The 576,716-nt window shown below is 40.4% G+C and overlaps 4 protein-coding genes and 3 long non-coding RNA genes across 23 annotated transcripts in view; 3 read left to right on the forward strand and 4 right to left on the reverse strand.

Annotated features, from left to right (window-relative positions):
• The first annotated feature begins 854 nt into the window (after positions 1–854).
• VGLL4 (vestigial like family member 4) lies at positions 855–183,160 on the forward strand. Of its 8 annotated transcripts, none has more exons than XM_072598473.1 (6): positions 855–872; positions 23,343–23,419; positions 135,214–135,403; positions 174,834–175,050; positions 178,959–179,082; positions 180,181–183,160. In XM_072598473.1, the coding sequence occupies exons 2-6, from the start codon at positions 23,356–23,358 to the stop codon at positions 180,450–180,452; spliced, it is 867 nt and encodes a 288-aa protein (XP_072454574.1). In that variant the 5' UTR covers positions 855–872; positions 23,343–23,355; the 3' UTR covers positions 180,453–183,160. The 8 variants fall into 8 exon arrangements, with proteins under 8 accessions (XP_072454574.1, XP_072454573.1, XP_072454575.1 ...); XM_072598472.1 differs by lacking the exon at positions 855–872 and adding an exon at positions 1,412–1,795; XM_072598474.1 differs by lacking the exon at positions 855–872 and adding an exon at positions 9,385–10,288.
• On the reverse strand, positions 112,087–112,857 carry LOC140497475 (uncharacterized). The gene is made up of 2 exons (XR_011964698.1): positions 112,780–112,857; positions 112,087–112,392 (listed from the first exon to the last, which is right to left on the reverse strand). It is a non-coding gene; the product is annotated as an uncharacterized lncRNA (long non-coding RNA).
• Positions 183,161–186,192: 3,032 nt separating the features above from the next.
• On the reverse strand, positions 186,193–428,390 carry ATG7 (autophagy related 7). 5 transcript variants are annotated; one of them, XR_011964695.1, is made up of 20 exons: positions 428,304–428,390; positions 415,476–415,668; positions 414,884–414,938; positions 412,193–412,310; positions 410,695–410,772; positions 402,763–402,879; positions 400,968–401,117; positions 390,510–390,598; positions 388,898–389,019; positions 382,933–383,023; positions 382,669–382,813; positions 380,642–380,800; positions 378,859–379,053; positions 374,394–374,594; positions 373,448–373,563; positions 370,749–370,824; positions 355,200–355,280; positions 321,087–321,209; positions 287,462–294,473; positions 186,193–187,786 (listed from the first exon to the last, which is right to left on the reverse strand). XR_011964695.1 is itself a non-coding variant. In XM_072598468.1 (19 exons), exons 2-19 carry the CDS (start codon positions 415,651–415,653, stop codon positions 187,754–187,756), a joined length of 2,127 nt encoding a protein of 708 aa, XP_072454569.1. In that variant the 5' UTR covers positions 415,654–415,668; positions 428,304–428,390; the 3' UTR covers positions 186,193–187,753. The 5 variants fall into 5 exon arrangements, 2 of the variants coding, with proteins under 2 accessions (XP_072454569.1, XP_072454570.1); XR_011964696.1 differs by lacking the exon at positions 428,304–428,390 and adding an exon at positions 427,814–427,993; XR_011964697.1 differs by lacking the exon at positions 355,200–355,280.
• LOC140497476 (uncharacterized) lies at positions 247,166–248,520 on the forward strand. Its single transcript, XR_011964699.1, has 2 exons — positions 247,166–247,308; positions 247,395–248,520. It is a non-coding gene; the product is annotated as an uncharacterized lncRNA (long non-coding RNA).
• Positions 428,391–463,488: 35,098 nt separating the features above from the next.
• LOC140497477 (uncharacterized) lies at positions 463,489–478,710 on the reverse strand. Of its 2 annotated transcripts, XM_072598480.1 has the most exons (5): positions 478,557–478,710; positions 473,796–473,922; positions 473,018–473,113; positions 469,144–469,250; positions 463,489–468,764 (listed from the first exon to the last, which is right to left on the reverse strand). In XM_072598480.1, the coding sequence occupies exons 1-5, from the start codon at positions 478,584–478,586 to the stop codon at positions 466,641–466,643; spliced, it is 2,484 nt and encodes an 827-aa protein (XP_072454581.1). In that variant the 5' UTR covers positions 478,587–478,710; the 3' UTR covers positions 463,489–466,640. The 2 variants fall into 2 exon arrangements, with proteins under 2 accessions (XP_072454581.1, XP_072454580.1); XM_072598479.1 differs by lacking the exon at positions 478,557–478,710 and having other exon boundaries at positions 473,796–476,055.
• Positions 478,711–482,947: 4,237 nt separating this feature from the next.
• Positions 482,948–565,505, forward strand: LOC140497479 (uncharacterized). 3 transcript variants are annotated; one of them, XR_011964703.1, is made up of 4 exons: positions 482,948–483,186; positions 543,512–559,223; positions 560,087–560,230; positions 560,905–565,505. It is a non-coding gene; the product is annotated as an uncharacterized lncRNA (long non-coding RNA). The 3 variants fall into 3 exon arrangements; XR_011964702.1 differs by lacking the exon at positions 560,905–565,505 and having other exon boundaries at positions 543,512–547,605; positions 558,785–559,223; positions 560,087–560,305; XR_011964701.1 differs by lacking the exon at positions 560,905–565,505 and having other exon boundaries at positions 560,087–560,305.
• The window catches only part of HRH1 (histamine receptor H1), a 122,935-nt gene continuing 36,487 nt past the window's right edge, over positions 490,269–576,716 (reverse strand). For 2 of the 3 annotated variants that reach the window (XM_072598481.1, XM_072598482.1), the window contains exon 3: positions 490,269–494,552. In XM_072598481.1, the coding sequence (XP_072454582.1) occupies positions 493,020–494,513 (1,494 nt within the window). In that variant the 5' untranslated portion in view covers positions 494,514–494,552 and the 3' untranslated portion in view covers positions 490,269–493,019. The other variant, XR_011964700.1, reaches the window with a different exon arrangement.

The raw sequence follows: 576,716 nt of genomic DNA on the forward strand, positions 1-576,716 counted from the left end.
CTATCTCTGATACTAGCGTTTCCTCTGCCTCATTCACTCTTCTGTTAAGCCTTTAGAGCTACGTCTGTTCCTAGTTGCTGGGGTCTAATAATGGAAAAGCGAGTGACATAGGCATTAAGAGACAACGGGAAGTACGATCTCTGAATATTTTGTACAGTTAATGGCTGCTTACCTTGTAAAATGTCTTCTTAATTGTGGGGAGGAGAGGAGGGTGGGGAAAGGGAATGGGGGAGGGCAGAGTGGCTGTATAGAGTAAGCCAAATGCTTTGCAAACTCACCATCCCCAAGTGCTAGGGAGAATGACAGGAAAAAAACCTTTTTCATCTCCTGAATGTTCTCGGTTCTAATAATAAGAACAAACTGACTCTAATGAGAAGTGTTTCATTACACTTTTTCGGAATCCCCAGCCCCTAGCCCTGGCACTCTTCAGAGAAGACAGGGCTGTAGACTCCACAAGTTTGCCAAACCCAGCCAGCATTTGGGAGGGCTGCTCCAGGCGGGAATCGTCCCGCCCTCTCTTCCACACTGTTTTGATTTACCCTGACTTCCTCCTCGAGGCAAGGGAGGGAGGGAAAGGGAGTGACTTATTTGTAGGAGTATGTGTGTATAGTAGTGGTAGCTGTAAAATACTGTAATGGGAGGAGGCGAAGCTCCGTGAATACTCGAACTGGTCCTAATCGGTGTGGCACGGAAGTAGGCACGCATCAGTGCCAGCGTGAGCCTCGTGTGTGCAGGGTTCAGAAAGTGTACTTAAACGCTCGTTAGAAAAGTGTCTTTCAGAGTTCTTGGGCAAGTAGTTTGCACGTCATGAAGACTGTGGGGTAGCGAGATAAGGTCGTATGTTTACGTGCAACCTGGGAGCCAAGGCACAGGTATATATGCCCGGCAAGTGTGAACACAGCGTAAGTGCAGGCAGCAAGCGTGGGAATGACCGGTTGCTTAGGGTAGGCAGGCGGGCACTGGGTTTTGGTCAGGCTCTGTAGACAGGCCGGATCTCCACCTCAAAGGTCCTTGCGAGGCTACGCGTTCATTCCGAACTGTACGCGAGCACAGCGTTGGGATCTGCTTGCCCATTCGGAAGGGGGTAGGGCTGGGCCAACACGCATGTACGTCTGCATGCATGCATGTAGGCATGTAGAATGTGCTCTCTGGTTACGTGTGTACCTTGTGTGTCTGTGCGTACGCGCGCACCACGGAGGGTTTTGGGGGGGCAGGTGTCACGCTGAGTGCGCGCGTGGCGGAGGGGGAAGGGGGTGCGTGAACACCCAGTGTGGACGGGCTCTGGGGCTGGGGAGGAGGCCCCGCCCCCGTACCTGCCGGCCCCGCCCTCGGTCCTGGCCCGGCTCTCCGCTAGCGCCGGGACTCGCTCCTCCAGGTCTCGGTGCCCACCTGCTCTGCAGCAGCGGCCGGCTGGGACGGGACGGGACGGGAGCGGGGCGGGGCGGGGCCCAGGGCAGGCGGCAGCAGCTCCTCATTCCTGGGATTCCTGGCGCTCCTGCTCCCGCTCCGGCTCCGGCTCGGGCCGCTCGGTCCTCCCCCTATCCCGCCCCCGTCTGTGGGTCCGGCTCTGCCCGCCGGCCGCTCGCGCCTGCCGGCTCCGCAGCCCGAGGAGCTCAGGCGGGTGGCACCCTCGGCCCCTGACCCCCTCGAGGGGAGGTGGGGGGGAGGGGGAAGGAGAAGGAAGGGAGCGCCCTGCAGACCCCACCCCCAGCACCACGCCCCCACGAAAGCCACACCTCCCACTAGCGGCCGGGCAGGGGCCGGAGGTGGCGGCGGGGGAGCCGCGCACGGGCTGGTGAGTGAGAGAGAGAGAGAGAGGGAGAGGGAAATTGTGTGTGTGTCTGTGTGTGTGTGTGTGTATATATGTGTGTGTGTGTGTGTGGGACAGAGGACAGGAGGGCAGCTGGGGGGGCACTCACGTGCGGTCGCGGGGTGTGGGGACCGGCCTGGGGGCTCTGCCCGCCTAGGGTCCCGCCGCTGTCCAGGCTTTAAGGGTCTCACCCGACTGGAGCGTTCCTTGCTGAGGAGGTCTCTCTTCTGAAGGGAACCGAGGTTCCCTCCTCTGAGGGGACGCAGCCGGAGGGGCTTTCTTACCAGGGGACGGGGGAACCTGGGGATCCCTCCTGTAGTGGAGGGACGCAGTAAGGGGAGTCCTGATCTTGGAGGAGGAGGAGACGGGGGATCCCTCTTCCGAGGGGGTGGGGAGAGTTAGAAGGGTCTCTCTGAAGAGGCGAGGGGAGCCAGGGAGTCTTTCCTGTGAGGACAGTAAGAGGATCGATTGTTTTCAGTGGGGAGGGGAATCCAGGGGAGCCCCTTCTCATATATGGCTCCCCCCTCGCCTCAGGGAAGGGTGTCCCTGGGGGGAGCGTCGAAGGGAGTTCCTTCTCTAAGGGGCGGGGAGTGGGAATAGCATCGGAGGGAGTTCCTTCTCCAATGTGGGACGGGGAGCGCCTTAGGGTGTCCTTTCTTTGAAGTTTGATGAAGGACTAAGAGGGACTTCCTTGGAAAAGGGAGAACTGATGGGATCTTTTTGATGCAGTGAATGAAGACTGAAGGAATCCTTTTTGGAAAGGGAGGAGGGGGGAAAATAAGTAAAGGGGGGAAAGGGAAGGAGCTGAAGGAACCAGCTGAGCTGGTCCCATTTCTGAATATAAGAATCCGAGGTTTTCTAATTTTGAAGAGAACGGGGTTGAGGGGAAGTATGCGGAGGAGGGCCGTAAGGGGGTTTCTGCTCTCTTGGAGGCAAGCAGAATGGGAGGTTGTGACTCCAGTTATGAGGTGGCTGTGGAAAGAGGTTGCTGGAAGCCTGAGATGCAGGTCAGCCTATACTGGGTTGGAGGGAAATGAATGAGATTTCAGTTGATGGTAGGCAACAGGGACTCTTCCATTCATCTGTCCTTCCAGCACCTGAGGAAAAACAAAAACAAAAAGCATCCCCACCACTATCACCAGGCTGCCCCCATTTCTTTCAAAAGTTATTTTCCTTTCCTAAGATTTACTGAGCTATAATACTTAGCTATTTTTGTTGTTGCTGTAATGATGATGACAGGTCTTGCTAAGGTTGCTCAATATCCTTTAGGTGGATTACTTACCGACAGACATTTAAAATTTCCTTTAAATTGGTATGACTTTTAAAGAATCTGTTTTGCTTTCATCATTGGTGCTATATATGTTTTCTTCACTGCTTAATAAAAACCAGCAGCCTGGTGGCTTTTTTTAGTTTATTTCAGCAGCTAGTCACCCATTTCTTAGGAATGATCTCCTGCTTTACAGTATTTTATCTTTCACTTGGAAACCCTGCTATCCTGTGATATAAAATAAACGTCCAGATGTGTTTCTCCTAAGCATTCTAAGACATTCAACATCAATGCTAACTTTCTTCACAGGATTCAAAGTTCAGTTATGCATACTGGACCAAACTTGAACTCTGTCCTGAAATAGAGACAAGACAAAGCATCTGTATACTTGGGCAATGCTCCCTGCAGAGTTAATGAAGAGTGTATGCATTCTTATGAGCTCTTTCTTATTAGGACTGGCTAGGAAACAACTCTCTCATTATGAGTTAGGCTGCCCAATTTGTGGATTAAGTGGGAAAATTTTAATTACTTCTGGACTGAAATGCAAACTAGTTTTAATGCTGACCCAAACAAAATACAGGAAGATAAATTTGCTATAAAAACAATCACAGGATACATTCAAAATAGAACTCTAAATGGTTCAGTGGCAAGAGTATTGGTTTATTAGATGGGAGAACTGAATTTAACTCGCTGACCTAGAACTCAGTTTTCTCCTTTGTAAATTTAGCATCACAATACCCATCCTAATTTTAAGGAAGAAATAAACTTTCCCAAAAAGCATAAAATACAAGAGTAATGCAAATTATTGTGATTTTTATTTTAAACCATTTGGAATTGATGTGAAAATAATAACGTTCAGTAACTGTATTTTAAACTATATAGTTGCAAAATTGGATCATCACTATTTTTGCTAGTACTTTTACAGAAACCATATGTTTTATCCAATGTGTACCACAACAAAAATCTCTAAGTGGTATGTCCTGTTCCTTCTTTTATATGCACAATTGAAAGTTGACAGTAATTTAATGAGAGTTGGATGCTTATTTGGGGTGTGAGAAGGGAAGAGACCTTACCGTTTAATACATTTTAGGTAATTTCTTACAAATATGCTTATGACCAAACTAAAGTTTTCATACTCTATTTTTTGATATATTTGTTATATAAAGTAAACATCCAAATATGTTTTCCCTACATTTTGAAGACATCCATCATCATTGCTAACTTTCTGTAAAGAACCAAGAGGAATTTCATTCTTTATAGTATTAACATCAGATAGACATAGATATATGTGTAGAAATAGGTATACATGTATATCTATATATATGTATATGTGGATATATGTGTGGATAGAGATATGTGTATATTTAGTTATAGATATGTGTATAAATGTATATGTGGACATGTGTATAGATAGGTATAGCTATATGTGTGTATCTTTATAAATGTATATGTGAATGTAAGCATAGGTAGATGGATGGATACATCTGTTGTAGTAATTGTTGAAAAGGCATCCAGCTGTGGCTTGGACATTGAATTATCAAATTATTTAAGTTGCTTTTTGTTCCAACTTTTAGTGCTATTTGAAATACAATAGTCACAAAAAATATACAGGAAGCTGTGAATTCTTAGGAGAAAAAAACTCAAGTAAATGGGAAAACCTTGGTATAGGAATTTATGTGGTAATAATTCTTAGGCACTATGGTGACTGAGAGTTATGGTCTGTTTAATGCCTAATATCATCTGTATTATATATGGGAGAAAACCAATGAAAGGGAAAGGTTTCAACTATATGATATCTCCTACTGTATATTTAGTAATAGTTAGGAAAAGATAATTTCTTGCATGAGAAATAGCCAAATTAAAGGGAGTTCACTTACGGTTCTTTTGGCAAGACCCATGGTTAATTAAACCCATATATGAGTTTAAAATAGGGCATAGGGGGATAATGCTTGTACAGCCTTTTAAGGTAAGACATCATTAAGGAAATTAGAAATCTGGAATGCTGTATTTTAACTATATGTTACAGCAAGGTGGGAAAGAGGAAGGAGAGTATGTATGGAGGCCCTTAAAATGAAAGGGAGATTTCATGCTTTGGGCTGGAGGTAAATAGCAAGCTGTTTTACAGTGGATTAGAAACGCTGCAGGATGGATTTCATGTGTCTCCTGGTTCAAGCCTGATAACCCAATATTCATTAGTGCTAATCATGGTGCTTTTCAACAGTACTGTATGTTTTAAGTTAAAATACTCTCCATTTACTCCTGAATCAGTTAAAAGAAAAAAGAATTATCTTTCTTAGACCTATGCATTCCCTTTACTACCATAGATCCAGTGTGAGGGAATGAATGAATGAATGAATGAATGAATGAATGAATGAATGAATGAAAAAGCATTTATTAAGGTCTTACTATGTCCAAAGTACTGTGCTAAGTAAGCACTTGGATTGCAGATAGAAACCCAAGTCAGTCATTGTTCTCAAGAAGCTCACATTCTGACAGAGACCACACATGGGAGGTTTGTGTTGCAAGTCTAAAAGGAGCAGCCCCATTGGACCTGGTTGGTGGAGGGAGTTCTGAGTATGATGGAAGAGGCCAGGATCTGCAGCCTCATCTTCCTTTTGCTAGATAGTACCTGTGTGAGCTCCTACAGCTTCCATTTCCTCATCTGTAAAAATAAGGGAGCTGAATGGCATAACTTCTAAGGTCCTTTCCAACTCCTAAATCCTTTGATCCTATGATGAGTGGGTTGCCTACCAACAAAGTAATGTATGTTCTCAATTCTTGTCTTTTTTAATCTTTGAGGTTGGTGAATCTCTTCTTTTCAACTTGAATAGAATTGAATAGATAGAACAGTCTGTTTTTTCCAGAGTGAGAAGCTCATAAGCAACCAAATAACCAAAAACAAATGAAATGCCCTTATAAATTAATGCTTAAGAATGCAGAACTTGGAGCCCAAAGATCGGGGTTAAAAACCCATCTAAAGTACTAGCTGTGAGATAACAAGCAGGTTGTTTAACCTCTGGGCCTTAGTTTTATACATTGGAGGAGTGGGCACAGTCATATTTTTACAGTTTACCTAGGGGTAGGTAATGAATCAATGAAATTTTGTAAACTTTAAACTATCATAGAAGTATTAGCTGCTATTGTTGTTTTTACTTGTGAGTTTCCTTTTACTTTGTAACCCACATAGTGAAGAAGTAATTCAAGGAACCTGAGATCTAGGAAGTAAAGAGAGACCACAAAAGAGTTAATGAAGGGAGGGCTTATCTGCTGTGGAGATGAAGGAGAAGATTCTAGCATCTAGGTCTGAGAAGGTAGTGCATTAATGCTCTACTCAGGGGCTCCTTTGAATCTGGGTTTGATTCTTTTAAAACTGGCCTTGCTGTATTCTTCTCTGTCTTCTCTATCTGGTGAAGAATTAAACAACCCTTTCTAGAACCTACTACCCAAGACAGCACTTTGGTACACAAGACTTGGATAGAAAACTGTGTCTGGGTTGCCACCCAACTTAATAAACTTCAGTGGTTCCTTACTGTCTTTGGGATACAGTGGAAATTCCTCTATTCGTCTTTAAAGCCCTTCACAACCTGGATCCAGACTCTCTTTCTAGCCTCTTTTGTTGTTTAGTCATTTCAGGCGTATCCAACTCTTAATGACCCCCCTTGGGGTTTTCTTGGCAGAGATATTGGAGTGGTTGTCATTTCCTTCTCCAGATGAGGAGACTGAGGCAACCAGGGTTAAGTGACTTACCCAGGGTTACCTAGTCAGGAGGTATCTGAGGCCAGAGTTGAACTCAGGAAGATGAGTCTTCCTGACTCAGCTCTGGTACTCTATCCATTGTGTCACCTAACTTCCCTAAGGCATTATATAAATGTTAGCTCTTGTTAGTATCATCATCATTTATTAATAATATGTCTATTCCATGTATATAATATTAAAATATTCATCTATATAATGTTAATTATATAATAAAGTATATCATGTTTATTGTATATTATATGTTTTGTTCGGTCCTTTTTCAGTTGTGTCTGACTCATCATGACCCCATTTAGAGGTTTTCTTGGCCAAGATACTAGGGTGGTTTGCCGTTTCCTTCTCCAGCTCATTTTACAGATGAGGAAACTGAGGCAAACAACGTTAAGTGAATTTGTCCAGGGTCACATAGCTAGTAAGTATCTGAAGTTTGAACTCAGGAAGATGAGTCTTCCTGATTCTAGACCTAGCACCCTAGTTGCCTCGTAGGCATATGTGCATATACATATGTGTAACATGTAGATCATGTAATTTGTTACATTATAGTATGTGATATAATATTCCTGTCATATAACACATGTATTACACATACACATATGTATATGAATGTGACTATACACATGTCTATATATATATACTTATATAGAATACATATATACAAGTATGTTGTATCCTCAAATAGAACCTAAGTTCCTTGAAAGCAGGAAATGTTTCATTTTTTTGGCATTTTTATTCCTAGCACTTAGTGCAGGGCTTGGTACTTAGCAGTTGCTTAAAAAATGCTTTCTGACAAACTGATTGATTGATTAATGGGAGGATAATTTTTGGCCAGAAATAAGGAGACCTGAACTAATTTAGGGCATCCTAGCTTGGGAGTCTGTGATATTTGCAAGGCCAAGCCTATAGCGACTGGTTATTACTTTCCAAGTAAACAAAGTCAAGTGTAAGTCATCTCATCATTTCTCTGATGGCATGGTCTTCTTCAAGGAAGGATGAACGCACCATGCTTGTAAATTCTAGTAACTGTTACCAAGGTAAAATGGTGACCTAACTTCCTCTTAGACTTTCCATGTGCATGGCTAAAGAGGAAAGACTGAGGGCATATAATACAGCCAGGAATGATTTAGAAAAATAAAATAAAACTTTTTTTTGGTCAAGGTGGGGTGGGGAGAGAAGGGATTGGGGGCTAGACCTGTGATTTCATTAGTCTGGGGTGATTCTCAGTATGGAAGCTGCTTTCATTGATTCAGACTGGCAACTGGTCTGTAACTTAGAGCTTGAGAGAGTTGCCTGGGGGTACAAACAGGTTAAGCAGCATGCCCAGGATCACACAAGTTTATTAGTAGGTGTCAGAGGCAGGATGTGAATCCAGGTTATCCTGTTTGAAAGGCCTACCCTCAGTCCATCAATAATCAACAAGCATTTATTAAGCACCAACTATATGCTGTACACTGTTGAAGTTCCTGAGGATGCAAAGGCAAAAAAAAAAAAAAAGAAATTGTTCCTGTCTTTAAGGACTTTACATTCTATGTATAAGTATATATGCAAATGTGTATGTATGTATGTCTGTGTGTATATGTGTGTATGTACATGTATATGCACACATACATATACACATAACAGAATAAATATAAAATCAATACACGTTTCTTACAAGCACCAGGGGGAAAGATGATAGTTTTGGGGGAGAAAAGTGGGAGAAAAGTGTCCAAGTGGTGCTTGGGTTGAGTCTTGAAGAGGCATTCTAGGAAGTAGAGATAAAAAGGGGGTGCATTCCAGGCATGGGAGACATCTACCATGTCTTGCTGCCTCTCAAAAAGCATTGAAAATAGCAAAAAATATTGATTAATATAGAATTTCTTCACTGGCATCTTAGTAAAGTGACTCTACCACCCTTGATGATGAAAACAGTTTATAAAAAACTTCACAGATCTTTTACATCTTTTTTCTGTTTGTCCTTCCATTTTTTTCCTTAAATGTCTTTGGGATAACTTTATCTAGCTGTATTTCTCTAGATTGGTTTTTATTCTTTATTGCTTCATGACAAGACGTTGTTCATAATCTTCCATCAGCCTTCATAAAATTAAAAAATGCTGGCTTAAGGACTATTTTACTGACTGCTGTTTCTAAACCATGCTGCCTGTATTCTGGCAAGCCCCCTTAACTCCTTCATGACCATCTTTCCTAAATCCCGGACCACTCTAGTTTCTCATAGGTAAGCCTTTGCCTCATTTTGCCCAGAATCACATAATTTCCTGGCTACCATTTCCAAACCATGTCTCCTGCAAACTGTCTCTTCTCATTGCTCACTTTCCAGATTTCCTTTGGGTTTTGTCTTTCTCCACTGGAAAGTAAGTTCCTTAAGAACAAAGACTTTCTTTGTTTCTTTGTTTCCATCATTCTTTCTTTCTTTTTTCCTTTCTTTCATGAGCCCTAACCCTTAGCACAGTGCCTGACATCTAGTAGTTAATAAATGTTTTAGCTCTTCATCTCTTACTCAAACACCAACATCATTCAGGATTCCTTGAAAGATATAACAACATATACAAACTTTTTTAGTGACTCTCTGATCATAAACATCAGTTGAGGCATAGAACATGTAAACATTCATTCACAAAAGTTGTTTGCCATTGAGATAGAGAAGATCTAGCCAGGAGTCTAAGTGGAAAAAAAATTCTTTATGAATGGTGAAGTTCTCTCCAGATGTTCTTCTTCCTGATTACAATATGCAATCACATCAAGCCTGAGAATATTTCAGTGTCTCCTGGGAGAGACCTGTAAGAGATATGGTCTGAGAACCCACAAAGAGTGGAACTACTGGATGAAGAATGTCTTTTACTAGGATTATGACATGAAATTCTATGGACAAATCATGGACCTTGTTCATTGGTATGTATGTATATCTTGGGTCAGACAGTACATATAGACCACAGACTGGACCAAGAACATAATGGGAGGGGAAGGGTAGACCGGATTGCCTTCGGGAAAATGAAAAACTCCTTTTGCCAGAAACAATGGCCCACCTTTTTAATGCCACTGTTTTTGCTGTGTTCTGAGACAGAGCACATAATAGTCTCAAAAGAATTGAAAATGAATATCACACAGAGGACACTAGAAAGGCTTATGGTGGATGTCAGCAGGCTGCAACATGTAACCAACGAAGACTTTCCAGAAGGAGCTAGAGGAAAGATGGCATAAAGTAAATGTATGATTGAACTAAACAAAGATGGACTGGCCACATGTTGAGCATAAGTAGGAATCTCAAGGGCTTGAATGATATCCTTAAGCTATCAGGAGAAAAAAAAAAGACTTCCAGCATATTAAGTGGAACCCAATATAATGAGCTGATTGAAGACCTAAGCAAGCATTCCACAGGATGGACAGCCATGGAGGCATTGTAATCTTTACCGTGAGAGGGAACATCCAGATGGATGAGGTCACAGATGCATTTGATTATTGGGGTATAGACAACATTATATATGATTTAAATTAAGGTTTAAAGAAATATGAGTACCTGTGTACAAGTTAAGTACATTACTCAGAAAATTCTGTTATTAATCACAATATAAACCTTGGTTTTCTTTACCAGAGATAAATAGAAAACAATGCTCATTCTCTAAAACTTTAGTTAGTCAGAAACCTTGGAAGATTGTGTTCAGCTTTGACTCAGACCAGCTTCTAGGCTATAACTTTGGTCATTTAAAAAAGATCCTTGTTTCTTCCTTTGCCAGGTTTAATTTCACTAATAGCTTTAAGTGTCTTAGAGAGCTGACTTGCCCTTCACCAATTATTCCCTCGCATCCACCCCCACCCCTTACCCTCAAAGTGTGGTAAGAGTTCTTTGCTTTTAAGAAGGGAAAAAATACTGGTTTTTTTCCCATTTTTTTCAGAAGGCAATGGGATCTTACTTGGGATCATGAACACTGGAATGGAGATCTAAGAATTGAGTTCTAGTCTTGTTTCTTTCGCTTACTTGCTCTATAACCTGAAAAAAGTGATTATTTTCCATGTCTGATTTTTTGTCTTCTGTAAAACGGGAATATTAATACTTGCCCTACCTACCTATTCAAAACTTTGTTGTGAAGATCAAACATAAAATACAGAGTGGCAACATCATTTCCTTGCTTGGGAGTTAGGAGAACTCAGTTCTAGCTTTGCTGCTAAGAAGTTGTCTTAGCGTTGGACAAGTTACTTAATCTTTCTAGGTCTCAGTTTCCTTTTCTATAAAATGAGGGGATTGAACTCAATCATCTCTTTTAGTCTAGGCTTAAAATTCTTTGATTTGATGACAATAGATGTGGAAGTCTTAAAAATAGAAAGTGTCATAAATGCATTTTTGTCATCCTTCAAGTTTGGTTTTTGGTCTATGTTTCTTTAGATAAACCACTTAACTGCTGTATTTCCTCATCTGTAAAATGGGGATGATCATATTTGCTATACCTACCTGAGAATAATTGGATGAGGTTATTTACACGAAAACTTTGAAAAGGCAAGGTGATATTAAAATGAGATGACATTTGGAAGTACTTTGAAATCTCATAGTACACTCTATAGAAGTGTAAGGTGGTAGCTTTATTAGCAGAAGGAACAGCAAGGGAGAAAGTGTATTGTTAACAGTTATAGGTTTCATGGGAGATATTAGGGGACAAGTAGAGACCACTTAGGAACAAATGCAGCTAGAAGGAGATGAAAGTAGGGCTGGAAGTATTGATGGAGACCAGGTTTTTCTATTTCCTTTTTAACATTAGTTTTAATTAATAAATGAACGAAAACATTTGTTCTTACATCCTTCCTCCCAGTTGGAAAAGAGAAAACAAATCTTTGTAACAAAAAGTCAAGCAAAACATAATCCCATGTTGGGAATATGCACAGATGTGTGTCTCATTCTGTATCTTGAATCCTTCACCTCTCTGTTGGGAGGTGGGTTGCATCGTTCATCACCTGGAATCAAGGTTAATCATTGCACTGATCAGAGTGAAGTCTCTCCAAGTTGTTTTTTCTTTACACTGTGGCTATTGTGAGATAAGTTGTTCTGACCCTGTTCACTTGTCTCTGTATCAGTTCCTACAAAGCTTCCCAAGTTTCTCCCAACTCATCCCTTTCCTTCATTTCTTATGGTGCAATAGTTTTCTATAACATCTGTGTACTAGGATTTGTTTGGCCATTCCCCAGTTAATGCTCATTCCTTAGTTTCCAGTTCTTTGCTGCCACCATAAAAATAGCTGCTACAAATATTTCTGTACATACAGGTTCTTTTCCTCTTCCTTGGATCTCTTTGGTGTATAAACCTAGTAGTGGTATTGCTGAATCAAAGTGACTTTTGGAGGATAGTTATTTGCTTTCTTAAATAGCTGGACAAGGCTCCACCAATAGTGCATTAATGTACCTCTTTCCCTGCAGCTCCATGAACATTAGCCATTTTCCGTTTTTGTCACCTTTGCTAATCTGATGGATGTGAAATGGAACCTCAGAGTTACTTTAATTTGCATTCCTCTAATTATTAGTGATTTGGAGCTTTTTTGCATATGGCTATTGAATTTCTTCCTCTGAAAAGTGCCTATTCATGTCCTTTGATGATTTATTAATTAGGGAATGACTTTTATTCTTATAAAGGAAATGAGTTCTTTATATATCTTGGAAATTAGACCTTTATGAGAGAAATTTGCTGCAAAGATGTTACCCAGTTACCTGCTTCCCTTCTAATTTTAGCTGCTTTAGTTTTGTTTATATGTTTCATTTTTATCTAATCAAAATTGTCCATTTTATCTTCTGAATTCTCTCTATCCCATCCCCTATTTGGTCATGAACTCTTCCCCAATCCATAGATCTAAAAGAAAATATCTTCCTTGTTCATATGTGTGTATATATGTATATACACGTGTATATACATACATAATATATACGCACACATATATAGATACATTTTAAAAATATCTAGTTCATGTATCTATTTGGAGCTTATCTTATTACAGGGTGCAAGGTGCTTATCTAAATCTAGTTTACGCTTGACTGTTTTCCAGTTTTTCAAGGACTTTGTCAAACTGAGGACTCTCCCAGTAACTGGAACCTTTGGGTTTATTATAAACTAGGCTAAGTTCATTTGCTTCTGTGTGCTGTGTATCTGATCTGTTTTTACTGCTGATGGAGACTAGTTCTACATTTAGCTACCGAATCAGATGATTACTTGAATAATCTCGATATTTCTGCAATCTTTACGATGGAAACAGATTCAATCACAAGGCAATCCACCCTCATTTTTAAGCTCCTCAAGATCAGAGATTGTACCTTTTTTTCAACAACCCAACAGATTTTTTTCTATTAGAATCACAGTTTTGTGAGGGAAGGAACTCTATCTTATCTTGACTTTGCATCTCTCCCAGCACATATTCTTTGCACTGTAGGTATGTATGTTGAATTGAGTATTATTGAACTTCTTTGTATGAGTCAATGTTTGCACTATACCCTAGGTGAGTTATATCAGCACTCAGCTATTTTTATTAGTGATAATGTGGCTAATGTGACAGAACGAAAATGACTTATGGTGAGTTGATATCCAAGATAAATGGAAAGATAATAAGACAGCCCCTAGTTGCCCTTGATGAGCTCATCACCGGGATCACAACATTGAAAGAACTGATAGATGTGATTAGTGAACACCCGTCAGCTATCTTGGCTAAATTAAGCTCTCATGGGATAGCTGCTGTAGGCCTGGAAAAAAAGTGTTCCCATTTAAAAAAAGAAGAGAGTAGAGTTTGCAAACTATAAACTAATGAAAATGACTTCCAATATTAACAAAGTCACAGTACATATTGTTAAAGGGATAATTAGTGAACATCTCTAAAAGGAAGTGGTGATCACAAAAGTAGCACAATGTCATCATGAACAGGTCATGTCAGGCTAACCTGATTTCTGTCTTTGGCAGGATTATTTGCTAGCTAAAGCACTGTAAGCAAAGCTTAACAAAAAAAGTTATCAAAGGCTTTCATGATTTCTGCGTAGACAAGATAGCTCAATGGATAGACTTAGAATTGACTGAATAGCTAGTCTCAAAAAATTAGTAGTCATTAAAGGTTCAGTGTCTATTTGGAATGAAGCCTTTAGTGGAGCATCCCCTGGGTCTGTCCCTGGCTTCATCCTGTCTAATAATTTTGTAAATGATTTATTTAGCATGCTTATCAGATTTGCAGATTATAAAAAGCCAGGAGCAGTAGCTAACACTCCGATGACAATGTCTAGTCTCAACAAGTTAGGATGTGAGGCTGACGCTAATAAAATGAATATTAATAAGGAGAATGTAAAATCTTAATCTGGGGTTCAAATGAAAGATGATAGAGATGTTGCTAGATATCAGTTTGTCTGAAAAAGATCATTTAGCAGTGTGTTATGGCAGCCAAAAAAGTAATGTGATTTTAAGATCTTTTAAGAGAGATTTAGTGTTTAGCATAAATAAAATAATAACTGTGTCTCTGCCCTGGCCAGAAACACATCTGAGATACTCTGTTAAGTGCTGGACTTCACATTTTGGGAAGCTCATTGACAGGCAGAAGAGGGTCCAGAAGATGACCAGAATGGAGAAGAGATTGGAGATCAAACCAAAAGAGGATCAGTTGAAGTTTTAACCTGGAGAAAATAAGACTAGGGTCATATGAAAGATATGTCCAAGTCTTTGAAGGATTGTTATATGGTTCTGCTTAGTTCTAGAAGTCGTAACTAGGAGTGGAGAGATTTAGGCTAGATATAAGAGAAATCTTCTTAATTCAATTCATTTTCATGCATTTAGCACGTGCATATTGTATGCAAGTGCATATTGTATGCTGTATTAAGGGTTAGAAACTATCCCTGCCCTCAAGCAGATTAATTATATTAGAGAAGACACAAACATGTAAATAAATAAAAAGTATATAACAGAACTAACCCAAAATGGAATATGCTGATTCATAGGATCATAGATCCGAAGATGGAAGGGACCTCTGTGGCCATGAAGTCAGACCTCCTGCCCCCATTTTACAGATGATGAAACTGAGGCCCAGGGAGGTTAAAGGACTTGCCCAGACTCACACATGTAAATATCAAAAGCAGAAGGTGACTTTTCTGTCATTAGGACAATTTAGGCAAAAGACTGAATGGCCTCTTGTTGGGTGTTTGGTAAAGGAGATTCTTGGATAGATACAAATTATGCTTGGAAGCCTCTGAAATGCTTTCTGATTCTAAGGTTTTATTATTATGGGTATTGTAAGTACAGAAAAATCAGGTTCCTTCTCTGGCCATCCCAACCTCTATATTAGAAAGCACACAAGATAAATAGGATGTAATCCCTGCCCTCAGGAACTTTATATTTGAATAGGTAGGATGAGGCAGAACCAAAAATCACTGTAGCACAAGGCAGAATTTGGTATTTCATAAGAAGAAAAGTACAACAAAATACCCTGAGTATTTGGTGGAGACAGAGATCATTTCCAGGTGGAGATAGGACAGTCATCAGAAAAGGGCTTATGAAGGGGGTGGCATTAGAAATGAGCCATCAGCGATGGGGAGGATTTTGACAGTCAGAGATGTGGGACTGTGTTCCAGATAAAGAGAATAATGAGAGTGAAGGAAGGTACAAAGGCAGTAAACATAAGGGGATGGAGAGATGTAAGGTAGGTTGTCAGAATTTAGAGTATGTTCAAGAGAGAAATGGGAGATGAAGAAATTCAAGTCAAGTCAATAAATGTTTGAAATGCTGACTCTGTATAAAGCACTTACAGCATCCTTCCTTGTCTTATGAAATTTACATTCTCTTTGGAAGCAGGAAGGTGGGGCTGAAGCCAGATGGTCTCCTCCTCTCTTGAACATAGTGACTTCAGTCAATAAGTCAGAGAATAAACATTTATTAAGCATGTACTCTGTGTTAGGCACGGTGTGTGCTGGGGATTCAAAGAAAGATATTTTGGACTACTTTGCACTTGTAAAATTGTCACCTGAATTATAGTTGCATATATGCATGCCTCAGTTGATCATTCATATTTCTGTATTCCTCAGCACCTACTGTGATATCTTATAGATAGTTGTCATTGGATAAGAGTTTGTTGTGATCCTTATAATATATCCTAGAAATTCTGTTGTCAGTCCATAGAATAGATCAAAAAAGGGACTAGTCTCTTTTTTTGTACACAGTGAACAAAAATAATAATTTACATTTGTATACCTCACAATACCCCTGTGAGGAAAGTAGAACAAATAGAACAAGCTAGTATTTATATAGGGCTCTAAATGCACAAAGCACTTTGCAAATATCTCATCTGATTTTCAAAATAACTCTGAGAGGTGAGTCCTATTATTATTCCCATTTTAGAGATGAGAAAACAGAGGGCAGACAAAAGTCAAGTGACTTGGTAAGAGCCATATGGCTAGTAACTGTCTTAGGTAGAATTCTAACTCAGAGATTCCCAATCCAAGTCTCATGCTCCATTAATTCTTGGAAATGGAATCAGATGGTAATAGACTTGCTCATGGTCACGTGACTAATGTCAATGTTGGGATTCCAATCCAAATCTTTTGATTTCAAGGCCAGAGCTTTTTTTTTTTTTTTTACTATACCATATTGTCTCTTAAAACCTTTAGAAGTGAATTCCCCCCCCCCCAAATTGATGCCTCCACCCCTAAAAATTTGTTTTTCTTGTCTTACATCGCTCACAGATTATTCAGTACTCTAATGCTAGCTTTCTGATATGAGCGCATTGTTGGTTTCAAAGAAGCATGTGTGATAAGTGAGTCCATTGTCACTGATGGGATTGTAGATTTAGAGTTGGAAAGAATCTGAGACCATGAAAACCATCCTTCTCATTTTACAGGTGAGGAAACTGAGAAACTGTACCGTTAAGTGACTTGCCTAGGTTCATACAGCTAGTAAGTGTGTGAGGTGGGAATTGAATCTAGGTCTTCCTGAATCCCAGTGCAGTGTCCTATCCATATTATTTTTAGAATTCTGGTAAAGAAATTACAGAAAAAAGCAATAAAATCATGGTTAAGAGTAACTGACATTCTCTTTAGATTGCTTTATCATAATTTTCTTTGTGGTTCTGATGTTAGTGTATACATGCAGAATGACAGATTTAGAGGCAGTGATCTCTTAGATCTCTTCTAGCCTTTAAAGACAACTCTATGACTCTGTACTTCTTTTAAAGTAGTAGAATTCTATATTTGATGTTCTGGTTTACTTGAGTTATGGTATTAAAGAATGATATAAAATGCAATGTTGAGTAGGCTTCATTTTATTCCTCTCACTGTCCTCTTTATCTGCTCAGTTCTGTTGTCCGTAGCTGATGCTTAGGTCTCAATCTAGCTCTTCATCCTTGGATTACTACAGCTACTTTCCAGTTTGGTCTCACCTTATACCTGAATTACTGCAAAATCCTCCCAGTTGATCCCGTTCCAGTCTTTCCCTTCTCCAGCCTACTTTATGTACTGCCAGAATATTGATATATCTAATATAACACTTCAAGTATGTCATTCCCTGCTCAAGAAATATTGTAATAGTACCTGTTGGATAGTCTGCCTGTTTCCAGTCTCTCCCCACTCCAATCCATTTTTCATTCAACCACTGAAATGGTTTTCCTAAAATGTAGGTCTGATATGTCACCCCACCAACTGAAAAACCCCAGGGGCTCTTCATTGTTCTGTTTGGCATTCAAAGTCCTTCATAGCCTTTCTCCCTCTAACCTTTCCGGTATTCTTATACCTTACTCCTTACTATATACTCTTCAATCCAGTGGCACTGGCCTCCTGGCTGTTCCACAACCAAGACACTTTATATCTCAGCATCAGACATTTTCTCTAGCTGTCCCCCATGTCTGGAATGCTCTCCCTCCTCTGCTTTTCCTGCTGACCTCCCTAACCTCTCTTACAATCCCTACTTTTACTGGAAGTCATCCCCTATCCTTCTTAATTCCTCTACCTTCCCTCAGTTAACCACTTTCTATTTATCCTGTATATAGCTACTTTGTTTATATTAGATTGCATGTTCTCCCTCCCTTTAGATTGTAAACTCTTGTTGAGGGTAGGGAATATCTTTTGCTTCCTTTTGTATTCCCAGTGCTTAACACAGTGCCTAGCACTTAGTAGGTGCTTTATAACTGTTTATGATTGATTGATATAGTAGCTCTCCATTTCATAGAATCAGAACTCGAAGGGACCTTGGAGTTCTTTACTCTCATTGTCATCTTTTTGGTTTACTAGTACAGTATGTCTAGAATCTGGTCCTAACCAATCTATCCCAACTTCAGCTGCTGCAATTTCCCAATAATGATACACTGCCCCAGACAGGTTAATCTTCTTAGCCAGTGTCACATAGCTAGTAATTGTCTGAGACCAGATTTGAACTCAGGATGATGAGTCTTCTTTTCTCCAGACCCAGCACTCTATCTTCTGTGCCACCTAGCTGCTGTCTTCTTAATTTACTAGGAAAATAAAATCTAAGGAACTTTTGATGGCAATGTTATAGAGTCTTTATGTGTTCATAAGAGTTTCTCTTCCTGGTATTCTCTATTTAAAAAAATTCAAATAGTTTGCATTGAGGAATGTTGTTTTAATTAGGAATGGGTATGGTGAAAGAATTTAGCAAAGAAAGTATTCTATCACAAAATTAAATGCTAGACCTGTGCCAGATTCCTGAGAAGTCTTAGACTAAGAGACCTACAATGGATCCAGCCCTTAGCATAGTACCTGGCACAGAGTAGGCACTTAATAAATGCTAGTTAACTGATTGGTGTGTTTTTTGCAAAGACTAACTTCTCTGTCAATATCCTCGAACAGGTACAGTTAGAGAATTGTTTTTCCTTCTTGTTAAACAATTGTGATTTTTTTACTTGGATTAAAGGATCTCAATGGGTTACTTGGTTCATGAAAGTGAAAGGGGACAGTTGAGAAAGGGTTCTCTTTATATTTTTTTTTCCTTAGGTGATAGTGTTTTGGGGTGTGTGTGATTATATGGAAATGGTTTGTTTTAAGAAAACATAGTTTTACAAACAAACAAAAATATCTATCCACTTATCTATCCATCTATCCATCCATCCCTTTCTGCCAAAGATCTTTCCTGTTCCTCCACCTCTCTACCTCTTCCACCAACTAGTTTTTTGAGTCTTCCCTTCTATGGTTACTTTTCATCCAAGTTGGATGCATCCCTATTTATTAAAATTAGATTGTGACCTCCTAGAGATCCAGGGCTGTTTTTGCTTTCTTTGAATCTTCAGTGCTTAGTATAGGACTTGGCACATAGTAGGCATTTAATAAATGCTATTTGAATTTATATGTGTATGTGTATACAAACATACATATATCATGTTATCAATTATGCCACAAAAAGTATACTTCACTTTATAAAAGGAGTTGCTATATGCTACTTTAAAATTATAAGTTATCCTATTAAACTTAAATTGTGATGTAATGAATACACAAATGTTTATGAAAACATCCACCTTGTAAATTAATATACACCTGCCCCATAATCACACTGAGTACTTTTCTACCATGCATGTTATCATCCTCATCTCTCAACTAAGGCTGGAGAACCAAATACTTATTGAGTGGGGGATGTTGGTCAAGTCATTTAACCCCTCATAGCCTTATCTGTAACATGATAGGGATGAACTAGACTGCATCTGATATCCCTTTCAGTTTTACTTATTTGAAGTTGTAAAGTCAACTCTATTTCTGGCGATTATGGGAAATTCTTTTTTGAAACTCTGCGACTTCTGACACTATTAACCATGCTTTCCTCCTGGATAGATCTTCTCTCTGACTTCCATGATAATACCATTTTTTGGGGGTGGCCTCAAGATAAGGAAAAGTTTTCTAACAATTCATGTTTTCCATAAGAGGAGCAGGCTGCCTTGTGAGGGGGATTTATCTCATCAGAGGTCTTAAACGAAATTGGGTGCTATTTGGTGAGTATTAGACTAAATGCCTTTTGAGGTTCTATCTAACTCAGATCCTGTGATTCAATAAATATTAAGGCATTAATGCGTGTAAGTCACTGGGAGTACAAAGAAAGAAGAAATAATCCCTTTTCTCAAAGAATTTATATTCCATTGAGATGAATGAAATGACTTTTAAAAAATGTTTATTTCTTATTATGAATTTAACCATCAATAAACACAAACATTTCAACATTAAAAAGAATGAACACATACATATACATGGACCCATGAACTTCTATTATGTACATTTTGTTTTTTAAGTTCATATTAAATTTAATAAGATGGTAAGAAAATTGCCCCATGTGTGTTCCATTCTGAACTTTTTCATTCTGTGTATTTTTAAGAGTCTTGTTAGGGATGTTTGTTTCTTTTTTTTTCCTATTTCATCTTTATGATGCATTCACATTCTCCAATAGAAGCCCCCTTCACCTTATAACAAATTGTTGCTCAGTCATGCAAATTATTGTTCAGTCATGTCCAACTCTTTGTGAGCCCATGGATTATAACATGCCATATTATTCTATCCTCCACTATCTCTCAAAGTCTGTCCATGTTCGTGTTCATTGATTCCATGACACTATCTATCCATCTCATCCTCTGCCATCCCCTTTTCCTTTTGCTTTCACTCTTTCCCAACATCAGGGTCTTTTCCAATGAGTCCAGTATTCTCATTATGTGACTGAAGTATTTACTCTTCAGTATTTGACCTTCCAGTGAATAGCCTGCATTATTTTAAGTATTGACTGATTTGATCTCTTTGCTGTCCAAGAGACAATTGGGATGTAAACTGATCTTTTCCAATTCAGTGGCCACTGTTGTGTTTTCCAAATTTGCTTGAGGACAGCATTGTTATAGCTTATAACAAAGAAACAGTCAAACAAAATTAATTATCCCGTTGGCTATGCATGAAAGTATATATCTCATTCTGTACCTCTACTCCATCATGTGCCTGACAAGCAGTGGAAGGCCAACTTCATCATTAGTTTTCTCAAGTCACATTGGTCACTAAATTGATCAGCCCTGAAGACTTTCACAGTGGTTTTCCTTTAAGTTATTGAGGTCATCATGTAAATTGTCCTCCAAGGTCTGTTTATCGTATTCAGCATCAGTTCATACAGTTTCACTAAATCTGTGGTATTTGTTTTTTCTTATGGTACAAAAATATTCCATTACATTTATATGCCAAAATTTGTTTATTTCCCAATCCATGGTTAATCACTTTATTTCCTGTTCTTGCTATTACTATAACTTTTTTTATAGCAATAAAGAACTGGAAAAAGAGGAGATATTTATTAATTGGGGAATAGGCAAATAAGTTGAGTTACGTGCCTATAATGGAATATTACTGTGATGTGAGAAATAATGAATGTGATGAATACTGAGAAGCACTCTAAGACTTAGAAGCTGATAAAGTGATTTAAACAGAATGAGGGAAATGGTATAAAAATGGAAATGGAAAAAAATGGAAAATGGAAATGGAAAAAACCCCCAGAAAACCTAATAAAAATGGACTGCTGTGCACAATCAAGCCTGACTCCAAAGAAAAGATAAGGGCTTGGGTCTCCCTTGCAGATCTGGCAACAGGGGCTGTAGGTGTGGAAAGCTACATAGAGTGATGGTCTTGGTTGATGTGTTGGTCAGTTTTGAACCAACTCAGCTGTTAAGCTGTTATTTATAAACGATGTCTGTCTGGGAGGGGGAAGTAGAGCATGATGGCAAATGGAGGTGCTGTAAAAACAAAAGGTATTCATGAATTGTTTTAGTGTTCAGTATGTTTATACATCCCTATCTCTTTAATCTCTTTGCCACCTATGCCTAGAGTTAGTATTTCTGCTCAAAGACTGTATAGAGTAGTGACTTTGGTGGGGCATACTTCCAAAATGTTAAAATTACATTTTCATTAGGTGAGTTTTTTTCTTGTTGGGTCAAAATGCTTAGTTATATTGACCTTTTTTCTTTTTTAAAAAAAAATAGACTGATAATGGAACATTCATTTTCCCTTTTCTCTCAGAATCCTTTATAAGCCAAGTCAGTAAGCATTTATTAAATGTTTACTATGTGGTGTAGGCATTGTGCTAAGAGCAAGGGATACAGAAAAGGTCCAAACAGTCCCTTTTCTTAAGGAGCTCACATTCTAATGAGGGAGACAATGTGTTAACAACTACGTACAAACAAGACATGTGACAGGATAAATTAGAAATGATCAAAAGAGGCAAGGCACTAGAACTAAAGCGGATTGGAAAAGACTTTCTGCAGGAAGTAGCATTTCAGCTGAGATTTGAAGGAAACCATGAAGCTGAAAGGAGGTAGGAATTCAGGTGAAATGTGGAATCAAGAGAGGAGATTTCTTGTTGGAGGAACAACAAAGAAGCCAGCCATCACTGAATCATAAAAATAAATGGAGGGGAGTAAAGTATAAGAAGATTGACAAGCTTTAAAAGCCAAACAGAACACTTTATATTTTATTCTGAAGATAGTAGGAATTCACTGGCGTTCATTAAATTGGATGAGATGATATAGTTTTAGGAAGATCACTTTGACAGCTAGGTGGAGGAGGAATTAGAATGGGGAGAGATGAGGCAGGAAGGCAAAGTAGCAGGCTATTGAAATAGACCAGGTGAGAGGTGATAAGGGTCTGGACCAGGGTGGTGGGAGTGTCAGAGGAGAGAAGGTATATTGGAAAGATGCTGCAGGGGTAGACCTGGCAACAGATTGGATATGGAAGGAGAGAAGGCTTGTGAGCCTGGGTGGCTAGAAGGATGTTGGTGCCCTCAGTAGTAATTGGGAAATTCAGAAGAGGACAGGGGTTGGGGGAGGAGATAATGAGTTCAGTTTTGGATATGTTGAATTTAAAACACCTGTAGGACATCCAGTTTGAGATGCCCAGTAGGCAGTTGGAGAGGCAAGAATGGAGGTGAGGAGAGAAGTTAGTCCTGGATAAATAGATATGAGAATAATTGTAATAGAGACAATGGAGTTGCTGAAATAGCATAGAAGAAGAGAGAGGGTCCAGGACACAGCCTTGGCAGATACTCATGCTCAGAAGGTGTCACCTGGATGAAGATCCAAGAAAGGGGACTGAGAAATGATGGTCTGAAAGGGAGGAGGAAAATCAAGAGACATCAGGGTCACAAAAACTGGAGAGAAGAGAGAGAGTAGCAAGTAGAGGGTGATGGACAGTGTCAAATGCTGCAGGGAGGTCCAGGAGGAGGAGGACTGAGAAAAGGTCTCTTTCAATTCAACCAACATTTATGACTTGCATTAAAATGTCTTCTGAAGCCTTGCGATGATGGAAAGATGGCCGTGCCTTCTCTTAGGTTATGCCCGCAGAGGATGAGCTGCAGCGATCTGTGCCAACCCAGGAAGGCTTTATATACAGTCTTTATTGATGCATGTGGTGGATAGAGGTCTGGACTTGGAAGTCAGGGAGATCTGGGTTCAAAACCTGCCTCTGACACTCTCTAGCTGTGTTACCCTGGGCAAGTCACTTAATCTCCATCTTAGTTCCCACATCTCTCCATGGGGCTTACACTCTAAATCTTGATGGTTTTTCTTTCAGGCTCCAACCAGGAATGGAGACCCCACTGGATGTTTTGTCAAGAGCGGCTTCCCTAGTTCATGCTGATGATGAAAAGCGTAAGTCTACAATTTTTTTCAAGTACTTTTGCAATGTACCTTCCTGCAATCCCCAGCGCATAGTAGTCAGTATTTGTTTTTGATTGATTGATTTTTTTCTTGTGTCTCAGGATATTTGTATGCACTTAATTTTGGGGTGTATTTCTTAGGGCTCAGCATCTTATTTTCTCTGACAATCCAGTCATCTATGATCTAATCAGTTTAGCATTCCCTCCAACAACGCAGATCAAAATCTATCCATATTTTCCCATCTTGGACAATTTTTGCTCACGTCCTTCAAAAATTTGCCACAAGTCATCCACCTTATATGCAAAGAGCCTTCTTTGTACTCCTTCCATGTTGCCTCACCCCAGTGGAGTCCATGGGCTGCTGACCTTTGATCTTGTGGCATGATTGACTAATACTGTTTTTTTCCCAGAAAAATATATATTTTTCTGATGATAACCTCTAGACCACTTCCCCAGTATTTGTAACATGTTGCAGCCAACTCACATCCACTAAGCACTTCTCCATTTCCCTTCACTTCTTTGGTGGTTATAGTATTTCATACAACATGACTGGGAGAATACTGGTGTTAAAAAGGTAGGTCTTTGTGTCATAAAGAAACGTGGCATCATGTCAAGCACTGGCTAATGTTCCAGGGCAGTCCATCCCCATGTCCACTTGCTGTCTGATACTCAGTCAAACTCATTATCCCTTTGCATTGTCTGTCCTAGATACAGGTACTAATGGATGAGCTCTCGGAGGCTATCAATCCATCTGTGTGCTGAGACTGGACAATAGAAATTCTTTATCCACTTGATCCTTCCTGTATGTATAGTCAATCTCTCACATCAAAAAGCATTTATTAAGTACTCTTATATGCCAAGAGCAGGGGATACAAAGAAAGGTAAAAATAGTCCTGGCTCTCAAGCAACTCACAATCTGAGTACAGAACATGCAAATAACGTTGTACAAACAAGACATATGATAGAATAAATTGGAGATAATTAACAGAGAAGAAGGCACTAGAATTAAGGGGATTTGGAAAGGGCCTCCTGCAGAAAGTGGAATTTTAGCTGAGACTTAAAGGAAGTCATGAGATAGAATGAAGGAGAGCATTCTAAGCATGAGGGGCAGCCGGTGAAAATGTTGAGTCATCTTTTCCCTGCCTCAATTAATACTAATTCTCAAAGGGGAGTCTTGCAAAATTATCTTTGTGGTTATATATTTTGAGGTATCTTGTATGATTTTGCGTCTATCCCTCAATACCTTCAAAACTTTATCACCTCTGGCACGAATCTTTCCTAATTGTACTTGGTGTTATAATGCAATGGCTTTCCCATCTTTGTTTACTTCAGTGCAGTTTCTGTTTCATCTGGCAATGACTTTGGAGCTGTGATGTTAGAGCTCAGATATGGTAATTCCACTATTTTTGGTGATGAAAAGAATGTGTAATAAAAATCTTCACATGTCTTTCTCATTTTTCATTTATTTGTGGTCCTTGGAGTTTTATTCTTATATGTTCTTAGGGTGCCTTCCCTTGGTTGGAAGATTTCCCCCTCTACTTCTCTCTGTTTTATGAGACAATACTGTTCACAATCCACCATTCTCCTCTGTAAGATTTTATGAATAAATTTATATTCTAAACCAGTGTCTCCCTTGACTACCATTTCTGTCCGCTTGCTAAGGAGTTCTAGTACTTGCTAGGTGAGGTGATTTTCTAGTATCTTTTGGTATCCCTTTCATGGCTGTTGTTTTATGCAGCTTAAATTTTTATAGGAAATTGTTGTGACAATCAATATTCTTTCTTCCATCTATTTCCCATTTTTCAGGATCAGTAATTAATTTTAAACAAGATAGGTTACAGTTTTAATTGTAGGCCACACCTTTTTTCATTTTTATTCTTCTGGGTTTATCTTACGTTTTACATTCTTTTTCAGAACATAGTCTGACTGTACAGAGAGCTGATTCATGAATGATTCCCCTAAGTGTAATGGTTTATTTCCTGTGTATTAATACATGATTAATTAATTTTTTTTGTGAGTTGTGTTATTTGGTGCATGTTATATTCATTGGCTCAATTCTTTTCTCAAGAACCCATTCTTGATTGATTGACACAAGACTGGTATGAAATTTATAAACCCTTGACCTCTTTCATTCCTTACTCCTGAACCATATTATTTCACCCTTCTCCCTATAATACCCTCCTTTGCAATGAAGTCACTGAGTACCAAAGTATATGTTGACAATTTGGAGGGTCCTATCAAGTTGTTGGTCAAATTTCTCTGCCTATTCATCTTCTGCAACAAACATTAGTACATATAGACTTTTGTGATTTTTTTTTTTTGCAAATACTTATCATGAGTACTGCAATTTAAAATGACCAGCTGTGCAATGGAATGATGTTTTTTATGCCCCTGGATATATGATAAAATCCATCTCCACAAACTCACTTCCAAGGAATTCTAAGTGGGAAGCAAGGTGTTATCTCCTATCTCTACTTACATCCCTATGCTTTGAAATCTTCAAGCATTATATAATTGGTTGAGAGCAAGGAGAAGGCAAAAGGGAGGGTAGTGAGAAAATCTGACTCATCCTAAGGCTGACTTTGGGTTTGCTCTCATAGAGATAGCAGCCTGCTTTTTCAGGTCTTGGCTGGGCTCAGAAACTCTCCCCTGCACAGGTGGTCATGAGTTCATTGCTAAGAACAAAGATACCAAAGTTTGTTTGTGGTGTGCATTTCTGATTTGACTCTTGATACACCTGAGTCAACCTCTAGGTCCTAAAGTGTAGGTACAGGGAACAGATTAATACTCGCTGAGGGCTTATTGATTAGTCCTTCATATTAGGTATACTGCGTCTATGAAATTGACCAGGAAGCAATTGCCCAGAACTGGAATAAGCCCTAACTGCAACAAGAAAGAAGAAATGTAAGATGATAGATCAAGGGGGTGGTAAGGTGAAGGGAATCATTTGTTTGTTTGAAGAGTGGGGGAGACCTGAAACTTCTCGTAGGCAGGGAGGGATCCAATAAATAGAAAAATAAAATATGAGAGAGACAGGGAAGAGGAGAGAAAAGAAAAAAGAAAAGGAGAGGAGGGGAGGAAAAGAAATAGGGAAAGGCAGAGAGAGGGGGAGAGGAAGGAGAGAACAGAGAGGGGAGAGAAGGGAGGAGGGAAGAAAGAGAGGCTTAATGGGGCAATTTCTCAAAGGAGTTGGTTGAGGAGGAAATGTGATCAGAGGCACAAAGAAGAGGGTTGATCTTGGCAAGGAAATTTACCTTTTCCTCAGAGACTGGGGCAAAGAAATAAAAGACAGGTGAAAATATAAAGAGGTTTGAGGAGTGAAATAGGGAAGATGAGGAAACATACTGCTTCACTTCAGTTTTCTCAGTTAAGCAGAAGGAAGCGGGTGGAGTGGGGGGATGGCATGTAGGGCTGAGAGAGAGGGTTTTTAGAGCAGGCACTGTGGGAAGTGTGGCAGTCAATCAGGGTGTCATTGTACTGCAGGTGAGATTCAATGACATGAATCTGAAATAGACTCAAAAGACTGAGTTGTATGACATCCTCCTGGAGTATTCACCAGCATGGGAATGGTCATGTGGAATGTAGATGGGAGAAGTGAGCCAGCTTTAAGGAGTGGCCCTTGTGCATGTAGTCAGACAATGAACCAAGGGATTCAAGGGTGAGGATGTATTGAATTAATCAACTATTAGGTCATGATTGTGAGTAAAAGAAAGTGAGTCCAGAGTAGGGTTGATGGAACTAGGAAAAGAATGAGGAATGAAAGAATAGGATGGGAGGGAAGAATGAAGAGAGGGGGAGGAGGAGGGAGAAGAAGGGAGGTAAGAAAGAGGTGGGGCAGAAAAAGTAGGGAGAGAGAAATAAAGAAGATTGTGAAGGAAATTTCAAAGTTGATTATGAGATCAAAGATAATGATGACCATTGTGGGTAGCTTAGGTAGGTGAATGAAGATGTCAGTCTCAGGCTATTGATGAACAGTGAGGCTAGGAAGTCCAAGGGTACAACAGCATGTACATCGAAGGCTTCAAGTGTGAGGGTGGGAGTTGTGTAGAGCACACCTATAAGCTACTTTGTTGTTCAGTCATTTCAGTCATGTCCACTTTTTTGTGACCCCATTTGGGGTTTTCTTGTCAAAGATCCTGGAGTGTTTGCCATTTCCTTCTCCAGCTCATTTTACAGATGAGAAAACTGAGGCAAACAAGGTAAATTGACATGTCCAGGGCCACACAGCTAGTAAGTGTCTGAGGTCAGATTTGAACTTAGATCTTTCTGAATACAGGGGTGGTACTCTATCCACTGTGCCACCTAGCTGCCAGAGAGAGAGAGAGAGAGAGAGAGAGAGAGAGAGAGAGAGAGAGAGATGTCAGTGGATTAATGCGAAAAATAAAAGATCTAGACTATGAAATTGATGTACACTGATGGAGAAGAAATTGCAAAAGGATGATGGTAGAGGGAGGATGTAGAATTAGCACTGGGGAATAAGGTTTATGCCTATTCCTCACCCTGGAAAAATATTTTGGGATAGAGTAATCTTCATTGAAGAAGTTAGCCGGGAATGAGGTGTCTACTAGAGACAGCTGGGTTTCTGTGAGTGCAAGATGAGAAAAATGTAAGAGAACTAGGTTGAAGGGGCATTTGTCTGTGGAATTCCAGTTCAGAGGGCATAATGAAAGTGGTAGGTAGAGGGGAATGAGGAAGAGGGTGAGTAATGATAACATAGAAAAGCACTTTTCATCGTGGTAGGTGACAGAACCAAAGAAGTCTTTGCCTTAGACTGCTACCATGATGGGGAGGCACTGGTTTTTCCCCATCGCTACTTTCCTTTTTGTCCTCTGCTAACCCATGCTGCCCTGTGAGCCTTCTTTTTTAGCATCTTATCACAGTGGCACTCCTCTGTCTTTCAGCTTGTCTCTCCCCTCCACCCCAACCCATACACCAAAGCCCTGAAGGTTTAAAGTCCATATTGTTTAAGAAAAAATTATGCTCCTCCTAGCATGACTGCAGCCAAGGTCAGATTATCCTTGGTATTGCCCTCTCCTTCCCCCAACACACACACACACACACACACACACACACACACACACACACACACACACACTCTGAATTTGCCCCAGGCACAATAATTTCTATCTATAGTTCTTATAGATATTGATTCAGAAGCACAGGGATCCAATAGTCTGGGGCCTAGGACAGGAGAAGTACCAGTAAACTGGGACACTAGAGTGGGGAGTTGGTGTGGGAAAGGAACATCGGCTTCAGAAGTGTGTTCTCTCCAAACATCAGAGAGCTACGATGGGAGCTTGGATGGGTGTTTGGATTGGACTGCTCCCCATCTATCAATTCCTTCCTTCTTCCTGCGGACCAGTAAGTAAACAAAAAGTAAAAGACAAGCTCAACTTCCCCCTCTGTATCCTGGGTACAGATGACAGGTAAATGATCTGTCTTACCTCTGCCAGGAATTTCTTCTGATTTCCACTGGAGAATTGCTATTCTACATACTGCAAAGAGAGGACTGTAATCTTTCCTTTTCCTCTAAAAGCCCACATTGTGATAAGCAGGTAGGGATGCTGGGATGAAGATGTAAGGTCAGAGCAATCATAACACAGTCTTCACCAGAGTAATCTTCATTTGGTTCCATTGCTGCTTCTCTTGGTTTAGAAATAGGTCTGGCACCACTCTGCCATAACTATGCCATTATTTTGGCTTATTTGATTCATTTCCCTAAGTTAGACCCACATCAAGAGAAGGAGCAAAGAGGTGAAGAATTCTGCAAAGATGGAAACATTTTCATTGACATAATGATTATTAATGTTAAGACACCTTGGGAAATCTTTTCTTTGGAACCATGTACACCACCCTACACTTCCCAGAGCCCAAGGACTGCATGGTATTTCCTACTACCTAAAATCATGAGTATGTTAAAAATCATACTCTTCATATACTTTGACCTTAATATTAATTGTGTCTTTAGGTAGATTCCTGAGAGCCATACAACTTAGATCAGCATCTCCTTTCTTTGATTCATTCTAGCTTATATTTAAAAAAGAAATTGTCCTAACTTGAGTTGACTAAAGGTTATCACTCTCCTTGATCCTTTTTTCCTCTTAAAGTATTATTTGTTTATCCAGAAGCATGATTGAGTGGGTAGAGGAGTCCTGGAGTCTAAAAGACATCCAGGTCCTGTCTGTGACCCACATCCTAACTGTGTGACCATGTGCAAATCATTTAATTGCCTTCATGTTGCCCTCAGACAATTGTACAGAGGTAGAGTCTTGACTATAACTCAAAGAGAAAGGGGCACTCTTATTACATAATTTGGGAAAGTAAACTAGAACATTTTTCTGGTCTATAATTGGAGGGTGGGCAGACCCCATGCTAATCTATAGCTATGGAGGGAATTTCCAAACTAGAAGTTCCTCACATCAGTGAAACCAGAGGTCTGCCCACTCTGTATCTCAAATATATCTGTGATATTGCCAATTTGGGAATTATCTCCAACAATACAGATTGCAACTCATTCAGGCCTGCCCATCCTCATGAGAGTTCAACACTCAGAGGGGCCAGCCAACATGCTGGAGATTTTCCTCACTTTCTCCCCACATTGGGAGGGTACCAGTGGAGGACTCTGGCCATCCACCTGCTTTCTTGGACTCTTCACCATGTAACCAGCCCATTTTCTCTTCCAGTCATACAGTTTCTTAATGAAATCCTTTGCTTCTGCTCTTTGGAGTTTCCAAAGACCTCCATGTCATGCAAATATACTTTACATCCCTGCCCTTCCCCTCCTCCCACATTAAAATGTGAGATTCTTGAGGTAGAGGTTGTATCCTTTTTGACTCTGGGTATGTCAGTACCTAACACAGTACATGACACATAGTCGGCATCCAGTGCTTTGGAGTCAGTTTTATTCACTGGGAGTTTATTGTTCCTTGCTGAATCCAGATCACTTTTTTTGGGAGGGGGGAAGAAAATATTCCTATGTGTGTGAGTGTGAGGGTTCTATATAGTCTACAAGTCTTTATTCTTTCCCATTTTTTTCTCCTGAACCATACTTTCCCATATATTTCCCCCATTCTTATCTTTCCCCATCTTTCCTTTGAAGTCACTGAGTAGCAGAGTACATGTTGTTCTGAAGGGCTCTATTCAATTCAATTCAGTAAACATTTATTAAGTGCCTACTGTGTGCCAAAGAGACAAAAAACAGTCCCTGCTCTCAAGGAGGTTACAGTCTAACAGGGGAGACAACATGCATACAGATTTATACAGAGCAAGCTTTCTACAGGCTAAAAGGAAACAGAGGGAGGGCACTGGAATTAAGAGGGGTTGGGGAAGGCTTCCTGTAGGAAGTGGGATTTTAGTTAGCATTTAAAAAGACCAGGGACGTCAGAAGTTGGAGTGGAGGAGGGAGAGCCTTCTAGGCATGGGAGTCAGCTAGAGAGAGTGCCCAGAGCCAAGAGATGGAGTTTCTTGTTTGTGGAACAGGCTGAAGGCCAGTGTCACTGGATCAAAAAGTATGTGTTGGGGAGTAAGGAATGAGAAGACTGGAAATGTAGAAGGCAGCTAAATTACAAAGGGCTTTAAATGCCAAACAGAGCATGTTGTATTTGTTCATAGAGGCAAAAGGAGGCCACTGGAGTTTATTGAGTAGGGAGGGGGATATGATTGGACCTGCATTTGAGGAAAAATCCAGAGGAGCTGATGAGATCATCAAGTAAAGTAGTAGAGAGGGAGAAGAGAAGAGGACCCAGGACAGAATCCTGAGTAATGTTTAGAGCTTTGAGATATGACACAACTTGCCCACGTTCAAACAACCCTCAGCTGTCAAAGTGGGAGCACTTTATTCACCACACCATTATCATCACCATTCCATTGTATGGGGAATGATTTAGTCACAGGGCAGCACTGGAAACTAATGAAAAAGAACATTCAGATTGGCCTTCATACATTACTGGTGTTTGAGTTTGAGGAAGCTATTTTATTTGTTGTTGTTTTCTCAGTGATACAGTCACTGGGAAATCCCTGGCTTTTCTCACTATTTTCTTCTTCTGAGTCATCACTGATTAGGCTCGGTCATAGTACATTTTGAAAATTGTTTTTCTCTCCACTGAAGTCTGGATACATCTAATATTTTCAATATTTATGCTTTCTTAGTGACTTTATGAAATTACCTCCCCTAATTCTAACCCTAACCCATTTCGAAGATTATTTCCAGTTTATTCTGTATATATCCAGTTTGTACATAATTATTTGCATACTGACACCCCCAAAAGACTGAGTTCCTTGAGCAGGGATTTTTTTTTTGCCTTTCTTTGTATCCCCAGTGCTCAAGAACACTGCCTAAAGAGCTACAGGTGCTTAATAAATGCTTATTGCCTTAACTTGTTCTTTGGTTAAATTAGATTCTGGGCACTTTGTTCTTGAACCTTCTGGGTACAGCCAGAGCTGGTTAGCCAAGGGGGTTGGCCTTCTTACTTAAAGGTAAAATAAATTCTTTTAAGGAACAATGTTTTTTAGAATATTTGTGCAGAGGGGGCTACTCTGTTTTATATGATCTGCGCATAAAATATGATCAAGAATAGAAAAGTCATATTTGGGGTAATGTATCTAAACTTAAGTTTAGGTAGTTTTGAGCCCACAATTTCTATAAATGTTGCTATGGCCTATATGGACTAATTCCTTTGGGAGAAAGATTTTTATGAGGCAAGATAGCAAAAGTGACATTGGCCTTAAAGTCAGAGGATCTGGGCCAAGTCCAATCCCCCTTCCCTGTTATATCTCTTCAAATCATGTAACCTCTCTGGGCTTCTGTTTCCTCACCTGTAAAATGGGTATAACAATGTAGCAGTCCACTCCACAAGGTTGTTGTATAGAAAGTGTTGCCAGCCCTTCTGTAAATGTGAGCTGTTACGTCGTCTTGGCTCATTAAATAGGGTTGCGCTTCCCTGCTAACGGCCAGTGTAGGAATCCTTCCACAAAGAACATTTCTGGGGGATATCACCGGAGCATCGCAAATGTTGTTACACGTTTTTGTTTGTTTTCTTTTAAGTCATGCAGATGACATCATGGGGCTTACCTCTTGTTTTTCCAGGTTGGCCTTGAAGACATTTGAGTTCTGATTCTGGCTGCACCTAAGTAAATAAAGTCGAAGCTTGCGGTCATGTGTTTGGGCCGGGCCTGTTTGATGTGCTTTTTACAAGTACTTCCCTCTAATTAGAGCAGACGAGATGCTGACACCCCCGCCTTAGCTGTCCCTCCCCTTTTCTGCTCCTTCCCTTTCTCACTTCGCATCCTCTTTCCTGCCTCCTGCACTCCCCCATCTCACGTACACCCCTCTTCCTGGAATCCTATTTTCTTGGCGAAATATTAGGGAGAGAGAGAGAGGGAGAGAGAGAAGAGTGTGTGTGTGTGTGTGTGTGTGTGTGTGTGTGTGTGTGTACACCCACGCACGGGACAACGGCCGGACGGATGGATCCCTGCTCTTGTGACTTGCTTTGATCTTGAGAGTTCACAAGCCCCGGGTCAGAGGGCTGCAGTTTTTAGGGAGGAGAGCTAAATAGGTCTGACTACGGAAAACTGGCTATTTTCAGTGGGCACTGACTAAAAACGCAGGCATGGAATAGGACTGGACTGCTGCCGCGGGAGGAGCCATTGTTTGCTCATGATCAATGCGCCAAGTCCTCGATTACTTGAAAGAAAACAATATAATGATGTCCTTAGTGTCGGATCACCTCGTCCATGCGCGCGATCCCAGTGGTTGCCCTTGGTGAAGGGAAAGGCTGCCTGAAAGTCTTTGCGGCAGCTGTTGGCAGTGCTGGATGTGGGCTCGATAAACTAGAGGGAGCATTTCCTCAGTAAAGGCTGTGATGTTCTAAGGGCTGCTTCAGAGGTGGTCCTCTGAGCAGATTCAGTCAAAGGGCCGCCCTCGAGGATCAAAGGGCCACCTGTGGCCTCGAGGCCTCCCCAGCCCTGGAGTCTTACAGCTCATTAGGGCCATTGGGCAAAAGATATGCATAAAGATGTTTGCCTTTGAATTCTTTTATGTTATTTTAACTCCCCTAATAGAATGCCTAAGTTTTCATTTGTAGTTTGCCTCGAGAGTCGAGAGACCAGCCTGGGAGGTGGGGGTGGGGAGGAATGGGGAGAGCACTAGCTTAGTGCCCCTTTCCTGAAGAATGCTTTAGAATCTTCGAACTTCTCCTTGTACCCAGCAGGTGCTAAATTGGGTTTTAAAAACACAATTCTCAGTGCTCCACATGTATGTAAGTGTGAACAGAATTTGCAAGTTTATATTTTGATACTTGAAGTGCTTGGGATTTCTCCTGGCAGGAATATTCTGCTCACTGAGAGAAATCTATGTTAGCAGAAGTTCTGGGTTTCTTTCGTTAATGTGGCAAAGTTAATAATAATCATTCATCACCGTCTGGCCACCAGACTGGGCTCAGCTAGTCCTTAGGTAACAGACATGAAGTCCATTGCCAGAGCGCTCTTGAGAATTTTCCAGTTTGGCAAGCCCTTGACAGAGTTTGTAGTCCATTAGTGTTCAGTTTGGGGACCCAGAATGTCCTCCTTGTCACAATAAGGGGACACCAGAGTAGGACTTAAAGTATTCTTTGCTCTCATAGAGCATTATGTCAACAGAAATTTGTAAGGAGCATCTAACCACCGGGCTTTCCACGAGCAGGCACCCAATAAAAATTTGTGGGATGAGTTGACAGTAGTTGTACGTTAGTAGAAGATGTAAGTGCAAATGCTGATTCTGTTACCGATTAAAGCAAGTCACTTTCCTTCTCGATTTCCTCATCTGTAAAACCATAGGGTGAGGTTAAATAATCAGTGGGCACATTTTTTTCTTTGAAATTTTGTGTATGAATGAATATTAGTGGTATTTTATAAAATAAGCATTGTTTCAAAACAGTCTATATTATTTATTTGGTTTCATACTGACTTTGGCTCATTGAATTTTCATGTGGCTTAGTTATGAATACTAGTATCTCCATGGAATGAATTTGTTTCATTATTTTACTAACCTTTATTGAATCAGAGGTGTGTGTGTGTGTGTGTGTGTGTGTGTGTGTGCAATATGGTTGAAAACAAATGAAGTTAAATGAAATGAACTGTCTTCAACATTAGTTATCCTGCGTGCTATTTTGTATTTGTGAATAACCTTGCCTCTTTTCTTTTTGCTTTAATCTTTGGAATATTGTAAAAATAATTCATCACTAAATATGAAAGTGGTATTTAAAATTTTCCTCAGAATAACCTTTGATGATTGAAGGAACCAACATCTTTTGTTATTGTATGTCTTTATGGAAAGCTTGATTAAAATCTTGACTGTAGTAAAATCTTTTTTCTAGCATGATAGAAGAATGAAGCATATTTGGTGGAATAGGTGGCAAAGGGAAATAGGCTCCATTAACCAAGAGTCCAGATGGTTTCCTTCTTAGTCTTGCTCTAGCTATTCTCCTGAAGACCTATAAGGAAATTAAGGAGCAGTGATTTACATACATGAATCCCCCCATAGAACTGAATCTAGCTAGTTCTCCTACTCCCACCCCTGCCCCAGCTCTCAAGATCTGTGCAAGTCGCCTTTAACGTTTTCGTCAGTGCACATGACTTGGTTGGTCATTTTTAGTGGGAGCTATCACAGATGCTAGTTCATAGAAATGTTACTACTGGGAAAGTTATATTATGCAACTTTCTTTTAACCACCGAATGTCTCTTCTAATGGGAATAGAGGGAAAAGAGACTTCTCTTCTGCAGTTGTTAACAATAATTATATTCAGGACTACTAGATGGTGAAGTGTTTGAGGCACTAGCCTGGAGTTAGGAAGATCTGAGTTCAAATTTGGCCTCAGGCAATTACTAGCTGTGTGACCCTGGGAAGTCACTTCATCCTATTTGCCTCAGTTTTCTCATCTGTAAAAACGAACTGGAGAAGGAAATGGCAAATCACTCCAGTACTTTTGCCAAGAAAACCCCAAATGAGGTTACAAAGAATTGGACATGACTAAAAAATAATGAACAACCACTGTGTTCTACATTTACATGTAGACTTGTATGTATCCTTAGCACCCAGCTCATGTTTATGTTCACAAGTTGGGCCCCAGAAGTCACTGCTGCTCTCAGGTTTTAGGGTACCTTGTGTAGATCTATACTTCTAGAAATATACAAACAAATCCTGCCCTCCTCCCCCAAATTGGGATCACAAGGTCTGGCAGAAATTTTAAAATTATTTTAACACCTTGTTACCAACTTAAAACTTCATTATTAATGGTTAGCCAGTAGACACAATTAGCTCTCATCAAAGGTATTTACTGTGATGGTATGGGCAAAAAAAAGTAACTACAAAATCTTCTTTCCCAGTCTCCCTTCCTGCTTTCTCTCTCTCTCTCTCTCTCTCTCTCTCTCTCTCTCTCTCTCTCTCTCTCTCTCTCTCTGTCCCCTCCTTCCTTCTCTCTTTTTCTCCTTTCCCTCCCCCCCTTTTGCTCTCCTCTTTTTATCCCTCACTCTCTCCTTCCCTCTATGCCTCTCTCTCCTCATCCCTTCCCTCCCTTTCTTTCCTCCCACTTTTTCTCCTGCTTCCTTCCCTCTCTTTATCTCACTGCTTCTCCCTCCCAGTGAGGTTACTCCCTTTAATTCTCTCAAAGAAAGATTTACATTTCATAAAGGGATCACAAGGTCTGGCAGAAATTTAGCACCTTGTTCCCAACTTACAACCTCCATGACTACATCAACAGAGTTGGGGATGGGGAATAAATCACCCCTCCCCCAAAATATGTTTTACTAAAAAACTGGACTTGTGTTTCATCTTTGCAGAGAGTTCCCCAGAAGGAAGTAATAAAGCTTCCTCTACCAGGGCAGACCAGCATCTTTTCTGCAACTTATAGTTTTAGAGTTGTCTGGGAAACCAAAAGATTAAATGATTTATCCAGGGTTCCACAGACAGTATGCGTCAGAGTTGGGACTTGAACCCAGGTCGTCCAGACTCAGAGTTTAGTTTTTGTTCTACTTTTCCATGTTTTGTGTTTATCCATATAAATATGCACACATACACAATGCCTAATATAGTATGTATGTATACATACACACATAATACATACATACATGTGAAGCAGTACACTAGGAAATGTTTAACAACCAGCTCTGTGGGAAAATGTGTGCACACAACACAATTATAAGCCAATAATCTGCATTATTAATGTTGTCTTCATCACTTTCTTAAGTCTAGACTATCAACAAAACAATAATAAGTCAATCCCTGATTTGTACTGTTTGTCAATTTAGGAGGCATAAACATTCATGATGAAAATTTAACAATCAGAGCAGGTTCAGATGGTTCCTGTTCACCCCTGCTTCTATGTACAATTGCTGAAGGGAGGGGAAATAGTTTCCAAAAGAAGTACACTGTAATGTCCATCATAGCCGGGAAAATAGTTTCTCCCAGAAAACTGAGCATCAGTTGGCACATAGTATGACTGTACTTTAGAGCCTTTCAAAACTTCCTAACAGCAGTGAAAGAGGTAGAAATAGTGGTTATTCCTAAAGTTATTTGCTGATGTTGTAAAAAAAAAATTCTCTCTATATTACCTTCACTGGTGTCCAATTACAAAAAAATCTAATATTTTACTTTATAAGTATATGGGGCAGTGAAATGAAGCCTGCTCAGCAATTCTGTTTTATGGTCATAATTGTTGTTCAGTCACTCTTTATGACTACATTTGGGGTTTTCTTTGGCAAAGATACTGGTGTGGTTTGCCATTTCCTTCTCTAGCTCATTGTACAGATGAAGACACTGAAGCAAACATGGTTAAGTGACTTGCTCAGAGTCTCATAACTACTGTCTGAGATTGGATTTGAACTCAGGAAGATGAGTCTTCCTGACTCCAGGCCCAGCATTCCATTCACTGCATCACTTAGCTGCCCCTGTTATTAGTTAATTAGGTTTAATTTATCAGTGAAAGCATCCACGATGTTGGGCTAATCAAAATTTCTGAGGACATTTAATAATAATTGCTGATAATTTATATAGCAGATAGTGATATTGCAAAGTTCTTTTTGTTGTCATTGCTGCTGCATGTAATCTCCTTTGATTCTTGTAACCACCCTTTGCAAGTTAGGTAATGTAAGTATTATCATGCTCATTCATTTTACTAATGAGGAAACCGAGGCTCACCTATGTTAAGTGCTTTGCCCATAGTCATACCATCAGTGTTCAAAAAAATAGAGCATTCGAATGCAGTGTAGCTGATTTCAAGTTCAGAACTCCATCTCTCCACTGTCGTCGTGAATATAAATAATAGGAAGAGACTTTCTCTGTCCTAGAGCACCGGGCATCATTGAAAATGTTTCAGCTTTTAAACAAAGATTTGTAAACTCTGAATGACCTCATGAAAACATTCTCCAAATCTCAAATAGTAAGAGAAGTGCAAATTAAAACAAATCTGAAGTTCCATAAATACTTGTTGAAGTATGGATATCTTTTTTTGTTTGTTTCACTCTCTGCAAATTGAAGAAGATTAAACAAAAAATGGGGAGAGTCTTTGTTGGAGAGGGTAAAGGAAGACAGGCACCTTGGTGCAGTCTGTGAAGCTCTGAAGTGGTCCAACTATTTTCTTTTCCAACTTGGAATTAGTTAAGGAGAGTGATGAAATTTTCTAGACACCTAGACCCAGTATTCTTATAACTGGGCGTATATTCCAAAGATGTCAGAGTCAGAAAGAAAGGTCCAATGTATGCCAACATTTTCACAGCATACTCTTTGTGGTAGCAAAGAGCTCAGAACAAAATCAGCATACATTCGTTGAAAAATGGCTGAAATAGCTGCAATGACCTGAAATGGCCAAGAGAATTTAGGGAAAAGTAGGAAGATTTGTATGAACTGATACAGAGTGAAATGAGAAGAATCAGTACAACCACATCCATAATGACTGCAATGACAATGAAAAGGTCTGCCGGTTAGTCAGCTAGTAAGCATTTATAATGAACTTACTGCGTGTCAGACACTCTCCTAAGGGCTGGGAATAAGAAAGAGAGGTAAAAACAACCCCTACCCTAAAGGAGGTCACATTCTCACTGAGCAGACAATATGTAAATAACGAAGAATAAAGAATAGATGGAAGATAGAAGGAAATCCCAGAGGGAAAGCATAGGGAGGAAGGAGACCAAGCAAAGGTGGGGTTTGAGATGAGTCTGGAAGGAAGGAGGGGATTTGAGGAGGTAGAGGTGAGGAGGGAGAGCATTCCAGGCAGGGAGTACAGCCAATGCAAAGTCAAGGAGTCAGGAGCTAAGAGAGAATTTCATATTTGATCCTGGAGGTCATAGGGAGCCACTAGAGTTTATTGAGAAAGGAGATGACATGATCCTACCTGAACTTTAGGACAATTACTTTGGCACCTAACGGGAGAATGGATTAGAGCAGGGAAAGACTTGAGGAAGAGAGCCCAATTAGAAGGTGATGCAGTAATCCTAGTGAGGGGCAATGAGATCCTGAGCTAGGATGGTGGCTGTATGACTAGAGAAAAGGGGATTTTATATGAGAGGGAAGAGTTAGTTGAATGATATGGTCACAAATCATACTGCAGAGTGAGGAGAAAGTTGAAGCAGCTAGTGTAGATGACCTTCTCAGAGTTTAGCTATGTATGACAGGAAAGCTATAGGAAGCTAGCTAACAGGGTTGGCCAAATCAAATGATTTTTTTTCTTTAAATAATGAGTTAGACATGGCAGCAAAGAAGGAAGCAGCAGATTGGGAGAGAAAGTTGGACTTAGGACCTTTGATCCTATGATTTGGGGTATTGAGTAAAGCATAAAATAAGTAGTGTTTGCAAAAGCAGATAGTCATGGAGAATGAATGCCATCTGTACAGTCTGAATAGAAGAGGGGGACCCTCTTCTCAAAGAAATGTCAAAAAAAAAGTGTTGCAAGGGAAAAGAAAACAGCATTTGAGCAACTTTGCAGTATTTACTGGTGTTATATTGGGGTAGAAAGCAGTTGCTTTCAATAGAGCTATCTGAGTATATTAGTCATAGTGTGCTCTAATCCCGTGCTATTATTTAAACTTGTAAGGGATGTTGTGATGATTGAAAAATATATTTTGTCTGGGCATAGTAACCCAAGCCTGTGGGGAAAGCTGAGGCTGGTGAATTGCTTGAGCTCTAAGTTCTGAGATGTAGTGAGGCTAAAACTATTCTACAGTCCATGCTAAGTCTGACTCCAACATGGTATTGGAAAAAATAGATCTTGCTGATCACTATTGGACCATGAATGACTATGGTACATCCAGCCTGGGAGGGATAGGGAGACCCAGACTCAAGAAAAAGGAAATTCCCAGAATGCTATAGGTTGAAGATACATGCAGACATAAATCAGGAACTGGAAGAGACCTTGGAAGCTCTTCTAGTTCAACCCCCTCATTTTATAGATGAGGTAACTGAGGCCTAGAGAGGTGATATGATTTGTCCAAGGTCACACATTTAAGTGATAGAAGCAGGATTCAAACTCAGATCCTTTGATTTCATAATCAATGCCCTTCCACTGCACCATGGAACCCTCCAATCTTTCCATGGTAGAAAATACTGAGCAGGTTTGTCTGGGAGGTGGAGGAATTGAAAATTATACTTAATAGAAAAGTAGCAGTATCCATTTCCTAATTTCATTCACTAAGGGCAACTGGCATCCTCCTTTGCCATTCATTTTTGGTTGAAAAAAATATTCAGAGTGTTCAAAATGTCTGTTGATTGCTAGCTAACAGGTGAGGCGACTCAAAATTAAATAAGCTCTGAGGTTCCTAGATCAAATCTTTTGGTGGGAGCAAAGTGAGCACTGAAGAGTTTTAGTTCTTGATAAACCTTAAAGATAGATTCTGGGTCCATGTGAGTCCAGAGCTTTGATGGTATCACTGAGTGTTAGAGTAATTCTACTGTATGACAAGTGATGAAGACCATGCAGTCAAAAAAAAAACCTTGACACTGAAAGGAGAGCGAGATAGAACATTATAGTTTGAGGGAACAAACCAGGTCCACAGAGGGGATAACTGGCTTCTTATTCTTTACAATACTAAAGACTCAGGCATATTTTAAGGTAGCTTGGAAGGAATAGTAAAGAGGAATGCAGAGATATAGGAGATAATTCAATGTTAAATGGATGTTACCAAGGATAAGGAAAAACTGAGGAGAGGGAAGTAAAGAATGTTAAAAAAGGCTTAGTTAGCATAGTACTTTTTTCTCAAATAACTCAGAATGTTTCACAACATATTTATATTTTACTCATGATGGGCAGTTAACTGAGTTGGCCGGAAGGATATACTCCCAAGGGAAATGATTGTGTAATTTAGACCAACCAAAAAGGAAATTAACCATTCTGTAAAGGGAATGGAAAGGATACTCTAAGAGGTCATTTCCATATCAATGATTTGTTCTTTGATTTATCAAATAATAGCTTTACATAATGGCTTATTCTACATGTATTTTAAAATGTTTAGTCTGGACACTTACTTTGAATTAAGTCTTTCTTTCTGTGATTGGGAAGACAAAGGCACTCTTTAGCTGTTTAGTCAGTGGGATGATGAATTTAAATGTACACCTTTCTTTAAGTATCACTTTAATATTATGAAGTTACAATGTTATAGGACCTATTGCTCTCTGTATTGTGGAATTTATTAGTTTGAACTTGTGCATGTTCCCTAAAGTACTAAAAAGTTCTATCCTGATTAAAGCTGTTAGTAAATGAAAGCTGTTCCCTTTAAAAACCTTTGTTTTAGTGAGCAATCTTTTTTCTATCCCTTCCAAGTCCTATCACTTTTCCCATTGAAAAGAAAGAGAAAATAAGAAAGTCCTTGTAACAAATAGCATAGTCAAGATAAACAAATTCCTGTATGTCCATGTCCAAAAATATATCATCTTCCATGCCCCAACGTGTATCAGCCCCCTGTTAGGAGGTGGGTAGCAAGCGTCATCATTGGTCTTTGGTGTCATGGTTGGTTATTTGGTTGATTTTGTGATGTATCTTTCAAAGCTGTTTGACTTTACGATGTTGTTGTTAATGAATAAATTGTTCTACTAGTTCCATTCACTTCACACACATCTTCCAGGTTTCCCTGAAACTGTTCCTTTCATCACTTTCCATATGCTGTTTGCCCGTTCCCCCCAAAGTTATTTAATTTTGTATTTATATAACACATAATATGTAATATAGGTACCACTCCTATGTAAGCATATGGCTTGGTTAATGTTTGATGTAAGCTGCAATATAAAACTGTTTAAAATGTAAGCCCTTGTTCAGCTACATTAATAGGTCTTCCTGGGACTTAGTTTTAGTAAACTAAACTGTTGAAGAGGTTAGGCATTTTTGTTTTGTGGTTGTTTAGGGTGACATTGAATATTGAAAATTACTACAGTTTTCAGACTGAAGTTGTTAAGACAAACTACCGAGAATCCTAGCGTTCTGGGAGGACAAACCAAGACTTTGTGGAAATTGGGATCAGACTCTGGCTGTTCTAGCTAGACGGATGATTTTGTAGAATCTTCATTTTTCTATCTGTCACAACAACTGTTCTTAATTTGTGTTATGGACAGATATATGAAGCAGGCCTTTTATGTCTTCAGATTATTAATAAAAAATGTTGATCAGGACAGGGTTGAGATCAGAGCGCCCTAGTGCATGCTGTGAAATATCTCTCTAGGTTGCTATCAATAATCAGAAATATCTGGGTTCGGTTGTTCAGTTTGCTAAGCTTGTGTCTAGAGATGAAGGTGGGAATCATTCCCAAGAGGTGATCGTTACAGCCCTGAGAATGGTTCAGCAGCCTGAGGGAGAGTGTGCGTCTACAAGAATCTTTGAATTGATGTATTTTTGTTCAGGAATTAAATTACTGTTTAGAAATTGTCTAATGAAATCTGTATAAATATTCTAGATCAATGGTCCTTAGGATCCGTGAACTTGGAATTTAAAAAAGAAATTGACCACAGTATTTCAATATCATTAGTTTCCTTTGTCTTTATGTATGCTATTTTGTGTATTTTAAAAATTTATTCAGAGAAGGGGTCGATAGGCTTCATCAGACTGCTGCCAAAGGGGTTCATGATACAAAAAAGGTTTAAGAATCCCTGTGTATCCAAAGGATTGTAAAGTGCTGAATAAGAACTAATTAAACTGAACACATTCTCATTCCCTTTAATAAGCAATCTAAATTAGATGGAAAATTTTGATTGGGGGTTGCAGTTTTTTAAATATGTAGAGCACAGGAGGGCTGTTTTAAAGCACTGTGGATTGCCTTTGTTGATTAGTGGTGTAATTATTTCATTCCTTAGTTTATGCCTCTTTGGTCTTTGGGTGAAAAGTGGTCTATTTCTAATAAAGTTATGATTAAGGGGAAAAATCTTCTTGATAAATGCAAAGCAGGCCCAATAGCCCTAGCTGGGTAATAGCTAGCAGGGAAATTCATAGAACTGGTTTGTTTTGTGTAGCCAATGTGAGAAATTAAGTGATAGATAAATGTTAAGCCAACTGAAGTTGTGACTATGTCATATTTTAAAGGGGAAACCTGGGTATGTGAAAATATTTATTCACATAACAAATAAAATACTAACGATCACTTTACCCAAAGATGGTATGCTGAGAGTATGACAGTGTAAAATGTAGAGTTCTTTGTAATACCAAGTTGAAACACATTAGTGGTATTGGTACCCAATCACTTAATCGCACTTTTAGGAGGCATTTCTAAAGTAGTTCTATAATAACTGGGTTGATGCTAGGAGAGCACGGACCAGTAGAACATGGATTCTGGGCACTATATTATAAGCCTGAGGCATTGCCTTCCCTGGAATGGACCTGTTCTATGCTCTAGGGAACCTTTTCCCCTGGATTGTGGGTTTAGACCATTGTGGACCTCAGATATCCAATGTGAAGCCACCATAGGTATACGGCTAGCTTTTAAGATTATGATTTGTTAGTAATTTTGAGCTCTTATAGAATCCATTCTCCTGTGTTTTAAGGTATAACACTAGTTTTTTTGAGATCAAAAGTCAGAATAAACCCCACCTTTTTTTTTCAATGAAATATGTCTTAAGGGGAAAGTATATATTTATGAGAGTCAAAGATACAGAAGAATTAATCTAAATGATTAAAATCCAAGAAAATGCACATTTTATTTTGCTCCCAAATTATCGAGTCCGTCTTCAGGCTAATTATATCAAGAATCTCTGACTTCCTAAATTGTCTGTAACTCAGAAGATGAGTCTTCAGACTTGTATGAGGCTCTGATAAGAAAAGTAACTTGCCTGTGGTTATAGGGCTAGTGTCACAAGTGGTGTTTGAACCTGAATGTTCCTGCCTCCAGTATCACTCTGCACATAAGCACACAGCCTGGCCATTCTACTAGACTCTGCGTTTATGCCTAGATGACATTACCATCTAGTATGATGTAACTTATCTGAAGTATTTGTTACTAACCAAGTCATGGTTTCCTGTGATGAAGGAGCCTGCAAACAATTAGGTTTTTCTCTTGTCCTAGAATAAGTCAAATATTATCCATACTATATCTTTATATTTTTGTTTTATACAAATTTATGATAAAGGTTCTTGGAAGGATTTAAGACCAGAGAAATGTGGGGTTTGCTTTCTGTTTATCATGGGTGCTCTGTAAATTCTCCGTGGTTTGTGTTCAAGTGTTTCCTTGTGGATATAGTTTATATGTACTTGGGAAGTTGCTTTCTTAATTTTAATAAATAAATTCTTTCTCTTCTTAAATGCTGTTTTTAAAACTCGATGAGAAATAGAAGAAAGATCCATTCTCAGGAGAGTATTGCTTATAATTCATGTCATATCTTTATTGACTAGGAAGACTTAGAAGACATGAATTCTCAAATACTACCTGAGGTGACATTCAGCGTTCAGTTCCATGGAAGTTCGTTACCACCTCCAATTCATGGTTCCTAGAAGTTCATAGTACCTACAGAAGTAATCATTACTTTTCCCCCCTTGATTATGAAGTCTTCTCCTATATCTGATTTCTATAGGAATTCCTCTAATTCAAGGAATATCTTTATATTCCAATGATTCTCTCCCCCTACACTTTTTTTGTATTAGCATTTGTATTTAAAATTTTAAGTTCTACATTCTATCCCTCTCTTGCTCCCTTTCCCCTTCCCTGAGAAGGTAAGCAATCAGATATAGGTTATACATGTGCAATCACATTAAACATTTCCATATTAATCATTTTGTACAAGACTTGAATAAAAGAAAAAAATGAAAGAAAGTAAAAAATAGCATGCTTCAGTCTGTATTCCATCAATCCCAGTTCTTTCTCTGGAGATGGATAGTAGGCTTTTTCATTAGTCCTTTGGGATTGTCTTGGATCACTGTATTGCTGAGAACAGTTAAGTCATTCACAGTTCTTCAAATAATATCCCTAGGGTTTTGAATTTGTGCAGAATATTGTTATCTTGCTGAAATATCTGAAGACACTTTTAACTTAATTTATGAGTGGATGAGTCAGTGGCTTTTGGGTAAGCAGAAGAAGTTTCCCTGGAACCCATTGAATATGATATATCATAAATTGTCAGCCACAGCCAGCTCACCACCTTTGTTCCTGACATGCTGGGCTTTGTTTAAAACTGAGAAGGGAATAGAAGTACAGTCATTAAGAAATTTGTAGTGTTAGGTTTTTATTGATGAATGAGTAATAACACTTGGTAGAATAAGCTTTAAAATTTATTATAAACTTGATCAACATAAAACAACCAAATCAGTATATAAAATACAGAATAAGATCTGACACAAGCCATAGTGTTTGAAAGAGTAGAAAGGAACAAGTTAGCAGATGACAAGCATGAAATGGGCTTGCTCAGCGTTTTTCACCAAGTCTACCTGAACTGTATTATAGAGCTTGTGTAATTCTAGAGGATGGGGTCCAACCTGACCTTAGTCACAAAAAATGCAGACATTTTGATTGAATTAAACAATGAAAAGTAACCCGATATGAATTGGCTCTTAATCAGTTTTAAGGGATTATTGGTATTTTGAGTCATTGGCTAAAAGCACATGACTCCATGAAGGAAATGTCTTGTAACTGGTTGAAGATCAATCTTGAACTACATAAAAACAACATAGTCAGTGAAGTTCAGAGGCTTGCAAACATAGGAACTAAGGATTCCAGGTCCCTGAGAAAGAATGTGGGTCCTTGTGAACCGCAGATCCAAGGGTGTCAGTCAGTTTGCCAACTCCACCAGGTATTTAGTTCCAGTTCTATCTTTTGTTTTTATTTCCCTTCCTTGTGTAGTTGGTAGTTATCCTTCCTCCTCTTGGACTTACCCTAATTCTTCATTTGTACATCTCTTAGGCACTTAACACATCCTATTTTCTGTTATGTTATATGCAAGTATCTATATGTTAGAGGGAGGGTAGCTTAGTGGATAAAAAACTGGACTTAGAACCAAGAGACCTAGGTCCAGGGACCAGCTCTAACACCCCCTAGCATCGTGATCACAGTCAAGTCACTCTCTCATAGCCTCAGTTTTCTCATTCCTAAAATAGAGTTAGAACTTTCATGAAGTTCTTTTAGGATTGTTTTCGGGATAGTGCTTTGCAAACCTTAAAATATTATGTAAATTCGAATTACTAGTAGCCTACAGGCTTATTGAAGGCAGAGGTTATACAGTCTTTATTTTAAAAATAAGTTTTTTTCATGTTTTCTGTTTCTTTAATCATCTTAATTATCTCCCATATCCTTTCCCTCTCCCTCTCTCTGGGAGCTGTCTCATATAATAAACAGTACTTTTAAAAGAGGATTAAAAAATTCACATAACTGATCCATTCGTTGAAAAAAGTCAGAAAACACTGGAGTAATTACATAGATATTACTCATAAATAATTTTACATTTCTAAAATTTTATTTTTTAAAAATATACTTTGAAGTATACATGGGATCTAGGCACAACAACTCTGCTAGTAGTTGTATCATTTATAGACTCAGTTTCCCCAAATGCCTGTCCTACCTATTTCACAGGGCTAATGAGCAAATCAATGGACATGCTACCAATATGGTTGTTTAACTGTTCTAGGAAGCCAGCAGCATGAATAATACAGGGTGTCCCAAAGGTCTTAGTGTAATTTTAAAGCTTTAATAGCTTAAGGTTAAACCATTAGACTGCACCAAGACTTTTGGGATAACTTGTATATACAACAGGTTAATGAGTAGCCTTATAGCCCTGATGTGATAACTGTCTTTGAAGACAAGATGTTTGTAAGGTATTGTGACATTCAAAATAATCTATGAACAAAATACACATAGGATCATAGATTTAGGTCTAGAAGGGACCTTAGAAATGATTTAGTCCAACACCCTCATGTAAAGATGAGAAAACTGAGGAAGGTGAGCTCATCAAGGGCATACAGAGTAACGAAAGCTAGGACCTCTGTGCCTCCAAATCCAATGTTCTTTTCTCCAGATGACACTCATTCTGGATCACCTGCCAGGGATTTAAAAGCCTGCTCATAGTGGTCTCACTTTGGGAGAAGTGAACCAGGGACAAGTGATACAAGATGCAGGATCGTGCCTGTCACCTTTGGAAGTCAGTTGTAATATTATGTCTAATGTTCAATTCATCACAACAAGCATTTATTAAATACTCACTGTGAGCAAAGCACTGGGAATAAAAATACAGGAAGGAAAAAAGTTTACTCCCCCGAAGAAGAATTTACATTCTACTTGGGAGACAGAAAATGTACACATAGAAGGCCAGACAGTAGAATTTAGAGTAAAAAAGCTGAAACAAGGCAGGAGGGGTGTGTGTGAGGGGGAAGGCAGGATTCCAGGGGGAAAGCCTCAAAGAGGAAGGGATCCAGAGAACCTGCCCACAGAAGACACCACCTCACACAAACCTGGAAGCGACTTAGAGGTTCCAAGAAGGAAGTTAGGAGGAAGCCTTCGAGGCATGAGGCTATTTGTTGCAATGGTGTGCAGGAGATGAAATTCCAAGCGCAGAGAATTGCTAGCCAGCCAGTCTGAGTGGCAAGCAGAGTGGATGGAAGGGAGAGAACTAGGAAATAGGTCAAAAGACCAACCGTGGAGCTCTCTGTCATAGCTGCTGCACAAGCTCTCTGTCATAGCTCCCGCACAAGCTCTCTTTGAGTGTCCATGGACCTCTTCACCAAAATGGAAAATGATTCCAGGTTTGGAGACTAGAAGCCCCAGGGTTCAATTGGAGGGTATACTTCCAAATAGATTTTTATAAAATGAAATTTTGGAAATGGGGAATTGTATACAAATTATATATGTGTGTGTGTGTGTGTGTGTTATGTAGGTATATATGTGTGTATGTATACATATACATAATATTGTAGTATTTGTTCTTAAATTAGATAATTACTATTTGAGGGCAGATCCCTATTCGTCCAGATACACCAGCAGATGTTTATACTGGCAAGATATAAGGTTTTAGGGCAAGGGTGTGGACCCATATGCATGATATGTGATTTTCAGTTTGATTTTATCAGCACTCTATCTGTTTGCAGATACAGCATAGAGACTAATTTCTTTCCACTGCCTGGTCAGGCTATGCAATTCAAAACAACCTTTGAAGATGTATAAATAAAGAATATTTTTAAAAGCTATAGGTGATCTATAACTGAATTTACAATTCAATTGATGACTTTGTTTCACAGACCAAATGACTATCAGAGCAACTCTGCTAATATCTGAAAACTTAATGAGCTCTCTTTACTGTATTTCTACTCTAAATTTTTTTTTTGTTTATAATAATAACCATCAACCATAGTAACATAATAACTATCAAAAAAACAAATCATTAAATAAGCAAGCAAAATAATGAATAAAAATCTTGCATAGAGCTCTTCATACTTAATATGGTAAATGAATAACAAGAAAAGAAGATTCTTTTGTTCTGTGTCCTTTTCAGAACTGTCAAACTCCCTCCCTCCCTTGTTCCTCTTTCCTTCCTTCTTTCCCTTTGCCTTTCCTTTCCTCCTTTCTTTCCTTCCTCCCTCCCTTCCACTCTTCCACCAATGGGTTTACTGTTCTGTTTCTCACTGATTTTGCTGCCTATCCTCTAGTAAATAAAGGTCTTTTCATATTTCCATGTATGCTTCAGAGTGGTTGCTTTATGGCGCCATAATGTTTAACTGCATATTTTGTGGGATCATAGCTGTGATTTCAGTGGTGTAAGGAGCTCCAGTGAGAAAACTCCTTGACTTGCATTTGATATAATCTTAGAGAGTTTGCAGGGACATCAGAGAGACTGATGACTTGCTGAGTCACTCAGCCAGTCTGTATAATCTAGAAATGGAACTTGAACCTATGTGATTAATAGACATTAATATAATACAGTTTATTCACCATACTACAATCCTCTGTTAATATAATATCTAACACACCGTTCTTTATTTAGCCATTCTCCAAATGTTGGATGTATAGATTGTTTCCAATTTTTTTTTTTTTTGCTGTTAAAAAATAGAGCTGTTATGGGTAGTTTTGTACAAATAATTTTTCTTTGCAGTATGATTTTGATTTTGAAATAAAGGTTTTACATTAGAAGTGCTAGATTGAAAGGTATGATCAGTTTTATGATTTTCCAAAATGCTATACTCGTCTACAATCTTGCCAATAGAATGCCTGTTTCTCCACAGCCCAGCTGACATTGGATTTTATCTTTTCTCCCTTGTTCTAGTATGCTTAATAAAGTTTTCTTGCTTTGGATTTCTCTGCTTGCTAGGGAATTTGAACATATTTTCATGGCATTATTAACAGATTCTATTTCCTCTTTGGCAAAGTGTCTGTTCATCCCCTTTGACCATTTCTCCATCTGGAAGTGTGCATTATTAGTTTTCTATATATGCATCAATTTTGGGTGTTAGAACTTTTATCACTATCTCTATTGCAAATATTTCCCCCAATGTGTTTGTTTCCCTTAATTTTATAGATACTGTTTTGGTTTTTCATCTTTGTGTAACAACTCAACTGCTGGCTTAGGAGGAGTGGAGCAAGGTTGGAGATGTATAACCTACTAAAGGGACTCTCTTAGACACCAGATTCAGCCTTAGGGGAGTCTGGCCTCTAAAGAGATGGTCAAACTCTGTTTTGTCATCTCTGGCTCTTTATGTACAGATCCTAGAACTTTGCAGGGGGACCCCACTTAAAGAGAGCTTAGGTTTGGCCCTTTTTTAGGGTCACTCTAAAACAAAATACAGTTATGTAGTGCTCTATGTAGGACTAGTATAAGGCAGCTATTTATTTTCTCCACTACAAAATAAATGTTTAAAACATAAAAGACTCAGAAGCATGCACTGACCAAGATTTAAAAAAACAGTATAGGGTAACCTCTTACTCCTGTTTTATTCTCCCTGTAGGTGAGACTATTGAATAGGTGTTTTACCTTCAAAACAGCTCTGCCTTTTCCAAGCACCTTCAAGGTCCATGTCTTTTAAAAGGCAATCTGGGGCATGGTTCTGGGGTGTAAGTACAAACAGAATTCCTCGTTCCAGTCAACTCCAAGTAAAGACCCCAGGAACTCTTACACTCCTGAGGTAACCAGTCCTGAAGGGGTCCGTCTCTCAGGAGTACAGTTTTGGTCATCTCTGCTCAGAGAAAGAACCACAAACAGGAGAGGCAGCCAGGACCTGAAATCTGGGCTTTGGCTCACTGCCATGGGTAAAGAGGAGAGGTCCAAGAGAGGTCCTCCACAGAATCTCCACTTGTCAGAGGGGAGGAGAGTGAGCATCAGAAGGTAGAGTCACTCCTGTTAAAGTCTCCTGGATGAGTCTCTTCCAGGTTCAGTGATCAATTCTCTTTTATGTGCCCTCCCCATCACAAAGGCTAAGGGATAGTGGTGTTTCGAAATTTTTCTGCACTGAGCCCATGTATCTCCAGAGGTGTCCAGAGGAGCTCCGATCAATTTAACAGAATGGCTCCTGGTACATTTGTATAATTAGATCCATCAATTTTTTTGTGTCCAATAATGTCTTCTGTTTGTTTAAATCATAAAACGTTTCCTCTCTCCATAACTGAGACAAATAGTCTTTTTCTTTTTAATGGATAGATACTCAGGAGAGCACCACATTGCCCACCACCACTATCTTGTTTCTCTCTAATGTAAATTCCTCCCATCCCCAGTTCTCTCCCCTTCACCTCAATGCAGCTGGGAGTGGTTATGCAGGCTGCCCAGGGCTCCTTTCAAAACCACTTGAGGCAGGAAGGGGGAGGGAGGGCTGGCGTAACACTCAGGGAAAGAACTACTCCTAGTCTTCACACCAAAGGATTGGATTATGTACTTTTTAGGTCCCTTCCAGTCCTAACAATCTATGGCTCTGTAAGTCTAGGTGGTGTTAGATAAATTTGTGTTCTTTTAATCAACTGGTCCTCCTGGACACTGCTGTGAAGATGCAGCATCTAGATGATGCTACCAGTCATGGAATGAGTGTGTAATTAGCCTGCAGAAGCAGCTTTCCGGGTGGGACACTGGGACATGTTGTAACTTGGTATTGAAGCTTGCCTCTGTTCTGGAAAATGATTTGGGAGTTGAGGAGAATTCCACTTGGTAACATGTGGTTACTGAAGAGGCAGATGTTCTTGGCATCTTCAAGTTAGAATGGAGTGGCTTTTAAAAAGAAAAAAAACCCCAGAATTTCTATTTTCCCAGCAGAAAAGCAGCATACAATAGTAAGATGAAGATTTTCCTGTCCAGGCATTTATATTAAGAATTGAATGAATGCCTGGAGTTTCAAGTTACTTGGGTATGAAAAGGTGACAAGTCTATGCAATCTAATACTTTGTACCTGTTCTTAGAGGAAACCTTTCACTGGTAAACTTCCCCCTCTCCCTGAGAAGATGCCTTATGTGCTAAGGTCCTTGAAAGGATGACTATATCAAACGGGGACACTTGCTTTTTGTGTATCAAGGACTCCTCTGGTGACCTAATAGACTCTCTCAGAATAATGTCTTAGTGTCTACATTCAGATTGGAAGGAAATGCTAAATGTCAGTTAAAGGTCAGTGAAAATAAAGATACAATTTTTTCCCCTAAGTTCATAGATCCTATGAAATCTATCCATTGACCCCTTGGGAGTCCAAAGACCCAATGTTAAGAATCAAATCCTTTAGCTAAAATATCTTCGAACTTTCAGAAAAGTGAAAGGCTTATAGGTTTCCTAATTCCATCTTTTTTCTTTCTTGATAATGTCTCAGAATTTGAGAGTTAGAATGGACCTTGGAGATCTAATACTACAGATCAGCAAACTAAGGCCAAGGTCACATAAAAAGTCAGGTTCAAAACCCACCACCACTATGCTTCATGACATTCTTCTGCAGGTCACCTGGAATGTTTGGAAGACAGTGGCTTAACAGATTTGCCTCTATCAGAGTCAGAGTGGATGATAGTGGATAGAGCTTTGAGCCTGGGGTCAGGAAGACAAGTCTAAATCTGACCTCAGATACTTAGTACTTATGTGATCCTGAGCAAGTCACTTGGCCTCAGTTTCCTCATCTGTGAAATGGGGATGATGATAATAATAGCATTTTCTTCCCAGGATTGTTTTGAGAAACAAATGAGATAATATTTGTAAAGTGCTTAGCACAGTTCTTGGTACATAGTGGCTTCATAAATGTTTCTTGGTTCTGAATCTTACTGTCTTTCCTTCCCCCTGTTTCTTATATTATAAGGCAATAGAAAGAAACATTAGCTTTGTAAAATGTCAGGGTGTAACCCTTATTTTACAGATGAGGAAACTGAGTCCCTGAGAAGTTGTAGCTTGTTTAAATCAATATTCTTGTGGCTTAATTTCTTCTTTAGACAGGAGAACTGGGAATTGAGGCCAGCTTTCTGGTTCATTCTGCAGTATTTTTTCTGTTACACCACCCTCCCCCTGTGGCTGCAAACAAGCTTTAGGATTCAGCAATTGGGAGGCGTGGTGTGGGAATTCAGAAGTGAAGATCTGACCTTAGGGTGTAGTTAACCAGAAAGTAATGCCTGGAATGATTGCATTGAAAGTTTTTGCCAGAATTCTAGGCAAATACCATCGTCTCATGAAAAATGTGAGGCATTCTAAAAATCCATTTTTAAAGAGAACTAGCCTGTGATGCTGGTCTCTAATACAGTTTCTGGTTTCCATGGAATTTTACTGGTTGAGGTTAGAAATGTGTATTTTATAGAGGTTTTGATTGCAGAAGGAGACCTTGTAGTTTATTACTGGTTTAAGCAATCCCTGAACCCTGGTGAAGCATTATTTTTTTTCTCTTTTTCTCTCTAAGTCATACCCAATAGATTAATAATTGAGAGGGGCTGCGTGTGTGTGTCTGTGTGTACGCACTGTCCAACATGTGACTATGACATGAGCAACACATTCAGTAGTAAAAATGTGACATTTTTTATATATACATGTTGGAGAAAGGCCAAAATTACTGCATGAAATTTCAATGAAGCAACTGCAGAAAAACCTCCTTTGGTGTCTCTGAAGTCGGTCTCAGTTTTTGGGAGACAATTGGAGATCTTTTAAAATCACAGAACTGAAAGGGATTGTAGAACATTTAGTCCAGCGTCTGCATTTTTCTATGAGAAGTCCACTTCAGAAAGGTTGCCAAAGGTCACATAGCTAGAATGACAGGAAGGGAACTCATATCTAGCTTGTCTGCTTCAGAATAGGGGGTTTTCCCACTACAAATATCTTGTTCCTTTTTTTTCAATTACATGTAAAAATTTTTACATTCATTTTTTAAAAAAATTAAGTTTCAAATGTTCTCCCTTCCTCTCCTCCTCCATTATAGAGAAGTCAGGCAATTTAATATAGGTAATACATGTGCGGTGAGGCAAAACATATTTCCATATTAGTCATTTTATGAAAGAAAACACAAACCAAAAAGAAAAACCACAAGAAAAATAAAGTAAAAAAAAAAAAGAATGCTTTGATCTGTATTCAGACTCCATCAATTCTTTCTCTGGAGGTGGATAGCATTTTTCATCATGATTCCTTTGGAATTTTCTTGGGTCTTTGTATTGCGGAGAATAGCCAAGTCATTCATAGTTGAAAATCATTTGCTGTTATTGTGTACAATGTTCTCTTGGTTCTGCTTATTTCACTTTGTATCAGTTCATGTAAGTCTTTCCCGGTTTTTTGGAGAGCATCTTGCTCATCATTTCTTATAGCGCAATAGTATTCCATGACAATCATATATACCACAACAACCATTCCCTCGTTGATGGGCATCCCCCCAATTTCAAATTCTTTTATATTGTTTCTTTTAAAGAACATCAGACATGCCCTTCAGAAGAACTCAAAAGTGCCATTATACATTCTCACAAACTTTGTAACAAAGGATATGTAGTGTGTATACATGTAATATATGTGTACATTACATATTGCATATATAATACATACCCATATTATACATATATTGCAAAATCTCATTAAGATTACAGTTTCTTTTCCTTAAATGAGGACCATCCCAGATAATTCTGAACATAGGGTTACCTAATGATGATGGTGATGGTTTATTTAATGCATTAAGATTTGCTAAGTGTTTCACACATTATCTTATTTGATCCTAACAACTACCTTGTGGGGTCAGTTATCTCCATTTTACAGATAAAGAAACTGAGATTGAGAGACAGTAAGTGACTTGTCCAGGAACATATAGCTAGCTAATGTTTGAGGCAAAATTCAAATTCAGGTCTTCCTGACTCCACATCTGGCACACTATTTGCCATATCCGTCTAATAGCATTTTACACTGTCAACCAAGTACATTATTAGTAACTTTTTATATTATAAATTATTACCTATCATTGCTAATATACTAGATATGAAATAATTTAATATTCATATTTGGTATATTAGTTATAATAGACAATAATTTCCCCAAGGTTTCAGTCGAATGTTGTCTTCCTTAGGTCCATTAATTCTGGAGACAATAATGGTTCTACTTGTCCCTCTTCACTGATTTGGCAATGTTTGCCATCGGACAGTTAGTCTCTATTTTCTTCTATGGCTTGACCATAGAGTTGTAAATTAGGGTGTGACTTAGAGTTTACAGCATTCAATGAAAAGCTCTCCAACATTCACAGCAAGCAGGCAGCATTTGTTTGAAGATGTCCAGTAATGGAGAACTGCTAACCTCCAAAGGTTCCATTCCATTTGTGGATAGTTCTGATTATTTAGACACTTTTTTCATTCTGAGCTGAAATCTGCCTCTATGTAACTTCCAGCCCCTGGTTCTAATTCTGCCCTCTGGGGCTAAGCAAAAGATGTCTAATCTCTTTTCATCGAACAATTTATCAGATATCTGACTTCCCAAGTCTTCATTCTTCTAGGCTAAAGCAGTCTTCCTAAGGCTTGGTTTGGAAACTCTTAGCTGCCTGGTTATCCTCCTCTAGGCATGCTACAGATTGTGAATGTCCTTCCCAAAGTTTGGAATGAAATATTCCAGACATAATCTGATTAACCAACAGGTGTTGATTAAGCACCCACTACTATGTGCTGCGTCCTGTGCTAAGCTCTGGGACAGTATAGGATGGAATTATCGCTTCTCTTGTTTTAGATACACTATTTCTATTAATGCATACTACACATGCAGTTGTTTTGTTTTGTTTTGTTTTTTTGCATTGACTCACTGGCCTTTCAGGATACCAGAAACCCTAGTTCTTTTTCACGTAAACAACTTTCTAGCAATAAGACCCTAGAGTTGTAGATCTAGAGCTAGGTGACCCCCGGAGACCAGCTAGTCTGACTCCTTCATTTTATCTTCTACTTATGAACGACTTTACTTTTTACCTCTGTTCAGTTTCCTCTTATTGATTTGTTCCAGCCTCTTGAGATGTACTTTGATCCAAAGTTATCACCCAGTGTATTAACTGTCCTACCAAGAAATAAAGCTCTGGATCCTTCACAGCTTTAGCAAACATTACTTCATCTAATTCCACAACAGTCTCCTTAGATAACTTTGCCTTTTTTTTTTCTTCAATGAAATAACTTTCTATTGCATTATCAGATTTGTTCTTAAGAACCTCCTGTCCAACACTCCTTTTGGATCTCAAGCCATGCACTTTTCTTTTTTCAAATTGTTAATTTATTTTTCATTTAGCAAGCCTCTATTTTCTCTCCCTCATATCCAGTTTTTTAAAAAAAGAACGAAAAACAAAATCCTTGTAACAAATATGTATAGTCAAGTAAAATGAATTCCCACATTGGTCATGTTTTAAAAGGTGTATTTCATATGCTTTCTTAGAGGCTGACATACAAGTCACATTATTCCAGGTGATGACCCCCTGTCTTAGTTTAATAAATTCATAATGCTTACATGGCACTTTAAGGTTTGCAGATTGCTTTATGGGTATTATCTCATCTGTTCCTTGCAACAACCCTGGGAAGTAGGTGCAATCATTATTCCCTGTAGGGGACTGTAGCAAAAAGAGGCTAAATGATTTCTCCAGGGTCAGATAGCTAACAAGTATCTGAGGCAGAATTCAAATTCAGGTCTTCCTCACTCCAAGACAATCAATCAACAAATAAGTGCCAGGCAGGGCAACTAGGTAGTGTAGAGCGTATAGAACACTGGGGCCTGGAGTCAGGAAGACTCATCTTCCTGATTTCAAATCTGGTCACAGATACTTCCTAGCTGTGTGATCCTGAGCAAGTCCCTTAACCCTGTTTGCCTCAGTTTCCTCATCTGTAAAATGAGTTGAAGGAAATGGCAAAATTACTCCAGTATCTTTGTCAAGAAAACTCCCAATGGGGTCACAAAGAGTCAAACCTTGCTGAAAACCACTAATGTGCCAGGCACGGGGGTACAGAAAAAAAAACAGAACACGGTCTCTGCTCTCTTTAAATTTTCATTATTGTGATTAGTTGTACTGGCACTATTATTAATAATAATGGATGGATTTTCATCTCCTTTGTTGGGAATGATCACCATTATCAATGAAATTCCATTTTCTTCAAGCTGTTATGCAAAAGTTGATTATGAATTGTGAGAATTTGTTTTTTCTTTTTCTTAAATAATCGGCTTTAACTTGACTGTGCACTTTGACTTGGTTATGATATTCCCCTTTCAAGTCTATTATTTGTGTGCTGGGGTGGGGCAGCAGGTTGGAGGTTGGGAGTGAGGAGATTTGTTCTTTTTCCGTCCTAAACTGCTCTTCTTGCTGCAAAGCAGATTTAGAATTCATCTAACTTTAAGCTGAGTTTGAGAAAAATAAAAATTGCACTAGCATTCTTGTGTAAAGTCATCCAGTTGATTGCCTGGGGATTTAAAATATCTCCAGGTTAGAAGTACTGTCCTTAACAGGTTAAACAGGTTTGTCCTGAAAGGCAGCAGGGAGCCAAGTTTTCTTTTCTTTTTAATTAACAGGCTGCATTAAGATAATGATGTTGAAATGGTTGTAACCATTTCCGTAAGTTTTTTTTTTCCTGTGTTTAAATAGTCTCATGATTTTTAGAGTCCCAGGATCCAGTGCATAGAGTGATCAAGCATTAGAAATGTGTAAGAGGCCTTAGTGGACATTCAATCCAGGTTCTTTTTACAGGTGAGGAACTGAAGTTTGTGAGATGATCCATTTCTTTACCTGTTACTTGAAATAGTGAGATTACAAATTAATGTACATAATGAGAGTCCCCAAATTAGTGTGTTTGGAGAACAGCTTATATGTAGTCCTTGCTTATTTTACTTTTAGTGTGACAATTTTTTGTTTTATTTTGTTTTTAGCAATATTTTACTTCAAATGATTGGGGTGATCTTCCAGCCCCCTTTATGTGACTGAAGACTGTTGAACCCTTTAATTCAACAAATTGGATCTTGATCAGTTATAAAACTCCTCTCTGTACTTCTGAGGAAGCTGAGCAGCCCATTCTAGAAACTCCACCTTTCTTGAGGAAGAGTTCCATAGCAGGAGGGTGACTAACTTCCTGGCATGTAAACGTCTACCTGTTGGGTGGGGCTGCTTTAAATGTTACTAGGCCAGCTTGGGGGAAGGGAGAGGAAATGGGAACAGTATAGGAGCTTAGAATGCCAAATGGGGAAATTAGCCCTTATGTACAACATACTTAGTGATTCCCTCTGCCCTAGGTTCCCTTTCAGAAGGAAATTTTAGGACATTTATACATTGAAAACATTACAACTTACCAGATTTCTTTTTGGTTAATTATATGATGATAAATAATTTAGAAATATATCTAAAATATATAATATGTAACTATAAAAGTATACTGAAAGCCATAATTATAAATATCAAAATATCCAATAATATATAAATAATAAAACATATCCATCAAATTATTTAATACAAATACCTAATAATGCATAAATAATACATTTAACAAAGCATATAACATAATGAATTTACACATATCTAATAATGTATAAATAAAAATATACTTAACTTAATAAAATATAAATGTGTTACTATAAACATAAATTATAAAATATACCAAATAAATTATAGAATAAAATACATTAAATAAAATCTGTAATAATATAGTAGTACAATAGTACAGCTGTTTAGGAACGTAGACAATATATTTAATAATATGTAAATAAAACATCGTTGATAAAGTATAGAATATAACAAATATATAATTACATATAAATAATAAAATATATTTAGCAGAGTATATAATAATAGGGCTGCTAAGTGACTCAGCGGATAGCGTGCCAAGGCTGGAGGCAGGAAAACTCCTCTTTCTGAGTTCAAATCCAGCCTCAGACACTCAATAGCTGTGTGACTCTGGGCAAGGCACTTAACTCTCTTTGCCTCAGTTTTCTCATCTGTAAAATGAGCTGGAGAAGGGGATGACAAACCACTCTAGTGTCTTTGCCAAGAAAACCCCAGATGGGGGCATGAAGAGTCAGACATGACTGAAAGAACTAAACAACAACAAATATGATAAAAATATACAAATATTTAGCATTGTAGAAATAGAATACATTTAATAAATTCTATACTAATAAGTGTATAATGTAAATAGTAGAAATATTCAATAAAAGTACATAGTGGCATATGACGAATAAAAAATAATATGTAGTCATGAGATCATAGATCTGGAAATGATAAGAGATTTGGAGGTCTCCTCAGGTGATGGCTCTGAGTACTTCAGGGATGCATGGCATCTGTAATCTGACGTCGGAATATTGTCTCCTTGACACAGAGTGGGATACTCCAGTAATAGGGCAATTGGCCTTTGAGAGTTGGGGTATCCATTGGCCAACGATCAAAACATGATGATGAGTCTCTTTGGTCTTAGCAGGCCTGCTCCTCAGACAATGAGCCACTGTACATGTTGGCCCAGACTCAAAGCCTTTCCAGCTTGGTGAGGCTTGTCGGTGCTTGTGCTTTGCCAAGAGAGCATTTGAGAACTCAGGGTAACTATGGGTAATATTTAAAAATCTCCCAGAGAGCAAGTCTGTTTTGACTCCAGGCAAGAAATTCCCCTACAGCCTCTTTCCTTGTTCCCCAGCTGATTGATATTTTCCTCATGTGGATTTTCTTTTCCACGCCTGCATGCATGGGCAGAAAGTTGCCTCTGATTGTGTGTGTGTGTGTGTGTGTGTGTGTGCACGTGCACGTGTACCTGCACACACATAGGAGCATATTTGCCCTCTCCATTCTGCCTAGCCTCCCATCCAGCTGGCTTTGCCTACTCCATGTTCTCACCCTACAGGTTGCTGGCTGACATCACTGGATAAAGTGGCTTTGGAAGCCTAGCAGGTGTAGGGAGGCTTGTTGAGATTTGAAGTCGATATTCAGTGTGCAGTTTTTAGAGTGAGGGAAAGCATTCCAGTTCCACCGTTTGGCAAACAATGTGGGCTGAGGCTTTATCTCTTGAGTTAATCAAAAAAGGCTTTGGAAGAACACAGTAGCTGCCACCAATAGCCTTTGTCCTGAAGCCAGAGAGAAAGGGGAAAGGTGGGAAATAAAGTGTTCCCTGGTTTGCTGGTAAAGGGAGACATTTCCAATAATCCAACCAACTTTTATTAAGTGATTGTTATGTAAAATATTGTGCTAGGGCTGAGAATACAAGGGCAAAATGGAGAGATGCCATTGTATAGTAGAAAGAATCAGAGAATTTGAGTTCAGATCCTGCCTCTTTTCCTTATTACCTGAGTGACCTTGGTTAAGCAAATATTTTAACTTTTCTGAACCGGGTAATCATATCTGCAAGACAAGGGAGTTGGGCTAGGTGATCTCTAAGGTTCCTTCCAAATCTAAATCTGTGACCTTATGATCAAGTCCCTCTGCCCCCCTAAACCCCTAAACTTTCCTTCCTTATGGAGTTTATTGACAGGACCAACCACATAAAATAATAAACAAACAAATGAATAAATCAATAAATGAATAAACAAGGAAGATTTTTTTTTGAGAAGAGAGATCCCTTAAAATTAGAGGGATCAAAAAAGCATTCCAAGAAGTGTTTTGTTAGTTGAGCCCTGAAGAAAGCTGTGAATTCTTAAAAGGGAGTGTTACCTGTATCTTTGTAAAGGTGATATGCCAAGTTAGTTAACAACAAATAATTTAGTTTGGTTGGCGTGTAGAGTGAGGGAGGAATAATGTAAAATAAGTCAGGAAATGCATCTGGAATTAGATTGGGCAGACCTTAACCTTTGTAACCCAATTTATTTTATTTTGTGCATTTTAATACCTAATTTTGAGAAGAGGTCCATGGGTTTCCTCAGATGGTCAAAGGAATCCAGGACACAAAACAGGTAAGAACCCCTGATTTAGAAGAGGGGGTCTTCTGAATTGCCTAGTCCAACCCCCTGTTTTTTAGATGAGTTCCTAAGTGATTTATGCAAAGTCATGCACAGTGAGAAGTGAGTGACAGCCAGAATCTGAACCTAGGTCTTCTGATTCCAAATTCAGCACTGTCTTCTGAGGGAAGCACTTCTAGTAAAATACTTCTAAATAGTAATATTGTTTTTGGACGTGATGCTTGAAGGAAAAGAAAGAAAAAGGAAAAACTGTCCACTGATACCTGGTTTTAAGTGAATCAGCTGCCAACTTTTATTTACTTATACACTTACTAGAAGGCAACCCTGGCATAGTAGGATCAGATTCTGCCTATGAGAGGTATTGGCTCTGTGACTTTGGGCAATTTCTTCACCTCAGTACCCCAAGTAATTCTCTAAGATTATTTCATTACAGATGCTCATCTGCACTGGTAGAAGGCATTTCTTTACTGGAAATTCTTTTTACCAATACAATCATCAAAACAAACATACTATCCTTTGTTCAAGTTCCAAGAACACTTATTGGCCATCTAGTATTTTGGGAACCTACATGAAGGATGCAGAAAGAGACAAGTGCATAGAATTTACACTTGTAACAAAGAACATATAAATTAATCCTGACTGATCTTCCTGTCTCCAGCCTCCCCTTATCACCAGTAGATCCTATATATTTTGGTCAGATGAACCTGCCTAAAATACCCTCTTCTCTTTCATCATATTATTCTCATGTTGAGTGTTAGAACTTTTTGCTTCTCCTTTTCCAGAAAATTCATGATTTTTGTGGCAGGACACAGAGCTACTTAGTTTTGGGCTTGAAAACTCTTAGATAATAAAATGGTACTAAGTATAAGTCATAGCAAGCATCATAAGAACAAACTCTCATTGAAGTGTTCTGAGACAGTAGTGGTGTTGGAAAAGTAAAGGCCTTCATTTCATGTTGTTAATATAGTCCAAGAAAGCAGATAATGAGGAAGACACAGGGCAGTGAACCTGTCTTTAATGGTAAACCAAGACAGAGATTATTGTTCCCTTAGGTTCAATAAATAGGCACTTAATTAGAGAGTATATTTGAAACATAGGTAATATAGTGGTTGGTGTAGGTTTTAGTAAGTTTCAGTGAATGAGTGAAAATGACAAAGAATTATTTTACATTCTACTTATGATTTTCTGGGATGGGTCCAATAAAAAGCAGTAAGTTTCAGTCTTTTTTCTTGGCTTTTCCCTTTGCCCACCCACTTATTTCTTAGTTACCTAGAAGTCAGAAACCAGAGGCAAAGTCTTCTCTCTGCTGGGAGACCCTGTAGCACATGTAAAACTCATATTGGCTTATTACAATTTGATTGACACTCTACTTATGACTGTGGGGTCTGCAGATAGATAAATGTATCTTCAATGGTGCATTACATTCTAGATCAAAACTACATGGAAACACTGCTAATGTCACTTTTTTGTTGTTGTTGGGGAAAATACAAACAGATATTTAAAGCAGGAGATTAGAATTAAAGAAAATATTTTCCATAGAAAACTCGAGCTTTTCTTAACAATTAATTTAGGTGCTACAGCTTTTCTCCAAGTAAGTAGCAGGAAGGGTTGGGTGTACAAATCATCCTGACTAAAGTTGAGAATCTATGTTAGTTGATCATGGAGGTTATTGACTTTGACTTTTTAATGTGGGTTTTTAAAAATTTTTTTAAATCTTATTTTTTGGTACCTTGTTTTTTTGTCACTTTCATTTCCAAATATATCCTTCCTCTTCCCCTATCCAGTGAACCATCCCTTCGAATACAGATTTTCTTTTCATTAATTTTACTTTATTTTCAATTCTAGATTTTCTTTCCTCTCCCTCTTTCCTCTAACACAGATTTTAAAGAAAAAGAGGGTGTGTGTGGGGGAAACAGTTCAGCAAAACCAACCAAAAGATTTCCTCTATTGAATAGTATATGCAGTATTCCTTACCCATTGTCCTCTCCCCCTGCAAAGGAGAAAGAGGAGAATTTTGTCATATTTCCTTAAGGACTGCACACACAGTTTTCAGTTTCCTTTTTGTAGTTCTTTTTTGTTTGTTTTTGTTCTTTCCATCAGCATTGTGCATCTTGTTTTTCTTGTTCTTACTTGACTTTGCAATATTTCATGTGTCATCCTTTGCTTCTCTGAATTCTTCATATTTATCATTTCTTACAGCATTGTCATATTCAGTCACATTTTTGCATAGAACTCATTTAGCCATTCCCCAGTTGATGGGCTCCTGCTTCATTTCCAGTTCTTAGCTACAACAAAAATCGCTGCTATGGATGTTTTTTATAGGCTGGAACCTTGCCTGGGGCACCATCATCTTCCCATCCCCCTAGGCTAGTGACCTAAGTGTCTTCCTTAGCTCCTCCCTCTCCAATCTGTTGTCAAGTCCTGTTGATTTTATTTTTGTGGCATCTGTCCTATACCCTTCCCTCGTCTGGCACTGCTACTAACCTGGTGCAGGCTCTCACCCCTTCATGCCTAGATTATTGCAAAAGCTTGGAATAGACCAGCAAGGTTTCCCTGCCTCAAGTCTCTCCCTGTTTCAGTGTATTTTCCACTCAGCTCTCTCAGAATCTTCCTAAGGTTCAGATCTGATCATATCAATCCCTTTTTAAGTTAACTTCGTGGCTCCCCATTACCCCCAGATTAAAATAGAAAATCCTTGATTTGGTATTCAAAGCCTTTTCCAACCTGCTTCCTTCTTCTGTGTTCTCTGAGATCCAGTGATGCTGCTTCCTCCGTGGTCCTCAAACACAACTGTTCTCCATGGCTGGAATCCTCTTCCTCCTCGCTTCCACTTCCTGACTTCTTTCAAGTCCCAGTGAAAATGCCTTCTGCAAGAATCTTTCCCAATTGCCCTCAATTCTAGAGCCTTCCCTCTGTTGATTATCTCCAGTTTATCCTGTCTGTAGCTTGTTTGTACATGGTTGTTTTCTTAGTGCCTCCCTCATTAGACAGTGAACCCCTTTGGGGTAGGGACTGTCTTATGCCCTTTTTTGTATCTGTGTTGCTTAACAGTGCCTGGTGTATAGTGGGAACCTAATAAATACTTATTGATGGATTGTTTGATTTCTTTTCATTTTGACCTTTCTGAAAACAGGCAATTCAAGGTTTAAAAATGATTCTTAATAGTTTATAGTGAAAAAAGAGAGTGAATCCAAACCATCCTTGAATAGGAAAGCACTCTACCAAACCCTGGTAGTCCAAAAGTCCACTTTCAGACCACCAGTGGATTGGGAACCCACCATTTCCTGAGGCATCCCATTTGACTGGTAGTTCCAGTTGTGGGGAAGTTTTTCTTGTACTGAACTCTACCTCATTGTAACTTCTACTCATTGTTTTAGTTCTGGTCTGTGGGGCCAAACAGACTAAGTGAGGTCTTTTTCTATGTCTTTTTCTACTTTAGCCCTTTCTGTCCTTGAAGACAGTCTTCTCTTCTCCAACTGAAGCATCCTCGTTTCTTTAGTCATCCCTTATATAATCTCCAATTCTCTCACCATCTTAGTTTCCTTCCCTTGATGGCACTCTAGGCTAATTGATGCCTTTCCTAAACTGTGGCTTCTCAAACTGAAAACAGAATTCCAGCTATGACCTGATCAGGGCGGAATACTACGGGACCATAGCACCCCTCATCCTGAATGCTACACTATTGACAATAGCCCAGGGTGACTTTGGGGGCGTCTAAGTGACATTGTAGATAGAGCACTGCGTTTGGAATCAGAAGGTTCATCTTCCTGAGTTCAAATCCAGCCTCAGACACTTACTTGCTCTAGGCAAGTCACTTAACCCTGTTTGCCTCAGTCTCTTATCTGTAAAAGGAGCTGGAGAAGGAAATGACAAACCACTCCAGTGTCTTTGCCAAGAAAAACCCAAATGGAGTCACAAAGAGTCAGACATGAAACAACTGAACACCAACAACAAAGAGGGACTTTAGTGGGGTTTTTGTCCATTGGGTTTCTATATTCTTCTTTGTAGTCCACTTAACCCCCAAATCTTTTTCATGTCTTTTATCCTGACTTAGGCAGTTGATTTTTTTATCCAAATGTAGGACTTTGTATTTATTAACATTAAATTTCATTTCACTGTATTTGACCTATTGCTCTTTCAAGCCTGCTAAGGTCTTTTGGGTTCCTCTCTCTGATATCCAACATCCCAGCTCTGTGATATCTGCATATTTGATAAGGTGACCATCAATTTCTCCATCCAAAGTGTTATCAGACATAGGGTTGAACCTCACATAGGGAACCTTACTAGGGGCTCCGTTTAAGTTGACATAAATTCAGTCATAGCTTCTCTTGGGTGTAGTCCTTCAGCAAATACTCAGTTCACCTAACTATTCTGTTATCTCACCGACTATGTAGCTGGACTGCATTGTCTTCTAATACCTTTTGTTCCCTTTAATTGGATCTGTACTTTCCTTGGTTTAGAGAAAACTAAAGGAAAAGAAGAAAGGGAAAAGACAGCCCTGCAAGAAAAATGTCAGTGGCTTAACAGGTTCTGATTATCTTTAGATTTTGATTCGGTTTGCTTTGTTTTGTTTTAACTGAACCTGCGACTTCATAGATATAAAGGAATGCCTCTACTAGTGCAGATCAGCATGTGTTAAGTTCTATTGATAGCTTTTGTTTTTATAATAACTATTTTTCTCACTATATTTTTCCTCCCAATCCTACCCAGAGAACCATGTCTTCTAATAGTTTGAAGAGATTATGTATTATATATGTACATACACATATGTATATATAGACACTATACACATATACATATATGTGTATACATGTGCATATATATACCTGTATATACATACATGTATACATATCTACATACAGAAAGAGAGAGAAAGAATGAGGATGATCTTTAACGTTCAGGTTACATCTTTGATTGTGGGATCCGGTATAGGAAGTTGGTCTTAACCTAATTCCTACCACACTGCTTTCCAGTTTTCATAGCAGTTTTTTATCATATAGGGATTTATTTTAGAGGCAATTTATATTTTCAGATTTAGCAAAGACTTGTTTACTATGTTCAGTTGTTTCTGAATCTTTTTTCGCTAATCTGTTCCATTGACTCCTTTTTATTTTTTAACCAATAACAAATGGTTTTGATGATTGCTGATTTATAATATTACATATACTTTATAAGTTATGTATTCCTATATGCTTTGTATATACAGTCGATCATTATTTGTAGACTCTTCATTTGTGAATTTACTTACTGGCTAAGATTTACTTTTAATCCCTAAATCAATACTCACAATACTTTCTCAGTCATTTGTGGATATGCAAAGAGAGGCATAAAATTTGAGTAAGCAGATGCAGACACTCCCAGCAGAGGCTGAACAAGGAAGGAGATGCTCTGCCATCTTGTTTCGGCTCACACACTGCCAATGAGTGTATTCTTTTTGAGTTCTGATGCACCAAATAGTGCATTTTGCTACTTTTTTTTGTTGGTTTCACTGTTTAAAATGGTCCCCAAGCATAGTGCCAAAGTTATGTCTAGTGTTTGTAACCATGGGAAAGCTCTGATTGCCTTAAGGAGAAAATATGATAAGCTTCATTCAGGCTTTAGTTATAGTGCTGTTGGCTGTGAGTTCAATATTAGAGAATCAACAATATGGTACATCCAGAAAAAGGAAGAGAAAATTCAAGGATCTGAATGTGAGGCTACTTTCAAAAAGTGCTAAAGTAAATGTGAGTCAGATAGGTGGTGCAGTGAATAGAAGACAGGCTCTGGAATCAGGAGGTCCTGAGTTCAAATCTGGCCTCAGAAATTTGACGTTTACTAGATGTGACCTTAGGCAAGTCACCTAACCCTGATTACCTCACCTGTCCCCTTCAAAAAATAAATAAATAAATACAGTAAATGTTTGTGACCAGAGACTCTCAGAAACCTAATTCTATATTTGCCCTAGGAGCAATGGTTCATTATTTGCTAACCTCTAGTGATGAGATTGAACTGTACTATATATACTATGGTATATACTTGATGATATAATTTATACACATATATGGAGCAGCTAGGTGGTGTAGTGGATAGAGTGATGACAGACCTGGAGTCAGGAAGACTCATCTTCCTGGGTTCAAATCTGGCCTCAGATACTTCCTAGCTGTGTGATCCTGGGCAAGTCACTTCACCCTGTTTGCCTCAGTTTCCTCATTTGTAAAAGGAGCTGGGGAAGGAAATAGTAAACCACTCTAGTATCTTTACCAAGAAAACCCCAAATGGGTTTTATGAATAGCCATGCACAACTGAAACGACTGAACAACAAACTTTGTAATACTTGTAATTAGTATGGAAGTCCTGTTCTCCCTTCATTCCTACTTTTTTCCCCCAAAATTTTCCTTGGTATTTTAGATCTATTATTCCTCAAATGAATTTTCTTATTATTTCATAAAGTATAATTTTGTATCCTACACATTTACTGAAGTTTTTAATGGTCCCGTTGTTTCTTTGCTGATTTCCTTGGGTTTTCTAAATAAATTATCATATCTTTTGTAAAGAAGAATATTTTTATCTCCTCTTTACCTATCTTCATGCCTTTCATTTCTTTCTCTTGTCTTGTGATTTCTAGTGTTTCTCAATCTTTGACAAATGCTAGTGAGGATCCTCATTTTTATTTTTGTACTTACTGGGAAATGATTTGCAATTTGCTGTTTTAAGGAGTTACCTGGAACACTGAGAGGTTTCTTCTCTATCTTATTAACACATAAATAGTGTAAGTAACCTGAACCATATCTCAGTGTCACTAAACCAGTGGTATTTCTTAGCTTAGCTTTATTTTTGAAAACTGCAAAAACCTTGCATCTGCCATTTAACTCCTACAGGTACTTTGTGCCATATACATTTTTTACCACTGCCAAAAAGAAATGGTTTTCGAGTGCCTGTTATGAATAAGGCAGGAGAGAAACATATCCAAGTGGAAATTTACTTTGCTTCTCTGTCCAGTTAAATTCAGTGGAAGGATCTAGGCAAGGGAGTGGTATTGATGCCAGTGGCAAAACATTTTTCAGTTCCCCAAACGAATCAATCCTGATTTATGGCTTTGACCCTCTTCTTCCCTGTTACTGCTACACACCCACTACCAAAACAAAAATCATTTCACGGCAACAGTGTCAAGAATTGACTTTTTCTCTTTGTTCATCTTTCATCTGATATAATTTCCAGTTCTAGTTTTTGAGTCTTTTTCCACTCTGAATTCTCTTGTTTGGCAGAGAGTGTTTTGGATGCAAATTTTATCTATAATTAACCATTGCACAAAGAGCAATATGAATAATATGAATAATAATGATAGGTAGTAACTGACATTTATATGGCATTTTGTGATTTACAAAAAAAGTACGCAGAACTTAGAAATTAAACTCTTCTCATTATACTCATCGCAGAAGTGAGAATTGTTCTCAATATGCGTGTATATCAAAGAAATGTCCCAGTTGCTATACTTGCACTCACTTTTTGTAAGAACTGGTTTTGGTTTTTGGAAGCTAGAGAATGAGTGTAGATCAAAGCATGTATCCCCTCTCCCCCGTCTGCTCTCTGTCATCTCTGTGCCCCTCATTCCTCCTAAAACTGTTCTTTGCTTTTAGCACAAACCCCAGTATTCTGTTCCTTTCCAACTCCAGTATCTCTACCCTGGCCCCACTTTGCTTCCTTCACAATCTTAGCCCTGTCTAGTTAATCCCTGTTCTTTCCACTTGAATCCTTTGTCTTCCAGGCCTTTCTCCACTTATGCCTGGCTCAACCTCACTCTTGGGTTTCCCACCATCTTTCCTTCCCTCTAATACAATGGAGCCACTCAACCATGGCAATTGAGTCCATTACAAATTGGTGTTATCTAATCTTGACTGGATCTCTCCCCACTGTATACCAGTCCTTCTACTCTTCTCTAATTGACTTTTTTTTTTTTTATCACATTCCCTTCAGTAGCTGTTGTAAACTATTTCTCTTTTGGATAGAGAGGACTGGGAGTCAGGAAGACTCATCTTCCTAAGTTCAAATCTGGCCTCAGATACTTCCTAGCTGTGTGGCCCTGGGCAGATCACTTCACCTTGTTTGCTTCAGTTTCTTCATCTGTAAAATGAGCTGGAAAAGGAAATGGCGAACCACTCCAGTATCTCCATCAAGAAAACCCCAAATGGGGTCATGAAGAGTCTGACACATACTTCTTGTTCTCTGCTCTATCTCAGTAGGACCTTGCCTTCTACTTTACCAAAAAAGTAGAGATTATGTTGCATTTTCTCTTCTCCCATATCCCATGCCTCAATATCATCTCTCATTTTCACCTCTTTTGCTCCAGTCATTCTCAAAGAAGTGGTACTTTTTCTTGTTAAGAACAGTCTTTCCCTCTGTACCCTTGATCCCATCTCCTCTCCTCTCTTCTCCTTGTGTGCCACCTCCTAAAGGAAACAGTTCCTGATCCTCTCGTTACGCATGCTCTTTCCTTCTCAAATCATCAGTTATACTCCTCTGTTGTTTGTGTCAGTAGCATGTAAGCTTCTTGGGGACAGCGACTGTTTTCTGTTTTGTTTTTATGTCCAGCACATGGTACGTTATCCAAATTAGATCCATGTTGACTAGTGCTTGTTGGCTTCGAATGAATTTGACTTCCCCAACTAAATTGAAATTTTTTGAAGGTAGAAACTCTGGTTTAGCATTTCTATTCTCCATGTCTCACAATAGTTCACTAATTGTTGGTTATTTAACCCTAAATGAGTCAATGTTATAGGTATATGTATCTGAGAGCAGACTTCAATTTGGAGTTAACAGTTTATTATATTATTTATTATACGTAGTCCTAATCTCCTAACTGGAGAACACATTTTCTTCCATTTCAAAATGAAATTCAAGAGCCATGAGAATTCTGTTGACTAGCACTTGAACAATTACTAGGCAGTGAGTGACTCAAACCTTTACTCCTACGAGCAGATGGTTTCTTATATAAGTCTTTCTAAACATCAGCCCTTCATTCCCTCAAATGGAAGTGTTCTCTGACAACAAAGATTGCAGTCTATCCAAGCTTGCCCATCTTGTTCATGTTGGACAAACCAACATGCCTAGCCCCTACTTCTAATAAAGGAAGAGACAGGAAATATCCTTTTTTGATGAATGTTATCTGTATTTCTCTCAATGTAGTAGAAACAAAGCTGAAATGAATGCCCTGTTTGAAGGGGTCAGTGTCTTTTAGCTCCTTAAAAACAGATTTTTCTGTTTTAGAACCACAAAAAAGTAGTGTCATTTTCAGTGTTCTTACACACACCCAAATCTTTGAGGCTATTTTTTAAACTGATGACATTAAAAATTGGGAAAACCCCATTTGTGATGGAGATTTGCTGAGACCTGCAAGGTAAGCACTCAGTGAAATTTCACAGTCTGTATGGATTGTATATATGCTATAAACATCATAGTATATTTTAAGAAATTTTCTGGATACAGATGATTCAGAAGTTCAGTGAAAGGATTGAAAAACTTCAACATTTTATGTTGTAAAGTGCTGAGAGATTAAATTTCACTTTCTACTACTCTTACTAGTCCACCCTATAGTTATGAAGCCTTTTTAAGGTTTGCAAAGTGCTTTGCAAATATTATTCTGTTTTTTATCTGCACAACAACCTTTAGAGGTAGGTATTATTATTGTCACCATTTTACAGATGAGGAAACTGAGGCAAGCAAAAGTTAAGTGACCTGTCCAGGGTCACATGGCTAATGTCTGAGACCAGATTTGAACATGTTTTCCTACCTCCAGGTCTAGTGCTTCAAGCACTGGCCCACCTTGCTGCCTCTATTTTATTTCTTTTTATAGCAGAATCACAAAAACCAAGACTTTATTTAGAATATCATGACCAACAAAAGAAATATTAGAATGACTTGAGTAATGTAAATGAAGGAAGCAGAGCTCTGAGTAATTAAAATGGCTAATCTTGATTCCAGGGAATAGCTAATGTCAGTAGAAAGGTGGGAGGCTGTGTGTGCCAAATGTTATACGTACTAACAGACATGGTAACCTGTATCGTTTGACTTTCCTTTATTTCAGAGAAAAGCTAAATGCTGTGTGGATGGGGAAATTTACCTGCAAATGACTGCAACATTTTACAAAAGGAATCCAAAGTAATTTTAAAATTAAATTAAAATTTTAAAAAGAGAATTGAAAACTAAAGGCAGATTATGCTGAGATTAACTCTTTGTTTCCTGCTAAAATCATTTAATTGGCACATATACTTGATGTGTCTGCATGAAGGAAAATCTGAAACTCAGTTTTTCTTTTATTAAACAAATGAAATGATCCAGGAGAATAGGAGGAAAGTTGTCGGAAAGAGAATGTTTGCTTCTTCTTTGTGGCTTTCCGATTTTATTAAAATTGACAGCTGCTTCTTCTGTGACTCATAGCAGTAAAACAAAACCACTGCCCAGCTTTGTGGTCAAGATGATTGGGTTTTGGGCTCTGCCTGATCAAACCAGAGGAAGAAGGCTTTTCTCCATTTTCCATACAAGTCTAGCAAAAGAGGTCAAGATGAACCACCTCTGGTCGTTCCATCAGAAGCCAGAAAGGTTTTTCCATGCACATTTCAGGAGCAGCTGTGACTTGAAAACAGCCCTCAATAAGATGTCATTTGTCTTGCTTGGGAAGCTCTATGCCATTGAGTATGCAGGCACAATGTCATATTCGCTTATAATTTATGCTCTCCCCTCTACCTCCCCCCTCAAAGCTATTGTCCTATGAGAATGGAGTAGAGGGCTAGGCAGGGAGAGGGAGGAGGAATTATTTAACAGGACAGCAGTGAACACTGGCCGTCCTTACTGCAGCTGGAGCCTAATTTTCTGTTTGGCAGGCTACAAGGCTATTAGCACAGCCATGGGCATTGGCTGTCTCCTGACTGATCAGAGTTTCAAAGGGGAGTGATAGCCATTTAAATGTAATAGGATTATTCTTGGAATTGCTATACATAAAGCATCTGGACTCTTTAACCCTCTAGTAACTACCACAGGCATTTTAGACATTATTTTTATTCCTGTGGTAAAGAGAAATGTCAGATTTCTTCTGGTTAGGAGTCAATAAGTCAAGAGACATGTATTTAGTATCTATTTTGTGTCAGGTACTCTACTAAATGCTGAGGATATAAAGTGGAAATCAGACACAGAATGGAAGGGCATTCTGGGATTTGTAGTTTAGTGGGACAAACCTTCCCAGGTAGCTAAGCAGTACAGTCAGTGCTGGACTTACCTGGAAGATAAAGAAGAAATGAACTCAAATATGGTCTCAGATACTGGCTGTGTGACCCTGAGTAGGTCACTTAATTTTAGCATGCCTCAATTTTCTCATCAATAATTTGGGAATATTTAATATTCCCAATATTTAGTTTTCCCTACTGCTTTTGAGGATTGTTTTGAGGATAAAATGAGATAATATTTGTAAAGCACTTTCCAAACTCTAATGTACTATATAAATGTTATTATTATTATTATTGTTAGTGAGAAACAGTAGACTAATTTGACTAAACTGTAGAGTGTATGAACACAAGTTGGAGCTGGGTCTGGCTTTAATGTCAGGCAGAGGAGATTTTAGTTTATTCTAAAGGTAAAGGGTGCCACTGGAGTTTAAGCAAGAGAGTAATATTGGCAGCTCCATGGAGGATGGAGAGGGGGGAGAGGCCTGAGACAGAGAGACCAATTAGGAGGCTATTCCAAGAATAGTCAAGAAGTGATGAAAGCTTGAATTAGAGTTGGCTGTGTGAGTAGAGAGATGGGGATACATGCAAGAGATGTAGAGATAGAAATGGTACGACTTGGCCACTAATGTGGAGTAAGAGTAAGGAGTCAGGGACAACTTTGAGATTGTGAATATTTGTAAATGGGATGATGGTGGTATCCTCAGTAGAAATAAGAAGTTCAGAAGAGGGGGTGAGTTTTGGGGAAAAGATCTTTATAACTTAAATAAAGATAATGAGTTCTGATTTTGACCATGTTGAATTTGAACTTTCTGGATTTCACATCTGAAATGCTGTTGTCATTGTTGAGTTTTTCAGTCATGTCCAACTCTTCGTGACCCCATGGACCATTGCATACCAGGCTCTTCTGTCTTCCACTATCTTCCGAAGACTGTCCAAGCTCATATTCCTTGCTTCCATGACACTGTCCATGTCATCTTCTGCTGCTTCCTTTTCCTTATGCTTTCCATCTTTTGCAGCATCAGGATCTTTTCCAATGAGTCCTGTCTTCTCATTATGTGATCAAAATATTTAAGCTTCCACTTCAGTATATGACCTTCCAGTGAATAGTCTGGATTAATTTCTTTAAGTATTGACTGATTTGATGTCCTTGTTGTCTAAGCTTTCCTAATAGTTCAGTTCTCACAGCCATATGTTGCTATTGGAAAGACCATGATTCAGGGGGGATTTGAAATGACTAATATTCAATTATATTGTTTTCCAGTATTCCAAGAACTATTTGTCAAATTGTGAGTCCTTACTCTAGTAGTTTGTGTCCTTGAGTTTATTGAATACTTAAGCTACTATGTTCAGTTGCTTCTGTATCTTGTGCACAATCTGTTCTAATGGTCAATTTTTCTATATTTTAACCAGTACCAAAATGTTTTGATGATTGATGCTTTGCAGTATAGTTTAAGATCCTCAAAGTTTCCACATTTTTTTCATTATTTTCTTGGAGATCTTTGACCAAATGAATTTTCTTGTGTTTTTCTAGTTATAGAAAGTAATCCTTGGGTAGTTTGATGGTTAGAGCACTGAATCTGTAAATTAACTTAGCTAATATTATCATTTGCCAGTAGCATAGCCCAACCATGAATAATTCCTCTCTAATTATTTGTCTTATTTATGTCTGTAGAGTGTGATATAATTGCCATGTGCCTTGGTAAATGAACTCCCAGATGTTCTATATACTCTTTAATAATTTTGAATGGAATTTATTTTTCTATCCCTTTCTAATGGATTTTTTGATAGTGTTCAAAGAAGCTGATAATTTTTGTGCATTTATTTTTATCCTGATATCTTGCTGAAGTTGTTAATTATTTCTGTTAGTTTTTGTTGAATCACTAGGGTTTTCTAAATAAACTATCGTATCATTTGCAAAAAAAAAAAAAAAACCACAATAATTTTGTTTCTTCTTCCCTTTAGTTTAATCCTTAGTTTCCTTTTCTTTCCTTCAGTCTCAGTATCATATTGCTATGCCAAGTATTTCTAGTAATAGAGTGGTAGTGCTTTATAACCTTGCTTTACTCCTGTTCTAACTGGAAAGGCTGCTAGTATTTCTCCATGTTGTTGTTGCTGTTTAGTTGTTTTCAGTCATGTCTAACTCTATGACTTCTTTTTTAGAAGGTTTTCTTGGCAAAGATACTGGAGTAGTTTACCATTTCCTTCTAAAGGTCATTTTACAGATGAGGAAACTGAGGCAAACCTGTCTTAAGTGATTTGCCTAAGATCATACAGTCATTCAATATCTGAGGCTGGACTTGAACTCAGGAAGATGAGTTTTCCTGACTTCAGGCCTGGCACTCTATCCACTGTGCCACTTAGCTGCCTCTGTTATTCTCTGTTATACTTGATGATTGATCTTGGTTTTGGATTGATACTGTTTCTCTACTTTCTATTGCTTTTGATGTAAAAGGGTACTATAATTTCTCAAAAGTTTTTTAAAAGCATTTATTGATAGAATCATGTTATTGTTTTTTATCATTAATATGATCTATTATATTTAGAATTTTTCTAATGAACCAACCCTGTGTTCCTGATATAAAACCAAACCAATCATAGTGTATAATCTTTTAAAGTATTTTGCTATAATCTCTTTGCTAATATTTTATTCATTCACTATTACACATTAAAAGTAAAAAAAAGGATATATAGATCCCTGTTTCCTCTTATAATAGTGCTGAAAACAGATTCTCCTTTCTTAGGAAGAAAAGGAAATTTTAACCATGATACTTAGTATTATCATTAACATACCTTAAAGAAACTCAGCTGAGACTCAAGAAAAGAATTGATTGTCTTTTAAAAGGGAAACATCCCGCCTTTCTAAAAAAGTCAATCCTTCAGTTGAAGATGATTTGATGGTTCTGGGGAGTGGGGTTAATCAGTTGTTGGCAGTAGGTTTTTTCCATGCCTTTGTTTTTGTTCAATCATTTTAGTCATGGCCGATTCTTCGTGATCTCAGTTGAGATTTTCATGACAGAGACAATGGAGTGGTTTGCCATTTCCTTCTCAGCTCATTTTTTGATGAGGAAACTGAGGCAAACAGGGTTAAGTGACTTGCCCAGTGTCACACAGCTGGGAAGTATCTGAGGCTGGATTTGAACTCAGGAAGATGAGACTTCCTGACTCCAGGAGTATTAGCACTTTATCCAGTGCTCCATCTACCTGCCCCTTGCCTTATCTATATAGTAAGGAAATGCTGTCATGTACCCCAAATATCAGTAGTCTACTCATTTTTAAGAAGCAGAAATAACAATGTTAATTATAAGAGCAAAAGGGATAGGGTTATCTTCCTTGTTTGCTATTCTTCCTTTATCCTACTGTCTGCATCCCTCTGGGGCTGACGATTCTCTCTGTTTCAAAGGGGACTCAGCCCTATGCCCTCAGGCAAGATGCCTGTCTCTAGTGCTTCTTGACTTCAAGGTTGTGGTCCCACAAAGGTAAGCCTTTAGAGTAGGAGTGTGCAGACATGAGAACCTTTTATGCATTTGTTCCACTCATGTTTTCATGTCTGATCATGCTTAGAGCTCACAGATGAAGTGACAGAAAAACAGTAGTGTTTGGGGCAATAAAAAAGAATAGAGCCCAGAAGTAGACTGGGGGAACCTGAGGAGACATCTCAGGATTTTTGGCTCTACTTGGACGACTACTGAATCACACAACTTTGTATTCTCAAAATAGCAACAGGCTTTTAGGTTATAATGACACCACAGCTGGACATGACCTTCACTGCATAACAGACAAAGTCAGTATAAGAAAGTAGAACTGAGCTGTGGAATGAATCACGTGAACCTCCTGGCTCCTGATTGACTCAATCTAATACCCCCTTTTAAAGTCCTTCAGGTGCATGGTTCAGTCCCTCACATCTTAATATGATCAATCTGAATTTGGCACAACCCCATGCCTTTTGCTGCTGGGGTTACCATCAAAAGGCCAGTGAACTGAACCCTGCCATAGGGAGGACTCCAGGTCGAGAACTAGCAGGTATTTTCTCTCTTCTCCCAAGGGGATTGCCTGACTCTAGCTTCTTTTTGTGTATTTCCTTTGTTGTTATTCTATTTCATTTGGCTAGCTCTCTTATTGTGGTTGCAAAAGTTTTAGAGGGAGCTGGACATGCTTGGAATCTTTACCAGAAGTCCCCATGTGACTGTGTGTTATTACTATCTCTAGACAAACATCCATCAGTTTCAAGTGAGGGGAATTTAGCAAATTTTTCTCTAGAAAAATTATCCCTTGTGAGTTTTAAGAATGAATAATTCCCTTATCTATTTCCAAATGACCAATATTCATTGACAAAAAATCTTTAAAACTGAGTCTGTGTTGGAGGAAAACCTGCAATGCTAATCTTTCCCTCTCCCCATCCCTCCATAGACTTTTAAGAGCAGCAGCAGCAGGACAGGTTCCCTCAACTTTCTAGAATGATTTAAGCTCCCTACATGGAGGTGCCTTATTATCTCCTCTAATTACTAATAAATAAATTCTTTTGGTACAGAAGATTTTTAATGCCCTCTATTTGCCAAGGAGTAATTGCCCCTTTATCTTTAGACAGCTTAAGAAAAAAGCAATATAAGACTTGAAGAAATCCATTACTGTCCAGATTCACTGTAGTAAACCTTCATTTAGTGTCCACTCTACAAAACTACATGTGCCTAGGCTCTTAGAGGGGTAAGACACAATCCCTGCCTGCAGCGAGTTTACTACAGTTTAAATAAGGGGAAAAAGTGAACACATAAATAAATACAACACAAAATAGATCATTATATAGATTGTGTTTATAAGATGCAAGCCAAGGATTTTGAGAGGTCATAAGAGAAGGATCATTTCTGACTTACAGAGCAGGGAATTTTACAAGGAGAGATAACAGAGCTATAAGGGACTTTAGAGATTACCTAATTCAACCCCTCATTTGTAGATGAGGAAACAGAGTCCTTGAGAAGCTAGATGAAGTATCTAAAGTGACATTTGAGCCAGGACTTACACAGTACATGGGATTTCAGCTGCCTGAAATGTGAGAATAGGGTGGGGTCCTGTGGACTAACATGAACAATCTCCTGAAAATCACAAAGTACGCCATTCAGAAAATCAGGTGTACCTTTCTTTCTTCCACAAGAAGCTTTTCCTGATTTGCCTTAATGCTAGTGCTTTCCCTCAAAGATCAGCCCCAATTTATCCCATCTGTATCTTGTTAATACATGCTTGTTTATGTGTTATCTTCCCCATTAGACTGTGAGCTCTTTAGAGCAGGGACTTTCTTTTCCTTTCTTTTAATCCATCCCAAGTACTAAATGCAGTTCCTGGCACTTAATGTTTGTTGATCATAGGATTTAGACCTGACATACTACTTAAAGATGGTCAGTTCCGAGTCCCTCACCTCTGTAAATGAAAAATCTAAGACTTGTCTGAGGTCACATAGTAAGGGTGACAGTGTTTGAATTTAAGTGTTTTGACTAAAGAACTCATCCCTCAATGGTGTGAAGAAAGACAAAGAGATTTTTGATCAGGCAATATAAGGAAGATGAAAACATAGCAACTTTTGTATGTGTGGTAGCAAATAACTGGAAAGAAAGTGGGTTCCCATTGATTGGAGATTGGTTTGAGAAATTCTGGCATATGAATGAAATGGAATATTATTGCATAGTGTGAACACATGCAGGGAGTTCAGAGAAGCATAGGATTCAGGAAGGGCTTCTTCAAAAGCCAAACAGTCTTTTCTGTTGGATCCTGGAAGTCATAGGGAGTCACTGGACTTGGCTAAATAGAGGAGCAATGTGGTTGGACCATCAGCTTGGGAAGATTCCTTGGATAGCATACTGGAGGATGAACTACAGAGGATAGAAACATAAAGCAGGGAGACCAATCCCAAGTAAACCATTGTAATAGTCCAGGCATTGAGTGCCTGTGCCATGGTGGTGACAGCATGATGTAAGAGAGGAACATATACGAGAGATGTTTGGAATACAAAGTGGACAAGACTTGGCAGCTGACTGGATATTGGAAAGGGTGGTAGGTAAGTGAGAGAGGGACCCTCAGCAATAATAGGGAAATTAGGAAGGGGGAGGGATTCGAAGGAAAGTTAATGAGTTCAGTTTTGGACATGTTGCATTTAAGATGTGTACAAGGCATCCAGTTTGTTCGATTGTCTGATTTGACTGCCTTATTACTCCAGTAAACAGTTAAAGATGTAAGACTGAACAAAAAGTCAGGAGAGAGATTGGGCTGGATAAATAGATCTGAGAATCAATTGATCATAGGGATGCCTTCTACATGTGTCGATAAAGCCTAATTCAGTCACTTCCTCCATAAACCCTTTCTTCATCTCTCCAGTTGGAGGATGATTTTCTCCGATTCCATTGCCCAAGAACCAATCTGAGCTTTGGGATGTAGGTGACTTGCACTAGGGCTACTTCTGACAGAGGTGAGATGATTTTTTTAATGGCACATGGGCAGACATGGGGAAGCTGCCCAACTCAATTTTACTTTTACTTTTAGAACCTGAGCACAAAAAGCTAATGGGGAGGGGGGGATTGCATCTCATGGGGGTGTCTCCATTTGGGTTCATAAGTTCACAGACTACTTCAAGGTCAATTGAATAGATAGAAAGTTCACTTTGTGAACCGAGAGTCAGAAATTTGTCCACGCTCACTTTGGAAATCCAGCACTCTTCAGCTTCTCTCCTCCCATGATAAACTGTTGTGGATGCTCTTGCTCTAATTTTTTTATTAGTAATCTTTTTCTATAAATACTTTGATATAAAAAATCAATTAAAAAAAGAAAATCAGGTTCATCATCATGTGGAAAGAAGATTGTGAGGCAGATTTCTCTGGACTGTGCAAGTTTGAAGAAACCTCTAGGGGGTGCTGTTGTACTGAAAGTTTAAGACTTGTATGGAAGGTGGAAATAGTTCAAAGGAAAAATATTTATTTGGATTTTTAATATAATTAATATATTAAATCGTAGATCATCTGACACAGAATGCCATTTAATAGCTACTAAAAATATATTACTTTACAAGCATTAAGCTTTCATTCATAATAAAGCTTGAGAGATCCTGTTTAATGGGGTTTTATATATGTATTATATATTTATAATTTTTATATGTACCATTTGCAGCTAACATTAGTTCATCCTAAGTTATTTTAAATGGATGAGATGCCCATGATCGGTAGAGGAGAAGATCTATGATGCAGGGGATAATATACTTTGCTATTCTAATATTTTATATGACCCTTCTTCCATAATTCCTGATAGGAGGATCCAGCCAATGTCCTGAAGACTTCCTTTACCTCTTTTAATGTCCCATGGTTTAAGGACTTTCCATCTATTTATCTTTTGTTCTCACACCTCCCTTTAAAAATCTCCTATTTCCCAGATAAATCATCTGTGCCATCTTTTACAGAGGTCAATGTTGATCACATGCCCTGATCAGGCTTTGCAGATCTTTTTGATTCTGCAGATTGTGGTTTCCTATAATCTGTAGTCAGGTAGTATTATTGTTAGAATATTGATGAATTTTTTGTTTCAGGGAACAGATTGGGATCTTTGAAATTGCCATATATTTTCCTAGAGATAATAATAATAATAATTAGAATTTATTTAGCTTTTAAAGTTTGCAGATGATGTCATGAATGCCATTGTCTTCTCTCACAACAGTCCTGAGAGGCGAGTCCTGTTATTGTCTCCATTTTATACGTGAGGAAACAGACAGAGAGGTTAAGTGACTTGCCCAGGGTTATATGGCAAGTAAATTTCTGAGGCCAATTTGGAATCAGGTGTTCCTGACTCCACTAGGTCTACAACTCTGTTTATTAGACCATCTAGCTTCTAACCAATGGGGAAGTCCCCCAGATAACTTGCATTAGTGACAGACACTTCTAGTGATATCAGTATTTCAAGCCCTGGAATACTAGAGAGCCTCCTAAAAAAGCTTTTGACTACACAATCTGCACAGAAAAAATGAAGAAGAGATAAAAGACCTATTGTCCAGACTAGGACCTGCTGTGTTTGGATGGACAGCTCATCATTGGTCTATTAGTACATATGTCTTAGACAGACACTGCAGATGGCTGGTGGATCTGGGCCCAGCAATGAATGGAAGGAAGAGCCAGCTGAAGTGATTTTGGGGATCATTCCTAACAGTAGTATGAGACTAGTCACTGCTTACCTTTAAATTTACCACATCTTTTAAAAGTGACTTGTTTGTATAGAAAGGGTTATTTCCTTCCCATCTTAAATAAATATATTTTTCAGATTCTCATTTTATCCCTCAAATGTGAACGTTTTTTGAAAAAACTCAGTATCCCAGACTATATCCATTCCTTAAATCAGTGCTTCAAGGACAGATTTAAATGTGATTCTCATTTCTCCTGTCTTTTTATCCTACCATCAAGCAATAGATATTATTCTGCTTCTAAACAAATGATAATCTTTTTAGCTGAGAAATATGTAACTATATACATATGAAGGAGTGGATTTTGTAGGTGCTTCTAAATGACATTTATATTTCCAATTTGTACTCATCTGGTGAGTGATGAGTCAATTTAGAGAACAAATTTATGAAGCAAAACATATTTGCTTTCCCTTTGAGAAATGTGTCTGTGAATTGTTCTTGACTCATGTTGAGACAATTCTTTGAAAAATTTATGTTAAAGAAAAAAAAATCTTACTAGTATGCCTAAAAGCTTGTTTTTTAGCTTGCTAAAGAGCAGAGAGCTTTTGAATCAAAGGAGAAACTGAGCCCATGGCCTCTTAGGGTTTTGTTTCCCTCCCTAACTCTTTGAAGCAGCAGTTACCTTTAATATTGAGAATTTTCCTTTCTCCAGAAGCATGTGACTATGTCTCATTACATTTTTTTTAGCTTACCGAAGTTACATTTTTAAAAACAAATTCCATGCAAAGAATGATGTTCAGAAACTGATAATATGTAGCTATACAAACTTTGAGGAAGGTAGAAACTGGTAGTTAGAAAATTTTAATTAGTGATTCCTCTTCTCTGTGAGGTGAGAACCAGTAATAATCCACAAATATTTATTAACCAATGGCAGTGGGTAAGGGTGCTGAGGCTTGGAGTCAGGAAGACCTGAGTTTAAATTCTGCTTCAGATGCTTACTAACTGTATGATCCTTAACCTCTCTCAGTTTTAATTTCCTCATCTGTAAAATGGGGGGAAATAACTAGTGCCTATTTCACTGGGTTGTGGAGATCAAATGAGATCATGTATTACAGAGCTGTATAAATGCTAGATTAATCTTGAGCCACTTCCATGCATGTAGTGCTAACAATCATAAGAAAAAGTATGACAGCTTTTTTCCTCAAAAAACTTACATTGTAACTGAGGCGTTAAGAACACACCATATGAAACTATCAGTGAATAGTTTGTGTGATTATTGAAGTGCTAAATAATTATGCTAGATTCTAATCCTTGTAGAAGTTTATAATAATAATTATAAGAATAAGTAATTGTTGTACTAATAATAATGACAACTAACACTTATAGAGTGGTTTGAAGTTTACAAAGTGCTTTACCTTTATCATCTCATTTGTGCTTTCAAATAGGTCTGTGAGATAGCCGCTATTATTAACCCCATTTTGCAGATGAGAACAGGCTGAGTAAGATTAACTGACTTGCACTGGCTTATACAGCTAGTAAGTGTCAGAAGGAAGTTTTGAACTCAGGTCTTTCTGACTCCAAGTTCATGATTATTGCGACTATACAGAAGTCAGGATCGGCTTTGCTCTTCCTCCTTCACCTGGTTCTTCAAAACAAATGAGCAGAGTTTGGATATATAAAGAGAAGGAAAACAAAGCTTTCAGACCCGAGCAACAGTCTTGGAGTGTGTGTGTGTGTGTGTGTGTGTGTGTGTGTGTGTGTGTGTGTGTGTGTGTGTGTGTGTGTGTGTGTGTGATGACCTTGCTAGAACAGTTTGTTGGGCAAAGAAGGATGCTGGCCAGTGGACTCTGATTAGAAATGAATGCTCAGTTTGGGGAGCAGTGGAAAGAGTAATGATTCAGTGTTATTTCCCTTAAGAGGAGAAAATTGATCATTAGGGACCTAAATAATCTTTCTTTGGGGGAGGGGGAGGCCATCAGGATTAAGTGACTTGTCCAGGGTCACACAGCTAGTAAAGGGACCTAAGTAATCTTAAATCTCACCTCTCTCTAAGTGGTCAATAAAAGAGATTGGCTGTTTAAATATTTTAATTTAGAGAGTTCATAAGTCTTGAGAGCTGGAAGAAACTTTAGAGACCATCTAGTCCAATCCCTTTTGAGGAAACTGAGTCACTACCACCTGCTTCAGGTCAAATTACTTGCCTCGGGTCACACAAGATGTGAATTAGGTCTAGAAAGCTAGGTCCCTAGATCCAGATCTGGTGTTTTCCCCCCACTCTTTCCGTACTTCTGTGACTGTGTGATTTCCTCTGTGTGGTCATGCCTGCCTTCCTCTGGTACCCAGCAAAGTCTAGCCACATTCTTGTTAATGTCTTATTATTAAATATTCTTAAATCCACTTCCTTTACAATATTCTGTGTTTTCTCTCCACCAAAACTAGAATCCAGGTATTTCTTTCAAGTAACAGTGATGCTGCTTCTTCTGTCAATTGTTCTGTGTTATATAAGGTCAGTTAGTTAGCAAGTATTTATGATGAACTTAATATGTTTCAGACACTGTTTTAAGTGCCAGGAATATAAATTCAAGCAAAAAGAAAGGTAGTTCCCGCCCTCCAGGAGTTTATACTCTAATGGATAAAGACTGTTTGTCAAAGGATGAGGTGCATAAAGGTAACCTGGCCAGGGGTGTGGCTGAGAAGAAAATATGGCCACCTGGATACTCAGTCAAATGGAGGGCTTTGGGGGGAGCTACCCAACCAAAGACAGAGGCCCAAAAGGCCCAAAGTGCTGAATGGTGGAGGGCATGCTAGTTAAATGCTCAAAAATAGTTTCAGAGTTTTCTGGGCTGGTATTTGTTTGCTGTTCATAAGGATTTTTGACACCTAGAGAAGTTAAAATCTTTATTTTCATCATTCAGAAGTGCTGTTCAAGTTTTAGCCCTTGCAAAAGCCTGGGTAAATATTTTTTAAAATAGCATTTAATAAACTTATTACAGATATCCTTTTCATAATGAGATCAGTCAGAGACTTTTGTCTGTTACAGAATTGATAAACTAGGAAACAAAGTCAATATATTTGATCTTAGCAAAGTGGAAAAAGTCCTGGATTTGGTGTGCTAAGACCTAGATTCAGATCTCAGCTTTTCCTCCATCTGGATGGAAGTCACTTATTCTCTATGGCTCTCAACTGCCTCACATAAAAAGTGATAATGGAACTAAATGATATGCAAGGTCCTTTTTAGCTCTAAGGTTAGGGGAAACCCTGCATCAACTCTCCTTTTCCAACAGCATGTGCTCACATTGTATCTCTTTGTCATATTTTGGTCATTCCTGCAGTATTTCAAACTTTTAAAATATTATATCTGTTATGGTCATCTGTGATCAATGATCTTTAATATTACTATTGTAAATTGTTTTCGGGTGCCCCAAATTACACCCATACAAGGTGGTGAACTTAGTTAATAAATGCGTGCCTTGACTGCTCCAGTGACCCGCCATTGTCCTTCTCTCTCCCTTTTCTCAGGCCTCCCTATTCCCTGAGACACACCAATGTTGAAAACTGTTATATAAACTTAGTTGATAAAGCAGTGGCATGGTTTGAGAGGATTGACTCCAATTCTGAAAGAAGTTTTATTTTATTAAATTTCCACTTGCAGAATTTTAAATTTCTGTCACTTTCCCTCTCCTGCTACTGCTGCTGCTTCTTCCTTCTCCTAATTCTACTAACTAGCATTTGTATACTTACTATTTTCCCGCCTCTTGGTCAGAGGGTTTTCTAATATTATCTCATTTGATCCTTACAACAGACCTGGGAAGTAGGTACTACTGTTATCCCATTTTATAGATGAGGCAGGGTTTACATAGCTAGTGAGTGTCTGAAGCAGAATTTGAACTCAGTTCTTTCTGACTCCAACCCCAGAGCTTTATCGACTGTGTTACCTGTCTCTAACTAGGTTTCGTTTTATAACAACCAATGCTATTTCTAATGGTTATTCAAATGAGACTTCAACAAAGGAAAATCACATATAATTTTGAGGGATGTATTGTGTCAATAGCATACTTATTTCATTCAGCCTGGAGTTTTAGGGTGTAAGGGTGTGTAGATCTTTGGTTTTGGTAGTATTGGGTACCCTGAAAAGCAATTGCAGTTGAGTCATAGAGATTTAGCAGGAATACAAAGAGGTAAGTGACCTGTCCAGGGTCACACAGTCAGTATGTGTCAGAGGCAGAAATTTGACCCAGGACTTTTTGACATTCAGGCTAGCTCTCTGAGGTGCTGAGATACCTGTATTTCAACATAGAAGAAGAATCTTAAATTGAGCTACTTTACATATATTTTAAAAACTATCAAAATGTTTCCAACATTTATTATTTTCTGAGTATTCATCCTTTGTTGCCGAAGAAGACCATGCCATCAGAGAAATAATGACATGACTTGCACTTGACTTTGTTTTGAGGGAGGGAGGGCTGTGCAGGTCACCAGCCTCACTTCTCCTCCAGAGCCATCTGAATCCAGTGACCAGATATTCATCAGGATGACTGGAGATGACCCAGGATGAGGCAATTGGGGTTAAGGGACTTGCCCAAGGTCACACAGCTAGTGAGTGTCAAGTGTCTGAGGTGAGATTTGAACTCAGGTCCTCCTGACTCCTGCACTGGTGCTCTATCCACTGCACTACCTGGTCATTATTGGTCAATATGTACAACATGTTGCTTCTATATTATTTGTAAATATATACAGGAGAGAGGCAGCTTAGCGTATTAGATGGAAGGCTGACTTGAAATTCGGAAGACCTGGGTTTCATTCCCCTTTCTTGTGCTCACCAGCTGGCTAACCCCTGGGCCAGAACATCTCTGTGCTTCAGGCATTTCCCTAGAACCAATCCACCAGGATTTAGACTATCTTCATCCTCAGTCTCAGAGGAAGGAACCCCTTAAACCAATGAAATCGCTGATCCTTCCTGTATTCCAAAATTACTCTGTGTACATATAGTCTACAGTATATAACAAGTGGCTTCTTAGCATCTACAGTTAAACACAGACGTGTGTGAAGCATCCCGTATGTGCAATGCATCGTATCTGGTGCCAACATTAGGAATAGAGATCTGTTACGGGTCTGACTCAAGTTGTTTACGGTCTCATGGGGAAAGACATGCACCGAGTAACTGATACAAGGGAGACTGACTTAAGCACGAAGCAGAGACACAAGCCAAATATTATGAGAGATCAGTTGTCAAGTTGGGCTTGCGGGGTTTGTTTTGTTTTTTGGAGGGGAGGGGCAGTGCTTTACAGAAGAGATAGCACCTCTAGTGGGCCTGGAAGACAGCAACAGATAAGAGATGAAAGTGAGGAAGAATCCCTTCCAGGCATGGGAGGATGACATAGAATAGAAAGGGTAAGTGGAGAATTTAACTCCAAAATATTCAGAGATGCAGGACTTAAATGTAAGGATTCGATTTTGCTCATAGCTCCTTAAAATTCAAAGAAACTGGAGCCTGAGCTCCCAGCTGTCTCAGGAAGGGACAACCTAATGAAATGCTACTGACCCAGAATTCAATTCAAGTTACAAAATGCAGGATTCCTAATCCAAGGACATGAGGTTCATGTCCCAGCATGACATTGACTGTCTGCATGACCTTGGGCAAGTCTGTGATCCTGAGTTTTCTCATTTATAAGTTGAGGAACTTGGTTACATTATGGGTGGCTTTCAGCTCTGTCTTTAATCAATTGAATTGAACTGAACCTAGAATACAAAGCTGGAAGGCGGGTCAGCATTTGAAGTAACGGAAGGATGAAAGAAGAAAAATAATTTTTGACCTTCCTGTGACTTAAAACAGAGTTTTCATTAATAAACCACAAATTTAAAAAATTAAATCCCGAATGGTCTGTAATATTATAGCAGAAAGAGGAGGTGATTAGAAGTTAGGAGATATAGGTTCTAGTAATTAGTAAGAGTACTAGTCATTGGTATTAGTGCTACTATTAGTAGTAATTAGTAGTTCTACTAACTGACCTTATGCTCTTGGACAAGTTAGTCCTTCTACCTCTCTCTGTCAATTTCATTATCTGTAAAATTGATTAGGTGTTCAACCTTCCTTATATGGTAGTTTTTAGGACCCAGCAAGTTAACAGATGAGAAAACATTCAGCAAATACCTATGTGTGTATGTGTGTGTGTGTGTGTTTGTATGTATATATGCCTATCTGTCACTCACTGTTTAGACCATTCTTTAGGTCTGCCTTATAATCTGAGCATTAAGCAAGTCAATAAGTACAGCAGATTCAAAGAAAGCTTTTCACTGAAACATTCCAACCTTCCCTACTAGAGAAGGAAGGGATTTCTAGCTCCAGAATATCAGATCCTCCCCAACAAAGACAAAGAAAAACAACTAACTTGATTTAAGAATAATAATATCTATATAGTTGTAGATATAGGTTATTACAAATGCCCTTCTGCAGTTTTAAGTGATTGAAGGCTAAAAAAAATTACACTGGGACTTTTGGGATATCCTGATTGTTCGTATTGTAGAAAGGTTATAATGCCAGATGGAAATTATAAGCTGAGAAAGAGTATATAGCAAGTTTAAGTTCAGGAAAACTGAACTTTTAGAATGTTTTTTGGAGCTGATGAATTGAAGTCAAAGTCTTTCCAAAAGTTAAATCCTTCTGTTAGCTTGCACGATGGATTTAGTATTTTTTTTTAACTTTCTACTTAGCCCTTGGTGGGGAAAAAGTCCTTTTTGTTTGTTTTCCCCTCTCAAAATTGTGCAGTGGCAGAACTGCCTCCTATCAAGAGAGCCTCTGACATGGCTTCTTCTCTAAATGCTCTCCTCCTCCTCCTCCTCTCCCTGCTGCTGATTTTGCTTCCTCCCTCCTCCTCCTCCTGCTGCCTCCTCCCTCCTTCTGCCGCCTCCTCCTTCCCTTCCTCCTTCTCCTCTTTCTTTCAAACACTCAATACATTTAGAGCCTGATCTTGTGCAGAAAATATCCCTGACATTTGAAGAGCTCCAGGGATTCAGTGAGCATGCTCAGTCCTTCCCTCCTGCTAGAAAGAGGAAGCTAGTTTACATACGAGTCATACCAAGCATAGCCAGCATGTCAGTGCAGTTAACTTGCAGCTGGGCTGTGAGGAAAACTAGCGTGTCTTTGTCCTAGGAAATGTGCCTCGTTTTGTGGCCTTTTTTATTGCTTTTTTTTTTAATTTTAAGAACGATTGGTAAAGACTTCTGAAACTGCGTTTTCATTCTAAGTCAAGGTTAACGACGCACATACAGCTTCCGAACCAGCCCTTGAAGGGTTTAGTGTGTGTATGTGCGCGCTTTGAGCTTTCTTTTTGTGTGCGTGCTTTTTTCTTTTCTTTTTTTTAAACTTTTACATACTTAATTTTGATAGTTTGAGGCTGGGCCTCTCGCTTTTTCTCTTTTCTTTTTTTGTGAAGTTAATAAAAAGAGCCAGGCGCTCCCAAGCAATAATTGATTTTTTTTTTTTTTGAATCCTCTTTACCGTTTTGGGGCAGAAGCAAACAAGCTGGTTTTCTCTGCTAAGCCCAATAAATGCTATTTATGAAGATGGACCTGTTGAATTACCAGTACTTGGACAAGATGAACAATATCGGCATTCTGTGCTACGAAGGTAGATACCTCCTGCTCCTCCGCCAAACTGATCTACTCCGTGTGTGTGTGTGTGTGTGTGTGTGTGTGTGTGTGTGTGTGTGTCTGCCTGCCTGTCTGTCTGTCTGTCTGCCTGTCTGCCAGCCTGCCTGGGGGAGGCCCCTCCCTCTGATTAGTGTTCTAACAACATTGCCTTGGAAGTTGCTGTCTGTACTTCTGGCGGGTCGGTCTCCTCTTCGGGCTTTCAAGGGTCCATTTATTCTTTCTGAGGCAACAAAGTTGCCTTTGGTGTTCGGCATCCTTGAAGAGGGAACTTGATGGAAATACTCTCTGGGAGTTTTGCTGGGCGCCTGCTCCAAGCGGACTCTGATTGATATGTGTTCCTATCGGTGTATTTCGCTATCTCAGTAATACGTGTGTATGTACACACACTCGAGATCTGTTGGGGGTGGGTGGGTGGGGAGATCACTTGGTTTGGTTGTCATTATTATCACTTATTCTTGTGAACAGAGAAATCTTAGTATCCAAGTACAAGTCCAACTGGGAGAGCATTTTATATCTTGGTATATGACAGGGCGCTTGCATTTGTTCTCCATAGCATACAGTATTTTTAGGCCTTCCAGAACTCAGGGATTGTGTAAAAAAAATCTGCCTGTATTTGAGAACAAAAAGTTACAGTGTGTTTTTGTTTTAACGGGGTGATAGAACAAAAACCATAAAGAATTTTGCCATTCATTTTGGAGGACTGGTTCTGCACCCATGTTAGATAGTACAGACTGGCCCTTTGTTTGATTTCTCATTTCCTGTACAGCTCTGAGAGGATTCTGACATTGAAGGATGTTTCTCCTCCCTTCCCCACTCCCCCACATTCTGGTCTCTTGTGGAAATAATTACACACAACACTCCAGAAAAAAATAAGTTCGAAAATTTAAAAGATTTTTAGGGGGGAAAAAACTAACCAAAAAATCTAACCCAGTCATTTTTCAATGTCTAGCACTTTTAAAATTGCTTCTGGTTGTAGTAAAAGGGAAACTCTATTTCTTTAATTGGCATTATCTACGTGCAATTTGAACAAGGGGTAATGGCCTGACTTGGAGTGCCTAGGAAGGCACCACTGAGGGAATTTGGCTTGGCAGTAGGAGTGTTTTTGTTGTAACCACGTACAAATAGTGCAGCTTCAAGAAGAGCATTTTCCATGTTCTTTTAGAAATTAAAGTTAGCATTTCTTTTGGACAAGAAAGACATGGGGGTTGGGATGAGGAGGAGACTGTAATCCACTGGAGGATTCGATGAATTCAAATCACATGCTGGGAATATTCCTAAGGAAAAGGCTCTGTGCCTAAAACCAATCACAAACCTGACCCCCCTCCCTTGAAAACATAAACACAAAATGCTTGCTCAAGTTGGTTGTTTTTCTTTGTCCTTGTGGGGGAGGATCCGGCATTTTGGAGCTAGAAATCCCCTCTTTCCCTACTTACTGTAGGTTGGAGTGTTTCAGTGAAAAGCTTTCTTTGAATCTGCTGCACAAAGTATTGACTTGCCTTTTAAGTGCTCAGATTACAGGGCAGACCTAAGTAAGCAGTAAGTGATCCAGCTTGTTTCCTTGGTATCTGAATACACTATAGTTTGTGTTTGAAACTTTCTCCCCCTTCACTAGATGGTGAACACAAACCTTTGTTTCACATTTCCCTGCCCCTGTTGGGTGATCATCCTCTGATAAGGAGTAAATAAAGTATTTTTTTTAAAGTACAACATAGCTGTCAAGCTTTTAGAGGAGTCCAAACCTTGTTAGGAAAGCTGATATCAAATTAATATTTTATGTCTGCAGCTGGAAGTGATGAGGTCAAGCTGATGGAGGGCCTCGTTCTCGACTTGGTTGTTTCAGTATTTGTGTAGGAATGAGAAGTCCTAGCTATAGTTTTCTACTGTGGCCTCTGTTACTTAGAAGAGACTCTGATTTTGAAAGTAAAACAGATGTATGGGAAACAGGAGATAATAGGCCATATAGTCTGTTTAGTTTAAACATCTGTTACTATTTTCCTTATTATGAACGTTAACATTATTTAACACCAAAATAAACACACAGGAAATGAAGAAAAACAAAGCAAAATGTGAGTGGTGTTTATAGTGAGCTGTTTATGTCCTGGTGGTTTATTCAGTATAAACAGTGCTCACAGCTGCACCGAACCCCGAAGGGTGATTTTGGGAGATAGGCACAGACCTTCCATGCCAGACCTTGCGATTTCTTCAAGGGTACCTGGCTTGATCAGTGAAGACACTCCTTGCACAGAAGCAGGTCAAGACTCCTCTACATCTCAGTAAATTGTCTTTGTAGAATACTCCTAATTAACTGATGACAAGCCCTCTGGTGATGAGCCTTCCCAAACTGAGGGAGGCTGATCTGGGCCTGTCAGGGAAAGTCCTTCTTGATAGGTTAGGACCTGCCCAGAGCTTCGGCTCTGCCTCCATTGCCTTTGAGAACATTGGGTCAGCTCCAGGTGCCCTTAGAGTGCTCAGGGTCACTGCCAGGTTGTACATGTTAAGTAGATCCTTTGGGCCTTGTGGTGATGAGGTTCTATTGAGGAGGATACTTGAGCTCACCTACCTAGTTCAGAGACTGTGACCTGTAGCTGCAGGGCCCTGTCTTGGCTTTCTTCGGTACTGTTGTTTCCTATAGCAGAAGAGCTTCCTGGGTGTTATTTGATCTCACCTATTATTGGAGACCACTTCCATGCCTCTTCTTAAATAGGAATATGTAACACTTGACAGTGGAAATCAGAGGATATAAAAAAAGTTAAGGTGTTCTTGATAAGTTATTTTCATTGACGCATTCTGGGTAAATTCTACTCTGTTTATTCTGGGCACAAATGAAAAGGAACTACATTTTTTATCCAGGAGAATTGAGGGTGTCTGGCTACCCTCATCATTCCTCAAGCTTTCTCCATTCCTTCTTTTTAGCTCTAGAACTATTAGGTCTAGTTAGTTAGTTCTTTGTTCTTTCCTTAGTGAAGATCTTTCTGAAATTCAGTCCAGCCAGAAGCTTTCTTTGAGTTGTGTGGAGAATAGCACTCCTCTCTAAATGATACTGAACCTTGCCTTCCTCAGTGCCTTTCCTTCAGAAAAATGGAAAAGAGAATAAGAAAACTACCCATAGTGTGTGATTTTTTTTTTGGAGGGGTGAGGGTTAGGTGAAAGAGGAGAGGCAGCTGAGGGAAGGACTCAAACGGGAGGGAGTTATATCCATGGTAATGTCTAGGAACTGAACTTTCTCATTAGCAGAGTAATTAATTAAACCTGTACATTTATTTTAAACCTAAGGATTTTTTTTTTTAGTAAAAAATTCCCAACAAAATCCAGCAGTTAGTCTTGTAATAAAAGGATAAACAGAAACATAGTTTAGCAACTATGTGCCTTTCCATATAGAGAGGTTATTAGGAAAGCAGTGTTGGGAAATACAAGGAGAAGTAGCCTCAGAAGAACTGAATTTTGGTCCTGCTCGCCACTGTGACATTGAATGTCTTAACTTCCCTGTGCCTCAGTTTCTAAACCTGTGAAAAAGGAATACCAGTGCTTGTACTAATTACATGTCACAGGGTCACTGTGAAAGCACCTTTAAATCATGGAAGCCACTCATTTCTTTTTAATTTTCAATGGGCCCGGTGATTTTATGTGGGCAGGTTGCTCCAGGTAAGTAACTTCTTCTGATGCAGTTGGCCACCTTCTCCATTCTAGGTTCTAGAGTTTCCTGAGGGCACAGAGAGATTCAGGGACTTGTCCCACTCACTCCAGCAGCCTCTCAGTGCCTGAGGTGGACTTGAACTCAGGTCATCTCTAGCCACTATCCCATATTGCTTCTCATTCTCATCATTATTATTGTCTTCCTTAAATAATAATAATGATACTATAATAACTAGCATTTATAGAGTATCTGAAGGTTTGCAAAATGCTTTATAAACATTATCTCATTTTATCTTTATTTTATCTTAATTTTATTATATTATCTTTATTTTACAACAATATTGATTGTGCGACCCTGGGAAAATCACTGAATCTCTCAGGGCTCTAGGCAGGGTATCAGACTCAGATAGAAATGAGGGCTATTAAACCATCCGTGAGAACCCTGGCTGGATATTGACTTAGAAAACCACATGTTAATGTCACCCATGTTTTATTGTATTTTTATTCATTTCGTTAAATATTTTCTTACTGCATTTGGCACTCTGGAGTTTATGGGGCCAATGTCTGACACCTCTGCTCTAGACCACTCCTCTCTAAGTCTGGGAGTAGCAGAGAAGGTGCTAACTGGCTCTCCTACAGTGAGTTTCCTTCCCTGGGAATTCCCTATGTCACTGAAGTCATGTGCCTCAGCCTTCTCTCTCCCTTTGTCCTTTAAAGAAAAGAACAAGTCTTACCTCCAGGAATCTTTATGTATTTTTTCACTCATTGCTTTCAACAAATTAATCAGTAATTATTAAGCATCTGTCACATATGTACAAGGCACAGAGCTAGGTGCAGGGGATCCCAAGACACAAACAATATCCCCGGTGCTCATGGAGATTATGTACTTGTGTACGTATGGGGGAGAATACCAAGCCAGATTGGTTTTAGGAAGCAAAGGCAGCAGCACTAACAGCTTGGAATTGCTTCATGGGGGCTGGGAGGGGGGATAGAATGAGGATGAAGATACAGCAGGCCTGGCAAAGAGCTGGGTTGGACACCCAGAGGTTTGGCATGCCCACGTATCCCAGCCATAGCACACATTTGGACCCTTGATCATGTAGGGATGTGCTCTGGTTTCTTGCTTTTCACGTTTCATATAGTCTCACCTCTTAGAGGAGAAGTTCCTTGAATGAAGAGACTGAAAACACTTGTATATCCTTTCTGGATCTAGTCAGACTTGATTGTCTGTTGTGTCAGCTTCGCCCTCCCCCATCCAAATTATGGATATCTAAAGTAGAGCAGTCTGTTCTCCAAGAACCGTGGATGTTAAACCAGTCATAGGTTAATTCCTTAGGTCATCCTCCTCAGAGCAAGCTTTTCTACCTGCTTGAGCCAATGGGTTTCTTTTTCTGCTTTCGTAATTGTGAAGTGAAGGCATTAAGGAGATGATGTTAGATCATATTTGTAAATAAATCACTTTGCAGACCTTTAAGTGCTATGTAAACGATGCTGTCACCATCATCATCATCGTTAGTGGAGGCATCTCTGATCACTGTTATTTCTCATGCCAGGTAGTCCCCCAATAAGGGTTAATCCATCCACTTACTCCAAGATGGCTGCCACTTCTGTTTATATAACTTATTGGTTCTAGCAGATCAGTAACATGGTACAGGGGAGAGATCTGGAGACACAGGACCTGGTTTAAATGCTGTCTCTGCTACTCTTACTATCTGTATAACCTTGGGCAAGTCAGGGTCACAGTCTTCTCTGTACAATTGAGGCTTTGGGACCGCAGGCATTCCTTGTATAGTTGAAGAAACATCAATTCTGGAGTCAGAGGGACCTGTGTTCGAATCTCACCTCAGACACTACCTGTGTGATTCTGAGTAAGTCATATACTTAGCTTCTCTGGATTTCAATTTTCCTCATCTGTATAGTGAGGGGGTTAGTCTAGAGGAGGGGTTCTTAACCTGGGGTATATGAACTTCACTTTTAAAAATATTTTTTCCAATTGCATTTCAGTGTAACTGATTATTAATAATCCTGTGTGCTTTACTTTATACATTTAAAAGCAGTGTTCTGAGAAAGGGGTCCATAGGCTTCTTCAGACTGCCAAAGGGCCCACCCCATCTGTCTGTCTGTCTCTCCTTCCTTCCTTCCTTCCTTCCTTCCTTCCTTCCTTCCTTCCTTCCTTCCTTCCTTCCTTCCTTCCTCTATCTCTTCTCTGTTCTGTCTCTGTCTCTCTCAATCCCCCAGTCCTGGATGATATCGGAGGTCCCTTCCAGCTGTAGAGAGCTCAGTCAATGAAACCCTCTAAGGGAACCTCCCCTCCCAGCTCTAACTGAATGGGGAGCCTTTGAAATGCCTTTATATTTGGATGGTGCTTTAAACCGCCCTTAGTGCTGTCTTCATTGTGTGCTTGGAGTCATCTGTGCATTGCTTGGTGGAAAATTCCCCTCTCCTTGAACGATGTGATTTATGCTACAAAAATATAGCACATTTTCTAGTATTCTTAAACACTGAAAAGAGTGTTAAGCTCTGGTTTGAGAACAGAAGAGAATGAGGAACCAAAGTCTCCTGGCTGTCTGCGTTGGCAGTTGCTGACTTGAGATCTCCATATTGGAGTTTTTTACCCGAGTTTCGTTGAATGCATTTGGGTGGGTGGGTGGGGGGCAGTTTGGAACAGCTCCCTGTGTCATGGAGTCTCTTTTTCATTGTTCTTTCTCTAATTAGCTCAGCAGTCAGGAAGCTGAGGGGAGCTTTGGGCCCGCTTGAGGTGAAAAGGCCTTGCAGCAGAACTAGGCTGGACCCAGGTCCCCCCAGTGCTGCCGATCAAATGACAAGAGCTTGATGTGGGGGGCGTGGGGCAGGAGGAGGGGGTGTCTTCTGAGGTAGAACATCTGTAACTATTTTACTCTGGAAACTAATTTTACTTTAACTTCACCGGAGGGTGAATGAGGTCACTGGGAGGGGTTTGGGTTTCTAAAACATGCCCAGGTGAGCCAGGAGTGCTGATACCTCCAACAGGAAGACCAGCCAGTTGGGGTTTCTACTCATTACAGTTTGGGAAAGCTAAAGTTTAGGTTACCCTTACGCTGGCCTTCATCTCTCCCCCCCCCCCTTCCCAATTTAGACCCTTTCCTATCCTTTCCTCCCCACCCTGTGTCCCCAGATAATTTTCCTTGGCTGTTTATCTCTTGGAGTGTACAGATGGCTCTGTTTGGGAAGGCAGATTTGTCTTCCTTCCTCCCTCCCTCCCTCGTACCACCCCCCCACCCCCACCCCTGCCCCCATCTCTTATTGTTTAGACGTGTGTTGTAGCTGTGTTCCTAGGCCTTTGGATTTGTTGCAGCGAGAGATCGAAAAGAAATGTTGAAAGATACAAAGAAATCCCCACCAGTCTGTGAGGAGGCGGCTCAGCCTCCTTAAAACTTTATCATGTGGCTGTTGTAGAAAACTGGGTTTTGTTAGGATGAAAATTAGATACAGATTTATCGTGTGTGTATGTGTGTGTGTGCGTGTGTGTGTAAACAGTTCCTCTGAGAGAGAATGGGTAATATTGTGTATAGATATAGGCACACAGAAATAGAGTGGGGCACTGCTGATGTCATTTAGTTGTAATTATGTATTAGACATTTAGTACTTCATAACTTTATTATTTAGCCTGTAGTATCAGCCTTGTCTGGCATTGGAGGCTTTAGGACCATTTTTTTTTTTAAAAGAGAGATCATGTATCCATTCCAAAAAAATTCAGTGGAAGCTTAATATTAAATGCAGAGCCTGAAAGCAATTTTACAAACTCCGTTTGCTCACTTCTTTCCCCCTACAAATTATGTGTTGGGTTGAGTTCTGAAGAATGATTTCCATCAGTTTGCCTCCATCCTGCATTGGAACATCAGTTTCTACTCAACTCAGTAGGCTGTTTTAATTTTAGCGTATTGTGTCTACATTATATTTTTACCCTTCACAATGAGCCAATTTCTGGTAGTTGAAAGAGTGTTTATTTACTCAAATAAAATATAACTTATCTTCTTAAGGTCCTCTCTAGTTTGCTGCTATTTATACGATCTTTCAGTAGGCTTACATTTCACTCTGTTGTTTGCAAAGAAGTTAAGTAAACACAGCTCACTGAAATAGTTATAGTAAATGATTAGAGGAAACTCCATAATGTCCTTCCACATTCAATTCCCAGGAATTTTCAGGAAGAAAGAGGACCAGGGACTATCAAGAGAATGTCTTTGCTCAATACAAAACCAGTAAAAGTCACTTGGATCCCACCACATCTCTTGGAGTTTCTTCTGTTTTTCCTTTACCAGCATTTCCATGGTTTACTCCGTAGAAGCCAATAATGGTGCTCTGACATGCACGTCTACCTTTCTTTCCTCCCTCACCACCCTCCACTCCACGTTTAGTGGGAAGAAAATATGTTACATAAATAAAAACACAGTATTGGAAAGGACAAAGTAGAGAATCGTTTTGGAGATTCGTCACTTAATTAGTGTCTGTAAGCAGCAAGTTTAGTTCTGCGTTAATAAGCAATTTGCTTAAAGGCAGCAACTGTTACTAACAAGTCAACTTTGTGGCTGTGCCAGGTTTCTTTGGATTTAAATCCAGGGGACTTTCTGGATACATAGAAAAAGCTTAAACTGCTCCAGTGTTTAAACAATACACTACATTGTATAGAGGACTGTTCAAAAGCGACAAAGACCTCCAACCACAGAGCTCGTTGTGTACACTCTGAAATTATGAATGAAAACGAATCATCCATATGTATTGGTTTTGATTTTTATTTTGTATCTGTTTTGCATGAAAATAGTTGCCTCTTAATTCTTTCTAGACACTAATGCAGATGGAGCCCTATGATTTGATTCTGGCAGAGTCAGTTCCAAATTTTAATATGCTTGTTGCATATGTGCTCTGCCAAGCAATTTAGCAAAGTTGTTTACACTACCCATAAGCCAGCAGGACAGATCCTATAATTCTTGACTGATAATAGTAGAGGGAGTGATGAGTGCAAATCTCTGGAGTTTTTTTTTCCCTTTAAAGTAAACAAAATTCTAATTATAAGGTAACGCTGTTAAAGAGACATACATTTGATTTGAAATATTATTTTAAAACCAGACACTTCCCTTCCCACTTCTGTATTGAGAATACTTGTCTCTACATGTGTTTTTCAGATGGGCAACTGACAAAGTATTGCCTGACCCTACAGAGAATTATTATTTTCTTTTTCTGCTGGAAATCTTTGCTCTGTTTGGCAGTGCTTGAAATAACTGACCAGGAGAACCCTCACTATAAAAATGTTTCCTTGGAGTATTCTGGACTGCTTTTAAAAGCCCCAGGTCCTGGGGAAGAACTTAGTGGAGGGTAAGAAAATTAAGCAAATAGTATAGAATCAATCCTTGAGCTAGAACAAGTATTATCGGCGGCTTGTTTCGGGCTGAACCTAGCTTTAGGGTTAAAGTTCTCTGCCCCTATTGTAGCCAGTTAAGAAAGAGAGGCTGGTCTGGGGAGCCATAGAGAAGAAAATAGAAAGTTAGGAGGAGCCTGAGAAGAGAGGAAAAGAAAGGCACTAGCATGGGGAAAGGAAAGAAAGAACTGGGCCAGGGAATTAAGGGAAAATAGAGTCTAGGATCAATGTCAGTGGGAAACCAATTTTGTCCTGTTACGGTACCATCCCTTGAACCATGAGCAATAGAGTAAGGTGTCTGTGGTTATTCCTAACTGTTGAGAGTCTGATATGTTCCCTGGGAAAGTTTAAGGCAATCCTTTCTGCCCCAGGAAGAAGCTGGTCTGGTTTAATTTTCAAGCTTTAATTTTTTTTCCTTAAACAAAGTAAATCTCATGGATTTGTGAAGGTTTCCCATGGTTTTTTTTTTTTTAAATAACTTGTTAATTTTTAGAAATTTCCTTTGAAACTTTAGAGGGATCAGTCATTTTACTAGTATTTTGATATAAAAAAACCCTTTTGATTGCCTTCTTTTTTATTTCCAGATTTCTGGAACAACATCTGAGAGATTCATTGGGAACAAGCATTTTATTGCATTGTTTTAAAATCTTAAAAAAAAATCATAGGTAGTTCTTCTGGTCTGTGGGTTTTGATTTCTTCATGTGTAAAGTGAGGAAGGTGAAGACGTACACGGGCTTTGAGGTCCCTTCCAGCTCTCAGTCTATACCACTCTGATGCCACTAGATGTAAATGTATGGTTGCGTTTGTTTTGGTCTGGACTTGTGATTTCACCTGTGTAGATCTCCTTGTGTGTCATATCATACAGATACAGATCTGCAAGTCTGTGGTCACCTCCTGGGGTCTCACCCAAAAGGAATAGGAGAGAGCAAAGAATAGTGGAAAGACTTCTTCAGGAGTAAGTGGGGCAATGGGAAGCTGCCCTTGACATGCCTGCAGAGGTTTGGCTGCAAATGCCCTAGCTCCAGGCTCGTTGGATACAAAACTCAGAAGACTTGTGTTCATTCCCTAACTTGGATGATCATTAGCTGTTTGCCCTTGGGCACATAACTAGACCCTTCTGGAATTCTGGGGGTTTTTTCCTTTGTAAAATTTGAAGGTTAGACTAGATGAGCTTCGAGGTCCATTCTACGTCAGCATTTCTGGGCTCCATGATTCCCTGACTGGTGGTTCATAATCAGAATACTGTTAGACTGAATATGAGAGAAGGCTACATGATATGAAGCCTGACAGCCAGGGTTCATCACCTCATTCTTGCGTTAAGAGGGTGCTTGTGCATCTTCATTTTTCTTTTTGAGTAATTGTTATAGATTAGGGATTGTTTTTGTTTACGAAATGTCAGGAAGGCATGACTCCTTCTAAAATGTAGAAAAGACATTAGATTCCTAGAAGTTTAAAGGAGAAGCCAGCATATAGGTGCTTCCCCCAAAGTATAATTTCCAGGAAATAGTAGTTTACTATTATGAATGTTTTTGATGGTCATTTATCTGCAGTGGGATGTTAGTGGAAGCATTTTAACACAGTGCCTTGAACATGGTTGATATTCAGTAGACATTTATTGGATGATGGAAGGTAAACATAGGTCATAGGGTCAGAGATTTTAAAATTGGATGGCACCTTACAAATGAGTTTGGCCAACCCCCTCCTTTTATAAAAGGAAAACTGGGGAAACTGAGCCTGGGGAAGACCAGGAGTCACCCAGGAACCCAGAGGCAAAGAGCTTTCCATTTTACCAGGAAAGCTCTTTGGTTCATTTGGAGCTGTTCAGATGATGCTTAAGACATATTTAATCAGTGTAAGGATCCAAACAGGTGAAGAGGAGTGAAATAATGAGTCATTATTGGATTAATTTGCTAGATACAGATGGCCCACCTTGTTTCATCAGGGCTTCCAAAATTAGTGGAAGGGAAAGAGCTCTGGATTTCTGATTGGAGGGCCTCCAAACTCTGTTTGTACATCTTACCTGTGTGATCTTGGCTAAGTCTCTTCCCTTCTCTTCATCTCTAAAGTCAGAGATTTGGACTAAAGTATCGGTATCGAACTCAGGTAGAAATAAATACCATTACATCATAGGTAAGCCTCCCTGCAGGCCTCGTATTGGCTTAGAAAAATGCATATTAACGTTATCTATTTTTATTTATTTTGTGAAATATTTCCCAATTACATCTTAGTCTGGCTTGGGCACACCCAGGAGTATTGCTGGCTGTGTTTGACCCCTCTGGGCCAGATGATCTCAGTAGCAAAGACCACATCTCTTTTATGTCCCCTCAGGTACCTAGTATAATCCTGGGCACGTAATTGTAGGCTTAATTTAGTTCCTCCCAGCTCTAAATCCTCTGATCTTTGGTAAGAATTGGGGAGGCCTGAATCACTCAGCCTTAACTTTACTTAGATAAGGTCAGTGGTAGACAGTCATCTTTTAGGTTTATAGTCAGAAAAACCCTTTCCATTCACTTGGTGTCAGCATCATATGTGAAGATGTGAAGATGAGCCCAATCGTAATTTTCCATCGAGTTAAATCAATAGCCATATACCCGGTCTTAGGTTGTGTTCTTGGCAGGGTGTGAAAGAAGAGATGGTCTTGGCTCCAGGGGAGGCTAAATGTATGTAAATGAAACAAATAGGGAATGAGCTCTCTTTCTGCCTCTTTATCCTCACTAGTATGCTAAAAAAAAACCCAAAAACCTTCTCTTTTAAAAATTATCTTATTTGCATTGATGCCTTTTGTTCTGTCTCATTGATAATCATTGCTAACATTTATTATTTATTTATATTTATCAACATTTATATATTACGGTTTCTAAAACCCTGTATATGTGTTATCTTTTTTGACGCTCACAGCAAACCTGTGGTGTAGGGTGCTATTATCCCTGTTTTAGAGATCAGGAAACTGAGGCTAAGGGAGTTAAGTGCCTTGACCAGGCTCACACAACCAGTAAGTCTCTGAAGTGACTTTGAATTTGAAGTGAATTTGAGTCTTCTGGACTACACATCTAGTGCTCTGTGCAACACAGTCACCCATATTTGTTTCTAGATATACTTCTCTTCCTTTCCCTATCCTATGAGCCATCTCTTATAACAAAAATTTAAAAATAGGAAACAGAAAGGCAGTTAAGCAAAATATAACCAATAAATCACCTGTTTCCGACAGTATGTGTACCATTTCACCCCCATATCTCCTTCCTTCCCCCATCTCTCCTTTCTGGGGCCAAGCTTGGTTCATTATGCAGTGTTCTCTTTAATTTTCTAAAATAGTCTTCCTGAATCACAGGTCTGAGTGTCATTCCCCTGCCCAAAACCCTTCATTGGATCACCATTGTCTGGTGGCTAAGATAATACTCTCTAACCTGGCATGTAAGACCCCACACAATCTGGTTCCCACCAAGTTTCCCATATGTATTACACACACACTTTCCATATTTTATATTCCAACAAAACCAGACTCCTAGCTACTTCCACATTCCATACCCCATCTCTCATCTCTGTGCCTTCGGCAAGTTACTACCCTTAGGGCTGAAGTAGCCTTTTTTTATGTCCCCCCATCTCCAAAGAATCCTTATCTTCTTTGAAGACTTATTAGCAGGTGCTATTTCTTCCTCTGCTTCTCCTGATGTCCCTACCCAACCTCCCAACTGTCAGTGCCCTCCTCTCAAGTTATCTTGTATGTATTTATCTGCATTCATGTTGTATTACCCTAGCCTGGCAGAATTCTTTAAGGTTCCTTGGGGTCAGGGGCTATTGGCCACATGTCTGTGTGTTTAAGTGTGTGTATCCCAAGTGCCTCACATTTAATAAATGTTTGTTGAATTTAATTGACTAAAAGGTTATGATTTTCTAATCAGATTAGTGTCTAGGCATGGAAAATAGTGAAAAGCTTGCAGAGCCCTTCACTACTGCCTTGGACCCCTCCATGTTGGTCGCAAGATCATAGATCTAGAGTTAGGAGGGATCTCAGAAGCTATTAGTCCAAACTGTCCATTTTATAAATTACAAAACTGATGCCTAGAAGGCCTAAGTGCTTTGCTCAAGGTTACACAGATAGTGAGCCTCACATGTGGGATTTGACAGACTGCGGAGCTGGTGCTATTTCTACTGTGTCACCATGCTGGTGGAGGGAAGGCTTTCCAGTGGTCCAGATTTCAACCCACTTACATATCTTTTTATTCTGTGAACTTGCCTGTGCCTTTCAAGAATTTTCTACAAGGCATCTACCCCAAATTCCGGGGCCTTCCTCTCCATCTCTTGAAGTCACATGGCAAGCAGTGAGTCCCGTAGGATGCTCATTGGATGTCCTTTGCTCTTATTACGTCACCTGCCCACCATCTTTTTCTAGCATTCATCTCCCTGAGGACATTCTCCGACTGCTTTTCCATCATTGCTGGTGTGTTGCAGGTTACTCAAGCCTACCACGTTCCTCACCACTGCCCTTTGCTTGCTTGACTTGAAGATGATGGGACTCTGACTTGAAGCCATGCCATATGGTACCACTGGTGATACCCATGCTGATGTTAAAAAGGAATAAAGAAATATATAAACTTTTATTTCAAGGAGAAGCCTGGGATGATTAAAAGTGCTAGACAATTTCTTAAAGGCAATCCAGCATTGTCTCCTGTCCGGTTCTGAATGTAACGTCCGTCTGTAGTGTCTGTTCATAAGAACTCAGCTGGCCAAGCAGTTGTATGGGTCTCTGTCTAAACACTCTTTATCCACTTGGTTTTTCTGTGTGTATAGGTAGCCTGAATGCTTGAGTTCTTAGGGATCTCATTTGAGAGGCTCTGCAGTGCTCCAAGGCTGATGTAATCAACACATGCCTTACAGACATGAACATCTGGAGCAGCTTACCATCTATAGGAAGTCACTCTTCCATTTGGTCCTTGTTCCAAACAACCTTTGTGGTCTCAAGTGACAGAACCAGGAGAATTTGGGTAGTGTACAGGGAAGTTGATTTAAATTCCATGTAAAGAAAAACTTTCCAACAACGAGAGCCTTCCTGATGTGGAGTGGGCTCCTTGAAGAAGGTAAAGGATTCCCCATCTCTGGAGGATGTCAGGTTAAGTCTTCATGATTACTTGAGTTGGAGGGGAGGTTTGCATAAGACTAGATACATAGCCAGGTGCCTGCTACAACTGAGATACTGGGGTTCAGTCATTCTCAGCTTATGATTATACTCTCTAAATCAGGGCTTCTGAACCTTTTTGGGTCATGATCCCCTTGGGCGGCTTGTAGACCCCTTTTCAGTCGTGTTTTTAAATGCATAAAAATACATATTATTGCAAAGGAAACCAATTATATTGAGATACATTTATTAAAATATTTTAAAAGAACAAGACAAGTTCAAGGATACCAGGTTAAAAATTAAGAACCTGTGCTCTACCTGTTCGTAACATCCCTTTGTTCTTCAGCATTCCTGTAGCGCTTCCCTGTTTCTAGGACCTATTTGTTACAGCCTTGGATTGCTAGTTCCCTTTTCCTGTGTATAAAGCTGTGACTACACAGAAATGTGATGAATTTTTTTAACAAAGTAGCAGAACTTACACATTCAAATGACTTCATTCCTTTCAAAGTATAGGCAATAGCCTCATCCTACAATTCTAGGAAGATGCGAAGTTAGGTGAAACACTATTATCGGAAAACAATTCTACATGAACAGTATTATAAATGGGTGATTGGCTAAATTAAATTAAACAAATATGTAATTGTTAATTATATACAAGCTACTGTGCTATGCAATGACAATACACCCTCCCCCCCCAAAATAAGGCAGTCCCTGCCTTCATGGATCTTACAGCCTGTAGGGGTACAGGTGGATTCTAGAACTAGATATATACACAAACATACATATGTACTTATATATACATACATATATATTCTTAAGTTATCTACGAGAGCTGTCTCTCTGTCTCTGTCTTTCTCTCTTCTAGGTAGTACAGTGGATAGAGTGCTAGCTCTGGAGTTAGGAGCCCCTGAGTTCAAATCCAGCTTCAAGACACTAGCTGTAGGATTCTGGGCAATTCATTTAATCCTGTTTGTCTCAGTTTTCTCATCTGTAAAGTGATCTGGAGGAGAAAATGGCAAACTCCAGTATCTTTGCTAAAAAAACCCCAAATGGGGGGTCAACTATGACTAATCAACTAAACATATACATATGTGTACACACACACACACACACACACACACACACACACACACACACAAGCATTAATGACTAAACATAGGAAGGGACCCAGAAAAGCTTCATGGAGGATGAGGCATTTGAACTGAGTCTTAAGGAAGCAAGGGATTCTGAGAGGGAGGGATGAGAATGGTGCATGGGGACAGCCCAGGTTGCAGAGGCAGAGACAAGGCAGATTAAGGTATATCAAATTCAGGGAATTGTGAATAGGCAAGCCTGGCTGAGGCATTAAAAGTGTGAAGAGGAGTGATATGAAGTGTTTGGAAAGGTAAGTAGGAGCCACATGCAAGGCTTTCAGTGCAAGGCTGAGGAGATTGTATTTAATGCTAGGCAGCTGTGAGCCATCGAAGGTTTTTGAGCAGGTAAGTGACATAGGAAGACCTGTATTTTAGGGATATTAATTTTGAATATCCAATGACACTACAGCAATATTTTGTGACTTTACAGTGGGGTTTGGCTCTGAACTCAAGTCGGTAAGGACAACTTTATGTGAATTATTGCCTGTAGTTGCCTTGGAAGATTGTGTACTTTGGTTCTCTACTATTGTTATTGCCTCTGGGGCACTCCTTTTTGAATTGCCTTCAGAGTGTTTGCCCTTGGAGGACAGATTTAATTTTTGCAACCTAAAAAAAGTCATTAGGACTCAAGTTTTGTAAACAAGGTAGCTTGAGAAATTTTGTTTGTAGTTACAAAAAAGGAAGAGGAAAATGTGTGATTACATAATAATAGTTTTTTAAAATTAAAATTGAGCTTGAAGATATTTTCAAAAGAGGCAACCCAAAAATGTTTTTAGCAATGGCAGACTCATTTAGAGTAAATGGCTAGCTTTCAAAGATGACGGATGCAAAGAGGACTGTACTTAATTGCATATGTAAATTCTCTTATGTATTTTTCTTTGTTGCTTTGTATATTCTTTGTATATGTCCTATCTCCCCAAAGTAGTTTCAGCAGATTTCCTTTTCCTGTCTTTCACTCACTGCCTGAGCAACTGCACTACTTAATTATCTCTCTCTTTTACCTAGAGAGGGTTCCTAACCTGGGGCCCATGGAGTCCATGAAGAGATTTCAGGGGGTCCATGAACTTGGATGGGAAAAAAATACATTATTAATTTCATTAACTTTTAACAGATATTTAGCATTTCCTTCAATAATGGATGTCAGTAACAAAACATAGGGGATCCATAAACTTCACTAGACTGGCAAAAAGGGGCTGTCCTACAGAAAAGACCACAAATCCATAGTCTAAAGTCATAGTTGAATTCATTTTAATGTAAATATGTACCAAGTGACTTCATTTTATATCATCTAGGATTTTGCATATAGGCACACAATAAACACAAGTTGATTGATTCCCTGCGTGGTCTCCATTTGGAAACATTCAGACCTAATTTCAGGATGCTGAATTATCTTGTGCTCTGCATAGGGCACCATTTCCTCTGCCCCGCCTTTACAGTATTCAGCTTGGCTCACACGTTTGGGAGCTGTTTCATTTACTTGGTATGCTCTGGCAATATCTGTACTGCTACTTCTTCTCTTTTGTATGAGTGAGTGTCCTTCACTTTCTATCAAAGACGCTAGAATCGGTCTGTCTTTTAATCATTAATCAACAAGCAGTTGTTAAGCTCCTACTGTGCCCTGGAGTAAGAATAAGAGGCATTGTGGTACAGTGGTTAGAGTAGGCTTTAAAGCCAGGAGGACGTGGGTTTAAGTGATGGGTTCACTTACCCCTCAGTGTTCTAGGCAACTCTCTAAGAGACCCATCATTCTATTCAGTGTCACCTAGTTTCCTCTTAGAATATAAGCTCTTTGAAGGCAAGAACTGTATTTCTTTTTGCTTATATTTGTGTTTCCAGAGCTTAGCACAATGCCTGGTATATAACTTAGTAAATACTTTATCTCTCTAGTAGGAGGTATCTGTGCCAATGAAATCACAAGCCTGGTCTGTATCTCCATCCTTTTTCCTAAGTACCAGGCATCCTGCTCAGCCCCCAGGATGCTTTAACAGCTTCAAAAATATTAAGACTATAAACTTACAAAAATACCATTTGAGAGGTTAATTACTTAAATTTATTTTTGCACTTATTTTAGCTTTCGCATAGTAAATATTTCATTTTAATGGAATTTTCTGGATGACCCTTCTTCAGACCGGTGAATTAGTAGAAAAAGTCCTCTTGCAGTGACTATGGTCACCGGATTGAGTTGTTTCATGTGGGGTTACATCAAAACTGTCATGTATACATCAAAACCTCATTCTTCGTATCATCTTAAGTTTGGGATTACAAATGCAGTCTATTCAGTCACCAAGCGATAGCAGATGAAAGTTTCAAACACTGACCAGAGTGCCATATAGCACAGGATGGTCATTACATTGAATTTTAATTTTTAAAATGTGAATATTTTAAAATGTAAGTAACTTCCAAATGTTGGTTTTATAGCATTTTTACTTTATATACTTGTAGCATTTATACTTCTGAAGTTATTAAAACTTAAAACTGCACTAAGACTTTTGGGACACCCTGTATAAAGAAATAATGGGATGCCATGATCTCAGAAGAGTGAAAATTACAAAAACCTCAAACAAGCAATGGAAAGACACCATATAGTAAATATAAGTAGACAGTAAGATGTGACTGACATTGGCTGAAGCGATGGAAAAGGCATCGTAGAAGATATAGATGACCAAGAAATGGGGTGGATGAATAATGTATTGAGAATGAGAGGCAACAAGACAGAGATTTTAAGAGAACAGGAGAGACCTACTGTGTGTTGGTTAGATCCTTTAGGAAAGGCTTATGGAAAGTTATGGATAAGAAGCCTGCAGTATGAGAAGATGCAGATGAGTTGTAACCTATACTGGAACTGAGAATATATTAGAGCATCTCTCACTTTATGAAAGAACCTTTCCCCCCCCAATTCAATGGCCATTGAAAAAATTTGTGCAAAATGAGTCCATTGTAAAAATGAGACCTACAGTAACATAGAATAAAATGCTCCATTAGAACGAGTTGAAAGTTTTGGATAAGGAAGAGTTTAAATGGATCATGGCCAAATGGGTAGCATGCTATGCTTTAAGCCAGGATGTAACCCGAGGCTCCCAATCTCAGATCTGGACTCCCAGAAACCAGCTGGGTTCGATCTCTGTGTTCTCTCAAGAAAAACACAGCCACAGCTTAACTCCCACCCAGCCCTGGGAACATCTGATCTTTGGCTGCTGACTCTCTAAGGACCTTGGTCCCCACTCCCTGCTCATCCCTCACACTGTCTGACTTACAAAATATTTGAGCAAAGAACAGGTTTATTAACAGGAATAAAAAGAAAAGAAAATAGAAGCAGCTCTCTCTCCCCTTTTGTTCTCCCACAGAGCTGGCCCGGGCCAAGGTTTCAGAACTGTTGCTCCTTCCTTCCTTCTGTCTAAAGTTCTGCCCTTTCATGGGCCTCAGGGAGGGGCCATGGCTCACTCCCCGCCTCCTCTATTTGGAGCCTTCTCACATTCCGCCCACTGTTGCTGACATGTTTTAGCTCTTTTTCTGTTCTGGGTCCCTATGTAGTCTCTCTCACCATTATAGTTGCTGTCTCTGTCTGATTGTCACTATGTCACTTGTTCAAACAAGATGGAATTGGATGATATCTTTGTCCAAAGAGAAGGCTCTACTTGAACCTTGGAAACCCCAGTAGCCAAGTGTATGTTGCCTCCAGTTCTACTTCAGGCTACACCTGGAAGAGGAAGCTCATGCTCTGTCAGTAATTCTTTTCCTTTCTCTAGCTTCCAGTCTACCGAGATTACATACAATTTCATGCTTCAAGTAGTGGCTCTTAGTACTTCATTAATTTGGGGATCCTCCTTCTTACAACCCCCCCTGACCTTTTTAGTTTCCAGAATTTCTTTCCCTCTCCTTTTTGCCCAGACATAAGTAACATCATCTAGTTGTTTGACTCTGGGTGTCACCTAGCCTATCCCTGCCTCGGTTTCCACATGTGTAAAATAGGGGTATTGTGAAGATCAAATGAGATAACATTTGTAAAGCTTTTTTAAACTTAAAGTGCTATATAAATGCTAGCTGATATTATAACAAATATGTATAGCCAAGCAAAACAAATTCTCTCAGTTGCTATATACAAAGACATACGTCTTCTTTTACACCCTAAATTCATCACCTCCCTGTAATGAATGGATAGCAGGTTTCCTTCTTGGACCTCCTCTGGAATCCTGAATTACCTTGGTCAAGGTTCTTACGGGTTTCCAAAGTTGTCTTCTCAGTGTTGTCACTGTTGTATAAATTGTTTCCCTGGTTCTCCTCATTTCACTTTTTATCAGTAATCAAAATCTCCAAATTGTTCATTTTCATATCAGTGTTATCACATCACTTTGTCTTTCTGGTTCTGCTCACTTCACTCTGCACCAATTCATATAATTCTTTGAGATCACTTTTTACAGCACAGTAGGTATTCCATGACATTCATATCCCTCAACTTATTCAACCTTTTCTCAATTGTTCAGTATCCCCTCAGTTTCCAGTTTTTTGCCACCACAAAAGAGCAGATATATATATGCACACGCATATATGTATGCACATACATGTACATCTGCATATACACACATGCACATGTATACAGTTATCCTTTCCACACTGCAGTTTCAATACATCATTGGCTGGCATAAGAAATTAAATGGGAATTTTTGGGGAGTTTTGCAGAAGCTGTAGACAACACTTGAAGGCAAACAGACGACGCAGAAAAAGTTTAGAAACTCAGAAATGCATAAAATATATGTACGGTATTGCATAATATCAACACATTTTACCTTTTAATGCTACAAGCATTCAGAGTTCTCTGGTACGAAGGGAGGGCCAAAAATGTTTACTCAGATTTTCCGGATTGCAGGGGTGCTGCCCGCTAACCCCTGTGATGTGGAAGGGACAACTGCATTTAACTAAAAGCCCTTTTCTGCTTTCTTTGATCTCTTTTGGGTACAGACCTAGTAGAAGTATAACTGTTGATGTTGTTAAGAATTGATTTGTAATATGCTTCACCAGGTGAAGCTACTGTGCATTTTTGCCTAAATTTTACTTAAATTCAAAGCTTTGAATTCTGTAAAAAAAGAAAATTACCTACCAATTTTCTTAGCAAAATGTTCTGAAATCATCACTGATGTTTACCTGTTCTTTCTTTGTACTTACATGAAACTTTTCTGCTACTTTTCTCAGAGTAGGTGTTTCATTGTTACTGAACTGAATTTCTTGTTTTAAGAGAAGTGGGAAGCTCTTGGTTCACCACTGTGAGGCTCAGAGCAGAGCTCAGTCAACACTGATTCCATTTGAGAAGGGGTTGTTCCTGAATTTCTTATTTAATAAATTAACCTCTTATTATATTGGGTCCTTATGTATTTTTGAGAAAAGGTACAGTTCCTGCCCGTGTGTGTGTGTGTGTGTGTGTGTGTGTGTGTGTGTGTGTTTTCTTACCTATTACTGCCCTAAGCTACTCTGTTTTTGTCTTACTTGTTTTGCAAATATTGTGGTTAATCCTTCTGTCCAGCCCAAGTTCAGTTGGCATATTTTTGGGTCCTAAAACTTTCCCCCTGTTTCTACTGCTTGAAGTTTACTACTTATCACCCCATGGGTAACCATGGCTTGATTACTCTTCTGGATGTCTGATTGGTCTAGGACTCAATGAGACTCTTATGAATTTTATAGGACACCTCCTAGCCCCATGCTGGCCCTGTCTCACTTACTGGTAATTAAAAAAAAAAAATTCAGTTGTCAAGCATTTATTTTTTCTCTCCCCCTTCTCCTCTCCTGCCCCCATTATAAAAGAAAAGAAAAGAAAAGAAAAACAGTTTGCTAACCACTAGAAGTGGATAGATTTTTGCTATACTCTCACGGCAGTCAGGCAGATCACTGTGCTGGATAACTTGCCCCATTTTTCCAAATTTGAAATTGGAAGAGGAAAAACATGTCATCTCCCTTGCTGGCAGCCTCCCAGAAAAAGGTGATAGCCAACAATTTATAATGCCATGGTAATGGAGAGGCGTATTTTTAGTACCTGTCAGACACAAGTTCTGTCAGATGGCTCATCTTCAAGGCAGACACTGAAACTTGTTCCACAAACCTGACATCGAGCCACAGATGCAGTTTAACCCATACTGGCTTGTAAGCCCTGTGCTGGACAAGGGGGCATGGTTTTTAATAATGTATTTTTATTCTGTGACATTTGATGAAAGTAAGACTGCCAAATGCAGACAACCAAGTTTACTAGGCCTGCTAGAACTATTTAGGAAGAAGATGGAATGTCATGTATGAATGCTCAGGCTTCAACAATGATAGCTGTTTTTGCTGAGTCTTTTGTAATGCACTCTGACAAAGAGCCAAATTCAAAATCCCATTTAGGACACAGCAAAGTGGAGTACTACTTACTCTTGAACTTTTGTAGAGGGCGTCCTTTATGGATTCCCATGTTTGAACAGTCTACTTCTTCGATCTGGTGTATAACTATTCATAGAATGAAAGGGGGTTGGTTTCTAATGCTGTCTCTTGGTGAAGAGCTTGGAGTTTTCTTTCTCTTTTGACATCTGGTATGTGGAGATGCAGTTTAACCCCCACCCTCCGTTGGCCTGCCTCGGCATCTCAGAAAGCTATCACAGTCTCTCTGTGGTTGACTTAAATTAAATCACATGAAGCCAGCTGGGAGAATGCTGACATACACATTTTTCCTGCTGAGCATGTTGAAACCGGTGGCTGCAGTTTAAGGGTGAACTTTTCTTTGCATCCCTTTCTAGAGCCAGCAGGATGAGGGCTCTGGAAGAGCTGCAGAAACATGAGCTGATGTGATTAACAAAAGAGGAATATACTTTTAAAAATTACAATTTTAAAAAATCTTTTGGAATTCCCCATGAATGAAAAGATCTGTAATGTTTTGTTATTATTTTAAAATATGACTATAGGATTGTAGATTTCAACCTGGAAGGGATTCTGGTCCAGCTCCTTTCATTTTACAGATGAGGAAACTAAGCCCCCAAAAATTTATGACTTGCTTAAGGTCATGCGATATTAAGTGGCAGAGATGGAATTTGAACCTAAATCCTGTGACTCCAAATCTGTAGATCTTTCCACTGTACCATACTGCTTTTCATTGAATACATGTGTCATACATGTGTCATATATAAAAGTGGATTTATGCCAAAAGAAAAAACTTTTGGTAACCAGTTTGATTATCTACTCTTTATCTATCTTTATCGTTTGGGGCTGCTAGCCCCAGAGCAAGAATTTTAGATGAACCTTCTACATAGGACAATGAAGGCTGAGACTTTACCCACTTAAAAATATGGTGAAATCCCAAGTTATTAATTTAGTTTGCCTTTCTGTGTTTGAGGTAAACAGCACTTGAGGTAATGAAAAGGACAATAACACCTCATAATTTTATTTCTGTAATATCTTCTGAAGAGTCCATTGGTCCACTTGGACCAATTGAGGTAATAAACCTGTTCTGAGATGGGAAAACCAAGGCTGAGTTAAGTGACACTGAGTCAGTGACACAGCCAGGGCTAGAAACTGGAACTTCTCATTCCCTTATCCATCAGGTATCTTGGTTTTCATTATGATAGTAGCACTTACTACATTCTCTTTTAATTGCTTATCTAAATGTATTCATGCTCCATGAAGCCACCGTAGTCATGTTTCTACAGCTTGGGTGTGATCATGTCACTCACTAGCTCAATAATCTCCAGTGTCTCCCTGTTGCCCCTAGAGTCAAATGCAAAACCTTCTAGGTGACATTCAGAGCCCTTTCTAACCTGGCTCCAACCCAACTTTTCATGAGTAATTATTACACAGACCACTTCCTTCTTCACTTTTCTTCTCTCCTCCCCTTCCTCCTTCTTCTTCCATAGCTTACTAGCTCCCATCTCTGCCTTTACACAAACTTTCCCCCAACTCCTGGAAGTCTCTTCTGCCTCAGTCTCCACTTCTTGGAATCTCTAGCTGTGTTCAAAGCCTAGTTCAAGTGCTTCCTCCTCCATGAGGCCTTCCTGAATCTTGTTCCACCCTCACTCCTGCAGCTGTTAGAGTCTCCCTACATTGAAATCATTGCTTTTACTTTGGAAAGACTGGTCTAGACTTTTATGTGTATGTGCCCCTTCATCTGATGTAAGCTCCTTGAGAGCATTTGCCTTTGTATTCTCAGGGCTACCAAGATTCCTGGCCCCTTGGAGGTGCTTGACATAGGCTTGGTTTTTTTGACTGATGGCTATTAATTATGAGATCTCATTTTTAATAACAATAATAAAAAATTGTGGCTATAACTGACAGATAGTGCCCATTGACTACTGAAATTAAACTAAGGGCCAGGCCAGATGTTTCCTCACCTCTGCTTCTAACAGAATCCCCTTGGAGCATTTAAAATGTGACACAGATTTTATGTGTAGATAAATATAGATATAGAGAGGGATATAGATATATAAATATATGAAGACATATATATATATATATATACATAATAAACAACTCTTTAGGAAATCATCTATGTGAAGTTTATAGATTTTCAAAAACTAAGCAGACCAAATTTTTGTTATTTTACCTGCCTTAACTTCATTTGGAAATATAACTCCTGACCTCCTCTACTTACTAGACTCTATTTCTTGTCTCCTGAAAGGTTAGAGCAGGAATCCAAACCCACACACAGCCTCCTTGGTGCTGCTCATAGACAGCCGCTTCACACACACACACACACACACACACACACTCATCTAATGCAGTTTTGTTCGACTAAGTGTGTAATTGGATTAACAGGTCTTTGTGAGGAGAAACAAAGATTGAGATTGTGGTAATACAAATAGATTCGTGATATAAACTTAAACAGGCAATTTGAGTTTGAACCATTGGTCTGGAACCCAATGAATTCACAACAGTCTCCTAACTGATCAAGTAGATCTCTCAAAGAGGCCACTTGAATCCATGTGGGCTCACAGTGAAGCCAGGATTTGGATAATGTGTGATGAGGTGATGTCATTCTCTCCATCTGGATACTTCTCATGTGTGCTTTCAGCTAACCCCAAAGCAAGAATTTTAGATGAACCATCTACATAGGACAAAAAAGGCTGAGACTTTACCCACTTAAAAATATGCTGAAATTAAGTTTGCTTTTCTCTGTCTGACCAGAACTGTGTTGGGCCAGGAGAGGGCATGAGCATGTTGGGGAAGTAAATCGAATTAAAAACAGAAGCTTTTTCAGGCTGCAGTAGCCATTCAACAGAGTGAACTTCCTCAATTACATTAGCCCAACACCTGCTGTCTTCCATTTGAAAGACCATGTGCCATTCACACACTGTGGAACCGCAAACTGCCGTCTCTAGAAAGCATGTTCGGAGGAAGCTCTGGTGTCTAAAAGGTGAACTGTTGAGGAGTAGCCTGGAGGATAGGGAGCGATGTACATACCAGCAGTTAGAAGCCACTGACCTATTTTAATTTGCTAGAAGTTAATAGAGCCTAATAGAGCCCAAATTAAAACATTTCAGTTTTGCTTTCTTTCCTCATTAGTCTAATTTCCACTGACCTTGTGTCAGAGCCGAACCGATTTGGGATCATTCTAGCATAGAAGCAGTTTAATCTGTCAGCATGTTTTTCAGGGAGATAGCCCCGCCAGAGCTCCTGTAGCTTTGGCCCTCGAGCATGTCTCAAGTAGTACCATGGCGCTGTACTTTTGTGTTTTGTAAAACCACTCAAACAAGGCTTTCAAAAGACTCCATGCATTTCCACGTAGGCACAATTTTTTTTCCCCTTCTGGGACTTTAGGACATTGGTCTTGCAGAGTGAAATTACTTAGTATTTAAAAGTTTGGTTTCCCTGATTATATAACAGGAGATGGCACTGGCCTTGTTACAGAGTCCTGGCTTAGCAAGAGAGGAGGAGGTACATGAATGATGGCTGTTTTTTAGTCTGCCAGGCAATCTTTCCTTCAGTTGCTACTGCAAGCATTTGGATCCGATTTTGTGGAGCAAAGTCCTTTAGATGAGGCGGACAGTGGAATGATAGATACCTGTAAAGAAACACATGCAAAGTGTACTTTAGTTTAGAATAGTCTTTATGAATGGTACTTGGCTTATCAATTTTATTGTTTAGAAGATTCTTTCCTAACAAAAGTAAGTTATTTTATAGAGCATTATCATCTAATAACTTGTTTTTATGCCCATTTCAGTACCTTTAAGCTAGAGATCTGGAACCTTTTTTATTTCCTGGACCCCTTTGGCAGTTTGAAGCCTATACCATCCTTTTCTGAGTCATGTTTTTAAATGCATAAAGTAAAATCCATAGAACTACAAAGGGAGCCGGTTATATTGAAATAGTTATCGATTGCTAAAGGACACAATCCTACCCCCTCCCCCAGATTAAGAACTCTTATTTTAGGTAGACATAAAAAACCCACACAATCCATTGAAATCAGAGACATATCCTGAATCCAGATGATCTGAGCTCTTTCATGAACTCTGGGCAAGTCTTTGATACACCAGGATAAGACCTTTAAATGTGTGTGTGCGTCACTGGTGGTGCAGGGTGGAGTCAGGAAATATATTGTACTCCATTTCCTCTAGAGGATGCCAGATGACCCTTTCTACTCCACCCCTATTACCTCAACTGGTCACCTGGAACTTTCAGGATCTTCCTCCCAGGACTCGAAAGGGTTTCCATTGGGAAAGAAGTCATCCTAGGTTTCTTCCAACCTTGCAAGGCAATAGATAATAAAGTAAAAGCGTAGTAACTAATCATAAATATTGTCAATTTTCCTTCTCCTACTAAACTGAAATTTAGGGTTAGGACATATTTATATAAACCCAAGCTGGATGAGAGAGCTGCTTCTTTTAGATATGTTCCTAATCTCACAATGTGTCAACATTCCCCTTTGATGGTCAGTCTGGTGAAGCCCGTGAACTCCTTCTCAGAACTGTATTTATAAATAATTGAAAGATGTGCTAAATTTCATTTAGAAGGGAGTGAAAATGGAAACTAATTAAGTTCCAAGTTCATAGACCTCCAAAAATCTGCCCACAGATCCCATATAAAGAATCCCTGGTTTAAAATATAACTGTGCTCTAGGAAATGTTTCAAAGCAACTCCCTTCTTATGTGTCTAGACCTGAAGGTTTGTTAACAATCTGCTAATTAGACTTCAGTTTGAAAAGTATAGCCCATTTGTACTTTACTCAGAATGTTCCTGTTGGACCTCCCTCATCCTCCAAACTCCTCAATGCCTCCCCAACCAAAAAAGCTACTGAATTTTCTATTTATCATTTTCCCATTAAATGCCATGGCATGAAGGTATATTGAACATAAGCGTAACTGTCTCTGGGGGTCCAATCTGTTATGTTACAGTCAAAGCTTCTATCTTGAAATTCTTTCCTATTGTAACCTTACCCTTGCACAGATTTGCCTTTGAAGTGGGAGAGGAGCCTTTCATCTTTGATCATTTTCACTTAATGACAGATTGCCCTTTGATCAGCTCAGTTTTCTTCTTTCTTTTGTTTCACAATAAATCACTTACCTTGGTGGTAGAGAAAAGACCTGAAGTAGGTCCAGAAAGGGTCCCAATTTTGAAGAGCGCAATGGTTATTTAACCTCTATAGCTTAAGCAAATACACCCAAGCAAAAATTAGCTCTTCCTGGCCTTGCTTAAACCTGAACACTGTGTAATGTAAATGTCACCAGCTGCACCTCTCTCCCTACCCCCAAAAGTGCAACCAACCAAAGGCAGCTCCCCAGGAATGTTTTAAGTTGTTCTTGTAGCTTTGGGAATAACTATGAAAGTTCCCATCCATATCAAATCTGTTGATGCAGGTGTTTTGAGTTTTGGAAACACAATAAACTTTGAATTGTAATTGGATATTTATTTTCAGATTACATTTTATGACTTCTTGGTTTATTATTTAACAGTCATTTGCTATCTGAATATGAAACAAACGTCTTCCCTAAGTCATCTCCTTGACTGGAAATCTAATGTTTTAAGCATGGCGTAGTAAAAGGAACAGTAAAGAATGGGAGTCCAATGGAGACTTTGGTTCAAACTCAGTCCAATAACTTCTTGAGGTTCAGTGCTTGGGACACAGTAGGCATTTAATAAATGCTGTTGACTGAATGACTGAGCCTCACCTGAAAAATGAGGGGTTTAAACTAAATGTTCTCTAAGGTCTGAGTGATTGAATGAATAAAAAAAAAAAATCTCATATGAAGCACTGACTAGGGCCAAGCACTGTGCTAGAGCTGAGGATGCAGATAGAAAATTGGTCACATTCCCTGGACTCAGCCCTAACCCTAAGCCTCCAATTCTATCATATAGAGTGGACTGGCCATATGGAAAGACCAGCTGGTCTTTGGGGTGAAGTGACTAGGCAGATGCTACTGCATCTTCTATAGTGTCATTTCTTTGATTTAACTACTTTGGTTTCTGGAGTTCAGCCATTTGATGGTCCTAAGAACTTTGGTCATGAGAATTTCTTTTCCAAGTCTTCAGCAGGTATGGCTCCTAGACAGGGATAGGAAGATGGCATTCAACATCCGCAGGGGCCATGGCCTAGTTTCTTCCCCACAAAGGTAGCTCCCTTGGGCGACCCAGTGGGAGTTAGGCTGGAAGCAGGACAGGTGTTAGAGGATGAGTTCTTGGGCCCAGCTCCTGGGTTGCCTCAATGGGGGTCTAAGAGGAGGTGATGGTCAAAAAGTGGTATGGTCTACCTGCCACATGCTAATTTCTGTCTTTTCCTCAGTGCATATTTCTGCCTCTTCAGACTAGTAAATGGATAGAAATTAGTTGGCTGTTGGTGGTAAGGATGGCAAGGCCATCAGAGTTGATAAATATTGAAAATTTGGGAGGAATGATTGTGAAATGAACCTTTAAGAACAACTTGGAGATTCATTCCCTTATTTGCAAGTACTGTTAATCAGTAGTTGTCATTTATAGATTCATAAGGCTCTTTGGGTCTTAATTACTACTAATTCTGAATTACATATTTATCATTTCCTGAATTAGAGGATTTAGAATGGGAAGGGACATTAGAGATTATCTAGTCAATACCCCTTTTCTAGCACCAGGAAAAGTGGGCTACTAAGAGTGGGGCAGTGATTTGCCTAAGGTTACTCAGATAGTAGAGTTGGAATTCTAACCCAAGTCTTTGAATTTCATGTACCAAACATTCTTTGGGGCTCCAACCCATCATTATTTTCCTTACTCAAGCAATGAAATTCATTTTAATATTAGCCTATGCACAATAATAATTAGGCAACAAAGATCGTATAAAAAGGCACTGCTGGTCAAAATGGAATTTTCAACTATGTGCCCAGTAATATTTTATGTGGCAACTAGGTTGTGCAGTAGATAGATTACTAGGCCTGGAGCCAGGAAGACTCATCTTCTTGGGTTTGAATCTGGCCTCAGACACTAACCAGCTGTGTGACCCTGTGTAAGTCACTTGTCACTGCTGGTCTCAGTTTCTTCATCAAGAAAATGAGTTGGAGAAGTAAGTGGTAAAACCATCCCACTATCTCTGCTAAGAAAACACCAGATTGAGTTAGGAAGACTCACACTTGACTGAAATGATTGAACCACAGCAAGATTTTATGTGCTATGGTTATTTCTACTCCTTGGTTATCTGACCATGATCTGTATTTTGAAATTAGCATAATAGAGCCAATATAAATTCAGATTTGGATTTCTGTGGGTCAAATTATATCTTTGAAGTGTTATACTGCATATAGTGAAGAGCTATGTAAGGGATGTTGGTCCTGTCTCCTGACTTTTTTTTGTGGTATGGGTTTTGTGGGGATGAAGGGAAGTTCTAATGTGTCATTTTATGTAGTTTGTTCATCCAGAGTGGGTCTGTTTTAAATTGAATGTTTAAATTATTAATCATTTTTTCCCCTTATAGAACTAGAATCTTATTATTGAAGGTAAACTTAATATCATCACAACTAAGAAAATGAGTTTCATTTTTAGAAAATTATTAAACATTTGAAAATAGCTTTTTAATACTTAGCTCTATCAGAAATGAATGATTATAGGACTTTTATTTTCTAATATCAATGGAGGGAGATCAAGAGAATTGGAAAGAACCCTATAAACCATCTAATCTGAGAAGTTCTTAACCTGGGGTCCATGACCTTGGTTGTTTAAAAAAAATTGTTAACTATATTTCATTTCATTGGTTCTCTTTGTCATTCTTTGTATTTTATTTAAGGCATTGAAAACGTTATTTGGAGAAAGGGTTCATGTGTTTAACCAGACTGCCTAAGGGGTCTATGACACAAAAATGGTTCAGAACCTCTGATCTAGTCTCAACTATTCATTTTATAGATAAGGGTAAAAGTCTCAGAGAGCTTAAGTAAGTTGTCTCTGGTTCTTCTGTTTAGTAGGTGATGTGACATCTTGCCCACCTGGGGCATTGTCACTGGCCAGGAACTCTCTCTTTCTCTCTCTCTCTTCATCCCCTCCTCCTAGCTTCCCGGCTTCCTTTGGGTCTTAGCTGAAGTCTCACCTTCTGCAAGAACTCTTTCCTGATCCCCCTTAACGCCATCGCCTTTTCTCTGCTGATTGTCTCACTTTATCCTGTAAAGAGTTGTTTGTATGTTGTCTCCTCTATTACACTCTGAGCTCCTTGAGATCAGGTACTGTCTCTTGCCTTTTTGTTTGTTTGTTTGTTTCCCCAGATCTTAGCACAGTGCCTGGCACATAGTAGGCACTAAAATGTTTGTTGCCTTGACTTGATAACTGAGTGTCTGAGAAAGTTTTCTGACTTCAAATCTAGTATCTTTCTAGCCAGGCTGCCACTGTGTTGTCATTGACCATAATTAACCATTTTAAATTCAAGATATTACTCATAAATTCAAGTCAAGTTTACCAACATTTGTGAAATGCAAGACTGTAGTGTTAGAAATGGTGGTAAATGCTGGGAATAAAATAATACTAATGAAAAGGGAGCCTTCTCTCAAGCAACTTACATTCTAATTGGAGTTCCAGAAAAATAAATACAAGATAATTGGAGAAGGGAGAGAAAATGAAGTTGGCTCAGGGTAGGCTTTGTGGGTGAACTGGCATCTGAACTGAGATATGACAGAAAGTAAGAATCCGGAGAGGTGCACATAGGGCAGTGCATTCCAGGTATCCGCTACCTTCAAGTCAAGCTTGCTCAACCATTTGCTTGGATAAGTTGTAGTGGGGATTCTTGTTCAGCTATGAGTTAGACTTGATGATCTGTGAGTTCTTTGCTAATTAATTCTGAGATTCTGGATGAATGCTTGTTTGGAATTCTTACCCTGTCATCCAAAGTACTTCTCTTTCCAAATGTGAAATCACATTGTGGTTGGAAACTAGAAACACTGAAACGGCAAGGTTTTCATAATAATCAGCATTAATCTCTTTACAAGGTTCAGTTGTCTCCTTTCTTTCTTTTAGGAGTTCATTGGCAATTTCTTTCTGTCTTCACTCTGCCCTGTTTCTAATAGATCTGGGAAGTTTTCATTTCTAATTTCTTGAAATATAGTGCTTTATTTTCTTATCTTGGCTTCTAGGAGTCCAGCGATTCTGAATTTTTCTTTCTCCTTGACCCAGTTTTCCAGGACAGATGTTTTAGACAGTCCATTGCTTACATTTTCTTCTGTTTTTTAAGTATTTTAATTTTTATGTTCCAATATTTCTTGCTATTTCAGGGGTTACTATTTCTGTTTGGTTCTGTTTACCTGGGTAAAGTTTGCTACTTCCTGTTTTAAGCAATTTCTTCTTTTTTCTAGAGCATTTATTTCACTTTTTATCTTCTGCTTTATTATTCCTAGGTATACATGTAAGTTCTTGGGGAAAATCTATTTTTTCCTTTGAGTCTCTTCCAGTTGTTATGGCATTCCCCTTTTCTTCTAGGCTAGATTTTTTTGGGCATCCCTGGATCTGTAATAATTCTCTGTAATGGTCTTCAGTTTACTCATCTTTAGTTCCTGAGCTGGGGCATTGTGGCGGCCCCAGATTCTGCCTGCTTACCCCCCCCCCCCCCCCCCCAGTTTGGAGGGCGTAATCTGCCATATTTGGTACTAAGTACTGAGAATTAGAAATGAGCTAGAGAAAATATTTGACCTATTATCCATTTATAAAGTATTACAGAAAAGGTTACACAAATATGTTAAATGCTGTATCAGTTCACAGTATTGCAGAATATTAGAATTGGTCAGGATTGTAGAGAGTGCCTACACCAATCTATTGGATTTTGACTCAGAAGAAAGGGATGAGAATGCTGACTCCGCTATACTGCCTGTGACTTTGGGTAAGTTATTTACCCTCTCAGGGCCTCAGTTCCTTCATCTCTAATGAGATGGTTAGAGTAGATGACAGACCTCTAGGGTCCCGTCCAACTCCCAGTCTATTTTCCTATAATCTATACTTGACAAGTACTGTCCAGCTTCTTTCTCAGTTCTATGTGGTGGTATCTTTGTCCCCATGGGAATCACCAGAAGTGAGTACTGGTCAGCAGGTTTCATGAATCTTGGGAGCTTCTGCATCACATTTCAGGTATATCCTGGATACATACAACTGACATTTTTATTGCTAATATCAAATCAGCAGGTAGCTGTCTTGCTGCCATACAGTAGGGAGCCCACTATACTTCATTCCCTTACTCAGACCCTTCCTGGATAATCCTTAAATGTCTGTCAGTTCACATCTTCCATTATTCCTTGGAGTACAGACTGCTATTTCCTTCTCAGAAGATCCATCTCCCACCGCCAGCCCCCATGTAAAGAGTCTCACTTATTACTTCTCAGTGTTCCCTTGCAGGATTCCCTTCTGTCTTTTTAGAGTCCTTCCTTCCTCTGCTTTGATCCTGAAGCCCTTGCATTTTTTTTAAGTAACATTTTCTTGTCCCAAAATTCCCTGGGCTATTTCACCTTCTTACAAAGGAAAGAGACTAGCCTTCACTTTGAACATCAACACTACTTATTTGACTGTGGAAAAAAAAAAGTAACCCCTCACTGAAAAATTCTTGCCCTCCATACACTCTGGAAAGGAGTTTCTTACTCCTTAGTTACTCGTGTTGGTAGCTCTTGTGACCAACTTCCATCCTATCCATTTTACTTTGAATGAAGGTAACATCTCTTAGATTTGTCCCTGCTTTCTTCCCATAGCTACCGACCTAAAATTGAGGCTGTCTTTACTTCATACCTGTATTTCTGCCTGGATATTTCATTCCCTTTCACCTCCAATTTGACCCAGTATAATAGTGTGAGGCTAAGCTTCTCTGAAATACCACTTTCATCATGTGTCTCCCCTGCTAATGGCTCCTTAGTACTTACCATGTCAAGTCTGACCTCTCACACTTCTCTCAAGATGCTATTATTTGGATGGGCTCTATCCAATCTTACCTACATAATTCCTACTGCTTATCAACAGGAACTCTCCGATTTAGTTGAGTGGCAACTTACTGGCAATATGACCATGGGCAAATCAATTAACTTTTCTAAATGTGTTTCCCAATATTTGAAAAGGAGATAAATCAACCAGTCAATCAATAAGTATTTATTAAATGCTTTCAACATGACTGGCACCATGCTAGGTACTAGGAATATAGAGAAAAGATGAAACAGTCTCTGCCCTGAGGAGCTTACATTCTATTGGGGGAGATAAGATACAAAATGTATAAGAGGTAATTTGAGGGAGAGGCATTTACATCTGGGAGATTAGAAAAGACATTATATTGTATCCTAGAGGTAAAAGGCAACATTGGAGTTTATTGAGCAGGGAAGTGACATGGCCAGACCTTTGCTTTAGGAATATCACTTTGGCAGCTGTGTGGAGGAGAATAATACTTAGACAGATATATCTCCCTTATAAGGTTTTTGTGAAGAAAACAGTGTGTAACCTTTAAAGTTCTACATAAATGAATTATTAAAATGATTATTAGTCTAATTGCCTTCCTATATTCCACCCCTTTTTTTCCAACCCCTAATTCCATCACATTCATTTTCACCTCCATGACTGTTCTCTTACCATCCCCCTTCCTGGAATTGTGTCTTCTTCACTCCTCTAAATTCCAGTCATCCTTTAGGTTCCAGTTGTACCTTTCCATTGGAGTCTTAGGATCCTAGACTTAGAGCTGTAAAAGAACTGGGAGACTATCTTATCTGAAGCTTAGGGCGAATCTCTGAAAGTCTTACTAGCCATCTCACAAGTTCCTTCCCATCACTGCTCTGCAACAGCAAGTCGTCAACATCTGGAAGGCCGTACTCTTCCATTGTCCATTTGAGTCACTGCTGGGCGTTGTCTTTCCCACTTCCGGTAGAATGTAAGAGAATGTAAGCTCCTCCAGGGTAAGAAGTGTTTCATTTTTGTCCTGTAAACCCAGTGCCTTGCATGTAACATAGTAGGACTTAAAAAATATTTGCTGAATTGTAGTTCAGTTGGGGCAGCTAGGTGGCACAGTGGATAGAGCACTCGGCTTGGAGTCAGGAAGACTTATCTTCCTGAATTAAAATCCAGCCTCAGACACAGTAGCTGTGTGACCCTGGGCAAGTCACTTCACCCTGTTTGCCTCAGTTTCCTCTTCTGTAAAATGAACTGGAGAAGGAATGGGAATCTATTGCAGTATCTTTGCCAAAAGAAAAAAAAAGGCTCAAGCGCATATGAAAAACAATTGAATAGCAACTTTTGACACTAGAACTGGCGCTCTTTCCACCGTACCACACTATCTTCCAGATTGTAAGCCCCGTGAAAGGCAGGCACCCAATCCGATATTGAGCACCCAATGCATTCTTAGTATTGAACAAATGATTGATGGCTTGGAGTTGTAAATCCTGTTCCTTGATGATATCCTTTACTTTAACATATGTTACATATAGGATCTTAAAACATGTAACAAGCATTTTAAATGTCTGATTTAAATTTTACAAATTACTGATACAGAATTTACTCTGTACTTTAAGCCACACGCAGATACTTTGTGGAGTTCTCCTTCTGTCAGTATGAGAGAATCTCTGACTTTGGATATCCTATTTTAGTATTTAGAAGGTTCATTTTTTGACTGTAACAAAGCCAATGTCATTGTGATGTCATTGTGATTCGTGGTAAATCATTCAAATATAAGCTGAAGCGCATGCATGATTTTTTAAAAGATGTTTGGCTTGGGAAAACTGACACTTGATCATTACCTCAACACCTGGCTCTCCTATATGAGCTGGGGAATTCAGGATTATGAGTGAGATTATGCAGTTGAAACAGGTGGCGAGGAACATCCATAGTAAGCCTGAGGTTAACTTGTGCGTGGAATGGCATTTTTCAGATAGAATATTGTTTTATTCCTTGGGATCTAGAATAATAGTTGTCCATTATGTTTGAGAAGGAAAGTGGTGACCACAAAGTGGGAGCATGAGAAGCATTTTAGTGTAATGGAAAGATCCCTGGGTCTGCCTGTGTTGCTGGCCTAACCTTTGGGCTTATCATCCCAGGGCTAGATGATCATCTCCAAAATCCCTCCTCTCCTGGAATTCTCTTGACTCCATATAAAATTCTAATTAGGTATATTTTTATGAGTTAGGGCCAGATATTAGAATGTTCTTCACTACTCTGGGATACTTCCTGTAGGACAAGCTTGATGAAATTAAGTAAGTCGGCAGAGACAATATTGAGTAAATGAGCAGTAATTGAAAAGAAAGTTGCATCTCAAAACATGAGTTATGAATGTGTTGTTGCCTAGATATTGACAGAGAAAGAAGTGAAAAGAGTATGGATATTCTATTTAGAAATTTTAAATTTCTTATTATTCTGATGATGAAGATCAATGAACATGAGTATTTCTACATACAGGGGAAAACAGAAAAAGAGTATAAGATAGTATAAACTTTTTTTTACATACTTTTAAAAAAGTAGATAATAAATTCAACATACCATTTTCATGCTTACCTGTATCTGTTTCCCTTAAGACATGGTCCTGTTCTCTTTGCATTAAAAAAACAAACTTTGAATTGTGGGCTTTTCTTTCTTTCCCTTTTCCAGACTTCTCTGACCCTGTGTTAAAAACAAACAAACCTTTCCTTTGTAACATAAGTATAATCAAGTAACCTCCCCCTGACACACACATGCACACACACACACACACATTTACACACACAGACATACACACACATACACATACATACACACATACACACACAGACTCACACACACACACACACACATCAGACAAATCCACAAACATCTATCTCATTCTCCACCTCTAGGCAGCAGGTGGGTGACATATTTCATCACTGGTCCTCTGTAGTTGTGGTTTATCATCTCATCGCTCAGGGTCCTTAGGTCTTTCTGGTTGTTTTTCTTTATGACTTGGGCATTATACAAATAAATAAATTGTTCTGGTGCTCCTTCCTTCATTCTGTCTTAATTCATAATCGTTTGCCCAAGTTTCTCTGAATCCATAGGTGGCCCAATGGTTAGAGTGCTGGGCCTGGAATCAGGAAGAGGTAAGTTCAAATTCAACCTCAAATATTTACGAAGTGTGTGACCGTGAGCAAATTACTTAGTCTTTGTTTACCTCACTTTCCTCATTTGTAAAATGGGAGTAGTAACAGCGGCCCCTAACTTCCAGGGTTGTAGTAAGGATCAGCAGATAATATTTGGAAAGCTCTTAGCACAGTGCCTCCACATAATAGGCACTGTATCAATGTTAGCTGTTATAATTATAATCACATTAATCATTATTTGCTCTTTTGTCATTTCTTACTCTGAAATAATATTCCCTTCTAGTCACAGTTTATGGATATTCTAAATGGAAAGAATGGGTCTTAGCATTTGGAGCAAGAAGGTCTCTTTAAGTTTATCCAGTCTAACCTCATTTTACAAATGAGGAACCTGAGACATGGGCACAGTTGGAGCCAGGTTGGGGTGGGGATTATGGAGGACTATAAGCTTAGAGGTAGGGGGTGGGGCGGCATAGTGTGCTATGGTAAATAGATTACCTTAGCTTTGCTGGAACAGAGGGGCTAGGATTCCTTGAGTTCATTTCACCAAACGTAAAAAGCATCCGTTAAGTGTGTGTTACAGTCATGTATAAAACATAGCTCCTACCCTCAAGGAATTTATGGTCTATTAAGGGAGAGACATGTACGCAAATAACTATAATACAAAAAGTGTGAAAATATTTGAGGTACAAATAAAATGCTTGGAGCCCACTCACAGGAAGGAGACTCATACCAGCTGGAGAATTTCAAGACTTCGTTGGGGAATGGTAGTATATATATCTGGACTAGGCTACATGCATGTAATAATGAGAGTTAAGTCTATAAAGGTAGATGTGAGGAACAATGAATGGAGGGCTTTCAATACTAAGGTTTATCTTTATTAAGTTTCTCTCTTTTATTGTTTTTTGAGGCAATTGGGGTTAAGTGACTTGCCCAGGGTCACATAGCTAATAAGTGTCTGAGATTGGATTTGAACTCTGGTTCTCCTGACTCTAGGGCCAATGCTCTATCCACTATGCCACCCAACTGTCCCTGAAACAATAAATTCTTAAGCAGGAGAATGACATGATCCATTTTGTGGATATACAAGTAATTCAGTCTGGATTATTCACCATCTTCCATACTCTCTCGCTTATACACTTTTCTGTGCCTGAATGTACCCATCTCACCCCAACTTTCTTCCCTGATTCTCCTATATAATGGAAAAGGGCTTGAACTTGGAGATGAGTCAGAAGATTTGGGTTGGAGTCCTGGCTCTATCCCTTATTAGTGACTTTGATCTCATCACTCAGCCTTTCTTGGGCATCATTTTCTGCATCTGTAAAATGGAGATGACGTACTTTCACTATTAATCTCACAGATTTGTTACAGTTAGCATATGAGATAATGTGGAGAAAACTCTTTGTAAACCTTAAAGTGACATATCAATATCAGTTGTTAATATCCACTCTGTGGTAATTCTTCAAAGCTCACCTCAGATACCACCATGAGTTTCTCTGATACTCAAATCAGTAATGACTTTCTCTGACTTCGCATAGTATCTGTTCTCACATGTCTCTTGTGCATTTGTCATACATTTAATTTCATAGAATTTATATAAAGAGGAGACTTTGAAAATTGAGTTGAGCTGTCTTATTTTAGAGATAAGGAGACTCTTAGGACTTTCCCAAGGTCTGAAAGCCCTCTGACTCCAAATTTAATTCTCTTTCCATTACCCCATGCTGCCTTTTCATCTGTGTCATCTCTTCCTATTAGACTGTAAACTCCCTGTGGATGGGTCCTTGTATCTAAGCATTGTATCTATTCCGTCCCTCCCCCAAGTGCCTGAATCAAGCATAGAAGGCACCTACTACATATTTACTGAATGAGTGGCTGTTAGTGGCTGGGAGATGGAATCCCAGTACATTGCTCCCACTGATTGGCTTAATTTAAATGTGAACATGTGTAAATATGCGTAATGCCTTGCACGTACTAAGCCATTCAACGTTTATTGAACTGAATTGCACACGTATACACATGTTGTCTCAATAAATATGGCAACCTGGGACTGATGAGCGATGCACAGACATTAAACTGAAGGGCTCTGAATTATGATGTTGGCTTTGGCCAATGTGAGTTTCCATCGTGGGATATGAGCACTGAAAGAGATTCAAGGAATCGTGGTGTCCATTCTTTCTTTTACCATTCTGAAAAGCCATTCCTAGAGACATAAAATGACTTGTCTAAGGTCACACAATTTAAGGAGAGGGACAAGGCTTAGAGTTCAGTTGATAAAACTGTAACACTTTGCATGGATTAACAAGCATTTATTAAGTGTCTCCTGTGTACCAGGTATTTTGTTAATCACTGATCATACAAAGGTTCCTGCCTTTAAGGAGTTCATAATTGAATGGAGGAGACACCATGCCATGTATAAACAGAGTATAGAGCTTTATATTTTTCAGAGGGCATTTATATGTATTATTTGAGCCCTGATGGGTAGTCATGGTTGATATTAGGGTCTTCATTTAACAATCAAGGAAATGGAGTCCCAGTTTGCCTAAGTGATATCACCCTTAAAATGAAGAGGTGTAAGAGTAACAAATACAGAGTACAATTCAGATAGGGACAGAGACCAAAGGGTGCTCCCAGCTGAGGCTGGTACTGTGGGCCTGAGAGGGATTCTGTAATGTGCCCAGGGTCACATGGCCAGTATATAAAAGAGAGAGAATTTGAACTCAGCCTTCCTGGTTTTGAGGTGGGTGCATTGCCCATCATGTCATACTGCGTCTTCTGATAGGCTAGAATAGTTCTAAAAACTGATTCTCTCCCAACCCTATACCAGGCTGTCTCTCATGCGGCACAGCTACTTTTTACAAAGTTATATCCCAAGTCAATCTTGTTATAGTTGTATTTCAAATGATTTAAACAGATCTACTTCCTCCCCTTCCCCTTTTCCTTGTCTAAATTTTGAAGGCATAAGTATGCCCCTTTCCCTTTCTAGTTAGTTTTTTCCCTTGTGAGCCACTATGGTTATGCTAATAAAAGCATCTCAGGTTTTCTTTCATTCATTCATTCATTTCATTCAGATATTTTATTGAGTCCCTACTGTGTACAAATAAATGTGCTGGGAACTGAGAGAGACAGAAAGAAAAACCAGACTCTGTTTCTCTTCTCATGGAGTTTATAATCTGCTATATAAGAGCCAGAGAGGAGGTATGAATAGTTTTTTTTGTCAACCTTCCTAAGCTTTTACAAGTCCCACCAGGGAAGAAATTACGCTCCGACTTGGTCCCTGATTTCCCTGCTCTGTGGGAGCAACTGGCTTTAATAATTCCCCTCTTCCCCATTAACAGTAAAACTTTTACTACAAGGAGGGAGAGTGGGATTCTGCAAATAGATGCAGTAGATTTTTGAGTGAGATGCCAAGGGATTTGCCTTTTGCAAATGGACACTCAGCATATATGCTTTAGAAAGACAAGGCTGTTAAGTACATCCCAGATGTCCTTGGGTCTTGGGTATCCTGTGCTTGGGTCCTCCCTCCACTAAGGGGCTTCTGTTGTTGGTAATTTAAAGATGGTGTATGATAGAATATATCACAGTTAGGTCATTTGCCTAACAGTAACAGCTCCCAATATATATGACACATTGTACAATGCTTTTCTCCTAATAAACTTGTGAATACACATGGTAGGCAAATATCAGTCATTTTACAGGTGAGGAACCTGAGACCTAGGGAAATGTAGTGACTTGTCCAAAATCATACAACTGCCAGGTGTCAGAACTGGGCCTCAAAGCTAGTGTTTGTTTGTTTTTTCTGACTCTACAGGTCGCCTGTGCCCCTCCCTCATGCTCCTACCTCTGGGGCAGACATGTAAGCATTATGTTTCAGATGAGGGAGATGAGTTTGGTCACCAAATGGTCTGTCATCTGTTTCTTTAATTGACAGCACAGGGGCCATGTTTGAAGGATGTCTTCTCCTTGGTGGAGCTTTATTTAGCTTTATTAAGCCTATATTTTGGTTTTGGTGGCATAGTAGAAGGACCAAATTCTAGCTCTAACAAGTTGCTAATTTTGTGAAATTTAAAAATCACGCATGCCTCAGTTTCCTTATCTGTAAAATGGGGATAATAATATTTCTACTGCCTGCTCCCAAGAGTAATTGTGGAAAAGTCTACAGAGACACGAGCAAATAGGCAGCACTGAAAAGCATTTGGTATTCTTGGGAAATGAATATATTGTTACAATACTTGGCATCCTGCAAACATCTTAAGGAGCTTTAAGAACGTCAAATATGATCAATTATTGTGTAATTGTTTTTCCCTGAAGGAAAAACCTCACAAATCTGACCAGTAATTGTTTGCTAACGATTTTATTCCTATGATAGTCCACCTAAGATTTAACTTGCATGTTCTAGTGAAGTCAGGAACTGTGTCTATAATACCACGGTAATGATTACATTGCTGGCAACATGGATGGGATGAATAAATGATGGGTAAATTTCGGTTGAAGCATTTTCCTTACTCAGTTGTACTTGGTGGCCAAGATTATTGACATTATGAGCTTTGTATCACGGTTTCCAAAGGTGTTTGTATATTGTCTCCTGCTTTAGACTGTAAGTAAGCTCCTTGAGAGCAGGGACTGGCTTTGTATGCTCCTGCCAAAGCCAGGACCAACTCCAAATTCAGAGTTGTGGCTGGGCAAAAATTCCCAGAAGTTCGTAAGAAGATGAGGGCCGGCTGCACCTGTGGTTCAGGGAAGGTAGGAAGTAGGACAAGCAGTGAATCAGATGCCCTCATGTTCACAGGCAGAAGTCAAACCTAAACCCGTGGACTTCCAGGCTAGTGCTGGCATCATGGTCAGGCTACTTGTTTTTTGGGGGGCAAAACAGGAATTCTGAGATTATGAAGCTTGACTTTTTAGTGATTCTACATAGGCTTTAGTTTTCCTTTGTATGATCTATAAAGTTTGCTAAACAAATCAACAATGTAGATATCATAGGGGCCACTTTAAAGGTACTTAAGAAAATTATTGATTTTAAGCATCTTAGGATTTGCTAATTACAGTGTTTTGACTGAAGTTGTACTTGGAGACATACTGTTAGTCTAGACCGAAAAGTATTCAAAGACAATGCCTAATGAAATAGACAGTATCCCAAAAGTTTTAGTGCAGTTGTAAGTTTTAATGGCTTACAACTGCACTAAGACTTTTGGGATACCCTGTACTATAGCACAGCTTTCACTCATTCAAACTGTTTTCCCTATACGGTTAGTCAAAAGTAGAGAGACTTTCCTGTGTCCCAGCAATACTTCAGCAAGATCTGTGATCTTATCAATGTAGGTATTCCCTCCAATAATGACTTAACCCATGCATGCTTGCCTGTCCTGTTTGACTTTTGCCGCTGTGCTCCCAAAAATCCATGGTAGGGGGTGGGGAGGGGTGTCCCATATTGTGCTCTGGGGTGGGTATGGGCTAAACCTCTTTCCATCTGAAGTTAAGTTGGTGGGGAGGGGTCTTAGCTGGGAGAGAGCCAACTCTGGGTATGTTTGGGAGGGTCTACATTGTAGGGACTCAGAAAGGGAGGATTGCAAGGGCCAATGCAGTACTTATGAGATGGGGGGGAGAAGGAGTGTGCCTTTTCATGGAGGAAGTACTAATTTTCCCCTCCTGTCATGTTGGTTCCCTGGGGGAAAGCCTTATTTACCACCTGGTAATGAAGGCTTTGGATTTCAGTCTCAAAGGGAAGCTTTTCAGCAGCTGAATTTAATATATTAGGTGCTCATGACATCAGGTCCACATTACCTTCCTTGTCTCTGTTTTTCAAACTGCAAGACCCCCATTCCAGTCCGGTTTCTATGGAATGACGATGTCCCTCTTGTCACTAGTTGTTTTAATAAGAGCTTATATTTATGGAGGAGGTGTGGTGGATAGAGAATGGCCAGCTTCAGCATTTGGATAGACCTTGGGCGATGGAAAAAGCCCCGGCTTTGGAGTTGGAGGACCAGGATTCCAATCTGGCTGTCTTGCCTGTGTGATCTTGAGGAAGTCATTTCACTTTTCTGGTCCTCAGTATTCTCAACTGTAAAACGAGGGGGTTAGGCTAGATTTCCTCCAAGATTCCTTCCAATTCCAACCCAGATGCTATGGGACTAAGTCCTACTTCTGACGTGCCATTCCTGTGACCATAGTCAATGCCTAGACTACCTTCTAAGACTAGACCAAGAAGCTACTGATCCATATTAGTGGAGGGAGTTTCCACACCAGGATCCCATAATGATGAAATCATGGGTCTAGGGCTCCCTCCCCCCAAAGTAGCCCTTGATGGTTACAAAGTGTTTCCTATGTTATCTCATTTGATTCTTCCAATAACCTTGTAAAGCACAAAGTGAAAATATCATTTTCCCTGTTTTAAAGAAATGGTCAAATATTTTCCCCAAGATCCTGGAGATTGTAAGTGATAAAGCTGGGACTCACATCCAGATCTTTCAATTCATAAATCCCTTATTCTTTCTACTGTGTCACAATGTATGCAGGGTGGTTGTTATGTACTAGGTGGATCTACTTGGGGACCTTGGGGTTAGAGTCCTAGGTGAGGAAGTACAAGGAAGCCCCAATAAATCCTTAGCAAAGTGTGGTTTCCTAAACAATTATAGTCCAACAGAGGTGGCATAATGGTCAGAGCTGTCACTGGGAGACAGGAAAACCTGCATTTCAATCCTGCTTCCAATACTTAGTAGCTGTGTGACTTTTATCAAGTCATTTAGCCTCTGTCAGCCTCAGTTTTCTCATTTGTAAAATGGGCATGATAGTAATAGAGTTATTGAGGGTTAAATATGCATTTTAAAAGCACTTTACTTGAATACTATGTAAATGCTAGAGATTATGATTAGAAAAAACTCCTCCTTTTGCTGCTTGCCCATTTTAAGGACATGGATGTTAGGAGACTGTTGTCAGCTAACATTGTCAATACCTAGTTACATGAATTTTAGAGAGTCATAATTTTTCAGTACCTCAATTTCTTCATCTGTAAAGGGAAGTTATCCTGCCTTAGTACTTATAAGATTGTTATAAGATGACATGATATTTGAAAGCATTTTTCACAGTCAAAGATGCTATCCATATTCAAGGAACAGGCAAACTCTAATGCTTAGGAACTGTATTATTCTGCTTAATAAAATTTCAATTTAGCTGAGGATTAATCAGAAAGTCTTTTTTCTTTCAACTTTACAAAAAACTTTTTTTTTCTAATGTGCTTGCATTCCTGTTGTGGTACAATGTACTGAATATGATCAGCTCTTTCCACAGTGATTTTATAATTCCCCAATGCCTTGAGTCGTCATGATCAATTTTAGTCTTAATTGAACAGTACATCTTCTACCTACCCCTCACTTCCCGTTTCCTCCGAGCAGCATTATTTGTAGTATACTATATGTAATACAATTACATGTGTAATGCATTTACAATAATGTAATACAATATATTGTTAACACATTTTAAGCCAACCCCACCATTGTGATAGAAAGTGATGCTCCTTGGTAAGATATTTTCTCAGAGCTTACCGTCTCTTGCAAATGTGGACATAGTGCAGAGATGTCAAGTGTGAGACTTGAGCCATGTGCAGCCCATGACACTCCTGAGGGACAGTCAGGCCACATTGAGATGTAATTGGGAAAACTTTAACAAAATAAAAATAAAACACAGATAACATTTTGTTTTAAAAATAGATCAATATGCATCCTGCAAGGATCCTTTTGTGTGATTCTGTGGCCACCGTTTCTTTATGAATTGGAGTAGACATGGGTCTGACTTGATACCACTGTCAGCACATACTCTTAGAGTAGATTTTTCAAATGAAACCCTAATATCAATATTTTTCTTGGTCATTTTTTTCTTTTTCCTAAAAATCTAGAATATAGGAAAAAAATCTCATGTTGAGTTTATCGATAGTTTACAGATGTATAATAATTATGAGTCGGCTAGGTGGCCTACTGGATAGAGTGTGGGACCTGGAGTTAGGAAGACCTGAGTTTGAATCCCACCTCGGACCTGGGCCAAGTCATTTAACCTGTTTCAACTTTAGCTGAGAGGTAATAGGAGCTCTCTCACAGAGTTGCTGTGAAGATCCAATGCTGTTAAGATCTCATTCCATAGCAAATGTATGTAAAGTGCTCCACAAGCCTTCAACCTTTATAAATCTGGATATCATTAATAATCAATAAGGCAGGTTACTCTCATAGCAGATTTTATTACCATCATCCAATATTTAATAAATATTTCTTAATTGATGTTTAATGCCCTGTTAGTCCCTGGGCAGTAGCCTTCAAGGCATTCCAGTTTTGTAGAGGAGATGAGACATATCCACAGATTAGTGTGAATAGTACAGAATTACAAACAAAGTCCTCTGAGTTAAGATACAAGATAAATAGAAATCCGGAATCATCAAAGGGGACTTCAGAATGTTTCTGATGTCATCGCCAGCCCTCACCAGCGTTAGTTTCTGATGTAAATGACTTGCAGGGCTGGTTTAATCCAGTTACTGGTAGATCAGACTCATTGTGAGCATAATCAATCTCTCTCTCTCTCTCTCTCTCTCTCTCTCTCTCTCTCTCTCTCCCTCTCTCTCTCTCTCTCTCCCTCTCTCTCTCTCTCTCTCCCTCTCTCTCTCTCTCTCTCTCTCTCTCTCTCTCTCTCTCTCTCTCTCTCTCTCTCCCTCTCTCTCTCTCTCTCTCTCTCTCTCCCTCTCTCTCTCTCTCTCTCTCTCTCTCTCTCTCTCTCTCTCTCTCTCTCTCTCTCTCTCTCTCCCTCTCTCTCTCTCTCTCCCTCTCTCCCTCTCTCTCCTGGCTGGCTAGAGGAAGGCTGGGGCTGGGCCTCTGTTTCTGAGTTATGTAGAACTGTCCGACTCGTACTGTGTCCAGGCAGACACTACGTCACATGGTTATCTCTGTTTGCCTTCTATGTATTTCATCATGTTGCCCAACAGCCCTATTTTTTCCCCAAAGTTAAATGAGATGAATAGCTACAAGCTGAACTATTTGAAAGAGGCTTATCCCCAGCTGCTGCTCTCTGAGACAAAGAGAAGTATTATTTGAAAGAAAATGAATCTGCGCTGGCTGGTGGTGTTTGTGCTCTTGCACAGACACTGGTCTGTACAGTAATGAATTGGGGAGATCGGAGATGGATGGGGAGGTGGGAGAGTTCAGTGGTTTTCTCAGGGTCCTGCCTTGCCAGCAGGATGATGTCAGTTGTGGGGGCCGTGGCCTGTGGGCAGCTTGTTCAGCAACCCGAGTGCGCTCTTACTTCTCCCCTTTAGATCCACACTCTGTTAAGGGGAAGGGGAGGTAGCAGAAAACAAACTTTTCTTTAAGTCTTGGAGGCCACAACAGAGATTTAGTTTGTGATAGGATGGAGAACCTTGAATTAGGCCGACAGAAATGATGACAAAGTTATTTTCCATGCAATTTTGTATCTCTCCTTTCCCCTTGTAAATCTTAACACTGTGGTTCTCTCTCTAATCTTGACCAGCATACGCTTCATAAAGTGGCAACACATTATATTGCTTTGATGAATGTAACCAATATGGGAAGAACCTTAGGCACTGAGTCAAATAAAATCATGTATTTTCACAGCACTTTACAGGCTTTGAGGTACTTTGTAAATGCGAGTGATTATTATTAAAAAAAAAAAAATCCTCCTTCCTTGGAGACCTCTGTCTAGCCCTGACTGCCACGAAATCAGAGTCAATTTGGGCAAGTCAATTGGCCTTTGCCTTAGTTTCCCCATCTTTAAAATGAGAATAATGATGATTCATTATACTGTGTAATCTTATAGCACTGTTCTAGGGATCAAGTGAGCTTAGCAAATTCATTTTGTAAAGCTAAAATTCTATGTGAAATTATTATTTAGTATTATCGTTAATCATTAGTCATTATTGTGCATGCATCAGTCCCAGCAAGGAGCAGACCGTCTAGTTGGGGAGACAAAATTAATAGTGAAGTATGAAATTGTGAAGCTTACACAAATTCAAGCATTTTGTCAGCCAGTCCGCACAGCCCTGTTGAGGGCAGCAGGGCCTTAGGGCTCAAGAGAACCAAAAATAACTCCCGTATTTATTCACACCTCCACTTAGTGGACTGTGTACTTGGGACACACCTGGATCACTTAGTGCTTCGCCCATAGTAGGTGCTTACTAATGTTTATTGATTGACTAATAAGTTAAACAGGATCAGATGAGTGGCTGTGGCCACTACCTGAGGGATAAGTCTCTCCCTTCCTGAATCTTACTCATGCTCTGCACTAGGGTCCTGTCTTCACTCTTAAGTTTTCCCCAGTCTGTTTCAGCACATACAGATCTCATTCTTCTCTAAGCTCCTGTTGTATACTCTTGGTATATTGGAAGGAACATTGTGCGTTATAGAAGATCTAACACAAATCCCAGTTTCTGCCCCTTACTACTTGTGTGACCTTGGGAAGGTTATAGCTTTCCTGGGCCTCACTTTCTTTGTCTATAAAATGGGGGTGTTGGTGGTAGACTGGATGGTGAAGATTTCTTTCAGTTTTAAATGCTATGGTAGAATATGGGGATGGTCCAAATTCTGTGCGTGACAAGCTTAGGTAGGCCTGGATTTCTGAATGTCCCAGGCCAGAACAGGTCCTGTTTTTTTGGACATTTAGTTTGAAATGGAAAGTTCCACTTTAGTTTTGCTGCCAGTCTCTAAAAGGAAGTCTGACTTGCGGTGTATTATGGGCCACTATGTATTTTCTAGTTTATATCGTGCTGACTAAATTGGCAACATGGTTATTCTTCCTGGTAAACATTCAGAACGTTTACTTCTTGCTCCTCCTTTCCCCAACAAAATCACACTTGTCATACGTGAATGAAATAGATGACTGTTAGAAAACCATTCACACATCAGTGATGATATGAATATTAGTGGTAGCAGACAAAGATTTCCTTTCTCAGGGACCACAAGGCCTCCAATGAAGTTGACTTTATCCTAATATTACACCCAAATTGGGACCAAGTGGAAATAAAAATGGTTCAAGCTTCAGAGACCAATGCCTGGTGTGACAAAATAATTTTACTTTCTGAACTCTTTACTGCCTGTGGGAACACTGGTAATTCTTTCCTTATTAGCCTTCTCCTCTTCCCTTTCCCTTCACCCCCATATAAATTAAAACCTTCTAAAACGTCTTGTTTTCACTTTGAGCTTAAAGCAGCTTGGTAAAGGAAAAAGCACCGAGATCCTAGAGTTGGATGACCTTGTTCCAGATCTCATCTGAAAATTCTTGGGCAAGTTAAGTTGCTCGCCCTCAGTTTCCTTATCTGTAAAATGAAGGGATTGAACTGGATGGTTTCTGTGGTCTCTTCTCGCTCCTTGTTATCTTGTGATCCTAAAGACTATTCGTATATTTAAATGATATGAGTTGTGTTCTTAGTGGGGAAAAAAAAAGGCTAAATTTATTTTTATTTTCAATAAATGAGAAATATAGCTCAGCTTAAATAATTTTGCTTTGTGAATGATCAAGAGCCTGACTGTTACACTGGGTCAGGGTTCTAAACTAGGTAATTTGTGGATCTTATACTCTCCTGGTTTAACAATTTCACCCATTCGAGGCGTGTCATGGTAGTAAGAAGCCTTGTCTTCACCTTGGTGCTGATGATATTGGGAGTCTGTTGTTTTTCCTCCTGTGATTACCTTCCATCTTCTCTCTCTATATCATGTATGTGTCTATTTATTTACACGTTTTCTTCCCCCTTCTATTGTAAGCTCCTTGAGGGCAGGGATGGTTTTTGCCCTTCTTTGTATGTTTAGTAGTCGGAACACAGTAAGTGCTTCATAAATGCTTGTGGATTGGTTGTTTATACCAAAAATGAAGAAAATGTTTCTTCTTCCTTGATTTCTTTTTTTTCCTGTAAATAAGTGAACTACTAACTCATAAATTCTTTTTAAACGAAGTAGTATGCCAAAAAGAGCGATAAAAATATAACAACCAAGAAAAGTTCATTTGGCACTCTGGTTTTAATGAGCTCAGTACTGAGTTTGTCTCATACCATGGGCCATGAATCAAGACCCTTTCAAAACCTGTGTGTTTGATGAGGTTTTGAGATTACTTATGGTAAACAGGCTCTTTTTCTCCCTGTTATTTTATTCCAACTTTTATTTTTAAACGTTACCCTAAAGACTACTTGTGCTTAAAAAAAAATCGTATATAAAATGGTTCATGCTCGGCTTCTAACCATGCACTGAAACCATGTTCAGAGCATGGCAGGCATCTGGCCAAAATGCCAAAACTTTCCAGTGGGAACAATTTTGAAAGGAGTCAGAATTGACTTGGGAGGAGAGGGGGAAGGGATTGAATTATGGGCATGTGCTTATGCTTGATGATTGCCATCTCCTCTCGTCTTGCAGGTGAAGCTGCTCTAAGAGGTGAACCCAGAATGCAAGCGCTTCCGGTGTCCCCTGCCCTCACCAATCATCGGACAGGGCCCCCTCCCATCAGCCCCAGCAAGAGGAAGTTTAGTGTGGAACAAGGGGACGATGACCTAGACTGTGAAAACGACCATGTGTCCAAGATGAGTCGTATCTTCAACCCCCATTTGTGAGTGTCTTCTTTTTGTTCTGTGTAGCCCCACTCAGTCCTCATGCACACCTCAGTCCCAGGATCCTTCAGAGCCCATTGGCTCAGTCCAGCCATCAGGGATTCTGAAAATAATTGTTGTTTGGTTCTGCTGTCGATAGTGCCAAAGGGTGAACAACCCTTAAGTGAACTAATACAGTGTAAGCAAGAATCTAAAGGATTGATAAAAAATTTATTTCCAAATAACTTGTATGAATAGTTACATTCTTATTAAATTTTGATATAGTGGTTCTAGCATGCCTTATGTGTTTCAGCCACAACTTCTTAGGTTACTGATTCTGTAGGCTGTGTTCTCTCCGGTCTGTATACATGCATAGGCACATACATACATGCCACACACATATGGAATGTAGCCTTCCTAGGAAAATTAACGTTTGACAGATGGGCAGTGTGGCCACAGGAAAGAGCCTTGGCTCTACAGTTAGGGAATTTGGGTTCAAATTCTGACTCTTCCATTTCTTTGTATACATCTCCTTATTTATGATTGGATTAGATATCCTTTTTTCAGGTGCCTTCTTTGACCCTGGGTTGTATCAGTTCTGTGCTAGAGAAGGAGGATAAAGCCTTTTTTATGAAGTCCTTTACAGTTTTTTTTTTCTGTAGAGGTACAAAATTTAAATGTACTCTGTTACATATGTTAAATATTAGTGCCAGTCCTATGGGATGAATGCCTAATGAATGAATGAACGAAAAAGAATTAGGCTCATGCACTCTCTATATGACAGCCACGTTCTAATGGAGCTGACAACACATTTATGGAGCATTTCTACCTATATCTGAAAAGTAATTTTCACTGTACTCTATTCTGACTTCTCCCTCTTGCTGTCTTCCCAACATACACACTCCTTGGAAAGAGAGAGAAATGCTTTACATATTTCCTGGGCCAGAAGACATCGAACCAGCTGCTCAGCAGAGTCTGGTCTGACAACTGTATGGGCACCAGTTGTTATCGGCCTTTATTTGTGTGATCACATTCAATCCCTGGCAATCCATCTGTAAAAGATAAAAGGGGTGACGTCTTCTACGTAGCCCTGAAGGTGCCTTCTGGCTCCTCCACCCTGGGAGGAGCTGTATCTTTGGTCTCTTCTCCTTGCTGTGTCAAGGAGGGGGAAGAGGGGGCCGAGAGACAAATTGAGAGCTAATTGTTTTGTAATTAATCCACATGCTGTTCGTCCCCAGTTCTTGTTTCTGGGAACGCTTCTATTTCTGGCAGCAATCTGAAGCTCAGAGAGTTCCCCTCTTTCCTTCCTCACTGGAGGAAGTGATCCTGAACACTTGAGCAATCAGAGGTAGCTTGATAAGTGGAGCCTGCTGCCCTGGCCCGGGCAGCCTGCAGCATTCCACACATTCCACCCTGCCTTGGCCTGTTGTGTTCAGTCATAAGACACTGACGGAGGTATTTATCTTCAAATAAATCACTGTGGTGTTAGTCAGAGGCTGAGCCTGCAGTCTGTAGCTTTGGAATTTGCTACAAATCAGGAATCCAGGACCAAGGCAATGCAAAACAATGGAATCTCACAAGTGGAGAGGGGGAAAAAAACCTTGTCTGTTTAACTGTTTAGAGTCCTTTGTTCTTTGGGTACATGATGTGTGTCCCTTCACAGCCAATAGCATAGTGGAAAGTCTTGAACTTGGTGTCAAGACAACAGGTCTTGACACCAATATGAACTTGGGCAAGTTAATAAAACTTTCTAAGCCTCAGTTTCCTCATCTATAAAATAAAAGGGTTGAGATTAGATGGCCTCTGAGGTCCTTTTTGATTTGATGAATCCAAATTGAGCTCATCTGATACCTTTAATACTCAAAGGCAGCATTTGTGAAATTATTTTGTAACTTTGGGGGGGGGGGTGGAAAGTAATTTCGGGATTTCTGTGATGATTTCAAATGTCACTGACCCTCATGTCAATCATAGCCCTTTATTTAGCATTAAGTCTGAGATGACAGAGTTGGAAGGACTAAATTTCATATACTGTTTTCATTTGGCTACATCTTGAGATAGTTGAAAGCCAAAAATAGCACCACCTTACACCAGTCCTCTCATGGCAGATCTATGAGTAGTTAGGCAAAGAGTGACAAATAATCGTGTTAAATAGAACCTCAGGTCTCAAAGATTTGTCCTAGAGCTTAATGAAGGGTTCTACTTTAGCATTTAATTAACCTGTATCGTCAATTTTCTTTCCCTTGTTTCAGCTAATGATTAATGTTAAGGATGTTTCTTAGAGCTCTGCTCATGTTTTATAAAAACGTAGTGTAGTTTTTATGGGCAAATATTAAGGACATATTACCTTACAGCATCTTCTTTCTGTAGTGGCATTTAGTAAATACAATTGTTTGATTTGATAAAAGTTTTTCTATTGAAAGCTACAGTGTAGTCCCTTAAAACAAAGGTTTTCTGTAATGGCTTACAGACCTCCTTTCTTTTCTTCTGGAGCAGAATTAGACTAATGTTGATAGTATACTATATTTAATCTCTATAGAAGTTCATAAAAATGTGCTTTTGCTTTTGTGCTCTTAAATCTAAGAACTTGTAATAAAATGTGTTTTGTTTATTTTATCATTTACAAAATCATAATAAATCTGGGGAAGGAGCAGTGTTCAAAAACAGATTTGGCAGCTAGCTCAGAGGTTTCCAAGATATATGGTTTGGCTGCATTTCATGAAAACAATTGTATTTAGATAACTTTCCAAACTTAGATCGAGGATCTGGCTTTGTTGAGCACAGAGTAGGAGGCTGCAGAGAGGGTTATTGAATTTCATTGGTTTTTACTCTAGAGAAGATGGTACCTCGGAGCTACAAACCAGAAACAGGGCTCTTTTTCCTGTCCCTGCTCATTTATCCTCTGGGTAGATTTCCTTATCCATACAATGCCCATGAGAAATTTTTTCTCCACCAGTGGGGAAATTTAGTGTGTATATAAAGTCTTTGATTGGTAAAAAAGTACAGTAAGAACAATTTTAAAGGGTGGGTCTTGGGTGGGATGGGAGCAGAGAAAAGTAAAATCAGCTAGATTCTCCCAAGTGTGATCTGCAGATCTCTAATAGTCTGTGGGGATTCTCTAGTTTAAAGATTTTCTTTTGCAGTTTAGTAAATAATAATAATAAATATTAATAATATGACAATATTGCTGTTCTTTCTCAGACCAAGTAATGAGTCACTTCTTACATGTCTCACTGAAATGAGCTCCAGTCTAATCATCAGTTTTGAGGAGCCTCTGTTCTGCAGTCATAAATGGAATAGCGATATGAGTGGTTTGCCCCCTTAAGTGCTATCATATGAGTTTCTTTTAACCTGAATATTGGTTCGGATCCTGTTTTCTAACTAGCTCAAATCTTAGTTTACTTTTTCAGTCATTTGTTGTAATAAGTTTTTATTGAAGTCTTTTGCTTTTATATGACAGTCATTTCTGGAAATAGCAGCTCCCTTAGCCCCAAGCCTCCCCCAGCATGGGACCCTTTCTTATAACTAAGAAAAATAGTTAAGCAAAACCACCTGATAGAGAGACCGTGTCTGGAAAAAACACGGAAAAGCTCTCTGGAGTTCTCTGGCCAAGTGTCTGAGCTTGTAAATGTCATTTCTCCCTGAAAGGAAAGAACCATGGTAGACTGAAGAGTTAACGTATTATCTTGAATTAAGAAGTTTCCTCCTTACTTCCCAGCTGAAAGAGACCCAATGATACAATTAAAAGGAAATCCTAAAGTTCATGTGAAATCACTGGGTTTTTTTTTAAAAAGGAAAATGTGGAATCTATTTATAAATTTGATATGGTTGTAAATTAGGAATGATATCTCCCTTTACCTTGAGAAGTTGCAAACCTTAAAAGTGATGTATTTGGTGATCTCCAGAGTTCAGATTCTGAAGGGTCTCTAAGGATTTATGTAAAGTATTTGCTTTACCCTCACTCCCTGACATACACAAACCAATTGACTCTACCTGGCCACTTTTAATCAGGCTCTTTTTTGCTTAGTAGAAAGGCTAAGTGTTTTTGTGTCAATAAGAAATTTGAAGTAGCTAGAATAGGTGACTCAAACCAAGTTGACATGGTGAAAAGAATATGCCAAAGGGCTGTTTATTTTAAAGAGACTTATTCTGGGCTGGCTGACAGGTGGAATTTGATGGGGAGGCTTCTGAGCTGAAGAGTTTTGGGTACAGTAAATTACACTCCAAACAGAAGTTGTTTTCACTGGTTTAAGTATATGTTTGTAATGGAGATATGGAGTTGCCCTAGGGGCAGCTAGATGGTGCAGTGGATAGAGCACCAGTGCAGGAGTCAGGAGGACCTGAGTTCAAACCTCACCTCAGACACTCGACACTCACTAGCTGTGTGACCTTGGGCAAGTCACTTAACCCCAGTTGCTTCATCCTAGGTCATGTCCAGTCATCCTGATGAATATCTGGTCACTGGATTCAGATGACTCTGGAGGAGAAGTGAGGCTGGTGACCTACACAGCTCTCCCTCCCTCAAAACAAAGTCAAGTACAAGTCATGCATTTCTCTGATGGCATGGTCTTCTTCGGCAATGAAGGATGAACACATACATACATACATACATGGAGTTACTCTATTATCTCTATAATTCTTGGAGGTTGAGCATGAATTTATAGTTCCTGGCAGTTGAAATTTCTTAATATGCTGTCCATATACAAAGATAATGCTAACAGTCCTTCATCCAGAGCACATGAGAGTTTTTTTGTTTACCAGGAATAGAAATGAGTACTTACTTAGTACCCACTCCTTAGCTAAATGATATTCATTGGAAGGCAAATAGACTAAGCCATATCTATAGCCAAGGAACAGAGCCAAGCTCACCCCACGTCAGAACCAACTGAGCTAACCATTTTTGATAAATTTTGATGATCAAGGAAAGACTAAATGAAAGAAAACATTTCCTTGTCTCAGTAGTCATTACTGCTTTGGGGGTGAAATATATCAGTTGGTGCTTTCTAGGGAACCATAGTCATTCCTTTGGAGTTCTCCCTAAAGTTGGATCATTGAACATAGGACTTAGGAGATCATGTGACACAAATGTCTCATTTCACAGATTAGGAAAGAAAGCATTCTTAATTATTCAGGAGTGACTTTGCCATTTTCTGGATAGTTCCTTTGCTATCCCTCCTCTTTTTCTGGATTTTGTTCATTTGCTGAAGGCACAAAATAGCGAGAGAAAACTGAAAAACAAATAATTTTGCCACTTTTAAACATTGGGAAAACAACGGAAGTATGCACTTTTCTCTCAGTGCCCCAAAACACCTTCTTAAGACTGTAGTTAATTCATTAATTAATCCATAAGCATTTATTAGGAATTTAAGTTCCAGGCCCTGTTCCAGTCGGGACAGAAAGTGAAAAACAAAGAGCTTATATCCCAACAGAGGAGACAATATCTATTTGTGTGTGTTTACATGTATATATGCACACATGTATGTATGTATATATGCACATATGGATGTATGTAGGAAAATACATAATATATAGAAATGGAATACAAAGTTGTTCAGGAAAGGCGCTTACTAAGGGAGAAAGAAAAGGATGTCGGCTTTCTGGTGCTTGAGCTGAGTCTCCAAGGAAACCAAGGATTCCAGTTATCCACTTAAATTGGGAGGACATTCTTCAGGTTTCCTTCACCAGCAAAATCACACATCGATGCCCCCCAAATGCTCTAGACAACGTTAGGTTTGGGGTAAATAAAAATATACACAATCATGCTATGTCATAAGCCAGTGAAAATATTTTGATGTCAGTAGTGAGGGACAGGAGAAAATGGACAAAATCTTAGGTTAGGTATTTAATTGTTAGTGATTTCCTTCAGGGAGTGCTCAGCAGAAATTCGCTGAGGAGCTACAACTTTGAATAGGCTTTAAAAACAGAATTTTATGGTGGAAATAAACACTAGATGCTTTTCTATTCTTCATAACATGAGGAGGATTGATTATTGTATTGAAATTCAGATCATGATTAACATAGTGATAGAGAATCATTGTAGCCTTGGTTGGAAAATTTTTAAATTGAGTAGTTTGTGACTGACTTAAAAAGTGTTTAAACAGGACACAACTTTTTTTTTTTCCAGTTTCCTAGCCCAGTTTGATTCCCTTAAATAGTGTGTTTCCTTTCACCTCCTCCTCCTTTCCTTCTCTCCTCCCAATCCCCTACCCCCACCCTAGCTCTCTGGGTCTAACTGGGAAAAGTTTAGTTCAGATGGAGTTAGAGTCTCCACCTTCCCATTGCCACCCCACTTTAAAATACCTTAAAAACCATATTTGTAGCTTTAATTATGGTATCCCTACATGACCAATTTATTCAGGAACATATTATAATATTAAATTAACATTTTCTTCTGATTTTTCCCTGTGGTTTCAAGCATATGTTACTTCCTAATTGGTTATAAACCTTACTTTTAATAATTGTCCCATATCAGAAAAGTGAAATCTAAAAACTGTTTTGTTTGTAAGACTGGTTATGCCTCCATCACCCTAGCATGGATTATATAATAGTAGCTATGATGAAAATGTAGCTAATCTTTGGGGCTGGTGTTGTTTGCTTTTTATGACCACTGCTCTGTAATGGGAAATGCATCTGTGGGTTTTATACATGTATATATTATTTATATATGTGTGTATATATGTGTGTATGTATATATACATACATATTATATATATGCATATATATATATACACACATACATACAGAGAGAGAGAGAGAGAGAGTAGTGTGAGGCTAATCATGTGTTGTACCTTTAAATAGAGGTCCCAGGCCTGACCTATGTTGTGTGGGTCTCTTGTTTGTGAGGCAGGAGGCATTTTCTCATTTTCACAGTTCAGCTGAAAACAAAGACCTCCTTATCCTTGCAGGGAGCTGTGCTCTTAAGAGCTGACATCAGCTTTTTCCCAGCAGGCATCATTTCTGCCTTAAGAGTCCTCCCAGGGAGCTTGGAAAGCTGGATGGCCATTTCTTCTCCTGGACTCCTCTTTGCCAAGTAATACACACAATAAGCAAATGCCAAGGGTGCCAAGAGTCAAAGGGGCAGCAAAAAGGGAATGAAGCTCATTTATCTAACTGTACCTGGGGCTTCCACAGTCACCTTATTGTTTGACAAGAGACCCTTCAGCCTTTATTGGCTGGAATTTTATTTTGAACTCTGTTAAGTGTGTGTGTGTGTGGGGGGGGGGGGGGCGTGTAGAACAATGAAAATCCCAGCCTTTTAAGTAATAAGAAACACCCACTAAAGAACAGTGTTGTTATCTGAGAGCCTGCTAGTCAGCACATATAAAATAGCATTTTTTAAAAAAGGACTTTACTGGAAATGGAAGAGGACAAGTCTGTTCTGCTAAGAGATTCAGGATGAGACCAAATGCATTTATTCTGGGATTTGAGAAAGGAAGTATATGTTTTTCTACTGAAATGTGGATCCTTTTGTGTCCTTCCTTTCTTTCTGTTTGCTGTCTGTCTCCCTTGGATCACTTAGGTTTGTTTCCAGTAGACAGACATGAAGATGCCCACATTCCTGGGGCAGCAAATTGCAGCTGTTTCTGCACAAGTCATGGGATTAATCTCGCTTTTGCTTTTGTGACTTCCTAAGGCCTCTTATTTGTTACACTGTGGAGCCACTCAGTGCTCAAAGTGTACCCAAGTGCCATTACTTTCAGGAGAGCGGGAGTGGCAGAGGAGCCGCACAGAAGGAAATCAAAGTCTTGGGGGTTTTCTTTTTAACTTTTTTTTTCAGGCATATTGCCTGCATGCAGAGAGAAATACATAGAATTATACTCTGAATGATAGGATTTTGTGGGGAAAGATTTTTGGTTTTGTTTTTAAAGCAATCTGTGCCAGGCACATTGTTGCCATCACAAAGAGAAAACACGGATATGAAGGGTATGGTTTGTGTGTTTGGTTGGTGCCTTGCTCTTTTTGCATTGCCTTGTTTTTTTTTAAACTGAAGCACACCCAAACTCCCTCCGCCTACCCCCCAAAAGGTTTATCAATTTGAAGTTTCTTTCTAGTTTGTCTCCAAAGCACAATTAAAGAACTTAATGATACAGTAATATACTGGATCTGGCAGTAGCTATCAACTCTGCCAAATAGAGGATCCACATTCTGGACCAGAGCCTCCCAGTCTGACAGTCTTAAGTGCACTGCCGAGTATAAGGAATCAAATCATGTTGTCGTCCTCTGTTCAAGCTTCCCTCCTCCTTACCTTCCCATTGCTGGAACCATTTAAGAAATAATATTGATGGATTGGAATAGGGACTATGTGAAATTGAGTTCCAGGAGCTGGCCGCGTCGCTTGATAAGTCAATATCAGGGTGTGCGGTTTGTTCAAACTACCAGCAGTGAGAGGATGCTCTTTCCACAGTTTATCATGGCTGTTTTTAACATGATCAGGTGGTGCTTAGGCATTTCCTCCACTTGCTAGTGAATAAGACTCCTTGGCTGTATCTTTGGGTTAAGCTGCCATACCTGGTGAAGGAATGACTTAGTGTAAAACTGACAAAAAAGAAAATTCTGATACGCCTCTGGAAGTTGGAGTGATAGAAAATATTACAGTTGAATTTATGTAACCTCTTATTTTACTGTTTTTCCCCTTTAGTTAAATGAGTTGGGGTGGTGGTGGTATATGTATGTAAGCATTTATATATACATATGTATGTAGATTTAGGTTATTTATATATATATACACACACGCAGGTAGGTCCCTGTGCATACGTATGGATGTGTTTGCATACACACACACAAGGCATCCCTTTCCTAATGCAGTTTAAAGCTTTTAATAAATAGGAAAAATGCACCAAGACTTTTGGGAGCATCATATATATGTAATATATGGCATGTATATGCATATGTGGAACACTGGACATATTTTTAAGTGTATACATTCAGTTAATAGTTTATTTCCCCCAATTATATGTAAAAACAGTTTTTAACATTTGTTCTTTTTAGATTTTTGAGTTCTAAATTCTTTCCCTGAGAAGGCAAGCAATTTTACATAGGTTATACATGTGCAGACACAAAAAACATATTTCCATGTTAGTCAAGACATAAAACTTTTCAAAGAATGTAAGGTCCTGGAGGGAAGAAACTGTTTCATTTTTGTCCTTGTAACACCAGCACTAAACCCAGTGCTTGGCACTTAGGCATTTAGTAAGTGCTTTGGCCATTCATTCATTTTATTCAATATTGTTTGACTCTCCATGACCCCATGTGGGATTTTGTTGGCAAAGATACTTGGAGTGGTTTGCAATTTCCTACTCCAGCTCATTTTATAAATGAGGAAACTGAGGCAAACAAGGTTAAGTGACTTGCCTAAGGTCACACAGCTAGTAAGACTCTGAGGTCAGATTTGAAAGCAGGAAGATGAGTCTTCATGACTCCATGTGCTCTATCCACTGTGCCACCTAGTTGTTCCTTACTGAAGTGCTTACTGAATGATTGATTAAAGGAAGAATGAAACATAATTCAAATAAAATATAAATGAAGCTCTTATGTAACTCACTTTCATATCCCAGAGAAGTGAAATGACTTCCTACAGTTGAACAACCAGTAAGTGGAGGAGGGAAGATTCAGATTCAGAGTGGTGCAGTGCTGAGAACAATGGATTTGGACTGAGAGGACCCAGGCTTAAATCCCATCTCTCTCTGTCACCTTTCGGAGGTCACCAAACCCTCTGAGCCTTTGTTTCCTCCTCTGTAAAATGAGATAGGGTAGGACTACATGACCTCCAAAGTCCTTTCCAGCTTTGAATCTGGGTTCCTGAGGCCCCTCTGTTGAAGCTAAGTCTAGATGCTATTTCGTGGTGCCTCTCAAGAAGGCTTTATTGGTTCCCTTGTGAAACTGCTGCTTGCCCCTAATAATTTATAATTTAATTAACTGATGATTTTGGAGCAGGAGAGATGATTTCAGACCCCTGGAAATCCTTTCCACAGATGCATAGCTGGTTCGGGATTGAGCCAGGAGTTTTGTCTTTATGTTATATTACACTGCTGCCTTGTTCCCATCTTTATCCTCCCGCTTCTCTTAGAGATTGAGCCCTCGTTCTTAAGAATTATACTTTCTTCCCTGGGCCTGCTACCTGGTACTCAGCCTGTCCTTCACCCTCTCCCACTTCCTCCAATGTTTCTTCTTTCATGCTAGCTTTTATATTAGGAATGAAAATGGAGCAGGAGATACTGCTTATGCTTGAACTTCAGATTAGGATCAGTCAGTCCAGAAGCATTTAGTAAACACCTACTATGTGCCGTGGGCATTATACAAGGAAAAACAGTTTCTACCCTCCTAGATCTTAATGGACGGCAGGGTGTGGTGTGTGCATGTAGATAACTGGGTACTGGAAAGATTTGTGCAATACAGAGTAGACAGAAAGTCATCTTTGAAGGGAAGGCATTAGCAGGTGGGAGAACAGGAAGAGGCTGCCTGCAGGAGGTGGGATTTGAGGGGAGTCTTGAAGGAAGTCAGGGAAGCTAATTGAGGAGATAAGGAGGAGAACATTCCAGACATAGGAGACAAAGTGCAAAGATCCAAGAGGAGGTGGAGTGTGGCTGGATCATACAGTGAATAGAGGAGAGTCATTCCAATGAGAGGTAGGGAAGGGCGGTGTTATGAACTTAGAGAGGTCTTGGTATACTGGAGTCAATGGCCAGAAATCTCTGGGTTAGGGTCCCAATTCTTGCAAATCCCCCAGGATTTTCCTGAGCAAATTACTAGGTGCTTAATAAGTTTCTTTGTGCCTTTGATTCATAATGAGAAAATAATTTTGCGTTTGCCTGAAATCTTAGTGAAGAATCCTGGATAAAAGGTTCAATTTTAATAGGAGGTCTTAGGTCTATTTGCAAGACTGTTATGAAATGGGGAAAATTATTTAAGGCCTTTCAAGACCATAGGAATATTTTCTATTTATTTATTCGCTCACTCATCTATTTATTTGTTACATTTTGTTATGTAAACACATGTGTGTATGTATATATATATATGTTATATGTATGCAAATATGTATATGGGAGAGAAAGAGAATACTATACGGTCTATACTTCCATATAACAGTTCTTTCTCTGGAGGTGGATAGCATTTTCCTTCATAGGTTTGTATTTGATAGGAATGATCATCTTACTCAGAATTATTTAGGACTATTGGCTTATACTTTTAAGAAGGCTAAATAATCCTCTGTCTGTCTTTATTAATTTTTTCTTTTCCACTGGAACCTTTCCATCTACCCCAAGCATGATCAGGTCATCTGTATTCTTAAAAGCAAAACCAGAAATCCTTATAGTCAAGTTTACATTCTGTATCTTCAGCTCTTGAGGGTCTTTTTCTTTTTCCAGGTCCCAGTTCCAATGCTGCTTCCTCCAGAATGTGATCTCTTCTGCCTCAAAAGTTTTCATAGTGCTTTGTCTGGATCTCCCCTTTACCACTGCTGCATGTTACCACATGCTCACATCATGCTTATTTCGGTACATAGCCTATACCCACACAGAGAGGCACTGTTAGATTGTAAGCTTTTCAGAATCTTTGGAGTTTCTCAGTTGGATTTTCATTCCTAGTTTTGAAAATGGGAAGAAAAAATATCTCACAGTCCTCTCTAATTGTTTGGTTAGAGTAGAGCTCAACAAACAGTAATAGTCATTTCAGGACTGCCAGGCAGATACTCTAGCGACATTTCAGTTCTAGTAATAGAATATGATAGCTGGACTAAAACATATGAACTAATAGCTAATGTTTATATGGTTCTTTCAGGTTTGCAAAGCACTTCATATACTTTATCTCATTTGATCCTTACAACAATCCTGTGAAGCAGGTCACTGTTACTGTCCCCATTTTACAGATGGGAAAACTGAGGCTAGGATTCTTTAAGTGACATGCCCAGGGACACAGAGCCAGTAAGTATCTGAGAAGGGATTTGAACTGTGGTCCTGACTCGGAGTGAGGCACTCTATTTACTCTGCCTTCTAGGGTTACCTTATAAGATCAGTATATGCTAAGTGGACAAATGTGAGTAGGTTATAAATCTCATAGGAGCTTAGAGGACATCAAAGAGATCGTTGAAAGCTTGGGTGAACCTGGAGGTGCTTCAAAGACCCCTTTTACTCTCTAATCTTTTTTCCCTCCCTCCTCCAAAGGAAAACCCAGACAGAAATAGAGCCTCGGGTCAGGATGGGACTTTCTCCTTTGTTGACTTGGCAACTGTTTGGGAATTCAGGGTAAGATCGAGCTCTCTCTTTCTTACTGCTGCCCCCCAAATATTCCCATTTATCAGGTCTGACTTCAGTGTAAGCTTTCCATAAGCTTCTAGGATGTAGTACCCCATGGGTATCATTTTTAGGTAGGTATGTAAGCAAGGCTTTTTGATGAGGAATTGAGATGAGAGAAGGAAACACTGAAGAGAGAAACATTGAAAAGAGGCAGTCTAACCTGATTTGTTATCTGTCTTATTGAAAATATATCCACCTATTCTAGAAAGCAGTTGGGAATTATACTAAAAAAATGACTAAAAATGTTTGTATCCTTTTGACTGTCAGGCATATATCCCAAGGATGCCAGTTATAAGATAAAGCCCCCATATGTACCAAAATGTTTATAGAAGCAAAGAGCTGGGAACAAAGTAATGCTCATCATTTGGGGGGTGAGGAGGTGGCTATGACACAGAATAGGACATACAAATGTAAGATGTTTTTGATGTGTTGGTTAGTTTTCCCAGGACAGTTCTCTGTCTTCTTTTTCATTCTTTGTCAGGGGCTGACTGTCTGGGAGAGGAAGGAGAGAGGAATACAATGGGAAATACATGAGATCTAAAAGGAAATATTAATAAAGCTATTTTTAAAAATAAAAAATATCTTAACAACACAAAAAATTAAGTGTGAGAACAATTTGAAAATAAATACATCTGGAAAATTGCTTAGGTTATATACTCAGGTGGGTGATGGAATAATTATGTGATAGAAAGTCTAAGTTCAGAAATAGAGGACAGAAGAAGGGAGGGAAAATCATTGTGTTAAGAGCTACAATGTTGGGAGAAGAAATAGAATTGAAGGGCAAGAATTGGCATTTGCTACCTTAGGCAATTTTAAATGTCATAGAGATGGAAGTAAACTTTATGTTGGCCAGGCTGTAAGATAACCTGTATAAAACCCTGATAAAATCAAATCACTTTTTCATACACTTACTCTTACTCAGTCTACCTTATTTTCTTCTTATCCCTTTTTCTTCACCTCCCATCCCAGGAGTATGCCTTTTAGTCTGTATTTTTTTTACTTAGATTGACTGAAGGAACAAGCTCCATCCCTCTTCTATCAAAGCCCATAAAACAGAACCAAATCCTATTAGACCAATGCCCTACGAGAACCCCCATTTACTTCCTGCTCTCTGTTTTATTGCTTGTCAGTAATTCATTTGAAGCTCAACTTCAATCCCTTAGAGATAAAAGTTTTATTTTAGCTTCTGTGGCTGTGACTGAGTTCTGACTGAGCATTCGATTCACAATAAGATTCTCTTTAAAATCATGGAAACTAGTTGTTTTTTTTAATATTAATGGGTACAACTTTTTAGGAGGGAAATGAAGTATCTGTGACCCAAAGTGCAAATACATCTTAAAGGATTTTTGCACACAAAAGACTCATAGTAAATGTTTACTGAATGAAGGATGTTATTCTTAATCACAATTGAAAAGCTTTTTTTTTCCTCACTATTTTGATGATCAGCCTGATGTCACATAGTAAGGTAATAGAACCTGAAAGGAAAATATTGGTCAATCCTTGGCAAGTTTTGATTAGGTAGTATTTGATAAGATCTTATGTGTCTGTGTACGTGCATATGTGTTTTAATAAAAGGTTGAACAACCATTACATGATATTAGATGGGGGAAGAACACCTTATGTAAAGCGGAGATATTATTTGGACTATTAAATGGTCTGTTTTTGACACTAGCTGGCACCAAACTTGGTCAAGTGTCTTAACTCTAGGGATGTCAGTTTCTTTTTCTGAAAAAAAGAGAATGCTATTCTAAGTGACCTCTAAGGTCTTCCTTCCAGTTCTGATATTCTGTGATTCTGCTCATACTGACCATTATTACTAAGGGAGCTTGTCGAGTCTGACTACTCTGATTTGGCTTGCCAAGATTAGGGAACACCATGCCTTGTGAGATCATCTGTCTCCCTCCCCTCCCCCTTTGTTGTCAAGGACATTTTCCACTGTAGCACTAAATGCTATAGGAGCCAGGGTCCAATTCAGAAACCAGTGAAAATCTAGAATGAATTTAGAAACATTCTCTTGTTGTGTCCCATAAGCAAGCTCTGAAACAAAAGTTTAAAGTCCCAGCTCTCATTAACCATTTTACCAGATGTTTCCTGAGGTTTGACAGATGTACCGTTTACTAGAAAGTTGCACTCTGGAGATTTGGAGTGTTATGGACACGGTTGCTATAGACAGTGCTCTGTAAGGGCAGGATTTGGAATGTAACCTTAGCTTCCATTTAGGACTGAAAACGGGTTTGTCTTCTGTCCTCGGGGTTTCTTTCATCGTCTTTACTGAAGAGTAATCGGACCAGATCCACCGTAGCTCACCCGTCTATACTGCTGCCTTTTCAATGCTCACTGATGCCCCAAATCAAACAGGCCTAGGATACACCTTCCTTCCCTGGCCGTGGCAGACAGGCATGGCTGGGCACACCAGGGTTTTCACTCGGGCTCCCGGTCAGGGAAGGCTTGTGTATTCAGAGAAAGCCGACGGAGGACGAGTCCGGGAGACTCTGCGGATTTCTCTTTAACATGATAGCTGGATTTCTCTTTTGCTGGCAGAGAAGGGGAGGGCCTGGGCAAGGCTGGTGGGGACTCCCATGCTTGGGGGAGGGGAGGCTGCCCTCACCTTCCTGCTGCTTCCTCCAAAACACAAGTGTAGCCCGAACGGCAGCCCCGGGGCAGGAACGGTTTGGGGGGCTTTCATCTGTCTGCCCCGGGACGGAGCCAGCTTCCCGGCCGGGCACCCCGAGGGCCTCGGGCCGGGTGCCCCCCCAGGCCCCCTCCCCCGCGCGCGGCGGGGGTTTTATTGTTAGAGGTTTCGGCCAAGCTGCCCCAGAAACAAAGAAAATGGGCAGGAAAGCCTTCCTCTAAAATGGAAACACAGTTCGGGCCTGGCGGACTCTCCAAATAGAGCGGCCGGAGGGGAAGCGGCTCCGTGCGCGGCCGGTGGCCGGGCTGCGGGGTCCGGGGTGCGGGGCCGCGGGGGCCGGGGCGCGGGGCAGAGGGGGCCGGGGCGCGGGACTCTTATTTTGACGGCCCCGCGGCCTCCCCAGCCTTGCTGTGCAGGAGACGGCTTGCCAAGTTTGTGAGGCCCAAGGCTTTCTTGTGGGAGGACGCTGGGCTGTCTTCATGCTCTTTGGCAATGATTAAAGTGAGGTTAGTACCCAAACCCCCTTTCATTTCATTCCCTTAGCCTTGCTTTTTCAAACCAGATGGCAGCCTTGTATTTTCAGCTGCAATTAATTTAAACGATGAGGCAGCAAGTGCTGCGAGGGGGCAGGCGATTAGTTGGTTAGCCAGGAGGGAGAGCAGTGGTTGCTGTCCTCGCATCCGCGCATCCCCCCCGGCCGCCTAGCCGCCCGCACCTTGGCTCCATCCTCAGATCCAGGTCCGAGATGCCAGGCTTTCCTCCCGAGCAGGCAGCAGGGCGTGGGGAGGGGGCTTCCCCTCCCCTCTTTTCCCTTCCCCTCCCTTCCCCTCCCCTCCCCTCCCCTCCCCTCCGCTGCCCTCCCTCCTTTCCCCTCTCTCGCACTTGGGGCTGTGTGGCCCGCCCCTGGGCCTGACAGCCCTTGTGACTCGCAAGGGTTAATGCCCACTGAGTAATTGTTTCTCCTTGATGAATTGGGAGTAACAAAGTTTCAGGTGATGGCTGACATGTTACTGCCAGGCCGGCCTATCATGTGACTGTCCCTAGACAATGGGGCATAGTTTTCAAGTGGCGGCTGATTTGGGGGAGAACAATGTGCTTTTTTTCTCCGCTCCTTCCAGCTGCCAGGACTTCCTCCTTAAGGGGTATGTTTGTAGTTGAGGATTCTTAAAGAAAAGGACAAGGGGGGCGTAAAAGCACTTGGCCACAATTGGAGTCTCAAGGTTCAGACCTCTGTGATTCGACCACTTCCCTCAGTGGAAATTGTATTTCTCTAGTTACCTCACAGTGTAGGATCAATTAGAGACAGAGAGATCTTTCGCATTTAATGGGAAATGAATGCTTTTTGTGGGCCTGTAACTTAGAAAGTTACTCCCTAGCATGGAGCACACAAACTACTTTTTTCTTTACCCTTGTGGGAAGAGAAAACTGAATTTCAGATGGATGCGAAGCAATCGACTGTCCTTTTGAACACTGGGTGTCAGTGAACACACACATGCCTGTACACATGGGTGCAATTGAATTTTAGGGTGTGTTTTTTTTTCTTTCATCATTTGAGAAACATTTTCCTGGCTTGGGTTGAACCAGTGAAAAGATGCCTATTTAACATTAACTTATTTCGGATGAATTTAATTTTGAAGGTCTCGGGGTGAAAACAAGAACTCAAGAACGTTTCCCTTGCTAGACTTGAAAGTAGCTCACTGTACAAGGAAATAGCAAACCTCTCCCGTATCTTTGCCAAGAAAAACCCCATGGACAGTATTGGGGTGACATGACCTTGGGGGTCACAAAGAGTAGGATACTACTCAACAGGAACAACATATGTGTCAAATTCAGGATGTGTGATGGTGAATTGAGTGAGCTAAACTGATGATATACAAAAGAAATTTGTTTTTATTTAATTTTGTTTTATTGTCCTCTGATGATAGGATTTTAAGGCCAAAGGGACTGTACTGATAATCTAGTTTAATTCTCTTATCAAACTGAAGCCTCTTGGTGAACTGCCTTTCTCAAGGTCAGAGAGGGCCCAAGGTAGATCTGGGATCCAACCCCCAGTCTTAGGATTCCAAGCCCAGTGGTCTTTTCAAAACTCCATGATGCCTTATATTTTACTCTATATTCTGGTGCAAGTCCCTGATGAAAACATTTGAACTGTTCCTGTCAAAATTTGAGTATTGACATGAGACATCTTTTATGAAACTGATATTGTAGTTCCAAAGATGATAGTAGATCTTTGGTTTTCTATGGTAAGGAAGGATAGAAGGGGGATAAGGTCTGTTACAGTTCATCAAAAACTAATTTCCTTCAATAATTTCAACTTCCTTCTCTACCTATGGTTTACTTCAGCTGCTCAGAAGGAAGGAAATGAACTGATTTTTTCCTGTGAGGTCTTTTTTTCCCTCTCTGCCATGAGGAAGATGATATCCAAAAGCCAGGCAGCCTGGAGGAAGAGGTTGGGGAAGCCTGACCAATTAGAGAACTGGGTGTTAGCTCTAAATAATACCATTGATTGTATGGTAAGAACTGGAGTTTCTGTAGTTTGGATCAAGTGGGTAGTTGAGTACTTATTTACAGCATCCGTTCTTTGGAGGTCCCTGAAATATGTTTCTTGAGATACAATCCTAAGAAATTGGCATAGCCTACTAGAGGTCCTTAGTCATTCACCTGAAGTTATGAAATAACTTTTTTGGGAAAGAAATACTACTTTACCACTAGATGGAATTATCTTACTGGGTGTTCTCTCTCTCTCTCTCTCTGTCTCTCTCTCTCTCTCTGTCTCTCTGTCTCTCTCTCTCTCTCTCCATGTGAGTTAAATATAATAGGAAGTTTTTTAATATAGCCATTTTTGGTGACAAGATAGTTTGATATACACTCTTTCATTCAAGCATAGGCACTTGACAAACATTTGTTGCATTAATATAAGTAATTGTTTGAGGTAGGTGAAGTACTAACATCTTCATTTGATCAAGGAGGGGAACCAAGGCTAAGAGAGGCAAAATACTTTGCTATAACTAGCAGAAACAACAACAGATAATAATAATGATAGCTAGCATTTACTTAAAGTTTGCATAAGGCTTTGAAAATAGCTGGTTTGATCTTTGAGCATTCCCTGAGAGGCAGGTGCCATTATTATCCTCATTTTACAGATGAGGAAACTGAGGAAGGCAGCAGTTAAGTGATTTGTCCAGGGTCACGCAGGTAGTAGGTGTCTGAGGCCAGATATGAACTCAGGTCTTCCTACTCCTGTTCCAGAGCTCTCTCTACTATGATACCAACCTGCCTCCCCATCCATTTTTTATTTTTTCCTGTTTTACCAGGAAGCCTCTTTGGTCTTGGCAGTCAGGAAATCCCTTTTAGATTGAATAATACTGTACAGTAAGAGTTTACTAATTAGGACCTTGAGGGAAATTCATCCTGAATAGATTAAGAGTGTGAGTTTGTGTGTGTGTGTGTTTTTTAAACTCAGTTTTATTACTTTCAAATACTGGAAACTATCTGGAAGCAAGCCTTCTGTGTTGTCTGGAGGAGTCTCTAGGGGCCTTATTCTAGTTAAGATTTATTTGTAGTTAGTATATTTCAGTTCTTCAAGGATTCCTGGTTTTGTATTTGTGGGTATGCCTTCAGCTAATGGAGCTCATCAGCCCTCTTTGACTTGTTACAAGGCTTTCTACAGTCTCTGTGGCCAAAAATATCCTTAAAGCCCACCTGGTGATGAGCTACTTCCCGCTGAGTTTTGCTCTCAGTATTTTTCTAGATTGCTACAATCTGCTGGAGCCTGTGCTCTATGGGGTCCAGCCTCTGAGAAGACAGCGTCTGTCCATTTTTTTTTTTTTTATGTGAGAGGAGGCATCTGGAGAGCTACAGATCCAGTATTTACGTGTAGATACATACTTTGAAATTTGAATGAAATGAAATGAAATGAATTTATTCTGTCAATTAATTTAAATACAATCTTTTACAACTTTCTTTCCCTGATTGATTTTGTCAGCAAACCCTGTTTTTGTGGATGTTGCAGAAACCACATTCAGCCCAGCTCCTGTCTGAGTAAACACAAATTCTCAACAAGTGAAAAGTAAATGAATCCTTATTTTGATGTAGAAAAAGAGGCAGGCATATCATGGTAGATGGAGAGCTAGCCTTAAAACCGGGAAAGATTTGGCTTCCAGTTTTGCCTTTAAAACACACTGGCTGGGTTAACCTGGGTTAAAATCACTGAGTGTCCAACACAGCTACCTCTCTGAGACTGAGTTACAGGGATGCTGAGACAGTAGTAGAGGGAGTTTCCTTACCAGAATTCCCTATACCAAGGAAATCACAGTCCAGTCTCTCCATTAGGACTCACAATGATGATCCTGTGACATAGTCAAGTATAAAATACTTTGTTACATAAAAAATTTATAAGCTTTATTATTTTTTTTAAAGACCCAACTAAACAGATACCTCATTTGCCAGGAGGACTAGTGGTAACCCTGGTCCCCTGATTTTTTTTAGGTGAGAATGATTCACCTAACAATCTCAACTCTACGTTCAAGCATTTGTACATCAAAATATACTTTTATATGAGGAAACAGTTGTTTATGCTTATACAGTATAAAATGTAATAAAGTACTTTCTTAGTGGCAATCCTGTGAGATAAGCGTTATTATACTCAAATTTGCAAATAAGGAAATTGAGGCCACGTAAGTTGTAAATGGCTAAGAGGGTGCTGGAACTCAGTCTTCTGTCCCCAATTCTAAGAAGTCTTTCCATTGCCAATTAGCTCTGTTATTTAATCTTTGCCAACAAAGTAAGTTACTCAAAGAGAAGGCGGAGATGGCGTTTTCCTAAACCTGTTTCCTGGTCTTTGTTAAGTTTTTGTTGAATGCCTTCCATTTTTATTGAATCAACTTTTCAAGTTAAGTTAGTTGATAATTTTAAACTACCTTCTAACACCAACATGCTATGAATATCTAAGCGCTGGCTAATAACTCCAGCAGCTGACATTTATAGCTTTGTGGTTTATAAAGGACTATAGAACCACATCGTCTTTTTGGATTTCATTTGATTTGTTCTCATGGAGGGCTTAGAAACTTGGGAGGGCAGCTTTGGCCCAGTTGTGAGAAGAATTCTTTTTGTTTGGAATAAAGCAAACAGTAGGAGAAAGTTTGCCTGTTGCTTTGTTTTCCTTGGTAACAAATCTCCTGTTCGTGTTTCCCTCGAGCTTGTGTATCAGGCTTATATTAGTGGCTCAGAAGGATAGATCAATTCAAAAGACCTAGAGGGCTGCCATGGACCACAGGTTCAATAGGAAACCAGCAGTATGATGTGACTGCTTTAAAATAAACCCCCAAAGCGGATGCAGTTTTGAACTAAAACAATAGAAACACAGCATCCAAATAATAGGAAGGGAGGCGTCTCTGTCGGCTGAACTGGTCAGGCATTTGGGGGCTCAGGTCCACTTCTGTTTGTCATGATCTAAGAAGGACAGAATGCATCCAAAGGAGAGTGAAACAGGAAGCTGAGGAACTGAGAAAGTGGACCACAGAATCATAGTGCAGGGACACCCTAAAGCTGTCTGAGAGAGGGCTGTGTTTTGTTTGTTCTGTGTTGCTCCAGAGGGCAGATCTAGGACTGATGGAATATGTATTATAAGGAATCAGATTGGAGCTCAGTATATTAGTGTAGGTCTAAGCAGCTAGGTGGAGTGTGGATAGAGCACTGGGGATACAGTAAGGAAGACCCGAGTTCAAATCTAACATCAGATACGTATTAGTGGAGAGACTCTAGGCAAATCACTTCACTGCTATTTGCCTCAGTTTCCTTAATTGTAAAATGGGGGTGATTATAATACTTATCTCTAGGGGTTGTTGTGAAGATCAAATGAGATATTTGTAAATTGCTTAAGGCACAGTACCTGGCATATAGTATGTGCTATATAAATGCTGGTTAATGTTATTATTAACTATCTCTTGGAACATAGTGAAGACCGTATCATTGGAGGTGTGCAAGCAGAGGCTGGTACCGCTTGCGTGGGATGGTGGAAAGAATAGTGGATTAAGAGTCGGCAAATATGGGCCCTTGCTCTGGCTTGCTACCAGTGACGGTGTGGTACTAGGTCTTCTGTCTCCTGAATCTGCCAGGTATGCTCTAAAGATGCTTCCCACCCCAAGTCAGAAACTGGGGGAGATGACCTCCAAGGGAGGCCACATAGATATCCCTTGTGGTTGTTGTTTATTTTTGTAGTTTCCAGCTCTTTGTGACCCCATTTGGGGTTTTCTTGGCAGGATACTGGAGTGATTTCTCCAGCTCATTTTACAGATGAGGGAACTAAGGCAAACAGGGTGAAGTAACTTGCCCAGTCACTTGTCTAGTAAATGTCTAAGGCCAGATTTGAACTCAGGAAGATGAGTCTTCCTGACTCCAGGCTCAGGGCTCTATCCATGGATCTACTTGGCTGCCTTATAAAACAATGAACAACTTTTTTTTTTTTTAAAGCAAAGCTTCCTTTTTCAGAAATCTTGGGTTTTTATCATGTACAGCACTTTGTGATCTTACCTTCTGTAGTAGATGCTGTGCTAACTGAATAGGCCCTCACAGTCTCACTTCTGGTGGTGATTTTGACATATGCTTGCTTATATGCATAGCATTTTGTCATCATGCAAAGAATGCTGGACCTGGAGTAACAGCATAACCCACCCTGCAATCCTGCTTTTGAGACTTCTTAGCTACATGAAGATAGGACCCTTCCTCTGACTCTACTTTATCTTCTGTCAAATAAGGGTGATAATAATGCAGTATCCTCTTCACAACGTGTGTGTGTGTGTGTGTGTGTGTGTGTGTGTGTGTGTGTGTGTGTGTAAAAGCTCAAATAAAATGATGCGTATCAAGGGCATTTGTAAAACCTAAAACTCTATATAAAGATCAGCTGTTTTTGCTGCTGTTCTGAAAATTATTCAGAATCTCACAAATGTCACTTCACCTCTGTTTTCAGGTATTGGACATAGCTTAGCTTAGTCAGTGCTTGGTTCTTGAACTACATCAAAGGTTGTGACTTGCCCAGAGTAACACAGTTAGTGTGTGTCTGTGACTGGACATGGTACTGCATAGCTGCCTTATAGGGAGGGAAGGAATGCATACTAGGCTTAAGGAATGGCCACTGTAAAGGTATGGAGATGGACGATGGAGTGTCATATGAGCAATAGACAGGAGGCCAGTTTGGCTGGGCTGAAGAAGGGCAGCCAGGGTTGTTTGCTTGTGTGTTTATTTGTTTTCAGGTTGTCTCTTCCTTTAATTGTGAGCTTGTGGAGGAACAGGGGCTGGTTGCCTCTTCTTGTATCACCAGCACATAGTAGGTGCTTAATAAATACTTGGTGGTTGACTGATTGAGTAATATCTAGTTGATATTGGAAAGGTTAGTTGGGGCCAGGTCGGGTAGGGCTTTCAAAGCTAAACAGACGACTTGATTTTTTTTTAAAATCCTAAATACAATAAGAAGCCATTGGAATTGGTTAGGTAAGGGAATCCTTATCATCAGATATTCAGTTAAAGAAAATTATTTTGGCAGCAACGTGTAGGATGGGACTAGAGGTGTGCGAGACCCTAGGCAAGGAGACCAATTAGGGCTGTTGTAGTCATCAAGGGGAAAAAGGAGGAGGCTTGACTGCAGCTAGTGACTGTGTCAGTGCAGAGAAGGCCTTGGGTACGAGGGATTCTTGGCAGCTGACTGGCATATTGTGTGAGGGGAGCAAGGAGGGTAGAATCACACCAGAGTGAAGAGCCTGGGGACTAGAGGGATGGTGGTGGGCTTGGCAGTAACAGGGGAGCTTGGAAGAGGCCAGGGAGGCTTTGGAGGAAAGATACTCAGGTTAGTTTGGAGCATGTTGAATTTCAGGTGTCTCTGGGACATACAGACTGGCTGAAATGTCCAAGAAGCTGTTAGAGGTGTGGCCTGAAGCTCCGGTGAGACACTCGGTGGGGCTGGACACGCACACACACACACGCACACGCACACACACACACGCACGCACACACACATACACACACGCACACACATGCACGCACGCACACACACATACACACAGATTTATGCACATTATGGGTATAATAATAAATTTATGTAATGTGATCATATGTGTATACATACACAGACACACACAGATATATGCATGTTATGGGTATGATAATACTTTTATGTCATAATACATTTGTATTATATGATCATGTTGTACATATACACATATACCTGTACATACATAAGCAGCTTTTTGGATCACATGGATTTAGAGCTGGAAGAGGCCTTAGATGTCGTCCAGTCGCTGCCTCATTTCAAATGATGGAAGATCTGAGTTTAAATTTGGCTTCCGACACTTAGTAATTATGTGATCTGGGGCAAGACATGCCTGCATGTACATGTACATTTGTGTATATAACACATACTTAGATGCACAATGCATTATGTATACATGTGTATAACATATATGGGTATAAATGTATATGCATGTTTGTATGTATGTGTATGTATATATAGTGCATATAACACAAGATGTATATAGGTATATAATACACACATGCATGTGTATGTGTGTATGTATACAATGCCTGTGTATGTATATATATATGTACATGTATATATACATGTACATGCATATAGGTATGGAACAGTGTATGTATGTATATATGTCTATATACATATGTACACAATATATGTATGTATCTGGTATATTTGTGTATTATGTATGTATGTATATCCACACACAAAGGAAGCTTTTCCATTCTTTCTAGTATCTTGCCTTCTGTTCCCTTTTCCATCCATCTCCACCCCCCAGGCCCAGAAAAGGGAGAAAAAAAGGTCTATTTTTTTCCAGGCAGCATCTCCTGGACGGAATTGCTAGGATGCAAAGATCCCTGGCCTCCGTTGGTCTGTGTGGCTTAGAAGGCCAGCTCTGATATTTCCTCTATGAACCTGGAGAGTAACTCATTTTGAGGGAGTTTCTTCATTGTAAAATTCAGGTAGCAATGCTTTCTGCTCACGACCTCCCAGAGTTAGTGTGAAAAAAGTGCTTTTTTCAGTCTTAAAGGGCTTTGTAAGTATAGAGGATGAGGAAGAAACAGAAAGAAAGAAGAAGATGGAGGAGGAGGAAGAAGAAACACGGTTTGACTTTAGAGGATGCAGCTTAGAGGGAGCGTCCAGGTTCTAAACTGGCGCTCATTCTCTGCCCTCCATGGGCCTGCGGGCACGCTTCTCTGTTTCAGTGTAGGACAGCACCCCTCCCTGTCACCCAGATTCATCCCCTCAAACAGCTCCACTTTCCTTTCTCCCTCTTTTTCATATTTTTTAAAGATTGATGCAGTTTGCTTTGACATCACATCCACTTATTCAGAGACACCCAAACAGCCCCTGCTGGCCAGTGCATTTCCCCATAAGAGTTTATCCATTGGTAACAAAACAGAGCTGTGTCCTGGAACCCTGACAGTAAGTAGAGTACTGAGTGTGGCTGCTGCATCTGGCCAGTTTCATTACCCTTTAATACTGGCTTTGTTTACACGATTGTCCTCAAGTATATTTTTTTAGTCCTACTTTCTTTTCCCTGTATCGCTTTATTCACTTCTCCCCATGGTTCTCCAAACCCTTCACATCTCATCTTTGGGTCAGCCATTTCCCCATCATTAGGTAAATATTTTGTTTCCAGCTTTTTGTTTCCACAGATAAGGCTGCCATGAATATTTATTTAGAGATGTGTATATATATAATATATCACATTACGTTCTGGATGTCTGTGTCTTTTCTTTCTGATAATCATTGCCTTGGGCCATATTCCCAGAAGTTCCGCCTCTCTCTTGACTCTTTCCTAGTTCAGGTCATCCCCCTTTGCCTGGACTACTGCATTAGCTTTTTAATCAGTCTCTGCTTCTAGTTTCTTCTCTCTAGGTTACACCCTCCCCAGAGCTGCCAGAGTCATCTTTCTCAGGCAGAGGTACAGCCATGTTATGCCTTGCTTAAAAAGCTTAAGTGGCTCCTAGGATCATAAATCTAAGGATCCAACCCATCATTTAAACATTTAGTTTAAATCTGGCCTCAGACACTAGTAGCTGTGTGTGCGTGTGTGTGTGTGTGTGTGTGTGTGTGTGTGTGTGTGTGTGACTTTGAGCAAGGCACTTAACCTCTGTTTGCCTCAGTTTCCTCACCTGTACAATGGGGATGATAATAGCACCTACAACCCGGGGTTGTTGTGAGGATCAAAGAAGATAATATTTGTAAAACACTCTGCAAACCTCCAAGGACTGTATAAATATTGTATTATTACTAATATATTATCATTATTGTTATTAGATATAAGGAAACTGAGGCTAAGTAAAGTTAAATGGCTTGTTCATGTTTGCAAAGATGGAACCATGATTTGAATTTAGGTCCTTTAGTTCTAAATCTTGGACTCTTTCTTCTGGACTGCATCTTCTGTAGGATGAGCTGCAAACTTTTTTTGTCTGGTATTGGAGACTCACAACTCCATTTAATAATACTCTCTTTTGTGAACTCTCTGGTGTAGCCATGTGGGTGGCTCCCCATTTTCTGAATGTGACATTCCAGCCCTCCCCACTCCATTCCATCAGACTATCCCATGTGCCTGTCATGCACCCCCTCCTCATCTCTTCCTCTCAGAATCCTCGTCTTCCTTAGAGACTCAGCTATGGGGACTCCTGGCTTTCTGGACACCTTTGCTGGTCCCTTCCCATGGTTAGCTGCCTGTCTGTTTCCTCAGCATCTTCTTCTGTGTACAGCTAAACTTGCTTCTGTATATGGGTCTCCCTCCTAGAATGTAAAGTCCTTGAGGGCAGGGACAAGTGGTGGTACCTCTGGTGCCTAGCACAGTGCTTTGAACATAGCAGGTGCTTAATAAATAAATAAATACTGAATTAAAATGAATTTGAGTGCCAAAGTCTGGAGCAGGAATCCATGGAAGTTTGTATGGCAAATCGCTGCCCTCCTTTTTCCTTTATTCGTCTCCTGAAAAGAGAAAAGGAAAGACCGTTGGTGGTCCATGCTGCTGTTGATAAGTACAAAGAAAGGAGAACCTTTTGCTTTTTTCATCTATTTAGTAAATGACCACATTCTTACCATCAAAGTACAGTGAGAAGGGAGAAGAAAGCAGCTGATCTGGAGGGACCGGAAATCTTCAAAGGCCTCTCACAACATTGAGGTGCAAATTGGCATTAATAAGCTTTGGCAGCCCCTGGGCTCACACCACCTTGTGAGCAACCTTTCATGTCAAAAAACCTATCCTCCCTCATCTGCAGTGCACACACATTAGCCCTAGGGACAACATGTTCCCCAACGTCTTCTCTTGTTCCTCTTTGTGGAGGCAGCTGAGTTGTGCAGCGGATAGAACCTTGGGTCATGAGTCAGGAAGACAGGAGTTCAAAATAGCCTTTGGGTATGACCCTGAGCAAGTCACTGAACCAGTGTAGATCTCTTTCTTCAGTTGTAAAATGGGGAGGACAGTAATAGCTCTTACTTCACAGGGTGGTTGCAAGAATCAAATACGATGATATTTATACTGTATGTAGTATATAAGCAGGTGCTTGATAAATGCTTTCCCCCTCCAGCCATCTTCCCAATTATAGAAAAATAGTTTTTAATTCTTAGATAAAATCATTTCATTGTATATGGAATCCAGTCATAGAACTCTAGCAACTATCTGGTCCAGCTCGTCCCATTTTATAGATGAGTAAATAGAGGACAAGAAAAATTCATGGCTACAGCATCAGAATTCGAATGAGGGCTCTGGTTTCATTATCCCTTATCTAATGTTCTTTGCATGCCATAGTGGAAAGGAGCTTAGCACGGTTCTTGGCACATAGTAGGCACTTAATTTTTTTAATGAATGAAAGAATTTTATTTGAATAAAAGAATCTCAACTCTGGAGTCGGCAGACTTGGGTTCAAATTGTGCCCATTGGTAAAATTGAGGGAATTGGCTGAGATGGTCCCTGAGGTGTATGCCTCCAGCTCTGAATTTTCCATGCTGTGGCCAGCTACTTCTTCAGTCCTCTTTATCCTGAGAGATCACATCATTTATTCAAATGTCTAGCATCGTATCTGGCACATTCTAGTAGATGCTCTGTTAAGTTCCATTGACTGAATGAACAAATGAATTGGGACCCTGGTCTCTCGATCTTGGCTCTCCTATCAGGAGATGAGCAGGGAGCCGGCACGTCTCTGAGCAGCTACAACAGATGGAACACAGTCAGCATCAGGAGCAAATGGGCATGAACATTCTGGACAAGCTTCCCTACTTAGTGGGGAAAATAATAGCCCTTCCCTTCCAGGCTGAGCGGGGCAGTCAGGGCTGTTAGTCTGGGCTGTACTAGGCTGTGGGAGGCGAGGGTCCTACTGAGGGCGTCACTGCAGGGGTGCGACTGAAGGGGAGTCAGGAGATTTGGGTTCTCAGAAGGATGCTGCTCCCAACTGCCATGTACCTGGGGCAAATAATTTCACTCCTGGGTTTCAAGGTCCTCATTTGTAGAGATAGGGCAGTTAGCCTGGGGGATCCCAGTTCTCTTCATCTTTAAAACGTATGGGATCATGGATAGAACTTGAAGGAACCTCAGAGACTTGTCATAGGAGGACGTTGAGTCCCAGGGTCAGTTACCATGTTCTTGCTCAGATCTAGGCCATAATCATAACTCAGCTGCTTGATAACTGTGAGACAGACTAGACCACTGGCAAGTCATCTGATCTCTTCAAGGCTCAGTTTCCCTAGCTATAAAATAGGAAGGGAGAGGAAGAGAGAGGGAGGAAGAAAGGGGGGGGGAGGGAAGGGAGAGGGAGGGGAGAGGGAGAGGAGAGAGGAGAGGAGAGGAAGGAAAGAAGGGAAGGAAGAATGAAGGAAGGAATTATCAAGTCCCTTCCCTCAAGGGAGAGTAAAAGGAGAGGGTTGGGGAGGAAGGAGAGATATTCCAGGTACCGAAGGCCATACAGAAGGGGTGGTTGGATGTTCCAGGGCGAGGGTAGTTCCAGAATGAGACACCATGGTTTGGAAGTCTGGGAGTCAGGAAGAGGGCAGGAGGTAAATGAAGGCCAGTCTCATCCCCTCCACATAGTGCAAGTTCCAGGAGCCTGAAGGAAGGATATTCCAGGTTGAGCTGGCTGATAGAGTAGTTGGATGTTCCAGAGTGAGGAGGCCCCGAGCATTGAGGATAGTTCCAGGTTAAGACCTCATGTTCCTGAAGTCTGGGAGCCAGACTTGGGATGTTCCCTACCTCAGAGAGTTATTAGGTACTGTATGAGTTGTAAATCTTAAAGCACTGTCAGAGATTTGAATTGTTGTTCATTCTCAGTACAATCACCTGTACCCAAGTGGTAGGAAGTAAAATATGCCTACAACGAAAAAACTGTTAACTCTGGGCAAGTTATTTAACCTCAGTTTTCTCATCTGAAAAAATAGGGCTCATGTATCATTCTCAGAAGGGCAGTGTGGTATAGAAGGAAGGGCTCTGGGCTTTGGGAAAGACTTGAGAAACCTGGATTTGAAATCAGTCACACTTTAATTGGTTGTATGACCATGAACAAGTCAGTAACTCTACCTTTGTGTTCAGTCATTTTAAGTTGCATGCTTCTCTTCATGACCCCATTTGGGGGTTTTCTTGACAAGGATGCTAGAGCAGTTTGCCATTTCTTTGTCCAGCTCATTTTACAGTTGAGGAAACTGAAGCAAACAGGGTTAAGTGACCTGCCCAGGGTCACACAGCTGGTAAGTGTGTGAGGTCAAATTGAAACTCATGAAGATGAGTCTTGATTCCAGGTCAGCACTTTGTGCACTATGGCACCACCTCACCACCCTGGCATCTGTAGGGGATAGTAACTCCTGACCTACCCATCCTTCAGGGTTGTGAGGACTTCCCTTTGCAGATCTTCTCTGTCTCCATCCATGCGGCTACTTTCCTTCTCTCTCTGGCTGTATCAAGTCCATTGTTCTTTGCTTTTCAAAGACATCTTTATTAGTGGTACTTGTGAGCCTTTAATCTCTTGATGAATATTAAGTGTTCAAAATAATGGCAAGCATTATGTCAGGAAGCAGATGAGAATGAGATTTCTTTCATAGTTCCTAGAGAGTCAGCCTTTCTGAATCAAGCAAAGGGGAATATAGTCAATGGGCAAATTCTGCTTCTAGATGTGCGCTCTGTGTGTGTGTGTGTGTGTGTGTGTGTGTCAAGAGACTTGAGTCTTCAGGTAATGGAGGGCACGCTTCTCAGCCTGGCATTTAAAGCCCTCCATAACCCGGCTGTCACCTCTCTTTGTGGTGCGGTTTCATGTCACTTCCCTTACCCCCTGCTCTAGTCAAGCTGATTGCTTTCCTTGACATTCCATCTCCCTCTCCAACTTGACTTTGTACAGACAGTTTTCCATGTCTGGAAGGCAGCTGCCTCCTTATCTCTGTTTTGTAGAATTCTTGCCATCCTTCAAAACACAACCAAGGTACCATCTTCTGTATTCAGCCTTTCCTCATCATTCCTTCTTTCCCCCTCCTGGGTTGTTAGTTAGCAGTTGCTATCTTGAAATTATTTTGTATTTACTTCCCTATGGATGTATCCCACCTAGGAGAAGGTAAACCTCCCAGGCAGGGGCTGCTGCTTCTTTTTTTTGTCTTATGCTCAGCACCCAGTTCAATGCCTTGAACATTTGCACTTAGTAATGTTCATTGAATGGACAGTGGATTGCAGCAAGGTGAAATACTAATTGCATTTCTTTATGCCCTGGTCTGGTTTAATGGTCTCTTTGGGTTTTGACATTGTCAAATGAGTAAATAAAGGTATCAAAGAGGAGAAGCCAATCACTCTAAGGCTGGGCTACCCGAGTAAGGAGGATGCTTCTAAGACTCCTGTTCTAATCCGAGAGCCCCGAAAGACAGTGGGGGTTTGCCACCCAACACCTGCCATTGCTCACTGCTCACTTTCTCCATTCCCTGGCACGCCAGCTTCTGCCCCAATATTCACTGAAGTTGCTCTCTCCATGGTCGCCACAGCCTTTTCCATGGCTAAACTCCATGGTCTTTCTTTTTCCAGTCTTTATCCTTGTTAACCTCTGAGCCCCATTTGACGGTTCTAGCCCCCCCTTGTTCTCTCGCTTCTCCTCCACCTTTCTGATTACTCCCATCCCTGACCACTTACGGTAGCCACTCCCTTAGTGGCTCTCTGTCTTCTGGCTGCCTCGTCTCCATTTACGTTCTCCTTTGGCACTCTCATTCACTACCACAACTTCTCTCACCTCTACATTCTAAGTCTTTCATCAGTCCACAGGTGACTTCCAAAGCCCCAGCCTTTCCCTTTTTTCTGAACTCCAGGCCCACATTTCTAACTACCTACCAAGTGTCTACACCTGGATATCCCACCACTTCACCCTCAACACATATGGTGCTGAATTTATAATCTTACCCACTAAACCATGGTTCTTAATCTTTTTTTTTATGCGGTAGATGCCTTTGTCCAGTAAAGTCTATGGACTCCTCAGAATAATGTTTTTAAATACATAAAATGAAACATTCAGGATTGTGAAGGCAACCAATTTTATTGAATACAGTTATAAAAAAATAATTCATTGGACCTGGAATCCGGAAGACCTCAGATACTTATTATCTGTATGACCTTGGATGGGTCACTTAACTTCTGTTTACCTCAGTTTCTTCAAATATAAAAGGGAGATAATAAAAATATCTACCTCCCAGGGTTATTAGAATCAAATGAGATCATATTTTAAAGTGCTTCGCATGGTGCCTACTATGTGCCTGGGGAACATAGTAGGCATTATACAAATGCTAGTTAGTAATATTATTTTTGCAGATATTTTGAGGTTAGGTATTAGATGGTTATTAGTTAAAGCCCTCCATGCTCTGGAACCCCACTTTATGTGACTGAACCAACTACTGTCTACGCGTGTTCTCCTTTTTTCTGACTCCCTCTTTGCTCATAATTCCCTTTCCCTGAAATGTTCTTTTCTTCTCAATCACCTGACCCATTGCTACCCAGGCTTTCAAACCTAGCTCACATGCTGCCTCACCCCTCTGCCTTTCCTAGTAACATCCATGTGTTAGCCCTTGTAACTCATATAGGTCTTTCTACTCACCTTATTATTAGTTAATATGCACGTTACTACTTCTACTACATTGTAAGCTCCAGGAGGCCAGGGGTGGTATTTTTGTCAGTCCCTCAGCTAGTTTTTATTAAGTGCCTATGTGCCAGGCACTGTGCTAAGAAAAGAGGAGACAAAGGCAGAAAACAGACCGTGCTCCCGAGGAACTCATAGTATGATGGGGTTTGGGGGGAAGAGACGTGCAAACAAATACGTACAACAAGAGAAAGATGCTAAAGAATTAGGAACCAAGCTTTCCATCTCATCCTGACCTAGGGCTTGGCAGTAGTCAAAACCCTAAATGACGGTTTATTGAATTTGCATTGGCGCCTGGCCAGGGCTGCGTCCCAGAAAAGAGGTGGGGGAGGAGAGGTCCCTGAGCTCTGTGACCCTCAGAAACCCTTTGTCTCTTAACGTGTAAAATGAGGCAGGTAGACTAGGACACCCTACGGAGCATTTTCTGTCCACTGCTGGCTCATGGAGGATTGTTACTGGTTTTGGAAAGTCTTTACTTCCAACAGCTCTTTTTCTTCTCCAGATATTAATTTTTATGGTTTTGTTCTGAATTTCGTGAACACTAAAAAAGACCATTTCCATCTATGAAATGGAACCGAAAAGAGGACTGTTCGCAAAATGGCAAATCTCAGTTATGAGGAGCATGTTTAAAAAATCCAACATAAGAAATTCAGTGTGTTACTTTCAAAGCTGTCCTGCTTGTCTGTTCCCTTCTGAACTTTCTCTCTTCTCTTTTGTGCATTTTAAAACAGACTTTAATGATCCCTTTTTCTTTCTCCGGTTCTTTTTGGGCAACACTGTGGCTAGTTCTCCTCTCTTCCCAAATGCCACCCCCATAAAGAAAGAAAAACACAAGCCTTAGAGCAAATATGTGAGTCAGGCAGAGGAAGACCACCCATTGGGCAGACCCAGAAATGCTTCTGTGTCATTGCACACAGCGAGGAGTGGGCCTCCTGCACTCCTCAGTTGTGGTTGGTCACTCTGTCCCTCAGGCTTCTTAAATCTTTCAAAGTTGTCTGTTTTTGCAGTGTTGTTCTTATTGTGTAAATAAATGATGGATCCTTGCTTTGGTTCCCTTCATTTCAGCGAAAAGATGTGGTGCTTCTTAAACCTACCCACTTAAAAGCCCGACTCCTCTTCCTCTTTGTCCTGGTCCCCCACTTCTGACTGATTCTTGAGCTCTGGGTTTTGGCATTGCTTGGACTGGGACACATTGCTTTATGCTTCCATGGTCCCGAGAAGCCTTCCCTAGTGTCCTTACAGGTCTCCTTCAGGGCCAATAAGGAGTCAGCCAAATGAACGGGTGAAGCCAACGTACCCCTTCTCAGAGTAATGTTTTTAAATGTATAAAATACAGTGCATAGGATCACTCAGAAAACCAGTCATTGAAATACAGTTATAAGCATATTAAAAGAAAAACAAAACCATGTTCTCCAACCCTAGCTTAAGAACCTTTGGTCTAGAGCTAGAAAGGACCTGAAAAGCAATCTGGTTAAACCCTTTCATTTTACAGATAAAGAAACTGAGACCCAAGTAGAGCTAGTTAAACTGAGGCTCTCCAGGGAGCTGGTTAAGTGACTTTCCCAAGGTCACACAGCAATATCATACTGGGGAGACAAAAAAAGGCGATAAACAGACCCTACTCTCCAGGAGCTCATATGTAAGGTGGGGAGACATGCAAACAAATATATACAAACGATTCATAGACTTGACATTCATAAAGAATCTGTACTTGATGAATGCAGAAAAAGGTCTTAGTAGGTACTTAATCTTTGTTTTCATAAGGCAACTTAAGACCAAAGTCTTGGAGTCTACGCAGGTGGCCATGGCAAGATGGTGGCCATATGACATGGAAGTTGAAAGGGATTTATAGAAATAGCTTATTGTTTTAATAATTGTGACCCTTGGCTGAAAAAACAATGTTTTCAAGAAATAGTTAAGTGTTGTAAGCTGATTAGTTCTGTGACCATGGGTAAGTTATTTAACTTGATTCCAGTGGGTCATCTGTAAAACAGGGGGGACTTTGATGAGTTACTGTGAGGTTCAGATGAGATAATGGGTCTAAAGGACTTTAAACATCTGCTGCTATCGTTATTACTGTAAAGGTAAAGCTTCTTGGAGGGTAATAACATCTAGATAAATGCTTTTACCTGGAAAAAGCAGTAAAAGAACGGTCCAAAAACACATTGGGTTTTCTTCTCTCTTCTGGGCACCTTTTAGAATAATTGGAATTTAGAATAATTAGAATAATGTTTTTTTCTTTGAAGGTTTCATACTATGTTATGTATCATTTTCAGTTAGTCCCTCACTGTACAATAAAGCTTATCTTCTGTGTCCTTTTCTCTTTTCTCCCCACCTCCTCCTCAAGCCGAGTGTGTGTGGTAAGCACAAAGAGGGTTCCTTCTCTACGGAGATTTTGGAAGGTGTGGTTGGAGGGATGAAATTGGAAGTAGCCATGTGTACCAATGTTTCCTGTCCTTTTCCCAGTCTTTGATGTACTAATTAACTTGTCAGGTGATATATTTAGGAATGGCGTCTCTTCCTCCTCCTCCTTCCAAATTCAGACATTAATTCAACAAACTCTTACTATGTACCTACTAGGAATGGTTCATAGTCTAGTCATTTATCTGTACTGCTCATCCCCCTAACCACCACCACCCCCCCCCACTCTCCCTGGCTACTCTTTCTCCACTCTGGTTATTCCTCCCTCTCCAGCTTCTTAGTCAGAAGTTGGCCAAGGAAGTGAGGAAGTCCAGGCTGTTGCAGCACATCCAGGATGTCCTTTGTCACATGCCAAAGGGTTATATGATGCAAGGGTTTGGGAAACAATGAATTAGCCAGTTCAGAAGAGGTGGGGGAAACGGGGTGGGGGAAGGATTTGGAAGCGTTGTGGATGAGATGATGATTAACTGTATGTAACGTTAAAAAGAAGAAGCTTTAGCTGGAGTTTTCCAAAGGCCAAGAGCGTATTTAAATTGCTCTTGAAATTAAACCTCTTCCAAGAAGAAAGACCTCTCATGAATTCCGTCTTCAATAAATTCCTATAAATCCTTCACCCAGCACCAAGTTCCATCAATTAACCCATAATGTAAAGAGTTTGTTTACTATAGTCTAATGAGTGTTTAGGTTCTCCTGCCTCTAATGAAAACCTTAGGCAGATCTTAAATTCATTGGTCCCTAGTTTCTTTAGCTGTAAAATGAAGGGGTACAGTGGATAGAATACTGGGCCCCGGAATCAGGAAGACCTGAGTTCAAATCCTGTCTCAGACACTTCCTTTCTCCTCTTTGACCCTGGGCAAGTCACTTAACTTTTCCTTGCCTCAGTTTCCTCATGTGTAAAATGGGGATAATAATAGCACCTACCTCCCAGGATAGTTGAGAGATATTATTTGTAAGATACTTCCCAAAGCTTGAAATACTGCATAAGCACTAGATAGTATTATTATTAATTATATGCCAAATGAGTGCTAATAATAATTACAGCTTACAGTTTACGAAATACTCTTCAAAAAAGACAATTAAATGCCTTGTTAGGTTGGTTTTTGTTGTTTTTCAGTTGTGTTTGACTCTTCAGGTTTTTCTTGGCAAAGATGCTGGAGTGGTTTGCCACTTCCTTCCCCAGCTTATTTTACAGATGAGGAAACTGAGACAAACAGGGTTAAGTGACTTGCCCAGGGTCACACAGCTGGTAACTGTCTGAAGCCAGATTTTAACTCAGGTTTTCCTGACTCCAGTGCTGGTGCTCTAATCCAGTGTGCCACCTAGCTACCCATTAGGTAGGTAGGTATTACATTTAACAGTATTCCAGTGAATGAGAAACCAAAACTCAGGAAGGTGATGATCTGTAATCTTGGAATGGCTTGGTAGTTGGTGAGTCTCAGCCCTGATCCTGGAACTTATTTCTGACCACAAGCTGCTAGGCCATGTGGTGATGGAGAGAAAAGAGAGGGGAACAGGGAATTGAGTGGTTTGGGGGGAGGGCCTGAAGAGGAAGTGGGTGGTCATTGTTTATTTTCCTTTATGTAAAGGATGATGGACAGAGCATGGCAGTCAGAAGACCTGGCTCAGCTGCTTTGGAGTGAGCTGACTTTAGCCAAGCTGCTTACCTGGACTCTTAACTTTCTTCTCTGTAAAAAAAAAAAAAAAAAAAAAAAAAAAGAAATGGCTGACCTCATAGGGCTGAAGCTCAGAGGGATGGTTAGTACAAATTGAAGAACTTTAAACAGAGATGTGCCAGCCCCATGTGAAAGAGTAAGCTCTTAGAAAGCTGTCAGGGTACTTTGAATAATGCCCAGTAGTGTAGGCAGATAGAGCCTCCATCAAGAACTTTCTTGATGATGGGTAGGAGGAGGCTGGCTGAGTGGGAGGATGTTTTGCTTTCTTGGCCCTGATCCCAGTGTCTGCCTGTTTCCTTCTGGCTGTGCCCTGGCTCCTGGGGCCACTGCCACTTTTCCCAATAGCTCATGCCTAGGCTGGCTTCAGAGTGGACATTGTCACATAGGCCTTTAATTCACTGGTGCCAGAAGAAGCAGGCATCCAGAAGAGCTAATTCGGGCCTCAAAATGGATGCTTTGTGTAATGTGGGTGCTGGTGTGTGGGAAAGACAAGGGACTACTAGGGCTCCCTTCTTTCCTCCCTGCCATTTGGGTTGGTGCACTGTGTCTGCATTCTGCAGGAGTGCTCAGTTCCGTGTCCCTGAACAAGAACTCACCATCATTCCTAAGCAGCATTTACAAAATTTGCTGCTCCTCTCCCACCCTCCAACTTCAGAGCTACTCAGACTGAGAATCACCACAAAGAGTTAATAAAACTTGGTGTCTGACACTCGTATTAAACCCTTAGGCTAATGTCAAATGATACATTCTGAAGAGCCTGCCCTGAACTCCGCACTTCGGGTATTTGCTTAAGGAAAGAGAAAATCTCATTTTAATGAGAATTACAAGTGGAAGCAGGGTTATTTCTTCCTGCGATGAATACGTTTACAGTTTGACTGTTGGGAATCTCCGATTTTTCTGCCAAAGATTGTGGACATTTCTTATTTCTCAATGCAGAGAGTATAGTAAAATATTTGGCATACATTCCCTAGGAAACTTTGTGCTGGAGGAAAATGTACAAAAGCTGTTCCCTTCATCGGGCCTCTCCTCTTTATCCCCTCCTTTCCGTTTTCCTCTCTTAAAACATTTGGCCAGAGAAGCCTGCTTCTCCAGGATAGTGTGAACAGTCCAGCTCTGAGCCAATTTGCTGAACATCGGCTTTCCAGGTGGTAGGAGTGCCAGGCTATCTCTCAGGCGCCTGGTAACTTGCTTACCTTTGAACCACTTAAAACCTTGGTGGTGCTGAAGCATTGTTTTTAATTAGCAAGCTTTATTTTTAACCGGAGTGGGGCAGACTTTTATCTCCCAGGCAGGATGTGTGTGGTTTGGTTCTGACAGCCATGGAAGCACATGATGCTTGCTAAACGCTGGGGCCTTGGTTATGATTCATTGGGGAGAAACATGGAAAACAATGTCTGTTTTTGAGTCCTGGGAACTGGGAAAATGAACTAGAGATGTGAGAGCAATGTATAATTTTGCTAAAATTAACCTATGAGCACTCCGGATTATGTTCTTTTTGGGCGTTGTGTCTGTCACTCATTGGCCCTACCATGGCAGTGGTCTCTGTTTCAGCTCACCGGATGGACTTTTTATTCTTCTCAGTCAGTCACGGAAAAAGTCATATTCCAGCATTTGACCCATTCCTAGTGTTTAGTGGTCTGTCTTTAGCCTTTGCAGGTATGCATTTATTGCTGTCCAATGTACTTCCCCAACTTGACATTGGTAGAATTTGGCCACCAAGATCCGTGAATCCACTTCCTGCTCATAGAAAGTTCCTCTCTGGAAACGAGCCACTCATACACTGTGACTTAGGTAGGGTTTTTTAGATCTCAGTTTCCTCCTTTTTTAAAAAAATAGGCTGGGTTAAGATCCTTTTCAGCTTCAGGATTCCAAGTGACCCAAGTTTCTGTCAAGGGGCATTGCCCAGAGGGGAGAAAAGCATTATTTTCACAGGAAAAAACATTTTTCTCTTTCTTTCAAAAATGAAAGTAGACATATGTAGTGCCAGGGAAGCATATGTACTCACGTAGTTCCTTCCCACATCAATGGATTTTATGTTTCAGAGTAAATACTGTAGTACAATAGAAGCCGGTTTATCAAGAGTTCTGTCAGTCAGCATACCATTCACAGGCACTTCTGCACATCTGCTAGACAGTGATCATTGATGTTTATGATGAGACCCCTAAGGCACCATAGAGCCATCTTGTCATGCCTTCTGAACCATCAAAGAAAGATTAAATTATATCCATATATTTTCCGTATTAAATGCATTTTTTTTTTACCGTTCAGATTTTTTGAAAACATCCATGTAACAGGTTATGTTAACTCTTACAGACAGAGTATTTGATTAATTGGAGGTCACCACTGTCAACCATACGCCCATACAATTTAGAGTCTGACTGGATGAGGAAAGTGAGACCTAGGGAGGGATAGTGACTTGCCCAAAGCTACAAAAGCAGAGCCAAGATTTAAACCCAGAACCTGTGTCCTTGGGTCCAGTGCTTGTTCTAAAAAACAACTTTGACTCTGCTAGGTAAAAGATTAGGCTGTAAATCTCAAGTACTGTCAGGATTTATAGTATAAGACTCATCAATCCACAGTTAGGACTTGCCTCCTCTCCCTCATGCACCCCTGCCCCTCCCCCCCATTTCCTAGTCTAGTTCCAGAAAAGAAAGGGAATACAACATAAATAGCAGTGGTATGTCTATGTGTCACTGTGAGAGAATGTGGGGTTTATTGGCTAGGAGATTATACAGCGTTACTGTAAACCAGGAAATGAATGGATTCAGCTTATGTGGATAATTCCCACTCAGGCCCTACTGGGTTTATTTACAGAGAGATCTGAGCACATGGAAATGCTATTTAAAAAAAACTGAACAGAATAGTATTAAGGTAACTGTAGACAGCATTTCTATAACATCTTGAGTTTTGCAAAAATACGTTGTACACGTGCACGCACACACACACACACACACACACACACACACACACACACACACACACACACAATCTGCACAGCCAGCCTGGGAAGATAGCGAACTAGACTTAGACTTAGAGCTAGTGTCTGAGGCAGGATTCTTCCAAGCGCCCCATGCCTTGTAGCTGCCTCTGCTTCTCCCTGAAAGAAGAAAAGGCCTTTGGGCATTTTTCCCAAATCCTACCTATTGTTCAAGGCCCAATTTAAGTCATACTTAGTCCGTGAAGCCTCCCCTGATTATTCTTTTCTTGTTGGCTCTTCTGTGCCCCCCTGGACCCTAGAATCTAGTTCTTAGGCCTTGGCCATAACTTATTTATTATGTTGGTCTTGACTGATCACCAGTATGGAACTCCAATAGAAATGAGGACTGCTTCATTGACTTAGAAAACCTGATAGTGACATTATCTAATTTGTATTGTATTTGTATTTTGTTAAATATTTCCAAGTTACATGAAGTCCGTACTCTACATGTTTGACAGTTTTGTGTTAGAGTGTCAGCTGCTTAAGGAGAAAACCTAAGATTTCTTCTGATTCCCACCATCTTGTCTTGAATTCCTACAGGGCTTAGGGTTCATACTATCTAACTCAGCACTTAATTATGTTGTCTTTAAAAAAAAAAGTGTATTAATCTTCCTAATTAAGTTATAAAGTCTTTCAGTAACTTTTTTTTTTTAACTAATTCTGTCTCCTCACAGAGCTTTCACACAGCTCTGGGCCTAGACAGTGACAGTAAATGATTGTTGATTGACTTATTTGGAAAACAAGCAAGCAAATGTTCAATCTCTTACTTCATTGCCTGAAGGAAAGGGAATATAGCATGTCAGGTACTGGACTGAGCACTTTTTATAGATAGTTTCTCACTTGGGTTCTTTTATTATCCTCATTTTACAGTTGGGGAAACTGAGGCAAGCAGAGTTTATGTGACTTTGTGACTTGCTCACTGTCACGCAGAGGAAAAGTGTATGAGGCTGGGTTTGAACTCAGGTCTTCCTGAGTCTAGGCCCAGTGCTCTGTCCTCTGGGCCTGTGTCACCTCACTGCAGAATGAAGCCAAATCCAGGCAGTGTAAGACTTAGTTTTCCATTTATTCTCTCCCATTTTTTTCATTAAAAAAATAGAAATGTAAATAGGATGTTGTAGAAAGATTTCCATAAAAATCATGAATCCAACCAAAAAGTCAAAGTTTTGAATAGATTAACTGAGTTGCTCTGTCAGAGTCTATCAACAAAAGACAATGAAGGTGGTAACCTCTGGTGCAGTTGTGCAAGTGTATGAATGGTTCCTTTCATTATCAACCTTTTGTTAAGTGCCAAGCATTGAACTTCATGTGTCCGTGTTTCCTTACCAGAAGCAAGAATGGGGATTGCCGAAAAGAACACCGGGAAAGAAGTCGCAGCCCCATTGAACGTGCTGTGGCTCCCACCATGAGTCTGCATGGCAATCACATGTATGCCTCCATCCCCAGCATCACCATGGAGCAACCTCTTGCACTGACCAAAAACAGCATGGATGCCAGCAGAACAGTTGGCATCTCTCCAACATTGACCTCTGTGGAACGGCAGCAGGTATGTCACTTAGGATGGGTTTAAAAACGTTATTCTGAGAAGAGGTCTCTAGGCTTCTCTGGACTTCCAGCTGAGTCTGGGACACACAGGAAGTTAGGAACTCCAGGAGTAGCGATACTTATCCAGCTCATAACATTCTATGGTCTGTGGGGTTGGGTCTTTGCTTTCTGTTTGGGATGACGTACCAAGAATTGGAATAGGAAACAGGCAAGGTAAATAGTGGCAATAAGCGTTAGATGGATGTATTGTTGGGGTTTGATTAGATGCACTTAAGACCATCCGCTCAGAACATACTGTTTTGGCTGTTGAGGAAGTGGGATTGCCAGAAGCCCTTTACATGTGAAACCACTGTACAGGCCTGGCCACTGGCTCACTTCATAACACTGAGCAGTTTTTCTGAAGTTCTCTGAGGTCTCAGTTTCTTCATTTGTACAGTGAGTGGATTGCACCAAGTAATCTCTTTTGGTTCTAAAGTCTGGTTCACCTTTCATCTCTTGAGATGGAAGCAGGAGAGGAGGAAGGAAGCTTTTGGGAAACCATTCTTCAGAAGATGTTGTGAATAGTAGGGACGCCTGTTAGCCTCAGGAGGTGTTGTCCATTCTGTGAATTTTGTGGCCGGAGATGAGCCTAATGCAGTGTTCGTGAGGGCACTGAGCAGATACAGAGAGAGATAAGATGTAGTCCTTTTCATTAGGAAGCTTGTGAGGAGTGTACATCAATAGGGGCATCCTCCCTTGTCCTGGGTCTCTAATCAACAAACATTTATTAAGAACCTTCCAAGATTGGGTCACAGGCAAGGCACTGGGTGAAGTCATGTCCCTCTGCTTGAGGTAGGAAAGATCATAACCAAGGATGCAGAATTGATGTGTGCTCAGAATTTTGTTGGAATGTTTTTCTTTTTTTTACTTTTTTAAGAATTAAATATTCCAACCAGCCATCCTATAAATGCTCCCTACTTGGATGAGCTTTGGCTGTCTTAGCAGTGCTATAACCAGCTGACCTAATGGCATGGGCTATCCTCTTTACTTTTCCTTCCCCCTCAACTGTTGATTCATTGGCAACTAACAAGGAGAAGTTCAGCTTTTCATCTCCCCCTGGTGTCGTGTGATAACAGAGCTGCCAGCCTTGACCCAAGTATATGATTCTCTTCTGGGTGTTCCAACCTGCCTCTTCTTGACCTTTAGCCCCTTCATGTTCATCTGTTTCCAAAGGTTTGTCTTGATTTCATTTGTTTGACTTAAGTATTTCCTATGGCTGTTTGGCTAAAGTGGAAATTTAGCAAGAAGTGATGTAGGCAAGGGGAAGCTACAAGAGAGGAGTAGTTTTGTGGCCAGGATTTCGGTCACCCATCATTGGGTCAGCATGGACAGGCAGGCAGTATTGAAGTTCAATAGTGCTGTCAGTGAACACCTTCCTCTACAGCATGGATTAAGCCAAGTGGGATAGGCAAGGTTCTTGAACAGGAAGGTTGAAGTGGATTATGGAAAGTGACAGAGGTACATCACAGTTTTATAGCAAAATGTGCTGAGGATACCAGGAGGGGAGGCTTTGAAGGCACCATTAGTGAAGGTGAGGCTGAATAAAGTCTAGGTTTTAGAACATGAGCAAGAAGTGACAACAGGTGGTGCCATTCATTCCATGCTGATCTTTATGGCCATCTGGCTTAGAAATCCATTCAAAGAAGCTGCCTGGGGGAGTAGGTGGGGGGGGGAGAAATAATATAGACCATTGACTTGATGTGTCTGGGCTTCTATTTCCTTATCTGTAAAAGGAGGTTGGATTAGATAATCATAGAATGTGAGATCCTTAGAGTTGTAAGGGACCTTGGAGATTTATTCTCGTCTGATCTCACTTCCCCTACTTTCCCCACCTCCCTCATCTCATTTCTGACATTTTAGGATTCCAAATGAGGGATGTCGTCAGTGGCAGTGGACGTGTGAAAAGTGTACACATGTGTTTGCATGTCTGTGCTAGGGTTCTCGACCTCTTTTTTTCCCCTGCCAAACCAAGAGAACATCATAGGGTTGGAAGGTTGCTGGAGAGCATTGCTAGGCTGTGTGTACCTCACAGAGAGAAGTCTGGAGAATGCCATTGGAAAGAGAGTTAGGTTCTTCTCAGCCCTCTAGACTTGGCTTTTAGAGGATTTCATAAGCAGGAAGGCAGAGAGTTTTTTAAAAGAAAAACAGTTCCGATGGTAAATCATGTTATAACCAGCTCAGACACTGACAGGGGTTGGTCGCTGGCAGCCGTGTGGTCTCTCTCTCTTTCTGGCGAAGGCCCCATTTTGAGTTCTGCAAAATACTGATCTCTTCTGAGCCCACAAGAGGAGATGATGGCAGCCCCCAGATGAACACAGATTGGAACTTAGAAAAGAAAAGAGTTATGCTCAACCCCATCGACATGTCAGATTCCTTCCTCCCATGATGGGATTTGTACTGAACCATCTAGACTCGCTCCTTTCTTTGACTTCTTTTCAGCATGTCCTTGGGTAAGCAATTGGATCTTATTATTTTCTCCTTTAAAATGAAGTGGTTGGCGTAGGTGATCTCCCAGGTTTTTCTGCCTCTAAAGCTATGGCCTCCATGAACATGCCTAATACACTGTAACTGTGCAAACACCTACTGTATCCGTAAGTCATCTCTGCTGTATACGTGAATGCCTGGTAGCTTGGAATGAATGACTGATATCATTTGAGTTAGGTGGGATTGATGTAAGAGGATGGGTACATGCATGTACAGGTAGGTGTGTGCACACACAGACACACATTCACCTTTGACAAGTGCTATGTATTTCAGCAAAGTCAAGTGAGGAGTGAATCTCTGTGTATCCAAACTCCTCTCCAATTGACTCCAGTTTTTATGGGGGAGACCAGTGTAGCCAAGGGCTTGTGCAGCAGACTCCTGTTTCAATGGCTTTTTAGATTGGAGGCTTCTCTCCATGCCCCTACCCCCACACAGAACCCCTCCCACAAAAGACTCCCAAAGAAAGTTGTGGACACTTCTTTGGGGGAGGGGGGAGGGATTGTGACAGCAGGAGAAATTTTGACATTCCTGACATAGGAGAGATGGGCCAGAAGAGATTAATATTTTGTAGGGTCCAAAATGGGGCAAAGAGAAGCCAGAGCTGTTAGGAGCTGCCTGCTGGCGAGGTCCTGAGTGTGCTCCATCCTGAAGCACCTGCCCACCCCATGACTTGTTCAACCTGAGGTTTCAGACTGTGAGGTTTCAACTGGAGATATAAAACTCCTTTTTTTGTTGTTTCTTCTAAAGTCTCTATTTTCGCTCTTGGAGAAGAGAATCCCATTCTTTGGTTTTGTAAAGTGGTGGAGAGGTGACAGGAAAGGGAATGTTAATAGGTAGTTCAACTTGAGAAACATTGATTAATAGATTACTAGGCATAGTGCACTGGACTGGGAAGAAAACAATTTAAATAATTGTTTTAATTATTTAGTCCCTACCCTTTAAAAGCTATAATGATGATGATGATAATGATGATACTAGCTAGCATTTATGTAGAATTTTGCAAAATGCTGTACAAATCTTGTCTTAGTTTATATTTCCATCACCCCTGGGAGGTAGGTGCAATTATAATCTCCATTTTATAGATGAGGAAACTGAGACTTAGAAAGGTATCTGAGGCAGGATTTGAACTCAGGTCTTCCTTGACACCATGCTGAGCCCTCTATCCACTGTGCTTCCTTCTTGCCTTTGGCCAGACTTGATAGCCAGAACCAAACCAACCATATTCTTTCCTGATTCCTTGTGAAGTACATCATGCATCCACTTGGATGGGAACAGGGTTCATTCCAGGTAGCTCCTTTGAGAGGGAGGAAGGGAGAATGAACACCTAGCGGCCAGTAGTTTTGCAAGTGAACTAAACTTCCGTCCATTCTTGCCCTGTGTCCTTAGAACCGCCCCTCAGTGATCACCTGTGCCTCTGCAAGCAATCGTAACTGCAACCTCTCTCACTGCCCCATCGCCCACAGTGGGTGCGTCTCATCTACACCAGCAAACTACAGGCGGCCTCCAAGTAGTAAGTGAACTCTGTCTTCCTACTCCTTCACTTTGAAAGAAAAACAGATCATGGGGAAACCCTGTTGGTTCAAAAAGTGCTGTTAACTTTGTTTATAAATTATAACTCTTAAAAAAAAGTTTTAAAAAATTTGTTAGTCCCCATTCCCTTTGCTGTTCAGGGCAAGAATAATTTGAATAGATGTCAAGACACCTCCTTCATCTTTCATCACCACTGAATGTTTATTTCATGTTTTTCATATTTCTATGCCAAAAAAAAATTTATTGATATTTTGTTTTGACACAACATACACTGCCCAACAAACCTTCCTGCTCAGTACAACTTCTGAGACCCACTGTGGAACGCTGCCTAATTCAGGGGTTGGGACCGAGATTTGTCAATCATCATATCTGTAGTTTACCAACTTTTAACAGAAGGGCTTTCGATGTGCCTTAACGTATTGTGTGTGTTGTGTGTTCTACTCAACATAGATGTTTTTGCCAACAAGTTTTCATTGAGTACATCCAGTGCACATGGCTTTAGTGAACATTCAGACTAACCAGAAAGCTAGGGTGTAGGAACATGGAACAATTAATAAGTGATAGGAGATGGTAAACAATGAGGCTTTCAACTGTGTGGTATAGGATGTAAATACTGTGGTCATTCAGAGGAAGAGATGGGTGGCGGGAGACAAGAAGGGAGATGAGAAGTATAGGGTATATAGTCCTGCCCTCTGAAATTTCATAATCTAATCCATGGGCAATAGAAGTAGGTTGCTTAAGTGCCACATGAGGGCTAAAGATTTAGAAGTTGAAGGGGCTAGTGTTCCCTATGGGCTGGAGTAGTCAATGGTGGAAAACTCTGGTCCTTTTCTTGTGTTTTGGGTTCCTTCCTCTATGGAGGAGACTTTGGGGTTAATTGGCCATTACCTGAAGGTCAGCTTGGTAAAAGAGTCCAACCTTTCAATAGGCAGGTGAAGGCCAGTATTCCTGCTTTAATGACAAGGAGGAAATGTGGGTTGAGGGACATGGGGTATGGCATGTGCTGGAACCCTCAGCCAGGCTCTTTGGAATTAGCGTGACTGTGTTCTGAACACTTTCTGCCTGGCCTTCCTTCTAGCTACCACTACCTGTGACCCCGTGGTAGAAGAACACTTCCGTCGGAGCCTTGGCAAGAACTACAAGGAACCAGAGCCCGTGGCAAACTCTGTGTCCATCACGGGGTCAGTGGACGACCACTTTGCCAAAGCCCTGGGTGACACGTGGTTGCAGATCAAGGCTGCCAAGGATGGTGCTTCCAGCAGTCCTGAGTCAGCTTCCAGGAGAGGACAACCATCCAGCCCGTCTTCCCACATGGTCAATCACAATCACTCCCCCTCCGTTGTCTCATGAAGAGAGGACCACCAACACCTCCTCTGTTGGAGAACAAGTGAATCTGCATGGTTTGCCTGAGCTTTGAACCGTCAATGCTTAAATGGAAAATAGTGTGGGGGTGGGGGTAGGTGATGGGGTGGGGGGTGGGAAAAGGTTAGTTTGCAACGTCTTTTTTTTTTTTTTTTGTACTCGCTTGGTATTTGTACAAGGGTGCCCTCAAACATGATAGCAGGAACTATGTGTGAAACATCTGTATAATGTAGCATCCTTACTTCCTGCCTCAGTTACCAAAGAAACCTCTGATGCAGGTCTGCTGACCCTCTTAACGGAACCGAAATCTGCCATGCGCACGCGCGGCTTGCTAGTTGACTCGCTCACTGAAAGCCATTATGACAGGTGGTTGATCCAAAATGCTTTGTGCTTTCAATTAGCTTCTTGAGACGAGACTTGCTGTGGCTTGCTGCCATCGCTTTGAATTTTTCGTTCAGTCATTTTGTATGTATATACTTGAAAAGAATTGTCACGTATGATTTGCACTATTGGAGGAGGATTAGTTGCCTCGCTCGCAACTTCTTTAGGCAAGATGCTAGTATTTCGAGGGCAAACTGCTGAAAAAAGGGTTAAGAATGACATTTCTGTCCATGTATGTGTGTCATTTTTTTTTTTTTAACAAAACCGCTTGGAAGGGGAAGTCTCATACAGGTTATAGGTCTTTCTCTCTTTAGATTTCAGGTGCTTGGTGCTTGCAACTGGACTGCGTTACTCGACCGAACACGGGCATTTTATTTTTTTTCTAAACACTGCAGTTTGTTAGAATAGAGCTGAGGTTGGTGGGTTCAATAGTGCTTTAAAAGATGCATGTTTTATGAGAAAAAAATAGCTGGTATCTATTAATGTATAGACAGTTTTAAAACCATAATACTTAACTAGCTTCTGTTCAGAATTAGTTTTATTTTTGTCAGTTACAGTCCTAGGTATACTCACTGCTGGTACAGTTGTACGCTAAGATTTTTGTATCTGGTATTCACTTTACTCACAGCTGGCACCAGGCCTCCTGAGCAAAGCCGTTCAGTAGGTGATCGTTCGTGTCACAGGATGACCTAGGGTTGCCCAGGCCTGACTGCATCATTTATTTGTGCATCACTCTGTGCTTTCAACAGATATGTTTCCTGAGGCATCAGGATTTGTCCTCAAACTCCCCTAGATGCAGAAACTGCTCCTTCAACTCTATTGGCTGAACAACAGATTACGGACAATCTGTGAAGTGATGTTTTGAATGCTTACTCGTAAGCCTGGGCCAAGGCGGTGTACATTCCTCCATTAGAAGACTTTATACAGTTATTACTGCATTTATTATCATTTGCTATATTAATAGCTACTAACTAGAACTTAGGTAAAGAGGAAAGCATGGTAAACAACATGGCTGTGGAGTACAGCAGCTTCTCTTTGTTTTATTATTATTAAATATGATCCCTCCCTTCTCCCCCTTGCTCCCTCCTCCCTTCCCCACACTACATTCCAGCCTCCCCCCAGTGCAGTTACATCAAGAGCTTTGGATACTGGGTCACCTGGCCAGACCTAGGGCCCTCTAGGAAATTGCTGCTGAGTTGGATGGTCACAGCGCAATCCGGGGCCGTCGTTACTTGTTTTTGCTTGGAGAAGCTTGAAGTTGAGCTGTTTAATTTGGCAAAGGTGCAGTGGAATGATAAGAGGCTTGGCTCTCACTTGTATTTATGTAGGGTGGCTGCTGAGGTGGGGTCTTTTCTGTTGTTGCTGGGTTTTGTTTTTTAAAGAGAAAGTCTCTCTCTCTGCACCCTCCCCTTCTCCCCCCCCCAGACATTTCACTACCATCTTTCTGGTAGTCGACGCTTCCTTGCTTTGGCATCCAGGCCCCTACTCTCTGTAGGAAAACCGTTTGAAAATACTTTTTTTTATATAGGGAACTTTAAGACCATCATTACGCTGTGCGTAAAGAATGTACAGAGAAATTTGTAGGTATTTTTTGAGGAACAATTAATTTGTTAATGATATGTAGCTATTTAATTTTTCCCTTTCCTATTGTAATCATTCATTTTTTTTTTTTTGTTTGGAGAAAAAAGTTGATCTTTTTTTGTTTTAGAGTTGTCTGTGATACAGTAAAAGTGCAGGAACACAGTTATTCTATGAGAACACTGCATTTGCATTACTAGCCACTAGTTTGTTATCGCTACAGGCTACTGAGTGTTGTAACAGGAAAATACTAACACTGTAGATGGATTCTGTGGACAGTGTGACTCCTAATGACATTTCTTGAACAACGTGGTGAAGACCGTCCTCATTCTGTCTATTGGGAAAGCAAACAGTGTCAATAACAGCTGGGTCCCTAGGGTGCTGACTTATCTGCGATAGGTCAGGGTAGAGGCAGGTGGGACGGGACAGATCGAATGGGATTTGATGTGCCCGGGCCCAAATGCTCTAACCTGAGGGAGCTTGGTGAGAGGAGAACCAAACATTTCACGGGAAAGGAATGAGCTCCCTGATCTAGAAAAAGCACAGTGAAGTTTCTTCACCAAGCTGAGCTTTCTGCAGTTCATCCTGAACCATTCTCTCCATGTTTGTAAATCTGTAATATACCATTCTCTGTGGCCTGTTTCACCTGGACGAAGAAGAAAAAAAAAGGTTTGGCAGGCCATCTTTTTTTGTACTTAAAAGTAGCCTTAAAGAACAATAAAGTGCTCTTAAAACCACACACTTGTTTCTGGTCCTTCTTACCTGAAGTCGCTGCTAGGGACGAGGAGAGATGCTGGGGCTGGCATGGGGTGGGCGGGGTCCATCTCTTGCTGTTGAGGGAATGCTGCCTGAGAATCTGGATGTGTCAGCACTGATCCTTACTCTGATATCTGCCATGTAGAGGGCATACCACCCCCCCCCCCCTTTGGGCTTGGAACCCCCATTGCATTTTACATCCCAGGGAGCCATCCAAGGCAATAGTACCGGGAATGTTACTGGTCGATCAAATGAGACAGCCTCTGGCCTTTGAAACCTTAAAGTGCCATGGAAATGCTACTAGCTCCTAGTACTTTTGGGCAGCTGAGTGGTGCCATGGATAGAATGCTGGGCCTGGTGTCAGGAAGACCTGAGTTCAAATCTGTCCTCCGAGATTTCCTAGCAGTGTGACTCTAGGCAAGTCACTTCACCCTGTTTGCCTCAGTTTCCTCATGGTATGATCACTGTTGTCTCTGTCATGATGGCAGCATGCATCAATGTCTTGACTTTTTCCCCCTCTAAATAGAATTTTGATACTTTGGGCACATCAGTCACTTTGCAGTAACCAATAGGATCTTTACCATTAAAAAAAAGACAAACATAAAAACAACCTGTTAAGCAAAACCATGTAACGTGTCGGTTGCATTTGATCTGTACTGACTTCTAGGTGGCTCTGACCCATGAGAATGGCCATCCAGCAAGTGTCCCTCCCCAGGCCTGAAGGCCTGTCTCCCCCCAGTTCACCCTAGCCCAATTCATATGTGCATAAACACACAGATAGTGAGGCAAGTCCCCGGGGACCCAAGACTCCTCAGGTTGGGTGTATGGAGTGGAGTTCTCAACATGAAGTGTCTAAGACAGGCTGTTGTCTGATGGTGCCAGATGGGTCCCTACTAGAACGAGCAGGCAAAGATCAGAGCAACCTCTCACTTCTAAAATGAAAACTTTTTTTAAAAATAAAATTACAGGGCCCTATGGGCCAGAGAAATTTGACTGAGGTTCTAGCAGGGATAATGTCCTGGTGTTCAGTGTGGCCTGTGGCAGTCAGAGGGCCAAGGCTGGACAGGACCAGCTGGGTCATCCAGGGGCCAGTTCATCGACTCCAGCCTAGCTGAGCTCTGTTGACACTGGTGCAGGCCTCCTTAGGGCACATGCCCCCTTGGGGCCTCTGACTTACTACCAGGCCTTGGGCCAACCAGGACAGTTGTATTCCTTTGTCTTCCATGGGATACACTGGGCTTCTCTGTGGACTGGCTGCTCCAAAGAGCTCCTTTGTCTCTACATTTTACCGATTGCAGAATCATTTTCATAAGAGCATAGTTAAACCCAGCCCATGCCTAGACCCAAGATCACATGGGACAGCCAGGCCATAGGGTTGCCAAGGGTCTTTCGACCACCACCACCATCATTCGAAACACTGCATGGAGGATAGAGTGCCAGGGGTAGTGGTGGGTTCCTCTGGTACAGTCCCTGAGCCACTGGTGATGTCCTGATCTCTGACAACCCCTTGGATATGACACACAAAGGAGGACATGAACATGATGCTGAACAAGTATGTGAACTGGATGAACGATGAGTTAGCAGCAGATATCGCAGTTAATGTTTGCCAGCAGGTTAATGTCTGTTCTGATGGAAAACAAGACAAGAGCATCCCATCTCCCCTCCATGAATTGTGAACGTGCTAAGTGGTAGCTGGGTGGTGGTGGGGGGAAGTCTGCTGGGCCTGGAGTCAGGAAAAGGAGTTCAAAGAAACAGCCTCACCCATGTCCCAGCTGTGTCACCCTGGGTAAGTCACTGCTGCCTGTCTCAATTGTTAAGTGGGGATAATAATAGCACCTACTTCCCAGGGTGGTTGGTTGTGAGGGTTGAATGACACATCTGAAAAGCATCTAGTGCTCCAGTGCCTGACAGACAACAGGCTGATTGATCAATGATTGTGCTCTCCCTTTCCCCCCACCACACCTTTACTGAGTCACTCCAGAAAGACATAGTTGTAACAGCAGTCGGTCTGACTTCACCTCTTTGCTTTCTTTGTGCCATGTGGCTATGACACAGGCATGAGGGAGAATGAAGTAGCTGGGGCTAGGGAGTGGGAAGGGTCATTCTTGGAGCAGTCTGGCCTTCCCTAAAGGATGGGCCTCATTATTAGCCCAGGATAGTCAGCCACATATTCCTAGTACAGTTTTCCAAACCAGCCAGGAACATTCCCATGGCTTATCACAGGAAGGCTCAATCCAAAGTCTAAAGAGAAAGACTCCATCTTGTATTTGTATTACACCTGGCAGAGTTCCCTGGCTGGCACCATGGGCCAGCATTATCTGAACTGCTCTTTGTCAAGACAAAGGCTATCCTTTATGGCTGACCTCATCAAGATTCATTGCATGAGAGTCTCTTTTGAACAGAAATTCGCCATATCTGGGGTCTGGGAACTTTCTGGGTTTTCCTTTTCCCCTTTTCCTGGTCCTTCGCCACTGCCTGCTCTTTGCTTGCAGGGGCACACCCTCAGGAGTGGGCTCACTGGCCTCATCCCAGGAGTCATACAGTCCAACCAAAAACTCATGTGCAGTCCACCACAAATTCACACATATGGGGAGGAGGGAGGCCCATTTCATGGGTGTCTAATCTTTCTAAAGCAGCAATCTTAATCAAGAAATGGCTTTTAACTTGTGAGGCTATAGCTCCTGGCCAGTACAGGCTGCAAACATGGAGCCAGGGGATGGAAGGGAACTAGGAAGCTATGGTAGGAGAGTCTCGATTCCCTCTACAGAAAGTCAAGGTATGTAGAGATGCATGTACCTTGAATTGGAATTGGAGTGGTAGGTAGGTAGTGACTTTGAATTTGGGGGGCTAAGCCACAAAAGCCAGAAAGGATACATGGAAACTCACACAGCACAAGAGAAGGTCAGATACTCAACTGCTAGAAACAGCTAAAAGCAGAACATACCAGCTGGGCCAGTGGGGGCCTCGAGTTAATCACTGAAACCAACGCACACAAGCACGCGTGCACACAGTATTCTACTGACTCTTTTTAATCCCCGTTTTCACTCATTCATATGGCTTTCATTCCACTGGATGCCATTTCCCTGGCCTTCCCACAGGTTCGGTCCCAAGGTCCCTTCCTCCTCCATGACATTCTTTACCTGTGCCAGAGTAAGTTGCTTCTCTGGACACAGGGATAGGCGATGAAACAACCAAGAGTTGACCTGCATGCAGTTCTTTCTTAATGAGTGAGCCTGCCTGCAGGGCAGGGGCTGAGATTTGTGAAACTGGCCCACCAGGTTCTTGAAACAAAGACTGTTGGAGCTGGAAGGGACTTTAGAACTACATTACCAAGCCTGGCCCCTTCATTTCACAGATTAGGAAACAGAGATGAGATGATGTGCCTGTGATCACACAGCTTGCTGGTTCCTCTCGGGTCTTTCCTGTCCTACAGTCCAAGTGGAAGCAGAACAGGTCAAAAGTTTGGGACAGCACCTATGGGAACTGGCTTGCTGTTGGCAAGCTTGTAGCTGAGCCAAGCTCAAGATCCTGGCAGAAATGGCTTTCCATCCCTGTCTTTGCCCTTTTAGGGCACTGTGGGTGCTGTGCTGTGCACAACAGTGGAGGTGAGGGGATGAAGAGGCCCTGTTGGGGAAAGTGTTATTGCTGTGCTTCTGGCCAAGAGTGGGGGTCAGAGGGCCTCTGGGAAAGGCCCATAACCTCCTTTAACATAAGCACTTGGTTCTGGGCACCGTGAACCAGACTCATGGGGTCTGGGAGAACACTAGAACTCCTGGCCCAAGAGAAGAGGAAGATAGGATGGGCTTCCCACCCTCCTCCCTGCTTGCTGACAGGGCTTTCCTCACACCCAGGTATTCTAGAAGGAACAAGGGCATGGTGAACACTCCCTTTCCAACAGGCATCATGGACATCCTAGGTTAAAAAGGAAGGAACGAGAAGGTGGCAGGGACATTGGGGTTACAATCAGGAATGGCAGGAAGCGAGGCATTGTTCTTTAAACAGGGGTAACAATGCCCATGGGCAGCTATTTCTTTTTTTCTCCAGGACTTTTCTGAGTGTTGTGAACCAGAAGCCATAAGACCACAGGACAAGGCTGTTTTCCTGCTGCAGCATACCTGGTTCTTCCCGCCTGTGGAACAATCCCTGGTAGTTTGAATATCAAATATTTGCCAAGGTTAAGGAAAAGTGAGAGCTTGAGGGAAGGGTACAAAGCTGTATACAGCATGGAAATTCCAAAGCAAATTAGCCCAGGACTGATGGGAAAAATAAGTAGAAAAATGGAAATTGTCTGTTACGTAGAGTCGGTATGTATGTGACCCATGAGTCACAGAGCAGAATGTACATGATGAGCAAGCATTGGTCTACAAAACCTCATCTCCAAAGAAGTGTAGATGCAGAGGTAAAGAGAATTATAGCTCCCACAGTAGTCAGTCTGGCTTTCAGCCCCAAGGTCCCAGATACCAGCTGGGTCTGGGTGAGAAGCAGGCCAAGCGGAGACATGATGACTGGCGGCTGGCGAACACTTCAGGTGGCTGGTCACCTGGAGCCTGAGGCCACCAGGAATCTGTTCCTCTTCAGATAGTGTCATCATCACTCATGTCCCAGATCTGCAAGGAGAAGACAGCAGCAAAGCATTACTCAGGTTGGGGGAAACTGCTTTGTTTTGATTCAGTTCAATAGGCAATAGTCTCTTTAGAAAAGAAAAAGGTTAGCCTGAACAGGTCATCAAAGCACAGGGTTTAGAAAAGGCGCCATACAACACTAAGCTGAACAGAGGCCAGGAGGGTGGCTGGAGGGAGTTAGCTAAGTGCATTATTTCTTATTACATCCCTTCATGCATCCTCCATTCTAGTCAAACTGCCCACTACCTGTTTCTTGTACAGGGCTTTCGATCTCCTGCCCTGAAACCCGCCACACAGGTAACATCTGGAATGTACTCCCTTCCTCACCTCCCCCTCACAGGATGGAGGTTCTGGTGCCCTGACCTCCTCTGTCCAGCCTTTCCTGACTCTCCCAGTCCTTGGTGCTTTCTTCCTCTTGAAATGACTTTATATTTACTTATCTTTGTTCATATTGTATTCCTGCCCCAGAACATAAGTTCCTTGAAGGCAAGGACAGTTTGGTTTTAAGCTCTGTATTCTTAGCGCCGAGCACACCTAAGAGGTTCTTAATAAATGCTGAATTTAGCAAATTTCCAGGTAAGGAATCCTCCCAGTGCAGTGGAAGGGCCGGTGGCCGTGGGGTCAGAAGACCAGGGCTTTGAGCTCCACAGCCAGGCTCTGATGTTTACGAGCTCTATGGCCAAAGAGGAGTCATGTATTCTCAGCCTGAGTTTCCTCATCTGTAAAGTAGTGAGAGAATAATAAGTTTTACTACCTATGGTTAGTGAGGAAAGTGCTTTGTAAACTATAAAAGGCATAGAAAAGTGAACTATTATTATTCTAGACTGGAAAGAAGACATCAAGAGACTGGATATATTAATTATTAAGCAGAGGAATTAGCTCAATAGTTAGACCTGAGCCATGGTATAAAGAAGTCATCAATTTTCATTGAAGATAGCCGAAGACACGGATTATTGACCTAACCTACAAGTTGGGGAAGGCAGCTGGGGGAGCCATAGTGCACAGACTGTTGGGCCTGGAGTCAGAAAGACTGAGTTCAAATTCTGCCTCAGACACTCATTAGCTGTAAGAGCCTGCTCAAGTCACTTAATCCTTAATCCATTGGAGAAGGAAATGGCAAACCACTCCAGTATCTTTGCCAAGAAAAGCCCATACAGTATCATGAAGAATTGGACATAACTGAGCAACAAGAAGTGGCTAGCAAGCTGTGGACAGGTTAAGGGATCTGAGAGTTGTAACCAGGAACATTTGTGAAGCTGGAGGTGCTGAAGGTGAGAGAAGGTAAAAGTTTTTGAATGGAAGAAAATGGAAACAAAGCAACTGATGCTGTTTAAGGTTAATGGGAGAAGGGAAATAGAAACATAGAATTTCAGAGCTGGAAGGAATCTTTTCATGTTCTTGTTTTATAAAATGAGAGAAGTGAGGCCTGCCCAGTCAACGAGTGACTCATCTGTGAGGAAACCCTGGCACTCTGCTCTCCCACTCCATGGGCTTCCCATTGCATGGACTTAGCTATTTTTTTTTTGACTTTGCTCTGCGTTGTGTCTTGATTTGCTTTACAACAAATATTTTTAAAAATTCCACGATTACAGTGTTACATATAGACTGTACATCTTCTATCCATCCTTCTGGCTACAATCTACCCACACACCACCTTGGGTGGTCATTCGTGTCTTTTATGCTATTTCTTATACCCAGATCATCATTGGAAATGGGCTATAACCTACCAACACCTACCACATTTGGATGTATCATTAGCCAAAGGAGATATATTTCTTGATTTCAGTGAGGCAAGTTTGCTGTGTTTTGAGAAAAGTGAGAATAACTTTCTACCAAGGATGTTATAGGGAGGATTCTGGAATTGAGCAATGAGCTGGATTGGCTGTGACCTCTAATGTCCCTTTTAACTTGAAATTTTCTATATTATCACATTCTATAAATGTGATAATTAAAGACTGCTAACAATAACAATAAACAACTGTTAACCACAACAATACTGTTACTTTCATCATATTATAGAAAAGATATTTATTGTTAATGTACCTGTTGACTCTAATATATTTCTAGCAATCTCCACTTTCTACACCTGAAGAGTCTATGTGCCATGCTCCAAAATTCTGTCCTTTACTAGCAGAGAATGTTATCTTTTGATTATTCTTCCTTGTGAACCCATACCTCACTTACCCTAGCCACCCTCTTGAGTACACCCACTGTGGGAATTAAATTAAAATGTAACTGGGAAACATTTAACAAAATAAATAAAAATATGATAAAGCATAAACAGTATTACATTTTGAACTAACTCAATATGGGGCCCACAGGGCTCCTTCTGTGGGGATCAGGAGCTTCAAGTTTGACACCACTGTTTTACAACCCTCTTCTTCCTCCTGTCTCCTCTCAGCTCTTTTGGCTTCTCTGATATAGTCTTCCGGTTCTCCTAGATGTCTGACTCTTCCTCATTGTCCTTTGCTTGACCATCATCATCTTTATTCCTTATCGATTCCCCAGCACTCTCGCCTGGCTTGCTTCCTGGGTGGCCTCACCATCTCATCTAGGTTCAACTATTGTCTATATGTTGATGAATTCAAAATGAACATATTGAATTCTAACTTCTTTCTTGATCTCCTGTGGGATGAAATACCTGCTTGACAGCTACGGTGGCTACCATCGGATGTCCCATCAGCCCCTTAAACTCAGTGAGTCAGAAGTGGAACTCTTCATGCTCTCCCCTAAACCTCTGCTTCCTCCTAACTTCTCTTTTTATGTTGCATGATCATCTTCCTGGGTACTATTCTCATGACCTTAACATTAGCTTTGATCCTCCTTTCTCACTCCCCCCTCTCCAGTCAACTGCTAATATACTGAGGCTGCTTCTGCTTCCTCCCCTCTTCTCTGATCACAGTCCTCACTTTAATTTGGGCAGTAATCATTTCTTACCTCAATTATTTTAACAGCTTCCTGACTGGTTTTCTAGCCTCTATTCTTTCTCTTTTTCAATTCATATTCTACAGAGCTATCAAAATAATCCTCCTATGGTACAGGTCTGACCAAGTCTTTCTGCTATTCAAAAAAAGTTCAGTAGATTCCTACTGCCTTTAGGATGAAATATAAACCTTTAGTCTAGAAACTCAAGACCCTCCTCAATCTGGTTCCAATCACACTTATTTTGTATTAGACCTACTCACAAGCTCTAGGTGCTGGCCAAGTTGGCCAACATGCTGCCCTCTGACCTCAATGGATTCTTTTCTAATTTCTACCTCTCATGGTCTTGATCATCCTGCAAGGTTCTGTTCTGGTGCCATCTCTCTGGCAAAGGCTTCTTTGGTCCCATTCCCTAGTGATCTTTTTCTCTTCAGATCACCTCATATTTATATCTCTCTGCACATGTTCTATCCCACTGAAGGACAGGTACTTCTTGAGAATAGGCATGGTTCAATTAGTGTTAACATAGAATGGGACATTACACAGAATAGGTGTTTAAGAAATGTTTGCTTAATTGAGTTCAGCTAAGGGGAGAGGTAGATATTAGCTCAGTCAATACTTCTCACTTACAGCATCATCATTTTTCATTTCCAATAAAAATATGGTCAAGATTAAACATCCACTGTGTGTCTAGCAGTATGGCAGCTGCTTTGAGGTAAACAAAGAAGGAGAAGACATGCTCTTCAGAAACTTTCTACTCCTGTTTGGGAAATTGTGGTAAAAAGACGTACAAATGGAAAAAAATGATATTGCTAAGCACAAGCATGGGGTGGAGCCAAGTTAAGGCAGAATATTCATTACTTGAGAGGTGAGAGTGAGAGCCTTAGACTCAGGCTGTTCCGAGGTGGGGTCAGGAGATCTCCTTCCTCCTCACCCTTTACTGTCCCAAAATTGACTGCTGCTTTTTCTACCCCAACTCACTGCAACAAAGGGTCTTTGGTCAGACTGAGTGGAGCAGGACTAGGGGTAGAGCTATTATCCCATGATTATCCTCCCTCTGGGTCCAGAGCCTCAGATACCAAGACTTTCCCCTCTTGGGCAGTACTCAAGATCAGAGCCTGAGGCTTCAGGACTGGGCTTCTGATACTAGTACTCATGTTTGGATTCACTCATCAAAAAATCTTCTGATTGTGTATCCTTTGTTTATCTGAATACAGGTAAGAAATAGTACAAAGATAAACCTGTTGCAGAAAGCTTGGATTTAATCCAGGTCATCCCAAGAACATTTCTTGGGCAACAAGGAAATGAAACACAGATCTGTTGGCATTTATATTTTTAAAAATTGCTTCATTATTAACAATGGAACTACCATATTTGGCCTCACATATCTCAATCCTGGAGGTGCTTTATGAGGAAATGGGAGGCAGAGCAGCCGGACCAGGCTAAGATCAGAAAAAGGAAATCCATGTCGAAGGTGACAAAATATTGAGGACATTAAGGGATCACTTCTCAAGACAGCTGAAATCAGGTTAGATAATCAGTTGGGAAAAAAAAATCACAGAAGGCTTTACTATCAAGCAGAGGCAAGTGACTCATGCACTTACTTTTTTTAATCTCTCTAGAATCTTTGAGAATTTCATGACTATACATATGTCTAATGGGTTTTGTTTTTCTTGCCTTCTCACTGGGTAGAGGGAGGAGAAAGGGAGTGAGAGAAGGAAAGAGAGAATTCAAAACTGAAAATAAACTTCGATTAAAAAAGACTGATTCACAGAGGTACTTAGGGTATTCTTGATAAGAAATATAAGAAGGAAAGAGGTAGGCTTTCACAAAGGACAGTCTACCGCAAACCATATTTTCCTAGTTACAACACTGAGCAAAAGAGGCAGAAAATACATATAACCACTTTTTATCGTAGTTGAATATAACAATATTTGATGCAGTGGTATAAAGTGAAGTCCTCATGTCTTTACTCCAACAAAAGGTCCCAATACATGTTAAGATTCTACAAGATTCCTTGATAATATGTGATTTTGTTCTACCATATTCTAAGCATCAAGGCCTATCAACACGCCTTAGCAAGTAAGGCATAAAACAGGGAGAAAATGATTGCCTCTGTTAGGAATGGCATTCAGCACAGTTTCCCATAGATAGAGAAGTTCCCTCCAAAGGTGCCACTGGCTGATGACATTGATGATTACATTAAGGAGCACCTAAAGCAAATGTACGCTCACTCAACAGAGTTTGGCCAAGCAATCCATGCAGAGGGGAATAACATGGAGGCGTATAACGAAGCGAGAATCTGGAGTCAGAGGACCACTCCCTGGGTGAGCCTTGGCAAGCCATTTTAACTTCACTGAGCCTCAGTTTCCTCATTTGTAAAAGGAAGGGGTTAGACTAGATGACCTCTAGGTCCCTTTCAATGCTAAATCTGTGATCCATGAATGTGTAATGTCCAGACCATGATAGAGAGCTGAATGTATAAGGTTCTGGGCTAGTCCATCACTACATATGTTTTGGAAACACTGCTCCTAAACAATGAATTGAGCTCAAAATGGAACAGGAGGAAGAGTCAGCTGGATGGCATTTCGGGAAAGGGCTTGACACTTCCAACGTTCCCAGATTGCTGCAGGGAACATAAAAGCCATCTTTTACATATCAATTGCAAATTACAGAACAACACAATTTCCAAAGAATCACAACTGTGGGTGACCTAAAGGTCAATGGAGAGACATATGGTGGGTATGGATAAGCTACAGGCATATCACCAATGTCATACACACACAGACACACACACACAGATACACAGATACACACACAGACAGACACACAGACACACAGATACACACACACAGACACACAGACAGATACACACACAGACACAGATACACACAGACAGATACACACATACACAGACACAGACACACAGACAGATACACACACATACAGACACAGACACACAGACACAAATATGCGCACACAAAGACAGACACACAGACACAGACACAAATATGCGCACACAAAGACAGACACACAGACACAGATACACACACACAGACACACACACATACACAGACAGATATACACACACAGACACAGATACACACACATACAGACACAGACACACAGACACAGATACACACACAGACACACACAGATACACACACATACACAGACACACAGACACACAGATACACACACAGACACACAGATACACACAGACAGACACACAGACATAGATACACACACAGACACACAGATACACAGACACGGACACACAGACACAGATACACATACACAGACACACACAGACACAGACACACAGACACAGATACACACACACAGACACACACAGACACACAGACACAGATACACACAGACACACAGATACACACACATATACAGACATAGATACACACACAGACACACACATACACATACACAGACACAGATACACACAGACACACAGACATAGACACAGATACACAGACAGACACACAGACACAGATACACACACAGAGACACACAGACACACACATACACAGACACAGATACACACACACACACACACACACACACACACACAGAAGTACCACTGAGTATTGCCCTTCGGCCCAGGCAGTGCTAAGAGGTCTAAACAGCGTAAGGCCATCTCAGCACTCTGTGGAGACCCTTACAGAGAATTTACAGGAGGAGGACAAGAACTGTCCAGAGTGAGAAGGTATGGCTGGGTTGGGACCCCTATCATTCTAGGGGCCCCATTGATGGAGTAGCAAGTCCACTGAAACGCTTGAAGTAAAAGCCATTGTCTCTTTAAAATGTTTCATTTCTAACCTCCAGCTTTCTCCATGGTGGCTGTGGGGTGGGGAGGATGCCTCTGAGGAACCAAAGTGGGAAGAGTCCTGGGAAATGGGCTGTTTCTGAGCCTTTGGGAGACAGAAAAACCCCAATTTCCCCTTCTGTTTTCCTTTCAACTCCTACAAGAGTACCACCAGTAGCCTGAAACATAGTACACTCCAGCCTCCAGGCCCGTATCCTACAGGACAAGGAGTCAGTCTCTGCCCACTGAACCCAAAGTGGGGGAGGAGCCCAGCCCAGCCCAAGAGCCAGAGCCTTCAATGAAGGTAAACTCTTCACTAGGATTTGTAATAACTCCACTCCAGGAAATTTATTATTTGAACCTGACCTTGATGGATCTCTGAACCCCGACCCTCACTGTGTCTCCAACTTTCTGAAGATCTGTTCACCAACTACGTAGGCAGCTCTTCAGAATTCTGAGAATGGGTTGCAAAACAGCACTAACGTGAATGGAAAATATCGAAGGAACAGTTTGTTTACGCACACATTTTCACCTTGCCCTGCTTAAGGGGCTGAGAACCTGCCAAGTTAAATATAAACACCCAGGCTGCTCTTTCAAATCTAGAGGCTTCTCACTTGACTCAAAAGCAAGGGAGCTTGGGCACCTCCCACCACTCTGGGTTTTTTGGTTCTGTTCTGTTTTTCCTGAATATGTCTCAGCCAAAAAGACAGAGATAACTTGTTGCTTCTGTTTTGTCTGTCATGAGTAAATAACACACTTAGCAATTTTCTGGGGAAATGGCTGAGGGTCTAGTGGAATGACCCAGGAGAGGACCCAGGCTGCAGTTTCGGCTCCGTCTTGTGGCCATCTTTCCTGGCCTCAGCATCCTTAGTTGTCCAGTGGCTGGCTTACATTCTAATGCTCTGAGCTGCGGGGAATCTTCCTTTCACCTAGCCAGAAGACAACTGCCCACTATCCAATCCATCTCAGCCTTTTTTTACTACAAACAACATGCCTCAAACTTGGAAGAGATTCCACCTTTCCCATCTCCACGTCTGTCTGTTGAAATCTGTCCTTGTCTCAGACATCATCTCCATGGACAAGTCACTCCTGAGATTTCTCAGAATTCAGCCTAGCTGTCCCTTGTCTCTCTTACTGTCTACTCTGGATTGTATTGATCTCTGCACTTGTTCTTGTAGTCTAGAAGTTTCATAATCATGATTGTTATTATAACCATAACCCATCTGTCCATTACTTTAATATTGAAAAGCACTTCACTTTATTATCTCATTTGATCTTCCCAACAACCCTGTGGAGTAGGTGCTAACATTATCTCCATTTTACAGATGACACTGACTTGTCCAGGGTCCTACAACCACTTAAGTATCTGAGGCAGGATTTAAACTCAAGTCTTCCAGACCCCAGTCTAGCCCTCCATCCGCGGCACCACCTAGCGGCAGGGAGTCACTTAAGGACTGTTAGTTTTTCATGGTGTAGCACAAAGCTTAACGAGCATTTTTTTAAATTGGGGAAACTGAGTGCTAGAGAGTTTCAGTGACTTGCCCAAGGCCTCAGAGGTAGGATTCACACCCAAGGCTTCTGACTCTAAATTGAATGCTCCTTCCAGTGGATCTGAATGACTTTTGGGGTCCCTTGGAGCTCTGGCCAAGGTTGTTCCTATGATATGTATGTGACTGACAGGCAGGAGCTGAAGAATCTCTCTGCCCCTAGGGGTCTGGGTCAGGCCATCCTTCCTGGAGGGCGGATGGGCCACTATCCAGCCAGCTGTAGCTGTCAGGGCTAAAGGCCCACTGGGAAGGCTGCCCACTAGGTGAGGGTCAATGCAATGTGGGAGATTCCACTAGATGTAGGACTGATGCCTCAGGGCTGGGCTGATACTCACAGGCTTAGTGGGAACAGTTCTGGGGGGAGTGAGGCTGGCAGTGTGGCTGTGCTGAGGCTGAACCTGCTGTCCCCTGCTCCCCCCAGGCATCCCTCCTCAGGTGCCCTGGGGGAAGTGTCCAAAGCCTCCTCCTTTGTTCCTCAAACACAGCAAGAGGGAGGGAGAGGAAGGGAGAGTATGGGATGTGACTCACAGGATGGATACCCAAAAGGAAGGCCTCTGTCCAGAACTGACTTGGCACTGAGGTCTGAAGCCCTCCCATTGCCAACTTAGGACTGGGCATTTTGCTTGTACTTCTCCAAGGCGTCTACCCTGCATGACTGCAGATGAGAGTTAGCTAACTTGTCGTCTCCTCCTCAGTTGTGTGCCCCATGAGAGCACATCCTCCCATGTGCGTGGTAGCTGCTTAATTCATTTTTAAAAATTTAGTTGAACCAAATTCTTCCTTTGGTTGGGCAAACTTTCTTGCCCTCACCTGGACCTGTTTTGAAACATAAATGTCTCTAGTGACTTTCAGACTTTTGGTGACTTTCAGAGTTAGAAGAGTCTCTTGATATCATCTAGTTAATACTTCTCATTTTACAGACATGGAAATGAGGTCTGGTGAGGGAATGTGAGGACCATACATTGAGTTTATGGCAGAGCCAAGAGAAGAACCCAGGTTTCTTTACCATCAGCTCTCCTTGAAAGAGGAGAGCCAGCAAAAGCAAACTGGATGACTGAGGCAACGCCGAGGCGTCAGAACACAGAACAAATCCTGCAGTTTTCTCAGTCAGGAGAGGGTGAGAAGGCCCTCAGAATGCAGTGAAAGCTAGAGTCAGGAGCCCCTCAGGATGCAGTGAGAGCCAGGGTCAGGAGCCCCCCAAGACGCAGTGAGGGCCGGGGTCAGGGGTCCCTCAGACTTGTCTCCTGGCTCTTAAGAGCCATCTTCCTTAGCTGGGGGCTGAACCTCTGTGTGTGCTCTTCAGATTTCCCCTTTAAGAAGCAGGGATAAAGAGCTCTGCACGTGCTGCCCACAGATCTCAGGGCAGACGCCCACAGAGACCAGACAAGATAATAAGCACCCTGCAAACCTCGATGCGCCACACAGACCTCTGCTTTGTTACACTTGGAACATGGTGGTTAGGACAGAGATCCCAACTAGTGTATAGCTTGGCAGGTCAGAGGCCAGACCTTGTTGGGCATGAAGGCGCATTTACCATGAACACGTTTGGATGCTCCAAGGAAGAGGCATAGCTCAGCCCCGGATTCGGACAATAGGCCGCATCTGAGATCCCCTTTGTGAGGGCCGCCAAAGTGAGCTCAGAACCCAATTAACTGCTGCCTGACGACACTAAGTGGGGTGCCAGAACACTGTCCATACCTCCTGGAGAACTTCAGACTGGGGAAACCACCCAAGTGACTTGCAGAGATGACCACGGGGCAAATATTAAGGCAGACAGAGTCCGTTCTGCATTGGGGAATAATGAGAGAACACAAGGGATTTGGAGACAGGATGCCTAGATGCTAGTGCTGGCCCTGCCCCTACACACAGACACACACACAGACACACACACAGACATAGACACTGACACACACACACACTTAAATCCTTCATTTTTCCCTTCTGGGCCACTTCTGCTTCCCTTTGGCACTCTCACCCCTTCTCAGGTACCTGGCTCTAACCTGCTGCTGCCAGGCCACAGAGAATCCTCCCCAGGCTAAATCAAAATTCACTATCCCCCAGGTCACACACTGCTGTCCTAAATGGTCAGGGTGGTGACGGTCTAATCCACTCCCCATTACTCAGACACTATTCTAGCTTGTAACTGAGAGTGGAAAACTACTTCCTGCCCAGCTCATAGAAGGCTGCAGCCAAACTTGGCAGATGAGTGTCACAGAACACATCTACATCCACAGCTGCCACCCTTTGGGGCAGGAAGGCTGATGGGAGGCACACCTCTCCATGCGGCACTTCCAGTTAATAGTCCAGCCTCCTTCCTGACTGCAGAGGCAGCTGTTCAAGGTGGGGTGAGAACTTCCCTTACCACCACATGGGTCAGATTCATCCAAAACACAGCTGAACTTTGGGAATGGTGAGAGAGGAGGAAGGGCAGGGCACACCACACGGAGGGAAATGGTGTATGTGTGTGTGTGTGTGTGTGTGTGTGTATGTGTGGTGTGTTCTTATACTCAAGAGTTGGGTACTTGGAATTAACCATGGTTAAAAGCCTGGTGCAAACATTTTGCTAGTGGAGGCTTCTCAAACCTCTGTTCCTCCTTCTCGGAGAAGTGTTTCCCATTAATGGAAGAGACAAATCTCAAGGGATGAGTTTGGCTTGCCTAGCCTAGAGTCAAGAGAAGCAGCATTTAGACCTGGTTTAGTCTCACTCGGTGAAAGTGCTAGCTTTTCCTTAAGGCCTCTCTCCATCATATTCTGGTAGAAGTGACCAGGGAACAGTGATCAGTGCAGAGTAGACAAACACACAACTCAAAGCCAGTCTCTCTAAAGCAGCCTCCTGTTAATCTCTCCCATCCTTCAAGGGCCAAGCCAAGTCCTAATTCCTCCATGAGATCACTCTAACCATCCAGCTCTGCCTCATCCACTACTTCTTTGAATTCTCATAGCACTTACCGTCAGAAACTCACAATTTAACCCATAATTATAGACTTGTATTGTTCACTGTTGGTACATTCAACAAGCCTTTAAAAACCACTTATTTACCAAGTGCAAAGAAAGCACTGTGCTGGGCTCTCAGAACACAGAGATAAACAAAAGGTGACAAGTCCTGACCCCAAGGAGGGTCCACTGTCGTCTGCTTCTCTCCGGCTCTGCCCAGTACTTCCTAGGACAGCGTGGAGGGTACAGCAGGTACCCATTAAGTGCCCATTAAGAACATTTCAACATCATCTAGAGGGATTCTGAAAGAGGCTGCCTAGTCAAAGTCCCTAGACAAGCTTCTGTATTTCACTCACAGGGACAAAGAAGACAGGTCAACTGGAGGAGTTTCAGTTTGCCACGTGGCTGCCCCATTGTTTCCCTCCAAGTTCGCCCCCAAAACAATGGAATGCAACCTTATTTCTTCCCTAAAGGCCAAATGCTTGAGGATGAGTGCTCCCTGGGTTCAAGAAGGGAAATGGGCCAGGGGATACGAGAAGGAAAGGACACATCATCTCTGTCCTTGATGGGAGTCTACCTGGAGATCTAAGTCTAACACACAGAGGATTATAGCTTCATAGAAGTGTAGAGCTAATGGAGACTTTAGAAATCACTTCAATCAGCAATTTTTAAACTTTTTGGTATAAGGACACTTTTATATTCTTAAAAATTATTGAGAACCTCAACGAACTTTTATTTAGGCAGGTTATATCTGTTGCTATCAATCATATTAGAAATGAATACTGATACATATTTTTAAATTTTTATTAATTCATTCAAATAATTAGCTTAATAATTTTAAAGATAATAATAATAAATAATAAGTCTAGGACATGTTAATATAAATAACATTTTGTGAAAAATAACTATATTTTCAAAAAATAGTAAGGAGTAGTATTTTTAAAATTTACATATTTTTGTAAATCTTTAATGTCTGGATTCTCATATATGCTTCTGCATTTAATATGTCATGATATGTTGTTTTGGTTAAAGTCTATGAAGACAATTCAGTCTCACATAGATAAGTAGTTGGAAAAGGGGGAAATATTTTAACAGGCAAATAAAATCTTAGTATTATTAGGAAAATAGTTTTAGCCTTGCAGACCTCCTGAAAGGTTTTCAAGGATCCCCAGAGGTCCATGTACCACAGTGAAAACTGATAATCTAAATGAAAAATTAGAAGAAAAAAATCCACAGAAGGCAACATATAATCAAGTATTAGATTGGCACCACACACTAGAATGCTACTCCCAGAAGAGCACTGGGCTGGGAAAACAAGACTTTGTGATGGAGAGGGATCTTGGCTTAGGCCTTAAAGATAGGCAAGATCTGGACTGAACTGGCAAAGAAGGTAAGAAGGAACAAAGGCACAAAGGGGAGACAGCACAGGAGAAGTGTGAGAGTATATTAGGAATGGCCAGTTGGACTGAAGGGTCCATGCTAAGGAGTAGTGATATATAAGAGAACTGTGGAAACTACTTGAATACCCTGGGAAAATCCAAATAGACAAAGCCCCTTGCAAGCACTTTGACCGCTGGCCATATTCCTAAGGCCCTGGGTAAGTGCTCCACACTGATGGGCAGGGATGGCATTGTTCATACACTGGTCAGATTCCAGACTAAATGCGGATCTTGGCCAGAAGATGGAAGGATTACCTAATCCTACTTCTTCATTTGACAGATGAGGGACCCACGTCCCAAAGAAAGGGAAGATCATGAGGAGGAAGAAACTGAGCTAAGTAAATGGCCACTTTATGGGATCTCAAAACTGGTTGGGAGACAGACATATTTTTTGCCCCAAAATAATGCTTACCTACCCTACTGAGCAACTGAGTCAGATAGAGCCATGAAAGGGTCTCCAAGCCATGGACATCAGTATTAGTCACATGAAACATGGTTAAACATGGACGACACATATAGGAGAATTGGGGAGGTGGTTGGGTCTCCTAACCATATGCATTTAGAAAAGTGGCACAAAGATATTCCACAAAGGGAGAACATCAACAAAACTCTTTCCTGTTTTCCCCCCAGTCTTCACCAGTGGCTCCCATGACATTATAGAGGGAGGGCCTCGACTAATTCTGGAATACTTAGGGTCTCTTGTGCGAAGTATGGGCTGATATCAGTAACAGGCTAAAAGCAAGCAAGACAGTCTTTCTGCCAACCCTCATGAAAGTGGGGTTAGCCAAAGGATGGGAGTGGCAAAATCAAGATAGTGGATTCTAGTTAGCTGGGCTGGTGCTGAATTCTGCTTGCCATTGATAACAGAGCTGGAGTTTCCTGTGTTATCCTGAAACTCCCATTAGCAAGGAGAGACTATAACCTCCTCCTGCCACTGGCCTCCTCCCCTGGTAAAACAACTGCAAAAACAGGATGTGAGGCCCTTCTCTCTCACATCAGGTCCCATGTTTCACAAAGACACCTGATCAGGGATTAAACCTCCAGCACACCTGGGATAATGCACTTGAGATACAGGGCCTGATAATGGGGGGAGGTCCCTACAGAGGCCATGAAGGATCCAGCTGTCAGAGCTCACCCAGTTCTCAAGCTCCAAGCCCATTATCTGAGCACACCTGCTATCTTTCAGGTCTTACCTCATACTTTACTTTAAATTTGGGGGTACTGAAATTTAGGGGCTCTTAAATTTCAAATGCAAAGTAATTCTCTTCTGGAGCACAGGGTCACATATACTTCCCTCCTTTTAATTGACAGTATTACTTTTCTGCTTAACAACAACGTGTGTGTTCCTGGGGCAGTCCCTGGGCCAGAGGAGTTACTGAATACTTTCCTATTAGGAGGACAATGAGTACTTTTCTTTTTCTTCTTTTGTAACAATGGTCTGCCTTCATTTTCCTCACCCCTAGAATAATGGAAGTTATTATTACAGTTAATTTGTGGCAATTTTCACACCTCTGGGCCATCTCAACACAGAAAGAACACATGTCCTCTTGATGGCCCTGACTTTATAAGAGTTTTCCAGAGTTAGGGAGGAATAGTAGAACAGAGTCCAGGGTAGGAGAGCTGGATTTGAACCCCACTTTTGCCGCTAACTCTCCACATTACTTTGGGCAAGTCTGTACCCTTTTCTGGGCCTCACTATGCTCATTTACAAAATGGGAGGTACAGGGAAAATAAAATGAGACAGTTGAAGGTGTGGTGGTCGAGGGGAAAGAACACTGGGTTTGGGGTCAGGGGAACTCTGTTCACAGCTTGACTCTGCTGCTATGTGCCAGCTGGATTGATCTTGGTCACATCAATCTCTCTGGGCCTCAGTTTCCGCATCTGTAGTAAATTAAAACCCTGGACTAGATGATGCCTAAGGTCTTTTCCAGCTCTAAATCTATGATCTATATTAATTATAATGCCTATGACTAGATGGTTTCTAAGGTCCCCTCCAGCTCCATTATTCTATGATATCAGGAGTTGAATCCTATGTATAAGGTCCAGTGGATGATGTAAATTTCAAACCCAAACAAATAAAATCAAACCCAGATTCCAGGCTTGTTACTGGTATGGAGAAAGAATGTGCTGCCCAGCGCAGTGGCCCCTGCCCCACTGTACCACTTGCCCCTGTGATCTTGAAGTCAATGACTTCAGCATTACTTGTGGTTCCTGGGGAACTGATGGGAAGTAGAGAGAGGGAAAAGAGACCAATGTGAGTTTTTAAAAGTCTGCCATGATTTTGCTGATTATAGGGAGTTGAAAGATAGAACCAGAAAAGAGCCAGGTACTGTTCTGTAGATGTCCAGGAGAGTTTGTGAATTCTTTTCCATGGTATTTCCCTTGGGAAGGAGTACAAAGTGTGATGTATCCCTAAGAACATCACAACTGAGCTACTCCCTTGCCCTAAAAGGATTGTGAGGGTAGTGTAGCTCAAAGGGGCCTGGAGAGCATCTAGTCCAAGCCCCGATTTCAGGGCCCAGGACACTCAAGTGGTTGGCCTATGGACACAGAGGTAAAGAAAAGCTGGAGTTCAGAATCAGGCCTCCTGGCTCCACATTTGGGGCTCTCTTTAGTCTTAATGCCTCACAGGCAGCTCTGGGCCACATGGAGGGTCTCTGGTGGGTGACGCTCAACAAGCAGAAAAGGAATCCAATGTCCTGGGCTAGAGCCCCTCAGTGCTGAGCGAATATTCATGAGGATCCCTTCTCTCCAGTGGGAATCATGTCACTGTCTTAGAATCTGGGCAGTGACACACACTAATTTTAATCTATCTTTTACAGCACCTATTTCCAAATATATTTCTTTCATTACAAAACTCATTCTCTTCAATAAATTAAGCAAAAAAAGTTGCTATTAGGTGAACAAAATCAACTTTGATAATGGAGGAAGGGGAGAAGAGGGATAATTAAAATCCACACATGATCTAATGATCTCATTTTAGTTGATGGTTTCTCATGAGCAGTTCATAACCTTCTCCCTCGGAACTGCCAATGGAACAAAAACGACTGATGACAGCTACACGTCTTGCTGTTTCTTTTGCAGAAGTGGCTGAAAAACCTGGATGGGCCACAGGGCAGGAAGCAGAAGATGGAGAAGCAAAGGAAGGGCAAACCCCTTGTCCCATGCCTTTCCAAGTTCTTTAGCTGACTGCCCACAAGACCACCCCCACTCTCTCACAACCTTTCATTTCTCCCTAATTACTGGGTCCTTTCCCTGCTGCCCATAAACATGCTCAAGTCTCCCCAATCCTTAAACAATTCTCTCTAGATAGTACCATTCCTTTTTTTAAAAAAAAAATTATTTTTATTTCATTAAATATTCCCCAACCACATGTAAAACTTTTTAAATAATCATTTAAACAATTCTGAATTCCAAATGATTTCCCTCCCTCCTCTTTGAGAGGGTGACCACTTTGATTTTGATTATACATAAGAGGTCATGCCAAACATGTTCTCATATTAGTCATATTACAAAAGAAAATGAAAACAAAGTAAAACAAAAATAAAGTTTTAAAAAGTATGCTTCAATCTAAATGGAGAGTTCCATTAGTTCTTCCTCTGGAGTCCTTTGGGACTGGCTTGGATCATTGTCTTGATGGAGCAGTTAAGTCTTTCACAGCTGATCATTCGTGCAATATTGCTGTTAATGTGGCTCTGTTCTCTTTACTTTGCATGAGTTCATGTAAGTATTCCCAGGTGTTTTTTAATCCTCCTCATATTTATTATAATTATTTTGCTACTATTCTATCACAATCATACACCACAACTTACTCAACCATTCCCCTTGATTTCCAATTATTTGCTACCACAAAACGAGCTACTTGCTACGAATATTTTTGTACAAATTGGTCCTTTTCACTTTTCTTTGATCACTTTGAGATACTGACTAAGTAGTGGTATTGCTGGGCTAAAGGGCATGCATAGTTTTATAGCCCTTTAGGCATAGTTCCAAATTGTTCTCCAGAATAGTTGGATCAGTTCACAACTCCACCAACAATGCTTTTATGTCCCAGTTTCTCCACATCCTCTCCTAGGTTTGTCATTTTTTTTCTATCATATTAGCCAATCAAATAGATGTGAAGGTAGTACCTCAGAGTTGTTTTAATTTGCATTTTTCTAATCAGTAGTAATTTAGAGCATTTTTCATGTGACTAGATAGCTTTGATTTCTTAAAACTGTTCATATACTCTGATCATTTGTCAACTGGGAAATGGCTCTTTTTTAATATATTTGACTCGGTTTTCTATATATTTGAGAAATTAGGCTTTTATCAGAGAAACTTGTTGCATATTTTCCTTCCAGTTTCCTGTTTTCCTTCTAATTTTGGCTGCATTGGATTTATTTTGCAAAAGCCTTTTAATTTCATATAACCAAAATGATTTATTTCCTGTACTCTCCTTTCTCTCTCTCTTGTTTGGTCATAAACTCTTCCATTGTCCACAGATCTGACAAATACTTTTTCCATGCTCTCCTAATTTAGTAATGATGTTATCCCTTATGTTTCAATCATTTACCCATTTTGACCTTACCTTGGTATATGGTGTGAGATGTTGGTCTATGCCTATTTTCAGCTGAACTGCTTTTTAGTTTTCTCTGTAATTTTTGTCAAAGGTTGAATTCTTACCCCTAAAACTTAGATCTCTTGGTTTATCAAACATTAGGTTTGTATGGTAATTTACTACTTTGTACTGTGCATTTAATCTATTCCACTGATCCACCACTCTAATTCATAGCCAGTTTCAGATTTTTTTTTTTATGATCTCTGCTTTGTAATATAGTTTGAAATCTGGAACTGCTCAGCCATATTCCTTAATATTTTTTTCATTAATTCCCTTGATATTCTTGACCTTTTGTACTTCCAGATGAATTTTGTTACTATTTTTTTCTACCTCTATAAAATAATTCTTTGGTTCTTTGGTTGGTATGGCATTGAATAAGTAAATTAACTTAGGATTGTCATTTTTATTACATAGACTCAGCTGATTGATGAGCAATTAACAGTTCTCCAATTGTTTAGATCTGTATTTGTGCGAAATGTGTTTTTTAATTGTGTTTATATAATCCCTAGGTTTGTCTTGACAGGTAGAGTCCCGAGTATTTTTTATTATCTGCAGTTATTTTAAATGACATTTCTCTACTGGGTTTATACTGGGTAGTATATAGAAATGCTGATGATTTACGTGGGTTTATTTTATATCTTACAACTTTCCTAAAGGTGCTAATTGTTTCAACTAGTTTTTTTAGTTGATTTTTAGAGTTCTTAAAGTTTATCATCATGTCATCTGCGAAGAGTCATAGTTTCATTTCATCACTGCCCTATTTTTATTTCTCCAGTTTTTTTCTTGTCTTATTACTACAGCTAGCATTTCTGGTACAATACTGAGTGACAGGATCGTAATGAACATCCTTGCTTCACTTCTGATCTTACTAGGAAAGATTCAAGTTTATCCCCATTACAGATAATACTTATTTTTGGTTTTAGATAGGTACTGCTTATCATTTGAAGAAAGATTACATTGATTTTTATGCTTTCTAATATTTTTAATAGGAATATGTATTGAATTTTGTCAAAGGCTTTTTCTGCATCTATTGATAAAATCATATAATTTGTTAGTTTTGTTCTTGATGTAGTCAATTATGCTGATAGTTTTCCTAATATTAAACCAACCTGCATTCCAGGTATAAATCCTCCTCAGTCATAGCGTATGATCTTTCTGATACATTGTGGTAATCTCTTTCCTAGTATTTTATTTAAATTTTTTGTATTGCTATTCATTAAGGAAATTGCTCTATAGTTTTCTTTCTCTGTTTTTGCTTTCCTTGGTTTAGGTATCAAAGCAATACTTGTGTCATAAAAAGTAGGACTCTTCTTTATCTATTTTTTCCAAACAATTTATATAGTATTGGGATTAATTATGCTTTAATTATGGTAGAATTTACTTGTGACTCCATCTGGTCCTGAGGAGTTTTTCTTAGGAAGCTCACTGATTGCCTGCTCAATTTCTTCTTTTAAGAGGATTAAGTATTTTATTTCCTCTTCTCTTAATCTACGCAGTTTATCTTTTTGTAAATGTTCATCCATTTTATTTAGGTTGTCAGCTTTACCGATAATATTCAGGTATTTACTGACATATAACTGGGCAAATTGATTTCATCTTCATTAGTGTTGCATTCACCCTTTTCATTTTTGATACTAGTTATCAAACTAGTTAGTTTGATTTAGTTTTTTAAAAAATCAAATTAACCAGTCTATTGGTTAATTGGTTTATCTATTTTGTTTGTTTTTTAAATAAAGCCAATCCTAGTTTTATTTATTAATTCTCTCCCCCCCTACTTCTAATTTGATTGTTTCCTTTGATTTTCAGGATTTCCATTTTGGTGTTTAATTGGGGATTTTTAATTTGTTACTTTTCTAGTTTTTTTGGTTTTTGAGTTGTCCACCTAATTAATCTGTTCTTTTTCTCTTTTATTGATGTACCCATTTAAAGACAGAAAATTTCTCCTAAGTACTGCTTTGGTTCCATCCCACAAATTGTGGAATGTTGTCTCATTGCTGTCATTCTCTTTAATGAAATTACTGATTTTTTTTCCATGATTTTTTCTTTGATCCATTCATCATGTTGGGAAAGACTGAAGGGAAAAGGGGACAGCAGAGGATGAGATGGATAGATAGCGTCATGGAAACAACAAACATGAGATTGAATAGACTTTGAGAGATAGTGAAGGAAAAAAGGCCCTGGCATGCTATGGTCCATAGGATCATGAAGTATCAGACGTGATTAAATAACAACAAATTTTCTTCCTTTGCTTTCATTTTTCTAGTTTTTTCTCTACCACTCTTATTCAATTTTGAAAAAGATTTAAAAACTCTTCTAGGAATTCTTGTTGGGCTTGTGTCCAATTTACCTTTTTTTTTTTTTTTTTTTTTTGAGACTTTGCTTATAAGTGGTTTTGACTTCATTATCTACTTCTGAGTTTGTATCTGGATCTTTCCTGTCACCGTAGTAACTTTTTATGACCAGTTTCCTTTTTGGTCTTGTCGTTTGCTCATTTTTCCATTGTATTTCTTGATTTGGAAATTTGTGTTAAAGTTGAACTCTTTTCCTGGGACTCTGTCTCAAGCTTCAGGCATTTTCTGCACTGCTGTTTTCAGAACTAGTTTTGGGGTTTGGGAAGTTCCAATGTTTCCAAACATGATTTGGTATGACCTGGGGAGAGCTAAGGTCACTGCTCTCTTGGTCTCTGCTGTGGTCCTTAGCCAGGAAGGGACCCTGATTCCTTGGGATTGCAATGGATACTGCTCCTCAGGGTACCTGATCCCTTGGGACCGGAAGATATGCTGCACTTCAGAACTTCCATTCTGTCTTGATTGAAAGTGCTCCTCTCCACCCTTGGACTATGACCCAGAAATGGGTATAGGCAATGGAGTTGCCAAACAGTTGTCCCTCAGGGCTTCCACCCCTCTTGACTGAAAGTGCTCCTCTGTCTTTGAACTGTGCCCAGAAGTGGGGAGAGGCAATGGAGTTGTCAAACAGTGTCTGGTCCTTCGTCCAGGGCTAGCAAAGGGGTCCCCGTAATCTCTTTCTAACCAGTTGCTAGGTCCTTTATGGTCTCTGGCCTGAGGGTTCTCAAAGCTACTGCTACTTCTGTCACCACCACTGGTGTTTCATCCACATGGGCTGTGGGCCAGCCTTCTCTCCTGTGTCACAGATAACTCTTTCCTACCTCCTATGTTGTCCTGGGCTGGAAGAATATCTCTGCCACTCCGGAGTTTGATTTGAGACATTATTTTAAAGTTGTCTAGAGGGGAATGTTGGGAGTGCTTGGCTGGGAGCGCCTCTGCTCTGCCATCTTGGTTTCCAGATCTCATCTTTCTTGTTAATGACAGCCCCAGTGATCTTTGTCCTTATTCTTAGCCAAAAGTCAGGGACAGAAACTGGACTTTTGAATGTATAGGTATAGGGAATTCTCTGATGATGAAACTTTCCCTACCAACAAAGGTCAATGCTCCTTCTCTGGAAGGGTCACACAGCCTGGGTGTGTTAGAGGAAGGCTTTGAATCTAGGACTTCTCGACTTTGAGAATAGCTTTCTACCTACTACGCCAGCTGACTCGGTGCTTCCACTTTCTTTCCTTTCCTCTTCTGAGCTTTCTGCAGTCTGGTTTCTGACTTCATCACTCAGGTGAAACCGCTCTCTAAAATTCTCAGTGATTTCTTAATTGCTAAATCTCATGGCCTCTTCTCAGTCCTCATCCACCTGTTCTGATCTCTCTGGAGCATTTGACTGTGTACTGTTGTTTCCTCCTAAATAATCTCCTTCCTTAGGTTTGTGTGGTACTGTTCTTTCTTGTTTCTCCAACTACCTATCTGACCAAGCATTCTCATGTTCCCTTTGCTGGTTCATCATTATGTTATTCCACCTGACTGGGTGCTCCAGAAGGCTCAGTCCTGGGCTCTTTTCTCTTTATGCTCTCTTGGTGAAGCCATCGGCTCTCATGAGTTCAATTATCATCTCTCTGCAGGTGGCATTCAGATATACCTAACTGGCCTTGTTTTTTTTCTACTGAAATTCAGTCCTGTACCACTAACTTCCTAATGGACAAACACATCTCAAACTCAAGTCTCAAACAGAACTCATTATCTTTCTTCCTAAATCCTCTCCTTTCCAAACTCACTGTTACTGTTGGAGGCACCACCATACTTCCCGTCACTCCACTTTGTAACCTCATTGTCCTCCTCAACTTCCTGGGATAAGTGAAAACATCCCATTTATCCAAATGGTTTCCAAATACTTTCCTTTTTACCTCCTCTCTACTCTTAAGGCTGTCCACCTAATTCAGGCCCTCACTACCTTTCAACTGCCTATTGTCTTCAATAATATTGGCTAATAGTCTCCAGTTTGGTCTTCCTGCCTCAAGCCTCTCTCAACTCCAATCCATTCTCCACACTTCAGTCCAAGTGATTTGCCAAAAGCACAGATCTGACTACATCATCCCTCAATGAACTCTAATGGGTCCTGATTACCTCTGGGAAGTAACCCTGACACTTAAAGACCTTTACAACCCCTTCAGCCTTCCCAGTGTTCTTACAGATTATTCTCCTTCACACATCTGACCTCCTTGCTGTTCCACTCACATGACATTCTAGCTCCTGCTCTGCCTCTGCATTGGCTGGAATAGCATCCCTCATGACTGGAAGGCATTCCTTACTCACCTCTTCCTCTTGGAATCTCTGGTTTCTTTCATGACTCAGCTTCTTTCTACATGAAACTTTTCTGGATTCCCTCAGACATTGATGCAGTCCCTCCAACAATTAACTTGTATTCTTTAAGCTCCTTGAGGGCAGGGATTTTTGCTTTTGAATCCTTAGCACCTAATACAGTGCTTGGCACTCTTTTGTATATTCTTGTTGATAGACTGAAGACTCAGAAGAAAGAATGTTACCTCCCTTCTCTAAGGGCAGAGTATGAGCTGGCTCCTATGGCACACAGGTTAAATTCTGGTTTGACCCAAGTCCCCCTCCCCATTTGATACTACCTATAGCTGTGCTTTTTCCCACACCTTAGAATCATTGCTTGTGAGCTGGCACAGTCACCACTTGAATCCCCCCCTTTACTTTCCTGTTCCTGTTCAGGAGAGTTGACGTAGCTCTTTTCTGTCCCCTATCCCATCTTCTACCTCCTCCCCCACTCCCACCCCACTTCTGGAATGAGAGAACAAGACTTTCAACCTTGGCATCTCTCAATCAATCAAAAAACATTCATTAAACACTTATTATGTCAGGCACTTTATTAAGTGCTGGGGACACAAAAAGAGGCAAAAGGCAGTTTCTGACCTCAAGGAATTCACAATCTAATGAGGCAGACAACCCACAGATGTATACAAACAAGCTACATACAGGATAAATTGGAAATAATTAACAGAAGGAAGGCACTAGAATTAAGAAGAGTTGGGAAAGGCTTCCTGTAGAAGATAGGATTTTAGCTGGAACTGGAAAGAAGCCAGTGAAGCCAGTAGATGAGGAGGAGGGAGAGCATTCCAGGCATGGGGGACAGCAAGAGAAAATGCCTGAAGCCTAGAGATGGAGTGTCCTGTTTGAGAAGCAGCTGAGAGGCCAGTGCCACTTGACTGAAAAGAAGGCTAGAAAGGTGAGTGAGTGTGTGTGTGTGTGTGTGTGTGTGTGTGTGTGTGTGTGTTATGAAAGTCTTTGAATGATAAACAGAGGATTTTATATTCGATTCCGGAGCCAATAGGGAGCTGTTGGAGTTTACTGAGTGGGGGAGGGTAACATAATAGGACTTCTGATTTATGAAAATCACTTTGGTGGCTAAATAGAGGATGGACTGGAGAGGGGACAGACTTGAGGCAGGCAGACCCACCAGCAGGCTATTGAAATCGTTCAAGCATGAGGTGATCAAAGCCTATACCATGGTGGGGACAGTGTAAGATGACAGAAGGGGACATATTTGGAAGATGTTGCAAAAGGTGATATCGACAGGCCATGGCAATAGCCTGGATATAGGGGTAAGAGAGAGCAAGGAATTGAGGATGATAGCTACACTGCTAGACTGAGGGACTGGGAGGATGATGTTGTCCTAGACAGTAATAGAGGGTATAGGATGAGGACAGGATTTAGAGGAAACATAATGAATTCTGTTATGGACATGTTGAGTCTAAGATGTTTATTGGAATTCAGTTTAAGATGTCTGGAAGGCAGTTATAGAGGGAAGATCAAAGGAAAACAGAAGTTAGGGCAGGATAGGTAGCTTGAAGAATCATCAACATAAAGAGGATAATTAAAGTCATGGGAGTTGATGATATCACCAAGTGCAGTAGCATAGAGGGAGAAGAGGAGGCACAGGATAGAGTCCCATGGTTAGTGGGTATGACCTAGATGGGGATCCAGCAAAGTAGACTAAGAAGGAGGGGTCTGAGCAGTAGGAAGAGAACAAGGAGAGAGTGGTATTCTGAAAAATCTAGAGAGAAGAAAACTTCAAGAAGAAGAAGAGGGTGATCAGCAGTGTCAAAGGCTGCAGAGAGGTCAAGAAGAATGAGGACTGATAAAGCCACTGGATTTGGCAGTTAAGAGAGAACAGTTTCAGTGGAATGCTAAGATTAGAAGCCAGATTGTAAGAGGTTAAGAAAATAGTGAGAAGAGAGAAAGTGGAGGCACCTACTGTGGTTGGCCTTTTCAAGGATTTTGCCAGAAAGGGTAGAAGAGATATAGGACAATATTAAGTGGGGACAGAAGGATAAAGTGAGTGTTTTTTGAAGATGAGGGGGATATGGGCATGTTTTGTAGGTAGTAGGGAATGAGTCAGGAGATGGAGAGATTGAAGATAAGTGAGAGAGTAGAGGTGACAGAGGGGACAATCTGTTGGAATGGATCACTAACCAAGGTTAGCCTTGGTAAGGGGTGAGGTAGTTTCTTAGGGTGAGACGGGGTGAAGGAGGACATAGTGACAAAAGATATCTAGGAGACATGAGATGAGGTAGTGGGAAGAAGAGGGAGTTAGTGGTTTCAATGGCATCTAACTTGGGGATGGTTTTTGACTCCTGGCTTAGACATTCACCTGTATAAAGTCTAGAAACTAGACCAAATGACTTTTTAAGGCTCCAGCTCTGGAATCTTGTGACAAAGACATTTGTTTGTTTTTAATCAGCCTTGAATCATTCCAGCTCCCAAAGACGCAAACCCCAGAGTCATTGGGCAATGCTTTTGTGATACCCAACATAGCTTAGTGATCAGCAACAATGGTGGAATATTACAAGAAAGAAACTGTCCTGGCCAGAACAGCTGGCAATCTAGCAGATGACTTACACAAAGAATGACAAAGAGCCAACTAAATGAAAAGAGAAAATGTTTGAAAGCAGCAGCACTTGAGACTGGCTGTCCCTGCCCTAGAAAAGGAAGTCATAGTTACTGCTCATAATGGTTTCAGGGTACTCAAATTTGCAGCTTGGTTCAGACAATGAAAGGCATAACAGGGAAGAAATGATGACCTTGGGGACTCATGACAAACACCAGCTGCCACCCTGACTTCTGTCTGGACTCTTGGGACCGCATGGCAGCAGCAGAGCAACACTTAGAAGCACTGTCATAGTTCCCTAGCCTCTGCCGAAGCTTGTATCAAGAGGCTCTGACTGGGGAAGCCCAAGGAGGCAGGGATAGTTCTGGAGGGGCACCACTATTCCTCCAGTCTAAAATCAGAGAAGGACAGGCTAATGTGTCAAGTATCGACTCTCAAGTCCTGTACTTCATCCACCATACACAGAACTCCATTTCTGAAAGAAAAAGCCAGGATAAGCCTGAGGAGATTTGGAGGGGGGGGCTGTCCCGTTGGCCACTGGTTCTGATAGGGGGAAGTAGAGAGGATGAAGCTGTGAATCATGATATGCAGGTGGAATGAAGGTGCTCAGGGATCACCCTGACTCCATTTCCCTTCAGGATTTGTTGGAATCACAGGATCATAGATTTAGAAGTGGAAGGAACCTTAGAGGTCATTGAATATGATCCCCTCATTTGATAGGCAAAAAAATTGAAGCACAGTGAGGTTACTTGTCTATGGTCATATGAGGAGTACATGGCAGGTCCAGGATTCAAACCCAAGTCCTCTGATTCCAAATTGCCAGTTATTTCCACAACACCAAGGTATGAGAAGTAGAGTAATGTGGCTTTCACTCTCTTTTAGCTTAGAGTATAAGTAATTGCATGACATTCTACCATTTGGGGCAACATATTTTTCTCTCTATCCAGGGTCATCATGACTTAAAATGCCTGCCAAAATAGACCCATGATAAATATTGTACACTGTCAGTGGTGGCCATGTTATATAAACGTCAAGTTATTATTAGTCTTACAGCAGTGATCTTGTTAGACAGTGGATGGTAAAGTGCTTCTGCCTCAATTTGTGGAGTCCAATATAAACCTGAATGCTTCAAAATAAGAAGTGAAGCCAAAGTGGGAGTCGCTTCTTTGAGTTATGGATGCTTTTACCAAATAATTTCCCTCCCCTGCTTTGATATCTAGATCTCCATTACCCCCATCTGATTAGCCTGGAAAATGTGCCTTGAGACTCTGTGTATCTTTAGGAACAAGGCAAAATGAGCAGCATTCACTCTCAGAGGCGTCACCTGAGCCTTTGTCACATAACTCCCAGAGTATGAAGGCATCTGGTCATCAACAAAAGTGGCCAGATGGCTTATCTGGGTTCTAGATTCTGACTACAAAATGACACAAGTGGAAAGATCTCAAAACAGTACTTGAATGGGAATGGCTACAGACAGGATGTGATATTATATGATTCTCATTCTCTTCTTGGTATGAAGAACATGGATTTATTTTTGGACAAATTGTAGGAAAAGGGATGTGTGGAAAGAGGGAGGCCAGTCTCCAGACTTGTTTTCCTTCTTCCAGTCTTCAAAACATATTTTTTAAATTAGGTGGTAAGAATACTGGATAATTTTTGTGGCACCAACATACTTTCTTCAAGATATGATTTATATGTTTGGCCTACATTTTAAATGAAATGGTTATTGAGATAAATGGTTGTACTGAAGGTTGCAAAATGGTTTCTATTATGTAGCTGCTTATTTTGAGATCCTTAAAAAATTTTCTGGAAAAAAAATGCCCCTTTAAAGGTAGACACTTTCCATGCTTGTTCTCTACCTTGATACCTCTGAGGGTGGACAAAAGAGGGGAGAACAGGGAGGGAATAGCTTGAATGTCAATTCATTTAGCATTTCGGAGGACATGGAAAAAAAGTACACCCTACAGATTTCCCATTGAGAAAGCTGTTTTTTGAAACTTAAAATAATTCAAATGTAAATGACCCGGCTTCTCAAAACAGATAAATATTTCAATAAGCAAAATGCTTTTATGATGTATTTATTATACTATGAACTTCATACTGAGATATTATACCAGGTGAGTTGTACATGGTCTCTTTTCTCTGGGAGTGTGAAATCATAATATCACAGGATTTAGAGCTGGAAGGGAGCTGTAGTTCATCCAGTCAAACTCCCTTCATTTTATAAATGAGGGAACTGAATGCCATAAAAGTCACTAGCCTCAAGTGATGGGAGACCATTAGGAGAGCTGGGGTTTGAACCCTGGTGTCTTCAGTCTCAAAATCCCTTTCCATGATGCCACAATACTGCTGTCAAAAGCATGTGGCTAATGGCACCAAAGATGCTTAGGGGAGACACAAATGTCTTTTTAGAGCTCCGATTCTCTTCTGCACAGAAATGCCTGGTGTGATGCTGAGCAGTTCACAGTTTCTTGGTGAGTATATGTTGACCAATTACATAAGAACTTAGGAACACAATTAAGTGAAATATATAGCGAACAGAAGGTTGCACTGTGCTTATAGTTTGATAATGATGAAAAAAGCAGTTGGTCCAGGAGAGCAAAATGCTGCCTTACAGGCTCTATTACAACACAGTGTTTCCCATCCATACATCAAAAATCACTTAAGATTCTTTGAAAGACAGAACTGGAGTAACTGATAATAAACATCAGGAAATACACACAATAGAGGGGGTCACCACTGTGATTGATAAAGAAGAATCAGATCCTTTGGGCTGACAAGAGATTCTCTGTGAATGGTGAGATCTTTCCTTTCAGATGCTACTATTTGCCAATGAGGGGCAGCTAGGTGGTGCAATGGATAGAGCATCAGTGCAGGAGTCAGGAGGACCTGAGTTCAAATCTCACCTCAGACACTCGACACTCACTAGCTGTGTGACCTTGGACAAGTCACTTAACCCCAATTGCCTCATCCTGGGCCATCTCCAGTCATCCTGAGGAATATCAGGTCACTGGATTCAGATGGCTCTGAAGGAGAAGTGAGGCTGGTGACCTGCACAGCCCTCCCTCACTCAAAACAAAGTCAAGTGCAAGTTGTGTCATCATTTCTCTGATGGCATGGTCTTCTTCTGCAACGAAGGATGAACACACATTTGCCAATGATACGGTACTGCCTGCATCAAATCCCAGATGATCACAGTATATTGAAAAAGATCTGCAAGCACTCAAAGGAATTTGGCTTGGCCATCCACATAGGAAAGAAGAAATGGATAAAGAATATCTGTTGCCCAGATTCTAACTTTCATCTGGACGGAAAATGTACACAGGTCTTGCTATTAGTATGGATATCTGGGACACAGTATAGCTAGGCACAAATTGGGCTGAGAGTGGAACAGGACCAGAAGAGCAGGCTAGATTGCCTTTAGGAAACTGGAAATGACTCCAATATTTCCAAGAAAGCAAAGGTCCATCATTTTAATACCAAAATTCTACTGGTGTTATGTATAACACAATATAACTATCTCCAAAGAATCAAAAATGAAAGCTTCATAAAAGGTAATGGAGAGGTACATGGTGGATGTGAGCAAATTATAACGTGTAACCAGTGAAGAACTCTAAAGAACAGGAGTTAAAGGTGTCATCAAGAAATGATATGATGAGAACAGAAGATGGTGAAAGTGAGAGACGGCCGATGGACAGGCAGAATGCTTACCTGGTCCCCTCTCAGTGCCAGGAGAAGGGAGGACTCCTTGTGGTGAACTCATGGGAAGACATGAACAAGAGTCATATAGAATGGGTAGACCTGGATAGTCTGTGATCTGCATTGCTGGAGATGGAATTTTTAAACTGATAAAATCCCAGATCCATTTAAATATTTGAGTGTTTAGGAATCAGAATGCTGATTCTTCCCTCTCCTGATTTTTCAAAAGCACTTGCAATTTCCCGTTTCTTCCAGGAAGCCTGCCCCAACTAGGCCAACCAAGAGCAGTAGCAAGTCCTTAATGAGATGACCTCTTTATTCACCACCCTACTCAATATACTCATCTCTGTTCAGTTCACAGCTTCTCTATGTTTGCATCATGCCTTTCCCTGTTAGTGTTCAGGAAATCTTGTCCTTGCCAACATCCTCTTCACCATGCTGCCTCACTTATGGCCATCATCCCACTGCCACTGCTTGTCACCAGACTCTAAGAGGTGAGCTAATCTTCTTGGGGATCAGGTCTTTCACACTAGGGCTTCTTTGGGCATGGCCTACTCCACCGAAAAAGCTCCCCTTCAGTGGGATTTTTCTCCCTTGGAGTGTAAGCAACTTGAGGATAAGGACTACTGCATGCTTGCATTTATATCTTCTATATTTAGTACCATGCTCAGCACATACTAAGTGCTTAATACTTCATCCATCCATCCATCCATCCATCCATCCATCCATCCATCCATCCATCATTCACCTTCAACAGTACCCCTAGCACTGGCCTCACAAGGACAGGCCATTTTCCTGGATAACATTTAGTCCAATACCCTATCATGTGCTATGTGGCACAGATTTTGAGCCAGTCTCTTCAAAGGGCAAACATCCTTTTCAGCAGCTAACATTATGTCAGTGTTGAAAGGGCTAGTCTGGGTGTTTCTGGAGCTCAGGAATGAGAAGATAGCATCATCCAACCCACTAATATGCTTTTCTAGAATAAGTGATTCCTATGTGACTCAATACCTAGAGACCATGGAATTATGAACTGACATTTAATATGCTGGGCATGCCTGCTGAGAGGATCTGGCTCTCTGTCCTCTAGAAACTTCATAGTTCTTATGTCCAGTTCCCATAAAACATAGTGACATTATCAGTCAGTCTTGGAATTCTTATATCTCCAAGGGGAACATGAAACTCTAACTTCCCTTAACACCATGTTAAAAGTAATTTGAAGTCTCACATCTGGCAGACCTGACGTTTCCTCCTCCCATCCCCCAATTCCCTTCATCTTTTGGCAGCCACTGCCCTTCTAGGATCCTGCCCCAGATCAAAGGCAGTCTAGTTCTGCAGGAAGAGCTTTGGACTGGGGGTAAGGGGACAAGGGGCCTAGTTTCTAGTCCCACATTTAGTATTCCTCACTTTCTGTGTGATCTTGGATAAGTCATTTCTCCTCTTAAGGATCTCAGTTATCTCCTCTGTAAAAAGTAAAGTGGGGGGGCATTACATGATTATCAGCTTTCAAGGAGATCAAAGGATTCAATGTTTGGGTGGCAGAAGGGGCTGCAGACCTAGCTAAGGCTGAGGGTCAATTCTCTCTCTCCTCCTCTGTTTCAAAACCTATATCCCAGACTTCAGTTCTTCCATGTGTCAATAATCATCTCCTGCTTCCCACTCTGAGAAACATAATCTCTTTCCACCCTTCCATTTCTAATCTTTGCCTAGTTTTCATGTGAGAATTGGGTGAGGGGGAGGGAAAGAGGAAAGAAAGAGGTAGAGAGAGAGAGGAATGGAGGGAGAGAGACAGAGACAGAGACAGTCAATGAACTCCCTAAGACAAAAATCTCTAGGGCCAGATGAATTTACAAGTGAATTCTATCAAAACATTTAAAAGAACAATTAATTCCAATACTATATAAACTATTTTTATAATTCATAGCAAAGAAGGAGTCTTACCAAATTCCTTTTATGACACAAATGTGTCATAAAATGAGGAAGAGCCAAAACAGAGAAAGAAAAGTATAGACCAATTTCCCTAATGAATATTGATGCAAAAATTTTAAATAAATTAGCAAAGAGATTACAGCAATTTATCACAAGGATAATACACTAGGACTAGGTGGGATTTATACCACGAATGCAGGGCTGGTTCAATATTAGGAAAACTATCAGCATAATTGGCTATACCAATAACAAAACTAACAGAAATCACATATTGTCTCAAAAGATGCAGAAAAAGCTTTTGATAAAATATAGCACCCATTCCTATTAAAAACACTAGAGAGCACAGGAATAAATGGAGTTTTCCTTAAACTGACAAGCAGTATCTATCTAAAACCATGAGGAAACATATGTAACAGGGATAAGCTAGAAGCATTCTCAGTAAGATCAGAAGTGAAACAAGGAAGCCCATCATCATTACTATTATTCAATATTGTACTAGAAATGTTAGCTTTAAGCAATAAGAGAAGAAAAAGAAATCAAAGGAATTAGGATAGGCAATAAGGAAACAAAACTATCATTCTTTGTGGATGATGTGACAGTATACTTAGAGGCAGAGAGATATAGAGAGCAGAGAGGAAGAGGGAAGGAAGAAGCAAAGGAGGGGGAGAGAGAGACACAAATCAGGTCTTATTGTTTTGTTGACTATCTAGACTTAAGAAAGTGATGAAGAAAATCTTAATAATGAATATTAAACTTATAAATATGCTGTGTGTACATTATTTCCTCACCGAGTCTATTGTTAAACATTTTCCAACACACCATTGGATGTAACCTTGGCCTTACCACTTTGCCTATGAAAACAGGAAAAAGGTCAATTTGTTCTAAGGTTCCTATCTGTATTCTCATCTGTAAAATGAGGGTAAAAGTTGAAAAACTTTCAAAGGACCCAAGAACTCTTTGGCTACAAAAGTGTTAACAGGCACTATTACTTTGGAATGGGTCTTAGAAAGTATCTACTTCAAACCCTTCAATTTACAGAAGAGGAAACTGAGGTCCACAGATATTAAGGTATCATTACCTTTTGATCTCGGGCAGATCACTTTACCTCTGTAAGATGTATAAAAAAATGTGAAGGGGTTGGCTTATATGGTTTCTGCAGATCCTTGCAGTTGTAAAAATCTACTGCTCACATTCACAAAGTTAGTAGGGCCTACTACTCAGGACTCCTAGAATGGAACTCTTTCAGCTGCCCTGTTGAGCCTCTTCTGATGAATCAGAAACCTAGAATTAGGTAAATCTGAGGATACAGAAGTGAGGCATATAGCCTCTCCATGGATTCTTTCTATTGACTGTGCACACACAAACATTTACTTTGAAAATAAGAGGGCAGTAACCTCCATGGAACACAAACACCCTCCTCAGGTTTGCATGAAACTTTGCCATTTTCTCAGGAAATGTTGTGTTGATTTGTTTCTCCTGGAATTCTCCACCCCCACCAACCCCTGAAATAGCCTGGGATACAGAGACTGAAGAGAGAGGCAGTTTCTGCATCACCCTCTCAAAAAAAGTAAAAGGACTAATTTAGCTAGTCTTTTAATCGATGAGTATTTATTAAGTGCCTACTATGTGCTCCACACTGCGAGGTGTTGGAGGGGTCAGAAAAGGTTTCATGCAAGAGACGGTGCTTGATTTGTACCTCGAAGGAAATGTGGGAGTCCAAGAGGTTATTGTGAGGAGGGAGCAAATAGTTCCCATCTCCCCATCTCTCTCTTAATGCATTTTCCATTCACTGTGTTTTTATGAAGGGCTAAATGTACCACCTGTAGGATTTAACTGAATTTTTAGGAAGAGATGGGTGTCTTCATCAACCTAAGTGTTGTAAAGCTGTAGCTCCCTTTCTCTCACTTCTTAATTCACTCCCAGGACACTTTTCTTCAGACAACTTGGCCATCTTTTTCTTTCACTGATCTTACTTTACCTACTCAAAGTTCCTGTTTGGGAGGTGGGAAGGGGGATGGAGGGTGAAAAGGAGAGCTCTGGAGGGGATTTCTATTCCTAACTTAACCTTGGCTCTTTCCCATTACCACCTTCCTTCATATTCTGCTCTAGTCTACCTCTTGGCACCTTCTACAGCATGCCCCTAAATGACACAATGAGATCATCCATCAGAGATTGGACAGCACCAACTCCCATGACTCAGTTAGCAATTTCTCCCTTCTATGTGACATAGCAGTTACAAACCTGTAGAAGCAATGGCCTCCCAATGTGGCAGTGAATATATTCAAATTTCTTGGCTGTTCCTATGCTTCCCCACCCCCAACAAATCAACTGGCTGCCCCCACCCCCATATGGAGTCACTTTTATCTTTCTGAGGACAAACTATGAGTGTCATTTTTATGGGATCAATGGGATGATTGGAAAAGAACTTATTCATTTCACCATGAGGGTGAGAGTGAGAAACTACTATGAATCTTTAGTCTGGAGGGAATTTAAATGGGCTGCAGAAGGGTTAGGATATAAACAGACTCTGATACTCCTTGGAAAGCACGGCATAAGAACAATCGTTAGAACCCATCTCTTAACAGCTAGAAGAATATTTTGTCTTATCAAAGTATTTTTCTCTTTCCTTAGATTCTTTATGCATTTAAAAATGGAGGAAAAATGAACAGAGAGAACAGCAAATGATTCAGTGCGCAGTCCTAATATTTCTGAGTTTCACAGACAGCTTGAGTGGCAGCAAGGCAAGGATCTTGGGGTCGGAAGACCAAGTGCATGTCTTGGCTTTAGACCAGAGGAAGTCTCTTACTATCTCTGACTCTTGATTTCCTTATGGGTCATTGATAGGGACTCTCTTCATCCTGCCCCTCTCCCAGGGTTACTGTGAAGCAAGTGTATAGCAGTGGGAACTGTTAACCATGTAATGGTGAAAGGCTTTGTATGGATCCATATTTGATCCTGCTCAAGCTAATTTGCCTGACTGCTCCCAAATGAGATGTGTCTTAACACCAGGTGATACCTGGAGCCCTCCTGTCACCCCATGCAGCCAGCTACGCCTCCTGACCCTCTGGGGAGGATGATGCCCTGCCTGAACTCATTCTGGCTCATTCCTCATCCCATCAGACCCTTTTCATCCCTTGTTCCTTGAGGGCAGGGGCTGTTTTGGTCTTTCTTTGTATCCCCAAACCTTAGCCCAGTGCCTGGCACAAAGCTATGGAGTGCTTGTTGACTAGATTTGACCTCACCAAGAGGTCGGGGGAGGTGGGACAAGCACAACATGGGCAGTAGTTCAAAGTGCACATTTATGCATGCACGTTTGGGAAGCCAAAAGCAGGTCACTGTAGCTGTGACATAGGGTCTGCATAGGGCAGAAGGAAAGGTATGAAGAGACAAAAATGTAGGGAGGGTGGACCCAGTTGCTCCCACTCAGCTTGAAAAGGAAGAAGTTGGCTTAGGTATCCACAAAGGTGTCCTTCCAGCTAGAAATCTTGGTCCCCACGATGCCTGCTCTAGCGCATCCCTTCCCAGCCTCCTTCCTTTGGACCATCCTTTTTGCTGCTACACAACCACATCAACTTCATCTTGTGCCACCTCTGAGGTCCACTGGTCCAACCTCCCACTCAGAGCAGAAATCAAACTATTGCAATTTCTTCCTGAATTTATTCTACTTATCCAGAGAAGATTCTCAGAACAGAATATCTTTAGGTCATAAAAATGGTTTACAAAGAGTTATTTCTGAGGTTCAGCATTTATGAGCAATCACTGGGGAGATAGGATAACGGCCCTTATCTTGCCAATATGTTCTTATCTTTTCTCAACCTGCTGCACGTTTTATTTATGGCTAATGAAATTTTCCCTTGAATCTTTTTGATGTTTCAGACTATTCCCCAGTTAAAAGACCCAGCTTAGCCAAAGGCCTCCAGGGCATTGGCTTCTTCCTCCCTGAAGGATTTATGGGAGGACCTAGAGGAGAGATGCCCAGGAGGAGGTGGTGGGGGTGAGCTGTTAACTCAGCCACTGGAGGGAACAATCACACCAAGGAGGCCTCAGACTCACGGAAGGAAGATCTGCCACCGTGTAAAACCACCCCTGCTCAACAACCGGCAGCGGGTCTGTCTGGCCTTGTAAAGTAAGTTCAAGTTCCTCAGCCTGACATTCAGGGCATTCTCATTCTTGGCTCAAGTAATATCTAGACTGAACTCAAACGTCACCTCTGCAGGAAGCCTTTGGAGCCCAGATTCTGACTGCTGGGAGCTCCCATGAGGCCCCTATAATACCTGGTTACTCGTCTGACCCCTCTAAGTTGTGACTTTCTCAAGGGCAGTGTCTTATCCATCTTTGTCCCCCTGACTGCCAAGCACAGTATGCTGAGCACAGCTAGAACTCAAGAACTGTTGGTTAGATGAGTCGATGAATAAGGGCTCCAACAGGTAGGAGGAGATCGAGGTATAGGAACAGAGGGAGGAAAGAGCTTCCAGGAGGAAATGACAAGTGAAGTCAAGAGTCCAAAGAGAGTGAAGGCTGAAAGAAGGGGATTGAAGGTTACTGTTGATTTTGAAGAGCACAGTTTGAGGAAAACAAAATGGAAAAAGCCTGGGTATAAAACTACTTCCTCAGAACTGTTTAATGGTGAAAGGCAAAAGACAAGATGATAGCTCAAGGGCATAGGAGTGTGGGAAGATTTTTGTTTTTAAGTTGGGAAGGCAGGGACATGTTGATAGGTACATAGAAAGGCCCCAGTGAAGAAGGAAAGCCTGAAGATGCAAAAAAAAAAAAAAAAAAAAAAGCAACCCTCCCCCAAACCAACAATCCTCACAAACTCAGGCTTGGGGTGGGGGTGGAGGGGCAGGAGAAGATGGTGTCAAGAGCACAGCTCCACAGGGAATGTCTAACTCAAAGACTCCGGTTTGGAGTTAAGTCCATAGTTGTTCGTCCTGTCTTCAACTTGAACAAAGTCAGCTACCACCTCCATAAACATGGTGCCACCTATGTGATACAGTCACAAAATCTTAGCTGGAAGAGCTGTTGGGGGAATCTGGTTCAAATTCTCACTCAATGAACGAATGGTCATCCTGTCTCAGCTTTTGCTGTCTGGGTTAAGTAACTACAGGTCCTTTAGCTAAATAATCTAAATTCCTTTAGCCTTTTATCATGAGAGTTCCAAACATGCTGACTGTTATCCCCTGGAGCCTCAGTTGCTCAGCGTGGCTCAGTGGAGAGGATTCATGGCATCTGCAGTCAGAGGCCCTGAGTTCAAGTGTTGGCCGTGCCACTTCCTACTAGTGTGATCTTGGGCCAGCTATTTTAACCCCTTGAGCCTCAGTTTTTATGTGTGTAAAAGGAAGAGAGAGGATAAGGTGACTTATCTGAAGTTAGGGAGACTGGAGTTCAAATCCAATCTCACATATTAGCTAGCTGTGTGACCCTGGGCTAACCTGTCTGCCCTAGCTTCTTCATCTGTAAAATGGGGATAACAATAGTACCCACCTTCCAGGGTTGTGTGAAGATAAAATGAAATAATATTTGTAAAGCATTTCTATAACTATACAAATTATTATTATTATCATTTCTTCCAACTCTGTTTCTACAATATATAATTCACTACCTTGTTTGCCATTTGTTACTCCTGGAGAGGGACACCAGATGATGCTGGGTAAACTACATTCTTTGCTCATGGCGTATAAATTACATTTAACACACAGTAAATGCCGTGCACGTGTGTGTGCCCGACTCGCCATGTGTAGTTTGCTCCCACTGACGGAAATGAAGAATGTCATTTCCATGAAGACTGTGGCACTGTGGCTCAGGGAGATTTCTTCTGCAATGAAAGTGACGGATACCTGAGCCAGCACAGGATTGGGCCATGTAACAAAGATGTACAGACGGACTGTGGAAAACTTCTTTCCAAGCCAAAGAGTATTCAGAGGTGGCATTGATCATGCCTTTCTTTACTTTGGCAATCCCTCGCCCCAAACCTAAATAGAGGTGTCTCACTGTGCAAAGCAGGGAATCTCCATGCTGCCGTGAAAGAGCTGCCATCTCATCAGCAGCTGGGAATATGGTGTCAATGTCATCTGAAATGTTCTAACTAAACACCAGAGTCTAACACTTCCTTTAGCTACTTGTAGTAGTGTTAAAAAGACAATGTCCTATTACATACACAATGCTCTCTCATTCTCTCTCTCCCCCCCCCTCCCCATCCCTCTCCCTCTCTTTCTCATCTATGATTTCACTGATGTAGGGAACTCTCTGTGTGGAAATTCCTTCCAAGGTTCAGATCTGCAAGTCTTGTAACTTTATAGTCCTACAGAGTTGTCTGCGGCAATTGAGGCAAGTGACTTGCCCCAGGTCACACAGTCAGTATGTATGAGAGTCAGGACTTGAACTGAGGTCTTACTGATCCCACAGGCAGAATTGCCTCTGTCTGATACAAACAGGAAAAAGATGAAAACATACAAACACAGTATATTTCCTTCCCTTCATCAGTACTTTTCCAGAGCAGATGCTCCCAGGTCTCAGAGGAGTGATGAGTGATTCCTGACTTTTTCCTGTATGGCCATATATACCTCAGGGGGAAAAACCTAGTCTCTAAGACATGCCTTAAATTTGGTTTGTCTATTTAACTACCATAGCATTTTCTTTTTTAAGAAAGGAAAATTTTTTTTAAGTTTTTTTTTCATATTACAAAAAGCAAAAGCATGGCGATTTTATAAGTGATTTGGAGTCTTCTAATTTTTTCTGTGTTTAAGCAATAGACATTAAAACCTGAGAACAGGTGGCTACAGGTCTGTCTGGGCCTAGGCCCTGTGGCATGAGACTCTTTCACCTATTCAAGGTTCTGAATGTCAGGAGAGTCTGCAGGCAGATCAGAGGGGAATTTCTACTTTCACAGAGTATATAATACAAGGGTTTCCAGTCTGTGACTGCATTGTCAGGGGAGACCAAGCCTGAAGCCTTTCCCCGAAGCCTCCTTGTCACTGCTCTAGCTGAAGGTAGGTAAAGGCAAGTTCAGCTAGTGAACAGCATCAGTCCCCAATAGCCAGCATCACACAGTTGGCTAATGCATGACTACGGCCTTTAAAATCACACTGAAAAAAACTCATTTTGCCCTTCCTAATAATCGTTTCATGCTGGACAGAATAAAATCACTCTGGGCAATGTTTCCAGTATAAATAACCACAAAGATCATTTTCCTTGTTTTGACTGGCACTGGTCTTGCTGAGTTTAAACTAACATCCAGAGTGATGATGAAAGGCAGGATTGAGGGGAGACCTACAGAATAAACAACACAATGGGGCATCAGTGAGATAACTTTCCAAACAAACCTCTCTCAACCTCTCTGGAAAAGCCCACACTAGGGAAGTAAGCCTTTTATATTTATATAAAACCATAATTTCAGTTCACAGATTCCATGATGGGCAACAGCATTCACTGGGTCCCTCCCGATCTCCTCTCCTACTCCTTCCCCCACATGAACCCTCCAAAGCAGCTAAACAGGCCTGCTCGTGGGCCCCCCAACATGCTGCCCATTCCTACCTCCATTCTCTTGCTCGTGCCTTGAAATGCCTTTCTGATTTCTTTCTAGTTTCTTTCACCAGAGTGTGAGCTCCCTGAAGCCAGGAAGTGTTTTGTGATTGTTGATGCCCAGGTTAAAACACAGGGCTGTGCACATAGTGGGTGCTTTTTAAATATGCCCTCACTCCACCCCATGTCTGCTATGAAGCTCTGACTGTGGCAATCCCAGCAATCCTTGCTTTCTCTAAATTTTTCAGTATCTCTTGTCTAGACAATTAAACAATTCAGTTATATAAATACCTATATTTATAATATGTATTATAAGTCTATATTCACAAATATCTTTCTATGTGTATATGAATTCTCTCATTTAGCTTGTGAGGTTTTTTTTTAGAGCACGGTTCATTTCCAATACTTTTCTCAGTAGTATAGAGCGTCCACAAACACTCCAAGACTTTTGGTTTGATTGATCAGTCTGGTATAGAAAATGACCTTCTGTTCTCTGCATCTTAGGCATGACCAGTGATTCTTCTCTGTGGCTCCATCCATTTCTAGGCTGGCTTACTGACCTTTACCAAAGTCTCTACTCCCTCTGGTGCACAGTCTACACAAAAGCAATAGCCAGGCTTTATGAAGTCATCCTGTGGTTCTTTGGGGTTTGTCTCAATAAATATTGAAAGGATTTTATAATAAGCCAGTCAGGAGGCATCTGGGAGGAAGGTGGCATGTTCCAGCCACCCTGACCAAACCGTTGCTCTGTCCTTGGTGGCTTTGGGAGCTGAACACCCAATCATGTCTATCCAAGTAATTGGAGCTGGCCCTGCCCTACATTGTGGGCTTCATTTCCCATTGCTTCCCAAATACAGTGCTCCTGGTTCACTAGGATAAGCTTCCCCCATTATCTAGCTTCTAATCCTCTCCTTTATATTGTCAAAATATTTTGGAGATAACTTGTTTCCCAGAGCTAAGGCCCAGCAAACAGGCTGTGTCCTGAGCTTGGCATAACAACGATCCTTTGCTCTCAGGATACTACCCTCTGGCAAAGTGTATTGCTCGGATCAGTACCAAGCATTCACTGAGGGATTTAGCTCCCCCTATTTCTCAGGGTCATCTATCACATTCACAACTCCTGTTCCTTGTCAGTGACAGGTACTGCAATACTGTTCCCATCACAGAACTCTCGTTCTGTGCCCCACAGGGTGGGCATGACCCCTGAGACATGAGACAATACTGTTTCCACAGGGCCCATAGGAACAGTAACTCAGGCCTTAAAAATGATTATGCCATGGTCTATCCCAGGATGTACGTAGGACCTGCCTTTAGTCCAGCATGTTAGGCCCTCCTTCTTAGGAAAAGGGTCTTCAGTATGCATGTGTCGTCCTCACTCTGAAGTTAATTCCCCTTCTATTCGTGTCCTGACTCTCCTGTCTGGTTTGCTCTGTTTGTCTGGCTCCAGCCACCTGCAGGTTAGAGACCAGTTGATCCAGTTGATAATATCTAAGCTTTGCATTGATTGTGCTCAGATACCTTCCTTTGCTTCTTCCTTCTGCTTCACACTATTCTTCAAGAAGGAAGAAAAGGTCATTGACTGGGAAAATGTCATTACTGGTGTTGATGTGGTTGGACAAGAAATTATGGGAAAGCATGGATGAGAGGATTCAGAGCTGGAATCAGAGGTCCTTCAGTCCAGTGGTGTCAAACTCAAATAGAAGCAGGGCCACTAAACTAAACACTGGGCAGCTAGGTGATGCCACAGTGCACAGAGCGCCCTAGGGCCAGGAGTTAGGAAGACTCATCTCCTTGAGTTCCAATTCAGCCTCAGACGTTTGTTAGCTGTGTGAGCCTGGGCAAGTCATTTAACTCTGTTTGCCTCAGTTCCTCATCTGTAAAATAAGCTGGAGAAGGAAATGGCAAACCATTCTGGTATCTCTGTCAAGAAAACCCCAAATGGGGTCACAGAGTCAGGCTAGACTGAAACACCTGAACAACAATACACTATACCTAAGGATCCCTGTAGGTGTATAGACTTTTACCTCTTCTTCAGGCCAAGCACCCCCAAGTCTTTCCATTATGGTTTCTAGTCGCTGCTGCATCCTCCTGTTTTGGAAGGAGAACACAGGACCATGGATCGAAAGCTGGAGGGGGCCTTGAGGTCCTCTAGTCTAACTTGGGCACTTTACAGATGAAGAACCTGAGGCCCAAAGTGGGAGGGTACATCTGCAGCCTGGTAAGGATGCACAGGCTAGGAGTGTTTACTGAGCAGCTGGTGTGAGGTAGATGTGGGCACCTGGCAAGCTGGTGTTGATGAAAGCATTTGGGTTTTTCTGGCATTTCTGTTTTCAAGAAAAACAAAGATTGCCTCATAGCTAATTAAGCTTTCTCTCCTAGGAAACTAATAAAGGGAGGTCTGGAAGCTTCATTTCTGCAAAGACTTGACTCGAGTCATTCTTTACATTACAAAGGTCATACTTTCTAAAACTCCACTTTAGAAGGCTCTACACAGAGCCTGGCAGCATGGTCAATGGAGGAAACTCAGGCCCCAGACACCCCAGTTGTCTTTTCAGGGTTCAACGTGCTGCCGCTTGCAGGGGGCTCTGCTCTTGCAGCAAGCTGAGCTGACAAACAGATTAATTGTTCAAAGCAGACAAAGTTTGTTTAGTCATGTCTGCTAAGGTGGGAAGCATATTACAACATATCTATGCGGTGTCTTTCTTAATAGGTCATCCAGTTCTCATGACTGGCTTTTAACTCACTACCTGCCAGCCAAAAGAGAAAGGCATCGTCATCCACTCCACACACACATGGGGTGGGGAGATGGAAGACTCAAAACACATTCTAGAAGGAAAAAAAGAGATAGATTAAGCAAAAGAGCTGCATCTGGGTGTTCAACCACATCAGGGCTGCTGTTCCTGGGGGAGGACAGAGAACGAAAAAGGAGAAGCCTGTGTGAGACCAACGACAGAGGGAAGATGGCATTCAATCAACCACCCCACAAGCATTATTAAGCCTCTACCCTCTGAGAGAAGCAGTATGAGCCTGGGAAGGGGAACTGCCTTGGAGTCAGGAAGCCCCGGGTTAGTGCTGTTTCTGTCTGATGTGTCATGGCTATGTCAGAAAAAGTCACTTCACCCCCAGGGCTCTGGGAAACTGTCTAAGCCCACAAGGTACAGAGAAGATGCTAATCTGTGTTGGCAGAGGGAGCTTCTTGTGTCAGTGAAATCTGAGGTTCAGTCCCTATCCCTTACTGTGTGCTGGGTTCTGGGAATATAGACTAAAGTAAGAACAGTCCTGACCTCCAGGCCTGTACAGTCTGGCTGAAGCCCACATCACATCTATAGCTGTACAGGAAGGAGAGAAGCAGGAGCAGCTGGGTTTCAGGCAGAAGGTGGCCCTGGAGCTGAGTCCCTAAAGAAATGCTAGATTCTGAGATACAGCAGAGAGGGGGATGAGCATTCTGGGTCTGAGAGGCAGCCAGCACCTCGGGCCCAGTCCTGTCTTCACCCCGACTCTCAAGTCAGCTTGGCAAAGCCCCAAGAGACTTCTCCATCTTTAGCTTTGATCCTGCCCAACATGTCAGGGAGGAATAATGGAAAGAGCCCGACATGGGGCTGGGAGGTGCCAGAGTCGGAGCCCTGTCTTAGATGCTCACCTGGTTCTTTCCTCTGTGGGTGACCATGGGCAGGGCACTTTGGCCCTCTAGGCATCCATCAAATGAGGGGTCCCTTCTTTGAGTCCTTCTTCTCTAGCCAGACTGATCTAATTATTGTCACCCAAACTAGAAGGTATGTCCCATTCCTGGTTTCACCTTCAGATACCCTGTGTCCTTCCCTCTGTTAAGCCACAGTCCATCCAGCCTTTAGGTTTTCAGGTCAACTTCTACTGACTGAAGACCCCAGTCTGAAGAGAGCCCTCCTTCCACCCTAAATACCTATACCCTTTTCTGTACCTCTCACTGCATATAGCTGTGTCCTGGCCAATCATCTATATCTTCTCTCACACTTCTCTTAGCTCTCTGAAAGAAGAGACTACATATATCCCTGCATCCCCTATATGGCCTTACACAGAGCAGGCACACCACAACATCTGTACAAATATGAAAGCAAGCAGTGTGCAAAAAGCATCAGACCTTGACTTAGGAGTCTTCCTATGGCCCTTTCTTAGCTTGGGTAATCATGGGCAAGGCTTTGATGCTCCATCTCGAGGCTTCTCTGTAAAATGACAGAGCCTTATCAGCTCTAAGAGCACTGGATCCTAGAAAAGTGCACCATCGTTAATCTGGCTCACTGACTTAGAAAGGGAAGCCACACATCTAAAAAACAAATGGAGGTGATGGCACAATCCATGTAAGCAACAAGAATTTTAAATGAGGGCATATGGAAACAGTCCAGTGGAAGCAGATTAAAGAAATAAAAGAGAGGATCCTTCCCTTCACCAGGTTTATAATGAGTCAATTAGCAGACAATGGAAGACAGATTTTACTCACATGCTATGCTGTCTAGTACATACTTGAGTAAATTCAGAGACAGGTTTTAGGGAAAGCTTCATGGAGAAGGTGAGACTTGAATTAGGCCTTTCTAGAATAGGTTAGGATTTAAATGGGCAGAGGGACAATGGAAAGCATTCCAGGTAGGGAAAATATTATACAGAAGGGCCTGGAGATAGAAGGGGGCAGGGCATTAATGAGGAAAAATGTCACTATGGACTTGATGTAAGGTCTTGAAGAAGTGGGAAATACAGCTGAACAACTGCATGGGGCAGGGTTATGGACGGCACTGCTACCCACCCTCATCAGTACCACATGGACAATGCTACTGTGGAATATTCCAAATCCATACACAAACAGGTATCTCCCTTCTAAAGAATACAAACAACAGCCTCTCTCCTCATCTGTAGTCTTACTTTTCTAAGAAGTCAGTAGAATACATCCAGACTTCAGTACTTCAGAGATCTGCAATTTCATCCATGTGGGTCATCCCTTTATTCAGACTGTGACCCCCCTATGCCTTAGTAGCTCATTTAATGAGTTGCTAGGTGCCGTCTCTCTTCCCTTCCCCAAAAAGCCCATCACCTGGAGGTCACCCTTTGTTGGTTAACTTTGCTAGATTGACCCTTGGACAAAAGTCCTGGGGTGGTGCCAGGTCTGGATTGGTCACCATTCCAGCTTGATAGCTCATCCCAGGGCATAAGCTCTGCTGGGAATCTAGAACCTCCATCCTCTGATGAGGCAGGGGCTGGAGGAGGACTCTGCTAGAGGCAGAAAAGCTCACAGCCATTTCAAGACATGTATGAGCCAGGCCTCTGGTGTCTCCCCTCTCCTCTCTGCCCTCCCCCCTCTTCCTTCTCTCTCTCTCTCTTCCCATGCTTGCGCGCGCGCACACACACACACACACACACACACACACACACACACACACACCAAGAATAAAGTGGAATAATGGCATATAAATGAAACCTAGTTATTAGCAAACTCCTTCATTAATGTCAAGTTTGTACTTCTATTGTAATTACCTCTTAGTCTATACTGGGGTCTCCTGTAATTAGTCTGAATTTCACAAGTCTGTGCGATAAGTTTAGCTTTTTCTAGTAAAGACCAAACCTCAGTAAATATTTTTACATAAAGACAGTAGTCAGGAAAGTACTAGCTATTAAACTCCCAAACAACAGAACCTCTAACAGAATGGTACTTAGAGAATTTTTTAATAGTTGGAGTCCATCACCAGCTAGGAATAATAAGCAAAGTCATGAAGTGGAGTTCTGTTTACATTTACTGTTTTCTGTAGTAGTTTGCTTTAATTAAGACCATTAGGAGCTATGTATAGTGGAAAATGTGTTTGAATTTTCACAAATATGTTAGAATTTCACAATCAGTGAACTCTTCCACGTACTGATTTTGTGGTGGGTGTTCAGTTGCTTCAGTCACATCCAACTCTGCATGACCCCAAATGGGACATTCTTAGCAAAGATACTGTAGTAGTTTGTCATTTCTTTTTCTAGTTCATTTTAGAGATGTGGAAACTGAGGCAAACAGGTCAATTGACTTGCCAAAGTTCACACAGCTGGTAAGTGTCAGAGGCTGGATTTGAACTCAAGCCTCCCTGACTCCAGGCCCAGCATTCTATCCACTGTAACATTTAGCTGCAAAATCAGAGCCCTCAAGGAGAAGACAATGTACAACATTCAAAAGGGAGTGGGTGCCCTGGGAAGGGCACTTGGGTCTAGAAAGTCACAGAGATGAAGAGTTGGCCAAAGGGGAGTAGAACGACACATTTAATACAGGAAATGGCAGAACTGGTATAATTATGGATGCTGGGTCCAAATTGGGGGTTTGGGAATTGCAGGAGATACAAGAGAGAAGAGGAGATGGTTAGAGAATAGGGAATGAAGTGATGCACATAAGCTACTTACACAGTGCCTTATTTATTTATTTAATGAATTTAGATTTTCTCTGTGTGTGTAGCCACAAAAAACAGTGATACACCCAGCACTTGAGTCATATACTCCAGAGTTGAAACACTAACATAAGTAGAGACACCCAGAGTAATTTAAAGCACCCACAACTAAATGTCACCCATATCCATATCCACCAATGCGAACCCAATATGAGCAGGAGTTCTGTGATGCTTATGTTAATTCCCTTCTAAAATATCAAATTACATCACTATCAAAAATGCTTAATAGGTATAAATTTGTTTTTCATCTAAAAGCAGAAGTAATTTCTTCTACTTTGCTCCAATTTTATTTCAGGAATTATTCCATGTCTGTAGTCTCTGCTCTGCCCCAGATTAGCATTGATGGCTTCTGGGTGAAGATTAGAATAAGAAACTTAGTGGATGAGGGAAATGGAAGATATTTTGAATGGGGGAGGGGGGGAGGGCGACAGAACATTTGCCAAGTCACAAATCAGTTCACTTCAGCATGTCTGCATGGAGGGGAGTCATGACTTCTTTGGTTTGGTGTCACTGCACAAGGAAATGGAATTGCCCACTTCAGAACTCAAGATTCTACTCAGGACACGACTATTTCCAATACTGAAAAAAGAAATGTCTCAGAAGGCCACAAGCAGTCTAGAACATTGACCCTGTTGTGCAGACCATGTGAGAGAAGGGAAGGGATGTCTGAATTCCAGCCAGGGCCTCCAACTGGGGGACAAAGGCATTGTTTCTTAGAGGGGCGATGCTCTTTCCTTCTAGGACAGAGGCAGAGAGAGCCAACATGGTCTGTGTGCTACATAACAATTATTTCAAATGCCATTAGGGTAGTGATATGGTTTTATCTCATGTACCTTCTCCAGCACCTACAACATCTAAGGCTTAATAAAAGTTTGACTGATAGTTGGATTTTTTATTTTGTCCATTAGCCTGTAGATTCTTGAAAAATAATTATGTCCAACTGTACTGTATTAATTACTTATGAAGACTTATATCTGAAAAGTACAGCTCCATCCATCCTACCCTCTAACACAGAAAGCTCGTACTCATGGCTGTTTGCTGGATATGGTCCACAAAGATTAAGATGTAATTGGGAAATGTTTAATAAAATTTAAAAAACCTCACAATACAACATAAATATCACGACCGATCCTGAAACCTAGGGGACGTAGCAATTTACCTAAGAGAAAACAATGGCAATTTAGCAAAAATGATACAGGTTGGGAGGTAAATTGTTTGTTCTATAAAGTCCAAGTTACCACACAGCCCCTCTCCGCACACATTCACTCAGGTTGGGTGGCATTTGAATCCTGGGATCTGAGTAGGCATTTAATTTGGTACTGATCATAACAAGGAAGTAAAATCAGCCAACCCACAAATACTTACTGAGGCGCCGACTTAGATGCAAGGTCAAGTACTTAGAAGAGAAGGAACCAAAAAGCCCTCTAATTTTGCCAAAAAGAGGAGTGGTGTATGATTTGAGTAGATAAATGAATGGCCCCTAATTTCATAATGAATCCGGCCTGAGCCGGGTTGAGTGAATGATCCCAGAAGTTCTTTCATATTTGCTCTCAGCAGAAAGATATGTTCTTAATTATGCTGAGGAAATAAAACTTAACTAGAAGGTGAAGGGACACTGGGGAATCTGCTACAGACCTGGAATGCGTGGCATTTATTAGTATGCTCATAAACAGCCTGTACCTTCTTTATTAGAATCATGTTTTGCAGAGGAAAATACAACAAATGCCATTGGAGTTTTTTGTTTGTTTGGGTTTGGTGTTTTTGCACAGGATTACAACTCAGTGGAAGACAGAATCTGAAAGCAAAGGTTCAGAATTCAAATACAAACATTCATTGGTAATCACACAGAACTAGCCTCCTATGTCAGAGGTTGATGTCTAGGAAAAATAATTGCTTGGTCCCTCCAGTCCACCATTAGTCCTAGGCCCACCACATTATGGCTCTAACCTACTGTTCTGGTGTTATTTCATATTGTTCTGCTTCCCAGACTGTACATTCTGGCCAAACTAGCCTCTTTGCTGTTCTCTATCCCTATCCCATCCTGCACCTTCTGGGGTTGCTGCTTTTTGCATGTTCTCTGTCCCTTAGGCCTGGAATGCCTTCCTTCCTCATCACTGCCTGATGAACTCACTTTCTTTAAAGCTCAGCCTGCCTGTTCCATAAAGATATCTATGATCTCCCTGGCTAAGAGAGTTCTCTTATGCCTCACATCTTCCAACAGTACCTTGTCTGAGTATCTTCTTGGTGTAACATCACACCCCACTTTGTGCTATGATTATACCTCTCTGTGCACATTGTGTCCACCCCATATCATTAGATCCTCAAGGTCAAAACTGCGTCATTTTCATCTTTATATTTCTACCACTACAGCATCTCAGACATAGCAGACCTCAGGAAATATTTCATTCAATCCCACCCTCCCTGGTTGAGCATATATCGCTAGGCACTAGAGATGTAATGATACAAAATTAAATTGTTGCTGCCTTCAAGGAATCTGCAAGTTACTTTTTCAATGTATTGATCAGTTATGTTGATTTTTTCTTTTTCCTCTATTTTTTTTTGTCTTAAAAGTACTATTTGACATTTATAGCAGCTCTTTTTGTGGTGGAAAATAATTGCAAACCGAGGGGATATGATACGTTCAGTAAATGTGAAGTACATTCAAAACAACCCAAAGTAAGTTTAGAAGAGAGATAGCACTAATAACTGGAGGGATCGAATGAAGAAGTGGCACCTGAGTCTTAGCTAGAAAGAAGCCAGGGTTTTTCAAGAAGGGAGAGCATCCTAGACACTGGGAGCCACGGGTGCCAAGATACAGAAAATGACCTGCAATATGTTGTGTAAAGGGAACAGTTAGCAGGTCAGTTTGACTGGAATGGAGAATGCAGGAAGGGCAGTGATAGCCAATAAGACTAAGAGGCAGATGACGGAGGGTCATGATGGAATTCAGCTGAGCGAAGGATGAGGCGGAGCCCCCAGGTGAGAGATTGAAGCAGAAGTGACAGGAGGTGTCTTGCATGGGGGTGCTTTTGATAGGGACCTTCACAAGGGGTCACATGGGAACATCTCATACTGTGTTTGAACCACAACTTTTAAAACTGTTTGTCAGTTTTGGCCCGAGGTTGTGTGCTAGAGATGATAAAAGCCGTCTTTTTAACTCCATTTTAAATCAGAGTGTTCCCATCACTAGTGTCAACATGACAGAGTGCTCACGGCTACAGAGAAGAAAGGGGGAAGGGAGAGGAAGAAAAGGAGGCCCCCTGCAATCAGTACCAGACAAGTGGAAACTAAAGTTCCTCCATCCAATCCAAGCCCATTCAGATCTCCCCTTACCATCCCCACTACCCCCACTCCAAGTCAGCTGGATTTAGTAACTGTTGTTTTGGAAGTAATTACAGATCAAGTTCAGTATAATTATTCTAACATCATAAGGTGAAGTTTTGTTTCCAGAGCTGACATCTTAAAGCCTTTGCTGCTCACTCCTTGCCAATATCACCAGAACACTTCCTTTATAGCATGTGAAAGGAAATCAGTGCTAGGGCAGTATTGTAAATAATGTTTTACTTCTCCTTCCCTCCTAACGGCCAGTCAACGCTGAATTCTCCCAGTGGGGGAGTCGGAGCAGGTTTTCCCATTACTCTAAATCAAGCATCTCTCAGGCATTTCACCTCTGCCTAAACACAGACCGTGCTGCTTGGTGTGTGGACCCTAGAGACAGAGGGGAAAAATAAAACAAACAAACAAAAAGCCAAATCCCTTTCTTTCTCTAAAGTGGTTTGAAAAGTGGGGAGGGCTGATTAGTCTTGTATGATATAGGCCACTAAGATCGAATATTTTAGGTTAAGGATTTTTTTTTTCAAGATTCAGTTATCTTAATGATAAAATTAATTTCAAAATGACCAATGTGACAATGAAAAAAATAGTTTTACACGGCTGCCAGGATAATTTTCCCTCTTGCATAGATCTAATCTTGTCGCTCAACAGTTCAAAACCTTTCTATGGTTTCTTAGTGTTTATCAAATGAAATTCAAACTTGTCTGGAACTGAAGCTATGCCATAACTGAAGGTCAACCTACTTTTTCCAGCTTAATCTCAGACCACTGCTCTTTCTCCATGTTCTAGCCAAACTGAACTACCCCCCCCATTCTCCATTCTCATCCCACTCTCTCCCACTAATGTGCCTTTGTTCAAGCCTTTTATAGTCTTGTCTTGCCCTAGTCCCATCCCTTACTCTCCATCTCTGTTGAGATAAATGCTTGTTGACTGACTGCTTATTGAAATTATCCTGGAACTTCATGATTCAGTTCAAAGGCCATTAGGGAAAGCACATTAAAGCTTCCTCCCCCTTTCCTCCTTAATAAATATTCAGAAATAATTCTCCATTCTGATATCTTCCCTAGACTTAGCAGAAGGAAGAAAACCTTATTAATATTTAATCAAACAATATTCTGCTCTAAACCCCACCCCCCCACCCAGGAAACTGGGTAAAAGTAAGGGAACGTTGCTGTGTTCTTGTTGTCATTGCTGTTTGTCCTTCCTACTCAAAGAGGGCCAAGACACCAGGAAGGTGATGCCATGATATGCAAGTGAATTGGATTTAAGTGAGGCAGGGCTGTGCAAAGTCACAAGTCTCACTTTCTCCTCCAGAGACATCTGGGTCCAGTGGCCAGATATGGATCAGGATGACTGGAGATGATCCCAGATGTAGTGGGAGACCTTGGCCTTGTTAAGCTAAGGTCTTTCCCAGGTGTCACTTTGACTGAGGCAACACCCATTCAGTCATTAAGGCTGGGTAAGAGATGAGGCAAAGAATGGCCTCTTTTGGAAACAATTGCTATTTACTCTTTTCTGAGCCATCAGGGTCCAAACAATGACCAAGGGAGGCTCGAGCTGGGACCTACAGTTGCCTAATCAATTAGAGCCGGAGTGATTTGGGTTTAAGGCATGGTCCTTAAGAATGAAATCTAAGCTGTAAACCTCAAGACATCTTCCAAGGTTTCAGTGATCAAAACTTACATTCCTTTGGACAGAGCACTTGTGGGTAAGAGTATGGATGATACCCTATGTGGATAGAGAGGCGGGGGCGGGGGGAGAAAGGAGGAAGGAAGGAAGGAAGGAAGGAAGGAAGGAAGGAAAGAAGGAAGGAGCTTTTTTGACCAACTGGAATTGACTGTGCTCTAAGAAATAGTGAATGTAATGAGTACAGCGAAGCATGTAAAGATCTACATGAACTTATACGGAGTGAATTAAGCAAATAAAACAATGTACACAGTGATTACAACATAAACAAAACCACCAAAAAAAAAATCAAAGGTAAATGCTGTAACTTTATATAGAAAATTATACTGAAAGAAGAGATATAAAAAGACATGCTCACCCCACCCCTTGGCAGAGATTCACAAATGTTATACATTCCACATATTTTTTAGATTTTTTTTCAATGTATTGATCAGTTATGTTAATTTTTCTTTTTCCTTTTTTTTTTTGTCTTAAATATACTATTTGATATTTATAGCAGCACCTTTTGTGGTGGCAAAGAATTGGAAAATGAGGGAATGTCCAACACTTGGGAAATGGCTGAACAAGTTATAATATAGGAATGTGATGGAATATTATATTGTGCTGTAGGAAATGATGAAGGGAATGGTTTCAGAGAAACCTTGGAAGACTTGTATCTACAGATGCAGAGTAAAGAAAACAGAACTAGGAGAACGGTATACAAAAGTAACAACAATACTGTAAGGATAATCAACTGTGAAAGACTTAGTAACTCTATCAATACAATGATCTACCACAGTCCGAAAAAACTCATGATATAAAATTGCTATTCATCTCCAGAGAGAGAACTGATAGTGTACAGATTAAAGCATATTTTTCTTTCTCTTTTTCTTGTTTTTTTTTTCCCCCTTTTAGAGCATTTTTTAATGTGGAAACTTATTTTGCATGACTTCATATTTGTATTTCTCGGTTTCTCAATAGGTGGGTGAGGGATAAAGGAGGGAAAGAATCTGGAACTAAAAATAAAATAAAATTGAATGGAAAAAAATTAATATTTGCTATATGAGATGGCTGGTAGAGGAAGGACACTGGTAAAGACTGAGGTGATATAAAGACAAAATACATAAATAAAAACTTATTTAAAAGCAATTAAACATTATAGGGAAAAAAGAAAATGGATTAAGGTGCTAAGTAGACTTGGAACATTAACATTTTAATCCAATTAAGGTCATTATCTCTGCCCTTGACTAGATTAAATTATTTGGGGAAATGATTCTCCAGGATGCATCAATACTTTAAGTGACTAGTGTTCTGTTTGATTACAAAACTGTTAGCTTTCATCTAAGTTCAGAAATTATGTCATCATTTGGTGGAAATTTGTCTTTGTTTGGGAAGACTATACATTGTAACCCAAAAGTATCTTTTGAAAGATTTTCAAAGGCAGATATGTATTTGTACCTTCTGATTTTCTCTCTAAGTAGAAATGCTTAGTACTAGAATAATTAATTAAACATTGCTTTTCTCCAAAATGCAGAGTACCAAATTTTTCTTCCACAGCTGCCAGTTCAATATATTAAATCCCTTATCAGCTCAAAGAAATGGACTCCAGTTTTGTTTTTTGTCTTTATCAACTGGCTACAGAGGAAGGAGGGGATGGAAGGGTGTTAGAAGGAGAGGCTATTAAGGGTAGGGCTTCTACACACACACACACACACACACACACACACACACACACACACACACACACACACACACACACACACACACGAATGCATGCACACATGAGTATAGAAAAGAAGAAAGTCAAGAAGGTCCAATGGCTCCTTCTCATTCTCTTGCTGGATCTTCCTCCAGGTCCTGCCCAGTAACTTTGACTACATCCCAAGATTTTGTCTTAGGTCTTCTTCTCTTCTCCCTCTGTACCAGGGATTCTTAATGAGACCTTTACTAATTCATTCTATACCTATGTCAAGCTTACTGGTCTATAGTTCTCAGCCTCCATTTTCTTTCATTAAGAAAACAACAATGACGACAACAACAAAAAACCAATTACAAACTTCACCTACATATCCATTGTAGTGATACTCGTTCTCTCATCCCTAGTCAGTGGTTCAGCTTTGACAGAAGCCACTTCTTTTGTAACTTTCTTGACCAGACTCAGCTTATTCTAAGCATTAACAATCATGACGTTATCTTCACCATGTCACATTTCTGTACTTTTCCTGTGTTCCATGCCTGTTCCAAGATTCCAGGCCTTGTCTGACCATCCTTCCTTCATTCCCGACATGACTCTGCTTCTGAACTTCTGGACTTCTCCATTATAACTCAACAGCCTTCTCACCCTGGAATATTTCTCTCCTCCTGACTCTCTCTCTCACTGCTGAGTTCCTCATGGGACCACCATTTTGGGAAGGGGCCATGGCTGGCCATTTTTTATTCCTCTCCCAGTTCTGCTTCTGACTGAACTTGGCCACCATGTCCCCACATAAGTCCTTCTCCACCCCTCTCTTCAGGTCTCTTTTGTGTATTGTCTTCCTCCATTTGAATGTAAGAAGACCCTTGAAGGCATGGACTATCTTTATTTTTGCTTGTATTTCTATCTCCAGAATTTAACAGAGGGCCTGACAAATATTTGGTGTTTCATAAAAGCATATTACCTTCCCACCTGTCCTGCCTTACATCTTCTGCTTTGTTAATCTAAGCTGGTTGTTAAGACTCCTTTGTTTCTAGATTCGGAGTCAAGAGTACATGGGTTTGAATCCCAGCTCATCTGCTTTACTGCCTTTGTGACCCTGAGCAAGTCACTAAACCTTTCTAGGTCTCCAATCTTCATCTATAAAATGAAGGGGTTGAACCTTATGGCATCTGGGGTCCCTTCTAGCTGTAAATCTATGATCCTTCCCTTTTTCTTCCTCATTAGAATAGTTTTTCTTTGTATCTCCAGAATTTCATTCTTGAGACCTTCCCCCTTCTATAGAAGCGTACTCAATAGTTTCCCAACTCCTCTTTTTATGAAACCTTAGGAATCTGCTCTCCTAAAGTCTAGGGTTTGTATGATTCCATTCCCAAACTTCCCCCTCTCTACCACAAACCCTAGCATGGAGTGGTTACATCCACTGAAGGTTACCGAGACTTCCACACTGGCAACCAGTTTCTGCCTGAGAAATCTATTGATAACTACCTCGAACAGAACCTTTAGTGATGCATTTGGCAGAATGTCACGTGGTTCATCTTCATGCTATTCTGACATGCTCCATAAGCCCTGAGTTTATGTGGGAATTCCCCAGTCAAGCATATCATCTTTGTAAAATATACAGACTTTCTAAGTTACCCATTAGGAAGCACCTTCAAATAAAGCTCTAGTTTATTCACCTTTTATCTGTGCCAATGGAACAATAGGCATGGATAATCTAGAGCAAAAGATATTCAAACAAACATTTGGCCTTTGGTTTATTTTAAGGGAGTTGCCTACCATAGTTATTTACTTTATGATACTGGCTCGCTCCCTTCAAGAGGAGCTTATAAAGGGCTGCATAAGAAAGATCTCTTATTTACCTCAACAGCAGCAGGCTGGCTCAGCTCCTGGGACTAGGATTCCAAATGCCCAGGAAGCTATTGAAGTTCATAAAAATGGGGAAACACCCCATTCTTGGAGAGTGGGAACTAGCTGGGAGGTGGGGGAGGAGGCTAGGAAAATCAAGAACAAAAAAGGCTTTCACAAGGCAAAGCCCCCAAACTGATGATTATCTGAAGAGGACCCAGCTTGGAACAGAGGCACCGTGCTTCAGGAGCCGTGGGGGAAGGAATTATTTATGTCTTTTAAGACACCCATCATACAGTGATGGTTATCACTCACACCACCCCCAAATGTCCAGAGGGGTAGCACAGTGGATATTGCTGGACTTGGAGTCAGGAAGAACTACATCTGAATTCCACTGCAGACACTTAGTAGGTGTGTGACCTTGGGTAAATCAACTCTCAGACTCAGTTCCCTCATTTGTAAAATGTGAACAATACTAATACCTTTCTCATGGGTTTGTTGTAAAGGTCAAATGAGATGATATAAGGAACATGCTTTGCAAACTTTAAAGTGCTACATAAATGCTCGCTCTTGTTATTAATAAAAATACCATTCATTACAAAACATCACTGATTCACATGATCATAGACATACAGCTGCAAGGGGCCTCAGATGCCACATGGTTCAGCTCCCTCATTGTAAAGATGAAGAATGGAGGCCTACAAAGGTTTAGTGACTTGCTCAGGGTCACAAAGGCAGTAAGGCAGAAGAGCCGGGATTGAAACTCACATGCTCTGACTCCAAGTATAGCATTCTTTTCACTGTACCATATTGCTTCTCTGGTTAACTGCTTTTTACATCTGAATTATGACTAAATCGAAGTTTACTGTTACAAAAACAATCAAGGTATTATTTTCACTTTTCTCTCCAGACAGCTAGTTGGTGAACTGCACCTATAATCAGGAAGACCCGAGTTCAGATTTTGCCTCAGACACTTACTAGCTGTCTGACTCTGGACAAGTCACTTAACTTCTGTTTGCCTCAATTTCCTCGATTACAAAATTAGGATGATAACAACAGCACCTACGTCCAGTGTTTTTGTGAGGACCAAATGAGATAATATTTGCAAAGTACTTGGCACAGTTCTGACACACAGTAGGAATTTAATAAATGCCTATTTCTTTTCTTGGTTTTTCAAAGCAATCCCTTCAGCATCCAGTGTATGGTCAATCATTAACAACTTAACACTAAGAAAAACTTGACAAAGTAGAATTGAGATCTCTGAAGCAGAAATGTTGAATATAATCCGTTACAAAAGAATCTAGAAGTTTCCTATAATCTATGTGCCTCTATATACCTTTCTATATCTTAATGAAAACATTTTTTATTTTTTTCAAGTCACTGTATTAATTCAATTAACTTTAAGTCAATTACAGTTAAGCTTTTAATGACCTACACTTTACTAAACTTTGGATACACTTTCTTTACTTTACCAAACTCTCTCCTTAACTTTGGCAATTCTTGCCTACCACTATGCAAATAGGCCACTTTTCATATATTATAAATTGTTAATTTATGACATTGACCTTTGCTCTAGATAAAGCCTAAGGTTGCAAAGAACAAAGTAAAAGCAACAGTAAAATGCAGCACTGCTAGCACAGGATCACAGACCCTGAGTCCAAGTCCTACAAGAGACTGAATCCCTCCATCTCCTCTAAAACTACTCAGTTATACCCTTAGGCCCATTGCAAGTGTTCCCTTCTCCATAGGGCCTTCTCTCACTGCATCCTACATTAGTATTCTACTTCTCTGAGCCCTTACTGCATGTACAGTCTGTGCTACTCACTGCACTTTAACCATATGCAAAGTTAAGCAATATGTGTCTTTTAAACTCAGATTCCAAATTCCTGTAGGGCAAAGACTGGATCTCCCACTTAAGACCTGAAGGAGGGGCAGAGGAGGTAGGTAGCTACTTAAGGTGCAACATACCTAGAGGAGCGAGGTAGTGGAGGTGGTAGAATGTAGCAGAGGATTATTTTACTATAACTTTTTCTAAACACACATTTTTAATGCCAGAAAATATTCTCTATGCTATATAGGTATTGATTTTGTGTTATGTCAAGGTACGCATATACCTTGAGCAGAGGTTCAAAGTGACACAGAAGGATATACTTTGTAAATCTCCTTTACAGTATAAGAATGCCTCACCCTAAGTGCTTGATAAGGATTTGCTAAAGGAATAGATCAATTTTACGGCACGGTTCAAAAGCTAGCGTTTGCCTCTGAAAACATGGCCATCCTAAAACATGCGCTTCCAAGAGTCTACCTTCAACAACAAAGAAGGTAATTACGTGCTGGCGAAGCTTTGGGACGGTCTAACAGCCAGTAGTTTAAATGGCAGTATCACGACGGAATCAGCTAAAATACAGTACATGAGAGGGACAAGTGGGGTGAACAACAGAAGGGGGCGTTTTCTGAAATAGGCTGCCACCTCTCATTTTAGGGTGGAACTTTAGCCTACTGGGAAAATCACAGAGGATTCCTGCAGGCAAGCACAGGAAATGATGAGTGACTGGTTTGTTGGGAACTGCTATTCAGGAACTTGAAAGTCCAATGTGCAGCCCACGGAAAAGGATTCAAAACACACATCTCTGAAGTTAATTATGTTTCTCTTTAAAAGTCTAGGGTAAAAAGGAGGAGGTGGGGGCAGGAGAAAGCTCATTTTCTTTAGCATGGAATCCTCTGGTTCTCTGGCTTTGGGCCCAGTCTAAATTGTTATAATTATTTCTTATGGAGAAACTGACATAGTCCAATGTTCTTGATGACCAGTTTAAATGTGTAATCTCAGCTTGAAGTCTATTGACTAGCTAGGTAGTGCCAAAGCTGGTCCTGCTGGGGTCACAGAGTAAGCTGAGAAGTATCTTGATGTCGCCTTTACTCTTAGCATTGGGGGAAAAGAGGTTCCAGCCTTGATGTCCTTTACAGGGTTGATGTAAAGCAGGAAAATGACTGGGCTAATATAAGCAAGCTGTGCCAGGAGGCAGTGAAAAGTATTTTGAAAAGAATAATATTCAAAGTGACTTTACTCTCTGAAGACCAATTAAGATACTTAAATCTAAGGACTGTTGTATTTTCTTTTCATAGTTTGCTGAGTGCCAATAACATTGAGAAATGAAAAAAATATTAATTTTTTTTTAAAAAGGAAGGTAAAATATAGATCAAGAACCATTCCTTAAAGGATACAAGTGGTCAAAAAGGACACATAGTTCTCAAAAAAAAAAAAATAGCAAACTAACAACCAAGTAAAAGATTGCCTTAATAACTAATAATCAAAGAAATACAATGTAAAATAACTCTGACATAAACAATACATACATAATACCCCATACCCTGCAAACTGGCAAATATGACAAAAAATTAAAATACTATTGCAGGGTCTAAGGAAAGAAAGACACACTGATATACTGTTAGTGTAGCTATGACAATCCAATCATTAAGTATGCAATTTGAGATGAGGCTTTAACATGATTAAAATGTCTGTCCTTCGACCCAGAGATGCCAAGCACATAACCCAAGGAGGTCTAAGACAGAAATGAAAGTCTCATGTACACAAAAAAATTTGTAACATCACTTTTTCTGGTAGCTAAGAAGTGGAAGGAAAATCAATGTAGGTGACCACTCATTTGAGAATGGTGGTACATGTGGCACATGAATGTGATAGAATATTCTTGTGTCATAAGAAACGAGTTCTCACTGACTCACTGCATGATTTAGAGCACATCCTTTAACCTTTCTGGCTTCTGGATTCATCTCTTCCAAAGTTACCAGTGACCTCAAATGCCAAACCTAGTGGTCTTTTCTCAGTCCTCGTTCTTCTTGACCTCATCTGATGTTGCTAACCCAGTTTTAGGGTTTTTATGACAACGGCCTCTTCTTCATTCTTCTCTTGTCTGTCTCAAGCTCTTTCTTAACCTCCCTTGCTGATTCACTTTCCATTTTCCATATAATTTCTCTTAACTGTGGGTCCTTTCTATACTCTCTCAGTAACTCCGTCAAAGGGGACTGCACTAGATGACACCAAAGGTTGTTTCCAAGCTCTAAAATCTATAATCTATGACCTATGCAGATGATACCCAGATCTATATAATCTGCTTTAAGTTCTGTACCTAGTTCCATCAACTGCCTAGTGGACACCTCAAACTGGATATCCCAAGTGTGTTTCACACTCAACACAACCAAAACAGAACTCATATTTTCCTCTCAATTCACTCCTTTCCCCAATTTCCTATTTCTATTGAAGGTATAACCATCATCACATTTATTCAAGTTCTTACCTTGGGGGGTAATTCTCATACTCATTCATAACATATATCCAATCAGCTGGCAAATGTGTTATTTTCAACTCTACAACGTTTGCATACATCCCCTTCTCTCAACAACCCTTACCCTAGTTGAGACTGTTATCATCTCCTGCCTGGACTACTGAAATAGCCTTCTAACTGGCCTCCCTCTCCTGTCTTTACCTTCTCTAATACATCTTCTATACAATTACCAAAGTGATTTCCCTAAAGCAAGGCTCTGACCATGTCACCTCCCTCCATATTCAATAAACTCCAGTGAATGAGGCATATATCTTTCTAACATGGCCAATGAGTGAATTAATTTTGCTTGACCATGTAAATTTCTTACAAATTATTTGTTTTTCTTTCCTTTTTTTTCTAATGAGTTGAGGGGTAAGAGAGAGAAAATAGATTTGTTAATTAGTTAATAAAAATAGATTTGTTCATTTAAAAATAATAAAAAACTGGTTCTTGCCTCTAGTATAAAATATAAATGATTCTGTCATATAGAGCTCTTCAAAACCTGACCCTAATTTAACTTTCTAACTTTATTATACATTATTTCCCTTCTAGCACTCTACAATCCAACCAAACTGACCTCTTTGTGGCTCCTCACATGTGACTGTCCATTTCCCTTCCCTCCACCTTTGCACTGGCTGTCCTCAGTGCCTGGAATGTAACCCTTGCTCAGCTCTGTATATTAGAATTCTCTATTTCCTTTGAAACTCAGCTCAAGTAACAGTTTTCTACATGAAGTCTCAAATACAAAATGAAACAGGGCAGAGGTGAATAGTTTTGTCAAGCTAACTCACTGATCATGGAAAACATTCTTTTTCAACAACCTGAAAGGTGACTCTACACATGGATATCACGTGATGATCAATACTGAAATCAGATTGATTATATACATTACAGCCAAAGGTGGAGAAGCTCTATGCAGTCACTTAAAGCAAGACCTAGAGCTGAGTGTGGATTAGAACATGAGCTTCTTATTGCAGAATTCAGACCTGAACTCAAGAAACTAGGAACCATCAGACCATATAGGGATAGCTTACATGACATTCCTTATGAATATGAAGTAGAAGTAATGAATAGATTTAAGGGATTAGATCTGGTAGATGGAGTGTCTAAAGAACTATGGACAAAAGTGCACAATATTACATAGGAAGAAACAACAAAAAGCAGAAACAAAAAACATTCCAAAGAAAAATAAGAGCAAAAAACCCCAAAATGGTTGTCTGGAGAGGCTTCCCATATAGCTGAAGAAAGAAGGAAAGGAGAAAGGGAAAGATATGCACAGAGAATAGCAACGAGAAATAAGAAAATTTTTAAATGAGCACTGCAAAGACGTAGAAGAAAACAACAGAATAAGAAAGATGAGAGATCTTTTCAAGAAAATTAGAGAAATCAAAGGAACATTTCATGCAAAAATGGGCATGATAAAAGAAAAATAGTAGGGACTTAAGAGAAGCAGAGAGATTAAGAAGAGGCAGCAAGAATATGCAGAAGGACTATGCAAGAAAGATGACCACTGATAACTGCAATGCTGTGGTTGCTGATCTAAAGCCAGAAATCTTGGAGCATGAAGTTCACTGGGCCTTGGGAAGACTTGCTAATAATAAGGTGTTTAATGGAGGTGATGGATGAAGCCGTTAAAGCGTTGCACACACTATGCAAATTTGGAAAAGTTAACAGTGACTGACCACTGGATTGGAAAAGATCAGTTTGCGTCCCAGTCCTAAAGAAGTAATTTTGCTCAAAGGAACAGAATGTTCAAATGATCAGATAATCGCACTTGTGTCACATGCCGGCAAAGTTAAGCTCAAAATTCTGCAAACTAGGCCTCAGCAGTATGTGAGCTGAGAATCATTAGAAAATCAGGCTGGTTTTCAAAGAGGCAGAGGAAGCAGAGACCAAATTGCCAACATCTGATGTATTATGGAGAAAGGGAGTTCCGAAAAAAAATTGACTTCTGCTTCATTGAATACACTAAAGCCTTTGATTGTGTGGATCACATGATGTGGCAAGTCCTCAAAGAGATGGGAATATTAGATCGTTTTACCTGTCTCCTGAGGAACCTGTGTGTGGGTCAAGAAGCAATACTAAGAACCTGTAACATAGAACAAGTAATTGGTTTAAGACTGGAAAAGGAGTACAACAAGGCTACATATTGTCACTTAATTTATTTAATGTATATGCAGAATATGTCATGTCAAATACTAGCAGGACAAATTAAAATCCAGAATTAAGGTTGCCAGGAGAAATATCAACAATCTCAGATGTGCAGATGATATTGCTCTGATGGCAGAAAGGGAAGAAATAAGAAGCCTCTTGAAGAAGGTGAAAGAGGAGGATGTAAAAGCTGGTTTAAAGCTTAACATCAAAAAACCTAGGAGCATGGCAATTGGTTCCAACACTTCCTGGCAAATAGAGGGAGGAGAAATGAAAGTTGCGTCAGATTTTACGTTCTTTGGCTCAAAGTTCACTGCAGACAGGAACTGCAGCCATGAAATTAAAAGACACTTGCTCCTTGGAAGGAAAGCTATGGTAAATCTGGACAGCATACTAAAAAGCTGAGACATCACCTTACTGAAAAAGGTCTGTAAAATTAAAACTATGTTTTCTTTCTGTAGCAAAGTATGGCGGTGAGAGTTGGACTACGAGCTGGACAACAAGGAAAGCTGAGCACTGCAGAATTGACACTTTCAAATTGCGGTGCTGAAAAAAATTCTTGAGAATCCCATGGACAGCAAGGAGATCAAATCAGCCACTACTTAAAGAAATTAATTCAGATTGCTCACTGGAAGGTCAAACCTGAATGAAGTTGAAGCTTAAATACTTTGGCACCACAAGGAGAAAACAGGACTCATTGGAAAAGACCTTGATGTTGGGAAAGATTGATGGCTAAAGGAGAAAGGGAAGGCAGAAGATGAGATGGATAGATAGTGTCATAGAAGCAACAAACATGAGCTTGGACAGATTTTGAGAGATAGCAGAGAATACAAGGGTGCTGTGGTCCATGAGATCATGAAGAGTCGGCCATGACTGAATGACTAAACCACAACATGAAGTCTCCACTGTCCCCACCTGCTGATTCTCCCCTGCCTCTCCCCTAATTACGATGTATTTTGTGCGTGTTTTATGTGTACTTATGTGTTGTCTTCCCCATTAGAATGTTAGCTTCTCGAATTTTTGTCTATGTCTTCCTAGTGCCGAGTAAAGCCCTGTCTGGAGCAGGACCTTTCACTTCTCCCTTTTCTAAGAGTGTTTGGATGCATTTAATTAATGCTTATGGAATGATCTATAAAATGTGGCAGTCAGTCTAAATAACTGCTATTCCTCACTGACTTCACGGTAGTGGGAGGCAGCAATGGATCTGGAGTCAGAGGACTCGGGTCTGATAAAACGACAGCTCACTAGTCATTCAACATCCAGCAAACCGTGTTTTCTCTCTGAATATCAGTTCCTCTGTCTGTAAAATGGGGATAATCATATTTACATTATTTAAGTCTCAGAGTTGTTGGGAAAAAAGTACTTTGTAACAAGACAAAGAAATGAGAATTATTATTATTCTTACTGCCATTAAAGTCTTCCTCTGATGTACCATTATAAGTTGGAAATGAGCCTGTATTATTTTTTCAAATTAAATTTGATTTTTCAATTATCAAGTTATTTTTTCCCCTTCCACCTCCTTCCTCCACTGGAAAAAAATATGTGAAAAACAAAACCTTTGCAACAAATAAACATATTCAAACAAAACAGGGGTAAACTGTTCTCCCTTCAATCCACATTAGTTCATACAAATCTTTACAGATTTCTCTAAAATCACCTTTTTCACTCACCATTTTTTACAGCAATTGTGTGTTCCATTACATTCTTATACCATAATTTATTCAGCCATTCCTCAATTAATAAATACCCCCCTGAATTTCCAGTTCTTCATCATCACACACAAAAAAAAGAGCTTACATCAATGTTTTTGTGGAGAAAGTCCTTTTTCTCTTTCTTTGATATCTTTGGGTATAGGCTTAGTAATGGTATTAATGGCAAGCCTGTATTACTGACTATAGGGGCAGCTAGGTGGTGCAGTAGATAGGGTGCTGGGCCTGAAATCAGGAAGTCCTGAGTTCAAATACAGTCTCAGATAACTTACTAGCTGAATGACCCTGGGCAAATCATTTAACCCTACTTATCTGTTTCCTCATCTGTAAAATGAGCTCGAGAAGGAAATGGCAAACCATTCTAGTATCTTTGTCAAGAAAACCCCAAATGGGATCACAGAATCAGACATAACTGAACAACCACAACACAACTGTGTTACTGAAATTTATGCCAGGGGAGCACAACCTATCAGTTATGACACCCATCTGTACCACCTACAGACCAAATGACAAGAGTCTGAGAACCTGCTTATTGCCAGACAGTGCTGTAAATTACTGGCCACAGAAACTCTCAAAGACCATCCATCTACTGTGTTCTGTAAGTCTCCACAATGATGAGTCAGAGCCTTGAGATGTGACAACACTGAGATTCTCTGAGACGGGACAGTAAAGCAGGATTTCACTAGGCTGAGCAGCAGGCCCGCTTTCTCTTTCTCCAGGTAAAGGGGAAGATAGTGCTTGGGGCCGTTCAACTAAGACATCTGCCAGTTGGGACTGGCACTTCTTAATGGTTGATAAAAGATGAGCAAGGCAATGTGGCAGCTTGGAAATGCCCCTCAGCAGTTTCAGAAAAGGGAGAGAAAGCCAAGTATGGCAGATAGCACCCGCCTGTGGTCCCTTGTCCTGAGGAAGTTGAGGCTGGAAGACTGCCCGAGTCTGGGAGTTCTGTGCTGCACCACTGTAGCTTAAGTGGATTGGATGTCTGCACATTGGAAGTCTAGCACCAATTGGTGAACCCCTGGGTGCAGGGGGCCATTAGGCTGCCTAAAGAAGGGGTAACCAGGCCAGGATTGTAGGCAGAGCAGTCAAGGCTTCTGTGCTCATTAGTAGTGGGCCCGGGTTCATGAGTGGTTGCTGTACTTCTAGCCTGGTAGAAATAGGGAAACCCTGTCTAAAAAAATAAAAATTAAAAAAAAAAAACACAGGTTTGGAAAGGGAGAGGAGGAAGAGAAAGGTCTTTTATAGATCTAGTAAAGAAAAGAACTCTCATGACAGAAGGATAAAAAGGGATCATGGAATAAGAAGTCAAAAGTCTAAGTTCAAAGAAAATGAACTTAGAAAGCTTCACTTATAAAAATAACCTCTGGTAAAACCTATTTTTATCATATGTCCAAGATCATTATCAAAATCCCTGTGCTGAATCATAAGACCTTGTGCATAATCCCCTAAAGAATGTGACACTAGCTGTCTGATTTATGGGAGAGATATTCAAAATATACTTCAAAGTTAACCCAAGTTAAGGGTGATACTGGTAATGACGTGATCTGAACTGTACATACAGATGGACCACACTTTATGAAACAGATGGAGTCCTAAAAAGTTGGCTTTAAAATGAATTCCAATTAACTGAATCATATTTTCCTGGTGACTCATTATTATATTGTCAATATAGTCTCATGGGAAATATTATGACCTCAAAATCTACTTTTCCTATTACAAAGTTTGTAAAATCATTGGCAGGGTCCCTTAGCTTCTTTTAAGATTCAATTTCCTCAACTATAAACTAGAAAAGTAGCTTTATCACAAGGTTTGGTGGCCCTCCAATGATATGTGGATAAATGTTTTGCAAACCTGAAAGCACTATAAAAATATCAGATATTAGAATGGAAAGAAAAATTTAATTCTTAATGAACAATCTATGATCAATTAACCAATCAATAATATGTGAAAGTATACCATATAGAAGGGACAGTGTTCCAGTAGCATGTAAGCTCCCTGAGATTGGGGACCCTGAGAGCATTTTTATCTCTGTACCTCTAGCATCTGTCCCAGTTCCTTGAACACAGTAGGCATTTAGTAAATTGTCTTCTCTCAACGGGACCCTCTTCCAAACTTCTCTGGTTTTTTTGTTGAGGATTCCATCCTCCTCCTATTAACCCAGGTCTGTAACCTGAATCATCTTTCCCACCCATAGAATTCAATCACTTGCCAAGTGCTGTTCATTCTTGTCCTACAACCATTCTCACATTCATGCCTTCCCCTTCCCCTGACACAGCCCCCACCCTAGTTCAGGCCCTCACTATCTCTTGCCTGGACTATTAGAACAAATCCTTAATTAGTGTTCCTGCTTTCCAGTGTTTTCCCCCTCTGAGCCACCCTTCATGTAGCTGCCAAAATAATCTTACAGTCTAATTCTGAACACATTCTTCTTGTATTCATGAATTTTCAGTAGCTCCCAAATGCTCCTAAGATAAATAAAATATAAACTCCTTAGCTCAACATTTAAAGCCTTTTACAATCTGGTCTAGCTTTTCAGACTTAAGGCACATCGATTCTATTTGCACATTCTACATTTCAAACAAACTGACCAACTTGCAGCTCCCAAACCTAGCACTCTATTTCCCACCTTGGTGCCTTCCCCAAGGCTGTCCTCCAGGTCAGGAATGCTCTCCTCCTCATAGTGTCCTTGGTTTCTTCCAGTCCTCAGCTCAAACCCCTCCATCTGCAGGAAGTCTTTCTTAGTCCCCCAGGCTTTCAGTGCTTTCCCTTTGAAATTACCTTTCATTTATCCTGTGTATATCTTGTACCTTCGTAGTTATTTACATGTCTCCTCCACTAGAATGTAAAGTTCTGGAGGGCAGGGACAACGGGGTCTTTTTTATTTTTGTTTTTTGGCTTTCTTTGAATTCGCAGCAACTGGTAGAGTAAGAACATCATAATGCTTGTTGACTGGCCCAAACCTTAAATATACAGCATCCAAGTTAAGTATGGCACAGGATTAAGTATAGGAAATGAGGGGAATCCTAAAGCCAATTCCTTAACACCAAAACGGAATGTCTTGGGCTTAGCACAGACCAGGCACAGAGTAACTGCTTAATAAATTCTTACTGAAGAACGGAATGACACAGCAATGTAAAGCACAACAAATGTTAGTGTAAATACCTCGTAAACACATTTGTGAAATTATAATGGAGAAACAAAGGTCTACGGTAGGAAGAACACTGAACTGGGACGTTAAAAGACCTGAGTCCTGACTCCAGCACTGCCTTGTTACAGACTACAGGGAAATCAGCGTCTCTGGGCTTCCATTTCCTTATTTGTGATTCTTAGCCCACACGACAGTGTGGAAATCATCGTATAAACTGTAAAGTACTATGCAAATGTAACTTCCAGAAGCAACGGTAATAGTATTAGCAGTATAAAGTAGTTAGTAGTAGTGGTAGCAGGACAATCTTCAAACTATATAGAATGAAAATATATTGATCTCTCAAAACATAGAGATGTAGGGAAAGAAATCAAAACTACACGGGAACAAGATGAGAGATCTGTCAGTCAGTCTTCTGTTGGTGTCCTAAGGATTCTTTCAGTGTGTCTACAGAAGGCGAACTTACATACTTATGTCCCAATATTTTGATTCAACTACAAAAAGCGATCATTTTATCAGCTTGTCCAATAGGCCCCCAAATACTGAACCAAGAACAACGTGAGGATAGTGACTCATCCCTGAATCATTTCTAACAGAACTCCATCACACAGACGATGAGAGCAATGATGGTGATGATAACCACAATACCTCTCTCAGGCTTTAAAGAAGTCTTTGGGAGTCTGCAACTCCATTTTTCTCCGTTCAAAGTTCCCATTTCATTATGTATCAGTCTCAAGGCCCAGGGTTGCCCTATTGTACTGTTTCCTGAGACCTGCCTCCACAATCATTTTACTAAAAAAGAAAAAAATCAACTAATTCATTCTTTGTTGCCCTACCCTGTGGTTGGGAAATGGTAAAGGTGAAGTCTATCTGTCCAACACCTTTAGGGATCTAGTGTCTTCAGATTTTCTCTGTTCTTCTAGTCTCAAATCCTACCATGGGAAAGGCTCTAATAAACACTGACAACTCCACTCAGCTGTCAAAGTGATATTCCCAAGGTGGTCCAATTCCCTGCTTCATATATATCATCTATGAGAGCAGTTACATTTCAGCCATAAGCACAGTTTTAGACTGAAGGAATGATTCTCTCGAAGTGGGACAAAAGTCATTAGCCAAGAGTTCAGACCAGCTCCAAGAAGATGTGGTGTTATTGGGAACACACTGAGCAGGGATATGAGGAAAAGCCGGAAAGACCTCCACACCAAATGAGACTGCTCAAACACCCAAGAAGGTCTCATTCGAAATAAGAATGATGTCAAGGTAACCCCTCTACTTCACTGAGAAAGTCTCCCTTAAACCACAGAGAAAATAATTTCATGAGTAACATGAGAATCCCTAGATCAAGTATTATGAGATACCCTATACATTGATTAGTAAAATTACTATGAAGTTAACTTACAAATTAAAACAACAAAAAAATCAACCCATGAATTACGCATTTTTATGTCTACTTGAAACTGAAAACAGGATCAGAATTTTTTTTCCAAGTCCAAATGCTCATGTTTCCATACAGGCTCATTATTTCCTTTCTGTTCAACTCAATTCAATAAACATTTTGTTTGTTGTTAGAAAGTAAGCAAGCACCCACTATATGGAAAGAACTGGTTCTGAAGGACAATTTCCCAAGTGAAGATACCTCAGTGGGAATTATTTCTAGCAGTGAACCAACATGCACAAATCACTCAAACCTGACCAGATAGTCAAAACCCTGTGATGTAAAGACTTTCTTACATGGGAGAAACCAGAGTTACTGAGGCAGTAGTATTGAGCAGGATTGGGAGAAAGCTCCCACAGGCTTGTAGTGAGGACCAAACGAGATCACGTCTGCAAAGTGCTCTGTAGACATTAAAGAGTTCTACACACATGAGCAATGATGATTAAAATGATGATGACAAATATCAGCTCTGTGTAAGGTGAAGCATTAAGGATCCCTGTTGAGTTTCCTGGGAATTCATCCATCTACAACTTGCCATTTTGCCAAGTTTGGAGAAGAGGATTCTTGTTGCTATGACCCAGTGATTCATAGAGCCTATCTCTGCCCTGTGAACAACAAAAGGCCACTTTGCTAAGAAGAAGCTATAATGCTCAATAGTTAAGCCCCAGGCCCTGGGTTCTAGCTTATATTCTCATGTTGTATTGCTGGGCCTCTGAATAGTATGGCATTTGCAAAACTCCTCTAGTATTTATCCTATACTGTTAACTTTTTATGTTTATGTTCCAATAGGCTATCAGCTCTTTGAGGGTAGGATCCGTATCTCCATAGCTTTATATAATGACAACATTCAATACTCATATATATATTTTTAAGTGACTCAGAATCTTAACAGTTGGAGGATGCTTCAGAGGTCAAGCTGTATCTGAATGGAAATCTGCTCTAGATTTCCCATGGTGCCCATTCAGGTTCCAGTCTGGGGCAGGCCTCCAAAAAAGACATAAACCTATTTACACATTCCCCAAAGCTTCAGAGGGAACCTGAAATGGTCCTGTGATCTCAGGGCTCCCATGATCCTTCTACACTAACTGAAGGTGGAAACAGACTTCTCAGAGTGGGTATAGATAGGCTCTGTGGTCCTGCCCTGGATCTCTAGGGTAGTCCCCAAGGCCTTATAAGCTGTCTATGGGTTTAGGTGAGGGGATACCACCATCTAATAATCAGGAAAACATTTCACTGACAAATTATTACCACGAAAAAAAGAGAAGGGACTGAAGGAATCGGAAGGGACACCCAAGGAGTGTGGTGACCCCTGATTACATTATGGTGGTGACTTTCCCAGAAAGGAGCAAGCTCACCCACTGGGGCTGGTAGTCTCTTGTTAGTGACTCTCTTTACCACTCTTATGAGCACTGAATACAGAATGATACAGTGAAAAAACATTTAGATGAGGAATCGGAAAATCTGACATCTACTTGCAACGCTATCATTGTCCATGTGACCAAGGTCAAACCACTTGGTCTTTCTGTGCCTCACTTTCCTCATCTATAAAAGGAGGATAATCACATTTGCTCAATCTACCTCACAGAGATATTTTGAGGATCAAAGTAATATTCTGAAAAGTAAAATGTAAGATAGAATTATTTTCTTCTGTTTACTTTTATCTCTTTTGAAGTGCAAATGGAAAAACACTTCCTCCCTGAGATGGTGGGGTCCTCCAGGTGCTTCTGGATGATAATATGCTGAAAATAGAATCACTGTCATGTGATTATACATAGGAAAAAAAAGAAATGGATAAAGAAGTCTGCTTACTGCCCATACTATATTGGACAACTGGATGGACAACCTATAAAATTGTCCCATCAATACATACATCTTGGACAGGCAAAACCCTTACTTGACACAGATATACGTAACAATGCAAGCTGCCATTCCATCCAGGACTTTTTTTTAAAAAAAAAAAGGAATGATACAGGTCTAAGTATACATGTAGACAAGAGAGAAAGTGAGTAATAGGGAAAGATTGAAGATGAGAATGAGAATGATCACTAGATGGGAGTTTGATGGGGTTGAGTGCAAAGGTAAAGGCTACCACCTCCTCACACTCAGGAGGAAAGGATGGGTTAACATGAATAAGAGTTCTTGGGGATAGATTTGAGGAAGCAAGACTGTTCACAACAGAGAGCCTCTATTTAAAAAGAAATGTTTTCTTGGTGCTTCTTTTCTTTTTTACATTAAAATCAACTTCTCCATCAAAACTCTCTCTTGTAACAAAGAAACAGAGTGGAGCAAAATAAATGGATACGTTGATCATAGTGTTTTCCTTTACACCGCTGAGGTCACCAGTGATGTTGTTCCCTCAGTTCTGCTTGTATCATTCTGCACACAAGGCTTCCCAAGCATCACTGAATTTCCCAAATGCATCAATTCTTGCAGTATAAGAATATTCCTTTCACAGGCCACCATTTCCCCCAATCATTCCTCAGTTGATAAACACCTGCCTTGTTAGCAGTTCTTTGCTACCACAAAAAGTACTGCTCTCCATATTTTGGTACATGTCCCTCCCCTCATGTATCTCAAAATGAACACAAAGTAACTGGAGGAAGGAGTGCATTGGGAGTTGTAGAAAGTGGTACTTGAATTTTGAAGAAAGTCAGTACTTCTGAGAGGCAGCAATGAAGGATTCCACCACGGGGATGGCATATTCATTGCTAAATGTCATCAGTTTTAACTGCACATCTCTCACGTATCTCATCTCCCTACCTCCACAGCTCTATTCTTCAGAAATCTCCTTCACTCGGTACCTCTTGTCTGAGTTATCATAAAACAGCCTAATTTGTCACCCTACTTCATCTTTTTCCTCGTTTCTACCTATCTGCCAAATTCATATCCACAGGACATGTCAGGTCAGTGTCACTCCCCTGATCCAACGTCTTTAGGAGACCTCTCTAGTTCCCAGAGTAAATGAGGCTCCACTCTACCTGTGCAGGTTTATTATATTTTATGACATTACAATATTACATATCTCCATACACTCTATATTATAGTCAAACTGACCTCCTGGCTGCTCCCTAAATTCAATATTCCCATTGCCTGCCTTGCCGAATATGCACAGACTATTCCACATGCCTGAAAGGTACTCCTTCTTTATAGTCACTTCTTAGAATCCTTTAAGGCTTAATTCAGGTGTCTATTAAGCTATCAATGCCACCTCTCTTCCCCATGTTGTTACTGTTTTTCCCCACCTCGATTTCCCTCAAATTCTGCTTATTTGTGTATGGAATTGATTTCCTTCAGTAATAGAATGTAAGCTAAATAAGGTCGTTTTTGCCTGGATGCCCAGTGCTTAGCACATAGTAGGTACTTAATAGGTTTGTTAAATTGAAACACTGCAGTTAATACAAAGAGTCCTTTTATCTTGGCTTTTCAAGTATCTGTGGTGCCAGAACTGAACTTGAAGGTCCACAGATTTGTATTTCTCCCTCAAAACCCTTTCTTTTGTCACAAAACAGAACAAAGGCCAGTGCAGGGGAGGATATTTAATTATCCTCATAGTGTGCTCCAGGTGCCCATTTTCCTGTTTTGATATCACTAAAGACACAACTCTATGGGGACAGAAAACGTGTCTGTTGCTATTTCTTTGTGGTTTGACCCCAGGATAACAAAATGAATAGAGAAAGAATAAATAATTAAGTCTGCCCTTTGAATGCTCACTCAAACTATTTTCTATTGAATCTTGACAGAGTAAGCTCTGTTTTTTGTTACCTCCTGGATTTCCCATTGCTCTACTTTAGCCTGAGAGATTTCAAAGTATTTGCTCATCTCTCCAAAGCAATATCATCTGGGTCTGGTGACCCAGTGCCACAAATCTGGAACACGGTCCTCACTACAATGAACACAGCCCAGTGTAACTGCATTAAGATCTAATGATGTTGTAAACCAATGTGCTGCTCCTTAATAACCAGCTTTCATCAATCACCACAGTACTGAAACAGAAAGACACCTAGCAATTTATTCAGTGTACTCATAACCCAGCAACACAAAGAGCTATGTAAGAAATGGGAAAAGAAAAGACCCTAAAATATCTAGAACTATCTATTCAAATGCAATGAGAGCCAAGTCCTAATATCCCACCTAGTTCTATCAATTGTCGGTTACTTCTAGTACTTTGAGGGGAGAGAGGCCAGCTTCTGGAGTCCCAGTGAGAAGGGGGACTTGGGTAGTACATTCAGAGGCCTTGTCTGTTACAATTATATGTCAACATCTATGTCTATGTGTACATATATATATATACACATATATAAAAAAATAAAATGATTGAATCTCAGAGTTATAAGAGATCTTACAGTTCACCGAGTCCAACCCCTTCATTTTTATATACAAGAAAACTGAGACTTCACCCAAAGAAGGGAGTGATTTATCTAAGGTCATGCTAAGAGTCTAGCAGTAGAATTGGGACCATAGCCCAGGTCTCCTGACTCTACGTCCAGTGTTTAAGACCATTATAATGTAGTGCTTAAGTCATTCCTCAGAAAAAATAAAAGGTCCCTACCCCATGGACCCTGGCCAAGAGAAAGCCAATAAATACATCTGCGTCAACAGCTTTCTATTCTTACTACCCTGTATAGTTCACTGACCTGAAGCTGATGCTTCATTTCAGGGCTCTTATGCAAAAAGGTCAGTTTATAGAAAGAGCACATTTCTTTGGTGGCACAAAAGAGAAGAAATCGTAGACATGTAGAAGGACTCAAGAGTTAGAAAGTATCTTATATAAATATTTTATTGTTTTCCTGCCTTGTTGCACTATGTTCCTGCAGACAAGTGCTTTAAATCAATGTGTTTTCCTATTACAGAGCCAATAAAAATAAGCATTTCTTCACAGGCTTTCCAGATTTCAAGATTCTATTTAATTACCCTGGTGCAGCAGAAAGAACACACACTTCTCTCTGACCAGAGGACCTGGATTCATATTCCAGCCATATAATTTTCTACGAATGAACTTGGGAGAGTAACTTTTAACATCTCTGATCAAAAATGAGGGCTTGAACTAGATGATTTCTAAAATATCTTACAATTTTACACTGATGATGCTAAGATTTTGCATGGCCCTTCTAGTTACTTCTACAGCTATAACTGCTTAGGCGATGTATGCTACACATTTTATCATGTGTTTTTCACATTGCCCAGGGTGAAGACACTTAACTAATCATGTGACTTTCAATGCAAGTTACATTATTTTTGGGGGGAGGGGTTCCTAATTTCCTCCATTGTAAAATGAAGGCTTGGACTAGATCTTCTGATCTTCAAGGCTCTTTCCAGCTCTGACATGATAGATTCTAAGGTCCCTTCTTGTCCTGGCATTCTGTTTTCTGTAAGATTCCTTCCAGCTCTGAGACTCTTAAGTTCATGGGTTTCTTTCAACTCTAGCACTTTCTGATTTTGCCCCCTTCCCTCCTCCCCATTCCTTACCTCAATTAAACTATGAACCAGAACTTCAATTTCCTTTATAATAAATTCTACACAGGACTAACTAAAGTTACTAAATCTAGTTAGTATGCAGCAAATCCTGTTTGATAATATGGGTCCCATAACACCCCATTTGTTGGACTGTGTCCAGAATGAAGGCAGTTTTCTACACATATAAGTTTTCTAGGTAACTAAAACTTACCCTTTAAAGTACACTGCAGATATCTGTTACTTGTCTTATTCCCCTACCAGACAACAAGAGCCTTGAAGGGAGGAACAATATCTTATATGCATCTACCTTAATGCAAAGAACAGGGCTTGCTTGGTACACAGTAGGTGCTTACTCAATTTGTTGTACTGTATTACAGTGAGTGCCCAAATGTTTTAAAATGTTAACCTTTTGGAATGGAAATCTTTCTAAGAAGTATTTTGCACCTCCCTGCCCTCTTTTTTTTTTTTTTTTTTGTACTTTACGATGATTAATGTTATTAAGCATATACAGGGTGTCTCAAAGATCTTAATGCAGTCTTAGGCTTTAATACCCTGCAGACATCTCAAACTCAACAAGACCAAAACAGAACTTATTATTGTTCCCTGCAAATCATTCCTCTTCTAAACTTCCTCATTTCTACTGAGGTGATCACTTTCCTTCCAGTCCCCTACATTCACAGCCTTGGTACTTTCTTGGAAGCCTGATTCTCCCTCATTCCCAATGTCCAGTCAGTTGCTAAGTCTTATTGATATTGGGAGTCCAAGAACTGGAGCTTCAATCTTAGCTCTGCCATTAACGACCTATATTACCCTAAGGAAGTCACTCAGCTTCCCTAGGCATTAGTTTCCTCATCTGTAAAAAGAAGAAACTGAACTCGATGACCTCTAAGTTCTTTTCACTTCCAGACATACAATCCTGTGAACATTTCTCCCATCTGTACCCTCACTCACACAGTTACCAGCCTAGTTCAGAATCTCCCTTGCCTTCCCCTTCCCTTCCCTCTCCCTTCCTTCCCTTGCCTTTCCTTCCCCTTCTCTTCCTTTTCCTTCCCTTCTCTTGTGTTCCCTTTTCTTCCCCTCCCTCCTCTTCCCTTCCCTTTCCTTGCCTGCCATTCAATTCCCTTCCCTTTTTCTTTCCTGGACTATGGCAATGAATAGGATCCTAACTGGTCTTCCTGTTTGCAGTCTCTAATACCTCTATATGGCCACCAGAGTGATATGCCTTAACCACAGTTCTGACCATGACTCTACCCTCTTCAATAAGCTCCAGTGACTCCCTATTGCCACTAGGAAAAACCAAACTCCCCAGTTTGGCATTTAAAGCCTTCACACTGTCTTTGGCACACCTTTCCAGGCTTATTACATATTATAAACCTTCGAACACTCACCATTCAAGCCAAATTCACCCACTTGTTCTCTATACATGACATCCATAGAATCTCTAGCTTCCTTCAAAGCTGAGCTAAGATGCCACCTCCTACATGAAGCTCATCCTGATGTCCTAGATCCTAGGATCCCTCCTTCAAAATTGTCTTGTGTGTATTATGTATTAACTCAGATGCATATACGTTGTTTCCCATTCCCTGCCCTCTTTAACAAAGAATACTCAATTTAATGTAAGCATTAATTATTGTTTAGGGAGGGTCATAATACAATACATAAGACAATGATGTCCCCACTGTCTGCTGAGGTGTGTGGTAGGTGTTTTTGCTTCCATGATAAATTGTCTAACTTGTTGTGCTTTATTTGGGTTTCCGAGTCTGGTTTTTTTTTGCGGTGGTTTGTTTTCTTGTCTCTTGCCGTTGGTTGGGTACTGTTATTGTCATGTTATTGTCAGTGTGACTGCATCTGGCAACATCCCTAATTTACTGCTTCTAACTTTTGGAGGGTGGAAAAACTGGCTATCCTCGTTTATTAAAACTTTATAAAATAACAGTAATTAGGCCAAGTACATAAAAAGCTGTCCTATGAGAAAAGAGACAGCTTCAGTGTATCTGTGTTGAAGATGATGACTTTGCTGCATCTATTTCAGTATCTTAGAGACCATTTTTGTTTCTTTCTGGTTGCTAGATAAGGGACCTTGGGATCCATGTATATTCTTTCAACCAGCTACTACCGAGCAGCTATTATGTCAGCAGATACTGTGAACAGTATCTGAATGACTGAGCTCTGACTGTACTTTAGGGCAGTGTGGTGTGACACAAAACAACAACAAGACCAGGAATCAGGATAAAAGGGTACTAGCACAGTCTCTACTGTTGATTCTCTGTGTGACCTTGGGCTTGCATCATCCTCTGGAATCTATTTTCCTCCTCTGGAAATTGGCCTGGGGCAAAATTATTTTTATTTTTTTTAAAATATAGTCTTTATTTATTTTGTTAAATATTTCCCAATTACATTTTAAAAAATTTTAATGTTCATTTAAAAAAACTTGAACTCCAAATTTTCTCCCACCCTCCCAACCCCTCAAAAAGGCAAACAGTATATCAATTATACATGTGAAATCATGCAAAACATGTTTCCATATTAGCCATGCAATAAGAAAACACACACACAAAAGAAGGTGAAAAAAGTCTGCACTCAATCTGGCCTCAAAATCCATCAGTTCTCTCTCAGGAGGTAGATAACATTTTTCATTATGAGTCCTCTGGAGCTGTCTTGGATTGTTGTCTGGGATAAAATGCTGAAAGCAAAATGGGTTTTCAAAGTAACTGCCTCCTTTCCTTTTTCTGACCTGTTTTCTCTTCCTATATCTACATTCATTATGCTCCAAGATGCTTTGTGCTGGTCTGTATGTCAAGAGATTAACATTAACCGTCTGTATGACCTTAGGTAAGTCACTGAATATCTACAAAATGAGGGGATTGGACTAAACCACTTATAAGGTTATTTCTAGCTCTGGCATTCAGGGAGTCTATGATGAATCACTAACACTTCAGGGTGAATTTGTTAACCTTCCTAAGAGTATTTTGCACTTTTAAAACAGAGCCCACTAGAAAGGAACTCAAAGTAATGAATCTCTAATGGTTGAATTTCAGCAACTGTAATGGGAAGTGGGGACATTATTTCTGGATCTTCCTGGGGCCCCTCAAAATAGACCACACAGATCATCACCTATTCCACCAGCCCTGCTATTTGTACAACACAGAAGGCCCTGGATGACTCAGAATTCTTATTTCCTGACTCCAACTTTAGCTGGAGGTGGTGGGAAGTGGTAGAGAGGCAGTAGGTGATTCTTTCCGGTGCAAAGGTAAACAAGCTATTTATCAAGGCTCTTCCAAAGAAAATCTCTCCCTGAGGTCTGAGTCATAGTGAAAACAGGAAACCTACTCCTCTTTCTCCTCTGCAGGCCATCCCACATGCCCAAAGTAGTCAACATAACTTTGAAAACACCCTCATAAACTCCCCCGGGAGCCAATGCCAAAATGGGGCTACATGCGAGGGGCTGTCATAGCAGGGAACATTGAGAATGCACAACAGGGTTGCTGGGTCTTGAAAAGATTAATGTCAGAGGCAGGGAACGTTTAAGCGAGAGTGCCACAAACAAGCCACGGGAGGGGGGAATCCTAAGCAGTGCCCTCGAGGCGTCTGATCTAATTTACACAATTACGGCCTAATTGTGAAACTGAACACAGCACATGGCATTTGGAGACTACCCTTTCTCTCCTCCCCACCCCAGCATATTTCTATTTTTTCTTATGTTGGGGTAGACATTATTAAAAGATACTTCATCTCGAACCTTAATATATAAACTATTATATTCAGTTTTTACAATATGGGACTGACATAGAACCACAGAATCTCATGTTGGAAGGGATCTCAGAAGTCATTTAGTTCAAGTCCCCTTACAACATACCCATGAAGGTTACCCTGGCCCTGCTCGGACTGTTCCAGTGATGGAGAGCAATCTGATTTGGTTAATGATCCATCTGAACCCAGTGGGGGTAAGCTGGCTACCCCAATGATGACTTGGGCAAAAGAAATGACATAACAGACATCAAGGACATCTGCAAACAGAAAAGGAGGTAGGAGGGATGTAGCCAAAAGGAAGGGATAAGAGAGAAACACTCTAGGTGCTTTTCACTTCTATCCACAAAGTATTAAAAGATCTAGAAGAAGGTCACTGGCTCACAGGGGAGGTAAGTCCTCTAGAGAGAATTCACAGAGCAACACAACTAGCACCTATTCAGGAGGACAAGGCACAGCTCGATTGTGATTCACACCAGAGAGAGGGATACTCACACAAGAGAGGGTCATGGGTCCAGTGAAGCATCCATGTGTACCCATGGGAAAATAAGAGGTTCTAACAACTTGTACTACCATCAATAATAAGGTGGTTCTTTCACTCAAGATGTATTTACTGATCGTACACCTATTAGAGGGCAATGCACTGTCCTAGGTACTGCAGGGAAACAAGAAAGAAATTTAAGGTGTGGCCAATGCCCTGAAGGGCTCTATCTATCAATAAGCATTTACTAAGTGCCTACTATGTGCTAGGGTGTTAGGGTTATAAAGACAAAAATGGAATAGTCCTTGCTCCTCAATGAGTTTCCATTCTGCTGAGGGAAACCACATATACACGTTTCAGTATCTATAAAAATATTCAAAATAAATATAGAAAGTAATTTTGAGAGTTGGCATCAGCAGCTGGAAGGCCCAGGAAAGACTTCCTGATGAAGGTAGCACCTGAGCTGGGCTTTGAGGGAACTGAGAGACAGAGGGGCAAGGAGGCATGAGAGGAGAAATGAAGCAAAGAATGAGGGCTGGAAGGAGAGTCTGGAACCAGGCTACAAAGGGCTGAGAAGACCAAACAGAGAAGTTGATATCTGAACCTGGAGATAACAGGAAAACACTGAAGTTTATGTAGCTCTCATTCTGCTTGGGGACAGCTACACAAAGCACCACACTACCTACTGGGTAGTCATATAATAAGTGTTTGATGCATAAATAAGCTAAAAAGGTAAGAAAGGGCACAAGAAAATGTATGATAATACAGATAATTGCTAAAGCAGTCAGGAAGCAGAAGGTAGAGGAGAATCGAGACAGGATTAGCTGGATGAAGACCTCATGGAAAGAGAAAGGATTTGATTTGGATTTGAAGGATGGGAAGCTGTGGAAGTTCTAGGCAGAGGGAACAGCATGAGCAAAGGCATGGCATCAGGAATCATAGAATGTCAGTGATGTAAGGTAATTATGGTTCAAGCTCTTCACTTTATAGATGAGAAAAATAAAGCCCAGCAAGACTGGTTGGCATGACATAGCTGTTTGCTGAGGGTGCTTATAAGGAATCAGGGCAGGCACAGATGGATAGAAACATAAAAACAGAGGAATATAGAATTTAGAGCTGTAAGAAGATTGTGAGATCATTCCGTTCAATGTTGTCACTTTTACAAATGTCTTATTTTCTTCTCTTTAAAGAAAGATTTTATTGACCTTTTGCTTTTTGACATCACTATATTTTCCCCCCAGTATCTCTCCCCCAATTCCTTTTCAGAGAGCCTTTTGACCGTACAATTTTTTTTAAAGACAAAAAGAAAAAGAGGGGGAAAAATCACTACATTAAAAGAATTTGAAAATGTGTACCTCTCACCTCTGCAAACGGGTCAGGGGGTGCCTTCTCATATTTCTTATTTCAAATCATGCTTATTTGTAAATAATTTTCCAACATTTACTTTTGGTTTTTTCTTTTTGTGGCTGTTCTTTCCATTTACACTGTTTCAGTCTTTGCATATTGTGTTTTTTCTGGCTCTATTTACTCCACTTTGCATCAATATAGGTAGATCTTTCCATGCTTCTCTGGATTCATAAGAGTCATCATTTCTTATAGCACAATAATATTACATTTCATCCATATACCAAGATTTATTTAGCCATTCTACAATCAATGAGTATCTACTCTGTTTCTAATTCTTTGCTACCACAAAAAGTAATGCTACCAATATTTTGGTGTATATGGGGACTTTCTTCTTATCAATGGCCTCCTTAGGGTATAAGCCCAGTTGTAGAATATCTTCGGCAAATGGCATGGACATTTTGGTTATTTTATTTGTATGACTGCAGATTGCTTTCCAGAATGGCTGAACTGATTCGCAGCTCCAACAGCAATGCCCTGGAGTGTCTGTCTTCCTACAACCCCTCCTACAACACTGACTATTCCCTTCCTTTGTATTCTTAGTCAATTTCTACGATATGAGGTGCAACCTCAGGATTGTTTGAGTTTGCATTTGTCTTATTATTAGTGAGAATTCTTTCAGAGGTTTGTTATGGTCTGAGATTCTTCTTTTGAAAACTGTTCATATCCTTTGACCACTATAGATATATGTGTGTATATATACATATATACACACATACACATACATGTGTATATACACACATATGTATATATCTATAGATGTGTGTGTATATATACATATATATACATGTAATGTACATATCTTTTCATTTTTTATGATCTTGGATACCAAACCCTTATCTGAGAAATTTGATACAAAGATTCTCCCCCATTGGATCATTTCCTTTCTTTTTCTAGGTACATTAATTTGGTTTGTGCAGAAGCTTTTCAGTTGCATGTAATCAAAGTTATCTACTTTATCTTTTGTAATTATTTCTTTCTCTTGTTTGGCTAAGAATATATCTCTTACCCTTAGCTGCAAGAGGTATATGACCTGCTTCTCTTCTAAATTTTTTATAGTATAATCTTTAATATTAAGGTCACCTATCTATTTAGAATGTATTATGTATGGAATATCACATAAAGTGTTAGTCTAAGCCTAATTTCTGCCAGACTACTTTCCAGATTATCCAGCAGGTTTTAGATAGCCAGAGAGTCCTTTCCTGAGTGATTTATATTTTCTAGTTTATCAAATATCGGGTTACTGAGTTCCATTGTTTCTGATTCTCCCTTGTCTGGTTGGTTCCTTGGATTTATCTTTCTATTTTTTAACCAATACCAGATGGTTTTGATGAGAGCTACTTCATAACAAAATCTTGAGGTCTGGAAGTACTATCTCTCTTTCATCCCTCCTCTTTTCATTGTTTTCCTTAATATTCTAATCTAGATCATTTATTTTTCCAAATCTTATTATTATTTTATCAACTGAAGTATCATTTTGAAAATTTGATTGGTGTAGTATTAAAGTAAATAGTATTAAGTAAACCTTGGTAGTATCAACATTTTTTCTTGAGGTCATGAAATTATGGATTTAAATTAAGAAAGGCTATCTGGTTCAATGTCCTCATTTCATAAATGAGGAAATTAAGGCTCAGGGCACTTAAGTGACTTTGTCAAGGTCACAGGAACAGAGCTACAAGGGTCAGGTCAGAGGTGGGATTTGAGTTCTGGTTCTTAAGTATCAAAGCTGGAGTCTTAACCATCTGACTCCAAATCTGGGTTCTTTTCAGGTACCAGATTAAGAAGGGATTTGAATGAAGAGGTTGAGTGTTGTTCTGGATACTCTGAGAGGCTATGGAGCAGAAAAATGACAAGATGTTATCAGGACTTTGGGAAAATATATCCAATAGTAGTATGAAGGATAGCTAGGAGGAAGGAGAAGCGAAGTCAGAGGGACCAGTAATATCATCTCACTCAAAACTACAGCTATCTATGTAAAGGAAAGTCTAACATACTAGCTACCTTACATACAGGAGGTCTAAAGTCCTGATCTGTGACAATACAATTAGAAATGAGTCTCACACTATGCATCTGTGCTAGAATCATAAGCCACAGAAACAAGAATGCTATCTCAATTAGAAATTTTGAGGATTGCTATTAAAGAAAATCCTTTTAACTGGGTTGAACTGAAATCAGTTTATTAGGAAACTGTGCCTGAAGATCTTGGCTTAACAACCAGGCACAAGTCTTGGAAAGAAAAAATAATCATAGGAGTTTACCTTCCCACTGGGTTTTAGGGTTCAGAAAACAACATCCTCACAACTGTAAGGCAGGCTGTGAAGGTCAGACTATCTCCACTTTAACTATAATAGAACAGAAGTTCAGAGGTGTTTGGCCACTGACCCAAAGTGACCCAGCCTCGAAGGCTCAGAGTCACAATCTCAGCCCAAGGCCTTTTGCTTTGATTCCAATAGTCTTGGAACTATACTTACACCAACAAGCAAATGTTATCTTCTTAGAAGAATGAGAGGCACTAACGCTGAAGGAAGCACCAATGAAGGCTGAACTCTACCAGACACAATAAGTCTACCCCATGTGCACGTGCAGTGAGACATGCCATTAAGACTGAGGTTTTAATAATTCACCTCAACCTGTCTTTAACATATACATGAGAAACTGATTTGGGCTTTTGTAAGATATCATTACTGTGACTCTGATCACAAACAGCAGACATTAGGACCAGCACAGACTTTTGGGAAATTAAGAGGAAAGTTTTTCCTAGACAAAAGTACACAAGTCAAAATTTTAAATAAAAATTAAGCGACTGGTCTTGTGATCTTAGCATCTTAAAAGAAAACAACTTCTGTATAATATGCATTCAAACCACATAAGCATATTTTTAAATGACAGGGTAAAAATATGGAAAGGAAACTACTATTAAACTTTTATAAAGAGAAAAAGATCACCTCTTAAAACTAGAAAGTATTTGTAACGTGAAATGGAAACTACAGGCCAAAGAAAATGGGAGAAAACGTACTAAGGGTTTTTTTTCTGTTGTTGTTGATTTTTGGTTTGTTTTGTTTTAAATCCAAACATTATTCTGGGTGACTTTTCCTGTGCTGCTTCAGAGGAAATGGATATGGCAGAGGGGGAGGAAAGTCTGCTTCTGCCCAGCAAACACTCTTGACATGCCATTCCAGATAGAATGATGCTGGGCACAAAGAGGCAAAAAGCACTGGCCTAAGGGTTGGGAACCCCTGGTTCAAATTTTGGCTCTGAGTGTTTTACCAGCAGAAGGCAGCTAGGTGGTGTGGTGGCTGGAGTGCTGGGCCTGCAGTCAGGAAGGTTTAGTTCAAATCCAGCCTCAGACACTTACTAGCTGTATGACCTTGTGCAAGTCACTTAACCTGTTTGCTTCACCCCACCGGAGAAGGAAATGGCAAACCACTCCAGTGTCTTTGCCAAGAAAACCCCATGCACAGCATTGGTGTGCTGTGGTCCACAGGGTCAAGGACAGTCAGACACAACTGAAGGACTAAACAAAAACACAATAACACCCAGATTCCTTATCTACAAAATAGATACTAACACTTAGGTGGCAGCTGGGTAGTACAATGAATACATCATTGGGCAGACTCATCTTTCCGAGTTCAAACTTGGCTTTGGATACTTCCTCACTGTGTGAGTCTGGGCAAATCACTTAACCCTGCTTATCTCAGTTTCCTCACCTGTAAAATTAGCTGGAGAAGGAAATGGCAAGCCACTCCAGTGTCTTTGCCAAGAACACCCCAAAAGGGTTCATGACTGAACAATAACAATGACCCAATAACGACTTAAGCATTTTTGTAAACCTTAAAGTATGATAGCAGCATGTAAATATTTTCAGTGGAAAAGGACGTTTGCCCTACCCAGTATCTTCCATGGCTCCTAGTGAACAAAGATGTCCTGAGCAGCTTTTGGAAGCCAACGGCATTGAAAAGACTACAGTGGCACTGAGGATGCCCAGAGAAGACCTAGGCCCCCCACTGTCAAATTCACTTAGAAAACCAGGTCTGGGCTGTGCTTTGTGTTGCTGTGGGGAAGCAAACGCAGCGGCCAACATTTTCCCAGTGCTCTTAAACCTGTTGATGATTCCTTCCCTCAAGCACACGGAAAACAAATCTTCACCTCCCCCTCCAAATCTTCCAAGTTGGTGACTAGAGGTTGGGACGGGAGAGGCAGCATGGTCCAGTGGAGAGGCTTGGAGAGAATGCTATATCCTGTTTGAGTTGGCTATGGAAATGCCAAACCCTTCCTGTGTGAAATGCAGTTTGAGTTCATTTAAGTGATAACATCTTCATACCAATGACCTTACTTTTCACAAAGCTGACCTATTTTCCACACTTATTAAATGATTGTCATGAAGGCACTTGAAGTTTCATTTCCTCATCTGTGAAATGGGTAAAAAAATCCCTGCTTCACAGGACTGCTGTGATGGAAAACTCCTTGAAATAAAAGTGTCTAAGGATAATTGCTGTCATAAAATAAATCCTTAGGATGCAACTTGGCAAATAGTTACTATCTATGAATCCTAGTGCTGAGCCACCTAGGAGAAGGTGAAGAGGGGAAATCTTAGGAAGCTAAGTCTTCAGCCTAAAAGGGAGAAGAATATAAGGTCAGAGAAAAGATCTCCAAGGCCAGGATTAGGAAAGATGGCAAGGCAGGAAAAATTAAGGTGATGAATAAGTTGACGTCAACCTTTAAACACTTGCTTTAAGAGATATCTAAAGGCTGAGGTTCTCTGCACATGAGGCCAATTTCATCTGATTCTTTGGTTACTGAGAAGGTTAATAGAACTCAGATGATTTGGCGTGACATTATCTTACAGTGCTTCCCTCTGCCTGGAGAGACAGGCTTACAGGGATGCGTGGAGAAGAACAGAGTTGTACAGTCATCAAGCAGTACGTTTCTTTAACTTCTCTCCCTCCTCAATGCTTACTATGCAGGGTAGGGCAGAAAGACACACACCGAGTGTCTCACTATATTGCATGACTTGGAGGACTCCCCCCCTCCATTTTCAAGCCTTTATTAATGATGTTCTTCTGACCTGGAATGACTTCCCTTTTAGGATTTACAGCTGGAACAATCATCTGATCAGAGAGCTGGGTGGTGCAGCAGATAGACTGCTAGACTTGAGTTCAAATCCAGCACAGACACTCACTAGCAATGTGACCTTGGGCAAATCACTTAACCTCTCCCTCAGTTTCCTCTTTCATAGAATGGGGGTAATAGCATCTATCTCACAGGGTTGTTGTGAAGACAAAAATGAGATATTTGTAAAGCACTCTCTGTACAAATACTAGCTGTTACCTATCCAACCCCTTCCTCACTTTGCACGTGAGAAAACGTTGCCCAAGGTCAAACTGGTAGTAACAGAGGATGGATTTGAATCCAAATCTTGGACTACATGAGCCCAGGTCTAACTCTCTTCCATGAAACCTTCCCCCTACTCCAGTCTAAAAAAGTCCATCCTCTGACTCCACCCCCTGAAACAGATGCTAAGCCCCTTCGGCTGTCTTAAAGGTCTTTATATGCTTTTGCAGACACTGTAGTACAGTTCACATACTGATTTTTTTAGTTTTGTCTTTGTATCCACAGTCCTTGTTATAGTGCCTTATACATAGTAGGAATTTACTAAATACTTACTGAATTAGAAGGAAATATAATTCTTATCAATATGGCTACTCCCTTCACGGATGCTGATTCCTTCCCCCTATACCCCAACCTTACTTGGTCATCTGCAAAAATTGTTCTAGCAAAAATAAAGAAAGAAATTGTCACCCGGTAATAGCCAATTCCTCTACTGATGAGCCTCCCCATTAGCTAGAGACCCTTCCTCAGACAACAGCCTAGATGGCAGTCCACAGCTGGGTCTGTACTCAAAATTATTCCCATTTGGTAGGGCCTGCCAGAACTTGCTCTCTATGGGCATAATCTTAGTCCAGGGTTACTTATCAGGATCACTCTAAAAAAAAACATCAGGAAGAGCACATTAATGGAACAAATACTAATATTCTTTCCCAAGGGAATGATAAGACCTGGCTTATTTCTTTCTTGCTGGCCTGATTTTGCCCTTCTTTCCCCCAAGCCAGTCTACGTAGCTTGAGAAGTTAGCCCCTTGTGGCCTTCATAAAGAAGTTCTCTCGGAAACACTATATTTTTAATGCAGGCTGAAGAGAAGCCAGAGTGACAATAACTCTGTCATTAGATATAAATTGTTGTGTATCAATTATATCCTACCATAGAGTGCAGGGAAATGAAGACCTGTATCTAGACTGGACATGGAACTGGTTTGTAGAAAACACAACATGCACTCTGCATTAAAGTAGATTACATGTATGAATCCTTGGATTTCCTGTTTGGCACCAAAGTCAATACAATAATAGCTTCATGTGGATATTTTTACTGTAAGATAAACAGACAAAGGCTCTGTTTTTAAATGTTTAGGATTTAAGTGCAGCGCTCAGAAACACAATGGAGATTTCTATATACCTTCCTGTAAAATAATGCCATTATCAGGCAACAATCTAGGAACAAGGACAATGAACATGAGCACACCATGTTTTAGAATTCAAAAGCAATTCTAAACAGTGATCTAGATTTAAAAAAAAAAAAATAATTTCCGAAAGCTCATCTGGTACATCTTCTGAGGAAAGCAAAACTCATGTTAGGGAATAAAAAAAAAAAAAGCAGCTTTCTTGTCCTCAATCTATATTTTGCTACAACCTGAGATTCAAGTTGCCACAGCTCTGGTATTACTCTAAATCAAGAGCTTTCCTTTCTCTCCATTCACAGAGCCCAGATGTCCAGGCCAACTCTGGCCATCACCTTTCAATCTTGACGTATGTGTGGCAGGAACTCCAAGCATCAATCAGATGCTTATAAATAGATGGTTATTACTTCATAAAGAATAGAGAGTCTCAGAAATGGACCAACTTTACCACTGACACTAGTCATCCAGGAAGAAAAATAAGTTAATGACCTGGCATGATGAGTTGTAGGCCTTGGTTAGACTGGATGGAAGGGCATCTGAAATCAGGCATGGCAACAGGGATGAACCGCAGAGGAGTAGTGGAAAGGCCCCTGCATAGGTATCCTTCTCATGTGCCGGAGGTCTATTGATGTCATGGGGGAAATTGAGATTTGAATCCCACCTCTGGTGCTTCCTCCATACATGGGCCATGGGCAAGTTACTTACCCTCTCTGGGCTTCATTTTCTTCATTTACAAAATGAGAGATTTAGATGGGGACAGTGTCTGAGGCTCCTTCTGGCATTAGCTCTATGATCCTCTGAATTAGGGGATTCAGATCTCTTCAAGTAAAAGCACAGATAACTGCAGACCACTAAAGAAAGGGGCAGTGTTACTGGGCCTGTCTCTGGTTCTCCCTATGCCTGGTTTCTTCCTCTTTCAAAGACTTCTGTCTCTTGTTCTTCTTTTCCTCTTAAGTTGAAAGTTCATGATATGAATACATTGATATTATGTGAGGGAAAAATCCCTGGAACTCTGGGCCCCACGGCCCCGCTCCAGCTGCAGCTGTGGAAACAGCTCTCAGTGTCTCATGGTGGTTCAGTTTATTGCCCTTTCAAATATCCTTTAACACTCCAACCTAAGTATCTCATTCCTCAGACTCACCACCTTCCTCTTATTTGTATTTAAAGCCTGTTCCACTTATAATCATTTGATCCCTTTAACTTCAATATCTAATTAACCACAAAGAAAAACGCATAAATGTACAGAAATGTGTATATATGAACATGTCTATTCATTTATGTAGACACAAATGTATGTGTGCAGATTCCTTCAATCATTCTTCCACAAGCCTGTTTAAGTTGGTTGTGCTAGCACAAGTCACAGATATACAGAGTTGCTAAGGATCTTAGAAATCATGTACTCTGAGCCCCTTCATTTTATAAATGTGGAAACTGAGGCCTAGAAAGACTAAGTGACCTACCCAAGGACACAAAAGTAAAGTGCATCAGAGGGGGCACTCGCTCCCAGGTCCTTTCAGTCAGAAACTTTAGCTATCAGCAATCCAGCACAAAGGTTATCCTACATGTTATTATTTAATATAGCCTATATCAGACCACAGTCATAAACTAGTCACTCAATCCCCACTAGGCCCATGATATTATAGGAAAGATGGGTTAATGCCTAAAGCAAGGGAAAGCAATTACAAAATTTATTTCTATTTCTATCAAATGGAATACTGATGTGTTAGTTTTAAGGCTTGGTACCTTGATAACTAGTGTAACAGTGCTTCAGCCTAAGGTCCCTGTGATGAACAAAATATGTCCAATGTAAATTTCTGTGGGAAATGAATTCCTATAGTCAATAGTATCTGTTTGTTTTAACTAAGACCTCTTGCATTTGGTAGACTCATTAGATTTGGTAGAAAAATTAAAATACTGGTTGAAGGTTAAGGAGCAATTCTGTCACTAAATGGACAAGGACTTGGTGTTCTCACTGAAGAAGCTTCTGTAATAGACGTGTATAACTTGGCAAAGACCCTGCAATGGAAATTTACTGGGAAGCCTGAATTTGAAGCCTTGGTAAGCAGAGCCTTTAGAGATGTTCAGAAGAGGCCAAGCCCAAGAAGAAAGTGAATGTTTCCCTACTAGCTTTCTGGGCAAGGCCAGATCAGGTCAGATGTCCTCCTTGGGATATTTCTTGCGGCTGTGTCAGGAGCTGGGGGAAGCAGAAATTATACCCCTAAGTACTCCCTGGGTTACCAGTCTGGGAAATGCATCCAAGGGGCCTCAGTAGAAGGGATGAGATTTTTACTCCTCTCAGGAGAACAAAAAATACCTGACTGCACTTTAGAAAACTGGCCTGACAGCCATGCCTGCTGCCATGATGACTGGTCCCCAGGCTCTGCCTCTGATTTCTTTGGCTGACCTTCCTCCCCTGGAGAAGACTATTGCCATTATTATTGAACACGTATTGTAATGGTGTGTCAAACAGCTTTGCCCCACCTTCCTTTAAGAACCAAGTCTGACACCTTTCACTTTGGGTTTCACAACAAGAACCCAAGCCTCCCATTCTAGAAGATATCTTTGTTGAAAAGATGTTGATGTTCTGACTTGTGCTTAGAAAAGTTTCTCTTTTCTCCAGAAGAGAGGACTGATAATGCCTGGGCTTTGGGAATTGGCTCTGTGGTCCTTGGATTTCATATTGGCATATCGGGTTCCATATATTAAGCTGGGCTATCACATAGTGGTCTGCTTTTCCAAGAACAGCTTTGTAAAACTAAAATGCTTCATGGCCGCAAACTTTTACTTCTTGCAATTCACACAAATATTGTAATCTCTTGCAACATTTACCCCATTTAAAATGTACTTCACTAAAAAGAAAAGATTAATTCTTAACCTGCCCAGTTCACTTTAAAAAGAACAGGACTTTTTTTTTTTTGGTGTCAGTGTTTGGTTTGTAATGTGCCAAAAGGTTATTTCACATATGTGAAAAGAAAACTGGCACCAGGTCCATATGAAATAAACTCCTGGCAATGGCCAAGCTGAAGCTTGCCATGGAGAAGATTAGATTCTCAAGAAAGTCCTTCTACAGCTTCCAAAATCCACAGGCTTAAAAAATATAAACATATACATATTCAAATTTGAACAAGAGGACGTATTTTTAGTAGTCAGTAGTGTCCTCTTTACAGTCATTTGGAGTATCATGAAAAACTTCAATTATCTCAGTGACATATGCTCATATCAAATCACTTGTGCATTCTGATTAATGATGAAAAATGGGAAATTATTAATTATTTTTATTCAAGTTAGAACTTGAAGATCATGGTTATCTTCCTTATTTGCTGAATAAATGGTATGATTCTGAATTTCCCCCATCAGCAAAGGTAATTATTAGCTCATGTTTGCTGTGTGTGTCTTTTCTTAAAATATTTCAACCCATGTTTTGCCTCACTTTTCAGGGACATCTTAGTTATCTAAGACAGACTGCCTTGCCTCTTCCTTCATAAATTCAAATACGCAAACCAAACTAAACTAAACCAAAAGGGAAATGGAGACGTACCATCCAAAGCTGTGGTGAGTGGTTTGATGTTATAAAGCAGGAGGTTCAAACTAGGCCCCTTTTAATCTCACAAGGAATCTCTACAGGAGTCCTTGAAGGACAGAATAGACATGGTGGGCATGTTAATGCTGAATCAGGGGCCAGAGTCTGGGGGCTGCACTTACCCCACTAAAGGACTGGCAACCTTCTAAAGTATGAAAATTGCTGCTGGAAGGCATGTCATTTTGGAGTGCATTCTTACAAAGCTAGGATGTTTCTGGAAGAACAGCAGGGACCTACTATAGAAAAAGAAACTAAAGGGCATTTTTCAAGTAGCCTGATTTCAGATTTGTATATTTATGGGTTATTATTAATTTGGAAATTAACATTCCTACTACAGCACCTGGTCCTGTTGCTTTGATTTATTAGCATGTTTATGCTTGCTAATGATCAAGCTGTTTTCTCTTTATTTCGACTTGGTTTTGTAGCATTTTACATTTTAATTAATGTACTATAGGAGAGACTTTTTATAGAAATGTAAAAATCGGAAGTTGGAAAAACACTCACATGCTTTTAGTATGATCTCAATAAATTCAATGTACTCAGTCAGGGCTTCTAGGCACAAGACATGTAACACTCATTATTGAATTTATCTACTGATTTCAAAGTTTGAGGTACTGGGGCCTTAGCTCACATCCCTCTCTAGCTCCATTTCTGATCCACCTTATGGGACAAAGGAGGCCAAGCACCAGACTGGAGAAGGAGAAAAGCTTCCATTCACAGAAAGGCATGGTTCTTATTTGTCCATATGCTCAACTGTGGTCTTGCCTTCTCCCCATTACCCCCAGCCAAAGTAGAAATTCTGAAAGATCCCGGCAGGTCCAAACATGTTCCCTTTTAATTACACTACCTACCAAATTGCTGCAATAACTGATTGCCAGTTAAATAATTATAATCAAGTGCCCATTGTGTATAACAATCATTTAATGGCTGTTATCCTAAAATGCTGTAATAAAGGGAGCTTTAATGAAGAAAACTGGAAGCCTGCCAAGGTTTTATGGCAGAATGTTTAAAGAGAAAGAGAACCATAATCTGTATTTAAGATTAAGACAGGCCTTTAATCCAGATGCTCAAAATTAAACAAGGGAGTGTAGTCATGTTTTGATCAAAAGTTATTGCAAGCATAAAAGAAAGTAAAGTAAATGTTCTTTTTAAAAAAACTACAGTAAATTATATTAAGTAAGTGTTTGTACCCATTTGCTTTGGAAAAATGAAAAGAAGAAAAACATCTGATTTTCATTTTGGACAAAAATACAGGGCTAAAATAAAGTATATTGGAATAGCATTTCATTTGAATTGTAAAATATCATTGAAAATAAAGCCAGTTACCATTCACATCCATTTTATTACCAGGAGTTATTTTCTTTCATTGGACCTCCTTTCTTTTTTTCATTCTTAATTTTGTAGGTCTGGCCTATCTTTGGGAAGTGCAATTAAAATCTCACACAAAGTCCTAATTGAAATGATTGTGATGATCTCAGCTCTAGTGAACAGTAGTTCTCATCAGGAAAAAAAAAAACCACCACATAAAACTCAAATCAACTGGCAGCCACTGACAGTGTTTACGCAAGGAGAATTTGGCTAGCAAATTAAGACTGGAATTCCTAGAACTTGCAGCAGTTTTCTATGAACTGATGCACAAACTCGCCAAAGACAAAGAGGAACCTCCAAGTTTTGCTAAAGTCAAGGTCAGAAAAAAATTAAGATGACCAACCCTTTTTACAGGAAAAAAATACTATTCCCAGGGGGTTAGACCAACAATTGGGTTAACCATCAGTCTCTCTTGTCCTTACTGAATGGAATCCACAGGTGGTGGTAAAGGCCTCCGGGAACCTTGCAGTACAATGTAAATACTCACAGTATTGCAGCTCCATTCACAATCCAAAGGACCTTGGAGAAACTCTTAGAAAGCTCAGGAGTGATGGTACAAAAGGTTATCAGAGAAACCAAGATTAAATGAAAAGTCTTCTTTCAGTCCAAGTTTGATTCTTATTTCAAGAAACTCTTGAAGTCAAGGGCAGGTTTAAGGTCCTATATACAGCTCAGGATGGACCCTCCACAGGTGTTCCCTACTCACATTCCTCCCTCTCCATCAATTCTCCCAGAATATTACAGAATCTCCAAAAGTATCTTAAAAAAGCATATTCCAGCTCACACTTACCATGCCACAGCCAAAGGCCAAAGAAGCTATCTGAAGTCCATGCCCCAAGAAAAGGCACAGGAAGGGAGTCCTTTTTACTAGGTTGGGCTGTTAAGGTGATAGGACTCACCCACAAGGATTTTAAAAAAATGTCTTTGGAAGCAGAAGTAGTGAAATATTTATAAGTCAAAGAGGCTATGGAGGAGATTATTTATAAAAAGGAACACATGCAATGTTTTCGGAATTCAACAGAATAAAGCAGCACACAAAAGTTCTCAGACTTTACTTTCAGACATTTTCATTTGATCACTGCTAACTGAAATTCATTTTCAAAGGACGATAAGCCTTCATATTTATGTTGCAGGGTGACTACAAAACAAAATAAAACTTCCAGTTTTCCCATCAATTCTTGTCAAAAAGGGAGTCCTTCTTCGAATAGTTTGTGTTCTTGGGGTTATCAAACACTAGACTCTTGAGATCAACCTTTTGTTTCCTGCTTATCTAGACTGATTCATTAATTTACTTTTCTGTTTTGTCGTTTTGCTGATTATTGCTTTATAATGTAGTTTGAGGTCTGGAAGTGCTACTGTACATTCATTTTTATATTTAAAAAATTACTTTCCTTGATGTGCTAGCTCTTTTATTCCAGCAAATGAATTTTGCTATTATTTTGACTAAGTATATAAGTTATCCCTTGGTAGTTTGATTAGTATAGCACAATAACAGTAAATCATTTTAGGGAGTATTCTCATTTTTATTATATTGGTGTAGCTCAAAAATGAATAGTTCAGTAATTATTTAAGATTTTATTTCTGCAGTATTTTGTAATTGTATTTGTGTAAATTTTGACTGTCTTTGTAGATTGGCCCCCAAATAGTTTATGCATTGTAATGTTATTTTGAATGAGATTTAGTTTTCTGTCCTGCGTGGCCTATGTTATTGCCACACGGAAATGCTGACAATTTTTGTGGATTAGTTTGTATCTTGCTACCATGACTCTCTCTTTTCCCCTTCTCCTCTCCTCATATTACTCAGATCTCTCTTCCTCTGCTATTTCCTTCTTCACTCCCATCCCATAAGAAGTGGCGCTTCTCCTTGCCAAGAAGACCAATTCCTCTATGTGCACCCTCGATGGCAGAGAGCCTCATTCTCTGCAGCAGATTCCTCCCCCTGTTTGTTCCCACTCTGGTATTTATCTTCAGTCTTTCCCTCTCTACTGGCTGCTTTCTTACTCCCTACAAACATGCATCTGTTTGTCTCCCCCTTGCCCCCAAACACTCACTTGAGACATCCATTTTTGCTACCTAACTCCTCATATTTCTTCTGTCCTTTGAGGATAAACCATTTGAGAAAGTTGTCTACCACAAGTGTTTCTATCTTTTCTTCTCTCACTCTCTTTTTAACTATTACAGACTGGCTTCTAACCTTATTATTCAACTAAAATTGTTCTTTCCATAATTACTAATGATCTCTTAATTGTCAAATATAGACTTTTTCTCAGTCCTCATTCTCTCTGGTGTCTCTGCAGCCTTGGAAATTTCTGATCCCCCTCTTCTCCTAGTTCCTTTCTCCTCTCTAGGTTTTCATGACACTGCTCTCTCTTGGTTTCCTTCCTGCCTGTCTCAAAACTCCTTCTCTAGTTGATAAATAACTATGGATATCTCGGAGACTCTATCCTGGGCCCTCTTCTCTTTTTCCTCTGTATAGTCTTACTTGGAAAGCTCATCAGCTTCCATAGATTCAACTGTCATCTCTATGCCGATGATTCCCAGATATCCATCAATCTGTCCACAGCCCTATTCTCTCTTGTGAGCTCCAGTCCCACATCCAGTCACTGTCTTGGACATCTTGAACTGGATGTCCTGTAAGCACCTCAACTCAACATATCCAAGGCAGAATTCATTCTCTCCTCCCACCTCCACCTCTCTTCTATCAAATTTTTCAATTAATGTTGAAGTTATCACTACCCTCCCAGTCAAACTACCTTGGCTGGCATCTTGGACTTAACTCTTGCACTCCCTCCATACACCCAATTTGTTGGCAAGTTTTATTTCTACCTTTGCAAATCTCTAATGTATGCCCCCTTCTGTCCACCCACACATCCACCACCTTTGTGCAGGTCCTCATTGCCTCATGCTTGGACTACTTTGACAGTCTTCTGATTAGTTTTCCTGTCTCAAGTCTCTCCCCACGTCAATCCATTCTCCTCCACTCACCTGCCCAAGCGTTAATGTACAGGTCTGACCATGTCACTCCCCCACTCAAGAATCTCCAGGAGGGGCTCCCTATTACCTCTACCATACAAAATAAAGTCCTCTGTCTTCACAATCCACTTTGTTGCCTGCCACATACTCTGCAATCCAGCCACACTGACAATAGCACTTCATCTCTTGACTCTGCCTCCTCAATGGCTACCCCCTTCCCCCACCCCAGACCCAGTATGCTCTCCCTCTGTTCCACCTCTGGCCTCCCTTGCTTCTCTCAAGACTCAGTTCAAATGGCATCTTCTGCAGGAGGCCTCTCCCAGGCCTCTTACTTCCTATTAATTCATTACTTCTGAGATTGCCTTCCAATGATTCCGTATATCTAGTCATTTACCAGTTATCTCCCCCATTATAATACGAGCTCCTTTGGAGAAGAGGCTGTGGGTTTGTTTTTCCTTTCTCATATCCCCAGTCCTTAGCATAGTGCGCCTGGCATATAGCTGATGCTTAATTAATTGTTGATGACTGACATATTAATTGTTTCAATTCATTTCTTTACTACCTCTTTGGAATTTCTAAGTTGACCATATTGTCTATAAATTGGGGTAATTTAATTTCCTATTTAATGATGTTTATGCTTTTAATTTCTTTCTTGACAGATGTTAGGATTACAGTAGTGTCTTACATCATATATACCACAATAAGTACTAAATAGATCTAATTATAACACATCCCATTATGAGAAAATTAGAGGAAAATGGAAGAGATACCTCTCACAACTACAACTAAGGAGAAAATTCTTAACCAAACAAGCAATACCAGCGATCACAAAAGATAAAGCAGATGATTTATTACACGAAATTTGAAAGCATTGGTATGAACAAAATGAATGTAGCTAGGGTAAAAAGGGAAATCTTGGAGGGAAAATTGCTGCATGGGAATTAATACAAATATTTAAAACAAGAGCCATTCCTCAGTCATAAATGAACAGAAACAGTTTTCAAAAGAATTTCAAACTATTAACAACCACATCAGAGAGCAAAATAAATGACCAATAGTAAGAGACTTTTAAATTAAAAGAACCATGAGGTTTCACATCATGCTCAACAATTTAGCAAAGACATCAAGACACGAAGTCAGTGTTGGAGAAACTATGGGAAGACAGGCACTGTAAGCAGAGCTGTGAATTGATCCAGCCATTCTGGAAAACAGTATGTTTGGGGTGGGGGGGAACTGACTAACACATCTACTTTCTCATCCAGTGATACGTCTGTTAGACATATGCCTCAAGGCCATTAAAGGCAAAAAGAAATGTCCTATAACAACCAAAATACTGACAAGCAGCAGTTCTTGTGGTAAAAAACAAACTGGAAACAAAGAGAGCCCATACTCATTGACTATGTAATAGATTAAAAAAGAACAGGGGAGAGGTTAATGGAGGACTAGACGGCAGATTGGATAAATGCCCACTGACTACTTGCATGAAGAGGATTGGTGCAAAGTGACAAGTATGAGGGATGTGGAGAACCACTGGAAGATTTGCATAAATTGATGAATTTGCATAAACTAAGCAGAACCAGAAAAGGAGTATGCACACTAACTGCAACAATGTAAACAAAGAGAGAAACAATATGAACCACACTATGTAATCTAAAAACCAACTTTAGTCCCAGAGAAGATTTAAGAAATGCACTTTTCTGCTTTAGTTGGAGATACTGGGGACTATGGGTATAGACTTCTTTAGGTGATATCAGATGACGTTGTCTTGGCTACTTTTGCTTAACTATTTGTTTGTTTATTACACTGAGAAAGGAAGGAGGAAATACATCCTTGGAAATAACTTCAACGTAAAAACAAACAGGATCAATGGAACTTTAAAAAAAGAAAAAGTAAACCAAATTGACAATTACTACGTTGCTACATGGACACAGATTACTAACGCAGGCATTTCCTAGGGTAAGTTCAACAGATCCTTTCCGTCTCTGGAAGTTTATTCTTTCTAGTAGTACTGAATATACCTCTGTGCCTTTGTTTAAGTCATTCCCTACGCCTGAAATGTCTTTCCTCTAAAGTCGATTATTGGAATCCTATCTGTTCTTCAAGATCGAGCTCAAATATTGCCTCTCTGAGATCTTGCCTGCGGCCTTCTGCCAAGGGAAATTACTTTCTTTACTCAGATTTTACAAAACACTGTGTATGCCCTTATCTACCTATGAATTATTTTCTACTGGAGTAATTTGTGTATAGGTCTTATATTTCCTATCAGTTTGTAAATTCAAGGTGAACAATGAACACATCTTATTTATTTCTTTATCCCCCCAGGACATTACGGTTAGGAGATGCAGGCGATAAATAGCCATGGAATTGAATTACCATCCAAAACAGATAGATGTCCATGAGAATACATAGAAGGCCAAAAAAGGCAAACAAAACAAATGGAACAACCAAGTAATGATCGGTACATAAAGTAAATATGGGAAATAAACTATTCATTATGCGATATTCACAAAAAGCTTTGGCTCAAAGGGTAGGAGGAGAGATTAACGCAGGGCAAGATGGCGCAATAAATGCCCACCAACTACTTGGGCAGAGAGGATTGTTGGAGATAGTGGGAGACTAGAAGGTGGAGTAACCATAATAAAAGCTCAAATAGAGTACTTGGAGGTTTTCTCATTTGATCTTTATAACAAACCACTGAGACAAATGCTACTGCTATCCTCATTTTACAGGTAAGGGAGCCAAGGCTAAGACAGGTGAAGTCACTTGCCAAGGGTCACACAGCTAACTGGTATTTGATGTTTTCCTGACTCCAAATCCTGGTCTCCAACTTTATATCAGATGACATCTAAGGTCATTTCAGTAATATATCTATTTTCCTACAGAGATGGGTGAAATGATGGGATTTGTGGGCCCTAAAGTGGACCTACTTATGAAGGTCTCTCCCTTTTAGAGTCATTCTCTTAGGCTATAGCATTGTTTTCATAAAGCCAAATCTGAAATACAAGTATATTCTCCAAGAGGGGAAGGTGAGTTGAAGTCCATCTTCCTCATTATCGCATTCCCACTCAGTAGTTAACCATATCACTTAACTGTCATTTGGAAAATGGAAGGGACTTATGGGATGAGGAAGAAGAAATATGTTTTTATATGGAGGGTGGGATATCTCTATGGCTGAAAAAGACAGAGCTAAAGTAAGAGGTACTGCTGGAGAGGGAGCAGCATGGGCAACCAGGGGTAGTGGAGGTCACTGGGTACCAGAAGACTAATATGGTGGGGAGCAAGATATGGTCCTGGGTATCCAGCCCCCGCCCTCTACTGCCAAATTTTGGCTGTGGGCAAGACATTCCTCTAATCATCAAAACTATCATCAACACTTATCAAGACAACTGGAAGTAACAACACTGAATTTAAAATGCTTTGTTTTCCCCCAGTGAAACCTTGCCATTCTACAAAGATAACTCAACCAAGTAGGAAGAGCATTAAGTCTTATAGTATACCCACTCACCATTAGAACACATGTTTACCAAACTGGCATCCATCTATGCTGCATTCTATTCCCATGAAGTCAAACACTTGGGGAATATTGAGAGAAACACCTTGTTGATTTCAATCTTAAGTCATCAGGGGGCCCTTACTTCATGGTACTGGATAGTGAGAAGACTGTCTTGTCCATGATCAGTTCATCAATGCAGAGGGAGTTATGGGACCAATATTCATAGTTTCCCATAAACGATTAGATGATTTTAAACATGGAAGACTTCTGAGGAGCAACTAAGTACAGTATTCATGAAGACGAAAAAGCCTTCAAGCTCCCTTCATGGTCCAGCTCTGGGGCCACCTCTTTCAAAAGGTCTTTCTCAGGTTCCTCCAGTGTTGGTGCCCCCTTCCCAAAGTCCCTTACATTTAGTTTGTATTTTCTTATATTTAAACATCTTGTATCCCCAACCCTCCCCACCCCAGTAGAATGAAAGCTTATTGAAGTCAGGAATTATCTTGGTTCTGTATTTATAATCCTTGTGCTTTGCACAATCTCCTCTTACTCTTTTCTAAACCCTCGGCAATCTGGTTGCCAACCTAATCAGTCAGCTGAAATGGTTCTCTCCTACGTTAATGAAAACTCTTCTTCTCACTCTACAGCATTTGACACCACTGATCACTCTCTCCTCCTGGATAATCTCTCATGACCCTATTGTCTCTGAGGAGTTCTCCTCCTACCTATCCTATTGCTCCTTAGTCTCTCTTGCTGTATCATCCACCCACATAACATCCACTAACTAGAGTATAACCTAAGGCTCTTTCCTGGGCTCCTCTTCTTGGTTCTATCTATATTCTTTCACTTGATGACCACATTAGCTCCCATGGGTTTGATTATTTTCTCTGTGCAAATGACTCCCAAATTATATAGCATGTCTGACTCTCTATAATCTCTATTTGAAGTTTTCTTGACAAAGTTACTGGAATGGTTTGCCATTTTCTTCTCCAGCTCATTTTACAGATGAGGAAACTGAGGAAGACAGAAGTTAAGTGATTTGCCCAAGTTCGCACAGTTAGTAAGTATTTGAGGCCAGATTTGAACTCGGGTCTTCCTGATTCCAGGTCTAGCATTCTCCACTGTGCCACCTAGCACCCCATATATATCTATTATGTGCCAGGCATTCAAAGAATGAAATAATTCCTACTCAAAATGAGCTTATATTTGACTGGGGGAGAAAAGCATATATAAAAAATGCATCCACCACAAACATAGTTAATAAATACATTTATATCTATACATTTATTCATTAAATACAAGGGAGAGGGAGGGCACTAGAAGTTGGAGTAAGGACTGGAAGATATATCACCTGGAGAAGAAGGTGCTTAAGCTGAATGTAACAGAAAAAATGGAATTCATGAGGCAAAGGTAAGGAAGAGTGAATCCCAGGCATGGCGGACTGCTGGTACAAAGACACAGACTCCCAGAAGATAAGAGTGTTGTGAATGAGGAATGGAGAGGCCAGTTGAGCTGGATGAGCTGAGAGGGAGGTAAAGAGGAGGTGTGAGAGGGGCATTAGGAGGGAAGGAAAGGTTTGGAATAGTTTAGGCCTGAATAGTGGTGAGGGTCCAGCTAACGTCTAATAGTCCATATAGTTGTGGGACTCTTTCCAGCTTTTTCAATGACTCATGAGTAGGAACAAAGAAGTCAGATGGGAGTAAGCCCAGGCTGAGGTTCGGACAGAGGTGAGAAGCAATGGGATAAGGGGATGAGGGCATTGAGCAGCAGAGAGGGTAGAGTTCAGGTGGCTAACCACTGGATTTAGGGTGCAAAGAGTAGAACAAATCAAAGTAAGGATAATGACCTGAGAGAGTACATGAAAAAGAAGCAAGAAGCAAAGGGAGAACTGAAACAACAGGAGCAAATGGTCAGACAGGAGAATGTCAAATTCTAACTGGGAAAGTGGACACTTGTGGCTAAGGGTGTGTGTGAGAGGGAGTAAAGTAATAGAGCTCACAGGATTGAAGGAAGTTGAAGAAATAAGAGGTTCAGGAGTTTTAGGGAACATTTCTATGGCCATTAAACTATCGGAGGATGAGGAGAGGACTTAGAGAGGAGAAGATGTTGAGCCATGTACTGAACTTCTTGAGGAAGAAAGAGAATAATGTGAGGGCCGGTACAGTGCAGCTAGCATAATTTGGATTGAGTGGAAGATTTTGCTTGTGTGGACTTCAAAAGAAGAAAGGTTACTGAATGAATATATTCAGCTCTAGTCTCTCCAGAGTTCGAATCCCACATGTCCAAGACAGATACCTCAGGGGATCTTTTCCCCAAACCCATCCCTCTTCTAAATACTCCTGTAACTATAGACAACACTACCATCATAAAGTCATCTAGGCTTGTAACTTCAGTCTCATTCTGGATTCCTCATTCCCATGCAGCTCACATAGCCAATCAGTTGCTAACCCTAAATGCTAAATCTTATCATTTCTATCTCCACATCTCTCCTACATGTGTACATATGTATATATATATACACACATATACATATATGTATGTATGTATGTATATGTCCACTTCTTTCCATTCATACAGTCAAAAACCCAGGCTAGGCATTTATTAGTTCTTGCCTTATTATTAGAATAGCCTCCTGATTGATACTTTCTAAAGTATCTCTCTACTTCAGTCCTTCCTCCACAGATGCCAAAGTGATTTTCCCCATGTGTAGGTCTGGCCTTTTTAGCCCACATTCAGTACATTCCAGAGACTCTCAATGGCCTCCAGGTTCTATTATAAACTTTGTTTGGCATTTAAATTTCTTCACAAACTGACCTCTGTGTACATTTCCAGCTTTCTGGAAAACTCTTCAATGGACTCTCTGGTCCATTCCCATTAATCTATATACTCATATTCACAGATTACACTATTTCTCATCTCCATGCCTTTGTTCTAACTGGCCCCTCCATCCCCCACCCCGGGCCTGGAATGCTTTCCCTCATTACCTCAGCCTCTTTGAATTCCTAGTTTTCTTCATGAAATGCCCTCCTGGAGCTCAAGGAAGTATTTGACTTTTGTCTGTGTATCCCCAGCACCTGACAGAGCATTCGACACACAGTCAGTACTTTAAAAAGTTCTGGTTGGCTGACTGAATCTCAATCCAAAGGAATGACTCTTCAGTGGTGGAATTGCAGAGTGGAAGATCATGGAGAAAGATATTTTGGGGGCAGGTGGCTCTGCTAGATGATACATGTAGGCTGCTACTTATCCCACCTACATATAAGGCTGGCCTTGCAACCAAGCACTTAACTACTGGGATAGAAATGGCACTCATGAGGATGGAATGATTCAGCCCCACTGAAGTCACTTAACTCCTTTTGCCCTCATGAATACAGTAGTAGGTTGCATAGTCCTATAGAAGGTAGTGATAATGTGCAGAAGCAGGAGAACAATTTATACAGTAACAGCAGTATTACAAAAAACAACAACTTTGAAATACTTAAGAACTGTGATCAAGGCAATCAATGATCAACCAAAACTCCAGATTCCAGAGGACTCACGATGATACTACCCACTCCAAGCAGAAAGTGAGGGATTCAAGATGCAAAATAAAGCTGTCTGTTAGTGTTGTTTTGGACAAAGCCAATGTGGGAACTGGTTTTTTTTGACTATGCATATTTGTTACAAGGGCATTATTTTTCCTTCTTTTTAATTGGGGAAAGGAAAAGGAGAAAAGGTGGATTTTAATTCTTTGAAAAAATAAAATAAAATTTAAAGATTAATTTGTGATGTTTCATAAAAAATGATTTGCTAAGAATCTAGGAAAACATTATTTACAGAATGCCCATGATCTACAAGCTTAGTGGGACATGGATGGTGATACGGATTAGATTCATAAATTCCCTTTCAAAAAAGGAAATATGGTTAATGTGACATGACTTGTCACTAACAAAGCCATAATGGCACTTTGTAATCACAAATTCCTTTTTGGGATCTTCACTAACCATCTCTTTGATGATCTGTGCTACTGGTACATACTTTGCCTACTTCTCTCTCTAAAAAGAAAAGAAAAGGAAGAGCTCAAATCCTCATTCGCACTCTACTCCATCTCACCGCTATCCTCCATCAACCTCTAAATATCACTGCCAATAGCTCAGTAATTATATCTGCTGGTCTCTGTCTATTTGACTCAATGATACGTCCTACATTCTGGTCACAGAAATAAGAGATCTTATCTAATCCAAACTGCTTCTTCCACAAAGAAGGAAAACAGGTTCACAAAGGTAAAGCGATTTCCCCTGGATCACAGAGGGAGCTTGCAGCAGAGCTAGGTCTCTTAACTTCTAGTTCACTTTCCACTCAACTATGTGTATGTCTTATTCACCACCTTGAAGAGACTATAATTTTTAAGATTTTTTTTCAACATTTCCACCTGCACCAAGCACAGAACTGCTAAATCCATGATACTTGTTAAGTAACTGGTCTGGTAAGGTAGGTCAAGAGCATGACGACATCTAAAACACGATGCCAATACAGACAGCACCTCTGATGGAGGCCATGTGCAGCCAGCCTGACACTCTGTTGACAGTATTTCATGCTTGTATGAAATACACAGACATATTCACACCCAAACGGTGCTTTAGGTTTGCCAGTAATTTCCAGTGCTTCTCACTGTGTAGATCTCTTTATATGTGCCTGAGCTCTAAAAATAAACACAGCTGTCAAGAGAAAGCAGAAGCAATTCATCGGATAGTTAAAATGTGAAGATTAACACACGCTTGCTGGCTCAAGACCTTCAAGAAATCGGTCCAGGATGAAACAAAATAGGACTAGGATGGGGAATGAATTTGAATATACTTAAATATGTAAAGCATAGCCTTTGTCCTTCCTCATGTTCCTGCTACTCATAACGGTTACATGTGCCACAGCCTCACCTCTGTGGTGTGAAGAAACTCTCCATGCATGGGTCAGTAGGGCTGTGTTGTCAATGGAGTTCCCATAAATCTGCTCTCAAGCCATCGCTTACTGACGATATGTCATGGTGTAACCACCTGCAACCTGGTTTAATTGTACTCAATCATGAGAAAACATCAGAAAGGAAGAAAGGCAGACAACAGGAATCTAACAAGATTGGGCAGATACACACTTCAACATTTCTATCTTCTACCCACACAATACTTTACATCAGAACTACAAATCTGCAGAGTTTGGGGGGGCGGAGCCAAGATGGCGGAGTGAAAGCAACGACTCACCTAAGCTCCTGGACAAACTCCTCTGGATATCTCTGAAAGGAGAATCTGACCAGACTTTGGAGGTGTAGAATCCAGTGGGTGACAGACGTTAACAGATTCGGAGCCCAGGTTGGACTGGAAGGTCCACGGGAAGGATCTGTTCTGCGGGAGTAAGCCCCCAGTGCACAGCGCAGCGTGGTCAGCGCAGCAGGGCGGAAGGGACCTGAGAAACCGGAGAGTGGCGGGCGAAACCAGCGGAGCAGGAGACAAGCCAAACCGAGCCGGTGAGAGCTGCTGAGCGCCAGATATCAGCGCAGCAGCCCTTGAAACCTTCAGCCTGAAGACTAAACTTCGGTAAGTCACCTATTGGAACTTCTGGGAGCTAGGATGGCGGAGTGATCAAATCTGCAGAGTTTGAAAAGATCTAAAAACAAATAAATTCGTTCTCCTTGCAGAGAAAATATTCTAAATGTGAGTATGGGGCACAAACTCAAGAGTTCTTTAGGAGCACATTCTTTTTTTCAGGGTACTTGTTTAATCTGTAACATCTTTATCATAAAGAATGTTTTAGTGGTAGGAAAGTACCAACGATGTAGAACTCTGTGTACCCCATATATTTAATTGTGAGCATGCATATACTGGATGATGTAAGGTATCATGGACTCTGACTGGTACCCTGAAATTTGGGAGGGCTACAGAAACATAATTTATTGGTCCCTAAATATTTGTAGAAACACATTTTGTGGCAGGCAAAAAATTGGGGCCCATCAATTGAGGAAGAGGTTAAAAGTATTGTATGTACATATAATGGAATATGACGATATTGTAAGAAATAAGGAATATGAAGAATTCAGAGAAGCATGGGAAGAGATGGATGAACTGATACAGAGTGAAGTAAGCAGAGCCAGGAAAACAAAATGCACAATAACTTAAAATGAATTAAAAGAACAAAAAAAAAAATCTTCACAATGCAACTGTAATGGCCAAACTTGCCTCCGAAAAAAGAACACGCATCTCCTATCTACTTTGCAGAGATAAGGGACCCTGGATGTATAACACTGCATATACTCTCAGAATCAACAGATGTACTTGTTAGTTTTGTTGAACTGCTTTTTCCCCTTGTTTTTATTCTTTGTTAAAAAGGATGGATCTCTGAACAGATGAGAGATATATCTGGAAATGAAGGTGAAGAAAAATCATAATTTTTTAGTTAAATGCTTTTAAGGCAAAAAAAATAAAAAATGAAAGTGACATATTTTAATTCCAACAAAGTAGTACCAACACTGTACACTGTACAATCTAATCTCTGCAGCCATTTACTATGGTCTTCATTTAAATAGAGATAGCTAATATATTCATTGTGCTTTTGGAGCTGCTTGATAGGCTGTTCTGGGCCACAGAACTCCCATATAAGGAAGCTGGTCTAAGTCAAAAAGTATGTCCCAAGTAGAACACCTGGTTCAGCCTTCAGATCTCTGGTGCTGTCCTCTATTTCAAATGGTCATCAGTGCTTAGTAACTGCTTATTGGATTTGAGTGCTCTTGGAAGCGCACTTTCTGTTCACCGGTTACTAATCTTTCTGCAGAGTACAACTGGCTTCAAATAATAGTTGCTGTTTAAAAAGAAATTAGGATTTCTAAATGATTTGGAAGTTAAGCATTCCAAAGGATCCTTGCTCAGTGGGATGTAGTTTTCTAGTCAGTGTTTTCTGTTAACGCAGAGGCTTTTTGGATTTCAAATAAGAATTTGTACTAAATCCAAATGGTTAAAAATAATTTGCTAAGAACCTTCCTAGGCAAAATGAAACCTAAGAGCTTTTTGAGTCTTGTCCAGTCATACCTCAAAGATAAATGGGACTTGAAAGTCATGTTCTTTGCGAGCTAAAATCCTGAGTCATACTACTGACCTCGAATCTCCTCCTGTCAAGGGCCAAATCTTGCCATTAAAAGCTTACTAAGCAACAGTTCCCTTTTTGGTAAATAAAAAGGTAATAGTAAGAACAGAGGTATTTGTACACTCAAACATCTTTGAGCAATCAAACATTGTCAATTTCTCATTCAGATGCTGTGCTATGAATTTAGCAGTGATACTCAAAGAATGAATTTTTTTAAAAGACAAAAACCTTGCATAGTATAATAGCAAATATTGTAGAACTATAGATTTAGAGAATGGAAGGGGCCTTAGAGACCAGTGAGCCCAACACCTTCATTTTACAAATGAGACAATTGAGGTAGAGGTTAAGTGACTTGCTTAGGGTCACACAACTGGTAAGTATTTGAGAGGCAAAGTCTGAATTTGGGTCTTACTGACTCCAAGTCCAATGCCCTATCCACTATACCACGCTGCCACTCAATACAATATATGAAAAGGGGGAAATTTCAATAGAGAAATGTGAAAGTCTGCATTGTTTATCAAAATGAGAAAAATAGTCCTTTGTTCACTTTTTAGAAAAACACCATAAGGTAAAGAGTTGAGGTGGGAATGTCCCAGCCTCAGATGCTAAAATGGAAATCCAACAAGCCACCATCCTGATTCCTCAAGAAGTTGAATTTGTCTTTTTTCTCAGAAAACAGGCAGTCTTTCAAGGAATTCAGAAAAGTGAACGGAAGTGAGTAGCTATGATGGTTTTCTGCCAAACAAATGCTCTCGTTTTTCTCAATGCAACTTGAACACAATACCCAATTCATCCTTAGCAACTAAGCATCCTGGAGCTTGCTGAGGAGTTTTCTCAGTTTCCCCATGGAGTTTCCAAGGTTAAGTGAGAAAAGCATTCTTATGTTTTACCCAGGACAACAACAACAAAAAAAAAAGTCATAAATCCTTCAAGACTCTGGCAAGACTTTTAATCCACAGTAATCACACTTCCTTGTAGAACTAGTCTTGTGATGTCTGGAGTAGCGTCTCGCTACAGTAACGACAGTCTGAATGTTCTGGGTTCTTCCTTACATGCCCAGAATATTAATTAGTTTTTCACACTTCAGGTTCCCCATCTAAACCAGATATACTGATTAGGATTCAGACTCACCAGACAGAAACAGAACTGAATTTTATAGCCCTTGTGTAGCATGTGGTTACATAGGATGTGCCTGATTCAAGAATACTTAACCAACAAGAAAAATTACAGAAGATAAAGAAGCCCACAAAAAAGTCTCCTAAGTCACTCACTGGTGAAGTGATTATCTATACATAGATAGGAAGTCCCTTATTCTAGAATACATGGTTCACAGCAGGTGAGAAGAATTACAAAGGGACAACAGAGGAGTCACTCAAAACAAGTTAAGCTTCATTATGAGGTTCCTGAGAAGTTAAAAGTTTTCTCAAAAATAAAGAAATTCTCCAAATCCTCAGATTTTTTTTGGAAACCGGCAAAATATCCCCATGGAGAGAGAAAGGGTTCGTGGTTCATCTGGACACACTTGGTTCTTACTTTGCTCCAGGAATTTCTGAAGATATTCAAAAACATCAACACCAGTGAACATTTCCAGTGATTTTGTGGACAAATGGGAATTCTGTTGTCTCCTGTTTAAAAATGAAAAAATCCTTTTTCTACCTTTAACTTAGCCACAGATAGCTTGAACCTACTCTGGTGCTGGCCTGGCTTGGGGCAGCTGTTTGCTGATTTGAGGTGAATTACAAACTGAAGTGGGCTCATTTGTAGAAATGAATTTCAACGTAGTAAAATCATGGAGGCTGTACTCCTATGCATCAGGCAAGACTTAAGATCTGCTACAATGAAATGTCTTCTGCACAAGTGTGTCCTCACAAAGAAGAGAAAATCAACTACAAAGTTAAGAAATGAACTTGAATTTGACTTAATAATTTATATTTATTGAGTTTTTAATAACTCTGAGAGGTGAGTATTATTAGCCCCACTTTACAGGTAAGAAGATTGATATACAAAGAGGTCAATGACTTGCCCAGGATCATCCGAAGAAGATAAGAGGCAGAATTAGAGCTCAACCTTCAAGACTAATAGTGCTCTTTTCATCACACCTCACCTCCTCTGATATACATGGCATACATGGCCTGAACAAGACCTTAATAGTGTCCTCTATTATGTCCTCTATATTAAGAAATATTCTGCAAGATGGATGCCCCAAGTCCTTGCTGTAAGTGTTATTCTGCCTTTTCCCTACCTGGGAAACAATGAAACAATAAATGAATTCACCAAGCAAGCATTTCTGACCCCTCCAAAGTCTGTTCCTAGACTGTTCTGAACACCCTCATGAAAGCCCTATCCCCTGCCTGGGTCACATGGCAGGGGACTTTCACGTGGCATTTCCTGCTCAGAACAGAAAGCCCAGTTCTCTGCTTCATGTCTGTAATTACCCACAGTTTTCATCCTCCTGGGCATCAAAAGCTAAGCTGTACCTTTCACTTCAAAGGGGCAGCTGATCATACCCAGTGATTTACTGAATTCTTTAAAGCCATTCACTGGCATCAAACTCAATATGTGCCAAACAAAACTCTTTCACATCAGCCCTTTCCCCTTACAGCCTTCCCCATCACCATGGAGGCCATCCCCATCTCCCAGGCATCTAGGCTCACCACCTCAGTGTCAGCCCTGCCATTACTCACGCTCATCTACCCCACTCACCCAGTCCATGTTTCTAACTTTACAACTTCTCTCATATAGCTCTCAAGTCCCATGGCTACTGCTCTAGTTCACACCTTCATTATCTCTTGCCTAAACTGATGCCAGATACTTCTAAATGATCTCCCCCTCCAATCTATCCTTACTCAGTGGTCAAGGGGACTTTTCTTCTGACCATCACCCCCTCTTCCCTCTCCAATGACCCCCAGTAGCTCCCAATCACTTTCAGGATCAAAAATAGATTATTCTGGTTAACATTCCATATGACCTGAGCAAATCTTACCTTCTCAACTTTCTGACAACTTACCACCCCCTACATGCGCTGTATGATCCAAGTACAATAAACTACTTGCAGTTTTTCTAACCTACTTCTACATCTGCCTATGAAATGCCTACCTTTTCACAGGATGTCCTTCAGGCCTAAAGTACTCTGCCCCCTTATCCTGACTGCTTTGGTCTCCCTAATTCCCTTCAAGGTTTAAATCCCAACTTGTATAGGAAGATTTCCCAGGACAGACTACCTTCATCTGCTCTGTATCTTCCATGTGCCCTGTTATTTACATGTTATCTCCCCCATAAGAAGGTATGTTCCTTGAAGGCCACGACTTCTTTTGGACTTTCTATGAATTTCTAGTGCTTAGTACAGTGCCTGGAAAACAGTAAGTGCATAATACATGCCTGCTGACTGATGCAAGCTCTTTCCTGGAGATTTAATCAATGGGGAGAAAGAGGCACTGGGAACTCTGCTATTTCCCAGTCATGGTATATTCAGAGGTCTTTGCTCAAAATGGCACAGCAGCATTGTACACCATCACCTGAGGAGACAAACACTGAATGGCAGCCTTTTTCTAGAGTCTAAGGTCAATACCACCGGGGCTATGTATCAGTTAAAACTAGGGAAAATCAACAGCTCTTTCTTAAATAAAAATTTATAAAGAGAAGTAGAGAAATTAGGAAAAGATGACATCAAAACAGAACAAAATTCTGACAAAATGTCAGAATTTTACAGGTTCCAGTCACCCTTCTATGTAGCACACGTAAGAATCTTTTCTTTTGAAGCGTATCTACTAAATGCCACTTTATCTTGCCTGACAGACATATATGTATGTATGTATGTATTTATATTGGGAAGGCATGGCATACATCATAAATCTATGGTGAGTAAATAATTGTACCAGACTGAAATAAAAGTTTGAGACAAAAACACAAGGAATGGTGCAGACAGTAAATCCTGGATTAGATGATTCTCGAGGAGCTACACTCCTCTCTCAGTAGGATGAAGGCTTTTAGGGGGTGAGAACTGTTCATGTTGGTAAGCTCTTGTATTTGCCTTAGAGACTTACACATGGTCAGCATTAATAAATGACTAAGGAACTGAACAGGCAAAATTGATATGCACACTTTAAAATTAAACTGCAAAGAACAGAACTTCATAGCTTCAATGATAATTATCTTTCACTTTTGGGGAATTGCAATATTTGTTTTTATTGATGGAAATTACCGTGCTTAGAATAACAAAGATTTCTTCTTTCACAGAATTTCAGGACTTTACTAGATGAATAAATAAACAAACCTAAAATCACCAGCTCTTCACCAACCAAGGGCCCAAGGAAATACCAGCATCTTCTGCATGTATTGCTTCTGGGGCCCTCAATTTGCTCTGGCACTCCAGAATTGTTCCATATATTCCATCAAGTAGGACTATTGTGAATTGTACTTTTTTCATGAACTTAGCTCAGTCTCTTTGTTAGACATGATTTGTGTCTTAATTTATAATATCACTGCACTTGCCTGTAATAAAAAAAAGTTGAATTCTTCTCATTCAGGTTTTCAACAGATCAGATCATCTTTCTGGACATCATTCTGAATTACAGCTTTGCACTCATTTCAAAACAGATACAACTACACAAAGAAAGCCTTGAGCTGGTCAGGTTGGTCAAGAGTAACTGTTGAGGGCTAGGATGGAGCGCGGTGGCAAGTTCAGGCTAGAACTTCGAAAAAACCTGTTCTCTGAGACTGTGCTCAATATCATCCAGAATTGCTGTCCAGGCCGCCCCCCCCTCCTCCCATGTTGCTGTCTCTGTGAGATAAAGAAGAGAACTATAGGATACAAGGGATATGTAAAACAGACGATGCCCTTTAGGCTAACATTCTTTAAGACAATGAGACTGGCCAAATTACTACCAGGAGAGATGAGTAAATTGTCATATGGACTTGCAGTTTCTGTCTTTAAAAACCCAGACCCCCGGACCAATAAATGGAGTTGTCCTATCTTCTCCTGCATGCCCATATCTTTCTTCTTCACCTCATCGAGCCACGTGGGGACACAGCAAAAATGATCATTTACATCAATCTTTCTCCAACTAGGCCTCATCTTGGATAGTTAATGCTCATAAAACTCTTGTAGGAAAGATGAAGGCTGTGATATCTAGAAAGCCCCTGAAAGAAATAGGCAAGAAAGGGCAATTAATTAGCCACTCTACAGTTGGTATCAAAATTCAAAAACCAGAGCTTGAGAGTCATCTTCTCTCTTACCTTCCTTGGAAGAAAGGCAGGAAGGAAATGTTTTAAAAAGTCTTCAAAAAATAAGGCTTTTCTTAAGGTTTTCTTAAGGAAACTTGATAGTCTCAGGTGTGACTTTTCCATAAATGCAAGTAACTTCCCCTATTATTAATATAGGCTACATCTTTTTTTTTTTTTTTTTTTTTTTTTTTTAAGGTTTAGCTTTTAAACAAAAATTTTTTCCTGTGGTGGTTGTTCAGTTATGTCTGACTCTTCATTACCCCATTAGGGGCATCCCTGGCAAAGATGCTGGAATGGTTCACCACTTCCTTCTCTAGCTCATTTCAAAGATGAGGAAACCAAGGTAAACAGGGTCAAGTGACCTGCCCAGGGTAAGTAAAGCCAGTAAATGTCTGAGGCCAGAGTTGATTTCATGAAGATGAGTGTTTCTGATTCCAAGCCCAGTGCACTATCCACTGCACCACCTAGATGCCCTTCCTTTGTTGTTTAAACATTTATATTGTTGTTAATGTTTTCATGACCCTTTTTGGGGTTTTCTTGGCAAAGATAATGGTTTGTTATTTCCTTCTTCAGCTCATTTTACAGATGAGGAAACTGAGGCAAACAGGGTTAAGTGACTGTGCCCAGGGTCACACAACTAGCAAATGTCTGAGGCCAGACTTGAATTCTTAAAGATGAGTCTTCTTGATTCTAGGCCCTACACTCTATCCACTGTACCACTTAGCTGTCTATTTAAAAAAAAAATTATCATCCTGAAAAGGAAGTAAGGGAAAGAAAAAAGCATTTATCAAGTCCTTACTATCTGCTAAATGCTGTACAAAGCACCAGGAATGCAACTAATAGAGTAAAACAGTATCTGCTCTCAAGCAGGAGTCTCATGACAATAAAAATAACAACTAACATTTTACACAGTCTTCTAAAGCTTTCAAAGTACTTTGTGGATATTATCTCCAGCAAGTATGACAACAACCTTATAAGGCAGGTAATGCAGGTTTTTATTATTCCCATTTTCCAGATTAGGAAACTGAGGTTAACTGCTTCACCACTGGGCCCATAGTGTGAGAGGTAGGGGGCAAGAAAGTCCACATCAACTGTGAAGAAAACATTCCCCACAAAAAGATGACAGATTCTCCTATGATACTAATAACATAAACAATTAAAATGTAAAGTTTCTAAACTGCACAAGAACTTTATGAAGACTCTGCCTAATAAAGACTCTTTGGGGAGCTCATAACTGAGGTGGATGGATTTCCTCTGGATTAAATGATTCTAGAGTCATCTGATCTTTACCTTACTTTTTTTTTTTTAAAGTGAGTTACTAACTGGCTTCAGCTGAGGCGGGGCCTCTCCACCACTGCTCGAGGCTTGAATCCGGGAGCCTCCTTTCTCTCCCTGGTCACAGACTGAATATTCAGCCCTTGGAGGTCCTGATAAGCGTGTGCACTCAGGCAGAGTCAGCCAACCCAGAGCAGGGCCTCCCGACTGCCAACTCACACAATGTATGTGCGACGGTGTCTGTTTTCACAAGTGCTACTACTTCGAGGGAGATTGTTTGTGGGCAGAGTGACTCATGGGAGAATTAAAAGAATCTACCCCATCTAGAAGACAAAGAGTTTGAAACCTCATGGAACTAAGCAAGAAGAGTTCTCCCAAACAAGTGCAGTAGACAGACTCCTTTTGCCTCCCCAGGCCTTTCTAGCTCTTCTCTCTCTTATTAAAGAACACAGGGGAATGTTGCTTTTGTTAGACTGAGGGGAAACATGCACTAGGGAAATCTGAGCAAGCAGTAGACTTCCACGAGAACTCTTCTTTGCACTACCTTGAAATTTCCTCTGCTTGCTCTTGGGGAGGAAAAAACTCAGAAATCAGTGGACACAACTTTCCTCTTGTCAATGACCAGCTAGTGGAAATGGTCAGTACTTAGATTAGAGTATGCCCATGGGTCAAGGAAAACTATTCTCTAACAGGCCTCATCATGAATATGAACATCTCTAAGTTTTATCAACTTCAAAATGAGGACACTAATTTCCTTGCTTTGTCCAGAGAGCTATTTTTAAGGATAAAATCTGAGCACTTACATGAAAGGGCTTATTAAACATAAGGAGATTTTACACAACTGTAGGTTACCATTTCAGCTGTCCTCATGTGGGCCTTCTAAAATTGGTTATGAGGGTTGCTGAACAAAAATAGGTCAAACATTCCAGATGTGCAGATCATGGGATCTTATATTAAGAGTCTGAAAGGACCCGAGAGGTCATCTAGTCCAGCTCCTTCAGTTTCTAGAAGAGGAAAGGGAAGCTCCGAGAGGTGCAGGGCTTGGTCATGGTCACACAGGTTGTAACCAGTGGGGTCAGAATTCAAATGCAGCTCCTCTGACTCCAAATCTCCCTCTGGGAATACACTGTATTTTATACAGTAATGAGATGATGGCCATTTTGTTTCTAAGACATTCCTTAGTTGTTAATGAGAGCTCAGAGACATACACACACACACACTCACATACACATGTAGATATGTAGATATGCACATACAAGCACACGTTAAACTTATATATTGTTAGGTTCCCTCTACTGACTTGCACTTATTACCTGGAACAGCTTAGCATCTGGGTTGACTGTCCCTCAAGTAGTGAATGCTCCTCCTCTTCATCTCTGCCTCCTGGCTGGTCCCACAGGAAATCCCATCTTTTAAAGGAAGTCTTTCCCCATCCCTCTGAATTCAAGTGCCTTCCCTCTGATGATTTTTTTCAGTTTATGTTATACACAGCCTGTTTGTACAGAGTTATATGCATAGCGTCTCCCCGACTAGATTACCAGCTCCTCCAGGGCAGGGACTGCCCTTGATCTTTTTGTGTGTCCTTAGAGCTTAGGATAATGCCTGGCCCTGGGAGGGACCTGCTACCTGCTTACTGACTGACTGACCTTGCCAGCTCAGAGCCCATTCCAACCATCAGTCCCTTGAGGTACTCCCACAACAGAGAAGGGATCATGTGCTCTTTTCACCTCTCTCACCTCTAAGTCAATATTCTTCTCATGGCAAAAAAATCTCTCCATCCCCCTACAGACTCAACATCTCTGTTATTCTTGGATGCGAAACCTTGATAAAGGTTCAAAATGACATTCTCTACAAGTTCATTCACTACCTCATATAAATCTATTAGTAGAGTAAGAATGATTACCCCTCTCAAAAGTCATGCTGCCTTTCCCTCTCTAAAAGACATTTGCTTACACAGCGACTGCTTTACACCAAAGTGCTGCACAGAGCACACATTTCACCCCATGAGGGATGCACTAGAGGGTTATTATCCCATTTAACAGATAAGGAACCTGAGGCTCAGAAAGACGAGACGACTTGCCAATCCTAGTCAACAGCAAAGTTAAGAACCCAAATCAAGGTCTTTGGAGATTCCCCAAAACAATGTGCTTTCTACTTCTCCTCCCCAACCTTAATGCCTCTGAATAACTTTTGCCCTTGTATCTTTAGCATGTAGCAGTGCCTAGAACACAAAAGTTACTTAATAAATGGTTCTTAATTGAATGATGGCAATCATACTGGCAATAAACTAGCTCTCTGGGTTAACGACCATCTATACTGTAAAGACGGGGTGATATGCCATTTGACCTTAGTCTCATAATTTCCTTTGAATTCCTCTGAAACTTCCAAACGGATCCTACCCAGTTCTGGTCCTGAAGACCTGAGTATATCTAGAATGTTAGTTGGGCTGAGAATATCCTGTACATTTACCTCTGTTTGGTCCAGTATCTCTGTGGCTGGCCCATTTCAAAAGATACTGTCCTTCACATCTTCTTCAGTAAAGACAAGGCAAAGAATCCAACAAATCACTTTTTATTTCTGAGCCCAAGGTCATTCAGTGATGCCAATAAATTTCAGGCAGTCTTTTTGCTTCTGATGCATTTAAAGACTTTCTTTGGAGAGCCTTGCAAAGTACATTTGAGAATTTTTTTTTGGCTACTTAATTTCCAGTCTATACCTGATGGGCCTCACTTTGTGGGCTTCTCTGTTCTTATTCAGGAAATCTTTTCATAAAAAAAAAAAAAATCACTAACCATGGCACACATTTTTCCTAGGCTTCTATTTTGGTGTTTTAAAATGGACTCCAGGCTTCCTGTGGGTTATTGACATTTTTATTTCATTTTTAATTTCTTTCCATTTTTTTCCCTCAGCGATTAGCCACATTTTGTCATAGTTCTTTTGAAAATACAGGAAGATTGAATTTCTCTCCTTCCCCCCAACCCCTCCCTTACCCCTGCCACCTTCCTTGTCAGTGTTTTGGATAACTCTTCATTGTTAAAGCAAGACTCTATGAGAGCTTAGGAAGGAGTCTGGATGCTGACAATGAATGGTTGAAGAAGCTTAGAGGGTGTAGTTTGCAAAGTACAAGATTGAAGAGGCCTTATCAAGTGGAAGGAGATTGGTTCCATAATACTCCAGTGGGGCAGACTGAGGACCATAGGATAGGACTTACAGAGATGGAGATTTTGACTGGTAAGAAACAATTTTCTAACAACAGAAAGTGCTGTCCAACAATGAAGGTGCCGTTTTGGGAGTTCTGAGTTTCCTTTCATGGGATATACTTAAGCAGAGGACAGAAAACACATCTGCCAGAGATGGTGATAAAGAGAAGTGTACACAGTGTGGGACATCGAAGAGGATGACCTGGGAGGTCCCTTCCACTTCAAGAATTCTATGAATCTCTATTTCATTGTTTCCATAAACACTTGAGCTGGGTGTTTATAACTGATAGCACCACAAGAAGGGCCATTAAACTCATGATTCTTGAAAATCAGAATGAAGCCTGTCCTGCAGCCAGGGCCAATAATCCCTCAGGCTAATTACTTAGATCTTTCTTGAAAAGCTAGTTTAAGCTTCCAGAGTCCAAATGAAATCCACAGTCAAAGGGACAAAAATACACGGCATCCTCTGCTCTGTTCCAGGGTTATTGAGTGAAATTCTGAAGTCCTGGTATCTCAGACATATAAAGGTCAACAGGAAGAAAGGTAGAAATACCTTCAAGATGATGATCCAGCAAAAGAGACCAAGAAGGAGTGGTCAGACAGGCATGAAGATAACAAGGAGACAGTGAGATCATGAAAATCTCAAGGGAAGAGATTGTCAAGACAAAGGTGATCAACCATGTCAAGGTAGCAGAGTTTAAGGAGGAGGAAGACCAAGGAAAGGGTATTGGATTTAGCAATTGTGAGACCATTAGAAACTTTGAAGGGGGCAGTTTTGGTTGAAAAAGTAGGTTGGAAGCCATAGAAACATAAGGAAAGAAAGAAAGTAGAAGCATTAATTGTAGATAGTCTTCTCAAGAAATTTAGTCACAAAAGGAGGAAATAAATGGGATCATACTTTGCAGGAATGGATGGATCAAGTAAGGATTTCCTGAGGATGGAGGAGACACGGATGTCTCTGTAGGTAGTAGTAAGCATCCAATAAAAAGAGAGTTATTTAAGACAAGTGAGAGAGTAAGGATGATAAAGGGTCAATCTGCTGGAGAAGCCAGAAAGGAATGGAGTCACTTGTGCACGCAGAGGGCTTTGCCTTGGCAAGGAAAAAGATCAATTCTTTATGTGAAACAGGAGTAAGGGAAGAGATAATAGAAATGGCATTTGAATGATAAATCCCTTTAACATATGCCTATGTCTCTCATTTAGCATTTGCTTATTCCTTGGCAGTTTCTTATATCTATGTCTTATCTTTTTTCAGAGTTTGACAATATCTTTTTTGAATGTTAGTTTCTTCATCTGTAAAATGAGGAAAATACAGGGTGTTTCAAAAGTCTGGGTACAATTTAAAGCTATTAAAACACCTGGTATTTGTACTAAGTACTGTTTAGGGTTGTTATGAAAAAAAGAATTTTGAAAACTGTAACAATACATGCATACATACACACACATTACACAAATTATACTTGCTCAGGGAGATTATGATGCCTAAGTGTATATGTGTGTGAATACTTGTACGTGTGAGCTGTTAAAACTCTCCCTTACTTCTCTTAGAATCTTCCCCAGTACAAAAAAGAGCCTTGCAAGTGGCATGCGGAGTCAGGGCACCTGGCTCTCAGTCCAGATCTGCTACTTCCTGTGTGGCTATAAGCAAGGCCTTTAACTTCTTGAGGTCTCAGTTTCTTCATCTCAAAAATGAGGAAAGTAGACGAGACAGTCTCTAAGGTTTCTTCCAATTTAAACCTATGTTTCTATCATGTATTTTACCAATAAATAGAAAAGCAGCTGTGGGAAATGTGGTCACTGATTATACCCAGATCAATGGAGACCTGCAGAAGCTTATCATAAGCTACAGTCACAATAAATTTAGCAGCATCAAGTCTGCATTCAGCCCTTCAGTGGAAAAACAGAAGTATTTCTTTTTCTCTTTTGTAGCTGTCTAAGATGTGGGGATATTTTCTTGTGGATTTTAAAACCCAGGACCCATAAGAATTTTTCAGTTTTAAGGGGCACTCCTTAGGAGCAGTCATGGCATTTACCAACTAGTTTATAAACGAACTGTGACCAAAATGTTACTCTCATAATCTTGATGAATTAGGCACTATGCGATTCCTTTCTAGAACATAAGGTGAGGAAGGAGGTAAAGGCAGCAGCTTCTAAGGTTACCTCCTGCTTGCTCATCTAGAACCTCCCTGGTCTCCCAGACTCCTCTCCCTTATAACCAGCTCACTCAAATAGCTTCTTTCCCTTTTGGGATGTTTCTTTTTGGCAATACTTTTGTCTACTGACTGTTCCTGAGCTTAGGCTATTGGTTTCACTGATCAAGACTGCCTCACTTGAACCAGATTTCACTGGGATAAAAATGATATGTGAGGAAAGAAGGGCCTATATCCTTCTAGGAAAGTACATCAAAGTCTACAATAGTCAAGAATATTAAACATCAGGTGGAGCAGATCTACCCATTTAAGTGGCACATCCAGTCCCATCTGAACAGGTAAACAATTTACTAAATGCTATGTTGCCTCGAGAGATTCACAGCACCTTTGTGCAAGAACCAACACTATGTGTTTATTGAAATCTACATCTGGTAGCAATTTGTTCAGCAGCAACCAACTCCTTTTCTTTCTTTGCCCAGTCAAATAACCCACAGGGGCCCATATACCCTACAACTATTCATTTGTGCTGGGTCTGCATTGTACAGCTCATTGTGTTCATTATAGACCTGAGTTTATCAACATGCTTCAGCAGGGGAAACAATTTCTTTTTCTACTGGAGAATAAAGGAATGTGTATTCAGGCATCTACATGGTGTTTGACCAACATCATTGTGGGTAAAATCAGAGCTGGATGCATAGGGTGGTGGTGAGCTCGCTCAGATTCTGACTCAAAATTCTGAGTCATTAGGAAGAATTGAAAGCGCTCTCCTCCACAGCCTGTTCAAGTATAGCACAGACTGGACTTGGCCATAAAAACAATGAATGGTTAAATCTTGCCCTAGGATAGCTGGGTAGTGGCCTTGAAGTCACAGAGAATGGCAGCCCCCAATTCAAGGGACTTTGTTGACTTGTACCCCTAGAATTATGGCTCACAACTTCTCCATAGATGGAGATAACTTTCAAAAGTCAGTCAGAAGGCAGAAGTAGAGAGACACAAACATGGTGGATGTGTGTAACCAGGACACACAGGGAGGAACGTGTGTGTGTGGGAACTTGTGTCACCAAGGCAGAGGCACTGAGAACAACTCATACTTCTGGTGCTTGGTATGATGTGACAGGGTAGCTACCATTCCCACTGAGCTTAGTCTCTGGGTCTGTTTGAAGCTCTTGGCTTCACGGATCATGGATGGATTCTGATCCAGGTAGGATACTGCACAGAAATTATATGGACTGTCTTCTTCCTTCTCCATGAAACAGGAAGCATCAGAAAACCTCTCTAGAGCAGAGGTTCTTAACATAGACCCCTGAAAGGAGCCATGAACAGATTTCAGGGTCTATGAATTTAGATAGAAAAAATGTTTATTTTCATTAACTTCTACCTAAAATTTAGGATTTTCTTCAGTTATTTAAAAACATTATTCTAAGAAGGGGTTCACAAGCTTCACCAAGATGCCAAATAGGACCATGACACAAAAAAGTTTTTAAAAATTTCTCTATTAGACTCAAGTTAGGAAATGCTACAAATAACCAGAAAGAAAGAATTCATGTATGGAAGAGCCATGGTCAGAAGTCCACATGATTCAGCATTCATTATCATAAAGGAGTGGAGAGCTTGGAATACCATATTCCAGAAGGCAAACGACTTTGGCTTATAGTCAAGAACGATCTAATCAGTAAAACTGATTATAATCCTACAGGGGAAAAAATAGATCTTTAATAAATAAGAGGACATCCAAGAATTTCTGATAAAAGACCAGAGCTGTAGAGAATCTTGGAAGTTGAAACAAAGGACATAAAAAATATTAAAAGAAAATAACCAAATGAACAATGATAAAGGACTAAACTGCTTACATACTAATGTGGGGAGATGAGATATGTGTTCCCTTTAGACCCTATCATCCTCAGGGGTCACAGAGGGAATCTTAATTAGACAGAACATATGGGAGTGGTTCTGTTATGTCTTGATGATCTTAAAAGAAGAATTCATGGGCAGGGGAGAACAGGGGGAAACAAGGTTAGGGAAAATTATCTCAAATAATCAGGTATGCAAGAAGATATCTATACAAACAAGCAGGAGGAGGTGGAGGAAATACCTGACATTTAAACCTCACTCTCATTTGAACTGGTCAAAAGAGGAAAGAATATATGCACACAGGTGGGTATAAAACATTTCACTCAACAGGGAATAGGAGGTAAAGGGGAGAAAAATGAAAGGAAATCGAAGGAGGGTAGATTAAGGGATCTGTTACTCCTAAACAAAACCCTAAGAATGTATGAACATATTTACAGCTCTTTTTGAGGTAGCAAAGCATGGGATTCAGAGGGGGTGACCATTAACTGGGGAGTGGCTGAACAAGTTATGGTACATAAGTAGTGAAATACTATTGGACTGTAAGAAATTATGAAGGGCATAGTTTCAGAGAAACCTGGGAAAACTTACATAAACTGATGCAGAGCAGAACCAGGAGAACAATTTATATAAAGACAACAATATGGTAAAAAAAAAAAAAAAACCAAACAAAAGAAAACACTGAAATAATTAGGGGACTCAGATCAATGTAGTGACCGATCACAATTCCAGAGGATCAATGATGAAACATGCTAGCCACCTTCTTATAGGGGGAACTCAGTACAGTGTGTGTGTTTATGTGTATGCCTATGTTTATGTGTGCATGTGTGTGTTTATATGTGTGTGTGTTTATGTGTGTATGTGTAGGGGTGTGTGTGTGTGTAGGTGTGTGTAGGTGTGTGTGTGTAGGTGTGTGTAGGTGTGTGTGTGTGTGTGTAGGTGTGTGTGTGTAGGTGTGTGGGTGTGTAGGTGTGTGGGTGTGTGTAGGTGTGTGTGTGTGTAGGTGTGTGTGTGTAGGTGTGTGTGTGTGTGTAGGTGTGTGTGTGTGTGTAGGTGTGTGTGTGTAGGTGTGTGTGTGTGTGTGTGTAGGTGTGTGTGTGTGTAGGTGTGTGTGTGTGTGTAGGTGTGTGTGTGTGTGTGTGTGTAGGTATGTGTGTGTGTGTAGGTGTGTGTGTGTGTGTGTGTAGGTGTGTGTGTGTGTGTGTGTGTGTGTGTGTGTGTGTGGATGTCCACCATCTATGTCTGTAGAGGACCAGTGACATCATGGTGTGATGTCCTGACTTGCGCATGAATTGGATTTCAGTGAGGGAGAGCTGCGCAAAGTCATCAGCCACTCTTCTACTGTCACTGGAATCCAGTGGCAAGACTAAAGTCTGGATGACTGGTGATGGGCTTAATACAAAGTAAAGAAAGAAACCAAGAGTCCAGGCCCAAGGGAAGCTTCATCCAACTGGAGGGTTTTACTACAGACTAATAAATACAAAAGATGGAGAAAGCAGCACAAAATCATTTCAAGGTGTATTGGGGGAGGGGCAATATGAGGGGGAGATGGGACCTCGACTTAACTTTGATGAAGCTGGTGATGATCACACTTTTCCAGTGTCTGGGGTTACAGTGAGAACCTAAAACCCAAAATGAAGTTAATTCGGGAAGAAGGAAGAGAACTTGCAGTAAAGTGCAAAGAAAAGTACAATGATACAAAAATGTTCTTTCAATCCAATGTAAATATTTACTGAGGACCTTCAGATAGTAGAAAAGGAGCTGGGCGGCCCCAGGTACCCTCCAGTCTGCTCCCTTTATTTGACAGATGACTAAACTGAGGCTCAGGAGACTTGCTTATAACAGAGGCAGTAAATATCAGAGGCAGCCTCTAAACCCAGGTCCTTGTCTCAAGAACTAATGCTCTTTCCATTACCAGGGGTACACTTGAGGATCTAGAGGGTCATAGGAGGTCTCAGGTTCCCCACCTCTGATTATATCATACTTCTCTATCCATGTAAATTACTTTTTGAAGGGATGGGCACCAAGGGAATCAAATGGGTTAAGGTGCTTGAAAATAATTTGCACAATGCAAAGTGACATATGCAGACATAAGACATCATAAAGCCCATGCTCAGTAGGTCACTCCCTGGCTCCACGCTGTTTTCCTCCCTTCTCAGATTCAGTGGTATAGTGCAGTGGTTCTTGTCTGGGCATCTGTGAATCCCAAGGGGGTTTTCAACAATGGTCCAAGAGGTTTGTGTTGAAAATTCTGAGACTGGGAAATCAGTAAAAGTCATTTGATAAGTCATAACTGTGAAATGATATATGAAGAAGTTTGAGATACCTGTTATTACAATGGGAATGGAAGAGGAAATATAAATGAAGAATACATTAAAATTGGTTTTTCATTTCTTGGAAATAAGGAATTTCCACTATAGCAATGCCATAATTTGGGGAGAAGTTCTTTCAAATAGCTGCTTAAAACCTTCCATTTTGTCATGACATTTACAATCCAAACAGGAAAGCTTTGTTGATTAAGACTGCTGATATTTTAAAGCAGAAAGAACAAGACTCAAATACCCAATAGAAAAGCGACTAAAGCTTCATATTTAGTCAATTGTCAAGCTGAAAAAAAAATGGGCAAGTTCTGCTGACTGCAGAAATATTATGCCATGTGCCAAAACAACAGCATGTTTGGAGATGACTTCATTATGAATTTATGAATTTCTTTATGAACTTGCTTCTAACAATACTGCCATTTCCTCCAGAAACATATTCTGATTGTGTTGAATCAGTTATTACAGAGTTTTAAAAAGTGATATTTACACTTCACAATTTGAAGAAACAAATGACACGCATAATCTAACATTTTTTGTTGTATTTTTAATATATTAGCATGATGGAGGAGAGGAAGAGAAAAAGACATTTTCTTGTCAGTTAACAGGAAATATAAGCAGGGAAGACATTTTAAATCTAATTAGTTCATACTTTGAAGGAAAAGAAACCAATTGGAATATATACAGATGGAGCAAAATCAGTGACAGAGAACTTTTGTGTGTTGCTTGAATATTAAAAAAAATTAAGATTAAGTCAGGACACACTGCAGTGCACCAAACAAGTCCTGGCATCAAAGAATGCCAGCCATGGTAATTCAAAACATGTTAGAGGACACTGTTGAAATAATAAATTTTATAAAATCAAGCCATCCTAACTCTCAACTGTTTACAATTTTACACAGAGAGATGGGCCAGGAGCACATCACACTTTAAAGCCTTTCCTTCCCAAAGTAACTTCCTGTCTATTTGAATTCAGAGTCAGTGATCTTCCCTGATTGTGCTTGTTATCTAAGCGAGTGTTCAAGTGATGAGACAAAGGTGCAACAATGAGCATATTTAGCAAATATCTTTACAAAAATTAATGCACTCATCACATCACATCACTCATCACAAAGTACAAATACAAACAGAGTTTTAAGAGTTTTCCACTTGTATCTCTGCTTAATCTGATATATATGTACGTATATATATATATATATATATATACATTTATAATTCTCTGCTATCAGAGTTATAACTAGGCATTTTTGTGCTTAAGGCAAGGGAAAGGTTCAATTTTTCTGCAGTATGGTCTCAAGGTGCGAAGATGCCTATCCCAGAAGACTGAGAGCTTTCTACAATATTAAAGGGAATGGCTGTTGTTAGGAAAAGGAGGTGGGGAATGGGAACTGAAGGTATGGCCCCAGAGAGAGAGGTGGGATGGTGAAGTGCCCTCTGGGACAAGCCTAGTCTTTGGAAGGTTAGGCTACCATTGACAAAGTAGAAGAAGAAAGGTCACTTTAGTATTTTGGGTTGTCAGTACCCTCTAAATTTTGGTACTCTGACACAAAACTCTGATTTATCCTTCCATAGTTATAGCTCTGCTCTGCATGTAGCCCATAGAATGCTGGCATCCTAAAACAGAACTCCAAGCTATTGGCTTCTTAGCATAAACTAATTAAAATATGATTTCATTTGCTCAATCAACAAATATTGATTGAAAAAGGGGTCTTGCCCAGCAATATCGCTTCTAGGACTATATCCCAAAGAGATCATAAAAATGGGAAAAGGTCTCACATGTATAAAAATATTTTTAGCAGCTCTCTCTGTGATGGCCAAGAACTGGAGATCAAGGGGATGTCCATCAAATGGGGAATGGTTAAACAATTTGTGGTATATGAATGTAATGAAATACTATTGTGCTATAAGAAATGATGAACAGGAAGACTTCAAAGAAGCTTGGAAGGACTTATATGAACTGATGCTGGGTGAAAGGAGTAGAACCAGGAGAACTTTGTACACAGCAATAACCACAGTGTGTGAGGAATTTTTCTGGTAGTCTTAGTCCTTCAGAGCAATGCAAGGACCTAAAAAATTCCCAATGGACTCGAGCCAAAATGCCTTCCACATCCAGAGAAAAAACTATGGAATTGGATCACAGAATAAAACAGACCATTTTCTTTTGTGTTATGCCTTGTTTTATAGTTTCTCCCATTCATTTTAATTCTTCTATGCAACATGACTAAGGTGAAAAGGTATTTAATAAGAATGTATGTGTAGAACCTACATAAGACTTGTCTCAGGAAGTGGGAAGGGAGGGAAGGAGAAGAGAGAGGGAGAGGGGGAAATCTAAGCTATATGGAAGTGACTGTAGAAAACTGAAAGCAAAATAATTTTTAAAAAGGGGTCTTGATTCTCCTTTCATTTATCTCATGATACCATTCTTCTATAACAAATCCTAACAAATTAAATAATCATAGCAGGGAGAAATCTGCAGAGGAAAGCACTGGACCCAGGGTAAGACTGAGCAAGGTCAATGTCTCCACCCAACACTAAGAAAGAGGAAGCATAGCTTTGATTTAAAAGCCCCAAATCAGGAACTAAGGCTGAAGACATGATTAAACAGCAGACACTAACTAGTGTAAAGGGTTATTATAAATACAGAAATATATTCAAAAATCCAAAGAAGAAGGAAAGAATAATTTCACAACTCTGAGGGAAAAAATGGATTTTCCCTAAGTACCACATAATACCTAGAAGAAATGAAGAGATAAAAAATTAGATAAAAGGAGAATAAAGTATGTTAGAACAGAAAGTGGTGAAGCTTACCAAAGTAACCGAATCCCTGAAAATCAGAATAGACCAAACAGAAGCAAAAGATTTTATGATGGCAAGTCATAGTTGAACGAAATCAAAAGGTTAAAAAAGAAAGAAGAAGTGAGGTGTGTCTAAAAAAGCTGAGCTAAAAAATAGATCAAGAGGGATAACTGAAGAATCACTGGATTCCCTAAAAACTATGACTTTTTAAAAAAAACTTAGATACTATATTTGATAAATGATAACTATATCTCTTATAACCAGAAGAAAAGGGAAGAAAGAAAGAATCCACCAATCACCTCCAGAAAGAAAGCTCAATTAAAAAACTGCCAGAAATATCATCACCAAAATGAACAAATTTCCACATCAAAGAAAAAATATCACAAGCAACCAGAAATAAAGTACTAAGGAATCATAGATAGGATCACACAAGACCTAGAGAAGTTTCTCCATAAAATGAGAGGAGACCTTGGAATACACTATTACAAAAAAAAAAAAAAACCCACAAAAGATATAGGATTACAACCAAGAACAGCTTATTCTGAAAAAGTGAATATAATTCTAAAGGAAAGACAATGGAAGGTTGAATGGAACAAAGGATTTTCAAAGATTTCTGAGGAAGACTAGAGCCAAATAGGAACTCTAAAATGCAAACACAAGTCTCCAGAGAAAACTAGAAAGGTAAATTTATTTGAACAATTAAAAGGGGCTACATGACAATGCAGGACTAACATTCTAGGGTCTGAAGGACTTCAGTAAGAAAAACAGAACCTGGGGGTAGACTGATTGTGCACTGAGGGTTTTAAAAGGTGAAATAGACAATAAAAGAAATACACTACTGTAGAGAGGAAGAAGAAAGGGTTGGAACTTACTATTTCTCATAATTGGGTTACATGAGAAGAAAACTATATAAGCAAGGTTGAAAGGGTGGGGAGTGGAGCAGTCATCTGATGAAGGTCCTTCAAATCTGAACCAGACAAAGGAGGCATGAATGGTAAAAAACAAAACAAAACAAAACCAAAAAAACAGTTTGGCTAGTATGGCCAGCCCTCCTTTTTTTCAGTCTTATGTTTGAATGACACCATTAGGGTTAAGTTCTCACTTTCCTACTTTTCATTCCTAATACCCTCACTATACTGGTTCTATAGATAACAGTCTCCCATTGGGTATTATAATGGCTTTTTGTCCCAAAGGATATATATTTGAGCCTGAAGAGGCACTCATTGGACCTTCAAGAGGAGTGTGGATACCCTCTTCTGTGGGTATCTTCTGATACTGATCTAGCTAGTAACTGTTCTCCTCCCCTTGTAAGCAGCAATAAAGTTCATTAAAGCTATCTCTCTGTGGGATGATGCTTTTTATCTGGACTTTTCAGCACTACAGGAGAGTTGAACACACACACACACACACAAGCTTGGCATAAGAACACATCAAACTTAATTTGAAAACAGGATGGGATAAGGAGAAAAGAGGGTTGAGGGAAAACAACACAAGGGAGGGAAGGACTATGAGCCAAACCAATTTCCTGACTCTGAAAGGGCATTAAATGAAAAAAGAAAGGAACTGAAAAGCCAGCCTATTAATAAGGAAATGGTATTTTAAAAAAAACCTGTGGTATATGAATATAATAGGACATTATTGTGCCATAAAAAAATAAAGTGGCACAGAATCCTGAGAAGTGGAACTGATGCAATGTGAAAAGAGCAGAACCAAGAAAACAATGTATACAATGATGACATTGTAAAAAAAACCCTCAACTTTAACAGACTCATGGACTCTAATCAATGTACTGATCACTCATATGTCTCCTGAGGACCTACGTAAAGCATTGTGCCTATCTCCTGACAAAAGTGATGGTATGGAAGGACACAGACTTTCTGGACACAATCCCTGTGTGCATTTGTTTTGATTATTTGTTAAAATGAGTTTTTTTCTGCTTTAATTGAAGGGAATAATTTTTTTTATCATGCCAAAGAAAAACCCAACTATAAAGAGGACAACTGAAGGAGAGATAAGTGGGCAGTTTCTTAGTCAGTAAATCAATAAACATTTGTTAAGTGTCAGGCACTATGCTAAGCACTGGAGATACAGAAAGAAGCCAAAGACGGTTTCTGCCTTTAAGAAGCTCAAGATGTTATGGGGGAGACAACAAGCTAACAAACCTGTACAGATGAGCTATGTACAGGATAAACAGAAATAGCTAATGGAGGGAAGGAACTAGTACTAAGAGGAGTTGGGAAAAGCTTCCTGGGGAAGAAAGGATTTAACTGGGATCTGAAAGAGGCCAGGTAGCAGGAATGAGGAAAGAGAGCATTATAGGTTGAGGAGACAGTCACAGAAAATGCCTGGAGATGAGAGATGGAGTGTCTTCTTTGTGGAATAGGCACAAAGCCAGCGTCACTGGACTGACAAGTACCAGGTAGATCATAAGAAGACTGGAAAGGGGGTTGGGGAGAGAAGGCAGGTTATGAAGAACTTTGAAGGCCCAAGAGAGGATTTTGTACTTGATCCTGGAGATGATAAGAGTCACTGGAGTTTACTGAGGAAAGAAGAAACATGACTGGATCAGGGCTTTAGGGAGACACTTGAAGCAAGCAGACCCACCAGCATACTACTGTAATACTCCAAGCATGAGGTGAGACCTGCACCTGAGAGTTGGCAGTGTCAGAGGAGAGGAGGGATGATATTCGAGAAACGTTCTCTTCCAGACCATCATCCCTGCAATGGTGACTCTCTCTTTCTCCAACCTTTTCATCCTTTCTCAAACTTCTCATGGCTCCTCCCTTCTCCAGTCTCTCAGCTGAGAACCTTGCCTTATATTTTACATTAAAAACCCTGAAGTCAGTTTCACTGGATTCCTTTTTCTCCCAAGGAAGAAAATAAAAAACCTCTATGCTTGAGCTCTGCCATGGGCTCAACCTCAGAAATATCACACTTAACATTTGTATCTTGAATTGTTTTAGTGTGTTTCCTTCTCCACTTCCTTCAAGTCTGCCCCTTGTTTATTTCTAAAAGGCAAAAACCTCCACAGAAGGATGAGATATACTGCACTGATTCCCATACGTTTGGAGATGACCAATCAAATCAGGTAGACTCCTTGGGTATAGAAAAACTTAACCAGCCCTAGGTGCAGTGGACCCTAATTCTGTGACTGAGCATTAGCAGAGAACTGTAAGGTCTTCAAACAACCCACCCTGTGGCTATTATTCCCTGGGTTATGTTTTCACAGCTGCCCCTTTTCTGATTATAAACAGTATAGCTGTTTTGTGTTGTATTTTAGGGGTTTCCCTTTTCTTTTTTTGAAAGTATGAAACTCAATTAGTTCTTTGGTTCTGAAATCTTGCATTAAAGTATAATTTAGCATGCTACTGAATTAAAGAAGAAAAGATGTACACACAAGAGGGGTTTGTGTTGAACAAGTTCCATGCACTGACCAATGAATACTGGTAGTTTTCCAAGTTCAAGGAGCTGTGGGAAAGTGCAAAGATGTATACATATATATATACATGTGTGCATATATATATTTATATATGCACACATGTATACAGATATATTTATGTGTGTATATGTACACACACATAAAAACAGGGTCCATGAATTCAAAGGTCTTACAGTCTACTTGGGTAGACAGGTATGTATATACACATGAAAAGGCAAATAAATGCAAAGAACATTAAATGAATGGTCCATATTTCTTTCCAATTATATTAGAATACCATGTTTGACCTTTCTCACTGGGCTACCCTTGGCCTTGGAAGCCTGTAGCTGGCCCCTTGACCACAGCGACTTACTACTGTGTTGAACTATCCGTAAGACTCTTGGTTGTCTTTGAACAACGACAGGAAGTGGGTGACTGTCCTAGTCCAAGCTCCACCTCTGGGAGCAATGAGTCATCAAAAAGAGAGGCACCTTTTTTTTTCTGTTCATTTCACTATTAAGATGGAATCAACAGTGATCCCTTCTAGCTCCCTGACAAAGCCACCCTGAGGAAACCTGCCCTGCACCCCAGAAAGGGCCCTGGATTCAGAGCCCAAAGACCTAAGTCTGAACCCTGGCTTTGCTATTTACTCTGTACATTGCTTTGGGAAGGTCAATTCTAGCCAACAAACATTTATAAAACTAGAGTTACATACAAGGTGTCTGGATAGGGACTCTGAGGATGTAAAGTTGGAAAATGGCCCATTCCAAAACATTTACACAAAAATAAAAGAATATGAAGGGAGAAAAGGCAAGATCTAGACCAAGTACTGACCTCGGCACCAACTCTCCAGACTTGTCAATGGCAGCAAACTTCCCTTCCAGTTTGAAAGCTTGTAATCTTGTTAAACTAGATCTCCTCCAGCAACTCTTTTACTCTCTAAAGGTCAAATGTTCAAGAAATAGACTAGGATTAAACCAGATGAGTTCTTGGTTGTAAAGCTAACTACCAAACTGAACAGAGCTCTAGACGAAGTCAAAAAGACCTGAGTTCAAATCCTATCTCAGACACTAACTAGCTGTGTGATCTCACTGACTCAGTTTCCTCATTTGTAAAATTAGAGAATTATACTCAATAATCTCTAAATCTATAATCATACAAAATATAATGTAATACTAATCATTAATTTTGTTGCAAAAGTTTTGTACAGATATCTTAAAAAAATTTTTTAAATTGGATCTCAGTGCTGTGTAGTCCAAGAAATACATGAAGAAGAGTCTCCAGCACAACACAGGGCATAAGTTTGTGTAAGACTTGCAGTAATGGGAAACCCAACACCTCTCTAGACAGACTGTTCCTTATTTGGAATTTTCCAACTGACAGCAAGTTTATTTCTAAAGGAAACCTCAATGTGCTTCTTTAAAACCTGCTATCCTCAGGAACCAAGCTATGTAAATCTAATCTCTGAGGTCCCAGAAGGCCCTGCAAATATCAGGTGTCAGGTGATCTGTCAGGTGGTTTTACCCCCCCCCCCCTTCTCCACGTTAAATATCCCCACTTCCTTCTTTTGATTCTTATGTGGCAGGAGTTCAGAGCCCCCTACCCCGCTCCCCTAATCCTTAACACCGTCTGTTCCTCATATCTGGAGAGTACTTCCTCCCCACTGAAGCCTCCTGAAGGCCTGCCCTTCTGTCTGGAAGCAGCTCAAGCATCACTTTGTGCATAAAGTCTTTCCTGACCCCCAAAGTTTGGTGCCCACCTTCCCTAACTACCTTGAATTTACTCTGTGTGTGTGTGTGTGTGTGTGTGTGTGTGTGTGTGTGTATGTATATGTGTGTGTGTGTGTGTGTGTGTGTGTTGGTTCCTCTGGTGCAGCGTGAGCTCCCTGAGAGCAGGAATTATTTCACTTTTTTGTCTTTGTGTGCCAAGAACCTAGCAAGTGCCTTATATACAAAATGGGTTGCTGACAGATGTTTGTTGATGGTAGAGGGAATAAAAAGCCTTGCTCCGTCATGGCAGAGACCATATAGGGTCTTTATCTGTTTCTATTTGGCATTTTATTAAAAGAAAAGAGACCTGTCTTACATAGATCTTTTCATCTAAAACTGTTCATCAAAAGCACAGGGGAAAAACTGTGGTTTGAGTTACTCCTATCTGCCCCTAGCTCTAAACATCTAAATTGATATTTTTAATCTTTCAGTTTAATACTAACCTGTTAAAGATAACATCTTCAAGTTTTTATGTAAAAAAAAAAAAAAACAACAAAAAACTGATTTGTGATTAGTTCATGCATGCCTCCTCATGATTTTTCATCTTTACTTCTTTTCTTATTTTTCTGTAGCTAGTCACCAGTATGCATTTGCCTTTGCCCTTGTATAAGGTTCAATACTACTTTGGATTAAGATGTTTATTTGAAAGGAAAGACAAGTTTGAATTATTATTATGCTTACCCTACATGGTATTTAGGGGCTAAGAGATATGAGCTAAACACAAAGGAACCTAATAAAAAGAGTGTAGTAATTACTCTTTCAACCTAAGGAGTCACCAAGTAATTAAATGTAGTCATTAAGTTTAAGATGGAAACGTATAATAGGCCAGTGGCAATGGACTGTGTTTTCATTTCAGAAGTCTATGACAAGGTAGTTATATAGAGAGAGATAAATAATGACATATGCACATGTGGCTATACTATTTATGCCTATGTGATAAAATAAATATATACACACATACAACTGGTTGGTTGGTATCTCTGAGAATCAAGTTACTAACTACAGAAGAGATAAGGAGGGAACTAACGGGAAGAAAAATGCCTTTAAAATCCTTGGAAAATAGAGGCAAAGATGGAAGAATGAAATGAAGAGTTGGGTCTTTTGGAAGTACAGAGAAAGTTTGACTAGGCAGATTAAAAAAAATCACAACTTTTGAAACTATAGTTTCCATTGTAATCCTATATATTTCATTTTATGCATTTAGAAACATTATTCTAGGATGGGTCCCATAGGCTTTACCAGTCTGCCAAGGGGTCCATGACACAAAAGTCTTGGCAGCCCTTCTCTAAACAGCACAGACACAAGCAGACATTTGACTGATGGAACCCTAAAGTGAGGCCTATTTTTTTGTGGCCCAGTTTTCACCGACAGCTCATTCTAACAGACAATGTGAGACCACTACAGAAAGCACAAAACAAAAGAGAGGATGATTATGCCAACATACCCAAAACTCGGATCCTTTTTTGGGCCATTTGTAGATTTTTCACTGAGTGGGCTCAAAAGCGGTCAATCTTCATCTTTGAAATGGAAGGATATCATGTGGAAGCCGGTTTGGTTAAGTGCAAGGACTGACCACACCAGACAGTGGCATGTGGGGCTCACAATAAAGTATGACTACAAAACAAGGAAGTTGACTTGCTGGTGTGGCTCTTAGGACAATATCGAAGGAGAATGATGACAGCAGCACCTCTGAAACAAGCTTCCAATCTCCTCAGTCCCTGGCACAAAGGTTCTTAAAAAATGTTGGAATTGGTTACGCTGAAAATTTCATTTGTATGCGCAAGCTCTTATGTGTTTGTAAAAATAAAACAAAACAAATCTTGTTAATTCATAGTCATGTTGCATCCATATGATCTTTCTTTTATTTTGGCTTGGGTTTTAGATTTTATGTTTCCTCTTTCTTTCTCCCAGTTTCTTATAGGACTTTCAAGTGGATTATGCAGTTGGGAACCCCTCATCTGGAGACAGGGTTTCTCTGGCCAAATTCCAACCAAGAAAAGTCTGTCTTCAGATAAGGTCTTGGGTCTTAAAGGCTGCTGCCCTAACACCAACTCACATTATCTTTACAATGCCTCATCTTCTACAGATGGTAATCCAGAGAGTAAATACAAGTGACACTGTACAGGATGAGTCTTGATTGGGATACTGCTGACCATCATTTCAAAGATCAGCCTTAGACCATCTGGCTTGTTGCCTGCCCTTTCTCACTGACGAAGCAGACAATGGTTAAGGCTCTCTTTTTGAGAGATGTCAAGGCAGAGATATGCAAGGTAGAAGCAGCCTGGCAGAAGGCATGGGGACAAGCAAACCTGATTTACAGGCAGATCGGTCAGGTACCAAGGTAATCTTTCTCTTCTAGAAATGGGGCCTAAGTGCTGATGTGGGAGTTTCTCCAAAGGCATATTTGTCATCAGAGGGTCTTGATGAAGCTGTATATCAATATCTGACTGCTGTTAAAAAACAAAACAAAACAAAAAATTGTTCCACAGGAACCAAATCAAAACCAGCTGTGAGGGGGAGAGGCCAAAAACTCAGTGTAATTGCTCAAAGTCCGGCAGAAACACTTGTTAATTGTGCTATTTACTTTGTTGAACAGTAAACTGCCACACCAATTTAGTCCTGTCACATGACTATAATGCTTTTCATATGACTTTAATACTGTGAGAGAAAACGAGCATTTATTTTCTAAACTCCTGAGGCTAGTGAAAGATGAATCAAATTCTCTATCATCATTCAGGACCACCCCATCAGCCCTGCTCCTCTGGGTGGGATGGAAGAGTTATGGGGGAAAAGTACCAGGCCTAGTACATACAGGCCAAATACTTAGTGTTCCATTCACTAAGACGCCAAGGTTGTTATTTTAAAGAAGAAAAAAGAATGCAAAGGACATTATAACTTGACTGGAAGGATTAAAAACCAAAGAAATCCTAGGCACACAAGCAAAGAGTGACCATCCAAGGAAGGAAAGGCTGGTCAGTGTTGACTGAAGGGCCCTGGGAAGGTTTCCTGGAAGAGGTGACATTTGAACTGGACTTTAAAAGGTAAAGAAGAGGGGCAGGGAGAGAGCGAGGGAGGGAGCAGCACACAACAAAAGAACAGAAGGACAGAAAAAGGGCATGTACAGCAAGAGGCCTAATTTGCCTTGCTCATAAGGGGAAACGGGAGGGAGGGAACATAAGATTGAGAAGAAAGGATGGATCATAAGGTATAAGACCTTAAATACTGAGCTAAGGAGTTCAAACTTGACTCATCATCAAACAGGGAGCCTGTGAAGAGATGATATGGAGGGAAAACAGGTGAAGACTGCAGTACTCCAGGGGGATGGCCATGAAATTCTTGGGGGGGGGGGTAGTGGGAAGTGAGCAGAGCGGATAGATCCAGGAGGCCTTGAGAGGGAGAATCAAAAGGAATTTTTAGCTGGTTGGGTAAAGAGGCAAAAGTGAGAAGAGTCAAAGTTGACACAGAGTTGCCAACATGGTGTCATATCTAATAGTTAACACTGTCATCTTATATTATTACCTGTGTTCTTTGTTTACTTCCTCAGGGAGGTGATAATCAACTCTCTGAGAAGGTAACTGAGTCTTATCCATCTCCTAGCTGCCTAACATGGCTTTGATGTTGCAGGTGCTTAATGAAGGAACATAGATTTGAAAAGATCAGAAACCATGGAACAAAAGGATGAGTGACTCACTCCGTCATGGAAGCAACAGTGAAGTATTCTTTTTTGGTGTTGTTTCTTTGTCAGTGCAACCCTCTCTGGCATCCAACGAGAAGGAATTGAAGAACTTCAATTCAACTTGTTACTCTTTTCTAGGCTTGGGACAGAAAGTGAAAAGAGCTAACCTCCAGTGCCTGTTCTCTACAGAAGCCCTGGGAATCAGCTTTCATCAGGTTTTGTTAATGAGCTAGGATTAGGGTTTCAAACGATGAGGGAAACAGGGAGAGGATCTTGGTGTTGGGATAGGATTAACTGAAAATAATGACGTGTACACGACCTGTAACTCTGCAAAGAAGTTCGGTTCTTGCAGGGAGGGCTCAGGTCATGAGAGAACAACGGAAGGAGGAGTACAAGGGATTAAGCAGTTGGGAAGCCTTTATCTGGACAGACAGTTTCTCCCATCAAGGAAGACCTTCATCTTCAAAGAAGATCTTAGGTCTTAAAGGCCACTGCTCTAATACCTCACATCATCTTCACAATGCCTCATCTTATACAGACGATAATCCAGGGAACAAATACAAGTGATATGTTGTACAGGATGGTGTTCAATGTTGAACGGGTCCTTGTAAAGACCTAATGGGATTGGGCAGCCACACTGATCGTCTCGCTGAACAACAAACGGGGAGTACACCAACAACAAATGCTGACATCATGAAGCATCCCAACTGCTCTGAGTCAAAAAGGCCAGACCTTCAGAGGTGGACAGGCATAAGAACTAACACCACCCACTTCTTTACTTACCAAAAGGGAACAAATATCAGGCAAATGACTACTGGTATTAAAGGAGGCAGGTGTAATTCTCAATAGGAATAGGACTGGACTGTGATTTCATTAATAGAGGAAACTCCCAGGCAGTGAGATGCCCTTTATCAATACAAGTCAGAACCTTCTTAGAGAGTTGTTTGTGGCACTAAGAGTTCAAGTGACTTGCTCTGGATCCCACAGCAAATATGTGCCACAAGTAAGACTTGAACCCAGGACCTCTTGGCTTCAAGGCTAGATCTCCCTCTGTATACTCTACTGCCTCTCAAAAGCATAGAAACATAGTTGGATTTAACTGTCTTAATTTCTGCGAAGATAAAGTACTTGTTTCTAGGACCAAAGGGCCTAGAATTAAAAGGAACCTCAGGGGTCACCTACTCTCTAACAAACAACAACCTACATTAGCATACAGTAATAGTGAATGCTTTTGATAATTAAGTTTGGTTGGTTAAAATATTTAGCCAAAGCCAAGTGACTGAATGAAGAAATTTAGCAAGTGAAGAAAAATGGCATACTGCAAAGAGTGCTGGCCTTGGAGCCTATGCTCAGAGTGTACCCCTGACACAAACAGGATGAATTAGTTTCCTCATCTGTTAAATGGGGCTAATGAAAATTGTGGTGTCTATATTACAGAGTTATTGGGAGGCTCAAATGAGAAAACAGATAATTCACTTTACCGACCTTACAGAACGATGGAAATGCCTACGAGTTACTGTTCGGACTCTAGAATCCTGGAAGAGAGAACTCTGAATTTTCAGTACCTCTGGATATGCTGTGAATCAGAGCTACAAACCAAAGTACTGCCCTTACGGAGATAACCATTCCCTCATGCTTTCTTTTCCAGGCTGTCAGGAGACTAAGGCAGTGTAAAAAACTGTTAAATACTGTAGGAAAACATCAAGATACCATGGTAGCACATGGGACTTCCGTCACTGATACCAAAGGTTACTTTTAATGTGACCTGACGAAAATAAGGACTGCTTCTCTTCTCATGGCTGACGGTTGTTAATGGACTCCAGAATTACAAACATAGGAAGAGATGTGTTGGTAAATGTTTAACAACCAGCTCTCCAGGAAAAAAGTACACACGACACACTTTTGAGTTTAATCTGCATTGTTCACATATTCACCATCACTTTCTTAAGTTTAGACAATCAACAAAACAATAAATCAAGCCATGGTTTGTAGCTTTTGCCAGTTTCCAAGATATAAATTTCTCTAAATATTCACACTGAATATGTAACAAATCAGTTCTTGTGAGCCACTAGGAGCTAGCTTCAACACACCTCTGAATGTAAATGTCCCAGTGACATTTGTGAGTGATGAAAGCAAGGAATCCAATATGAGAGCAGTTTCTCCATTTGTTCACAGAGACTTCTTTTTCTTACCACAGAGGTTCTCTATTCCTTTGGATCAAATGACTGAACAAATTGCTAATGTCTGACAATTAAATGAGGAGTCTCAGTGAGACCACAAAGAGGGAACTAAAGATAGACCTTCCACCACCTCCACGTGGCTTCTCCACATATTACCAGCTTAGGCTCAGGAACTGGCAGCTATTCCCAGGTCTGGGTCACTAACATTAGCTCTGTCTGAAAGGCAGGCAGAAATGTGAGTTCACTCAGCCAATTGATTAAGGAAAATGCTTGAGCTGCTTCCAGCAAAATAAAAGAATAATCGCATTTTCTTGGCAAGGCTATAAAGTTCCATACACTTCTTTACATTACTGTAGAGCAAAGCCAATCAGAAGGAAAAACATCTGCCATCAAAACAGTGACATGGACTCCCACTTGAAGGACACCAGAAATAGTGACTTCAAAAGATCACAATCACTATAATGCTCTGGAATTTTGTGAGTACCCTAAAGCAAATTCACATCTCCAAAATATATAATGTTCCAGGGCCCCTGGACTTCATGGGCCTTAATTAGTCTAAGACTTATCTCTTGATCTGCTTAGCGGACCTTCTACCTCAGATCACTGCATTTGAGATAGTTCCTGACCTCAGGTGCGACAGATACGACCATAGAGTTGATGTTGTATACTCAAGTAGGACAAATGGAAACCTAGAATATGCTTCTCTTTGTCTATTCAACCCAATGTATAGGTAGACCAAGTTTTGTTTATATAACTTATCACAACTCCAAGAGCTCATTTTTCATTTGAACAATTTTATCACCAAGGTAACAAAGAAAAATTATTCATTCCCATATTTCTATTTATAGAAACTCTCCACTTGTATAACTAGGCAAATTAACATTGGCTTGGCCATAAATCTATCTCTAGCCAGAGTATTCACTTGTCTCATAACAAGGACCATTCAGGAAGGCAAAATAAACATGTATCTTGCAAAAATAGGCTTTAAAAAGCCATTTCCACCCCCATTCCCTCTGCCACTTGTTATGTGTCTACCATAAGGTTATGATTTTCTACAAATGTTTTGCTAGGGAACAAAGAGAACCATACAAAACAGTCACTGTCAGTGCTCAAACATGTACCAAGCTAACAGGCGTCTGATCTTCTAGAGAACAGCTTCTTAATCAGGGGTCTGCAAACTTGGGTGGTTTTCTTTTTTTATTGTAATAGCTGTACTTCTTTTGTGATCCTTTGTAGTTTATGCATTTGAAAGCATGATTCTGAGAAGGGGTCTCTAGACTTCTTAGCTCCAGACTACTGTCCAAGTGGTCCCTGATACAAACAGCATGAAGGAGCTCTGCTCTCGAGCCACCATCAAGCCAATGACAAAGGAATAAATGGGAGAAAAAGAATCACTTTTCTAGACTGAAAGAAGAGAAGCTACTGAGAAAGGGTGCTTGGCATCTTTCTCCTTGAATCAGCATCCATTCTTTTGGAATAGCTTTTAGAACCTTTAGAGTTCTTTTAAAATGAATCTGTCTCTCAAGTAAAATCCAGTTTCTGTTTCAACATGATCAGGTCCAATGTCTCCACTGTGAAACTAATTCACGGGTCAAGATCATACACGAAATGGCTGGACATTACACCTATAGCAACTGGCACTTCTCCACTGAGGTACAAAAATATCGTCTGAGAGGATAATTACGAGGCGATAACAGTGGTGTTTAGTACAAGGTATTTAATGCACACAACCCTCCACTGATGTAAGAAGGTTTCTGATAGTTAGCAGGTGACCGCCAGATTTACTCCATAGCCCTTGTTCTAACACAATATGATGACTTTCTCCCTTTACTGTATAGCCAAACAGTACTGGAAAAAGCCTTCAAACACTTAAGACAAGAAGCTTCATTTTCTTCTTACCTCAGCAGCTTGAGTCTCCTGATGTAACAAAGTGAGTCCAGTCAAGTCTTCTAAAAAGGAGTGTGAAGAATTAAACACTTTGGCCAGGAAATCAAACCCTTCTTTCTCATACTGATCAAGGACCTGTAAAACAGTTGTTTTAGAAAAAAAAGGTTTATAAAACATGTTATGGACTTAGTCTGTAACAAATAACACCTGCCCAAAATGCTGCAGTTGTAGAAATCAGGCCAAACTAGAATATGGCAGACTCCGGGGTCTGCTTCATTTTTTAAAGGGAAAAAAATTAATCTGGAGAGAATTGCTATTTCCCATTTCTATCTCATAAGAAAAGGTTTTCAACCACACCTGTGAGGTATGCAAACTGCATACTCCTCTCCCCTGAATGGTTTCTCAAAAATCCATCAGGGCCATGCCATACTTCATTATCCTCATACCAACATTTGTCCTCACTAGAAGAGAGGAGCATGGTCAGCAAGCATGGATTAAGCCCCTACTGTGAGCTAGACACTCTACTAAGCTCTGGTAATATAAAGAAAAGCAAAAACATTACCTACCTCCAAGGTTCCTGCATATAAAAAGTACTTAATAAAGAATGAATGAATAAATCAGTTATTTCAAGGAGTTCTAATGTAAATCCAACCTTTCACTGGTATCAAGCAGTGTACTAAGTGTTAGCTAAACCTCTACTTCTTTTGTGTTCTTTTAAGACAGGGGTGGAGAACCTGTACTTCAAGGCCACATGTGACCCTTTAGGGGCCACACGTGAGGACCTAGAAGGGTCATGTGTCCTCAAGACCAGGGGTTCCTTACTCCTGTTTTAAGAAATAAAGTACAACTTAAATAACTTGAGGCATATTTGGTGCTCATGGCTGTCCTGTGCCAATATAATAAAAAAAGATAATACTAAATTAATTTGCGGGTTTAATTTAATCAAATTACTAAGATACTTTATAGAACTAGGTAAAATAATAAAAAATTCATTTCAAGTAATAAATATCTAGGTTTTCAAAAGAAAATTTTTAAAAAGAGAAGTGGGAATAATACTTCCCAATTATATTCAAATTATACTATTAAGCAATTGTCATCAAACTATTTGGTGTCGGTTAAAAAAACAGAAAAGTTAATCAGCTGAACAAACTAGATGATCTAGTTTTTGATAAAAGTGAGACTATAAGTTATTTGGGGAAGAACTCCCTATTTGACAAGAATTGCTGGTGAAAACAGAAAGAAATTTGACAGAAATTAGGTTTAGACCAACATCTTTTACCATATACCACAATAAGCTTAAAGATACTTAACCTAACTATTAAAGTTATGTCAAAAAAAGTTATAAGGGAAGAGAATCACACAGAAATAGAGAACCTTCTGCAGAACAGGCTGGCTGAAGACAGAGAATTGGATCTGAAAGGGGAATGAATATACCTCAAGCTCCAGAAGCACAGGAATGCCCAGCAGTGACTGGCCCAACATTCATCACTTCTATATTTGTTCCTCCTATTGCATCATCCGCTGTTGATTTTGAAACATCTCCTTCTATTGAATGCAAAACTTTTCAACAAATTTGAAGAATACCCTAAGGGTCTATGATATCAACAGTTGAACTCCAGATGTTCAAATCTTAGGAAGCTGCCTGAGGCATTTAGAAATGAAGTGGCCTGAAAGAGCCAGTAAGGGTCATGCCAATTCAGCCCTCTATCCAGTTCTCTGAGTTCTCCCTACAAAACGTACTAATTCACATTCAAATTTTAAAAGCAAACAATATTTATTAAGCACCTGCTACATTCAAGGCACTGCACTAGGAGCCAAAAATGCAAAGACAAAAAAAAGTCTTGCCTTCAAAATCTTGAGTCCCAATTGGAACGATACAAGAGGTATACAGATAGGTAAACACAAAGTATATGAAGTAATAATAATGTAACTCTGAGAGTGTGATAGCACTGGAACCAAGGGGCACACAGATAGACCTTAGGTAGGAGGTGAAACAAGCCACATTCTTAAAGGAAGCAGGGAATAAGTAGGTTTTTCAGGAAGCTAGGAATGAGTTGACTTCTCAGGCAGCTTAGGCTGAGAACTGCAAGCCTAAAACATACAGTCAGGTCTGAATTTGGGAGAAGAAATAGAATTGCCTAATCTGCATTCACACCTATGTTCCAAAGCCCTCAGAGAAAAGTCCTGGATAAGAACATTCTTCCAGACCAATTCAAGTACTTCTGGAGCACCTATTCCAGAGGTGGGCAACCTGGGGTCACACCAGGGGACCATCCCTGACCTCTTCTATATCGATGGGATACTGATCTTTTGAAAGAGGAAATTCCCTACACTTCATGTGCTTTAACATTCATACTGTTATTCACCATCAAAAGCCCATCCTTGAGGCTTCCTAAACCTTTCCTCTAATCAGACTGTGCATTACTCAAGGCCCTTTGTCTGTCCTTTTTTCCCTTTTAGCCTTCTAAATGTTGACAATTTATTAGTCACAGTGATTCAGTTCAAGAAATAAGGTGAAGCCTGAAAAAACAAGGGTGTATAAGTAGAGTTCTTAGTGAGGAATTATTGTTCCGAGACTCAGAAAAAAATAATACAAAATAAGTTCTCTTTTTCTAGCTGACCACTTGTGAAGTTAGGAGTAAGGAATCTTTTTAATCTTCAGTAAGTCATGGAGCCAAAACGTTCTCTGCCTAGCACAATGAGACCCTGCATGCCAAAGTTTTCAATTAATAGTGAGGAAGGAAAAGTGGGAGAAAAATCCAAAAAAAAAAAATTGAGCAATTCCAGAGGTGAGGCTTTGGGGATCTCAACTGAACTTTTGGCTTTTCAATGCCATGCTAGAAAGAACTTCTCAGTAACAGAAATCAGATGCAGGAAAAGCAAAAACTACAAAAGAGGAAATACATGATTTATCCATGATCAGGACATACAGAAAGTCAAGTCCTAAAACATCAACAGAACTAGCTAAGTCATGAGCCCCCTAAACACTTTATTTTGGAAAACAAATAATCTTCTGAAGGTTCTTTTCATCATGGATTTTCTAGTATTCTCTTTACATGCTGTGAAGTTGATCTAATTAACAAGATATAAGCAGCTTACAAATGTACAAATTATTTCCTTCACAATAATTCAACATTCCTAAATAGAAGGAAACAAAATTCATCCAAAACATTCTCTCTCCAAATGAACTGGATGTACACAGATAAAACCTGATGAGCTCTTCTGAAGCCATACTTCACCTAAAGTGTCCTTCATTCCACACAACAATCATAATCCTGAAAAATATGCCCCAAATCAATTTTGATGAATCAAATCGTATTTTACATTCATTTAGAGAGGCTAGCTTCTTATTTAGAGTAAGATTTCAAAGGCTCCCTTGGTAACATGAATAATTGTTCCCTTTTATAATGTAAACAATGATTCCTAAGCTTTACTCAATTTGTAAGGCTGGTTTTTCTTTAGACAGGGTACAGCTGTATACATATCTTGGATAATGCTACATCTTCTTCAAATATTAGACCTTTAACCTAACAGGTGCTCAATGCGTATCTGTTGACCTGAGTTTGTCATGTCTCCCCTTCTCAAGAATCTTCAGTGATTCCCTAATATCTATTAGTTTAAGCCTATCTTTCTCAAACTGACATTCATTCTCCTCCATTAACAGGTATTATTATCTAACCACAGCTTTTACTACCTCTGTACTGGAGCCAAATCAGTCCCTTTAGCATTTTAAAAATATTTCCTACCCCTGAGTCTCTCTTTATGCTCCTCCTTTACCTAAAATGGGGTCCCATCTCTCACTTGTCAATTAAAATCACATACTTCTTTCAAAGGTCAATTCAAGTATGAATGTGGAATGTTAGAAAACTACAAGAGAAGTCTGCAAAGTGGGGTTCTCGGCTCTGCCACTAATAAAACTAAAATAAACATATGTATTAACATGCTTGCACAAATTGTGAGTAAACTATTCTAGATAAGTAAACTTCATTTTCTTTACATTTGTATGTTTATAGTTAAAAATTAATTTCACAAAAATTAAATTTTATCCTCACTAAATCCTTGGTAATTAACTTCCATGGAGTTAACATTTTCCCATTCCAGTGATCCTGAACCCCCAAATGCTATTATTCAAACCCCATTCATTATGGTCTGTCTCCCCACTCCCTGCTCCCAGTTTCCACAAGAAAGGGTTTGAGTTTTACCTCCTTTGACATTCACTTCATCCATGCCTAGCACCCAATCAAAATTCAGGTAGCTGTTGCTCGACAACCTCCAAGACATGCCACTTCTTGCCTCAATGAATTCAGTGCCTAGTTTACGGTCTTTCTATCCTCTACTACTCCTGTCCTTATATTAGGGGACTTCAAACAACTTAACTTCCCATTTCCTCAAATTATTTGTTTTCTATTACCTCCTTATCTTTGATCTTGCTATCACCTAGAAATACACCACATCCACATTCATGAACTCCAATACTGACTTCTTTGATCACAGTCTTGTCATTCTCCCTCTCCCTTGCAACCAATCTCTGTTCACGGTGACCTCTAATCCTTTCATCCCTCGGTTTTTTCTTGGCCATCATCCCTACACAGGCTATACTTTCCTCCTTTTCTCATTTTTACTTCTTGGTAAATCAGTTCAACTCTATGCTGTCCCTTACTTCTTTATCCTGTTAACAATCTTGTCTTGTCAAGCCTCAGCCTTGGAATATTCTTAGCCATCCACTGCCTTTTTTCCTATTAAAACTGTGCTGACTGGATCCACAACAAATTTACATTACATAACCTCAACTAGGCCCTCACTGCAGCAAGGCAATCCTTTTATACCTCCCGAATTGACTCACTATCCCACTGACCACATCAACATGTCTAGACTTCTTCATCCCTCCTCAAACCTCCCACAGACCCCAATCCTTCAACCCTCTCATCTGAGAACTTTATCTCACATTTCACTGAAAAAACTGAAGTTGTTTGATGAGAGCTCCCTCTTCTCTCCTTTCCTTCATCTCACATCACTCAGATGCCTCTAGTACTATCTCTTCCTTCACCTGTCACACAAGAAGTGGTGGCCCTTCTCCTTGCCAAAGCAAACACACACAACTAATCTCATTCAATCCTGTCTTCTCCAACAGACTGCCCCCACTATCATCCCTACTTTCTTACTTATCTTCAATCTCTCCCCATCAATTGTTGTTCCTTACTTCCTACAAACATGCTTGAGGCTCCCATATCCTCAAAAACCCCTCACTCTATCCATGCACCCCTCACCAGCTATCATCCAACACCTCTCCTCCTTTTCTTGAGTAAACTCCTTAAAAAGACCATCTTCAATCTGTGCTTACATTTCCTTTCCTCTCTCTTCAGTTGGATTTCCTCATCATTCAACTGAAATTACACTCTCTAAAGTTACTGATAATCTTTTAATTGCCAAATGCTCATTCTTCTTGACCTTTCCCTAACCTTTGACCAGTCAATCATTTTCTTCTCCTTGATTAAGAGGAAATAAAGTGCAGGCATTGATTGTAGATGGCCTTCTCCAGGAATATAGCTACAAAAAAGAGAAAGGGAGGACAATAGCTAGCAGGGACAGAAGGGTCAAGGGAGGGTTTTTTGAGGTGGGGACAACATGGTCATATGTGTAGGCCCCAGGGAAGCAGGTAACTGAAGATTAATGGAAGAGTAGGAGTGATAGAGTGGGAAGTCTATAGAAAACAGGTTAGAATGAGATCACGTGTGCATGTAGAAGGCTTTGCCTCAGTAAGGGAAAGGACCACCTCTTTATGTGAAATAGAAGTGAAGAAGGAGATAATTGCAGAAAGCATCTGAGTGACAGGAGATAAGGAAATGGAAAGAGCTCTTAGAAAATAGCTTCCATTTTTTCAGTGAAATATGAGATATGGTTCTCAGCTAAAAAGACTGGGGCTGGGGGAGTTCTGGGAGGTTTGAGGAAGGATGAAAATCTTTGGGAAAACTGCTGTCATGAATGAGTGAGATACTGAATTGATTAGGGAGGCCTAAGAAAACTGCCCTTCTTCAAGGAGGGCCCAGTTAAGATTACATAACATATACATGATTTGAGATCACAGATCTAGAACTAGAGGGGACCTGAGAGGCAATACAATGTGATCCCCTCATTTTGCAATGAAGAAGAGAGTTCCAGAGCAGTTTGTGACTAGAAAGGGATAAGGAACTAGGATGATACTTATCATCAACAAAGCAATCAACAGGAAAAAATACAGGCTGATAGGAGAGTATAAATATTAAGAGTGAGAATTAAAAACTAAGTATTGGAGAGCTGGAGCACTGACAATGACAAGGAATGTTAAGGCCAGTGTTCACTCTTATTAAGTGAAACAGAAAATATAGAAGCCCTTTCCCTCCTCACCCCACCTCATCCCCCAAGACTGAGTGGTCCCAGTGATGAAAGAGAGCATCATTCCTCCCTGCCCTGCTCGAGAAAGCAAGGGATCCTTTCTGTTGGTTCCCTCCTGTTCAAATGGGTTAGACCCTGGTCCCGCTCCCCAGTAAATTTAGCTGCCCAAAGGAAGGGAACGAATGCTCCATTTCCCAGTATCTTAGACAATCAAGGCTTCATCTTATTTTTAAATTGCAACCAGATGTCCAATAGCTTTTGGTTCTGGTTGTCTGGGATGCATGGTATATGTAAGTTATGTAAAGCAGAGATAAAGAATAAAGTAGGGAAACATAGTATCACATGATTCATACAGTTATCGGCCTAATCAAGTCTTTTGTTAGTAATATACTTGTTGGAACCACAATACAGAATTTGTAAGACCACTCTCTTTAAAAAGGAAGGCCAGATTAGGGTTCATAACATACAACAGTAAAAACTATGGTGTTTTCTAGGGTAATTATTGGCATGTTGCAGCATAAAACAGATAAGTCTTCTGTTTTTTGCCCAGAGCCAAACAACGGAAAGTGCACGTTACTTTGAGACATCCAAACACAAAACAAGGAATAAGTATCTTTTACAGGATATAATAAAGATTTCAGATCACAACTTCCAAAAGTTTAAAATTCAAGATAATATTTCAATTTTGTACAAGAGACTTAACTTTCTACTACTTTAATTTATGTGTTTTCAAATACTTAAAATAACAAGCATCTATAAACAACCCTAAATTCCCACGCTTTCATCACATACTAACATCAGAAATCTACAAAAAAAAAAAAAAAAACAACTGGATAATTACAACCAGCCAGACTGGTCCATTCTGTCTAAGTTAAACATTCATAAAGAATCGGTAAAAGAGAGATGCTCAAACAGCAGCTGAAATGGTGAACCAAAGCAATTACAAAGATCATGGGCAGCTGAATTGTTACCATTATCAGGGTATAATTAAAGAGAACCTCACCTACAGAAGGCAATGAATAGTTGGAGAGTAGCAGTAACATCAAGACTGGAATGACCTGGGATAGGGCCAGGGTAGCTCATTGTGAACAAGAAGGTGAAACCTTCATCTATTAGAGCTTGAGATCTGGAAAGGCCCTTAGAGATCATCCAGTCCAATTTACAAGTGAGGAAACTGAGGGCCAGGGAGGTCAAGTGACTTACCCAGTGTGACCTAGTAAATGGCAGAGCCACTGCCCCATGTTGCCAGGAGGCAACGCAGCTGACACACCAACTCTAAGAAGCCCAAGAGGCAGCAACTACAGTCACAAAACCAAAGAACAATCTTAAAATCCAAGCGTCACTATTCACAAACATCACTGGTCAGACCCTGGCCAATCACTATGGCGTCTTTCAAAAGCAGAGACAAGGTAAAAGACTTAGAATGTGAAGGTCCTAAGTTACTAAAGATGTTGCTTCTAAAAGCATCACCCTGTCCAAATACTACATATAAATAAGTGTCAACAAGCAAGCTTTTACTGAGTCCTTTCCCCACACTAATCTCTTGTGATAAACATTTTGGGAAATAGACAAGAAATCCTTCTTGTCTAGAAGGAAAAGACAACCTAATTGGGGGCACAAGACACACACACTTGAAACAATTAGAAAACAATGACAGTATACAGTAAAATGCTCAAGTGAATGTAATCATAAGCCCAGACTTCTGCGTGGACCATCAAGCAATCAAGCAAACAATGAACATTTATTGAGTACTTACTATGTGCCAGGCACTGGGGATCCAGAGGAAAACGTGTTTTCATTTAACACCCAGTCAGTCAGAGTCCCAGAATCTTCAAGCTGGCAGAGACTTCAGAGGTCAGCTAGCCCTACCCACAACTTAACAAGAATCTCCTCTATAATTACTGTGGACAAATGGTCATTCAGCCTCCATGAGAACCTCCACTGATGAGAAACTCCAGATTCCAAAGCCAAATTCCACTTTGGGACAGTTCGGATTGTTTAGGAGTTTCTCCTTCCATCAAGCCCAAGATCACCTTATGTTCCTAGTTCAGACCAAATTTAATCTCTTTCCCACATAGCAGCCCTTAAAATATCTGAAGATGGCTAATAGAGGCGTCCTAAGTCTTTTATTCTCAAAGTTAAACAACTCTAGTTCCTTCCCCTATTCTCATATGGCATGGTTTCTAGTCCACTCACCATCCTGGTTGCCTTACTCTCCACATAACATAGGATGCCAATGTCCTTTCTAAAATATGGCACCCAAAACTGAACATGGTACTCTAGCCTATGGCCTGAGAAGAGCAGAGCACACCTAGACTATCACTTTCCTTATACCAGGTTCCAAGCTAGTGTCAGTGCAACCTAAGGTCATGTCATAATGTTGACCTATCAGAAACTTATTTAAAGTCTACTTAAAACTCCCAATTCTTTCTCATATGAACTTGTGTGATAATTTCTTACCCAAATGTAAGACTTTATGATTATCCCTGTCCATTATTACTACATTTGTCCCACCAAAATTATAAAATTGCCCTCTGTCCTGTGCCAGCCCCTTCTACTTTAGCACTGGCAGAGGAGGAACAGGGCACTAATATCCCCCAGCTCACATCTAGAATACTAGGTGTACTCTAGGTGGGAGCAATTCATCTTAATACCAATAAACTGATATACTGCTAGAGGAGTACTGATAGTCTCCTACAACATTAAACCAGAAAAAATGTATGCCCAGCAAAGTGAGTGGGTCAGTTATATATCAAGAGTCTATGTAATATCAGAAAGTCAAGAAAAAGACCCCTCCCACAGTGGATGTACTCTCTGTGGAGGCTTTTTTGGGAGAATATGAGCAAGAGTTGCACAAGACAGCCAGGACGGGCATGCAAATCTGTGCTTTTTGCCTACAGATCTGTGAGGTCACAGGTCTATTAAAAGTGTATTAAACCATAAGCATAACAAAGTCAGCTTTTTCTGGACCTCAATTTACTTACCTGTAAAATAAGGGTCTTGGAATAGAAGATCACTAAGGTGATCGCCTTCTAAATCCTACCATCTGATGCCCCCATAACATAATGACATGCCACAAGTAGTTAAAACAGGTACAAAAGTGCTCATCAAGGTCCAAGGACAACACCAGCCTAGAGTACTACAGAAAATTTTGTGGAGGAGGTGACATTTACACAGGGACTTAAGGGATGAGCTGGACATCTTTGAGGGGCATCCTTTACTGGAGAAGGGATATACGACAGAAAACCAGTAAAACCCAGTTCTAAAATTCTATGAATGCCTAAGTTAAGTCACATCCCTATCTGTAAAATAATAGTATTTAACTAGGTGATGTCTAACTAAGAGTTAACATTGTATGAAAGTATGAAAATGACCAGGTAAAGGCCTTAAGATCTAGAGACAAAGCCTGACACCTTGGCTCAGGATGTGCCTTAGAGACTCTGATAATAGCAATAACAGTATCTGATTAAACCTCACACCCTTCTCCGTTCCCCTCCCCCACACCTGGAAGGTAGGTGCTATTATTATTTTCATTTTATAGATGAGAAAACTGAGGCAGATAGAGGGTAAGCAATTTGTCCAAAGGTCATACAGCTACTAGGTCCAACCTCTGGCTAAGGCTGAATTTGAACCCAGGCCTTCCTGACTCCAGGTCCTGTGCTCTCTCACTGCATCACACAGTTTCCTCACTTTGGGGGATGTGGCACCATGCCAATCAAACTGAATCCACATGGGATCTTTGGCACATGTGCTATCAGCTATAAATGTGTGCTGGAAGGTGAAAAATAGCTCCATGAGTTTCCTTCTCAATCTTAGTCCACCTCTCAACAACTACCTCCCTCATTTTCCTTCCTTCCCTCTCGCAGGGCTCCCTATTCTATACACATCAGGGTCCTATACACACCAGCTGCGGCTGTTTCCCTATGCCTTTATATACTACACTGATAATGAACTATTCAGGTCTGGTTTGATGACTGTTCAATACAACCAAGTTATCTCTGAAGTCAGCATTATACTATGATCACATCTGGGGATAACTTTCATGTATGTCATTTTCAAAACGATGAGTTACTCTTTTAAAAGCCTCCTGGAGAGAAACTTCAGAGGAGTAGTATCCTAGGACTTGTCCAAGTTGGATTATACACTTGTCATCTGGGGTCCTCCAAGAGAGGCTGCTTTGGCTCTGAGGGTTTCCCATTCAATGGGAAACCACAGGAAGCTGGGGAGACAGCTTGCACATGTGGGCTTTACTGTGATCTGGGAGCCAGCCAAAAAATGATGCCACTGCCCATTCCAGGGCTCCTGGAATGCACTGGTCCCACTCTTTTTGTGGTGGTTTCTGAAAACCACCTGGGCTGCATTCTACTCCAGAATGACTTCATGCATGGTGATTTCATTCACACTTCTATCTGCTGTACAATGGAATGGACAGCAGGCAACTGTCCCTTCTCCTAAACCCACAGAATTCCAGTTGCATTTTCATAGCTCAGTAAATGCGAAACAGAGGCATTTGCATTTGTTTTACAGACCATTGTCTTGGGATCTTAGCAGCTGAATGCCTTGCCCAAACCATCCTGGCCTCTTAAAAATAATACTTTTCTCAAGTTGAGGATTCACTAAACTGAAAAATGAACTGCTATTGACATCAGTAAGTGGGCAGGTATCAGAAGGTGTATGGTCTTGAGGCCTGTAGAAACTATTAAAAGGTATACAGGAAATCCAGTTCTACTACATCTGCCCTGGGTACCTCTGACCTCCTGCCTCAACTTACTCTGTGATACCCTGGCTTGTGACTCAAAGTATCTTAGACCTATTTCCTCCCCTCTACTTCCTCTGGCCCCTAATGCCCACTGCGGCTGAACCCCAGCTCCCTGGGGGGTTCTAACTTGCTTGTTCTTAGCCCTGGAGGCACTATCTACCTGATCCCAAAAGAAACTTTGTGGTCTCAGGTGGTTCTCTACCGCCCTCTGCTGCTTCTAATGAACCTCATCCAGCGCTAGACCTGCCTTTCAGGGTCCTTGTTCGAAGGCCTCTCCATGGAGATGAAGAAATCAGGAAGGTATCATGAAGTTAGTTCTCTTGGACAAAAGTACTCCTTCCCACCGCTCCCTTCCCCCTCTACGTGGTTGGTCACAATACTCGCAATTCTGCCTGTAGAGATGACTTCTTTTAGGTTAACAAACATGAACTGAAAATCTGCTGTGTGATGGGTCCTGTAGGGGGTAAGGGGGAAGTACGGGTGTCTTGGTAACAGGTAAAGAAGGTCAAGACTTGCCTGTCTTAAAGGAGCTTAGAATACAGATGGAAACATTTATGGAAGTGTGGCTTTAGAGAAGGGGCTCTTAACTTGGTGTCAGAGAACTTGTTTCATTTGTTTTTGGTTTTGAATATTCTGATAACTATTTCAGTATATTTGGTTTTCTTTGTAATCTTCTGTATATTGTTTTATGCATTTAAAAGCATCCTGAGAAGGGCTCCCCCAGTTTCACAGACTATCAAAAAAAGCTCCAGGACATCCAAAGGGTGAAAAAGTTTCTTGAAAATAATGAGACTGGTTCTTTCACAAAGATACCAGAACCACTGAGGGCAGTGTCAACATCTTGGAATAGATGGGTAATCCTCACCATGAAACCTCTTCAAAGGTCTTAGAATACAAGATCTTTGTCAGAGAACCAACCTCACTCAAGTCACCCTACTACATGTTTATGGCAACTGTATTTAAAGTTCCCAAAGAGTCACACATTGTACACCCATTCCAGTGACATGACCATTGCACAATACACCCAGGGAGCTGCTCCTGTGGAACGGGTCCCAATAACTCTCTGAGATCAACTCCAGTGGCTGATGCCTGTCCACTTAGGTGAGGGTGAGGAGGGAAAGGAAGCATGGGATTGGGTGAGAAGCCTTTGAGGGGAGATCTGGATGATCTCAGAGCTGCACAAATCCCCTGGGCTCCTATGGGAGGGAGGTGCGTGGGGAGGTAACAGATGGGTACACAAGACAACCTTGACATATTTCATAGATCTATCTTGGCCTGCTCTGTAGCTGGATCTCCACTGTGTAATGTACAGCACGATCCTTCAAGAGCTTGCTTAGGAAGAAGGAAAAGAACTATTCAGTCAGTGCAATGAAATTAGAGAGACAACCCAACAGAAAAGCACACCTTGGGCTTGTGAGACCCTCCACGCGTCTGTCCAAACCTACCTTGTTTGGTAATAGCCCCGTAAGTATGCCGGAGCTAAAATGCATCGTAAAGTTGTTGTAAGCGTCAATCTGCAGGTTCATAAACTGTGCTCCTATGGAATTAACAACTCACAATGTTTTGCCCAATATTTAGTTTTTTAGAAAAGACATGAAGAACATTATACCCATCTCTACAAATGACTGACAGAAGCAACAACTAGTTCTAGAATTCTCTGGTTCCTAAGAGGATCTCTGAAGAGTTAAAACTTCAATTTGGGATTTTTCTAGAAATCTTCTAACTCTGGGATGGAGTGAGTAGAGTTATCTCCATATTTTCCATATATATTCCATGCAGACATACATACTCATGGAATTATATTCTACAATCTGTCTGGATCATGCCTGGTCTTATCCATCACCTTCAAGATTCAGGGTCCTAGGAGAAGTCAGCTGGTGGCCACATAAGGATGCCACAAAATTCTTTTTTCCTTTTCACCTTGGCTTCATGTTCTGTTCCTTCTCTTTCTAACCAGACATTAAACAGACATTCATTGCAAAATTAACTCCCATGTAGCAGAAAGAGTATCGGACAAGGAAGCAAAAGGCATGGACTTTAGGCCTCTCTCTGTCACTGTTGATTAGATCTCTGACAGGACAAAGCACTTAAGTCTTTCTGGGCATGTTTCTTCAACTATAAAATAAAATGGATGAACCAGAAGATCTCCAAGCACCCACCAAGTTCTAACATCCTAAGACTCCAATCCTAGGATGTTCAGAAGCAGGATACAAACTATGCTTTGATGATGAGAAGTTATTATCTTATTCTTATCATTATCCATTCATGTTAGGAAACATGTACTCAAGAGCCACACAAGGTTTGACCATGAAAACACATGCCTGACTTACTTTAAACCCACCACAACTTATGCATCTCAATGAATGTTTCCACCAAAGTAGTCATCAGGAAGTCATACAGAAGACTGCTACTTAAGGGAACTCAGATAAAAAGAAAAAAAAAAAAAGACTGCTACTTGTCATGAACTTTGGAGATTCCTCTACTGGTACTGCCTTAGGAATCTGCAGCAAGACCTCAATGGTAAAATATCTTTCAGAGAAGATGGAAAGAGTGAAATCTCATATACCATCACATGCTCTAAAGTGAAGGGGCATTGGTTACTTAATACTTCCTAATGATAACTTAAGAGCTAAACGTGCTGATCTTATACTCACAAAAGCAAGCACTTGCCTTTGGCCTAAAGATGGCTGCAGCTGAATAAACCAACTTAACCAATAAGAACGACGAAAATTCAGAGAGATGACAGTTTCAAATGCGTATGCATGGTGAAATAATTTCCTGGTGATGCAGTATGGGTAAGAATCATGAAACACCACAATCTCTGAGTATTCAAAATTGAAGGTGACCCAGCGGCATTAATGGAGGTACATGAGATTTGTCTCATAGGTAGGCTACCCTATGTTGCCAATGGTAACTCAAGAAGGGTAACTGAGAGCATTCAGAAAATATACAATTGATAAGGAAGGCAGGCTAGTCATGTGGTGAGAGCAAGGGATAAGCCCAAGTGCCACACTGAGAAAATGTTAAAAGACCTAGATAGGGAAACTTCCAGCACATTGTGTAAATGGTCTATGGAGAATTTATAGGAAGATATGGACAGGAAATGAATAGGTTGAAATGATATGGAAGGTTTGTAATTGTCACATAGATGACAGACTGTGGATTCATCACAGGGTAAGGGTCACGAGTGAATGTGAGTTACCCTTTACACTCCAGCCAAACTATACTTCACACAGGCCCTCCCAACCCCCACCTCGGTGCTTTGCACACACTATCCCCCCATGCTTGGAATGATCTTCCTTCTCACTCCTGCCACTTCCCATCCCTAGTTCCCTTCAAGGTTCAGCTGGGAGGCCTTTTTTTAATACATCCTGAATTTACTTATCTGCAAATGTGTTCTATTCCCCACACCCTTATCCCCAGGGGGAAGTAAGATTCTTGAGGGCAGGGACCGTCTCCCTTACATCCTTTTCGTCAGTGTCTGACAAAACAAAACAAAACAAATAGTTAAAAAACATATCAATTGGCTAATCTACCAGCACAGTGACTGAGGTGCTGGATATCTGGAGCGTTCGTATTATTTCCCTCAATCTCCCATTCTCCACTGAATAATGAAGGAAGCTCACTGACAAACTACTTTGCAGAAAACTTAGAAGAAATCCTGGGAAAGTGTAAAGGAATAAATGACTATGACAGTACTTGAGGAGGAGATGAAGCCAAAGCAGCTGCACAGAGATATCCCTTGGGTGCCTCCAACTCAATCACCTAAAACAGACCCTTCCCCTCTCCCTAACTTGCCTGTTTCTGTTCAGAGCTTCCCCACTTCAGCCATCCCTGACTTCTCACGCTGACTCATCCCCTTAATTTGACCAATTTCCAGACCTTGTCAGTTCTCCTCCACAACATCTCTCAGGGCATTTCACTCCTTGGCCCCCTTGTCTCCACTCACACAGTCTGCTTTGGGCCCTCCTCACTTCTCACCTCCCTGATGTTCCCGACTTCCCTCCCTCCTCCTTCCAAGCCATGCTCCACCACACAACTGCCAAAGAGAGATGACTAAAACAGAGTGAATCCCGTCACTTGTAGTGAAGTTTTAGTGGCTGTCTTTTGTCTGTAAGATAAAACACAACCTCCTCCACCTGGCATTGAAAGCCTTAGACACTGGTTCTTATGGACTATCTCAGTCTTATTCTATCCCCATCTCCTTCATGAATTCTAGCTTCCAATCCAACTTGTCCACTTGCTCTCCCTCTCTGGACTTTGCTACCATAACTCAGCTTGGACCATCCCTCCCCCATGTTAGCCTCCCTCTTCTCATTGGTAAGTGCCTTCTGGGGTCTCCATTTTGGGGATAGGCCCAAGCTGTATGTTCTTCATTGGCCTCCTGGCTGTGCTTTTGAGTCTCGGGTCTTTGCCATCATGGCTCAGCTGCCTTTCCACCTTGGAACTTCTCTAAACACCTAGAACAAGGGACCTTCTCTCATAGGACATTGGTCAGATCATGTAACTTCTTTTTCTTCCATTTTCCCATCTATAAGATCTGGACAATAACACCAGTTGTGCCTAGCTCCTTGAATCAGTCAAGCATTTGTCAAATGTGTCCTCTGTGGCAAGCACTGTGCTACAATAGGAAACAGAGAAAGACAAATGAAGGTATGTGGAAGTGTTTTGAATATTATAAAGCACTAAATATTTTTTTCAGTTACATGACTATTTTAAGGACTCAGAATTAAATAAGCAAATTCTGAATGACTTTTGAAAAGAACCATAATTGCAAATTTCCTAAGCCTCTCTTAATTTAAAGGGAAAACTATTGGCCAGCATCTTTCAAGACCTTGTGACTGCTTTACCTAAATATGACTGCATTTTGGGCAGATGCTGCCTGGACTGATTTCTTCCATTAAGAAAACAATAGGCTGCACCCCACCGTGGGGACATAACGTTATCTTTGCATGGGCCCAAAATTTAATTTTTTGGCCTAACAGCTTATTCAAAAAGAAAATATAATGTATATGAAAGTTAAAGGGGAAATTGGAACACTTCTAGACTATTTTTAAACAATATTTTCTTTTCTCTCAAAGCCATTTAAAAAACCACAATAATTCAAGCCTATGGTTTAGCATTTGCCTATTTCAAATCAGAGAGTCTTTCACAGCTATAAACTGTAAACATGCACATGCATAAAAGAAAATTTTCAGGAAATTACCTTTCTAATTTACACATATAATATCTAATCATTCAACAATCCATCTCTCATTTCATATACTGAGGGAGGTTTGAATCCCATCCTAAGGCATTCTCTTAATTTGACTTATCCTAATCAATATATTACCATGTGTCCTTTTGATTTCTTTATACCAAGCAATTTAGGAAACTACAAAAATTCTCATTCTTCTGAGACATGTTCAACATTAAAATTGTTCAATTTTGGAAAGCGTATGTCACATATACAAGACTCTTACTCCCCAACTGGGGTGAAGACAGTCACACACATATCCTTTTATATTTTATTTTGAACTTTCTGAATTCCCTCTGTAAATTTTCTGCAGATTTTCCCTACCAGTGAGCCATCTCATTCCAACGTACTTACAAGTCCTGCCTATGTCATAGCTGAAACACTACATAGTGTCACATCATTTGTATGTCAATTTAGTTATATGTACATAAAACACACACATGTGAGGTGCTAGTACTGTTCAGCCTAGAAACTGTCTACATTGAGAAATACCAATGCTGGTCTTGTGCTCATCAGTTGGGAGTGTAAGAGATCTTACAACAAACAGCCTGAAGCCAGCACACCCCATCTGCCTCAGGTGCTCCTTTGCTCCTGCTAGCCCTCATCAAGACAGTTAAAAGAAACAACACAACAAAGTGTGATCATCAACTGAGAGAACCACATTCACTCACCTCTGTGTATGACCACTCTCTTTTAATCCCTGCAAAGAGCAACAAACTTGCTGCCATACACCCTCTCCACTCACCTCAGAGAATATAATATTCCAAAGCAACACCCAGGCTAACAATGAAAACTACTGAGAGTGAATGCCCAAACAGGGTGATGGAGTAAAACTAGCATCAGCTTGGGGAAGATCTTGATAGTCTGGAATCATAATTATCATACGTGAGAAAGTCACAGGAATGTTTTCCTTCTCTTACGAAAACAGCAATATCCTAATGAATGCTGCACCCTTCAGGGCAGTCATGGCTACACATTTATTCTCATGAGGAATTTTCACTGGTCAGCATATTTTTAAATGGACCCCATATACTTCCTAGGCAGATCAGAGAATCCCATAATGCCTGAGTTGGAGAAGCATTAGCAGCCACTTAATCCAATTAAGACGCACAAAAGAATCCCCTCTATAACACATCCTCTGATGACGCAGGTCCCTCTGCCTCCTGAGATAGCCTAGGCCAGGGCTTCTTAAACTTTTTCCACTCAACCTCTTTTCACGATTCAGGATGCTGCACGGCCTGAGGGCATGCACAGTGCAAAGTGCACATGCTTTGTGTTCAGAATCAGGGCTGCCGTGAATTTGTGCAATGCAGCATGGGCAAATGCTGCCAGAAACGCCTCGGATTCATTATGCATTGATCTTTAATTAATTTTTGGTCATTATGCATTCAGAAACCTTTTACTATTGCCAAATTTTTTGTAACATATGGAGTTGTGACCCACAGTTTAAGAAGCACTGGCCTAGTCCACTTCTGATAACGGCTAGGAAGCTTGTCCTAGTTCTCCTACCTTACAGAAAGTGCCAATGTGTGTTGTCATCAAGTCTCCAAAGCTGGCACCAACACTGAGGCTGCAGTACCATGGGCAGCCAAGTCTATGCGCTACAAATCAGACAAGCTGGCTGTTCCTTTATATACTTACATTTACATTTTAAATTTATTGGCAATAGTTCTAGAGAAAGGGTAACATCAAATCTCATCTGACTCCTTAAAAAAACCCCTATGTAAACTTTTCATAGTGTTAGAATTACTTAAACCAAAGGAGGCCAGCTATTCCACAGTTTCTTAATCATTATCACACAAAACATTCTGTTATAAGGACATTGACTTAAGGAATGGGATGTTCTTAGACAATACTCTTCATATGCCCAAGGATAAGAGTTCTACATTACATGTACTTTTAAAAATACATGAACAGGATAGTGGAAGATCCTTAGAGGGAAAAAAAGGGAGAAACAATAAAATAACTGTGCAAAGTAAGCCTTAGAAAACCTGAATGCTAGAATGTACCCTTGCATAAAACTGTAAGTCATCTTTCTCTGTTGAAACTCAAAGGTTTGTTGTTCCTAATGATTCCATCTTTAAAAATAACCTTCATAAATACAAAGTCAAAATGTAGAACAAATTAAACAAAACCAAGCATGGAAAAACTCTAAAAGACTATCCAATAAACTACAAAGCAATGAATAGGAAATTACACCTCTATACCACTTGGTGGTAAGTGATTTCCATGATCAAATCCTGCTAAAACAATTATTTTAACAATAAAACTCTGTGAATTGAAGAGGATGGGATCATATCTTAAAAAAAAAATGATATCAAGCAGTGAGAGAGAAATATATTGGGAGGAGAAAGGGAGAAATTGAATGGGGCAAATTATCTCTCATAAAAGAGGCAAGCAAAAGACTCATTAGTGGAGGGATAAAGAGGGGAGGTGAGAGAAAAACATGAAGTCTACTCTCATCACATTCCACTAAAGGAAAGAATAAAATGCACACTCATTTTGGTATGAAAACCTATCTTACAATACAGGAAAGTGGGGGATAAGGGGATAAGCAGGGTGGGGGGGATGATAGAAGGGAGGGCATGGGGAGGAGGGCGCAATTTGAGGTCAACACTCATGGGGAGGGATAGGATCAAAAGAGAATAGAAGTAATGGGGGACAGTTTAGTATGGAGGGAAATATAGTTAGTCTTATACAACACAACTATTATGGAAGTCATTTGCAAAACTACACAGATTTGGCCTATATTGAATTGCTGGCCTTCCAAAGGGAAGGGGTGGAGAGGGAGGGAGGTAAAGAAGTTGGAACTCAAAGTGTTAGGATCAACCGTCGAGTAATGTTCTTGCCACTAGGAAATAAGAAATACAGGTAAAGGGGTATAGAAAGCTGTCTGGCCCTACAGAACAAAAGAGAAGACGGAGACAAGGGCAGAGAGGGATGATAGAAGAGAGAGCAGATTGGTCATAGGGGCAATTAGAATGCTTGGTGTTTGGGGGGGGAGGGGATAAAAGGGGAGAAAATTTGTAACCCAAAATTTTGTGAAAATGAATGTTAAAAGTTAAATAAATAAATTTAATAAAATAAAAAAAAAATAAAGAAAAAAACAATAAAACTCTGTGTGTATAATATTAAAAATTTCCTGGCACCAACTGACAACCCACTTTTGTCAAGCAATATCTGAGACCACAGGAGCATCTGTGTAGATCCCTAAGAGTTCAGCATAATGTAGGAGTTTCCCAGCTGCTCAATTCAATTCAATATTTCTTAAGCATCTACTGTATATACAGCACTGTTTTAGGGGCAAAATTCAGATTAAAGATTATCTTCTGCTTACAAGAAGTAAGGGATAAGATGCAGACATAAGTTTAGTATAAAATACAATAAGCAGATCTAGCCAAGGGAGGAACGAAGCAGGGGTTACTGTTCCCTTCCCTAAAGCCCAAGGAACACTGGGAAATCCCCACTTGGTGCTACACCAAGCTGTTGTCCCTTTCCCACCCCAAACCCAGCTGACCAGAGCCCATCCCCAGTCTCCCTGACAATGTTTGTTTTTTTCCCTCCAGGCTGGATCCTTATCCTCCTCTATTACAACAACTATCAGAGGGAATTAGGAATTCTTGCTCTACTCTCCCCACAATGGTGGGCTACTCCTCTCCAGGATGCCTCCCCTACAGGGCACAGAGGCCCAGACACCCAAAGAATTCCTGGGCCTTCACACCTTCCCTGTCACTGCACTCATTTGTATTTGCCCTGAACCCTCTTAGATATGGTGTCTACTCCAATCATAGTGGTGACTGTTTTCTTTCTCTATGGGCATCTCCAGAATTTCTCATAGTGCTTGGCACATAGTAAATGTTTAATGCTTTTTCATTGAGTTTTCATTCAAGTTTGTGTAAACAAAGAAACAGAGATAAACCTTTGTTTGAAGGGGAAGTTTGGGATCCCAAATCCACCAGAATAGTGCATCAGTGAGGCAAACACAGTGCTGGGTGAAGTTCAAGAGGTCACTAGAAGTGGAAGAAAAAAGAGTGAGGAAGGCTGGCTGGAGACAGTGGTAACTGAAGGGAATTTAAAGGATAGGTGATAGTCAGCAGGCAGAGGACAATGAAGCACTTTCCAGTCACAGGAAATACCATGAGGAAAGGCATGGAGGTGGGCAAAGTATGAAACATGTACTGGAGCAGCAAGTTGTCCAGTTCAGCTGGAACACAGAGCATGGGGTGGCAGGTATGGAAGGCGAGACGGGTGCGATGGAGCCACGTTGTGGAGGAATGGGAAAGCTAAACAGGGAATCTGGATTCTAGTTAGGCAGAGGGGGACGCTGAAGGGCTCTAAGTACAAGAGAGAAACGATCAAACCTATACACAAGGAAAGCAAGTTGGACAGTTGTGTCCAAAGGTGTGGAGTGAAGAGAGAATGGAGGCAGGAAAGATGGTTCCATCACCACTGCAATAGTCTACAGTAATAAGGGCTTATAAAACCAAGGAGGCAGAAGTGGCAGGGACTTGGTAGCCGATTAGACATGAGAAGGGAGGGTGAGAGGTGATAGAATTTATTTTTTTCTGCCTCCTCCTTTTCATATCTCCCATTACAATCCCTTTGCACCCTTAAATCACAATTGTTATCACTTCATTTAATTTATACCCATTCCCTCTATCTATGTATAGCCCTTTTATATTTAATAATAAATATACAATTCTCAAGATTAACAAGTATCATCTTTCCTTATAGGGATGTAAACAGTTTGCCCATATTGAGTAACAAGTTTATTTTTCTTCCCCCTGTTTACCATTTTATGCCTTTCTTGAGACCTGCGTTTGAAGACCGTATTTTCTATTGAGTTCTGGCCTTTTTATCAGGAAGGTCTGGAAATCCCTTATTTCATTGAATGTCCATCTTCTTGCCTGAAATATTATGCTCAACTTTGCTGGGTAATTAATCCTTGGTTGCAGTTCCAGTTCCTTTGGCTTACAGAATATCACATTCCAATTCCTTTGATCTCTTAATGTAGAAGCTGCAAGGTCCTGTGTGATTCTGACTGTAGCTCCTCGATATTTGAATTGTTTCTTTCTGATTGCCTGCAGTATTTTCTCCTTCAATTGATAGTTCTGGAATCTAGCAATGATATTCCTTGGTGTTTTTAGTTTGGGTTCTTTTCAGGAGGTGAATGGTGGATTCTTTTGATGACTATTTTGCCCTCTGGATCTAGGATCTCTGGGCAATTTTCCTTGGTGATTTCTTGGATGATATTGTTCAGACTCTTTTTTTCAACACAACTTTCTGGTAGACGAATAATCCTTAGATTTTCTCTCCTGGATCTATTTTCCAGTTGTTTTTCTAATTGGATATTTTGTATTTTCTTCTATCTTTTCATTCTTTAGATTCTTTTTTGACTGACTCTTGATGTCTCATAGATTCGTTAGTTTCCACTTGCCCAATTCTAATTTTTATCAAATTGTTTTCTTCAGTTAACTTTTGCATCTCCTTTACCATCTATCCAATTGTTCTTTTTAAGGAGTTATTTTCTGCAGTTAGGTTTTGTACTTCCTTTTCCATTTGTCCAATTGTTCTTTTAAATTCTTCTGTGATTTTCTTTTCATATTTTTAGTCATTGGTCAGTTTTTCTTCTATTTCTCTAATATGGCTTTTAAAATCTTTCCCGAGCTCTTCGTGCTTCAGACCAGTTCATATTCCCTTCTGAATTTTTAGACTGGAGTACAGTCTCAATGCTGACCTCTTTGGTATTTGTGTTTTAGTCCTTGTCCCCATAGAAAGATTCTATGATATTTCCTTTTCTGCTTTGCTTCTTACTCATGATAATCACCCTTTCCCTGCTTCTAAAGCAGATCTCTGTGTCTGGGGCACAGGGGGATCTGTCTCACAGTTCTTGTGCCTAAAACTTGAGGCTCTGTGTGTTGTGGCCTCTGGTTCTTTCAGCTAGAAGCTATAATGCTGAAGCTTACTTGGTGCTGAGCTGGCTGGTGTTGGAAAGCAGAGGCCAGGTGAGGTCTTTTTGGGTTTCCCTGAAGTTACCCTGGAGCTAGCTCATTAAGTGTGGGGGAGGGGTTGTCTGGCCACAGGAGGTCTCCTCTGCTGAGCTAGAGCAGAGGGAAGCTCAGCAGTTGGTGATCTCATCTTTGCTAGTGTCTTCCAGATTCCCCTGGGGTGCTGAGTCATGCCTGAGGTCCTGGTATTGGCAGTTGTTGGCTTCACTCCTCCCCCACCCCCCTCCAAGGGGCTCAGGATCTTCTCTTGGTTTGTTGAGGTGTGGCTGTCTGGGACAGCTCTGATCCTGCACTGGTCCCATTCAACCACAGCAAGAAGGACCCTCCTTAGTGATCGTCCTAGCCTCATGGGCTAAGAGGCTGCTTACCCCTTCTGCTGCTCCCACTGTTCCAGGGTTTTTCCCGGGGAGATATGCTCTGGGCTTGTCAAGGTCAACAAGGGGAGGAAGATAGCAATTACCAATCACTCTGCCATCTTGGCTTCCGAGAGGGAGAGAGAGTAAGAAAAATAATAGCATGGTCTTGAACAAGGCAAACTGAGGAAATGGTACCAACAGAAATAGTGGAGTCAGAAAGAAAAGTAGGTTGAGGGGGACGTGAAAAGTATATCCCTTTGTGGAAGGACTGGGAGCCCTCCTTATAATGAGAATTTTACTTTCTAATAGAATAGGATATTAGCTATAGAAGGAACCTATGAGATTGGGTAATTCCAACTTCTCATTTCCCCAAGGTCACAGAGCTCATTGGTGACAGAGGGCACTGAAGCTCAGAGGGGCTAAGTGCCTTGCCCAATAGGCAGGATTTGAACTCAGATGTCCCCGTCTCCAAGACAAGCATTCTGCCAACTCCACCACCTACCTGTCAGATGAAAGAAGGAACTTACTGGGAGGAAACTTTAAAACCAAAGAGAATCTGTAGTTTTTTAAAACAGACAGCAAAAGGATCACTTTGAAGTCATAACCCTTTTTTGATATTCCTTTATTTAAAAAAAATACAGTTATCTCTTTGGTCACTAGAAAGAAATATCTCCCCGAATCATGGAAGCCACATCAGTCTTCTTTTAATTTCTCCTGTGAGGCAGGAAAATGTGATTTTTCACATCCATTATAATCTGACTTCTCTCTGTCCTGACAAAATATTTCTCAGGTTTTTTTTTTTTGAGAAAGACCAGAACAAAACAAGTGATTTCTGGAGCCCAGGACTGAATTAATGACCCAGTGCAGATGACTCCCCATGTGTACTCCCATTTTCAAGAAAAACCAGGGACCTTATCTAAGATACAATAAGAAGCTGGTCATTTTGCTTGTAATCTAAGATAGAAATAAGACCAAAAAGCAAATAAGAGACAGAAATATGTATTTTTTCCATAATTTTTTGATATGTCTAGGCCAACTACCAAGAGTGCTCACTGAGAATCATATAGTTTCAAGTTTACTAGATTGGGTGACATGGACACTAAGGTAAAGGCAATATTAAGTTCATATAGGAGGTCACAGTGAGGATAAATAACATGGCAAGGTCTAAAAAGCATAATCTTTAGTCATTGAACATGGTACCTAGAAAGACTGTATAACATCTTCTCTGCTAGGCTGTAAGTTTCATGAGAGCAGAGACCATTAAATCTGATTAAACATTTATAAAATGTCTCCCAAGTACAAGGCCATAGGGTTACCAAGACAAAAATCAAATGAACCCTGCTCTCAAAAGCTGAAATTCTCCTATGGGAACACAATACAGCACATATAAAGACTATGTAAATGCCAAATGAGTTGTCTTGCATAGACAAGGGTGTATTGGAACCAGCTGGCACGGGCTCATCCCAGCAGGTATTAAGTTTTCAGTGGGAATATTTTCACCTCAGAAATCAGCAAACCCTACAAATTAGAACTTGATTATCATTTTGTGGATTGCCTAGATTTGAGAAAGTGACAGAGAAATGTTAATAATGCAGGTTTAACTTAAAGTATGTCAACCATGTTTTTTGGGGGAAGGGGGAGTTGTTAAAAATTTACCAGTACACTTCTGTGCATACAGTATAGCTAACAGGTCAGTTTAACTGGAATTGAGTTTGTGTGAAGGAAAATAAGATGAAAAAAGACTTAAATTGGAAGCAGAAGCCAGAATGCTTACTGTTTTAAATGTCATGCTAAGGATTTTGTATTTTATTGTAAAGACAACAGAGAGCTAAGAAAGCTTTTTTGAGAAGGGCAGTGGGGGAGGAGGGGGTTGGAGGCCAAGATGGCAGAAGAGAAGCACTCAGCTGAGCTTCCTCCAAACAGCTTTAAAATAATACCTCAAATAGAATTCTAGAGTGGCAGAGTCAATAAAAGATCAGACTGAGTCATTCTTCTAGCCCAAGACAACCTAGAAGTCTGGAAAGAGAGATCTGTGACACTGAGGTTGAGGCTGGCCTACAGACCATGTGAGTGAAACACCAATGGTGTAACAGAGGCAGCAACAGCTTAGAGAGCTCTCAAGCCAGAGATAATAGTAAGGGGACCTGGAAATGGGTCAGAAAGAGATTATGGGGTACCTTTGTCCTAGCATTGGATGCAGGGTCAGATGTAGTTTGGCAACTCCATTGCCTATACTCACTTCTGGGTCATACTTCAAGGGCAGAGATGAACACTTTCAGTCAAAAGCGAGTATAAGCCCTGAGGGGAAGTTTCATTGAAGGGCAATTTTGCTTCAGAGCCTAAGGGACCAGGGGCCCTGAGAAACTGTATTGCTTCTAGTCCCAAAGGAGTGGTGGCCCTTCCAGGTTAAGGACCAGAGTACAGACCAAAAGAGCAGTGATTACACCTCTTCCCAGATCACACCATCTTAGAAGTACTGAAAACTTCCAAACCCTCAGAACTAGCCCTGAAAACAGAACACAAAAAAGTCTAAAGCTTGATATAGAGTTGCTTTTTCCCCTCCTCCAGCATGGGAAACAGAGCCTAATAGTAACATAAAGTTCCATATCAAGATATAGAATGGACACATTAGCAAACAACAAAGAACCTGACCATAAAAAACTATCATAGTGACAGGTAAAATCAAGACACAAACTCAGAAGAACAAAATGAAGTCAAAAGAGCCATAAGGAAAACTTCCAAGAAAAAAAAAATGAAATTAGACACAAGCCAAACAAGAATTCCTAGAAGAGTAAAAACAAAATATTTCCAAAATCAAATAAGAGTGATAGGGAAAAATTAGGTAAAGAAATGAAGACGAAGGAAGAAAATTAAGAAAAGACAGCTTGGTAAAAGAGGCCCAAAAAATAAGGAAGAAAATATCTTACAAAACAGAATTAGTCTAATGGAAAAAGAGATACAAAAATTCACTGATGAAAATAACTCTTTTAAAAAACAGAACTGACCAAATGGGGAAAAAAGATATGTACAAAAATTCACTACAGAAAATAATTCCTTAAAAATTAGAATTAGACAAGTGAAAGCTAATGACTCCATGAGACACCAAGAAACAATAAAACAAAGTCAAAAAATGAAAAAAGTAGAAGAAAATGTGAAACATCTCATTGGAAAAACAACTGATCTGAAAAAGATTGAGAAGAGATAATTTAATATTAAGATAATTTAAGAATTATTGGATTATCTGAAAGCCATGATCAAAGAAAGGCAACTGCCCAGATATCCTAGAACCAGATTGAAATTGAAAGAAATTGACTAATCACCATCTGAAAGAGATCCCCAAATGAAAACTCCCAGAAATATTATAGGCAAATTCCAGAGCTCTCAGGTCAAAGTGAAATTACTTCAAGCATGCAGCAAGAAACTATTCAAATGCCATTGAACCACACTGAGGATCACACAAGATTTAGCAGCTACTAAATTGGAGGAACAGAAGTCTTGGAATATGATTTTCCAGAAGGCAAAAGAACTAGGATTACAACCAAGAATAACCAACTTAGCAAAACTGAGTGTAATCCCTCAAGGGAAAAAAATGGATATTTAATGAAATAAAGAATTTTCAAGCATTCCTGATGAAAAGAGATGAACAGAAAATTTGACTTTCAAACAGAAGACTCAAAAAAAGCATATAAAGGTAAACATGAAAGGGAAATCATAAGAGACTTAATAAGGTTAAACTATGTACATACACACACATATATACATATATAATAGGAATTTTATCATCATTAGGATAGTTAGAAGGATTGTACATAGAAAGAAGGTGCAGGACTAAGTCAATTATGTTGGGATGATATAAAAAATGGATAGACAAGAAAGAGAAGCAGCCCTTTTGTGATAGCAAAGAACTGGAAATTGAGGGGATGCCCATCCATTGGGTAATGGCTGAACAAGTTGTGGTCTATGATTGTGATGGAATACTATTGTGCTGTAACAAATGATAAGCCAGATGGTTTCCGAAAAACTTGGGAACATTTGTAAACTCATGCAAAGTAAAGTGAGAAGAACCATGAGAATGTTGTACACATTAACAGCAATATTGTAAAGATAATCAACTGGGAAAGACTTTGCTACTCTGTTCAAGACAATGATCTAAGACAACTCCAAAGGACACTTATCAAAAGTGCTAACCACCTCCAGAGACAGAAATGATGATCTCTGAATGCAAACTGAAGTATGCTTTAAAAAAAAAACTTTATTTTTATTGTTTTCTTTTGTTTGTGTCTTCTTATGCAACGTGGTTACTATGGAAATATGTTTGGCAAGACCTCATACGTATAATAAAAAACAAAATACTTGGCTTCTAAAGGAGGGGGAAGAGCAGGAGTGGGGAAAACAATTTGGAACTAAATTTTACAAAATGATCGCAAAAATAATTTTACCTGTAATTGGGAAATATCCAACAACATAAATTTTAAAGATTTTTTAAAAGAAAAGGGCAATGACATGATGCAATCTGTTTTAGGAATATCAGTTTGGCAATGTGGAGAATGAACTGGAAAGGGAAGAGATTAGAAGCCCAGGGACCAACTGTAATAATCAAGCAACCTGTCAGTCCTTTCTGTGTCTGATGAGGTGTCCCAGATGGTTAAGATGCACAAAGATAGCAAGAAAGACAAGAACTGAGAAAAAGCCCCTGGATTTAACAGTTAACTGATTGCTGAGAACTTTGGAGAGACCAGTTTCAGGCAAGTGGTAGAATGAGAAGTCAGACATAAAGGGATAGAGAAGAGAGTGGGAGGTGAAGGAAAACAGAGGCAACTAAGGCCGGTGACCTCCATTCCAGACCTTTGGCTGTGCTGGTGAGGGTAAAGCTTTACCTACCTCGGTGTCTTCTGCAGAGTTGAGCACTTGGTGCATTATATGCAGGAACTATGTTTGCATGAAACGCCATTCACATGAAGGGGAGATGCAGCAAAGCTTCCTGAAGCCTTTGGCCAGTCATAGGAGCCCAGATGGATCCATGCCAGGAACTGCTCCAAAAGTGAGATCTCTGAAAGTTTTTCCTATCATTTAAGCTAAAGTATCTCTGGGTACTGTGCTCAATTCTACCTTTCCTCCCTAGTCTGACAGGAATCTAAAGGACAAAGTATCCTCAGTGTCAGCATCCTTTGTACAGGGCATCTTCTCTGGCCAGAGGAGATCACTGGCTCCCTTCTTGTCACCAGTATTACTTTCCAGTGGCTGAGGAAGTCACAGAGGTCTTGATATATATCAATCCACATAATTTCCATTACCTGGGAAAAAATAGTTGCTTCTCATTTAAAAATAAAGAAATAGAGGCAAAGAAAAAGAAATAGTATTACTTTCTCAAGGTTTTTTGAGAAGGTGGAGGAAGAGCCAAGAGTGTAAAAACTGTGAGTTCCTCAGCTGGGGCTTTTTAATTCCCCTATAATGGCTCTCCATAGACAGACTCTCTCATTTGGGTGATTAGGCAGTTCTGGACACCAGGCAATTACGGTCTGCTGAGAAAGAGTAGCTAGCTATACGCGGCTAGCACCATCCAGCCCCACATATGGAATGCATCATGCATTAAAATAGAAGGCTGGAGGCCCCTCTGGGTGAAAGAGATAATATAAGGGGGCCAAGGGAGTTACTCATCATTTTCCAGGTTAGAGATTTATGACCTTTCTGAAACATAGCAATAAGGAACGGCCATATCCAGATTTTGAGTAATATTTGCCACAAAGAAGCAGAATTCAAAATTTCCTGGCACAGACATGGAGAGATCTTTAGAGCAAGATCTGGTCAGTATTTTGAAATGGTTAAGAGTTAAGCCATATCAAACAGGGTGATTGGTTGGTGATTATGTTCTCCAACCTAATTTAAAATAAAATGAAAAAGAAAAGTAGCACAGCACAAAGAACACCAGCATTGAAAGGAGTCTTCTGAGACCATCCAGTCCAATGCTCTCATCTGACAGATGAGGAAATGAGGTTACTTGGTTCACATAGGTCACTGTCTTTGCAAGCACCAGAACCCAGGCTTCCTGGCACTTTTTTCCATTATTCCATGTTTTCTCTGTGCACTATCAGGGGACATGGGAGCTCCCTGGGACTGGATGAAGAGAGAAGGGTTTTAAATGGAATTTTTAATTAACCTTGGCAGCTTCAAACATTATATAAAGCACACAGGACTCAAACTCAAGGAACACCTTTAATTTAAAAAGGCATTTTTGAGTGAGATACCCCCTTTCTTTCTGCATCTGTGCAAGAATATGTGTCAACTTCCTAAGGACTGCCTGTCTGAGAATCAGCCCTGACCTTGGCCTATTAAATCTATATTTTAACTGCCTATCTCCAGGCTGACTGAATCCTAAGACAGTAAGTGCTAACACTAGCCCTCTACCTCACAGAATTTTGGTGAAGAAGGAACTTACATAAACTTAAAGCATTGGAGAAACGTTGAATTGTTATTCTTACTGGTTTCTTGGGCCAGTGGTTTTGAAGGGGAGAGTTTGACGGGGAGAGGCCATAGTTATGGTCCTACATGTTTATTAAAGCAACCACAAAAGGAGACAGGAGAAGGATGAAGTTGCTGATGACTTCATTTGTTAAATAAAGACCAAATGGTAAATGAACGGGCGAGTCATGACCAACACAAGAGCATAACCTATCAAAGTCTGCTCTAGGTTGGCATTTACCCCACAGAGAACTAGGAACCAAACCCTAGACAACAAGTTTAAACACAACCCACCCACCCTGACACAGAAAAGCCAAACTTATGGTAAGCACAAGAATCGAATAGGTGTGTTATTAAGACTGCTAATCACTTATTAAAGTCTTGAGATTGGGTTTCTTGGCTCCTCATGCTCTATCTGTGGAATAAACAGGCAAGTCCCAGGTGAGAGGAAAACAAAGACCAGGAACTCCCTGCTTTTTAACAGCCTGTTCCTTCCATATCACAGACAAAGGTTATAGCGGAAAAGTTGTGTAACAAGAACAGAAACACTTCTCAGGCAAACCCCTCTGAGACATTCTGACGATCTGTGGAAAAAGTTTTGGATGAGTTCCTGGGTCTCAGAAACAAGTTTATTGTTGGATATATCACTTGAGGCTGCCTTGCTTCACTTTTTATAGCATGAAGGCTATAGGTGCTGGTATTCTTTTATATACATATACATATATATATACACATATATATCATATATAAATACACACACATATATACGTATATGTATGTATGTACATGTGTATATGTGTGTGTGTATGAAAACCAGTTGTGAAAAAATTGTTTAAAGGAAAATACAGGTAAGAAAATTTTAGTGACATTAATCATATTAATAAAGAACTCCATATGCGATGGTTGGCTTCAGAATTTCACTTTCCCAGTAGTAACAACTTTGCATTATACTAGATGACACTAAGTTCCTTTTCTGGACTCTAAAAACCTCATAGAAAATAAGTTTCATCATGAATTCCTTGTTTCCTTCAAAATTCTGCTCAAGCTCTGTCTTCTATGTGAGATTTTTCCTGCTCTCCCCAGCAGCTAGGGCCCTCCCCCCCAAAGTAACAACTTTGCATTTATTTTGTGTATATTGCTACAAGTAGACGCTACCTCCCTGGATAAAATGTAAGCTTCTCGAGGACAGCGAATCTTTTATTATTGTCTTTGTATTCCCAGTACCTGGCACACAGTAGATGCTTATTACTGAAAATATGTTGATTGGAAATTCAAAACCCTCTGAAGTTATGAATGAAAGGTCCACTTCATAATATTCAGAGAGACCCCACACAAGCATCTGTGGTAAAGGATGCATCTCCACCTGACCACCACCTCCACCATCCTCAGACTCAAGAATGCGAGTTAACTTGGTAAATTCAGCAGGACCCCACTGGACAAAGATGCCTGGGGACCTCCAACTGCAGACACAGAAAGAAAGGGGGAAAATGTGCCCAAGGAAGAAAAATGTCTCATTCTCATCACAAGGAGAACAATGAGCCAAAACACAAACTCCCAGCGTATAACTGGAAGCCTGTTCTTCTCTGCCCAGCCTCACAGCTAACACAAGAAGGGAGAGCTTTGTTCCTGTTGTTGTTTTCCCACTATAGAGGAACAGAGAAAAAGAAAAGGACTGAAGGAAAAAGTGATTTCATGAGGGAATTTAAAATGGCCATTTTTAGCTTTGAAGAGTCGTCCTAAAACAATGACAACTATGGATGACATGATTCAGTGTGAAAAATATTGTGATATGTACTAAGAAAAATTCATATTCTGTAGAAAGACAGAAATATAATTGGATTTGTCATGTCAAAGTATTTGTATCAGGTTTGTAGATAATATGGAATGACATGCTCCTCTGCTAATAAAGACTAAGTTGGCCAAGTAAATAAACTCTTTTTCTACTGTAAGGAAATACGTGCACCAATGAAGCAATCTTTTCAGCACAAAAGAAACTTAATACCCTAACCACATGAAAAGTGATCTCTATGGGAATAGCAGAGTTGCTAAAATCCAAGTCAGTTTGTATTAAATCAACATGCATGTTTATGTAAAACAGACCTCTTTTAGAATGACCACCAACAGGAAATCATTTTGTTAAAACCAAAAAAGTGATACCTGTGCTTAATTTAATGTTTACTATCAAAAGTGTGAATCTAAAGGAATGATTCTTTGTTTCAAGACTAGAACTCATCTCATCAGTTCTCTGCTGAGACTATTGTAAACATGGTCTCTAAAGGAGTAAACATTATCAGAAGTGTAACAAGAAAAGAATGAGAGAGCTTTTGCATCCTGTCTTAAAATAACTCAATTCATTTTCACTAAACAAGAAGAGCTACATAAGACAAGGTAAACTTCTGACACTTGTGCCAAACCATTTCATTACGAAAATTAATGTGATTATACTCTTGTAACCTTAGCCACTGAAAGAAAGCAAGATGTGTTCCTTTGAAAGTAGGTAATCCAAAAGCCTGTATTTTCTACAGGGAAAAATGCACCCATGGAGTCCTAAACTGAGAGGGTATGAGCTACTTTGAAGACGCTATTGAAAACCAAAAATGGAAATAAAGTGCTTATGTCAATGTTCATAACAATATTCTTGGTGGTAGCTAAGAATGAAAATCAAAATGGGTATCCATCATTTGGGGAACGGCTAAAATAAAATTATGGCATATGAATATAACAGAATATTATGCAGTAAGACATGATGAATATGAAGAATTCAGGGACACGAGGTGAGACAGGTATAAACTGACAAAGAGCAAAATAAGCAAAGCCAATACAATATACAAAAGATTAAAATGTCTCTTAAAAAAAAAAGTAGAATTCTGAATTTAATGCAAACCAACCAAGGTCCTAGAGAAATGACGCTGAGCTCCCTCCCTCACCTCTCACAGCAGGGGTGCTGCATACTGTACACACTGTTCGATGTGCTCACTATATCAAACATTTTTAGTTAACTTTCTTTATCACAAGGGAGAGTTCACTCTGGAGTGGGAGTTGTAATGACTGCTATAAAGCCCAAAGATAACAATAAAATGCTTTTTCAGGGAAACTTAAACATTTGCTAGCAGATCACCACAATGATCTGCAACTCCCTCGAATCACACAGCTACCACCTTATTTCAGGCCCTTATCACCTCTCACCTTGTAAACTGCTCCTCTTTCCTTAAAGTCTCTCCTCATTCTAATCTGTCCTGTTCTCTCCTGCTAAGGTGACTTCCCTTTACACCACCCCCTACTCAGAAACTCCAGTGGCTCCCAATTGCCTCTAGGGTCAAATACACAGTCTTCTGGATCAAACTGAAGTAGTATTTGTAACATGCTTACGATGCCTGGCACATAGTGGGTGCTTAATAAATGCTTGCCCCGCTCTCCCACCTTTACCGTCTCCCTCCTCACCAGTATTTAAAGTCCATCACAAGCCTCTCTTTCTAGTCGTCTTATACTGTCCTCCCCTCAACATCCCTCTCCCCACTCTGACTTTGCACCTGCTATCCCTGCATCCCAAGAATGTTCTCCCTCTTCGTGTCTGCCTCCAGGTTCCTTGGATTCCTTCAAGACTCAGCTCACATTCTACTTTCCTCAGGAAGGGACTGGGTCTTTGCCAATCCCTTTAGCATCTGCTCTGTATATGGAGATCATATATAGCTGGTTATTTCTATGCTGTATTCTTCACTGGAGTTTTTGCCTTCTTGTGTATCCCAAAGTCTCAGCACAATGAATGGCACATGGTAAGAGCCTAATCAATGCTTGCTGACTGACTCAAATCTTAAACACACATCATCCAAGTGAAGTATAACACAGGGATTAAACATAGGAAATTGGGGAGAAGAGGGAGGAGGAATCCTACCATGAACTTCATGACACCAAGATGGAATCTATGACAGCTTCATGTTTGTCAAATTAGGAGTTAAACTGCAAACTTTCCCTAGAATTCCATCGGAAGGGTGCCTCTCTCACTGGAGGTTCAAAGGATTTGGAAAAGAAGATTCAAGATTAAAGAATGGGAACTGCCTTTGAAACCCAACCCTTCTCTCCACCCCCTGAATACGCCTAGAAGCCAGGAGCAGGTGGACAGGGCAAACAATTCCCAAATCATAATAGGAAGTACAGATGTAGCACAATTTCACACACAGCTTGAATGTAACGATCAGGACCCATCAAAGATCATAGGTCAAAAAAGGCCCTGGTGAAACTCAGTGTTAGAAGGACTAAAAAAATACGCAGAAGGAAATCACACATGGCATATGTACATGTGTAAAAATAAAAGAGACAATATCTTAAAGACTATTTATTTTTAAAACCTGCCACAACTATGGTCTAAAAATACATTAGACAGTCTCCATTACCATGGACAACATCCCAGCTCTATTTTTAGAACCTTTTTGGAAAGATCAAAGCTAAAAGGCCCTTTTATTGGCTGCCTCCCAGAGTCCTAATCTTTGTTTACTTTTCATTTACTACACAAAGACAACTGGGGGTGGGGGAAATCTGCCTGGGTACCCCATCCCTTGGGAAATACACAGGACAAACCTAGGGGGAGGCAGACCAGGGAGGAAGAAGTCAGGCTAGAGAAACTGAAGCTGTGAGCAAAACTGCGAGGCTCCAATAACTGATAGGGATCCAAGGTAGGAAATTCAACTACCATAAACCAAGTCTTGATAGGCTGGTTCCTTTTTGGCAAGAATAGTGTGGGTCAGAGAGCTTAAGTAGATGGAAAAAGAAAAGATCCTGAGCACCAGTGTTTCCAGATACCCTCAGCCCTCTCTTCTCATCCAAAGTCACTGCAAATCTGGCTCCATGTCTCTTGTAATATTTATGGGGATACAGAAGTCAAGTACAAGCCACCGAAGTGGTAAATAAAGCAAGTCAATTGGATGCAAAGTGACTTACTTTAGACGAACAAGCAGTACACTTGTCAAAGGCCAGGCTGACAGGAAGGACGTGATCAAACCTTGATAGAAACCCTCGGATCTGAAAACAAAACAGGAAAAATCCACATGAGTCTACAATTAAGAGATCCCCCAGATCCGAGTTTCATGCCTGTTAAGGAGTGGAACGGGGTCAGATATAGCAGCCCGGCCCCTTAGAAACAAAGGTGAATATAGAACACAGCCCTGAAAGCCCTCTGGGGGTGGCAGCTGCATGACCTTGATAATTTTTTACCATTAAGTTCACCTGTAGGTGTCTGACAATGTAAGGCAAAGACAGAGCAAAATGTCGAAATGCAAGCTGTTACTAATAAGTGGGAGAACAGCACCACCTGGAGTGTAAAACTCTTGATTGCAGTTGATTTGAGAAAAAAAATTTGGAAAGGGGAAATCCAGGACAAATGAGTTTCAAAATCTAATGGCTAAAAAAAGGAATTTAGACCAGTGGTGTCAAACCCAAAAACCAATAGGGAACACTAGCCACGCATAAGGATCCCTGTGGGCAGCATCACGGCTTATTTTCAAATGCAGTAATTATCTGTTTTCTGGTATTACTACTCTGTTAAATATTTCCCAATTACTTCATTTTAATCTGGTTTGAATCCCACTCTAGTGTCATGGGCTCCATGTGACCCACTGGTGAGTATCCAACACTTCTGATTTAGACCACTAGATACCTCTTAAAAAGTCAGTTCATGTTGCTCAAATGTCATGAGCTGATTCATTCTAAGTGCTCTACACGAGAAAGCATCCTTCATAGGGGTGTAAGGTAGGACAGGGGGCTATAAATCTGGAATGCTGCATATAGTACCCCCAAATTTTATTTATGGATAATTTGCTAAATATTTTTTTTCTCTCTTTTTGTTCTTTGTTGTAAGAATGGATCTCTTGGAAGGGCTGGGAGAGGATAAAATGGGAAATGTAGGTGGTATAAAAACAAAAGATATCAATAAAGTTGTATTTTATTAAAAATGCACTAATATAAGACAGCTTCAAAAACTTTTCAAAAAAGCAAAAACAAACAAAAGAAAGTGCCAGCGGAACAGCGTTTGGCTAATTACATGTCAGCATTTCCTAATCTGGAAAATGAAAGGTTAGGTGATCACTGGAACAGGTGATCTCTCAAGTCCCATCTGACAGAGAGCTGGTACAGTGAACAGAGTTCTAGATCCTGGAGACAAGAAGATCTGAGTACAAATTCAGCCTCGGACAATTACCAGCTGCACGATGCTGGGTAAGTCATTTAACTCTTCTCAGCCCCAGTTTCCTCGTGTGTAAAATGAGGACAATGACAGGTTTGTTGTGAGGATAAAATATTTGTAAAATGCTTCATAAAATTTGAAGTGCTACATAAATGCTAACTATTATTATTAACATTCAATAAGCCTATGAGTGTGCTTATAGCAAATATCAGACCATCCTATCACTGGTGGTGAACTCACAATCGGATGTACTTGGAGGAAGCGATTATCACAATATTTTAATGTATCTGGCCTATATAACAAGACCTAAAATTAATCCAAAATCAAAAAATGGAGCTTGTCTCTTTTAGAAATAATGTAAAGATAAGACCTCTCCCAAAGACTCATGATGGAAGATGCTGTCCACATCCAGAAAAAGAACGATGGCGTCTGAGGGCAGACTGAGGCATGCTGCTTGCTCTCTCTCTCTGTTTGATTCTTCTTTCTCATGGTTTCTCCCATTGGTTCTAATTCTTTTCTATATATTACACGTAAATGTGATGGTGGGGAGGGAGAGGGGAGAGGATGGGGAGGAAATCTGGAATTCATAATCTTATGGAAGTGAATGTTGAAACTAAAAATAAATAAATAAATGAAAGAATGACCAACGATTAATTAGAAATGATGATCATGAATCGTGGAAAAGGAGGCAGTCTCTCAGTTTCACATGTTTTAGCACCATGCTGACCATTTCCCAATGCCAGGCCCAAATCCTTGATGGCTGCCAGAGAAGGGCAGGGCAGAAACACTGTGTTCAGGGCCTCAGTGCCTCGGAATAGAGCCAGAAGAATTGTTTACACAAGGGCCACAATCACGTAAAAGAAAACAGAACTGAGAGACGTGAGAGTTCTAGTCCAGCCAGTGGCGACTAACGATGGTGAATGTCTCCCTCCTCTTGGCGGGGGGTGGGTGGGAGGCAGATGCAGAGGGAAGCTTTCTGTGGTTACATGGAGCCAACTGGCTGCTTGGTTTTTTGAAAGTATATTTACTCCAAAGAAGGATTCTGAGGGTTCTTTTAGCAGTCAAGGGAAGAAAAGGGAAAGGGGAGTGACAGCAATATAAAAAAAGAGCATCAATAAAACATTTGAAAATTAAATTTAAATTTAAAAAATGCAATAGCTCAGTACACCAATACCAAAGAGAGGCTAATAAATAACAATCCAAGTGGCCCATAGGAATATTGACCTTATGACTGGACTTGGCAACTACAGACATACAAGAATGTTGGACTGAAAGATTAGTTAGAGTCCCCTGTACCTCAGTACCAGTAAACGCTGTCTTCTGTACCACAGCTTGCCCTATTTCACTTTAATTAAAAAGCATATATAGGTATCATTGATAATTTAATCTCCAAAAGCTTACCACTTTTTGTATGTACACAGAAAAATACTGAGATGCCTCTGCTAAAATAGTTCATGTTGGGAAGAAGCGGGGGAGAGGGAGGGAGCAAGAAGAAGAAAACAGAGGGAAGGGTGGGGGAGGTGAGATGGGGAGAGAAGACAGGAGAGATGGGGAGGAGAGAAGGAGAGGAGGGAGAGATGAAATGAGAAAAGAAAATAAAGGAGGAAGAGAGGAAAGAGGGAAATAAGAGAGAAGGGAAGAGAGGGGAAGGGAAAGGGGGAAAGATAAGTAGAAAGAGAAAAAGAAAAGGAGAGAGTGGTGGAGAGAAGAGGAGGAGAAGAAGAAGAAAGAAGAATATTCTGTTAGGCAGCCTCTGCTACACAATCATCTGTGCAAAATAATGCCCCCAGAAGCTGGTTTTATTACAAAGAGGTGAAAATTTTCAGAAGGAACAGAGTTTAACGAAAACTGCAAGGTCATATATTCATAAAGATGAGAAAAAAAGGCCTAAATCTAAAGAGACCTATTCCAACTTAAAGTCAACTCAAACAGAGAGTCTCTTGAGGCACCTCAGTTGAATGACCTCCTTTTTTCTTTCAGGCATCTGACCTTAACCAAGGTCCAAACCAAAAGGCAGAAAAATCCATTTCTACAACTAAATACAGGAGAAGCCCCTGTCCGCAGTACAGCAATTCCAATTTTCCTTCTACTGCTTGGCCCCACCACCCTTCAGATTTCTTGTGTGGCTGACTACATTATTCCCCCACAACTTGTATTCAGAAACTGGCAAGGAGCAGGCAGAAGTGAGCTCCCAAACGTGTCTTTTAGCCCTTCTTTAGCTATACAGGCCCCCTCTAGGGAGCCCACAGGCAACAAGGGTCCTTGGACGCCAGAGTTTCTGAACCCAGTTGTGGCATCAGCCCCTTGGGCAGTAGGCTGTCAAGCCTATGAACCCATTCTCAGAATCATATTTTTAAATGCATAAAATAAAACACATAGATGGACTTGGAGTCCACATTTTTTGGATGTGGTCAATGCTGGAATTTGTTTTCTTTGATTGTAAAATATTTCTTACAAGGGTTTTGATTTCCTTTTGTTTTGTTTTTCCCCAATGGAGAAGGGTAGGGAGAGAAAACTGATTTTTGCTAATTAAAATAAAAAAACAATACAAAGTACTACAATAGAAACCAATTATTGAAATAAAGATCTTTTTCCTTCATCCAAGATCACAACTCTCTGAAATCTGTCAAGAGCCTGTGGTCTACAGAATCTTACTAGGTTCTTACCACCTTTAGAGATGCCTCCCAAGGCAATGCCCACTTGTGATCTTTCCTGGCAAAGACCCCACAGGTGTGTTCCAAATAACACTGAACTCTATCACAATGTGAAGTCATCACTCAGTCCACGACAGTCCACTGCACACTATTAGCCTGTCTTACCTAATGTGTGTTTCAACAGCATTAGGAGGGCTTCTCTAGATTGGGCCAACTGTTGCGAGATCTCAGCCCTTGCTATTTTCTATCTTGTGGCTCATATCAATCACTCCCCAATATGGAGCTGAGTCATTATCTACTCTCCTTTGTGACTCCTCCCTTGGTAATCTTTCTTCAAACAGTAATTTCCCTCCTACCTTCATTTTACAACCCTAAACTTGGCCTGGTACTACAGCAGCTTCTTTCCCCTGTCCCATTCCCAATTTTGATATTTAAACACAGATAGAACTCTAACTAAAAGAACAGAGTTAGTGTTACTGAGATGTGTGTGTTGAAGATCCACCATGTGACTCACGCACTAACTGTCTCCCCTCTAAAGTAGAAATGCTGAGTAACTGCTCATAACAAATAATCAAGGCAGATGATAAAAATTAAGACTAGAGAGTTTCAGTGTCTTTCAGTTGAATGTTACATCATGACAATGGGCAAGCTTGGCTCCAGACAAGAGGTGAGAAAATGTTCCTCTTCCCTTTTGTTCTGGAGGCTATGGATGTGATATATTGCATTAGTAGAGACACACACTGTATTACCTAGTGCTTTATTTCCTCTCTGTTATGTGCTATGGCTTACTGGATAAAGGAAGGATATGTTTGAAAATGAATGTGATTAAAACAAAAGACATGAAAAATTAAAATAAAAAATGTTTTTAGGGTTCTCAGGGTGGATAGAGACAGGCAGTCTGAATATGAGGAAGACCCGAGTTTAAATCCTGTCTGACAAATATTGGCTCTCAAACTTTAAGTGGCAACAGTAAAAAAGTTGTTCATAATGGTGAACAAGGTTAGAGCACATGTTAGTCATACTGACAAACAAAATGTACACATATGAAAAAATAAAATGTCTTTCAGACTTGCTCCCTTCTGATCTCGCATACGCCCACTATGTTTTTCTCCATCTCTAGCCAGTGAGATCATTGCAGTAGGCCTGATTGGGCTCTTGAGTAGCACACAGACAATTAGCTGTGATTCTAAACGCCTCCCTAAAAGACAAAAACATCTATGAGGAGGAAGAAGAGAGGAGAAGAAAAGTGTCGTTTTTTTAAATTCTCTACAACAAATATTAGTGTTCCATCCACAAAGATTTGTACAGTTTTGTTTGTATGATTCTAATGGGTTGGTCATGCAGATGCCTGCAATGCCAACTGCATGTTATAAGCCAGTCAGTCTTTCTTTTTAAAGTAACATTAATAAATGGCCATGGCACAGTTGGCACTGAAAATAATGTGTGCTAGCACAAGTAATCTAATAATAATGCATTTCGCATTTACATAGTACCTACTATGTGTGTTAGCACAAGTGATCTAATAATAATGCATTTCGCATTTACATAGCACCTACTATGTGGCAGACAGGGTGCTAAGCACTTTATAAATATTATCTCATTTGGTGCTCACAACAACCCTGGGAAGTAGGTACTACTATCATCCTCATTTGACATTTGAGGAAACTGAGGCAAACAGTGGTCAAATGGTTTGCCCAAAGTAACACAGCTAGTAAACGTCTTAGGTAACGTCTGAACATTTGACTCTAGGCATTATGCCATTATGGAAATCCAGAGCCCCCCTCAAAGAAATCATTTCAAAAAAGGACCCATTTATCTCTCCTATGCCAACCTATCCCCTGCTTGTGCCTCCTTACTTCTCATCCTCAGCACAGGAATAAGGGAAAAGGAAGTGGCAAGTGGACAGCTCTTCATGTGTAGAGGTCATCTTCTCCAATGCCTTCATTTTACAGATGAGAAAATTAAGGCCCAGAGAAGTTAAGGGAATTGCCCAACATTACACAATTCCTTAATGGCAGAGTCCAGACTAGGGCTCAGGGCTCTGTTTGTTATGTCCCACATGAAGACAAACATTATCTTGGCCCAGTTCAAAACCCACTTCCTTTCTAAAGCTATCCTCCCAAATCAATCATTCAATCAGGCTCTGGAGGTATAAAAACTAAAATGAATTAGTCATAGCTCTTAACAAGTTGATACTCCATAGAGGGAGTCAACATGTACATGAATGAGGATATACAGACTGAAGGTACAACAGATACACAGTAATTTCAGGCCCATGGGTGAGTCACTGCAAAGGCTTAGAGAAGAGAGATGGACCATGGCATGTGAAGAACATCAAAGCCAGTTTGGATGGACCACAGAATGTGTAAAGGATAGTAATGTATAATAAGGGTCAAAAAGTAGCATGGTACCTGGCACAGTGTAGGTGCTTAATAGATGTGTATCAATTGATTGATTGAGGAGGAAGTTGAGACCAGGGTGTGAAAGGCTTTAAATTCCAAACAGAAGCATTTATGTTTAATTCTAGAGGCAACTGGGGGCCACTGGAGATTAGTGAATTACAAGGGCATTGTCAGACCTGTACTTTGGTAGCTAGACGGAGGTGTGTTCGTCCTTCACATTCATCCTTCGTTGCCAAAGAAGACCATGCCACCAGAGAAATGATGACATGACTTGCACTTGACTTTGTTTTGAGTGAGAGAGGGCTGTGTAGGTCACCAGCCTCACTTCTCTGAATCCAATCAGGATGACTGGAGATGACCCAGGATGAGGCAATTGGGGTTAAGTAACTTGCCCAAGATCATACAGCTAGTGAGAGTCAAGTGTCTGAGGTGAGATTTGAACTCAGGCCCTCCTGACTCCTACACTGGTGCTCCATCCACTGCACCACCTAGCTGCCCAACTAGATGGAGGATGGATTGGAGTAAGGAGTGACTTGGAATAAGGACTAGCTAAGAGTCTGTTATAATACTCCAGGCAAGGGGAATGAGGGCTTGAACTAAGGTTGGATGGGATAGATGTCATGGAGGTATAAACCACAAGATCTGGCCACTAAATGGACGTATTAAGTTGAAGAAGAGTTAAAGATGATATCAAGGTGGTAAAAAGAGGGATCTGAAAGGATGGGAGTTCTTGACAGAAACATGGAAGTCTGGAAGAAATGTGAGCTTTGGAGAAAAAGACAACAAGTTCTCTTTCGGATGTGTTGAGCTTGAAATGTCTATGATCCCCATCATTTGAAATATCCAACAGACAGCTAATGATGTGGGGATGGAGCCCTGCAGAGAGAGTGGGGTTGGACAGGAAGCTGTTTTAGTTCTCTGGATAGGCCATGGAAGCTGATAAAATCACCAGCATAAAGGATTTGGTAAAGAGCCAATAAAGGAGAGAACAGGGAAAGGCCAGAGCACAGAAAGCCACAAGAAATCAGAATCACAACAATCCAAAGAGAGGACCAGGTGCCTCTTCTCCTCCTCTTCCTGATACCTACAGCTCTCGGTGTCTCAGCAGGGTAGTCTAGGGCAGTGGTATCAAACTCAAATAGAAACCAATTTCTGAGGGTGTATGCTGACTTAGAAAACTACAAATGAACATTATCTATGCTGTACTGCATTTTTATTTATTTTGTTAGACATTTCCCAATAACATCTTAATCTGGTTCTGGTTTAAATGGTGAGTCTGACACTTGTGTCGAGTGAAGCAAGTGCTAGGCTTGGGAGTCAGAAAACCTAGCCTCAAGCTTCAGAGCCAGGACTCACATGCCACAGGAGAAGGGCAAGCCAATCAGCTGAGACTCAGGTTTCAGAACACTAAATTCTACTTCTCTTATCTGCCTAACAGGGAGTGGGATGGGTGCAGAGAGAAGGGAGAAAAGAAAGCAAAAGGAAGAGAGAAAAAGGGGAAAAAAGAAAAGAAGGAAAGGAAAGGGAAGCTAGAGAACAGAAATAGCAGTGCCGAGGCAAGTGCCAATTACCTTTAGTTATTACTTCAGTTATAAATAAATCAATAAAACAAACAAAATGAAGAAAGAGAAAATATAATAAAGGATTGAAAAATCCTCCTACTTTTCCTCCCTCTTTAGACAGTATTTATACCTATGATAGCTAGAAATAAGCAGTTCGAGATCAAAACTCATGGCTACCTCTTGTAGCAACCTAAAATCTAACGAAGAAAAACTTTCCTGAGCAAGTATACATATATGGGTGCATGCATAAGCACACCTGCATGCACACACGCACACACACACACACACACACACACACACAACTGTAACCTGTTGTCTTAACTTTACACCAGCTTCTTGCAGATTTGGCAATATTTTTAGGGCCTAGAGTTCACATAACTGCAAACCAACCCCCAATGTAAGATAAATCTTGGCTGAAGAGCAGTGTTTTAATTAAGTTTAAAGCCAAAATGGAAAAGTTTGCTATTGCACAATTGCTAGCAAACCACAGGGCTCCCTCCCTCATACAACAGCTTCACTCAGCATCCCTGTCCCACCTTTCCTCAAAGCACTAAATCACTAAGGGGTAGAAAAACCAGGGTCCAGTTGGCTTTGGGCCTCACCTATCATCCTAGAAAAAGTTAAGAGAATTAAGTCAGCCCTTCCTTGATTTATTCCTTGGCATTCTTTCAGTACTTCTATCCCTAACAAGTTCTCTGCCTACCTCCATTCTGAATTGCAGTTTAGTTTTCCAATTTTTTTCTTACGAAAATAAATGGGATGTCACATTTTAGTCAGGATTGTTCCACTAATCACACTAAGTTCTTGGACTCTTATAATATACAATATCTTTAACTGGAAAAGTCATATCTAAATCCTTGAGAGATAACTTATGACGTATACGAAAGCTCCTGCCTTCCCTTTCCCCCTTGTCCCTGGGGGCACCATGAGTCAGAGAAGGGGCTCAGGAAGAAAAGAGCCCCTATCCTTCCTGTGGCCTCATGTACTGCCTGGACTAGCTTATCTACAGAAATCTTCCTCCAGGTCAGTGGCCTCCCCAACTTTTTCTCCTGGGTTCCCCTATTGAATTTTGCCAGGGCTTCACAAGCCTTGGAATATTTTAGGAGATAACTCTCTCTTTTCTTAAATGAATACAAAAATAACCAACAAGTCATAGGCTCATTGATTTTTTAGCTGGAAAGGGCCTTACAGATCACCTAGTCTGAGAGAAACATGCCTCTATTAGGTAGCTAGTGGGAATAAGGATCGGTATAAAGCTGCTCAGGCTCTCCAACTCAGTGATTCCAATGCTATATATGAGTTAGCCTCAGCCTTAGTTTCCTTATCTACAAAGTGGGGATAAAAATAATACCTACATCACAGAGTTGTTATAAGGACCAAATGAGTTAATATATTTGAAGTGCTTTGCAAAGCTTGCAGCAGCATGATATAAATGTTTGCTGTCATTATTCAGATAGGAATATTATGGGGGGGAAAGTAGAGGGGGAAGCAACTGTGCAGAAATATTCCCATCTGCCTTATCTATAAAACTAAAACACTGGAAACAATCTACGTCCGGTGATTAGACAATGGTCAAATTATGCTATGTGAATTTTTTTTAAAAGCCACTGTGTCATAAGAGATAAAAAATATGAACCATGCAAAGAAATAGCAGAGGTTTTAGGGTGACGCAAAACAAGGTCAGAAGGATAATACAAATGGATTATAACCATACAAATAAAATACAAGAAAAGTGACAACATTTTGTAGATATACAAATGGACTGAAAAAAGGATCTAGACTAAATTAGCATAGTTAATTTCTTTCTAAAATGGATATACTTTTCCCTAATCAAATGTAAATAGTTTAAATTTAAAGTCTTTATTTGGTGAATTACTCTACATTTTTATTTTTGTAGGTTGTTTTTAAATGCACAATTAAAATAATTAAAAATGTGTGAAGAATCTAAATTATATTCAAAAGCATTTATTAAGTGCCTACTATGTGCCAGGCACTCTACAAGGTCCTGAGGATGCAAAGACAAAAATAAAAGTCACTTTCCTCCATCCTGGCCCAGCTGAAAGATTTCCTTGGCACCTCCCCCTCGTTCTCAGAATCTAGGCCCTGCTCATCAGCAAAGCTCTTGCCTTGTTTTCCAAGAATGACCTAAGTCATTGAACTAAATCCACTGAATCGAAGAGAGGAGAGCAGAACAGACCTCAGAGCTCATCTAGCTCTCATGTTTTACTGCCTGGGAAACTGAGGAGCAGAAAGTTTAAGTGACCTGCTTGGGGTCACTACTTACTTACAACTAGAATTTAACTCTTTCTAGTTCCATCTTGGTCTAGTGAGCCTATAGAGCTTTGTCTCTCAGTGCCCCCCCCCCCCCCCCCTTCAGTGAATGAGGAACAAAAGGTCCTTTCTGGCTAGCTCCTGTCCTGCTTTGAACTTAAATTGAACAGGCCGTTTCCTTCGGCCTGAGTATTCTACTATGCTCCTTTTAAAAAATAATTTTTTATCATAAAAAAACACTAACATAAGTAAACAAAATGAGTAAAAATCATGCATAAAAGAAAACTAAATTATACCAAAAGGAAAATACAAACTTCATCTCATTTGTTGTGTTATTTTCTAGTCTCCTTTTTGTGTATTGAGATTTTGTTGCTTTTTTTATGTAATTCTGTTTGGTATAGTTTGTTGTTTTTTATATAGTTTTATATAGAAAACCTCAATATTCATGGTTTTTTTCTGATTCTCCTCTTTTTTTCTGCATCACTTCATACAATACTCCATATTTCACAGCCATTTTCAGTGTGCAACGGATTCACAAGATTTAGAAGCGGGATGGATTCTAGCAACCATCTACTCCAATTTTTAATATTTCATTGCAACATGCCAGTAATATACATTTTATCCAGCCATTTCCCAACTTTTGGAAAGACAGGCTGTTTATAATACAAATAAATCCACTATGACTACTATTGGATACCTAGACCTTTTTCCCTTCTTAATAACATTAGAAGATATTACTAGGTCAAGGAGATAGTCCTGGTTGTAGGACCACTAGGTCAAAGGGACTAAGTTTTGTCACTCCTTGCGTATTGCTGGAAAGTCATCCAGAAAGACTGCATCAATTCACTGCATCACCAACGGTGCGATAGTACGCTTGTTTCTTTAGAGCCTACCGCAATTGAGTTTTACCATTTTTAACTATCTCTACTAATTTTATGAAGGTCACGTGGTATTTCAAAGTTGCTTTATTGTGTTTTTCTCTAATTGTGAGTTTGATCAAATTTTTCAAATGCTTAACAATCTGTGTTTCTTCAAGAATTGTCTGCTCATATCTTTTATAAACATTTATCCATTAAGAAATGGGCATTTTTCTTGTAAATTTGTATCACGGAATCATGGGATCATAGATCTAGAGTTGGAAGTGATCTGAGAAGCCATCTGGCCCAATTTCCTTCATTTTATGGATAAGGAAACTGAAGCCCATGGAAGGCAAATGATTTGTCCAAGATCACGTGGGTTGAGTTGAGACTCGAAGCCCAGGTTGATTCCAGTTTCAGCACTCTCGCCAGCATCATACCATACTTATTCCTTATAAATTGTGGACATCCACAGCTTTATCCTAATGTACACCATTTTCTTTCTTTCTCCTCACCTATAATGTCTGTTGATAGCACCATATTCCCAGTTACCAAAGATCGGAAGCTTAGAGTCATCTTTGATTCTTCCTTTTCTTTCTACTCCCAAATCCAATTTGTGGCTAAATCTTGTCTCTCTTCCAGACCGGCAACATCTCTTGAACCTATCCCCCTTCTCTCAGCTTCCCTCCACTCAATTCTATCATCCTTGTTCAGGCCCTCAGCACTCCTCCCAGAAATAGTTGTGAGAGACTCCAGGTGCAGTGGCTACTCCTTCAAGTCACATTGAAGATCATTCAATAGCCTACAAGGGAGCCAGGGCATATATCTGAGACTTGACTTCCAGTGCATGGGCATCTAGTACAATTCATCAGCGGGCATTCTAACATTTCATGGCTCTGAGTTACAAATTCTCATCAAAGTAATGAAAGGAATGTTTTGGTCTCCTAGAATCCAATCACAGCCCCAGGAGCCAAAATAAGACAATATTTTGGGAATAAGAACTTTCAGTTTACAAGGGTTGGAATTATGTGTTTAAATGCCACAGTGTTTAATTGTCCTGAAGAAAAGACTAGGTAGAAAGTAATTTCTCCTGTGCCTATTTGAAGAATCTAGCCCATCTGTAAATGGAGCAAACATTAAAGAGCAGTGTGTCTTGTATTGACTTAATTGCTTTGCTACTTAATCAAAGTGAGTTTTTAAAAACTGATGTCATTCTATTTGGGCCCCAAATCAAGACTCTCCACATCTGACTGGTCCACAGAGGAGCCGATTTCTGTTTATTCTAAGCCCCAGAGGCAGCGCAGCTCAAGCTCTGGTTCTCCTGCTTTGGAGCTGGATGACCTTGGGCAAGTAGCTTCACTTCCATGAATGAACTTTAATTTCCTCATCTATAAAATGGGCATAACAATTCCTGCCCTAACTACCCTCAAAGGGATATTGAGAAGATGAAATGAGACCTACAAAGCACTACATAAACCTAAGGAACTGTTAATAATATGGAAGAAACTAAGAAACTTTGCCCAAATTACACAATGAGCCATTGGGGCCCTTGTGACGTTCAGTTCAAGACGATTATATTTATGAAACATCCCATCCCACAGAACACAATCAAAAATCTCTTTGAAGAAAAATACAAATGAAGTCCAAGAACCAAGGCTGTTTATACTGTCTCCATGGCCATATTATACATAAAGTGTGTGAGGAGAAGATAAAGATACTAAGTACCTCTCCAAAGGAAATCATTTGTCCCAAAAACTCAGGGAAAGTAGAAATAAAGTGTTGAGTTTGGATCAAAATATTGCAACATAGCTCAGTGTTATTGTGGAAATAATGTTCCTCTAATCACAACAATTGCATAAGCTGATGAACTCTACTTAAAAAAAATTCCAAGTTCTAAATGAATAACACACAAACTTGATTAATTTATAAGGTTCTTTATGGACTTTCTTTTTCAAGCATGGCTAAAAATAAAAGCTTAAATCTTTCAATAACATAAGCAAGCAATTCCACAAATGCTACAACCCCATCCATATATGGATACTTGTCTTCAGTTTCTGAAAAGGGCAAATGAAGACCAACAGCTAAAATAACCCTTCAGACACAAAAAAGGGAGAAACGAGGACTAGAGGACGTAAAAGAATGGAAAGCGCTTGGGGTTCAATGGGACAAATAACACTGAGTATGATTAGTTGACAGAGCACTTTCAAAGTCAGACTTCTTGAATTTTGACATGTCATCTACTATAAAGAGACAGCCTTCTGGTCTAGGCAGTGAGGAAACTATAATTACAGTAATTTGGCATAAAAGACAGAAAGAAAACTAGTGTTAGGCTGTGATTGAAAATTTAATTAAGGTCATTTTCAGTGAGAACCAGCAAAGTGAAAATGAGGGCACATCTCTCAAGGTCACCAGTGAGGGGAATTTATGACTGTCAAAATGGGCAAGGTGGTCTGAAGTAAGACCTGGGAGTATAGGTCAGTGCCTCATCTGTTCACCTGCATAAATGTTCATTACACGATCTATTTTGTCCTATTTGAAATGCAGACAGAAGAAATTTGACAGGATTAATATATTTCTGTCCAACAAGGCACAAAAAATAAGACTTGTCTGGGAGTCAGGCGACCTGGTTTCTAGTCCAGGCTCCGCCTCTAATTCCATGAATAATCCTAGGTAAGTCACTTCCTCTCTTTAATCTCACTTTCTGTCTCTGTAAAATGAGGAGGCTACAAAATTCAAAAACCTTTGAAATTTCACCTCATACTTTTCAAACTGGTAAAGATGATAAAAGATGGACAGAGTCAATGCTGGAGGAGCAGGAGAAAGTCAGGTGTACTAAAGTGCTGCCGTTGATGGAACTGTGAATTGGGTCCAACCTTTCTGGAAAAGGATTTGGAATAACTGGACAACGTTCCTAATCTTTGACCTTGCAATCCCACTATAAGACACATATCCCAAGGAAATCAAAGACAAAAAGAAAAGTCCCAGACATGACAAAATATCATACAAGCAGTTTTTGGGCGTGGCAGCAAAAAGATATTGACAAGATGAATAGCCATGGAATGGAGAAAGGCTTAACATCCTGTTATCGTGAATGAAAGGAGAGGCTGGACAGCTCTGCCAGAAACCAAGAATGTGAAGAATTTACAGAAACATGGAAGATGTATGAACTGATGAAAAGCAATGTAAACAAAATGAGAATAATATGCACAATGGCTAAATAAAATAAATAAAAAGATGTCTTGGAGTACATGCTCTGGTGTGGAAGGGGTCACAAGGTATGACAAACGGATTCAGAATAAAGCAATGATTAATACTGAACCCTTAAGTAAGCAGAACCAGGAAAACAATATGTATGATAATGTAAAGGGAAAGAACAGTCCAAAAAAACCCCAACCCAAATAAAAACTGAATGCTATAAAATGAAGATGATCACGTTTGGTCTCAAAGAAAAGATAAAAGAAGGCACCTCTCCCACCTCTTCTTTATAGAGGTGGGGGTATGGATAAGTATTATTATTTATAATGACATTTTTTTCTCCATATTGGTTAGTTCTGTTAAATTTTTATTTTTTCTCTTTTCTATTCTTAATCTCTGGAAGGCAAAGTGATACACTGGGAAAAGTAGATGGTATAAAAATATATCAATAAAATTTTACTTTAAAAAATACTGAATCCAGATATCAGATGACTATGGGTCCTAGATGTGGCAGACATGGACAACCACAAATGTACTGGTCAGTTTTGCTTGACTCTTTCCCTTTATGACAAAGGCAGGTTTGGGGGAGGTGAGGAAAGGGCATCAAGGAAGAGAACTGAGAGGTAAAACACCAAAAATATCAATAAAATTTTAAAGATGAAAATTAGGACTAGACTATGTTTTTAAGATCTCTTCCAGCAATAAACTGTATGACTTTTTTCTTGATAATCTCCCAATACAGCTGATGATCAAGGTCATGCTTTCATGAAAACACTAATTTTGAAAACTTTTCATATTCCATATTCTAAATTAAGCTATACATAAAAGAAAAATTATTCGCAAAAAGAGAGGGAAAAAATTCTTCTTAAAACATCTCTGAAATCAAAGCAAAAATGGCAAGAGAAAAGATGATACAACTTCCAACTGAATTTTACTGGTACTTTGTTTTGCCCTGGAAATGGCTATACTTACAAGACTTTTTCAAATCTATTTTCTACAAAGGCATGGGGGCTTTTCAGCCACACCATAGAATTCTCAGTGTTTATAACTACATGAAAGATTAGGTTCTGCTCAGAATAGTTTTATATTTGATAAGTGAGTCAATATATGCTAAATACTTCAAGTCATCCAAGTGATTTTCTTTGATAATTTCCATGAATTCTTCATCTAGAGTAACCATCTAGGTGGTCATAAATCTCCTCCCCTACAGGCCCAGGGCAGTTCCCCACCCCCACACTCAAGGGACAATAGAGTGGTCATAGATTTTGGGCTGGGCCAAAGTGAATAGCTGGAAATGACCCAAATTGCCTTTTCCTTGCATCACTGGGCTCAAGTCCAAAGTTTTCATTTCATTTCCAAATCACTAACCTGATGAGGCACAAGCCCAAGTGAAGTGGGAGGTTCGTTCATGCGGTCATCACTGCTACTAGCAACAGCATAGCCCCTGGGAAAAGAAAAGAATCAGAGCCACTCAACAGGAACAGTTTACACTTAACAGATGGGAAGATGATCCCAGAGGTGAGCCATGTGACTTTCAAAGGGTAACCATGATGTCCTTTCTATGCAGCAGGAAAGAACTAATTCCTCCCAAGTCAAATGGCCTTGTCTAAAGCATAATCTTTCTTAAAACACAGCATTCTTCTTCAGTGGACCCCAAAGAAAAGTCTACTGCCGAGAGGCCTTCAATCCTCCACTTCACAGGTTGATAATATAAACACTCGCCAAGGGAAAAAGAAATAGATTTGTGGACATCAAGTAGACAGAAACTCTAAATCACTCCTTCCTGAATAGAAATGGCACATGGCCTACACCACTCAAGAAATGTATCAAAGGATCTTCACTTCACCCACGACCAGGATAGAAAGCATCATCTGGAGATGCTCAGATTAATGAGGACAGGGATCATTAATCCCTGTAATTAATGTCCTCTCAAATCAAAATACTCTCAATCAAGAAGTTGTCACAGACTCAGCACGGGCTGAGGAATAAGTGATTAAAAAAAAAAAAAAGACTGAGGCAGAAAAGCTGCTCCCTGACCTGAACTGCAGCAACCACTGTCTACCCAATGACTTCTGCACTCCTTCTGAATTTTGCTGGTCAGTGTTTAATGAGAATTCTACATAATCCATTATTTTTAGCTGTTTGAAAAAGCTCTGAGCCACACCTCAAACATATGATACTTGTTCATTTTCATTGCAACTTTCAGAAAATTGGGGGAAAAGCCTTTGAAGATTGGCTTTTCCTAGTTTGCATTAACTATAGTCTATGGTCCAAGTTTGAGTGTTGGCTCAAATGCAATCTGGCTTGCCTCTCTGTGATCTGGCAGATCATTCTTGCCCATGTGTCAAGAAAATCGTTAAGGAGATTTAAAAGCAATGATATTAATAACATCATCTCAGGGCTTTTTAAATTTAACAATCTTCTTGTTTTTACTTTATTGTTTTTAAGTCTTAAACTGAGGTTTTTCTCTGGGTTCAGGCAGATTCTCTGATAAATCAGACAGCTTGACCAAATCCTACTTAAACTTGATACTATCCTTGACAATTAAATGTGCAACAAAGATTCCCAAGCTAGAGTCTATGGAAGGGGGGCTTTGGGGAAAGAGTTACATTAAGAAAATCCATTATTGGAACTATGCCCAAAGGGCTACAAAAATGTGCACACCCCTTTGACCCAGCAATATTGCTTCTAGGACTATAATCCAAAGAGATCATAAAAATGGGAAAGGGTCCCACATGTACAAAAATATTTATAGCAGCACTCTTTGTAGTTGCCAAAAAACTGGAAATCAAGAGGATGCCCATCAATTGGGTAATGGCTGAATAAATTATGGTATATGAATGTAATGGAATACTATTGCGCCATAAGAAATGATGAACAGGAAGACTTCAGAGAGGCCTGGAAAGACTTATATGATCTGATGCTGAGTGAAAGGAGCAGAACCAGGAGAACTTTGTGCACAATAACTACTACAGTGTGCGAGAATTTTTTCTGGTAGACTTGGATCTTCATAGCAATGCAAGGACATTAAAAAAAAAAATTCCCAATGGTCTTCTAAGGCAAAATGCCTTCCACATTCAGAGAAAGAATTATTTAATTCAATCGCAGAATGTAGCAGATCATTTATTTGTGTATGTGTGTGTGTGTGTGTGTGTGTGTATTATGTTTTGGTTTGTTATGATTTCTCCCATTTATTTTAGTTCTTCTACACAGCATGACTACAGTGAAAATGTATTCAACAGGAATGTATGTGTAGATCCTATATAGAATTGTATGCTGTCTTGGGGAGGGAGGGAGGTAGTGGGGGGTAGGTAAGTGGGAAAAAAAAAATCTAAGTTTTATGGCAGTGATTGTAGAACATTAAAAAGAAAAAGAAAAAAAAACCCATTATAAAGCAAACATACCTCAAGGAGACTATAACTATCTCACATTTATGTATGTGTGCATATATAAATATATATGGATCATCTATTACCATTTTTCAAAAGTCAATGCTATTGTAATTAATAAAATAAAAATCTATTTCAAAAATAAAATAGAGCATTTCTGAATACAAAGTAGCTCTTTGCCATCATGTATTTTCTCAATCAATAAACATATGTAGTACAATTGCTACCACTGGAGATCTCCCAAGGGTTCTGATGCTATAATGGTATTAGTATATCTGTAAAGTTTGGAAATTGCTGATAATATACTATGTACCTTTGGTACACAGGCTACTGACACAGGCCCCAGGCAAACCTGAATCACAAACAGCTCAGCTATTCCTTCCTTCACCCTCAGGTTTTATAGGCGCTTATATGAACACTGGAGGGGCTTAATATTAACAAATATTTACATAACAGCATACATTCTTACAATAGTATATATTCTTGTCAGTCCCAGGCTTTCCTAAGCTCTTCTCTCAGGAAAAGAGTCTGTTCAGATTTTTCTAGTACAGAATGTAAGGACTGAGAAAACCTTTAGAAAAGTCAGGCTATCAAAAACCGGACTCTCTCCCTCCTGGCTAAAGAGAGTGCTGAATGAACTGCCCACCGAATTCCCATCGAGCATTTCACCTCACTCACCCTTCTGGATGCTGGAGGACAGAAACCATCAGCTCCACGGCCAGGGATCCCGCGATCATGGCTAGTCCTGGTCGACTGACAGTGCACTGCTGGTCTAAGGTCCGGTCTCTGGTGGACTATCAACAAACGTCCAAGTTTATGATGCGCCAAGAAGCATTCCATCCTGCCCAACACCCAACCAGAAAATGGAAGCAGCCAACACATCACTGACATTTATTTATGAAGCAGAACACTCAGTGACTTCCAAAGGGCCTTCACTCACAAACATGAGCTCCTTTCATATTCCCAGCACTCCACAGGGGCAGGTGTTATCATCCTAATTTTACAGATGAGGAAGCTAAGGCACCAACAGGTAAAAATGACTCGCCCAAGGCTATGCAGCTGCTCAGTAGAAGAGCTGGGATCTAGAATGCTGGGCTTCTGGCTCTTAGGCAAACACTCTATCATCACACCACATACAAAACACAATGTTCCAGGAGTTTTTCTGGTCATTTTTCATTGGGGTGGCTTATATGTGTATGATACTGGTCAATGTAGTCTACTTGTACCTGGTCTCATTGATATGTCGATGCTGCCTCTGCAGGCATACGTAGAATGGCACCAACCCAGAAATAAAAGGTCAACAGGATGTTGACATAGAGGTCCAGTGTCCAGATCACTGGGCGTGGAGTCAGGGAGACCTGAGTTCAGACACTTACTAGCTGTGTGACCCTGGGCAAGTCACTTAACCTCACTGGAGATGGAAATGGTAAACCAGTCCAGCAGCCTTATCAAGAAATGGACAGTATAGTCCATGGGGTCATGAAGAGTCAGACACAATTGATCAACTAAACACCAACAAATGCTATCATAGATAAGAACATTGCATGGCCCTGCCCCAAACAGGGAGCTAGTCATGGGAAAAGGGTCACGGTTGGCTTCCACTGACAAAAAGGTCTCTACTTACATCCCCTGGTGCCACAACATCATTGCAGAAGTAGCAGCCAAGTTTGTAGCCAGGGATATTGGAGAAAAGGGAGGATCCCAGGTCAGTGGATGTGATGACATGGCTGGGATGTGGGTCCCCGGCCCCATGCTGTTTGGGCTTCTTCAGTCCATGTCTCATGACAACAAATGTGTCAAATCCCAAGGCAGCGTTGATGACCAACTAAAGGTTTCCAGAGAGAGGAAGACAACAACACCATGACACATATGTGATTTTGAGGACTCACAGAATCAAGGGCTTATCCTAGCTCACTGTACACAGCACAGTTTGGGGGGCTCCAATTGCTCCCTTTCTGAGATATATCTCTGCCCCTCTGAGAGCCTCTGGCTCTAGCTCGGAGCCTTGGCATCATTGGCTGAGCTAGCACAATGGCCTTCTGATGGCTGCCTGTGGCCTGGCTCTTCCTCCTAAGTCATGTACCTTCCTCATTATGCTCCAGGGGTTCCTCACTGTCTCCAGCACCAACTAGAAAATGCTTTGTTTGGCTTTAAAGCTCCTTCTCACCTCTCCAGGCCCAACCCCCATCACTCCCACCTGTGCCCTCACAGCCTTCCCAGCCTGCCTGCCATTACTCACAAACCAGGCACCAGCTCTTGGCTCATCCTTTCACACCAGCTGCCTCCCACTCACCCTTACCTCTTCCCTCCAGCTCAGCTCAGCTGCCCCCTCCCCAGGAAGTCCAATCCCAGCTGTCAGCTGCGATGACCTTCCCCTCAGATGACACCTTCCATCTCTACCTCGTGTATCCTCCATCACCCATCAAGGCGCATGCTGTCTTCCTCAATGGAAAGCAGGCCTTTTGAGAACAATGACTTTTCTATTTTTCTTTGCATCCCTAACTCTTAACTCAGTGTCTGGCACATAGTCAGCCCTTGATAACTGAATGAAGGTTGACTGAAGATATTGTGATTTCATTTGTGTAGAGAACTGCAAAGTGAGGAACCTTCCTCTGTCAGACTAGGCCAGGAAGGGTCCCTGAGAGGCTAAGTAACATGGCCAGGGTCACACAATCAGGATGAGGTCCAGGATCAGAAGCAGGACGTGAACTTGCTTTCTCTCCTGGCTCTCTATCTACCACCCTAACAGCCTGTGGAAGTAGGGACTGAGCAAATTCAGCTTCAGTTTCACTGTCTTTAAAATGGGGATAATAACACCATCTTTTTCTTGAGTTGCTGTGGAGATCAAAAGAGATGACATATGATTGATGGGTAGCAAATAACAATTATGTGTTGAATGAATGATTTAAGCTTATGCAAATATGGAGAAAATCTAGAGACTAAAAATACTATTACTAGAAATCATATCTGGGTATTTGGACCTTCTAAATGCCATATCATTTGTCACATTCAATCAATCTTGTTTTATTTTATAGATATTTGCATGAAGCAACAATCAAGGCCTACAAAGTATCCCAAGGGATTATCTTGTTCACGTAATACAAGGAAGCCTTTTTCACTGATAATTTAATAAACCCCTTTAGCCTCAATGTAGTCAAACATTCTTTGAATTAGAAAAAAGGCTGCCTGGTGCCTAGGTCTAGCCTCCTGGTTCTCAAAAACATCATGGGGAGTCCTAGACTAAGTAGTGACTCCACAGCAAAGCCCTCTCATCACATACAGAATGGCCACTGTTCCTCTTTCACTGCCTCTCCTACCACAAAGAATCAATACTCCCCTTGGCTGCCTTCCATTTCTAGGTGCCAATATGTGTTTTCTACATATTTCTACAGAAGGTTTGTGTTTGATTCTAACTTTTCAGAGAGCAGGGCCTACATCTGACTCACCTTGTACAGGGTCAAGCATAGCAGTACCTAAGTAAAGTGTTTAACCAATGCTTTGGATAAAGCATGAGAATCTCTCCTATTTTTGAAGCCTTCCAATTCCCTGAAAGCCCTTTAGCGATGAGAAAGACTTCCAGGGACAGGCTTTATGGCAGGAGCAGGAACAACTCCTTTACTTAGCTCAAAGTCACAGTTTGTTTTGTTTCTTTTTACCATAAACAGCAAAAATCAGTGGTGCGGATAGGAAAAGGCTCAAACACATATGGAAAGGAAGAGCTCTGAATACAAGGCCGGGAAAAGGGTTGAGGATAGCCCAAGACTCAATTGGAAAAATGAGTGTATGGAAATGGGGAAATCTGCCAATAAATGGATCTGTCTCTTCCGAGCACATATGTGTAAAGTGTCCTGAACAATAGAAAAAAAGAAGTAAGCCCCAGGTTTTCCTGCTCTCGCAGAGTTCACCGTCTTGTCACACACATGTGTATGTCTGTCTTTCTCTTTGTGCATATCTATGCAAAGTGCCAAACACCCCAAGGCAGCACGTATCAGGTGTCAGAGGAGGGGAACCAGGAGCCACAGAAGTGCTAGGCTGTTTAAAGACATTTGTATCATAAAGAAGCTGGAATTGGAGGGGCAAGGAGCAAAGTCAAGAGTGGGGAATAGTGTGAGAAAAGGAGGATGGAGCCAGAAATAAGCCAGGCCTGTTCAGAGGAAAACTGAGTAGACCAGTCTGACTAGAGGAGAGAGGGAGATTCTGCTGGAAGGAATGAAGGAAGGGCCAGTAACAAATATGGTGTGAAGGTGAGGTTGGGGCCAAATCCTGGTGGATGCTGAACATCAGACTGCAGAGTTAGGACTAAGCACACAGACAGTGGGGACACACAGGAAGAAATGCTTAGCTCCTCGGATGACACCGATCATCACACTAACCTGAAGAGCAGGTTTTTAGAAGGATTAAGATAGAGAGGATGTCAAGGTGATTGCACAATTTGTGGGCTGAAGGGCATTAGGGTAAGCCCAGGGGGCTGTTTGTTTATAAGAGAACAGTTCTTCCTAAAAGAGGCTAAGCTTACCAGTTTTAAATGGATAGTAAGAGAGAGAAAGATACTGGCTGGGAAAGCTCATAACCGAGTTAAAACAAATGCTTGTTACCATCTTTCAGATCTTTTCTACCTGCACTAAATTAGACTTGGAGCAATAAGGGTGAAGCATATTCATTCCCACAATGCAATGATGGTAGAATTTACCTTTACCAGCCCCCACGGGCTTCAGTTTGTGGGTGAGAAAATTATAATGCTCTGCTCTAATTTCCATTTGGATGGTTAGGTTTTAACATAAAATCAGCATCCTTATTGCTGTGACTGAAACAAGTGATAAAGTTTTGGTTGTTAAGAATGTCTTCCTTACATTATCTGTGTTAAGGGACAGTCACAATAAATAGTTAAGCTCAACAGACTTTTGGACCAGTGGAACTGGGTGGAATCCCAATGCACAGAACTGAAGGCTCCAGAACACAGCAGCCACCATGACAAAAGTAATGAAATAATGTGGTCTCCAGACTAAGAGGTCCATGGAGGAAAATAGGAGAAGCTCAGAATGTGCTTGACTAGGAGATGGTGACACTGGGTCCAAAGAAAGTGAGCCAAGAGGTAAGGTGGAGTGGGTTATGAGGGAAGGCCAAAATCTGTAAAAAAAAACAAAACCTCTTAGCCTTCCCAACCGCTGCACACTCATCCTCCCCCTTATTCTGCTGGTCCTTGTTTATTTATGACTGTTTCTTCACTTCTCAACAGAACTCTATCAATTTCAGGGGTAGAGAATATGTCATTACTTACTTTTAAAGTTGCTGAATTTCTAAATTCCCTGTGTAGTAGCACCTTGAATTCCTCAAAAAGAGAAGACTACATAACATCTAATGAGTGAATTAAACAAAATTACACCAGAACTAGAAGTTCTTCATGGTAATCCAATATTCAGCCACCAGAGTTTAACTTCCTTCTCCTCAAACTTTTTAATCAAGAACCCATATGCCAGACATGCAACGCAGAGATGGAAATGGGACCTGTTTCGTGGAACCTTATAATCTAAGACAAGTTATTTTAAAAAATGATATGGCTAGAGTTAAGTGATATAAATAAAATCAATCCTTGATTATAAATTCTAACTAGGGAACTCTTCTCCCTTCCCCCATGCTACTGATGGGCCCCAGATCCCCCTAAGTTGCCTCTGGAATCCTGCTACTCTAGGGGGATAATACTACTGGAAAGGAACTGGGGGGAAGTGAGGAGATGTTTTCCTGTGTCCTAGTTGGAAAATAAAATAAGTTTCACATGGAAAGTGGTAGCTGATTCTACATGACTAAAAATGCTACAATTCAGCTAGATTATGGTTATGGATTTTGTAAGTTATTCTGGGAACCCAATCACCATTTATAACAGAGTTTCTATGAGAAAACGTGTTCTGAGTTTTAAACAACTGACTTACAAACTTCTGGAACACAACCCGTTTGGGGCCTGCATGTATACAAATTAAACAAGTAGAGTATTTATAACGTCTTTTTGTTTTTTAAAGAAAAGAGGCCAGAAGACTGAACAGAGTGGGGAGTCAAGAGCAGGGCACTCCGTCACCATGCCACCCATACTGCACCTTTCTCTTGCTTGCTGCAATGACGGCAGGCAGCCATCGGCTTTCCCTGGTGTCCATCAAGAGGAAAATCACATCGTGGTCCTCGATGAGCCTTTCCAGTTGTTCCACATCTTTCTGAGCCTGTTCCATGGTGACGCTGGAAAAGTTCACAGGGTGGCCAGGCATGGGGATGCTCATGTTAAACCCTGCAGCATTCTGAGGGAACACCCAAAAGCGTTGACATCAGAAGTAGATACAAGTAGACTTCTAGCAGCCAAGACACATCCAAGGACAAAAAGACTTCTGTGTATCCGCCTTGCTCCCCTAACCTCTCACAAGGGCAGGATGACGGGACAAGAAAGCTCATGAGGATGCTCTCCTTCTTGAATCTTTCATGAATAAAAGATCTGTTCCCCAGATAGTATGGGTTTTGCCACTGTCTTGGTAAAACAGTGACCTAGATGAAGGTTGTCTTTGGCACTGCATCATTCCTCCTGAACTACTATCTCTTTACAGTTCAAATATTTGGTCATTAAGAAAATCATGACTATAAAGAGTTTTGGAAGGTATCCAAAATTGTTCTGGAAGCCTGAATAAGACGACAGGTCAAGTCATTTCCTAAATCATGCATGAGACTACTTCTATCCCATAGGGCCAGAGGCAGGCAGAATATTAAATAAAGATAATGGTACAAGGCAGTAAGTAAGTGATGTGAAACGTCACAGATAATAAGTGCTGTAGGAATTCTGAATTAAGGGAAAGGTCACTTCTGAGAGTGGTCAACAGGGTTTTGTAGCAAAGGGAGTATTTGAATTGAACCTTGAAGACTAGAAAGGACTTTTGAAGGTGGGGGTCAGAAGTTGAGGTATTTAAGTCAGACTAGGCTCTTTCTTCCAAAAGGAGGTAGAGGAACATGGATGCAGAAACAGCCAGAGAGTGACAAATCCAGAGTTATATCCACTAAGCACTGAAGGAAAAAATATCAAACTATGTGTGTTTTTTTATCTGACTTACTTCTGACCACCATATTCCAAAGTTACTAAGGTCTGCTCACCCTAGAATGAACACATATAAAGGAGCCCAGCGTCCTTTGTTCCACTGCAGGGTATATGACGATCTCATTCGTAAAAAGGGATAATAAAAGGACCTACCTCACAGAGCTGTGGGAATGAAACAAGATAAAGTATATAAAGCACTCTGCAAACCTTAAAGCACAATGTGTGTGTGTGTGTGTGTGTGTGTGTGTGTGTGTGTGTGTGTGTGTGTGTGCATTAGCTACCTCTGTTACTATAAATAGGGAAACTGAGGGCCAGAGAGGGTGAGGCATAGGCTCAGGAGCATGACAAGGAGCAAGAAGCAGAGCATCACTGCGAGCCAGACTAACTCCAAACTCGGTGTCCTTGCCATCACACCATTCTGCTGAAGAGAGAGACTTGATGGCAGAATGAACAAGAAGGAGAAAGTGGAAGTTAGTTCTCTGACTTGGCTAAGCCTGGCTTCCCAGTAGGTGCCTTATGAAGAAGGAGATATTCTTAAGATGACTGATTTGACTCTGCTAGGAAACTAACCAAAAACACTACAGACGGAACCTTGTTGGACGACCTCAAGAAAACCTGTAGCTGTCAATGAAATGAGTAGAATGATTTGCTTCATTAGCTGGGGATTTTAAGTGAATGATTCTATACAAAAATAACACCTCCACAGTAAAGATAGCACAAAAGCCTCAAACACATACATGCACACATACACATACATTTGGGGAACAGGGAAGAAGACTTCCATTCCCAGAAAATCCTTTACTCACCACTCCTGGGAATATTTTCTGGAGCCTCTCTGCTGCAGCGAGGGCCTTTGGCTTTCCTCCTCCCAAGCAGTCTTCAAATTCATACAAGGGCTGTCTCACAGGATTCGAATAAGAGATCTTTGCATTGTCCACAAAGGTGATGTGCCTGACTCCCCAACCCTACATGAACCAAGAGAGAAGAGTTTGTTTTGAATGCGACTGTTAACAGGGACTCACTCTGAATTCTCTAAAGGAGTGGGTTTTATAGCCATGGTCACCTGGGGACTTCAAGATAAAGGAAGGTTCAAAAACTGATATGCAAAACATGAAGCACTTTTCAATCTAGAAACACAATGTTCTTCTTGTCTGTTTCTGAAAATAATTGTATCATTAAGTCTCTAATACCTGGATATCAGACACAACATGCTGGGTAAGACTGATAATCTCAGATACCAGAGTCTCTGACAGTGGGGACTTTTGTAGGACTGTCATCCCCAAGAGGTTAGAAAGGTTCCCCCAATGCTCTGAGCTTCCCTTAGTTACCCATTGGGGGGACTGTGCCTCATAAATCCTTCATGAACAGATCTGTGTTGAGTTTCAATGACTTAGCACTGTCATTTCTATGTTTAACATTCACTGTGTAAAGCAGTACTTTTTAATCCCTAAAACTATCTCAGGTGACCTTGAATTTGGTGAACCTGTCCATATATAATGACATGTCCATATCATTCATGAGTTCATACCCTCCCATCATACAGTCTCAGTCTTTACAGCATCAAAGAACCTTTGGGAAAAACATCCAGGAGGGTTAAATAACTTGCTTACAACTGTTAACAGTAGTGCTACAATCAAAGCCCAGGTCTCCCAAGCTTCTCCCCAACTGAAGACAGTGTGAAAGGGTGAGTAGAGGGACAGCACTGACAGTACAAAGAAGAAGGTGAAAGCTCCACTCCTGCCGGCCACTGGCTGGGAAGCACAGCCATCAAATGATAGTCAGGTCTCTTTACTGCTCAGGTTCTCAGCTGCTAAAGAGTTGCTGACGTGCATCGGTGGAGGAAGGCTCCTCACCACGAATGTCCTATACTGACGAAACCACAGACCAAACTAACAGATAGTGTGTGTATACACTGTGGTAGGAAAAAAACACTGGCCTTAGAGTAAGAAGATCTTGGGTGAGGTATTGAAGCCTCATCTCTCTAGGCCTGTTTCTGTACCTGTAAAAGGAGGGGCCTGGGATGAATGATCTCTAAGGTACTTTTCAGCTCAGGTTCTATGAAACATCTTCAACCAGAAATAGTTCTTCTGATCATCTGTATGTAGACCTTTACTACTTCTTTTTACTAAGGTCTAGTGACCAGAACCAAGTAGGCACTTCAAAGTCAAACTGATTCTGATCTTATACAGAAGTAAGGTCAAATTCAGCTTGATTCCCAGTGCCCTTCCTGACACTCAGCATCTGGAGTACTTCTTGGTTTGGCTTAACAGCATTTGAGATTCCCCACTCCTGGAAAGTCTTCAGGAACACACTCAGACTCCACCACCAAGATGCTGCAGGACCAGTGAGGACCCTGAACCAGGCTTTGACAAGAAGAATGATATCTGCATCAAAACTGATAGCTCAGGGTTCATGATGCTAAAAGTCTAGTTTGGAATGACGTTCATCTGTCACTTTAGCTTTTTATTTCCATGAGAAAAGCGTTTTCCTATGGAAGAGAACAGTGGCATGAATAATCCAAAAAAATCCATTTGTATCTGGTTCTAGATTATTTCTTTTCGAAAGAATTTTATATTCCTTAAGTATACACTAACAAGGCCAAGGGGAAAGTGGAATGGGAATATGCTAGCCCGTGGGAAAAAAGCAGATGTGTTTAAAAACATGCCACAATTAAGGTATATACAGATCAGCACTTAACTTTTAAGTTTCTGGAGTATCATATGATTTGAATGATCAGTCTAGAAGAATGACTGTAGAAATAGAAACGAATACAAGAGGAGGAAGCATAGCCTCACAGGCTAAAAGTAATTTCCATTGGCTACTCCACACCTACCATTAATGTCCTGGCTACATTGCAGCCCAGGGTACCAGCTCCAAGTAGCAAACATTTAACAGACACAACTTTGTCCAAGTCCAAAGTAGGCACCAACCGCCAACACATCAATTTAAGATTCAGATCCACAGATGATTCAGCCAGCCTAGATAATGGAGAGTAATAGCTCAGGATCATTAGGGCACTTTTCCTAGAAGCATTCATGGTGTATGCCAAGACCATGGCCCAGAAAGTCCAAAAAGATCACAATAAAAAAAAAAGTACCTTTTGGGGTCCATGCATTCACTGAGGTTCACCATCCTTGGGCCCATGCCTCCTTTCTGGTTCTTTTCCCAACCAACAGCTTTTGGGCAATCTACAAAATTAAATAAAGCCAAGAAGGAAAAGATGAAGAGTTAAATACTAAAGCCACAGATTTCACCTTTTAAGAACCCAGACAAATGATACAGCAGACACTCTCTTCCAGGAGCCTGGGAAAAGCAAATTCCCATCTAACTGAAGTTTTTACATTTCCATGTGTTTTGGTAAAACTCCACTTGCCTAAAGCCATGCCAGGCAACCCCCTAGCCTTAGGAGAGTTAAGGAAATTGGGAACAACAGGAAGAAAGTGAAAACAAAGAAGAAAAACGATGGAAGAGAGTTCAGGTCATGACATCTTGGAAACCCTCTGGACCTCTCTCCCAGGTGTCTCAGGAGACAAAGCCACCTAGGTGACGGTGACCTATCTGAGCTACTGTTCCTCAAAATCTTCCTTATGTCTTATAAGTTGCATTACTACACTCTGGCTGCCAACTTTATCCTTCCTTCCTAAAAAAAATTTTTACTTTTTCTGATTTACAGGACCTTTGGATCTTTTTTAAAGAGATAGCCCTATGTAATTTCATAGGGTTATAAATTTAAAGCTGGAAGTAAAGCCATCTAGACCAACTCCCTCAGATAAAGAAACTGAGGCCTAGAGAGGTCAAATGACTTCCCCAAGGTCACATAGGCAGTAAAATGGCAGAGCTGGGATTTAAGACTCAGAGTTGGTGATGGATTGTGATACAATGACTTCAGACATGGCAATGATAGTACTGCTGTGCCACAAAATTCTTCACCCATTACTGAGGACACCATTTGAAAGCATGATTCTAAGTATCTTGGGAAGACATATGCATCCTACTTTGGGGAGGTCTATAAATTTCCAGCAAAGAGGTGACTCAGTAAACGTGCAGTCACATTGGGGGCTAAACTGTAATTAGTTGGGTTTTTTCCTGGCTCAGCTCTATTTCCAGCATGGAACACTTAAAATGGAAATAATATATCTGGCCCCATTGCCAGGGAACGTGAGAATTTAAAATACCTTCTCTGTAAAATAATTGGGGCTTATCAATTCATATTATTGAACTTTCCCCAATATGCTTATACTTAAATATGCAGTGCTCACAGTAAAGCACAGAAAACCAGTCAATCCGTTCTCTGTCCCCCACCCCAGAGAAGCTTATTCAAATCTTGCATTTCAAGCCTCCCTTCATACAACCTTTTTCACCCTCTTGGTTGAATATTTCATTAAAAAAATTGAAGCTATTTCTACAAATTTTTCTCTTTTTCCCTCCTCCTTATCTCACATCCCTCAAAACATCTTAACTATCTCTCCTTTAATTCAGTCTCTAATAAAGAGGTCTTCTTCACCAGACTGGCCCCACTATTATCCCTACTCACTCATTCCTTTTCAGCCTCTCCCTGTCTGCAGATTCCTTATCTGTTGTCCCCCCATACTTAAAAAAAACCCAAACCCTCATCAAATCCAATTGTCCCTACTAAGGATCTTCCTGTATTTTTCTTCCTCTTTTCAGCTAACTGTCCTGAAAAAGTTGTCTACTCACTGTCTGTGATTTCTGATGATTCCTGAGGAACCAGGAGGTTCCCCACCTCCTGACAGCAAGGGGATGGACTCAAGATGGAGAATAAGACATCTTTTCAGACCATGAAAATGTGGGAATTTCTTTTTCTTGACTAAGTATATTTGTTATAAGAGATCTGTCTTTTTTTCAACAAGGGTTGGAGGGAGATTGAAGGGTGAACAGAAGTAAGAATAGGCTTGCGCCCTGCTATCCACCCCAGAAAGAAAACCACAAAAATTCAGAAAATCATCGAAGCATTTTTTAAATGCACATAAGAGAACAAAAGTTCTCAGGAATCACAGACAAGCAAGACAGCTTTGAAAGTAGCATAATTAATTTATTATATACTTGGAAACAAAAACAAAAATTCATAATTTCACATATAATCCTTTTCTTATTTTACTATGTATATGGAAAGGTATATTTGCTTTTAAAGTTTAGAATAAAAATAAATTCAAAGAAAAAAATGTATAAACTCTTTGCAATCTGGCTGCTGACTTTATCATTCATTTGACACCGCTCTCACCAAGGTTACCAAAGAGCTCAGTTGTCAAAGATAACAGACTTTTCTCAGTCCACACCCTTCCTGATGTCTCTACAGCCTTTGAGACTGCTAATCACCCTTTCTCCTAGCTCCTCTCTCCTCTCTGGGTTTTATGAGACTGCACTCTGGATTCTCTGCTTATGTGCCCAACCCATCCTTTTCCATCTTCTCTGATGGATATTCAGCCCTGTTACAAACACCGTGCTCTGTCCTGGTCCTCCTCTTCCCTCTATATTACCTAACTAGATGATCTTATCAGCTTCAGTTATCATCTCCATAAAGATGATTCCCAGAGCTCTATATCCAGCTGCAGTCTCTTTCCTAAATCCTAGTTTCCCATCACCAAAAGCCTACTGAATATCTTGAACTGGATATCCTGTAGGCAACTCAAACTGTACACATGAAATGCAGAACTCACTATCTTTTTCCTCAAACCCTCCTCTCTTCCAAACTTTTCAGCTACTATCAAGGGCACCACCATCTTCCTAATCTTGGTGTCCTCACCAACTCCATCCTCACTCAATTCACATATTTAACCTTTTGCCAAATATTGTTGTTTCTACCATCACAATTTCAGTCACACTCCCCTTCTCTCCATTTTCACAGCCAACCCCTTAATCCAGAAGCTCATCACCTCTCACCTACATTGTTGTGATGGCCTTCTAATTGCTCTTGCTCCACGGGGTCTTTCCACACTACAATTCCTCCTCCCCTGAGCCCCCTTAAGTGATTTACCCAAAGTGTAGGTCTGACCAATACAGACTCCAAGGGGTTCTGTATTACCTCAAGGACCAAACATGAAGTCTTTTCTTTGACACTTAAAGTTCTTCACCCCCTGGAACCTCCCTGACTTTCCACTCCCCTTACACTTTCTTCCCCTCCATGCATGCTATATTCGCACCAGTTGGCCTAGTTGGCGATCTTTGAACACAACACTCCATCCATCATCTCCGTGCCTTTGCACTGGCTATGACCCATACCTAGCAAGACTGCTCTGCTCAGCTCCACATCTCAGAGTCCCTGGCTTGTCACATGACTTGGCTCAGCTGTCACCTTCTGCAGAAAATCTCCTCCCATCATCCCAGTACTAAAGCTTTCACCTCCAAGATTTCTTTCCCTTGGCCATGTAGGTAGCTTGTATATACCTATTGCTTTATATATCATCTCCTCCATTAGCACATAGGCTTCTGGAGGATACAGACTGATTATTTTTTACCTTCCTCTGTGTAATCAGCATTTAGAACAGTGTGTGGCACATAGTAAATGCTTATTAACTAAATGAAACTATCTTTAAAACTTTAAAGAACCACAGTTTAGTATTGTCTCCATGCTGACATACTATTGATCAACTACACAAAGAAAAGATGACAACTCTGCTCATACAAACAGCTAATGTTGAATACCAAACATAAGATGTATTCTCAATGTTAACAGAAAATACAAAATCTATTTCCAAACAAACAGGCCACCAATGTCCTTTACCCAAAGCAATGGTTTAAACAATAGTCATCAGAAACTGTTTGTTTATAACCAGATGAGTCTACAGTTGATGTCAAGTCATTTCATCAAGGAGAGCAGAACTCTCAGGTTTCCTACCCATCCTCCTGAAAACACAGAGCTCCCAGCTACAAGGCCCTCCATGGGGGCATTGCCCTCATTTGCAACCTCTCCTCCTCCCTCTTGTCCCACTTTGCTCCTCATCCTACTGGCAAAGGTTACATTGTGGTGCTGGAAAAGACCCTCCATCTCACCCAAACCCCTCATTGTTTGGGTCATAGGATCCTAGCTCTAGAGCTGGAGGAGATCTCAGAAGCAGTTTAGTCCAATTACATTTTCAAATGAGGAAGCTGAGTCCCAGAGAAGTTAAATTATTTGTCCAATACTACACAAGTAAAAAGTTGCAGGGTAAGGGTTCAAATTCAAATTCACGTGACCATATTGCCTCTTCTGACTCCCATAGTGCAAGATTAGAACCAGAAGGAGCCTCTGAGAACACCTAGGGAGGTTAAAGACTTCTCCATGGTTACAAAGAGAGTAAACAGAAGAGAGATCTGAACACACACAGAGAGTCAGTACCCTGATCAGGCTCTCCCTGCCTTATAACATGACAATTATGTAATGAGACCAATTAGTATTAATGGACAAATGAGAAAAGGCTAAAGGATTCCTTCAGGGTTCTCCATCTAACTCTAATAAGGGCCTTTTGGAGACAAATATTGGGTGTTTCTTCTATACTGTATTAACTAGAATATAACAAAATATTTTTTTAAAGTATGAATCAGGACAGATGAGGTTAATATAAATCTCCTTTGCATCAATTCAAATCTCTATATACATATATGGGTACTCAAACACACACACACACACATAATGACACATATAATGGTTCTTCAAAGACTCCAGTGATTGAGGCACTGAACCTTTCAGCCTCCTAAGCCAGACATGTCAAACTCAAATAGACACAGGGCCACTAACTTAAACATCAGGATCCCTATAGGATGAATACTGACTTACTTTTAATATGTAATGTGATCTGTGTTTTATTGTATTTTTATTTATTTTGTTAAATTATTTTCAGTGACAGTTTAATCTGGTACTCCCTGGCCTCATGTCTCTGGAATGCTAGACTTCAAAAGACAGTGAGTGGCATCCTGTGCAGGGAGAGGAAGTTTTCTCAACTAGGAGTTCCCTATACTAATCCAGACATCTTAAGTCTGGTTTTCATGCCTTACTACTTTAAAAAAATGCTTTAAAAAATATCTTTGAAGAATCATATATGGTTCCAAAATATAACTAAAATGGCTCATTCTCTGAGCAAATCTTTATCAAGTAACTGCATGAGAAATGTGTTATTTTAGAATGTGCCAGAAGAGGGCACTGGGGTGTCAAACACATCTGAGGAGGCCACAGAAGAAAGGAGGAAGCTGCCAAAGGCTCAATCTAAACCAAGGCGCCCCAGGGAAGTGATCCAGTCTGCGGTGCTCCACCCATCTTCCTGTCAAAACATGTTTATTGGGAGAGCCTTATCCCTACTGCAACATAGAACACCCACAAAATGTCCCCAGAGACATCACTGAGCCCTGTTCACTTGTGCCTGGTGGAAATGTCATCTCAGAATCATTCTGACACCCCCTTACCCCCAGGCCCCCCAACACCTCCTTACTTCCTGCCACCCCCAGGCGCCAGACCCCAAAGGCACTGGATGGAGATATAAAGGAAGACAGTGTCACCTTCACCATCACTTCCTATCAGGGGCAGCTTACAGCCCAAGAACTGGGTTCATATCCTGCCTCTGACACATACCAGCTGCGTGACGCTGACCTAGGCAGGCATGAAGTCTCTCAGGCCTCTAGGCAACTAAGACCAGAAATTGGAAAGTGCTGGCCTGCCCCGGCAGAGGGAACATCCTCACCCATGAGTTTCCTATATCTATGAACTCCTCAGTCAGTCCTTGTTCCTTACCACACAAGACAGGCTCATACGTCCTTCCAGGTGAACAAAGATTATACATGCCCAGAGCATCAATCCCTAGTTTCCTTTAAGAGAAGATATCTTGCAAGAATTATATAAAGGAATGGAAGCTCTGTGGTTCATTTTTAATTTCAAACCTCTGCCTGAATACAGTTTTCTTCACTCCCTAAGGATGCTTTCTTCTGAACAGATGTGCTGGGCTCAAAGCTGCTATTCTTACCAACAATGATGTGCAAGGGGCTTGATTTCTGTCATCTTCACCATTACGGAAGAGGAAAAGGAGATGACACCAGGACCGACCAGGAGGCTGATTCCTCCGCTGAGCAATTACCTGAGTTATGTGCCAGTTCTGGAAGCTGGACTTCAAAGATGATGCTGTGGGTGATGTCCCTCACCCCCTGCAGGGTCCGGTCCCGGAAGCAGAGGACTTCAACCGACTGGAAACGATCCCTCCTGTTGTGACCCCCACACCCCAAGAGAAAAAAATCAGATCAGACCTCTGCAATGTGAGCACAGCAGAAGTCAACACAGTTTACTTTAATATTATTGTCACTCAGATGCCTTCACTTGGAAACAGCCTTAACCTTCTGGAAAGTTAAATGTTTTAACTTCTGCTTGCTTCCAAGTATACAAGAAGAAAAGTCAGCTGACAGAAGTCTAGTGCACATGAGTTTTAAATAATACAATCACATTATATGCATATATACATGCACATATATATATACACACACATACATATGTACGCACACACACACACATGAAAGAATTTTTACAAGGCAGGTCAAAAAGAGTCAAGGGAAGGTCCTCCATGACATAGTCTTGTAATTCTTCCCCTGTTGGCATTATATTACAAAAAAAGCACTTCTGTAAAAAGACTATAAATATTTTATTACAATGAAATGCCATTTTCCCTTATCTGAAAGACAATAAGTCTGCATGCTTTTCCTTAATTACCTAACAGAAGGAAAAATTCACTTTACTTTTCTGCCTCAGTTTCTCTATCTGTAAAATGGGGATAATAATCACACCCACTTCTCAGGGTTGTTGTGAAGATAAAATGAGGTACTTGTAAAGCACCTCGAAAATCTCTATATGCTATATAAATACCAGTTGTTATTAAGAATAATAACAACAAATCAAAAGCTAAATCCTACAGATACGGTGATCAAGTTTGGGCCCAGTAAGAGACAGGATAGTAGTACACTTCCCTTCTTTCTTCCTGGAAGCAGAAAAATATGGAGATGGAACACTGCCTGTGATGTCAGAGTGGCTCAGTGTGTTGGCTGTTCTGCTGAACTGCCTTTTTTATTTTTCTTTTTTATTCTTTGTTAAAGGGGATGGTTCTCTGGGTGGGGAAGGAGAAATATATCGGGAAATGAAGATGATATAAAAATAAGTGAGATTCCATTAAAAAATGAAAGAAAAACACCTGGTAACAAATAAAACTATAATCTAACCTGAAATTTATCACTTTTTGATTGTGGGAAAAGAGGGGAATGATAGGAAAATTCTGTTGGCAAACCACTTTTAATCTCTGGCAATGCCATCTCAAAATTTCTGATCATATGTCTTTCCTGCCAGAAAAGTCTGTAAAAGAAAAGGAAATGGGACTCACCAAAGACCTCAGCTCATGTCATTTATAAAGATAAGGGCCTTGGCCTAAGGGACTTGGTCACCTCCATCTGATCCTTTAACATTTTTAACCCAAATTTTAAATGACATATGACCAGCTTCGAACCCTACAGACAAAATCTTCAAAGGCAATTAAATTGTCAAGAACCTCTGGTTTACATGCCAGAAATGAAAAATACAATTGAAAAAACAAAAGTTGAATAAAAAACTACTCTCAATCCCAATAAGATGCATTATGTACACGCTTGCTCACAACATGCACGCTCTTTCTCTCTTTCACATACATACACACACACACACAGAGTCAATACCATTTGTAAGCTGCCAGGACCAATAAATTCCTCAACGGCCATCCGGGATATTGTGCTAAATTACAAGGATCATATACTCCAATTGTAATCTGTGAACAGAGAGAGCCTCAACTTGAGAGAGGGTCAAGTGTCATTTCTGATACACAACACAGTAGATGCTAATGCCCCATTTCCTTGTTTAGACCATGCTGGGAAGTAGGAAAAATAAGATGCTTGGGAAAGGGCCAAGAAAATGAGGCCAGAAATAAACATCCACCCACTTGGCAAGTCAAGTTTCATGTATACTTAAATTCACATTCAGGGAAATGATATAAATGACACCCAGGTGTCCAGAAGGGAAGCCCAGGAAGAGCCCATGAAATCAGTCTAGAAGAAGATCAAGTTGAGAAGCAAGTTTGCCATATGTACAAGTGGTCCAAAGTTAAATAACTCATTTACCAATCTACCTAAATAGTAGAAAATGAAAGGTTAACAAATGACTAAAATCTAGCTATTAAGCTCTGGGTTTTAAAGGGAAATACTGAACTTACTTGGAATAGACTTAGAACTCTCTTTGTATACACATTCACCCTTCCAGTAGACTAGCCACAAAGGAACACAGTTCCCAACAGGGCATTTGTGCTTTTTAATGGCTTATTTTGAGTACTAAGATGATTCTACTAAAGTGCTTCTCTGAGGTACTATCATGATGTGGAGGTAACTGTGGGTTCTAGAAGGTTCTTCTACTAGAACACAATCTCTGGCCATGCTATCTATCACATCAGAAGGAACATGAGCCCAGAAATAGCTTTTACGTCTGCTGAGGAACAGCTAAGATAATGAGCCCAGGTTGACTAAAAGGTAATGAAATTTTGGACCAGAGTAATACCTGTAGACCATCTATTAGGTACAGATTGAGAGTCACAGAACCTGGATTCAAATCCTAGCTCTGCTCTTTCTACCTGTATGAGCCAGGACAAACCACTTAACTTGGGCCTAAGCATTCTCATCCATAAAACAAAGGCACTAGACAAAACAGCCTTCAAAGTTTCTTTTCTAGCTCTAAATCTATTATCTTATAACCCTAAATAATTTTTATGATCTGGAGACAGTTTAGGAGGCACAGTAGATAGACATTGCACTGGGCCTAGAGTCGGGAAGACCTGAAACATTTATAACTATGTGACCTTGGGCAAGTCACTTGACCTGTCTGCCTCAGTTTTCTTACCTGTATAGTGGGAATAATAATAGAACCTACCTCCCAAGGTTGTTGTCAAAATCAAATGAGCTATCTGTAAAGTGCTTAACACAGTGCCTTGCTCATAGTAAGCATTAAAATGCATACCGAAAAGTTATCTTTAGGTGTTTTTATTAAATAACTATTGTTTTTCCTTCAAAGGCATTAGTGCATCACTGAGTGTAAGTTTTACTCTGTATATGGGTCATTTTTTTTCCTATGGAGTATAATTCTATTTTATAATGCAAAGGGATAAGAAAATATGATTCACTTTTCCAACCATGTTTTCAGGAAAACGAAGTACACCTGTGTTAGAGGTAAATTTTCCTTTTCCAAAGAGATTACATTAATACACCTCATTTAAACTAACCTAGTTTTGTTGTTAAAATGTTTTTTTCGGTTAATGAAAACCCACTTTCTCTCCCTCCCACCTCCTCTCCTTCTCACTGAGAAAACGCTAAAAAAAACCCTGCTACAAAAATGCATAGCTAGATGTCATATATATCGTATATATGAACATACATGTATGTATATTATGTATTAACATCAGATTCTGCCATCCTATATTTGTAGTATATATACACACACATAAGTGTGTGTGTGTGTGTGTGTGTGTGTGTGTGTCTGCACTCTGAATCCATCACCTCTCTGACAAGAGGTGGGTAGCATGTTTCATTATGAGTCTTCTGGAATCATAGCACGTTACTACATTGATAGAAATCTTTTTATTGAGAAAGTTTTTTTGAAAATCTTTTGTCTTTACAATATTATTGTCATCATATAGATAATTCTTCTGGTTCTGCTTGCTTCACTCTGCATCAGTTCATACATGTCTTCACAGGATTCTCTGAAACTATCTCCTTCATCATTTCTTATAATACAATTCTTCCACATGTTCATATGCCATAACTTGCTTAGTAATTTTCCAACTGATAGGCATCCCCTCAGTTTCCAATTCTTCGCCTCCACAAAAAAGGGCAGCTACATTTTTATATGGATCTTTTTCTTTTATTGTTTTGGGGTACAGACCTAATACTGGTATTGCTGCATCAAAGGGCATACCCATTTTAGAACCTTTGGGGCATAGTTCCAAACTGCTTTCCAGAATGGCTAGACCACTTCACAATTCCATCAACAGTGCATTAATACAGCTGTTATCCCACAACTCCTCTAACACTATCATTTTTCTTTTTTTGTCAACTCAGTCAATCTGAGTGTGAGGTGGAAGAGTAATTGTTATCTTTCTTTCTCTTAAAACTACCTGTTCACATCCTTTGACCATTTGTCAAATGAGGAATGGCTCTTACTCTTAATAATATGAATCATTTCCCTAGATATCTTAGAAATGAGACCTTTATCAAAGAAACCTACTGGAAGATTCTCCAATTTTCCTGCTCTCTTCTAAATTTAGGTGTATTGGTTTTCTTTGTGTAAAAGTTGTTTTGTTTGTTTGTTTGTTTGTTTAACATTAATCAAAATTGTCTGTTTCACCTCCTGTGATCCTCTCTATCTCCTGCTTGGTCATGAACTCTTCCCTCATCCAGAGATCTGAGAGATAATTCCCTCCTTGTTCTTCTAATTTATCATGCTACTAGGTGAATATATATACATACATATACATCTGATATATATAAAATGTAGTCTTTTGGTGCCACTTCTTACATAGTGTAAGACGTGCCAGATTATTTTTCAGGCTTCCTGACATTTTTTTCACATGCTGAGTTCTTAATCCAAGGACTTAGGGGTTCTCAGGAACTAAGTTACTGTGCTCATTCGATTCGGTATATTGTGTACCTGATTTGTTCCATTAATCAATATATTTCTCAACCAGTACCAAATTTTGTTTTTATTACTAATTTCTATATAGTTTGAAATTATATATTATTAAGTCCCCTTCTTTCCTGCTTTTTCATTATTTTCTTTGAGATTCTAAAACTTGTTCTTTGGGGAAAATTTCCATTATTTTTTCTAGCTCTATAAAGTAAACCATTGGTAGTTTGATTGGTATAGCATTGAATAATTAATGTCATTTTTATTTTTTGCATAAAGGGTGTTTTTGTAGTTATACTCATATAGTTCCTGTGTATGTCTTAGCAAACAGATACCCAAGTACTTTATGCTTCCCGTTATTTTAAGTGGAATTTCTCTACCTCTTCCTCCTGGATTTTGTTGGTAGTATGCAGAAATGCTGAAGATCTGGGGTGGGGTTTCGTATCCTGAAATTTATGAAGTAATTAGTTATTTCAATTAATCTGTTGGTTAACTTTCTAGGATTTTCTAAGTAAATCATGATATCATCTGTGAAACATGGTAATTTTGCTTCTTCTTTGGCTTTGCATACTCAATTTTTTTCTTGTCTTATTACTAAAGATAGCACTTCTCGCATTATACTGAACAGAAACGAGGATGATGAACATTCATGCTTTACTCCTGATCTAAGTGGAAAGGCCTCTGGCTTGTCCCCAGTACAGATAATGCTGGTTCTTGGTTTTAGGTAGAGACTGCATGGCTGATTAGCTGCTGTCCTTTATTCTCAGAGGACCAAAATGACATCACTACATCAGGGACACAGTGTGTCTGACAGTGGCTGATCAGATCAGTGGGAGCTTGGAAGGCTCTGCCAGAGGTCTGGTGCAGACAGTCCATGAACATTTGCAGTGGAGGTGTCCCTAAATTTGTGCATCTCATATTTCTTTTTGAGCTACTGAAATTCTGCTTCACTCATAGAGCACAGCTCATTGACTCAGTCATGCAATGCTGGCCCATCCTTTGTCAGTATTTCCCATGTCTCACAATCGATTCCAAAGTTCTTCAGAGAGACCTTGAGATCATTCATGTATTGCTTCTTCTGACTACCATGCGAGTGCCTACCTTACATGAGCTCTCTATAAAACAGCTACTAAACAAAAAACCAAGGACTCCAAGGGTTTACTAGCAAGAAAATTCATCTGGCTCTAAGAAAGCAGCTTTTAACTCCATCAAAAGTATAGTGTTAAGTGAAGCTTAGAGAGATGCAGGATTCTTGATTCAGTAAGAAGGCAGCTGACATTCAGTTTAAGCTGACAGTAACAATCCAAAGTGCTTTTATGATACCCTGAATGTTATCCGTGGGTCAAAGACCTACGGTGCATCTCAACTACTCAGTGCTGATGGAGTCGCATTGATTAGTAGTGAGGATATAATCTTGAAGAGATGGGCTGAGCACTTTCATAGTGTTCTCAACAGACAATGCTGAAGCCACTGAGCATATACCTCAGGTAGAAATCAATCCCTCTCTAGGTAAATGCCCAACTGAAGAAGAGGTTCTAAATGCCTTTAGGCTCCTCAAATGTGGCAAAGAGCCTGGCACTGATTCTATTCTAGAGACTGCTTATCACATTAAGGAAAGATTCATATATTCCTACATATTCGTGTGTTTTGTTTTTTAACAAAAATAGGTGTTGTATATCGTCAAAACCTTTTTCTGCAATTATTTATATAAATATATTATGTCTGACGTTCTTGGTATTCATATGGCTGATTAGGTCTATAGTTTTCCTAATATTAAACCAGCCTTGCTGTCCTGGTAATCAAAATAGCTAACATTTATGTGGGATTTTAAGGTTTTCAAAGTGCTTCACAAACGTTATCTTTTTATCCTCACAACAACCTTGGGAAGTAGATGATATTATCAGTCCCACTTTATAAATTGTAAAAGTAAGTTTAAAAGAGGTTAAGAGACTTCTCTAGGGTCACACAAGATAGTAAGTGGTTGAAGTTGGATTGGAACTCAGGCATCCTAATTCCAGGTTCCATATTCTTATTGCATCATGGTATATTACCTTTGTGACATGTTGCTATCATCTTTTTGCAAAAACTATATTTAAATTTTTTGCATTGATATCCATTTGGGATATTGGTCTACAGTTTTCTTTCTGTTTTGATTCTCCCTGATTTAGGTATCAGGGCTTCATTTGTATTGTAGAAGTAATTTGACAAGACCCCTTCTTTTCTGATTTTTTTCCTAACAGCTTTTGTAGCATTAGAATTAACTGCTTTTTAAATGTCTTAAAGAATTTGCTTGTAAATTCATCTGGTCCTAGGATTTTCTTCTTTGGGATCTCATTTATGACTTGTTCAATTTCCTTTTCTGAAATTGTGGCAAGTCCTTTATCTTCTTCTGTTAAACTGAGCATTTTGTGTTTTTGTAAATATCATTTATTTTATCTAGACTGTCAGTTTTATTGGCACATAAATGGGTAAAAAAAGTGTCTAATAATTTATTTCTTCTGTATTGGTTGTGAATTTAACCTTTTTTGACACTGATAATTTGGTTTTCTTTCATTTTAAATATCACATTAGCTAATAGTTTGTCTATTTTATTGTTTCTTTTTTCAAAAAAACAGCTTCTAACTGAATTCTTTCTCTTACCTTTTCCTCCTCTTCCCCTCCCTCCACTACCATCAAAGGTTTTTATCTATTCTTTCCTTTTAGTTGGTTGGCTGCTGTCTTTCGTTTTCGAAGAGGACCAAAATGACATCACTATGCTAAAGCGAAGCTTCAGCGTGTCCGACTGTGGCTAATCAGACCAATACAAGCTTGGAATGCTCTACCATCGTTTGGGCACAGCTAGTGTGTATGAATTTTTGGGGTGGATACTCCAAATTTGCGCATCTTATGTTTACTTTGTGCTATCTCAATTCTGCTTTGCTCGTAGAGCACAACACTCTTTCTGATGTGGGCACGCCATGCTGAGCAGTCCTGTGTCAGTATCTCCCATGCTGCACAGTCAAATCCAAAGTTCTTGAGAGAGACCTTGAGGGTGTCCTTGAGGCTTCTTCTGACCTCCATGTGATCACCTGCCCCATGTGAGTTCTCCGTAAAATAGTCTTTTTGGCAAGTGTATATTTTGCATTCGAACAATGTGGCCAGCCCATAGGAGTTGTGCTCTCCGATGCACAGTTTGAATGCTTGGCAGTTCAGCCTGAGCAAGGACCTCAGTGTCTGGTACCTTATCCTGCCAGGTGATCTTCAGAATCTTCCTAAGACAGTTCAAATGGAAGCGATTCAGTTTCCTGGCATGGCACTGGTACACTGTCCATGTTTCACATATTCTTTTCTTTTAAATCCTTCAAGATTCACCCTCTTAGTTAGGAGTTTATTTTGTTTAGGACTAATCCCTCCCTTAGTCTATTCTCAGCCTTATTCTCCCCCTCCCTCCTCCCTATGTCTACCAGTTTCAGTTTCCATTGAATGAAAAATATTTCTATCCCTGTGTGTATTCTTCCCTCTTTTGATCAATACAGGCAAGATTTGGGTGCTGCCTTCTCCCCCTCCCCCTTCCTCCTTGTTTGTCTTCTCCAATTAAAGGAGACCTGGGAGCCCTGAAGCAAGTTTGTGCCCCAAAGCATGACAAAGTCTAGCACTTGAACTCAGCCCTCTTCCTACTACACCATGCTGCCTGCCTCTCCACTAAAAAAACAAAGTGGAACCATGTCCTGCTACCCATAAGGAATAGAGCCCTCACATGTCAAGCAGAAAAATCTCATGATAGGAACTGAGTTCTTATGATGCACTTAATATGTTTTAAATTCCCTAATCAGACTTTAAAAGGGGATATCTAGTTTCCTACTGAAGTAATTTTAGTTTAAAAAACAGTATGACTTTAATGTCATACACACTCTGGTATTTTGATGTCACTCAGATCATATCAATGTGGCCACTTCCTTCAATGATAGAGAACACAATGTAGCCAGACCTGCCCATTCTGTGCTTCCATGTCCTTTCCTAAATCTGTCACAGAGTCCACCAACAGGTTGGGGCCACCTTCTTGATCTCTTGCCATTTACCAGGTGCCCACTATAAGAAAAGACCCAGTGCAAGGCTTTGGGATATAAAGACAAAACCAAATGAAAAAGTTCCTGCCTTACAGGCATTCCCCTGGGGGGCAGCCATAAGCAAACATAAGTATAAACATGATGATCCAAGGAGGGAGAAAGTCCTAACAAGTAGGGACAATCAGGAGAAGCTTCCCACAGCAGGCACTTGAAATCAGCTTTATAGGAAACTAATGAGTCTAAGAGGTGGAGATGGAGGAGGACTCTATCCCCTGCATGTGAAACAGCCAAAGGCATGGAGGCAGCAATTTCTTTGGAGGGAAGATCACTTCATTCTAAACTTAAAGGGCTTTGGAGAACAGAAATAGTAGGAAAGTATTTCTTTTTAAGCATCTGAATGAAGTCAGAGAAATATGAAAGTTAAGCAAGCTGCATAATTCACTGTTGAAAAAAATAGCTAGGGGCTGAGGTTAAAAAAGAATCATTCACAAAAATTAAAATTGGTAATTCATCATAAGAAAATCTTGCAAGAATCAGAAATGAACTAGAGGATACTTGAATGTGCATTAAGGAAATAATTCTAACTGCCAGATAAAAGATAAATAAGCATGGAGAGCGGTTTTTCCTTTCTTAGTGTCAAGAGCTTCCTCTCTTTTAGGAGAGTGGACCCTGGAACGATGTTCCTAACAGAATAACCTTGGGTTCAAGCCTTGCTCCAATGGTAGCTGTTCTAGTCCATTTCACTCAGTGGGGGAAAAAATACAGGCCCAGTTCTTTGTATTTATTTATTTATTTAGGAACTGAATCTCTCTACCTTGTCCAGGTTGGAAGTATAGCGGCTGCTCTCCCAGATCCAAATTTCCCAGCCAAACTGCTCGCCTCTCTTTAGGCAATCTGCTCTTGGGGGCTCACCATATTGCTATTGGACTTGGAGCAGACCCCGATCAGCTTTAGCCCTCCTGCAGCTCCCAAATTCAAGTAGACCACTATCCTTGGCCTCCCCAGAAGCTGGGGCTACAGGACTGTCCCACACGCCAAGTAGCCCAACTATTCAGAAGTCTTGCATTCTCTTCTGAGACTGAAAGAGTGACCCATTAAATTTGACATAAGAGAAGCAGATTCTTAAAAAGCTGCACTTCTTTTAAGTGGAGAGTGAAAGGGTAAAGTAATAAAAATGCCCAAGGAGCAGTAGTAGAAAATAGCTAAGAATAATACAGTTCCTATGGCACAGTCACCTTTTACCAAGAAGGATTATGTTTTCCATTCCAGTCTTGGTGTAGTAGACAAGTAGTCAGAAGGTTTGGGTTCAGGTTCCACCTTTGACACATACTGCACTATGTGACCCTAGAAAAGTAACTTAACCTTCAGACAACTCTTTAGAACTATAAACTATAAAGAAGGTGCCAATATGTACTGGCTGAGGTATTTCATAACTACTTAGATCATTGTTCTTCAGTTGCCTTTTGGTTGTGTCCAACTCTTTATGACCCTATTAGGAGTTTTCCTGGCAAAGATACTGGAGTGGTTTGCCATTTCCTTCTCCAGTTCATTTTACAGATGAGGAACTGAGGCAAATAGTGACTTGCTCAGAGGCACACAGCTAGGAAGGATCAGAGACTGGATTTGAACTCAGGGAGATCAGCCTTCTTGACTCCACCTAGATGCCCAGTAAAATCATAGAACCATAGGTCTCTTCTGCCTTCCTCAAAAAACTGAACAAAACAAAACAAACAAAAGCTCCACCATGGCCATGAGAAATCAAGAAAAAACAAACTCATTGCCAACAGAACTCAATGATCAGTGATCAACATAGGAACAGCTGGTAATAAAAATCATAAGAGGTTAATTCTGATTTTTTCTCAAATAAAAAGGTTTAAAAAAAAGATGAAATAGGTCAGACTTGATCCCCCCCCTTTTTTTTTAGTTTTGTTACATATCTGCAAGACTCTCATCAGGTTACTTTTTAATCTACAGACTCCTTTTTGATCTAGAACTTGGCATGGACCTTTATGGAGCTTATATGTCTATGGTCCCCACTGCTGGGGAGACTGAGACTGGTAGATCACACAAGTGTGGGAAACCAGGCTGAAGTAGAGCTAAAACCAAGTGAGTGTGTTTACCAAGATGGTGAGTCTCAGGGAGCAGAGGGTTACCAGGCTGTCTAAGGAAGAGTGAACAAGCCCAGGTAGAACAAATGAAGCAGATAAAAGCTTCCATACTGATTATTACTAGGCTGGGGTCTGTGAGCAGCCACTGTACTTCCAGCCTGGGGAAGATAAGGAAATCTAATCTCGAAATAACAGCAACTATGATAATAAAAATATATGTGCATCTTATATATAACTATACACACACACACACACACACATATAAATGTTACACAGTTATTCATAGATGCAGTACTTAATAACTCAACAAGATATGTGAGCACCTACTGTAAGCAAGGCCCTGTGTTCTGCTCTGTGTAGACCATGAAAACAATAAGTCATGGCTCTGGCTCTTACATTCTGGCTGGAGAGATGACATGTACACAAATAACACAAGGCATCACATGACCAGCATAATTTCAATGGCAGAGACAAGAGTGACCAAGGGACACAGCTACTCAGCAGGAGAACTCTTCTAGGAAATGATTGCCATTTGATCACTCCAAGTGTCAAGCTCCAGGTGAGATTGTGGATTTTCAGTCACCCTTTTTCCTGCCTAGGGAAGTAACCTTTTCTTTACAAATTCAGAGGAGGCAGAGATGACTTCTGGTTAGGGTGATCAGTGAAGACTCTATGGAAGAAGAGGTTAGCCTAGAACTTGAAGGATGGGCTTTAAAAATAAGGGAGTAGGATACATTGTAGGCAAAGGGAAAGGTATAAGAATAGGTACCAAGTCTTTGTGGCTGATAAGTAGCCCAGTATAATGGAAGCAAAGCATTCACACAAAGGAATAGCACGAGAGCAGGCACACAGAAGAGGAAGACAGACAGGGCGTGGAAGACCCTGAATGCTCAGCTAAGGAGGCTGGATGACACTGGGCAGGAGAACCCAAACAAAGTGATATTGCAGTAAGATTCATCTGGCAGCAAGGCAAAAAGGAGAATAAAGGAGAAAGAGACAGCAAAAGGGAGGACAGTTAAATAAACATTGTGTAGGAAGAAATGACAAGAATTAGTGATTGATTTGGATGGGGGAAAGGTCGAGAGAATTTTCAAACCTGTAGGACTAGGGGAATGATTTCACTATTATCAGAAATAGGAAAGTCAGAAGGAGGAACTGTTTGAGAAAGGAAGGGGACAAATGCAAGACATACAGAATTGTTTTAACTAGATTTTTTAAAGTTAATAAATGTAAACGAATGCATTTTACTTATAGTTTATCATAAATAAAACAAAGGGTTCCTCCCAACCAAAGACCACAATTGCACAGTTTTTCGAACCTTTTTCCTTTGATCTTGGAAGAAATCATTGCAGTGTTTAAGTAAGGAGATCAGGACGGAATTTACATCATACTTAATTAAAAAGTAAGGCAATGCTGTGATTCCTTCTGCCTGGCAAAGATTATCATATGCACATTCAAGGGTTTGAATCTGAAAACAGAAAACATGATTACTAACATCTATGGAGAAAATCACTAAAACTGATACAAATTAAGAATAAAATATAAAACCAACATTTGGAAACAAGCAATCATGCCCTTATAAGGACTTGAATTGCTGCAACTGAAATGTGGTAAAAATACATTTATCAGTGCTCTAAAGAGCAGGAAAATACACCCATTGACATCATACTCAGTATTCCATTCCTAACAGGGACAAGCAAGGCAATTTCTTCAAGGAGAACAGTGACACCCAAGGAAATTCATTGTTCCCTCTGATACCAAGTGAACTTGGTTTCTAGTTTTTGGAAGCTTTTTATGTTTTCTGACTATAAATTTTGAGGGAAGTTTTCTATCCTGTCAAATCCCTCCTATATATCCCAGAACTAATTATTTTAAGCTCTAATATGACAGTGCCATGATTTCAATGGGTGAACAAGAATATGTTCAGACTGTTAAAACTCCTCACCATTTTTTACATTTTTTTCCACTTCTTCCAGTGACATTTGTCTTTAGGAACCAGAAGGACCTGATATTTTTTATTTTCTTCCTAGAAAAGTCCCTTGAGCTTATTTTATGCCTTTCTTACTCTTTGCTAGCTTTCTCATGTCTTCCTTAAAATCCAAAGACCATAACTTGAGATTTCAGATTTCTACATTTCAGATGTAGAAGCCCCATGATCTGGTATCGAGGGAGGATGTTTTCTGCTGTGTTCCTAAAGCCTTCCTGATGATACCCAACATTTTGCTGTCCTTTAGCATGTTGAGCTTACAGCCCCAAGAAACAAGTTAAACGTTGGTCAGTTCATTGTGCTTAATTGCTTTCATTTCTTCTAAGGATAGGTCCAATGTACGGATTGCATGGGAGAGGTAAATAATAAAGGAGCAAATGACTACGGTGAGAAACACAAAAAGATCATCATGCATAAAGCATGTAGAGCTGTAAGGGATGTCAGAAGTCATCTAGTCCAACCCCCTCATTTTACAGATGAGGAAGCAGAGTCAGAGAAGTTGGGTGATTTCTGCAGGATCTCTCAAGCTGGCAGTGCCCAAAGCAGGAGCTGAAGCCAGACCTTTCTGACTCTAGCCACTGTACCCTGTTGCCTTCCTTACAGGTGTCAGGAAAACGTTTAAAAATAAAGTAACGAGGCTAAAATAAATAATAATAATAATAAAATAAAATAAAGGAAGAGTCAAAAGCAGAATCAAAGGATAATCAAGTATAAGTCTAAAGGCCTCAAGCTCAACCTCTCTCTTGGGCAATAACTGATGACTTACGACCCATCATCCTAAAAGCCATAGTTTGAGTTGCTTCTCTCAAAACCTTGTACTTTCCTACACTGAAGTCTATACCTCTACTGCCACTACAACTGTCTCCCATTATCACCATACAACTTGCTCCTACCGACTGGGAATTCCATGCCATAAAAGAGTGAACTCCCCAGGTTTTTAGGTGACACCACCACCACTAAATAATTTATACAAATGTTCAGATCAGCCAACCACAAAATTAACATTTTACTCACCCAGAAATGTGTCTGTCTGCTACCTTCCCCTCTGTGCCCAGGGGAACACACTCTGTGTGGTGTACAATGATAGTTCACAGTCCACATTTACCTTTGTGTTCTGTTTTGTTACCTGGCTTGGAGAAAACTTTTGATCCAAACGTATTGGCTCCTGAAGAAGGGGTACACCCTCTGGAAGGCAGAGGGCAGGGTAGCAAAACCAGTAATAGAAGTAATATTTCTTTAGATCCTAGAAAAATATAAGAATTAGGCATTAGACCATGAATAACACAGTATTGTTATATTGGCAATTTAATTTCTCAAAGCTACTTTTTTTTTAAGGACTGAGAAAAAAAGTATAAAGAAATGTGGAAGTTCTGTCAAAATATGCCTATTCTGAGCAAACTTTACATCAGAATCCAAATCTTCTATATTTTAAGATAATAAACCTTCATAAGGCCACTTATGGGCCTTACACAGCACTTTAAGTTTGCCAAATACTTTGCAAGTATGATCTCATTTTATCTTCACAATAATTCTTCGAGGTAGGTGCTATTAATATTGCCATTTTACAAATGAGGAAATTGAGGTGGACAAGTTAAATTCCTTGTCGAAGCTTACACAGCTAAGAAAATGACAAACTATATCTGAACTCAGAGCACTAGGCCTACAATCAGGAACACCTATCTGCTGAAACACCAAGGCAAGATTCTAAAACTCAAGAATTAACGATGTTCTTCACTTCTGTTTACAAAATGAGCTCACTATTAAAATAATGACTCCTGAACTGCTTCATAAGCGAAACCATCTTACTAGGCATTTTCTTTGTTATCTTTCGTAACGAAAGCTCCCTTATTCTTTCAGGTGTTAAGAACTCTCTATTTCCACCAAGAACTGTGTATTTACTTGTATATGTGTGCACATGTGTGTGTGTGGGGGGGGGGGGGGAGGTGTTCCTACTAGCAGAATGTAAGTTTCTGTAGAGCAGAGATTGTTTGACTTTTTGTATCTCCAGCATTAGCACAGTGTCTGAGGCAGCAGTGAATAAGACAGAAAATGGACTTGCTTTATACCAAATTCCACTCTACAGGGGAATATGTTATAGAAAGTTTCTTACATAGGTGGGTTACAAAATCAAGACAACTACAATGAAAATTTTGCTTTAAGAAATGGAATTCCCTTCCCTGAGACCTACAATGTAAAAGTGAGCCTAGAATCAAAAATCCCAAGTTCAAGTCTTAGCTCTCCTGCTTAATAACTATGTGACTGGGGCAGTGAGGTGGTACAGTGGATAGACCACTAGCCCTGGAATCAGGAGGGCCTGAGTTCAAATGCAGGCTCAGACACTTGACACTTACTGTGTAACCTGGGCAAAGTCACTTAATCCTAATTGCTTCAATAAATAAATGAATGAATGAATGAAATGACTGTGACCTTGGGTAGGTAACTCAATCCATTTCTCTGAAACTCGGTGTGCTGCTCTGCAAATGAGACTAATACCTTTTATACCTGAGCAAATTATTCTCAAGACAATTATTTTTAAATCTATTTTTATATTTCTTCCCCAACTTTCAACATTTGTTTTTTCAAATTTTGAGTGACATTCTCTTCCTCCGTCTTTCCTCATCCCCCTCATTGAGAAGGCAAGCAAACTGATATAGTTTATACATTTGCAGTCTTGCAAAACAGATTTCCATATGAGTAATGCTGTAAAAGAAAACACATATCAAAAAAAAACCCCAGAAAAATAAAGTTTAAAAAAAGTATACTTCAATTTCTATTCAGACTCCATCAGTTATTTCTCTGAAGGTGGATAACAGCACTTTTCCTCATAAGTCCTTCAGAACTGTCCTGGATCATTGTATTGATGAGAAGAGCAAAGTTATCATACAATATTGCTGTTACTCTGCACAATGTTCTCCTGGTTCTGCTCACTTCACTTTGCATCATTTCATGTAAGTCTTTTCAGGTGCTTCTGCAAGCATCATGCTTATCATCTCTTATAGCACAATCACATTCCATTACAATCACATACCACAACTTGTTTAGCTGTTCCCCAATTAATAGGCATTCCCTCAATTTCCAATTTCTTCCCACTACAAAAAGAGCTGTTATAAATATTTTTGTACATACAAGTCCTTTTCCATTTATTTTTAATCTCTTTGGGATACAGACCTAGCAGCGGTATCACTGGATCAAAGGGTATGCACAGTTTTATAGTCATTTGGGCATGGTTCCAAATTGCTCTCCAGAATGGTTAGATCAGTTCACAACTCCACCAACAGTGCATTAGTGTCCCAATTTTCCCACATCCCTTCCAACATTTACCCTTTTCTATCATATGAGTCAATCTGATAGGTGTGACGAGATACGTCAGAATTGTTTTAATTTGCATTTCTATAATTAATAGAGATTTAGAGCATTTTCATATGGCTACAGATAGCTTTGATTTCTCTATCTGAAAACTGTCCATATCCTTTGACAATTTATCATTTGGGGAATATCTTGTATCCTTATAAATTTGACTGCATTCTCCATATATATATATTTGAGAAATGAGATCCTTATCAGAGAAACTTGTCATAAAATTTCCCCTCAGTTATCTGCTTTCCTTTAGCAGCACTGGTTTTGTTTGTTCAGAAACTTTTTAATGTAATAAAATTATCCATTTTATACCCCATAATCCTCTCTCTCATTTAGTCATCAATTCTTCCCTTATCCACAGATTTGACAGGAACTCTATTCCAGGTTGCCCCAATTTGTTTATGGTAATTCATCCCATTCACACTCGCTGTTATCAACTACTAACTGCTCATTTTCCTCCACCCTACTTTTCCCCCCTGTTCATCCTACTCTCTCTATCCTTTCACCGTGTCCATCCTCAAAAGTGTTTTGCTTCTGACTACATTACCGCCCTCTTCTATCAGGCTCACTCTTCTCCTATCCCCCCACCTTTCCCTCCTACTTCCCTGTAAGGTGAGACAGATTTTTACACCCAAATGAACATGTATGTTATTTCCTCTTTGATCCAATTCCTACGAAGGTAAGGAACATAAACCTCCATTATCCCCTTCACTACAAAAGCTCTTTTGTGCCTCTTTTACTATTCTGCTCCTCCCTTCCTCCTTCACCCAGTACAACACTCTTTCTCAATCCCTAATTTATTATTTTGGATAACATCCCATCATAGTCAACTCATACCTGAGCCCTCTGTCTAAGTACACTCCTTCTAACTGTCCTAATAATCATGAAGTTCTTAGGAGTTACAAGTATCATTTTTCCCAGGTAGGAATGTAAACAATCTAACGTGACTGAATCCCTTATGACTTCTCTTTCACGTTTTCCCTTTTATGCTTCTTTTGAGTCTTGTGTTGGAAAGTCAAACTTCTCTTCAGCTGTGGTCATTTCATCAGGAATGCTCTATTTCATTAAATAACCATTGTATCCTCTAAAGGATTATACTCAGTTTTGCTAGGTAGGTGATTCTTGGTTATAATCCTAGATGCTTTGCCCTCTGGAACAGCATATTCCAAGCCTGCCAATCTTTTAACATAGAAGCTGCTAAATCGTATGTTGTCCTAACTGTGGTTCCATGACATCTGAACTGTTTCTTTCTGACCGCTTACAATATTTTCTCCTTGACCTTAGGTGCTCTGGAATTTGGCTGTGATATTCCTGGGAGCTTTCATTTTGGGATCTCTTTCAGGAGGTGATTGATGGATTCTTTCAATTTATATCTCACCCTCTGGTTCTAGAATATCAGGTGTTGGGGGAGTAAGCTCAGTTCCATGTGGACAGTCTCGGGCAGGTAAAAGTGAGGACTTCTAAACCTTAGAGTTCTCATGAGGCCCCCCAGGGAACAGCTGGGAATTGAGGCGTGAGATACAGGCTATCTCGTGCATCTCCGCCTCTTCTCCGTGGGATACGTGCTGGGGAGAGCATCCCACCCTTGAGATTGGCCCGGGGTCTGAGCACACCTGTTGTTGACTAACAAAAGGCTGACAGCACGCCCGGTATTCACGTGCAAACTATGCGGCGGGAGAGTTTAAGTAGGGTCAGGAAAGCCTGAAGGCGCTCTTAGCGCTGAGGGGCCCTTAGAGGACAGAAGGCCCCTCTTCCCTCTCCCCTCTCCCACTCCCACTTCCAATCTCTTACTGTAAGATCTTTGCCTCCTTGGGAAGAGGATTCCTCTCTCCTAAGGAAGAATTCACCCTGCACATGTAACCAAGACCCTGAATAAAGCCTAACCCTTGTTCCACTCTGGAAAGTCTCTTCTCTCATATGTTTATCCGGTTTGGCCAGCCGAAGATCTGCGATAGGTAAGGTAAGACTCCGGTAGCCCTTAGGCCTCTAGGCCTGACAATCAGGACATTTTCCTTGATAATTTCTTGAAATATGAGATCTCAGCTTTTTATTTGATCATGGCTTTCAGGTAGCCTAATATCCCTCCTCAATCAATTTTCTAGATTATTTGTTTTTCAATGAGATATTTCACATAGTCTTCTATTTTTTCATTCTCTGGATTTTGTTCAATTGTTTCTTGGCGTCTCATGCAGTCACTAGCTTCCACTTTCCCAATAGTAATTTTTAAGGAATTATTTCCTTCAATAAGCTTTTGTACCTCTTTTTCCATTTGGCCAATTCTGAATTTTAAGAATTTCTTCTCTTCAATGGATTTTTGTATCTCTTTTACCATTGGCCTATTACATTTTTTTATAGTGTTATTTTCTTCAGTATTTTTTTGTGCCTCCTTTACAAAGTTAATCACTCTTTTTCCATGATTTTATCGAACAACTCTAATTTCTTTTCCCAATTTTTCTTCTAACTGAAAATTATGGTACGGAGAGCGAACAAGGAAACAGTAGGTGGAGGAGAAATGAAGATTTGTAGTACTGTAAGGAATCATGTAGCAGCATTATCATACTGGTACTAAGCAATTTTTGTATTACTAATATGATTATGTTTTCTACATGTGAAAAATTCTGAGAGCTTTTTGGTATTTATCCTCTAATACTTAAATGCCACTAAATATAGCAAGTCATGTGCTTCAAACAAGAAAAAAAGTGTTGTTATACTTCCCATTTTAAGAAAAGTTAAAAACTTAAGACCAGGGATTTCACAACGTCCTGGGATCCTTATTTGGTCATTTTCAAAAGTCACAAGGGTTGAGTTTCCTAACATTCTGCCCCACATACAAAAAAATAAAAAATAAAAACTCCACTAAAACTAACAAATAAAAGAAAAAACAGTCCCACACCGGAACTCAGTTAAACTAAACATTCAGGAACTAATGTCTGAAAATGTTGATTTATGGTATTAACAATTAAAGCAATGTTGAAAGATACCTAGTAAAAAACAGAGTATGTCTGCAAAAGGGAAAAAAGACAATTCAACAGGAAAAAATTATTACTTGGAAATATTTTAGAACCCTCAAACTGAAATTAACTCAATTTGACAAATATTTATCTTATATTAAGTATATGTATAGAACATGTGAGGAGCTAAGATAAGACAAAAGTTGCTGTCCCATAGTACTTAAAGTCTAGGAAGGGTATATGACCATTGCACAAATAACTACAATACAAAATAAGATGAGATAGCACTTTAGTAGAAAAAGTGTCAAAAGACCTGGGATTGAACACCAGCTCTGCTACTACCTGTCACCCTGGGTTAAGTCACTTCCTCACTCTAGGCCTAAGATTCCTCTTTTGTAACAAGGGGGTTGGGCTAGATTCAGGGGTGAGGAACCTGGACCTGGAGGCCACATGTCTCACTCTAGGTCCTCAAGTGTGTCCCTTTGACTGAATTCAAACTCCTATGATCCTATAGTAAGTCAGGTTGATTTTTTTTTTGGTTGAAGGGGGGAGAAGAAAAATGTTGCAGACCTACTTCCAGGCCCTATTTCCTCTACAATTCTTGATCCCCTGGGGTTACTTGTCTCTTCTCCTCCTATGAATAATAAATACTTCATCGCTGTTTAGTCACCATCAATGGCTCAAATGTATCTACTTTTCTGGGTGTTAATATTCCAAGACTGACTCTTTTGGCATGGTTGCTATTATATCTTTTGCCTTTTAGAATATCATTTTCCAAGATTTACTTTTCTTTATTGTAGTTGCTGCCAAGTTGTATGTGATCCTAACTATGGTTCCATAGTATTTGAATTCTTTCTTTCTGGCTATGATAGTTCTGGGAGTGTTCAATTTGGGGTTTCTTTCAAATGGCCAATAAGTTCTTTCCATTTTTTATTTTATTCTCTAGTTTTAATAGATCTAGAAAGTTTTCTTTTATGATTTGTTTAAGTACAGTAGTGAGTTATTTTCGTTTGGACATGATTTTTAAGGGGTCTAATGAACCTCAAATGATCTCTCCTCAACATGTTCTTTCAGTCCAGTTGTAGATACCCAACAATTTCATCTATATTTTTTTCAATCTTTTGATTTTGTTCTAATATTCTTGTTTTCACTTGGAGTCAATAAATTCTATTTGCTCCATTTAAAATTACAGAAGTCTACTACTTAGAGAAGATTTTCCATCTTCTGATCTAAGCCATTTATTTCTTTTCTAATTCTTTCCATGAGTCCTCTTATTTCCCTTCTTTTTTCATCTTTAAATTTCTTGCTTCATTTCACTCAGAAGCCACTGTTTGTTCCTGAGGCTCTGATGGTACTTGTGGAGCTACTCTCCTCTTGTGAAGGTGCTTCTTGGGCATCTCTTGACCACAGTATCTCTTTACTCTATTAAGCATCTTCTACAGCCTCCATATGTGGTTTGGCATTTGGAGCCAGGGTCAGGATTCACTTCCTCCCATACTATTGGATGGAGTGGCCAGACCTGTGCGGCCTTGGTCTTTATTTCCAAGATACCTGCAGTTGGTTTCTATCTCCCTTTGCATCTCTGCCTGCAAAAAGGCTGGCCGATTTCAAGCTGGAGTCATGGGTCATAGTGCTTCAGTCTTCAGATGTCCCTGGAGCATTCTAGGTCAGAGTGCAGTGAACTTCCCTCTGTGTCCCTTCTCCAACACTCCAACATCCAGGTCAGAGGGCTGTTGGCTCCCAGCCCTTCAGAGTCCATAGCCACAGTACTGCCAGCAGCCCTTGTGTTTTCCCCTCAGAAAATGCTGGGCTTCTGGGAGCTCTGTAGCCCACACTCAGTTCTAAATCCCACACCCAGATGCCCCAGCCTCACAGATCAAATTCCCAAAACATAGTTATGTGCCTCTGAGCCCAAGGGTAGGGCAAATCTCTTCCTGGATCACAGGAAGCTTTGGGAGCAATGAAAACTTGAAGGTTCCCAGACTAAGCTGGGAAACACCAGCAGAAGAACATACAAGGACAGAAGCTCAGATCAGATATCCCCTCACTAGAAGGGCACGGAGCCCAAAACTAACACAATCCAAAGTCAACAAGATGGCTAGAAAAATGATTGAACCAATGCAGACCCACACCTTCTCAGCAATGTGTTGTCAGAGACTTGCCTGGGTTGCTGGAAAATCTAGGTTTTCCTGATCTAAGGCCAACTCTCTATTCACAACATCACACTACTTATTTTTCTCTTTAAAGAAAAGCATCATTAATGTGACTTGCCAGGCTAATTTTCCATCCAAAGGCACATCTAAGAACTATTTTTTGTTGATTTCACCTGGATCCAAATGTTCAAAACAGAAGAACAGGAGGTACGATTTTCCCTGACCCAGTAAGTCCGGGATCAAGCCCAAACAAAGGAGCTCCATTCTCTTCTGGGCTGAGGTGCCTAACAATTAAGCTCTGTGTAACCACAAAGAAACAAAAGCACCACCTATGTGCAAACTGGTGATTTTCTTGCCACCTACCAACTCCACCCATATGACTTAAAATAAAAAGAAATTGGTAAAGTGTATCTTATGACTCCTCCAGCTCCTCTTGAAGGTGCCCAGTCAAGGGTGTGCCATCAATAAGGAGAGCTAGCAAGGGCATAAACACCCTGGCACTAAGGCTTCAGCTATGCCAGATCAGATTCTCCATTTCTGAAGTTAGGAATAACAACTTTTTGTATCCCCAAAACAGCAGGAAATGCATTTACTTACAGAAAATGTCAAGAGCAGGAACTTGTTAAGAAGCACAGGGTTTTCGAGAGCAGCACCTGATTTTATTGATTCCCAGATCTGTGGTAAGAAAGGAAAGTGTCAAGGCAAGGAAGAAGCAGGTATCTCTGAGTTTTTAGTTCTCGTGTCAAATATAAAACTAACCAACAGGGGACGTGGGTTTGTCTAGGGACCTACATCTCAACTGTTGACTCTGCTTTGTAGTTCAGTTAAGGAACTGGCTTAGAAGTCATGAGCACTTGTTATTAAGTACCCACTACAGAAAAGGGGGGTGGGGGCATAAAAACCATCCCCACCTTCAAGAAGCTTACAAATTCTTCTTGAGGGAATGTGAGCAAGAGCATCAGAGAAGGCAAAATACCTGGCCAGGCCCCAGCATTCCAATGACCCCCCCACACCCCCCTGCCCTGACTATGAACGTAAGACAGGTGGAGAGACTTGCTATCTGCCTGTTACCTTTTCCCCTCCTCAGTGGTCAACAGTCTAGGTCCAACTACAAAGACCCTCCTGCTCTAGGCCATCTGCTCTGGTGCAAAAATCTACTCAATAATGGAGTGAGGCCTGGGGCAGAAATAACCTGGCTAACAACTGGAGGGTAAGTGGTACCTCATACATGCCTCCCCCCTTTATAATCTGGCAGGCCCCAGTACTCAACAGACTCCTACCTTGACCATCTAGAAGATCTAGAGACTTGCTATGTATCTGTAAGAGTACCTTATAGGTACTGATTCAATAGAACAGTGGGCATATTTTAAATTATTTTTATTATATTTATTATATTCTCTTTTGCTGAATTTATTATATTCTCTTTGCTGAACCCAGTGGAATTTGAGTAAATGAAATGCTTATATGATATGACTTCATTGTATATTATTAACATGTACTCAGAAGAGAAACAAACATTCACTGGAAAAAGGCCACAGATCCCATTTCTTTCCTTTTTTTGGGAAAATTCCTAGATTAATAAGATATGCTTCCACCTGTTTTGCACTAAGTGGATCCATCAAGTTTTTCTCAGGAAATTGGCTATCTGAAAAGAGTAGGAATACTTCTTTCTTAAGAGAAACTCGGCTCATTCCCTTTCAGGGACACACAAACCAGAGTCCAAATCAAACCAAGTATAGAATCTAAGTGTATTAGATAAAGGTCCAAGATCCTAAGAAGGACCCCAGCTTGTAGAAGAACAAGTCTCACTGGATAACTTCCTTCCCACCAATTTCTGGAATGCCCAAGGGTGAGTATCAGGACCCTGTGGTCAGACAGCTCTCTTCTTCCCCTACTAACCTACCCCATACTAGAGCTGGAGCTCCATAATAACCAAGGAAAAATGCATCAAAATAAAATAAGCAAATAATTTCTGAATGCCTACTATGTACAAAGCATTGGGGTAGGCCTTTGCACTTGAGCTCATAATCCAATAGATGCCAGGCTAAAGAAATACTTAAGGAAGTAGGACACATATTCTTCCTTTATATCTGACCTCCTCTGCTGCTTTTTCCAAAAGTAACTTCTTATCTGAAGTTTTGAAGGACTCGAGAGTGTTGGTATTAAATAGGGTTCCGATGGCTGGACAGCAGTGGGCCGGAGTAGGAGCATTTCTAGGGAAGAGGCAGAATGGTTACTACAGGGACGCTGACCCCCACACTGGGGATACTCAAGTGTTACCATGAGGAACGGAGGCAGATCACTTGTCTAAGTTCTAACAAACTTTTTTGACCTACTTGTCCCTAAAACTATTGCTCAACTGTAAAGAACTTTTGACAAGTTATGAAAGAAAATAAGCTTTTGACATAGAGGAATTAAACCAAACAAACAAACTTCAAGACGAGCTTCTAAATGAAAGGAGCTAGACTAGATTTAATTTAGATAAGTGTCTACTATACTTCATATTCTGGGCTTTGCCCATCCCTTTAAACGAGTCTATTCCTATTTATAAATCTGCAGGCTGCTCCTCACTGTATCTTCATTACTATAAAAATAAATTAATAAGGAATCCTTGCTTGATGAAGGACAGAGCATTAGAATTTAATTTAATTTTGGCAAAATGCCACAAGAAATTAATAATAGAACAAGAAGTTCTGGAAATCCTGGAAGGCAACAAAGGATACAAATACACCTTTAAAGATACTAATGATGACACCCTTTTAGATTTAGTTCTGTTACTAAATTTTGCAACCTGATTGGGAAAAAAAAGAATAACACTCGCGATTTTTGAAGAGGCAAAAGAAAAAAAAAGTGGAGATTTCCTTTGAAACTCTTTAAATGAAGACCTATGCTGAAAAACTGTTTATTAGTTGCTAGGGTCAATTAGATGTTCCTCAACAGTCTCTAACTACATCTCCCAACAAACTCATTAGGCAAGACTCTGCTCAGATACTAAAAAACATAGTGAAAAACATTCTTCCAGTCACTGCTGGAAACTTAAATTCTTAAATTCAACTTCTTAAATGATCCAAACCTGTTGCCTCTATGATTCTTCTCCCTCTATTCTCCCCCCTAAATCTGTGGCAATCTAGCTTCCCCTGACGCCTATTCCAATGACCCCCACAGTCTCAGTAACTTCCAAACTTTCCATGCCTTTCCCTATCTCTCATCCTACTTGCCACGGCTATACCATATTACATCATCTTGTCCTTGAGACCCTCTTACTTCCTGAGCTCCTGTAACACTCGGCTGGGCTGGTTCTCCTCCTGACTGACCAATACTCTCTGGTTCTTCATCTCCTTCTCCTTCAACAACCATGAAGTTCAGTCCCTGCCCCTTGGCTCTTTCTGCTTTATAATCTTCCTCAGAAATCTAACTAATCTACTTCATAATCATGGCCTAAACTATCACCTTTGACCTCTATACAAATAACTCCAAAAAACTACGTTTATAGCCCTCAACTTTCCCCCAGTCTATAGCTTCACATCTCCAGCTGCTTGCTGGGCATTTCTACCTGGATGTTACCTCCAATTAAATATGTCTAAAAACAAATTTCTCATCCTGCTCTCAAAACTGTCTCTGCCCCTTAAATTTCCCATTTCTGCTCATGATAATATCATTCCTATCAAGCTTGAAACTCAGGAATCACTGGCTTATCCCCATAACCACAAATCCTTTGGAGCTCTTTCCTCACCACTGGCCCAGAGTAAAGGCCTAACTCACTGTCAGCTCAAAGGGAAGCTGACAGAAAGAGCAGTGGATCTTGATCCAGGAGACATGGGTTTCAATCCTGGCTAGGTTATTGGTTGCTCTGAGAGGTTAAGAAAGTGTCTTTCCTCTCTATAATTTTCTTCATCAATAAACTAATAACCTCCTAAAACCATTGTGAGGAGAGTATTTGTTAAAATAAATCAGTTCTCCTTCTCTCTTCTCTGATTCATCCTTCATACCACTCTCAGAAATAACTTCCTAAAACTCTACTTTCCTCACACCTCCAAACTTTCACACAAAGTTCCCCTACCAAGCTTTGTCACTTGGCATTTGATGCCCTTTTCTTCAACTCTTCTTCCCCTGAACCCATCTCGCCTGGCCTGCTGACCCTACCTTGGCCTAGACTGTCTTTGTGCTAATGCTAAAGTTGTGCCCTGTCTAAGATGCCTCCCCCTCCATCCTCCTGTCTCTCCAGGTCCTGTCCCTCCTTCAGTCTGGGGCAAGTCCCTTCTCCTCTGTGAAGCCTTCCTTACCCCTCCAGCCCAGAGTGATCCTTCCCCCCCATTTCCATGTCTTGCTTTGTCACATTTCTAATGCTGTTATTTTTAAATGCTATTTAACTTTTGAATTTTTCTGGGCGCTATCACCCCAACTAAGCAATAAGTTCCAGGAGGGCAGAAACCAAGTCCAACATTTCTGCATCCATCCCAGGGACTAGCACACAGTTGATGCTCAATCAATTTTAAATGATAGTTGTTTACAATAGAAAATGCCAATTAAAGTACAAATACAAAGGCCCAACATCAGGCTGAAAGCAAACTGGGAGGAAAGCCCAAGTTTAATTAAATGTATGTTTATTGAGCAGTTCCCAAGGGCTTTAGCCTCTTCAAGATTTCCAAGAGTGGACAAGTGTCAAGTCCCACAATCCCAGTCTACAAGTGGCTGATCACTTTCCTATGTGGCACACCTCCCATGACACACGTTATATCATTAAAGGCAAACCATACTCCTTGGTTCTGATCCTGACCATACTCACATATCAAAAGCACTGAACTCCAAAGTCAAACGTGCTGGCAGACCAGCCGAATCACCTGCACAGAAACAAGAGCAAATCAGTAAATGGATACTCATACAAGCGAGCTTCCCGGCAATCCTCCTCTTTTCTCAAATGAGATAATATTGGTAAAGTTCTTAACCTGGTGCCTAACACATAATAGGTATTACATAAATGCTTGTTCCCTCCATCCACCCCTTCTTATGGGATTCAGGACTACATTGTTAACCTCTGGTTGTTCATAACAAGGACTGAGAAGGTAATATAGAGAGTTCATAGATAAATAAAATGAACCAATGACATTTTTTTAAAAAACCACACACCTCATCTCAATCAATCTCTTCTCCACCTTTAAAAGAAATGCAAATGCCTTAGGTTTTGACTTTACTTTTCTTTTGTAATATGAGGGAGAGATGAAAATAAGTTTTATCAAAAAATGGTACAAGAAGAGAAATGGAGGGTTATAAACCACGTTTATGATTCATATACTAGGAAGTTGATTCAAACATAAACAAAACTGAACTATAAACTTGGAGGAAAGCAAGCCATGATAAAGAAGTTTATGGTAGCCTACCATTATAATAATAACCCTTAATATCCTTTGGTGCCTCATCTAGGCGATACTCATTAAGCTTTTTCTGGGTCAGCTCATGCCAGAAGCCAGCATCCAAGGCACTACTAAATGGAGCAAACTGCAACTTGGAGAGTCCAGATCCTGGGGAATGACATGCCTCACTGGTAGCTGTGGCCATTCTTTATTCAGAGATCTGCATTTAAGAAGTACATAGAAAAACAATATAATCCTCATGACAAACAGTCCCAGAATGTACTTTATCAGTCCCAATATTTTTTAAAGCACTAAATTTGTAACCAAAACAATCAACCAATATTTCTTTTTTTAATTTAATAAGATTTTTTTATTAATTTGCTTTCAATTTTCAACTATCACTTCCATAAGTTTTAAATTTTCTCCCCTTCCCTCCCCAAGACAGCAGGCAATCTTATATGGGTTCTACACATACATTCATATTAAACACATTTTCACATTAGTCATGTTGCACAGAAGAATTAAAATGAATGGAAGAAACCATGAGAAGAACCAAAACAAAACATAACAAAAGAGAAAACAGTCTGCTTCATTCTGCATTCTGATTCCATAGTTCTTTCTCTGGATATGAATGGCATTTTATATCAAGAGTCCGTTGCGAATGTTTTAGGTCTTTGCATTGCTGTGAAGGACTAAGTCTATCAGAAACAGTCCTCCCACACTGTGGTTGTTACTGTGTATAATGTTCTCCTGGTTCTGCTCCTTTCACTCAGCATCAGTTCATTTAAACCTTTCCAGGTTTTCTGAAGTCCACCTGTTCATCATTTCTTATAGACAATTGTATTCCATTACTATCATATACCACAACTTGTTCAGTCATTTCCCAATTGATGGGTATTCCCTTGATATCCAGTTCTGGGCCACCACAAAATGAGCTGCTATGAATATTTTTCTACATGCGGGTCCTTTTCCCATTTTTATGATCTCTTTGGGAAACTGCCCTAGAAGCGATATTGCTGGGTCAAAGGGTATGCACATTTTTGTAGCCCTTTGGGCATAGTTCTAAATGGCTCTCCAGAATGGTTGCATCAGCTCACAGCTCCACCAACAATGAATCAGTGTTCCAACTCTCCCACATCTTCTCCAACATTTATCATCTTTCTGTTTTGTCATGTTAGCCACTGTGATAGGTATGATGTGGTACCTCAGAGTGGTTTTGATTTGTATCTCTCTAATCAATAGTGATTTAGAGCATTTTTTCATATGACTATAGATAGCTTTAATTTCTTCCTCTGAAAACTGCCTGTTCATATCCTTTGACCATTTATCAACTGGGAAATGACTTGTATTCTTGTAAATTGGATTCAGTTCTCTATATATTTTAGAAATGAGGCCTTTATCACAGACGCTAGTTGTAGAAATTCTTTCCCAGCTTTCTGCTTCCTTCCTAATCTTGGTTACATTGGCTTTGTTTGTGCAAAAACTTTTCAATTTAACGTAATCAAAATTATCCATTTTGCATTTCATAATGTTCTCTATCTCTTGCTTGGTCATAAATTTCTCTATTCTCCATAAATCTGACAAATACACTATTCTTTGCTCCCTTAATTTGTTTATAATATCAGCCTTTATACCTAGATCATGTACCCATTTGGACTTTATTCTGGCATTCAGTGTCAGGCATTGGTCTATGCCCAGTTTCCACCACATTGTTATCCAGTTTTCCCAGCAGTTTTTGTCAAACAGTGAGTTCTTATCCCAGAAACTGGGGTCCTTGGGCTTATCAGACAGTAGACTGCTATAATCATTGACCACTGTGTCTTGAGGCACCTAATCTAATCCACTGGTCTACCCCTCTATTTCTTAGCCAGTACCAAGTGGTTTTGATGTCAATCAACATTTCTAAGAAGAGGAAGCATGGTATTGTGGGAAGAACTCAAGATCTGAAGTCAGAAGACCTGGATTCAAGTCCTTACTACCTATCCAACCTTGGGAAGTCTATTCACTTCACTGGATGCAAGTTTCCCCATCCGACAAATATAGGCCTTGGACATCAAGTGTTTAGAGGCCCATGATTTTGTAAATATTTTGATAACTATATTTTAATATAATTAGTTTCCTTTGTAATACTATGTATTTCATTTTATGCAGCTGAAAACATAATCTTCTAAGATGTCCATGGACCTCATCAGATGACCTGAAGCAGCCCATGACACACAAAGAAGTTAAGACCTGGACCATCCCTGGGCCAGATGATCTCTAAGGACTTTTCCAACTCTAATCTAAGCGTCTTATTCTACATCCCCATATTGGGTGTTCACTATGTACCAGGCACAAATACAAAAATGTGCCACTTGGAGAACATTCCTTACATCACAAGGAACACATTAAAATGAACTACAGGCTCCACTGGGCCTGGATACATGAGATGTCTGTCTACCCCAGCAGGAGATTCCAGTTTTTAAGATAAAGCATTCGCTTATACTTTTCTCACTTTTCAATGACTGCCTACTCCCCTTCTACAGTCATTAAATATTAACTGCACATTACATACCTTCAAACAACACAGTATATAGAGTATATAATAGTAAGTTATTATTTCTACAAGATGAGGGACTTAGGACACATATAATTGCATTGAGAAAATGAAATGTACTCATACACAAAACAGTTAATAATAACAATAGCTAACGTTTATACAGTGCCGTGTGCCAGGCTCTACTCTAAACACTACAAATGTTATCCCATTTGGTCCTCACAACAACTTTGGGAGGCAGGTATTATCATTACTCTTATTTGACATTTGAGGATACTGAGGCAAACAGATGCTAAATGACTTATCCAGGATTACACAGATAGCAACTGTCCAAGGCTACATTTGAATCCTGGAATTCCTAATTCCAGGTCCAGCCCTCTGTCCAAGAGACACAGAGCTGTCCCCAAACCCTTAGCGGTAATTACTGCCAATGTCTTTCAGGTATCAGTGCTTTCTAATCAGATCTAAATAATAAGGAAACAACAGCAATTATCAAGAGCCAAGAAATCTGCAAAACAGAAACAACAGAAAGAGACAAAAAGAATCTTTCTAAATTCCTTCTCACCAGGGATAATCAGTATCTCAGTATCCTCTCCCACCACCACACCTTCCAACACACCCAAACTCCCAATTAATAGTAATAATTTTTCATTTATTTAATAACCTTTGACCATTCAATTTTCTTAGTGCTAAGAAGCCAAAAAAAAAAAAGGAAAACAAAAAACAACTTACTACTCATCACAACACTACAGCTGGGAAGGATATGAATTAAAGGAATCACTTAAAAGATTATGCTGCCACAATAAGAAAGTAACTTACATAAAGGAGATTTTTTTTTAATGTCTAAAATATATGGCCCTTGTGAAACTATAAACAGGATGAAACCATTTCACAAGAGAATGTGCACAGTGGCTGAAACTACTGGCTAACTCCAGCCCACTTCTCCAAAATTTACCAGCTTTGAGAAAGATCTGGAGCAATAAAGAGACCATGAGATAATTGCGTAGGCATTGTAAATCCAAATGTGCTAACACAAAGTTCATCTGTATCACTAAGTACATATGCCCATAGACAGAAAAAACCTAAGAAGCAACAAACAGGGGACCTTTGGAGTAAAAACCTGGGTTAAAAGCCTGGCTCTGTCCCTTAATAGTGTGATTTTGGACAAAGCACTTAATATAGGTAAGGCATCAGTTTCCTCATCTGTAAAATGAAGAGATTCACTGGACTCTATGACTTCTGAGGCCCTTTCCAGTTGTAAATATATTCTCCTGATAAAATCCTAGCAACTAAGCTATTCATATATATGACCAATTTGCATCCTACCATTGCTTGCTCTTGATCAGAGGGCATGGTATGGGCTTGCCTTAAGTGATAACTCACTGGCATACTGTGCACTTCCAGCTGTATGTGCTCTCTGCTCTCCAAAGCCTTACTTGAGTTTATTTTAAAAAGAGACAAGCGATACAGTCAGACAAGACAGACACCAATAACATAAGCACTGCAAAGGTTTGTGCCCTATCCACTGATCAATCAGTTACCATTTGTTCAGGGTCAGCTATAAGCCAAGTACTGTGTCCAGGCACTGGGGTTAAAAAAATCAAAGCAATCTCCTCTTTGAAGGAGCTCACCCTACAAAGGGAGAGACAAGTAGAAGTATGTACAGAATAAAGACAAGTAATAAAGGGGTGGAGTCAAGGGAAGATGAAGAAAGGCCTCAAGTAGGGGGTGGGTGGCTTGGACTAGACTAAGCAGCAAAGGTGAGGGTGGAGCATATTTCAGGCATGGGGACAGAGTCACATATTAGGAGCAGCAAAATGGCCAATGTAACTGGACCACAGAGCGCATGAAGGCAAGTGAAATATAGCAAGGCCAGAAATACAGATTGGAGCCAGACTATGAAGGGTTTTAAAAACCAAACTGAGGAGTTTATACAGGATTCCAAAAGTCTAGAGCAGTTTTAAGCCTTTACAACTTAAAGATTCTGAAGACAGTAGGAAACCACCAGTTTATTGACTAGGGAGTGACATGGTAAACCCCATGGACATCATGGTTCACAGCATCAGGAAGAGTCAGACATGACTGAAAAATAACAAATGGGTTGGGTGATGGACAATCTATTGTTTGAGGGCCAGCTTAGGTAAAGCAGCACTAGTTCAGCCACAACGTTGAATTTTTTAGCTATAGCTACTCTTGAAGGCTATTTACTAAGCTACTGGGAGATCATAATCTGTTCCTCTTCTCTGCCAAGCTCTGGACAAACCTGTTACAATTGTTGTCTCTGCTTCTTCCTCCTTTTGGTCCCTGTCCACTCTCACCTGGTGTCCTCCTTAGCTCACATGCTTTTAATGGTGGTGTCTTTTCAGGTAACTCCCAGATCTACCTTTCCAGGCCCAGACTCTCACATAGGCCAGAGTCCTGCTTCACTAACTTCCTAGTAGGTATTTCACATTCAACACATCCAAAGCAGAACTTACTGTTTCCCCTCCCCCCCCCCCCAACCTATTCCTTTTCCCAGCTTTCCTATTTCTGTCAAGACTCCACCGTTCTTCAAGTCACCTAAATTCACAGGTTTCATTTTATCCAGTTTGAGGGTTTACAAAGCACTTCTTCCCCTCCCAACAACCCTGTGAACTAGGACACAAAAGCAACTCCTTTCACCAATGGCCATCTAGGTCATCAGCATTTATTGAGGAACATCTCTCCAGGAGTGTTCCCCTCCTATTTCCAAGTATTACTGCAAAATTAAAACAACAAAACTCAGTCATTATGAGACACATCAGTAAGAAGAAACCAACTTATGTAATAGCATACAGGTCAGGTTGATTCAGTGTGGGATGGCTGGCAACTCTGGTCCCAAGGGCTTGCTTTGTTTTGGTGATGTGGCCCATGAGGAGTCTCAGGAAAGGTTAGAGCTGTGATGTATGCTGGGCTTCAGGAATGGTATATAGGTTGCTTGTTTCCTAGTTCACAGGGTTGCTGGGAGGGGAAGAAATACTTTGTAAATCCTAAAATTGGACAGAGATGGGAGTCACTTTAGTGCACAGATGCAGGAATCACAGCCTAGGCCCTTGCTGCAGGGCCTGATTCAGGCTCTGTGACCTTGAAAGAAGCCAAGGGACCTAATGATTTTTAGGTTCCCGTGCATGGATCCACAGATCCTTGAAGTATAAGTGGCTTGTGGAAGCAGGAAAGCAAGTCAATTCAAATTAGTGTATGCCACGAAAAACACCTTAGGTGAGAATGCACTTTTTCTTCTGAAAATTTTGCCCATCTACAAACTTTCCAATGAATATAAGGCAAATGATAGGCTGAAAAGTACCCAGATCAAAAGTATGTAAGGAAGAAAAAAGCCCATATATTGGAGAAAACAACATATTTTATCTACTGTCAACTGGAAGAAAAGCATTACTTTGACTCAGGTACCTCATTTCCATAAATTGTTGGTATTTAATGACAAATTTGGGCAATATAATGGCATTTTGGTTTTATTGCCTTTGTTATGCATGTTTGCTAGACAGAAGTATTTCCTGTAGTAAAGATCACTAATGGGATATGGGATAAAAAAAGGATTTCAGGGAATGCGATAATCTTAAGAAATGTCTTATCCTTTGAGGGAACCAAGCCAAAGATGCTTTCTCTTAAATCACATGAAACCATTACTTCACTGAGAATGGCAGAATCATGTTAATTTTCTCAAACTGTTTAGGGAGTAGAAGATATCTCACCTGGATATGTACACTACCTACAGGTATCTCACACAGACTGAACTCCTAAAGAAGTCTCCCAAAAACCCTGTCTGTCCCATAACTCCTGTTAAAAGCACTACCATCTTCTAGGCATCTAGCTCTAACCTTAGAGTCTCCTTTGAACTTTCTATTTCCCACTTCAGTTGATAAGCTCTACTGAATTCATTCTTTCCAATACTTTCTTTCCCCTGCTCCTTCAGTCCCTCATCTTTTCTCATCTAATTTACTGGAACAGCCTACCAACTGACCTTCCCACCTTCAACCAGCCCTTCTCTACCCAGATGCCCAAATCAATTTGCCAACTCAAAATCTTCAGTGGTTCCTCACTGCCCATAGAATACAAAATAAAACTTCTTTGATACTATGACCCTCTATGTACTTAAGATTCAGTCAAACTAAACTTTATATTCCCAAGTCTTACCTGCACTTTCCTATCCCTGTCTTTTTGCCCAGGCTGTTCCCATGCCTAGAATAGACTGTCCACATTGCTACGTGTTGAACTGAAGTGTCTCACCTGCATCTGCTCTATGCCCTTCCTAACCTCTAAAACCCTCCTCCCCATTAGGTAAGATACATTCTACCAAGGACTATGACAGCAGTTACCAACTGGTGGAAAGCAGGAGAGAAGACATACCAAGAAAGGATGCTTCCCTCCCTCCCTTTTGACAACAGTCATCTTATTATTAAGTATGTCCTAGTCCTGTCCACTCCCCACTCAACTGCCAAAGTGATCTTCCTAAAGTGGAGTTCTGACCATGTTGCACTGCTCCTCCAATAAAGTCCAGTGGTTCCCTATCACCTCTAGGATCAAAAATAAACCGTGCACTTGACATTCAAAGCCCTCCAACCATCCCAGTCTTCTCACACATCCTTCCACACACTCTGTAATGCAGGGACACTGGTCCTGCTATTCCTCAAACAAGACACTCTACCCACCCCCACCCCCCGACTTTGGGCCTGTCTCCCTACCTGGAATGTTCTCCCTCATCTCCGCCTCCTGCTTTCCATAGATTCCTTTAAGTCTTGGCTAAAATCTGCCCTCTACAAAAATGCTCTCCCAATCCCTCCTAATTCTAGTGCCTTCCCTCTGTTGATTATTTCCAGCTTTTCCTAATAATAATACTAATAATAGTTAACATTTATATAACCCTTACCATGTGCCAAGCACTGGGTTAAGTGCTCTGCAATGATCTCATCTGAAATATTAATGTCATGATCCTGTCTATAACTCAGTTATTACAGTTGTTTGCATTCTGTTTCCCCTGAGACAGACAGACAGAGATTAGCCTGAAATCTCCTTGTGAGTAGGAAGTATTTTTTGCCTTTCTTTGTATCTCTAGTTCTTAGCACAGTACTTAGCACAATGTTTATTGATTGACTGCTGCCTCTGTGCAATGAACTATAGTAGGTGCTGGGAGGTAACACAGTAAGACAAAATCCTTACCTTCAAAGGGTTTGGAGTCTAGTTAGTAGAAATGAGACATGAACAGAGCCAGAAGTAACACAAATTAGAATGTAACAAATATATAAAGTTCCAAAAAAATCAACTTTTTTACCAGCACCATTCCCCAGATTAATCCATTGAAGCTTCGAGATTTTAGGTGCCTTTAAATTAGTGTCCATGGTATACACCCACACCTTGTACAATGCAAGCACCTAGTAACATTTGTGCTGAATAAAACATGGAATAGCGACAGAGGGACAGAAAGACAGAGACAGAAAGACAGAGACAGACACAGCTGCAGTGTTGGAAAGACCTGGAACTGTCCATTAAAATAAGCCATGGTTTACATATCTAAGGGCTAAGGGAAGACAGAAAGAAAACAGCCCTACCAAGTGGAAAGAGAAAGCAAGTTGAAGATGAAAATGATGTTAACCTTTCATTCCCTGTGCCAGGTCAGAAATGGTCCCAGTTCCTACTCCCTTTATTCCACTATTCAGGGTCAGTATCTGGAAAGAAACTTTTCCCCCTTCCTGATCCCCACCCCTACAGTCGACATAGTCCTCCATCCTCATCGTCCACTGAATCTGCCAGAACCCTCTACTGAGATCTCTCAGATCATGTTTTCTGTCTTCTTGCTAATGGAAATCTGGGTCCTCCCAAAGGATTGAACAGCCATCCCTCTGGCCACCTTCTTCAGTACTTTTAGAAGTATTTTTTATTAGAAACATGAACATTTAAACATACAAAGAACAGACGATGATTGCATATGAAACTGAACTTGTTACAGTTTGATTTTTAAGTATGTATTTAATTTAACAGAGTAGGGACAAAATTGCCCTGCTTGCCGGTCCAATCCTGAACTTCTTTCTGCCCTTGTGTGGTTTTTTCTTTTATAGTGTTTCACTGATGCTCTTTACTGCTTTTTAAAATTACCTACCAACACATTGAAAACATGTCTCGTTCTGTGCAAAAGTAGAGAAGGCTTCACAAATGTGCTGGTCACCTTGACACATGCTAATCTGCCCCGTACTCTTCCAGTTTTAGTAATACTCCTTCGTGTCCCCTAACAGCCTGGGCCAGAAGGAGGAGGACCCTCTTTTCTAATCCTTCTTACTTCTAGATGCCGCCTTTGCCACCATCACTGGTAACCTCATCTTTGAAGTTCACACAACCGTCTTTAACACCAGGCCCAAATTCTTGCCACAGTCACATATTGCCTTCCAGGTCATTCTTCCTTTATCCAAACTCCTCCTTGGCTCAGAGATTTTCTCTCTCTTCTAACTCATGCTCATACTTGGGGACTTTCTCTTAGGCATATGGTCCTTCCAGTTTATCACCCTAGTAAATTCCCATGACCTGCCTTTTCACTCCATCTCAGCCACATAAAGGAATGATCATACCCTTGCAATGAGAATCGTTTGTAACTCTTCTACCTTCAAGATCCAGAACTCAAAGTCCTCTCCTCCTCTGTCAAACTCCTCCAACCATCCTTGCTATCCCAGGCCATCACCCAGTTCCCTGTTTAGTTTTGACTTCAAGGTTGACCAATCTGGTCACATACCATCAGGTGTGCGAACCCTCACCCCTGTGCTCTGTCTCTAGTCATGTCTTGTTCAGTCAAGGGCTGGATTACCAGCCTGTTAAATGCTGCTGAGTTAACTACTAACTGAAACTGGCTGGCACTGCTGTGTAGCAATCCTTTCCTTCTTCCCTGATTGGCCATAGACTGTCCAGTGATGACTACAAACCTTGGCCTCTCCTCAAACCAACTTCACCATTTCTTCTTTCCTTCCTTCCTCCACCTCACAAATCCATTAGATTGGCAAAGTTGACAAAAAAGAAAAATAACAAACATTAGACAGGCTGTGAGGAAACAAATACATTAATACATTGTTGGTGGAGCTGTAATCTGGCCCACTCACTCTAGAAGGAACTTGGAACTGTGATCAAAAAGCTATTCAACTGTAGGTATCTTTTGACCAAGCGATACCACTATTAAACCTATACACCAAGATTAAAGAGAGAAAAATGACACATATGCACAAAAATATTTATGACAGCTCTATTTGTGGTGGTAAAGAATTGAAAACTGGGGGAGTAACCATCAATTAGGGAATGGCTGTACAAGTAATATAAGAAATGATGAAGGGAATGATTTCAGAAAAACCTGTAAAGACTTGTATGAATTGATGATTGTGAAGTAATTAGAATCAGGAGAATTAATACAGTCATAAGTCAATGTTATAAGACAAACAACTTTGGAGGTAATGAACTCAGTGCAGACTGAAGCAATGCTTTTGAACCTGGCCAACGCAGGAATTTGTTTTGCTTATCTATACATGTTAGGAACAGGGATTTTGTTTTTCTTGCTTTCTCAAATGGGAAGGGGGCAAAGCAGAAGGGAGACAAGGATTCTCATTTGAGAAAAAAATAAAACCAACTAAAACTGAATTTAAAAATAGAAGAGGACCCTGTCTTCTGCTATGTTTTAAAAGAAGGTCATCCATCAGATTCCTTTCTCCTCCTCCACTCTGTTCAGCAAAATGGCTCTTCGTTATCCCCAATTCTCCTCCCAACTTTTCCAGTTTCTGATGAAGAAATAAGTTTTTGCCTTGCCAGTGGCAAACCCCTACTTGTATGCTATACTCTCAAATCCATCCCAATGAGTCTCTTCTAGAACTTGCCCTTTATATCATTCCAGCCTTCTTTCCCCTTAAAGTTCTCCTTATACAATGGTTCCTCCACAAGTCTAAAATAGGCCTGTTCCCCTCCTACTTAAACAAGACACTTCACCCACATTCCCTTAAGCTGTTACCTCCCCTTTCTTTTCTCTTTACCTTTTCCCTACTTTCTTTCACAACCAAATTCCTAGAAATTATCTATCTCATTACCTCTACCTCTTCCTGTCCCCTTTTTTCTAAATCTGTATAGTCTGGCTTTCAATCTCACCACAGGAATGACACTTCTCTCTGTCAAGATAAGATCTTGTTAACTGTTAAATCCAATGGCCTTTTCTCAATTCTCATCGTACTTGGTCCTTCTGTGGCTTCTGACAGTCAATCACCCCCTCCCCCTCCTCCAGCCCCTTTAGCTTTCATTACACAGCACTCTTGGTTCTCCTTTCGGACCAATCCTTCTCACACTTCTTTGCTATATCATCCTATTACTCCTACCCACTAATTATGGGTAGAGACTCTATCCTGAACCGCCTCTTCTCCATCTATACTCTTAATGATTTGTCTCCTCAGCTCCCTTAGCTCCAATTATCCAAATCCTAAGAAGGGGCACTGGAGGCACACTGGATGGAGTGTTGGCTTGGGTCTGAAGTCAGGAAGACCTAAATACAAAGTCCCACCTCAGACACTTAGTAGCTATGTGACCACTAAGCAAATTGCTTCTCGTTTGTCTCAGTTTCCTCAACAAGCGTAAAATGAGGATAATAACCACCTCCCAGGGTTGTTGTGAGGATCAAATGAAATATTTGTACCACATGAAATATTTTGTAAGTCCCTAACATATGGCTGGCACCATATAAATGTCACCTAGTACACATGTATACACACACCACACACACACGTCCTAAAGGCATCTCAGCTCAAAATGTTCCAAAGCTGCATTTCTCAAAAAAACCCTATCACTTCACCACTCCTTTATATCTATTATGGGCACTCACTACCTTGGTTCCAATCATCCAGACTGACAACTCTGATAAGAAACTCTTCTCTCCTCCACATCTCATTATTAGCTAAATCATGTTGATTCTACCTCCACGTCTCTCCTTTCTATACAATCATGTTACAACATCTTCCCTAGCTCATGTGGACATCATCTCTCTGAACTATTGCAAAAACTCCTTGGCATTCCTATTTCCAGTTGTCCCCCCTCTAACCCACTCTCCACATTGCTGTAAAACTGATATTCCTACCATACAGATCTGACCATGTGAAATTAATAAGAATTTATTAAGCATCTAATATGGGACAGCCTCTATCCAACAGAAAACCATAAAACACAAAATCCTCAGTCTGGCATTGAAAAAGCCTTCCAAAATCTTGCCCCCACCACCTATCTTTCTGGAATTATTTCACACTGCTTCACATTACCAAACTTTCCTTTTGGCTGTTTCTCCATATACACACTTTCACCTTTGTACAGGTGGTCCCCTCCTGTCTGGAATGCACTCCCTCCTTAATTCTGCCTCTCTCGGGTATCCATCCGGGCTATGGTTAGTACTCTCTCCCTCTTGAAATTATTCTGTATATATCTGGAATGCAAGGGAATTCCCTAAACTGCAGAATGAGGTTATAGGGAAGTGAACAGTTTGGTTGCTTCTCTTTCAGATTCCCCTTAAATACAGACCCACCCAAAAGAAGGGAGGCTTGTCCCAGTTAGGAATCCAGCAACTCATCCCCATTCATTCCCCCTCCCCGCTTTCCAAAGAAGCAAGTCAGAACGCAAACAGAGGCTCGGCCAGAGTTCCGAGAGCTCCTGGGATCGACCTCCCGCAGAGCACTGCCACCTTGGACCCTGGGTCTCTGGGAACACCCCCCACTGCGCCTCATCGCCCCCAGCTCTCTGCACAGATCGCAGCTGGGGCTGGACGAAGGTTAAAGACATTCCAGGGTTAGAACTCTACCGTGGGGGGTGGCGGGGAGAAATACTTTTAAAGTCGATCAGGAGCCACGGGAAGTGAGGGGGGCTGGGCGCCGGAGGGCCCGGGAGCCGAGGTCGGCGCGGCCCCCAGCCCCTGAGCCTCAGTTTCCTCCGCTGTACAAAGACAGGAGCGGGACCAGACTAGCTCCGAGGTCTCCGCCCGCTCCGGACCCTTCCGGCTCTCGGAACGGGCTCGGCCAGGAGCGAGTCCGGGGGCTCGGGAGGCGGCGGGCCGAGGGCCGGGGGCCGGGCCGGGACAGGCAGCTGCATCTCAGGGCCCCCGCCCGCGAGAACGCGGGACGAGACGCGGCCGGACACCCTCACGACCTGGCCCCCAGCGCCGCTCTCTGCACCCGGGAGCCCGAGCACGAAAGCTGCCCTCGGGGTTCTAACTGTCAGAGTCACAGACGCCTCGGAGACCCCCGACTCTCCCTCGGAAACCCCCGGCAGCAGCCAGCCGGCGACTAGCTTACCGCAGCGCCTCTTCCCCGCGCTCCCTGATGACGTATGCTCATCCCGCCCCCCCGAGGGAGGGGCCTGCACTTGGTGGGGAGTGCGCATGCCCCAGAGGAAAAGCGGCGCGGAACTGAAATACAAGGGAAGAAGTGGGAGGGGAGGCAGCCTAAAGGGAAAGTGGGTGGGGCTTCGTGGAGTGTGGGAGTGGTCAAACACGGAAGAACCAATCAAGAGAGACCAGCCTCCGAATGAAATATACCAAACGTGTTCCTGCCAGGTAGAGGCTATCTTGCTTGTCCTGGTCCCAGTCCTCCTTCTGAGGTCCAGGGTGGTACAAGGACAAGTTTACAGGGATGGGAGTCACGTCCGGGGGACAAATCCTGAAGCCGGCCACAATTCCCACCTGTGTCCCCTGGCAAAGTCACTTAACTTGGCAGGGCCTCAGCGGCCTCATCTGTAAAATGAAGGAGTTGGATGTCCCTCTTCTGGGTTTAATTAGCATGTCTTTAAAGACTCATATGTCTGTCTAGGCCTGTGGGACTCTACCTGACCCCCATGGACCACAGCACATCAGGGTCCTCTCTCCTCCACTATCTCCTGAAGTCTGTCCAAGCTCACATTCCTTACTTCCATGACACTGTACCCTCAACTCATCCTCTGCCTTCCCCTATGCCTTTCACATTCAGTCTTTACCAACGTCAAGGTCTTTTCCAATGAGTTCTGCTCATTATGTGGTCAAAGCATTTAAGCTTCAGCTTCTGTATCTGATCTTCCAGTGAATAGTCTGAATGAATTTAGTATTGACTGATTTGATCACTTTGCTGTGTAGGGGACTTTCAAAAAGGCCTCCCCTGGCCACAACTGGAAAGAGTCAATTGTGCTGAGCTCATCTTTCCTTATAGTCCAACTGTCCTAGCCATACCTTGCTACTAGGAAAACCACAGCTTTAACTCTACCGACCTTTGTCAGCATGGTGATATCTCTGCTTTCTTCTATGCTTTCCAGATTGCCATAGCTTTCCTTCTAAGGAGCAAGTGTCTTCTGCAGTGATCTTTGAGCCCAAGAATATAAAATCTGACACTGCTATTTACCAGGGAAATGATGGGACCAGTTGCCAAGATTTTAGGGGTATTTTTGTTTGTTTTGTTTTATGTTAAGCTCCAAGCCAGCTTTTATGTGCTCCCCCTGTCACCCTCATCAAGGCTTCTTAATTCCTTTTCACTTTTTGCCTTCAAAGTAGTATCATCTGCACATCTGAGATTGTTGATTTCTCCTGGCAAGTTTAATTCTGGTTTTTGAGTCATCCAGCCTAGCATTTTGAATGAGGTACTCTGCATATAACTTAAATAAATGAAGTGATAATATACAGCCTTGTCATACTCTTTTTCCAATGTTAGACCAATCAGTTGTCCCAAGTTCAGTTCTATTGCTTCTGGGTTCAAATACAGGTTCCTCAGGAGACAAGAACTTACTATATGCCAGGCAATATGATAAGGGCCAGAGATTCAAAGAAGGGCAGAAGAGAATCCCTGTTCTCAAGATGCTCACATCACCATACAACCTATGTATCCCTCCCTCTCCTTTTCCTTCTTTTACATAAGGAGGTAAGAGCTTAGAGTTGGGTTTGATTTGCATTTCTCTTATTATTAATGATTTGGAGCACTTTTTTGTCTCTTCTGGATCTATTTTCCAGGTCAGTTGTTTTTCCAGTGAGATATTTCACATTGTCTTCTATTTTCTCTTTCTTTTGGTTTTGTTTTGTAATTTCTTGATTTCTCATAAAGTCGTTAGCTTTCATCTGCTCCATTCTAATATTTAAAGAACTATTTTCTTCAGTGAGCTTTTGAACCTCCTTTTCGATTTGGCTAATTCTGCTTTTTAAAGCATTCTTCTCATTGGCTTTTTGGGCCTCTTTTGCCATTTGAGTTAGTCTATTTTTTTTATTTTCAGTGTTTCACAATCGCTATCATACGACTTAGATTTTTTTCTTTCCCTCCCTCCCCCTCCCTCCCCCCCTTCCCCCTCTCTCTCCAAGATGGCATACAATTTTATATAGGTTCTACACATACATTCCTATTAAATACATTTTCACCAAAGTCATGTTGTTGTATAGAAGAATTAAAATGAATGGGAGAAATCATGTAACAAACCAAAACATAATACAAAAGAAAACGATCTGCTACAATCTGTGATTGAATTCCATAGTTCTTTCTCTGGATGTGGAAAGCATTTTGCCTTAAAAGACCATTGGGAATTTTTTAAGTCCTTGCATTGCAATGAAGTTCTAAGTCTACCAGAAAAATCCTCACACATTACGGTTGTTGCTGTGTACAAAGTTCTCCTGATTCTGCTTCTTTTGCTCAGCATCAGATCATATAAGTCTTTCCAGGCCTCTCTGAAGTCTTCCTGTTCATCATTTCTTATGGCGCAATAGTATTCTATTACATTCATATACCATAATTTATTCAGCCATTCCCCAATTGATGGGTATCCCCTAGATTTCCAATTTTTGGCCAACACAAAGAGTGCTGCTATAAATATTTTTGTGCATGTGGGACCCTTTCCGAGTTAGTCTGTTTTTAAAGGTGTTATTTTCTTCAGCATTTGGGGGGGGGGGTGTCTCCTTTAGCAAGATGTTGACTTGTTTTTCATGATTTTCTTGCATTGCTCTCATTTCTCTTTCGAATTTTTCCTCCACCTCTCTTACTTTATTTTCAAAATGCTTTTTGAGCTCTTCCATGGCTTGAGACCATTGCATATTATTTTGGAGTTTTGGATGCAGAAGCCTTGATTTTTATGTCTTCCTCTGATGGTATGCATTGTTCTTCCTCAACCAAAAGGATGGAAGAAAATACCTGTTCACCAAGGATGTAACCTTCTACAGTCTCATTTTTTTTCCCTTTTTTGAGCAATGTCCCAGCCAGTTACTTGACTTTTGAGTCCTTTGTCAAGAGGAGGGTATACTCTGGGGACCTGTAAGTTCTCAGTTCCTCCAAGGTGGCACAGTCAAGGGAGAGGAGTTTACTCCTCTCCTGGCCTGTGCTCTGGTCTGGGAGTAACCACAAGCACTCTATTCTGCCCAGGATCTGCCAGCAGGGTTCCCTTTCCAGAGGTACCACCAGTGCTCCTCTTCACCCCAGGGTTGCTACTCAGGGCTGAGATTCAGATCACTGGCTCAATTCCCCCAGGGGCTTTAGGCTGAGAGTTTCAAAAATGGACACTGTTGTTGCTCCCACAGCCTGGGGCCCAGGCTAGGGGAGGACCCTGCTCCCCTCTCACCCAGCTGAAAGAGTTTTCTCACTGACCTTTGAAGCTGTCTCTGGTGTTTGTGGGTTGAGGGATCTTGGAGCTGCAGCTGCTGCCTGGGATTCCATGCCCCAACCTGCTCCAGTCCTGTCCCTGGCACAGCACTGCCAAGACTGGGTTGCACCCTGCTCTGAGTCCAGTACCATAGACCTTTCCTGTCGACCTTCCAGGCTACGTTGGGCTGGAAATCTTTTGCCCTCAGTCATTTTGGGGCTTTTGCTGCTCTAGAATTTGTTTAGTCATTTTTGCAAGTATTTTATGGACTGTGGCAGGAGAGCTTCTACAGGTCACCCTCCTATTCCACCATCTTGGCTCCGCCCCCACTTTTTCATGTGGTTGTGAATACTTTGCAGAATTTTAAGAACTGTTTATTCATATCCTTTGACCATTTATCTTTTGGAGAATGGCTATTAATTGTGTGTGAGGGTGTGTGTGTGTATGTGCGTGTGGATATTACATATATATTTTTTCTTGGATACCAAACCTTTATCAGAGAAATTGTTTTTAGAGAAATTTGATATGAAGATTTTTTTCCCCCATTCAATCACTTTGCATCTTATCCTAGATACATTAATATTATCTGTGCAGAAGCTTTTCAGTTTTAAGTAACTAAGGTTATCAGTTTTATCCTTTGTAACTCCCTATCTTTTGTTTAGTTAAGAATACATTTGTCAAATTATGATTTTCCCCTCTTCTGTGGTAAATACAGTATTATATTCCTTTAGTTACTTTGTTTTAATCTTTTTTAAAGGTGGTCTTGATCCCATTGACTCTCTTCCCTGATACCTTCTTCTCGTTTGTTATCCTTTTCCCTTTAGGGTTTCTTATTAGTTTATCTCCTATTTTTATCTGACTATATATTTCTATCCCTTTTTTTCTCTCTGTTAGTCATATAGATTCTGTCTTCCTCTCCTTTCTTTTAGCTAATCCTGTTCATTATTTTTTTTATTTCACTTTTTGCACCCCTTCCCAAAAAGGATTTTAGTCTCTTCATTATCTGTCTTCCATTTCTGTTTACTCTATACCCTCATTTTCTGGTTCATAACTCCTATAATCATCTGGTCTCTTTCTTTTCTCTTTATTCTTTATACAATAAAAGCTCCCTATGTATCCATTCTAGGCTCTACTCTCTAGGAACTTTCTTCCACTGCCTTGTTGGTATTACCTCATGGATTTCCCTTTTCTGTTATCCCTCATTCTCAGAACAATGCCAATACTTCAGATGTCAGAGAGGCCACTGCACTACAGTAGGGTACCTCCTATCCCCCTGTTCCCTTATCTATACCCCCTTCTTGACTTTTTCCCTACATTTCCCTGGTAATCTCCCTGGGTTCCATACTCTCCCACTTGTCCAGTTGTCAGTTGCCCCCCATGGGGTTAAACTCTCTTCCTTCTAGGACAAGTAGAATTTTCAGGCACTAAGACCCCGGGCCCCATCCTATGTAAAGTCCTCATTTCCCTTTACCCATAGGAGCATTCTTTAGTGGAAGCCCCTCCAATGCCTTTCTTTCCTCCCCTTTTCAATCCTTCCCCTCTCTTCCTCTCCCAGTCCTCTGCAGACTTTTCTCTTTCTGACACCACAAAGTTCACCTTCCCCTCATAGCTAGCCCTTGATTTGACTCTAGCACATCACTTGCTTCTCTCTGTTCCTTGATCCCTCATCCCCTTTTCATACACCTTCCCATGTTGTAATGTTGAGCCACAAAAGAAACATTCACCTGCAGGCATGGCATTGCCAGGTTCTGTCCCTAGTGCCCCCAGTTTACTTCTTTACCATTGCCTCTCCCAGATTTCCACCTTCTCCCTGTAGCAGCAAGCATCCTGGCATACAGAGGAAAGCCTGCTGCACAGGTTCTTAGATTTGCTTTTCTAAGGGAAGCAACCTTAAAAGGGGTATACAAACTTGCTTTAATCAAGCACATATATCATTCACTTAGTTAAGGGGGAGAAGTCAGCACCCTGAAATTCAGAGAAAATACAAACAGAAATTACAAACAGAAAGATGGAAATTGCAAACAGAAAGAACAACAGACAGGGCTTCCAACTGTCTGACCATAGATAACATGTACATCGTCACCAGGGAGAGAAGCACCAACATCTGAGTTTTCAAAGCTGGGGGGCTCCTTAACTGCTACCTAGAGTCTCATCTGACCTAATCACACAGATGTTCTTCCAACGATTTGAGTCCCAAAGCAAAACCTCACCTCAGGTATACATATACACCTCTCAGAGCAGGAGGGCATGACCCCTCATGGCCCAGTGTTTGCCTTCATACAAAAGAAGCCTCCCCTAATCAAGCCTTCCTCAATAGCCCCACCTGAAGTTTATTAATAGCCTAAGATTCTTAACTCCCATTACATGTCCCTGTCTCCCTGTGTACGTTTAGAAGGAGAACTCATATTAATATTTCTGTTGTCACTCTTGCTATTGCTGCCTGCAATTTTTCACTCCTCCTGCATTTCTGTTGTTTGGGCTATTCAAGGTGCAAATAATCTCTTGTATTTTTTTTTCTAAAAATTTTTCAAACTCTTCTTTATTATTGAATGTATCTCTTTTGTCCTATATGGTTAGGCTCAGATTTGCAGGATGGGTCCCACTGGGCTTGATCCTGACCTCCAGGACTCTTCAGAATTCATTATTCCTTTTCATCCTCCTTTTTCTAATGGATTTGGAATAGTCTTGTGCTATTTGAATGTCTTTTTTTTTGTACTTGAAGGTCTTTCTCCTGATGGTTTACAGAACTTGTTATTTCTGAATGGAATTGTTCTATTTAACCACTATATGTCATGTAATTGGTAGCTCTGGTTATTTTTTTCCCTTGAAGCCATTTGTGAATTCTTTCAATTGGAATTTCATTTTCATTTATGTTCAGAAGTTCTGGTCAACTCTTTTCTATCATTTCCTTCATTATGATGTTAAGGTTTTTTTATCCTGTCATGCTCTTCTAGGAAACTTATGATCTTTAGATTGTCTCTATGAATCCTGTCTTTGAGATACATATGTTTTGCTTGCAAGTAAGCATATTCTCTTTCAATTTTATTATTTTTTTTGCTTCTCTTCTTTTTCCCCTCGGTATATTTGCATTCCCAATGTACTGTTCTTTCATTTATTTCTTTGCTGAGGCATGCCATTGTGATTCAAGTTTTTCCATTTTGCTCATTATTTTTGCTGTGCAGGACATAACTTCTACTCACAAATTCTTGTTTCTCTTTTAAACCACTCAGGAACAGCATGTTGTAATTCCATATTCTCCTCAGATTACACAAGGTCCTCTGGCTCATCAAATGTTGGGTAATTTTCCTTTACTTTTTTGTATTTATTCATAAATGCCTAAACTTGTTTACTTGACCTGTAGATCATATTTCCTTTGTTACTGTTTTTCCTATTAAGTTATTTGTTTATATTCTTTGAATTTTCTTCTTCCTGGAATTTTTGGTACTTTGTCTCCCACCACCCACCCACCCTTTATTTTCCTTGTTGCTCACTTCTGATTCCTTCCTCTCTGATTATGGTTTCCTTGGGGGCTAGATCTTAAAGTGTCTCAGCTTCCTCCCACACTGCAAAATTTACACATCACCAACCTTGGTCTGTGTCCCAACTGACTTTTAGTGGTCATAACTGGCCCCAGCTAGATGCTGTATTCTTCCTTCAGGCTTGGTGGAGTGCTACACAGCTACCCATATGCACAATGCCCTGTCCTGGTGACCTGTTCTACTCCCTTTATTCCTTAGTTCTTTGGCCTGGCACCAACGAGTCTGCACTGGAAGTTCAGAGTCTGCTGGCACAGGCACCAGCAGTTCAGAACTACCAGCAGATCAGAGCTTTGCAGCATTGATGATTCCTATTTGCAGAAGACTTTTGCTCCTGAAGGGCTGTGCCCAAGCTGGCTGTTGGGACCCAAGGAAACTTCTACAGTCAGAAGCTGGGATCTCTATTGCACTGGGAAAAGGGAGAGGGGAGCACAGATATATTTTGATGCAAACCTGTGTTATGTCAATGACTCTGCTAGTGCAGGCTTGTTGCTGGTACCATGTGAGATGGGGAAGATAGGCTAAGTGAGTTCAAGGTCAATGGGCATCAATTCCTGGGAAGTTTTTTATGCTCTTTTGGATTCTTAGTATCCTACACTATGGAAACAGCTGAAGCTACTTTATCTTTGGTGTATGATTGCTATTTTAAGGAAGTTTGAAAGGTTGGGAGATTTGTAGAAAATATCTAGCCTGCCCTTTTCCTGCTCATGTGACTCAGAACCTGAGTATAACTTGATCAGATATCAAATCATATTTAAATATATGTTCTAATAGATATTAGTTTGAAATATTTTGTTATTCAGGAAACCCAGCTGGGGATTTCTTGGGGGCCTTGTCTATTACTACTATTGTTAAAAATCAATTAGCGATAGCTTATGTACACAGGCAAACTGGAGGATGGGAACTAGGGATATAACGTAATGAAAATAAGGATAATTAATAGTGTAGCCTTAATCATAGAGCAGTCATATTCATATTCAGCTAATTAGCAGTGAATTAATTCACCTTCAAGGGGCTTTTTTTGTTTCAAAGTAGCTGCTTTAATATATATTTGGGTCGAGAGGATTGCCGCATAATTGTGATTGATACATGCCTAATAATTAAAGGGATGGTCTATCAATGAGAGCAGATACTTTTGAGTTTATGATAAAGTGTTGGGGAGGAGGTACAGTCAGAATGATAGCTGTTTAAAAAAAATGACTTGGAATAAAGAAGACTTGTATGGAGGTCACTGACTGTGGCATTACCGTATTTCACATGGTTATTTTCATTGTCATGTCCACATGAGACATAAGCTGTAAGAGCGCAGGATAATGTCTGAATTAGACCTTGTTTCTTGCCTCTTTTCCCAGTGTCTAGCACAATACTCTTCACGCAAGAGGTGCTTGATAAATGTTTCAATTGAACTAGAAATAGTAAGAAAGAGACAAAATAAATTGTAGTTCAGAGAATGTGGAGAATTTTAAATACTAGAGTGAAGACTTGATGTATTCCAAAGTCCTATACTATACCCTTTTTCTCTTTTCCCTCTACACTCTCTCACTTGGTGACCCATCAACTCCCACAAGTTCATCTCATCTGGACAAATTACTCCCAAGGTCTATATATCTAGCCCTAATCTCTCTCCTGAGCTCCAGTCACCTATTTCTAACTGCTTATGGGACATTTCAAGCTGGATATCTGGTAGGCATCTCAAATTCAATGACATCCAAAAGCAGTACTCATCTTTTCCCCCACCCCCAAAACTACCCCTCTTCTTTTCCTGTTTGTTTTCTTTTAAGGCATCCCTACCCTTCCAGTCACCAGGTTTGCAGCCTCAAGGTCAGTCTCTTTACTCACTTCAAACACTCAATCTTGTTTCAAAACTTTTCAATCTCCACAACTTTTCTCAAATATGACACCTTTCCCCTCATATAATCACCATCCAAGCTCAAGCCCTCATTGTCTCTTGACTACCCCACTGTAATAGCCTCCAGATGCTGAAGATATAATACAAAATTAAGACGATCTGTTCCTCCACTTTAGAAGCTTACATCCTGGATATATACAAAATAAATACACAGAGGGGTTTTTGTTGGGGGGAGGGAGTGGAGGTTGACAACAGAAGGAATCAGGAAAGGGCTCTTGAAAGACAGAGCATTTGAGCTAAGCCTGGAAATGAACTAAAAGTTTCAAGAAGTACATCTGAGGAGGGAAGGCACTCCAGGCCTGTGGGAAAACCTGAACAAAGGAGTGACTGTAGGAAGCATGCCAGGTAGCAAGTTGGTCATTCTGCTGGAATGTAAGGGGTGTGAGAGGGGATGTTATGTGATCTACTTGGAAAGACAGCCTGGAACCAAATTGTGAAGGGCTTTCAATGCCAGAGAAGTTTGTATTTCATCCCAAAGATACTGAGAGGCAAACAGAAGTTTATTGAGCAGAGGAATGACATGGTCAGGCCTGTATGTTTTAAAGAATTATTTTTTCAGTGAGCTTTTTGACCTCTTTTTCCATTTGGTCCATTCTGCTTTTTAAGGCATTCTTCTCCTCACTGGCTTTTTGGATTTCTTTTGCCATTTGGATTAGTCTAATTTTAAAGGTATTATTTTCTTTGGCATTTTGGGGGGTTTCTTTAGCAAGTTGTTGACTCCTTTTTTCATGATTTTCTTGCATCATTTCTCTTCCCAATTTTTCCTCTACTTCTCTTACTTGATTTTGGCTTTGCTGTCTTCTGGCTGCAGGTTTTGATCTTCCTTATCACCAACGATGTAAGAAAATATGTCTTCACCAAGAAAGCAAGAATCTATAGTTTGTTTCTTTTTCCCATTTGCTCATTTTCCCAGCCAATTACTTGACTTTTGAACTTTGTTAAGTAGAGCTTAACTGCTTCAGTAGTGGCTGCACCTGCCCTGGGGTTGGGAGTTGGACCTGGTGCCTGACCATGATCCCCTCTCAGCCAAGTGAGAGACCCTTTCCACTGACTTTTGAAGCTGTCTTTAACATTTGTGGGTTAAGAAGTCAGAAATCCACAGCAGCTGCCAGAGATTCAGTCCCCTAAGGCCTGCTCCAGCTCAGGCATGGCCCATACTGAACTGCACTTTACTTCCAACCTGGTGCAATATACCCTTCCTGTTGATCTTCCAGATTGTCTTGGGCTGGAAATTTCCTTTAGTGTGTCATTTTGTGACATTTGCTGCTCTAGAATTAGAGTCATTTTTTACAGGTTTTTTGAAGTGTTTTGGGGGAGGGGCTGCAGCAGGTCCCTGCTTCTACTCTGCCATCTTAGCTCCGCCCCACCCCGCTCCCCTCCCTGGTATGTTTTGAATATCCATCTGGCAGCTTTGTAGAGGTGTCCAAGCAGCCCTGAAACACTAGATTAAATGTCACTGAGAAACATCTAACAAAATAAATGATAATATAGTATTGTAAATCACATTCATTTGTGTGTGGCCTTCTAAGTCAACAGGCCGCCCTCAGGCGTACTTCTATTTGACACCACTGGTATGGAGGATAGATTGGAGGGGATGGATACTGGACGAAAGGCTATCACAGTGATTCAGAGGAGATGAGATGAAGACTTGGACCAGGGTGGTCATGACCTAAGTGGAGAAAAGTAGATGGGTATGAAAGATGTTGAGAAGTAGAACCAAAAAGACTTAGAAGCAGATTGTATATGAGGGTTAAGTTAGCATAAAGAGTCCACTGTTGCTCTTATTATTGCCAAATAGAATAGTGGGAGTGCCCTCTGTGATAATAGCATTTTGGAAGAGGTGTGGGTGAAGGTCACGGGTTTTCTTTTAGAAGTATTAAATTGGAGATCTTTCTGTGACAAGTGGTTTGAAATGTTGACTTGGTAGTGTGGGACTTGATTTTTAAGGCCTAACATCAGCTGGGGTGGCTGGGCACCTGCTCATCAAGAACAGTCTCCCACTCAGTTATCAAGGCTGCTGGACAGTAGACAGCAGTGAAGATATGTGGGTGAGAGTATTTATTTGGAAGCTTGAGCAGGTGTCTATGTTGGTGAGCAGAGGACGGGTCCAACCTCCTAGACACCGATGTCCAAGTGTTCTAGTGAAAGGCAATATGGAAGCCTGCCCCTGGAATGTGGGGAGACTACATAATAGCTAGCATTTATATGGAAAGTCAAGGTTCACAGAGTGCTTTTACAAATACTATTTCATTTACTCCTCATCACACAGACACACAGACATACACACACACACACAGACAGACACAGACACACATACACAACCACCCTGAGGGGAGGTTGCTGTTATCCCTGTTTTACTGCTAAGGAAACTGAAGCAGTTGGAGGTGAAGTGACTTGTTAGGGTCGCACAGCTATTCAGTGTGTGAGACTGGATTTGAACTGGGTCTTTCTGGATTCCACACCCAGTGCTCTGCCCACTGTGCAGGCAGAAAACAGCGCCAGGTCTTTGGTCTTTTAACATCAGTTGGTCTGCTGTTTCCAGGAGGGTCTCCCACCTGGTTTCCCTGAAGTCCTGGCCTGGTCCTGTGCACAGTCAGCCAAGGTTCCTGAAGAAGCCTGCAGGCTTGGTTGCGGAGGAAACGCTTGCTAGCTGGGTGCTGAAGGGGTGGGTGCTTCTCCAGCTGATTCCCAGTTACTCCTCCCTTGGTTCCGCCCCCTGGCCTTCCTTCTTCCTGGGATCTGTTGGGTCTTGGGGCTGAGTCAACTCAGAGTCTCTGGGAGGGTGAGAGGAAAAGAGCCGGTGGAGTCTCCTCCCGGGGGCTTTTCCTCAGCTCCCCACTGGCCTCCCCTGTTCCTCACTCAGGATTACTTCCTCCCTCTGCCCTCCTCTCTTTCCTCTTTCCCCTGTCCAGTCTTCTCTCCCTCCCTACTCCTCATCCTCTCCCTTACACATCTGGAGCATCAAATGTGTGCCAGGCCCCATGCCCTGCCAAGGAATGCTAAGGCTCCATCTGCATCTTGGCCTGTCTCTTCAGCCCCCACCTGTCCTGTAGGATAAAAGCTTGGTATTTAAGGGCCTTCCCAATCTCACCAGCCAACCTGACTGCTTTCCTCTTTACCCAGTCTTACCTGGCCAAACTGGACAACTCCTTGTTTCTTGAACTCCGTAGTCCATCTCCAGCATCATTGCAAAGACTGAGCCCCTAGTCTAGGATACTCTGTACTGTGCTCCCCTGGCTTCCCCTCTTTGAATCTATCTTCTTTCTAGGCTCAGCTCAGATCTTTACCTTGTCACTTTTACATTTTTCTTTGCATATGCTCTGTCTCTGTGGAATGTAAGCTCCTTGAAGACTGAGACTTTCATGCTGTGGTCTTTGTATCCTTCCTGACTTTTACTAGGAGGCACTTGATAGGTGTTTGTTCAACTGAACCGAATCATGAGCAGCCTCTGACGTCCCTTCAGCTGGGCAGTTGCTAGCCAGTTGAGAGACAATCTGTGATGATTCCACGTGCCTTAAAGGCACGTTCTACCTCTTGTCTTTCCCTAACTGTGTCTCAGTGCTCTTCAGCTGAAAGAGATTTGGATTTGCCCTATTTGGCCCCAGAAAGCAAAACTAGAGTCAGTGAGTGAACGTTGCAGGGAATTTAATTAGGATTTATATTAAAGATACTCTCTCTGAAAAATAATGCTATCTAAAAAGAGAAAGGAATGCTTCAGGAGGTGGTGAATTCTCACTCACTAGAAATCTTCAGGCAAAGGCTAGATGACCATTTGTTGAATATGTTCATTCAACAAGTATTTACTAAACACCTACTATATGCTAAGCCTTGAGAGTACAAAAATGAAAACATAACAGTCCTCTTTAGGGAGTTTACATGTTCTGTCCAACAGAGACCATTCCATAGGAACGTAACTCTTTCCAAGCAGAGATATTTGGCACTCAGTAGGCACCTGAGGAATGCTTACTTAAGGAATGCTTGTTGACTGAATAACTGGCAATGCAGATCCTTAGCAATCCATGAGGTGGACTCTTGTAGTCCTCTCCAGATCTGAGATTCTGGGTAGAGCAAACTGGCAACTTGGGTTCCTAGTTTCTCCATCTCTAATTCAAGATAACTTTATGTTGTTTAATCTTGCACTTTCTTGCATTAAGCTCTCAAATTACTCAGCATAGGCAATCTTACCCTAGTTGCATTAAGAAAAGGAAGATCAATGAATGAAAAAGTATTTATTACATGACTATAGTGTAGCAAGTACCACATTAGGCTCTGGAAACACAAACACAGAAGCAAGACAGACCGCTACCTTAAAAAAAAACAAACCTACATTCTAATAGCCAGAAAGGGAAAATTTTGTCTGGAGAGTCACAGAGATCGTACGTGGAGCCGTAGAGCAGTTAATTGCGCCGCCCTTATCTGAGGCAGCACTAGTTGTGCAGTGCAAGGATTCGCAATAGGCCTTATCCCATAACAAAATGTGGAAGAGAGGTCAGAAGGCTACAAGATAGCAAGACAGGTGGCAAAATTTCTGGGGTGGTTAGAAATAAAGTATGATTCAGGGAAGGCTAGAAATAGTAAATTAGGTTACTTTGTATTAATCAACATCCAGGTAGCTCAGCCTCAACATACAGTTCCATAGCTGAGTGGATAACTCACCCCAAGATACACACATGGTCTCTGGAGTCTCAGTCCAAAGGAGGAGAGGAAGACAGTGGAATCAAGGCAGATAGCGAGATGTCCTGGGAGGATAGTTGGATGGACCCTTGTAGTGGACTCTTATTTTTATCTTTGTGTAAATGTTTTCTCCTTGCGCAAGCACAGGCGGTAATCTAGCAGGTGGAAGAGCAGCCAAGGTAAAATCTAGCTTGATCATACCCCAGATTAAGTCAGGACAGGGAGAACATTGACACACCAAAACTAATGACTGTGAGGCAAACGTAATAAGGGAGATGGATGAGTCCTGCCTGGAAAGGATGTGAGATTTTGGGGTAGAAAAAGATACTTATCATTCATTCTCTAGCTACGTGACCAAGTCATGTGAAGTATCTGAGGCTGTTTCTTTTTTTGTTAATAGCTATAGTACTTACTTTGAGGTACAATGAGGACCATGTGAAAGAAGGCATATAATGCAGTGAAAAAGTACAATATTTGAAGTTAGAAACCTGAGCTTTGCTACTTATACGTGCTCAACATAGTTTGGGATTGTAAAGGGGAAAAGTGCCCCTTGGGGTTACTTAGAGTAAGCATGTTTCAATTAGTTTGAAATTGTGCAATTAAGGAAATATGTTTGTTAAATAACAGAAATAACATTTCATAATTCAGAATCATTGAATGTTGTCTTTAATTAGAAATTAATGTTTGGAATGTGGTGGCTGTTAGGACTATAATCTAATTATAATATGTATGCTGAATATATCTATTGTGATTGCGAAATTGAAGAGTAAATAACATGACTAAACTGTTTTCCATTGGGATTGTTAGAGCTATAGAGTAAGAGGCAATATGGGGAAGTGGAAAGACATTTGAACTGGGAATTAAATGATGACTTTGAGTCTCCTACTACTTAGCCTTTCTTAGATTCTGTTTCTTACCTGGTAAAATAGAGATAATACATATTTTCAATTCCTGATTCACAATATTATTGTGAAGAATGTACTTTGTAAACCAAAAAAATGAAATAAGTATATGTGTGTGTATACACACATATATATGAACACATATATACATATACACATATTTGCCCTGACATTATTGTTTTGTTACTTGATTGAAAATCTAATACATACTGAAAATACATACTAAGTACTCAATAAATATCCAACTTGGAATAGGCTTCAACCTGCTTACTGTGAAAACTACTTGAAATTTTTACCAGATTCACTTCCTTTCAAAGGTCCATGGAGAAAAGGTCCAAGCTGAAACACAAATGTATTTGGTATTTCAGGAATTGATGTCATTTGAGGATGTGGCTGTGGACTTCACCCAGGAGGAGAGTGATCACCTGGACCTTTTTCAGAAGGAGTTGTACATGATGCTGGAGAACTTCAGGAAATTCTGTAAGAACAGTTTCCTCCTGTTACTCAGGGTTACTTGACTGGAGGGTCTTGGCTTCCTTCCTAGGTCAATTCTGTGATGTGTTTTCAAGTGTGTAGCACTTGCTATTGGTCATTTAGAACCAGAATGTCCCAACTCTATTGTGGCCAAAGAAACACAACATAACTTGCTACCTATTTCCAGGTGAAGGTCTTTGTTTTGTACAGCTGGAAACTAGCAACTTGATTATGCTGCCGCTAAGGTTCATAAGATCATAGACTAAGCCCTGGCAAGGACTTTTGAGATCAAGTCTTTACAAAATAGGAAGCTGAAACATAATGACTACAAATCCAGGACTCTCCTCATAACACCCCACTGCCTTACTACCTCAACCCCTAAGATTTCTTTTCGCTTAAGTCCATGATTTTCCACTAAGTACTCTGCATATGGCCAAATAAATGAATACCAGGGAGTGGGTCAAAGAAACTATGTTTTCCTGAGCCCAAAACTATTTTATGATGTTTTCTCCTGTACTTTATAAGAACATAATACAAAAGGCCTTTTACTCCTCTCTGGTTCTCCCTAGTGTGGCCACTTCTGCCCAAAGAGGGAGGGATCAGGATGGAATGCTAAGGTGGCTATCACCAGCCCTTTCCCATTTCCAATAAATAGGAACAGAATTTTCCAAGCCAGATGTGACATCCTAGTCAGAGCAAGAAATACATTGGATGCCAGAGGAACTGTCCAGGTTGAATAAGTAGAAAACTAGGCAGATGAAGTTGGGCTTTAAAAATTTTTTTTTCAGCATATTCCTTTGAAAGTTATTGTAGAACATGACATAATGTGCTGGTCCAAACCTAATTTCCTCTATATTACTTTACAATATTCCTAGCAGTTTTGTCATGTAGGAATTCCTTCTGCAAATAATTTATATTCTTGGCTTTATCACTACTATTTCATTTGCTCCTGATTCTTATCTATCTAGTCAGTTCTATTTTATTATTTTTTACCAGTACCAAGTAGTTTTAACATTTAATGCCTTACAACATTGTCTGGGGCCCGATAATGCTATGTTCCTTCATTCCTATTTTTTCCCCATTATTTCTCTTGAGTTTCTAGATTTTTTTTGTTCCTCCAAATCATTTTAGAGCTACAAAGTATCCCCTTTGTAATTTCTGATTGGCATGGCAATAGATACATAAATTAATTGAAGTAGTGTCATTATTTTTGTTAAGTTGACATGTCCAAACAAGTTACTCCTCTTGCATATTTTGGCAATCCATGTTCCACATGTGCATGTCTTTCTTCATGTTCTCTATATCCCTAGGTTTTTCTTTTGCTTTGTTTTCTTTACTTGAAAACTTCATGTGTTCACTCTCTCCACTAATGTTAGATGTCTTCGTGAAAACATACCCCAGGTTTATGGGGAGATATTTTGTTGCTTCTTCAAAAAATGGGAATAAAATGCTATCTTCAAACTATGGCCAATGAGTTTGACTTCAATTCTTAGGAAAATCCTAGAAAGGATCCTTAAAAGATATGATTGGTGAAAATTTCGAAAGGATGATTACAAAGAGCCATCAACAAGTTGTACCAACCTAACCTCATTTTTTATAGAACTACTCAACTGGTGGATGAGAACGATGTGGACATAGTTTACCTAAACTTTAGCAAAGATTTTGATAAAACATCTCATACATTCTTGTGGAGAAGATGGAGAGATATGGATTAAACAACAATCTGATGAGATGGATTCAGAACTGGTTGGATGGCCAGATCCAAAGGGAAGTTATTTATGCTTCAGTGTCAGCATGGCAAAAGGTATCCAGTGGACTGCCCCAGGCATCTGTGCTTGACTCCATGCTTTTTAACATGTTTATCAGTGACTTGGATGAAGGAATAGGTGGTATTTTTAATCAAATTTACAGATAACTAAATAGTGAGTAGGCTAGATGTGGCCCGTGGGCTGCAGTTTGCCACCCTCTAGGCTAATATAGAATCTAATAAGATGAAATTAAGCAGGGATAAATACAAAGTCTTACACCTGGGTGAATACAAAACTCAGTTTAACAAGTACAAGACTGGGGAGGCATAGGGAGATAGCAGTTCTGTAAAGGATCTTGGCAGGGGACTACCCAGGATGAATCAGTAGTGGGTTGAGGCAGCCAGAAAAAGCTTATCTTGATTTAAGAGAAACATAGCTCCCAGAAATAGGGAGATAATGGCTCCACCAAGTTCTACCCTAATCACTTTGTCAGGAATGCTATGTTCAGTTCTGGACACCAGAATTTAGGAAGGACATTGAAAAGCTAGATTGTCCAGAGGAGGCCTCTAGGATGGTAAAAGGCTTTTGAGTACAAGATATGTGAGGATTGTTAGTGGGAATTTGGCCTGATTAGCCTGAATAGAAGACAGGGATAAGGGGGAGAAAGGAGGAGGATGAAGAAGGGTTGGCATGTCAACTATGGCAGGTTTCTAAAGGGTTGTCCTATGTAGAAGGGACTACATTTGTTCAGTCTGGCCCCAGAGGGCAGAATCAGTAGCAATGAGTGGAAGTGGCAGGGGACAGTATAGGTTTAATCACAAGAAAACGTCTTAACAATTAGAACTCTCCAAAAGTAGGACAGGCTGCCTCAAGAGTTGGTGGGTCTTCCCTTTTTAGAGTTTTTCAAGCGGAGGCTGGAAATCACTTGTTAGATATGTTATAGCCAACATTCTTTTTATGTATGGGTTGAACTAGGCCACTGAGGTCCTTTCTACTCTCAAATTTTCTAATTTTGTGATTCTTTTTTTCTCTTTATTTCTCCCTTCTGCCCCAAACTCTCTTATATTATGATGCCATGGTTTGTTGAGTTATTGTTCAATCAGTGGGCATCTACTTTGGGCTATCACATTTCTTGATGGTGAAGACAGAAAAAAGGACTAAATGTAATGCATAAGATACAAGTGTATTTACATTTTGTTGGTGGTGGTTGTTTTTCATACTGGGATGTTAGTCCTGAAATGAAGGAGTCAACTCCAAAACTGTGCAACTGTCATCCTAGGACAAACCCCCAAGGTCTGGTCTCTGTGAATCTAAGTTGGAGAAACCTTGGAATACGATGCCAGGTTAGAGATGGAGTGAGGAGGAGAAAGAATCTTGGAAAGGAAAAATCATCCAAAGAAAAGTTCTGAGTGATGTGAGAGGGCATGAATGGAATAAATATATTTAAGCTTCTATGAAGGACCAAATTTTTTTTTCATAACAGAAGAATATTTGTAGGAGACAGTCTCTATGAATATGAGATGCACAGTTTCATACTGTATTTAGACCTAAGTAAATGCAATAGAATTTGCTCAGAGAAAATGTTTTCATATTATAATGAAGGTGGGAAGTCTTTCAGTTATAATTCTAATCTTATTAGATATCATAAAATATATGCTGGATAAAAATGAATATAACGAATTTAAGAAAACATTCAACCAAAGGACATCGATTACTCATCACTAGATAGTTCACACAGGGGAGGAAAAGCATAAACGCAGTGAATATGGGAAGGCTTTCCCCCAGAGCATTCACCTTCCCGAATGTCACAGAATTCACAATTTTGAGAAACCTTATGAATGTAATAAATGTGGGAAGGCCTTTAATCACAGTTCATCTTTTGTTTCATGTCCTAGAATTCATACTGTAAAGAAACCTTATAAATATAATGAAGAATGGGAAGTCCTTTCACCAGAGCACACATATTGCTCAACATCAGAACATTCATAACGGAGAGAAACCCTAAGGATATAATGAATGTGGGAAGGCTTTCCCCAGGAGAGTCGAATTTACTCAGTACCATACAGTTTGTATTAGAGACAAACCTTGTGAATGTAATCATTGCTTATTTGACATAGAAGAATTCATTTTGGGGAGAAATGTTATGCATGTAATGAGTATGGAAAGGCTTGTAGTTACAATTCATTCCTTCCCATCACAGACTTCATAACAGAGAGAAAACATATGAATGTAATAAATGTTGGAAGGTCTTTAATAATAGTTCATCCCCTGCTTGCCATCAGAGAATTCATACTGGAGATAAACCTTATGAATGTCAATGTGGAAAGTCCTTTCATCAAAGCAACAGCAGAGTATTCATAGTGGAGAAAACTTGTAAATGTCATGGGTGGGAAGGCCTTCCCCCAGAGGGCAGAACTTATTCAACATCAAACAATTCAATTCATACTGGAGAGGAAACTTATGGATGTCATGAATGTGAGAAAGCTTTCTGTCTGAGCATACAGCTCAGAGAATTCACACTAGAGAGGAGACTTTGGTAATATAATGAAAAGTACAATCCTTCTGCCACAGTAAACACATCATTCAGCATCATTAAGTTTATACTGGAGAGAAAGATCTTAATACAGTCCATGTGCAGAGACCTCCAATCAGAGCATACAACTTGATGAATGTCAAGAATTCATACTAGGTGGAAACCCATAAAGTTTTATGAATATGTTAAGAGATCCTCTAAAAAGGAGACACTTCTTTAGAATGCATTCTGCAGAGCAATCTTGAGAGTGTAGTAAATGTGGAAGTTTTACCTGGATATAGAGCTTAACTGATATTAGACAAAGCCAAAATGAGAACATGTATATACACTATGAAGTTTTACCCATGTGGGAAGATCTTCTGCAATATCATAAAATTCATATTACAGAGAAAACTTATAATAAAAACTTATAAGCCTTCCCACCAGAGCATAGAACTTACTGATCATCAGAGAATAGTCTTCATCCTAGAGAAGAATTATTTCACAAGGCCTTTCATTGCAGGTCATCCTTTGCTTTTGATCACAGAATTCATACTGGAGAGGTACACCATAATGCTTTGGCTAGTGGCCAAAGTGGCCTTATTCTATATGAGTTCATCCAGAGAAACTTCATAAATTAATGAAAGTGGTGAAGTCTCCTGTAGAGTCTACTTGACTTTAGAGAATTTGTGCTTGACAGAAATTATGGTCATAAAGTCTATGAATATGAGAAGGATTTGAAGCATACCTTGCTATTAACAGAAGAGAAGGCAGGGATCCTGGAGACTTGGATACGATTTGAGAGATCGATCCTCACAGCTTTTTGTATTTCAAAGGATCTCACTTTCCAAATAATCAGTGTGGAAATCTGAGCAAGTTTTTCTTAAGCTTGCCATCTGCAATGATGATATTTTCCATTTCCTAGTTCCCTTTTTCCTCCTTCTCTCCTTTTTGTCCAGTTTCACTGGGAGCACGAAGCTTTCCTTGGTTCTGGCACACTTCAGGTATTCCACCACAAAGTCTAATCCTAACACCTGCTCTTGCCTTCTAGCATTAGTCATAGCCAAGGGCCCAGATCATTCCTGCAGCAGTGCAGGATTAAAGCACCTGGATCCCCAGAGAAGCAGAGGGATAATAAAGAAATGTCAGCATCAGAGCAGGTGGAGCTGTAATGGAAGTGAAGCAGACAAAGGAGCAGCCTGTAGGATCATGGGGGAAGGGTGACCCAGACACAGGCATCAGGTAAGTTTGACCATTTTAGAGAACTGGAGAATACAGCGAATTTATGTAGGCCTTTTATTTTTGATTCTTTGAAAGGAAGGAAAAAAGAGGTTTTTCTTTATTTGTGTAATTCCATCTTTAGTTCTGTATCACTGTTTCTGTGTGTGTGTGTGTGTGTGTGTGTGTGTGTGTGTGCGTGTTTATCTGTAGATGTCTCTCTCTCTCCTTCTCTCTTTCTCTGTGTCCTTTTACTCTGTCTCTCCCTCTCTTCCTCTCCCCCTCTTTCTTCCCCCTTCCATACACACTATGTATAATAGTACAAGCATATGTAATTCATTCCGTCTCTGTCTCTCTCTTTCTCTGTGTCTGTACTCATGTGTATCCACCTGGAGTTTAATTTGAATATATTAACTGATGTATTTGTTCCATTGAAGTAATTGACAATGTTTCAAGACCTTTGTATCTGCTTTCTAATAACCAAGAGCCCACCATTGAGGACCAATCATGCCAGAACTGCAGGATTCTCTCCAAAGTTCTGGAAACCATAGAGATGACTTGGCCAGAATGGGATTGCTACTGAAACCATATTACAGAAACATCACCCAAGGGCCACAGGCTTTCCTTTAGCCTTGGTCTCATTTGTTTCTTCCATTCCATTTTGTCCCTTTTTCTCATTCCTTGTCCCTTTGATGTCATCATAATAATGAATTCTTTGAACTACACTGGTCCATAGGATCATAGATTTTTGAGTGGAAGGGCCTTAGGGATCATTCAGTCCAACCCCTCCTTTTACAGCTAAGGGAACTGAGGCCCTGATTGAAGAAGTGACTTGCATATGATGGTAGAGTTAGTGAGGAGCAGAATAGAGGCTTTCCTAGTCAGAAGGGATAAGAACCTGTCCATTCATTTGTCTTGTATTTACTTGTTTTGCCTTTCTAACCTCAACCATGGGAATCTCCAACTTCTTGTAGGTATCTTATGCCTGTAGAATGTGACTCTGCATTTTCCCCATCCCTTCAAGAAAATGTCATCTTGGCTTACCTTTTTTCAGAGTATGAAACTTTGTTCAGGACCTCTGGATAATGGCAAAAAGAGACTTGCCTTAGAGTGTACAGTCCAAGGCAGATTATTGTTCCTATGCCTAGCACATTTGATTGCTATCTCATAATCCTGGAATAATATAGCAGTGATGGGAGTAGGCTTCAATTATCTGGACACCTGCTGGTGCTTTTTCTCTGTCAAAAGAAAATAGAGCAGCTAGTAATTTTTTGACATTCTTTAATAACATTTGCATCCTTTAAAGAGTAGAATAACTAACATATGGGAATTTGGTTTTGCATTTGATTTTCATCAATAAGGAAGAACCGGTTAATAGCATGTCACTGGTTCATGGGAACTTTGGGTGGGAGTGACCACTCCATCTTAAAATTTGTGGAGAAGAAAGGCAGAGACTCACAGGCATCCTAGATTTGGAGAGAACACCTTTCAAGTAGTTCAGAGAAAGGATTGAGAAGATCCAAGAGACAAAAATGTACAGGGTCAGTCAGTCCAAGAGGGATGGGATGTTCTCAAGAATGAAATTCTTAAGACACAAAGAGAACCACTTCAGCTGATAGGAGAGTTGTCTATAGACTGATATACTATTTTATGCATTCCATAGTTATTTAGCCCTGCTTTGGTCAGGTTACTCCTTCTGTTTGATTCATGTATGTTCTTTCCTCTTCAACATTTTTCCTTGGGTCCATATGCTAATCAGGTTTTCAGCCACGTCTCCAGGGGAGCTTATTTTCATGAGCCTGAAAGGGCTTACGTGAGGCCTGACAACACTGTTCCAATCCAGTGGAGTATTTATTTGGTCTGGGATGCAACAATACATTGAGAGAGAGGAAAAAGAACAAAGAGGGACTTTCTTCCACTACTTTTTTTTAACAGGACCCTTCTTACTTCCTTCTAACTCAGCTCTCCCATGCCCGTGGTCCCCTGACTTGTCTAATCTTTCAACGGGAAAGTTGCAGGGGAAAAACCTGTGATAGTTACTCTATGTCTTTGGAAACATGAGGCAAGCAGATATTTTGCCTCACTATTTGGCCTCTGTCTTGGGGATGACCTTATTAAAAGCAGCAGAAATGGCTATGATCCCTTTGTAGTTTCCTGTTGCGGAACCTAAACCTTGATAGAGGAAAGACTTGTTTTTCTGTGCGCTAAAGAGGCATCCTCCAAGTTTCCTTAGTCTACCATTGCTGTGTAGTCATCGATTCATGCCATTGACTGTTGACCAAAAGGTTGTTGTTTATAAGCCAATCCAGGGCTTTGCTTAGGAAGACCTGAGTTCCTGCTTTCTGACTCCATCTTGGTTAGTTTTCTCTGATTTCTGAGAGCAGAGACTGGATGACCACTTCTTGGGTATGTAGAGTACAGATTCATTTTCCAGTATGGGTTAGACTAGGTGGCTGCTGAGATCTCTTTCAACTCTAACATTCTGATTCTGCAATTTCATAGTTCCTTTAAAGCAAATGCAAAATTCATTTTGTGTCTCAAACCATCTGATGATGTATGGATCTTTTCTATGTTTCCAAGTAAATAAAGAAATGGTCAGCACAAGATTAGTGGGTTTTGCTCACTATTTTGTAGAAGCATCACACATACTTTCAATCATGACCTGCTCCCCCTGAGAATTGGTGAGTAGTAGAGACAAAGTGACCTAACAGTCACCATGAAAGAGGTTGGGGAGGATCACATAATTTTTCAGTCTGATGTCTTTAATGTCCACTAAAGGAATCTTGCTCTTTTCACAATTACAGTAATAAAAAGGAAAGTTTTTCTGGCCTAGAATCAAAGCAGAGCTGCAACAGTGAATACTGATCGTAGATGACTTGGAAAATGGTCCACCACCCCATAGCAGGATTCATTCATCTAGATGTCTTAATATTCCTTTCCCCTCCAAGCCAGAGTGTGTCAGTTTTTCTTTATTGTTTATCTGAATTTTCAACATTACTGTTAGGCAGGGAGATTGGGCATTTGGGCTCTACTGATCTAGAAGCTTGTTTCTAGGAGTTAGAGAGATCTAGTAACACAGGGCCACCACACCTTAGTACTGTCAGGGCTAAGGAAGGTTGTGGAACTAGGGAGTCTCCTTTTGCTCACATCAGTCTGAAATGAAAAAGAGTCAGTGCAGAGGTAAGTGAGGGAATCAGAGACCTCAGCAACCAGTAGTTATTAATACCTCATGACTATGGCTAGGTGTGGAGAAGTGGAATGCAGGATCATCTGGGGATAGTGATCCAAGTGATAGGAAAAGTAGGCTGTTCCTGTCTGTGTGATCTAAGTGGAACTGAAAAAAAGATTCAGAATGATCCAAGAATTCTTTCCTTTGCTTGGCAACTTCACTAACTCAAAGTGTGGCATTCAGTCCTCCCTAACCTTTAGGTTTCCTGAGGAAACAGGCTGGTTTCCTTTCCAAGTGATGTATGAATACAGGACAAAATGGTGTGGGGAAGGCTCAGAATGACCTCATGGGAGTGGCCTGGTTGGCAGGGAAGTTAGGTTAAGGGTCTAGTTGGGGTAGGCGTCCTTGTTGAGGTTTAGATGCGCTGGTACCCTGAAATAGTGACATGTGGGTTCCTGCCTGAATGAATTTGACCCAAGCCTTCTTTCAGCCAAAGAAAAACAAGATTTATTAAAGATCCACCATATTGACCAGACTCTTAAGAAATCTGAACATTTGTATCCCTAACGCAAGTGGGCCAGATTGAATCCGAGCACCTTAATGGAGGCTGAGATGGATCTTATATATACAGAAAGACTGTGGGAGGGATCTAGGGTTGACCAAGTAGTCTGGGGTAATTAGAGGAGGGGGTGTGGGGGAGATCTTGATAGTAGCAGCCAGCAGACTGGGTGACTAGGTGTCATGCCAGGAACCAAGAGAATGGGGTTTAGATAGGATCAAGGGTGGGAAGTAGTTGAAATTCATTTAGAGATTTAGAGACAATGGAAGGTTGGGCTGGGTTAAGGGTAACATAATTGAGCATAGCCATAAGGAAAGGCCAGTTGAGAAGATTATAGTTTCAGGCTAAAGGCCAGATCAAGTGGAGAAATTCAAGGGGAGTTCAAGGTGGAATTTTCCAGGGCCCATAGAAAAATGGGACCTGAATTCTTTTGGGGTAAGGGGCAATGATCTCAGCTTGGGACTGTATGTCACCATAAAATCATATCTGAACTGAGATCTCTGACCCTAATGCTTTTATGTGAGCTTAAAACAAGATGGAAAGGGGCCCCTGGTCTCTTGATTCAAGTCAAACACCTTCCCCTTCCTGTTAACCTCAGCTGTTCACCATGCTAATCAACAAGCATTTATTAAGCACCTACTATATGCTAGGCCCTGGAAATACAAATAAAAAGAATGAAACAATCCCTACTTGGATGAAGCTTACATTCTAAGGAGGGGAGACAACACATCCATGTGTTAAGTGTATGCAGAATAAGCATAAAGAACAATACAAAGTCGTTAAGTATAAGATAATTTGGAAGGGACAGGTACTAGCAGTTGGGGAGGAGTCAAGAAAGGTTTCATGTATAAGGAAGCTCATGAGTTTCATCCTGAGAGTTTGAGATGGAGATGAGAAAGGAGTCCCTGACCAGTTTGGGGAATGGCTAGTACAAAAGCATATGGACAGGAGATGAAGATGGCCAGGACAGACAATAATGTGATGGGGTGCTTGGGTGTATGTACTTGGACTCCAATCCTAAAATCACATTTCTTTAAAAATCATTTCTCCCTAACCTTAAAACACTAACTATCCCAGGCTGTTATCTCCCTTCCTGCTATAGCAGCCAGCTGCACCTGAGGGGGTACAGATTCTGGGAACCTCTTTGAACTTCCCTAGAATCTTCTCAATCTGGCTTTTAATACTCAAATCTGTTACCCTTAACCTAGCCTGGCCTTCCATTGTCTGTTACCTCTGGATTACCCCACCTGCTTCCCGCCCAAGCCCTCCATTGTCTAATACCTCCTAATTGCCTCCAGCTGTTTTCTACCCTTGATTACATCACTACTTACCCCAGTAACTAGTGGGGGCAGCTAGGTGGTGCAGTGGATAGAGCACCAGTCAGGAGTACCTGTGTTCAAACCTCACCTCAGACACTTGATACTCACTAGCTGTGTGACCTTGGGCAAGTCACTTAACCCCAATTGCCTCATCCTGCGTCATCTCCAGTCATCCTGATGAATATCTGATTACTGGATTCAGATGGCTCTGGAGGAGAAGTGAGGCTGGTGACCTGCACAGCCCTCCCTCACTCAAAACACAGTCTAGCCCAAGTCATGTTAAAATTTCTCTGATGGCATGGTCTTCTTCAGCAATGAAGGACGAACACACAGTGCCATCAAGATCCTCCTTAGACCTTCTTCCCAGACTACTAGACCACCTCCAGATCTTTCCCTCTGATCTTTTTCTGTATATAAGCTACATCTCACCCCCATGAAGGTACTCAGATTCAATCCAGTTCTGACTGTCCAGCTGACATTCTATCTGGCTCGCTTGTCAATATAAGCAATACAAATGCTTAGGCTCCTTAAGAGTCAACCCAATGTGGCGAATCTTTAATAAACTTTGTTTTACTTTGGCTAGAAGTCTTGAGTAGAATTCATTTGGGAGCACCTGGTGTCAGTATTTTGGGGTCCTGAGCACCCCAGACTTCATTATGATTCCCAGACCTCAACACACCTATAGAACTTATTAGTCTGAATCAGCTGTGTACTGGCTGAACTGGCTGTGTACTGCGTCATAATGATATTTACTACTCACTGACCATCAGACTTAGACATACATATACTCCCTTACATTTATCCTGTCTAACAAGACATTGATGAGAGCAGCCTGGTATTCCTTAGTCATTCCTGACTGCTAGTTGACTTAGTGGTTTCAGGCCTAAAACCACACTTCCATGTAGTCCCACCTTGGGCTATTTCCTGATGAACTCTGGGTAAAATACCTGCACAGTAGATCCCAAAAGTGCACGTTCCTTTAAGAACCACTTCCCAATCCTGCCCCGAACCATCTAATTAGCATATTTGGCACATGTTTTACTGTAGAATATCCTACATAAACTTTACTTGTGCTCCTCTAAGGTTGCAGGTTCCCTAAGAACTCTTGCCAGCTGAAAAGCTTAATAAATCTTTACCTTGACTTCAACAATGCTTGAGCCTGTGAATTCTTCTCCAGATGGCCACGTAGGGAACTCCAGCTTTTAGTTCCTGTACTTTTTTCTCCAGCCCTCATCACCAGGAGACTTACAAACCCCAGAACTTCCCCTGTCCCTCCTCCCCCCAACCTTTTACACACCAAACAGGTACTCTGTGCCTTTGGCGTCCTTGCTGTTCCTTCACAAGACATTCCACCTCTGGGGCATTTTCCGTGGGCTCTCTCCCACACCTGGAATTCTCCCTCACTCCTCTGCCTTCTGGCTTCATTCCTTTAAGTAACAGCTAAAATCCCACCTTGAAAATTCCCTCCTTAATTCTAGTACCTTCCCAATGCTGATTATTTCCAATTTATCTTGTCTATAACTTCTTTGTACATTGTTGTTTACATGCTGTTCCCTGACACCCTTCCTCTCCCCATTACACTGTGAGCTCCAGAAGGGACTGCCTTTTACCTTTCTTTGTATCTCCATAACAGTGTCAGGTATATAGTAGGTGCTTTAAAAATGTTTATTGACTAGTAAATGACTAATTCCATGGGGAACAGTGGGACTAAAGAAGGAATAAATGTAAGGATCGTGAATCAAAGAATAAAAGATTAGAATAAAAAAGGAAAAAATTAATGAAAAGAATGAGAGAAGGAAATGCTTTTTGGAAAAAGGCAAAGAAAATGAAAACAATTATCAAAAGTTGAAGGAGAAGACAGTAAGAAGGATTTTGCTTAACTGAAGGAAAAAAAAGGAAGAATTAGCTAACTAGATCAAAAGAAGAGTGAAAAATAAGTACAAACGCCAAAACTAGGAAAGGGGGTGACCAACAGAAGGGGAATGGCTGGAGGAGGCTGAAAGGCTGTCAGTGGGAACAGAGTTGTGTTAAAGAAAACTAAGTAAGAGTAACAAAGTACTTCTGTTAAAGAGGAAGAGGAACCCCAAAAAATACTAATTCCAGGGGAAAAACGGAAACATGAAGGAAAATATAAACCTAACTCCTAACTTTAAATGTGCCTAGATTAAACAAATGAGACAAAAGAGTACGACGGATTGGAGAAGAAGATAAAACTTTACGATCTGTTGCTTACAAAGACTAGGCTGAATAAAACAGAACAAACGTGAACAGAATAAAATAAACAATAAAAATGAAGAGCTGGAAAATGGAAACTATATGAACATAAACATAAAACACGTTTTATATAAACAGATTGTTGTTTATGGGTAAGTCAAGCCAACATAATTTTTAAAATGACAATTTTACCTAATCTGTTCAACGTCATCCCAATTAAATGACTAGAAGCTATTTTACTGAGTTATAAAAAATAAGGACAGAGTTCATTTGGAAGAGCAGAGTCAGGCACTCCAGAGAGGCCAGGCGGTGTCAGACCAAAAGCCGTACTGTGAAGGACGGCACTGTTGGAAAGAGGATAAATTAGTTCATATTTATTATTATATCAGTCACGTTTGTCACATCACATGTTAAATTCCTACTACTGCGTACTTCGTGTACTTTAATTATATATTTACATTAAGCTTTTCTTACAGAAGTAAAGCCTGCGTGCGCACGTTCGTCCTTCCTCGCCAGCGGGTGTCAAGGTCTGGGGTGAGGCTGGCACCCGGGCCCTCCTGGCGCCCGCCCTGGCGCTCTACCCGCTCTACCCGCTGCACCGCGGGGCTGCCCCTACGAAACCCTACGTAGCCGAGCACAGAAGGACCCGGTGCAGAAGGCTGGGAACAAAGCTCTCCTGGACACTGTCCCGGCTAGGGCGTGCCGGGTTGGGACGCTGCCGTTGGACGAAAGCGAAGTGCAGGCAGAGGCTCCAGGCCCCTCACGTGGCGCTTCACAAGGACCAGAGGCCCCCATTTTACAGCTGACAGTGACTTGCCCAGGGTCACCCAGCCAGGGAGTGCGAGCGGACTTCATCTCCGGCCTTCCCCTCACAACTACCCAAGGGCCGAGCAGCCAGCAAGCATCCTAACGCTAGAAGGAAGCTGAAGGAAGAGGAAAGGGAAATGGCGTCACGGATCACAGTCGAGCTACTCGTGGCTGGCTCGTATTTCCATGGCAACAAAGGAGGAACGCCTATCGGAGTCCAATAACGCCGGGCCCTGAGCTGGAACGGCTTTCTGGGAAATGTAGTGCGTAGGCCTGGCCGGTTAGGCACACTTCCGGGGGTCTCCCCGCCTCCCCTCTACGTCACATCCTGTTCTCCACAGCCCTTCTCCAAGCCTTACGTTCTTGGATGTGTACGCTTGTAGACCGAATACGACTGTTCCAGCGCATTACACCGATCTATTTTTTAATGTTTACTATTTTGAACAGATCTAGAAATGTATATTTGCATTCCTATTTTTCAGTATTTTTCTTGAGATTTAACTTTTTTCGAATGAATTGTCTAATTTATAATAGAACCCCCTTAATACTTTGATTGGCATAAAACAAAATCTGTTAAATTAGGTACTATCATTTTTATTATACTTTTGTGGTTCAATCGTTTATTTTATTTTGGTAAAAAATATTCTGTAAACTAAATTTCCATGCCTCTGGTGTCTTGGTAGATTTGATTCCTAAGATAGTTTATGTATTTTGAAGGTATTTTAAATAAATTCTATCATTTTGTAGCTATTATGTAGCTTCTTTAAATAAAATCTATCATTTTTAATTGAATTTTATTGATTTATTTTGTATCTTGCTACTTTCATAAAGCTGTCTTAATAATTTGCTGATTCTCTGCGATTTTCTAAGTAAACCATGATGTGCATGTCATCTGCAAAAAAGAAAGCATTTAATCACCTTTTTATAGTGTCGTGAAGATTTCTAGTGTGTTGTCATTCATTCAACGAGTATTTATCAAATACCTATTATGTGCCAAGCACTTAGGATATAGTTTTACCAGTCCCTACCCCCAAGGAGAGCTTACATTGACTGTTTCCCTGGTTCCAGTATTTGGTTTTAGAGATAGACTTTTTAGCATAGTAAAAAAGTGACTTTCCGATGGTCACATTTTTTATGGTTTCTAGTGTTTTATTTGGTCAAAACATCTTTTGCATTTATTGGTATAATTATGTGGTTTCAGTTGTTTTTGTCTATATTCTGATCGTGTTACTTGTTTTCTTATTGTTAAGCCATTTTTGGAACCCTGCTATAAACCCTGGTTATAGTGAATGTGGAGGAAAACATACACCCAAACTGACCATGTCCTCTACAAATTTGTCCTTTAATCTGAGTCCCTCACCATAGGAAGACATTATTTTTACTACTTTATTGATTCCCTCTCCTTTTTCTTATAATAGCTGTGCCTAACCTTCTCTTCTCTCTTACGGACTGCCAGGCCACCACAAACTCCTACTCTTTCAACTGAAGACCTTCCTTACCTCATACTTAACTGATGAGAGGCCATTCACCATGAGCTCCCATTTGTCACTTTGTCTGCATCAATTTTTTTCTCCTTTCTCTGCATCTCACAATTCCTTGTTATTTTTCATTCTCTCCCCCAGCGATGGGATATAGCTACAGCTAGATCTTCTTAGATCTAGTGACTGTCTGTACAGTGTCTGTACAGTCACTAATTTTCTAATCTTCAATCTCATCTTTCCCTGATTCACAACAACATGCTTATTTCTTCCATCCTTAAAAAACCTTCAGTAGACCCTACCATCCACTCCATCTTTTTCTTGACCAAACTCCTAGAAAAAGCCATCTAGGAATAATTGTCTTCACATTTTCTACTATGTGGCTGCCAATCTCAACATTCAACTGAAATTTCTCTCTCCAAAATGGATGACCTCTTTTGTCACTAAAACTGATGACCTTTTCTCAATCCTCATCATTCATGACCTTGTTGCAGAATTTGACAGTTTGACATTCTCTCCTCTTGGATACTCGCTCCTCTGGGATCTCATGACCCAACCAAGGGGCAGAGCAAAGGGGCCCACATCGTGTCAACCCTGCCCCAACCACATCCCTTAGCAGGCAAAACTTCTAGGAAATGTATAATGTGTATGTGAGTGTGTGAGTGTGTGTGTGTGTGTGTATGCGTGTATGCCCTAGACCTAATCTTCTTCTCCCACTCCAGTTCTTCAGGGATAGGTTTAAGCTTGGACAGAAACTCTCCTAGAACATTGGTCCTTGTCCACCTGACACAGGGAGAAAAAGCACATACTGATGACTGGCCTCAGCTGTCCTCAATGGTCAGCTTTATCAACATGTCTCCAGTAGATTTCTTAAAATTGTTCACAGTCAAGATCCTAAAAATCCTCCCACTAAAGATATCTTTGTGTGGGCATGTGTACAAAGTTTGGTTCAGTCTGTGCTTTCATATTCTGTGCCATTACTTCCTGGAATTCCCCTCCTCCTCCACCCCCAAAAGTCAGTCTGTGCCAAATATCTCTATTGCCTGCCATTCGGAAGTCTGCATTTTAGGACAGGTTGGACTTGTACCTGACAGACTGGTTTGCCTCCTAGTAGACCCAATTTCCTAAAAGTCTTATGCAAGGGCCCCAAGGGTCTCTTCCTGCTTCACCTTCCAGGGTTCTGTCTGATGAAGAGGTTTTGCTGGGTTGAGATATTGTGGTCTCTAATTTTCCTGTTTCAGCAGATTCTTTACGCTTTCAAAAGTCTAGCTTCCATTCTTAAGGAGGCCATTCTTCCTGGCTTGCCGCACGAAAAGACATCAGGAAGGTATCATAGTAAAGTCTGGAATGTGGACAATGTTGGCTTCATCTAGCTTTTCTTCCTGTAGTGTTATTTGCTTACCAGTAAAAGGATTTGGAGATCAAGGATGGCCTTCACAACTGTTTGCCATACAGATCTTGTAGGGTTTTTGCAGGCAGGTTCTGAAATATTCAATCCTCAAATTTTGTGGGGGTAACATTCCTAGAAAATGGTGCAAAAGCAAAAACTGCAAATGTTGATAAGTTGAACCTATGGGAAATAGGGGGTTAGGTTCCTCTGACCACCAAAAAGTATTATTTTTGCTAGAGATTGCTTGAAAATACATTTTTCTGCATACAATTCTTTATAATAAACATTAATTTTGATCATATGCACTTTTCCTAAGACAGTAACCAAGACCCATAAAATGCAGTACACAAAATTCATTAACATGCAACACATTTTTTTCTCACTAGCAATTCCTTAGAATTCCGTCACCTTTTGTGTTAACATTTCGATTAAAAAACAGTTTTCAGACAATACTATACTGCTATAAATCTCTCTACATTGGTTGCTCTCTGAAAACCAATGGAGAGGCTGCTGGGACTTTAGTTGCTGTACAAGATGCAGAGACTGGCTAGGTCTCAACATCACCTCTGACACTCCAAATGCTTTACTCTACCAAGGATGGGTGAACAAATCAGTGAAGCACCTAGTAGAGTACCCAGGCACACTTGTACTGTCCCAAGAAATGTTAATCATGAGAACTCAAGATCTAAGACTGACTATATTGTAGGTCAACCTTTTTCATGTATGTAAGTGGTCCCAGCATTAGCACCCGTAAGCCCTCTCTCTTAGGAGGGGCTTCACATGCTTACCTCACTTTCCTCATTCTGAAATTAATTACACTCTTAGACTCTCCTGTCTCTAGCCTGCTGTTTGTTTGGTTCCAGCTACCCACAGGTTAGAGGCAGTTATGGTTCAGTTGACACTCCTTTCATATGTGTGTTCCCCAGACAGATGTTTTTTAAGTGTGTATATTTCCCACTGGTGGTATGGCTATGAATCTTCAGTCTTCAGTTCAAGTGCCCCTACAAGAAACCTTTCATGATCCCTCTAATTTCTTGTGCCCCACCCTTATAATAATGCAGCATCTCTTCCAGGACTCTGTAACTGTAACTTGAAATTGTAGCAGGGGGAGAGGGAAGGGATGGGTAGACCTTTAGCTATGAAGTACTCTGTGTTACATACTTCTAAAACTCTATTCTGTGGATTCCCACCAATGTATTTACCATTAGCAAACACAACTGAAAGCAAAAACATCTAAGTGAAATGGCATTGTAAGAACAAGTCACCAAACAGAATTGACCTTCAAAGTCTAGTCCTGAGTCAGGGGGGAACTGGGGCAGACCAAAAGCCTTCATAATTGTGATGAAGTAACTAAGTAACACTGAAGCAGAAATCAAAACATATGCAATCGCCCCCCTACAACATGGCAACACAAGTCTGAAGACTATACAACAGAGATAAGTCAAACTTTTTTTATACAGTTTTGCTAAAGGCAGTATACATTTGTTGTTCAGTTGTTTAGTTTTGTCTAATGCTTTGTGAACCTCCCCCCATGTCCCGTAGACCATAACAAGACAGGCCTTTTTATCCTCCACAGTCTCTCGAAGTCTGTCCGTGTTCGTGTTCATTGCTTCCATGATACAATCTATCCATCTCATCCTCTGGCATTACCTTTTCCTTTTGCCTTCAACCCAACATCGGAGTACATTCCAGGTTCCTAAGCAAAATTCATCTTTACAGCACTGTACTTTCCTTTCAGCACCAGACTTATCTGCAGCTGAGCTTCCTTTTGGCTTTGGCCAAAACATTTCATTAGTACAGAAGCTACTTGTAGTTGTCTTCCACTTTTCCCAAGTAACATATTGGCCACCTTCCTATCGGAAAGGCTCATTGTTTCTTTTATCTTTTAGGACTACCCATGGGGTTTTCTAGGTAAAGGCACTGGAGTTGTTTGCCATTTCTTCCTCCAGTGGATCACCCTTTGATAGAATTCTTCACCATGATCTGCCCATCTTGGGTAACCCTGCATCGCATAGTTCATAGTTTCACTGAGGTACACAAACTCTTCCACCACAAGACAGTGATCTGAGAGGGAGAGTGTTACTTATTTTTTAAAAAAGAGAATGAATGGTCAAGGAAAGTGAGACAGAGGAATAGTTACTGAGAATAAGATAACTTCAAAAAAAAATGAAGGAAAAAATTATTACTTACTGAAGGTACCTCTTTCTAGGAAAATGCAGTAATATATAAATGAGAGATAGGAGAATATACCACTAAAAAGGAAATTAAATTGTTAGGGTAAAGGTGAAGCTCTCTGAAGGCATTCATGCCAGGCAGACTTGGTTCTTCTTCATAGGAGTGGGAACCATTGCAGAAAGTAGTAAAAGTAACCCTATACCTGAGATGCATTCTCCTATTACATACAGCATCAGAATGACTATCAGGCCACTGGACCCAGATGGCTCAGGAGAAGAAAGTGAAGTTGGTGACTTTGCACAGCCCTCCCTCACTAAAATCAAAGTCAACTCAAGTCATGTCATCATCTTGATGTCATGGTCCTCTTCAAGAACGAAGGAAACACACATAACAACATCACCAGTGGTAAAAGCAGGCAAACATGTGGAGTACTTTAGAGGACACACACTCAGGGGACATGCATGGGCAAGGGACCCCCCCAGTCATGCTGCTGGGACTGCAGGTTGTGTCCTTTCTCTTCTATTGAGGTACTGTTTTTTCCTCCCAGGTGCAGCTTCTTAGTTTTGGTCCCTGGGCCTGTTCCTTTCCAGGTATGACTCCTTTAACTCACAAAGTTCCTTTAGACTAATGCCTTAAATAGCTGGGCCTGCCCCTTACTCTTTTTATATTCTCTTTCTTTCAGAAAATTCGTTAGTTTTCATTGGTCTGATTATAATATCTATGTAGATGACTGCCAGATCTAACTGTGCAGCCCTAATCAATCTCATGAATTCCAGTCCCACATTACCAAATGCCTGAAGTGCTATCACCCTTCCAGTTATCCAGGCTTAATACCTTTAAGTCCTAACTGACTTCCTTCTCCCTCCACTCCCATACCCCATTCCATCAGCTGTGAGGACTCACTGAGGCTATTACTACATCTCTTTTTGCCACTCACAAGGTCATTAGTTTAGGTGCTCATCACATATCTTCTGGGCTACTGCAATGGTTTCCTGATTGGCAACCCAATCTAATAACTGGTCTCTTCCCCTTGCAGTTCATCCTCTATGTAGCTGCTAAACTGAAATACCCCACACAGCTCTGAGCATATCACTTCCCTAATCAAAAATCTTCAGTGGTACACTGCAGCCTCCTCCACAATCTGGCTTTACTCACATTTCTAGTCATTTCATATAACTCCTCTTCAAATATTCTTCAGTCTAACCAATCTGAAATGACTTTTTATTTGCTTTAAAGTCTTCACTTTTTGTTTACTTATTTTTGTGCAAGCTGAATCTCCTTGAGTTTGAGGACCATTTCATATTTAATTTTATATCCCCAGCACCTAGTAAATAAAGCTCCTTGCATATAACAGGTGCTTAAAAATGTCTACTGAATTAAATTGAACTATGACTTGGTACCAGCTGTGAATATCATCCTCATCAGGTTCCCTAAGTCCTCCCCTAAGCACCACCTGGGCCATGGGCTCATACTGTCTCCTACTATCCAGGGTGGGTCAGTCTCTGAGGGAGGTTAGACCAGTGCCTATAGATTACAGACTGTGCCTCCCTATCCCTGTTTTAGAAGCTGGGCCCAACTATGTCAGGACTCTTGGAAGGTCACTGTCTCAGACGTTGTTTATGGAGTACTTGGATGGTTGCAGATTCCTAAGTGTACAGACAGGATGTGGACACTTTTCTTATAAAAACTGTAATTGCTTACGTTCATAATAATGCATTTTAAATTAGTCATAATCTTTGACCATATTATCTCATTTGCTCCTTGCAGTTGTGAGGTATTATTATCCCCATTCTACAAAAGAGGAAACTGAGTCTAATCCATCAATCAATAACTATTTATTAAGCAACTCTTATGTAACAAGCATTGTGCTAGGTGCTAGATATATAAGCACAAACAATAAAACAATCCTTAGTCCTGGTGACTTTACATTATAATGAGGGAGAGAGGAAACACAAAATATATACACAGCACAAATATAAAGTTAAGAAATAATATACACATGGTAAGTAGTGAAATACACTTAGTTTGAAAGGGAAGACATTAACATCTGGGGGAATCAGGACTCTGGGCAGCACAAGGTGCTTGAGCTGTACCTTATAGGAAGAAAGGGACTTTGAGGCAAGAAGGGAGTGAATTCCATGTATGGGGGATGACCAATGAAAAAGGCATGGAGAACAGAGATGAAGTGCTGTGAGTGAGGAAGAGAGAAGGCCAGTCTGACTATATCACACAGTACAGAGGAAGAGTAATATTCAATGAAGTTGGAAATAGAGGTTGAGGACAGGATGTGAAGGGCTTTAATAGCTAAATAAAAGTTATTTGTTTTTTTTATACTAGATACAACAGGGTTTGGCAGGAGAGTCACACGGCCAGCTTTGCCTTTTAGGAAAATTCTTTGGCAGCAATGCATAATATAAACTAGGATGGGGAAAGTCTTAAAACTGGGAGACCAATTAGGGGGCTGTTATAATAATACAGGCAGGATAACCTTGAACTAAGGTGGTATCTATGTGAATGCAGAAAAGGGGTCTGATGGGACATATTTTGTAAAGATAGAAATGTAAGACTTGGCAATTCATTGGATTTATGGGGTGAGGGAGAATGAGGTATCCAGAATAATGTCAAGATTACAAACCTGAGACACTGGAGAGGTGGTGATACTTTTGTAAGAGCCAAGTTTGAAAGAGTGGAGGATTTAGGGATAATAAAACAAGTTCAACGTGTTTTAAATAAGAGAAGGGGAAATGGAATGGAAAAAGTATTGAAGGGTGGAGAGAATGGAGATTTCTATGAAAATGAAGAACAGGTATCGGGGGAAGAAGTAAATGAAGTACTGTTAAGTAAGGCTATGTGACCTGCCCTGGTCACGTAGCTAATGAATGACTAAGACAGGAGTTGAACCCAAGTTTTCCAGATTTCAAAATCAGCAATCTATTCACCAAGTCAGAGGAGACAGTCAAAGGGATAGTTAAGCTCCACCCTCTCCTGAACAAGGTATGATAGTCCTTGGACAAAGTGAACTCTTAGACAAAGCGTGAGCTCATTTTGCCTCTGAGTATTGATGATGAAACTATACTTCTGTTCTTGGTGGCCAACTTCTGGTTCTTCAATGAAAGGCAGGACTACATGGTCTCTTTTCCAAGGAGTGGTGACTCAGCTCTTTTGGTTCATAGCCTTAGAAATTATTTTATGGCTTTTGTGAATCAAACTCACAGATACCTAAGCCAGTCCACAGAAATCTAAGGCTTAAATTGTCTTTTTTCACTCCTTTTTGTCTTCTCAGCAGGCACTCTTTGAACTCAGATACATAAGGTGGTGGTATGAGTATACTGCTTTCAACTCCCACTATGACCCTGGGGGCTAGATTAAGTCCATAAAATCCATTCAAGGAATGCCATTTACTGAAATTGGTTAAGTAGGTGGAGCCAATGACCTTTAGTCCAATCTATCTTCATGTATCTACTAATCCCTGGTAGGTATATATTACATAGCATTTATAAAAACATAAGGCAATGGATTATTTTCTGTGCAATGGGACTAAACACAGAGTCTCGAATACTTATTGAAGTCATCTCATAGGCAAGAATTCCAAATTGTGTGAGTATGTCTCATAGTCAGTAAGTCTTCAATTGGCACATAAAATTGGCTCTGGTTACTACTGTTCTTCTGCAATAAAACGATTCCCAAGACTTCTAGGCTGGCATCATTATGCAACCAAAGGACTTCCTTGAGTTTGCAAAAGCCAGCATCAGTACATATGAGATGTTGCACGAAGAATGATTAAATTTTTAAAAGTCTGCTCATATTTCTCATCCCAACAATATCCAAATGTTGCCCCATTGTGCCTTTTGTCTTGCTTTCTATTCATCTCCACCATGTACCTAACAAGATCATTGAGAGATTTAGTGATGATGGCACAGTCCTTCACAAATTTCTGCCACATTCAGAGCATCTTGAATTTGTGGTATTGCATACTGATCCATCTTAGTTCTCTTTGTTTTTTTTTCCTTCAAAGTCCAATAATCCATGCAAACTCAGATCTTCAATCTTTTTTTGGAGATACTATGAGACTTAACAGTTCTTTCAACTTGTTCCTGATGTCTTTCATCTCATAAAAAGCAACTTTTCAAGAACACTCTTGAAAAAGTCAGGAGACATTGGGTGGGGGGTCAGGGTTCCTTGCTCTTTAATTATATTCTCCCCCATCTCACTTCTGCAATGAGAACATTTATCTCAGGCTGAATTTCTTCTTCAGAGGATCCTTCTATTATTTAGGCATTAAACAGTCACTAAAATTTTAATTCTTTATACCTGCTTTTGAGGTGAAAGTTTCCATACGTCTTTTAAGCTCTCTGCCACCTTTGGCCTCCACTTTTCTGAAAATTTTTACATTAAGAGGAATGTTTCATCAAGATAATCAGGTATTGACTCTGGTTTGGTGCCTTCAGTACTGTTGGTATATTGAATAAGATAGAGCTGATCCCAATCACTGCTGCCACTCCACTATTATTTAGCAGATATATACATACATACATACATACATACATACATATCAGATTCATAGTGTCTACCTTCTTGCTGACACTCAAGAATTCTCATAGTACATTCAAGATCACATTGATATAACCCAATATGAGTAGCATCTCTTCTTCAATAAAACAATGATCTCCCTGTCCATCTGAAGGGTTGGGCCAGAGATGGATTCCTAAATAGTAGAGACAGATTTGTCTCATTCATTTCAGAAGCCTATTTCTTGAAGAGGTTAGAGAAGCTATAGAAGTATGTGTTCTAGAGAAGATACTGGTGCATTCATATAGTTTGCTTTCAGTATAATTCTATTATGTTGAAGAAGATGTATGCTTACATGGAAGTCTTTTCCACTTGTTATATTCACAAGGTCTATATTCAGTATGGATCACGTAGGAGGAGAAGATGATCTACTGGTGAAGGGCTTCCTTTGGTCATTACATTCATAAATTTCCTCCTGGGCACTGATGTTTACTAAGTTGCATGCTCTTGGGAAATGCCTTTCCACATTCATTACATTTATAAGGTTTCTCTCCAGTATGAACATGCTGATGTTGAATAAGCAATGCACTCAGACGGAAGGTCTTCCCACATTCATTACATTCATAAGGTTTCTCCCCAGTATGAATTGTTTGATGCTGGCTAAGATGTGCACTCTGGCTGAAGGTCTTCCCACATTCATTGCATTTATAAGGTTTCTCCCCTGTATGAATTCTCTGATGTCGAGTAAGCAGTGTCCTCTGTCGGAAGGCCTTCCCACATTCATTACATTCATAAGGTTTCTTGCCAGTATGAATATTCTGATGTTGAATAAGCAGTACCCTCAGGCGGAAGGCCTTTCCACATTCATTGCATTCGTAGGGTTTCTCTCCAGTATGAATTCTCTTATGTCTAATAAGCTGTGTACTCAGGCGGAAGGCCTTCCCACACTCATTGCACTCATAAGGTTTCTCTCCAGTGTGAATACGCTGATGTCGAGTCAGCAGTGTGCTCAAGCGGAAGGCCTTTCCACAGTCATTACATTCATAAGGTTTCTCTCCAGTATGAATACGTTTATGTATAGCAAGTTCTGCCTTCTGAGAGAAGGCCTTCTCACATTCACCACATTCATATGATCTCTCTCCAGTATGAATTTTCTGATGTCTAGCAAGTTGTGTGCTCTGGCGGAAGGCTTTCCCACATGTAATGCATTCATAAGGTTTCTCTCCAGTATGAATTCTCTGATGCTGAGTAAGCATTGTGCTCAGGCGGAAGGCCTTCCCACATATATTACATTCATAAGGTTTCTCTCCAGTATGAATACGTTGATGTTGAGTAAGTTGTGTGCACTGGCGGAAGGCCTTTCCACATTCATTACATTCGTAAGGCTTTTCTCCAGTATGAACTGTATGATGTCGAGTAAGCTGTGTGCTCAGGTAGAAAGCCTTCCCACATTCATTACATTCGTAAGGTTTTTCTCCAGTATGAATACGTTGATGTTGAGTAAGTTGAGTGCTCTGTCGGAAGGTCTTCCCACATTCATTACATTTATAAGGTTTCTCTCCAGTATGAATACGCTGATGCTGAGTAAGTTCTCCACTCCAAGTGAATGCCTTTCCACATTCAATACATTCAAAAAGTTTCTCTCCTGTATGAATACGCTGATGTTGAATAAGCAGTGTCCTTCGGTGGAAGGCTTTCCTACATTTATTACATTCATAAGGTTTCTCACCACTATGAACATAGAGATGTTGAATAAGCAGTGTGCTCAGGTGAAAGGCCTTCCCACATTCATTACATTCATAAGATTTCTTTCCTGTATGAATAATACGTTTATGTAGAGCAAGTTCTGCCTTCTGGGAGAAGGCCTTCCCACATTCTCTACACTGATAAGACCTTTCTCTAGTATGACTTTTCTGGTGTCTAGTAAGCTGCATGCTCTGGAGGAAGGCCTTTCCACAGTCACTACACTTATAAGGTTTCTCTCCAGTATGAATTTTCTGATGTTGAATAAGCAGTGTGCTTAGGTGAAAGGCCTTCCCACATTCATTACATTCATAAGGTTTTTCTCCAGTATGAATACGAAGATGTTGAGTCAGCTGTGTGCCCTGGCGGAAGGCCTTTCCACATTCACTGCACTCATAAGGTTTCTCTCCAGTATGAACTGTGTGATGTCTAGTAAGCTGTGTGCTCAGACGGAAGGCCTTCCCACATTCATTACACTGATAAGGTTTCTCTCCAGTGTGGACACGCTGATGTTGAGTAAGCTGTGTGCTCTGTCGGAAAGACTTCCCACATTCCTTACATTCATAAGGCTTCTCTCCAGTATGAATACGTTGATGCTGAGTAAGTTCTCCATTCCAAGAGAAGGCCTTCCCACACTCAAGACAATGATAAGGTTTCTCTCCAGTATGAAGACGATGATGTTGAGCAAGTCCTGCCTTTCGGGAGAAGGCCTTCCCACATTCAGTGCATTCATAAGGTTTTTCTCCAGTATGACTAAGGTGATGTCGAGCGAGTGCTGACTTGTTACAGAAGGCCTTCCCACATTCATTACATTTATGGGGTTTCTTTTCAGTACGATTTGTCTGATGGTAATAATTAATGAACAGTGGTTGAAGGTTTTCCTATATTCATACGATTTCTCCTAAATATATATTCTCTGGTTTTCAATGAGATTTAAATTACCTCTGAAACACTTATCACATTGATTAATCTTGGAAAATATCCTCTTTGAGCATATTCTATTACATTTACTTGGGTCAGAATATAAACTGACACAATTTCAATGGGGCTTGCTATTGAGGAAAACAGACTGCTTCCTGACTGTACCTTCTGACATTTATTATACTCATGGCCTTTCACTTTATTGGGCATTTTCCTTTGGTTTATTTTTACTTGGCCCAAATTTTTCTCACTACTTTGGTACCCCTCTCACCTGTTATCATATTCTGGGGTTCTACTTACCTTGGAGGCACAGAGATCATGCCTTGTGGGCCTTTCTTGGGCTGACTGTTCAATGGAAATGACTAGATTTGGAAATAATCCCTCAGCTTCAGGCTTGGTGTCTAAAACTAAAAGAAAAAAATATTAAATATTCCTCTGCTCCTCACCCCTCCCACTCCCTGTACCTTCTACTATGTACTTAGTCCTGTCTTCATCAAGAAAAAAATGAATGACAAACTTTAAACCCTAGAAGAAATGATTAATGATAATATTCATATTTGAAGAATAATTTATAATTTATAAAAACTATCACATTGTGGTTATCTAAAGCACAGGTTAAACTACGTCAGCTCTCCATTACCCAATGAGTTCTAGTTTTATCTTGTTACCTCTAGGATTAAATATAAAGTCCTCTGTTTGGCATTTAAAGCACAATAGGGCCTGGGCCCTCGCTACAGTCTTCCTCTCCTCTCCTCCTCTCCATTCATAATCCAGTCACATTGGCTGCTTGCCATTCCTTGACAATAACACTCCATCTACTGTCTCACTGCCTTTGGACTGAATATCTCCCATTACTGGAATGCTCTCTCTCTTCACCTCTGTCTTTCACTGCTTCTGGCTTCCTTCAAGACTCAGCTCAAATCCCACATTCTACATGAAATCTTTCCTGATCTCCCAAGCGGTACCTTCCCTCTACATAGCATACAACTTATGTATACTTAGTTATCAGAATGTGTTTCTCTTGGGCAGGGGCAGTTTTTCTCTTTTTCTGTATCCCCAGCACTTAGTACAGTATCTGGCACACAGAAGTGCTTGAAAAACACTTCTGGACTGACATTTCTAACTCTATTGTCTTGTTAACATGTCCAAAACCAAAATTCGTAGCTTTCCTCATAAACTTATCCCTAAATGTCCCATATTTTTGTGGATACCAGCTCCATCAGCCTAATCACCTCTCTGTTTCACTCTTTCTCCTCACATATCCAGTACATGGCCATTTCTTTATCTACAACATCTCTCAAACCTGTGCCCTTCTCTCCACTCACAGTCACACCAACCTGGATCAGACCCTTACCACCTCTTGTGTAGACTATTGCTACAGCCTCCTAATTGTTCTCCCTACCTCAAGTTTCTGCCCACTTCAGTACAACCTCCACTCAACTGCCAAAGTAATTTTCCTAAAGGGCAGCTCTGATCACATTGCTCACTTACTCCATAAACTTCAGTGGCTCCCTATCACCTCCAGGATCAAATATAAACTCCCTTGTTTGACAATCAAAATCGATCATCACCTGGCCCTAACCTACTTTGCCTGATGTTACATTACTGTCCTTCACAAAATGTGGTCCAGCTAAGCTAGCCTTTTCACTGTTCCCTATTGGCAGGTATGCTGTCTCTTATGCTTTTGTAGGGGCTATCCCTTATGTTTGGGAGTCAGTCTGTACTGTCTGTTTCTCAAAATCCTAGTTTTCTTCAAGGCTTAGCTTGAGTACCACCTTGGATGTGAATCCCTTCCCCTAAAAACATCACCTTATATTCATTCTATATATTCTTCAATATGTACAAGTTATCTCCTCTAGTTAGACTGTAAACACCTAGTGGCCAGCGACTATTTCCATGTTTGTCTTTGTATCCCCAGTGGATGTTTGACCATTTATTGTTTAGTGAGGAAAAAAACAGTAAAATGACAGCAAATAAAATAAAGCAATACGTTAAGGAACACATATGTTGATGAAGTATTTATATCAAGAAAGATATATCTTAGAAAATATTTAAGTCCAAAAATTCTACCAGTAGTTACAGAATAGGTTTCTGATACAATACAGTTTCAATTTATAGTATAAGCAGGTGTAGGAGTTGATTGATTTAAAAACAAAAGTTAGAAGGATTAGCAACGGAAAATTATTAGAACCTTTTCTACTAAGAATACATATTCTATTTCCAGGACAATATAAGCTCCTAGAAGGCAGAGCTTGTTGCATTTCTGTATTCAAAATCTCGTGTCTTACCCATAGGAGGAGCCTGATAAGGATAAAAGCAGAGCTGTTGAAGTTCATCATTACTATTCTACATGGCTTTACAAACACTTGCTATAACATTAAGAAGATTGCAGAGAAAAGCTTAGGTAAAGAAAGGATTTAAAACATTGTACTTGCAGATGAAATAATTATATACTGATTATAAATAATTACATAACAAAACCTAGGAGATTCAACAAAACATAAGAAAATGAATGGTTCAGTAAGATAGTATAAAAGGTATACAACATCCTCTCTATTTCTATAGTCTTTATTCTCTAAAATTTAAAAATAAATGACAGTAATTACAAAATACATCAATTTCTTGAACATTCCTCTAATTAGACCTTCAGAAAGCAACTATAAAAAACAGAAGAACAACAGGGAATAACTATAGAAACACTCTATGTCCATATCTATGTATAATTAATAAAGACTACAACATGACCCAAGTTAACAGATTTAGTGTAATACTACTCAATATCAATAGGAGTCTTCATAGAACTAGATAAAGTGAAAACAAGTTATATTAAAGGACGAACAGATAAGAACAGCAAGAGGTTTTATGTAGGAAAATGGGAGAAAGGGTGAATTTCTAGGTCAATATAGCAGGAAAACAACAAAGCAACAACTCTCAAAACTATCCAGTCCTGGTTGAAAATTAGAAGAAAAGAGATCAGTGCCACAAAATAGATATTCTGGAATTTGGCTGCAAAGCAAAAAACAGATTGCTATTTGAAAAAAACAAAGATTACAAAACAATGAGCAAGGAGGTGGTTATTCAATAAAATTGGTTGTGAAAAATGAATAGCAGTTTGAATACAAAAGAAATTAAAGTTATATCTAACACTAGACTAACAGTCAAAATTCCAAATAGATTAATGACTTAAATGGAAAAAAAAAATAATGAAAAAGCTTAGAAGAAAATAACCTAATCTGAGGTTGAGGAGTGCTGTTTCTCCTTCACACCTACTGTTTCTATACTGCTCTTATTCCCTTCAGTTTCTCAGTCTTTTGACTCTCCAAAAGTTCTCTTATTTTGTCTAGTCCCATAACTGGTAGCACTAAATCTGTAAGTTCATGGAAGCAGTTATCAGCATTTTTATTATGCTGACATAGTCCAATTACAGTAGCACCTTTTGTGGTAGCAACAGGAAAGAAAGTGAGTATCCACTCTTCTGGGTATAGTGAAGTTTCCTATAGCAGTAGTCCATGCACATCAGGGAAAAATGACCACGCTTTAAGAAACAACAGATAGGCATGCAGAGAAACAGGAAAAGACCTGCATTAGCTGATGCAGAACGAAGTAAACAGAATCAGAAAGACAACTGACACAAAGACTGTATCTTTGTATGCAAGAAACACAAAGTGAAACTGAACGTTGTATCATTACAACACAGTCCTGAAGAAAGTGTTGACATGGATCTGTCTCTCTCTCTTCACTAGAGAAATACAGGAATAAAGGTGTGGAATGATGAATATGTAATCATACATGGCTGATATCTTAATTCATTTTTTCTTAATGTTTTGCTTTCTCTTTGTTACAAGTCTCTTGGTGACTGTGATATAATAACAAAAGACAACAATAAAACTTTTTAAAAAGTAAGTTTCTTGAGGAAAGAGATAATTTCATTTTTGTATATCCCCAGTAACCAGCACAATGTTTAGCACATAAATATTTGTTAAAGAGATGGCTCACTGGACTGAAGAGGAAGAGTGACATGGATATATTCAGAAATGAACCATCCATAAAAATGCAGAAAACAACACCAGACCTGTAAAAAAAAGTCTTAAGTTGACTAGAATCAGTCCTAAATAACCAGCTAAGCTAAGCTGTTTCTTGTAATAACACCTCTATCTGATTTTTATTCACTTACCCGGGCAGCTCCATCTTAGGACTTCTCCCCCTGCCCTCCATGGTACTCCCCCTTTCTCTAGATGGTAAATCACATCTGGCTTGGAAACTGCAAGTCCTGCAAATAGGAGGTTGGTGAGAAAAAAAAATCTCTAAATTCAATTCCAACACCTCTCTCTTTGGAGAAAAACAGGCATAACAGGGAGGTACAGATCACTGTAAAAAGAACCCATAAATATGCTTTATACTATTTTTTTTTGGTAAATATATGGGAACGAGTCACAAACTGGGTCTGGGCTCAGAAAAAAAAGTTAGAATTGGACTCTTTTCATGTTTTCAGGTATTTATAGTGGATCTTTAAAGAAGAATTTTGGACCTGGGGCAATAGGATCTTATAAGATGAGCACTGGATTTACAATCTGGATGAGCTAGGTTTAGATCTCAGATTTATTAATGACTATTTATGAAACCTTGGGCAAGTAACTTAACCACTTTGAGTCTTAGTTGTCTCATGTGTATGATGATCACTAAAGTTCTGTCTAGCTCAAAATCCATGATTTTATGAACTTTCAAGGGGAACACAATCAAGGTGATAGCAATAACAAGCAAAGACTTTTCACCTGAGAACAGGTAGCACAAATACTCTTAGGTCACAAAACCAGTAGTAATCTCTGGTCTGCGCATGCCTGGCAACAAGTCCTAAATAAATAATCTAGATATCTCATATAGAGTTTGCTAAAGGATGAAAACAAGAGTTTCCAATGGACTGATTTTGATTTACAGGAGAAATCTGTCCTTACCTAAGCAGACCAGGTTAGTATAGTTCTCTTGCATCACATCCCTGTACAACTCCTTCTGAGAAGGGTCCAGTTGATCCCATTCTTCCTGGGTAAAGTCCACAGCCACATCCTTGAATGTCACTGACTCCTGAAATATCAAATACATTTGTGCCAAACCAGGCACCATCCCTCCTATGACCTGTGAGAAGTAAAAGGATGAGGAACCAAGGAGTAGTTCTCAGTGTTCAAGTTTTGGAATGCTCTAAATCAAATGTCTATAGAATATCTGCTCTATATCTCAGTTTGTAATGGATTCTGGATAATGTGACAACACAATACTAACAGCTCCCATTTATCATTATCTCTTTTTGGCTTACAAAGTACTTTTGGGGCAGGCTATCAGCAAGCATTTTTAGATCTTAGAGTATGTGAAGGAGAGTGAGGTATAACACCAGAGAGACAGGATGGGGCTTTAGAGTGAAAATAAGTAGGGATATACAAGTTATATGTGATGTAGATGAGAGGTAGTAACCACAGAGGGAAGGCTAAACAGATGATGTTATATTTGATACTGTAGGTTATAGGAAGCTGCTGAAATTCACTGAATGATCTCTAATGGTGATATGGTCAAACCTGGCACTTAAGAAAACCATCTTGGCAGCTGAGTGATGCATGGATTGTAATATGAAGAGAGACATGAGAAAGGCAAAAAACTTAAAAGGCTGCTGCAATAATCTGAGCAAAGGGTAATGATATTCTGAAGTGAATTGTGGATTTGTGAGGAGAGGAAAGGGGGCATGAATAGGGAGGAGAGACTGTGAAGGCAGAAACAAGATTTTATAACAGATTAGATATGCGGGGTAACTGAGAAGTTTCAAACCTTATAGGCTGAGAGGATGCTCGTGCCCTCAACAGGGAGGGAGAGCAGAGAAGAAGGCTAGGGGAGGAATGCTGAGTTCTTTTTTGGACATGTTGAGTTTGAGGTGCCTACAGGACACGTAGTAGGAGATGTCAGAGAGTTTGTGATACGAGACTGCTGCTCAGAAGAAAGACTAAGGCTGTATATATAGATCTGGGAATCATCAGCACAGAGGTAATAACTGTGATTATTGAACTCATGGGAAACGAGCTCACCAAGTGAGATGATATTGAGGACAAGAAGAAGAGGGCCTAAGACAGAACCTTGGGGACAATCATGGTTAATGGTTGTGACCTGGATGAAGATCCAGCAAAAGAGACTGAGGAATGTTCACACAGCAAGAGAACCAAAAGACATCAGTGCCACAAAACCCTACAAAGTTGGGAGTATCCAAGAAGAAGATGGCAAAGGTCAGTGTTCAAAGCTGTAGAGGTCAAGAAGGATAAAGACTGAGAAAAGGCCATTAGATTCAGCAATTGAGAAATCATTAAAAAGTTGGTAGCATCACAGAGGATGCAATTTACTGAAGACAGGAAGTGCACATGTTGAGGGCTTGCCAGAAAGAATAGAAAGTGGCAGATGGTGTCAGGGACTTTTGAAGTGAAGAGAAAAGAAGTAGAGCTCATTTCCTCAGAAATTAGGTCCTCAACAGGAACTTAAGGAGCAGAGTGAGGGAAACTTGAAGAGGGAAAAAAAGGGCATTGAACAGTTTCTGTGAGGAAGAAACAGAGGATCAGGAAGGAATAAAATGACTCCCTTGGGGCAGTGAGGCCCAGCTGAGGTTCAGATAATTTGAAATTGCAATGTACCCAGTCAGAGCTGTGCTAAGACTATCTAGCTTTGTTCAGTGACTGGTGAACAGAAGAGGAGGAGGCAGATGCTAGGAGTAATCAAGGACTGAGGTTTAATAGGATAAAGGGGAAATTTTCTTTCCTCTCACTTCCTTCTTAACTCTGTAATCTGGCTCCCAAACTCATCATTTGGCTTAAATGGCTTTTTCCAAAGTTACCAGTGGTCTTTTAATCACCAAATCCAATAGCCCTTTCCCAAACCTCACCCTTGACCTTTTGGCAGCTTCTCTCCTCCCTAGGTTTTCAAGACACCGCCCTACCCTGGTTCTCTTCCTATCCATTTCTGTCTTTAATTCTGCATTTTGATCCTGGCCGTGTCTGCTGCCCATAGGTAGCCCCAAACCTCTGTTCTGGACGCTTTTCTCTTTTCCAGCTATACCAGAGATCAGAAAACTATGGCTGAGGGTCAAATCCTGTTTTTGTATAGTAGGTGAGCTACGAATTATTTTTATATCTTTAAATATGATAAAACTTTATTTAAAAATGTAAAAACTACTCCTAAGTTGCAGGTCATACAAAAACATAGAGAGCATACAAAAATAGGTGTATAACTCCCTCCCCCCCCCCCCCCCCCCCACGTTTTGTATAGATTTGAGTATTTTCTCTATGCAGATGATCTCAGATCTACTTATACAGCCTTAACCTCTTTCCAGATCACCAGTCTTGCATCTCCAACTCTCCTTTGGACATCTCAGAGTGAATATCCTATAAACAGCTTAAACTCTGATCTTATTACCTCCCCTGCTCCCCTCTCCCTTCTTATTACTGTCCAGGCTCTCACCATTCTCCCAGTCATTATTCTCAACTCCTCACTCTCATCCCCACCCTCACTTCCACTCAGTTACCAAGTTCTGTCATTTCTACCTCAGTAACATCTCTCACATACATTCTCTTCTTTCCTCTGACACTGCCACCACCCTGTTGCTGGCTCTCATTATCTCATGCCTGGACTATTTCTGATCAGTCCACCTGCCTCAGGTTTATACCCCAGTCCATCCTCTACTCAGCAATCAAATGATCTTCTTAAAGTACAGGTCTGACCACAACACAAACACACACCCATATGCAATCCACTCCAGTGGCTCCTTATTACCTCCAGGAGCAAATGCCAAATCTTCCGTTTGACTTTTATAGCCCTTCGTGCCTGGCTCCTTCCTAACTTACACATCATTCCATGTCACATACTTGCAGATCAATCCACAATGAACTTGTTTCTATTCCTCAAATCCATCACGACCACATGACCAGGAATTTTCTCTGGTTGTTCCCTATGCTTTCCCTCCTCATCTCTGACTTCTGACTTCCCTGGTTTCCTTCACATCTCAGTTAAACTCCCACCTTCTACAAGAAGTCTTTCCCAGTCCTTCTTAATCTTAGTGCTTTCCCTCTGAGTCCATCTCTAATCTCTTCTCTATCTTTTGGTACATGGTTATTTGCATGGGGTTCCCCCACCCCTTTTTGTTTGTGAGCTCCCTGAAAATAAGGGCTCTTCTTCTCTGGTTTTTTTGTTGCTTGTCTCCGAAGCACTTAGCACAGTGCCTGGCACACAGTAGGTGCTTAATAAATGCTTGCTGACTTCATGACAGTGTAGAGCTGACACAGCTAACTACTGGATTGAGACTGGACAGGGACAAAGTAAAGCCAAAGTGGGGATGAGAGAAAATCCTGAGAAGGTGGAGAGATTGGAGGTCTACCCGAACAGGCATACTAAAGGTGCAGCACAGAAAAAGGTATAAAGACAGGAGATTATGATCTGATAAAGGAACATTAGAAGGCCTAATTAAGGAAGCAGAACACTAGTGGGTTAAGGGGAGAGAGAGTGTGAGCCCATCCCTATGTGTGTGGCTGAGGTGGATGAGTAAGTGGAGGAGGGAAGGAGCAAGACATGCTTAAGGAATGATGCTGAGGAAATGAGTTTGGGGAGTGTGAAGGGGCACTGACAAGGTAGATCTGGGTTCAAGTCCTGCCTCAGATTCCCCACTAGTTAGGTGACCTTGGTCCAGTCGCTGAACCTCTCTGTGCCTCAATTTCCTCAACTGTAAAATGATGGGATTGGCTTAGAGGAGAAGGTCCCTTCCAGCTCTAAAGGAGGAGAGAGGAGTGTAGAAAGAAGGGAGGGGAGAGAGGGGGGAAAAGGAGGAGGGAGATGGGGGGAAAACACAGGAGAGTGAGAAGGCAACAGGAGGACTGGTGGAGGGAGAGGCTGAGAGAGAAGGGAAAGGGAGTACGAAAGGAAATATCAAAAAAGGAGGTGGGGAGGGGGGAGAAGAGGGGGGAAGAGGAGCGAGAGGATAAGTGGAGCTAGAAGAAGGGGGAGCAAGAGAATCAGAGGAAAGGGAAAGAAGGGTTATGGGAGGGGAGGGAGAGGGAGAGAAGGGGAAGGGGGGAGGGGAAAGGGGAGAGAGAGAAGGGGGTGGGTAAAGGGGAGGAAAAAGGGGAGGGAGAGGAGGGGCAGGGAGAGAAGGGGGAGGGGAAAGGGGAGAGAGAAGAGGGAGAAGGGAAAGGGGAGGGAGAAAAGGGGGAGGGGAAAGGGGAGAGAGAAGAGGGAGAGGGGAAAGGGGAGGGAGAAAAGGGGGAGGGGAAAGGGGAGAGAGAAGAGGGGGAGGGGAAAGGGGAGGGGAAAGGGGAAGGAGAGGAGGGGCAGGGAGAGAAGGGGGAGGGGAAAGGGGAGAGAGAAGAGGGGGAGGGGAAAGGGGAGAGAGAAGAGGGGGAGGGGAAAGGGGAGAGAGAAGAGGGGGAGGGGAAAGGGGAGGGAGAAGAGGGGGAGGGGAAAGGGGAGGGAGAAGAGGGGGAGGGGAAAGGGGAGGGAGAGAAGGGGGAGGGGAAAGGGGAAAGGAGGCGGAGGGAGAGTGGGAATAGGAAATAAGGGGAGGGAAGGAGAGGAGAAGGAAGAAAACCAAGGTGATGGGAGAGGGGAAGCTCGCCCTTCCAAAAATGGAGGTGGGCTAAGGAGAAGGGGAGGGAGGACACGAGGAGGTTCAGGCCGGGACCGGACGTACGCGGGCCGCTAACCTCCCAGCTCAGCCGCGGCTTCGTCCCCATCCTCCTCTGCGTCTCCCCGAGCTCAGAAGCGACCCGGAGAACCCCAAAAACAGCACGAGGAACGGTAGGAGGAAGCGGAAGTCACGTGAGAGGGCGCCTTCCTCCCTCCATCCTTGCAGGTCCCTCCCGCCTGCCGTTATTGCCATGGCAACCACTCCTGCGTCGGAGTAGACAGCCTCTCTACTTCCGCCCCTGCTGGCAAGGCCTTCTGGGAAATGTAGTTCAGTGGCTCGGGCAGGACTTTGTGTTTATGCCCGGGAGTGTAAGGACCCCTGAGGCCTCGGAGGCTCTTGGAGAGAAGGTGCCCTGTGCCCTTAGGGAGAACTCAGCCCCTAACAGACTCCCTTGCTGCTTAAAATCCCTGTCTCATTCCAGCAGCCACATGGACTCCCAGTGCCTGCTTGGAGGGGGTGTGGAGAGGGAGCATCCCTTCCGTTTGGGACCTGCTCCTAAACGGTGCCGTTGCCGCAGGCTCTGAGCGTTCTTCTCTCGCCCCCGCCCCCGCCCCCCCAGAAACCCCAGTTCTCTAAAAGCCTCTCCCCCGCACCTCCACGTTCCCCCCAGCCATGCATCTACCCGGTCTGAACGGCTAATGGGCTCATAGTGTAGGAAAAATAGGTCCTGTGTATTTGATCTGACCCCCCAGCCCCGACATCCATAAGCCTCGTGTGCCAGGCGCCTAGTGCCCGGGGATGCAGAGAAAGCAAAGCCAGCGCCTGGCCTCCAGGGGCTTCCACACGGACACACGGACACCCGAGGATCGGGGGGCAGGAACCTCGGAGGGGAGGGCGGTAGCCAGTGGGGAAGTCTTAAGAGGAAGCCAGAGGCTCCAGGCATGGAGAAACAGGTGGAAGGATCGTGGGGTCAGTCAGCGTGGCTCGGTTAGGGGGGCACGGGGGCGTGCCAAGCCCCGTTCAGGGCTGTTCGTCCACCTTTGGTGTCTACCTGTCCCCCAACTCTCACCTGTGACTCCAAGGAGCCCTAGTATGCGGAGCAGCCACCTCCGGTAACCCATCTTAGCAGATGGGTTAGGGGTGTGTCTACCCCAAGCCTGTGAAGACGTCCCCCTGGGGGAATGGGCAGGTGAGAACGAGATGTTCAAAGGCCATGAAGGAGGCTGAAGTCAGTGCCAGGAGCCTCTAGGACTTGGGCAGACGTTAAAAAGTCAAGGTCACCTCCTGTATCTATGCATTTGCCAGTCATCTGGACTTTTATCTTGCCACTGGACTTTGCTGACTCTAGAAGAGAGAGAGAGCTTGATGACTTTGTGCAGCTCTGCCTCACTTAAATCCAATTCACTCAAAGGTCAAGACATCACAGGAGGTGTCACTGGAACTCTTGGAAATGGAAAGGCAGCAACAGCAGGCTGGATCAAAGCAGGCTTGGGGGATGGAGGTAGAGAGAGAGTTAGAAGGTAAGAAGCATGGAAAATAAGAAAGGATCAAGCTGTAAAGGGCTTTAATGCTGAACAGAGGAATTTATATTTAATTTGGGAGGTGATTGGGACAGCTAGGTGGCACAGTAGATAGAGTGCCAGGCCTAGAGTTGGGAAGACTCATCTTTGTGAGTTCAAATCCAGACACTGGGAAGTTGGAAAACTGTGTGACCCTGGGCAAGTCATTAACCCTGTTTTCCTCAGTTTCCTCATCTGTAAAATGAACTGCAGAAGAAAATGGCAAACCACTGTAGGATCTTTGCTAAGAGAACCCCAGTGGGGTCACAAAGAGTGGGATGTGACTGAAAAATGAATGAAATAACTAGTAAAATAATAATAGGGAACCTTTGGAGTTTACTGAGCCTGGGGGATGACATGGTGAAAACAGTGTATTTTAGAAAATCATTTTACCACCTATGTGTAAGATAAATTGGATTGGGAAGAGACTTGAGTCAGGGAGACCAATTAGGAACTAATTGTGATAGTCCAGAGTAGTCCAGAAAAAAGGTTTTTATGGGCCTAAACTAGCAAACTGGCTGCGTGAGTAGAAATAAGGGGACCTGCAGGAGAAAAGTTTTGAAGAGAGAAGTGACAATGGATATGTAGGTCAAGGGAGAGAAAGGAATCAAAAATGATATTGAGATTGTGAACCTGCGTGACTGGAAGGATGGTGGTTTCCAGGACAGTAACTGGGAAGTTCAGAAAAGGAGGACTTTATTGGAAGGCAAAGTTGGATTCTTACATACCCTTTGACCCAGTAATACCACTGCTAGGTTTGTTTCCCAAGATGATTATGGAAAAAGGAAAAGAACCTTTATATTCTGAAATGTTTATAGCAGCTCTCTGTGGTGGCAAAGAACTGGAAATTGAGAGGATGTCCGTTAATTGGGAATGGCTGAACAAGTTGTGGCATATGAGTGTGCTATAAGAAATGGTGAGCTTGACGATCTTAGAAAAGCATGTATAGACCTGTACAAAATAATGAGGAGCAAAATTAGCAGAACCAAGAGAAAGTCGTATATAGTAACAACAATGTTGTTTTAATAACAGCTTTGAGTGACTGAGTCATTTTGACTATTATAAATACCCAAATCAATTACAAATGAAGGAAGGAACACACTATCTGCATCTAGAGAAAGAACTGAGAAGTAGAAGTACATGTAGAGTGATTTTACATATATATACATACGCACATATATATATACACATATATGTATATACATAGATATATATACACACATACACATACACATACACATATTTGTATTTGTTGGTAGCCATTTCTAGGGTGGGAAAGGGGGAGAGGAAAGAAAAAAAGAAAAAAGAAAGCTACGTGACAACTTTATTATATATTTAAAAACAGAAGCAAGTTGTACATAAAAATTTTCAGTTTCATGTGCAATCATCTTTTTTTCTATTCTATTATGTTATGGAAATGCTTGTTTTATTTCTTAAGTTTAGAACAAAATAAATAAAATTAAAAAAATAAATTTTTCTTGATGTCTTTGTTTTTCCGTTGACTAAGTTTCCTTCTGTATCTTTCCCATTCCCTTCTACTTAGGACACTTCCCAGAAACATTGTGCAAGGAACCAAAAAGCCTTCCTCTGAACATGAACTTTTCTGTTCAGTAAATAGGTTCAGGTCCAGGGACAAGAGGAGTCTAGAGCTTATACTATGGGATAAGTAAGATTGATCTTCTCAGGGTCTCCAGCTATTCCATGTCATTGTAATGGGCATGCCCAAGAATGCCTCAGAGGAGACAGTAGAGGGGAAAGGTAAGCCTCTTTTCCCCTCCTACTCTCTCACCTGAACAAAGTATAAAATTCCCTGGACAATGTAAATGCTCTGAGAAGTTGGGAGATCACTTGGATGGGTACTTGTCCTTTGACTTACACCTTTGTTCTGGGCCTCTGAGTCCAGTTATTTTGGAAATCACCCTAGAGACAATGGCACTGAAAATAAAGTCTGGCTACAGTTACAAAGCAATGAGAACCACTGATATGAACACTACCTTGATGATGCTTACACATTTAAGCTGGCCCTTGGCTTAGCACTTAATAAGAAACAGAATTTGGGGAAGGCAGAATTACACAAGGAGGAGAGACAGAGAGACACAGAACCAGTAGGGAGGGCGACCGAGAGGGCTGAGAGTTGCAGAGACACACCAAAGAGAGGAGATAAATGCCCACTTATCAGAGGTGGAGGCACAGGATCAGGACAGGGCACAGAAGAAGCCTGAATAGAGTTCCCTTGAGAGAAACCTGGTTATTCTTGATGCTTTCCAGGAGAGAAGGAACCTGAAGCTATAGCAACCTGGACTTATCTCTTCAATAAACAAAAATCGATGATAGGGAGTTGACATCCATTAGTCAATGAACATTTATCAAGCTCCTACTCTAGCCAGGCACTGTGCTAAGGGATACCCAGCAAGTGTGGAGATTATAAGAGAGTACCTAGTTGCCGTTTAGGACTTAAAGACATCTAACCTTGATGGAGGGCGACTATGTGATAGTACAGAGTGCTAGGCTGGAGTCAGAAAGACCTGAGTTCCAATTCAGCCTCAGACTCTTACTCGCTGTGTAACCCTGGACAAGTCACTTAACTCTATTTGCCTCTGTTTTCTCATCTGTAAAATGATCTGGTGAAGGAAATGGCAAACCACTCTAATATCTTTGCCAAGAAAACCCCAGACAGGGTCATAGACAAAACTGAACAACCACATGGATATGTTTACTTAAATTTTAGCAAAACATATTGGAAAGTATCTCATACTATTTTTGTGGAGAAGATAGATATATGGATTAGATCAGTACTGAATTGGGATATGCACTTCAGCATTCAGAGCTGTTTAAGTTCTGGATGGGGTGGTGTTGAGGTAGAGGGTACAGCCAGTTTGTATGGGGAATGCCCTCTGGTGGCCAAAGGCTTACCATACTCTACCTGGTTATTTAATCAATTAATATGACAGCCAGCTTTCCTATAGGAAGACGCAGGGAAACCAGCTGGATAGAAGCTGTTAATTGTCCCTGCAGCATAGCCAAAGCATTCACCTGCTCTTCATGACTGATCCACACAGAATATGGGTCTTAAATTCATTATCTTGAGAGCCAGTTCTCCAGACAGAGACAGGAAGAAAGCAAAGGTCCTGACAACAACCCTAGGAGGTAAGTGCTATGATTATCCTCATTTTACAGTTGAGGAGTTGAAGCAAATAGAGGCTAAGTGATTTGTCCAGAGTCACACAGCTAGTAAGTACCTGAGGTCAGAGCTGAACCAAGGTTTTTCTGACTCCAGGCCCAGTGCTCCATCCACTGAGCCACCTGGCTGTCATAGGTAACAGGCTTAGCCAGGGACCTTCTTTTCTCATTGTGAAGAGACTCCTGAATTTGTTGCAGTCATCAGCAGCAAATAAGAAGAAAATTTCCTTCCATTACCACCTGCCTGCATCTTAGCAGACATTAACGTGGGATTTCAAACAAAGTCTGGTTTTGGCCGGACTTTGTACTGATAATTGACCACTGAATGAGAGCCTGTTATGTTCCTAAACTATACAATAGAAGGACAAATACGTCAGTTGTACTGCCAAGGAAGGAAAAAAATAGGTGGAAGTTTTATTGTGTACATAATGGCAAAATGACTATTTAGTGGCCTCCCGGGGTTTGAGCATAGTTGTGTATTATATAACAAGGATTGGTTGTTTCCTCCCTCAGCACATGCCTTGTGATAACGTGGTGCAGTGAAGAGGGGTGACCACTGGGTCCCAAATCCCAGCTCAGCCCCCTCTATATCTAACCCTTGTCTATCCAGCACTTAGGTGGTATACCTTACTCCCCTCCACCCACTCTACTTTCCATCAACTCCGGCCTACTGGTGTTTCCTCAAACATGATACTGTCATCTCTTCTCTTTATTGAGATGACCTACAGGCCTGGAATACTCTGCTCCCTGCTCCCTCACCTGTGCCTCTTAGTATAATGGTGGTCTAGTATCTACATATATACATACATACATACATACATACACACACACACACACACATATATATATATGTATATATACATTATGGTCCTGCTTTCTCAAGAGTGAGGATGTGCCTCCTCATTAGGGTGCTTGGGTGTGTTAAGAGGATTTTTTTTCTATTGCAATTAACTCAAGCTAATTGTCTCTGTCTCTGATGCCCTATTTGTTAGGAGGCCAGTTGTGTTCTCCCCATTTGTTAGAAGTAGAAATGACAAGATTTGGCAACTGATTGGATATGTGGATCAAGTGAGAGAAAGGAATCAAGAATGTTAGTGAAAGTGTGAACCTGGGGACTAGAAGGGTAGTGGTGCCTATGACATTAATTCAGAAGTCCAGAAGAGGAGGATTTTAACTGGAGGGGAGGGCTGGACTGGTGGGGCCAGTGACTAGCCCCCACTTCTATTAAACAACCTAATGTTAACTTTTACAAAAGGATATTTAATTCAAAGGTATAGCATGAACAAACATTTTTCCCCCAAACCTTGGGGCCATGCTTTCCCCCCATACCACCTTGGACTGGTGGGCGGTAGGCTCAAATTAGGGAAGTTCCTAGAACTGGTTCCACTGATTTTATATCCAAAGGCAGCATCATTGTCTGGATGAATCCTCATCTGTCCTGCTTCCAGTAGGTGAGGAATCCAAGGGTCCTTACAAAGATCACTCCTTGCTCCTTCAAGTGTTAATACTGAGATGACTGCAAGATAAAGCCTAGACTTGAACTCCTGGATTCCTATGCCTTGTTCTTTGGAGACTCAACTCCCTTCCCATGAGGGAACAAGTCATGGTTCATTTTCAGAAGGGAAAGAGGCAAAGAGGAGTCTAGCACCGACTCAGATGTCTTTGAAGATACCAGCTGTACCAACTACATAGCCAAATGTGATTAGCCAACCTGAATCCATTACAGAATGCCTATTCATGGTGTCTCCAAGGTACTTCTCTTAACATGTGTTAGTTGGATTGAAGCAGTCTCTAACCTGTGGATAGGTAGAATAAAACAGAGCAGGCTAGACACAGGAGAGTCAGGAATCAAACAGAGGTTTAATTTCAAAGTGAGGAAAATGGCTTGCCAACAGGGAGGGAAATTAGAATGTGTGCTGGAGCCCTGCTCCTATTGGGGGGACCAAGGCAGTGTGGGAAGATCTCAATACTTATACCACTGGCTATGCAGTGAGCTGTAACCCTGACAAGAAGGGGTAACAGCGTCAATGAGACACGTTTGATTCATTGCAGGACTTCGTGATGGGAACATGGGTATGTGTCCAAACTTGTCCAGTGTTTGTCAGAGAACACCTGGTGCTGGTTAAAGCAATACAATCACTATGTGATTTTGCCAGAGGGTGAGATCATCCAGAGCGTGAGCACAAAGGATTATTGTTATGCCAAGCTCAGGGCCCAGCTTGCTTGCTGGGCTTTAGCTCTGGAAAACAGGGTGTCTCCTAATATCTTGACATATGACTATCCTAGAATCCATTTTTCCAGGATCCCCATGCAGGAAAATTGTATCAGCTGAGTAAACTAACGAGGTCAACTCATATACCAGACCCACATTACATTCTTTCATTTCCCTGACCTCCTTCATGGCTCAGCTCAAATCCCGCCTTACTCTAGGAGGTCTTTCCTGGTCCCTCTCAGAGTGTCTTCCATCTACTCTGTATATATCTTGTGCCTGTGTAGTTGTATACGTGCTATCTTCTCTTTCAGAATGTAAGCACTTTGAAGACAGGGACTGTGTTTTTTGCTTTTATCTGTATCTCTAGTGCTTGGCTCAGTGATTGGTTCATAGTAAGTATTTAATAAATGCTTATGGATTCCCAGTGTGACCTCAAGCAAATTATGAAAGAGTTCTTGTCCCTAACAAGATTAAAGTCCTTTCCAGCTTTAAACCAATGATTCTGGGGAGGCAAAGGAATTCTCACCCTCAGTTTTGGGCAGCAGCTCTAATCTAAAGAAGTTCCGTTTTCTCAAAGTTTATGGCTTCTTATCAGAAAGCTCATCTCATCTCTTGTGTAAAACATTGCACCAGTTCCCAGGACAGCCTCTGGAGGAAGAGCCTCATTTTAAGGGACAAATTTGGGGCAGTGAGGTGGCTCAGTGAATAGTACACCAGTTTTAGAGTTAGGAGAACTTGAGTTCAAATCCAGCCTCAGACACTTGACACTAGCTGTGTGACCCTGGGCAAGTCACTTAACCCCAAATGCCTCACAAAAAAAGGCAAAACAAAAAAAGAGACAAATTTAGTGATGCATGAAGTTTGAATTAAGCATTTGTTAAGCAGTTGCTATTGGCTCCAGTGGACTCAGACACCCAGGAGACCTGAGTCCTGGGTCCCAGCTCTGACCCTCAGTGTCTGTGTGATCTTGGGCAAATCTCTCCCCACTCTGACCCTTAATTTCTTCCTCTCTAAAATGAAGGTATTGGAATAGATGAGCTCTAAGGTACTTTTCAGTTATGACATTCAATGCATCTATAAAGCTTTGTACTTCTGAGAGCCAGTGCATCTGGGGCAAAACGGCCCCCTTGGGCAACCTGCAGAATGGAGAGGGCCACAGGAACTGAGGTAGCTGACACAGAAGGAGGATGGACCAGGGCTGGAGTTCCTTGGGAGATGTTTTTGCAAAGCTGCAGTTCCATAAGTGGCCGCACCTTAGGGAGGGCAGTAGCTACCCATCAACTAGCAGAGGCTATTGAGCAAAAGAAGAGAGTGAAAGGCTTCTGGATGCCTTTAATGAGAGCATCTTGTTGGGGGGGGGGCTCTGATTGCAGGTGGCCCCTGCTCTGTTTTCCCCCTTGTGCAGAAACTGCCAAATTCTTCATTTCCCAGATTAATTTTAGACAAGGGCCAAGGCAGTTTTCTTTACACTTGCTCCCTCTGCCTGCCTGAGCCCAGGAGCAAGGTCTGCATTCTTGGCGAGGCTAGAACACATTGTCTGACCTGCCCCACTCCTCCCCTCCCCGGTGGATCACTGGAAGCCTAGTGGTCTTGAAGCTCTGGTCAGTCACCTTTTCCTATTCACCACATTCCTAGTCCTACTTTGGAAATGGTCGGTCTTTCTAAGCTCCCTTCACCTGCAGAAGGAAACAGTAATAGAATGAGAAAATGTCAGGGCCTAATGTCACCCTGAGAAGAGGGGTAAGGGGAGAGAAATCACTGTCTGTTTATTTTCTACATATAATATACACTGTATATATAATGTATATATGGCTTATAGTACCATAATGTATGTATGTATGTAATTATGACTAGGTGGCACAGTGAGTGCTGAGACTGGAGTCAGGAAGACCTGAGTTTAAATCTAGCCTCAGACACTTACTAGCTGCGTGACACCGAACAAGTAATTTCACCTCTGTTTCCTCACCTTAAAATAAGGATAATAATAGCACCTATCTCCCAGGGCTATTGTGAGGATCAAATAAAATAATGTTTGTAAGGTGCTTAGCACAGTTTGGCACATAGTAGGCACTATGTAAATGCTAGCTATTATGTAATATACCCATGTGTATTATAGATGTATATGTATTTACACTTGCTTCTCTGTGATCATGTTGTATGTTAATTTCTGAGGACAGAGACTTCCCCCTTTTGTAGTTGTATCTGGAGCACAGAGGCTGGCACATAGTAGGTACTTACTAAGTGCTTCTTGATTTATGGCCTCTGCATATTTTTGCAATGCCCTTACAACTAGGATGCCTTTTCCCTTTACTCTGCCAACTGAGATTCTTCTCAATTTCAAGACCTAGCCCAAATGCCACATTATACCTAAAGTGTCCTGATTTCTCCAATTAGTTGGAAGTTTTTCCACCTCTAAACTCTCCCAGCACTTCTTTTGTATGTCTCTAATACACTTGTTATATATTTGTCCTATGGTAAATTTGTGGATATGCACTTTTTCTTCTACTAGATTTTACGCTCCATGAGATGAGAAACCACATAGCTTATGTATTGATATAACCAGGTATTCTGAACCAGGGGTTTGAAATTATAACTGGGAATCCTGGGAGTTGTAGTTCTGTAGGCACAGTATCCCGTACTAGATTGGGTCTTTCTTGAGGCCTGGGAATGGAGGCAGAATTCCACTGAATTAGGAGCTTTTGAATCACTCCAGAAAAGAGTGGGGAATATGAACATTGGTATAGAGAGAGTGGAGATGGATCTGATCAGAGAGTGTTTTTGTAGCCTTCCCCGTCTTCCATACTCTCTTAATATCTTGCAGGACACAACCATCCTCCTGGTCACTCATGCCCAGAGCCTTTATTCCTCACTCTCTCACCTCCCCTATCCAATTTGTTGCCCAGTCTGGCCTCTTCTACCTTCACTGCTTTTCCTGTATGTGCCCTCTTCTGTCCTGTGACACTGCTGCTATCCTATGAGGCACAGCTCCCCTCTCCCCCCATCTCATTAATAGACCATTGCAATAGCCTTTTTCTGTCCCTGACTGGTCTTCCTGCATCACGTATTTCCTCACTTCAGTCTACCCTCCCCCTGGCTATTAGAATGATGTTCTCAAGGCTCAGTCAAGCCATCTCCAGTGGCTCTCCATCATCTCTATGATCAAATCTATGGAACTATCTATTTGGCTTTTAAAATCCTTCAAAATCTGCCTCCTTCTTACCGTTCCAGTCTTTTTACACCTTACTTCCCTCCATGTATTTTCTGATCCAGAGAATGACCTCCTGGCTGTTTCTCACACAAGAAACTTCATTTCCTGACACCTTGCATTTTCACTGGCTGTCCCTCACATCCAGAACTCTTTTCCTCTCCATCCCCTCTTCTTGGCTTCCTTTGATTTTCAACTAAAATTCCATTTTCTGCAAGAAGACTTCCCCAGTCCTCGGTAATGCTAGAGCATTATCACCAGTTTATCCTGTTTGCTTCTTGTTTGCACATAGTTGTTTGCATGTTGTTTCATCAATTGGAATATAAGCTCCTCTAGGGCAGGGACTGTTTTTGTGTTTGCTTGTTTTGTATTACTAGAACTTGCCATAGTGTCTGGCACATAGTAGGCACTTAATAAATGCTTGTTGACTTAATTCACGTAGGCACAGCAGAGGCAACTCCATCAAGCATCTTGCAGTGTGGACCCTAATTCCAGAAATTCTTCAGTGAGTAATGCTTCCACTCAGTGGAACAAAGAACTTGGACTGAAGGTGCCCATTGCAATTGCCCCTTTAAAAACTGAGGAATAGCTATAGATAGTTTTACTCTCTCTCCCAACTGTTTCTGTTTGCTTCCTGATGCTAGAAAGAACTTCAGATGAGTTTTCTCAATAGTCACATTAAAAAATCCAGTGATTGAGCATAACTGTTTTGCACTGAATACTTGTATATTTATTCTGTACCAGAGAAGGGCAATGGACAACAACAGTATAGCTGGAAATTCATGGAATTTAATGAGGCCAGAGGTCTAGATCTCTGTTCAAAATGTTTCCACCACCCACCTTAACTAAGTGTTCTATAAGTATGGTGAGAGGATCTTATAGTGATTATTTTTATTAATAACTTTTATTAAGAAGCTCTTAAAACAGGAGAAATAGTAGAAGGCAGGTAGAAAGAGAGACAGAGACAGAGACAGAGAGAGAGAGAGAGAGAGAGAGAGAGGAACTGAGACCAATTTATCCTTAGTCCATGACTGAGCTATGTTGCAACTAAAGCTAGGTGTCTTAGTACACTTTCTTCCTTAAGGAGAGGGATGGGCTAAAAGTGAAAACAAAAGGGAAGGTCACTCTTTTTGGTTTCCAAGGAAAGACTATGGGAAGAGAAATGTATGGTTTATTAAGAATTAGATCTTTCTTTTTTCATGTAAAAAAAGAGTGAATACCCAGATAAACTTGTTCTACAGCACACTTGCTAGTTACACCTGTTTATACATACATACATACATACATGCATGCATACATACATATATATATACATGTATGTGTGTGTGTGATACCTATTGGATACATTTGTAGCCCTTCCTACCCTCCTACTGCCTTTCACAGGGCTTTGCACATAGTAGGTACTTCATAACTATTTGTTGAACAGATGAATCAGTAAATTTAACAATGACTGAATGTATTTCTTTTGTATGCTCCTGAGATCCTGGGCATCAGTACTCTACAGGAAGACTTTTTTGGTACCCTGGGAAATGGCATCCTGTAGCTTCTGGATCAAGGTGTTGGGGCTCTTAGACTCTCCCACTTTTGGGGGATGTACACTTGGGGATGGACACAAAGTAAACAGAATAGGAATGAGAGGTTTTTTTTTTTTTAATAAAAATAATTCCTTTTCTAAATGATCTTTAAAAATGAAACCAGACATAAACCCTGTAGCATTTGGCAGTGCATTCTGAGGTCCCCCAGAAGTACAAGGTAGATTCCACTAAATATTATTAAATAAATAGGCATTGTAACAGGACAGTTCAAACTTCATATTTAAACTGTACAAGCACGGCATCACATAAGCAGTAGCACAAGAGACAAAACACCAGATTTTGCAGATGACTCTTGTTTTCAGTGTGTATTATTATGGCCTAAGGGGAGCTTTCTGATGATAGATCACATCTAGATGGCAACTTTTTTGGTGGGGGGAGGAAGGGTGTTCTGGCCCTGTGGGATCTTCACTGTAGGCAGCTCTCAGCGTGGAAACCTCATTGCATTGACGCAAATCAGCAAACTTCTCTGGGACACTGAAAGGTTAAATGATTCACACAGTTTCACACACCCAAATATGTATCAGAGGCTAGACTTGAACTTAGGGTTTCCTGACTGCCAGGCTGAGTACTCCATTCTGCACCTTGATAGAAACTCTAAGAAAAATCATAGTATCATAGATTTAGAGCTGTCAGGAATTTTGGAGATCATCTAGTTTAATCCCTTCTTTACCCCATCTTAGAGATGAGGAAACTGAGGCTGAGAGAGGTTAAATGATATAGTGGATGGAGTGCCAGATTTTAAGACAAGAAGACCTGAATTCCAATTCTGCTTCAGTCAGTTACTACTAGTATGATCTTAACTCAGTCCCCTCTCTAAGCCTCAGTTCCCTCGTTCATAAAATGAGGATACTCGTAGCATCTACCTTGCAGGCCTGTTTTTTAAGGATCTCATGAGCTAACATATAAATTGCTTTGCAAACCTTGAAGCACTATATAAATAGTAGCTAGCTATTAATTTACATTTGAATACAGACCCTCTGACTCTAAATTCAGTCACTTTAACACCGTTACACGTAGACATTGCTTTACTGGAATGATGGACTTAGATTTGAATTGGGGTTCCCCTGCTTATTACCTGTGTGACTTTGGGCAAGTTGTTTTACCAATACAGGTCTCAGTTTCCTCATCTGTCAAATGATGGGGTTGGATTAGATGACCAAGGTCCCATTCAGCTCTAAATCTACTACCATCCTATGGGTTTTTTTCATGTGCGAGGCATTGCTGCAAAACCATCTCTCAGCTCCAGGTTCTGGCTGTCCCCCATACCTGGAATGCTCTCACTGCTTATCTCTGCCTCCTGACTTCCCCGGCTTGCTTTTAAGTTCTAGCTAAAAATCCCACCTTCTGCAGGAATCCTTTTCCAATCCCTATCAATTTTAGTGCCTTCTCTGTGTTGATTATCTCCTGTTAATCCTGTATGTAGCTTGTTTCATATAATTATTTGCATGTTATCTTTCCTATGTGAGCAGGGAACTATCATATTCTTTTCTTTGAATCCACATCACTTAGCACAGTGCCTGGCACATAGCAGACATTTAATCATGCTCATTGACTGACTCACTGATTGACTGAAACCAATATAGTATAATTTGATAGTTTTTTTTTTTAATTAACAGACTAGTGCTAATAAACTCAAAGGGACTGTTGTCCTCATTAAAGTCGTCTTCTTGGGAACTCATCTGGAATGCCCTTCTGAGCCAATAGTACGTTGGAATCCCTTCAAGGGTGACAAATCTTCAGTCCTTGAGAGTCAGGGTGGTAGAGTGGACAGTATGCTGGAATTTAATGTCAGCAAGACTGGAGTTCATATTCTGCTTCTGACATTTAGAGCTGCATGACCCTGGGCAAGTCACTTAACCTGTTTCCTCACGTGTGAAAGGGAATAATAAAACTTTAGTACCTTTCTCAAAGAATTGTTGTGAGATAGTATGAGTAAAGTGCTTTGTAATCTTTAAAAGGCTAAAGAGCCATCAATTATTATTATTATCTTTAGAAAGTAGATTTTGTTTTTGGAAATAGCCAAAAGCCATTTGGAGTCAATTCTGGAACCAAGCTGGGGAATCCTGGTATTTTATGTGGGGAGGGAGCAAGTGTGGCATTGGAAGCTACATATGATGTTAAAATAACACCACTTATTAAAAAGAATTTTTTTTTTGTGTGGCTTGTAAACTAGTTAAAGAGGATTACAGATTCCGAGCTGGAAGAGATCTTAGTGGTCATCCAGCAACTCTCCAAGGGAAGTCCTTAAATTGTCTGAACAATCACAGTCTCTGGAGGGTATATATGTTGCCTCCCCAGGTGAAGTAACAGTTCTCATACAGCTATACAAGCCCACACTGTATTAACTAACATGCAGTGTGGTGACTACATCCCAGTCACACCTTGAGCCTGTCTTTATACATTTTGGAGTTCCTCTAGGGTTCTGGTCATCTCTCCACTTGGGTATGAACCCATAGAAACCAAGGCATTTAATCCACCTCCCAGATATCAGAGTCATAGTCAAAATCATGGAACTCCTTGGAAGCCCTGAAGGGGTCAGGAGTCTGACCAGCCGGGGTTTTACTTGAAACACTGTGAACTTTTAAATCTTGGTTTTCAATTCCACCCCAATTCAATTTCATCCACTCATCTGCATTACCTCTAATGAGGAATAGGGGATTTCCATGTGTCTCTTCTTGAAACCCTGGAAAGTTTGGGTACTCTGGAAATCCAAGCAGTCTTTCTGCCCTCATTTATTTCTTCTTTTGAAGTAATTTTCATCTCTACACCCCACCCTTGAAGCTTCCCTTTAGGAGGGAATGCGGAAAATCTTTTTGAAAACTTTCTTGAAGTTCTCATTGCAGAGGGGATAAATGAGGGGGTTCAGGGTAGAGTTGATGTAGCCCAGCCATATGGTGAACATGTGGACTTTTTCATTGCAACACTTTGTGCAATAAGCAATGACCATGAAAAAGATGAAGTATGGGATCCAGCAGAGAATGAAGGCTGCCATGATGCAGCCCAGTTGTTTGGCAGCTTTCCGCTCTCGGTTCATGTGCAAACCCTTTATGTATTGCTTGGAATGGGAGCGAAACCTTTTCCAGGTGAGTGTCAGGTAATCCAGGCCAAAGGTTGCTTTGGTCTTGGCTTGGTCTTCAGCAGACATGGTTGTGGCTGATCCAGTGACAGCATTGGAGTCTATTGGGTGAGAGGGTGCCTCAGCAAAAATAGTCTCCTCAGATGTTTCACTGGCATATTGAATGGCTGGGGACAACTCCTTGGGGTCTGGTTGTCTCTGGTGGATGGACATGTATCTTTCAGTCTCCTCCATCCCAGGCTGAGGCTGCACAACCTCAATAGGGAAGTAGTGGTCTTTGATCACCACTTCCTTATCCTCTTGTTCAAAACCTTGAGGGGTTTTCTTCTCTGGAGGTGATTCCTTTGCTGGGTTCTGGTCCTTTGTGGGAATGCTGTTACTAATGTGATAGTAGGTGTCTTCTGGCTTCCTTTTCAAAGTCTCCAGGTTGGCATTTTTCTCCTGCTTTGGGAGGCAGATCTTGTGCTTTTTTTGACCCACATTGCCCTCTGAGAAAGATGGGAAGGACGCACTGATGAATTCCCGGTGCTGGCAATGCTGCCGGACGGCCCTATAAATCTTAGAATAAAACCAGAGCATCAACAAGGTGGGCAGATAGAAGTTGATAATGGCAGTCATCACCTTGAACCAAGTGACATTGTAGAAGTCTGTCTCACACTTGTCCTCAGAGGTCTTCTCATTTGACTTGTTAGTAGAATTTTGCTGAAAGCTACTCCATCCCAGAATAGGGATAATCCACAGGGAGGCCAGGAACCAGGTGACCAAGATGGTGACTGTCGCTCTGGTCTTGGTGCGATACCGTAGGTACTTGAGGGGTTGTTGGACAGACCGGTAGCGGTCAATACAAAGAATAAAGACGCTAAAGATGGAAGCAGTACTTGCCACGTAGTCCATGGAGAGCCAGAAGAGGCAGAGGTACCGGTGTAGGGACCCAAAGAGGTATACAATATTCAAGGGCATGACAGCAGCACCCACAATCAGATCAGCTACAGAAAGGCTGACAATGTACAGGTTACCCACAGTGTGCAGTTTCTTCTCTGTCCTCACTGCATACAGTACCAGGATGTTGAGCCCCACTGTGACAAGGGAGATACTGCTCAGCACCACCGCCAAAGGCACCGGATGGGACTTATTGGCAGCATTATCTGTCTTGTTGACCTCACACATGGTTCCTTCTTGGAGACAGGAGGAGGTGGGAGAGGTCATTCAGCACTAGAGGAAGCTCTCCTTTCTTCTGGTGACTTCCTGGAAGGGGACAGAGAGCAATATCTGTAAGTGCTTTGGTGACTGTTTATTGTATTGTACAGCTGAAGTACTAGGATTTATACTCATCCTCGGTCATCACCATCTGCTTTGACAGAAAGAGGTGCCTGTCTAGAGCAGAAAACATCTGTAACTGAGGTTACAGATATATAACTGGTTCTGGCTCTGTCATGGTGAAACCTTAGACAAATCATATCTCTTTTAGTTTCTTCAGCTGTAAAATGAAGGGGAAGAGGAAGTGTCTATTAGGTGCTAGGTACTATGCTAAGCACCTTATAAATATTATCTTATTTGACTGAAGAGACTGGATTAGGTCAGGTGTCCTAATGAGGACAACAACATTATTTCAGGGAGTCCAGGAATGTGGATGGGAAAAAAAATTACATCTTTTTTTTTAACTAACCTTTAATTGAAATTTAGCATTTCACTCAATTATTTAAAGACATGATCCTAAAAAGGGGTTCATAGTCTTTACCAGATTGCCAGAATGAACTATGGCAAAAAAAAAAATGGTTAAAAGCCCTGATCTAGATGATTTCTTAGGTTTATTCTAGTTTTAAAATGCTGATTTCAAGATGATCCTGGTTTTCCTCTTACCTTTCTGACTTCTCTTTAGCTGGTTTCACTTTTGAAACTTAAACTTTTAAAGTTTTTAAAAAAAACTTAACTTTTTATTCTCTAAATGTGGATATGTCACAAGGTATAATTGTTGCCTATGCTCACTACACTATGGAACTGATCTAGTCTCATGAATTAAACTTTTATGCAGGGGTCTCCTAAATTTAATGATTTTTCTTCATAGTTCCTGAGCAGTCTTCTCTAACCAGTTCATCCAACCCTGACCTCTTTCTCCTTTAAATTTACAATATTTGTCTATCAATCTGAATTTATCATACACTTCATGTATTGTAGGGTCATCTTTTTATGTTTACATCTTGTGATCTAACTATACTGTAAACTCCTCAAGGGTAAGTTCTGAGCTCTGTCCAGCAGAGAACCTTGCTTCATACTTTATTCAAAAAAATTGAGGCCTTCATTTATCATCTCTCTCTTAATTTCTTTTCTTCCCTCCCTCTTCCTCTCCTTCTCCTCCCTTCCTCTTTCTTCCTTTCCCCCCTCTCTCTCCATTTAAAATATTTTTCAATCCACGAGCATTCATTTCTTCCCTTTTACCCTGCTCCCCCCCCATTGGGAAAAAAAAGAAACAAAACTTGTTAAAAAAAAACCCAACATACATAATCAAGAAAAACAAATTCCCTCATTGATCATGTCCAATATCTATATCTACATCCATAATATGTCCAATATAATATGTCCATTATATGTATGTCTAATATATATATATATGTCTCATTCTGCATCTTGAGTCCATCATGTCTCTGTCAGGAGGTGGAAAGCTTGTGAGTTATTTCTTTTTCTGAATTCTAGCCTCCAATCTCAGTGTAATTTCTCATTTTTGGCTCCTTTGCTTCAGTTCTTGAGGAAGAGGTGGCGCTTCTTGATAAGGCCAGCTCTTCCACTTGGACCCTTGATCCCATCCCTTTCTGTCTCTTCCAGGAGCTTACCCCTTGAATCCTGTGATATCTCTTCCTAGTTTTCAATTCCTCCTTATCCATTTGTTATTTTCTTGCTGACTCCAACTATGCCCACAACTCTCCTAACTTTAAAAAGCTTTCACTTTCATCTTACCATTCCCTGAAATTACCATCCTGTATTTCTCCTTTCTTTTATAGCGAACCCTCTAGAAAAAGCTATCTATATAGGGTTATTTATCATCTCTTCTTTCTTACCTTCCGTTATTCTTCAACCCCTTTCAGTCAGGATTCCATTTCCATCAATCAATTGCTTTCCCTCAGAGGACAGTCGTCACAGTACAAAGTGTACTGGATTTGACATCACAGGGCCTGTGTTCAAATTCCTGTTCTGTAACTTACTGGCTGGTGTGACTGATTACTTAGCCTTTCTCTGTAAAATTCTTTCTCTGTAAAATCAGGAAGTTGAGCTAGAAGCCTAGGAGGTCTTTCTCAACTTTGAATTTCATTATTCTATTAACCATGATCTTTTAATTGCTAAATCCAATGGCCTTTTCTTAATTCTCATCTATCTTGACTTTTTTTTTTGACTTTCTCTAGTCTCTCTCTCCTTGGGTTTTCCTGACACTGCTCTCCCTTGGTTTTACACCTACCTACTAGACCACTTCTCAGGCTATTTTGCAGGATCTGCCCATAGTGGCCCTTCTGTGAGAGTGTGTTCTAGGGCTATGTCCTCAGTTAGATACTCTGCAGGGACAGAATGAGGTTTTTCTTGGGTCTTGGCCCCAGAAAAAGTAGGACCAAAGGAGCTGGAGGATGGAGGGGTTTGTCATACTCTTCATAAACCTGGGTGTGATTCTCTATCAAACCCCAGTACTCCAGGCCCTTGGAAAGAGGATCGTGAGAAAATATGCCTTTTTTGGTCTCCTATTTCCCTTTCTGTTCCCTTTTCTAACATCTGGGCCCATCTACTCCAGGGCTCATCCTAGGTCCCACTTCCACAGGGATTTGTTGGCTATCAACCTAATCACAGAATCTTAGCATCTCAGAATGGGGAAAGACATCAGAGGTTGTTTATGCATGTGGCCTCTTCAAGAACTATAATGTTCTGATCCTTCCTAAATACATGACTATGGGTAAGTTGAGTTAACCTCTCTAGATTTCTAGGCTGCTAGGTGGCAAATTGACTAGAATTTTGCACTTAGAGTTAGGAAGACCTGAGTTCAAAGACCCATCCCTCTTATTTATACACCATGTTTGTAATGATCCTCTTACCACTTCTTAGTCTCAAAGAGCAAAATGTTCTATATGTAAGGCCCTGAGTGCCTCCTCATTTCCTGCTTTCTTACTTCTTAAGTACCTACACCTGAGGATAGGGCCTGGGGACTTGGAGGGCATGAAGAACTAGCAGGAGCTGTAGTTTTAATTTGCATCCTGATCTTACCTGACACAGAGTAGGCACATAATACTGCAAATGCTTATTAGCTGACTGATTGTCTGACATTGTCTTCTACCCAATCTCCTGGCAACTCATGTGCCCCTACACCTTCCAAAAGGGATCCAAGCACATTAGCCACTGATTTCCAGGAATCCCCAAAGCTACCCTCTCCCATGAAGCCTCCTCCAATATGCCCTAGGCCAGGGGTAGGGCAACCATGGAATCGAAGCCTTCTAGGTCCTTGAGTGTGGCCTTTTGACTGAGTTAAAGTTTTACAGAACAAATCCTTTTATTAAGGGAGGCAGATGCTAATATCGTCCCCATTTTATAGATAAAGCAACTGAGGAAGAGAGAGGCTGCCCAGGGTTACCCAACTAGGCAGGAGGCATCTGAGGCTGGATTAGAGCTCAGCTCTTCTTGATTCCAAGTTCAGCTTGTCTGTGTTTATAAGGAGTGGGTGAGGGATGACACCCCAGGGAGCTGGTGGATTTTTGGCAGATTACTCAAACTCTCTCAGCTTCAGCAGCTGTCAAATGGGGAGAACAATCACTGGACAACCTACTTCACAGGGGTGGGGGTGGGGGACAGAAACCAAAGTCCTTTGTAAACCTCTCTCTCTCTCTCTCTCTCTCTCTCTCTCTCTCTCTCTCTCTCTCTCTCTCTCTCTCTCGCCTTCCCTTGGTGCCTAGTCCCGAGACCTCAGGCAGTAGGACACACAGCTGTTTAACGCACATGCCTTTCCCAGGGACATACACCACATAGGGGAGGTACAGACAGACAGCCTCCCCTTGAATGCCTATGGTGACAGTTAATGATATCTCACTGAGCTGCTAATTCTATTTTTGACAGCTCTAATTACAAGTATGAGCTCTTTATATTTAGCTGAAATCTGCCTTCATTGTAACTTCTAGACACGTTCTATACCCACTTTTATATGAAAACTCTTCAAATATTTGAAAACTGTTATCATTATACCCTTAATTCTTTACTAGGTGAAATATCCCCAGTTTCTTATAGGACATAATAAATTAGGTTCAGATGAAGTTCCAAATCTCAACCACAGACCGGTTTTCCCTTCTCTTTCATTTATTATTTTTTATTATCCCATTCTTTTGTTAAGTCAGCAGAAATGTTGACTTTCTGGGGTAATAAAGTAACCCTCCTTTTTCATTGCTTTTTATCCAAGAAATGGCTCTCTTCAAGTCCCAGCTAAAATCTCACCCCCTTTTCTGAAACTGAAATACTAAGGTCTTTCCTCTGTTAATTATTTCCAATGTATCCTGACTATATCTTGTTTGTACATAGCTGTTTGCATGTTGTCATCTCTCCCATTAGACTGGGAGCCCCTTGAGGGCAGGGACTGTCTTTTGCCTTTATTTCCATCACCGGAGCTTAGCACAGTGCCTGGCACATAGTAGGAATTTAATAAATGCTTGTAGTCTTGACTTGCCTTGAACCCAGTCCTGTAAATTCTTGTTTTGCAATCACTCCTGCGTCCAGGAATGTAAATATTTAATAACAGGCTCTCTGGGGAGAAAAATGCACAAGACAGGCTTTTAAGCAAAATCTGCATTATTAACATTTTAGTCTTCAATTTCTTAAGTCTAGACAATCAGCAAAACAATAGATTAAGTCCTGATTTGTAATGTTTGCTAATTTCTGGGGTTACACAGAACTTAACAATCAACTATCCAGTAAGAGCTGACTCCAGGACATACCTGTCTGCAAACCTTCCTTTCTCCTTTCCCAAGATCAAACCACTTCAGACTCAGTGTAATTGGTCTACACTATAACTGTTTGTCACCTAGGCCTCCACTTCTCTTCCCATTCCTCCTCTCAATCATTTTCAAGGATTCCCCTCCCCAAAGTCCAGGTAGAAGCCAGAAAGGGAGACCTGAGGCTGGGGGTAGAGGCAGCTGTTAAATTTTCAAAGTGAGCATTCACACCTGAGAAATTGGTGAACACCAAGTCTTGGTTTATTGTTTTGTTGATTGTTTAGAATCAAGAAAATGGAGAAAATAGAATAAACTTGAAAGTGTGCCAGAAATACATGTTTTTTTACGTTGAGATCATGTTGGTAAACATTTCCCAGCACGCTCCAACCTGAGTCCCCCATGAAATCAAAGCGATATTGAAATCAGAGAATCAGGGTTCAAATATTACCTCCTGCCTTTCTTTTGGACCAAGCAAGACTGTGAGCTCATTGAGAGTGGGAACTGGTAGGTTTTATTGCCTTTCTTTGAACTCCTAGTGCTTATCCTAGTGCCTTGCACATAGCTTAATAAATGCTAGTTGTCCAACTGAACAAACTGACTCATGAATTTATAGCTTGCATCCACTGGAATAAACATTTAATGTGCTTTTACCTGGGCCTTGAGCATGCCATGGCCTGGAAGTTAGGAAAACTGGGCTCTTCTAATTTTATTGTTTATTATGTGCATTACCATGAGCATTTCTCTCATCCTCAGTTTCCTTATCTGTTAAATAGGGATAATTGCATCTATCCTGTCTATCTCCACAGGGTTGTTGTAACATTCAACTTTGTTGATGGATATGAAAGTGCTTTGAAAATGGTAAAAGTTTTATATGGACATAAGAGATGGTGATTTAGTCAGAAAATGATAATGATAAGAATTTTCAGAGAACAAAGAATGTAGGCTTTGCAGGAAGAATTCCTGTCTCTGGGATGCTTCCAAGGGAAAGATGCCCAAGGCACATGAAGGGGGGTAGCAGGTACCTTTTACCTGGGTGACATTTCAACTTCTCGAGGACAAAGATGAGGAGCTTTGGATCCTCAACATCATTATTGACTGTCTTGGGCCTTGGATGAAGGGAATAAAGGCCTCCTTTGGAGAGCATAGCATTGTGTATTTGTTAGTCATTCTTTGCTGCCAGCCAACTCAAGGGCCTGGTGCCCCTGGAGGAAAAATCAGATGTCATACAAAGAAAAACACTATAACTTTAGCTGGGGCACTTCTGGGATACGGTCATGTGACTCACCCTCAGTACACCTATCTGAGTCCCTGAGCTCCCAGATCAAAGGCTGAGTGGCTACCTTACCACCTGGAGAGGTGAGGACCTTGATCTCCAACAGGGGGGTCATATGGATTTTGGTGTCAGGAATTCAAACAAACAAAACAGAAAATAAGAAAGGTACTCTCATTGCAAAGAGGAAAGGAATAGCCAAAGAAGACAGGGAAGGGAGAAGAGAGGACAGGAGATTTACTTGCATTTGTGGAATTCTGAATCCTCAAGAAAGGGAATGGAGGTAGAGCAGGTAACATACCATCATGGTGCCAATATGTCATCTTTGATTCAGAGAGCTTCTAAGGTACCTAGTCTAACTCTCCAATTTTACATGCAAGCAAACAGAAATATGAGGTGAACTGCCCAAGATTACACAGGGAGGATGGGCAGCTAGGTGGTGCAGTGGATAGAGCACCAGTGCAGGAGTCAGGAGGACCTGAGTTCAAATCTCACCTCAGACACTTGACACTCACTAGCTGTGTGACCTTGGACAAGTCACTTAACCCCAATTGCCTCATCCTGGGTCATCTCCGGTCATCCTGATGAATATCTGGTCACTGGATTCAGATGGCACTGAAGGAGAAGTGAGGCTGGTGACCTGCACAGCCCTCCCTCACTCAAAGCAAAGTCAAGTACAAGTCATGTCATCATTTCTCTGATGGCATGGTCTTCTTTGGCAATGAAGGATGAACACACACATGCAGGGAGGAAAAGGCAGAGCCAAGATTTGAAGCCAGGTCTTTTGATTAAAAATCTGGCACTCTTTTTATATTCTACAGTCTACAGAAGAGTAACTTAAATGACAAAAGGGATGAGACTGCAGTGTGAGGATGCATGTCAAACTCAAAATCAAGCTCAAATGCTGCCTTTTTCAAGAAGGTTTCCATGATTTCCCTCCCCTCCCGACCAGATGTTTGAACCTTCCTCCTTTGAACCTTCATAGTATGATGCTCTTCTTCTATCACATTCTGCTTTTTTATTGTAATTATTTGTGTGCTCATCTCATCTTCCCAACAAAACTATTACTTCCTTGAGGACAAGTATCAGAGATAGGAAGACTTAGAAGGAAATTCTTGCAATAATCTAGGCAAAGGGTGATGAGGGTCCACACCAGGGTGATGTGAATAAAGAGAGGTCCCGGGAGACTTTTTTTTCTGTTGTTGTTGTCCTTCAGTCATACATGACTCTTTGTGACTCCTTGGACCATGGCACGCCAGGCCCTTCTGTCCTTGACTATCTCCCAGAGTCTATCCAAGCTCATGTTCATTGCTTCCAGGACATTATCTATCCATGTCATCCTTTGCCAATCCCTTTTCCTTTTGCCTTCAATCTTTCCCAACATCAGGGTCTTTTCCAAAGAGTCCCATCTTTTTATTATGTGGCTGGAGTATTTAAGCTTCAGTTTCAGTATTTGACCTTCCAGGGGATGGTGTTTGATTTTCTGAGAGAGAAAAATTGACCTGGATGTCATATTTTCACTTGCTGATCCCAATTCTACCCTCTGGAGTCAAGCAGAACAAATCTAATTACTCTTTCATAGGACAGTGTTCGCAACGTTCAAACACTTGAATTAGGGATGGTTATCACCTATCCCTAAAGCCTTCTTTAGAAACCAAATACGTGTTTAGTTCCATCAACTATCCTCACCATGCTCAATTTCCAGCCCTCTCTCCAGCCCATTTTTCCTCCTTTAGATCAGTTCCAGTTTTTAGTTTTCTTCCTAAAAGGTAGTTTTCAGAACTGGACATAATCCTTTAGAAGGGACCTGACCCAGTCTGCTGACTGCAGAATCAACCAACTGATCATTGAACTTTATCAATCACAACAGCTTGCCTTTCTGTAGTACTTTGTGGCTTACAAAATATTTGACTCACAACACTCTCTGAAGTAGGTGGTGCAAATATCCCCATATTGCAAATGGGGAAACTGAGACTCTGAGACCTATGATCTGTGACTTGATCCCAGGTCTTCTTTACATCAATCCCTTCCTCAGAGTCATTCTCCCCCATAGCCTATCAGTTGCCAAATCCTATTCATTCTATTCCACTATATTCTTTTTCTTTCCTTTTTAAAATTCTGAACCTCGCAAACATCAAATAGCATGATCTTTTCCAGGTACAAAGAAAAATCAGACAGTGTATATGAACCTGGGAGTCTCTATTACATGCACATTTTTAGAGGTATGTGTGAAATTCAAAATGGTGGTAACTATGCTATCTAGCTTATATCTTTTTCCCTTTCTGAATTTCTTTCTAATCTCTTCTATGTATTTTAAAAATGTTTATCCAAGAATCACATCTCTTGAACCTGATCCTCTCTTTGCTTCTTGCTACTCAAATCACTTAGTCCAAGTCCTCAATACCTCTTGCCTGGAGTATGGTAATGGTCTTTATCTTGTCTTCTTGTCCTCAGTTTATCTCTGGAATCTGTCCTTTACATAACTACAAAAATACTGTTTTCTCATGAATGAGTCTGACCATACTACTCCCCTGCTCTAAAGCCTATGAGATACCATATCAACTCCTTAGTTTACCATTTAAGGAAGACCATGACTTAGTTCTCGGACATAATATGTCCTTTAATACACTTTGGTTTTTAGGCAAACAGGAGCTAGTTGTTCTCTGATCTCAGTCTGACCTTCCTGTCTCTGAGTCTGGAATGTATTCTTTCCAAATAGTCATTTCTTGAAAAATCTTTCTCTTTCTTAAAGACCCAGCTCCTCAATGAAATCTTTGTGGATTCCAACCTGACCTTGCAATGAAAAGTCCTCTTTGCCTCCTTACATCCCTGAAATATTTTCTCTTTATTATATTCTTTGCCCTTATCACATCCTATCTCATGCCTAACTGAATAGGTAGGAGGTATATGAAGTATGACTTTCTCTATTATTAGATGATAAACCCTCCAGTGAGGGGGGAACTGGGCCTAGTGCCTCGAAGAGGACCTTCTTGGATATAGCAAGTGCTTACTGGGTATTTGTTGAGTTGAATTCCAGCTCCGATATTTAGCGTCCCAGACTATGAATTACAATGTGACAATTTTAGGCACAAAGACCTAAAAAAGGATATTTATTAATATCCTTTATATGTTAATTAATAATAAATAATTAATATATATTAAAAAGGATATCTGTATATAGGCTGTATCCTGAAAATAGAATGTGAGATGCTTGAGGGCAGGGGCTATTGGTTTATTTTGTCTTTATATCCTCAGGGCTTACTTAGCACATGCTTTACCCATGGGAGGCACTTAATAAATCTCTGGATAAAGGAATACTTCCTAAGATTCTGCCATCTTGCTTTGTGAGTTACTACCTCCATACAGGTGCTTCTGAAGAGGTTTGGGTCTAGTTTCCGTATATCAAGAGCCTACAACTTTGGTTCTGAGGGAAGGGAGGAAAGGAGGGAGCAAGCATTTATTTAGGACCTACTATGTGCTAGGCTGTCCTCAGTGTTTTATAGATATTATTTTATTTGATTCTCATATGATATTCTTTTCCCCCTTTATTGGAAGTTGCTAAGGGTTCTTCCTCTTGACAGGTGTTTCTTGAGACATTTTTTGAAAATTCCTGTTTTTCTCCATGTATATTCTTTTCTATTTTTTAAGTTTGACTATTTTTCATCATGAGAACTTGCTAAAATGCTCATTCATTAGAAACGATTTAAACAGTGCTGTGAAATCCTAGGAGAAAACACATTATGAAAGCTGAATAAATGAATGAATAATAAATGCCATTAGCTTCTACTAATTTTAGTTAAAAATTCCAACTAGCTACTGGGATTTTGCCATTACACGTGGGAAGCCACTTTCCTGGTTGCAAAAACAATCAATTTAACCCTAAGAATATAAATTGGAAAATGACTATGCTTTGCATATATCTTTGTCAAGGGTCTCTTGTTTTTGACGCTTCCCTCTCTTCTGATTCCTGATGCCACCAGAGACTTGTTCCCAAGTAGATGGCTACTGTAGTGGCTGGATCCAGATTGCCTGAAGCCCTGGGTCCAGTGTCCTCATGGGATTATAAAATTTAGAGTCAGGAGATAGCTTTGAAATCAGTGGAGTAGAAAGAACATAGGATTCAAGAATCAGGAGGTTTGAATTACATTCCCATATATTCTTTTCTAATTTATGATTTCCTCATATATTCCCATTATATTTGCATATATATGTATATATGTATGTATATATATATATATATACATATATATATATATTCTGCCTCTAACTCATAGTGAGGCTCTGAGTAAGTCATATTTTCTCTAGATCTGAGTGTGATAGGAAATCAAGCTAGAAAGGTAAGTTGTGCTGGGCCTTACATGCCAAGCCAAGGATGGAATGTATATTTATTCTTATACTTTGAGTGTTAGGTTAGATGAAATCTGTGGTTCCTTCCTGCTTTGACATAGTGGTCCTGAAGTGTTAAATCTTCCTCCCTGGCCCTGAAATATTCATAACACTGAAAAAGTGATTTCTTTGTAGAGAGAAGGGGGCCGTTGCCTTGAAGAAAAGTCCCAGGAGAGTGCTCAGGTCCCCCTCACCGTATGTGAGCCTGGAGGGTCATTCCAGAAAGCAGCAGGAAGGAGAGGTACAGAATGACATATCCCAGCACACACCCACTAGGAGATGAAAATCTGTCCAAGCCACACAACTGAGACAGCAAATGGATATTTGCAGAGGGGTCCCAGAAACTGATTCTTGGGAAGTTCCCTATTTCAAAGTATCTCTGGAACTCATCAGCCCCTCTTTTCAAATGGGGGTGGGGAGTTATCCTGAATAGATATACTCACTTAATATAGCTGACATATGCCTGAGATAGGCATGAACTGAATTTTTATAACTCAAACTGTTTCCCAGTTGACATATATGTGCATAGCAGACATCCTATCTTCCTGCTTCCTCCACTCACAACCCACCCAAAGAGCAGTAGCCTTATGATTTTAACTTTTTTTCTTTCAGACTTTCTGTTAAATTTGTAAACCCAATATTTAAATGTGTTTGAAAAGCTAGATATTCAAAGTATTGCAAAAATGTATCTAAGTTGTCAACTAATCAATTCATCAGTCAGCAAGCATTTTATAAGGTGAACTGAGTCAAGAAGACCTGAGTTCAAATCCAGCCACTTATTAGCCATGTGATCTTGGGCAAGTCACTTAACCTCTTGGCCTCATAGTGATGCCATTTTGGTCCTCTTTGAGAATGAAGGATGAACCAACCAGCCTCAATTTCCTCATCCATGAAATGAGGATAATAGCTTCTACTTCTCAAAGTTGTTGTGAGGCCAATGATATTTGTAAAGTGGTTTTTTAAACCTTAAAACACTACTAGTGATGATGATGATGATGCCAAGAACTGTTGTATTGTTACTGTTATTATTTTGATGATGCTAGAATGTGCTAACCACTGGGGATACTACCAAAATTAATATCTTATAAGCATAGGACAATGCAATAAGGATAACAGCAGACCAACACAATATATAGTCAACCGTACAAAAAGAATTAAAGGGTCCTTGTTTCCACCTTCCTGGGCCCCCTCTGCAATTATCCATTTGCTGTCTCAGTTGTGTGGCTTGGACAGATTTTCATCTCCTACTGGGTGTGTGCTGGGATATGTCATTCTGTACCTCTCCTTCCTGCTGCTTTCTGGAATGACCCTCCAGGCTCACATACGGTGAGGGGGACCTGAGCACTCTCCCGGGACTTTTGGCAAGAACACATACCCTGGACATGGTCCAAGAAACTCAGTCATCAAGGGCTAATGCTGCCAAAATGCTCTGTAGCCTGTGGTTAAGGGGTCAGGGCTCCCCAATTATTTCTTTTTTTTTTTCTCTCTAGTCCAATCTATCACCACCACCCAACGCTTAATCAGAACAGATGTGAGGGGAGGGAAGTAGGGAAAGGCACTGGGAGCTCTTCCCTAGGGAAACTGTTTTTATCCCCTAATTCACAATTTCCCCTCTTGAGGCTTATTTCACTTAGCCAGGTTTCAGGGAGGATTTCCTTTTCTGATAAGTGGACATCCTCATAAGTAAACTCAGAACTATTAAAAAATCCAGCCCTATCCTCTGATACCCTGCTCTGGAAAATGAAACAAGTCTTTTTCATCACTGATTCTTCTGAACCCTCAACTGCCAAGCCAGTCTTTTTTTTTTTTTTTAAATTTCTTGCCTTAACAAAATCATCTCTTAGTTTCTCTTTCTGATTCATCTCTTGTTTTCTGCTGCTCTTTTCCTATCTCTAGATCTAAAACGTCTCCTTTTCTTGTCAAATGATGGCTCAGTTGTTTACTCAGTATGTACCTACAGCCACAGACGCCTTCATTTGCCATGAAGATATATAATAAAAAGGTTGTAGTCCAAAGGAGCTGTGTATAATATGAACTTCTAGAATGTCATCACTTGCTACTGTGTGCGTGCAGGTGTGGATGTGTGTGTTTTAGACAGCATCTGTGGTTTTATTGACTGTATAGAAACTCCCTCCATCTCTGCTGACAGCTGCTTCTCTGTCATCCTTTTAGAGTTGCCTGAGAGTGTTGAGAGGTGTGAGAAATGATTATTAATGACCAATATCTTCCCTCTTCCAAAATCCAGAAAGTTCAGTCTCTTCAAAGACATTACTGACAATGAGGTTGCATTGACTCTCCCCATCTGGGACAGACCCCACCCAACATGTCAAGGAATTTAATCTAGGGTGGGGAAGCCTACTGTGTTCTTTTCAAACCTGGGTAGAGACAGATCCTTTGGTCTAGACAGCCCAAATTTGTGGGTGGTCTGAGCAGAGATAATTTCTCTGTCCAAGGGTCACTCTCAGCCCCTCATTAACTACCTACTCCACTCTTTGGAAGTGTATATAAACTGTGAGTCCTCACCATCTTTGGTCTAAAAGAGAAGGTCAAATGACCCTTATTAAGGCCAAATGGCCTTATTAATAAAATGATTAAATTAGCCTTCTGATGCCCAGATTGCAGAGTGAGGAAAGAACTCTCTGAAACCCTCTAAAATTCCCCTCCAAATAGCTACAAAACCACCTCAGAATTGATCTAGGAGCAGGGAGGCAGCTTACCAGTTAGGCAGGAAAGGTCTGTCTCACTGGAGTGGAAGGGAAGTTAGAGCAGCAGCAGCAGCCAGCTTCACAGCAGAGGGCCTGCAGCAAGGCTCCAAGCCTGTAGCAATCCTACAGCAAAGCCCTGGCGTCCCATAGACTAGCAGCCCCAGAGACCAATGAGCAGTCTGTGCATGCCAGCAAGGCTACCCCATTGCAGACTGGTAATGAAGCCCTGTTCCAGGACTGGTCCCACCTGTCAACAACAAATTTACTCCTCCCGTGCCTGCTGACAGAAAGACTCTGTTACCATAGCAAGCCAATAGCAAGGCACCACCCTTGAAGCAGGCCAACGGCTAAACCTCACGCCCAGAGGAGGCCAAGGGAGGCCTCTGCCCACCCCACCCCCCACACACACCCAGTACAAGCCAGAAGGGAAGCCTATTCTTCAGAGAAAGCAAGCAGCTAAGCCTTCAAACTCAGTGAAAGCCAGCAGTAAGACCAGTGCCCCAGCAGAAAAAGCTTGGGACACTGCAGGACTAGAGCTCAACTCTCACATAAAAACACCAAGTCACCAAAAAAAAAGGCAGAAAAAATGAGCCATAAACAACAAAGCTTGACTATAGAAAGTTACTATGGTGATAGGGAGGACAATAGTGTCAAAATGGCCAAAGATGAAGCCTCAAAGAAAAAATGTTATTTGGTTTCAGGCTCCAAAAGAATTCCTGGAAGAGCTTTAAAAAGGATTTAAAAAAGAAAATTAGAGAAGTAGAAGAAAAATTGGGAAAAGAAATGAGAGTCATGCAAGAGAATCATGAAAAAAGAGTCAATAGTATGGGAAAAAATACACAAAAAAATTTACCAAGGAAAATAACTCCCTAAAAAATAGAATTGGCCAAATGGAAAAGTACAAAAGCTCACCAAAGAAAAAAATTCGTTAAAAATTACAATTGAACAAGTGGAAACTAATGACTGTATGACACATTAAGAGATACAACAAAATCAAAAGAGTAAAAGAAAAATTAGAAGGAAATGTGAAATTTCTCATTAGAAAAAACAACTGACCTAAAAAAATAGATCCAGGAGAGAATTATTGGACTAAAAATAATTTTAAAAATTATCAAAGAAAATTGCCTTGATATATTAGAACCAATGGAGAAAACAGAAATAGAAAGAATCTACCCATCATGGTCTGAAAGAGATCCCAAAAGGAAAACTTGTAGGAACATTATAGCCAAATTCCAGAGCTCAGAGATCGAGGAAAAAATATTGCAAGGAGCCAAAAATAAATAAAAATAAAAATAGTGTGGAGCTACAATGAGGATTACATAGGATTTGGCAGCTTCTACATTAAGGACTTGGAATATGATATACTGGAAGGCAAAGGAGTTAGGATTAAAACCAAGAATCACTTGCTCAGAAAAACTGAATATAATCTTTCAGGGGGAAAAAATGGATATTTAATGAAATAGAGGACTTTCAAGCATTTCTAATTAAAAGACCAGAACTGAATAAAAAGTTTGACCTCGAAATACACGACTCAAGGGAAACATAAAAAGTAAAAAATGAAACAAGACAGAGGAAACATAAGAAATCAATATGGTTAGATTGTTTATATTTCCATATAGCAAGATAATATTTGTAATTCTTAAGAACTTTATTGCAGTAAAAACAATTAGAAGGAATATACATAGACAGAGGGTATGGATATAATGTGCCTTTGATGAGATGATATCCACCCCCAAAACACAAAGGAATGAGAAAGAAAATTGCACTGGAAGAAGGGGGGGTGGGAATTGAATGGGGTAAATTATCCCACATAAAAGAGGCATGAAAGAGTTACTATAAGGCAAAGGAAGATGGGGGTGGGCCTGGGGTGGTGGGCAAAGCTTAATCCTTATTCTCATCAAAATTTTCTCAAAGAAGGAACAACATACACACTCAGTTGGACATATAAAGCTGCCTTACTCTGTGAGGAAATAAAAAGAGATGGCGATAATAGAAGGGGGAAGGTATATTGGAAAGGTGGTGATCAGAAGTAAAATACTTGTGAGGAGGGAAAGGATAGGAGCAGTGATAAGGAAGAGAGGGGGATAAACTAGCAAAAATAGCATGGAGGGGAATACACAGTTAGTTATCATAACTATAAATGTGAATGGTATGAACTCTCCCATAAAAAAGAAGTGACTGCAGAGTGGGTCAAAAACCAGAATTCTACAATATGTTGTTTACAAGAAACACATTTGAAACAGAGAGATACACACAGAGTAAAGGTAAGGGGCTAGAGCAGAATCTATTTTGTTTCAGTTGAAGCAAAGAAAACAGGGACAGTAATCACAATTTCAGACAAAGCAAAAGTAAAAATAGATCTAATTAAAAGAGATAAAGAAGGAAACTATCTTGCTGAAAACAATAAGGTCAGATCAATACTAAACATATATGCACCAAATGATATAGTATTTAAATTTTTGAAGGAGAAGTTGAATGAATTACAGGAGGAAACAGATAATAAAACTATACTAGTGGGGGACCTCAACTTTCCCCTCTCAGAACTAGATAAATCTAACCAAAAAAATAAACAAGAAAGAATTTAAGGAGGTGGATTAAATTCTGGAAAAGTTAGATATAATAGATCTCTGGAGAAAACTGAATAGGAATAGAAAGGAATATACCTTTTCTCAGCAGTATGTGGCATCTACACAAAAACTGACCATGTATTTAGGGCTTCAAAACATCATAACCAAATGCAAAAAAGCAAAAACAGTAAACACATCCTTTTCAGATCATAAAACAATAAAAATTACATTAAATAATGGAGAATGAAAAGAGAGATTAGAAATTAATTGGAAATTAAATAATCTAATCCTAAGAAATGATTGAAAGAAAAAAATGATAGAAACAATTGATAGTTTCACTAAAGAAAATAATAATGAGATACCATGCCAAAATTTATGGGATGTAGTCAAAGTGGTACTTGGGAGAAAATTTATATCTCTACTTACTTACATCAATAAAAAGAAAAAAAAACAGATCAAAGAATTGGGCATGCAACCAAAAAAAAAAAAAAACTAGAGAAAGAACAAATTAAAAATCCTCAATTAACACCAAATTGGAAATCCTAAAAATCAAAGGATAGATTAATAAAATTGAAAATAAGAAAACCATTGAGCTAATAAAACTAGAAGCTGGTTTTGTGGGGGGAAAACCCAATAAAACAGATAAATTATTGGTTAATTTGATTTAAAAAAGGAAAGAAGAAAATGAAATCACTAGTATCAAAAATGTAAGGGGAGAATTCATCTCCAATGAGGAGAAAATCAAGACAATTGTTAAGAGTTATTGTGCCCAATTATATGCCAATAAATGTGATAATCTAAATGAAATGGACAAATATCTATAAAAATATAAATCAAATTAACAGAAATAAAATACTTAAATAACCTAATCTTAGAAAAAGAAATTGAACAAGACATCAATTAAGTTCCTAAGAACAAATCCCCAAGATCAAATGGATACACAAGTGAATTCTACCAAACATTTATAGAACAATTAATTCTAATGCTATATAAACTGTTTGGAAAAATACATGAAGAAGGAGTTCTACCAAATTCCTTTTATGACACAAATATGGTGCTAATGCCCAAACCAGAAAGAGCCAAGACAGAGAAAGAAAATTATAGACCAATTTCCCAAATGAATATTGATGCAAAAACTTTAAATAAAGTACTAGCAAAGAGATTACAGCAATATTTCAGAAGGATCATGCATTATAACCAGGTGGGATTTATACCAGGAATTCAGGGCTGGTTCAATATTAGGAAAACTATCAGCGTAATTGACTATATCAGTAACATAAACCAATAGAAATCATATGATTTTCTTAATAGGTGCAGAAAAAGCCCTTGATACACTAATTCATTGTGGGTGGAGCTGTAAGCTGATCCAAACATTCTGAAGAGCAATTTGGAACTATGCCTAAAGGACTATAAAAATGTGCATGCCCTTTGATCTGGCAATATCACTTCTAAGGTTGTATCCCAAAGAAATCATAAAAATGGGAAAAGGACCCACATGTACAAAAATATTTATAGCAGCTCCTTTTGTGGTGGCCAAGAACTGGAAATTGAGGGGATGCCCATCAATTAGAGAATGTCTGAACAAGTTGTGGTATATGAATGTAATGGAATACTATTGTACTATAAGAAATGATGAACAGGCAGACTTTAGAAAGACCTAGAAAGACATGTATGAGCTAGTGCTGAGTGAAGTGAGCAGAACCAGGAAAACATTGTACACAGTAACAGCCACAGTGTTCAATGACTGATTTTGATGGACTTAGCTCTTCTCAGCAATACAAGGACCTAAAACAATTCTGATGGATGCATGATGGAAAATTCCATCCACCTCTAGAGAAAGAACTATGGAGTTGTAATGCAGGGTGAACAGTCTGTTTTATTTTTTGTTTTGTTTTCTTTCTCATGGTTTCTCCCATTCATTATAATTCTTCTATGCAACATGACAAAAGTGAATATGTGTTTAATAGGAATGTATATGTAGAGCCTATATCAGATTGCATGCCATCTTTGGGAGGGAGGGGGAGACAATTTAAAACTTATGGAAGTGAATGTTGAAAACTGGAAATAAATTAACTAATAAAAACAGAAAAAGCCTTTGACAAAATATAGCACCCATTCCTATTAAAAACACTAGAGAGCATAAGAATAAATAGAGCTTATCTTAAAACGATAAGTCATATTTATCTAAAACCATAAGCAAGCATTATTTATAATGGAGATAAGCCAGAAGCCTTCCTAATACAATCCGAAGTGAAGGAAGGATGCCCATTAACACCTCTGCTATTTAATATTGTACTAGAAATATTAGCTATAGCAATACAAGAAGAAAAAAGAAATCAAAGGGATTAGAATAGGCAATTGGAAAACAAAACATTTACTCTTTGGAGATGAAATAATGTTATATTTAGAAAATCCTAGAGAATCAACCAAAAAGCCACTTGAAATTATTAATGACTTTAGTAAAGCTGTAGGATATAAAATAAGCTCACATAAATCATCAGTATTTCTATATATTACCAACAAAGTCCAACAGCAAGAAATGGAAGGAGAAATTCCATTTTAAATAACTGTAGACAATATAAAATACTTGGGAGTCTACCTGCCAAGACAAACTTAGGAACTATATGAACACAACTATAAAACACTTTTCACACCAATAAAGTCAGATCTAAACAATTGGGAAAATATTAATTGCTCATGGGTAGGCCAAGCCAATGTAATAAAAAAAGGCAATTCTATCTAAATTAATCTATTTATTCAGTGCCATATCAATCGAACTATCAAAATTATTTTATAGAACTAGAAAAGATAATAAAAAAATTCATTTGGAAGAACAAAAGCTCAATGACAGCAAGGGAATCAATAAAAAAATGTGAAATAAGGTGGTCTAGCTGTATTAGATCTCAGACTGTATTATAAAGTGTTAATTATCAAAATAATCTGGTACTGGCTAAGAAATAGAGTGGTGGATCAGTGGAATAGATTAGGTACAAGTTACATTATAATAAATGAGCATAGTAATCTAGTATATGATATACCCAAAGATCCAAGCTTTTGGAACAAAAGCTTATTATTTGACAAAAACTGCTGGGAAAATTGGAAAAGAGTGTGGCAGAAATTAGGTATAGAACAAAATCTCACACTGTGATAAGATAAGGTTAAAATGGGTACATGATTTATACATAAAGGGTGATACCATAAGCAAATTAAGGGAGCATGGAATAGTTTATCTGTCAGATTTATGATAAAGGGAGAATTTAGGACAAAAGAAGATATAGAAGATTTACATTACAAAATGTAAAATAGATAATTTTGATTATATAAAATTTAAAAGTTTTTGCAGAAACAAAACCAATGCAACAATAGGAAAGCAGAAAATGGGGAAAAATTTTGCAACAAGTATTTCTGATAAAGGCCTCATTTCTCACATATATAGTGAATTGAGTCAAATTGATAAAATACAAGTCATTCCTAAATTGACAAATGGTCAAAGGATACTAACAAGCAGTTTTCAGAAAAGAAATCAAAGCTATTTATAGTATATGAAAAAGTGCTCTAGGGTAGAGCCAAGATGCTGGAGGAGAAGGATGGACGTGCTCTACTTCTCCCCCCATAGCCCTTAAATACCTGTGAAAAATGACTCTAAACAAGTTATAGAGCAGCAGAAGCCACAAAATGACAGAGTAAAACAGATTTCCAACCCATGACAGCCTGGAAGGATGACAGGAATGTCTATTGCATCGGGCTTGGAGTGGAGTGCAGCCCAATGTGGGCCACATGGCATGGACAGGACTGGAGCAGGTGCTGAATTATGGATAGCTGCTGCGGTTCCCAGATTTCTCAACCCAAAAATGCCAAAGACAGTTCAAAGGTCAGTAAGGAAGCTCTTTCACCTGGGTGAAAGGGGAGCACGATCTGGCCCCAGGTTCAGCCCCAGCCCCAACCCCAAGGTGGCAGCAGCCACTGTGACTGTGGCAGTAGCATCCACTTTTGGAGCCCTTGGCCTAAAGACCTTGGGGGAATTGAGAGGCTGATCTGAGTCTCAGTCCTGAGTTGTGGTCCTGGGATGAGGAGGAGTGGAGCATGGTGGAGCTGGTGGTGGCTGTGGAGAGGGATTCCTACTCACAGTTCCAGGACAGAAAAGAGTGTTTTTGGTTGCTCACAGACTAGAGCACAGACCAGTAGATCAATAAACTCCTCTCTCTTGATTGTGCCACCTTGGAGGAACTGAGAACTTACAGATGCCTAGAGATATCTCAGAGACCTGCTGCACAAAACCTCTGAAGCCTAGGGTAGTATACTCTCCACTTGATAAAGGACTCAAAAGTCAAATAACTGGCTAGGAAAATGCCCCAAAATGGGAAAAAATAAAACTATAGAAGGTTACTTTCTTGGTGAAAAGGTATTTTCTTCCATCCTCTTGGATGAGGAAGAGCAAAGCATATAATTAGAGGAAGACAGCAAGGTCAAGGCTTCTATATCCAAAGTCTCCAAAAAAAAAATGCAATGGTCTCAGGCCATGGAAGAGCTCAAAAAGGATTTCGAAAATCAAGTAAGAGAGGTAGAGGGAAAATTGAGAAGAGAAATGATAGTGATACAAGAAAATCATGAAAAGCAAGTCAACAGTTTGCTAAAGAAGACTCAAAAAATGCTGAAGAAAATAACACTTTTAAAAAGAGACTAACCCAAATAGCAAAAGAGATCCAAAAATTCAATGAGAAGAAGAATGATTAAAAAACCAGAATTGGACAAATAGAAAAGGAGGTCCAAAAGCTCACTGAAGAAAAGAGTTCTTTAAAAATTAGAATGGAGCAAATGGAAGCTAATGACTTTATGAGAAACCAAGAATTATAAACCAAAACCTAAAGAATGAAAAAAACAGAAGATAATGTGAAATATCTCATTGGAAAAACAACTGACCTGGAAAATAGATCCAGGAAAAATAATTTAAAGATGATTGGTCTATCTGAAAACCATGATCAAAAAAAGAGCCTAGACATCATCTTCCAAGAAATTATTGAAAAAAATAGCCCTGATATTCTAAAATCAGAGGGTAAAATAGAAATGGAAAGAATTCACCAATTACCTCCTGAAACATATCTGAAAAGGAAATATCCCTGGAATATTGTAACCAATTTCCAGAGTTCCCAAGTCAAAAAGAAAATATTACAAGCAGTCAGAAAGAAATAATTCAAGCATTGTGGAAATACAATCAGAATAACACAGGATTTAGCAACTTCTACACTAAGGGATTGAAGGGCTTAGAACATGATATTCCAGAGGTCAAAGGATATAGGAGTAATAACAAGAATCATCTACCCAGCAAAAAATGGAATTTCAATGAAATATAGGACTTCCAAGCATTCTTGTTGAAAAGACCAGAGCTGAACAGAAAATTTGACTTTCAAATACAAGAATCAAGAGAAACACAAAAAGGTAAACAGGAAAGAAAAGCCTTAAGGAACTCATTAAAGTCAACCTGTTTACATTCCTACATGGAAGAATGTTATTTGTAACTTTTGAGACCTTTTTCAGTATTGGAGTAGTTAGGAGGAATATATATATATGTATGTATGTATAAAATTTACTATTGAGTGCAATGTACTAGGAGTAAGATAAAAGGAAAGGTAGAATGTAGGAAATCATCTCACATAAAAGAAGTAAGAAAGAGCTTTTACAATGGAGGAAAAGAGTAGGGAGATGAAAGGAAATAAGTGAGCTTTACTGTCATGGTATTTGGCTTAAGGAGAGAATAACACACACTTAATTGGATATGGAAATCTATTTTACCCTGTAGAAAGGCAAGGGGAAAGAGAATAGCAGAGGGAAGATAACAGAAGGGACAGAAAGTTGGGGAAAGGGATAATTAGAAGCAAACATTATTGTGGGAGTACAGGTCAAGGGAGAGAATGGAATAAATGAAGGGCAGCATAGGATAGAAGGAAATGTGGTTAGTTTTTTGCAACATAACTATTATATAAGTTTTGCATGGCTACATATGTATGACCTATATTGAATTGCTTGTTTTCTCAATTAGGGTGGGTGGGGAGGGAGAAAGGGAGAAAAAATGGAATTCAAAGCTTTAATAATGAATGTTAAAAATTGTTTTAGCATGCAACTGGAAAATAAGACATACAGGCAATGGGTCATAAAAAACTATTTTGCCCTACAGGGAAACAGAGGGGAGGAGGATGGGAGAAGGGGGGTATAATAGAAGGAAGGATAGACTGGAGGAAGGGGTGGACAGGGTGCATGCTGTCCTGGGGTGGGGGGTGGGGAGGAAATTTTGAATTCAAATTCTTGTGAAAGTGAATGTTAAGAACTGAAAAATAAATAAATTATATATTTAAAAAATAATAAAAATATAAAAAATGATCTGAATCACTTTTATTCAGAGAAATACAAATTAAAGCAACACTTAAAAGAGTGGCTATTATGAAAAAAAGGAAAAATGTTGACTGTTGGAGGGGATGTTGGAACATTGGAACACTAATGTGCTGTTGGTGGAGTTGTGAACTGATTCAACCATTTTGGAGAGTAATTTGGAACTATGTCCAAAGGGCTATAAAAGTGTGTATATCCTTTAATCCAGCAATAACACTGCTAGGTCTATATTCTAAAGATATCCTGAAAAAGGGGAAAAGGACCTATCTCTGCAAGAATATTTATAGTAGTTCTTTTTGTGGTGACTAAGGGAATCAAAGGGATGCCTATCAATTGGAGAATGGCTAAACAAGCTGTAGTATATGATTGTAATGGAATATTATTGGGCTATAAGAAATGACAATTAGGATGATTTCAGAAAAACCTCGAAAAACTTACATGAACTGATGCATAGTGAAGTGAACAGAATCAGGAGAATGTTGGACACAGTAAAAGCAATACTGCTCAGTGAAGAACTGTGGATGACTTAGATATTCTCAGTAATACAATGATCCAAGAAAATCCCAAAGGACTAATGATGAAGTATACTATCTGCCTCCAGAGAAAGAACTGATATTGATTGAATGGAGATTGAAGCATGTTACTTTTCATTTCTTTCTTTCATTTTTTCCTTTTGAGTCTTCTTATACAAAATTACTAATAAGGAAGTGTTTTACATTTAAAAAAATGGTTAAATTACCTAGAAACTATATCTCTTGAACATTTTTAAAATTAATTTTATTTATTTTCAGTGTTCTACAATCACTACCATATAACTTAGATTTCTTTTTCCTCTCCCTTCCCCCTTCCATTCCCCTCCCTCCCCAAGATGGCATGCAATTTTATATAGGTTCTACACATACATTCCTATTAAATACATTTTCACCATAGCGATGCTGTGTAGAAGAATTAAAATGAACGGGAGAAATCATATAACAAACCAAAACATAATACAAAAGAAAATGATCTGCTACATTCCACAGTTGAATTCCATAGTTCTTTCTCTGGATGTGGAAGGCATTTTGCCTTAAAAGACCATTGGGAATTTTTTTAAGTCCTTGCATTGCAATGAAGTTCCAAGTCTACCAGAAAAATCTCTCACACACTGTGGTCATTGCTGTGTACAAAGTTCTCCTGGTTGTGCTCCTTTTGCTCAGCATCGAATCATATAAGTCTTTTGAGGCCTCTCTGAAGTCTTCCTGTTCATCATTTCTTATAGTACAATAGTATTCCATTACATTTATATACCATAATTTATTCAGCCATTCCCCAATTGATGGGCATCCCCTTGATTTCCAGTTTTTGGCCACCACAAAGAGTGCTGCTATAAATATTTTTGTACATGTGAGAGACCCTTTCCCATTTTTATGATCTCTTGGGGATACAGTCCTAGAAGCAATATTGCTGGGTCAAAGGGTATGCATATTTTTGTAGCCCTTTGGGCATAGTTCCAAATTATTCTTCAGAATGGTTGGATCAGCTCACAGCTCCACCAACAATGAATTAGTGTTCTAACTTTCCCACATCCTCTCCAGCATTTATCATCTTTCTGTTCTGTCATGTTCACCAATCTGATAGGTGTGATGTGGTACCTCAGAGTTGTTTTGATTTGCATCTCTCTTTTCAATAGTGATTTAGAGCATTTTTTCATATGACTATAGATATCTTTAATTTCTTCCTCTGAAAACTGCCTGTTCATATTCTTTGATCATTTATCAATTGGGGAATGACTTGTATTTTTGTACATTTGACTCAGTTCTCTATATATTTTAGAAATGAGCCCTTTATCACAGACACTAGCTGAAAAAGTTCTTTCTCAGTTTTCTGCATCCCTCTGAATCTCGGTTGCATTGGGTTTGGTTGTGCAAAAACTTTTCAGTTTAATGTAATCAAAATTATCCATCTTGCATTTCATAATGCTTTCTATCTCTTCTTTAGTCAAAAATTCTTCCCTTCTCCATAAATCAGATAAATACACTATTCTTTGCTCCACCAATTTGTCCATAGTATCAATCTTTATACCTAGATCATGTACCCATTTGGACGTTATTCTTGCGTATAGTGTCAGGCATTGGTTTATGCCTAGTTTCCACCACACTGTTATCCAGTTTCCCCAGCAATTTTTGTCAAACAGTGAGTTCTTATCCCAGAAGCTGGGGTCCTTGGGTTTATCAAACAGTAGATTACTATATTCATTGCTTATTGTGTGTTGAGTACCTATTGCCTACTGTGTCTTGAGTACCTAGCATATTCCACTTGTCTACCCGTTTGTTTCTTATCCAATACCAAGTGGTTTTGATAATTGCTACTTTATAATACAATTTGAGATCTGGTAGCTCTAGGCTACCTTCCCTAGCATTTCTTTTCATTAGTACCCTTGATATTCTGGACTTTTTGTTCTTCCAGATGAATTTTGATATTATTTTTTCCAGTTCTAGAAAATAATTATCTGATAGTTTGATTGGTATGGCAATAAGTTAATTAATATAGGTAGAACTGTCATTTTTATTATATTGGCTCGGCCTACCCATGAGCAACTGATGTTTTTCCACTTACTTAGATCTGACTTTATTTGTGAGAAATGCAATTGTGTTCATATAGTCCCTGGGTTTGTTTTGGCAGGTAAACTTCCAAATATTTTTTAGTGTCTACCCTAGCCTTGAACATTTTTAATCATCAAAGAGGTTAAATGGTATGTGTGTAGAGGCAGTTTCAAGGCAAAGTTGATCAAATGTTGAACCTGGAGTCAGGAAGCTCTGAGTTTGAATCCTGCCTCAGATTCTTAATAGCTGGGCAAGTCACTTAATCCATGTTTGCCTCAGTTTCTTCATCTGTAAAGTAGGAATGATGATATAAGCACCTACCTCTCAGTGTTGCTGTGAAGATCAAATGAGATGATATTTGTAATGTTACAACAACAATAACAATAGCCACAATTTACAGAGTGCCTACTATGTGCCAGTAAGTTCTTTACAGATATTACCTATTATTATGTGTCAGAAGTAGGGTTTCAACCAAGTTGTCCTGACTTGGAGGCTGGCCCTCTGTTGATCGGGTCAAGTTGGCTCTGGTGATGTTGATGCATTTTTTAATGTATGCCAAATAGATCATAAGCAGGGATTTTTCTTATTTGTCTCTCCATGCCCAAGATAGTGTCCTGGCAATAGCAGCTGTATGAGATGGGTAATACATACTTTTGATGCTATTGACAATGGTGATATAGCTAATGAAAATGATGAACATTTGGGTAGAAACCATGTGTTCTAGAACTACCAGAGTAGCCTGGGTTATTTTAATTGAGCCATACATGGTTAGAGCTGAAAGGGTCCTTTGAAATAAGTTAGACTCTCTTTCTTTTAGACTCTCCTTCTTAAACAGATTCAAAATATAAAGCTCTTTGAAAACTTTAAAGTGTCCTATAAATGACAGCTGTTTATTATTACTATTGTTACAGCTGTTGTTGTTGGTGATTATAGTAATAATAGCAGGAGCCTGTAGTTTCACTTGTGCAAAGAACCGTTCTGGTGTGGAAACTTCCTTCCCAAATAAGGTCTGTAAATTGTAGCCTGAGTGAATAGTTTAGGTGCACTGATCAGTTAGGGTTAGATTCATCTAGGGCCACACATCCAGTATGTCTCAGAGGAAGGACTTGGCCCCAAATCTTTACTCCAAGGCCTACTATCCATTGACTCTGCTGCCATACTCTCATCATCGTCATCATCATCATCATCATCATCATCATCATCATCATCATCATCATCATTGTCATCGTCATCAATGTCTCTGTCATCATCATCAATGTCATCATCATCATCATCATTGTTATCATCAATGTCTTCATCGTCATCAGCATTTTCCTTAAATCTCTGACAACCAAAGGGCCTCTCTCTTTGTCAAGGCCAATCCTACTTATGCCTTTCAACACCATCCCCGACAGTCTCCAGAAACTTTTCTCTTTCAGCACCCTCTCATCTCTTAACATTTAAGTGGGAAGGAATTTATCAGACAGATTTCTTTAATGGAGATTGGGCATCATCAGGTCACTAAGAAGGTGGGGCTCAGGTGATAATAGAAGACAGGAAAAAAAGCTCCAGAGATGGGGATACCAAGATAAACTTTACTGAGCACTAGTTTTGAATTAAATTTGGAACTTTGACCTCTCCCTTATAGGAGCCTTAAAGGAAGCTAAAAATTCTATGAGGTAGGAGGAGAGCATTCTGGGTGTGAGGGTCAACCTGTACAAGAAGAAACACTAAAGTGAAGAAATGAGAGGAGACTGGTTTGGTTGCAACATAGACTGTGAAGGCCAGTGACATGAGATAAATTTGAAATATGGGTTGGAGTCAGACTGCAAAGTACTTAAAATGCCAAGGAAGAAGGTAGATTTTATCCTAGAGGCATCAGGAAGCAACAGAAATTTTTCAGCAGGGAATTGACACAGCCACATCTGTGTATCAGGATTATTTCACAGCTGTGTAGCAGATAAATTAGAGAAGGAAGGAGGAGGAATCGTTGGAGACAAGTGTCTCCGTGTCTTTCATTCAGCTGCCTCAGAGTCCAAGGGTTTCCCAGAATGCTGAAGTTCAATATGTATAATGATGATGATAACACTACTAATCATAACTGACATTTACACAGTGCTTTAAAGTTTGCAAAAGGGTTTATATTCATTCCTCGCTGGAACTTACAAGGAACTTAGGAGGAAGGAACTGATGAGGAAACTGAAGGTCAGAGAGTTTTAGTAACTTGCCCACATCACCCCAGTAACAATTTATCAGAAACGAAATCTGAACCCAAGTCTTTTTTTTTTTTTGAACCCAAGTCTTTTGACCTTTTGGTGCACCCAAGTGCGTTGGCCGAAGGATTTGTACTTCTGAAATGTTTTCTGAAACAGAGTTTACAGATCAATGAAAACGAATCTTGCAAAAATGAGAACAATCCCATTGCCTCCCACTACAAGTGACTCTGTGACTGACTTGCCATCCCAGGTTGAGGGTGAGTTCGAAATGACTGTGTGGGCTTGTTCATGTGATGGACAGTTTAGAAAAGTCCTGCATGGGGGAGAAATGCTGGGCTAGGGTTGCTATGGTAACCATTTCCTTTGTGGTCGAGGCTTCTGTTCTTCCCCTTTCGGACTCCAGAGTAGCACTTTTTCCTTCAGATGGGCTCCCCTTTGACTGGACAGTCTCCTAGGGTGACTGGGGTGTGGAATGAGGCTATACATAAGAGTAGACCTGAGTCCAAGCTGTGCTAAGGACCCTCAAGGGTGTTAGCACCTAGCCTGCCTCCCAGTTTGGATGCGCAGATTGTTGCAAGAGGCAGGCAAAGAGCCTGTCTGAGTCAGTGAGGGTTCAGGCATTGGCTCATAGAACAATAATGAATATTGGGGGGCTGAGGCTGCCTCGGACACCACCCTAAACTCAGGCCGAACTGACAACACAGGCCAGCACAGAGGAGGTGACAGGATCCACATCTCTGTCTCTCCTGATCTACAGACAGGGCCAGAGCTAGGAATATCCATACCTGGGGCAAAGGTCACAAATGACAACCAGGGTATGAGTCACAGAACCATGCTAACTCAATTGGGACATGAAGAGGGGGGTGGAGCAGGGCAGGGAAGGTACTTACTCATTTTTTAACTGCATGCTAAGCTTTATTATTTTGCCCTGATAAAGATACTGCCTGCACCCTCTGAGCTTAAGACCTCTCCACAAAATTCCAGTAGTCCTGACTACTTATGGTTTTGCTTTCTTAACTACTTGGAGTTGAGTGTGAAGGCAGGTTCTCATGTACTGAATACCACAGTTTGACTGATTGTCAAAAGATATTCTTTTATCTTTATAACTCATCTTTCCTTTAAGGCAGATCTTGTCTCAAATATTGGGGTACCTACGTGGCATGGTGGATAGAGTGTGGGTCCTGGAATCAGGAAGACCTGAGTTAAAATCCAGCCTCAGATAGGCTGTATGACCCTGGGCAAGTCACTTAACCCTGTTTGCCTCAGTTTCCTCATCCATAAAATGAGCTAGAGAAGGAAATGGCAAACTGCTCTAGCATCTTTGCCAAGAAAACCCCAAATGAGGTCCTGAAAGAACTGAACAAGTCTTATCTCCTCCAAGAAGCTTTCTCTGACTACTCTGATTCACAATCATTTGAAAGTCTATGAAATTCAAAACATTTATTGCCTCCTGGCCCCCCACCCCCCCAACACTCATAGCATTTTGATCTTCCTTTTTTTTCATGCACAGAACAGGAATTCTTCCCTTTTTTTGTTACGGACTTTCTTTGGAAGTGTGGTGAAGCCTGTGGACCCCTTCTCAGAATAATGTTTTTAAATGCATAAACACATAGAATTACAAAGGAAACCAATTATATTGAAATACAGTTGTCAAAATATGTATTTAAAAAACACTTCATGGGCCCCAGGTTAAGAACCTCTGACTCCCCTCCCTTCCCCACCCCTTTGGTACATCTTGACAGGAAGTGTGGTAGAATGGAAAGGACAATGGACATGGAGTTGGCAGAGACCTGGGTTTGAATCCTGCCTCTGACACTAGCTGTGACACTGTGGGTCAGTCATTTTTCCTCTCTAGGCTCACCTTACCTGTAACCCTTACCCCCACAGGAGTTTCTTCAGTGTTCAAATGAGACTACGCCCATAAATGTTGAATTGAAGCAAGATAATACCACTAGTTGAAATTAAGATAGCTCCCATAAGATTGTAAGACAGTAGGAACACTTATCTTATTCCTTTTTTATCTTCCCCATAGGCTAGAATAGAGTAGGCAGCTGTAATTTGTGTAATAACTTTGGCATTTCTAATATTGATATTTTAATTTTCATGTGTGTATGAACACGAACAATAAGCAATTACTAAGTACCTGATGTGTGCCAGGTGTTGAGAGAAGAAAATGGAAACAGTCTTTGCCTTCAAGAAGCTCACATTCTATCAGGGATGGACAGATCAAGATAGATAACAAGGGGAGGAAGTATTAGAAGTTATGGTGATGAATGAATGAAAAAAGAAAAAGCATTTATTAAGTGCTTACTATGTACAAAGCCAAGTGTTAGAGATAGAAATAGAAATTCTTCCCCTCGGGAAACTCACACTCTGAAGAAAGACTGCAGGCGTAGGAGAATTAAGCTCCAGGTTGGAGGGAAGGGCACAGAGGTCATAAAGAGGCAGCTACAGGGTTGATGTCAAAGCCTGGGGGTCTTGGGATGCATGGGGCATCTACCCTGGTCCACCACTATTGGGAAGGGATGAATGGGTCAGGGAGGGAAGGAGAATGGCAATGGGTGTTCAATGTCCTGCCAGTAGGAGCAAAGTAGGAAAGGGGCATTGGCAGGAAGCTTAGGAGTAGATTCTGGGGGTGGGGAAGGGAAATGGGGTCCTGTTGGGTATCAGTTCTGATATCTACCTTCTGGATGCCCTTGGATGGGGTCTGGTAGCAGCGTGTGTGTGTGTGTGTGTGTGTGTGTGTGTGTGTGCGCGCGTGCGTGTGTCTGTGTGTGTGTGCGTGTGTGAGGATGGAAAAATGGAGGCCTCTGCCAGGTATCAGCTGTAGCTGGGGACCTCCACGTGCCCCCAGTGGGGGTCTGTGAAGGCTCATGGACACCGCAGAGGGACACAGGGACCCTCCTGTGACTGAGAATCTGGAAAGACCTCATGAAGAAAGTAATGCTTTTAGCTGAATGCTGAAAGGGGTTTAAGGTACTTGAGAGGCAAGAGGTAGGTATACAACTTGACTTTTCTTCAGCTGGATTATAAGAACCAGAAAGTCAGGCTCTGAGCTATTGAATTCTTTGTAGCTTTCAAGCTCCCAGCATAGGGTTGAACCCATAGAGGATATTACCGAATAAAAACTACATTGAGACCTTTTTATGATGAAATGACCCTATGACCAAGATGACAGAGGATGAAATACACCCTGACAATAGATCCTGCAAGACCTAACGTAACAATTACGAGTAATATGCTGTATCAGTAACCATAATAGGCAGTCAAGTTCAGGGGCTTTTCTGTAATTGCCTCCTTGAAGCCAGCAGCCCAGACCTGAAAAAGAATGACTGAACACTGTGTGTTACTTTGTGGAGTCTCAGCCACCTTCAGAAAACATGCCCTTTGCCAAGACGCAGAGAACTAACTAAAGACAGCATCTTACATGAGTCACTAGAGAGAAATGAAAATTGTGTCCAGGCTGGAAAATAATCCATTTGAAAATGACACATCCACTTCTAGAATACATTTCCACCCTCTTCTGATCTGAGGAAAGAACTATTACACACCCACACCCTTTCTCGCACATGCACACACACGTAGACAGCACGACAGGAACAAAAAACTTATTTCTTGTCTCCAAGGCTGAAATAATGCACAAAGAAATGGAGTCTCTCTCTCTCTGTCTCTCTCTCTCTCTCAAAATTTTTCTCTTAATTCCTCAGTCTCTTTTCTCTCAGTCTTAATTTCTCTGCCTCTTTCTCTCTGCCTCTCTGTTGGTCTCTTCCTCTCTCTCTGTTTCTCAATATTTCCATCAGTCTCTGTCTTTCTGTCCTTGTTTATGTCTTTCTTTCCCTTCCCTCCAACCCCAGGCTTTGTGATACTCTGGACCATGGATTTTACTGTGAAGAGGCAGCGTGGGGTGTGATACAGAGGGACACAGCTAACCCAGGTATCATGAACTCAGGCATCTAGCTGTCTGACCTGGGCAAATCATTAAGCAACAAATCAATTGTTGTTGAATCATTTCAGTCATGCCTGACTCTTTGTGACCCCATTTGGGATTATCTTGGCAAGGATACTGGAGTCATTTACCATTTCCTTCTCTAACTCCTCTAACTCGTTTTACAGATGAGGAAACTGAAGCAAACAGAATTAAGCAACTTGCCCAGAATCACCTAGCTAGTAAATGTCTGTGTGTGGATTTGCACTCAGGTCTTCCTGACTCCTGGCCTGACACTCTATCCACTGTGCTACTTAGCATCTATTAATCACTTACTATGTACCAGAAGCCAGAGATATGAAGACAAAAATAAAACAATCTTTATCCTCAAGGGACTTACATTCCATAGGGAAGACAATATGCACTTGAATAATTATATACAAGACACAAACAGGAATACTTTTTTTTTTTTGTGGGGGAGGATATTACCTTCTGGAGAAAGGGCAGGAATCAGGAAAGGCTTTATGTAGACTGTATCTTTTGAGTAGAGTTTTGAAGGAACCATGGGGTGCTAGGAGAAGAAATGAGGTGAGAGTGTGCTACAGGCATGAGAAACAGCCAGTGCAAAGGTGCCAAGATGGGAGATTTAATGTCAGGTTACTTTTTTTGGAAGAAATGTAATATAGAATAGGGTTGGAATAATAGTTCAGGGATAGGCTATGAAGATCTTCAAAAAGCTACAGAGAAGGTTTTTATCCTGTGTCAGTAGAGTGCCATTGAAGTTTACTGAGCAGGGGAGTGACATTTTAGGAAAATCACTCTGATGGATTGGAGAGGAGATTAGCTTGAGATAGGGAGACCAGTTAGGAGCCAGGATGGCAACCTGCACCAAGGGGGTATCTGTGTGAATAGAGAGGAGGGGGACTGACTTGAGAGATGTTGCAGAATTAGATGGATATGTAGGGTGAGGGATAGTGTGGCATCAAGGATAATGTCAATGTTGCTAACCTGAGTGACTGGGAGGATGCTTTCTCTAAGGAAATAGAGAATTGAAAAAGGTGAAGGGTTTGGAAGGAAAGATGATGTTTAGTTTAGCATACTGTTGAATTTGATTTTACTGTGGGAAATCAAGTTTGAAACATCCAGTGTACAGTAGGCGATGTGAGACCGAAGTGCAAGAGAGGGAGACATTAGATATAGATTTGGAAGTTATGTAATTAATTTACTTCTATTTATTTACTTTAATAAATTTATTTTAATTTTATTTATCTATTTAATTAAACTCATGGGAACTAGTGTGAGTGAATGTAGGGAGAGACTAGAAGAGGGTTCAGGGTAGAATTCTGGGATATCTCCATGTTTAAGGGAAGTGCTATGGAAGTAGACTGAGAAGGAATGGTCAAGTAGGCAGAAAGAGAGGATGATGTCATGAAAACCCAGAGAGGAAAGAGTATCCACAAAAGTTATGCATAACATTTTAGATAATTTACATAAACTTGATTTGGGGGCCAGGAATGGGGGAGCATACTTTTAATCCCTGATGTTGGTTGGGGAAGCTAAGGCTGGTCAATTTCTTGTATGTCTTCCCTAAGCCTGGCACCAATATGGTGAGCTCCTAAAAGTGTAGGGCCACTGGACTAACCAAACAGGGGCCAACTGGCCAGAATTTTTAAAAAACGGAGCAGGTCAAATCTTTTGTGTTGATACCACGCTGCTGAGTGACTGCTATACTTCCAATGGAGGTGAGATAGGGAGACTCAATCTTAAACAAAAACTCATGAATATTGATGCTTCTAAACTCCAGATCTGACCATGTCCCCTCTGGCCTGTACCATTTCTCCCTGCAACAATCGTCGGTAGACCTAGAATATTTCTAGGATAAAATGCAAAATCCTTTGCCTGCCTGGTATTTAAAACCTCACTACAGTCTACCGTCACACATATTTTTATATTCTAGCCAAATTACTGTTCTTCTTCTACTGTTCCCCAGAAGTAAATTTTTTTTGGCAAAGCCTTTTCCCCCATATTTGGAATGTACCTTTTAGAATCTCTAGTAACTAACTCTCTTTAAAGCCTAGTTTGTCTTCCACTGGCTTTGTAAGGTCATTTCCTGATATTCCTATTTGTTATCTCAAAAATTTTCACTCCTCTGTTTACATTATGTCTACTTCTTATCTCTTGCCTCTTTGTAGAACATAAGCTCCTTGGGGGCAGATACTATTTCATTTTTTTCTTTGTGCCCTGAAGACTTATCATACAATACCATGCACATAGTAGGTGCTTTATAAACATTTGTTGTGTTGAAATGAGTTGAATCAACTCTTTGGTTTTAGTTTCCATGTCTGTGGGGGTGGAACTAAATGGTTTTTAAACTCTTCACATTTAAAATTTGATGGTTCTGTGGAACATCTGTATAATTAAAACCTGAGGTAAATCCAGTCATTCAGTTCCATTCAACAAATATTTTTCCACATCTATTTTGTGCAAGGCAGTGTTAGGAGGGAGAGGCAGCTGGACTTAGAAGATAGAGAGCCAGTCTCAGAGCAGGGACAGCCTGCTTCTATCTCTCTCATATGCTGTGTAATCTTGGCAAGTTATTTCATCTTTTATTCTCCCCTTACTTCTTAAGTCCCCTCCCTCAACTCTTTAAGACTAGAAAATAAAGTGTGCCAGTTTGCAATGGTAGAGGGAGTTTCCTCACTGGAAGTTCCACACATCAGTGAAATCACAGGTTCAAAACAACATAGGTACAAGATATTATTCTAGGTACTGAAAACACAACGGCAAAAAGCCCTAGAACAGGGGTTATTAACCTGTTTTTATGGGTCATGATGTTCTTTGCCAGTCTGATGAAAGCTTATGAATTTTTTTGCAGAAGAATGATTTTAAATGCATAAAATAAAACAGAGGATTGCAAGGAAAACCAATTATACTGAAAGTTAGCAATATATTTACGCAATATGCATACACATATTACATAGATACAATATATATATCATATATGTATATATATACACACATATACGTATATATATGTGTGTATATGGAGAGAGTTATGACCTCAGATTAAGAATCCTTGCAGTAAATACTTCCTGCCCTCAAGGAGTTTATATTCTAAAAATGAAATTAAATATGGTGCAATGGACTTTGAGTTTTGATCCTGACCACTTTGAATTAACCACTTTTCCTGAGGTAACTCATATCCTCCCCTAGTTTGCTCTCTGGATCTCCAGATTCTCTTTGTTGTTCAGTACAGGCTCAGTGTCATCTCAGAAGCCAATAGCTGCTTTTGTGTGTAAGTTGTGGAGGGGGTGGGGGAGGCAGTGGGAGAAGGGTAATCCTCTCTCATGTTAGTGGTAGTTGAGCTGGTTCTGTGCTTCCTCTAGATTTTCTAAAATTAATCCTCCCAACTATCCTTCAGAATTTTAGGACTGGTTGAATCTGAAGACAGTTTCTCCCATAGTGCTTTGGGGGCACAGCAGCATTCCCAGGACCAGACCCTTTCCTGAAGGGGCTCTAGGATGTAGATTGGGGGCTGCAGCCTGTCAAGAAGTCAGTACAAGGGCAACTACTCTGTGAGAGAAAAAAAGAAATTTGGTATACTGAAACTAATGGCCAGACACGAGGTGGCAGGCAAAAAAATGGTTTAACAACAGTTACCTTTTGGAACGCTCACAACACAGTGATAAGGTAACACTCTGGTCTAGGAGAGTTAGGTACTCATTTGCTGACAGTCTTTCATCAAAGGTTGTAAAGTTATTTTCCTAAAAGAAAAAAAATACACTTCCTCAAAACTATGGAAGCATACTTTTAAAAAAATGAAGTTGAAAATTTCAGAGACTAAAGAATTATAACATTTAAAAAATGGAAAACAAGCTTGTTCCATTATTTCATTTACCTGGGCTAAAAAAACCCCCACTTGAAATGTATTTCAAGATCAAAATATAAGAATAATCCATTAATAGACTGTTAGAAGTAGCAAGAAGCTTAGAAATAATTTACTTTAGCTTCCTACCTGGACAGAAGAGGATGCTGAAGTCCAGAAAAGCTAAATAATGCCTAAATTTACATAGCTAGCTAGAGGCAAAACCTGTCTCACCTGTTAACTAGGATAACCCCAGACCCTTTACTGAATGATACAGCCCATGGGAGCAGAGCAGACGGTGTGGGGAAGTGATCAGTGTTGAGCTCAAGCATAGGGCATGTGACTGAGTGGTGGCTAGGAAGCTTTGGAGGCTGCAGATGTGGAGAGAGCACCCCTCTCTTATACATTCTGGGGCCATGTCATAGCTTTCTAATCTGTCTCTCCATTTCCAGTCTCTCCCCTTTACAATCCTTCCTCCACAGAGCTGCCAAAAAAAGTTTCCTGAAGTCTGAAAATGTCACCCAATTGCTCAGGATCACGCTTTGGCTTGTCATTTAAAGTCCTCCCAAATTGACTGTAGTTTTTCCAAGTTTATTTCAAATAATTTCATTTACTGACCCACTTCATGTTTCCAGAACTCAGTATATAATCTTTTGCCTCTTTGCCTTTGTAAGGACAGTCTCTAGTGCTTGGAGTTAATTTCTTTCGCGTTTCTTAAGAATTCTTGTGTAAGGGTGGGGTGTTTATCAGCCAAATCACTTAAAATTAAGAGACAAAATGCTCTTATGCATAAGATAAAATTATCTTAAGGAGGGGAGAACCAGCCTTAATCAATTGCTCAAAGATTTTAGATAAAGTGTGAACAGACCTTCCTGCTGTGATCTGCCTGGAAGAGCATTCAAATTGGCTGAGGAAACTGAGTCACACCCTGTGGGGTCTTCTATAAAATGGCAGACCAGCACAAAATCAGAAAATGGAGATTCAGAAACAAAAGGAAAGTGAGATCTCTGCTCTCTCTCTCATCTCTTGCCTGGGACATGGCAAACCTCAGAATTCCCAGATCTTTGGATCACAGCCTGGTGATTCGACCCTAGTCCCATATTTTTTAACCCAAGAAGAAGAGAATAGACACACAGAAGCAAAGGAATAGATGCTGATCAAGGCTCAAGACCTGTGTCACCATGTGGCATCTTCCTCATTCCAATGAAGCCCCAAATCATTCCATCAGTGCCTTTTGTAAGCATCTCAGTTCTGGCTCGCGAGCCAATCAAAAGGCTTTCTTCATGTGACAAGCAGACAGAAGCAACACTTGCCCATGCTCTAAACTCAACATGGGGATTACATCAGTAGAGTACACTGCCTATGCTCATAAGGAAGGGCTCACTGGCCAGTCCCTCCCATGATACTACCTTCCTTCAAGGTACAACTCAGGTGCTACTTAATAATAATAATGACAATTTTCACATACATGGCTCTTTAAGCCTTGCAAAACACTTTACCTATGTTGTCTCAGTTGATGTTCACATTTACCCTGCTATTATTATCTTCCTTTTACAAACGAGGAAACTGATGCAGACAGATGATGTAATTTGTCTGGGGTCACAAAGCTAGTAAGTTTCTTAAACTGAATTTGACTGCTGATTTTCCTAATCCCAAATTAAGATTCTATGCTCCAGGCCATCCAATTATTTCCTGATTTGTTCCTCATTAAAATCCAGCTCTAACTCCTCTGGATCCCTTAAATCTCAACCCTCTGATTAAATCCATAGGATCGATGATCTTGTGGTCTTTCATATACTACTCTATTTACCTGCTCTCACCCCAAGAAGCTTCTTGAGGGCAAGGTCTTTTTTTCCATTTTGTTTTTGTATCCCTGATATGGGGCATACATATCTTGCACATAGTAGGTACTCAACAAATGCTTATCGTTAGCCCATAGGTGCTAAAAGTTTGGGCTCCAAGGCTGGGACAGAAGGAAAGTGGGGTAGTTTATTTCTGCTTTTCTAGTCACGTGCCTTGAGTACTGACTGGACAATCTGGATAGTCCTAAAAGTATCTTTGCGTGGATCAGCGTACACTTTTCCAAAAAAGATATCAATGGCAATTTTTGTTACTTTCATGATTTTAATGTGAAATTTAATAGGTGTGACATTTAAATTCTCAGGGCTTGTATCATTTACCCTCTCTAAAGAGGGTGAAGAAGGTGCTGACTCCCATTGGCATGAGAAGTTTCCTCGTTCAGGAGTTCCCCCTACTGATAACAGAACAAGTTCTGCCCCTATCCTTATCCTCCTTCCTTTCTGAATAATTTTTTTTTTAACCAGCACATTTTGGAGTCTGTTTTTACTTACTGAATTTAATCCATTTTACGGATCCATTGAAGTATATATTGATTTCTAAGTCATAAGTAAGCGTTTCAACTTGTTGTGATAAATTACTGATTCTAAATTTGCAAATGGGCTAGTTTCCCAGAAGTGGGTTATTGCTTTATACGTCAGTATATAACATCTGGCTTTTTTGATGGGGTCTGGGTAACATTTATTTTATCATGAAAAGGAGAAGAAATAGGAAATGGTTACATTATTACATCTGCCCTTCTTATCATAGCAGGATAGCTAGCTCCACTTTGAAAAGACAGACCCTTGGGCATGTTCCGTTTGGGATTTCAACTCTGTGGCAATGTCAAATCCACAGTTATATTCAGTTTCTGATCTGAACTGTGTCAAGAGTGGCAGCGCTTCAGACTTGGTCCTAATTTGCCTTTATTTATTTTCAATGATGAACTTGAGTAAAATAAAGACTAAAGACAGGAACCCTCAAAGTTCTCAGTTAGCAGAAATTCTACTTTAGAGACTCTTAGAATTAGAGGATCATAGAATTGATTGAGATCTGGAAGGGACCTCAGAGACCATCTAATTCAATCCCCTTATATTGTAGATGAGGTAACTGAGGCCCAGGAAGTGAAGGGGCTTACCCAAGGTCATATCAACAGAGGGTGTGCTGATAAATGTGTAATAGCCAGCTCTCTGAGAAAAAAAATGTACCCGTGACAAACTCATACTTAATTTGCATTATTAATATTTTTACATCACTTTCTTAAGTCTAGGCAATCAACAAAACAATAAATGAAGCCCTAATTTGCATAGTTTACAAAATGTAATAATCAGTTTAAGAGCCAGAGGCAGCAGAACCTGTGGCCAGCTTGTTAGGTGCAGAGGCTTCCTTTGGACCTAAGAGCTCTAACTTCAGGGAGGCTACTTCTTCTATAGTAGCTCACCGATGATGATCTGTATAGAGGAGGTAATGAGCCAAGCGACTAAAGGGATGCTGATCACATGAAACTCCCAAATGCTAAAACATCAATAGAAACTTGGAAAAGTGCCATCACATACCGAGTACCACCAACGTCCCATTTTGGAAGGAACGCAAGACTGCAGGAAAATTGTGGTTTCTGATCTTGAAAAGGACTCTGATGGCTCAAGGAAATAGCTACTATGCCACTAACATGCTCTGTCCTCTCTGCTATGGGTATTTATGTGCCATGAACTTGTGCTTTAGACATACATATATATACACATACATATATATGTGTATATATGTGTACACACACATATATACATATATATATATATATATATAAAATGGAATGGAATTATATAGATTAGATAACGTAGCATTTTAAGGTTTGAAAAATACTTCACAATATCATCACCTTTGATCCTAACAACAATTTTGGGGAGTAGGTGTCATTATTATCCCTGTTTTACAAATGACAAAACTGAGGCAGACAGACGCTAAGTGACTTTTCCAGTCACACAGATAGTAAGTGTCTGAAGTTGGATTTGATTTCAGGTCTTCCTAGTTCTAGGTTTAGCATTCTATCCACTGTTCTCATTCTCTCGTTTTCTCTCTCTCCCTGGCCTCCCCCCCATATACATATATACACGTATATGTGTTTTGTATGTATGTGTATGTGAGTATATGTAGGCATATATACAATATACATACATATAAATATGTGTATATATCTCCTTTGATCTCTCTGCTACATATACATGTATATACTTACATATATACTTTTATGTATATATGTATACACTTACAGATATATATTTTTATGTATGTATAAATATATATTATTGTGTCTATATGTTGTTTGCATATTGTCTTTCCCATTAAAATATGAGATCCTTGAGAGCAGTGGCTGAGTTTTTTGTTTGTTTGGTTTTGTCTTTCTTTGTATCCCCAGAGTTTAGTACAATGTCTAGTAAACAGTAGGATCTGTGTACTCAATGTGCCCCCAATATACGCATGCAATCTATCTATCTATCATCTATCTATCTATCTATCTATCTATCTATCTATCTATCTATCTATCTATCTATCTATCTATCCTTTGTCTTGCTCTCTCATCTTTTTTATACTATAAACTCCTAGAGGGAAATAAGACCACCTGTCATTGAATTGTAGAACATTAGATCTTGGACTGACCTTAGGGATGGTCTAGTGCAGAAGTTTTTAGCCTTCTTTTGTGTCCTGGCCCCTTTGGGCAGGCTGGTGAAGCCTATGGACCCCCTTTTCAGAATAATGGTTTTAAATTCATGCAATTAAATACAATTAAAGACAAAACAGAACATGTTCACAGAGCCCAAAGCACCTAATTACCAGGCATTGTACTAAACTCTGGAGACACAAAGAAAGGCAAAATACCCCAAAAAACCACAAACAAAACCCAAACCCACAAAAACCATGGCCCCTGCTCTCATGTTCTCATAGTCTATGCCCTGCTCTTTTCCTTTACAGTCTGTACTCTCTGTTCTCATAGTCTGATGGGGGAGGTAACAAGCAAACAAGATAAAGACAATAAATTAGAGAGAATCACTAGAGAGAGAAGCATTGGCCTTAAGGGGAATTGGTGGAAGGCTACTTGTCAAAGGTGGGATTTAGTTGGGACATGAAGTCCCTCAAGTTAAGACTCCCCCTAACATCCTCCCCCACCCCCCCCAGCAGTGCAATCTCCTTATTTTACAGAGAGGGAAAAGGAGGTCCAGAGTAGTTGAGTGGTTTTCCCAAGGTCACCTGGGGAGTTCCTAACTAGCCAGGTTGGTACATGAATTCAGGTCTCTTGATTTCATCTCCACTTGGTGCCATGGCTCATGTCCTTAGTATGTAACTTCCCAATGGAATTACCCTTGTCATTTAATGATGATGATGATGCGACAACAGTCTTTTCTACATGATTGAGCTCTGCCTTTGGGTTCAAGGTGGAGGCCTGTGCTTTGAGGACCGATTCTTTCTTAGACTGAATCTGTGATTTCGTGGACATAGGGAACTCCCAGTGAAGAAACTCTGTCTACCAATGGACATAAACAACTGCTCTGCAACTTGTCGTCTTGGAGAGATGCCTGTGGCAGGGAGAGGTTGAGTGAATTCCCCAGTCACAAAGCCAGCAAGTGTCAGAAGCAGAACTTGAACCCTGGACCTTCTGACTGAGGGTAGTTGTCTATGTACCATGTTAGGTTGCCATTCTGGGTGAATGTTAACCACTTGCAATCTCACACAGTTAAGACTGATGATGACAGTCAGTAGTCACCGGTGAAATTGCTTCCTAATTAGCTTCTTCATTAGCTGTGCTAATTTACATCTTAATTAGCCTTAATGGAGCATAATAATGAATCTCAACGTTGGTTCTCTGTTACCATAGCATAGAAGGGATAGAAGGCCTGCAAGACTAAATGTGAAGCCAGCCTAATGAGGGAGCCTGGCACGGGACCCAGTAGGGAATTTTGCTTCTGGCAATAAAAGAGGAGACACAGGTCCTGATATTTCATTTCCTGGAAGTGCAGCCTTTCTACCTCAAGAACAATTTTTTTTTCCTCTCTCCTTTGATCAAGACAGTCCAAGGTACAAGGCTATAAATCTAGTCAGCTGGCTTGAAATGCCCCTAAGAAAGCCACCTCCCTCATTAAAAATCTTTCAGATCACTCCACCTAGAATGTTAAAGCTGGACAGCACTTTAGATATTATTTAGCTTAATTTCATTATTTTAAAGATCAAGGTGAGAAAAAGAAGTAAAATTCTACAGTGAGTTAGTGGCAATATCTAGGTCTTCCTGCCTTCAATGCAAAGAAACAAGTGAAATAAACATGTTAGAATCAAGAGGATCTGAGTTCGAACTCTGCCTCAGACATTTACTAGTTTTGTGACCCTGCACAAGCCACTTCACCTTTATCTCCCTCAGTTTGGTCATCTGTAAAATGGGGACAATAAAAGCACCTACCTCACATGTTTGTTGTAAGACTCCAAAGAGTGAACATATATAAGGCACTTTGAAAATTTTAAGGACTACACAAATGCTAGCTATTATTAAATGCCTACTGTATAGAGGACATTATACTAGGTAGTAGGGGAAATATGAAGATAAGCCATCATCCCTGTTCTGAAAGAGCTGACTAGTCCAATAGGATGATGACGCCAAAAGTGATAGCTATAATACAAGAGGTTATATTAGAAGGCTTAAAAACTGTAACAAAGTGTTAGGTAAGATCTGAGGTGGACAGTCAATACTGAGTCTTGGCGAAAGTTACAGATAAAGTCCAGATTATGAACATGGGAGACCAAGTGGAATCACCAACAGAAATAATGTATCCAGAAGTAGAAAAGTGGTTTCAGGGTGCTTTATTTGATTTCATGGCTTGGGTTAAAGCAAATATCTAGGTTCAGGGTTTTGAGAAAATTGGTGCTGAGGAAGTCATACAATCATAAGCCCTATCGTTATGTGATGCAGCAAACAGACAAACCAAGAATGTATGTACATACTGATTTAAGAAAACAGGTTTGTCCTCACACATGTAAGAAACTTAGCCCAACTTGAAGGGGAAGGAGACATGATGGGGAGGGAATATGCTCAAATTTGGGGTTCATGTGACAATATTATATACTTCAAGACCAGGCTTGGTTGAGAACAGATAACTGGTGCCAGATGTAGGAGGAGGCATTCCTAATCAGACCCAGATGTGGTAGAAAAGTTCTTGGGGGATTCCTTATTGATATACCAGGAAGTTTCTTTATCAGGACCATAAACTGGTGAAAAGATCTAATGTTAACTAAGGCAACAGCAAAAAGAGGGTTTAAGGCCCCTGAAGCAGGTCGAGAATTCATTTAACCCCAAAGCTGCAAACCTTAGCAGCCTGACGTAGAGTCAACAGTGGGAAAGTATAAACTGTTGGTTTGGCCTGTATGACTTGAAGAGTATAGGAATACATCCTAAAGTAATTCCACATTGCAGTCCTATCATTATAAATATATTCTCAAGCAATACCCATAATAAACAATAACACTAAACAATAATAACATCAGAAATATAAAGTTTACAATTATCACAAGGGGGGAATTATTACAAAATGGCCAAGTTGAGACTGAAATCCTAGTCTTCTGACTCCCAGTCTGGGGCTCCTTCTACTAAATATATCCTAGTTACTTCTCCCAAATGTGAAGTGGTCATTTTTATTCTTTTCCATTTCAGACTTTCCTGATCCATTTAGTGGGACAAGAATGTTCATTCAATCAGCCAGCATTTATTCAGCACTTTTTACGTGTCCTAGGGACTTTGTATACAAAGACAGTCCCTCTCATTCAATCGACAATGTACAAATAAATAAGTACGTAGGACATACATACAGAGTAGATACAAGGTAAATTTAGAAGGGAAGGTACTAGCAGTTGGGGAGCCTGGGTAAGGGCTCCTTCAGAAGGGAGCATTTGAACAGAATTTTGAAGGAAGTCTAGAGTAACTAGAAAGATGGTGGTGACCTGACCAGTAAGAGGAAAATTTAGGAGAAGTGTAGGTGGGAGGGAAGGAGAATGAGTTCAGGTTTTGGATATGTCAAGTTTGAGATGCCTAGGGGGCATTCTGTTGGAAATACCCAATAGGCAGTTGGTGATGTGAGTTTGGAGTTTAGGAGAGAGACTTAAGCTTAAGGTAGCTAAATGGTTCAGCGAATAAAGTGCTGAACCCAAAGTAAGGAAAACCTGAGTTCAAACACATCCTCAAATACTTAATAGCTGTGTGACCCTGGGGAAGTCACTTAACTTCGTTTCTCCATATGTAGATTGGGGATAATAATAGTACCTATCTTTCAATATTGTTGTGAAGACGAAATATTTGTAGATTGCCTTGCAAACCTTAAAACACTATTATTGTTGCTATTATTATATAAAAACTATAAACCTGGGAATTCCTAAGAACTTACATTCTGATTGCTGATATAACCTCTATGCTGATAAACATCAGATAAGTTGAGGAAGAGAGAGGCTCAACTAGAGAAATCAGGAAAGGCTTCCCAGAGTAGGTATAACCTAAATGATCCTTGAAGCTCAGAATTCTAGCAGGTGAGGATGAAGTGGGGCTGCCTAGGCACCGCTGGGGAACAGGAGGACAGTGCTTTCTGTTCTTTCCCTTTCCATCCCAGATTAGCCACTGCTCTTGAGCACAGGGGCACCATGCTCTTGTGGCTCATTCTTTCAGGGCATACCTAAGGGAGCTCCAAGTTCAAATGTTAGGGTTCTGCTTTGGAGTATTATTGGATTTTTCATAAAAAATAAACTGTGAGCTCTTTTTGTATGGCAAAGAGTTGGAAATTGAAGGGGATGTTCATCAAATGGGGAAGGGGTGAATAAGTTGTGGTATATGATTATGATGGAATGCTATTGAATTCCATATAAGAAACGACAAGCAGGATGATTTCAGAAAAAACTGGGAAGACTTACATGAACTGATGCAAAGTGAAGTGAGCAGGACTGGGAAAATATTGTACAAAGTAACAGCAACATTGTAAAGATTATCAACTGTGAAACACTTAGCTCTTCTGGGCAATCCAAGGAGCAGCTAAGTGGTGCAGTGGATAGAGGACCAGTGCAGGAATCAGGAGGACCTGAGTTCAAATCTCACCTCAGACATTTGACACTCACTAGCTGGGTGACCTTGGGCAAATCACTTAACCCCAATTGCCTCATCCTGGGTCATCTCCAGTCATCCTAATGAATATCTGGTCACTGGATTCAGATGACTCTGAAGGAAAAGTGAGGCTGGTGACCTGCACAGCCCTCCCTTACTCAAAACAAAGTCAAGTGCAAGTCATGCCATCATTTCTCTGATGCATGGTCTTCTTCGGCAACAAAGGACAAACATACACACACAATGATCCAAGACAATTCTGGATGACTTATGATGAAAAATACTAGTCACCTTCAGAGAAAGAACTGATGGAGTCTGAATGCAAATTGAAATATACTTTTAAAACCTTCTTTATTATTTTTTTGACTGTGTTTTATTTTGCAACATGACTAATATAGGCATGTGTTTTGACTGACTGCATATATATAATCTATATCAAATTTCTTGCCTTCTTATGCAAGAAGGGAAGTTTTGAAACTCAAAAATTATAAAGTTAAAATTATTTTTACATGTAATTGAAAAAGAAAGAAAATTTTAAAAAATTCTTAAAAAAAGATAAAAAAAACCCAGTAAACTTCGAATCAAGAGCCCTTAGGGAGGTCTTAACCTTACATACTAAAATTGTGGCATCCTAGTGTAGATAATTTGTGAAATACAAAAGCCCTTCTGGCTGATCCTCTATGTGTTCTCTGATCTCAAGTAATGACAAGCTCACAGACAATAGAAACAAACTAATATAAAAAAGAGAATTAGATTTATAAAATACCACCAGCAACAATGAAGCAAAGGAGTACATAGTTGGGTTTTTTCAGATGGAGGCAGAGGACAGAAGAAGAGAAAAATGCTTCTTGGTCACTAAAGCTGAGGAGTAGAGAAGAATCCACTACTAGTCAGTGTCTTCTTCCAATCTGAATGCTGCAGACCCATTTGCCTCCTATGGATGATGATTCTGGTTGCCTCAGGGGGTGTATATGTTTTCTACTTCATTAAACAGTCTCTGCCCTGTTTCTTAGATTCCCCTTCCTTCTAAGAGGTTTTCTGCTGGAGATTCTCCTCCTCCTTTCTCCAAACTTCCTGCCCAGGTAAGGTCTCACCTCCTCTCCATCAAATTCTAAGCAGTTAATTTTCCCCATGGAGCTAGCTAGCTCTTTGGGCCATGGAAGGTTGGAAGTGGGCTTACATGAACCTGGCAGGACAAAGTGTGGAGGCAGAGGATGGACTGTTGAGTGTGGGAAACAGGAAGTAAGCTGATTTGTCTGGGGAAGTCAGAGAAATGAAGGTTTCTCTGAACCCACTGGCTCTAGGGGATAATAATATCAATGCTCTGAACTCACGCAACACCTTTTTTTCTTTCTGAAGAATTCAGAGAACTACTGACTTTTCAGCTTGATTTTCTGTTCTCTACACTGGAGATTGGGGAAAGTTTTTCTAATAAAAATACTATAAGGATTCAGAGTTGGAAGATAACCTTAGAGATCATCTAGTCTAATCCCACAAAGGAGGAAGTCAAAATTAAAACATATGAAGTAAATATTCCACAAGCAATAAGTGATGGAGCCAAGATTTGAAGACAGGCCCTCTGAAGACACAGTGTAGCACACTTTCCATTATACCAAACTGCCTTGCTTTAGAGTTACGAAGCTGTGAGTGATGAAGGCTTTGTGTTTCCCTCATAGCTCTTCTAGGCACGTTATCATCTCTCTGTCACAGTTTCTGTCTCTATCTCTCTTTCTCTGTGTCTGTCTCTCTCTTTTAGTGCTACCACAGATCAGAATACCTGAACTGGTGTGATTCACCAACTTCAACCTCCTCCAGTAGCGTAGATTACAATTGTGTGCCACCATGTTTAGCCATTCCCTGTATATTTCATCAGTATCATCATAAGTCTTCTGTTTCTAGCCCTTTTGTCAGAGTGGGGCAAGATTAATCTTTATAGAATATGTTTGTTTACAGCAGTTCACTGTTTAAAAACATTCAGTGGTATTAAGTCCAAAATTCTTAACCTTCCATTTGAGGTTCATCCAGTCTTTCCTACATCGTGACAAACTACTCCCCTATATAAATCAGTCAATCAATCAATATTTATCAAATATCTACTATGTGCCAGGCACCATGCCAAGGTCTGAGGATGCAAAGAAAAGTTCAGACATGCTGGTTGATTCAACCCCCAGACACATTTCTGGTTTTCATTTACACAGTTTTTCTTGTCTAGAATATCCTCCATCATCCTTTTCAGTTATCTCCCATCCTTCAAAGCCCAAATAAGGCACTCTTTTTTTAAGGAAATCTTAACCAATAACCCCAGGTCATGTGATCTATTTTCATCCTCTGACCTCCTATGGAAGGTCTTTGACACTTAACATGTTCTGCCTTGTACACCTCACTCTCACCTCCACTCTCTGTGGATTGCAATTTCTCTTTAGCTGCTGCACTGCCACCCTGAAAATCTCTGCCTATTGGTGACTCCCTCCTTGAAGCTACCATTTTGGGAAGGACCTTAACCATACTTCACCTTACTCTCATCTTGACTCTGTGGACTTTACCTCCTCCTTCTCTACCATATTGCTCTCAGGGGGGTACCTTTCTTTTTCCCACCATCTTTCCAGCACTCAAATGTATTATTTTTTCCCATTATGTATGTCCCAGAATGTAAGTTCCTTGAGGTCAGGGACTGCCTTGATTACTTATATTTGTATCCCCAGAATTTAGCACAGTGTCTGGCACACATGGTAAGTGCTTAATGAATATTCTATCTATTCATCCATCTATGTATCATATATCTCTCTATCTCTCTAATCCACCAAACATCCATGTATCATCTGTCTATGTTTCTTCTATTTATCATCTATCCATCCGTCTGTCTGTCTGTCTATCTAAAAGTGTATCATCTATCTGTCAAGTAGTCAGTTAGCTAACATCCTTAGTCAGATTACAAATTTCTTGAGAGTAAAGTCTAAGGCTTATACTTTCTGTGACCTCCATGGTGCTAAATAAATAGCAGATGTTCAGCAAATGCTTGTTTGTTATCATGAGCACCAGTAATAACAATTCTCATTTGCTCAGGGCTTTAAGGACTATAAAGCCCCTTTCCAGTAAGCAGTGTTATGAAGTAGATAGTACAAACATAATCCTCACTTTATGGATGAGAAACTGCTTAGAGACATTAAATACTTGCCCATGGTCATCCACATAAAAAATGACAGAGCATGGATTTGAACCTGGTTCACCTAATTCCAGGTTCACTACTTTTCTCACTATATCATGGTAATCAGGAAAAGGGTCTTTCCCCTTTGATTTGGGATAATGCAACAGGCCTGATATCACAAAGGAAAAAACCAGAGATTCAAATTAATTTGCCTCCAAATCCCCCAATTCCCTCAATCATTAAGCTAGGACTGGAAATCAAGTCCCCTGAACCATAGGTCAACTCTCCTATCATCACTACACCATGTAGATTCACTCCAGGCACAACTATTCAATCAACTATTTTTCAGTCTGATCATTTTGAAGGATATCTTAATGAATGGATCACTGTATAATCCTCAGAAATTGGTTGATTAGTCAAATGGGATTAAGACAAACAAATATCCCCAAGAAACATTTCTCCGTGGGTTGTCCTTCCTACCTGAACCCAACCAGAGTCTTCCAGGCTGTTCTTTTCCATGTCACCCAAGGTTATCAGTGACTTCGTTACTATGTATGAGCAGCACCTAGCTACCTGAGAAGGAAGCTTTGTGTGAAGAGTCAGTGACTGTTGAGCATTAAGTAGAATGAGTCCTGAAAGATTAGACTGGGACTCAGCCAGAGGAACATCGAGTTAATTAGATTTGCTGAGGCACCAACTGGAGTACAAATGCTTCAGGACCTTACAGTATGATGCAAAGAATAACACACAGACACAAACACACACACATACACACACACTTAATCACTCATACACACTGCTACCACATAATAGAATTCCTTGATGATGTCAGTGATGTCATCATCATTCTAACAAGCTAGATGACACAGTCCATAGACTGCCAGACTTGGAGTTAGAAAGATCTGAATTCAAATCCTGCCTTAGACACTTAGACCCTGTGTAAGTAATTTCTCAGTCCTAGTTTTCTCATCTGTAAAATGATGATAATCATAACATCTTCCTCACAGAGCTGGGGGATCAACCAAGATGATCCTTAAAAAGGTATTGCAATGTGAGCTCTTATTATAAGTTGTTATTGATTCTATCACTTCTTGACCATCTGGGTCTCCTAAATTTATATCTGGTTCTATCATTGGTTCTGTCAAGACATTGGACATAGGATCCTAGAACAAAAGGATGTTAAGTTAAAATGGACCTGAGAACATGAGCTTGGAAGGTTACAGCTGGAAGGGACCTTAAGATGCAGAATATCACAGCTGAAAGGATCTTTGAACATAACATCTAGAATGCTAGTGCCAGAGGAGGCTGTAGAGACTATCCATTGCCTCGTTTTATAGGTGAAGAAACAGAGGTCCAGAGACAGCAATGCTTTCCTTTCCCTGCCTACTTGTTACTTGGATCATGAATATCCAGTGCTGCTGGCATCTTGCTCCAGGGATGGGAACTGGTAATAGCATACTGGCATAGCTGGTAAATTTCTGACTAGGCTGATCTGGATCCTTGAGAGCAGGGACTGTCTTTTGCTTCTTTTTATATCCTTGGTGCTAAGCACAGTGCCTGGAACACAATAGGTACTTAATAAATATTGATTGCAGGGCATCCAGGTGGTGCAATGAATAGAGTATCGACCCTGGAGTCAGGAGGACCTGAGTTCAAGTATGGCCTCAGACTTACTAGCTGTGTGACCTTGGACAAGTCATTTAATTCTGATTGCCTCACCTGCCCCCTCCAAAAATAAAATAAAAAAAATATATTGATTGTTACCCATAATGATGATGATGCTTCCCATTCTGGCATGACTCAAGCTTAAAGAAGAGAAAAATTGGAAGAGGAGGAAGAAGAAGAAGAAGTTAGGAAGATAAAAAAGGGAACTGAGTAAATTGTGTCTGTCAAGGTACTCAGTGGGGTGGGTATTGTAGGGTCATTGCATCATGTTGCTGTTCTGTCATTTCAACTATGTCCAACTCTTTGTGACTTCATTTGAGATTTTCTTGGCAAAGTTACTAGATCTCTAGTTCTGATTTAACCCAACAAAGTATTATTTCTGGTACTGGCAATGGATGAACACTGAGTTACAACTTGACCACTGTGGTACCTATTACCAACAGCACCAAACCTGCTGTTTGCAGTCAGATTTTGTATACAACTATAATTTTATATTTTATGAGAATGTTGGGGGTGGAGCCAAGATGGCGAAGTGGAAAGAAGCACATACACTAGCTCTTCCCCCACAGCCCATAAAATACCTGTAAAGAAAGCCTCTCAATAAATTCTAGAGCAGCAGAAGCCAGAGAACAATGGAGTGGAGGAGATTTCCAGCCCAGGGTGACCTGGAAAGTCGATGGGAAAGATCTGTGGCACTGGATGGAGCAGAGCGCTGCCCAACCTTGGCCACTGGGAGCTGAGAGGAGCAGGATTGGAGCAGGCCTTGAGGGCGGAATCCCCAGCAGCAGTGGAGGCTCACAGATCCCTCAACCCACAAATGCCAGAGGCAGCCTCAAAGGTTAGTGAGACAGCTTTTTCACCTCTGTGACAAGGGAGCAGGGTCCTCCCCTAGCCCTGGCTCAGGTGGTGGCAGCAGCGGCAGGCAGTGGCTGCTGTGACAGTGGCTGTGGCAGGCATTGTTGGAGCCTCAGCTTAAAGCCCCTGGGGGAACTAAGCAGTTGATCTGAATCTCCGCCACGAGCCAGGCTGGGGAGTAAAACTCCTCTCCTTTTATTGTGCCATGTTGGAGTTTATGGTGGGAAGTGAAAAGCCCTTAGACTCCCTATCAAAGTGTTACTAGCAGCCTTTGGATATGGTGGCTTCTAGAATCAATTCCAAATAATCCAGGAGTAACTCTGCAAATGCAAGGCAGTTTCCATCAAGGTGTTATCCAATGGCTATCACTAGCTGTGTGACCTTGGGCAAGTCACTTAACCCCAATTGCCTCATCCTGGGTCATCTCCAGTCATCCTGATGAGTATCTGGTTAATATCTTCCTCTGAAGGAGAAGTGAGGCTAGTGACCTGCACAGCCCTCCCTCACTCAAAAACAAACCCAAAACAAAGTCAAGTGCAAGTCATGTCATTATTTCTCTGATGGCATGGTCTTCTTTGGCAATGAAGGATGAACATGCACAAACTTTTTGGGGGTGGGTCAGAAGTCACATTTATTTTGTTACATAGGCATTTGTTTGAACATAATTGTTGGGGAGATTGGAGCATAGTGAGATAATGAAGAATTAGCTCCATAAAAAAAAAAAAAGATACTTAACCAGTAATAAAACAAAATGGGGCAGCTAGATGGCACAGTGGATAGAACACCTTCAAGTAGAATGCAAATTCCTTGAGGGTAGAAACAATGTCACCATTATCAAGATTTACTAATCATCTACTACGTCCTAGGCACTGTGCTAAGCCCTGGGAGGACAAAGAAAGGAGAAAATGAGTCTAATAGAGAAAACAACAAAAAAAAAACTATGTACAAAAGAGTTAAATACAGTGTAAATGGGTGCTTATGTCAACATTCTTTTATCCTTAGTCCTAGCAGAATACCTTGCACATAGTAGGCAGTCAATCAAATCAAATCAATGGACAAGCATTTATTATGGACCTTCTATGTTCCCCTATCCCTCCCCTCTGCCCCCATCCCTGCCAGAGCCCAGCACAATGCCTGGAACATAGAAAGGAGATACAATGATTTTTTTTTAAAAAGAGTCCCTGCCTTCAATCTTACAGTCCAATAGAGGAGAAAATATAAAAATAACTATGCACAGAAAAGTTGTATATAGTGTAACTGGGAGTAGATTTGAAAAAATATTGGCAAATATTGGCAGTAGCAGAGCGTAAAGCAAAGAACATCAGCCCAGGAATCATACTTGTACTACTTACTATTAATTGTCGTTATTCAGACATGTCCAACTGTTTGTGACCCCATTTGGGATTTTCTTGGGAGAGATATCGGAGTGGTTTGACATGTCCTTCTCCAGTCCATTTTCCAGATGAGGAAACTGAGGCCAGCAGGGTTAAGTGACTTGTCCAGAGTCACATAGCTAGTAATTGTGTCAACAAGCTAGTAATGTCAACATTCTTTTATCTTTTGCCCTAGTAGAATACTTGTTCATAGTAGGCAAATCTACTCAGCTCAATGGACAAGTTTTATCATGCACCTTCTATGTTCTAGGCCCTGTACTGGGCTCTGGTGGGGGGTGGGGGTATGGGGCAGGAGATATAATGATTAAAAAAGAGTCTCCGCCTCCTAGGAAATTAATTTCTATCTGGGGAAACTACATGCTTAAATAAGCTTAAATATAAAATGGATGCAAAATCAGGATGTTTTTTGCTAGGGGAAGATGCTAGCATCTGAAGGGATAGGAGAAACCTTGGGGGGACCTACAGGGGAAGTTGGAGGCTCTGTAAGGCGGAGGTAAGAATGGAGTGTATTCAAGACAGGGAAGTATATTCTCATGTAGTCGTCCTCAAACTTTTTGGTTGCAGGACCCCTTTACTGAGGATCCCCACTTACCGTAAGAGCTTTTATTTATGTGGATTATGTCTATCAATATTTACTGCATTAGAAATGAAAATACCTTAGTATTATTATGAAAATGGTTTTGACCTCATGAAGCCCCTGAAAAGGCCTTGGGGACCCCTGAGTATATTTGGACCCTGCTTTGAGAAAGACTGTTCTATGTCCTTACAGCATGGAGGTGAGAGCTGGGCATCACAAATAAGGAAGCGGAAACAGGACAGTGTGTCTATGAAGGGAGAGAGCTCAAGGGGAAAAAACACATGCTCAGCCTGGAAAGAAAGGAGAGAGCCAAACTATGAAGGGCTTCAAATGCCAAATAGACAAGTTGGTATTTGATCCTAGGGGTAAGAGGGAGCCATGGGAGCTTTGTGAGCAGGGGAGTGACTGATCCAAATCTGTGCTTTGATAATATGACTTTGGCAGCTCTGTAGAAGGTAGGACGGAGAAAAGAGAGACTTGAGGGAGGGAAATGCAATAGAAAGTTGTCTCAGTGGTCTGCAAGAGGTCAGGGGTGGTGTGGGCCTGAATGAAGGTTCAGCCACAAGGGTGGCTGCCCAAGTTGGGAGGAGGAGACATCTCATTCTCAGACATGACCCCATGGTTGTGAATGTGGGTGACTAGAAGTATGGTGCTGCCCCTGATAAGAAAAGGGAATTCTGGAAGAGGGATGGCTTTGGGAAGAACATTGATGTAATGAGGTATGCAGCCTATCCATGTCTGGTCATCCTGGGCCACCTACCCTAAGGGCAAAGGGGCAGCAGGGCTTTTACTCACTCGTCACTCTCTCAGAACACAGAGCCCGCTTTCTAGAGGGCATCAGCAGGGACATATGGAGGAAAGGGTTGGGTGGAACTTTCCCAAAGATATCAGTTCAACTGGTGTTGTGGCTGCCTGGGTGGTAATGAGGTTATAACTGCCCTGAGGGTTCTGTGCCTGATTAAGGAGGCCCAGGAGAGGGTGAGGAGGTTGCAACACCTAGGGAGGGGAAGAGTGGGAGAGTACTGACAGATAAGGGTAGATATGGTTGTGTTATAGCCAAGGCTCATGATTGGCTGATGTAACCCATCTTCCCACTCTCAGATTGGCTGATGACACACCCAACTTTGGCTCCTGTTTTGGATATTTCATTCCAGGAAGCAGTAGGGACTGCAGTGCCTTGAATCTGTACACATTTAGACCTGGTAAACGCTTACTAACAAGAAAATTTGAAAATGCAAAAAGCATATAGTTAACTCTTGATTCTATCATTAAACAGATAGATATGATCTTTGTTTCCACACCTAAACAGAGTTTTCTAAAAAATAAACATTTGCTATAAAGTGAGCCATGGTTATTTCCCTCCATCTTCTTCCCCACCTCTATTCCCCACCCTGAGCACTCTCAGAGATCATAAAAAATAAATCATAATTTATTCTCAATCCTCACTTAAAATCTGGCACAGTCTAATGAATTACCTTCGAGCTTGATTAGAGGAGAAAGATCTGGCTTTCTCCCTACACTGTGGGAGGGATACTTCCTGGCCAACAAATGTGGGGGATGGTCCAGGAATTTCTCTGGGGATTGGGCTGGGGTGTTGGATAAGTACACACGACTAAATATGGCAGCACTTAGGGGCACAAAGTAGCTTGTGATAGCTCTTTCCAGGAATTATTCAGCAAACACTATTCCGGAGTGTTTATTGTTTCTATAATATCCACTTGGAGGACTTGGTTTACAAAAGACTGTCCTGAATATTAAAAATGTAACTGGAAGATAGTTGCATTTGAAAAGGAGACATTATTGCTTTTTTTTCTCCAAAGGAAAAAAAGGGGACAGGAAGAAGATTCTTGTTAGAAATGAGGAGCATCCTCACATTGAAGTGAGTATATGAGCAAAACCTCTAGGTTTGAGATCAGGAGGCTTGGTTTTTTATTTCAGCTGGGTGACCTTGAGCTGGCTACTTAACCTCTCTGAGTCTTCTCTGTAAAATGAGGATTGGATCAGATTGGGGTACTTAACTTAGAGTTTATGAAGTTATTAAAAAGCATTTTGATCATTGCATTTCAATAGAACTGGTTTCCTTTGTAATTCTATGTATTTTATTTCATGCATTTAAGAACATTTTTTCTGAGGGGGTCTGTAGGCCTCACTAGACACTCTCAAACTCTCCCTGCCTCCTACCTTTCCTGTGACTATAGAGACTAACACCATCTTCCCAGTCTCTTATCCTGGACTCCTCACTATCTCTCATCCACCACATCCATATCTCTGAGGCTATCTCTCCAATATCCACCTTCTCTCCCCTGACACTGCCCCTATCCTGCTGCAGGCCCTCCTCATTTCGCACAGGTGATAGACTTGCCTACCTCAAGTCTGTCCCCATCTGATCCATCCTGGATTCATTAGATTTTGAGCTAAGGGTAGGGTCTTTCCTTTGCCTCTTTTTGTATCCCTAGCACTTAGCACAGTGCCTGGTACACAGCAGGAACTTCATCAATGTTTATTGACAGATTGATTGTGAATAGGTTGTGAACCCCTAGGCTAGATGATCTCCAAAGGTTCCTTATGGCCCTGAACCCAAGTAATCCTTTGTGTTTCTGATTCAGTTAGTTCTCTCCAAAATGAAAATGTCTTGGGCTCACTGTATACTAACTTTCGTTTTTAAACAATGAACAATTTACCACCTGCTAATTAACCATTCCCAGGTCTTCAGATCTGCATGAGATATATACAGCTCCAGGCCTATCAAAACTGACAAGATTCTCTCTTGTTTGTAATGGACTTCAAGGCTCTTTGTCTTTCCCACCTTCCTAAGCTAGACGCATTTAGGCTTTACTTGTAGAATCTAGGGCTGTTCTGGTCCCTGGATCAGGAAGATACAAAGTTTTCTTCTAGGTCAGTACTTATCAACTCAACTCAGTAAGCACAATGCAGTAGAAAGAACACAAGATTGACAGGAAATCTTAGTTCAGCTCCATTTCTTTCACTAACTAGCTATGCCAACCTTGGGCAAATCTCTTAATCTCTCTGGACCTCAGTTGCCCCATTTCTGAAGGAGGGCATTAACAATGAGGTCAAAGACGGAAAGGAAGGCCCATAAAACATCAAATTGCTCAGCAGCACTTTTTGTAGCACGAAAGTGACAGACCATTGATTAGAGAATGACTGATCCATCAATTAATCAACAATTTAATTTATTAAATACTATGTGCCAGTACTGTGCTATGAACTGGCCATATAAAGATGAAGATAATGAATATCATCATCAAAATTATTCTTTGTCATCAAATAATAAATATGAGAAATTCAGAGGAATGGGAAGATTTGTAGGAACTGACGCAAAGTAAATTGAAACAGGAGAACAGTAAACACGATGGCGATAATAGACAAAGTAAATGAACACTAAAAGAAATTTGGACTTTTGGTCCCTCTTCCTGGCAGATGGTATGTGTGTGGGGCAATTACAGGGGGAAAGTGCTTCATATACCATCTGCGGGAATTCTTGTATCGTTTTTGTTTAATTGACTTTCTTTGATACAAGGAAGGGTTAAATGATGGGGGGAGGTAGAGGAGGAAGGTACAACTAGAAATAACTGATGTAAAAAAGCAGAGGTTATTGGATTTTACATATGATATTTAAAATCCTTTTTAGCTCTAATAACTTGTGAGCTAATAGGTGAATATCATTTTTCCTGTTCTAACCTTGATCTTCCCACCTCTCCACTTACTAGATTCCTGCCTTACAGGTCTATGGGTTGGTGACTGTCTTGCTAATGTCAAGAACCCTGGCTTGGAGTTCTGCCTTAGGCACTAACCAGCTGTGGAATCAGGTGGAATCTCAGAACCTCAGTTTCCTCATCTGTAAAATGGGAATAATAATATTTGTACTTCCTCCCTAACAAGGAGGGAGTGAATGTGAGGAAATAGCTTTGCAAAGCTTAAAGTGCTAGAAAAATGTGAATTATTATTGTTTCAGTTCCTGGGCACCTGTCATTCCTCTGTGACCAAGTTTCTATCTTGTACCCCAATTCACCAACTAGTAGATTTCATTTCCATGTACCTATTGCCAAGCTCCTCTAGAGACCAAATTTCCTTTCCTTGAAACTCATTTTCTCTGCTACTGGATTCCTGCCATTGGCTGCTAAATTTGCCTAGTATCAACTATTTGCTTGAAACTTCTCTGATTTTTTGGCTCTTGGAACTGATTCAGCTCAGATATTTTTACTTTTCATTTCATTTATCCATCTACCAGGGGACTGATTTTCCAGTTTCAGACTCATATTCTGTGGAATAACTCCCCTTGGGCTTTGGTCTTTCTATAAATGAATGAAGCTGAGGTCAGTCCCCCAGACAAATGGGGGATCATGAGAATAGCAGGCAAGCAAGTAGTAGGTGGTATGCCTTCTAACCTGTGAGGCTAGTAATTCTCTGGAGGGTCTATGGCTGAAAGCTGCTGGCGCTCAAGATTGGCCAACAAAGTTCTAAAATCAGATCAGAGACCATCATCGGATGCCATGTTGTGCCTGAAGTTTAATCTTGGATTCTTGGTGTTATAGAACTAGGAGTAACCAGCCCTGGGTCTGACATTTGCAAGTGACTTGCTCTGTCTGAGCCTCTGGGTCTGACTCTGAAACATGAAGTTGTTAGATTAAATTATTTCTAAGGTCCCTTGCAGCTTTGACATTCAGTGACTAAGTGAGAAGGTTTCCCTCAAGCTGTGAGTCTTTTCATGGTGATGCAGTTGAGGTCAGAGAAACTCCAGGAGATGAGAACTATTTGTGTTTTCTCAGAGCAAATGAGGTACTGGGGGAGGTCTCTCTAGCCCTTTCTTTCTGGGGCTTTGCTGGGCTAGACTATTGGGCCAAATGTAATTGTGATGAAACCAGAAGAGATAAATGTTAACAATTTATACTCAGGAAAACAAACAAGCCCAGCTTTTCAGGTATAAGAAGGGGAAATCATGAATGGATGGAAGTTCATCTGAAAATATCTGAGAGTTTTGATATAAGTACTTTGGTGTATATGGAGTCTTTCTTTTCACCACTGACTCCTCTGGGGATACATATGAGACAGGCATTATTAGTCCCATTTTTCAGATCACAGATGAGGAGTCTCAGTGAGATAAGTGACTTATCCAAGGACATAAAGCAAGTGACAGAGATCATATTTCTCAGATCATATATCCTTATTTATTAGATAGAATTGGAATAAATAATCTCTAAGTTCCCTTCCAGCTCTAAATCTTGTCATTCTAAGATTCCTATGATTTTCCTAATTTTATTTCATGAAGTTCCATCCTTCACTTTCCTTTGCTACCCCTGTCCTTCTATATCTGAGTTATCAAGTCTAAGTTTTCAGTTGTACCTCCACAACATCTCTTGCATCTATCTCTATCTCTTCTTCTTCTTCTTCTTCTTCTCCTTTTTCTTCTTCTTCTTCTTCTTCTTCTTCTTCTTCTTCTTCTTCTTCTTCTTCTTCTTCTTCTTCTTCCCCTTCTTTCAATTCAGGAACTACATTCTAGGGGAAGTCTGACTACCTGATCTCACCAGCCAATGATTTTCTTCCCCTCCTAAAATTATATATTCATACAAAAAATATATATACAATATACACATGAGTGTATATACATATATATATGTTTACATTTCTTAAAATTTTGTGCCTCTCACCTGTTCCTCTCCTCTCCTCTCTGAACCCCCTTCCCCAGTGTAATATGAGCTCTGTAAGGGTAGGGATTATTACAGTTTAATTTTTGTATCTCCAGGGACTTGCACTGTGCTTTGTACATAGTTGGCAATTAATACTTGTTTGACTGAATAGTGTATTTAGTAAGGATATGTGTAATCATTAGGTGGTGCAGTGGATAGAATGCCCAGTCTGGAGTCAGGAGGACTCATTTTCATGAGTTAAAATCCAGTCTTAGACACTTACTAGCTGTATGACCCTGGGTAAGTCACTTAACCCTGTTTGTCTCAGTTTCCTCATTTGTAAAATGAGTTGGAGGAGGAAATGGCAAGCCACTCCAGGATCTTTGTCAAGAAAACTCCAAACAGGGTCATGCAGAGTTGGACATGACTGAAAAATGATTAAGCAACAACAGCTGTAATCATATGATTTTTTTGTTGCTGAACATTGTTTTCACTTCCAAAAATACCATTCCGAAAGAGTATCTGTTGACGAGAACATCAGAGCATCAGATGCAGGCTCTGTCTCTCCTCCACCATCAGAACTTACTTAGCCATGAATTGGATCCTGGTAGACATCTATCTGAGGTCATTCTGATCCAAAGGGATGCTGGGATGGAGTGCAGATGACTCATTCAAAGGAAATTCTGACATTCTTTCTATCCTTGTGTGTCTTGCAGAGTTTTGTGTGGACACAGTGTTTCAAGTGCTTTGCTTTGCAGTCCTAAGGGGCTCAGAAGAGCTGCTTTGCCCCTGAATCACAGAATCTTAGAGTTGGAAGGACTCTCAAGAGGTTGTCTAGATCAACCTGTAACCCAAGTCAATGAGCAAATATTTATTTAACAACACTATATGTCAGGTACCATTCTAGGCACTGGGGATACAATTTCAAAGAAACAAACAAAAAATGAGATAGTCTCCACTTTCAAATTACTTATCTTACCAAGTATCCTCTCTAAATGCTTCATTCATCTACTGCTTGAAGATATCCTGGAAGGGAGAACAAACTGCCAGGAAAGTCCATTCTAGGTTTGGACAGTTCCAAATTATTAGGAAGTTTTTCTTTATATTCAGTCTGATTCTGCCACTTCACATCCTCCTCCCATTACTCCTTGTTCCAGTCTATCTGCTTTCCAAAAGCACTTTCAAGTTGTGCTTTGAGACAAACATTAAAACTAAACAAAATGAAGGTATACTTATGATTGAATATCATTGACATTAGAGAGTAAGCAGAATTTTGTTTTTGTTTTTTACTCTTTAATGGAGAACAGCAAATCATCTCTGCATTTCCTCCTACTGGTTTATAAAGTGCTTGAGTGAGGAGAGACAGCTTGGCATTGTGGATACAACTGTAGACTGGGAGTCAAGAAAACCTAGGTTTAAATCCTGCTTGGATGTGCTATTGGAAAAACACTTACTCTCTCTGAATATATTTGCCTAGAAATCCGATCTCTAGAGTATCCACCTCATGGGGTTATCGTGAGAATCCTAGGACATCGTGCTTTGTAAACTGAAAGCAATATTGACATCATTATTGTTCATTTTCAGGGGCACAGAAATATATAATTCTGGGTCATGGAGCCTGGATTTAACTTTAGGCTTTGCCATTAGAGCTGTGTAACCTTGGATAAGATTCTTGCCTTCCTTGGATCTCAGTGTCACCATCTCTCAAATGAGCAGGTTGGATTAATTGGTAGCTAAGGTCCTTGCCAACACTGAAATTCCATGAATCTAAAATCCAACACAGATACACCCAGATTCACAGTCAAGATGAAATATTTTCAAAATAGCTCATGACTTCTATTACTTTCTCTACATCATTTCTTACTATGCAGACCCTAAAGTGAAGTGACTGTTGTTTAACTGACGACAATAATTGTGTTAATGTGAAGAGAGGAGAATAGGGTTTATTCCTGAGATGACTGAGGCCAAGGGACCCTTTCTGTTATCTGAATATTTCAGGTAAAAATGGTTTTTATTGAAATCATCTCTGTGGTTTTCTCAATTCTTCCAAGTCTCCAGCCTATTTCAGCAAGACCTCCTCCTGCCTCCAATTGGGAGGGAGTAATCTCATCATTTTAATTACAATTTCATGAAAATACTTAGGAAAGGAGAAGACAATAAGAAATATTTTTAAAGAACCTACTATGTGTAGAGCACTGTAGTCAACATTGGGGGAGACACAAACTTTGGATAAGGCATAGATAGATAGATACATAGACAGAGAGCTGACCTCTGTGTCAGAAAGACTGAAGATCAAGTATTGCTTTTGATACGTACTGGTGATATGCCTCTTGGCAACTGGCAGAGCCTCAGTTTCCTTATCTGTAAGATGGGCGTATGTATATTAAATGGTTTCTAAGTTCCCTTCCAGTTCTAAATCTATGATCCTTTTATCTTAAATTTGAGAATGTGATCATATTTATTTTACAAAGGAGGAAACTAAGGCACTAGAGGTCAAGTGTCCTATGAAAAAGTTACTTAATGGTTAGTATCTGAGATGTGATTTGAACTACAAATTCATTGATCTTTCCACTATGCCCACAGAGATACAGATACAGGGATAGAATGCCCAGAGTCACCATCCTGTGTTTGTATGATTGTATCTAGATTTCGGACATACTCTTTCTCACAAAGCAAGGTAACATCACTCATACGGAAATTGTGTCCTGCAGAGGTCAAATGATTTGCATAAGGTTATCTGACTGTTCTAATGGACTTCATGGTCTGAATGCCCAAATGACAACTGACTGACTCTTCAGAAGGCAAATGTCTTAAACCAATGTAATTGAGATCAAGGTAATTAAGACCGAAGTGAACAATCCCTGCCTGCATGGAGTTTGTAGTATAGCTGGCAGAGACAACATGTACATAATAAGTAAGGGTACACAAAAGAGATATAATTTGGTGAGAAGAGGTGCCAGTAGGTGGAGGGGATCAGCAAATACCTCATGTAGAACATGGCACTTGAGTTGAGTTGTGAAGGCAAGATGACCAGTGCAAAAGACGAGATGGGAGATGGTAATTTGTGTATGAAGAACAGTTGAATGTCCAGCTTGGTGTAGGAAGGGGAATAATATGCAATACAAATGGGAAGGTAAGTTGGGGCCAGGTGATGGAGTTGTCTATGTGAAGCCACATAGCAGAAGAGATTGTGACTGAAGCTAGGGAGAGATTGTTCATTGTTCATCCTTTGCTCTGAAGAGGATCAATGACGTGAGGAGGTGATGTCTTAACTTGCAAGTGAATTGGATGTAAGTGAACATAGTCAACAGCCTCTTCTTTCCTCCAGAGCCATCTGGGTCCAGTGGCAATACATGGGACAGGATGATGGGAGATGGCCCCGGATTCAGTGGGAGACCCTGGTCTTTTTAAGCTAAGGTCTTTCCCAGGTCTCAGTTCCTCTGAGGCAACACCCATTCAGTGATTAAAGGCTAGGTAAGAATTGAGGCAAAAGATAGCTTGGTTTACTATCTCAAAAAAAATCAATCTGGGAAGGGAAAACGCTCAGGGAGAGAGTTTGGGCAAAGAGGACTTCCTAGAGACTCTCACACCATGTAATACAATACAATACTCTGATACCTCAATACAGCAAATTCTTAAGCACTTATTACATGCAAAGCCCTGTGACCAAACGTGGGGGAAGAGACAAAGTTTAGATAATTCACTGTGGTTGTTCTCATAGAACCAGTAGGGGGAACAAGACGCCAATTCAGCTAACTGTAAAACAAAGTGTTATATAACAGATGCATTAGAAAGTCCCAGAACAAAGTATAGTGCAAGGTCCAAGGGGAAAGTCATTACCTGTTGGGGAAGTCAGGAAAATCTTTCTGAAAAAGGCAATGCTTGACTTAAGCTTTAAAGGTATGGGGAGGATATCAACATTTTAAAAGGCAGAGAGACAAAATAAAAATGGGGTCAAGATATAGTGGAGATGTCAGGATGTGTTTGGGGGGAGAGGGGAGGTTTGGCTGAAGCATCGAATGATTTTGGGAGAGTAATATAAAATTAGAGAGGGAGGGAGGCTCTAGTTTCTGGAGAACCTTGAATACCAGGAAAAAATTGAGTTGGTAGACAAAAGGGAGTTACTGAAGGTTTTTGAGTGGAGGTATAGTATGACCAGACCCATGCATACAGCCTCGATCAGCAAGCATTTATTAAATACCTACTATGTGATAAGCACTAGGGATATGAAGAAAGGTAAAACAGTTTCTAGCTTCAAGGAATTTGCAATCCAATAGGAGGGAACATATGTAAATGATATGCATGTGTGTGTATACACACATACATATATACACACATATATGTATATATATACACACACGCACACATAAATACACACATAAGTTCTCTCTCTCATAAACTGTAAATAATCTCTGAGACAAGTAATTAGCATGAAGGCAGAAAGACTTGCACTAGTTCAGGGAGACCACAGAAGCCCCATAGTAGGGACTTCAGGAATAGAGAAGACAGCACGTCAAGCCCCCACATACTCTAGTGGCAATAACACTTCCTCTTCAAGGCACTACATAGTCTACCGACCATACCGACTGTTCTAAAGGATATTCAATCTTAGATCCCCATATTGCTAGAGCTAGAAGGGACCTTAGCAATCATCTTGTCTGGCATGTCACAGAGGAGAAAACAGGTCCAGAAAGGGAAATGACTCATTTAAGGTCCCCACAGCAAATTCCTGGCAGAGTCTGGATGAACCATGAGTCTCAGATATTATCTTCTGCTTTTGCTCAGTCAGGCAGGAGGACAGACCCCAAAGAAGAATATACACCCCTGCTCCCTCCTTACTTCAGTATGGACCTCTTCAACGTGATTTTTCCAGGCCTTTGGGATCAGAGTCTTTTCCTTATAGACAATTGGACATCAGAGTGAGACAGAAGTTCTCTCAGAGATGCTGAGGAGCCATCATCTCTTTGATGTGGGCATTCTCTCCAATGATTGATACAGATCTCAGCCCATCCATGCTTGTGTGTGAACCCAGTGTGCTGGGGGTGGGCTGTCTAATACTGGAAGAAAAGTGGTATAGTGTTTGAGGGAGAAGTTTAGGGTCATGAAATAACTTGGAAACTTCTCCAAAGCAATCCAGCCAGCTCTCCTCCTTCTGTTTAATTTTGGGCCCAGCTTATAGTCCATTCCAAATCAGACATACAGAGGACTAAATACTTTTGATTTGCTGAAACAATTATGTCGGTGACTTGCCAAGATGTCTGTTTGCCACAGAATGTTCATACAAGTGGTGGTGACCTAATCTGAGGTTATTCAACATCCTTGGCTCTGGGTCCCTTCCCAGTAATGAGCCTCTGGGATTAGATATTTTTGAATACAGATTTCATAGTACTTACAAAAGGCCTGTCAGAACTTTCCAAGAAAGTCCAGAGGGTGGAGAGAAGATGAAATTGCTCTTGTTACTGCAGCCAGCTTCTTGTGGTAGAAAACCACTCAGACTCACAGGATCATAGATTTAGAACTTAACGTCACCTTAGGGAACATTTAATCTCATTCATTTATCTTTTCTGACTTCTGTTTTTATAGAAGAAACAACTGAGGTCCCATGGCAAAAGGACTTGCCCAAAGTCACGCAAGTAGGCTAGAGAAATGACTATCAGAATCTGGATTTTAAATCAAGGTTGCTGACTCCAAATCCAGCATTCTTTCCTATCTTACCCCAAATAGTGCCATTTTCATTCCTGAGTCTATAACCAATGGAATATAAATTCCTTGAGGGCAGGGACTGTCTCAGGACTTTTGTCTTTGTATCTTCAGTACGTAGTGTAATGCTTGGCACATAGTAGGTTCTTAACAGATGGTTGTTGAATTGAATTGAAATGATGCCTTCAATTAGTTGATAGCCTGGGGGGCAGGGAAACTTTTTAGAGCCCAGGATCAGAGATTAAGCAGAGACATTTGAAGGATAGAAAGATGGGGAAAAGGTGGGATGGATAAATACAATACAATATGATAAATATTTATTAAGCACCTGCTAGGTGTCAGATATTGAGCTAAGTGCTGGGTATCCAAATAAGAACAAGAAAGACAGTTCCTATCCTCAAGGAACTTGTCATCGAATAGGGGAAGAAACACACAAAAAGGAAGCTGAAAAGGGGAAAGTGCCAGAGGGGGCATGTTGATAATGAAGTTGAAATCAGGTAGAGAAGCTGGTGGCAAATGAAGAAATGGCTGGAATTTTCAGTCCTCTATGAAGGGGGGCCTTCTGCTCCAATGAGAGGAGCAGAAGCCACTGGAGGGCGTTGATGAGGTACGATGAGTTTCTTGGTGACGAATGCATCACAAGATGCATTCACAAGAACACTCTGCTATGGCACAGAATTCAGTGTTGTGCAGGTGTGTCATCTAAGGAGATTTTATTACTGAAATAAAAGGGGTGGAAGTGTGAGGGAATCTCGTTGTGCACTCCCTATAAAACTGTGAGGACCGAATTAGAGGGAGATACCACTAATACTTGATGTTTAGCCCTGCCAACAATCATGCCCTCTTTCACAAAGACTTCAGGGTTTCCTATAGAGTTCAAGGGCCAGATACATCAATTGAACTGTGATCTCACAAGGAGGGCAATCCTTCCAAAGGTACTGTTGGCAGCCAACCCTCCGCCTTCATGTTCTCTTGCAGATCGCTCAACAATCACAGAATTTTTGAATTGAGAGGGACCTTGGCTACTGAATTAGACAAACTCTATACATATCTATCCCTTGCTATCACTACTGGAGGGCATTTCACTGATAATATCTTTGATACTACTTCTGAGGTACACCTTTTCTTGCCACCTAACTTAGGCTCACCAAGTGAGTCTCTTTGTTGCCTTTTTTGGGAGGTAATGAGGGTTAAGTGACTTGCCCAGGGTCATGCAGCTAGTAAATGTCTGAGGCTGGATTTGAACTCAGGTCTTCCTGACTCCAGAGTCAGTGCTCTATCCACTGTGCCACCTAGCTGCCCCTTCTTCATTGCCTTTGAATCACCTGTAACTTAAGTTCTTCACAGACTGCATCATTTCATGGTTCAGAGCTACATTTGAATCATTAGGAGAATAGTGGTCAGAAGAAAGAACTTTGGAGAGAAGTACTTGATGTCATTTAAAGCACTGCATCATTTCCCAAATGTGCAGCGCCCAACTTTCTCTTAGTCAGTTCTGGGCCTAAGTCATTGTCCATCTACAACTGGTATCTGTCCAAGATATGTACCCTAAGGACTGTCCATCCAACTACCTGGACATCCAACTAGTCTGGACAATTTGCATTCTTTATCGACTTGGACTTATACTTTACTTTAGGACACTCAACCTGGCCAAAGCCAATATAATGTAAGCTCCTTCCATGAACTAATTGTTTCCTTCTTTCTGATTAGCTCCACCATCCAGCAAAGTGCTGAGCATGAAATGGGTGCAGAATAAATGCTTCTGAATTGATTGACCTCTTTGGGGTCATTCAAGATCTCTTTTAGGAGTCTCTGCAAAATACCTTGGCCACATAATAAGAAGATAGAACTCATTGAAAAAAGACCCTGATGTTGGGAAGATTGAAGGTAAAATGAAAAGGGGATACCCAAGGATGAGACTGATAGATAGTATCAAGGAAGCAGTGAACATCAACTTGGACAGACTTCAAGAGATGGTGAAAGATAGAAGGACCTGGTGTCCTTGGTGTCACGAAGAGTCAGACATGACCAAGTGACTGATTTCAGCACCATGCTTATGTGTGATGTGAACTTGTGGCAAACCTCCCTGTTTACATGAAATTCTTCTTCTATTTGGACTCTGAACAGGACATTTCCCATGATCCCTTTGGTGAGTATATATCTCCATGTTTTAAGACCCATTGGGTATTTATAAACAAAGTTTTAAAAAAAGTTTTAAGGAGAAAGAAATGACATGTGAGGCAAGCATTACGATCCTCACTACTATGCATGAGCCAGCCTCAGAATTAGAAAGACAAAGTACCACCTCTGGCACAGGCTGGCTGTGAGACTCTGGAAAGGTCCCTTAACTTTTAGAGTCCCAGGAGCTCTCAGCTAGATTATGTGGCAGGTGCTGATCTACATTGGTAGAAGGAGTTCCCTCCCTATCGCAGTGAAATCATAAATCTTTTCAAGTCTCTGTTCTGCAGTTGGTGTAATGAATCACTCGGAGCACAAAAATATTCAATAACCTCATGGAGAAGTAATTTCCAGAAAGCTTAAAAACAGTTCAGAAAGACAAAAGCTCCTGGCAAGGAGGTTCTCTGGATCTCAGGAGCTCTCCTACAAAGTCCTAAAAGCCGCTTTTATATTTTTCCTTGTTAAAAAGGCCCCAGCCAGGTCCTAGATTAATCTGATTAGTCGAGGAGTTAACTCAAACTGTCCCAGATCTGCATCCAAACTTCCTTTCTTTGTAACAATTTTCACTGGTGTTGTATGTGGGACTAACTCATACCTCTTGCATTTCACCAAAATATGAACCCTAAATATCTAGACTAAAAAAAAAATAATGGACATGCCTATAGCATGCTAAGGTCTCCTCACAACAGCAACGTTCATTTTACAAGTAAAGAAATAGAGGCCCAGAAATGCTATGTGAAGGTCCTGTGTTCACACACGTAGCGAATTTCAGATCTAGTTGTGGAACTCAGCTCTTCTGATCCTAAATAAGGTATTTTTTCCTCTATATTACAGAGACTCTTCATGGGCTTTCTGCACTAAAGCATTCGCTGCTCAGCCTCCACCTCAGAGCCAGGACCCTGGCCAGGAGCCAGGCATCTGCTGTATTTTGGAAAGGAGTCTCTCCTGGGTGGAAATGCACCATATTTACCTGAAATGGTTTGTTAATCATGAATTCAGCTTCCTTCTCTCAGTTAGCAATACTTTCCCTGGAAGTAAACATTGGAAAGAAAACATTAGGAGATGGCATGAATTCTTCCCTACATCTTACAGGTGGTCTGGCCTCTTCTCACAATTATCTAGAGAGTCAATTCAGCTAGGGCCGGGCCCTCAGCAAAGTTGCAAAGTTTGCTAGGGCTCCCCACTCCGTCACAGGTTATCTTTGACTGATTCCCACAGGACCTTGTTTTCTGCTAACTATCGTCTGTGATGTAGAATTACAGGATTAGCTGGAAGGATCCTTTGAAACCATGTAATTCAACCCTTCTTTTCCCACTCTGTTTTGTAAGGACAGAGTCAGTGAGGTTTTTTACTGGTTAAAATATAATACCAAAGGTGGAAAATTTGGGTAGTAACACAGGAATGTGAGCTAAGTGAGTAGAGAACACTGACCTTGTGTCCTTAGCTGGTTGTTCTGGTTCATTGCCTGGTAAATCAGAGAGGCTCTTGGGAAAATCTAACACTAAGTGAGATAGTTTTCTGGGCTAGTGGCCTCTCTTCTCTATCCAGATGTAGGGATGCAAAGGAGAAGATAAGTCTTAGCCTGGTTGCACTGTGCCTTGCTTTTGACTGCTATATGTAGTGGTAAACCTGTTGACCTTTTCTCCTAACAGATTGGTGCAGAGAATGCCAGCAGGTGGCTCTAGACAAAGCCCAGAAGCTGGTAGCATGAAGTAATGCCAAGCAGACACAATACAATCAGTGGGGAACAGGTCTAGTGGGAGCAGCAGAATGACATCACCAGAAGACTACTATCACACTCTATGACACCTTTATACCCCATATAGTATGGTCTCTGTTCATGCTCACTCTCCCTAGTGATGATGAGAGAGTATGCCCCTAGTTTAGGAGGGGGGAGGGCATTTTCCTTTAATTTTTCTTTAAAATACTATTTCTTTAATAACAATAATAATAGCCAGCATTTATGTGGTTGCAAGATTTTCAGAGTGTCTATATACATTATCTCATTTGACCCTCACAAAAATTCTGGGAGATAGAGGCTAGTATTATCCCCATTTTACAGATTGAGGAAGTTACTCACCTAAGTTAGTAAGTTACATGTCCTCTAAGGCAGGATTTGAAAGAGTCAGGTCTCCCTGACCTTAAGTCCTGTGTTCAATTCATTAGATCACCTAGTTGCCTTTGTTTTGAACTGTATTCTTTGGCTGATTAGGAAAAAAAGAAGTAACTACAGTGGTAGGGGTTTAGAAAATATAATTTTGAGTACATGGTGACCCACAGAGTATGCTGAATCTGGGTTATTCTAGGGACCTTATGTATGAGAGGAAGGGTCAGTTTCTATATACAGATGAGGAAAATGAAGACAGAGAGGTAAAGATGTGATCCAGATTTATATAGCGAATAAGTATCAGCGTCAGAATTTGAACCCATGTCTCCTGACTCCAAATCCAATACTCTTTTCCCCACACCACACACATTCTTCTGTCCAATGTTGTTTCTCAGTTTATTGACTGACCTCTTAATAATTAGTTAATACTCGTGTGGCATTGGTCATGCCATTTTATCTCTCTAGGTCTCATGTTCCTCCTGCATAAAACTTGAAAGCCCTTCACAATCTGTCTCCAATTTTTTCTTCCTGACTCATTTATATCACTTCTATTCACAAACTCTACTTTCTGGCCAATCATGCCTGTTAGCTGCTATCTCCTTTCCCACCTGCTTGCCTGGGACAGACTCCCTCGTCTTCTCTGCCTCTTTGCATCCTTAGCTGCTTCCTTCAAGGCTCTGATCAGGTGCTACCTCCTCTGGGTGGATTTTCTCCCTCTTAAAATCACTTTGTATTTATGCCTCTCTGTACATGTTACATCTCCTTGTAAAAAATAAACTCCTTGAGGAAAGGAACTTGCTCTTGTGTTTGCATCCCCAGAGCTTATAACAGTGCCTGACACTGCATATGCTTATTTAATAAATACTGGTTGGATCGCAGTGGGTGGATGTCTTCTTGGTACTAAAAGGTCAATGGATTCGCTATTCGTTATTGAGGAGTATTGTTCATTCCCCAAACATTCTGTTCAATGAGGTGGAATTCAAAATCCAAAGGATTTTTTTAAATTAAAAAATGATTTTCCCCTATTTTTATGAACTTGAAAAAACATCAACAGAAAAATCAGATTGCATGGGAAACTGAATTATGAAGTTTTCAACAATCATTAAGAACTTAATATATACAAAGTACTCTGCTGGGCAGTAGAGATGCAAAGACAGAAAACAAATGAAGGCCCCTGTCTTCAAGGAACTGGCATTCCGCTGTAATATTCAAGAATGTTAATTACTTTAGATGTTGGCCTGGGGTCTACATGTAGATGTAAGGTCAGTGGACTTGAAGTTAGGATGAACTGGGTTCAAATCCTGCCTGAAATTATTGTTATCTATGTGACCTTGAGGAAGACCTCAGTTTCCTCATCTGCAAAATGGGGGGTTGGACTTGGTGGCATCCAAGGTCCTTTCTAGCTCTAAATCAACAATCCCATGAGCTTGACTATTATTCCCTCTCTTCTTCTGATCTGTCAGGACATCCAGACATTTGGTTAATGGAGATCTAAGGTTTTGCTTTCCACACCCTAAGGGTGGAGAATTCCCAAGGTGGTTCTTCAAGGAAGATTCTAGAAAGACAGAGCTCTTCAGTAAGTGGAATGTGTTATAGACACTAACTGTGAAGAGAGGCTAATGGAATTTTAAAGTGAACTGACATCCTGTGATGGGAGGAAGTTCATTAGCAGAGTTTCTGGTTGGTCTGGGTCTAATTCTTGTCAGAATTAGAGAACAAAGTGAAACAATGAAAAACTCATACAATCCTTCTTGTTATGGTTACTACTAGCTTAGATTTAGTTTAGACAAAATAGCAGGAAGTTCGAAGTGGATTTCACAAACAGATTTTTTTAGAAAAGGAAGCTTTTGTGATTGCTGGCAGGGTTGGCTTTCAGGGACCATCAACTCACTGAGACTGATGGTTCAGCCAATGAAAATGTGGACATGAGCCAAGTCTATGAATTAAATATTCACTAAGGACCTACTGGATACATAGGGGGGGGGCTCAATGGGACACATTGGCAGAGGATGGATAGCTACTAATTGCTGGGCTAGGTTTATGCATAGGCAGAGTATGCAATTAACTCAGTCTTATTTGAAGGGATCCCTGCTCCAAAATATCTTATTGTCTTTCCCCTTGAAGTTCCACCATTAGAGATTTCTTCCTTTGAGTCTCATTTCCTGCTCCTCCCCTTTCTCCTGTTTCCATCTTTAAGATCCTTTTTATTAAATTCAAACATGTCTGAGGGGGATAGTATCTTAAATTATTAGTTAAGCACTTTAGCAGGGATTCCCTGACCCATCTGTGAGTAAGACAAGATAGGTCTCGGTTATGGGGAAGAGTTGCCACAGTAGGCAAGATGGGCACTTGAAAGGGCAGGATGCCAAAGATAAATTATAGTACCTGGAATACACTCAAGACAAGAGGGCTTCTTCAGCTTCTTACCTCCTTTGGTTTAGGGTTCTCTGAGTGCCACCAATAATCCTTTGAGGAAGACCATGGTGGCTGGAATAAGGGTCTAAGTTATTAGCACAAGGAAGTTGTCCTACTCATCTAGTAAAAGGAAAAATAAATCTATCTCTGGTTCTGTTTTTCCAGGAACAACTATCCTGATACTTTCCTGCCAAGCTTTTCCCCAGAATATGCAATGACACCTCCTGATGACAGCAAGTGGCTGGGATGTATGTAGCAGGCAGTTTATTAATATAACTAGTGTTTCCTGTGGTTAAGTGTGTGGGATGGAAAGGCATTTCCAGGAAGCTTTCCCTGTACCTTATACCAATTTGATAATGATCTTCCTAAATACACATTTGCTCTAGGACTTGTTTTGCTTCTTCCTTATGCATGATCACTGATCATTCTAAACTATATTTATTTGTGTATTATCTAAAATGTGTATTTCTGCTCTTCCCACCAGATACAATAGTGTTCTACACACAGTGAGTACTCAGAAATGCTTGTGGAATTGAATCAAATGCACATCCAAAAGAGGAGTGCAAAATCAACTGAAATACCTTTTTCTTAATGCCATAGGAGATGTACAATGGAAGTCAAGTGCACACAATAAAGTCTCTAACCTTTCCATGCTTAGGTTTACTCATCTGGAAAATGGAGAGGGAGGTAGCTTAGATGCTTCTAAGGTCTTGTATTAGTTCAGAATCTGTGATCCTATGATCTATGATCATATTACTGAAGTAGGAGTCACATACTGTACTGCTTCTCTAGGAAGGGTTTGGGGTCTACCCAGAAAGAGTCCACCCTCTTGAAGTCCAGAGTAACTTTGTAACTCCCATCTTTTCTTCTTATCAGGAATCCACTGTTCCCATCACACTAGGATTCTTACTAACTCTCTCTTAGTCTATCTTTATTTCCTTTTCTGCACTTAAGGTATCTTTCCACATTGGGAGGGTTCAATTATGTGCAAAACAGAACTAATTATTTTTCCCCTGAAGATCTTACCACCTTCCTTATAACTGCAGAGGGCAACCCACAAGCTCTTCTACCTTGCCCATTACTATAGAGGGCAACACTATCCTCCTAGTCCCTCAGGCTCACAAGCTAGGAGTGATCCTGGATTCCTCATAATCTCTCAGCCCCTATCTTCAAACTGTTGCCATGGCCTGCTGATTTCACCTTTGTAAAATCTCTCAAGCCCCTTTTTCCCCTTTGACACTGCCAGCCCTCTAGTGTAGGTCCTTAGCACCTCACACCTGGATTATTATAATAGCCTGCTAGTGGCTCTTCCTGCCTCAAGTCTCTCCCCACCCCAATCCATTCTCTTTCAGCTCCCAAAATAATGCATTAAAGTACAGGTGGGAGTATGTCATACACACTGTTGCCCTCTCCCCACAATCAATAAAATCCAGTGGCTCCCTATTGTCTCCAGGAGCAAATATAATGTGTTTAGCATTCCAAGTCCCCTCCTATCTGTCCAGACTTCTTGCACATCACTCCCTAATACATACTCTTAGATCCAGTGACACTGGTCTCTTGGTTGCTCTACAAACAAGATACTTTATATCTTGGTTCTGCGCATTCTTTCCTGCTGTCCCCCATGCCCGGAATGTCCTCTCTCCTCTGTTCTGACTATTGATCTCCCTGATTTCTTAAGTCTCAACTAAAATCCCACCTCTTATAAGACTCTTTTCCTAACCACCCTTTTATTTCAACACCTTCTTTCTATTAATTTTTTCTTCTTTATCCTATAAATAGTCTCTTCATATATATTTGTTTATATGACATCTCTCCCATTAAGCTCCTTGAGGGCAGAGATTACCTTTTGCCTCTTTTTGCATCCCCAGGGCTTAGCACAATGCCTGACACCTGGGAGATGCTTAATCAATGTTTGGTGACTCAGTTGGACTGTTTAGCCCAGGCCTGCCCATTCTTCAAGACCCAACTCAAGTTTTTCTTCCATGAAGCTTTCTTCAATTATTCAAGCTCTCTGCAATCTTTTCCGAATTCCCATTACAATTATAATCTGAGCCAAATCCACTTTTCAATATAATCAGAGAGTTTCAATATAATGTCACATCTTCCCTTATCTTAAGTTGCTATTTAACTGTTTCCCAGAATAGTCATATCCTACCTCCTCAACTAGATTATAATCTCTTCAAGGAGAGGGAGAGGTTTTCAAGGGGTGGCTGGATGATTATGGTTCCTCTTTTAGCATCTCTTATAGCCTAGCAGAGAAATAACTGAAAAAAATTCTGAATATCTTGTTCTAAAGATTATTCCTTTAAATAGCAACTCACATTTCCATGATACCTTAAGGTTTGAAAAACACTTTCTCCACAATGACTGTTTCAGGGGTAGGTAACCAAGGATGTGTTGGTAAATGGTTAGATAACAAGATCAGGAAAGATGTTCCCATAACACACTTTAAGTTGTATTATTTAGATTTTCTCCATTATTTTCTTAAGTCTAGGCAATAACAAAACAATAAGTCAAGGCCTGATTTATAACCTTTGACCACTTACGAGAACATTATAATACATTATTATGTGAATTCTTACCCTGACAATTTTACAATCAGTTTTTGGCCCCAGTATACCCCTGAAGGTGATATAAGTATTATCTTCATGTTATAGCTGGGGAAACTAAGGCACAAAGCAGTTGAGTCTTGACTTTAGGACCAGGGCTCTTTCCACTACACCCTGTTGCTGCTCTCCCATGCCCCCCCATGAAGCAGTAGGGATGCTCAACATTGAGCAGGTAGACTTTATTATCTTCTAGAAGAACATGTGGCTAGATATAAAGTAATAGGATTTAGAGCTTAGAGATCGGGCTGAGACTCAGGCAGGTTCAGCTATTTGCCAAAGGTCACATAGTTGGTAGCAAAGCCTGAATTCTAACCCTGACTCCCGACTCCAAATCCAACACTCTTTCCACTATACTACATGTCTGAGATATCCAGGGTTTAGCATCCAGTGTTTGACACATAGTAGGGGCTTAATAAATGCTTGTCGATGCACCTTGAAATACTGTAGACCCACTCTGTAAATGGCCCACCACCATCTATAGAGAACATCTGTGTACAGCCAGGTCACACATTTCTATCTGAAAACTAGCTTTTGAAGCATTATGAAGACTTGGTGTACTTGTTAGAAATACTCGAAGATATTTTCATTTGTCGAGGACCATGGGTCATTGCTCTCCTTGCTAACTCTGTTCCCATTTTTGGGTTTTCAGCAAGTCCTTGTTATCTTCTATACAAAATTCAAATAATGTACTTCAGTTTTTTATTTGCTTTTCTCTGGTCACAGGAACACTACCTCCTTTCTTTTGCTCTTTCCCATGGTTTGTCTTATACTCAGGGAATGGGGTGAGAAGATGGGTGAGTTTAGGCCTGTACTTGACCTGATTTGCAGAAAAGGATACTCACTAACTGTAGTCAGAAGCAGGCAGGGCTTGGGATCATAGCTTTGGAGCCAGGAGGGATCAACTAATTCAACCCTCTCATTTTATAAATAAGAGAAGGGAGACAAGTAACTTGTCCAAGGTCAAACAGGAGGTAAGTGTCAGAGGGGGTATTTGAACCCAGGACCTCTGATTCCTGAGCTGGTTTCTTTGTTTTATTCTCATGTTGTCATTAGGCAGCCCCCTGGGAGGCCACAAATACCAAGACAATATTAATTTTCTCATGTAATACCTCCTCAAACCCTATCTCCTCTGCTCTGATTAGGTGAGTACATTTTGTGGTAAGTGACTGAATATTTGTTGAACTAAATTTAACTGACCAGGAGGGTGAGAAGACTGAACTTGCCGTACAAATTCTGGTCAGAGGAACTGAGATGTTTAACCTGGAGAAGAAAGTACTAGAGGTTGGGGGAAAGCTGACTTCAAGCATCCAAAGAGCCACCATTTGGAAAGATTAAGACATGTTCTGCTTGGCCCCTAGGATGGAACTAGAAACAAGGGATGGAAGTTACAGTCAAGTGCTTTTAGCTTTGGAAAGGAAAAGTTTTCTATTTGAAGCTGCCACAGAGTAGACCTGGTTGCTTGAGGAGTGGCTGGTAGGTAGGTTCCCTTCCTCTGGAAGTTTTCTAAAGGCAGTTGGATGGATGACCACTTATCAGAATGCTGTAGAGGGAATTCCTGTTCAGGTATGATTTGGATCACATGCCTTCTAGGGTCCCTTCCAACTTTGAGACTGTGATAAGTAAGCATTCAGATAACAAATGAGAAGACAGTCCAGTTGACAAATGCTTTCCCCTTCCTTAACCATTTAGCCAAAACTCTTCAGGGAGCAAAAGGACACTTTTTTTGGAATAAAATTCCTAGAATGGGGGGACCTCTGTATGTATGCTATGTACAGGAAGCAGGCCAGTTCAACTGCAACTAAGTGGCCTAAAATTTCATTAACACACAGTTTACTAGCCCTCTTTCATAATTTCTGGATAATAAGCATGCATTTACATAGTGCTTGGTGAAACACATTATTTCATTTGATTCTTATAACCCTGTAAGGTGGATGGTGTGAGACTTATTACTCCCTCCTTCCTCCCGTTTTGCAGATGAAGAAACGTAGGCTCATAGAGGTTTGGTGACTTGTCCAAGATCAAGAAATCAATCAACAATCATTTATGAAGCACCTACTGTGTTCCAGGCACTCTGCTAGGTGCTTGGGAGACAAAGCAAAGGTGAGACTGTCCCTGCCTTTACATGGCTAAGTTAATATCCAAACCAGGTCTAGAGGATCCTGGAACTTTTAAGAGTTGAAAGGACATTAGAGGTCAATTAATTCAATGCTATCATTTTGTGGAAGAGAAAATTGCAGGCCAGAGATATTGAGTTGACCAAAGTTCCACAGTTAATAAATGGCAGAACTAGATTTGAACCCTAGAGTCTTCTGACCCCAACTCAAATGCCCTTTCCATGTTCTCAGGTTTTCCAGCTGTTCTCATACCCCCAAGTGATCTTCCTGTTGCATTATTTCCATTTTCTAGATGATTGACAATAAATAAGCCAAAGCTGCTTCCTCCATCCCCTTCCCAAAAGCTTCTTAGATGAGTATCTGCCAAAAGGTTGTTAGTGTGATATAAACTCAATATAATAAATTGTGAATGAAATACAACGATGAACAAAAATCTAATGAAGAAAATAATAAGAAATTATAAAGCCAGAAACAACTGATCAGGGAATTATTCACTCTTTTGGGTACAGCCTCAGTCCCTTCTATATGTGCCAATAATCCCATTGCTATGAATAATTGAGAGCCATCTGCATTTCATCATAATCACATTTTAAAACAATGCCAGAGGAGATATTTTACAAAGTAAAAATTGGAAGCAGAAAGATACAAAGGAAATAATGGTGGACTTGGAATTAGAGGACCTCATTCAATCTAATCAAAAGGGCTCTCAACTTCATTGGATAGGGAAGGAGAGGACAGTTTATGTATGTATGTATATATATATATATATATCCCCCAGCTGGATACTATAGAGCCACAAAGAAGAACAACAGTAGCTGAGATACCCGGAAGGCCCAGGAAGGAATCAGTATCAAAAGCAGTAAAACTCATGGCCTCAAGTGTCTACACATGTGTCAAAAGTTCAGGCAATTAACAAAAAATAAATCTGGCAAGTTTGGCTTCATGGGTGTCACTGAGATTTGGTGGGATGAAAGCCACGATGAGACTATGGACTTGGGAGGATTTATCTTATTCAAAAGAAATAGTAGGTAAAAGGCAGGTTTGGGTTGTGTTATACTTTCATAAGTTATACTCACATGAGAAAATCTAGAAACATGGGAAGAGGCATGGTAGAGAGAATTTGGTGAAGGTCAAAGAAAGGACAAAAGAAAGGGACTTTTTTTTTTTTTTACTGGACTATGCTACAGACCACCTGAACAGAAAGAGAAAATAGATGGTAATTTGGGAAAAAGATCAAAAGCCTAGCATAGAAATATGATATAGTAGTGATGAAGATGGGGTGGGGGTGGGAGAACTTGAATTATTCAGATGTTTTCTGGGTTCTCTCTCCTTCCTCTGAGAACAGCTGACTTCTTGAATGTTTAACTTTTATCCTTCAAAAGGTAGAGCAATCAACAATTCTATTATTTCTATATTAATTCTATATTCTATTCTGGATCTAGTTCTCATTAACAGAAAGGAATCAATTTTTGACATGGAAATGATGGGAACTTTGGGGAAAAGTGAAGACTCCCTCCTAGAAAGGGAGAGAAAATTTGGGCATACACCAACATGTACCTTACATTTTGAGAAATAAGGTTTCAAAAGATTCAAGGAAAGATAGGAAGGATGCCATGAAATAAAAATGTTTCAGGGGAAAGCAGTCCAGGAAGGATGGGGGATACTCATGAATGAAATTCCAAGACATACAGAGAAACAATTCCAGTGAAGAGGGGAAATGAGATTTATCTGAAGAAAGCAATGTTTCTCAGGGTACTCAAAAAGCAACTTAGATTTTTAAATGAAATGTATAGAATATGGAAGCAAGGCCAGAAAAGAGAAGATGAATATGAGAGCATGATATGGACTTATAAAAAGAGTATCAGGAATGAAAATGCTCAGAGTGATGGGAACCTGGCAAGGTAAGCTATGGAAAACAAAAAGTTTTTTAATAGCTATGTAAGGAGAAAAAGGTGGGTCAAAGAAGGGATAAGGCCTTCTCCTGGGTCAGAGAGATGATGAAGAGAGATCATGGAGAGAAGGCAGGGCTATTCAACTCATACTGTTTCTATTTTCTCTGCAAAGGAGAAGGACCCTTACATTGGAAATTATGGAACAAAGATGATAATTTGATACCGAAGATAAGTAAGATAGTATTGATGAAGGACGTAGATGCTCTTGATGAATTCAAGTCCCTAACCCCAATAATATACATAATCTTTGTGCTTGGAAAAACTGGATTGTAGATGTGATGCTGAAACAGTCAATGAGATTTGAAAATCATGGAAAATAAGTAGGGTACCACAAGATTGGAGTCAATTTCCTGATTTTCAAAAAAGGGAAGTGAAGAAAGTTGGTAAACTGAAGCCAGTTGACCTGACCTAAACTCCTGGGGGAAATTCTCAAAGGGACCATGAAAAGATGTTTGCTCAACATTTAGAAAGGGAATGGTGATTACAAGAGCCAATACAGCATCATGAAGATTGCGTCATGCTTGACTGATCTCACGACTGTTTTTAGCAGGACTACTAAACTATCTGTCCTATAGTACTATACTGTGGGTATGGATTGCCACTAGACTGTAGCAATACTTTTGACAAGGTATCTCATTATCTTTGTGGAGAAGATGGAGAGAAATGAATTAGAGGATAATATTGGAGGACGGGGCCATGGGCTCCAGGGCTTTTATCTAAAGATGGGATTCAGGCCAGTTTTCTCCCCATTTCCAACCAACTATGCTGCTTTTGGACTTCTATGGAATTCTCTATTATGCGTTCCATCCCCAGGAAATGCATCATTGGAAAAATCTGATTGTGCTGTAGGATTGAATCTTCCTGTTACTCACATCTTTCTCATCAATGGCCTCTGCCCTTCTGATTGGATCTTATAACTGGAGAGCAGGCCTCTTCTCCCCTGCCTTTCAGTTTCTTTTTATGTATTTTCTTTTCCCATTAGATTGTAGACTCCTTGAAGGTAGAGGCTATCTTTCTTTTTGTCTGTATTTGTATCGCTCACACTTACCACAATACTTGGTCCATAATAGGTACTTAATCAACAGTTTATTAACCATTATTGACTATAGATGAACTCAGAATTGGCCAACTGACTGGACCTAAGGAGTAGTTGTCTATGATTCAATGTCAATATGACAGGAGGTCTCCAGGGCAATACTCTAAGGATTTGTGCTTGACCCTACGTTGTTTAACATTTTTATTAATAACATGGACAAAGGCATAGATGTTATACTCATCAAATCTGCAGATGATACAAAGCTGAGAGGAGTAGCTAACACACTGGATGACAGGGTCAGGATTCAAAAAGATCGTGACAGGTTAGAGCACTGTTTGAATTAAAGAAGCTGAACTTTAATAGGAAAACACATTTGGGTACCAAAAAAAAAATCAATTTCACAAGTATAAGATGGGTGAGTAATGGAGAGGGAGAGCAATTGTTCTGAAAAAAAGAGAGAAGGTTTTGTAGACTGTCTGTTGAACAGGAGTCAGCAGCCCAATGTAGCATCCCTTCAATAAAAAAAAAGCTAATTTGATTTTGGGCTGAATTGAGGGGCGGAGTTTTGAGGTGATAGTCTTGTTATGCTTTACCCTCCTCAGACTTTATGTGGAGGATTGTGCTCAGTTATGGGCACCATGGTTTAAAATGGATATTGAGGAATTGGAGGGTGCCTGGAGGAGGACATCCCACATAGTGAAGGACCTATCAGGATTAATTGAAGGGTTGGTCATGTTTAGCCTGGCAAAAAGCAGATTGGTTGGGAGAGGGGCACATGATAGCTATCTTTAAGTTATTTGAAGGATTGTCATGTAGATGTGGTATCTGGTTTTTATATGACTCTAGAGGGCATAACCAAGAGTAATGAAGTGGAAATTACACAGAAACTAATTAGGCTTGGTGTCAAACAAAACAAAAATTTCTTAAGAATCAGAGCTGTCCCAAAGTATGATGGCCTGCCTTCAGAGATGGTAGGTTTTCCCTTCTTCCTTTGAGGTCTTTAAGCAGAGGTGGGATGATGACTTGTCAGGTACATCATAAGAGAGGATTCCTTTTGCTTATGCATTAGACTAGGTGGTTGAAGTCCCTTCCAACTTTCAAAATTTGTGATTCTGTAAGTCTGTGACCTGGGATCCAACAGCACTGTCTCTTACTCCCTATGTGATATTTTGTGAGTCACTTAAATGCCTTAGATCTCAGTTTCCTTATCAGTAAGATAAGGGCATTAAAGTAGATGGCCACTAAAGTCCCTCCTAGGTCTATGCCCATAATGTTCTAAGTCTTTGATCCTTTTAGGCTATGCAAAAAAGAAATACAACATTTCTCTTGGTTTCACATTTCCTTTTTTTGTCAAATGAGGGGGTTGAACTAAATGGCCTCCAAGGATCCTTTCAAGTTTTGAACCCATAATCTTAGAAACATTAGGATTATAAAAGACGCCAACATCTTGACTAATTGATGACCGCCATGGTCAATCTAGCTCATTCTGCTTGAAAAATCAAGACTGTTCCAAGGACGTCTTTGGAGACATTGGGTCGCCGAGCTAACTTCCACTTCATTATGGCTAAAGGGTCTCTGAAACAGTCTTCTCTATGTAGAAATGGTTGACACTAAGGAAGAAAAAACCGTTTTAGCCATAGCTGCAGGCCCACTAAGTTGGTTCCTAGCCCTGGTCCTCTCTGGGTCTTAAAGAATATCTGTGCTTTTGATTTAATAAGTTCCCAGTTATGCCCAGGGGTGTTTAGAGCGAATTCACTGATGACTGATGTAATTAGAGGTCAGAGAGGTGTAACTACTTCATAATTTGTTAGTTTTTTAAAAAAAATGTACTAACATTTTCAAATGTTAGTACATTCAAATGAATGCTATCCCAGCATGGTATAATGAAAATCACTCTAAATATGTCTCCGCAGGACCTGGGGTTCAATCTCTGCTGCTTACTACTTGTGTGACCCTCAAAAAGCCACTTACCCTCAGTTTCCTCATTTAAAAAAAAAAAAAAAAAATGAATGAGGTAGACCAGATGGCCAAAAGAATCATCTCACTCTAAATCTATGGTTCCTTTAAATGATCAGAGGACTAACTAATGCTCAACATAACTTAGGAACTCTGATTTGAGAACTGCATTCAAAACCTGGAATATCCTGGTGTGTTCAAGGCTGACACCTCTTCGTTTAGAACAACAGCTAACGTTGAGATTTGCAAAACACTTTATGTATATTGTCTTATTCGATCCTCCCAACAGCTCTGGGAAGCAGGTTATTATCCCCATTATATAGATGAAGAAACTGAAACTAAGAGAGGTTTATTGACTTACTCAAGGTCCCACAACTAGTGAATGTCTGAATCAGGATTTAGACTTAGTTTTTCCTAAATCCAAGTCTAGTTTTTCTACATATTATGTTACCTAGATGCTTCTTTTTATGTATGGAACTGATTTCTGTAAATAGTTGAAAATCATTCAGAGCCACATCTAGTCTATACAGTGGGTGATTAACCCAAAGAGCTCCACTCATGGTCCAAATCAAATTTTGTCTATGAAATAAGACTGATTTTCTGCTGAGGCCTATAAACTGGCTCTGAAGGCAATATTCAAAGAGGGATTTATGAATTATTTTGAGAAAGGAACCATAATGATAATGATGGGACAATAACGTCCATATTGACAATGATAATAAATTGTCAGGGGAAAAGGAATAGAATGGAATAGGCATTTATTAAGTTCCTGCTATCTTCCAGACAACTGAGGCCCATGGAGATTAAATGAAGGGTTTCATGCTCCCTGTCCCCCAGTGAATTTCATCTTTGTCACATCCTCTCTAAAATATAGTACTCAGAACAGAGCATAATATTCCAGAGGTAATCAATGATGTTCAGAACCCTTGGTATAAAGGATAGAGAGTAGTTTTGGAGTCAGGAAGATCAGAGTTCAAGTCTTGTCTCTAACATGTACTGGTTGTGCAAGGCCCAAAGTAGACCTCTCAGTGGCCAAGTTGTTGTTGTTCAGTCATGTCTGACTCTTTGTGACCTCATTTGGGGTTTTCTTGGCAAAGATACTGGAGTGGTTTACCACTTCCTTTTTTTTAATTTTATAGCTTATTTTGTAGAAGAGGAAACTGAGGCAAACAGGGTTAAGTGACTTGCTCAGGGCCACACAGATAGTAAGTGTATGAGGCTGGATTTGAACTCAGGAAGATGAGTCTTTCTGTCTCTAGGCCTGGCACTCTGTACACTATGGCATCACCTAGCTGCCTCAGGCAACTCTGCAAGTTGCCTCAGGTAACTCTTCAAGACTATAGGTGGCAGATAAGGTTGATGGCCTGCACTGGTAGGAGGAATTTTTAACTAGAATCTTTTCCCATCCAGTTATATACACCAATATAATTCAAGTCTAGACCAAGGGGAAAAAAAGGGATAGTATTAGCTTGTTTGGTAGCTCATACTGAACTTGAAGAATACATAACTTTTAGGTCTTTATCATATGAATTACTGTCTAGCCACTTCTCTTCTGCCCCCTGCCCTCAATTCTATTTTTTTGCAACTGATTTTTTTTTTTAACTTAAGTACAAGACTTTAACAAGATGAAATTTAATGGCAACAAATGTAGACTGAAGGCTGTGGTTCCAGTATGAGCTATTGTGAGTCTTAATTCTTCCATCCATCACAAGTGTTAACAAATTCTTAAACCAGAGAGTCAATGAAATATATCATGGACCAAGAAACTTGCTCCTCTTTAAAGTATACATATTCAAATATACAGTTAGTTTTTTTTGCTTAAGTACTCAGGTCAAAATGTCACTCAAACAGGATCACTGGGTTAGTACTAGAAAGAAATTTAGTCATCTAGTTCAATCCTTTCATTTCACTGATGAAGAAAGTGAGCCCCAGAGAAGTGAAGGGATTTGCCCAAGGTCATATAGATGGTAAGTGGGAAAATTAGGGTTTGAATCCACATCTGTTGACTTCAAATTGGCACACTTTACACTGTACCACACTGCCCTGCCAGGGGGACAAAGAGAACATGCCATACTTTCACATCTATTGATACCTACTGCCCAAGTGATACAATGCCTCTTTGTTATTTTCATTGAGTTTTTTTTCAGTGGCATCCAACTCTTTGTGACCCCATTTGGGGTTTTCTTGGCAAAGATACTATAATAGTTTGTCATTTCCTTCTCCAGTTCATTTTACAGATGAGGAAACTGAGGCAGACAGTTAACAGACTGTTAACTGACTTGAACAGTAAGTGTCTGAGGCCAGATTTGAACTCAAGTCTTCCTGACTAGGTATGGTGATCCACCACCAATACAACGCCTTTGGTACCTTTCAATATAGTCAAAGAAATATTATCTTTAAACTGCTCATTAGCTTACCTCCTGGCAATGCCACATGTGTGATAGCCACTTGTATTCTCCACTTGACATCAGAGAAGCATTATGGTGTAGTTCAAGGAGTAAAAGACCTGGGTTTAAAACCCAACTCTGACATTTACTCCTTGTGCGGCTTTCTCTGAACTTTAATTCCTTCCCTTGAAAAATGCTGGTGTTATACCAGGTAACCTTCAAGGTCCCTCTCATTTAGCATCCTATGATTCAGTCCCACAATAGCAGGAAGAAGAGAACGGGAATTATTGACAGACTAATAACTTCCAAATAGTCTCCTCTCTTTAATGTTATATCTTGCGCTGGTGCCAGTGGTCAAAGAGAAGAATCATGGTGTGCAATCATGCTAGCACGCATTTCTCTTCTCCTTAACTTAATAAGAAATACACTTTTTGAAATATACTGAAAAGCAGAGGCAGGCATCATAAAAACCAAGAGGAAATGTCAACAGTGAAATTTCCTGACAACTGAGTTAACAAAGTTCCTAAGAAAAGAGTTGTTTAAACTAAATGTCAGGTCCCTTCTATAAATATCCTGTGTCCAGCTGGTGTTTGGTGGATGTGGAGTTGTATGAAGATTCACATTATCAGCAAGCAAAAACCCCTTCTTTTTCTCACATTTTCTTTCTGCTTCCCAGCAGCCTCTGCACCCACTTGTTAGAAGTACCCCCATGAGAGTAATGTGAAACTATGCCCAAAGAGCTATAAAACTGTGTGTACCCTTTGATCCAGTAATACTACTACTAGGTATGTATCCCGAAGAGATCATTAAAAAGGAAAAAGGAGCCACATGTACAAAAATATTTATAACAACTCTTTTGGTTGGGCAAATAATTTGAAATCAAAGGGA

The sequence above is a fragment of the Notamacropus eugenii genome, chromosome 3 (assembly GCF_028372415.1).
Source record: "Notamacropus eugenii isolate mMacEug1 chromosome 3, mMacEug1.pri_v2, whole genome shotgun sequence".
In the NCBI taxonomy this organism is placed as follows: Eukaryota; Metazoa; Chordata; class Mammalia; order Diprotodontia; family Macropodidae; genus Notamacropus; species Notamacropus eugenii.

Bases quoted from the DNA above. Each gene is read 5' to 3' on its own strand.
- ATG7 (XM_072598468.1), bottom strand. From the start codon at position 415,653: ATGGCCACAGCTACCAGTGAGGCATGTCATTCCCCAGGATCTGGACTC. The intron at 374,595-378,858 runs GTGCAGTATGGG...GGAAACCTTTAG, and splicing joins TTGCAGCAAGCAAGAGAAAG to TTGGTCATCAACGCTGCCTT. The intron at 373,564-374,393 runs GTAAGTAGAGAC...GTTTGTTGATAG, and splicing joins ATGTTGTGGCACCAGGGGAT to TCCACCAGAGACCGGACCTT.
- LOC140497477 (XM_072598479.1), bottom strand. From the start codon at position 473,961: ATGGTGCCTGGTTTGGCACAAATGTATTTGATATTTCAGGAGTCAGTG. The intron at 473,114-473,795 runs GTAAGGACAGAT...TCCTATTTGCAG, and splicing joins TACTAACCTGGTCTGCTTAG to GACTTGCAGTTTCCAAGCCA. The intron at 468,765-469,143 runs GTAAGTAGAACC...TATTACCATCAG, and splicing joins ATGATCTCTGTGCCTCCAAG to ACAAATCGTACTGAAAAGAA.
- VGLL4 (XM_072598470.1), top strand. From the start codon at position 21,983: ATGATCAAAAGAGGCAAGGCACTAGAACTAAAGCGGATTGGAAAAGAC. The intron at 22,090-23,342 runs GTAGGAATTCAG...TTTTTCTTTCAG, and splicing joins AACCATGAAGCTGAAAGGAG to GCTCCAACCAGGAATGGAGA. The intron at 23,420-135,213 runs GTAAGTCTACAA...CTCGTCTTGCAG, and splicing joins TCATGCTGATGATGAAAAGC to GTGAAGCTGCTCTAAGAGGT.